Source organism: Trichosurus vulpecula, chromosome 2 (genome assembly GCF_011100635.1).
Source record: "Trichosurus vulpecula isolate mTriVul1 chromosome 2, mTriVul1.pri, whole genome shotgun sequence".
NCBI lineage: Eukaryota > Metazoa > Chordata > Mammalia > Diprotodontia > Phalangeridae > Trichosurus > Trichosurus vulpecula.
In genome coordinates, this window is record NC_050574.1 from 31,396,766 (window position 1) to 31,958,917 (window position 562,152).

Below are 562,152 nucleotides of genomic sequence, written 5' to 3' on the forward strand. Positions count from 1 at the left end.
TTGTAGACCCAGTTCTTAGGGCACCTGGTAAGAACTTGGTAAATAAATGTTCGTTCATTCATCCATTCATTCTAAGTTTGAGATTACAGGGAGGCAACATGGTACAGTCAGAAGAATGTTGGATTAGAGTGAGCAAACCTGAGTCTAAATGCCACCTCTTCCACTTAATAGCTGGGTGGGTTCTTAAGTGGGTAAGTCATTTTACTTCTCTGAGAGCCAGTTTCTTCAACTCTAAAATGAAGTGGTTTAACTAGATGACCTCTGACACCTATAAAGGAGCCCTCTGCATCTATGGTTCCCCCATGGGGGCAGACCATGGAAAACCAATGGCACTAGATCAGTTTGTCCAAGGAGGAGGAGTTAACTTTGCCGTGGAAATCTCAGCCCCATCTCTTAAGGGTTTGAATTTCAGCTCTCATCTGGGTGACATATCCAACTCAACATGGCACTCGTTACCTTCTCCCATCTAAATCTGAGGGTCTAGGTGGCACAGTGGATAGACTGAATGGTCTAAAGTCAGGAAGACCTGAGTTGGAATTCACCCTCAAGCATGTACTAGCTATGCGACCCTGGACAAGTCAGTTAACCTTGTTGGAGAAGGCAATGGCAAACCTATGAAGATCAAATGGGATTATAACTGTGAAGTGCTTAGCACAGTGCCTGGCACATAGTAAACACTATATAAATGTTAACCTTGTATTGTTGTTATTATTATTATCCCTGGTCCTTCCCCACTCTTCTACCTGTTGACTATGAAGCCATCAGTTCAATTCCCAAACTTACATCAAAGTTCTCCTTCACCCAGCCCTCTCCCTTACTACACACATCCAAATAGTTGCTAAATCCTCTTATTTTGACTTCCACGATACTTCCACTCCAACTATGGTAACCTTAATCTAGATTCATGACCAATTCTTAATGCGTCTTCCTGATTCTAGTCTTTCTCCAACCCAATGTTCATTCTACCACTCAAGGAATTTTCCTTGTATCATTTTGGTCATATCACTCCTCTGCTCAAAAAACTCAGTGGCTCACCATTGCCTACAGAATTAAGTATAAACCCCTGAACTTGACATTCAAGACCCTCTACATTTTTGGGAAGGGAGGGGGAAACTGAGTCTCCCTGTCTCACCCAAGCTGAGAGCATGGTGGCCACTCATGGGCTTGATCCTGCTGCTGATTGAAATGGAAGCTTGGACCTGTTAAATTTCTGAGCTGGGCTGGTTGGCCCCTCCTTAGGCAGGGACCTGATTTCACAGACTCATCTTATTGGTGCCAGACTTGGTGGGAACCCTCATCAGCCTTAGCCCTTCTATAACTCAGAGCTCCTGAACTCAAGCAATCCACCAGCCTTCCATCAATAGCAGGGATTACAGACACACACTAGTGAAGCCATTAGCTATCTGCAATTTGACACCAGTCTCACCCATTCATACAACTCAATTCTAACCATGCCCTGAAGTGTCTAGTTTTTGCCATCATATCTCTAATAGTTGGCACAACTCTTGCCCCATAGGAGGGGCCTTGTGGAATTGAGTTGCCTTGAATGAAACCCAAATGATCCATATTCCGACCCAACTGGACTTCAAGGTATTCACAGTGGGTAGAACTCTGGGTTTGGAGTCTAAGTATGAGCTCAAATTCTTTGTTGTTCAGTTGTTTCAGTCATATCCAACTCTTGGTGGCCCCATGCAAGGCAAGTGCTCACATGGCGGTCAGAAGAAGAGATGCAAGGACTCTCTCAAGGTCTCTCTGAAGAACTTTGGAATCAATTGTGAGACATGGAAAACACCAGCACAGGACTGCCCAGGATGGCATGCCCACATTAAATAAGGCACTGTGCTCTATGAGCAAAGCAGAATTACAGTAGCTCAAAAGAAATGTGAGATGCCCAGATTTAGAGCCATCTCCACTCCAAATATTCATATGGACTATCTGTGCCCGACCTGTGGTAGCACAAAGGCAGGAGGGCAGACAGAGAGTGCCTGGTTCCCATCTGATGGTCAAGGTAGGGGCCAGTGGAATCTTGGGGTCTGGTTGGTTATAAGGGAGCCAGATACATCTGAAGTCCTCCCCCAGCCCCTCAGCTAAGGCATATTTGATTTTGGATATGTTGAAATTGAAATGCCCTCTTGGAGATGTCCAGCTGAAAACTGAAGACAAAAGGCTGAAGCTCAGGAGCAAGATTGGGGATGGAGATACAGATCTGGGAGTCGTCATCACAGAGAGGATAATTAAACCCATGGAAACCGATGAGGTCATCCAGACAGACAGTGTAAAAAGAGAAGAAGACTGAGTGTTGGACACACCTATGCATGGGGGATGGGGGTAGGGCAAGGATGATAGCCCTGCAAAGGAGACTGGGAGAATCATTTTTAAAAATGACAACTAGAGTTGAAAGAAGGTCTAGGGGGAATATTCAAATATTTGAGTATTTCTTTCATCAATGCTTTCTGAAATGCTTGTTTAACTGGATCTTCCTCTAGCTTACAGGCTGGACTAGATGGCCCTGGTTCCAAAGCTGAGATCCTTGGACTGGGTGGGGGTATTTGTTATCAGCCTTACATGGATGACTAAAGTAGTGACTTCCTTCCTAAGTCGAACATGAACCCAGGTTAACTTCCCAACTGCCCCTTGTTATCACCTAGCCTACATCTAGAGCTGAAACTGGGGCAGGGCAACTGGGATATTGCTCTCAGGTTCTGAAATTTACAGGCCTTTTGATAGCACTTTTACTCCAGGTAGAAAAACAAACAACGACTGAGCTTTGGACCTAGTTAGCAAAAATGATCGGGCAGGAAGCTACCAAGTGGTGGCTTCCTCCCCCCATACCTGTTCTGCTCTTGCCCTACCCTGGTGAGCTCCTTCCCTGCCAGACATAGCTGACCTCTTCTCTTTAGAGGGGGCTTCCCCAGGAGAATCCCACACAGAATGGTGTTCCATAGTATTCTCCTCCCCATGGGGCCTTGCATCTAGAGGTCCCAGTCTTCCCCCCAACAACCACCAAACTTGTCTTAAAATTTGGTGGTGATGGTGAGGGCTGCTTGCCTAGCCCCAGGGACAAAATGGTTATTTTGAGGTTCTGTAGTTTTGGCCAATAATTGACTGATCTGGAGTCATGGCCACTCTGGGACCCTTGGACCAGGGCTTTGTGTGGCTGCTCTGAAATGGTCTGAATATGTGGATAAACTGGCCTTCTCTCATTGTGTTTTTCTCCTAGGAAAATTGAACACAAGATAAGATAAATTGATTCTAAATGCCCCGGCTATTTTTCTGAACACTTTGTTCCTAGCTACACCCACTGCCTGGCGTGCTCACTGAGTGACCAAGGGGCCCTGCTGCCTCTCCAAAGCCCCTGGGGGGGGCTATCACTGCCACCCTCCTGTCACCTGGTCCATCCCAGAAAACTGTTCCCCCAGTTTCTCCTTTCGGAAAACAGTGCTTTTGGCTAGGGCCAGCCAGTTAAATAAATAGAGATGTCAACAAGTTGTGTAAGGTCCGAGTGTTCTGGGCAAGGCCTTAATATGCATCAGGAACCCTGCCTGAGCCCCACTGCCCCGAGTTCCTGGCCCCCTGGCTGGGCTGGCTGTGGCCAGCCTGGGCTCTGGGTGTTTGCTTTCCCCAAGCATTTTAAATACACATGAATCTGTCTAAACAAACACCCAGGGAAAACGAGCATTCCCATCTGCTGGACCTCTCCGGCGCTGACATGAGCTTTTGCCCATCACCTTCCAATGTGCAGATTTCACCTTCACCCAAAGGTACTGCCAAGCATGTTCTAATTTCCATGTGTAATATTTAACTTGGAAAGGAGCGCTGACGACTGCAGGGGAGAAGTTAACAACCGTCTGAATTGCTATGAGGACGCCAGGAACAGGGAAGGGGGGAGTGGAGTGGGGGTGGTGAAGTGGAGGAGAGAAAGGAGGGAGAGGGAGAGAAAGGGGATAAGGAAGGGGAGGAGGGGAGGGAGGGGAAGAAAGGGGATAAGGAAGGGGAGAGGGAGGAGGGTGGGGGAGAGAAAGAAGGGGGAGGGGGAAGAGAGGAGATGGGGAAGGAGGGGGGGAGGCATAGCTAAGAACAGAAGGGGAGGAGAGAAGGAAGGGAAGGGAGAGAGGAAAAGGGTGAGAGAGACAGAGACAGAGCTAAAGGCACAGAGAAAGAGGGAGAAGGAGAGGGGGGAAAAGGGGGAGGAGATGGGAAAGGAGTGAAAGTGAAAGAAGGGAGAGGAGAGAAGGGGGAGAAAGGGAAGAAAATAGAGAGAGGAAAGGGTGAGGGAAGAGAGAGTGAGGAGAAAGGCCCAAGCAGCACAGAAAGATAGAGGGGGCAGGAGATTGAGAGACCCAGGAGACAAAAAGATCCTCAGCCCATCTTCAAAGACCCACATGATTCCAGACCAAAGGAGCTGTGCTTCACAGAACAGAAATCAACCCTGAGAAGGGCCACCTTCGCACCCCAGAGCAACTCAGTGTGGGGAGGGACTGTATGCAACATGAAAAATCCGAAGTCCAGTGACTTCAGAGGCTTTTCCTCTCACAAGGTGTGTGGGCTGGTGGTAAGGGGGGCAGAAAAGAATGAGGGACACAGAGTTCAGAGACAGAAGGCTCTGTGACATTGGACCCAGAACTAGGGATCACTACTCACATGACCAGAGGAACCTCTGAGATAATCTAGGCCAGGGGTGGGGAACCTTCGGCCTCCTCAAGACCACATGTGGTCCTCTAGGTCCTCAAATGCAGCCGCATGTTCCCCACCCCTAATCTAGGCCAATCTCCTCATTCTCAGTTGAGGAAACTGAGGCCAGGAAGCCCCAGTGACTTGCCCATCAGATGATCATAAATTTAGAGCATCTCTAAGGTCATCTAGGCTAACCTTCTCACTTTATTTTTTCTTCCTTAAAATATCATCTTTATTTATTTCTCCTATTAAAATGTTTTATTGATGTTTAGGGGTTTTTTAACATCATTTTCCCTTTCCAATGGTGCTTCCCCACCCCCACCATCCCTTCCCAACAACCATGACTGACAGTGTAGCCCACATTCTTCACCCACCCCCTCAATCTCAGCTATCTGTTTCCTGGGCACTCCTCTGGAATGAAGATCGGCATCTTTGTCTGAATTCTGAAGCTTTTTCATTCACCTCATTGCGCAGAGGAAGAAATTGCAGCCCAGAGATGGACTTGTCCAAGGTCACTTGCAGAGTCAGGATGGAACCTGCCACAGTAGAGCATTCATTGACTTAATAGGCAGAGGGGGCAGCTTCAAATCCAGCTTCTAACACTAGCTCCCTGTGTGACCTTGGGCAAGTCACATGCCTCCTTAAGCCTGTTTCCTCATTTCTAAAGGGGGGGAAGGATTTGGCTTATAAAGCCCGTTTCTGCTCCGGATCTATGAGATTCTAATTCAATTTCACAAGCATGTATTAAGCACCTACTGTATGCCAGGCACTGTAGAAAATGCTATGGTTATAAAAATATATTTAATATACAAAATTACAAATATATAAATAATATTTAATCACAAAATATTTAATGTATAAATTATAATTATATGGATAATATATTAATATGTTGAATTATAAGTATATAAATAATATATGAAAATAGATTTATATATAAGTATATAAAAAGGAAATTGTTTCTACCCTCCAGGAGGTTACATTTTGGGGTAGGGGAAAGGAATGGTGGATATAACATATCCAGAAGTACAAAATACAAAGCAAGACCAAATAATTTTGAGATGGAGAGAATACTAGAAACCAAGCCAATTGGGAAAAGCTTCATGTAGGAGGCAGCACCTGAGCTGGGCTTTGAAGGAGGCCAAGGATCCCACCAGGTTGCAGCAGACCTCTCTGCACCTGTTTTGCTATCTGCGAAATGGGAACAATTGTTCATCAAGTGCCTCGGGGCCCAGAACAATGATGTTCCAAGAATATTATTATTGTTAACAAAATTAGAAGTGATTGGTGCCAAGCTTAAACGAAGATATTTAGTTTGCAAAGAGCTTTACAATTATTTTCTCACTTTATCCTTACCACAAGCCTGGGCGGTAGGTGCTATGATTTTACACATGAGCAAACTGAGGCAGGCAGGCACAAGTGCCAGGGGTCACCAAGTTGGTCGGTATCCAAGACAGGTGTCGAAATCAGGTCTTCCTACCTCCAAATCCAGGTCTCTCTTTACTAGCTGGGGAAAGAAAGAAAAATGAAACTTTCTGCCCTCATGGAATTTACATTGTATATCCAGGTACATGGATAGAGAATATAGAAGAGAGATACAAAGCGATCTCATCTTATTGTATCAGCCAGGGCAGCAGGTCAGGGTGCAGAGTCACCAGCAGTGCATTCAAAGTGGGGGCTGGGCAGGTCACTGAGTTCCCATCAGCACTGGCCCAGAACAGTGCCAAGCTGGCTGGCTCTTCTCGAAGGCCACTCTGATACTACTAACAGGGCGACTGGACCACACGATAGCCAGGTCTGAGAAAGCCCCTGTGGGGTTGTTACTGAGCCCTTCAATTTTTAAGGACCAGGAGAAACTCATGTCTCTCTAGCCTCTTTGATGCTCCTGAATCCACTCCTACCGCTAGAGAAACAACTCCAGGCATGTCTCCTGCAAAGGAACGAATCAAGACTCGAACTGTACCAGGCAGAGCCATAACTAGGAATATTTTCTCCTGGGGCAAAACCAGGAGGGTGGCTAAGGTGAAGGGATGGCTCCTCCTGGGGAGTCAGTCGGTGCATTTCCTCTACCCTGACGAACGCTGGCATTCTGGGACAAAGACTTGCCAGCCTCATGCTAGTTATGGCTTTGGGTTCCAGCCACAAGGCTATTTCAGGAAGGGTAGGATTTTGGCTGCTCCCTCTCCTGATCTTTATTTCCCTCCCTTTATAATTACCTTGGATTTACTTTGTATTTATTCTGAATATACTTATATACGGACATGTTGTCTTTTCCACTACGGCATAAGCTCTTTTTGAGTAGAGATGGCTTCTTTATATTTGTATTTGTATGTTTATTGTGTTGTATATTGTATATTTATTGTATTATATTGTATATTTATTTGTATATTCATTTCATATTTATATTTGTACCCCCAACACATAATCAATTAATAAGCATTTATTAAGTGCCTACTATGTGCCAGGCACTTGCTGAGTGCTAGGAATACAAAGAAAGATAAAAGATGGTCCCTCCCCTTGAGGAGTTCACAATCTAATGGTGGGAAATACAATGTGCCAAACACACAAGGAATGCTGGGTCCTAACTGCCGAATTATCTTGGGGGAAACTCCAGTCCCTGAAACATATCCTCTAGGAAGATGTCTGGCTGGAGGTAGTGCAGCACAATGGATCTAGAATACCAGATTGGAGTCAGGAAGACCTAGGTTCAGATCTCACGTATGATTCTTACTAGCAGTGTGACTGAACCTCTGTCTACTCAGCTGTAAAATGAAGCGGGTATCGAAGGTCCTTTTCAATTCTAAATCTAGGGGCTAAAGAATGAATAAAGCATATATTAAGTCCTCCTTATGTACAAAAGCAATCAGGGATATGACAGACTTTTTTTTTAAAGTACTCTCAGGAAGCTCTCATTCCATTAGGGGAGACAACATACATGGGCTAATTAGGAGGCACACAGTGGAGAGAGTGCCAGACCCAGAGTCAGGAAGACCTGAGTTCAAATCTAGTCTCAGACACCTTCTAGCTGTGTGGTCTTGGGCAAGTCACTTTAACCTCTGTTTGCCTCAGTTTCCTCATTTGTTAAATGGAGATAATAAGAACTATCTGAAAGGATTGTTGTATGGATCAAATGAAATAATCTGTATAAAGTGCATTGCAAACCTTAAAGTATTATATTAATGCTGTTATTATATTAATATTATTACTACAGCTTAAGCTGCAAGGCAGATGGAAACATCCCATGGGCCTTAGAGCACAGAGACAGAGTAGATGGAGATGCTTCCTTTTTAATGTCAGTTTCACTGATAAATTCCTATCGGTGCCTGATGATGGATCATTTGATGGTGCCAAGTTCTTTCTTTTCTGGGACTTCAGTAGCTGTGGCTACAACAGCTGCAGGGGCAGCCGCCAGGGTACATCTATCCCCACAGGGGTTGCTTCCCAGGATGGTGGCTGTGGGCGCTAAGCTGGAAGCAGTGCCATTCCTGAGGCTTCTGGGTTATTTCCATCAGCATGTGAGGGGAGATGGTAGTCAAGGTGGTGGTAATGGTGGTCTGGCTTGCATGTGTTTCATCCCACCTCTCTTTCAGGGTGCTTGCCTCAACACGGTTGGCTTGCCTGCCTATCTTGTGAGTGGCAGTTGGGGGAAGATGACTTTCCCCAAGGATGGCCATGAGGGCTGGGCTGGTGGCATGGGGTGGCTCCAAGCTAGTTTATTTCTCTTGAGACAGATCCTAATTGGCGGTCATCTTTGCCTTCTGAACAATATACCAATGGGCATTCTCATGTTCCTTGCAGAGGAAAGAGGTACACTCATCAAGCTGATCAGGGAACACCCCTGATCGACTCCTCCTCCACCCCACCCCCACATATCTTGGCTAGAGATCTAAGAGATTCAACAAACATTAATTAGTCAAGTACCTACTTGTATGTTCCAGGTACTGTGCTCAGCCTTGAGGGCACAAAGACAAAAGGGAGCCGCTTCCATTCTGCTGGAGGGAGACAACATGAACCCAGACCCTAACCATGTGGGTTCAAATCCTGCCTCTGACATTTACCAGCGATATGATGCCTGGCAAGTCTCCCCTCTCTGGCCTTCGTCTGTTGCCTCATCATTGGATTCACTGGCCTCTAAGTTCTCATCCAGACCTAGCTCTATGATCCTATAGTCTTGAAGGCCTCTTACAGCTTTCAATTTATAACTCAATGAGAAGTAAATATGAGGTAATCTAAGAAGGAAGAAAGCATCATTTATCAGGTCATATGAATGACAAGACCCAAGTTCCAACCTGTCTCAGACGCTCCCTGTGCAACACTATCCATCGCAGTTTCCTCATCTGTGAAATGGGACTATCTGTGTAATAATAGCACCTGCCTCAAAGGGTTGTTAACATATGTAAACAGGTTTGTAAACTTTAAAGTGCCATTATATAAGTGCTAGCTATTATTGATGATTGGAGCAGTGGACAGAGAGCAGGTCCTAGAGTCAGGAAGACTCATCTTCCTGAGTTCAAATCTGGCCTCCAACATTTACTAGCTGAGTGACCCTAGACAAGTCACTTAACCCTGTTTCCCTCAGTTTCCTCTTCTGGAAAATGAGCTGGGAAAGGAAATGGCAAACCACTCCAGTAGCTTTGCTATTAAAACCCCAAATGGGCTGAAGAAGAGTCAGACATAACTGAACAATGACTGAACAGTGCCTTAATGGTAACTTAGTCCCCTCTTACCTTTCTAGTCTTCTTATATCTTACTTCCCAAAATGTACTCTTTGATCTAGTGACACTGACCTCCTGGCTGTTCCACAGACAAGACACCCCATCTCCCAGCTCCTGGCATTCTCTCTGGCTGTCCCCCATGGCTGGAAAGTTCGTCTTCATCACCATTTGCTGACTTTCCTGGCTTCCTGTAAGTTCCAACTAAAATCCCGCCTCCCACAGGATGCCTTCCCCAACCCCTCTTCACTCCAGGGCCTTCCCTCTGGTCATAATTTCCTATTTATCCTGTACACGGTGTTCCTAAAGTCTGGACACACAGGCAAAAATGCATATTTTCAAGAAATGAAATGAATGAAACTTTCGACAACATTTTATTTAATTGGAATATTAACAAGTAACATCTCCAATATGATTTCCATCATTTGTGATGCAAAGGTGGATAGACTTCGCAAGATTCACGTGAACTTGATGCAATAACTCCACATTGCCATCAATTTTAGCACATACACTCTTTATGCATTCAATCAAGTGTGTTGCGTCTGTGATTTTCATTGAGTACACCTTCTCCTTTAGCATACCCCAGAAAAGGAAGTCACTGAATAACAGAGTCTTCAGTGAAACAGTTAATGAGATGTTACTGAGATGTCCTATGTGTCCAGACTTTAGGGACACCCTGTATACATCTTGTTTTGTACATATTGGTTCACATGTTTTCTCCCTCATTTGATTGTCAGCTCTTAGGGCAAGGACTGTCTTTTGACCCTTTTTGTATCCCCAGAGCTTAGCACAGTGCCTGGTACATAGTAGGTGCTTAATAAATATTTATCGCATGAGTGAATGAATCATAAAACTCTCTATGCCTGCCTACAAAGCCCTCCAGCCCATCTCCAGACTTTCTAACAAGATTTTCAGAAAGAAAACTTTGCCTGCCTCCGAAGGCCCTTAATGTTCTTTCTCTAAAGAGCTGTTTCATTTTGAAGGCTCATAGTTAGAGACTTTATGATTCCAAACTGTGGCTCTGGGGCCTCTCACCCAATTTTCCAGCTCCCCGCCCTGGCCCCACATAAGGCAGGTTTGCCCAATTGGCAAAGCCCTGGATGAGGTGTGGGGACAGTCTTCCTCCAGAATGAATTTGACTCAGGCACCTTGCAGCTGTAGTCAATTCAAGGGTCATGAGATCATGTTCTGAGAAATCTCCTCCCCCTCCCCCCACCTCCCACCCCAGGCAGGCCAGAGAGGCCAAGTTTTTTACTGTCTCCTGGACACCAGTTTCTTCCATATCCCACATGGAAAAACCTTCATCTGTAGAAATTACCGGGAGGATATGGCTCTCAAGTGCCTGACCCCATCCTTAAATACTACCTCTGAAACTTAACAGCTATGTGACCCTGGGCAAATCACTTACCCTCTCTGGGACTCAAACAGCTCCCTCAAATTTATCTGCTAAGTCATAGATGGTTTGAAACCTGCTTTGGTGAAGGGAGACCCTCATTAGGAGCCCCTCATTAATAAGCAAATGCTCATTCTTGTAGAAAAACCACTAACTAGTGCCCTGCCTTCAAGAAGCTCACTTTCTATTTGCTGGGGAAGTAACACACATGGACACCCAGTAAGTAAACACAAAATATATACAAAGTTCCATGAAGTGATATATGAGACGACATTAATAAGGAAGGAAAATTAAAGTTAAAAGTTAAAGCCTCTGTAAGGGGGCTCAAGCTTGAATTAACCCTAAAGTCCCCTACTTAGTGAATGAAAACTAGAGGGTAAAGTGAATAGGTAACCATGGAGAACATGTCACAGAGAGAATAATAGGGTCATGGAGATTAGAGGTGAGAGGGACTCACTGGAAAAGGTCAGAGATTTTGAGCTGGAGGGGGTGGGGGGCTTTATGGGTCATCCAGTTTAAACAGGGCAGCACAGTGGAAGAAAGAATCTGGATTCCAATCCTGACTTTGCTCCCTGTACGACCCTGGGCAAGTCACTTCTCTAATCCTCATTTTTTAATTTGTAAAATGAAGGGGGTAGTCTCAGATGACCTCTCAGATCTCTTCCAACTCTAAGACCTATGATTGGCCTAGTGAGACAAGACATAGCTAATAGGAGGGACAGAATTAGATTGTTGAGAAAAGGTGAATAGAACCTGGACTTGATATTAAGTTGATCTCGTGAATACTTAAAGGAGAGGTACTGGACCCCATGATTTCATTCTTAGAACTTCTAGAGCTTAGAACATTCTTAGAACAGAGGTGATAGGAGGGAGGGATTAGATTGTTGAGGAAGGGTGAATATAACTTGAACTAATAGAAGTTAATCTGGTGAATACTTAAAGGATAGGGACTAGATCTATGACTTCATTCCTCTCTGTCTCTACCACTGCAGATCAGTACAATCTCTCCAACTTATAGTCTTAGTAGTAAAGTGGATAGAGAGTTGGGCTTGCCGTCAGGCAGACCTGAGTTCAAATCTTGCCTCAGATACTCCCTATCTAGTTATGTTATCCTGGACCTTTACCTCTCTCAGCCTCAGTTTCCTCATCTGTAAATTGGGAACAATATTAGAACCCACTTCCCAGGGTGGTTGTGAGAACCAAATGAGATAACATTTGAAAAGTGCTTTGCAAACCTTAAAGAATCATCAAAATGCTAGAAGAATTGCCTAAAGCATTTAGAAGTTAAATGACTTGCCCAGGATCACATAGACCATGCATGTCAAAAGCAGAATTTGAACCCAGGTCTCCTAGGCTTAAAGGCCATCTCTGGTCATGAGGTCATGTTGCTTCTCTGCATACTCAGAATAAAATCTACTGAAGCCCTGGACCCATGAACACAACCACAAAACTGTGGCATGGGTCACTGCAGGCAATGAATGACATCCTCAGAGACACATATGGTTAGAAAAGAAGGTGGGCCAGTCAGTCAGGGATGACAGATGGATGCCCTGGTGGAGAACTGGGTCGCCAGGTAATGTTAAAAGACAAAGAACATGGCCAATAACATGGACCCCCAAGGGAACACAAGGAAGAACACTCTTAAGAAAGACTGAAGGAAAGATTTAGACAAGAATGGCCAGAATGAGAAAAGGCTGCAATCTGTACCAGTGGAGGTCATGGGTACTCTTGCCAACGAGAAGCTTTTTGTCTTTTATATGACATCAACCCTCAGAGCCTCCGTTTCCTCATCTGTAAAGTGATAGGATTGGACCAGATGATCTCTTAAGGTCCCTTCGAAGCTCCAAATTGTATAAATCTAGAAACATGGTGGCTTTAGAGGTTTTGAATTAATCAGGGAATTAGTTTGCTCCATCTTTCAGGAATGCATCACCTTTCCTTGAGGTTTTATTTTTTTAATAGATTTTGCCTTTTTTTCCCCCATCATAATCATTCCCTGAAACTTTCCCATCATGAACCCTTCCTCACAACGAAGAAAAAGCAACAGGTTAAGCCAAAGTGGTTGCATTTGACAGCATATGCAACATTTTATGCCCATAATCCCCTACCTCTCTATTGAGAGTTAGGGAAGTAGTTTTCATCCCCTGTCCTCTGGGACCAAGATTTATCATTAAAGGTAAGCTGAGATCAGCTGCCTTTCACTGTTGGCTTCACTGACATGATTCCCTGCTCTCTTGGTTCTGCCTACTTCACTCTGCATCAGTTCAGACAAGCCTTACCATGCTTCTTCAGAGTCTTCATATTTGGTGTTTCTTACGGCACAGTACCATTTGTTCACATGTCATAACTGGCTCAGCCATTTCCCAGTGGATGGGGAATGGTCTTGTTTCCCACTTTGGTTCCAGATTTTTTGCCACTACAAAAGGCATTACTATGAATATTCTGGTATCGATCAATTGATCTAAGAAGCATTTATCAAGTGTCTACCATGTGCCAGGAGGCACTGTGTTAGGTATACATGAGGCCTTTCCTTCTGTCTTTGACCCTTGAGATTTTTGGTCAGTGGTGGACACAAACAGTTTCATGAGTTTTGTCTCATAATTCCATATTGTTTTCTAGAACAGTCGGACAGATTCAAAGCACCACCAGCAAGGTTTCAGTACATTCAAGGCTTGTTTCCCCTTCCCCAGGAAAATTCCATATAATGGTATTTTACTCTGCAATCCTTTGGTTCAGCCAACATAAGGCAATGTTACAGGCAGCCTTCATGTGTGCTATGTAAAAGTGGCAAGCACTGTAAGAAATGAATTCATGTATTACTTTATATTTATATTATATATTATATTGTTACATAATATAATGTATGTTATATTATATATTAATATTTATAATTAAAATGGATAGCAAGGGCCTATCCCTGTAAGTGTTGTAGAGAATATTTCCAATTTGGATCTAGCAACATGATTAATCAACATCTGTTGCCTGTTGTAAGAACTTGGTAAAAAACCAAAGCAGTGAGATCAGACTATGTGGGGCATTGTATCTCTTATTTTTTCTTCTTTTTTATTGTGGATTTTTAAATTATCCACAAGCATCTTCATATACAGAGAAGAGCAAAAAAAAAAGGATTGAATATTAAACTGTGAGCTTCTATGACAAATAACTTATTTTTTTAAATGTATTTGGCAAGGTAGTGACAAAGTTGCCCTGTTTGTTGGAGGAGGCGGGGAGTGGTCAAAGTTCCTTCACCTGCATCAGTCAAGATAGGAGTAAAAGGCATTTATTTCATTTAGCACAAATTCATCAGGAGCCTACAATGTGAATATCTCTAGCCATCCCCATGCTTGGAATGCGCTGCCTTTTCATCTCTGTCTCTCTAAATCCTTGGACCCTCTAGGGCTCAGATTGAAGCAGCTAAGTGGTGTAGTAGATAGAGTACCAGGCCTGGAGTTGGGAGGACCTGAGTTCAAATCCAGCCTCAGACACTATCTGTGTGACCCTGAGCAAGTCACTTCACCCTGTTGGCCTCAGTTTCCTCATCTGTAAAATGAGCTGGAGAAAGAAATGGCAAACCATTCTAGTATCTTTGCCAAGAAAACTCCCAAAAAGCGTCACAAAGAGTCAGACACTACTGAAACAATTACAAAAACGACAAAGACTCGGCTCAGGCTCTGCTTCCTCCTTGAAATCCTCTTTGACCCCTATATCCCCAGTTGTTAAATCTCTCTCCTTCCTCAAATTAATAAGAATAGAAATGAAAAGAGCTAGCATTTATATAGCACTTGAAGGATTGAATCTTTACATATTTTATCTCCCTGGGAGATATTTTATATCCTGGGAGGGAGGAGATAGGAGCATCCCCATTTTACAGATGAGGAAACAGAGAGGTTAAGTGACTTGCTCAGGGCCACACAGCCAGCGCCTAAGGCAGAATTCAAACTCAGGTCTTCCCAGCTCCAAGTCCCATACTCCATCCACTGCACTCTGTAGACACTCCCAAGCACCTTATTGACTTATCAGGGCATATTTTAAATCCATACTAGAATGTCTGCTACTTGGAGGCAGGGACTTTGTTTAGTTCTTGTCTTTTTATGAGTATTCCATGAGTCCTACCCAATGAGATGGCTCCTCTTCCTCCTGTCTCACCAGTGTTGTTGGATGAGCATGGCCCTTGCCAATTGAGATTGAGAAATAGTCCCTCAGTCAGTCAACAAACATTTATTTACCCTGCGTAGCCTTAGTTCATTGCTTTGAAGTTAGTTTTTTTTTAAACCAAGTCCTCAGAACAGGTGACAGGTGTTTATTAATCACTTCGTTAAGTCCATTGTTTGTTACTCCACTTTGTTAAGTCCATGAAATATTTTATGATCTGAGTGCAGACCTTCAAGACATCCAAGCTTGGAAAGGTTTACTGGCTACACAGACACAAAAGGCCAAGATAGGAGTAGGACAATGACCTTGGCCCTTGGGTTTGGTTTTGTTTCTGTGTATTTTTCCTCTCCCACTCATTTTCATAGGCTAGCATAAGGGTTTTCAGAGTTGAGAAATTTGGAATGGGGGTTTTGAAGGATTCAAACCATAACAGACCCTGACAGTGGAGTGGAAGGGCAGCTTATAGAATGGATGCTGGCCAGATAATGTTTACCAATTAGGCATTGGAGGGGGGGGAAAAAATCACAATTTTCTTACCCTAAGTCAGAAGGAAGCCTCTGAATGAGACCCCACCTTTGGTGACCAGGAAATCCAGTTCAAAAGATAGAATTAAGTCCAATGGCACCAGTTGGCTGGAGCAACTCTGGCTCTGTATTCCAAAGAATTTGTACAGGAATGAAGACTCTCCTTCTGGAATGCCTATCTATCTGAGACATAGAGAAACAGATTCTCTTATGAGAAGAGTAGCCACTTAACTTTTTTCCCCAGTCTGATGACTAGCTGTGTTAGAGGTTTTCCTTTCTAAAAGAGCAATGGAAGAGAAGTCTCTATTCTTTTCTTCCTCCTATAAGGAAGGAAGCCTCTCAGCTGAGGACTCCAGTTAAAGCCAGAAGCTTAGAGCAAAGAGGACCTATATAGCATTGTGCCTAGTGTAGCCTCACCTGGAAGCAACCAGCAGTGACCATAGGGCTATCAAAGCAAAGTCAAAAAGCAACCACAAAAGGCAAGCAGGAATCAACGCCCACCTGCCAAACAGAGGCTGAACTCCTGGCAGAGTGTGAATGCCACACAAGATTGTCAGGGAGCAGGGCCAATAAGATCAGCACATGACAAGAAGATATTGGCAGCCCTGAAGCACTGGAAGGGAATTCCTTTGCCCACACATGTTCCATGTATGTATGTATGCCTCCCTACACATGAGACTTATGTGTGTCCACTCCTCCTATATGTGATATATGTATTTGTGGGAGAGTATGCTCCCAGATTTATGGAGAAAATGGTTTATTTTTGCTTTTCTTACCACGTTATTTAATTAAATATCTGTTTTGAACTAATTGTGGCTTCTGGCTGACTAGTAAGGTAAAGACATTGGTGGGGGCTCGTGAGCTCCAGTTTTGAGTGGATATCAATCCAGATAGTACTTTGAGCCTGGGCTAATCTTATCTGAGGGATCCACTGTGAAAATTAGGGAATCCTACACTATGCTGAATCAAATGCTTTTTTTACAGTTAGCAAAAAATAAACACAGCATTGTCTTATGTCCTGTGAACCTTTCAAGACTTAACCATCAAGACTTAACTGACATGCCTCTTGTTTATTAAAATCTCTCTGTTCCATTCTCATATTTTCATCAAGCATTTCCACATTATGAGTTTAAATTATCTCACACAGATATTTTAGAGGTGGAAAAGTAGGTATAGAGGTCACAGACATTGTTACTGTCTTCTTGAACAATTTTTTTAGTGATAATATTCATGACTCCCCTATCCCACCCTAGTGCTACTTCCCCTTTTTCAAATATGTTGAGAATCAGTCCCTGTACCCTCAAAATTATGTTACCTCTAGCATAGACCTCCTCTATAGGTTAGGTCCCAGCTGTCCTTTCTATCTTCTTTTAAAAAAATTAAGTGCCATTTCTACTTTGTTATGCAATACTTCTGGTACTGTGACATTAGAGTCCAAATATGGAGAAATTATTTTTATAGAAATCTTGACAGATTTTCCCCATACTTTTTGTGCTTGTTGTCTTCCTACTCTTCCTACTATGCTATTTCAATTATTGTCTTTGTTTTGATCTCATTGCATCCTCTGGCTGATTAGCAAAGTATATACACATTAGTGGGGGCTCACACGCTCTGGTTTTGAGTGGATATGGACCCAGAGCCTGAGTTATCCTTATCTGAGGGATCAATGATGTGAGTTACAATGATCTCTGGATGATCTGTTTTAATTAGCTCTTATACCAAACTTACCATAAATATGTTCCCCTCCCCTTTACTTCCTAACCTTATTTTAATGAGGTGATGATACTGTTCATAATCTTCTACCATCCTCCTGGAAATGAGATTTTGTGAGTAAGTTTATATTATAAACCAATGTTGTTTTTGGCTACCACATCTCTCCATTTGGCAAGGATATGACGGGTTTGCTGGCTAAGACACTTTCTAGCCTCTTGAAGCTTCCTTATTATGGCCATTCATTCATGTGGGTTAAATTTTCACAAGAAGTAGCATGATACAAGGAAAGGAAAGCCAGCCTCCAAGTCAGAAACTTGAGTTCAAGGACTGTCTCTGGGCTGTGACCCTGGGTGAATCATTTTATATCTCAGTGCCCTAGACAATTTTCAAGGGCTATAATCCACCAGCACGTGCCAGTCTGCATTGGTAAAGGGAGCTTCCCTATTGGGAGTTCCCAATGCCGATGAAATCATTGGTAGAGTCCAAAAAAAAATCCACAGGAAATGGCAATAATCTATGTTGCTATCTCTTCCTTTATCTATTTTTTCCACAGCAATAATGTGTTTGAACAGGTTCGGCTGGAGCTGATTTAATTGCATACCATACCTTCTTTGCTCTGACAAGTTGAAGGTCTGACTGTACACAGACAACAGATTCAGAAATGACTCTCACATCAGTGTCTAATCATTTGTTTCCTGTCTGTTAAGATGTACTTAATTTCATTTTTTGTGTATGTGATGGAATTAAATATTTGTCACTCGCAGTGCCTTCCAGTTATCATCTTGAAAATAGTTATTCCTGACATACAGGTATGAAGTTTTGGTACAAGCTTAATAAATTCTTACTGACTAACTGGTCTGTATTATTTATTGACTACGAGATGTAATTTCCAGCATATTTTTCAGTGTTCTCCCTTAAACTTTACCTTTTGAATTAAAGTATGAACTGAGTCTTAAAGGACATATTGATGTAATTTGGAGAGTCTTGTCACATCCTTCAAAGAGTTTACCTCCTTTTCCTCCTCTGAGGCAGACATTAATAATTAAGCTGTGATTATGAGAGGCTGTTAGATGTAGTGGATAGGATGCCAGACTTGGATTCAAGAAGGCCTGGGTTCAAATTCCCCCTCAGACTCTTATTAGTTGTGTGACCCTGAGTAAGACACTTCACAGCTCTGTGCATCAGTTTCCACACCTGTAAAATGAAAGGATTAGACTTGATGACCTCCAAGCTCCCTTCAGCTGGCGGTGCAGTAGACAGAGCTCTAGGCCTAGAGTCAGAAAGATGAGTTCCAATCCAACAAGTGCATCATCCCAGGAAAGTCATTTAAATACCTCTTTCTGTCTGCCTCATTTTTCTTGACTGTAAAATAGGGATTAAAAATAACACCTACTTCTTTAAGTCCCAGCTAAAATCCCACCTTATACAAGAGGTCTTTCCCAATCCCTCTTCATTCTAGTGTCTTCCCTCAGTTATTCCTTATTGATCCTTTATGTAGCTTCCTTTGTACACAGCTGTTTACATGTTGGTTCCCTCAATAAGCTCCTTGAGGGCAGGGACTGTCTTTTGCCTCTTTTTTGTACCTCCAGCACTTAGCACAGTGCCTGGCACATAGTAGGTGCTTAATAAATGTTTATTGATTAATTGATTGATCAAAAAATTGTTGTGAGGATCAAATGAGATAATGTTTGTTAAAAGCACTTAGCCTAGCGTCTGGCATATAGTGGGCACTGTATGTATGCTTATTCCTGTTCAGCTCGAGACCTATGGTCTTAATGGTGGTCTTTTTGTTTAGCACTGGTACAAACCATTATGTGATGAGTTTTCTGACTGCTTTTGGGCCAACGATGAAGCCAGACCCTTTGTTTTCCACTCTGAAGAAAACTTGTGAGTCATTTGCCTCCTTGTCCCAAGAGCAATCCTAGATTTCTTCCTAGCTTTGAGCTCCAAACTGCTCCCAAAATGCTCAAAAGTACCCATGGTATCTCCCCTGTTGTAGACCAGTCAGGATTTATCATTTCACTGGCTGGGGTAATGGCAACCTGTACCATTCCCCTAGCTCACATAAAATCCCAGGACGTGAAGTTCACTCCAATCGGCATTTATTAATTGCCTACTGGGTTCCAGGTGCTCTGCTGGGCACTGGAATTACAAAGACAAAACAGCTCCTGCCCTCCAGGAGCTTACCACCTAATGACAGGAAACGTGTGCCTTATGGTACAGAGGAAAGAACTCTGGCCCTGGAGTCAAAAGATCTGGGTTCAGATCCTCCCTTTGACACTTAAGTACTTGTTGTAGCTTTGGGTAAGTCACTTCCCTGGGCTTCAGGGTTCTCCTCTGGGAAAATGAGAGGGTTAGATTAGGTGTCTGCTCTTACTCTAAGTTAATATAAGCTACCTGTCAATACAAAACAATTTCATAGGCCAGAAATGAAATAATAGCGGGGGAGGGAGGCAGGGAGGGATCAGGAAAGGCTTCTTAGAAAAGATAGCATTTGAGCTGAGGTAGTTATAGACTTCAAGTGTTAAAGTGAGTTGAGAAAGCATTCCCGCCCTGAGGGACAGCATGTTCAAAGGCATGGTGGCTGGAAATGGAATGTCATTTATGGGGAACAGCAAGTATACAAGTTTGGCTGGAACATAGGATATGTGAGAAGAAGCAATGGGTCTGGAAAGGCAGGTGTGAGTGAGGCAGATTGTGGCAGGTTTTCAATACCAAATAGGGGAGTTTGTATTTTATCCTGGTGGCAAGAGAAAGACATTAAAGATTCTTGAGCTGAGGAGTGACATGGTCAGACCTACTATCTAATACATATTCTATTACACTTGTCAAACATGAAAAATCTCACCTACCTTTCAGAGCATGTTATGGCTTTTGCTGATTTAATGTAGGCACAGACCTTATTTTGTCAAATGCTTATTTTACAGACAAGGAAGCTGAGGCTTGTGGAAGGCATGATTTGAATATAAGTTTTAAGTATCAGAGCCAAGATTTTAACTCAGGCCCACTAAATTCAAAACCAGAGCTCATTCTGTACCACAATCAGTCTGATGTTTGATAGGTCTCCTGTGCCTGTCACATATGGAAAAGAATCCACATGGGTGATAGGATATGTTTCAAAGCAGCTAGGAGGCTCAGGGAGAAAGCAATGGACCAGGAGTCAGGAAGACCCGAGTTCAAATCCTTCCTCAGACACCAACTAATTCGGTGATTCCAGTCACTAAAATCTGTCTGCCTCAGTTTCCTCAATTGTAAAAATGAGGATTTTTACACCTCCTACTATAATTGTGGGGATTAAATGAGATAATAATTGTAAAGCTCTTTACCAGCCTCAGAGTCTTATATAAATGCTAACTGATGATGACGATGATGATGATGATGATTTTGGCTGCAGTCTCTTTTACTTGAGAGATAATATGATATGTCAGAGTCAGGAGAGACATGGTTCAAATACCTGTGTGACCTTGGGAGAGTCACAGCATTTCATCACCTTTATTTCAACATCTGTAAAACCAGAATAGGGGGTACCTACCTCACCAGATGCTGCATGGTGTTGCTGATAAAGGGATGGCTTTGGGTTCAGGTCTCAACTCCAATACACAGCTTGGCCTAGACATTTAATTTCTCTTCAGCTCAGGACATTATCTAAGAACAGACAATTCAAGGAGTCACCAATCTGTGTCAATAGAGAAGGTTTCCATACGGGAGCTTCCAGCCCTAATGAAATCATAGGTTTGGTTCAAAAACCATCACAAAGGAACAAAAAGTTTACCTCCCAGGGTTGTTGTGAGGTTCAAATGAGATAGAAAGACAGGAAGGAAACAGTCATTTATTAAACACTTACTATGTGCCAAACTAGGGCAGCTAGGTGGTGTAGGGGATAGAGTGTGGGTCCTAGAGTCAGGAAGACTCACTTTCCTAAGATCAAATCTGGCCTCCAACACTGACTGAACTGTGTGACCCTGGGCAAGTCACTCAGCCCAGTTTGCCACAGTTTCCTCATGTGTAAAATGAGCTGGAGAAGGAAATGGCAAACCACTCCAGTATCTCTGCCAAGAAAACCCCAAATGGGGTCACGAAGAGTCAGAAATAATTTAAAATGACTGAACAATAAATGTGCCAAGTACTGGTCTAAGCACTTTTTATAATTATCATCTCGTTTGAACCCCATATTATTTCTGTTTTTACAATTGAGGAAACTGAGGCAGACAGACAATAAGTGACTTTACCCAGGGTCAACACAGCTAGTAAGTATCTGAGACTGGATTAAAACTCAGGTCTTTCTGCCTCCAGGTCTAGCGCTCTAATCGGGGCACCAACTAGCTGAGTATAACATTGTACCATTGTTGTAGTCACTCTTATGGGAAGGGATTCTGGCCTCAAAGACAATGCCATGAATCTGACAGGACTTTTTCTTAGTAAAGGTGGGTTGATTTGACACATTCCTCCACACTCACACACTTGCTGTGGCCTGTGGACAACCTCCCTTCTCTCATCTGTCTTTTGCACAGTCTGTCTCCCAAGCCTAAGGGGCTCCCTCTCCTCACCTCCCCACCGTAGAAGTTCCCTTCAAGCCTGGTCCAAGTACCACCCTTGAGGTTTATCCTGATTTTCCTGCTGATTAATTCTTCCTCCAAACTGTGACCTCGCGCATGTCCCTTTCCCCCCCTTAGTGCTTTAAACAATTCTATTTTTTCCCTCTCTTATCTGATTTTCTTCTCAATTACATATAAAAATTTTTAACTTTTTAAAAAAAGTTTTGAGCTCCAAATTCTCTCTTTCCCTCCCCTCTCCCTTCCTTGAGAAAGAAAGCACTTTGATATCAATTCTATGTGAAATCATGCAAAACATATTTGCACATTAGCCACGTTGCAAAAGAAAACACAGACCAAAAACCAAACACACAAACAAAAAGCAAAACAAAACAAGAAAAAGAAATCGAAAAAAGTATGCTTCAATCTGCATTCAGACTCCGTCAGTTCTTTCTCTGGAGGTGGATGGCATTTTTCATGATGAGTCCTTTGGAATTGACTAGACAATTCTTTAAACTATAAGAATTCCCAGAGGGAGTTTGTCTCCTGGGAGGTGAATGACATCTCAGGTGCGATCTTATTCCTATGCTTTATGTTAAATTGCCTGTGTATACTTCATTGCCTGCCACCACTACCACCCAGGAGAAGATAAGCTTCTTGAGGGCAGGGGTTGTCATTTTTTGCCTTTGTATACATAGCACCTGGTCCAACGCTTGGTACATAGAGAGCAGTAGTTGTTGTGTTTATTCTTCGTTCTTGAAAAGGACCACGACATCAGGGAAATGATGATATGACTGGCAGTTGACTTTGATTTGAGGGAGGGAGGGCTGTGCAAGGTTACCAGCCTCATTTTCTCCTCCAGAGCCATCTGGGTCCAGTGGCCTGACATTTACCAGGACTGGAGATGGCCCAGGATGCAATGGGGAACCCTGGCCCTTTCAGGTTCAGGCCTTTTCAAGTTCTCACTTGGAGTGACGCTTGTTGGTTGATTGCATGTATTCCCCCCTCCCCAAGAGAATGCTAACTCCTCCCCAAAGCATAGCCTGCAGAAAGCCCCTCAATAAGGTCTCTTTGCCTGGAATTGGGTTTGTACCACTCACTCCTCCCCTGCCCCCCAAGCTCCCTCCAGAGAAGGCCCCTCCCGCTTCCTTCTGATTGACGTGCTGGGGCCTTCCATCTTGTCGGCATCCACGTGGTATTTGTTTCAGTCCCCTGAGGCTCGTGGATCCCTTTCTGTGCTAAGCAGTGAGCTGCCTTGCATTCTCGGCTGCACGGCTTCTCAGCTCTTGCCAGCTTCCCCGGAGTCTTTTTTTGGGTCTCCCTCCCACTCCTGACAGCCAGCACACTCTCTCTTTATCTGGAGTGGAGGAGCTGCTATTTGGGGGAACTGACAGTCCCCAGGGCAAGTCCCAGCAGGGGACGGATTCCTCAAAGGAGGCCTCCGAAATCCAAGGGCAGTCTTTTTTGTACAATTCCATTCAAAGCCTGCCAGGGCCTCCGGACTCAATGCCAAAGACAGACACTATCGAACTATGCCCTGGCAAGGGCTGAGAGAACCAACACATTGCTCAACAGCGTGCCCCAGAGCATTTGGGGCCTGGGGAAAATCAGGCAGCAGGCCTAAAGGAAATTGGGCAGTGGGCCCAAGAAGTCCCAAGCTTCCATTCTATTACCTCTCTGCTTGGATTCTCCTGGGCCCGGGTGTCCCAGGGGACCCATGGCAAGCTCGTCTTCTCCAGGAGACACCAGGGAGGGACCAGGAGAAGGCACAGCATTGTGGGACTGTGGAATAGGCCTCCTGGTTACATCTGTGACCCAGAGCTGATCACTGACCCTCTCTGGCCCTTAGTGTCCTTATCTGTCAAAGAAGAGGGTTGTACCGGGTGACCTCCAAGGCCCCTTCCAGTCTAAAGGCATGATTATTGCTAATTGTGAGCACTGTTAGGCCTTGGAGCAGGTGAACACTTCGGTGGTGTGGGATGATGGCCAGAGGAGGGATCTTCTCCAGTTCAGAGAGGACCCCAGATCTAGGGCTGGGAGGGGCCTTAGAGGTCAGTCTGTCCAACTGTCTCCTTTGACCGATAAGGGAAACAACCTGGCCAACATCACACAGGTAGCAGAGTGAGGAGGGGGCCAAGCTCCTTGGGATGCCTCTGACTTTAAATTCATTGCTCATTCCACCACACTACCTGGTTGCTTTTTTGTTTGTTTACACCTTAATCTTTTAACACAGTCCAATAAAAAAAGATGATTGTACATGAAACTCCAAATCTCCCATCTACAACTGGTTATTCCCTCCAAATATACAACAGAGTGATTATATATATATATATTTTTTTCCTTTTTTTTCTTCCCTCCCCCCACCCTAGAGATGGCTACCATTAGATACAAGTATATATATATATGTGTGTGTGTGTGTGTGTGTGTGTGTGTATGCACGCGCACACACATATGTGTGGACAATTATTCTATACATACTTCTATTACAATCTATATTGTTGGGCTCCCCATCTGGTTCCCTCCCCATCTAGAAAACTATAATAAGATGTGTGTTTTCTGAGGTAACTGAAAGGCAGCAGGCCCTTCCCCAGGTCCTTCAGATCTCCCTCTCTCTAAAGCCTTGGATTTACTTGGCAGAGAAGATAATGGGGGTGGATGGGTGGGAAGAGGAAGCTGAGTCAGTGACCCTCTCTGTTTGCCCTCTCCCCTTCCCTAACCTCAGAAGATGAAGACCCAGCAAGAATCCAGCCAGCGGCACAGTCCTTGGTACCAGGAAGAGGGGGAGGAGGAGGAGCAAGGCTGACACCTGGGGTTATGAAACCAGGAAGGTGCATCTGGAAGCTTTTTGGTTTCTCCAAAGGAGGCCTGGGAGCCCTTTTCTCTGAGAGGTGAAGCATTGTTAATATCCCCAGGACAGCTCTGGTCAGGGAGAGTCAGGCAGTAGGACATCTTGGGGCTTTCTTGTTTCTGATGTCAATGACCCATTTCAGTAAGGAGCAGCTAGATGGAGGTCACTAACTTGGGCTCGCTCAGTCCTCTGGGCTGTGGAGTGTCCTGGCCAAGACATCCAGACCAAATTTAACTGCCCTGCTGAGGGAGGATTCAGTACAGAAAAAAGCCCCCATCTTCTCCCCTGGGCAGGCATTCTTTCAATGAACATTTGAACATTTGTTGTTGATGTTCAGTCATGTCTGACTCTTCGTGACCCCATGGACCATAGCACACCAGGCCCTTTTATCCTCCACCACGTCCAAGGTCATGTCGACTGTCTCCATGACTCTATCTCTCCATCTCGTCCTCTGCCATCCCCTTTTCCTTTTGCCTTCAATCTTTCCCAGCATCAGAGTTGTTTCCAACGAGTCCCGTCTTCTCATTATGTGGCCAAAGCATTTGAACATCTACTATATGCCAGGTACCATAATTTCATTGTCATGGGGAACTTCCAGTGAGGAAACCCCCCTCTGTCAGTGGAAATCACCATCTGCTTTCTAATCTGTGGTCTGTAGGCCTCTTAGAGAGTTTCCTGAGAGCCTATGAAACCTACACCATTTTGAGCTCAAATCCTCCATGGCCAGCTGCTTCTTGTCCCCAGATGCTGGGGATATACATGAGATGGGGGTGGGGTAAGGAGAAAGAGAGAGATGGGCAGGCAGAGAGAGACAGACAGACAGACAGACAAAGGCAGACAGAGACAGACAGTCAGGCAGGCTGAAAGAGAGAGAAAGGGAGAGAGGGAGAGAGAGACTCGGGAGACAGAAAAAAGAAAGACAGGCAGACAGAAACAGGGAGAGATAGCCCACACAGAGAGGCAGAGAGACAAAGACAGAGACAGAGAGATACAGAGAGATATAGGTTGAGAAGGGAGACAGAAAAAGGAAGACAAAGACAGACAGAAAGAGAAAGAGACAGAGACATATAGAGACAAAGAGAGAGACAGGTTGAGAGAAGCGGGAAAGAGAAACAGAGAGAAAGACAGATAGACTGAGAAAAAGAGTCCCTGTCCTCAAGAAGCTTCTATTTTGCTGGGGAAGATATAAAGCAGGCAGAGAGATAAGCACGCCCTTCCTCATCTCATTTTCTCTACTTCCTCTACCTTTCTAATTAGTTTTCTTCAGCCTCTACTTTTTTTCCTTCTTCTTCATAGGCTATGGAAACAAAGGCCCATGGAGATGGAGTAATTTGCCTGCTGTCATACCAGGTGTAAGTAGCAGAGTCAGGATTCAAACCCAGGTCTTTGCACACCAAAATCCAGGATCTTCCCCTGCATGGGCTGCCTTCCCAGGTCTCCTTCAGAGAGCCCAACCTTGAAATCCAGCACCCTCAGCTTTGTCAAGGTCTTTAGCTAGTCAGCCTGCAGCCAAATCCCCTTCATGCCAGGGCATCTCCTTAAGACACCAGAATGGGGCAAGGGGCAGGAGAGTGCCAAGTAATGTTTAACAAATGGCTCTCAAAAAAAATCCTGTATTCAGGACACACATTAAAGTTTAATTTGTATCATTAACATTTGCTCCATCACTTCCTTAAGTTGAGACAAAATAATACATCAAGCCCTGATTTGCAGCATTTGTTACTTTTCTGTGGTATAAATCATCATGCTGAAGATTTAACGATCAGCTCTTGTCAGCTGGTAGGAGCTGGATCAAGCCCACCTTTGGAGGGCTTATAAGAAGAGGACTTGCTCAAGCAGGCCTCAAGCAGTGAGGGGCTACAGTGAGAAGTCTGACAGAACCAAATCAGTTGCACAAGCCTGGACAAATAGAGCATTCTAAAAATGCCAGGAAGCTGGGCTTTTCGGCAGAAAGAAGGGAGCGTGGCCCAGAACAGGGGCAATTAGCTGCCAGTAGTCTCAGAGTTTGAATTCAATTGACATTTATTAAGCACCTTTACTGATGCAGCTAGATGGCTCAGCACTGGCCCCCGGAGTCAGGAAGTCTGGAGTTCAAATCCAGCCTCAGACACTGTGATCTTGGGCAACTTGTCTGCCTCAGTTTCCTCACCTGTAATGGGGATAATAATATCACATATCTCCTAGGGTTAGAATACTTTGCAAACCTTAAAGTGCTATAAAAATGCTAGCATTTATTTATTTATTGTTGTTGAGGTTGTAATAACCAGGAAAGGTGTCTTAATGTCTCCCTAATTCTTGTGAAGCCCAAATGAGATAATGTAGAAAATGCACTTTTACAGAAATGTTAGCTACAATTACTATAATAATCGTCCCCTTGGTACACCTTGCAGGGAAACAGGAAAGCCAGAGCCAGTGCCAAGGGAAGAGGGAAAGAGGCAGCCTGGGAAATAGCAGGAAGGGGGAGGGGGAGCCTGGTCCAGGCCCTCAGAGCGGCCAAAGCCGGATATCCAACCCTTCCACCCTCTTTCCCCGGCTTCCGGTGCTGATAGAACTTTGGGCTGCAAGCCCTGCTGGGCTCCCAGGCACAGGATTCTGGCTCAGGCTGGCTAGCCAGCAGAGTACCAAGGATGGAGGCAGGGGGAGTGCAGCAGGCCGCTTCCTACTTCAGTCAAGCCTGTCTGGACAAGGCTGAGAGAACCCACTCCTGACAATAAGAAGAGCACACATTTATGGAGGGCAGGGGTTCTCTGCTTTATGTGTGTCATGGGGAAGGGAAAGAAATAAGCTTTTACAGAGCACTTACCATGTGCCAGGCACTGTGCGAAGACCCCTCTGGTGATCTGGGGAAGGCTATGGACATCCTACTCAGAGTCATATTTTTAAATAATGGAGGAAATGCCAAATTTCAGTCAGGGGTTGGTGAAAATGAGCATGTATTTTTTTTTTCCATCCAGTTTCATGGACCCCTTGAAGTCTACACACAGAGCCTCAGGTTATAATAGGGCTTTCAGGATTGGAAAGCACTTTAACATATATTGTCTCTTTTGATCCTTACAACAATCTTATGAGCTAGGTGCTATGATTAGCCTCATTAGCGTGATGATTTATACCACAGAAAAGTAACAAATGCTGCAAATCAGGGCTTGATGTATGAGGAAACTGAGGCACAGTGAAGTGAGGTGACCTGTCCATGATCACACAGCTAATAGGGATCTGAGGCAGGATTTAAAGGAGGGTATTTCTGACTCCACAAAAAAGTCTTTATTGTATAAACATCAAAATTCCCCTGTGGGACCTGGATATCCAGGAAGGTTTGGAATAGGTAGGTAGAAGAGTGGACAGAGGGCAGGGTTTGGAGTTAGGAAGACCCAAGTTCAGATAATGCCACAGAAGAAATTATGTGATCCTAGGCAAGTCACTTCACCGCTGGAACTCAGTTTCCTCATGTGTAAAATAAGAGGGATTGAATTTGATGGCATTTAAAATCTCTCCCAGCTTTAAATCTATAATTATACAAGCCCATTGGATTAAGAAATGTTCCTTCATTGAATGAATGAATGAACTCTTAAAATGGTCCCCTAACCCTGAGATAGAAAGTCAGACCCAAGCATCCCAGATGAAGCACTACATTAAGTTCTCAGTCCTGACCCCAGGCTCAGGATTATTTAAAACAATGAACTCCTCTCTTCTTCATAGTTTAAATGGAAACTTGTACTTTCTTCTTGTCAAACACTGGTGGGTTGGGCTGCAATAATTGACACACCCAATCAGCCACTTTTAAGAAAGTACAATGGAGAGGAGGAAACAAACTGTATAAGGCGTCTTGTGTCTCTTTAAGGTGACAGGAGTGGAGGAAAGCCCACTGGGCTTGTCCTTTGGCCACAACGACGATTTTAATCTCAATAAGAGCAGCTGACCTTTGTTTAGCACGGGGTGGTTCCGGGCCAGGCAATTGGGCTCTGACTTTTAATAGCTGTGTGACCATGGGCAAGTCATTTGATCCCTATGAATTTCATCTTGCTTATCTATAAAATGTGAATAGCAATGCTTGTATGACTGGCCACCCAAGGATGCTGGGAAGACACAAAATGCTTCATAAGCGCTAAAAGGCTGGAGAAATGAGAGCTCTAATTAGTACATACGTACAGCTATCTCGCTGGGTTCAAACATTGGACCAAAGAGATTCAGATGTTGGTAAAAGGAAACAGTATCATCATAAACTTAATAGCTACTTGGGACCATAATCTATTCTTCCATCCTCCACCCACTCTTGCCCCAGGCTAGTTCACCTTCTTGAGGTTTTCATTTTTGTCAGCAGCAGCACTATTAGCCCTGTGCCCTGGGCACAAAACCTCCCCATAATTGGAATCATTCATTGGAATCTTTTACTCCTCCCATCCCCAGGATTCTGCCGCACTCTGCCCTCCCACTATCTCTATCTAGCCAGTTACCAAATCCCGCCTCCCCCCTTCCAAAATGTTGTGTAACAAGCAATTGGTCAGCAAGTCAATAAACGTGCAATTTATTAAGCACCTACTTATACTGTGTGCCAGGCACTGTGCTGAGTGTTTGGTACATAAGGAAAGGCAAAACACCGTCCTAGCTGGGTAATGAGGGCAGGAGTGTGCTGGAGCCAGCTCAAACCCTGATTAGTAAGTTTTCACTGTGAGTATTTGCACCTTGGAAATCAACAAAACCTACAAATCAGGGCTTGTTATTTTGTTTTGTTGATTGTCTATACCTAAGAAAGTGATAAATAAAATGTTATGATACAGATTCAACTTAAAAGTGAGTCATGAATTTTCAGAGAGCTGGTTGTTAAACTTTTACCAGCATCCCCGCAGATATTAATGACCTTGAGAGAGAAGAAAACAAGGAGACATGCATTTGTGCCTTAAAGACCTACGATAAGCCAGGCTCTGTGCTGAATGATTTACAAATATCATCACTGGAATGGTTGACTGGCTATAGGTTTAAACTGTATTGTATCTGGTTTGTATATACTTGTTTACTTATGGTCTCCTCCACTGGCTTGTGAGCTCCTTGAGGGCAGGGACTGTCTTTGACCTTTTTTTCTTTTTTTTTCCCCAGCACTTGGCACAGTATAGTCTTCAAGAATGTTTACTGATTATTGACTATAGATTTTACTATAAATTCTTTAAGGGTGGGGACTGTCCCTCATTTATCCTCCTATCTCCCCAGTACCTAGAACTTTCCTTACCATTGGTCCTTAACTGTTGGTTGAATGGATGCCTGATGAAAAAAGGCAAGCATGAATGACACAATTTCCCAGAATTTCTTTTCAGTGAAGCCTTTCCTGATCCTTCCCAGAGGCCAGTGATTTCTTCTTCAAATTATCATGTATTTACTTGTTCTACAGATAGAATGTAAGCCCCTTGAGGACAGGGACTGGTTTTCATGTTTTGTTTTGGCATATCAGCCCCTAGAATAAGAACTGAGCACACTGAATAGGAATATAGATGGGGATTAGACATGTAACTTCATTGGCATTGCAGATCGCATTGAAATTTAGTCTTAAATCAGGGATTCTTCACCTTTTGGGAGGTCATATACCCTTTGGGTAAGCTTTTGAAGTTTATGGATCCTGTCTCTGCATTTTTTTAAAACCAACTTACAGTTGAAAGAAATATTCAATTTCAGTTAGAACTGGGGTTCTTGAGAGGCTGGGGATGGGGAGGGACTCTGTGAGATTGACTTTAAAATATTGATAACAACATGGCTAACATAGAAATATGTTTTGCATGACTTCACATGTACAATGAGTATCACATTGCTTGCCTTCTCAATGTATAAGATGAGGGGCCAGAGGGACGAAGAGAATTTGGAACTCAAAATTTTAAAAATTGAATATAAAAAAATTTTTAAAGATAGGCACTAAAAACTTCAACAAGTTTTCATTAAATGCCTACTATGTGCTAGGCAGAGGACATACAAACACACAAATGAAAACAAATCCATCTCCTACTGAAACTTACATTCTACTGATGGGGTAGGACCATTATGGTGGCATGTAGGGTTTATGAGAGAAATAGTCAAGGTGTAAGGGGTCTGTAGGCTTCACTAGATCGCCAGTGTGGTTCTTGAGACAAAACAAAAGGTTTCATCAACTGTAGCTAGAGTTCAGTGAAAAATATATTTAATAGTGATTTTCTGGTCATCACTGCCTGAAGATGAGGTGTGTTACATTTTGTTCCTCATCTCCTGGTCTCCAGTACCTTTGGGATTTGGGGAGGGGCCTTTATTTTTTGCTATTGGATACAACCCTTGGCATTTATATTCCCCTAAACTTAGGGGTCCAAGTATCCCAGTCCCATTTAACCACTGAACAGTCAGAGTCACTTTTATAAAAGAATATTTTCTTCAAAGAAACAGCAAAAACAAACAGAAAAACATTTCCCCAACACCCTGAGGGCATAATCCCCTCTATATTACCTCAGTCTCTGGGGAGAGAAAAAAGATTAGATCCACAGCTCAATTCAGTTCCTCCATAGTATTAGTCCCACCAAGTTCAAGACTTCAAAGCTTTCCCCTGAGCTTGGATCCAGGAACTTTGGCTTTTCAGGGCTTTGCTTCTGGACTGGCTGCAGTATCTAGGCTGGAATTCTGGGCTTCAAAATCCCCATGGTTTGAGATCCTGGGTGGAGGACTCTGCATCAAGAACTAAAAAAGACAAGTGGACCAAAAAAAATTCAAGCCTGTTCCTAGGGGTTGAATGGACTAAGGGAAGGGAAAGGTGACTCTCTGTCCCCCCTTTCTTAGCTTACTGCAGAGTGTCACTTGTTGCTAGTGAATTCTTCACCCCTATATCTTCACGGAAAGGAAGAAATACACTGTCCCAATCAGGGAGTTTTAAAGATGAAGCTGTTCCAGCTACATAATTGTTGAAAAGAGGCTTCTCTCAACCACATAAAAGGCAACATGGAATGTCCAAACCTAAAACAGGTTTTAAGTGCCTACCCCACGGGTGCCTCCACCTTAGGTGGTCTGGGCATACATCAAACCCCATTTATATAAAGATGTAATTTCCTCCCTCATCTGAGATCATGGACTCCCTGAATCTATCTGCAGATTCCTTGGGAGTCCATGGACAAGAATCCTTGTCTTCCAGAGCACTGAGTTATGGGACTTGTTCAGGGTCTCAAAGCCAGTACATGTAATCCATGGAACTTCTGGCTTCCATGCCGCCTCTACTAGCCCATACAGGCAGTTAATAAAGGTTTATTGAACTGAATTGAGGCCAACAAGGATTGATGCAGCCGGAGAGTGGAGATGAATTCCAGGAGTTGGGATTTTAATGAAGTCAAAGTGCAGGTTCACTTAAAATAAGAGAGCAGGAGATGGAAGGCTAGGAAATTCAGGTCAGAAAGTTTTGAAGTTGGCTTGACCCAACGTAAATGCAAACTGCATCCTTCTTTTATCCTTGTTGATCAAACTGATTTTCCCAAGTTGCCTTTTCCCTCACTTTGTTCTGTACCTCGCTCAGAAATGGAACTGATCTAAGATCAGTAGTTTGTCTAAAGTGAAGGATTTTGGGCAGTTTCCCAGTAGAATAGAAGCTCCTTGAGGACAGGGATGAGTTTATTTGTCTTTCTAGCCACAGCACCCAGCACAGTGACTTGCTGATCAAGCCAGTAACTCTACTGTCTCCTAACTTCCCTGTTACTGCCAGACTCTAAACCTGGGTCATCCTCAGGTCGGCAATCATCGTGGATGGGAGAGAGTAAAGAGCTGAAGATGACCCAGGATGACTCCAGCTCTTTACTCTCTCCCATCTCCAATGATTGCCGACCTGAGGATGACCCAGATTAAGAGCTTGGATCACTAGGAGGACAGTGTTGCCCTCACCAGTAATAGGAAAGTTCGGAAGATGAGGAAAGCTGAGGCACAAAAGAATTATGACTCACCCGACATCATATAGGTAGAAAAAGGCAGAATCTACCTTCATGACATTGTATATGCCCCCTTCTCTCCTCTGACACAGCCACCCCCCAGGTGCAGGCCCTTACCACCTCACACCTAGACTGTGGCAATAGGCTGCTGTTTGGTCTCTTCACTGGCTCAGATCTCTCCCCACTCCAGTTATCTTTCATTCAGCTATCAAACTGATCTTCCTATGAAGGTCTGATCATGCTACTTCCCTACTTTATAAATATTAGAAGTTCTCTTTCACTTCCAGGATCAAATATAAAATCCTCTGCTTGGCATTCAAAGCACTTCACAATCTAGGCTCCTCTTACTTTTCCAGTTTTCTTATACCTTAGTTCCTGCCAGGAACTCTACGATCCAGTGACATTGGCCTCCTGGCTGTTCCTAGCCCAAGACACTCCATCCCCAGGCTCCAGGCACTTTTTCTGGCTGTCCTGCATGTCTGGAATTCTCTCCCTCCTCTTCTCTGCCTCCTGGCTTCCTTCAGCACCCAGCTAAGGTCTCATCTTCTACGAGAAGCCTTTCCAAATCTTCTTCAATGCTAGTGCCTGCCCCTCTGATGATCACATCATCTCCAACTTAATCCTGTCTCTACCTTGTTCATAAACATTTCTTTGCTTGTTGTCTCCCCATTAGATTGTGAGTTCCTTGGGACTGTCTTTTTGTTGATGTCCTTTCTTTGTTCATTTGTTTGTTTGGTGTCTTCTATGCCTTAGCTCAGTGCCTGGCACACATAGGTGCTTAATAATTGCTTATTGACTGTGGACTGACTTACACCTCCTAGATGTTTATAAATATTTATTGAATTAGTCTCCCTTCTTCAATATGTCACCCACACAGCTGCCCAAATAATCTCAGAGCACAGATATGCCCAGGTTACTGCTTCATTCAAGAAGTTTCAATGACTCCCCATTGCCTCCAGCCATAAATGCAGCCTGCTTGGTTTGACGTGTGAAATGCTTCACACTCTGGCACTAATCTTTCCTTCTAGTCCTCACATCACTCATCCTCCCACACTCTATGTTCCAACCAAACTGGCCTCCATATTGTTCCTCTTATTGGGCAGAACAGTCAAGTGGAAAGAATGCTGAATTTGGAGTCAGAGGATCTGGGTTCGAATTTTGGCTCTGCCTCTTACTATCTATATGATGTTGGGTGTCACAACACTTCTATGCCTCAGTTTCCCCATCTTCAAAGTGAGGGGGCTGTCCTGGATAACCCTCCCAGCTTTAAATCCTATGGCATCTATCTCCCACATTCGTATTTTTGCACAAATGGTCCCCCATACTAGGAACACTCTTTCCTCACCCCTGCCTCTTATACAAAGCTTTTTCTGATACCCTACCCAGTTATTAGTGCCTTCCCCATATCCCCCCACCAATTACCTTGTATTTATATTGTACACATTCCATCCTTATGTATCTGTCCACAGTGTTTTCACCCTAGAGAATCTAAGCTTCTTGCAGGCCAGGACTATTTGATTTTTTTTGACTTTTCATCTCTAGGCCCTAGCAGAACACTAGGCACATAGAAATGCTCTGTGAATTGATTTGATCATTGCAATGAGCATGGGCTGACTTCAATAGGACAGTTTATATGTCCCTAGTGGCGACCTGGCTACGATCCTAAAAGGCCCAGGGCCAGGGTTTAGCAGGAATTCAAAGTAACCTCAGCACAAAGATCATTGTGCCTGCAAAGTCAGAATGAACCACTATAGAGCCACCAGGGAAGGGGAATCGTGCTATAAGGACACACGACCAACTACTCCCCTTAAGCCCCACCCCAATATACATACAGACTCTGAGGGACCCCAGAGGGCATCTAGTCCAATGTCCTAATTTCACTGATGTGAGAACAGACCCAGAGAGGTAAGGTGATTTTGCCCAGTGTCAATGGACAGTGAGTGGGTGTTAAAAGTGGAATTTGAACCCAGGTCCTCTGAGGCCGGTTGGTATTCTTTCAGATGAGGGCTTCTCCTTTGTACACTTGACGAGGAATGGATAAAGTTTAGGTGCTGTCCACAGCATGGATGAAAAGACTAGGCTTCATCTAGCGCTCTGTACAGCCTACAAAGGGATACAGCAGCTATTTGGAGCTGGAGGAAGCATCTGATGAGGATCTGGGTATTGTTTCAAGTCCCCTCCTTGAGGACAGGGTCAGGGATGCCAGCGGCTTTGTGCACCATTTAAGCAACACATGCTGGGAAATACTATGAAAGAGTCCAAAAATAAATGAGGGGGATGGGATGGACACAGAGCGGAGAATGACCTATTTTCTAGACAATCCAGTATCTTCTCACTTGTTCTACTTGGCCCCACAGGACAGAAGTAGGACCAACGGGTGGAAGTTAGAGGCAGAGAGAAGCTAACAAGAGGAAATCTAATAGGGGTGAATGAAAAGCCCTATACTTGGGTTTGTTGTTGTTTTTTTAATCACCTGCCCAAATATGGGAAGGTCCAATTGGATGGAAATGGCAAGGAGGCCAATTTTTGTCTCAAAATAAGGAAAAGCTTCTTATTTTATTTCTCGAATTCCCAGAATCCTAAGGGCTGGACCAACCCAGCCCAGTGCACTTCAGCTAGAGTGCTTGCGCAGACAGGATGGAGTTGGTGATAACAACACAAGCTGACATTTAGATAGAGATTTAAAGTTTACAAAACCCTTCCCATACATTATTTTCTTCAACCAACTGTGGGGTAGAAAGTACAGGCATTATTATCACCATAACGACAATAACAATAACACACATTTATACGGAATTTTAAGGGTTACAAACTGCTTTATCGTACTGCTGAGGCTCCTAACAGTTAATCAATGGACCCATTTCCATATCCCATGGTTAGTAAATGTCCCAGGCAAGGTAGGAACTCAGGTTTCCTAGCTCCAAGTCCAATAGTCCATCTAATTCAATTCGACAAGAATTAATGAAGGGCCAGTTATGGGCCAGGCATCATGCTAAGTGCTGGGACTATACAACATGACAAAAGTACCCTCAGGAAGCTTGCAGTCTACATTCTGGTTTCATTATATTTGCCTCTCAGCCTTTCAGGTTGTCCAATCTGGAGATTTTCCCAGGAGTCTAGATAGGGACTTTAAGTCAATAAGCAAAAAGATACCTTTGAAGGCAACCCAGGCCCTTCAAGCTATTGGCAAGGATGCCAGGTGCAGTTTGACCTCACTCCATTGGCTGAGAGGCAGTCATGGCATAGTGGACAGAGAGCCTGCCTTGGCATCAAGCAGATCTGGGTTCAGTCCTGACTCTGACAAATCTTCACAGTGTGTTACTTAGCAAGGTGCTTCACCTTTCTCAGTATCTCCAAGGCAGCTCTCTAAGCTCAAGCACTTTGGTAGAGGGAAACGTCCCTAGTGAGGGTAGTGGGGAGAGCACCTTCTTACTGGGAAATCACAAGTTTTCCTGGACCAAGACTGTGGCTTAAGCACAGAACAGCAGAGCTTCACACTTGTCCTTGTCCATCATATTGGGAAAGGCAACAGGGCCCCAGAAGGAAATTGGAAAGGCTTTCCCTCCATGATTAAATTTTTAGAAGGAAATTTAGTCACAGTGCAAGATACTAGAAGGCAATTTTTGAAGTCTGAAAATTGATCAGCTTCAGAAAATAGGTGTGTCCTTTCTTCTTTCCAATAATGTTATCTCCTACCTGAACTTGGCAGGCATCTCCAGGAGTTTTTAATCTTTTTTGTCAAGAAGGCCAAAAATGTCAGGTGCTATAGAGAGAAGGATGGGGACTGAGAAACATCACTAGATTTGGAAACTAAGAGGTCTCTGATGACTACTTTGAAACTGTTTTCAGTAAAATGCTTACTGGATGGATGGATGGATGGATGGATGGATGGATGGATGGATGGAAAGATGGATGGATCTGGATGGGTGGATAGATGAATGGATGGGTGGATGGATGGATGGATGGATACAGATGGGTGGATGAATGGATCTATGGATGGGTAGATGGATGGATGGATGGATGGATGGATGGATGGATTGTTAGATGAATGAAAGGAAGGAGTGAGGGTAAAAATCCAGGGGCTTAAGGAGTGATGAGTAAATGGAAATAGTGAGGGTAAATCACTCATTCTAAAAGTTTGGTGTCAAAAGGAAGCAGAGGACAGATGGAATCTCAGACAATCAGGAGAGCTTTGAAAGTTATATGTTAAATGTATTATATTTTATTTATATGTTTATATGTTTAATATTATAATATAGTTATATGTTTAAATGTATTATATACTTTAAAAGAAAAGCAAGCTTTACAGAATAGAGACTCACAGTCTTATGTACAATTTCCTTTTCTAAAATGTAGATGGAAATGCTCGTTTTATTGGGTGCTTGTTAAGTTCAGAATAAAAAATAAAATTAAAAGCAAAACAAAGTAACAGCAAAAAAAGCAGAAGTGGTATAAAATAGTCAGAACTTGTTAGTGGAGACAAAAAAATAATTTGGGAAAAGTAAATTATTAAACATGTCCTTAGCAAAATAAAAATCTGTCAGTCCAACAACTTACCCCCAATTAAAATCATCCAATTTGGTTTTTTGTTTCTTTGTTTGACTTAATTCAGTTGCCATCCATCTAATTTGTTAGACTTCCCAGCAGGTCAATGCTGTGAGACTGCTAATACCCGAAATACCATAATTAGCCATCTTCTGCTCTCTCTTTCCACCTTTGCCCCAACAAATTAACCAGAGACTCATCCTACACACTTTTCATCCTCTTGGCTGGTGGTTTGTGGCCCTGTGTGACCCTATCTGTAAGTTAGCTAGGTGATCTATCTCTCTGCCCACCATCCTTGCTATGAGATGACCCTCATCCTCACCCCAAGGTCTCTTGGAATGATGTAAAGCCTCCAGTTCATCAACCCTTCCTGGTCTTTTGCAGACCTATGTACACATCTTACACATCCCTTTTCCCCCAGGATGCTGAAGGACCACAAGCTTGGCTCTGGAGAAACCATCAATTAATCAACAAACATTAAACACTCGCCATATGCCAGGCACTCTTAAGATCTAGTAATACAAAGAAAAGGAAAACCGTGGTCTCTGTCCTTAAGAAGCTTCCAGTCTCATGGAGGAGTCAACATAGACACAGATGAATCAAAGATGGTATGTGATAGAGATGTACAAGATATAGAGAGAGTAGACCAAGGGTAACCTTAGAAGTGAAGGCACTAGCAGCTAAGGAGGAGAGGGTGGTAGAGACAGGACCAGGGACTCCTGAAGAAGGTTGTGCTTGAGTTGAGTCTTGCAGAAAGCTCAGTAAAAGGTGGAAGTAAGGAAGGACCATATTTCAACTCCTAGACCATCCTGGGGCATATCAGGACCACCCCTATTCATAATAATTATGTCTCTCTCCTCCAAATTTCCCTTATTTTATAATCTGATCCAACCACTTATTTGGAACTTGTATATGGTTAATTATATTTTTATGTAAACGTGTCTTATCTTGCTGAGTAGACCATAAACTCCTTGAGGTCAAAGACCGTTCCTTGTATCACATCTCACTCTTAAGTACTGGCACCTGATGCAGGGCCTCCTACACAGTAGTACACACTCAACCAATATCAGTGATACCATTTGTTAAAACACTCTGAAAACCAAAAAGGTGTTATTATGAACTCCAGGCATGATAATAACAATTATACTGCTGTTTAGTTGTTTCGGTCGTGCCTGACTTTCGTGACCCCATTTGGGGTTTTCTTGGCAGAGATACTGGAGTGGTTTGTGATTGTCTTCTCCAGCTCATTTTATAGATGAGGAAACTGAGGCAAACAGGATAAAGTGACTTACCCAGGGTCACATAGCTAGAAGTGTTTGAGGCCAGATTTGGATTCCTGAAGATGAGTCTTTCTGATTCCAAGCACAGTGCTCTATTCACTGCATTGCTTAGCTGCCAAAACAGTAATCATAGCTAGCAATTGTATAGAGCACTAAGGTTTTCAAAGCACTTTACGTGTTAACCCATGTGATTCTCACACTCTGCCAGGTAGGTGCTATTATATTCCCCTTTTTCACAAGTGGAAAAAACTGAGGCTGGGAGGGTTGAATGCCTTGTCCAGGGTCACACAGCTGGCAAATGTCCATGGTGGGATCCAAATGATGGGCATTTCTCCCTTGGCCATCTTTCAGTGGATCTCCTTACTTGCTTCACTCTTTACTCCAGCCAAATTGGGCCATTAGCTGTTCCTATGGATGAAGTTCCATCTCCTACCTCCATGGCTTTACCCAGGTGGTCTCCCCATATCTGGCATGTCCTTTCTCCCCCTCCTCCCTACTCCATTTCAAGAGGCAGGCATGTTTAGACAGAAGTTCTTCTGAAAAAAGATCTGGGAATTTTAGTGAACTGAGAGCTCATTATGAGTCAGTAGTGAGATGAGGGAGATTAAAAAAAATCTAATGTCTTGGGCTACATTAAGAAAGGCAATTTCCATAAATGAGGAGGTGATGGTCCCTCCTTATCCTCTGTTATGGTTAGACAACATATGGAGTATTGTGCTCAGCTCTGGACACAATTTATCCAATCAACCAGCCAACAAGCATTTACTAAGGTCCTACTATGTTCTAGGCACTGTGCTTCATGCTGGTCAGACAAAGGCAAACACAAAAGACTCCCTGCTCTTAAGGTTCAGGAAGGAACACTCAGAGGTGAGCAACCAAGATGGTGAAGGACCTTAAGTCCATGGCCTATGGGGATCAGCTGCAGGACTTAGGGACTTCTAGTTTGGAGAAGAGAAGACTCAGGCAGGACATGAGAGTTCAAACATTTGTTCAAATATTCAATATATGTTCAAATATTTGAAGGGCGGTCACATGGAAGAAGGAGTAGATGGGTTTTTTTTTCCTTTCTGGTTAGCCCCAGACAGCAGAATTTTGAACAATGAATGAAATCTGCAACAAAACCAATTTAGCCTTGGTTTCAGTAATAAAAACGTCCTAACAATGAGCATTGTCCAAAAGTGGAATGGACCACACCAAGAGATGGTGCTTTCCCCTCCTTGTAGATTGTTTGGCAGAATCCGTATGGACCTGGCAAGGATAGAATAGTGAAGATTCCTATGGACATAGACTGGAGGTATCATTCTATTATCAAATTCCCAGATACTGGGAAGTGACTTATCCATGATTATACCTCAAATGAGCATCTTAGGTAGGATGCAATTCGAGGCATGTATCTTCCACTCTATCCGCTATACTCTCCTTTCATGAGACAAGCCATCAGCAAACCTGTGCTCTGATTAGTTGTAGCATGGCCCAAGACAACTCCAAAAGGGAAATGGCTGTGGTTTCCGCAGTGAAGAAAACCTCTTCCACCCAGACAACATGTAGCAAGTCTATAACTTAACTGATAAACTTTACGAAGTTGCCTGTGGCCTAGAGAGATGAGGTCTTTCTGATTCAAAGTCCTGTACTCTGCCCCCTAAAACACAACTAGAAAGAGTTAAGAAGACACCCATCTTCCTCAAGACGACAGAGTTTCACAGCAGAGATTAAATTCACTTGAACATGATTTATATTAAGTAAAAATCCTGAGTTTCCACCTGCTCGAGAGAGAGCAGAATGCTTGCTACCAAGTGCCCACACTAGATTTCACTGCTTACATTCTATCAGAAGTCCCAAGATGATCAGATTAGAACCTGCCTGTCTCCACATGTGTGTGGGGGGAATTCCCCCATGTTGTTACAGAGTTTAACTAAGCAGGTGCTCAGAGAGCAATAAAGCCTCCCTACAGCACATTCATTGCCCTTGAAGGAAAACATACGGCTGGTTGCCATTTTTAAGGCTGAGCATTTTCTTTCATATTGATTTTAATAATCATTTCTATGATGCTTTACTGAGAATGTTGGCAGTTTTATTGGGTTTCTGGGATCACAGGATCTCAAGGTTATAAGAGACCCCACCTAGTCCAAACCATATGTGACCAAAAGACCTTTTACAAAATTCCTGAGACATGGCCATTCAGCCACCATATGAAGACCTCCAGCGATAGGGGCTCATTACCTTTTTTTTCATTTTGAAATACATTTTTATTGATATTTTTGTTTCTTACATCACCATAGTATCCCACATATCCCTATTCTCCCTCTCCCAGATAGCCATCCCCAAAGACAAATAGTACTTTTCGGAGAGGAAAAGGAGAAAGAAAAAAAAAGATCAGCACCTAGCTCTCTACCTGACAGCATCTTCCACTTTGGATAGTTGTTAATTGTCAGAACAACAAGGTCAGCACGATGGTTCTGTAGACCCTCAGTTCGATAGTCAGTCTAATACCTCTTCTCTCTCCTACTTTCCTTAGGAGCCTCCCAAACACTGAGCGAGCTCTGGCAATGCATGCATCCACCTCATTATCAATGTGTACATCTCTCTAAAGTACACTGCCAAAGTAAGCAAACTTATCCAAAGCATTCAAAACTTCTCCATGTGCTGTAACCAATGGTTCCACGTGTGAGTGATGTAGTAGTGGCTGATGGAGCACCTGTGTTTTCTTGGTGTTAATTGTTAGGACAAAATTAGCACAAGCAGCAGAGAAATGATCCATACTTTGTTGAATCTCAGCTTCAGAGCCTTCATTGAATGCACAGTTATCTGCGAACGAAAAATCATGCACCAACATTCCTCCACTTGGGTCTTGGCTTGTAGCCTTTTCAAGTTGAAGAATCTACCATCAGCACGGTAGCTGACCTGGATACCAAACACTGAGGTCCTTTCTCAAACTAAACTCCAAGTATTTAAATTCCACTGCAGAGAGTGCAACTCTGATGGGCTGGCCATGTTGTTTGAATGTTAAACATACACTTGCTCAAAAGACTATTTTATGAAGAACTCACACAGGGCAAGTGCTCACATGGTAGTTAGAAGAAGCAATACAAGGACACTCTCAAAGTCTCTTTTAAGAACTTTGGAATTGATGCTTGCACAGGACCGCTCCACATGACATGTCCTCACCAAAGAAAGTGCTGTGCTCTGTGAGCAAAGTAGAAGTGAAGTAGCTCAAAAGAAATGCAAGATGGGCAAATTGAGAGAATCCACCCCAAAAGTTCACATGGACTATTTGTGCCTAACCTGTGAGAGAGTGTTCTGAGCTCATATTGATCTGAACAGTCACAACTGGACGCACTGTGACTTGACTCTGACATAGTGATGTCACTTTGGTCCTCTTCGAGAACGAAGGATGACAACCAACCAACCAATAGAAAGTGAAGGCACATATTTAATCAGGCAGACCTTCCTCCATTCTTTTCCTTTACTGCCTTAACTCTGACAATACCTGTCTGAGGATGGCTTCATGGTAACCTTGTTTAAGGCAAACTTGAACTCTGAAAAAAAATTTGAATTTTACCAAACAGGTACAGTATTTATTTTACAAAACGGATTTGTAACTAGTTGAACAACCTTACCTAAAAGACTAGGGATTCAGTGTCTTAATGCAGAGGAGTCAAACACTTGGGCAATGAGCCCAACTGGAACCACATTAAAATGTAACTGGTAAATATTTACAAAATAAATAAAAATACCACAGAACATAGATAATCCATCAATACATTGAAACTGATTATACATCGAAAAAGTCTAAAAATGTGAAATGTGTAGACCTCCTGCTTCTATGGGGGTTTCTTTCTCATATGTCTTCATTTGAGTCCCACTTGATCCTTACAATTTTGTTACATTTAACTTGGATTTTTTGGGGTGCCGTTCTTTCCGTTGAAGTTGTTGCAGTTACTGTGTGTATTATTTTCTTAGCTCAGCTTACTTCACTCTTTATCAGTTTGTATAGATCTTTCAATGTTTCTCTGTAGTTACGTACATAGCTTTTTACAGTGGCAATATTCTATTACATTCATATGCACCAATTTGTTTAACCATTCCTCAATAGATGGACTTTGTTCCCTACTTTGTTTCCAGTCTTTAACTATCATTAAAAAAAGTGCTGGATACATAATGTGGAGTATATGGGGACTTTTCTTCTCCATAGCTTCTTTGGTATGTAAGTTCAGTAATGGAGTCTCTGGTTCAAAGGGTGTGGATATTTTAGACACTTTATTTGTACAATTCCAAGTTGCTTTCCAAAATAGTTGGATCATTTGACAGCTCCACCAACAATGTATTAGTGTGCGGATCCTTCCACAACCTTCCACCAAGGAGTGTTGCCATTTTGGGGGTCATCTTTGCCAATTTTCAGGGTGTGAGGGCCTCTGGGTTGTTTTGATTCTTATTTCTCATATTAGCAGGGATTTGGAGCACCTTTTTTTCATTTGGTTGTGAAAGCTCATTACCTTTTGGGGCAACTCATCCAACTTGGGATGGCTCAGATTCTTAGGAAGCTCTTCCTAACACTCAACCTAAATCTGCCTCTTAGCCACAGGTACTCACCTCTCCTACTTCTGTCCTCTGGAGTCAAACAGAATAATCCTATTTCTTCTTCCATTTGATGTTCTTTTAAGAACCGGAAGACACTTACAGTGCTCGTCTCCCCCAGCTATTCCCTTCTTCAAAGCTGATCATTCCCAGGTCCTTCAACTGGGTTTCATGTGGTGAGAGCTTGAGGGTCCTTTGTCATTCTGCTTACCTCTTCTGGATGTCTTCTTCTTATCAGTTAGATGAATAGCCTCCCATCTACTGAAAGAGGCAAAAACCCTCTCTTAAATTCATTCATTCAGGAAGGAAGGAAAGAAGGAAGGAAGGATGGTAGGAAGGAGGGAGGGAGGGAAGGAAGGAGGGAAGGAAGGAAGGAAGGAAGGAAGGAAGGAAGGAAGGAAGGGAGGGAAGAAGGAAGGGAGGGAGGGAAGGAAGGGGAGAGGGAGGGAGGGAAGGAAGGAAGGAAGGAAAGGAGGGAGGGATGGAGGGAAGGGAGGAAGGAGGGAAGGGAGGAAGGAAGGAAGGAAGGAAGGAAGGGAGGGAGGGAAGAAGGAAGGAAGGAAGGGAAGGAAGGAAGGAGGGAGGGAGGGAAGAAGGAAGGGAGGGAGGGAGGGAAGGAAGGAGGGAGGGAGGAAGGGAGGGAAGGAAGGAAAGAATAAAGGGAGGGAGGGAAGAGGGAGGGAGGGAGGGAAAGAAGGAATGAGGGAGGGAGGAAAAAAGGAAGGGAGGGAGGGAAGAGGGAGGGAGGGAAGAAGGAGGGAGGGAAGGAAGGAGGGAGGAAGGAGGAAGGAAGGAAGGAAGGAAGGAAGGAAGGAAGGAAGGAAGGAAGGAAGGAAGGAAGGAAGGAAGGAAGGAAGGAAGGGAAGAGGGAGGGAGGGAGGAAGGGAGGAAGGGAGGAATGAAAGGAGGGAGGGAAGGAGGGAGGGAGGGAAGGGAGGAAGGATGGAAGGAAACAAGCATTTACTAAGAGCCTGCTTATAGGCCATTATGCTAAGCATTTACAGATATTATCTCATTTAATCCTCCTAACGAGTCTATGAATAGAGGAAACTGAGACAGACAGAGGTTAAGTCACTTGCCCAGGGTCACACAGCCAGTAAGTATCTGAGGCTGGATTTGAACTCAAGTCTTCCTGATTCCAAGCCCAGTGCTCTATCCACTGTGCTACCTTGCTACCTTCAGTAAATAGGGCCTTTAATAAAAAAACACCAAGCATTTATTAATTGCTTACTATTTGAGATATAGGATAGCCTCTTAGGTGGAGAGTTGGCCGGAAACCAAGAAGACCAGGGTTCAAGTCTGGCCTCGGTAACACACTGGCTACAGGATCCTAGTGAAATCACTTAACCCCTCCATGCTCTAGGCAACTCTCTAGGATTCCAAGTTGAACAGGAGGTGCTATCAGGATAGGAGTCCCCTGTACCAATGAAATCACAAACCCAGTCCCTATCCCTACTATGTGTCAAGTGCTGAAGATCCAAATACAGAAATTCAATCTACCTTGCCTTCAAGGAGATTACACGTCCTTTGGAGGAATCAGCACGTGAACAGAGAAGGAAATGCAAACTCTAGATTAAATGGTCGCTAAGTAGCTTAAGAGGGCAGGACCCCGACAGCTCGGAGAGTCCCAAGTGGTTTCTCATTGGAGATGGCACTTGAGCCCAGTCTTTGGTTGTTTCTCCAAAGCAAGGCACGGACTGTCTTGGGACTTCTCAGAGGGGTTCTTTGCTGGTCGCCAGATGGTACAGTGGGTAGATACCTAGACACCGCCCCCCGCCCCAGTCAGGAAGATCCGAGTTCAAATCCAGAACTAGCTGTGTGATCCACCTTAGTTTCCTCCTCTATAAAATGAGAACAACGATAGCGCCTACCAGCCAGAGTTGTCGTGAGGATTCAAATGACATAACGTTTGTGAAGCGCTTTACGAACCTTCACCTTTTCTCTGAATGCTGGTTATTAGGATTGCTGCTATTATGATCATCACTCCCTGTATGCCGCAGACAAGTCGCTTAAATCGATTTCCTCGTCTGTAAAACGGAGGTAGTAATGGCGCCTGTCTCAAAGGGTCATTCAAATCCCGCCTGTGGGTGTGTGACCCTGGACAAATCGGCACTTGCCTCAGTTTCTCCATCTGTAAAATGGAGATGATGATAACACCTACTTCTCCAGGTTATTGTGAGGATTAAACGAGACAACCTTTGTAAATCTCTTTGCAAGGCCTAAAGCGCCACACAAATGCTGACTGTTGTTATTGGTGCTTCCCTAAGGGCCGGTCTGGCCCTCCACTGTCCTCCATGTTGGGGAGATCGGGCGGGGGTCCTCCCAGTCATCTGTTTTCACTCCACACACAGTTCATTTGGTTCTCCCATAGCTTCCGAACTGATGCTATGAGGTCCAGGAGGCCGGGTAGTTTGAAGCTTTGGGGAGAGGGGCCCCCAGCCCACCCAGAGATCCCCAGGCACAATCACGCAGGTTCAGGTGAAAAAAAAAAAAACACAACGGCTCTCCAATGGGCGAGACCTCCCAAGAAGCAACAGCCTGGGAAAAAAAGTATTTTTACCCAGTAACAGCGGGCCCCCCCACCCCCACCCCGCCCCTGGTGCCAGTGGCATTTCATTCACACAGAATGCCTGTGGGCATAGTACATATGCCTCGTCACCCACTGTAGTCTTAAATGTTTCCCAGGCAACTGTTTCAATACAATATGTCTCGCTGGCACCATCGCATGCCCACAAATGCCATCCCCTCACTCCTCTATTGGGGCTTACAAGCTTGGCGAATAACCGTCAACAGGTGCAGTCCTGTACAAAGAAGCATGTGGCATCCCTTTCACGAGTCTGTCTTCCTGCAGAAGAGGTGGCCACAGGCTAGATGCTATAGGCTCACTCTTTCTGCCCAGCCCTGGGGAAGTTGGCACACCCCATTGGTGAGTGGGGGCACCACATTTGGCCACATGGCTGAGGATACAGGCAACCAAAACGCCATCCCTGCAAGCGCAGCCATTCCTTGAGCTCCATTGGGAGAGGCAGAAACCTTTAGTGGGGTTTGTTGCTATATTCCCACTCCAATCCTGCCCAGCAAATAGACTGGTCCAGCCCCAGGATTCTCTCCGCTGTCCCCTCTCTCTACCCACCCTACCTCCAGGGTTAGGAATAAGAAAGAAAGAGAAAAAGCAAGAGAAATGGAAGGAAGCGTACCACAGGGCAACCAAAGGGCACCCAAAGCTAGCTTGGGAGTGTATGTTCAAATCCCACCTTTCATGCTCACTGCCCATGTGATTTCGGATCAGCCACTTAATGTCCCTGAATCTCAATTTCTTCATCGGTAAAACAAGGGAGGCTGGACAGGGACTTGCATGGGGGACTCAGTGGTGGACTTCTCCTTGGACAAATGGGAGGCCTGGGTTCAATTCCCAGCCATTGCAATGGTAAGTTTCTGAGAGGCGATGTAGTAAACCAGACTTGGAATCCCACTTCAGATCCATACTCGCTGATGGGGAAGGAAGGGAGAGAAGCTGCCTCCTTCCCCTAAAGGTTAAGGCAATGGCGTGATCCCCACAAATAGCTTAGCCTCTCTGCCCTTCGGTTTTCTCATGTGTAAAATGAGGGGGTTGGATATGAATCCGGCCTCTGGCACTTACTAGCTTTGGGACACTAGCAACTCATTTGACTTCTGTGAGGCTCAATTTTTTCATCTACGAAATGGTTATAATAATACCTTATGAACCTCTCTCTCAAAGTTGTTGTGAGGCTCAAGTGAGTTAATATATGCAATGCCTTACATGTAAATGTCAATTCTAATAACTATGAATTGATCTTCCATAGCAGGGGCATGTGGTAGAGTGTAATCTCCTTGAGGGAAGGTCTTACTTTATTTGCACCATTCATTTAAGATAAGGAAAGAATTCAGGAAGCAGAGGTGCCATGTGTTCATGAACACATGGTATTTGGGTGGGGGAATATGGCCAGTTCCTACTTCTTCAACTTGTGGCTAATAGCAGGCCTTGTGTCACACACCACCAGGAAAAAATCACTTAAGTCATTCCTTTTGTATAAACTCAGTACCTTGCACTATGTAGCAAACAGTAGATGCCTTCTGAATTGAATAGAGGAAAACTGGAATTTTTAAAGGGCCAGTGGTGAGGGAGGAATTGGGTGTGCTAACATAAAATGGGGAATGAGAAAATAAAGGTTAGAATTAATTACACTAGACAGTTTTTCTCAGATGAGACAGTAGACTTGGAAGGAAAAATGGTATATGCTAGAAAGAGACCATGATATCTTCCAGGACCAAATTGCAGAATTTGTGCCTGTTAGCAAAGGGCTGAAGGACATGTGGCTAATTTGGGGCATTTAACTCAGCTGCTAAGCTGAGGCAAATAATTTGGTGAAAGCCTATTTCTCTTTTCTATGCCCATCCAAGTGATTGACCAGAAGTCTTCTTGGAAAGCATGCTGAATGTGGAGTTGAGATCTGGAGTTTGGATCTCAGCTCTGCTATCACCCATTGTGATAGTTGGATCCCCAGAAGGCAAGGACTACTGATCCAACCTGAAGGTTTGTGGCTTCTAACACTGTGCTTCTGAGCCCCCACCAGTGGGGTTCCCATTATCAATCAGTTAAATTTCATTAGTTTAAAGTTTACTGAGAAGGTATGTCAAGAACAGTAGTTACAAAAACAATTCCTTCATTACCAGGAGTATACCGTCCCCTTGTACACATGAGATCCACAAAGAGAGTGGCTTCAGATTTAAAGTACAATGGTAGTGAGGGGCACCAGCACTGTGGAGACCGCTACTACTGCCTCATTTCCCTTAAGACTTTTGTTGGAATCATGGGATCTCCTAAACTCATAAGATCCTCTGGGCTAGACTATTGTCTTATAATATTCATCCACCTAAGATAAGGAAAGAATAACAAAAAAGAAGCACATGGCATTTGGAGGGGGGAATATGGCTAGCTGCCACTCCATCACCTGGGTGGGGAACAGCAGTCCTTAACTCACCCACCACCAAGAAAAGAAAAGGAGTAAGAAATCACTAGGTCATTTCTTTTTTATGAACTCAGTTCCAGCTCTGTACCTCTTCAATCATCAGTCATTCTGGCTTTGCAGCCAATTAGAATACTTTTTATCATCACACAGTTCTAACCATCCAGTCACCCATGGCTAGAAATAAGCTCCCAAAGTGCCACACACTGGACTGGAACTGGACAGGGAATGTCTGCACAAGCTCTGTATAACTTACTAAGAAGGGCAAATCTGAGCAAACTTTAAGGACTGGACCCTTATTGGCCAAATTCTCCATTACAAATGGAAATGAGAAAGATCACTAAAAGGAAGCCATCCTGAATAATTTGCTTTTTAGATAATAGTGTCTCTGCCCTCAAGGGGCTTACAATTTACTAATGGAAACAAAATATACTCTATTATCGTTATATTTATATCCCCAGGGCTTAGCATAGTGCCTAACACATAATACTTAATAAATATTAGATACTCATAAATTTAAGATACTTAATAAGTGCATGTTGGTTGATTAATTGAAAAATGAATAATGGTCCCAAAGAGCGGAAGATGAAACACATTTCCATCTTCCCAGTAGAGAGACAGGGGACTTCTGGGGTAGAATGCTACATACATTGTCTGATAGAGGTTCAATATGTTGGTTGTTAGGATCATAGATCCTAATATTAATCTGGAACTGGAAGGGACCTCAGAAGCCAACTCTAGTTCAAGCTCATTTTACAGAGGAGGAAATTGAAGTAAGTTTTTAAAAGTCAAATAGGCAATGATTTGCTTAACTATTTGTCTTTGTTACAAGAGAGTTAAATTCAGAGAGTAGAGGCAGGAGACAGCGCATCCAGAACGACTAGGATGTTAATACAAAAAACTCCAATAAGGCTTTTAAAAAATATATGAGTTATTAGTTATTGGTATAAGTAGGTGACCCCTCACAACTCAGCTGAGATAGACAATTTAGTTAAAGACAAGGTGTTAATGTGATAGAAAGCACTAAACTAACTGTAAGATTTTGGTTGTGACTTTATAAGATTAAAAAAAAACTCCCTTGAGTGAATCAAAGAGGGACAATATGATTGGCTGATAAACAAAATTAGCCACACCCCTGGATCTTGTAATAACTAAGTCCTAAGAAGTTCAGGCAGAAAACTAGGTCTTGATAGGTACAAATAATGAATCTTGTGAAATGGTTGCATTATTTGAATTTGTACTATTTGAAGTTAAAATTATATGCAAAATAAGGACATTGGTTCCAGACCAAGAGAACTATGCAATGACAAATTTGAATAATGCAACCACTTCAAAGAATTAATTATTCAAACTAATGGGCTGTACCAGCTCGTGAGAACTTTGTGGAAATTCCCTTCGAGGGGAGAAGACTTCTCCTTCTGGCCCACCCCCAATTGGACAGGATAATTAAGTACCTACTATGTGCCAGGAATTGTGACAAGTTTTGGCAATCTTATTCCCATTTTACAGATGAGGAAACTGAGGTAGATAGAGTGCAGAGTCACACAACTAGTAAGTATTTGAGGCCAGATTTTAACTCAGTTATTCCTGATTCCAAGTCTAGAACTCTTATCTACTGTATCGCCTAATATGGAAGGAGATATTTTAACTACTAGTTCAAGAGTTCATTGGTTTAAAATAGTCTGAGGCATAATTTAGAGACCAGAGACACACACTACAGATATAGAGAAAAGCAGTCACTTGAGAGAGAAGATTGCTTTATTGAATGGAACTCCTGGCATTTAAGAAGAAAGCCATCTATGGATTGATAAGTCAACTAACCGTACAAATTGAAGACCATGCCCCAGTGAGGAATAAATGACTGACCCAGTACTGATATACAGATACCACATTCAGTAGGTGGCTTCAAGAGGACTTTATGAAGAGAAAAAGGACACTAAAGTCCTACAGTTCCTAGAGCTGTGAGTTACCTCAGTCATGCATCCTCTGCATGTGTGCTTCACTACCATTACACCTTAATAAGTTTATACCCACTCTTGATGTGTATTTTTGGGAAACAGAATGCATTGTAGTTATTGTTCTCACTGTATCATCTTAGTGAATGTCTGTACTGAGGGCTAATTGTGTCTACTGGGTATTTGTTTAGAGAAGCACACTGGTGGGGGCTCATGAACTATTGTGTTAGTTGAGCAAACCCAGAGGGTAACCCCAAGAACCCATGAGTGTAGCCTCCTTCCTGAGACCCAATCTGCAAGTTCGACTGTAGGTTGGGGGACTTCCCCAGAATAGGTATTCTTACCATTATTATCCTTATGATGAAAATCCCATTTGTAAAAACTAATATGGGCTTATTTTTTTTTGAAAAAAGGCAACAGTGTTTGGTCAGTTCTACAGAAAAACAATTTCTCAATAATATTAACCTCTCTGCAACCTGGTCAGTATCAATAACAGACTGCTACAGAATAAATATGCCCTTTCTGATTGGATTCCATTTGCCAAACTTCTGCCAACTGTACTCTCTTTCCCCGACAACAATAGCACCCCCAGAACAGCTGGACAGATGATGACTTTCCAAGGTTGTGAGAACTCAGTGTCCCAGGTTCTCTCTGCTGGCAGAGAACGTGCCCTTTTGTGAGAGGCTTTCTCTGTCTTCCAGAGCAAGCCCCTCCAGGCCTGCAGGGTTTCTAATTCCTCCCAAATGCTGGGGCTCTCCTTTAACGCTGCAGCTGTTGGGGAGGAAGTGGAAGGAGCAGCAGAAGGTGGATTAGCTGATAATATTCCAGTTCTCTCCCTCCCTCTCTCCCACCCCACCCTAGCAAATGCTGACACCTGCTTCACACTCTGCTCCGATCCCACATTATGGAAAGGTCACCAGGGCTGCTTGGCTCACAATTTATGGGCTTATGGATTTGGGGAAATTGGTTAGAGCTTTAAAATTCTTTCCGATCCCATCCCCTTCCTCTTCTCCACCCCCTCCCCACCCCTCCCCTTTCTAGAATAGGATTATAGAATCATAGATTGAAAGCTGGAGGGGGCCTCAGAGGTCATCTAGTGTAACCCCATCATTTCACAGATGCGGAAACTGAAGCCCAGGGAAGGGAAATGACTTGGGATCTCAGGAGGATATATTTAGCATTAGAAAGGACCTTAAAGGTCATCTGGTCTAACCCCCTCATTTTAAAGAAGGGGGAAACCGAGTTCCAGAGAGGGGAAATCATGGTACCTGAGGAGCATGGATGGGGAGCTGAAAAGATGGGGACCCTCATAGGTCATCAGGTCCAACCCTCTTATTTCAAAGTTGCAGAGACTGAGTCTCAGAGAGGTGAATTTACATGCCCAGAATCACAGACCTAGTAAGTGTCCAAGGCCAGGTTGGATGCCATTCCTCAGCCACACATTTAGAGAATCATTTGTTTGGAGAAGAAAGGGACCTTGACCTTCAAGACCATCTAGCCAGCTCCTTTACTTTACATATCAGGATTAGGGAGACTGAGAGGTGAAGTCAGCCAATAAACATTATTAAGCACCAACTATATGCCAGGCATTGCCCTAAGCACCAGGGATATTTAAAAAAAAATCAATCAACATTTATTTTTGTTGTTTCCGTTGTTTGGTGTTCTCTGAGTCTTCATGACCCCATGGACCACATTGTCCATGGGGTTTTTCTGGCAAAGATACTGGGGTGATTTGCCATTCCCTTCTCCAATGGATTAAGGCAAACAGAGGTAAAGTGACTAGCTCAGGGTCACACAACTAGGAAGTGTCTGAGGTCACATTTGAACTTGTCTTCCTGACTCCAGGCCCAGTGCTTTATCCACTGAATCACAAAGCTGCCTCCTAAACATTTATTAATCACCTACTATGTGCCAGGCACTGGCCTAAGGCTGGTGATATAAAAAGAGGTAGAAGACAGTCCCTACCCTCAAGGAGAGTGTAATCTAATGGAAGTAAGTTGGATAAGACCATCCAGGTAGTAAGAAGGTCCTCAGTGCAGCTCTGAAGGCAGTGACCAGTCATTCTTTTGGCTGATGTAGCCTTAGTCACAGATTCACTTTCTTCTCACACTACCCTTGAGCCTGGGTGAGTCCCTTTTGAGGTCTACACTCAACTGGAAATACCGGAACTGAAAGGCTCACGGTGGCCAGGTCCAGATCCTGCCAAATGACTCAAGTGAAAACATTTTTTAATGTCTTCAGTCCCACCAAGTTTTCAGTCCAAAACTGTGATTTCACTTGCATGGGGAACTCCTGGCATGAAAACTCCCTCTGCCAATGTGGATAGGTAACTCCGCAGTGAATTGTAGTTTTAGCTTCTTCCCCGGAGGTATGGAGGGATCTGCCCAAGGCCACATCACTGGTATGTATCAGAGACAGGTAAATCTTCCTAAACCCAAGGCTGGCTTGTAATCATAGTATTGTCCCACAAATGAGAAGTTAACTACTTGGAAAGGTGAAGGGAAACAAGTGGCCATAGTTTTAGAATCGGGAGCTGAAGGGGACCACAGAGTCAAATCCCTTTATGTGATAGAGGATTGCACTAGCTGAGAAGACTCAGCTATTGTCCTCAGAGAAACTCGGAATGGATTCTGTGACTCACTCCCTAAAAGAATGGAGTAGGTTCCAAGCCGGTAATTCTGATGGGCTGGGTAGAATGCCCTGGCAGTGTGTGCCTTGTAATAGGCAATGTTGAAATGGAAAGCTACCTGCTTGTACAAAATGTCAGTAATCAAGCGCTGAGAAGGACAGGTTGGGTAACTCAGGGAAGGCAGAGGTTTCTAATAAGACTGGGAGTGTCCTTCACCCAGGCGGGCCCAGTTCCAAATAGGGAAGGACCTCAGAATTAACCAGGTAGAATTCCTTGTGTTTCTGAGATCAGATTCTCCATCAGAAAATGATGGAGCACTCTATGAAAATTTCTACATACGTGCTAATCTGTGTATATGTCAGGGCCCCCCACCTCCCCAGGAGAATATGAGGCCCTAGAGGGAAGCAACTGTTGTCTTCGTAAAAATTCAGCCCCTGCCATAGTGTCTGGTGCATAGTAGGCACTTAGTAAATGATACTTAGATTGGGTTGAAAAATGACACTTATGACCCTGTCATTAGGGCCTGCATTATTGAGTCATTTTCTTCTAGGTGTGTGGATGGGTTTGGATGGATTAATTCAAATGGTAAGCAGGCATTGATCGGCATTCATGAATCCTGTGGCCACGGAACCAGAATCAAAGCTAATATCATAAGCATTTATTATGCAGCTACCGTGAGCTTAGTGCTGGGTTTGAGACGCTAAGACAAAACGGAAATGGCCCCTACCCTCGAGGGGCTTATGTGTTTGGGGGGATGGAAGATGGCAATATGTGCATTTGTAGAAAATAAATACAAAATAGAGGCAAAGAAAATACACAGTAATTGGGGGAAGTACTAAAAACTGGGGAGGGAATCAGAAAAAGGTGGCCTTTGGGGAGCCAGGGATTCCAAGCGAAACAAAAGTGAGGAGAGAGAACATTCCAGGCATGGGGAAGGGTGTGGATGGGGGACTGCAGAAGTCCAGGAGACTGAAAATGGAATTCTCTCTCTCTCTCTCTCTATATATATATATATATACATAGATATAGATATAGATAGATATATATATATAGATATAGATATGTGTGTGTGTATATAATATATATATACACACACATATAATATATATACACACACATATATACATATATATAAGTATATGAAAGGGGGAGATGTGAGACATATCTGGAAAGATACGTAAGAGCCTTTATAGACTCTGTCGGTCATTATCATGACTCCCACTCACAGATGAGTCAGATCCCTCAAAGCAAGGCCGTATAGTTCCACACTCCCCTTCACGATTCTAGGGTAACCCTGAGAGGCTGTGGGGTTGTCTCCAGTCCATCAGTCTCTAATCCAACAGCTCCCCTTCAAGGTTCTAGGGTAACCCTGAGGGGCTGTAAGGTTGTATCTAATTCATCAGCTCAAGCCTCCATTCTGGTGAGTTTTCCTCCAATGTCAGTCATCAGTTACCATTAGTACGTCTCATATCATTGATTAACTCAGATTGGCACCCCACTATCATTTAACTAACATCAATTAGCTTTTTACAAAGGGATGTTTATGGAAAAGATATAGCAAGATCAGAAGTCATAAAGTATTTCCTTCAAATGTCTGGGGGAACACTTTCCTGTTATACCACACCTCGGTCCCTGGGGAGATAGAGTGGGCTCAAACTCAGCGCAATTTGCCACAAAACATTTTGTGACCCAGCAGGCTCCCTCTGCAATGTTGCACAGCCAACAGTTGCAGTAGCTTCAGGCTATGGGGCAGCAAACTCTGGCATGGTCTTCTGTCCCTAGACTTCTTGAGACCTCACAAGGTCATGCCTAGTCTGTACCATCTCTAATCCTCATTTATTTAAGAGCAGGAATGAATAAATGCAACAAGGAAAAGAAACAGAGATGTTGTGTTCATGGTTATATATCAGCTTGACTAGGGAGACAAGTCGTTGGTAGCAGGAGGCCACTAATTCATCTTTCAGCAATAACAGGCCCTCCAGTGAGTGGGTGTCTTAAGCCCTTTCCCCACCCAGAGACCTACAGCAGTTCACCCTCCTCAATCTTGTCCCTTGCAGATCAGGTGCCCCCAAATGGACAGTCAGGCCCACCTTGAGCAACTGAGGGACCAGGCAGAGGGAGGCCTTGACAGGAGCAACACAATACGATCAAAAAGAAAAAAAGTGATAAATGAGGGAGGAGATGGCCGCTAACAGAGGGGAAGGGAGGTGAAGAAAATGACTGTGCTACCCTTTGGGGAGTCTTGAGTGCATTCTCGATTCTGGCCCAGCAGCCAACCAAAATACAACTAGTTAGCAGATGGGAAACAGTCATAGAATACCTGTGCATGCTTAAAAATGGAGAAGAGTCTTCCACTTACACATGCCCAGAAACAAGCTCACAAAACATGTACATGCTCCCAGGGCTGAGCCCTCATTAGCAAGTCCCTTGTCATAGCAAGGTGGAGTCTGATTGGGAAGGGCTTTGACACCCAATGTGAGCTTCTTGGGGGCCAGGACTATTTTTCATACTGTCTCTGTGCTTAGCACAGTGTGTGGCACAGAGTAAATACTTCATAAATTTTGTTCCTTGGATTGGATTAGATTAAAAGATGACATTTATGAACTACCCTTAGCAGGGGATAAATTCTGAATTGTTTCTCTAGGAATGGAGATTGCTTGTTGATGAGACATTCCAATGGACGGTTGCCACTGGGATTCTTCCTTTGGCCATGAAACAGAATCTAATCCAACCCAGTTCAATTCCATTCAACCTAATCCAACCTAATTCAGCCCACTCAATACAAAAAATATTGCAGTTAGCTACCATTTGCCAGCCACTGAGCTAGGTATAAAGGATCTAAAGGGAAAAAATACATATATTTTCTGCCCTCAGGGAACTTAACATTCTTCTGGGATAGACTTTGGTGTCATTGGCACCTATGTTCTGAACATATCCCAGTTTCCTAGAAAACGCTCGCAGCTAAATCTCCTAGAGAGAAGTTGCCAAGACACAGTGGATTTTCGAAGGTGATGATGGGGTCATTTTCAGGGTTGGTTGGGCTGTCTCTTGTCCCTTGCAGATCGGGTGCCCCCAAATGGACAGTCAGGCCCACCTTGAGCAACTGAGGGACCAGGCAGAGGGAGGCCTTGACAGGAGCTATACAATACGATCAAAAAGAAAAAAGTGACAAATGAGGGAGGAGATGGCCGCTAACAGAGGGGAAGGGAAGAAGAGATGTCAAAGCAATGTCATGTGAATGTAATCCTGGGAGGACTAGTTGGCTTCACACTTAGAGATGGCTTCTGCTTTACTTCCAGGAGACCTGAAATCAGAGAGAGCTTGGGATGTTGAGGGGCTTCTGGTTGCCCCTCAAAATGAGGCAGGATGAGTACTGGCTAAACTGACTTGAGGGAGAGTGGTTACAATTCTAGAAAAGTGAAGTAGCAAAGGACAAGACCCCAGTGTCTCTCACACACACACACACACACACACACACACACACACACACACGTGCTGTGTCAGGGATCAAGAATGGCAGAAACACTTTCACTTTGTAACCCCAGCACTTAGCACAGGGCCTGGTGCTTAATTAAATGCTTGTTGATTGCTAAGAGATCATAAATCTAGGGCTAAGAGGCCATCTAAGAGTGCAACGATGAGGAAACTGAATCCCAGGTTGGTTTTATGACTTGCCTAAAGTCATACAGTTAATTAAGTGTCTGGGGTGGGATTTGAACTCAAGGCCTCTGACTCCAGCTCTCCATTTCTCTCTTCTACTGTCTCCCAGAATATAGAAGTATGGAGAGGTAGGTGATTCAATCCAATTTTTGCAACCCTCAGAATGGTCTAGTAGCTGGAGAGCTACAGATACAATTAAACTGTGTGACACCGGGCAAGTCACTTAGCTTTTCTGAACCTCAGTTTTCTCAACGGTATAATGGGGATAATAATTATCCCTGCCTCCAGGATTGTTACGAGGATCCAATGAAAAGAAAACTTGCATTCCAATCCTGCTGCCCAACCCTGGGCAAATTCCTTAAACCCTCTAAGGTTCAGCTTCCTCCTCTATACAATGCGGATAATAAGGCCATCCTTCCCTCGCGGAAATTTTGTGATTATCCAATAAGCTAATATATAGAAATTGGGTTGCAAAGTGGGGGTTCTTATGATAGGGACAAAAAATTAGGGAAGATCGGACATTGGAGCTGGGCCTTTGAATGGGTTGGGTTTCCCCAGGTGACTAGAGGTGGATGGGAAGAGGGAAGGAGAAGGCCTTCTAGACAGAGGGGACTACATGGACAAAAGCATGGAGGTGGGAAAGGTGAGACATGTTCAGTGAACCCGGAATAGTCCAGTTTGGCAGGAACTTGGGGTGGACCGGGCTGGGAGTGGGCTGGAAAAACCGATGAAGTAGGCTCTAAATCATGCCATATGAGAATCAGTTGAAAGAACTAGACATGTTTACTCTGCAGAAGAGAAGCCTGGGGGATGAGGGGGAAGAGGAGGAACAGGGAAGAAATAGGTGCCTTGAAGGATCTGAAGGGCTGCCAGGCAGAAGATGGATACACCTCCTGCTTGGCCCCAGAGAACAGAACCAGCAGCCATGGTTGGAAATTGCTTAAAAAATAAAGGCTTAGGCTTAATATCAGGAAAACCTTTCTAAAAATTACAGCTGTTCCCAAAGTGGCATCAGTTGCTTTGGGGGTGCACTGGATTTGTCTTCAATGGAGGTCTTCAAGCAGCAGCTGGATGCCCACTGGTTGGAGATGTTTTAGATGGAATTCTCAGTCAGGTACAGTCTGGACTATCTTCTATGATTCTAGTTAGGGCCAGACTGAATAGAGCCTTGAATGTCAGACTGGGGAGTATAGTTGGGAGATACATCAAGGATCTCTGATTTCATCATTGTGGGCAGTGCCCTCCACTGACGCATTTGCCAATCCCTCTTGGGGTTGTTAGACAGTCTATGAGAATTGCTGTACAGGAGCATCCTGTCCTCCTGGGGCCAACCTAGTGATGAGCTCTTGTGAGTTAGTCCTTGGATAACAGACATCTATCTAATCCTCATGGCTCCTTCTAGCTGGTAGGACCTTCCAGAGCTGGCACTCGGCTGACAAAGCCTTCTAGATCCCAGGCTCATCTCCGTGACTGGATGCAGCATCCCAGTAAGGCTTTCGGAGAGGTCCTTTAGGAAATGAGGTCTCCTACTTATTCTAGGCTTATCACACATTTCTCCCCTTCATAAACACAGCTTACGGACAAACTGGCTGATTTGCTGTTCCCCATACACAGCTCTCGCCTCCATACTTTTGCAAAATGGTCCCTCGTGCCTGGAATGTTCTTCCTTCTTGCCTTTGACTGCTAGAATCCCTCAGTCTCTTATAAAGCTCAGTTTAAATACTACTTCCTAGAAAAGGTATTTTCTGTTCTCCCTCCAGTTTCTGTACACACAACCACCCCACCCCCCACCCCTCTCACAAAATCTTTGAAACCCAGGATGGATGAATCACTTAAAGTTCCTTCTCTCTCTAAAATTACTTTCCATCCACATACTCATTGTTTTCCCCAAAAGAATGTCAAGCAACAAGCATTTATTAAATGCCTACTGTGTGCCGGGCAATGAGCTAAGTGCTGGAGACACAAAGAAAGGCTTTTGCCAGGGCAGTTCCTGCCCTGGAGGAGCTCAGTCTAAGGAGGAGAAACAATAAAATGGTCAATAGAGCCAATAAACATTTATTAAGCTCCTACTATGTACCAGGCATGCTGTTAAGTCCTGAGGATACAAAGAAAGGTAAAAGACTGGTCCTGCCCTCAAGGAGCTCACCATCTATTGAAGGAAGACAACACATTTTTTTAAAAAGCTGTGCGGGTGGCCAGATAGGAAATGATCTGAGGTATCTGTTGCAAAGTTGATTTCATCTGGAAGATTGATGAGCTTCTGGAGATCATGAAATCCGGGAAGCCCTTCCTTAAACAGGGAGGATCAGGGAGGAGCTCTGCAACATCCAACCTCCACCCTCTTCAATGGGAGGGGAGGAGGGGCCCCAGGGGCTGGGAGCCCAGAGGAGGTGTGAGTTATAGAGGTGAAAAGCTATATTGAAACAAGATCTAGATAGGAGAAATTGGACCAACTCAGAGGAAAGGCACTAGCTTGAAGGGGGATTGGAAATGAACATGGATCAAGAGCTGGAAAGTACCTCAGGGTTCATCTGGTGCTTTCTCCTATTTTACAGAGGGAGACACTGAGGCTAGGGAAGTGAATGACATGGCCAAGGTCACACAGGTCATCACTATCAGTGGCAGGACTTGAACCCAGGTTCTCTGAATGCAGGGTCTGTGTTCTTTCAACCATACCAGGCGGTTTAGAAGGAGAGTAGAGGAATAATCAGAAACATAGAGGCTCGATGCTCACATCCATCTTCCTGGAGAGGAGGAAAGAGGCTCCAGGCTCAGCAGGGCCTTCCCTGGTGAGGCAAGAACAGGGAGGGCCATCTCCCGGTGGGCTGGCATGTTTCTGCAGTGCGTGCCCGGATGTCAAGGGGCTCTGGCAGCCTCTCTAATGAAATCAACTTGGCTTTCGGTGGGCAGGAGCGCAGGAAAGAATCCGGGCCATCCCTTCCCTTTGGGACCCAACATGACAGATCTGCTTGACTTTCCTCTTGAGAGGGGCCAAGAAAATAGCTTATACACACACACACACACACACACACACACACACACACACACACAAACTAGAGCATGAGCACACGGATAGAGGCAGGTAGGCAAACACACACTCGGGCAGACAGAGAAATAAACATTTGGGCAAACAGCCCCTCCCACCCCCATCCCCACTCGGAGAAGGGACTCGCCTCCCACTGAGAACTTGAGAAGTGGGGGAAGGGGGATTTTCGGTGTGTTCTGCTGCCACCAAGTGGCAGAACCACGTAACAAGGGTTACAACAGTGTGTACAATATCACAGTCAGACTGAAAAGGACCTTAAAAGTCAGTCAGTCAATAAACATTTGTGAAGCACCCACTAATGTGCTAGGGCCCAGGGGTGGGGAGCCACATGTGGTCTTCTAGGTCCTTGGGTGTGGCCTTTGTCTGAGTCCAAGTTTTATAGAACAAATCCTTTTATTAAGGGGATTTCTTCTGGAAGTTTGGATAGGACTTCAAGGGCCACATGTGGCTTTGAGGCTGCAGGTTCTCCACTCCTAGGCACCGTGCTAACCACTGGGGATACAAAAAGAGGCAGTCCCTGCCCTCAAGGAGCTCACAGTCCCACGGGGAGATGACGTGCCAACTGTACAAAGAAGTTACAGACAAGACAGACTGGAGCTCATCCTTAGAGGGAAGGCATTAATATTCAGGATTGTCCAATCCAAGGATCCTCCATTCTTTTGATTATACAAAGTTTTGAGAACATCTTCACTATGTATATACTTTCTTATTTCTAAGTTTTATGCATGTACTATTATACCCATGTCTGTGTATTTATAAAAGACAAAAGAATAGAAATTAAGAAAGGATGATAATCTGTGACACCAGAGCCAGCAGAGAGCCGTGGGAGTGCCCACACCTTTGATTGGTGACTGTGCGAAGGGTGCGGTGGTGAGGCGGGGAGATGGACCAGAAGGGCATCTAAATGATCTGGGACAGGGGTGATGAGGACTTGTACAACGTCGGTGGCAGTGTTAGCGAGGAGAATGGAATGTGTCTGGGAGACCTAGTGGAGGTGACTGGATGTGTGGCAGAGAAAGAGTGAAGAGGTTGGGAAGCCAGGTGACTGGAAAGATGGCGGTGCTAGTGATAGTAAATAGGGGCGTGGGCAAGTGAGGTGGATTCGAGGAGAAAGATAGCGTAATGAGATCTGTGATGTAGCTTTTAATTCTCCATGCCTGCTCATCCTGTGAGATTCATATTGATTCACTTCAAACAAAAAGGGGACAGGGCTCTTACTCATTGGCCAATGGCCATGTTTCATAGACATGGAGTATCCTATTTTGGAAGGGGCAGGGGGTTTATACAGAGGTTATACAGAGACCACCTTTCAAGGGGAAGCTGGGCAACCATTGGGGGATCAGCCGGGAAGAGGGGAGGATTTCCTGACACCTGTCCCACCGTTGTCCGTGCCTGGGCAGCAGTTAGTCTGTAACCACCTTGAGGGGCTGACAGAATGGACAGATGAAAGCTGGAGGGAGAAAGGAGAGTGGGGAAATTGGGGGGTATAAGGGTAAGTGAGGTTGTGCTGGAAATAAATGTGGAAATGCTTGTTTTATTCCATAAATTAGAAATAAATTTAAAAAAAAGAAATGTGTGATCAGTTTTCCCACCTTCTGATTGACCCCCCTGGGGTCAAGTCATGGTCCCCCCTCCCCCCACTACGGCCAGTCCCTTCTTTGGATCCAGTCCAAACTCCTCATTTTACAGATGAAGAAACTGAGGCTCAGAGAGGGATGTGATTTAGCCCAGGGTCAAACCTCTAGTAAGGAACAGAGATAGGCTTGGAATCCAGTTCCTCTGCCTTTATACCCAGCTCTCTTTTCCACCACACCACACTGTCTCTTCTTTAATAATATAACTAGTACTTGTTATTATATTATTGTATAGCACTTTAAGGTTTTCAAAGTGGTTTGCAAGTATTTGCACAAATTCTACAACTCAAATAAAAAACCATTTATGGAATGACTGCCATGTCCAAGGCACTGGGCTAGATATTAAGAGACATAAAAAGACAAATCACTGAATTCTTCGACCCCCAAAATAAAAAAATTTAATTTAAAAATTAAATAAAAGAAAAATCAAACATGGTTCTGGTCCTTTAGGAACTTCCCCCAAGCAGGGAAAGTAAGATACATACACAAGCAGATTACAAAGAAGATGCACTCTCCTCTCTCTTTCTCTCTCTCTCTCTCCCTCCTCCCCCCCCCCACCTCTCTCTCCCTCCCCCCCCCTTACAGCTCTAGAGATGAAAGGGACCCTTACACCTTATGGATGAGGAAACTGAGGCCCAGATAAGTTGGATTTGAACCCAGGTTCTATGATTCAATAGACTTGCTAGATACATGAGAAAGGGACATAGTGCTATGGGAGTTAAGGGGAGAGAGAAATTACTTCTATTTATTTATTTATTTGTTTGTTTTGAGTGCGAAGGCTTCCTGGAAGAGCTGGTACCTGAGGCAGGCCTCGTAGAATATAGGCAGCTAGGTAACACAGTAGATAGAGTTGGGCCTGGGGTCAGGAAGACCTGAGTTCAAATCCAGCCTCAGATATTTTACTAGCTATGTGACCTTAGGTAAGTCACTTAACCTCTGTTTGCCTCAGTTTTCTAAACGGTAAAATGGAGTTAATCATAACCCCTACCTCTCAGGCTTGTTGTGTGGACCAGCATTAACACAGCTAGTGGGTGCATGGATACGGATGGAGATGGAGATGAAGAAGGGAATGGCAAACTCCGGTATCTTTGCCAAGAAAATGCCACGGACAGCCACGGCCAATGGAGTCAGGAAGAGTCGGCCATGACCGCACGACCGAGCGGTACGAGCACCGTAATTACTGCGCCAACACCGTCAGGTAGGCAGGGCAGTTACTCTTACCTTTGTTTTACAGACGAGAGAACTAGCTGGGGTGATCAGAGATGGCATCTAGCACTGGGCCTCAAAGGATGAGTAGAATTTATCAAGGGACAGACGCCGCCAGTGCAGGCGGAGCCACATGGGCAAAGACACAGAGATGGGAAAACGGAAGGTCTATTCACACAAGGAAGACCTGTTGGATTTAGTGAAGAATTCACGTAGGGAGAAGCATGAAGTGAGTAGAAAGATATCAGTGAAGTTCAGGTGATGGAGGGCTTCGAATGCCAGGCTAAAGCTTTTGAACATTATTCTGCAGAAAATGCGAGGCTACGAAAGATTCTGAGTAGGGAAGCAACATAATGAAAGCAGTCATTTAAGATTAATTCATTATGTTCATGAATTATTTATTTCATGGATTCTCCCTGGCCAAGTTTGAGTCTCTTCCCTCCCAATAAATTCACACCAGTCCTTCCTCTGCTCAAAAGCCTTCAATGACTTCCTGTTGCCTCCAGAATTGTCACAACTCCTTCAAACAGCAGTCAGGTTGCAACTACCTTATCTCCCCCTTTAGCACCCTAAACTCTGGTCAAGCTGAACTGCTAAGCATTCCCAGACATGCCCCATAATTCCCCAACTTCTGTGTCTCTTCTCATACTGGTTCCAAAGCATTCTGTAATGAGTGACAGCCTAGCATGTAAAATTATGAGAGGTGGGGCCTGAGTTTGAATCCTGGTTCTGCCCTCCTTTACTCTAATTTCCTTCTTACTTCCTACAATCATATCCAAGTCTCCCCATCCTTAAAAAAACTCTCACTTGACCCCATCATCCCTGCTAGCCATCAGCCTGTATTTTTCCCCCTTCTGAGTCAAACTCTTTGAAAAAGTTCTTTATTCTCAGTATTTCCAATTCATCCAATTTAAGAATTCTGAAATTCCCTTATTTGACCTTAACCTATTGACTTTTCATCTCTCCCTCCGTCTTCCCTTAAAGAACTCTATTCTTTACCCTCACTCCAATCCCTTGACCTCTCGACTCTCCCAGACCATCTCCTCTTCACTAGCTGCCCTTCCCTCTTTTTTCCATTAAACAATTCAACTCTGTACTGTCTTCTTCTCTTAAATACCTCGCCCCCTTATCATACCCCAAGAAGTTTCAGCCTTGGATCACTCCCACCATTTGTCACTTTCTTGCCTATACACAAGCTGCTGGACGAAGGTGGAGAAAATCATGCAACTGTTCAGACTGAGTCTATTATAAATTAATGTTACGTAAACTCAACTAGGCCCTCACTGCTACCAGGCAATCCTACTATACTTCCCTTATCAGCTCCCTCTCCCTTTCCAGTGGTTCTTCTAAATCTTTTTATCCTTCCTTAAGACTCCCACGACTCACTCGGCCTCCACTTTCTCAAATGAGAATCTTGCCTCATATTCTACCAAAAAAAATTAAGGCCATTCACATAGAACTACCTCTTCTTCATTTCCTATTACTCAGATGCCTTCAGCCATTCTCTCCTCCTTTACACCTGTCTCACATGATGAAGTGATCTTACTCTGTACAACAAACAACCCCTTCCATCCTGTCTCCTCCTCTGTCATCCCCACTCTTTTACTTTTTTTCAATCTCTTCCCTCTCTACTGGATCATTCCCTACAGTCTACAAACATGACCATCCTGAAAAAAAAAAAAAAACCTCACTTTTATCCTTCTGTCCCTACGATCATCCTAAAACTCCTTCCACTTTCTTCTCTCACTCTCTCCTTAATCTCTTATAACCTGGCTTCTGACCTTATCCTTCCACCAAAATTGCTCTCTAAAAAGAGACCAATGATCTCTTAATTGCCAAATCCAACAGCTCTTTTCTCAGTCTTCATTGTCTTTGACCTCTCTGCAGCCTTTGACACTCTGGATCATTCTCACCTCTTGATAATCTCTTCTCTATAGGTTTTGGGGACAACTCACTCTCTCACTCTCTCTCTCTCTCTCTCTCCCCCCCCTCTCCTTTCCCCCTCTCTCCCTGCTCCTTCTCCTCCAGATCATACCCTCAGACCCTAGTTGTCCCTCAGGTTTCTGTCCCAGCTCTCATCTCTTCTCCCGCTACACTAGGTGATCTCATCAGCTCCTGTGGACTTGTAATTCTCAAATCTAGCTATCTTGTCTTAAACTCTCTGCTGACCTCCAACCTTCATCTTCAACTGCCTTTCAAACACCTTGAACTGGATGACCAGTAGACATCTTAAACTCAATATATTCCAAACTGAACACATTATCCTTCCCTCTACTGCCCCCCCCCCACTTCCCTGTTACTGCATAGGGCAACATCCTTCTCCTAGGCCTTCAGACTTTCAACCCTGGAGTCATCCAGGATTCCTCAGTATCTCTCATCCCCCATATCCAAGCTGTTGCCAAGGCCTGCTGATTTCACTTTGCAGCATCTCTCCAACATGTTCCCTTCTCTCCTCTGACACTGCCCCCACCCTGATGCAGACCGTCATCACCTGACACCTGGATTGTTGCAATAGCTGCTGGTGGGTCTGCCTGCCGCAGGTCTTTCCCCATTCCGATCCATCCTCCATTCAGTGACCAAAGAGATTTTCCTGAAGCACAAGTCTGTCACCCCCTATCCAATAAACTCCAGTGGCTCTCTATTACTTCCAGGGTCAAACACAAAACACTCTGTTTGGGTATTTTCTCTGTCTGTCCCCCATGCCTACAATGCTCTCCCTCCTTTGCTCTGACATCTGACCTCTCTGGATCCTTTTAAGTTCCAACTAAAATCCCACCTTCTCCAGGGAGCCTTCCCCAACCCCTCTTTATTGCAGTGACTTCTCTCTGTTAGTTATCTTCTATTTATCCTGTATATAGATTGCTTTGTATATATTTGTTTGTAGGTTGTCTCCCCATTAGATTGTAAGCTCCTTGAGGTCATGGACTGTCTTCATCTCTTTTTAGATCCCCAGCACAATGCCTGGAACATAGTAGGCTCTTTATAAATGTTCACTGATTGATACTGATTAACTGATCCTCTCACTCTTCTAAATCTTTTGCAATCTGGCTTCTGAAACACTTAACTGAAACTCTGCTCTGCAAAACTGCCAGTGCTCTCTTAGCTGACAGATCTGATGACCTCTTCTCCATCTTCATTCTTCACAACCCCTCTGCAGCATCTGGCACTGCCAACCATCCCTCTCCTTCTGCACCCTGTCTCCTCACTAAATTTTATCTTCATTGCTCTCTCCTGGTTCTCCCCTGCCTAGCTAACCATTGCCTTTTCGGCATCATTTGCTAAACCATTATCCATGCCAAGCTTACTAATGGTGGGTATACCCCCAAAGTCCTTCCTTGGAATCTCTTCTTTGTCCTCTCTATACTCTCACTCGGTGACCTCATTAACTCCCATGGGTTCAATTACCACCTGCACCTGTATGCTGATGAATCCCAGATCTACATATCCAGCCCCAGTTTCTCTCTCCCTCCTAAGAATATCACCAACCATCTATTGGATATTTCCCAGTGGATGTCCCGTAGGCATTTCAAACTCATCATGTCCGAAACTGAACTCATCATCTTTCCCCCAAAACCTACTCCCTTTCTGAACTTCCCTGTTAGTACCGAGGGTACCATTATTCACCCAGTCATCCAGGATCACTTTAGTGTAGTCTTCCATTTCTCACCCTCTCCCTCACGCCATATATCCAATTATTAAATCTTGTTTCTGATTCTACATCTCTCCTGTGTGTCCCCTAATCACCACTCACAGAAGGACTGACCTAGTTCAGGTGTTCCTTCCATCTTGCCAAGATCATTGTAATAGCATTCTATTTGGTCTCCTTATCTCCTTTCCCTACTCAGATCCATTCACCCTACTCTCTGCTTCTGAAGTGACTTCCCTGAAGCATCTGTCTGACCACATCACCCCCTACTCGATAACTCCAGTGGTTCTCTATTACTTTGTGATCAAATATAAACTACTCTACTAGTTACTAAAAGGCTTTCATAAGCTGGCCCTTTTCTTCTACCTTTCCAGGTTTCTTATATATTACTCCCTTTCATGAACTCAACAGTCCAGACATACATTGCTGTTCTGCAAATCTATTACTCCTTCTCCCACCTCCATGCTTTTCCCTATTCCCTATGCCTGGAATACAATCTCTCTTCACCTTTTGGAATCTCTGATTTTCTCCATGATTCATCTGAAACACCACCTTTTTCATGAAGCTCTTCTTGATTCCCCCAGCCGCTCATGTTCCCCCCCAAAAACTGCTTCATATAATGGCACAACATCCTGTGGGGTCACTAGAGGGGATCCTGGAATTCTAAGGTTGTCACCCTCTGAGCACCTCACCTGCCAATGTGAACAAGAGCCAGGAAAGTAGCTTCAGAACATTTCTGCATTTTCAACATTTTTGTAAAAGATGAGATCTTAATTTTCATCATGCAAACCAAAAAATTATAAAATGTTTTTCATAGGCTCTAGACCCAGTGATTGATATGAGCGACCTCAGTTTCTTCATCTGCAAGATGACATCTAAAGCCCTTTCCAGCTCCAAATTTGTGGCCCTATTAACTTTAAATTAAGTTAACTGCTCATTTTATATTCTGAGCTTCTGTTTTTTCTGGAAATGTGGCCCAGATTCAGTGAAGCTTTAAAAATCACCTGACCAAAATTGACACGCAGAGCTTTATGGATACTTTATGACCAGACTGAGAGTCCCAGCATGGGTTTACCTGCACCACAATAACTGGACTTCAGGAATTTATGTATTTCTTGAGTGCCAACTATGGGCTCAGCCCTGTGCTGAGTATTGTAGGGAACCCAGGAGAAATAGGATCCATGAGTTCTGCCTCTAGGAACTTGCCCTCCCGTAAGACACCAGAAACAAGGGTAAATGATACAAGACAGAATAGAGCTAAATTGTGTGCTATAGATTTATCAGTGCCATAAAAGCTAATGAGGGTTGGAGTGGTCAGGAAAGACTAATTTAGGCTAGATGACAGAGAAAGTCTTCATAAGGAATCAAGTTGTCTGGAAGTGGAATGGTCTATTTTGGAAGGTCGTGAGCTACTCATCCCTGGGGTGAAGCTCCCCTTCATATCAAGTGATGACTGGATGACTCCAAATTAGATATTTTGAAGAGGGGACCCTATAGGTCAAGATGGACTAGATGGCCTAAGGGGTCCTTCTTAATTCTCAAGTTCTGTGATTCTGTGTCTCAGGTTAAGGAGTCTAGGCTTGGAAGATCATGAGATGTTAACCCCACAACTGGGAGGGATCTCAGAGACCATCTTGTCCAAACCCTTCTTTTTACAGGAGAAGAAACCAAGGCCCAAAGAAGTGAAGTGATTTGTCCAAGGTCACACAGGTAATGAGCATCAGAGCAGGAATCTGTGTGAAGTCCCAGAGGCAGTAATGGTGCCGGGACTGGGCCCCTCCTTTTCTGATCCCAAACCCAGAGCTTTCCTGACCACATCCGGCTGTATGAACTGCTGCTACCGCAGGAGAAGACTCCACTGCCACTTCAGAAAAATCCAGGGGAAGTCTTTGCCTATTTTTCAAGTGTGTTTTTATCAAGGATGTTGGGAGGCCTGGACTAAGGCTTGAGCTGGGGGGCATCCTTATGTCCTGTAACTAGATCTAACAAAGCAACAAAACCTGACCCTGACCTGGGCCTGAGTGTCATCTTCAGATCAGACTGAATACTTGTCTCCCCCACAACGATACTACTGTGTGACCTCAGCCAAGTCCCTTCTATCTTCTTGGACCCCAGCTTCCCCATCTGTAATATGAGGGGGTCTGGCTAGATGGCCTCTGAGGTCCCTTGCTGCCCTAAATCTATGATGTTATGACCTTTGGCCCCTCTAAGATTAACACTACCTGGTGGGGTCAGGAAAGCCGAGGACCAGGGAAAACTATTGCCCAACCTGGAAGGGCCCTGGCCCAAGAGCACTGGCCATCTCCTTCCCCCTGGCCCTGGCCCTGGTCCTGACTTCTTCAGTATCAGAGCTATAACTAGTACTTTTTGTCCATAAAACTAGCTTGGAACAAGTGCACAAAAGGTACCCTCAATAAGGGGTGGGAAGAGAGGCCACTGGGAGTTGGCAGAAACTGCTCTGTGGGGAAGGGTAAGAGATCCTGGGATCTGTTGTGTGGGGAGGCTGCCCACCTCTTACCCACTTTCATTTTAAAGGAGCCGCCCAAAGTTAGCAACAGAGAAAGGACTATAACCTAGGGTTCCTGAGTTGGAGTCCAGACTGCTGTCAGTCTCATTGTTGAAATTAGGCCTCTCTTAGGGGAACAGGGTTCTAGACCATCTGGAGCAGAGGCCCTTGGTCTCATGAATAAGGATGAGCAGCTGGTGGGAGGAAGGGGGGGATACCTAGGTCCCTTCAGGTTCTTCCTTCCAGAAGCCAAGGAGGAGGGCAAGGACCCCCATATTCCACATCCCTTCTCCAGTTTTGCCTTACCTTAGGTCATTCCCCCAGGTGTCCAACTGCCCATGGCTTGGACTGTGGCAGAGAACTCAATGGGTTTCGGGTAATAATTCTCCCTCCTGAGGGCAGGCTGGTCCCTGTTCACCAAAGGGCACTGAAATGCCCTCTTTCTTGCCTCCACATTAAACTCCTTCCTCTTGCTTACTTCACTGTAGAAAAGCCACAAAGTCCAAAGCTTCAAGAATAGGAAAATGTACCAGGGATTGGAAAGCATAAGCAGATGCAATCTCTCTGCCCCGCCCAAAGGGAGACCCCTCTGAGTATGGCTATGCTTGGAGCCTGGACTGATGGGAAGGCCAGTTTATCCTCCCATGAGGAGCTCCCCACCCTCCCAGTGAAGGAGTTGGAGGGGATTGGGGTGGGGTGATGTGCCCCAAGTGAGAGGGGAAGGAGGAAACAACTCCAGGTGAAGGGACAGGAGAAATAACAGCTGTAGGTGAAGGAAAGGAAATGACATCTCCAGGTGAGAAGGGAGGAGGAAATGAGTTCCTGGCAAGAGGTGTGTGTGTAGGGGCATAACACCTGTACGGGTGGGAGCAAGATAACAACTCTAGGTAAGAGGGAAGGGGGATAACATCTCCAGGTGTGAGAGAAGAAAGAACATCTCCCAGTGAGAAGGGAGAGAGCAAAAGAGTTCCAAACTGACAGGTGGGGGATAATAATAATAGCTCCAGAGGGGGGTAAAATAACAGGTGAGAGGAGAGAGAGAAAAATAGATCTGGGTGATGGGGAAAGTAAGTGTGTGTGTGTGTGTGTGTGTGTGTGTGAAAGAGAGAGAGAGATGGGGGGAGAGAGAGAATGGGGACAGGAGGAAGACAGAGAGTGATAGAGCGTGTGTGTGTGAGACAGAGAGAAAGAGTGTGTGTGTAAGACAGTGTGTGTGAGAGAGTGAGAGAGGAGAGAGTGAGTGTGTACGGGAGAAAGACAGTGTGTGTGTGTGTGTGTGTGTGTGTGAGAGAGAGAGAGAGAGAGACAAAGAGAAAGAGTGTGTGTAAGACAGAGTGTGTGTGAGAGAGTGAGAGAGGAGAGAGTGTGTATGAGAGAAAGACAGTGAGTGTGTGTGTGTGTGTGTGTGTGAAAGAGAGAGAGAGATGGGGGAGAGAGAGAATGGGGACAGGAGGAAGACAGAGAGTGACAGAGCGTGTGTGTGTGTGTGTGTGTGTGTGTGTGTGTGTGTGTGTGTGTGAGAGAGAGAGAGAGAGACAGAGAGAAAGTGTAAGACAGAGTGTGTGTGAGAGAGGAGAGAGTGAGTGTGTACGGGAGAAAGATAGTGAGTGTGTGTGTGTGTCAGAGAGAGAGAGAGACAGAGACAGAGAGAGAGAGTACGTGTGGTGGGGGGAGAGACAGAAAAAGAGAGAGATAGTGTTTGAGAGAGACAGAGAGAGAGAGAGTGTGTGTGCGTGTGAGGCGGAAAGAGAGAAAGAGTGAGTGAGTGTGTGTGTGAGTGAGAGACAGAGAGAAGAGTGGAGGGAGAGGGAGAGTGGGAAGGGGGGAGGGGGGAGAAGGAGAGGGGGAAGGGGGGAGGGGGGAGGGGGGGAGGGGGAAGAGAAGATAACGGATCCAGGTGAGGGAAGGTAATAATAGCTCCAGATGAGAGGTGGGGGTGGGGACGGTAATGACGTCTCCAGGTGGGGGGGGGAGGGGTATCATCAGCCTCAGGTGAGGGCCGTGGGGTGGGTGACAGCTTTAGGTGAGAGGGGTGAGTAGCAATAACAGCTCCCACAAAGAGGAAAGAATGGAAGTAACAGTTCTAGGTCAAGAGGGCCAGGTAGCAGCTTCAGGTGAGGGAGGAGGATGGATTAAGCCTCCAGGGGACAGTGGAAGGGAAGGGCGGACCACCACCCCCTTTCAGGCCCCGCCCCTTGGGCAGGGCTTGGACGCCCCAGCGTACACGCACGCACGCAGCCTTCGGGCGGACGTACATACGCACGCACGCACGCACTCGCAGGCCGGCTCCTTACGCCCATCCTCCTCCAGGCGCATGCGCGGGTGTACGTACGTGCAAGCGCAGTCCTCGGAGACGCCGCTGGGCGGGAGGTTTGTTACCTCAGGCGGCCGATGGCTTTATCAGGAGCGCCGGCTGGTCGCGGGCCTAGGCTGAGGCTGACGCGGAAAAAGCCGCCCGCGCCCCCCTCCTCCTGCTCCGGGCCTGGCGGCGGGGGGCAGGAGGGCAGGTGAGGCCTCGCCCGAGGAGCCCCGTCAACCGGGCTTTCGCCGTTCCTTTCCTCTTCTCCATTAACCGGGCTCTCGTCATTCCCCATCCTCCCAATCAACCGGGTCTTCCATTCCCCCTCCCCCGCCATTATCCGGGCCTTCGTCATTGCTTCTTCCTTCCCTCCGTCTTCACCCCTCCACCCCACCCCTATTAACCTGGCCTCCGTTTCCCCGCCCCCCTCCTCCCCACCCGGCCCAGCCTTCTGCATTTTCTCGCCTCGAGTGACCAGCCCCTCCCCAGGACCCCCTCACCTGATGCAGCCCTTGTCCCTTCCAGGGCTGCAGCAAACGTTTATAGGGAGAGGAGGGAGACTTTGGTCCTAGACCCCGCCCCCGACCTCTTACGTCATAGATTTAGAGCTGGCAGGGATGTGAGGGTCGTTTGGTCTGCCCCCCCCCCCAGCTTTACAAAGAGGTCGCACGTCTTCCCGAAGGTCACTGTTGTGAGGTTCCAATGAGTCGCCTTATTTAAAATGGTTTTAAGTCTTCCACACACACACACCTTGGAGTCTCCAGCGTCCGCGTATCGTAAATGTTGTCAAACACCTGCACCCCATCCCTCACCCAGCCTGAGTGGTATGAACTGCCCCGCCCCCGTGAGAACACTAAACCAGGCCGGTCTAGACTTCCCCAAAAGGGGCGAGGCAGGGGAAGGGAGTAAGCGTTTGTATCGTGCCTACTGTGTGTCGGGCACTGGACTGATTGTTGGGGATACCGAGGCTCTGCCCCTCGAGGATCGAGTGAGATCTAACGGGAGAGACAACATATGAACAACGGGTACATACAAGATCCGTCCAGAGCAGATGGAGGAAGGGAAGGGAATGAACTTATATAGCACCTACTGTGTGCCAGGCACCGGGCTACCAGCTTTACAAAGACCTCCTTTGATTCTCAACAACCCTGGGAAGTAGTATGTGTTATTATAATAATATATGATGACGAACCTATTATTATCTGCGTTTTACATTTGAGGGAACAGGTAAAGTGCCCAGAGTCACAGCTAGTGTTGGAGGCCGGATTTGAATCCACCGATGTCTCTGCTCTGGCAGTTGAGGCCCCAGCCCGGAAGTAGAATCCAGTCTGCCCGTGGTCTCCCCTCCTCCCCCTTTGCTCCCTTTGGTGAATTTGAAGACAGAAAATCTAGGTTGTGTCTTTTAGTTATGACCTTTGCGACTTTGGGCATGTAATTGTATTTCACCTTCCTTGGACTAGGCTGCTTCATCTGTAAAATGGACTCCTTGGTCTCTGAGGTCCCTTCCTGCTCTCACTCTGTGATCCTATTGGGGTGGCTAGGTGGTGCAGTGGGTCTGGAGTCAGGAAGACTTGAGTTCAAATCTAGCCTCAGACACAAGCTGTGTGTCCCTGGGCAAGACACTTAACCCTGTTTGCCTCCGTTTTCTCATCTGTCGATTGAGCTGGAGAAGGAGATGGCCAACCACTCCATGTCTTTGCCGAGAAAACCCCAAACGGGGTCACGAAGAGTCAGACGTGACTGAAACGACCGAATGACAATGACTTAGTCTAACTCACAGAAGTCACCCATCCCCCCTTTAAAAATGGGGATTCCAGTGCCTTTTACTTTCTACCATAGAAGGTTGTTGAGGCGAGAGAGCTCTGAGTGTGGTGACTCCAGGGTGAGTGATGAAGCGGCAACAGTGGATGGAGAAATGCGTGGCAGAGAAACTAGGCAAGCTCAGATCCAAGCCCTCCATCTTCAAGGGGGAGAAGCCCTGAGTCTGGAGTCAAGCAGCCGTGGGCTTGGTTCTTGGCTCCAACACCTGACTAGGGGGGTAGCTTGGGCGAGTCACCTCTCTGGGCTTCGTTTGTAACTCCCCACTACTCAGGGTTGCTGTGAGGAAGGTATTCTGTGAAACCTCAAGGTCAATAGAAATTCGAGTGATTGTCATCATCAGGGAGTAGCCTGTTTACTCTCTGCCCCTGCCTTGCTCAACCGTCAGGTCGTGGCCCATCAAGGAGTCGGGCCTCTGGAAGCAGGGAGCCGGCTTAGGGGCTGGCTGTGGGAAGTGCCTTGTAGAAAGGCCGTTTGAAGCCGTACTAGAAAGCGGGAGTCCAGTAAAGAAAGGGCGTAGGAATCCAGATCACCCCCTGGCACTTCCTGGTGAGGTCTGTCGGAAGGTGCCCCATGTCCTAGTCCCTACTCATCGGTCTTCTCCAACCCCACACTCCTCCCCTATCCCAGTGAACACCCCAAGCTCGACCAGGGTAGGGGGCATTCCTGGTACTTAATCAGACTTCTGCAGCTTAGAGAGGTCATTGCTGACATGAGGCCTCAGGTGAATTTGGTGCTCTTCCTACCCCTTAACCTTTCCATAGGGTCATAGATTCAGAGCTGGAAGGGCCCTCAAAGGTCATCCAGCTGGAATTCTGACATAGTTCTTTGTACTCCCTGGGGCACACCCCACTATTTCCTGGATTTCTTCAACAGAGCGTTCACTCTTTGACACCCCTGCCCATGGTCCTCTTGCCATCGATTCAGACTCATCAGGCCAATTTGTGGAATTGATCTTAATGGCAAGTACATTGTCTCTCCTTCATTTTGTATTCACAGAACTTCCAACAGCCGCTCTTGGTTGGACCAAGAAGGGTTAAATGAGGCTGATGAATTGTGGAGACTGCTGGTGTTGAGAAGTACGAACTCCAGTCTGCATCAGGCCAGCCAGGAAATGCCAGATTTACCAGCATTCTTTGACAAGGTAGCCTATACCTCACGATATTAATGGTCAGGATGTAGATTTTTATGACAGTCTGTTAAAGTGGCACCAGTTGCCTTTTAAAATTAGATTTTTTAAACTAGGGAAACATGACCTTTAAAAAAATGTTGCTAAACTCCTAATAAGAAATCCATTTCATCATGATTATGTGGTGTACAGAGCAGGGCTGTGCACCTAGTACTCTGTTGGGGGGATGGTGAGTCTATGGACTTGGAATGGATGCATCCTTTACCACCAACAACAAAAAGACTCCGCCATCTTCACCATCATTTTAAGCCATTTCTAAAAAAAAAAAGCTTTTTGTAAACACCCCCTTCCTCCCCCCCCCCCCCCCGCCCACTTTACCCTGAGCCTTCTGGTATGAAGACACTACAGTTTCCAGGAGAATTAGGGGCATTGTGTGTGGGGGTTTTTTCTTTATTATTTACATTTCTGTTTCATGGTATGGCTGAATTTAGAGAGTTGGAAAGAACCTCAGACACTAGTCATTCAGCCACCAGACATTAATTGCCTGCTGCATGCAAGGTACTAGAGAGCAGGCAAGATGAAGCAGTTCCTGTGTTCAAGGGTTGTTAGCATTCCCAGCCCACCCGGAGACTCCAGTAATAGGAAGCTCGTTACCTGTATTGAGGCAGCCCGTTTTACTTTGAGATGGCACTTATTTGCAGGAGCTTTTTCCCTGTCCGGCTGAAGAGATTTGCCTCAGCAAGTCTTGGTGGCTTCTGGATCTGCCTCTTGGGCCAGGATGGTTTAATCCCGACCTTTCTGCTACAGGAAGCCCTCTGATCAGTCATATGCTCTCATATGTGCCTCCCCCCCCCCTTCTCTGCAGGCTCAGTACCCTAGGACCCCACCGAAGGACTTCCCACCATAACCTATTTGGAGAGCAGTCATTTAGCCTTGATGCCCTCCACCAGGGGGAGCTCCAGCTTCTCCAGGCAGCCCATCCCCCTTTGGGATACCTAGGAAATTTCTCCTGACATCCAGTCTAAATTTGCCTCCTTGCAACTTCTTCCCATTCCTTGCTTCCTACTTCTGGAGCCAAATATAGGACAAGTCTCATCTCTCTTCCACAGGGCAGCCTGACCATCCTGTCATGTATCCCCGTCCCCACATGGTGTGGCTTCAAGGTCCTTCACTATCCTGGTAGCCCTGGTCTGGTTACCGCCTAGCATATTAATGTTCTTAAGCAATGGCCCCTAGAAGTGGTCCTGGTGCTCCAGCTGCGGTGGGAGGAGGGCAGAGAACAGACAGACTTGATGACCTTGGGTCAGTCTTAACCAGGGACCCCTTGCAGGACTCAGGAGGTGATAATTCCTCTGTTTCTTCAAGAATTTGTCCTTACACTCGAGTTGCCAAAAGGAGGGTAGACAAGGAGGAGGCTGCCTCTGGGCAGTGGATTGTGTGCTTCAGGTTAATTATTAGAGGGACCAAAGTCCTTTTCAGGAGGTATGGGACACAGGGAAGGGCCAAAGGTTTTCTGGGACGTGATCAGGACTGGCAAACCTGGAGTTGGCACAGCAGGTTTCTCTTGGCAGTGCCCACACAGGACATGCACACCCTAGAAGTCTTCAGTTGTCCTCCCTGGCAGTCCAGACCCACTGTGTGCAAAGAAAGCTTAAGGTGTTTGGCCCAGCCTGTGGTTAAAAACTATTACCAACTAGGGCATGTTGTGGGGGAAAGAGCCATGTGCTTGGAGGCAGAAGACTTGGGTGTGAATCCTGGCTCTGACATTGGGTATGTGCATGCCCTTGCTTGCCTGAGTTTACTGCTCCCCGATGGGCCTCAGTTTCCCTATCTGCCTAAGGAGAAGGTTGGACTGTGATCTCTGACTTCTCTTCCAGCCCTGAAGCTTTTGATTCTAGGAGTATTGCATTTTACATGATACTTTTTAAGAAGAAATGTTTAGCCATTCTAGTTTGATCTAAAACAGACGAAAGAGAGTACTGTCTTAGTAGCAGATGATGTGGGTAAAATCCTGCCTCTGCCTCTTGTCACGTGGAGGACCCTAGGATGAATCACTCACCCTCTCTGGGACTCAGTTTTCATATCTGCAAAATGAGAGGGTTGGGCTAGATGGCCTTTGAGTTCCTTTCCAGTTCTAGAACTATCATGAAAAAGTAAAACCCTGTTTTTACAGAATGCCAAGAAGGATGAGAACTCACAGCAACCAGCCACCTTTAAAGTTGGGACAGAAGAGTTTCAGTGGATACCTTTCCCACCTGCTTTCACATTTGTTGGGGGTAGGTTAAAAAGCCCAGACTCTTCTTATTTCACAAAGGAGAAGCCTGCTCAGGTACTTCATGAACAAGAGCAGAGAGTGGGCCAGAGCAGCGAGCCTTCCTCCCAGGGGGCCTCTGCTGTGGGCTGTGAGAATCCCGAACTGGGGCCCGGCAGTAGAGCCGGGGTGAAAAGGCCCTCGGAGCCAAGAGACAGCAGCATGGGGGCTGCAAAGAGCAGACTTCCACAACCCCCACAGCTCTCCCAGCTCAAGAAAAAACAGAGACTTTGGGTGGGAGAGGGTACCTCCTCCCCAGCATCTCCCCAGACCCTCACCAAGGGGATGAGCCAGCAAGGGCACTCCTCGTTGAAAAAGCCCAGCAGCCATTGCCCAGAAGGTGCAAGAGTGGAAAAAGATGCCATGTCTGCCGCCGTGAGCCAGGGGATGGTGGCACTTGATGGCTGTCCGATGTGCCAGATCCCATTTACTGGAAAGTAAGTCCTTCTGAGTTGTTCTGTAACATTGGATATTTTACTTAGCTTCCCCTTTCCAAGGAGTCCCTTAGTGAGGTGTCCAGCAGAGCCAGCTTGGAACCTGAGGGCATGAGGCAGTGGGTTGTCCCAGGGAGGGCATCTCTGACAGGCCCGAGGGCAGTGATACTCTCCAGGTGGGTGTTGTTACTAGGACAGCAGTTTAGAAAACCCGGGGAGGACGAGGGCCTGCAGCCATTTTTACTGTGTAGAAGTCGTTGAAACGTGGCGCCACCGGGGCTTAGCCATGGTCTTGTAAAGTCATTTTATATAGGGAGCGCCTGCAAAATTAATTGATGATGCTGATTTCCACCCAGTTGGGAAGGCTGACGTTTCTTTCCTGGCTACACGCGGAGCTGCCGGCCGTCAGCGACTGCCTAGGCCAGCGTCAGCGTGTAGGGCCAGGCACCCCTGGGTGGGGGCACAGCTGCAGCTTTAGGGCCACACAGAAACACTACAGAATTGGTTGGGACAGGAAACATCTTCGTGTTCTGTAACACTGGGTATTGCACTTAGCTCCCACGGTTGAGTTAATGGGAGGTGGGTTAAGCACAGAAATCCCCAACCATAAAGATGAGCACCTAGCTCCGAGTGAGGCATTTCCTTGCCTAAATCACCCCATAAATATTTGCCCTAATACATTCCGGGTGTTCTTTGGGAGGTTTGAAAATTTGAAAATACTCTGTCATTACTGCCAGAGCCGAAACTCAGGTTGTTCTTAAAGTTTTCAGTTGGTGTCTTTTCTTTGAGTCCGGTCTTCTTAGAACTTTGGCCAGTCTGAGATGGCTGCCCTGCCAGCTCCCCAGCATAGGTCCTGGGCCCAAGTATTCTTGGTCTTTGGTCGTAGTCACACATTTGGGCGGTAAAGAACAGGAGAACCTGGGGAGGGACCCGTAGCAAGACTGTACAAGGCTGTAGCTTTTTTACTGCAGATGTGATTCCAAGCCTTGGCTAGGAGGACACGGGCAGCTGGTGGCTCAGTGGTTAGGGCACCACACCTGGGGTCAGCAAGATCTGAGCTGAAATCTGCCCTCAGCTACTAGCTGTGTGACCCCGGGGAGGTCATTTTAGCTCTGTGTGCCTGTTTTCTCATCTGTAATGCTGACAACACCCACCACCAAATAAGATCATTGTAAAGTATCTAGCACACGGTACCTGGCTATAGTAAATGCTACATAAATGTTAGCCGTCATTCTTATTTTAAAGCTGTCTGCCTTTTGGAGTTAGAAAAACACGAAAGGGACTGAAGATGAATCAGGTACATACAGTGTGTCTCTCGGAGCTTTTCTATAGGAGGCTTGTAAAGCATTCAGCAGGAATAGAAAGTTTCCTGCATTTCGTGGTGTTTAAATATTCTAATCCTGGAATGGAGTGTTCCACTTGTTTGGGTACAATGAGCTCCATTCACACAGCAGGGGGCAGGACCAACATTTACCTTGTAGACGTTTGGGGGCATGGGATGTAGGGCTGCATTGTGTCTGAATCCATGGAGCATGACCACAGCTGAGGCTCAGTAGGGCAGGAAGAGGCATTCTGGGAGAGCCTGGAGAACGTTATTTAGATGGCGTACCATGAGGTCCAGCCCAGCCAGGGAGGAGGGTGATGACAGAACATGGTTTAGCTAATTGAGGTCTCAATTAATGAACGTCAGGAGAATTCTCAAGAAATTGAGAGAATAGAAAAAGGCTGTTGGAATTCCTTGAGAAGACCAATCTTTCTGAAGGAGAAAGACCCTTGGGTCAGATGTCTGATTAGTCCAGTTTATCCTTCCAAATTCTTCTATGAGGTTGGCAAGGGATTGTGGGGGAAATAGCCATCAGATAGTAGTCAGTTTATTTCAGGGGTTAGGGAACCAGCTTGGAGAGAGGTGGGAGGTGTTGGAATCTTCTTGGCCATAGCAGCTCATCCCCATGCCTGCTGAGGCATCCCAGAGGGGTAGTGAGCGGCCATGCTAGTAGATGGAACATGTTGGGGGTGGGGAAGTCAGTGAGCCTGGAGGCTTGGGGGGGGGCCTAGTGAAGGAGTGGCAGTCAGCACACTATGCTAGCTGCCTTATTTCTGAGGAGCTTGGGACTGCACTGTGATTTCACTGATAGAGGGAATTCCTAGGTTAGCAGAAGTCCTCTACCAATGCAGGTTGGGCCCCTCTCCAAAGTTTCAGAGAGTTGTCTGGACCCTGAGAAGTTAAATAACTTGGTTGGGGGCCTAAAGCCTGTGTAGGTCAGAGGCCAGACTTAAACCCAGGTGATCTTTCCTTCAAGGCCAGCGTGGTCAAACTCATGCCTGCTGTGTATTGACTTAGAACACCACAAATTGATATTATCTATGTTGTATTGTGTTTTTATTTATTTTGTTAAACATTTCCCCACTTACATTTTAATCTGTTTTGGACTAGAATGCCCAAGTTTTCCTGGCCAGCCACAAGTTTGACCCCTCTGCTTCACGCAGTGTTGCCTCTCAGAATAACATTTCTATTATGCTTTAAGGTTTCCAAATATCATCTCATTTTATCCTCATAACTTGGGGAGAGGCACTGTTATTATCTTCTTTTTATGGATAAGGAAACCAAGTCAGATCGCCATTGAGTGACTTTACCAAGATCACACAACCACTAAATCTCTTTCACCATTTTTGTAAGATTCTGAGTTCCAAATTTTTCTCCCTCCCCCTCCCCAAGACAGCAAGCAATCTGCTATCGGTTATACACGTACAAACATGTTAAACATATTTCCACATGCCTACTGAGTTCCTGAAGCAGCCTTTGAGATCCATTTTAAAAGCAGCGTTAAAAATAGGCCCTTGAAAGAGGAAGAGGCAGGCATTCAGCTTTCTGGTTTTACAGTAGAGACCCTGCTGGTAGGTGTTGATCACCAAGCCACTGAGCTACGTATGTTCTGTGCTCATGACTTCGTTATTATAAATGATGGGGGGTAGATACACTCATAGTACATGTAAACTGAATGCTGAACTCCGATAGATGGGGGGTTCACATTTGAAAACATCCACTTTGTTTTTCTCTCTCCCAAAAGAAAGTGCACCCGAGTCCAGCCCTGTTAGCCCTGTGGTTCTCTGTGGCCCAGACAGGAGGCCTGTTGTGCATCCTAAGGGATGAGACGGCCTTTGCTCAGCTCGGGTGGTGTGTTTTATGCCTGCCACAAGCACCGATTTTAACAGATGTGCACAGTAACCATCTTGTCTCTAACTATTGCTAGAAAAGCATTCTTCATAATTAGCATGTCCCATTTAGGGAAGAAATTGTTAACCTACCATCTTTCAGTCTTACTGAATGGCAGCCATCGCCGTAGCTGACAGCTCCCAAATGACACCTACGTGATTACGGAGCTGAGCTGCTGCTCGGCCCACTTTGTCCATCCTGGCAGGAGAGGAGAGTGTACCAAAATTCTGCTCTGTGGCAAATTGAAGAAGTGTACCTTAAGGGCAGGCTCACTTCAGTAATTGCTAACCTTTATAGGATCCTCGGAGATTTGCTTCCCTACCACTGGAAGGAAAAGCTGCCAGGGCTGTTAGATTTGATCAGTCATTGGGGGAAGGTGCAAATACCTGAGCTTCCCTTGCAGCTCAGTAGTGCTATTGTAGGTGAATGACTTTTCCAAGAAAACAGCAAGATCTTATTTTTTTAATAGAAGCTCATAAATAGCATCATGTAGTAATTTGTTCTTTAAAGGCAAATGGGGGGTTTAAAAAAATACAGTGAGAGAGATGGCACCGTTTTTTCCCAGTGCACCAAAATTTTCTGGATTGACATTGGAGGACAATCCTCTCCCCCAATCCCTTTTTGAATGGCTCAAGTAGATATTATCAGTGACATTTCCCAAAATTAAAGATTCGTTTGGATAGAAAATATTTTTAGTAAGTCATTCATATCTTTTTAAGGCCCTCTTTTCGCTTTATGGAAGAGCCATTCATCTGAACCCTGGCCCAGAACCCTTACTTCTGAGGTTTCAGCGCTCACTAGCTGCTGGGCTAAGGTGGGCGGGGCTGGGGCGGAGCTGGAGAAGTCAGAAGGTCAAGCTCTTGGGGTTTAAGGAGTAAGGACTTTTGGTTCAGAAGCTGGAAGACCCCTTACAATTTTCCAAGTGTCTGTTAGAGCAGTTCAGTGTTTCATTTCCATCGCCACGAGCTTTGTGGAGTCATTTAAGCAGCGTTTAACAGGTGCAGTTGAGGTACAAAGGAGGGACCTGAAAGATCAGATGTTCCTTTATTTATAGACACAGTGCTGGGTAATGATGGCAAACCCTTGTCAGCACTTGAGCCTGCAGCAGCAGCAGTGAGGAGGTGTGCAGTGTTGGGTAGTAGTCTGGGATGCTGACAGTCTGAGGGAATTTAAGGGCAGCAGTAGGCAGAGGCAGGAGAAACGTCATTATGCTGTTAGGACCCAAAGGCAGCCAGCCGGGAGCCCCTGCAGGTAGTACCTGGTGAGGCCCACAGGAGCCTGCCACCTCCCGGCTTGGTTCTTGTTATTGCTTCTTATTTCTCCACTTTGAAAGGGCACACACACCTGTCTGTTTGTGAACAGGAGCACATGACTACACGTGGCTGTCACACGCTGTACCTAAAGCCTGTGATCGTGTTAACCTGCAGGATGGACCTAGGACATGGCCAGTTTTCTAAAGCTCTTCTAGCTGGAAACATTCATACAGGAATACAGAAGGCCTTTTCATGCTTTGGGAGGGAGACACATAAAACTCAGTTTATTTAGCAGCATTCTTGAGAAGTGACCAAATTTGGAAAAGATGTGTCATGTGTGCTTCATGAAACACTTCATTGACATGTTTTAAGACTGAAGGGTGAGAAAACCTAGAGCCTTAGACTTTTTCCTGTGGAGACAGGACAGTGCTCTAGTGTTGCCTTGAGGTGGTCCAAGTATTTATCAGGACTCCCAGTTTACTCTCACCCCTCTAAAGACCTACCAAGCTCCATAGGCAACTTGGGGAGATGCTTCATAAAGGATAGGTCATACTAAGACCTATCCTTTATGAAGCATCTCCCCAAGTTGCCTATGGAGCGAATATTTACTCTTGGCTGCCCAGACTGCAAGCTCACTAACAACTCTTGTGTTTTCTCCTTTTCTGCAGGCTCTCACAGTTGGATATTGATAGTCATCTTGCTAAATGCTTGTCAGAGAGTATTGAAGATGTGATATGGTAAATTTAGTAGGGAAAGCCCACAAGAAATCCATTTATAAAGTAGGAATGATTATAAAACATGACCTCCCCTAGCCCCAGGCACCCCAGCCCTGTGTGTAAACGTACCTTGCCCTGCCTGGACTCTGGGTGCTCTGAAGAACCTTTCACAAGGCACGTTCCCCCAGTTATCACTAGAGTGTCCTGGCTCAGAGGACTTCTTGACTGCCTTTTAGAAGTAGACAATAAAAATTTCTTTTGGAATACTGAATGGCTATTTTAATTTCTGTCACACTGCAGACCTCTTTAAATGAGGTGCTATACAGAGTTTTCCTTCTTGACAAAGATTTGCAGGTAAAGTAAGAGTCTGCCCTAATCATAGTAACAGTGGTGAAGGATGTGGTCCATTACTCTGGTCCAGACAAGTAAATGGACTGCATCAGGGTGTGGCCATGTGGATCTCGTTGCATTCAGAAGCTCCAGGCTTCCACACTGCCCAGCTGTGAGTGGGCTGGCCAAGTCCCTGTGGACTCCCTGGGCCCACCCTAAAGACCTGGCTGATGAGCCACCTTGCAGGGGAGTTAAGGGAATTGGGCAGGCTGCGCTGGCCCAAAGAACTGTATAAATTTGAGGAACCTTCCACTAAACTGGGGTTTTGTAACTGAGTCTCAGCTCTTTGTATGATCCAGAGTTAGCCCAGAATGTGATGACCACGTGGGATTCTACAGTCTCCTGCTTCTTCAACTAGGATTTGATTTTCCCAGGGACGCAAGATTTGTCTTGACGTCCTAGGGGATACTAAAGATAATAAAAACCTGTAAGACTTTTTATGAAACCTGCAAAGAGCTTAAGATTGCCTGCCCAGAGTGAAATGCAGGCAGATCCTTTGGGATTAATGGAGAATTTAAGGGGATAAGTGAGAACACCCAAAGAACTAGTAAAATCTGTCTGTCCATCCATCCACCTGTCCACCTTTTCTTCCAGTCCAAACCTGGGGAAGAGATAGCAAAGAGCCTTCATTTTTAACCTCACCTGGTCTTTCCCCTACACAATGTGTAGAATGGCTATATTTTACATTTTTAGCATAGAATGATTATAGGAATATTTAATCTTTTCCTTTTCTCTTGACCCTGTTCTGTCACAGTGTACCAAGTCCTAACCCAAAAGAAGGTTAGCTGTGAATCGGGAACAGAAAAAAAAAGGTAAACTACAGAAAACTTAGATGTATATAGAAGTTATTATTAGCTATTTATACAGTATCTCTCATTAAAAAATTTTTTCTAAATGCCCTTTTTGGAAATAACTGGTTTTAAGGAAAATAATAACAATCTATTAGGCTTTTTCATTAAAGTCTTTAATAGGTGTGCAAGAATAGAAATGATCTCAGCTGTTATGGGTTAGCGTACCATCTTCTGCACAAGGAAAACGGGCCAGCAAAGATCGGAACTAAGTAATTATACAAAACTACAAGAACATATTTACTGCTTTACAATCATTAAATTAGCTAGAGTTTTCATTTACTATTTCAGATATGACAACTATAGACCATCTTATTACCGGATCCATTTGTAATATATTAGGACTTTTTTTTTTTCAAACCACACATTTAATTACATCCTTCAGTTTCTTTAATATATAAAACAAGTACTTTATATAAAAATTTCCCCTTCATCATAAACAAGAATGTTATTCATACACTTGCACGTGAGCAACCAAACTCATAACCGGCAAACTATTTGGCAACACAGCAATATTGTAAATGCCTTCGACTGCAATAAACCAAGGGCACCGGTGCTGTCGCTGGAGCCAGCAGGTCTTTCTTTTTCCACCCACAGCAGCGAAATGAATTGGATGCCACTAGCAGCTTATGAGTGGAGCAAACACACAAACAAGGCCCTTGTCTGGAGACACACCCCAAAGGGAGGATCCCTCGAGATCAGGGTCACCCTGCTCTCAGTCACACCGTGGCATAACTAAAATGTGAGCAGCTGGAAAATGGAGGGGTCTGATGAAAGTCATAGCCAGGTGGGGGAGTGGGGAGCGAGCCAGCTAGCAACGGCCTCTGGCCTGTGTCCTGCATGCCCTTTGTGTCTAGGCTTCCAAGGCAGGTACGTTCTACTGGGAAGTGACTAGCACTGGCTCAAGCGCAGCTTCTGGGCCAATGGAGACCCCGAGCTCAGACAGATGGAGTCACTGCCCCAAAAGTTGGGGGGCTACAAACGGGACCTGTTAACCAATGGTCACTTGGGGATTTGAGAGAATATTTTGGCAGTCTCATCCTAGCACCTCATGACTTGGATGTGAATCTGAGAGATGTCATGTTCAGCACCAAATTCGATGCTGTACCCTGAGAAACCTATATGTTAATGCAAAGAGAGTGGAGGAGGGCTCAGGTGGAGCCTGCATCTTGCCTCTGCTTAGGTCTTTGTGCTTTCTGCACTGTCCCCCTCACCACCACCACGCCACGATCCAAGCCACGCAATTCATGGAACCAAGAGCTAGCACAGAGAACTCCGCAGCCCTGGCTATAGTCACCCCCAGCAGTGGCACGTGGGTCTTTACAAGCCTTTGGAACATTTTCTATGGCAGTGGACACTTGGTAGTCCTTAAACAAAGTGACATTTCCACAGCTGGACAAGAAAGCATCGCGTTAACCACTGGGAAACACATCAACGACCCGACCTGACCCCTCCTCCCCCAACACCCACTTTTGTTTTCACTGTTTTCAAAAAAAAAAAAAAAAGGGACTTAATGGACTGTTTTCAAATTGTCTAATTTTTCAAGTGGTTCCCACTCCCCCTTGCCATCTTGACATAAAACCTACGGTTGAGCTTCATCGAGCAATCCTTTCTTGTAAGCAGAATGGTTACTTAGTAATATACACATTCTCAAAGCAAAGAGATTATTAGAAGTAGGAGGTGTGCTTTATCAGGAAAATGGGTTATGTTCATGGATACTCTAGATTTATTATTTAAACTTTTAAGGCTAGCTCCATTATACTTTTTTTTCCTATTTTCTAATTCGGAATATCATATTACTGATAAAAATATTTTCCAAAAATCTAATACATAACACAAGACATGTAGGCACTGCTTAAGGATTTTTCAGAAATCTATTTGTGCAAATTTAGTTTTTTAAATATCTATATATTTTTTGGTCTAATGGTGCTTTGGCAAGCATCATTTTAAAAATCTACACCATCCAATTTTATCCATCAGTCGAGTGATTTACTAATTGAGATTAGCATTGCTCCTTCATAGCTCAAAGGACATTTCTAAAATAAAGATGTGTTTTCAGCATTAGACACTCCAGCTCTGTATGAAAATACCTGTTAAATATTAACAACAAGAACTTACCAGGATTTAGAAAAGGCTCCGAATTTGTAAAAATTCTTCGTTGCAGTTTATCCATTTAGGCACTTAAACTTCTGTACCCAAACTTATGTTTTGATTGCTAATAAAACACAACTCCTCTTTTATTTAGATAGTGTATCTGAGATGTTTGGACAGGTGCCACTTGTGGGAAAAAAGGCATCGGAAATGAGGTTCAACACCACTGTAACATTTTATTCTTCAGGATATTACACTTTAATTTTCTTGAATTTGTCGGCCATTGCATCAAGTTTTGTTTTGTAGAAAGTGTGCACCTTCAAAGTCGTTTGAACATTCCTTTCCCGAGGACGTAACGAACATGAGATTCTTCCATGAAGCAGGCACATGTGCACATTCCCTCAGAAAAGAAGCCAGTCGCGTCAGTGCCCCAGACTCTTAAAACCAGTTATCACTTAGAGGAAGACACCCACCAAAATCTATTCTCTTCTTTGATTTTCAGCAGCAATTTTTAAAAAAATCATTGGTCTCCACTCAAAACCTTACAGTTCCCCAGCCTTGCATGCATATACTGTAGTTAGGGATAAATTTAAAAGTTCATTCACATTATTTGTCCACAATGGAGATGCCGTTTCTTCATACTGACTCTTCTGTAGAAAGCAACAAGGGATTGATGTATTCAAATCCTTCAAACTCTGACTGGTCTATTCTTTTTATTACATCCCTTTAAGAAAAAGCAAAAAAGACATAATCATTGCCTTGCGTTTCATTCCCTACTGCCTCACTTACAGGCATTACTGGATGTGTTTAATTTCAGAAGGCTGAGAATACAAAATATTCATTGTACCAAACTAGGCGATGAAGGCATAGTCTTAGAACAGGAAAAGACTTGAGAGACCGCCTCATTCTGGCCCTTTTTTTACAGAGGAAGGAAGAATCCGTGGCCGAGACAGGGAAATGCTTTACCAAAGGCCACATGACAATGGAGAGGCAGGAAAAGATCTACAACCCACACCCCTTCCCCCACTTCCCTTCTAGTTTCACTCTTGGTCAGTCACAACACATGAGGAGCCTGAGAGCCAGAGGCTGCCCAAGAAAGCCCTGAATGATTTGGAAAAAGTAAGCTCTCCTGTACGGGGGATCCTAAAAAAGAAGCCTTTCCTCATCCCCTTACAGCAGGGCTCTCACAGGACCACCATGATGGGAGGCCAGCCATGTATTCTGGAAACTCCAGCCCATTGGGAATGGAGGCTGCCTTGTTAGAGAGCAGGCAACCACAGGCAGATAACTCTGGTGGCCACTCAGGGCAGCAAAGGGGTGGTGGGTAGGCTGGCCCAAGGAGTTAGGGGTTCAAGGCCTGCTGGGTGATAGAAATGTGAACATGGCACACCGTAAGCACCTAATAAATTTTCTGTGGCCATTCCTCTGCCTCCTTGTGACTCCACTGGGGAAAGCACTTACTCATCATCTGGGGTTAGCTGCACAGGTTCGCTGGTGAACTGTGTATCAAAGTTATCCAGACCATAATCGTCGGTTATCTGAGGCTGAAATGGAGGGAGAGCTTGCTTCTTCTCCAGCTTAGAAAAAGAACAAAACAGAGGTCAGATGGTGTCGTATTTATAACATCAGTACATGAGACACATCTTCCATATGTCACTCACAGCTCAAAGAGGAAGGATCATGGCCAGGGAGGGACCTGAGAGACCTCCTAGTCCAGGGGGTCTGAGAAACCTTGGGGGAAGCCAGGGACAGACCCTTTCTCAGAATTAGGTTTGTCAATGCATCAAATGTGTAAGATGACAAAGGAAACCACCTATACGGAGAGTTATAAAAACGTGAAAGGAAAACAAATTCTAGGTTAAGAGTTGCTCTACTCCAATTGCCTCGCTATGTAGAGGAAGACTCTGAGGGCCAGAGAAGACAGGGCTTTCCTAAGGATGGGGCAAAACCCAAATCCTGAAGAAGAAGAAAAAAAAAAGGCTTTCATTCCAAAGTTCATTCGACCGACAAGCCTTTATTAGTACGCGTGACTTGGATCTAGGTCCCAGGGCGTCTGTGTTGAGAGCCCAGAGGAGATAGAATCCCTCGTTCTGTGTCAGTGTTACTGCAGGATTGTCAGACCTCAGTGCTGGACAAGAGACCACGGCATGAAGACATCTCTTGGGGGAAGGAGCTGGAGGAGGGAGAGCCCGCTGCCCTTGGTGCCAGCTCTAATTAACAAAAAATGTTTCCTTTGGATTCGAGATTCCAAATCTGGGGCCTTTACTATATGTGTGACCTCGAGTCTTCAGTTTCCCATCTACAAAATGGGCTGGATCAGAGGGTCCTGCCTCTCTCCAACTTCTGTCTTCCACTGATCATCATTCTAACTCTTAGAACCAGGTAAAACCAGTCATACAAGAATGCATCCATGCCGTCCTTGAGTCTTTTTTTTCCCTCCTAGCTAAATATCCCAGCCAAGGCTCATAAGGCCTTCCTCAATGCCCTTCCTCATCCCTGCTGCCCTCCAGAATCTCTCCAGCTTACTCACGTCCTTCCTTCTGTGGTGTCCTGAGTGTTCCCAAGCAACATTCCAGGTGTGGTCTAATCAGGCCAGGAGTACAATGACCTCCAGTCCTCAAGTATACACACACCCTGTGTTTTGCCACCTTTTGTCTACTAGAAATGTCCACTTCCACTTTAGGATATGCAGAAACAGATCATACCAACCTTATAATTGTGGTTTTTGGTGGGGGAGGGCCCAGACCAGCGTTTTCAGGCAGTAATGAGCTCCAGGTGAGAGACCCACCCCTGCCAACGTTGACTGACATCAGTTCTGTGATTCAGTCAGCTAGGATGTGGACACTCCCTCACACCAGACATCAGAAGAACTTGACAGGAAAATGTAAATTGTCTGGAATTTAAGGGAGAGAGGCTTGTCCGGGAGTCAAGGGATCTAGGTTCAAGTCATGCCTCTGACACTGTAGGCATGCCCCTTCCTCTCAGTCTCACTGGACAGGATGCTCTCCAGGGGCCCTTCCCATTGATGACCCAGGTTTCTTACATCAACACCAGCAGCTTGTCTGTGACATTAATTAGTTTAGTCTGGATGACAACCAGGGGTTACCCTCTTTAAGTCTTTAAAACAAAAAACATCATGCCTCAAAGTGGAAATACTGGCAAAATGGAGGAGCAGCTCCCTGGACTCCCCACCACATTTAAGCTAGGGATCTGGCCCCAAACCCCTTAAGCATTGCAATTCTTTGTAAGCTGCCCTGGTGGGGAGCACATCAGGGATACAAGACAGGAGTTGTACATAGCTTTCCTTCCTGCCCACTTTCACATCTCTCCCAAGATGCTCCAGCTCTGAAGGAAACACTATTTTCGGCCCTGTTGCTAGGGAGAAATCCTAAGTATGTCTCTCTGGGAGGAGTGTTGAGAGGGGAAAGACCACTGGAAGGGGAGGACCCAGATTCCAACCTTGGTGCTGACCCATGTATGCTTGCATGACATCGAGGAAGTCAGTTAACTTCCCTAGGCTTCGTTTCCCCATCCATCAGTCAAGCAAAGTATTTATGAGCCACTTTCTACATGCTGGGCATTGTGCTGAGCTGGAGACGACAAAGGCCTCGGGGAGCTGACATTCTAACTGGCTTGGATTGCTCAAATTCCACAGGCCGTGCTATAATGCATCAAATCGAAGACTGAGGTCCTCCAGAAAGAGCCACGGGCTCAGAAACTCCCAGGTCTAGGCCCAGAAGGGATCTCGGAGGTCACAGAGTCCAAACTCCTCATTCTATAGATGAGGAAACAATGGGTTAGTGAATGAAAAAACACGTGCAAAAAGACATTCCCTGCCCTCAAGAAGCCTCCACCCCAACAGAGGAAGGGGCTCAGTGGCCAGGGAAGAGTCCTTTGGCATGGGAAGTCACGGGCATGGTGAGTACGCCCAAGGTCACAGAGGCATTAAGGAGTAAAAGCCAGGATAACAACTCTAAATCCTCACCCCATAACTGGATTCCCCCATCCCTCTAGGGGACCCTGGCAGATTTATTTCCTAAACAAAGCAGCAAGGGAAAAGGAATTCATGCTACTGGAGAGGTGCACCCAGAGGGGGCAGACCCCACCATTGGGAGCTAATGGTGCAAGGTTAGGAAATTTATTTTCATCCTATGAGTGTGCCAAAGTGTTGGGGGTTTTCTCCCCTTTCTAATGTTGGAGTGCTACCTCCCACCCCCTTTTGTCTCAATTCTCCATAATTTGGAAGCTGAAACGGCCCCTAGGGTTCTTTCTGAGGCACACCCACCTCATTATAAACATCACCCAAGCTTTTTGATTTTGGCACAGACTCTTCAGGGTCAGCAAGAGTCTAAGAGGATCCGATTGCAACCCATATCCTGGCACTTCTTGTCCTTTACGTGAACCGTCATTCAATACCTCTGGAGGAGATTTCGGGGCAGAATCTGACCTGACGTAGTTTCTCTGATATGACAGTCTGGAGGGAACTGCAGAGAGCCTGGCATATACGTGCCGAACGTGAAACTGTTGTTTCATAGGCACTCTCCCCAAGACCGGAGCCCATGAATGTGTTTTTCACATGAAAAGAGGGCCACATAAAAGGGAATAATAGCTAATAAGTATATAATGCTTGCAAAGTGCTTTACCAACACCACCTCATTTGTTTTATCCCAACGATCCTGGGGAAGTAGGTTCTATTATTGTCAGCCCCATTTTGTAAAAAAGGGAAACTGAGACAGATAGCAGGGTCTGAAAGGGAAAAGACAGTGCACAAAGCCATGAGAAGCCCCCACCACCTACCCTCGCTATGGGGATACACACCCCAGGGGACTCAGGCAGCTGCATCTTATGTTACTCTGGTGTGGAGCATCCATGACCAGATCATTACAGACATCCCCTTTCCTTAGCCAGCCTTCCATAGGTGAGTAAACTGTGAATTGTCCTCACAGAAAAGCCAACAGAAACCTGAGGTCCCCCCACCACCAGGAAGACTGAGGCTGGTGAATCTCTTGAACATTAGTGGGAATGGCTCAGCTAAGGAAGGCTTGGAATCCAGCTAACCAGAGAGGGTCTGACAAGCAGCACAGACCTAGGCACGAAGGAAGTCAGGTAAGGCTGGAAGAATCAGGCTGCCATAGGTGGACACAGGTCAGGATGTCAGCAGAATGGGTTAACTTTAGATGGAGGAATAGAAGCTGCTTCCTGCCTCCTAAGCGAGGGTGGCCTTGTGCCTATGGAGGCTGCTTTTGGCCAGAAAGAGAAGAATGGACAGCAGGGAGGAGGAGACACGCCATCCACGGTGACACCACCATTGTCACCCCAGCCCTGGGAGAGAGGGACTAAAGACAATTGTGTCGTGCACCAAGGCTTGCAATGCTTTCCTTGAAATCACTCAAAGATGAACCTGAGTACTGTTATCCCCATTTTACAGATACGGAAACTGAGGCACAGAGACACTTTTTGTTTGTGGGGGGAGGGGAGGTTTGCACAGCTAGTAAGTATCCACAACGAGATTTGAACTCGGGTCTTCCTGACTCCCAGCAATTTCCACTACAAAATGCTGCCCTCTGGTGTGGAAAGTAGTACACAAACCTTGGGAAAGGGGCAGGAGAGAGAAATGAAATCTCTCCCTTGCAGTCTTTTCATCTACATTCTCTCTGACTAAGCACAAAACAAGACTACACCTAATTAGGTCTGGAGCTTCCATTCACATCCTAAGCACCATATAAACGTCCTTCTCAAGGCACACACATCTGGATGAAATTAATCACCGCCCATTTGCAATTACACCCATTTCAATGAAATGCATTATTGGTGGTGGCTTAGCAAAGCATCAGCCATCTGTCTTTCCGTAGTTTAACATTCTTTTGTCTATTAAGGTATGGCACAAGAGGATTAAGGTGAGGGGAGTAAATCACAGGCTCAGATCTAGAGTTGAAAGGGACCCCAGAGGCCAGCTACCAAAGATATGCCCTAAAGAGCTATCAGATGGTAGATTTAGAGTCAGAGGGAATTCTGGGGTTCAGTAAGTCCAACCCACTAGTGTAGCAGGGGAAGAAATAGGCCCTGAGAGGGGAAGTAACATGGGCAAGGTCACACAGGTAATAAGTAGAAGAGGCAGGATCTTGAACCCAGGTTCTCTGACTCTAAAATACAATATTCTCCCTACTACACCAGGTGCGTGCTCCCTGATCTCCATGAAAGCTCTCTAATTCTTGGTGCGTAGGTGCCCCCAGATTCTGGAAGGCTCCGTCTGCACAGCACAAGCTCTGATAGGTCCACCAAGCCAAAAACCAACCTATTCATTAATTAATATTTATTAAGCACCATGAGCAGCCGTGGTAGGCTGGCAGCACATGTACAAAGAAACAATCTCTAGTAGCAAGAAGTGCACAAGCAACATTTGGGCAATGTCTAATAATGGCTACAGTGCTAAGTTCAAGACTCCCTTTCATCTGCTCACGTATCACGTATGTATTTACATACATGGCAGATTAGAATGGAGGCACCCTGAGGGCAGGGACTATGCTTTCTTTTTCTCTGTATCCACAACCCTTGGGCACAGTGCCTGGCCCATAGTAAGCACTTAATAAGTGCCCTGCTCCTGGGTGGGATTGAGTTCATGAGCTGTGTGCTTAGATCAGTAACATGAAGAGCTTTGCTAGAGGAGAACCATGAATCTGCAAACCAGCCCATATTGGAAAAATGGTGCCAGTTAAAGCTTCTGTATCAATCGGTAAGTACTGGGATGGGCCCCATGAATGGCTATTATCCTTCCAGCCTAGACCAGATGGGAACACCCAGTTTCAAAACAAAACAAAGACAAACCAACTATTAACCAACAATCTGTTGACCAACTGTTTCACCCCAACCCAGCCCTGATCAAGAAACCCTTCTCCAACATGACCAACAAGTGGTCATCTGGGTTTTGCATTAAGATCTACAGTGAGAAGCACCCCACTCAGGGAACCTGAGGCAGCCCAGCCCATGGTGGGGCAGCTCTCTTGGGGCTTCCATCAAACTTACTGCTGCCTTGAAAGATAGAGTTTTAGCAAGAAAATAAGGTCTCAAAATGAGCGCCAGGGAGAAGGGACAGGAGTTCATGGACCAAAAAAGTCTGGAAGGGAAGGGATACTACCAGCAAAGGTAGGAAGGAGGAGCAGAATGGGAGTAAGGGGGCTGTCAAACAAGCCTGCTTTGGTAAGCTGCATAGGCTCAGGAGTGGAAAAACTCCTCGTATATTTTTCTTTTAAGTTCAACCAGCACTTTACTTCTGCTCTGATCCAGTCTTGTAACTAACAACCTCTCTTTTCCCTAGGAAAGGGAGAGGAAAGAATATTTGATCTACAGCATTTCCCATCTTTCAACTTCTTTGCTAATAACTCGTTCTAAGCAAATGGAGCCCCAAGCTTGGCTGGGAGGCGTCACTGTTGGCTTTTCATATCTTTGCTAGAAAGCACAGGACAATACAGCACACGTTTCCTACCTCTGACAGTGACCTTGGCATCTCCAGCAAAGCCTTACTAATCAATAGGATAAACCACTCTATCAGTGCAATGGGGAGAAATGTGATTTGAAGACCGTGTCTAAGAAGGGTATTAAGACCCCTGGTGGACTCAGGGCCCAGAAGTCAACAGGATTGAGCAGGGAGAGGGAGCCAGGTGAACCACTGCAGCTTTAGAGTCAAAAGATGTGGATTCAAATCCCACTTCCATGTTTTCCTGCTTATATGACTTTAGGCATGGCCCCAGAGATCAAGATTACTCTATGATGCATGGAGAGTTGGCCTCCAGGTTAGGAAGACCTGAGTTTGAGTCCCATTAGTGACATTAACTGACTGGGTGACCCTGGACAAGTCAGTGAAATCTGTACAGAGACACGGATGGGCGTGGGTAGAAGGTACTTCTACGACGATGAAATGACCTTTCTAAACCCCAAACAACAACAGAGCTTTGTATATGGTGCTTTAGGGTTTACAAATCACCTTATTATAGGATCACAGACTTAGAATGGAAAAGGACCCACTGGGCCATTTATGCCAATCACTTCTTCTTACAGAGACACGGAGAGGGCCAATGATCTGCCCAAAGGCACGCAGCCAGGATGTGGCAGCACATGGATTAACCTGATGCCAAAGTGAAGGCGCTAGAATGTGAACCCAGGTCTTCCAATTCCAAAGTCAGTGCTCTTTTGGCTACTAGAAGGTGAAGGTCAGGAAGACCCAAGTTCGATGCTTCCTAGCTGTGTGATCCTGGGCAAGTCACTTCACCCATTTGCCTCAGTTACCAGGGATAATAACAATGACTTCCAAGAGTTCTCTGGAGAACCAAATGAGTTAATATATAGTGTCATGCACATAATAGGTACTTAATAAAAGCATTCCCTTTCCCTCCCCTTACAAAGGTTAATCAAGCAATCAATGAGCATTTAGTAAGCACCTACTAAGCCAAGTCCTGTAAAAACAAAGCCACAAGTTGAAGAGCTCCTGTCCTCAAGAGAAGGATGAGGGCAGCAAGTAACTTAGGATCACAGAAAGCAAGTGACCTTAGAGGACTTAGTCCAAACTATTTTAAAGGTGAGGAAACCAAGGACTAGAAACCCAAGGTCACACAGCTAGTAAGTGGCTTGGCTGGAACTTGAATACAGGACCTCAGACTCCAAATTCCCTTTTCCTTCTAATGCATTGGGCCAGTTCCTGGCCCAGGAAGCAGGATCCCAACCTAGCTACCTCCTACCTCTTTCTCCACCCCGACAGTGCCCCTAGCAGTGAAAAACCCTTTGGTGCCCACAGCCTGGAGTCTGCCCGGGATCAAATGAGGGCATGGGAATCCTTGGCCTTGAAGGGGATTTTCTTTTAAGCCGTTTCACCCAGAGGCTTCCTTGCCAGCCTGGAAAATCCCAATAAAAACAAAGCAAAACAAAAAAATCAAATAAGCAAGAAACCACACCCAGTTTCTGCAGAACAGGCTGCTTTCCTTTCATCCCCATTCCCAGAAATCAGCCAGGCTCTTCCGCTCAGGGCAGTGTCTGGTGGCATTGAAGAGGCTCGCTCTGCTTCTGGCCCCTCCTCACTCTCCCACTCGGCCCCCCACGGCTGTTCCATTCAGGATGCAAGGTGCTGCTTCCGCTGACGCCATGGAGCCTGGAGCTGAGCATTCTTGGAGAGCTGGTGCCTTTGCCCTGGTTACCTGGGCCTGGAACTGGCACCTTCTCCATTTTTCTAAGAAGATGGAATATTTCTTTCTGCAATTTGGAGCAGAAACAGCTCCCTCTGCCCTGAACGACAAAGAGTCTTTTATAGAGAGAGCTGCAGAGGCTTGGGGTCCATGAGCCTGGGGAACAAGTGTCTAAGCCTTGGCCTTCCCTGTGAAGCTCCCCTGATCCAGGGCCATTCAGCAGCACAGACAGCAAGTCATCCCCATAGGTCTGGAGAGCCCAGGGTTCAGATCGTGGCTCTGTACCCATCTTAGCTGGGGGATCTTCGACAAATCACTCAGTCTCCTGATTTATAAAATAAAGATAGTCATACTTGCAGGATCTTCCTCGTGCTGTTGTAAGGAAATTGTGGGCAAAGCTTAAAGTGAAACGTGGGGGATAATGGGGAGCCATGGTGTGAAGCAACCCATCGGATTGTAATCATCAGGGGCAGGATTTGAACCCAGATTCCCTGATACCCAAGTCAGAGCTCTTTTTACAGTACTGTGGTTGAAGGATGATTATAACTTGATGCCAGAAAGAAGCAAGGTGACCTACTGGGCTCAACACTATCTCATTAGCTTTTCAGAAGTATCCTGGGAGGCACATGCTATTGTTATGCCCAATTTACAGAAATAGAAACTGAGGCAGGCATAGATTTAGTGATTTAATGCCCAGGGTCACACAGCTAGGAAGTGTTTGAGGCCGGATTTGAACTCGGGTCAATTCACCCTGTTTGCTTCAGTTTCCTCATATGTAAAATGAGCTAGAGAAGGAAATGGCAAACCACTCTAGCATCTCTGCCAAGAAAACCCCAAATAGGATCATGAAGAGTCAGACATGACTGAAAACAATTGAACACCACCATCACCATTTCCTGACCCCGGTCTCTATTCACTGCACCACCCAGCTGTCTCTAGCAGAACAAAAGAACCCTATGCAGCCAGGTGGTCCGGTACATAAAACTCCATCAAAGAGAGAGTGAGAGGGCCCAGCCTTAAAGAGTAAGAATAAGTAATCCATTCCAACACAGCTTTGAACTGCCAGGCCTGTAAGAATCCAGATTGGAGACTTGATCATTTACCAAGTGCACCTAGACGGAACACACAGATTTCCCTTCTTGTGATGCCCCATCCCCCCTCAAAGGAGGAGAACCGGTACCTAAAAAAAAAAAAAAGAAAAAGAAAAAACCCCAAAGCCTTGCCAACTTCTCCATTGTCACTGAAAATTATACATATTCCATGATCCTTGGAAATAGCACGTCAGCCCCCATTACTGAAATTGTCCATCGAAGAGAATTATTTTAATAGGTACATGGATATAATCAGGTTTTCAGTAGCTACAAATTGGGATCCATTATTCCTGCTCTTTCAGAGTTTTCAGAAACAGACCAAGCCTGTCTCCATGAGACCCTCCTGGGGTGACCCAGTGAATTCTATTAAGGCAGACAGACAGTCTAGCTAGAGGAGCACATTAAGAAAATGCCCAATTTCCTTCTGATGTGAGTTTTCTTTGGTCCCAATCTCTACTGGCTGCCTCAATTCTTCCCTCCCTGCTGCTGGTGTAGATGCAGGGGATGAAGCTAAAGACTGAATTTTTCAAGTAGTGACTGCCCTCAGGATCTTAGCAATGTCTTTTGTTTCCCCCTTAAAATTAAAGTGTAATTTAGAGGCAAAACGTCAGTAAGTTGGCAAAATTTTCACATTTCACTGGGTACAGACAATGAATGTGCCCTGTTCGGTTTCATTTTCTTGGTTTGCATGCATTTACAAGAGGCATCAGGGTTTACAGGCCTGCTAAGTCATATAATTATTTCAGCCAGGGATTGTTTCTCTCCATTTCTTCAGAAAAGCTCCTCAATGACATAAGCCAGAAAACAGCTCTGCCTTCCTTCTCCAGAAGATTGGCCTGGGGGGTCATCTCTGTGGCCTCAGGAGGCACATAAACCTGAGATCAATTTTTTCAGTGTGCTCCATATCTTGCCAAATTCATAATGCTCCCAGCAAAATCCCTGTGAAGCGTCAGCAGTCACCCCAGCAGATGCCAACTGCAATTCAGCGATGGCAAGTAATCAGGTTCTTCCCCAGCAAAATGTTCCAAACAAGCATTGTTCTCAGAGGGTATCGCAGAACCATAACCAAGGTGGGGCAAAGAGAGCTTTGGCACTGGCCACTGAGATTGAAGAGACACCAATGCCATTTAGGCTCTTTTAGCAGCTAAAAACAATTGAACTTAACATCCAATTAGTAAGAATAATGAGTGAAAAAGGAAAAGTTAACTGCATGGTATGGTCCCCGTTGGCCTCTAGCAGTAGCCTCTGAGGGTCCCTAGATCTCTGTCCACAGCTGGCATCCCTCCCCTGAACAGAATTTGTCTTACAAAATTGATGAGGGTGGGTGGTGACATAGTTAATACTCCTTGCCTCAGACAACACAATTTCTAGTTATGGTTCTATACTGTGCTACAAAATGAAGAATCCTCCTCATCCCTCCCTTTTTTGGAGGGAGGCTGCTAATGGGTCAGGTCTGGTTTTCATTTTGTTTTCTGTGGATATCAGAGCACTATTAGCATGAGAAAAGAGGTCCATGAAGACTCACAGAAGACACATGTATGTGTACACACACAAACACACGCACGCACACACACACAGAAATGGCTTTCTCCTACATAAATCCATTCCGGGACAGTAAGAAATCATGCTTCCATCCATCACACCAAGGAATGTAAGGGGTTTGGGGTGTTTACCAGATCCCAGTCTATGCTGCGGAAGAACGTGTGAGATTTGATATCTGAAAATCCCGTTTGTGGCTGGCAACCAAGCCTCTCTTTGGGATCCTAGAAGGCAAAATTTAAAAGTTAAGTCAACATTTGCTCTTGTAATTTACTGATAAGCCCTCCCTTCCTGAGTCCAAAGAGCTGATGGTCCCCATTGTAACACAAGAACTCAACAAAAACGCCACCTCCCCACACCCCTACACCACCACCCTCCACTGAGATCATATTTCAAAGCACCTGGCACATAGTAGGTACTATATTATCCTCTCCTTCCCTCTCTCCACCTCACTTCCCCATCCTATTTTTTTTTTCTATACTCAAGGCCAGGGAAGGAATCAAAAAAGTATTATCACTAAAAATGGCTCCTTTCCTCAAGTCAGAATCAGCCTTCCCAGCTATGAGAAAATGTGTCTCTTCTCCATATTTAACTTGGATCTTGGTTTTGCTGGAGGATGAGTTTTCCTTTGGGGGGCAGGAGGCAGGGGTGTTAAGTCATCATGCGATTCAAATCAGCCTCCAAAGTAACTGATTATTGGCAAAACACGTGTTCGGATAAGTACACACAAAATAATTTCTGGGGATCTGAAACAATCCAGCCAACATAGCAACTGACTATTATTCCAGGAGGCAATAGGGACAGGATTGGAAAGACAGATTAAATGCAAAATAGGCCCTACCTTCCAGGGGCTTACTTTTGGGGGGGGGAGGGGGGACTGGAAGAGAAAGGGAGAATATAAGCTGTACACAAATACAGCATCATTTATGGAGAACAAGAGCATTGCGGAAACAACTAAGGACAGGTGGCCCATGAACAAAGCGCTGAAGGATTTGTAAGAGAGGGGGCTAAGAAACTGAATGCCACCTTCAGGGATCAGCTAATTGACCAGTCTGGATGGCAAACGGAATGCTCCGATGGAAATAATATTCAATAAGCCTGGAAAGGCAGGTCGGAACTGAGGTTTGGAAGGCCTGGAATGCCTGTCCTAGAGGCAGTAAAGGTAATTCATTAAAACATTGTGCTAAAAAAATTACATATTAATTTTCTCCAACATTCCAGGGAGTAAGTGGATGGGGGATATGGATATGCCTGGGGACCCTCATGTTTTCTGCATTATAGTTTTTTCCCTGCTGTTAAACTGCCAAGAGGAAAATACCAGGTTAAACCCCACCTCCAGCCCCCTCATGTGGCAAAAGAACTGGGAACACTTACCTTATTTAAAAATCCTTTTAAGACGTGGGAGGCTTTGACAGAGAGAAATCTGGGGATTCGAATAGGCTTCTCAAGGATAACTAGAGGAGATTGGAAAAAGGGTCTTGAGAAATGTTGCCACACTTTTCTGTTTTACAAGAATATTCACAAATGAGCCAAAAAAATAAAATTCTAGGGCTGCTGTAGGACTGTCTAACCTGTGTATCATTATTCAACTGTACGTGGAGAAATGAAAAAAGGCTGCTTTAACTGGATTCGACAAATGTCTTGGAATCCGTGTGGACCAGAGACGCCATGGCTCGGCATCTATTTACAGCAGGACGTCAAAGGCAGAAAGACCAGCCCTCAGTATATTCCAAAGCAGGAATTTGGGGATTGCAAAGGACTGGAAGCCAAAGAGATAGACACTCAGGGACTGGGGATGAGCTAAATAAACTGAGGTTTGTGAATGGAATAGGACTGTACACTTTAAGAAATGAGAAAGAATAAGAAGAATTTACAGAAACGTGGGAAGACTTGCATGACTTGATGCAGAGTAAAGCAAGCAGAACCAGGAAAGTAATATACAATGACTAAATTGTGTAAGTGAAATGAAATAGGGGGAAAAAACCAAGAACAAAACTGGAAACAAAGCTAATGATAAATCCCAGGCTTGTCCCTGGAGGAAGACATGAGAAAACATCCACCCCTGCTTTCACTGGAGAAATGCAGGACTCTGGCTGTTAAATACTCAACAGATTGGTTTTGTGGAGTTGCTTAAAACAATTTTTTAATTAATAATTTTGATAATAATAATAATATACTAAAATAATTTAATAAATACTTTTCATTTAAACATATTTTTAATTCTTTGTTTTAAGGGTTGACTCTGGGGAAGATCTTTGGAAATGAAGATGATGTTGAAAAAAAAATACCAACCCCAAAGAGTATCTATTGAGTATAAGGCAGCATTCTAAGGGCCAGGAGCCTAAAGATAAACACAATGCCTGCCCTTATGAATCTTCCATTCTACTATAATTAATTTCTGTTCCCTTTCCTAAAAACAAACATTTTTAAGGTGCCTACTATGTGTCAGGCTGTGTTCTAGGTACCAGGAATACAAAGATCGAAACAAACCAGGACAAGTATTCAAGAAACTTACCTTCTAGGACAGTGGAAAGAACACTGATTTTGGAGTCAAAGGACCAAGGTTCAAATTCTGTCTCTGACAGTCATAGCTCTGGGGAAGTCACTTAACCCCCCACAGCCTCAGTATCCCCATCTGTAAATTGCTGAGGTTGGACTAGATGGCCTCTGATATTCCCTCCAGCTCAAAGTCTAGGACCATCTACTTCTGGGGGTGAGGGTGGGGAAGGAGGGGCAAAACATGTATGTAAGTACATGCGAAATAATTTCTGGGGGTCGAGAGCTAGTAACTGGGATGGTCAGGAAAGGGCTTGTGTTGGAAGTGGAAGCCAAGCTCTGGAGGGAAGGAAAGGGAATTCCAGGTATGGGGGTCAGCCTGGGAAAAAGCAGGAGATGGAACAGGAAATGTTCTCTACGGAGATGATAGAGATGGCTCTAACATGGAAAAAGCTCCTTTCTTCCTAGGAGACCAGCCACTGCTATGCCCTCATCCAAACCAGCCAGTATTTATTCCTTTTGTACCTATTCCAAAGGGCAGCTGGGTGGTACAGTAGATAGAGCTCAGGGCCTACTCTTCCTAAGTTCAAATCTGGTCACGGACACTTCCTAGCTGTGTGACCCTGGCCAAGTCACTTCATCCTGTTTGCCTCAGTTTCCTCATCTGTAAAATGAGCTGGAGAAGGAAATGGCAAACCACTCCTTTGTCTTTGCCAAGAAAACCCCAAACAGGATCATGGAGGGTTGGAGAGGGCTGAAAACACAAAATTAGAAAACTATATTCCAATGGGTGATTATGATGATAATAATGACTAGCATTTCCATAACACTGCCCAGCACTCTACAAAATCTTATCTCACTTAAATCGGAGGGAGGTGCTATTATCATCACACCCATTTTACAGATTAGGGAAGAGGCAGTTTCAGTGACACAGCCAGTCACACAGCCAGTAAGTGTCTGAGGCAGGATTCAAACCCAGCTCCAAGTCCAGTGATCCATCCCTGGAACCACCAGCTGTCTCTACAAATATCACATTGAAGTTTAGAGAAGGATGGTTTAAATTTTGAAAAATACTCTTATTTTGTAATAATTTCTGCCTACAGCCTGTGTGCCCCCAAACAGACCCTTCCCCTCTTGGGGCTTGCTCTGTAAAGTGAGGGCCTTCGGGGTCCCTTCCAGAGCCCGAGGTCCTCCCAGTGGAAGGTGATGTTCCACCTGCGTGTCTGCCAAGGCCAGAAGCTTGACTCCCAGAAACGTTCTGGGGGCAGCGACGGGGCCAACAGGACTGGCTTTGGGGACACTGGGCTACCAGTCCAAGATGGGAGGGTCCTTGGAAGCCATGTCCTACCACTCCCTCATTTTACACATGAAGAAACTGAGGCACAGCCAGATGAAGAAGACCCAGCCGGGGCCGCCCAAGTGGCAAAGAGCAGAGGGAAGCTTTTACCCTGAATCTGATGCTCTGTCCCTGTTTTTTCTGCAGGAAACTTGTTTGGAAATGAGGAGCAGCCTGTTAGGTTGGTCACAGAAATGAAGCCATTCCCAGTAAGGAAACTCCCTCCACCAGCGTATATGAGGGCCGACTTGCTGAGCCACCTGAGACAGCGACAGGTAACACATCTCACCCAGGATCATACGGCTGGCAGGGAAGAGCCTGACTCCAAGTCTGGGGCCTCAACCGCTAAAGCCCGCGGCAAGCTTCTGGAGGACAAGCCCCTATTGTGGTCGCCATCATCATCATCACCACCATCATCGCGATCATCATCATCACTCATTCATTATTAGCTCCTTGAGGGCAGGGGCTATTATTATTAGCATCATTCATTCATTCATTCATTCATTCATTCATTCATTCATAATTATCTTGTTGAGGACAGGGGCTATTTGTTATCATTCATTCATTTCCTTATCATTAGCTTCTGGAGGGCACAGGCTATTTCTATCATTATTATTAAATCATCATTAGCAGTAAGAATAAAAGCTAGCATTTCTATAATGTTTTATGGTTTGCCGAACACGTTACACGTTGACTCATTTGAACCCCCTAACTGCCCCCCCACCCCGACCAGGAAGTAGCCGCTAGTATTACTTCCACTTTATAGATGAAGATCTTGAGGTATAGACAAGTTAAATGATCTGTCCTTGGTCAAACTGTGAGTAATTATTTTTTTTTAGTAGGATTTGAACTCTGGTCTTCCTGACTATCCACAGTACCACCTAGCTGCCTCTCTGTAGGCTTAGGGCTTCCCTGGGGCCAAAGAAGCAGCCTAAGAATCACGAGTTGACTAAGTGACTTGTACCAACGTAGGCTGCGCCTGCTCCAAACCTTATAGTCTCGGCTGGGGCACAGAGGGGAGGTGACTCATAGAGGGTCACACAGCCAGTAAGGGTCGGAGCCAGGACTCGCCTCTGGGTCTCCCTGCGTCTGAGGAAGTAAATCACACTTCCTCTCGTCAGGGACGACGATAATGATCATCACCGTGCGGGGGGATTTTTCTGGCCTGGTTTCCAGAGAGGGTCTTAAAATATAGAGGACCTCATAGGTTTCAAGGCACACTTTCCATATGTACCTTCAAGCAGAAGGCAGACCCCTTGACTGCCGCATGCATACCTCTCCTAGCTCATTGGGAGTGCGCAGAGATGGCCACATCTACAATGCCTTCCTCAGTTTAGCAGATAAGTGGTACAGTGGGTAGCGCACCAGCCTTAGATTCAGGAAGACAGACCTGTGTTCAGATTCTGCCTCAGACACTTAGTATTTGTGAATCTGGGCGAGTCGCTTAACTTCTGCCTGCCTCAGTTTCCTCATCTGCAGAACAGGGATAATAACGGCGCCTACCTCCCAGACATTATGAGGAAATAAAACATGAAATAACCTTTGTAAAGCGCTTTGCAAACCTGTAAGTGAGGTATAAACGTTAGTTGTTATTTTAGCAGCCAGTCAGTTCACACATTTTTTAAAGTGCCTACTATGTGTCAGGCACTGACTGGGTCAATCAAGAAATGCAAAAGAGAGTCCCTGTCCTGAAAGAGCTCACCGTCTAACCCAGAAGACGACACGCAAACCAATATGTCTGACCGAGGTATAGACAGGATGAATGGGAAATGACCACCCGAGGGAGGGCCCTGGGAGGGAGAGGGCCAAGAGAAGCCTTCCTGTAAAAGGGAGATTTTAGCTGGGACATGAAGGAAGCCAGGGAAGCAGAGATGGGGAGGGACAGAACGCCAGGCATGGGGTATGGCCAGGGGAGCCGGGAGATGAAGGGCTTCATCTGAAGAACGATGAGGAAGCCAGGGTCACCGGATTGCCCAGGGAGTGGTATAAGGTATAAGAAGTCAGGAAGGGCACGAAGGCAGGTTAGAAAGGGCTTTGAATGCCAATAAGAGGATTTTATATTTGACTCTGGAAGTAATAGGGAGCCAGTGGAGTTTATTGAGGTGAAGCATGATGTGAACAGACCTGCCCTTTAAAAAAATTCCAAATAGATGGGGGCGGGGAGAGACCTGTGACAGGCAGACCCGACCCCGACCCCCTCCCCCCCCGCCAGCAGCCACTGCAACAGTCAGAGAATGAGGCGATGAGGGCCTGGACCAGGGTGGGGGTGGGAAAAGTGTCAGAGGAAAGAAGGGGTTATATTCAAGAGGTATTACAAAGATAAAATAGACAGGAATTAGCAAAAGACTGAATATGGAGGATGAGAAAAATATAGTAAATGGAACTCTATTCCTAAGCTTAACGCCCCTCCTGAGGCGCCGTCCTCCCCATCCTTAGGGCCTAGAATGCACACAAGCACGTACCTTGGAAGAGGTAATCTTCAGTGTTCATGTCCGGATTGTCTGTGATTATATCAAACGGCGATCTTCCTGCCATCATCTCAAACATCAGGACCCCAAGGGCCCACCAGTCCACACTGAACCCTGGGAACAGTGCAAGAACCAATCAACCAACCAATTAACAAGCATGTACAAAGTGCCTACTGCATGGAGGTCACTGTATCACGTGATGGCAAAAAATGGAATAAAGCTAATGTTCTGGGGGTGGGGAGTGGATCCCATCATTTGATCAAGCTACAAGAATCTAAGCACGTGTTATGCACCAAGCACTCTACCATTCCTGGGAAACTGCTGACAGGCAACTTTGCTCTTTCCCTTCTCCATGCTCAGAATACTCTCCCTCTTCTCTGCCTTATGGAATCCCAAGCTTCCTTCAAAGCACAGCTTGAGTGTAACTTTCTACAGGAAGCTGTTTCCCCCAGTCATTACTGGTTTCTCCATTTTGACATGATGTCTCTCCCACTGTGAACACAACATATTCCACACTGTCCCGCTTCTCCATAGACTGTAAGCTTCTTGATGGCAAGGACTCTTTTATATTTACATGCCCAATGCCCAGTCCACTCAATGCCTGATGCATAGTAGGTGCTTGAAAAGCATTTGCTGAAATGACTTGTGCCTTGAAGAGAGAGTAGGATTCAGAGGTGAAGACACCAGGGAATGTAGATGAGGGATATCCTTTCCCAGAGAAGCACTCTCCAGGGCACATAGGAGACTTCTGGCCAGGAAGGAACAAGGGAAAAAAGCCTGGTCCCTCACTGCCTAGTTAGGATACCCTTCAAGACCATCCACTCCTCTTGGCTCTGATGTTCTATTCGGCAAGCAAACTTTCCAGGATGAATTCATTTCCCCAGGTTACTTATAACCAGAAAATGGGGGCTCACAAGAGGAATGGACTGGATCTTCCATGTTCTGGTTACTGGGGAGGAAGAGCCCAAGAAGATAGAGATACTGGACCCAGAGTAAGGAAGACTTGAGTTACACTTTGTAGCAATATTCCTGCTCTCTCCAAAGTACCCTAACTTAATAACACGGAGACCTCAAAGCCCCATAGCCAAAGAGGTCAGCCTCAGAGGTCACTTTGCTGAGAAGAGTGTAGAGGGGAATTCTCATTACACCTGATGGCCTTGGAAGTCCCTCCTGGCCCTGACAGCGCAGGATTCTGAGATGCCTCAATGAGCAGGATCCAGTAAGACTAGAAGTAAAATCTGGGGACATCTGAGCAGCAACCTACCGTATTCTTCTCCCCTTAGGATTTCTGGGGCAATATAATTTGGTGTCCCACAGAAAGTGCTCGTTGTATCACCTGGACCCAATCCTTCCTGTAGGGACAAATCATTTGGGGTGTTAGTGAACAAAACCTGGATGGAGTAAGATTTCCTCCCTTCCCTTCATGCCAACACACACACACACACACACACACACACACACACACACACACTGTGGAATCATAAGACTGTCAAATTCAGGGTTTGGAAATGTACCCTCAGCATTTACCTAGTACCAAATAAATTGCCAACTGATCATAATGTGGCTTGCTAATGCTGTGTACCTAAAAGTCATTTAAAACACTATTAGTTTTTCTGCCTTAAGATTAGAAAATAAATGGTAGATGGAATGATATAGGCTAGACAAACTCAGGAAGGAAACTTGACATCACTGAGACTTGATTGGGGGAACCCATCTGGACTGGAATGTGGATATACTTTATTTTAACAGGTAAGATAAAAATGGAGGGGATTGTAGATTCAGAAAGTCTAATTCTTCACTTGGGTTATAACAAAATCTGAGAACCAGAGACAGAAAGCATAGTGGGGAGAGAGCATCTGGGGAGAGATCAACAGAAGAAGAAAAAAGAGAAGTGATTTAGTCACGAACGTACTACAGACCACCTAGCCAGAAAGAAGCTACGAGGTGTTCAGCAAACAGATCAATGGTCCCGCAAAGAGGTATCATATAATAATGATGGAGGATTTCATTGATCAAGAGAAGGAGTGCTTTCTGTCTCTGCTCAAGAAGAACAAACAGCGGCTTCTTAATTCGTATTAGGGCTATTTTCATTCTTCGAAAGGTGGAGGAACCAACAAGGGGATTTTCTGGATCCATGGTCAGAGAAATTGGTGGCTGGAGTGGAAGCACTGAGAAGCATAGCACTGCCTCCTCCGTGATAGCGTCTGTGGAAGAGGCAAGAAGGTTTACTCTGACATGCAGCCTCGATTTTTGTGGAGAAAGTTACAAAGGATTTAAAGGAAGAAGAATGAGTTGAGGCTGGTCAGGGAAACAAGCACCAATAAAAAAGGTTTTCAGGATTTTCTGAAAAACTCTACTAGTGGGAAAATAGATACTAGATACTAGTGGAAAAAGGGGAGGGTCAAAGAAGAGAGATAGGTCTGCTGCTTGGGGGGTGGATGGGACAGCGATAAGTGACAACAGAAAGGCAGGTGGCTCAGCTGCTCAAGCCTTATTTTGCTCCTGTTTTCTCTGCCAATGACCTTTATACTGGAAAGGTCAGAACAAAAGTGACTAACAGGGAACTGATACCCAGGATAGGTGAAGAGACAGTCAGAGAGTCCCTCACTGACCACAGTAAATTTAAATCACCCAGCCCAGATTTTCCGGTGCTGAAAGAGCAGACAGCTGTGATGGCTGAGCCACTGCTGGTGATTATGGCAAAGATCATGGAAAAAACAAGAGAGGGAACACAAAATGGGCAAAAGGTGAGTGTCCTGATTTAAATTTAAAAAAAAAAAAAGGGAAAGCCAACACAGCCTGTAATCAGCCCAGTGAACATTGATTCCTGGGGAAATTCTACTAAGGATCATTAAAGAAAAAAATAGTTAATGAACACCTAGAAAGAAAAGCAGCGATTATGAAAAGTCAGCCTGGCTTCATCGAGCCAGTCTAACCACACAGTTCTTTGTTTTCCACAGGATTATTAGTAGATAGGGGAATGCTGTAGATATAGCAAAGCTTTTGATAAAGTTGCTTCTATTATTCTTTTGGAAAAGATGGACTGATATGGGCTAGACAACCATAGAAACAGATACTCAGAACTAGTTGAATAACAGCGATTAAAATAAGTCTTCTTTGAGGTCAACGTGGCGAGAAGTCTTCAGTGGAGTGCCCCAGGGATCTGGGTGTCACTTGGTGCTGTTTCACATCCTTACCAAAGACTCAGATAAAGGCAGAGATGGCATGAATCATCAAATTATGTCAAGTGACACAAAGCGGCATGGGGTGGGGTGCCAAGAGGGACAGCTAATACACTAGATGACAGGCAGGATCTATAGATGTCATGACAGGCTAAAACAAAGTAAGAAGAAATTTAATACGAAAAAAATCAAGTCGCACACTTGGGTTCAAGAAACTGACTTCACAAGAACAATATGGGGGAAGAATGGTTGGCCATCAGATGTTTCCAGTCTTCTTATAGCTTACTTGCCCCCCACCTTTTCTACAATACAGTGACCTTGGCCTCCTGCCTGTACCTCACACAGGACCATCTCCTGACTCTGGGCATTTTCACGCTCCCTCCTACTTTCTTCCCTGGCTTCCTTCAAGTGTCAGCTAAAATCCTACCTTTTACAAGAAGTCTCTCCCCTTCCCACTTCATTCTAGTGCCTTCCCTAGGCTGAACTGATCCACACAGTTGTTTGTATACTGTTTTCTCTAATAGATTGTGAACTCCAGGAGGGCAGGGACTGTTTTTTGTCTTTCTTTGTATACTCAGCAATTAGCCTGGAAGATAAGAAATCCTTTAAAAATGTCTCTTGTTTGACCGTTGTGGGTGGTGTAAAGGGCTGATCCAGTGTAGAATGGGCTTCCTTGGGAGGTGGTGGGATGCCCCCTCCCTGAAGAGCTTCAAGCAGTAATTGGATAAATCCAACAGGGAGGTTATGTCTAGTCCTTCAGGGGGAAAGTTCTCATCACAAGAAAGAGATACAGACCCAGGCAAAGGCAAACCGGCAAGGGCATGAACTGAAAGCCAGGCAAACACATGCACCTGAAGGCTGATTGGTAGACAAACAAGCCGATACACACAAATCTACTCCCACATGGGCAGATGAACCCCGAGGCAGCAAACAGACACACAGGTAGATACACACAGGCAGAAGCCTGCCTAGGTAAACAGAGGCCCGGATGTAAATGCACACAATGAAATGCAGAAGCAGGCACAAGGGGGCACATAGAGGCAGCCTGCTGCCCACAATCAGACCATGTCCCAGAGGCACACAGCAGACCCAGTGATGCAGAAATCCACACATACAAGATTACTTACCTTGCACATGCCGTAATCTGTTAATTTGATATGACCTTCAGCATCTAAGAGGACATTATCTAGTTTTAAGTCCCTGTAGATAATTCCCCGTTCATGGAGGAAGTTTAGAGCAATACATATTTCAGCAGCATAAAACCTTGGAGGGGAAAAAAACAAACAAACCTCAAAAGCTATCAAAATCCCATTGCTCCTTGAGGTGACAAGGCATAATTTAATTCAATGGAAGAGATTCATGACTTCTAAAAAGAGGGAGCGAACTAAGAGTGAGGTGGGGGCAGGAGAGGAGGGTCGAATGTCATTTCCCTTACAGTATAGAGGATTTTTAAAAAAAGTTTTCTCAAAATAACCAGGTGAGATTGATGGCTTTTCCCTTGCACTGAGTCCAGACCTTGTTAATCCATTCATCTTGGCATCAAAAATTCAAAGCTGACCTGTCAGATTCAGGTCACTAACCCAAATTACAGTTTGAACCTGCCAGCGGTCCCTCTCAGTGGCAAAGTTAAGTCAAGATGAACGAGGTACCAAAGACATCACTCAGCCTCTCCAGGGAGCTCGGCAGCCAAGGAGATGGCCCCTGAGCTCCATCCAACAGAAATCCATCCCAGCTCAGGAAATGGTGCGGGGCTCTGGGCACAAAATGCACTCCAAGAATATCTGAAAAACTGAACTGATGACTCGTAGGGAATGATGGAGCTGGAGACAATCCAACATAACCTCATTTTACAGAGAAAGAAATTAAGATCAAGAGAGGAAAGGTATTGCCCAAGGTGATGCAGATAGCATTTAGGAAAGCAGGGATTTAAACCCAGATGCTCAGACTGCAAATCCAGAGGGTTTCTTCCTACTCTCACTTAACTGAGATTTATTTCTCACAGAGGCAGGGTAGGATTGGTAGAGGGAATGTCTTGATGGGGCTAATGCCACCTAGATCCCACGGCTATTGTGAGAATAAGAGAAAATATTTGTAAAATGCTTAAAGAGCTAGGTTGAGGGACAGGGCACTTATCAAATGCAATTCTTCATTAGCGTTCTATCCAAAGAGCATCTGGTTTTCCCATTGTCATCAGTGACAACGCCAGGGACCGGGCGCTGCCTGCAACGTACCTGGCGTGCTCCTCCGGAAGCTTTCTTTGCCTTTGCATATGAAACATGAGATCCCCTCCATTCACATACTCGATGACAAGGAATAACCTGAAAGAGAGAAGATCTCATCAGCGGCAGGCAGCTAGCTCCCCCAGGGAAGGAGAAACTCAGATGTTTCCGGCAGGATTCAATCTGTAGCAGCTTAGATCTGATGGGGAAACCATATTGCAGAGGAGGAAAAAGGCCCAGAAAGAAAAATAATTTAGCAGAAGTTTCATAAGTCACTCTCTACAGACAAGGGGTAATGAACCATAAAGGAACAAGACTTTTTTTTTTTTTTTAAATCTTAAACCAAACCCAAACATATATATTTGAATGAGCACCATTTTTGCTTGTGGATGACTCCCTGTTTATCTGCTCAAGGAGACCATTTGCTCCCAATATTTTGTAAATATGGTTTTTTGGGGGGTTTGTTTTTAGAGGATCTGCACATTCCTTAGATCTACTTGCATTTTGCAAACCTGAAACTCCATTTTCCATTTCTTTGCAGGAGATCTTGCACGAATACCTAGAATGTCTTCCCTCCTCACATCTGTCTCTCCAATTCGGAAGTGTCATTCGAGGCCCGTATGGGACACCTCTTTGTAGGGGAAGCCTTTCCTGATCTCCTTGAGTGTTGGTGGCTTCACCCTTTTCAAAAGTAGCTTGATCCTGCTTGCCCTTGATGGAATACAAGCTCCTGAGGGCAGGAACCATTTCCTGTTTTGTTTTTGTAGCCTCTATAAGAAGGTGGGTACTAAATAAATCCTAGCCCAATTGAATGAACTAGAATGATCCCATGGCAAGGAAGGCTGTGATTCCAGCCCATAATCTTGGGGGTCTTGTGACTGGCTAAAGTTCATTCTGTAGGAAGCGGGAGGGGCTGCAGAAGCATGCATTCCTCCCAGGCACCAAGTGAGGAAGACTCCCAGATACCAAGAGCATGAGCCTTTAGTTCAAGAGACTTTTGGATCTCCATGGACCCATCAGGCTAGGTCTTCACTCAAATAGTCCCAGAGGAGAAACTGGGGACATTGTAGAAATCAGAAGACAGAAATCTCTGTCCTTTGAACATGCATTTAATTTGCTGAAAGAGTTCCAAGTCATTCAGAGTCACGGCTGGTGAACAAAGCTTTTGGATACAGAACCAGGCCAAGAGGAGCTCACCCACTCGTTCTGAAGGAGATTCCCAATGTTGTGTGGCCCCAGGAACTCTGAACCCTTGCAGCATCCCAGGACTGTTCCAGCTCCAGCCTCCTGGCCTTTGCATTGATTCCATGTCTGAAATGTGTTCTGTCCTCTACCTCCTTCTCTTGAACTCCTAGCTCCCTTCCAAGGCTTCAGCTCAAGTGTCTACAAATGGCCTCCCTTGATTCCACCCACCCCACACCCCCAGTGATTAATGCTCTCCCCCTCCAAATTCCTTAGGATTATTTGGTCTATTTCCTGTTTTTACTCATCTATGGTCAGGTTGTATCTGCTGTACTAAAGATGTAAGCTGCTGGTTGGCAGGGGCTGCCTTTCTTTTAAGAGGCACTTAATTAATGCTTATGGATTGACCAGTTGTGTCCCTAGGACCTAACACAGTGCCTGCGCACAGTAGGTACTAGATAAATGTCAGATATCCTTCTTGAGATCACAGATGTATTAGAGAATATGAAAGATATGACCCATTTTGGGGGTGGGGGGCTGGGAGGGGTTGGACTTGTGATTTGATCACATTTGGAGAACTCTGCAAACACAAATGGACAAGGCAACATCTGAACCCTTCAGAAATGCCATCTCTTGTCTTGTGACAGGGTCCTTCTGATCTCTCCTCTCCGCCTGGGTCCATTCACTAGAAAACACAGGCCAGCCATAGACACTCTGCTGGTACTAAGTTATCTGTGCTGGTAGAAGGCAGTTCTGGCTGGGAGAGAGGCCAGGGCCCTATCTGGATTGGTGGCTGCACCCCAGGCCGCCCCATGGGTCAGTTACTCTCTCTCCTCTGCTGGAGTAATGAGGACATAGCTCCCAATCCAGGGATTGGCTTCTGCTCCTCCCACCATGGCCCCATTACAAAAAAGGTCTTGTGATGAAGAAGCAGGACCTGAGCAGCTAACCCCAATGAGCAAAGGCCTACAGATGATGCCCCATATGCCTCATGCCTCCTGGAAGGAAGGAACTCTGGCCAGGCCAGTATATTTATATGAAAAGTGCATAGGATAAGGGAGATGATATAAAGAAGGTAAAGAGGAAAAGCAGAAAGGGACAAGAAAGCCAATAAGAGAGGCCACAGCGGGGATGGGCTGAGCTATTCATGTAAAAACATTCATTCATTCCATTTATTCTTCGATCATTCATTTGGTACCCACTGATTAAGGGTAGAGCACCGTGCTGGGATCAGGAGGGCAGAACCAGGTGAAATGACTTCCCTAGGGTCACCCGGCTAGCAAGTGTCTGAGGTGAGTCCTCCTAACTGCAGGTCCAGAGCTGCCCCCTTGGGCTGCCTCTAGTTTAAAGACAGTGTGGTCTCTAACCTCATGGAATGGCCCCCAGAGAGTTTCCATTCTAGTAGAGGAATACAACCTGCTCACAGATAATAGTAATAACTAACTATAATAATATAGAGCCTACTATGTGCAGGAACTTTACAAATACCATCTCATTTGAGCCTCACCACAACCCTGGGAGGTAGGTGCTGTTACCTTCCCCTTCTTACAGACAAGGAAGCTGAGGCAGACAGGGGTTAAATGACTTGCCCAGGGTCACACAGCTAGGAAGAGTCTGAGGCCAGATTTGAACTCAAAAAGATGAGTCTTTCTGACTCCAGGCACGGCACTCTATCCACTGTGCTACCCAGCTGTCCCTAATACAACATAAATGCATACAGTTCAGCAGTCTGGAAGGGCACAGACCCATGCTACAATATCATTAAAAGATGGGGCAGATTCATTCTACCAGACCCTTACACTGTAAGCCTCTTGAGGGCAGGGAGTATCTTCTGCCCTTCTTTGTGTCACTTTGCACTTAGCCCAGTGCCTGGCACACAGAAGGTCCCCACGGAATGCTTACTGACTAAGGAGCAACTGTAGGAAGTCCTCTCAACTCCTCACTATTACTCTCGGGTTGGGCTGAGGTTCTTCTCCCACGGGAAAGGCATCTGAGATCTATGAAGAGTTGACGCTTTTCCCTTGGCCATGCCTCACTTTCTCCAGGGACATGTTAACTTGACATTGGCCTAAGACCAGCTACCAGTTGATTCAAGACAACAAGTATTACTTAGGTGCCTACTGTGTGCATAGTACCTGATGCCAAGCTGGTGATTCAAGACAAAAACAGTCCCCCTCCCAAGGAGTTGACATTCTATTGGAGAAAACACAGGTAAATAAAAAGAAGACAAGCTGAGTACAGAGACAGCCCTAACAAGCCAATTACTTCCCAAGTGCTTTCAGAAACAGAAAGAGAACAGCTGTCCCCACGGGAAAGGGAATTCAGAGGGTGGTCGAGAAAGATACCTCGATCTGAGAGCCACCAGCTGAGAGCTATCAAGGACAGAAGGAACAATATTCCTGAGAACTGGAAATGAAACATGACCCAACCAAAGAGAATCGTCAGGTTACTGACAAGGCTAATTCAGCCTCACCAAGGTCAGGAAGGAAGGAGTCCCTGGGGAGGGGGAAAACCAAGCCTGATGGACATGAGTCTCCCCGCTCCTCATCATAAAGGATGGAGATCTGCTTCGAATAGGCAGGAAACCCGGCAGATTCCCATGCCAGGGAAAGGAAACTTAATCCATTATCAATTCCACCTCTCAGCTGGAAGAACGTGAGCTCTTCCTTCAGCCAAGAAAAGTGAGATGAGAGAGGGATGAAGGGCTGTTTCCCCAACCCAGAGGGGTGGGCTATGGTCCAACTATTCTCCTTATTACAAAGAGAAAAGCCAAGTTTTCACAGCAGTGAGGTACATGGATTTCCACTGTAAGAGGCAGACTCCTATGTAAGCACATTTAAAATATGTGTTTAGTTTTAACAATTCAGTACCAACAAACATATGAGGTGCCTAAAAATGTGCCAGGAGCTGTCCTCAGTGCTAAAACACATTCCTGCCTTCTGCACTACCAAGAATTACAAAATAATGCCAAGATTGAGAGGGAGTCATGAAAAGCCTCTGGGGTGGGGGTAGAGGGGCAGTCCCTGAGCTGAGCTTTGAAGGAAGCTAGAGATTCTACCAGGGGAAGGTGATCACCTCGCAAGGGAGTGGAGGTAGAACAAGATGGAACATCACCCAGGGAGAACAGGTTAACAAGCCAGTCCAGATTAAATCAGCAGAAAAGGGATTGGTCTACCCTGAGAACAGAGATAGTGTCTCTTCTAGCTTGGGAGGGTATCACTGACTAGTACTTCACCTGGAAGAAGGTTTAGGAATGCTGATGCTGCATGGATATCCTCATGCTCACCCAGATACCCACAATACTTCAAGGAGGTGTGATTTCTTCCAGGTGAGTATTCCCTCCATGCATGTAGCCCTTTTCTGTGGCCTCTTCTGCTGTGACCAACTTGGTTTCAGAGCCTGTCCACACCAGGAAGACATCCTTGGTGGGTCCTTGGCAAATCAAAGCCTTTCCAACTTGGTCAGTTCTCTAAGAGCTCTCCAACCACGGGCACAGACTTTGAAACCCCACGATCACACTGGCATGACAAACAGAAGAATACATAAGAATAAGACTGGAATGGAAGAGTTTGGGTTTTTTTGGTCCACACCTGGATTTCATCAGTGTAAGGATTTCCCAGTGAGGGATTTCCTTCTATCAATGCAGATCAGCACCTGTCTTGGAGAGTCACCACTGGGAAGTTAAGTGACTTTCCCTGGGTCACACAGCTAGTAAGTGTCTGAAGCCAGATTTGAACTCAGGTCTTCCTGACTCTAGCCCCAGAGCTCTATTCACTGTACCACCTAGCTGCCCCTAACTCATTAGAGCTGGTCTGACTCAATTTCTTCTTCCTATGCTTTTGAACTGAGTTTTCACCATTTTAGGCAATGTAGATACAAGGTGGGTGAGAACAGGCCATTTGATCTGTCACCATCTGGCAGGTGACTGAAGAATGAAATGCCTCTATGCAGCTAATTGTCATTTAAAACTCATTCTTCCTAAGCTGGAATTTTAAATTCTGACAATGACAAATTTACTTACAAATTTAAAATTGAAATGTACCCTTTTAATCTTTTTTTTCTCAAATTTTATTAATGTTCTTTCCCCCTGCACCATAGATTCCCAAAGACTCCTTTCTTTATAGACCCCTCCCTTAAAACCAAGAAGCACAACTACGTATGCTCCACTCCACACCTACAGTCCACCACCTCTGTCCCAAGATTATAGGATTCTGGACTTAGAGCTAGAAAGGACATTAGCGGCTGCCTGGACCAAACCTGTCCTTTGACAGTCAAGGAAACTGAGACCCAGAGACAGAACCTTCCCAGGCACCCAGCGCTCTTCTCTGGATCCCGCATTCAGCCAGGCATCCATTCTCCCAGTAGAACAGGACCTTCTGAAGGGCAACAACTGTTTGTCATTTTGATGTCCAGCCTCATTCCACATTCATCCCCTTCACTCACTCTGCGAACCAGCCTAACTGGACAGCTGGCTGTTCCTCCTGGGACACTCCACCTCTGGTCTCAGTGTTCCATTGGACATACCACTGCACTTTGTGCATGGACCAGGGAGTTCACTGATGCAGAGGAAATCCCAGAGTGGAATGCCACCAATGGAAATGAGTGCCTACTATGGAATTTAGTCTTAGAGGGCCTCGTGGGGTATTGAGAGGGAAAGTGAGCTGACCAATAGTGACCCAAAGCTGCTGGTGAACTCAGCACATTGCTGCTCCCCCCTTTGCACACAGTAGGTGCTTAATAAATGCTTGTTGGACTGGCTTGGCATGGCTAAGACGTGCCCATTGTTCCTTTTGATAAAACTCTACTGTTTTCTTTCATCAAAGTCCCCACTCTGGTCACTGACTCAACAGAATAATGAATAATTAGTACCCAGAAAATAGAATGGTCAGTAAGGTGGTGCAGTGGATTGAGCACCAGGGCCTGGAGTCAGGAAGACCTGAGTTTAAATCCGGCCTCAGACCCTAGGCAAGTCATTTAACCCTGTTTGCTTCAGTTTCCTCATCTGTAAAATGAGTCGGATGAGGAAATGGCAAACCATTCCAGTATCTGCCAAGAAAGCCCCAACTAGGTCACAAAGAGTCGGACATGACTGAAAAACGACTCAACAAGAAAAGTAGCAAAAGCTGACTTGTAGGTTCCCCCCCATGATGGGAAGTGTTCAAGCGGGACTTGGTTGCTCCTTTGTTAGGGTGGGGTATAGAGAGGACTGACTCCCCACAAAGTAGAAGCTGGTTTCTCTAAGGTTACTGACGACCTCTCTTATTGCTAAATCCAGGGGCCTTTTCCTCAATCCTCATCCTTCTTGCCCTCCCCAAAGCATCAACGGCGTTGACCACTCTCTTTTCTGGGACACTCTCTGGATTTCTGTAACCTGGCTGCCTTTCTGTTCCCCCTCCCACTTCTCTGACCACTCTGTCTCAATCTCCTTTGTGGGATCATCGGCTATGTCCTTCCCCATATCTATGGTTGTTCCCAAAGCCTCTGTTCTAGGTTCATTGCTTTGCTTCTTCTCTCAACACCAGTGCATAACACAGCGTATGGCACACAGTAGGTGCTTAATAAACATTGATTGACTGATTGGCTGATCTAAGTGCTCACATCCCTTCCCATCTATTTGCAGAAAACCTCCAAATTCATGTCTGGCCCTGGTCTTTCTCCTGATCTCCAGGTACTGACTGCCTGTTGATCATCTTCACCTGGATATCATGTAGGTATCTTAAATTCAACATATCCAAAACAAAACTTATGATGATCCTTCTCAAAACTTTCCCCTCCTCTGAGCTTCCCAATTCCCTATCAAGGACACTGCTATCCGATAGCTTCCATCACACATAATCACTGTCTTCTTAATTCAACCTCTACGACATCTTACACTGGTCTTGTTCCCTTCATTGACAAGATTAAGGACCAGGACGATGGCCTCTGTACACTTTGCTTCCAGACTATTCCTTCTGATCCATCCCCCCACCTAATTTCCAAGGGGGACATACCTTAAGTACACGTCCTCTTCTGGCTTCAGAAACCTCAGTGACTCCCTACTAACTGTAGCATAACACATCAACTTACGGTCTGGCTTCAAATTATCTTTCAAGACTCATCTCCCACAGCTTCCATTCCCCGGTCATGACCAACAATCCCCTGCCTCCATGCCTTCCCATGGCCTGTACCTCACACCCACAGTGCCCTCCTTCCTCACCTAGATCCCTTTAAGACTTAACTCAAATGTGTCCTCCTACAAGAAGCCCTCAGCTGTCAGTGCTCCGGGATCCCCACTCCCCAATTACTCTGTCTGTATTTTCTGTGTATTTCTCTGTTGTTTCACCTCAGTTATCTACCATATACCAGGCACTTACTAAATGTTTGTCAAATAGATGAATAGGAGCTTAGGTTAGATCAGTGTTGCAAACTCAACTAGAAATGGGGACTAAACCAGACAGGAGGATCCCTGTAGCCACATTAGATTGCAGGCTCCTTGAGGGCAGGAATTTTCTTTTGCCTCTTTTTTGTATCCCCAGAATTTAGCATAGTACCTGGTACTTAGCAGAAACCTAAGAAATGTTGATGAGTGAAATATGGACTTAGAAAACCACATATTAACATTGTCTATGTTCTATTGTATTTTTGTTTATTTTGTTCAATATTTCCCTATTACATTTTAATCTGGTCCCCACTGAACTAGGCAATGTCTCAGTGCATCACGTGTAATACTTCTGAACTAAATGACATCCACAGTCCCTCTCAGTCAGAGCCAGAGGATCATCAGTTAACTTACAGCTTTTCTTTTCTCCCATCACATTCATTTCTTGTAACAGAAAGAAAAAAAGCAGCTCAGAAAAACTAACCAAGACACTGATCTCGTGTGACAGCGTAGGCGATATTCCTCCTAATTCTGTTCTTCGATGACTCTTCACTCTCCCAATCTGAACCACATCTCCTCTTATTCCCTTAATTGGGCTGTACTCCAACTTAGTAAAAGTCAAGGAGGGTTTCTTTATTGGGAGATGAAGAAAAGAATAAGCATTTATATCGTGCCTACTATGTACCTGGCACCAAACTAAGTGCACCTCAATCCCACCTTCTAAAGGAGGGGCTTCCCAGTCACCTTCCATTGCTAGTGCCTTCCCTCTGAGATGACCACCCTTTTACGCTGTAGAACTTATAATACATAGCCGATGTTGTTTCCCTCAAAAGATCGTAACCTCCCGTGTTTGTGCCCTTCTTTGTACCTCCAGTGCTTAGCATGGTGCCTGGCACACAGTAGGTGCTTAATAAATGCTTGCTGACCAATGGATTGATTCTACTCTTGCATCGTTCTGATGTTATAGGGCCTAGCAAAGAGCAGGAGGACAGAGGGTTAGACAGGACAGCAGAGGTCTCTTCCAACTTTCAGATGCTGGGCAATTCACCAAATGTTTTAGTCACTAATTTATTTGGCAGGTGGCTGCTGCCACCATTAGGGACTCCTGAGCATAACTGACCTTGGCTCAACTGAGTCTGATGGCAATCAGTCATGCTTCCGGAAGTCTCCCCTTTTCATCCTGCTGGTGCTCCTGGGAGCACAGTTACCAGCACTGGATGAAGGGAAGTAAGAACACTGGCATGGTTTCTGATTCATAAAGGAAGGAGGCAGGTCTGCTCAGCTCAGACCTAGGGTTTAACCCCATGGGAGTCCCAGGGCTGGGGGCTGCTTAGGAGAAACCCTGACCTTTTGAAGGACCTGGCTGAGCTGCAGGAGGCTCAGCAGGACTCAAAGAAATGTGACCTTTGGCTGAGTAGTCAAAAACATTGATTCCAAGACCTGGGTCACCGCATATAACTAATGCATATAATTAAAATTCATAGCTGTAATACTACAATTTACACGACAATTGGGCTTTGTTTTAGATTTTTGATTTTCTTCTTCCTAAGAGAGGAGGGATCCTAGGGAACAAAGCAAGAAGCTTCTGTTTATTCCTTTGTTCCCGGGGCTATTAACTGACATGAGCCAGTGGGAGTAGGGGAGAAGAGGAGAAGATTGTAGGGGGTGGAGACAATAGGCTGCTCAGAGTTATGACCTAGAGAAAAGGTCCGTAAGCCCCTCTCCTTTCATGCAGATACCACCCAAATTCAGGACCTCATAACCTCACACTTGGACCATTGAAATGTCCAAATAATGGGACCCCCTGGGGTTAATTTCTCTCCTTTTTCCAATTAGTTCTCCAAAGTGGTGCCAAACTGATTTTCCTACAGTATAAGTTTGACCACATCACTCCCGAGCTCAATAAAGTCCAGTGGGTCCCAAATGACTCTCAGATAAAATAAGAAATCCTTAAAGGCCCATCATCATCTGAAGCCCACCTGCTTTTCTATTTTCCATTACTCTCTTATTCACACGTTCTACTTTCCAGCCAATCCAGGTGACTAAGCCTCCCTGAACTGGGCATGACACCTCACACATTACATTAATTACCGCCAGCAAGCTAGCTCCATGAACGCTCACTCCTCCTGGTCTAGACATCTTCCTCAAGGAACAGCAATGAAGTCAACCATGCCAAAGTCACTAGAAAGGACATGTGGCTCCACTCACCATCCTTGTGACATCTGACGGAGTGGTCAGCTGGAATATAAGTTCTCTGAGGGCAGGGAATGGGAGAGAGCTGGAAATGTCTCAGTGGCCATCCCGATCAGCACATTCACGAACATAATCCCTGGCCTCTCGCACTAAACACTAAATCCTCGTCATTCTTTCATAACTGGAAAAAGATCCCCCCTACTGCACCATGATGAATGGTCCTCCAGATACTGCCTGAAGCCTTCCAGTAAGGGGAAAACTCACTACCTTTGAAGGCTGTCCATCCAACTTTGGGACATACTCTCACTGTTGGGGAGTTTGTTCTGCCAAATGAAAACTAAGTACGTACAAACGAGCTCTGTGTAGTACAAATGGGAAATGATCAACAGAGACTGGAATGCATTAGCATTTAGGGGGATCGGGCAAGACCTCCTGTAGAAAGTGGGATTTTAGCTGGGACACGAAGGAAGCTTGGAAAGTCAACAGCAGTGTGATGTAGGTGCTTCCATTATTTGCACTTACATATGGGTAAACTGAGGCATGGACAGGTTAAATGACTGTTCCAGGGCCACTCCACAGTTAGTGTCTGAGCTGGGATTTAAACTCGGGTCTTCCTTACTCCACATCCAATGATGCCCTGTCCACTGTGATGAGCTGCTGCTGCACTGTCTGTGACACATAATTTAGCTCCTAATTATACTTTGTCTCAAACTGTTGACTCATGTCAAGTAAATTCATATATTTGATCCCTAGGACTCAGCTCAGATGCCACCTTCTGTGACTATGACAGTCCCCCACCCCTCAGCCTACCCCTTAACCCCCCAGATGCTAAAGCTTTACCCTCAAAGGCTAACTCCCATCTACTGTCTAGACAGGGTGGTTCAAGTTTTAATAGCCTGTCCTTGTTTGTTCTTCAGCCGTGTCCAACTCTCCGTGACTCAGTTGTGACCCCATTTGGGGTTTTCTTGGCAGAGATACTGGAGTGGTTTGCCACTTCTTTTTCCAGCTCATTTTACAGATGAGGAAACTGAGGTAAACAGGGCAAAGTGGTCTGCCCAGGGTCACACAGCTAGGAAGTGTCTGAGGCTGGATTTGAACTCAGGTCTTTCTGACTCCAGGCCTGGTTCTCTATCCACCACACCATCTAACTGCCTTTTAATAGCTTAAAACTGCACAAAGACTTTTGGAAGACCTTGTGGGTATCCTGTACGCACCAAGCTGTGTGTCCTCCAGTAGAGTGTGAGCTCCAGGAGGGCAGGGGCTGCCTTTACCCTTTTCTTTACATCCTCAGCACATAGCAAAGTGTCTGGCGCATAGTCAGTCTCAATAAATGCCAGCTTCTGGAGGGCAGGGCCCTTGTCTCCTGTTTCTTATCTCCCTCTCCTTCCCTTGAGCCTAATAACCGCTCAGGGGTTCAAGCTGTTGGTCATTCTGCACCGTCAGCGAAGCAACAGAGACAATATTCTTTATTTTCGTGGATTGGTCACAAGTCCTGGCTTCTAATTTCACCCTCACCACGATGTTACCTTGGGCAAGTCACTCCCCATCTCTGAGCTACAATTTCTTCATCTATAAAATGAGGAGGCATGATCTGGGAGTCCCCATCAGGCTCGAGATCCATGAGCCTATGATCCATTTTCCCAGTTCAGAATGACTTAGGATCTCACTGGATTTAGGGTTGGAAAGCTGAATAAGAGTAATTGTTACTATGAACACAAACAGGGCACTGAAAATGCCATTATCAAGGCTTTCCTTAGAGCATCTTATTTGACCCCTAGGTCAAGGAATTCAACTGGGAAAGAAACTGAAGCACACAAGAGCCACTTGCCCCAGGTCATGAAGAGAGTAAAAGGCAAACTCAGGATTTCAATACAGCCAGATCTCCCTGGACTCCAAATGCGGCTCATGACAATGAACTAGCCTTTTACAAAAGGTTCACCTCCCTAAGAGTAATGATAGCCTTATTCCCTAGGAAGGTGGATGAAATCGTGTCTAATAGACACCCCAGGGAAGAGTCACTTATTATTAGGCGTTGGCCAACAACGGGGGCTAATAGGCATTTCCTGAGTTCCGCCCTGGGATTAGAGCCCAGTAGTGGCCATTCCATGCCACTAAACTGGAGGTACACACACACACACACACACACACACACACACACACACACACGATTTGTAGGACAGATGAGAGTCGAGAATGCTGACCAGGAATTGATCATGTCCATCCATCAAAGTCAAACAGCTCATCACAAACTCACTGCACACCTGAGAGAGGAAGGGAGACCCAGAGGGAACAAGCAAAAGGGAGGGGCTGAATTCATGCACTGAGTGGTTTTAAGATCTGGAACTAATCACCCACAAGATGATTCCTAAAACCAATCGGAAGATTGTCAGTGAAGGACCAGGAGTCATCAGAGGACAATCATGGAACGGGGCACAGTGCAAAGAGCGCAGAGCTTGGAGTCCCAGGAGGCAAGTTCGAATCCCAGCCCTGCTGTCTGTTACCTAGGTGACCTGTACCTCTGAGGGCCTCCTTTGGGTCATCTTCAAAATGAAGGTGGTTAGCCCAGATGACCTCGAAGGTCACTTCAGCTCCATAACTACCGCCCTGAGATATATATTTCATTTATTTCCATTAGCAAAATCAGCTCACACCTTCCCAGGTTCATTTTATTCTTCTCTGGCAAGGGGCAAACAATGCATCCAGCCTCAGACACTTGCTGGCTGTGTGACCCTGGGCAGGTCACTTCACCCTGTTTGCCTCAGTTTCCTCACCTGTCAAATGATCTGGAGAAGGAAATGACAAATCACTCCAGTATCTTTGCCAAGAAAACCCCAAAAGGGGTCACGAGGAGTTGGACCTGATGGAAATGACCAGACAATGTTACCTGTGGCTATGTCTTATCTTTAACTAGATAGGAAGCTCCCTGGGAGCAGGACCTGTTTTATTCAGTTCTCTGGATCCCTGGTGCCTAACACAGGGTCTAGCACCTGGCAGATGGTCAGGCAATGCTTCCTAACTTGGCGGCTAATTAATCATACAGGAAGTCAAACCCAACTGTCCTGGGTGTCTAGGTGGTGCTACAGTGCACTGAGCACTCGGCCTGGAGTCAGGAAGACCCGAGTTCAAATTCAGCCTCAGACTCTTCCTAGCTGTGTGACCCTGGGCAAGTCACTTCACACTGTTTGCCTCAATTTCCTCACCTATAAAATGGAAGTGATGGAAAGGAATGACAGCATTTACCACCCAGGATGGTTCTGATGATCAAATGAGAATAGAATTGTAAAGCTCTTAGCACGCTGCCTGACACATAGTAGGTGCTATATAAATAGTAGGTACACCGACACACAGTAGGTGCCATATAAAGTTATCTATAAAGATAGCAACAACACCAGTAATGATATCATTAAGTCAATAAATCTAGCACCATCATTATGGATATTATTATTTTCCTTTGCTGAAAGCCTGGGTAGAGGGCACTCAGCACGGCGGTGACCCAGGTGACCACCCTTGTCTTAGAAGGAGCAAAGTTCCTGCGACGGGGGAGGAAAGGGAGCAGCCCCCTCGCTCTGCTAGCTTACCGACTCGTCGTCTGGAAGCAGGAGTGCAGGCCGACAAGGAATGGATTACTGGAGGCCTGTTCGAACACATGCTTCTCTGTCTGCACCCAGTCGATGTCCTGCAAGAGAACCAGCGGCACGTTAGTTACAGCCCAAAGGACCCTGGGGCCGGTCAAGGCAGTCGGCGTTTATTAAGTGCCTACTGTGTGCCGGGCCCAGTGCTAAGTGCTGGGGATTCAAAGAAGGGCAAAGGACAGTGCCTGCCCTCGAGGAGAATGCAATCTAACAGGGAGGCAGATGATGAACCAGTTCTGAACCACCCTCTCACGGTGCCCCTTTCCCCAAGTAGAGGATGCTCCCGCAGGGGGCGGATGGCTTTGGTTTTTATCTTTGCACCCCCAGTGACTAGCAGGCTTCTGAACATTCATTGCCTCCAACAGTTGATGAAATAAACTCAGCTGTTGGAGAATTAATTATGACAAATAAGTCAAAACAAAGCCCACAAGTCAGGGTTGAAGAATGCCCAAGGACAGATGGTGCCCCTGAGTCTACAGATCTGCATAAACCAAGGATCTACTCAGAAACCAAGTCCTCCAGCGATGCCCAAAGTACCCAAAGGGCGTCCCATGGAGTGTCATCTTTTTCAGTTGAGACAAACAGGAGTAGATAGAGAGGATGAAAGATCTGCCTGATGTGTAAGGACTAAAATGATGAAAGCTTTGGCAAATCATAATTATGAATCAGCAGAAAAAGATCTGGGGGGTTTAAGTAGTCTGTAAGTGCTGAGAGCCACCGAGGGGGATGCAGCAGCCCACACAGGAGTGCAAGCCAAGGCTATATTTGAAGGGGAATGGCATAGACAGGGCTAAGAAGGTAATCTATTCCCTTTACACTCTGCAATAGTGAGTGACTCCACATCCAGTGTATTGGGTTAAGCCATATCTTAGGAAGGATGTTGACAGGCTAGTGGGCGACCAAAAGAAGGCAGTGGTAAAGGGCCTGTGGGCTATGTTGTATAAGGCTCAGGTGGAGGAACCAGGGGTGTTAGTCTAGAGAAGCCTCACAGGGACATGACAATGGTTAATTAAAGGCATTTAGAAGAGAAGGTAGACTTATTCTGGGTGGCTCCAGAGACCAGATCTGGAAGTAGTGGGCCAGTGGGGCAGGCTGGGTTTGATGTAATAAGGATTGGCGCTGTCCCATAAAGGAGTCCTCTGGCTTAAGAGGTGGTGCACTGCCCCTCCCCGGAGGGCTTGGGACAGTAGCTGGAAGGGGCGGTGCAGCACAGCCCTGTAGGCAAAGAAAGAAGGCTGAGAAGCAGAGCCAGAGAAGAAGAAAGGCTCATGTTCGGGTCACCAGAAGGCCACTGGGGGGCGCAGTGGTTAGCGCAATGGACCTGGAGTCAGGAAGACCCAAGTTGAAATCCAAGCTCAGACATGACTAGCTGTGTGACCCCGGATAAGTCACTTTATTTCTGCCTGACTCAGTTTCCTCATCTGTAAAATAAGGTAATAATGGCACCTACATACCAGGATTGTTGTGAGCATTAAATGAGATAATATTGTAATATTACCGATTGGTAATGGATTATCAATGATACTTAGGTACTTAGCCAACCTAATAGTGCTGTATAAATGCTACAGTCACCATCGTCACCAGCATCAGCGATGGAAGAAAGTTGTTCCCGTCATAGACTGAGAGAAACAGAAAGACTCCCCATGCGAGGGAGAAAAGAGGATCCCAGACGCACAGACCAAGCTGAAGGGATCTCGGGGTCTCTAGTCCAGCCCTCCCCTTATCCCTCATGTTACAGATGAAGAAAACGAAGCCCGGGAAGGTGAAATGATTGGCTTAAAGCCACAGACAGGAGCAGGGCAGGGATCTGAACCCAGGTCCTCTGACTGCATAGTTGGCTCTCTTCTGCTGGATCAAACAACCTTCCAAAGACGATCCCTCAAAGCAGGATTTTCTCTCTGAAGATTTCCTTCCATTTACACTGTCTCTACCTTGTACGCACACACTTATTGCATGCGGTCTCCCCCTTAAGAATGGGGGCTCCTTGAAGGCAGGGGTACAGCTTTTGTTTTTCTTTGTATCCTCGGAGTGCACGGGCACAGAGTCAGCCCCTGAATGGATGTTTGCTGACCGACTGAGTGACGGCCACTTGGTGGAAAAGTGACCACACGTCTGCCATCCTGCCAGAGAACAAAGAGCTAACACACGAGAGTGGATGAGTCATGAGGGATGAAGCAAAATGGAGAGACCCCCCTCCCCTCCCCACTGGATACGGATTCTCAAAGAACCACGCTCGGCTCTCACTTTGGATATTGACTAGACATTCTGACCAGAGTCAGCAAGGAGGCACATTGGCTGCAGCGCTGGGCTTGGGGTCAAGAAAAGCGGGTTCAAATCCAGCCTCAGATGCTAATGAGATCGGTTGTCCTGGGAAACCACTTCACTTCTGCCTGTCTCTGTTTTCCCATCTGTAAAATGGGGATAATTTTTCAACCCTAGCTCACAGGAGTGTCGTAAGGAGCGAATGAGATCATATTTGTAAAGTACCTTCAACGTAGTAAGCATTACATAAATATAAAATGTATTATTACTATTACCATTACGAGACATTCTAGCTAGAACAGCTAGAGGGCACAGTAGACACAGTGATGGACCTAGAGTCTGGAAGACCTGAGTTCAAATCCAGCCTCAGACCGAGACTCGCTCCGTGACCCTGGGAAAGTCACTTAATTTCTGTTTGTCTCAGTTTCTTCATCTGGAAGATGTGAATCATGACAGGATCTACCTTTCGGGGATTGTTATGAGAATCAAAAATGATAAAAATTGTAAACTACAAACCTGAAAGCGCTATATCACCCACTACTAATTACTACCACCACGACCACTACCAAGTCCTCTCTGTCCTCCTAGTAATAGTACCAGTACGATTACTACTGCTTACCACTTACTACGATCTCTTCCTCCTCCCACTCTGTCTCCTTTCATCAAAACCACTAATTACTACTAACGCCTCTTCCTCCCCCTAACTACCACTAGCACTATTATTACTACTACTAACCACCCCCATTACTATTAACTCCTCCTCCGCCCACCCCACCTTTTACTACTACAACTAACTAGGACTACCGCCACTAACTCCTCCTCCTGCTCTCCCTCCTTTCATTACCACTACTAACTCCTCCTAACTCCTACTAGTACTTCTACTAACTGCTGCTACCTCCCCCCACATCTCTTTTCACTGCCCATTTGTGGTTTCACCCATTTGTGGAGCTGGCCCAGGAATTCCAAGATTATTGGCAGATCTCTGGCATTGAGCTCAGCATAGGGATGGAAGAAAAGACACAAGCAATCATTAAGTGCCTACTATGTGCCAAGCACCGAGAGGAGCAGGGGTGAAAATGGATTTGGCAAAAGCAAAGAAGAAGAAGTAGGGTCCAGCTCAAGCTCCCAGCCCATCTACAACCTGGGGAAAGTCAACCGTAACATACCCCAATGACCCTTCCGTTCATCCCTGGAAGAGTCATTCTGAGAGGCAGGAAGGCCTGGGTGCAAATGTTACCACGGACAGAGGCGAGATGAGCTGGGATGTTCTGGCCAATTTATATCACCTCCCTGAGCCTACTGTTCTAACCAAAAATAACTCCTAGAAATGTATGAAGGGCCCAAGAGAGGACTAGAGAACCCTGGCGTTGGAACTTGCTCCACCAACATGGACCACAACCCGAGTCTCTCCTCGCTCTCTTACGAGCAGGTGAGGGCAGGGAAAGAACATCAGCGTTTGGGGTCAGAGATGATCTCTGTGCATTGTCTCCCTGTCTGTTGCTTGTTTCCAGATCATATTGTCTCCCCCAGTAGATTGTGAGCACTCAATTCAATTCGGTTCAACTTAACCAGCACTGATAAGGCAGCTCGTAACTGACAGACTGGTCATGCGATGACCGTGGGAGGACAGCCAGTGTTCCACTGGTACCCTCAGGGTGTCAGAGGAAAGTGAAGAAGGCCTCCAGTGCACTAGTTGGATCCCGCTGGGGCGTCTCTAGGGGAAACGGAAAAGTGAGACACGGGAGGGGTTGTAATCTGCAGGAGTTGATGGAATATCCACACTGGAAATCATGGGCGCATACAAATAATGCCCTCTCCTGTGCCACTCTCACTTCCACTCCCTGCCCTCAAGAAGCTGACATTCTAAGCTATTGCTGTTATCTTGACACAGCAGTGACCAGATTTAGATTTTCCCAAGTCTGAGATCACTCAAGGGCCAAACGTTTAGTAAGCACCTACTATGGATAGAGAATGAGAGATATAGAGAGAACAGAGAGATCTACGATTTTATTGATATATATAGCTCCCAGGTGAGAAACCCCCCTCTACCAATGCAGACTGGCACCTTCTCTGCAATGCTATGGGCTTAAGAGACTTGCCCAGTCACAGAGCCAGGATATTATCAGAGCTGGACCTGGAACCCAGGCCTTGGTTTTGAGGCTGGCCATCTATCCACTATGCTACACTGCCTCTCTGAGCTTTAACCACCACTCTAGGCTTCCTGCCTCTCACAAGTTTCTCAAGTCCACAACACACCAGATTTAGAACACCTGCCCTCTAGTGGCTACATCATGCAATGGCCTCTTCCCCTTCCCAGATCCGATTTGCCATTTTTTTAACCAGAAAAGTTACTTACTTCATCATCGTGGACCAACTCCTTTTTGACAACCTTCATGGCATAAATCTGGTCATTCTTTTTCAACCGTACTAAGAGAACTTTGGCATAACTCCCCCGTCCAATAACTCTGATTAAATCGAAGTCCTGCAGCCCGAGCCCCTGAGATATTTTAATTCCATCCATTCCATCGATAACTGGCTTAATGTCCTAAAAACAAAACAAAAAGAGGGAAGATTGGGCAGGTTCTGAGAACAAGGCAATAGTAACTCTACCATTCTTCACAAGATGCTTCACTTCTCAACACCCACTGGAGCACACACCATCTATGCTCTGGAAAGAATATCTCTCACCCTCATTTCCATTCTCATGTCCCGCATCCCCAAAGGAAGACAGAAGGAAGAATCAAAGACCCAGCAATTCTCCAGGCAGATAGAGGAACGCCTGTGCTATGGTCAGCATGTGGTGAGCCCTCCATCCACCAATCTGTTTTTGACATAGTACATAAGCCCTGGCGGGCCAGCTGAGGTTTAGAAAGGACTGGTGCAGGGTCACACAGCTGGTGAAGGAGGGAGGCAGGATTTGGACTCGGGCCTTAACAATCTGTAATCCTAGCACCCTAGCCAGGACCATAGGATAAGTTAGGAAATTGCCAACAGGTAAGTGATCACATAGAAGAGAAAGTAGAGGCATTCATATATAATCCCCTCATCTTACAGGTGAGGAAACTGAGGCACAGAGAAACATGCTGAAGGTCACACAGCTATTAAGTGTCTAAAGATGGGATTTGAACCCAGTTCTTTTTGACCCCAACTATGGACATATTGTCTGAGCTGAAATCTCACCCCAACTCTTTTTTAATCAGCTGTGAATACAGATCATTCAATTCCATGAAAATTCCATGAAAAGAAATATTGGCCCTCAGTACTAAAGTATCTCCGAGGTGCTTTGGACTCTCAGACAAAAATGAAACAGTCTCTGTTTCTTGAGAAGGAGGGAGGGATCAGGGATCTCTTTGTGCGCTTGCTCAACAACCAGCATTTATTAAGTGCTTATTAGGAGCCAGAGATTGTGCTTGAAGATACGAGGACAAAAAATGAAACCAGCCCTGCTCTCAAGGAGGTTACCTTCCTTCCATTCTATTTCCACTCCATTTCTATTACCACATCTACTCTCTTTTAGCTAGAAAGCAGAAGGAAGTTTTTAAGACTGTGCAACTCTTGAGGAATGACGCCCAATTAGTGAGCACACCCATGAACCAAAGGAAGAACCTTCTTTCTTTGAATATATCATGGAGAGGATTGGGCAAACCTTGACCTTCTCAGGCAGAGGCAACAGTCCTGTTGGCTGACTCATTTCATCCCAGGGATGAATGGTGTGTGTGTGTGTGTGTGTGTGTGTGTGTGTGTGTGTGTGTGTGCACGAGTGCCAGGGAGACCAAGGGACAGGACTCTGGAGCTTGGACCTTGTTTTCTAGCTTTGCCACCAGAGTCTACTGGGCTTTGCTCAGAGTCTTCTCTGAGAAGATTAACTAATTTGTGTCTGTTACCCCAGCTAAGTGTTATAAGGACAAGCGCTCCAATTAAGAGCTAGCATCCTCGTCCATTATAAATAACACCGATATTTTTAGTGGGGAAAGGTGTGAAGCTGAGATAGTACACAAAAGTGGGAGCCCTGTATGAGCCACGACCTCTCCAGGCCTCAGTTTCGATGACCTCAAAGATCCCACCCAGCTCAAAACCTAAGAGCTTAAACTCTTGAAAGAGGAGGATTGTTCAGGCGTTGCTCAGATGGGTTAGTGTATAGTGAGGTTGTTCGCCAAGCTCTTTTAGGGGAGGCCAACAGAGAAAGAAGCCCCCTGTAGCCATAATGGCTTTTGTTTTCTTTGAATGGCTCAGCTTGCCTCATTGAGCCTCTGGACACTGTGGCTTGCTCTTCCGGGGCAGGAGGCCCGGGGAGCATGCCGGGAGGCAGACGGCTTCCTGTGTGGGGAGTCATGGGGCTGGCTGAGGGGAGGTGTTAGCTCCAGAACCTGGTCTACCCTAGGGGGAGGAGCCAACTCAAGAACCAATCAGCCCTGGTCATTCGGGCGGAGCTTGATGATGTCAGAAACCCTATAAGAGGGGAGAGGACAGCTTGAAGATTCTCTCTTTCCTTTTCCGGTTGGAGCCAGAGGCAGTTACGACAGTTACATCGTCAGTTACAGTTGCAGCTTCAGTTTCAGAAACAGACACAGCTGAGGCAGGAGCTGCCAGCAGCAGAGCTGATCTACGGGAGGAAGCTGAACAAAGACTTCAGTCCAGTGGGTAATCTTATTACCATCAAGGGGGAAACATGATTTTGCTTTACGCAATCATGTTTCTCTGTAGCCTCCTGGTTACTCTTTCAAGGCGTACTTATTGGGCCTGGAAGATTATGACCAACATATCAAAATGGGGTTGCTGGTTCATGGGTTGGTTACTGTTGAGCCTAAATAAATGTTTTGATTCTTCTGCCTTCTACTTTGAGAGTTTCTTATATCCGGCGGTTCCGAACCTTTCAGACATGTTTATGATCCTCTTTGAGATTATAAACTCGGCCCTCCTGATACACCCCCTAAAATACCCACTTTGGTCATTCTGCTTCTGCTTTTCTTGAGGGTTCGAGAGAACTGAGGGTGCATTGTGCATTGGTCAAATTCCAAGGCGGGCAAGATCGACGGTGACTCATTCCTGCTGTCAGGCTGAGCACTGTCCGCCCAGTGAGTGGGGGATGGCCTGGGGGCAGCCCAACAGATGTAAAAGGAGGGAGGATGGATGGGAAGGACGTGTTCATAAAGGAACATTTTATGGGTACCAAATCCCTCAAGAAGAGATGAGATACCCTAACCGCCCCCCTCCCCCATTCCTAATTACAGACAGGGTGGAAACAGGCAGTGGAAGACACTGCCAAGGGCCCTGCACGTGTTGTCAGAAGTCCTGGGTTGAAATCCTGCCTCCGACACAGAATCCTTGTGTCATCTTGGGCAGACCGCTTGAAGTCTTGGGGCCTCTATCCCCTCGTCTGTGAAATGAGGGGGGTGCACATTGACTTCTGAGGCCCCTTCTCCCTCTAGGATCCTATGTGGGACCCTGAGAAGACCAGCTTCTCTCTTTCACCCTCACTTTCCTTATGACTAAAATGAGAGGTTGGATTAGATGGACTCTAAGGTCCCTCTTCAGGCCGCTAGGTGGTGCCACTTTATGCACTACATAAAGCACTGGGCCTAGGGTCAGGAAGACCTGAGTTCAAATGGGACCTCAGACACTTTCTAGCTTTGTGATCCTGGGCAAGTCACTTCACCCTGCTTGCCTCATCTGTAAAATGAGCTGTAGAAGGAAACAGCAAACCAATCCAGGATCTTTTCCAAGAAAACCCCAAATGGAGTGGAGGAGATTCAAACACGACTGAAATTACTAAACACAGACAAAGTCCCTTCTGGCTGGAGAGCAGGATCCTGGGCAAATCATGTGTTTCTCTGTTAGTAAAAGGAGAGGCCTCGGAGCTCTAGTCAGGAACTCCAAGGCAGGTCAGACCAGCCTCTAGATTCGAGGCGTTGTGTGGCGTCTATCAGGAGAGGGGACTGTGAAACACAGACTCAGCAGAGAATGGGCAGCAAAGCATCTGGTCCTTTTGGGGAGATGCGTCACATGGTGGCCATGCCAAGCACCAGCTGTCAGCTCATCCTCTCCACCCAAGCCCATACGTAGGTCTGCCCTTGAGAAACAGGAGCGAGGCCCAACCCGGGCAGGCTGAGTCTTTGTGAAGGGGATCTGGAAGGCACACTGTGCTGGCTCAGATGTAGCAATTGCTCCTACATCCCACTAGAGGGAGGAGGAGGTGGAGGCCGGCACCCGCGGAAGGACAGTGTAGTAATGGGAAGTTCCAGAAAGGAAATAGGCAAAGGGGAAAACAAAATCTAAATTCATAAAAGGTTAAGATATAGTAAGATATGGTTAAATGGGAAAGCTGGGTAGAGGGAGAGATACAGAGGAAAATTTGGGGAAAATTTAAAATTAAAAATTTTTTGAAAAACATAAAACTTAATTTTTTATATTTTGAAATTTTGAAAATGCCTAGTTCTAAAAAATTAAAAAAACTATTTAAAAACATATTTGAGACAGGATAGACATATACATCATACACAAATGGCTCACAAGACCACGAGAGAAATATAAAGAATTAAAGCTATTCATGAACTAGTGTTTGCCAAAAATTTTTTTAAAAAGTAATTTTAATGAGATTTTTAAAAAATAAACTCACCTCAGAATCATCTTTAAGGCTGTCATGTTTCCGGGTTGAAGGAATATAAGCGACTAATAAAGAAAATGGAGAAAGAAATAGTTTTTTCAACATTAGATGGAAACCATTAAAAACCTGTTGGTCTTAAGATCAATGTTCTAACAGCCCCCTTAAGTCTTGCATCAAGCTGCCTCTTGGCTTGGGGTCTCCAGCCAACTGGGAGCTGGCAGTTCTGGAAGGAGAATGTTGAAAATTCAAAGTGAAGCCCCCTGACTGACTACCTGGTACGTGAACCTGAAATATGGTAGCTGCCACACTCCATTAAAATGACGGTGGGCAGATTTGTGGGCAAGCATCCAGGACGGGGTTGCAAACCGAGAGGGGGAGGCAGAGGATGGTGGCTATAGCTCAGGGATGCCTGCTCCTAGGTGGTGGCTCTCTCCTAGGTATTAGAACCAGCAATGGGTTTCATATAATGCCCACTCTGGATTCCTGCCCAGAGAAAGAGCAATGGGACACTCATCCAAAACTCGACTCCTTTCTTTGTGTTTTGTTTGGAAGTTCTAGACAAGACAGTTGTAGCTAACATCTGGTCTCCAACACACCAACCCAAAAAAGTCATTCCTGCCTACGATGAGAACAAATTCACATCTTTGCTGGGTCGAGGTGAGCAGACAGGACCCAGAAAGAAAGTTTTTTAAGGAGAAAGGATGTAATTATGGTATCAACCTGTGTCAAGGCCCAACAGAATATGGGCCAGCTTCAAAGAAGGGAGGGAAATACACTTACGTCCATCAGTTTCTTCAGAGGGAAGGTCGACTTCATCGTTTTTATCATCTATTTGAGGTTCTTGGGAAGGCATCACCGAATCCTGGCAAAAACAAGTGACATCAAAATGATTCATCATTGTCATCAACTAATGTAAGCTGGCTCTGCCTGGTGGCCAGACCTTTCCTCCCTCCCCAGGCTTAGAGGCAGAAAAGTCTGGAGATTTTAGTTCCAACTCGGTGACCTTCTCCATTGCTCCTCCCCTGTGCCCAGCCGCTTAAGGGGCCAAACTCCTAATGGCCCCCAGAGGCTACAGGGCAGAGCAAGGCAAGAAGGGGAGAAGGATCTAGGTGCAGGAAATTTACAGGATGACCTTGATTTGATTATATCTCTAAAGTCCCTTCCAGGTCTCAAGTTATGCTCTATAAGGGTGTTACTGGCCACCTTATCTAAAGTGACTTCCACTAGAGAACAGACCTGGGTCCTCCCCAAAGTACCACTCTTACCCCCTGCCTCAGGGACCAGAAACCTGGGCATAGAGTTAGAGTTAGAGTCTCAAAAACTTATCTTGCAAATAAGAGGCCAAGTTTCTCCTCTTCTTCATGAAGTCTTTGGGGTCTTTGACAACCCCAAAGCCTATGCTCCCTCATATACACTGGACGACCACTCTTCATCCTTCCAGACCCCACTAATCTACCCACCCAAAGACAGCCTAGAACACTGAGCTAGATCAAGTCGGATGAAATTCAGTAGTATCCTTGCCTCAAAGATCTAGACCCGGAAGGAACCTCAAAGGTCATTCAATGCAACTTCATCATTTCAAACACGGGGAAACTGAGATCAAGGGAGAATAAGTGATTTGACAGAAGTCATAAAGTTACCATTGGCTCACAGACGAGGAGATGGAAAGGACCTCAGAAGACATCTGGGCTAACTCATTCATTTTATACAAGAGGGAACTGAGGCCAAATCAAGTTAGGTGACTTGCCTAAGGTCACAGAGGGAGTATCAGGGGTAGAATTTGAACCAAGACCCCAGACTCCTGAGTCAGCATTCTTGGGTGGCCAAAACTTAACTCTGCAATGTGAATTCATTTCCTTTTTCATATCAACAAAGCACGATGGTTAGAAGGATCAACATGGAGTCAGAAAGGCCTGGGTCCAAATCTGACCTCCTATACTTTTAAGCTGGTCATTCTGCTTCTCTGAGCTCTGGTTTCCCAATCTGTAAAATGGATACAGTGCCACCTGTCTCTAAGGGCTGTAGTGAGGCTCTCATGAGATAATGTATGTAAAGCATTTTGGGAACTGGAAATCAAAATGTCCAACGAGATGATCTCCAAGACTTCCGGAGAAGGATGGACCTCCCGGTCCTTTAGAAGTGAGGAGGACCTGAGTTCAAATCCAGCCTCAGACACTTACTAGCTGTGTGATGCCAGGGAAGTCACTTAATCAGGAATACATTCCTTACTCCGCTACCCTTCCCCCTGCACCCCCAAAAAAGGGAGTAGGAGGCACGGTCTCTTTCATTCACTTTGACGAAGCTTTCATTCCCTCCTCAGCTCCTTCTGGTGTCTTCACAGTGCGACATCAAAAACAAATTAAAAACAAACCAAACCCTAACTCTTCTCCTGATCATTAATTATACTTTAATGAAACCCAGGAGGCATATGGAGAAGATAAAAATTCAAATTCAATTAAGGATCTTGCTTATTCATTCTTATTACACCACTTGAATGGGGCCAGTTGGCAACAGGCACCTTGTCTCCAAAGCCTATTGGAACATACAGTGATGCCAAGAATCTAAGATGCCGACGAGCTTGAGTCTGGATCTAGAGGTGAACGTGATGGGTTGGAAATCTGGCTGGGTCCTTAACCTTGGACACGTCATTTTCTGTCTGGGGGCCTTGGTCTCCCCCTCCATAAAATGAGGAGGTCAGACGAGTCGGTCTCTCATCTGGCTCTAATGATATTGACACTTGTTCAAGAAAAGGTCAAAGTCATTTCAGCCACTGTGAAGAATGGACTCTTAGTTGCCTTTTAATAAAAGACCCAAATTTACCAAATTAAGATGATGGGACTTTCCTGGAACAACGGGCACTGAAGGACTTCATGTGGATTGGCACATCAGAGTGTCAGGTGGGAGCTAGGTTGTGTAGCATTATTACGTCCAGTTCAGAGATGAAGAGAGGCTGAGTCCTAAAGTGACTTTCCTACTGTCATGATTACCCAGAAGCAGAATTTGAACTTAGGACTTCTCAACTCCTTAAATGCAATAAAATACTTCATTTCCTTGAATCTCACTTTCCTCACCTTCAAAATGGGACTAATACCAGAGAGGAGAACAAAGATGGTGGCAGTAGTGGCCATGGCCCAATGGCCTACCACTGTAGCAGCCTCCCACCCATATCATGCCAAGAGCTGTTCCATGATGGAAAGGCTAAAGAATTTGACCTAATTTACCTACAAAAGAGGTCACATATCCATATAAACAAATCAGTGCAATTTTTCTTCTCCTCATGCTTTTTTTATTAAAAGGAGGGCATACGAGTCAGGAAGACCTGAGTTCTGATCCCACCTCTAATAATCTTGAGAAGTGACTGTACTCTTGAGCCTGTCTCCTCACCTCCAAATAGGACAGGAGGATTTCACAGCCCCTGCTGGAGATGTGCAAACTATCGTGAGGTATTATAGAAATGCCCACTGGTATCAGAATACAAGCAGTGGGGCAGCAGGAAGCCCTGGGTTTGCCAACTCCTGCTTCAGATACATACTAGCTTAACCGTTGTGAGCCTCATTTTCCTCGTTCTATAAAACAAAGACAAGAACCTCTCAGCCAGTAACACTGAGAATGATATGACATAGGTGTGTACACCTTGAAGGCCCATAAACAAGTCAGCCGCCATCACCTTCACTGCCATTAGACACGCAGTAGGGCAATTTCCATTTAGGGATTCGTGAACCCTTAAGTTCTTGACAATGGTCCAAAAGGCCCCAAATTTTTTTTTAATTGTAAAGAATATGATAATCAGCAGGTTAAATTACTCTTGGGGTAGTTGCCACTAGGACTTAGGATGAAACCTAGTCTCAGAGAGGTGAGTCACTTGCCCAAGTAAATTATCTGAGGCAAGATTCAAAGCCAGACCCTTATCACTCTATCCAGCACTCTACAGATTACAGCAGGCCACCTCTCTCAAATATGTTCCCATGAGACCAGCACTTAAAGCATCCTGGCCCCATGAGCCCTTCACATCCCAATGCCAGCCCCCTAGCCCTCAGGTTGCGTCTTTTACTCACCATATGCCTTTTGCAGGTCAGTGGTACAAGTATATGACAACGTTTATGGACCAGTAATTTGCAGTTGATACACTTGTAGCCTTGCCTTCCGAGACCCCATATCCTTTCGCTGCACTGGCCACAGTATGCTCTCTGTAACACAAAGCAAAGAAGATGCACTGGTCAAGACCTTGCTCCTTGAAGGGTGCCATGCTAGACATGGGGGAGAAAAGACAAAATAAGACACAGTTTTCCACACAGTACTACCCATAGATAGAAAGAATTCAGTCTGAGACGGAGAAATAGACTCCTGAAGACCCAGGAAGGTAGTTTATGCCATATCCTGATACACCGCCTGAATCCTCCATTTAACTGAGGACAACATGAGCATGTTTGTTATTCTATATCCTTAAACTCACTTATTATCCATACACCAAATTTGCTGACAAACCAACATTTGGGAGCAAGATTACATACAAGAATATTATGAATTTTTTAATTGATTCCTCATTTACTTATACTTATACACCTATATGTCTATGTCTAATCTATCAAATTTTCTATCTTTGTGTGTACATACATGTAGCCCATGCAGGTTTTTGGCAAAAAAAAAATTCCCATAAATACCAAAATATTAAAGCAGTATTTTTTGTGGTATCAAAGAACTAGAAACAAAATAGATACTCATTGACTAGAAAAAAAGCTGAACCAATTTGTGGTTCATGACTGTAGTGAAATATATAGTAAGAAACAAAGAAAATGAAGAATTCAGAGAAACATGGAAAGATTCATATGAACTGATGCAAAATGAAGAGGCCAGAAAAACAAGCATCACAATTATTACAATATAAAGAGTCCAAAACAGAACATTTGTACAGAACAATTTATACAGAACAACCTTGTCCTCAAATTAAAAATATAAGAAGACCCCACACCCACACACTTTAGAGGGGGGTGGAGCAGAACACTGCATATAATGTCAGGTTTCTGATGATAGGTTTTATTCAATTTTTCTTCTCCTCATACAAAATTCTTTGTTATAAGAGATGGCTGAGAGGGAAGGGGACATAGGCGTGAGAGGGAAGGGTTATGGAAGAGAAGCAAAAACAAAAATATCAAAAATATAATTTTAATAAGTGTTTAATTATAGGGACTTTAGAGTTCAGTGAGTCTAAATTATCAATTGTATAGATAAGGAAATGAATTGCCTGACATCCCAAGCCAATGCGGGGTTGTATTGAAAGTCAAGAGCAAGTTGCATCCCTCTACTATACCATGATGCACGTGTAAGGACCCAAAATTCTGGCCTCGGAAGGTCAGAGTTTACTCGGCTAGAAGAACCTCTGCTTTTAAGAGAGGGTAGGCCTCCTAGCACACCTAGTCCAGGCAGCGGGGAGCACACTATGAGATGGTCTGATTGAACACCCAGTCACCTCATAGTCTAGGCAGCCAGCAGTGAGGACCAGATGGGCACTGGCCCAAAGAGAGGATGTGACCTTTATGTCCATCCAAATGCCTTTCAAGTTGGATTTTGCCTCAAAGCTCTTTGCTGATTCATTCTCAGTTTGTCAGTGGGGTTGGTGGGGAGAAGGTGCTGGGACTCAGAAGCCTGTTCATAACCACAGAATGTGAAGAGTAGGCAAGAGACTGTAGAAGAAATTTAGTCTAACCTGTGGCTAAGAAAGAAATCTCTTCAGAAGTCTTTCTTTTCCAGGAAAAACACCCTCAATTCCTTCATCAGATCCACAAAACCCTTTTACTGTGAAGACTAGCCATTTGCCATCTTCAAGTGACATTCAGTTAATAGCGATCAAAACCGTAACTCGCCTATGGCGAATGGGGCTTTGTCCCAGGGCACTGACATGCTGGGAGCATTCCTGAACCTCAGCTCCCTGGCTTTCCTGACTTCCAAGTCATAGCTAAAGTCTCACCTTCCCTGATCCCGTACCTTCCCTCTGGGATCACAGGCCTGTCTATACACACAGATGTTGCACTGCATACATTGTCCACCACTAGACTGTGAGCGCCTCGAGGGGCAGGGACCATATTTTTTGTATTCTTTGTATCCTCGGTGCTTAGCCCAGTGCCTGACACACAGCAGGCACTTAATAAATGCTTGGGGACTCTAGAAACATGGGGAACAACCACCCCCGGCCACCGCCTTCAGGATTCCATTGCCTACGTTGTGCAAAGCATCTTGCAATTAAACCTCGTTGGATAATTGCAACAACCCCAGGAGGTAGGTGCTATAATTATTCCCACTTTACAGATCAAGAAACTGAGCTAAACAGTGGCTGAGTGACTTGTCCAGGGTCACATATCTAGTAAGCGTTTGAGGTAAGATTTGAACTCAGATCTTCCTGACTCCAGGCCCAGACTCAACTACCGAGCTGTTCCTAATACATCAATAAAAATGTGAGGTTTCTGTGAAGACTCTCAAGCCAGTAAGAGAAAAACAATGTCTGCGGGGCCATGCTGAAAGATTGGAGAGGGTTCAGCTGAGCTGGGTTTCACTGTTTACAAGACATGAGTCACAGCAGATATCAGACAGACAGAGAAGAGGAAACCTGCCTGACAAATCCCGCCACAGAGGAAAAGAGATGGCCTCCATCAGAAATCAGACGGACAGAGAAGAGGAAACCTGCCTGACAAATCCCGCCACGGAGGAAAAGAGATGGGCTCCATCAGAAATCAGACGGACAGAGAAGAGGAAACCTGCCTGACAAATCCCGCCACGGAGGAAAAGAGATGGGCTCCATCAGAAATCAGACGGACAGAGAAGAGGAAACCTGCCTGACAAATCCTGCCACGGAGGAAAAGAGATGGGCTCCATCAGAAATCAGGCGGACAGAGAAGAGGAAACCTGCCTGACAAATCCCGCCACGGAGGAAAAGGATGTGTTCCATTAGAAATCAGATGGACAGAGAAGAGGAAGCCTGCCTGACAAATCCTGCCATGGAGGAAAGGGATGTGCTCCATTAGAAATCAGTAGTTTTTTAGGACAATGTCCCAGGGAACACTCTCAGATGGCAAACTTGCTGAGCAGGGGCCCGTCTGTATGCATAGCTCAAGAAGGTTCCTATGGTAATGAGATCACAGGTGTGATGCCAAAACCATTTTTGTCCATTGCAAAGCAATGGTATTTTGGCTACGTTGTGGGTTAAATCTATTTAAGAGGAGAGGAGGGTAAGAAGTTGTGTTGGTATGAATAAAAACATCTTGCAGAATTTAAACTACATTATAAATGTGCCTTAGTATTATTATAAAACAGTTGAAAAAATGAATATTGCCCAGATGGTAACATGGAGTTGGACAGATGAGCTATTGACACTGGTTCTAAAATTATTGGCCCCAAAAGATATACCACCAACAAATCTAGCTTGGGCAGGGACCAAAAGACAGAGAAAGGAATTAGCAGGGCATAGTAGAAAGGGTTTGGAGACAGAGGACCTCGGTTATCTAATCCCCGCTCTGTGAGACTCCAGGCAAACCACGCAAGCCCTCTGGACCTCAAGTTTCCTCCTCCGTGAAATGGGGGGGGGTTTGTCTAAGGTCCCTTACAGCTCTAAATCTACAATGAAGAGTGAATCCGATTTGGGAAAGCACATGATGTTGTCAGTAACACCACTATTCCTCCCCTGTGAGCAGGCCCCAAGTGGCTGTGAATCATGGGACGTGACAATCACAGAGAGACACCATTGCCAGTGACCCAGAGGACAGTGGAGGAGACCCAGAGTGGGTATAAATAGGCTGGGGCCTGTTAGCATCGTGACCAGGATGGTATGAAGGCCGCGTGGGGAGGGGCAGGGGGATGGAGGGAGAAAAAGCAGTCAAGCTGGATGCAGAGGACCTGCGTTCAAATCCCACTGCCGACATTGCTTACACGCCAACGTTAGGTGATTTACTTTTCTCTGGGCTTTGGTTGATTCATCTGTAAAGTGTGCAGATTGAACTTAATTTCAGAACTCTGATTCTGAAACGCTAAGCTTCCTCGTTGCAGAATGTGCTTCCACCGTATCAAATGCTTCTTCCACTGGTCACTTGGTGCCAGGGTCTCCATTTTGGGAACAGAACCTGGTCGGCCTCACTCCATTCCTCTCCTGCCCCTGCCTCTGATGCTCAGGACTTGGCCTGTCTCACCCTAGAGATACCTCCCACCATGGCATGTCCCTTTTTCCTTAGCAAGTTTGGTCTAGGTCAGCTAGGTGCCTCCACAGCGCAGAGTCCAAAAGACTCATCTTCCTGAGTTCAAATCCAGCCTCAGACACTTACTAGCTGTGTGACCCTGGGCCAATCACTGAACCCTGTTGGCCTCAGTTTCTCCATCTGTCAAATGAGCTGGAGAAGGAAATGGCAAACTACTCCAGTATCTCTCCTAAGAAAATCCCAAATGGGGTCATGAAGAGTGTGAAATGACAAGTTCAGCCTATCAGTCAGTTAATAAACATTTATTAAGCACCAACTATGTACTAGGAACTGTGTTAAACACTGAGGATACAAAGAAAGGCAAAGATAAAACCTGCCCTCAAGGAGCTCCCACTCAACTGGGAGAGACAACACGCAGACAGCTAGATACAAGCAAGACAGATGCAGGATACATTACTAGACAGAGAGAGGGCATAAGAATTAAGGACTGAGAATGGCTTCCTGTAGAATGCGGGATTTTAGCTGGGACTGGAAGGAAGCTGGGAGTCAGGTATGAGTGCTTGGTTCAGAGCCAGGCACATAGGAGGTGCTTCCTAAATATCTGCTGCCTTGACTGATAACAGAATGCTACTGCAAACAAGAACCTGAGGATGGCCTACAGCGGTTTGGGAGGGATCATGGCAAGATATGGACAAGACAGGGCACAGGGAGGCTTCCATGTGTGTGTCCTGGGGTAGAGGTGCTTGCTCACAAATCAGGTCACATATGTCCTGAACTAATAACAGATTTAATAAGGCAGAGATTTAAGGTTTCCAGAACACTGTGCAGAACGACGTATGTAGTCCTCACAGGTGCCGTAGGTATGATCCCCATGTTACAGATAAGGTGACTGAGGCCCAGAAAGGCTGAATCACTCAGTCACTCACAACTGGGAGGAGCTTGCTCTCCCCAATCCAAGCCCAGAGCACCCACGGCTTCTTGCTAAAGTGATTTAAGTAGAATCGAAATCTCGTCACCAAAAGGTTGCATTCCAATCTTTTCCACCTCTTCAGACTCCTAAATGCCATCTACCAGGGTGCAGAGGGGACGTAGCCGTCTCACCAGAGGGAGCCCCGAGAATCGATCGTGAGGCAGGTTACATTCCAAGTGACCTTTGTGGGCTAGCCTCGGAACCTCTCTCGGGACCTACTATGTGCTAGGCACCATGCTAAGCATATACAATATTATCTTATTTGACCTTCATAGCAATCCTGGGGGGTATTTGCAGATGAGGAAACTGAGGGAAGCAAGGTGAAATGACTTGCCCGGAGTCACCCAGCTAGGAAGTGTCTGAGGCTGGATTTGAACACCAGTCTTCCTGACTCCAGGGCCAGTGCGCTATGCATTAGGCCATCAGCTTCCCAGTCTAATAAAAGAATGGCATCACCACATAGAGAGTTGTAGTAAACTGCGCCAGAAATGCACTGAGAATGTGCAATACCAGGATGGAGGGGGAGCGTGAGGGACAGCATCACCCCAGAGACCCCAACTCCCCCACTACTGGGTAAGGGCTCACTTGAATGGCTCATTCATTTGACAAAAACTGCAGGGAAACTTGGTAAGTAATCAGGCAGAAATTAGATTTAGACCAACATGTACCAAGATCAGGACAGCTAGGTGATGCCACAGTGCATAGAGCACCGAGCTTGGAATCAGGAAGACACATCTTCGTGAGTTCAAATCCTACTTCAGACACTTACTAACTGACCCTGGGCAAGTCACTTCACCCTGTTTGCCTCAGTTTCCTCATCTGTCAAATGAGCCGAAGAAAGAAATGGCAAACTGCTCCAGTATCTCTGCCAAGAAAACCTCAAAAGGGGTCATGGAGAGTTGGATACAGACTTAAAACAACTAAACAATAACCACAAAGAGGAGGGGGAAGAAGACAAAGAGTGTTCCTACTACAGTCCAAGTATGCAGAAGGAGGTCTAGCAGAGGAAGGAGAGACGTGGAGACCATGGTTCTACCTGTGTGATCCTACGTGAATGTAATGTGTTATTATGATCATTAATGTTCCAGGGCAGTATAATGGAGAGGGAGCTGGCCTTGGAGTTAAGAAGAGCCCGGTTCAAGTCCCACCCCAAACACATTACTGGCTATGGGACCCTAGACAAGACAATTATGAGCTCAGTGCCCCAAAGAATTCTCTAAGAGAAGATGCGATGCACTTCCATTGGCAGAGGGTCCAGTCCAAAAGCTATTTTTCTGATGAGTTGATGGGGGAAGATAATCAGTGTTCTGGAAGAACGACACTCCGCCAAAACACCAGCAGGCCAGAAAAGGAGCTGTTCTGCCAGGAACCATAGCTCGAGAGACACAACAGTGGCTGGAGAACAGGGACCCACCAGGTCGCCATGTTCTCCAACCCAGGAGGGAATTGAAGACTTACCATAAAATCATAGAAGGAGAGAGAGAAACCAGGGACAGGAGTGAGCAAGCCCAATGCCCGTCATCTTAGAGTTGAAGAAATGGAGAACCACTCTTCCTTCGCTTCACTCCGGTCCACTAAACCCAAAGACCCCAGTGACAATGGCTAAGGACTCACTTGTTAACTGACAAAATTGCTGGGAAGAAAAGATGTGGGGACCAGAAAGACTCCCGGAAAACTGGAAATTAAAATCTGGCAGAAATTAGGGTTGGATCAATATCTGCCAAGATAAACTCCAAATGGGTCTATGACTGAGACAGATACACAAGGTCACACCATAATCAAATCAGAAGAAGAAGGAAGAGATTTCCTTACTAAGTACCTACTATGTGCCAGGCTAAGTGCTTTACAAAATGATTTCATCTGAGCTTCACTATAACCCTAGGAGGCAGATACTATTAATATTCACATTTTAGAGTTGGGGAAACTGAGGCAGAGAGAGGTGAAATGATTAAGCCAGGGTCACACAGTAGCTGAGGGTGGATTTTGAACAATGGTCTTCCAGGTCCATTGTTGAATCCACTAAACCACCTAGCTGGAAAGAGTTCATAGCCAGAGAAGGGATAGAAAAGATGACCTTGGTTAAAGATGGACAATTTTGATCACATGAAATTGAATTTATTTTTTGCACAAACAAAACCAGTACAGCTACAAATAGAAGGGAAACAGGTAACTTGCAGCAAGTTCCTCTGATAAAGGTCTCATTTTCTATGACATAAGGAATTGATTCCAATTTATAATAAAAACCATTCCCCAGATGATAAATGGTCAAAAGGTACTTTTGAGAGGAAGAAACCTAAGTAAGCACAATGTTAAAGCCACTCTGAGGTTCTACCTTCCATTTCCCAGACTTGGGTTTCAGCAAAGATGCTGAAAAAAGGGTGATGACAGATGCTGGAGGGGCTGTGGGCAAACAGGCTGGCTCCTAGTGCACTATGCTGCAAATGAGCACCTCCCTTCACCTCCTCATAGAATTTCATAGATTCAGGATCCTAAGACCTGGTAGGCAACTTTAAGACATGAGCCCTCATGTTCAAACACTGTGGGCATGGTGTGATGGCTCTGCTCTTAAAATCAGAAGAGACTCAAGTTCATGTCTTACCCTTGGCACATACCTATGTGACCATGCCCTTCTCCAGGAGTCAGCTGCCTCACCTGTAGAAGGGAGAATACTGGGGAGGGACTCTTCCTTCACAAGGTTCTGGTGCGACTCCAACAGGGTCAGAAAATCACATATTTTGGCAAAGGTGGGGGGTTGAGGCAATTGGGGTTAAGTGACTTGCCCAGGGTCACACAGCTAATTAAGTGTCAAGGGCCTGAGGAGGGATTTGTACTTGAGTCTTCCTGACTCCAAGGCTGGTACTCTTATCCAGTGCACCACCTAGCTGCCTCTCAAAAATCACAGATTTAGAGTTGGAAGGGACCTTAGAATTCAGCACCTCATATACGTGAGGAAAAAGAGGCAGAGATGAGTAGCCACTTCTTCCTGACTCCAAATCCAATACCCTGACCACTATCCCCTATATCCCTCCTATTCCTGAAAACCATAAAGCTCTATAATTATCATTTATAAAAACTGAGGACCTACTATGTACCAAGGGATACCAAAGAAAATACGAAACAGGCCTTGTACTCAAAGAACTTAGATTATTATTTGTTATATTTGATACCACCACTACCTGGAACAATTCTACTGTAACATTAGCCCAAAGCCTCCTGGACCAGGAAGAAAGAGGAGATTTTCTGTATCTCTGAGCTCAGGCTAAATATAACAAGCTGCATGCTATTCCCTGAAATCACTTCACAAAATGAAGAACTGGGGTTTGATCCTGGCTGAAGGAGGCTTTAGAAAGCATCCGAGCATCATACATTTAGAGCTGCCCTCTCTCCTCCTTTCAGTCCCTCACACTACCTCCTAACCGGCCTGGTAGAAGCAATATTCTCTGTAAATACCTACATATAAACTGTATGCCATCTCTCCAGTTAGAAGGTAAGCATGGGGAGGGCAGGGGATCTCTTCTCTTGGCCTCCTTAGCACAAAGCAAGTATTAAATAAATGCATGGACCTAATTTAAAAGTCAATGAAGGTTTCATTTTACAAAGCTTCCTCAGTGCATAATTTGAATTTACAAGATTCATGTGATAATTTTTCCCCCTTGTAAAAACATTTTTTTTCCAAGAGCTTTCCTTTTAAAAGACACATCCAGGCTACCTTTGCACAGATTAGAAGGGCTTTTTGAGTCTCTTTAGATTAACAAATTTGGAAGAAAAAAAATAATCAGTGCTGTTTACAATTTGTCAGAATTAGCATCTAAAGGGTAAGAAAAAAAGGACCACATCTCCCCTGAGGAAGATTTCTAAGATATTTCTCCCCAAGGACACCAAACATAGCTGTGACTTAAAAAAAAAAAAAAAAAAGGTTAAAACTAAACATAACCCTGTGCCATTTTTCTGCTGTCCCTCAGAAACCTCCAAATTACTCAAACAGGAAGCACCTTTTATTTCAAACATGTTTCCATCCTGATTCTAGGCACTTTCAGGAGCAAAAAGGCCAGAAAATTGACAAAGCTGACCTTTCTGGATTCAAGATTACAGAATGGGAGCTTCGAGCTCCAACTCTGACACTCGCTCACTAGCTGTGCAACCACAGGCCACTCGTTAATAATCTTTCTTTGAATCTCACTTTCACCAGAACACAGCCAACTCCTTGACAGAAGGGCAAGCCTCATTTCAATCTTTGTGTATTTCCAGCAGGAAGCACAATGCCTGTATATAGTAGGTGCTTAATAAAGGACACAGCAGCTAGGTGGTGATAGAGCTCCAGGCCTGGAGTCAGCGAGACTCGTCTTCCTAGCTGTGTGACCCTAGACAAGTCACTTAACCCTGTTTGCCTCAGTTTCCACATCTGTCAAATGAGCTGGAAAAGTAAATGGCAAACCACTCCAGTACCTTTGCAAAGAAAACCCCCAAATGGGGTAATGAAGAGTCAGATACAACTGAGAAAAAAAAAAACTAATGATAATAAAGGCTAACTTTCCAGGGTTGTAACACATTACTCCCCATCCCACATTCTTCGGTCTAGCCAAACTGACCTCGCTGATGAGGTCATAGAGTTAAGCTAGAAAGGACCTCAAAGGCCATCTAGCTCAAACACTTCATTTTACAGAAAAAGAAACCAAGGAACAAGAAGTTTACGCTACTTGTCCAAGCCCGAGGTAGCAGGTGTCAGAGGTGGGATTTGAAGTCAGATCTGGGCCTCCAAAGCCAGTTTTCCTGTGCAGTATGAAATCTTTTCTCTCCTGAGAAACCTTCCTTCCATTCAAAGCTTAGATAGCTTCACCCAATCCCTGCCCCCTCTCCAGCTGCCAGTACCTCACTATTTCATATACTTTTACATGTGTTTCCTCCATAGAATGCAAGCTTCTTAAAGGCAGAAATAGCTTTATTTTTATCTCAACAGCCTCAGTACCTAGCACACAGCAGGTGATTTTAAAAGACCCATTCTACCTGGTCACTTCATCCCAAGGGCAGTCTTATGAATTTCAAACACGGCCTGCCTCCTCTTCCTCGGGACAAACCCACACGTCTGAGCCAGCCAGGTGGCAAAGTTCCTTCTGTATTTACCAGAGCCAGACAAGGGACCCGTCCAGGGACACAGGAGAGAAATGGAAGGAAAACCATCAGACGCGGGTGAGGTCCTCTCCAAATTGAGGCTTGGAGGAGCAAGGAGACCTTCCTTTGAGGACCAAATGAACTGGCTGAAGAAGGCTTTAGAAGCATATGAGCATCATACACTTAGAGCTGCTCTCTCCCTCCTTTCAGAGCTCAGGACACATCCCACCTTCTCCAAGTGCACATGGCTCCTTGGAGCTCCATCTAGTCCACAGGTAACATCTATGTACTGACTAAGCATACGTTACCTGCCCCACCTGGAACTGATGAAGGCCAGCCAGATCAGGTGCTGGGAGAGTTTGGGGGAAAGAGCTCATTCTGAGCTAGAGGGGGTTTAGGGCAGACTTGATGGATGAGCTGCTCTTGAGCTGGGCCTCAAGGAAGAAAACAATGCCAAGAGGTGAGAACAAGACCAGGAGGACATGGGAGGCAGCCTATAGGAAGGAGGGAGCAGGATGAAAGTCATCCAGTGTGGCTGGAATGAAGGAATGGATCTAGGGAGGTGGCAAGAATGTGACTCACCTCCTGAGTCGAAGGTGACTCATCTCCTAAATGGATGGAGGTATTAGTCAGTCAACCAGGATTTGTTCAGCGCCTGGGACTGGGCTAAGCAATGTGGATTCAAAAAAAGGGGGAAAGAAAGTCTAATGGAGGAGACACCATCATGGCAACCATGAACGAACAAGACAGGATGGACAGGGGAGCGTCTAAGGGGAACCTGAAGGGGAGACAGGAGGGATTTTACCTGGTCCTTGAAGGAAGCCAGGAGGCAAAAAAGGAGCATACAATGGAAGGAGGAAATCTCTCCAGTGCAAGGAGCTATGGGAAAGTTAGAGAGAAGAGGGGGGGGGAAAGTCCTGGGGTTGACCAAAGGAGGACAACTTTGACAGCATAGTCGGTATCAATGTCTTCAAGCAGAAGTGGGATATGTATATGTGTTCTTACCCATTAAAATATAAGTTCTTGGAGGTAGGAACTGTCTTACTTCCGTCTTTGCACGCCCACCTTAGCAATGCGGTACGCACACAGTAAGTGCTTAATAAATGCTTATTGACAGACAGACTGATGTTATTAGAAGGGGGTTCCTTGTGAACTGTGGGGAAGAGTAGATGGGAAGGATGGATTCTGAGCTTCCATGTATGGTGCTTTGCCCTCATGATGTTGCCAATCTAGCTGGGATAAATTAACAACATGGCGGTAAAAGACATCTCAGTGGAAGAAGAGAGAGAGATTTCAGTGCATCAGCTGACCTATCGCTGGTATTGAACTCAAGCCCAAGCGGATCCTAGGAAGCATCTTCCACACAGCTGTCAAACAGGCATTCCCAAAGCACCATTGACCTGTGCTAATCCCGGACTCAAGACCCTTCAGTGGTTCCCTCCAGGTTCCTGGACAAAAAATAAATGCTTCTTTGTGGTGTTTTAAGCCCTTCACAATCTAACTGTAGTTTTACTGGGGAGGGGAGGCAATAGGGTTACGTGACTTCAACATGGTCACACAGACAGTGTCGGAGGCTGGATTTGAACTCATGTCCTCCCGCCTCTAGGGCTGGTGCTTTATCTACTGTGCCACCTAGCAGCTCCCAACCTTTTCTTTTCTTAACTCAGCTGCCTCAATTTCCTTAACTATAAATGGGGATAACAACGGCACCTACCTTCCAGGGTGGTGGTGAGGATATGAGTTCCTATTTGTAAAGCACTTAGCATGGTGCCTGGCACATAGCAGGTGCCTACTCAAACACTCTCCCTTCCTTCTTTCCTCCTCTCCTCTCTTTCCTTCCTTCCTTCCCTCCTTCTTTCCTTCACTGTGGGTTCCTCTGAGATTAGCAAGGATTCACTTCACATACAGCATGAATTTGCTTCTCTGTGCTGTGTAAGGTCCGTGACAGCAGGATTTTTCCCCCATTTGTCTTTCAACAAGCATAGGGCCTCCTACAGTACAGACTGGACCCCAGTTGAAGCAAGGAAGGAAGGAGGTCACTTGTCCAGTAGACTTGACAGGGACATAACCTCAAGAACAGAATCAAGAAGCAAGATAGATTTCTAAATAGCTTCCTTACAAAATAAACCAAAAAACAAAAATTATGTATTCTGTGTACAAGTTACTTGATGATTCATGGCTAAGCGCCCTCCAACAAGGTACATCTAGAACTTGTCATCGGCCAGGGCCAAAGACTGAGTGATCTGCTGCATGAGGTAATGAGTTGCCTGTCATTGGAGGATTCAAAGAGAGACCCTCCGGGACAGGGATTCTTATAGGGAAAATTCCCATACTGGGAGGGAGGCTGGACTAGTTGACTAAGGGACCTTTCAACTCAACTCTGAAAATCTTTGTTCCTCTATGGGCATCACTGCTTTATTTATAAGGCCACTTACACAGACATCAAGAGCTATTTTTATTACTTTAAAAAAAATGCTTTTCTCTGAGCTTTGATAATGGACAGAAAAATAGCCTCCTGTCAGGTCTTGCAAACCAATTCAACTTTAATAAAACATTAAACTAAATGTCAGCCCTCAGAAGCAAATGCAAACATACAAACCCCACCGTCATTATTCAGATAACTGGTCCATATGACTTGGGACTGGAAAGGACCTTAAAAATCATCTACCCTCTGCCCCTCTTCCCCATCTCACGGAGCGGGGAACTGAAGCTGAAGACTTGTAGACTCTCTGCTGGATTCCATTCGGCCCTTCAGGATTCGGGAATGACACGGGGGCACTGAGGAATGGAAGAAGAGGTGAGGACGGACGTGGGTGAAAAGTGGCTAAGCTTCAGTTCTAATTTCCATAGAGCCTGGGAAGCTTTCCCAAACTAGGGCAGCTGCTTTAAAATCCTCGAATTGGAAAACGAGGCTGTAAATTTCAGATTGGGTGCCACCTTTCCCCCAACTGTTGCCTCGGGGCAAATCCCAGGCACCTTCCTCTGGGCTTGTTCTATGGCCCCACAGTATAGGGAGGCAACCCCGTCTGAGGCTGGTCAGAGCACAACGCCTTGCCTTGAAATTCCAGGTTAACTTTATTTAATTATGGGAGAGGGAACAGGCATGGATTTCTGATTTTAGTCTTAGTTGCCTGGAAAGCTGATCGCAAAGCAGTCTAAATGATATTCCTTAAAGGACTGATCTGAACATGTTACTCCACAGCTCAAGAAACTTCAATGACTCCCTCTTAGCTTTGGGAGAAAACACAGACTCTTCTCTTTGGCTTTTAAAGCTCCTTCAGGAATAGGTTCCCAGCCACTTTATCATTTCTCCTTGAGCCAGTCTTAGTCATCTGCTCATTACTGTTCAGCCTTTTCAATGTCTAATTCTTTGTGACCCCCCACCTTTTTTGAGGATTTCTCGGCAGAGACACCAGAATGGTTTGTCATTTCCTTCTCCAGCTCATTTTGCAGAGGAGGAAAGGGAGACAAACGGGGTGAAGTGACTTGCCCAGGGTCACAGTGTCTGACGCCAGGCTTGAACTCGGGTCTTCCTGACTCGCTCTGTCCGCTGTACCACCTAGCAGCCCTATTTCCCAGTAAATGACATTAGATCTCCTGTCCCACATGCCAGGACTGCTCTCTTTCTCTCTGCAATTCCTAGTGCTTTGCAAGGCTCGGCTCAGGGTTCTCCTCTTTTAATTCCCCCACAGTTAGCAGCTAATAACCTCCCCAGTCTGAAATTACTTTGTACAGACTTATTTATTAGACTGGAAGCTCCTTGAGGGCAAGAATTCCTCTCCCCCTTTCTGTCTTTGAACAAGCATAGTACAGCCCGGACCCTATTTGAATGAAGAAAGGAATGAGGTCACTTGTCCAATATACTTGACTTCAGCGACATAATCGAGAAGCCAATTAGTACAGGGGCACACAGTAGGCACTTAATAAATGTTGACTGATACATTCTACAGGCACATTTCCCCTCCACTCCTTAACATGGAAGTCCTTTGAAGGGGAGACTGTTTTACCTCCATGCCTGCAGTGCCGGGTACATTGGTAGGGAGGGAGATGCCCAGTGAGGAAAGACAGTTCTGAAAATTGATCATCTTAGAGAGCTGCCTGGGACACTGAGAGCTGGTATCATTTCACCCAGAATCACACAGCTACTATGAGTCAGAGGCGAGATTTGAACCCAGGCCTTCTTGGCCCTGAGGCCAGCTCTTTATCGACCATGCCACTCTACTTCTCCTCCTTACTAATAAGGTGTCTTGTTTTTCTCTTTTTTTTTTAGAAGGGGGTAGGGAGTTGACATCATTGGTCCAAGAAACTTCCAGCGAGGAAATTCTTCCCACCACTGGAGACGTCATCCCATCATCCCGAGTCCAAGGCCAGCCCTTGAAAAACATGGCACCTCTTCCCTGGTTCATGCTAAGACCTGAATAAATGCTTTCTGCACTGTCTTGAATTTCTTCCAGTCCCTTAAACATAGCAGGCATTTAATAAATGTCTGAGCTGGTGTTTGAGACCATACAGGAGCAGGAAGCCTGCCTCCAAGCTGGGGGGGGTGGGAGAGGTGGAAAATAAGGCTACAGGCAGGAGTCTCAAAACGGTGGAAAAAAAAAAAAAAAGAAGAAGAAAAAGATTTTTCCAGGGTATCATCTGACTTCCCAAAGGCTATGATTTTAAAATGGGAAATTGTGAGAACTACCCAGCCCTGGCCTATTCACAGAAAAAATTAAAGAGTACATTTACATTTCAAAGAAGTCCCTGGGACACCAGATCCAGTCAAACTTAGCAAATGGACCCAAAGCAGAGAGGCTGGATTCTCTATGGAAAAATGAACATAAACAGCTCCAGCATAACAGGAGGGAAACAAGAAAGCAGCTCTTTAGACTTCTGCCAGAAGAAATTTCTTATTAAAGTGAGGATTTCAGCTGGGAGGTGAGGGAGGTGGGGAGAGAAGGGAAACTCCTGGTCTCACATCCACTCACAGAGCCCACCTCAGACTTGGGCTAGAACAAGAGCCTCCTGACTGTCCGTGTGAAGCTCAGACACTTTCCTCTCCATCTTTCCTCTGAAGAGTTGAAAACATGGTATTTCTAAGCACGTCACCCTCCTGCTCAAGCAGTCTCATGAGCTCCCTGGTGTGTCTTTTATAAAATACAATGTGTGTGTGTGTATGTATAGGTTGGGTATTTAGGGTCTTCTAAAATCCGGTTTCATTTTCTGGCGTATGTACCTTTCATTTATTCTATGTCCCAGCCAAATAGTTGCCTGAATCAGACATTTAATCCCCAGCCTCTGTGCATTTCTTCGGACAAGCTGTACCCTGTACTTGGAAGGCACTCCCATCTCAGAATTTCTCCCTTCCCTCAAGCCTCTGACTCAAGGCGCTGACTCCTCCAAGGAAGCCTCCTTAGATCATTAATGCTACAGGATCTTTCCTTTAAAGAGGCCCATGGTTCTTCAAGCCACCGGCCCAACAATCCACGCAGGAAAAAAAACAAATGGATTTAAAAAACGGGCTACTTCTCAGACCATGACAATCGGTGAGGTGGCAGCTTGTTGAGTCATCAGTGCAGATGGACGAGGACGGAGCAACAGAATGTTACTGGATGAACTGAGAATTGGATGCCATTCATTAAGTCATGTAATGTAGCATTTCCTATGATTTCAAGCCGCTCATTGTAGTCAAAGGTTATCTGCTTAATTTCAATGTTCATGGACTACACCACGCCAGATGGTTATCAATTGTGAATCACAGAATGCCAGTCTTTGGGACCAAAAGGCAATGGGAAGATCCCTAGTGAGCATAAGTAAGCAATCACGGCGGGTGTGCAAGGCTGGGTATAGATGATATTAGCAGAGATTTGCAGTTAACAATGAGTTGGGCACACAATAAGGGCTTAATAAATGCTTTTTTTGAATAAATGACTGACACACATATCACAGGCTCAACAAAAAATGACAAGAAAGGCTAAAAAACAGATCAAGAAGGCTTCTGCAGGGCCCACGGAAAGGAAACTTTCTATGCATTGGGGAGAAATTAGGAAAGTCAGGCACCATCAATAATTCAGAGGGCAGACTCTCAGTGAACCGTGTGGACTAGACAGGGGGTATGCCAGGTGGTGGATGTGTTGGAGGCCAGAAGGCCCACATGTCTGGACAGAAGGAGCTAACTTTGCTCTGGGAAAAGGTCACGAAACAGTCTCATCAGATAGGCAAAGATAGCAAAGATCACCATGGCCACAATGACCCAAGGGTTCTTAAGAACCTATCCTGCGCCCAGGATCCCAGTGACAGTCTGGTGAAGCCTGAGGACCCTTTCTCAGAAGAAGTATTTCTGTCTACATTCATAAAGGGAGTGCTAAACTTCAGGAAGAAGTTAAATGAAAATAAAGATAAATATTTTTTACCCTTAGTTAAGTTCACGGACCACATGAAATCCATCCATGGACCTATGGGTCTATGGACCTTAGGATAAAGACTTGGGTCTTTATCCTAAGACCTGGGCAAGTCACCTAACCTCTGTCTGAATCAGCTTCCTCTACTGTAAAATGGAGATTTTCAAATAATTCTTCCCTCTCCCTCCAGCAATTATGACCACGGACACCTTAACCTCTTGGGCCTCCAGCTGCCCGTGAGCAGGAATCATAGGACACTAAATAAGCTGACTAATACGCCATGTGGTAGAACAGACAGCACAGTGGCTTTGGGGTCTGAGGTGGTGGTTGGCGCTGTTCGGTTGCTTCAGTCATGTCTGACTCTTCGTGACCCCATTTGGGGTTTTCCTGGCAGAGATACAGGAGTAGTTTTGCCATCTCCTTCTCCAGTTTATTTGACAGATGAGGAACTGAGGCAGACAAGGCTAACTGACTTGCCCGAGTTAACAACGCAAGTAAGGTTCTGAGAGGCAGGATTTCAACTCAGGTCCTGACCCCAAGACCAATGCTCTCTCTACTGTCCCATCTATGAAATGAGGGGGTTGGATTAGATGGTCTCTGGGTTCCCCAACTAACATTAAATTTGTATTCTATGATCTTCATGGTATTCATCTATAAAATTATGGGGTTGGTCTAGATGACTCCTGGGGGTACCAATAATCACGCTAAATCTACAGTTCCATGATTCTCACTTTACTTCTCTATAAAAAGATGGAATTGGACCCTCCTTGTTTTTATTTCCACATCTACCCCAGCACAGAACTACATTCAACCAAATGCTTAATTAGTGCCCAGGATACCGCGGATCTGATGCCCACTGACCATGCTACCTTGGGCTTTAAGGTTATTATAACCTGCAAAATAATCCAGAAAGGAAATATGGAAGCTGAGGCCAAGAACGGAATGAATGCTTCATTCAGGGCAGACCCCAATGAAAATGTTCTCGGTCTGTGGGTGGGTCGCCGGCGTCTCTCCGACTGTTGCTGCCCAGAATGAACTGCACCTTCTAATGTACACAAGGGAAGCCAGACCGAGGTGGCAACATTGGAAACTCTTCTGTGTTTATAGTATGTATGTGCATGTAGAGTATGCGTATGCATGTTTGTGTGTAACATAGATGTGCGTACTGTGAACGCGTGTATCTGAAATCACATTTTGGGATTCACCGACTTCCACAGAAGTTACAACAGCATCTTTTGTGATCAAAGAAGAGTTCCCAGAATTCCAAAAAGTTGCTTTCTATTGGGGCAAAGTGAGGCAATTATTAGTGAATGTGGCATTTCCTCAGTCCTCTTCTTGGTATTCAGAATTGTTTCTTTGTAGGGCAAGGTTTTTTGTTTTTCTTGTTTGGGAAGTTATTGTTGTGGGGTTTTTTTTGTTTGTTTTAATTCAGCTCTGATCCTGGCATGTGGACAAAGCTGACAGTGGACATCTACCACAAGCTGACAAAACGGCGTATTTTTGGCCAGGTTGAAAGTCCTTCCCTCCGGGGTTTTAAGAAAGTCCTCTGGCCTGGCCAGACCTAACCAAAAAAAAAAAATCTCGAAAAATACCAAACATGTAGCTGCTGGGGCCTGCTGCTCAGAGGAAAGGGAGCATTTTCTTAGAAGCTCCCACAATTAACATGAGAAAAGCAGTGTGATCAACAAGGAGCCTCAAAATATCAGGTGAGAAAAAAATCCAGCACATATCACAGGAAAAAAAAAATGAGGTTTGAGTGAGGTGCTCGGTAAGCAAGAAACAAAGAAGAAAAAAAGCGGATGATTATTAGGCACATACATTTCTTGGGTCCTTTAAAGGAGGTCACATTACTCCCTTTCAGGTACTTTATATGCCAGGAAGCCTGGCCTACTTGTCTTTGTATTCGGCATTCCTTCCCTGGCTTCATTCCTTCACACAGGCAGTGACCCATGCCCGGAATGCGTTCATCCTCACCTCTGCCTTGAAGAATCTCCTGCTGCCTTTAAAGCCCAGCTCAAATGCCAGGTTCATTCCTGAGGTCTTTCCTAATCCACCATTTGCTACTGCCTTCCCCATTACTTGATATTTCCTTATATGCATATCATTTATTTCCTTTAAGAGAATGTCAGCTCATTGAGGTCAAGGGTTATCTTGATTTCTGTCCTAGCATTCAAGTCTGATCCATTTAGAGTCTGTTGTGATGTATGGTGATTGATGCTTGTATCCTCTAGAATGCTTTCTCATTTTCCCAGCAATTCTTGTCAAACAGGGAGCTCTTTCCGAGGTAATTTATGTTTTAGGGTTTATCGAACACTGAATTCAATTATTTCTTGATTCTTCTTTTTCCAGTCTGTCCCATTGATTTATCCTTCTACTTTTTTTCATGATTACTGCAAATGGTTTAATTTGAGGTCTGAAAGGGCTATTCTCCTATAATTCTTTCTTTTGAAAATAATTTTCCTTGACAGTCTATATTTTTTACTCCTCCACACAGACATACAATAAATAAAATAGAATAAATAAATTAATTTTAAAAAGAAATAAATAAATAAAAATGAAGCCCACCTCCCCCTAAAAATCTTTAAAGATCAATGGTATAAGTATGGTATAAGAATTGGGAATAAAGTAGATGTATGTCCACAGATGGGAGAAGAACTAGGCAGACTGTGTCATGTGAATATCATGGAATATCACCGCACTGTGAAGAATTAAAGGAAGTACGGGAAGATTTACATGAACTGATGCAAAGTTAAGTAAAATGTAAACAACAATAAAACAGTGGAAATTGAATGCTGCATAATTATAATGATTACATTCGTCCCCCCCAAACTTCCTTGGCTTCTTTGTAGAAGTGAGGGGGGCTAGCGGCGGAAAACTAGAGATAAAGTCCAAATGTTGCTAAACCACTTTTTATCTCTTTTTAATATTCTATGTTAGAAGGAATGGCTCCAGAGGTAAGGGACAGGATATAGAGAGAAAGGTGAATGATGTATAAATAGTTATCCTTTCCACACCGTGACTTTCCCCATCATAGTTTTGATATAGCGAGGGTTGGATTGAGATATTAAATGGCAATTTTAGGAGAGTTTTGCTGAAGGTGCAGATGACACGTGAAGGCCAGCAGACAGCAAAGAAAAAGTTTAGAAACTCAGAAATCCATAAAATATATGTATGGCATTGTATAACATCAACATATTTTACCTTTAAGTACCATAAATATATTTCTTCTTCTCTGGTAGAAAGAGAGGTCCAAAAAATTTTACACAGATTTTTCCAGATGATGGAGTTCCATATATCTAACCCCTGCGATGTGGAAGGGATAACTCTACGTAAAAAATAGTAATAACTGCTTTTTAAAAAAAATATTAAATAGCATAGAAAGAGTCCAAACTTTCATGGGCTAACCTGCTATGTTTTCTTTCATACTATAGTTTTAAAAAAAAAAAAAGCTTATTTCTAATAGAAGCTTTGGTTGAAAATTCTAATGAAAGAAAGAAAATGAATCATAATGGGGATGGAGCATTGCCCAAGGTAAGTTAGATCAAGAGCTAGAAGGGTCCAACCAGTCCAATCCCTAACATGTTACAAAGGCCCAGAAAGCTTAAGAGTATGCTCAAGGTCACACAGGTCGGAAGGAGTAGAACCAGAATTCGAATCCAGGTCTTCTCCTTCCAGCCCTCTCCAACACCACACCGACTCTACTCTTTTTGCTCATACCACTTGGAAAGCTAATGTTTTATTCTTTAGCTACCCACCACAGGAGCCAAGTATAAAGGCCTGGAATACTGTAATAAGCTTAATGGGTCTTCATTTTTATACATCGAAAGGTATAGCAGGTCAGTCTCCTCACCTGTAAGTTGTGGGACTGGACAGCCTGTGAGCTACCTTCTAATCCTAACTGATTCTCAATCATCTTTCAGATGCGGAAACTGAGGATCGGAAAGCTTAAGTTGATTTGCCCAAAATCACACGGATAGCGTGAAGTCTGTGTTCACCACACCGCCTTGCCTTCCCGCAGACATTGAAAGCCTTTCACAATTAATTGGTCTCCAATGATTTTCCAGCCTTATTATAGAAAACTCTCCACACATTTTAAGCTTTTAAATCAGATTTCTTGCTGTCCCTCCCACACAAAGTTCCCCCACCCTCCCCATTTCTCTCTTTCTCTTTCTTTCTTTCTTTTTTTTTCTTTCCTTTTCCCTCTCTTCTTCCATCTCTCCCTCTCCCCCTCCTCACATTACACAGACCACCCACAACTCACACCTGGAATGCACTTCTTCCTCACTTCTATCTCTTAGGTAGATGGAGAAATTTCCTCTAAATTTTTCCTTCGAAGCTAAGCTTATGCCTCCTTCTCTGGGAGGCATCTACTGATGATGCCCCAGCTACCAGTGTCTCTCCTAAAAATTATTTGTTATTATGCACATATTTCTATAGTTACATCCTGTCTCCCACAGTAGAGTGGGAGCTTCCAGAGGGCAGGCTTTTGTCTTCTTATCTCCACTTCCAGGTACAGAGCTAATACTTAAATAAATGCTTGCTGATGGAGTGACTCCATGAAGGAGGCTGGAAACCAGGCTCTGCTCCTGGTATGACCGTGGGGAAGTTACTTCCCTCTCTCTGCCTCAGTTTCCTTATTTTCCAAATAAGGGGGTTGCGCTAAGTAATTTCACAGAATCACACAATTACAGAGTTGAATCCATTGCAGAGTGACCATCGAAGGCTTTGCTCAAATATTTTCAGTGAGGAAGTGAGGAAGAAGCTGCCCCTCTGGAGGCAGCCTTTCCACACTGGAATTATTCTAATGGTTGGTAAGTGTTCCCTCATGTTGGGGTGAAATTTACTTCTTTTCAGCTTTTCCTGTTGCTCCTATTTCTGCTCTAATCCTTTCCTCTCATATTGTTATCTCCAATTTAACTAGGGTCTATCTTGTCTGTACATAATGAGTTATCTCCTCCATTAGGACCGTAAACTCCTTGAGGGCAGGGGCTGTCTCTTGCCTTTGTTTGTATCTTCCGTGCTTAGCCCAGTGCCTGGCACACAGCAGGTGCTTAATAAATGCTGGCTGAGCAGTCTCATCTCCATGCCACATGACAGTCCCGCAGATCATTAGAGATACCTGAGTTTTCTTTTCTCCAAGCTCAATATCCCGTGTTCCTGCAACTCTTGTCAAGAGTCCTTCCAACTCCACATCCAAACGTGCCTTTCTGTGCCTGCGGAGAGTTTTCCCACACAGACCTGGGAGTTGTCAGGCAAGTGCCCCACTTAACAGGTAAGGAAACTGAGGGAATGAGTAGTGAAGTGACCATCCCTGTCCCTCCCTCTGGGTCCTCTCTATTCTACCAGGCAGCAATCAGTGACAAGGGAGACAAGTTTCACTGAGAGACAAAGTGAGGAAAGATGAACAAGGATTATATTGTCTGCTTCCTGATACTTGGAAAGGGTGGACGACAGGAATTTACAGGCTGGCCGCAGATACGGAATGAGACAAGCAGCCCAGGTTCAGAGAAGGATAAACAGGCTTATTTTTATAGCACATTTCTTTTTTAAAAGCTTCATGGCAAACGCGGTGCTACAAACATCTGAGAGTAGTAATTTGGTTCTCTGTGTCATGGAGGCTTTAAAAAATACACACAGAAATCCACCTTTAAAGTTAGCTCTGTCTAGAATGAATGGGGCCCATTGGATATGACTCACAGCTTAAGGTTAGGAGCAGAAAAATATCTGAAAACTTGTAGGGCTCTATAAATGTCTATTGCACATAGTTCCTCAATTCTTTCCTTTCTTCCTTTGCACCTTCCCTCTTGTCTTTCTTTAATTCCTTCTTTCCCTCCTTCCTGTAAGCAGTAATGGGGTCCTTGTCCACAGTCCCACAGAATGAAGCAAGATTCAAATACAGGTCTTGCTGTCTCCAAAGGTAGTGTTCGAGCCACTGTGCTACCTTTCAAGCCTACGTTTTAGGATGGTCAATCCCACAGCAACAAGTAAAGCCGAATCCAAGTCCATCTGCCACCCTAAGCATCCCCAGAAGCATATTAACAGTACCACCGATAACACCAAGAGTGAAGAAGTAATATTGTCAACTCATGACTCACATACACCACAGCTAGTCACATTCCACATTAGATACCAAAGAGCATTTAAAAGGATTTCGACCTCTCTCAATATTCAAAAGCCCTGAGGATCCCTGGATTTGCAGATAGCATTTCCTCACTTATTTGAAAATGGCTCATTCCAGGTTATCACTTCCTCTGGGAAGACTTCCAACATTCCCCTGCTCAGTAGTGTTATATTTGCTCGCCTGTTTATGTGTTTTATGCCACCCTAGTAAAATGTAAGCACCCTGAAGGCAAGAACTGTTATAGTCTCTGTAGTCCTAGTGCCTAGCACGGTACCTGGTAATTTAAAAAACATGGATTCCATAAAAACAACCACAGACATTTCTTTTGCTTTAAAGGTCTATTAATCTCTGTTATCTAAAGTTAATAAGTATATTTGCTCTAGTACCTTGTTTTAGCCTTCAAACAATCCTGTGACAGGTGGCATGGGTATTATATTCTATGTTTTACAGATGAGGAAACTGAGGCTCAAAAGTTAAGAGCTGTTAAAGGGACAGAGGAAAGAAGACCTCACTAATTCTGGGGTTTAGAGCATGCTATTTAGTATGGGAGATACAGAACTAGCCCTGGAGACCAGAAGACCTCATTTCAAATGTTACACCTGGCATATATTGGCTGTTGGACCCTGAGGAAGTCACCTGCCCTCTGAGTATTAGAGGAAACTGTGAGACTATGAGTTGGAGGTAAGGTGCCAACCTGTTTCAGCAGAGAGACTTTCCTCATCTGTAGATTCCCTATTGATACATCACAGGTCTGGGTCCCACCGCCCCCATCCGACCCTTCAAAGAATTCTGCACCTTGCAATCTGAGTTGAATTGAATAACGGCATTATTTAAAAATAAAAATTTCAAATCTGTCCTATATCTGTTGTATTCATGGAAGATTTAATAAAAACCAGGAAATGCACAGCCAGAATGATACCCCCAGAGAAGAATATAAGCCACCTGAATGCCTGAGAATATGGGACGTTCCATGGCTTTTACTTTGCCATGATGGGAAAGCATGCATATACCCTGCCATCAGAAACACCCAAGTTCAAATCCCAGCCCCACTCTGAGTCTCAGTGAACTCCCTTGTATACTAGGGGTGACAATCCCTGCCTGGCCTCCCCACAGAACTAAAAATGGGAGCTGGGACATGAGCCTCCATAACTGTGGCGGAACACACTAGATCACAGCTGGGATTTCAGCATTATCCATGAGGTCGACTGCTCTTGTAAGGTTCCTGGGAGACCCTCACAGGCACTGAATAGCCCAGTTTCCAGCTTAAGAAAAATACAAGGGCACTATTATTTATCTCATTCCCAGCAGCATGGTTCCCTAGCTGCAAGAATTTTAAGCAATCAGGGTTACAAGAGCCCCAATAAATGGACCACAGGAAACAACAAACGGTAGACAAATATTTCTGTAAATCCTTTCAACTGTCTTTAGAGGCAATCATGAACTGGGGTGAGGGGAACCTTGACATGGAATATTACTGTATTAAAAACCAACAACAACCAAAACACACCCACCCACACACATCGAGAAAACAAGTCAAGATGAGCTGGAAAATAAAGCGCTTCTATGATCCACCCGAGACAGTAAATAATGCAAGGACTTCTGACTTTTTCTCATCATTATGCACCGAATACAACACAGCCTGGCTTCACATGCAACCATCTCTGTCCCCCATTCCTCTCTCTCTTGTTGTTTTTCAGCCCCGGAAGAATGGCACAATCAATCCCTCCCCAGCTTTCTCCCTCCTCCTCCCCAGCCCACAGGCCCCCCGCCAACCCCAGCCCCCAAAGCATTTTCCCGGCCACAGCAGTACTCACTCTGTTAAAACGTTTGGCTTGAAACAGATGCCCATTCACTCGGTAGAGCTTCCTCCATCTTCTGGCCCCTCGGCGGTAGATTGATTCTAGAAAGGATATTAAAAAGGTATAAAGCAGCAACATAGTACATAGCGGACACAGCCCGGAATGCACGAGCCCGGGCTTAGAACAGCCCTGCTTTTCTTTGCATCAAAACAGCCGAAATCCTGGATGCCAAATCATTCTCGAGAATCGCCAAGGAAAAGCTTGAAATGACAGCTGCTTCTCCCTCCAGCCTCTCCCTTCTGTCTGCCCCACACACTCTCTCTCTCTCCTCTCTCTCTTTTTCTCACATGATAATCATCTTGTTACAGTTCCCAGGGCCGCTTGCTGTCTGGAGCTCAGGTGAGAAAGACACGGTCAAAAGCCCTGCTACCCTACCCTTGAAGCCAACTGGGGAGGGGCTGGAGGGAGGAAACGTACAACATTTCTCCCAGCTGAGGCACTTCTGTATTCCAACACAAAGGAGAGATGTTAGCTCATGACAAGGCGGGGGTGGGGGGTGGGGGGGAAATCCCAGACTTAGGACCAATTACATATCTAATGGGTCCTGTAATTGGTTGGGCTTTCCATTCTCCTTACCTTTGGGCTAAGGCAGGAGAAGGAAAATATCCCCCCCACCCCTTACAATGGAGCATAAATGGTACTGTGAGCTGATATGATTATTTGCACTGCTATCTTAAGAAGACAAAAACTTCAACATTTTAAATGCTATATCTAGTTAAAAAACACACACATACATACATACACACACGAGTGAAAGCAACAACAGAAATTTGCGAATGCTTCAATTTCACCCTCAAGGATATTCCAAACTGAAATTGACCAAACCTTTTATCCTGAATGGTGATGGTTTAAAAAAAAATAATTATATATATATATATATATATATATATATATATATAGAGAGAGAGAGAGAGAGAGAGAGAGAGAGAGAGAGAGAGAAGGAGGGGGAAAAAGGCTGAAGGCTGGAGATAAAATTAAACCTGGATTATAAGCAACTCAAACTTCACATCTTTTCTAAAGAAAACCCACAGAATTCAAACTTAGCTTCTGTGACAAGAAGGAAAGAGAGGATGTCCAAAGCCATATATATATACACCTAGATGTCACAGGTTTCCTCACCATGGGAGGGGAAAGCGTTTCTAACTCTGCTCTCTCAAAACACCATAAAAATAAATACATCTGGGGGGAAAGGGTTCTAAAAAACACAACGCACAATAAAAAGCTTTGTGCTATATTTTTAGGGATTTTAAAAAAATAAATCCTACCCTAAAAGTGACTTTCATACATGTAATGAAAAGTACTATGGATTTGCTAATGTGGAAATTGTAACTGTATGTTTTTTAAATAAGCAAATGACTAGCCTTGGCTGTAACCTGCCTAAAATTAGGTCACAGCAATTGTGAAACCCACTTCTTGCTCTTTAAATAGGAAATTGGTGGAGAACTGGAACCCAACTGAAGTCCATGGTGAACAGTGAGACTCTCATACAAAGTCTCTAAGAAACCTCAGTGTGGAGATGGGAGTGACCATGTTTCTGGAGCTATTTCCAAGGTCTGGTCCATCACCTTTGCTATCTCCGAAAGAACCATCTACCTAGAAACCAATCCAGAGAGAACCTTTGGATTCTATCTCATCACAAATCAATTAGTAGTGGGAGCTCAAAAAACTTCCCTGAGCTAATAATGTTTTCTGGAGACTGCTCTTTGAGGCTATCAATGTTTGCCAACTACAAGTCCTTGGGCTGTTGACCAGAATCAGAAAATTTCTGACTTAGAAGAGATGTCTGAAAAGACCTGAGTTCGAATCCTGTTTCAGATTCTGACAGGATGTGCGATCCTGGCCAAGTCACTTCAGCCTCAGTTTCCTAAAGAATAAATGAGAGATTTGAACTTGATAGCCTCTAAGGTCCCTTCTAGGTCTAAGTTTATGATCTTATGGTCTATCTAGACCAATCTTCAAATTCAGTGAACATTTATCAAGCACCAACTATGTGCCAAGCATTTTGCTCAAGAGTATTTCCCCTAAAATATCATTAACAATGTCAAACAGCCTTTAGCTCCTAACCATGGGCTGAAATTATCCAAGGGACCCTGAAGGCCGTCTAATTCAAACCACACCCTTGATAACATCCCAGGAAGTCATCATCCAACCTTTGTTAGAAAAGAAAACAGAAAAATATAAGGTCCTTGTGGGCGGGCAATAGCTGGTTTTCAGTTTTGTCTTTGAATCCTTTTACCAAATCCTATACCTATCACACACTTAACACTGTTTAATTGAACCTAAGAGTGTGGACAGAAATCCATCCAAAACATTTTTTTTAAATACTGACATTTCCTGAAGAGCCAAAAGGAAGGGATGTGGGATCCTTTGGTTGTCTGGACAAGCTCAGATGTACAAATCCCTAAACCTATGAGGAATTTAGAGAGCAAAGAAGCAGGTTTCATCTTGTTTTAAGGTCTTGGTCAGCTCTCAGAGCAAACCTCTAACTTGCCTGAGGGAAATGGCCCTACACCTCCCAGCTTCCAGCCCACAGTCCTGCCTCCCTTCTCCTTACTGTCCCCATACTTCCCCCCAATTCTCTTCCCAAGGAGAGTCGTGATCAAGGCTGTGGGTACCCAGATATCTGGAAGGGTAGGGGGAGGAAGGAAGGGTACATTTCAGGTCTCTGTCTATGTTAACACAGGATGTAACATCACCGGCATGACTCATCTCTAACATGCAAACAGATGGGCTTGTCTGGACGTTACTGAGCCACCGGCTCCCATTTTGGAAGTATTGCCCTGCCCCCACCTTGTCCCATAATTCAATTTTTTGTTTGTTTTTTGAGGGGGGAAGGCAAGGCAACTGGGGTTGAGTGACTTGCCCAAGGTCACACAGTAAGTGTCATGTGTCCTAGGCTAGATTTGAACTCAGGTCCTCCTGACTCCAGGGCCAGTGTTCGATTCACTGTGCCCCCTAGCTGCGCCTCCATAATTCAATTTGATAAATATTTCCAGTCCTAGGATTGTAGGTATGGAACTGGAAGGGTGCTTCTAGTCCAACTACTTCAATTTAAACACAAGGGAACTGAGCCCTAGAGCGGAAAAGTGATTTGTCCAAGATCACTCAGGTAGCCAGTGACCATGAACCTTTTTCTTCCCAAAATCTTTTCACAGGCAGAACAAACAGAAGGGGGGAGGGGCGGGGAGACTATATACAAATGACCATTAATGAGCTCAGTGGTGAAAAAGAGAGAAAATCCATCTCTATCCCTTGAACAAATAAATAATACATTTATTAGGCGCTTACTGTGTACAAAGCATCAGAGATACAAACAGAATAATCAGTTCCTGGCCTCAAGGAGCTCCCTGTCTAATGAGAGAAACAACAGGTATGGAAGGGGGTGAGCCTAATGGAGAGGTCACATGGTCCCTGGGGCGCACTTCCTCTCAGAGGTGGAGAGTTATGGAAGCAGAACACTGGGTATACTATAGGACGCAGCTGCCGTTTGTTAGCTTCCGAGCTGCTTTTTTTGCTTTCTTTTTCATCTTTGTTACAATGGCTCTCTGTCTAGAAGAGGAAGAGATATATTTGGAAAGGAGAAGGTGATTTAAAAATCAAAAGATAGTAACAAGTTAAAAATTTAAATGAAAAAAGACTACATAGCAATATCATTGTCTCATTCCACAGAATAATACAATTACTGTATTCAATCTACATAATTCACTGGTGTATGGCAGTGGGGGAAACCAAAGCACGAAGGACGGACTTAGTTCTAAAATACACTGTGTTTGTACTTTAACTTATTTAGTTAAATATTTCCCAATTATGTTTTAATCTGGTTCAGGCCATACTTGAGAGTATCACAGGCCATAAGCAGCCTGGCTGACACCTCTGCTGTACAGGTTCCCCCACCCCTGTACCAGACAACTGGGGACTGGCAAAGGTCATGTGACTTGCCCAGGGTCATACGGCTACTCTAAGCCAGAGAAGGACTTTGAAGCCCACTCTCCACAAAGCCACTGGACCCTTCTTGGAGCTTATATTCTACATCCAATGTCAAGAGATTCAGAAGAATGTCCCTAGCCCAATGGATAGACAGACCCTCGTTGGAGGCTTTATGGGAGGATGTGGATAATATCCACACGGGATGAGAAGGCACTGAATTCCCATCAATAACATGGAGAAACACACATCAATGAGCTACCCTGATTCTAATGCAGGATGAAAGCAGCCTGTGGTACATATTTAACACCATCAAGGTGTTTATCAGTGAACTGAAGGCATATGGGAGATTCTGGGTCCGACACTTACTACCTGAGTGGCTTTGGACAAGTCTTCTCCGTTTCCTCACCTGTGAGATGAGCAAATTGGACTAGTTGAACTGTCCACCTATGAACCTTTTTCTCACACAGTAAATTACCTTTTCCTCCTCCCTTTGAATCCTGCCTCCTTGCTTAGGCTAAGAAGAAATGGATTAACTTTGTCCTGCTTGGCCCCAGAGCGCAGAGCTAGGACACAATGATGGGTGGAGGTTATGAAGATGCACAACTAGGAATATTTTTTCTTACATCCAGAGTTATTATCCACAAGGATGGGAGGGGTTCCCATTCACAGGGTCTTCAAGCAGAGAGCAGTTGTTAACTCCAGCCAGATTGCAGAAGGGATTACTGCTAAGATGGGGTCGGAGGTCCTGCCCCCCTCCTCCCCCTCCCTGCCCCCCCCCCCCCCAGCTCTGAGATTCGGTAAAAAGGGGCATTTGCTCCCACTGACTATGATCCAGGAACAATGACTTTCTCCCTGGCCCATCAACTTTGCCTAGCACTGGAAAAGTCACATGGAAGTGGGCAGCCCAAACAGCAGAGACCCATATTAACCAAACCACAGGCTCTGCGTGGGCAGCAGTAGCAGACACACACAGCACTTTCCAGAGTGTTTCATTAGCAAACTCTGCATCCCTATAGAAATGTGAGTCCATACATGCATTCTTCAGAGCTGGAAGGGAACTAGTGCCAGAGGCCAAACCCCTCATTCACAGATGGGGAAATTGAGGAATAAAGGTGGTAAGTGGCCTGTACCTGCTTTAGTGGTCTGAGACAGGGATCTGAACCCATGTTTTCGTGACTCCAGGTTCAGTGCCTTAACTCACAACCTACTGGTATTCCCAGCGGGTCTCCCATCCGGGTACCAACCACTGCCTCAACCCTGCTTGGTTTATCCAAACAGATGACGTGAGAAACATTAAGGCTTAGATGGCTTCAGACAATGCTGCAGCTGTTTCTCTGTCAATGGACATTGGACATTTATTAAACACCTACTTTGTACAGAATACTGTGTGGGACACGGAAGGAGACAGGACAGGGTCCCACTCTTGGTGGTGCTTGCTTACCATCTGGCACTCATACGGGCAGCTAGGTGGCACCATAGCGCACAGAGCACCGGGCTTGGAATCAGGAAGAGCTAGGTTCAAATCCAGCCTAGACACCTACTAACTAAATCACTTAGTTTTGGTCTACATCAGCTTACACAACGATAAAACGGGGACAGTAATAGCACCTGCTTCACAAGGTTGTGGTGAGGAATAAAAGAGACACTATTTGCCGCATCACAGGTGTTACACAAATCCACTCTCCTTTTCCTCCCTACAAAATTGATGGCATCTAGTCCAACCCTTCACTGTAAAGGAATTCCTTCAACAACTCACCAGGACAAGGGATGTAAGCGTGTTGCCTGAAGACATCCACGGTAAAAGAACCCACTATCTCCAAAGGCAGGCCACGGTCAAACAATAACTAAGATCTCAGTAAAGCTTGCGTAACCCCTATCTGTGACATTTAGAGAGAAAGTATTTTTTAAAATCCATTTCACAGATGAAGAAACTGAAGCCCAGTGAGATTAAGTGACTTTCTCCCACGCACACATATCTTAGTAAACATCTAAGATAGGATTCAAAACCATGGACACCACATCTAACGCAAAACAAAAATTAAATTCAATTTAACATTTATTAATCACCTCCTGTGTATGCCCAGCATTGTGCTAGGTACTACGGATATAATAACATGAGAGACAGAGGCCACCTTTACTATTCAAGCTTATCAGGTCAAAATCACCATGGCTAGGCTCCGTTAAATGCGAAGCACTAGGCCTGGCAAGAGGAGGCATCTTTCCAGAGCCCATCCCTCTTTCAATCCAGCTGAGTCAACAGTCTATTGCACCAATTCAGTATTCACCTCCAGCCTCCAAGACTTTGCATTGCTTTTCGCTCATCCCTGGAAATGGACTGTCTCTTCCTACCTTCCTTTGCCACTTATCTCAAGCTCCTCCTCCCAGTTCTTAATGCTGCATGACCCTTCAACAGTTACCCCTTGAAGAGTAGGGATTGTTTCATTCATCCTTTTGGCATCCTTAGCACCCAACACAATGCCTAGTACGCCCTAGGTATTTAATACATGCCTGTTTCGATCAATGGGTTGTTTTCATGAACATTTTATATTCAAGAAATTAAAAACATTTATGTTTATAATCTCACAGCATTATTAGATAGCAGTTGTTATTATAACTGTGGGCTGTCACTTAATACTTGTCAAAATATACACAATGACTCCAACAACATAAACAAAAGGAAAAACACCCCCTCCAAAATTATAAGTAAATGTTGCCAACTTCTAAAGATCTAGCAAGGCTTCAAAGAAGACATTTTTGCTCTGTAGAGGGGATGGTTCACAAGCATTGTACACTGAGCACATCTTCAGACATTATTGAAGTATAGATCAGTTATGCTGACTTTTTTTTTGTCTTTAAGCATACCGTACGCTAAGTGTGATGGCTCGCTGAAAGGGTGAGTGGTTGATCGATTGTAAGTTTCTTGAGGACAGGAACTGTCTTGTTTTGTTTTATTTTTAAATCCCCAGAACCCAAAAGCCTGGCTTATAATTGAGTATCAAACAGCAGTAGCATCCTTGCTGTTTGCCATCCCTTTGGAATAGAAAAAAGCAGTGGCCTTTTATATACCAGCAGACCCAATTCAGGTGCAAATTATTGTCTATGACTTGGATAAAAGCCATAGATAAAATGACTTCCCCAAGTCAGATGCCACAAATCTGTTAAGGATAATGAACACTTTAGCCAAGAGTTAGGAAATTTTCTAAAAGTTATGTACAGTTTAGAACAAAGGACAGAATTTAATAAAGTCCATTTTGTATGGGGTAAGATAGAGGGAACCCAGACTGTAATTCCATTGGTATAGGGAACTCCCAATGAGAAAACTCCCTCCACCAATGCAGATTAGCCCCTTCTCTGAACCTCATCTGCATCTCACTGAGAGATTGTTCAGGGCAACAGACCAGCTAGCAAGAATCAGAGCTAGGACTTGAATCCGGGTCCCCTAACCACTCACAAAGATAAATGTAAAAATCTGTGCTTTGGTTTAAGAAATAAGCTTCAAAATGTACAGGTGGAGAGGAGGTGGGGAGAAGTACAGTCAGACCACGGTCTTTCTGAAAAACAACTGGGAATTTTAATTTATGTCAAGTTTAAAAGGGGTCTGTGTAACATGGTAGCCAAAAAAGCTATTACAATCTTCAGGCTGGATTAATAAAAGCACAGTGTCCAGAACAGGGGAGGTCACCCTGGTCAAAACGCAGCTGGAATATGATGTCCTGTTCTTGATGCCACATTTGTTAATAGATACTGACAAATTGGAGGACATCCAGAGCAGGGGGATGAGGACCGAGGCAGCCCAAAGAAGGGACTGTGGATACTTGGGCTGAAGAAGACAAGGTTCGATAGCCTGGTGAGAACAAAAAAGACCTGGTTTTCAGTCATAGCTCTGCCACCTGCTAGCTGGGTGATGTTCAGGAAGTCACAATCTCTTGGGACCACCTCTACAGTGAAGGGATGAGTCTTTAGGGGCCTGTTCTGCTTGGTTCTAAAGGGCAGAAGTAGAAGCTGGTGATTTTGGTTCAGCGTCAGAAAAAAAATTGCCTAACAATGGGAAGCGTCAGGGAATAGTGGGTCACCATCACCAGAAGTGTTCTATCTGAGGCTGGATGGATCAGTACCGGAACGAGGTCTGGTAGCAGGGCACTAGACTGCCCAGGTATGGGTGTGACTAGGAGACCCTCGTGAAGGAGAAATGAGATTCTGCCATAGATACCCAGGCCCCAGCCGGCCCAGGTGCTAGACCTTCTATTTATAGTTTGGAGCTCTAGCCCCAGGCCCTCTGGGCACTAGTCATGACTAATTGGACACACCATCTCTGGAAATGCCTCTTCACTGTGAATCCTGCTGGCACCTATGGAGGATGAGGAGAAAAATCAAGCTGAAAACCCTTCTCCTTCCCCTAGCTCAAGAGACAGAAAGAGGGAGAGGGAGAAGGAGAAGGAGGGGGGGGGGGGAGAGAAAGGGGGGCGGGGCAGAGAGGGAGGGGGAGAGAGAGAGAATTGGGCAAAACCTTAGAAAAAGGCTGTCAGGAAGTGAAAACCAGAGTATTGTTTGCCCTGCAGAGTAAAAAGGGAAACATTAGCAGATTTCCCACAGACCAGTTTGGCAAGGGGGGAGGTGCTGATATGCTATGGTAAACCATAATCAAAGCAACATCGCTTGCAAGGATGAGATGGAAGAGGTCCTTGTAAAAGCCTTGTGATATGATCATAGATTTAGAACTTGAAGGATCAATGAAACCAGGCTCTCATTGGACACAAGGAAACTGAGGGCAGAAGGGTAGAATTCGAACCCAGGTCCACTTCCCACCACACCAGCAGGCCCTGAAGGAATTCTCATCTTTGTAGCCAAATGCTTCTTATCCGTGAAGTTGTGATAAGACAACTAGAGATGGGGAGAATATCATGAAAACAGTAACAATAATTTCTCATGTTTACGTGGCACTCGTATCCTAAGAATGGCAGCTCTTAAAGGCAAGTACAGTGGGGTTTCCAATACCTTGTACAGTACCACTATACACATTTTTGTTCCGTTGTTTAATCATGTCCAATGCTTCATGACTCCATTTTGGGCTTTTCTTGGTAAAGATACTGGAGTGGTTTTGCCATTTCCTTCTCCAGCTCATTTTACAGATGAGGAAACTGAGGCAAACAGGGTTCAGTGACTTGCCCAGGATCACACAGCTGGTAAGTGTCTGAGGCCAGATTTGAACTCAGGAGGATGAGTCTTTCTGACTCCAAGTTCAGGTCCAGTGCCCTGTGTACTATGGTGCTACCTAGCTGACCTACTATAAACATCGTAGCATCTTAATAATGTTTCAAATGAATACTAGCCAGGAGTAAAAGCCAAATGAAGGAAGACAAAGATGGTCAGTGATGTTGCATATATGAATCACACAATGACCTCTCAGTTCACACTAGGCTAAATGATGCCCCCTGTTCCAGGATTGGGTTTGTCACAATCAACCTACAAACTGGACTATTTCAAAAAAAAAATTTAAAAATCAAAAGTAAAACTGTAAATGCTGCTCAGCTTCCTGAGAGGCCTTGCTATGCGTGAGAATGCTCCCCGCTTTCTTCATTCAGACCAACACAAGGACTCCACGTTCACAGCTCACTTTATGTAACTCCCACCTGGCCCTCAGAGCTAAAGTATGATACCTGTGTTTTCATGGAGAGCTTTACAGTCTGTAAAGGACATCCACAACATGACACGGAGATGAAGCTTTGGTACAACAGGTTGACCGGAGAGACAAGATCATAAAACATAGGGATACAAATCCATTAAGATCACTGATTTAGCGCTATAAGGAATCTCAGAGACCATCTAGACCAGTAGTTCTTGAATTTTGTTCTCAATACCCCTTTATACTTAATAGTACAATAAAATTTAATTTAATTTAATAAAATTGAGGGTGTGTCCGAAGTGTTTTGGTTTATGTGGGTTATATTTATAGATATTTACCAGATTAGAAGTAAGAAATAATTTTGAATTTGTTCACCCTTTGAAGGGGTTTCAGGATTCTCTGGACCACACTTTGAGAACCAATGATCTAGACCAATAAGTATCTGTTTGAGAAAAGCTGAAGGAAAGAGCAGAAAGAAGATGAAACTGGGTTCTGGGTTCAAATCCCAACTTAACCACTTAGCATTCATATGACCTTGGGCCAGAGCTACAACAGGGTGAGAGGGGCTCTGTCCCAAGGGGCTGAATTTAGAGAGTGCCAAATTTAGAGGCAGCAGACAGCACTCTCAGTCCTTCGACAGCACAGGAAAACAAAACTTAACACCTAGTTAAAAGAATAATTAGCTAAAATAGGAAACGACCAGATGGCAGCTGGGGTGAGCTCTTTCCTTTATCCTATGATGCTTTCCTCACCTCTCAGGGTAGCCTCAGATCTCTGCCTCCCCTACCAGGGTGACGTCCTATTCCCACTTCCCTTTCAACTGAGGGACGGTATATCCAGGCATGCTTTAGGGCACAGAAAAATCCCTACTCAGAGCTATGCCTTGGGCAAACCTCAGCCTGGGGTTCATTTTCTTCTCTGGTGAAATGAAGGGGGTGATATCTAAAGTACTTTTCTGCTCTATTGATACGCCCCTAAACTATATTCTCCCTTCATCCGCAGCTATTTTGCTGAAATTTGAAATCAATTAAGTGGCCTCAGAATTTAGACTGTCCACACACCTAAATTGCTTTCACCCCCTTACCTCTGCCACCAAGCTTTCCTTGACTTCCTCAAATCCTACCTTCTACAAGCCAATCATGGTCTTCTCTCCCTCCAGTCCTCTGAGATTACCTTTCATATAAGTCTTTGGGAGGAGGGCAGAAATATTTTAATTCATCAATTTATTATGAACTAATTTTGTTTTTTTCAGTTAACAAAAATCTGTTTTCTCTCATTCCCAACTCCCCTCTCTCGAATTTTTCTTGGCGGCGGAACAAAATCAAAACAATCCCGTGAAAAAAATACATAGTGAAGGAAAACAAATTCCCACATTGACTATGTGCAGAAAAAAGATTTACCATTTTGATTCTGCATCCTGAGACCACAACCTCACCTCTCTACTAAAGCTAGCGACATCCTTCATCACCAGACTGATAAAATCATGGTGGGTCATTGTTTTAATCAGAGTCCTTAAGTGCTGGTCATTTTTACAATGTTATTATTGAATAAATTATTATTATTAATATATTATTATTGAACAAATTGTTCTCCTGGTTCTACTCACTTTCCTCTGCATCAGTCCATACAAATCAACCCAGGTTTCTCTGGAAATGTCTTTTATATCATTTCCTCCAGCACAATAATATTCCATTTCATTCATACACCATAACTTCTTCAGCAATTCTCCAATTGATGGGCACTCTCTTAATTTCCTAATATGGTGTCAGATGTTTTGTATGGATGGGTCCTTTTCCTCTATTTGATCTCTTGGGGTACAGGCCTAGTAATGCAATCACGGGGTAAAAGAATATGCACCATTTAATGACTTTATGGGCAGAGTTGCAAATTACTTTCCAGAATGGCTGAAGAAATTCACCACTAGCTCACTAGTGCACCAGCCCCCTTCAGCATCTGTCATTTTCCCTTCTTTGCCAATCTGATACGTATGAGGTGGAATACCAGAGTTGTGTCATTTGCATTTCTCTTATGACCTAGGATATTTCTGACATGGCTCTTGATAGCTTTTATTTCTTCCGCTGAAAAATTCCTGTTTTTATCCTTTCAGCATTTTTCAAAAGGAGAATGACTCTTACTCTTATAAATTTGAATCAGTTCCCTTTAAATCTTAGAAATAAACCTTTTATCAGGGAAACTTCCTGCAAAATGCCCCCTTCCCAATTTACCTGCTTATCTTTTAATTTTAGCCGAACTGACTTTTTTTTTGCAAAAACTATTTAATTCTCTCAAAATTGTCCATTTTGCCACCTGAAATCATCTCCATCCTTTCTTTGTTCTTGAACTCTTCCTCTATTCATCAGTCTCAAAGGCGATTGCTTCCTTGCTCTTCTAATATGATGATGATATCACCATTCACAGCAGAGTCATGTATCATCCATTTGGAGGTTACCTTGGTATTTGGTGTAAAGTGATGGTTTATACCTAGCTCTTGCCAAATGACTTTCTAGATTTTTGTTTGTTTGTTTGCAAATAATGAAGTCCTTCTCCTTATATTGAGGGTCTTCAGGTTTAATAAATACAATGCTACTATACTAATTTGCTTCTATGTGTTAGATACCTGATCAATTGTACTGACCACTATTTCTTAACCACTACACAATCATTTTGATGGCTACTCTTTATAGCGTTCACTTGGGCATCCAATACTGCTAGGGGTACTTCCTTCCCATTTTTTTTCATCATTTCTTTTGAGATTCTTGACTTTTTATTCCTCTAGAAGAATTTCATTATTGTTTTCTCTACTCTTTTGGCAGTCTGTTTATCTTTGGGAAATAAGTTCTGCATATTTTCTCCACAATTAGAATATAAGCGCCTTAAGGAGAAAGTATATTTTTGTCTTTCTTTGTATCGCTAGTACTTACTATAGTAGCTAGCACTTCATAGGCATTTTAATGATGCTTACTGATTCCTAGGTGCTGGGAGTACAAAGACAAAGCTAAAGCATCTCTTAGAAGAGCTTATATTCTATTGGGGCAAAAAACATACCCATGTCAATAAATTAAAAAGTAAATCACAGCATAAGTATTATCTTACATTGGAAAATTTATTATAGTGATTATAGTTGACAAAGAGTGCTTTATAGACATTTTCTCAATCTCTGTTCACACTAGCACCCTAAAGAAGGTTTTCCAGCAGGGACTCTGCACCTAAGGGTTTGTGAACTTGGTTTTATTTTTTTCTTTGAATGTTCTGATAACTTTATTTCAATATAACAAGTTTTCTTACTATCTGATGTGCACTTAAGGACATTAAAAAGGGTTCCTAAAAAGGGAGAACATGTCACAAAAAATATTAACCCCTGTTAACCCCTGTTCCACAGGCATCATTAGGCCCATTTTACAGATGAAGACATTGCAGCTCAGAGAGATTAAGGGACTGAGCCAAGCTCACACAGCTAGAGTCCAAGGAGGGATTTGAATCCAGGTCATGCTGATTCAAAGGCCCATGGTTTTCCTGTTGTGCCTCTCCACACAGAGAATCATCACGTACAATATTACATAAGTGCCTTGGATGGAGGCCATCAAAAAGCGGGAGAGGTTCCGGGGGGCTGGGGAGGGGAGGGGAGGGGAAAGGAGGTACCAAAAGAACATCAAGGATGTCTTCCCAGACAGTGTTCCTTCCAAAGGGAGCTTTAAAGGATGGATAGAAATTCACTGGACAGAGACAGGGAAGGAGGGCATTGTAGGTCTGGAATTTGTCTAGAGACCAAGAGAATTGTGAGCTCAGCAGAGTCCTTCAAACCACTGCAAAGCACAGTGTGTGGCCTTGGTATAAAGCTACTGACTTTCTAAATTAATAGCTAATAATTAGCCTGCCTCAACTCCACCCCTTCATAACTAAAAGGAAATTTGGACTGAGGTCCAGTAAATCAAAACACTGCTCTAATGAGAGCTGGAGAGAAGGAATTCTGGGATTAAATGAGATGAGTGATGTAAAATGCACTTTGCAAACCTTAAGTTGCTATATAACCGCTGCCCGTTATTTCTATAGTGGCTAATGGTCTTCATTTTTAAACGAGTCATATATTGGCTATTCGGTGGGGGGAAAAAAATCCATCCAGAGCTTCCTGGAGAAGACCCATGAGGATTCATGTTTTCATATCCACCCCTTCCTTTCTCCCAATCAACTGATGACCATTTCATGTTAGACTCTTCAAAACAGTCAGACTGGTTTCAAATCTGTCTCTATCTCTCTGTCTCTCTCCCTCCCTCCCTCCCTCCCTTCTCTCTCTCTCCCTCCCTCCCTCCCTTCTCTCTCTCTCTCCCTCCCTCCCTCCCTTCTCTCTCTCATAGTCACACACACACACACACACACACACACACACACACAATTATTGTTTTTGGTTTTTCACCCCCAACCTTGGAAATGTGTCACTTAACTCCCCCGACCTTAAAGGAAAGGATTGGCTTTTATCCGAAAATCTATTATTAGGATGGTCAAAATGAATTTTAACTCTGTTTCCATGGTAACCTGGTGTCATAACAGCAATGACAAGTTTTTGGGAAAATACATTTTCGAAAAAACTGAGTCTAGAGCAAAGAAGTTGCAAAACAAATGGACAAGATCCTTCGAATTTAATGAAGGCAGGCGTTGTTCTCCATTTGGGCTAATTTGAACAGAATTAACACACTGCAATCGTACATCAGGTAGATCAGGCATTACTGGTCTTTCAACACAAAGGCTGTTTCACTAATGTATCATATCCCCATCAATCTGTCTAGTTAGTTCTTATAGCAAAAAGCATTACAGGAAAAAAAGAAAGGCTATCAGCATTCTGTAAATATAGCACGCAACCGAGGGGAGCCATAATACAAGAAAATAAGCCACCCAGCTCTCAAATGAGTACAAATTCCAAAAAAAAATTCAGAAAAGCCCACAGATGGCATTATGACTTTAATACAGAAGGACTGGAATTGAAGAGTTCCTCAAAGGACCAAGGTGTACCAATTAACACAATGTATCCATTGTTGGGTGAAAAGTTTGATGTCAAAGTGAAAAAAAAAAATAGCCCTATTTGATGCATTTGGCTGTTAGGCCATTAAAAATAAAGGGCCTTTAGGAGAATGGTCTATGTACCTATCACGGATATTCTTCGTGAAAATATGAGGATGGAAATTTTGGAGATTATTTTCAATAGTAAAGTACATTTTCAATGGCCATATAATGAACTGGGGGGAATAGGAGAGTCAACCCTAAAAGTTTATAGGGTCCCATATCTATGTCCTAGAAGAGACCTCAGATGATATCTAGTCCAATTACATCATTTTAAAAATTAGGAAACTGAGGTCTGGTGCTTTGTTCAAGGTAACACAGGGATAGACATGGGATATGAACCTAGCTCCTTTGAAATTAGAGTAAATGATCTTTCCAAGTCTTTCTTTTTCTAGCATGTCTTCCACACAACTGCCAAAGAGATATTCCAAAAGCACAGCTCTGGCCAGGTTGCCTTCATGCTCAAGAAGGTAGAGCTTGGCTCCTGATCTTAGATCTTAGAGTACAAGGCAGACTCCGTTGCTAGGCATTAAAGGACCTTCACAGCCTGGTTCCAATCTACTTCTCCAGGCTTACTACATATTATTCCCCCTCACACACTTTTTGGTCCAGCTGAAACCAGACTTCTATGGTCCTTACCATGAAATACTCGGCTCCTGACAACATGCCTTTGCACAGGCATATCCAAAAGGGAGGGATGGAGGGAAGGGTGTCTGAAAGACACTCCAACTTCATCTCTGCTTTGAAGAATTCAAAACAGTTGAATTCATGGCACTTCTACAGAAAGCCTTTCTTAATGAACTCAGGAATTTTGTGCCTCATGGAAAATAATTCCTATTTAGAATCTGCTCATGTGAACAAGGTATGTACCCATGATAGAGGGGAAGCTTCCTGAGAGCAGAACTGCTTCATTTCTTTGTATCACTAGGAACTAGCACAATGCCTGGTACATAGTAACTCCTTACTAAATATTGATTATCAGCATTATTCTCTAATGGCCCTGAAACAGGAGACAGGAGTCCCTGAAAGATGAGTGTGGCAAAGTATGCAGGAGCAGGAAACAACTTGAATGAAAACACCATTTTATAAAAAAAACCCACCACTTCAAAAAAGCATAAACATATTGGGGGGAGGATCAAGCAGATTGTTGGCTCAAGGAAAGCGAATTTTAAAAATAGTCATTTTCTCAAATAAGTCGGAGCCTTAAGAAAAAAAAAATCACATCCGTTTTGGAGAGAAAAACTTTATTTAGTTGGTGGAAATAAAGCTAGGAGGGAAGTCAGATGCCAGCAAGTCCAAACTGCATTTCTATAAGCATATCCCCTTATAAATGGTCATTCAGCAGGCAGCCAGGTGGTAGATACAGAGGATAGAGCATTAGACATGGAGTCAGAAAGAAGTGAGTTCAAATCCTGGGCAACTCACTTTACCACTATCTGCCTCACTTTCTGAGTTTGTAAAAGGAAGTTAGGTGTGATGTCCTCAACAGTCCCCAATCCCTGCCTGTTCTAAATCTAAGCTTCCCAGTCCTTTCAACAATCAACTGCAAACATCTCCTATGTGTCAGACACCATGCTAGAGGTGAAAGATAAAAAGATAATGCATTAATTCCTCCCATCAAGTGCCTAGTATCTTAAACATAAAATATATACAATATAAATGCGGATCTACAGCTCATGTTTTTTGCTTAAAGCCTTCTAATGAAGAGAACATTATGGCCTCCAGAGGCTGCTGGGTTGTGCAGTGGATAGAACTGTGGGCCTGCAGTCAAGAAGACCTGAGTTCAAATCCAGTCTCAAGCATTGTGGCCCTGGGCAAGTCTTAACATCTGTCTGCCTCAATTTCCTCAACTGGAATTGTTGCGAGGCTTAGAAAGGAATATTTGTAAAGTGAATGGCCCACAGTAGACACGTAATAAATGCCTTCCTTCCTCCCCTCCCTCCCTACCTCCATCCTTCCTTCACTGCTGCTATCCCTCCAACCATCCCTCCCTGCCTGCTTCCCTCCATCTATCCTTCCTTCCCTTCTTCCTCCCTTCCCTCCATCCCTCCCTCCCTGCCTGCTTCCCTCTGTACTTCCTGCCTTCCATCAAGGGTAAATCTGCCTCTCCAAAACTTCTACATACTGCTCTCAGTCCCACCCTCAAGGAAGGCCAAGCACAGCACACAGAATCCGTGTTCCACGACATTCCTTCAAATTCTTGACAGCTATCATGTGCCCTGAAAGCATCTGTCCTGATCTCCAGTATTTAAATATTGCTGTAAAATGTAGAAGGTGTCTGTTATCTCTGCACTCAAGGTCCACAGGTCTTTGATATCACCTTTGTATGACATGAACTCAAGGACCTTCTCGTTTACCAATGAGGCGACCAGAACTAATCCCAGTTCTCAGATGCAGTCCACCCAGGGCAAGACTTTTCTCAAGTTGGTTCATTAAAGGCTGCAGTTATGTTCCTGAAAGGGGCTAAGTTGAGAAGGGACAGAGACAGAGACCCAGGAAGTCAGGGACACAGAGACAATGAGCTCATTTTAATGACCTAACAAAAGGGACCATATTTCTGCCAGTGTGGGGAAGGAGGGGGAAAAAAAACAACGAACTTTTAAGACAGATGGACTTACAAACGAGAATTCTAAAGCACTTTTCATCATTAGGAGAACGCCTGGTATGCAAACTCCCTCCACAAACTCAAATGACAACCTGTTTCTAACTTGAGAGCCTTGGGCTCAGAAAAGGTGGATGTCTTGTCTAACCTAACACAGCTCCCCAGAGTCGAGGCTGCACTAAAACTCTGTTATTCCACAAGGGCTTAGCACCACGCTAGGTACTCATTACGTTTGTGTAGCAGCAAGGAAACCTCAGACCCTGGGAAAATCCGACGGCAAGTCAGCTGGCATGCTCTCTCCTCCCTTTATATCTCTCCACATTTGTGATACCCCAGACTCATAAGAGTTGGAGCGGACCTCAGAGGTGAGCCAGGCCAGAGAATAAAAATAATTATTCTGATAAGAGTGAGCCTTTGTGGCATTTTACGGTTCGTGAAGCACTTTGCAAACATAACAACAGCTGTGGAGATGTTATTATTATCACCCCGATTTTATACATGAGGAAACTGAGGCCCAGGGTCACCATAGCTAGTCTCAGACATGTATGAGAATGGACCTGTCTGAGCTCACAGGTCTCTGGGCCCCAAATCTGAGGGAAGAGACTCAACGAATAAAGGTAGGAATTTCAATAGCTGCATGCCGGCACACAGAGAGCTTTGAGGTAAATACAGCAACTTCTTTAAAAGGTCTTATTTAGCCTAAAAATGAACATTCATTTATAAATCCCAAAGTAAGCTTCCTAAATGTTATGTTCTTTTAAGAACAGACATAAGAAAAAACACCTGTAGGGGAAGGAGCCAAAGACTAATGGCCTATAAGGAAAAATATAAACCAGCACTATCTTAAGTAACTTGCACAGATGTTAATTAACTTTGAAAGTTAAAAAAGACCTTCCCCCATACTGGGGCAATGAGGGTGCTGAGCAGACTACTCCAAAGCCTTAGGACTCTACGTCCTGCCCAACAGGGTGAAGGTGCCATGGCGTTCCTCATGGGACACAGCCCCAGCCACCAAGCCTTGGTGGAGGAGACAAGAGCAAAAGGACTGGGAGGGCTTGCAGAGATTCTGCCAATGATCTGTTCCACCACAGAGCATAAAGGGTGGGGAGGAGAATAAAGCAGCCATCACAATAGGACAATAACAACAGCACAAAAAAACAACTAATGAAGGAGGGAGGGAGGGAAAGAGGGAGGAAGGGAGGGAGGGAAGAAGGAAGGGAGGGAGGAAGGAAGGGAGGAAGGGAGGGAGGGAGCGAGGAAAGGAGGGAGGAAGGAAGGGAGAGAGGGAAGAAGGATGGGAGGGAGGGAGGGAGGAAGGAAGGGAGGAAGGGAGGGAGGGAAGAAGGAAGGGAGGAAGGAAGGGAGGGAGGAAGCGAGGACAGGAGAAGCATTTATAAAATGCTTGTTCTGTTCTACATATGCTAAGCACTGAAGATACAGACACAAAACAGAAAAGGTCACTGCCCTAAAGAACCTCACATTCAAATAGTATGAGACAGCATCACGGAGGAAGAGGTGGCCAGGAGAGGAGACTTTGGTCTGGGGCATCTCAGGATGGTGAGGGGGGTCCTCCAGCTCTCACTTCAAGACCTCCAGTGAGGGGAAACATAGTGGCCCAGGCCGTTTGGGAGCCTCTCACTGGGCCACATTTGCTTCCTGACTGCCCCTAGATCTGCCCTCTGAGGTCCCAGCAGAACATGAATGATCCTACTTCAACAGGAAAGATCTTTCACTGGGCTTGAAGACAGCTTTCCTGTTTTAACTGAAAGGTTAAGGTGAAAACCGACCCTATAAAATATATTTTTTTTAAATCGCAAAACATTTTCTCCAGCAGCAGTCTTTAACAGGAGGATTGGGATCTGACTTAAAAGAGGGTGAGATCAACTAATGGGTAGCGCTCTCTCTCCAACAGCCAATCATGGGTCTTGACTCCAAAATAAATATACCCAATCCCATCATTCACTACCCGGTTACTCAACCCCTCTCCCCTCCCTGTCCAAGCTCCCAACCTCCCCCCATTCTCAGCCTAGCCTCAGATCCTCAGGGCAGCTGAAATCAGAGCGCTGGCAGCCGCTGATGGGAATAGGGAAATGCCCCCACTTCCCACTGCATGCCAGCCCCTGCCCCAGGTCACCAGGTGACAGCCACATAGACTTCTGGGAGGATACCAAGGCAAGGACCAATGAAGTTCGAGGGCAGAGTTCCCCTTTTTCATTTGGTATAGGACAGACTAAGGCAGTATGCACCAGCATGGATACATGAAGATCTCATTACATTCACTTGTTCTCCAAACCCTCTCTTCTCCTGACCGTCCCAATCGCCAAGGGCACCACCAGCCTTCTAATCAACAGGTTCACAGGACTAAGGCCATCTTCAATGCTTGGCTTTTCCTCATCTCTCTTATCCAAGCATCTCTCATATTGGGAAATCATTTTGATTCCGCCACCCCACCATGTCATGTATCTGTCCTCTCCTCTCTCCTCACACAGGAACCACCCCATCAGGCTCCATGATCATTTGCCCGAACTATTGGAGGGTCCTCCTAATTGGTCTGCCAGGCTCAAGCCTCTCCCCACCCCAATCCCTCCTGCACTCAGCTGCCAAAAGCGCAAGTCTGTCATAAGTTCCAGTATCTTCCTATTGTCTTATACAAAATGCTATCTCATCTTTATCTCATCCTTTCTTATTTTCTCCTTTTAAGCTTATGATGTACATAACGATTAATACAGCAGGAATTTATACATAAGTCAACATAAATACAACAGAGCTATATGCTAACAAACATTTCCTGATTGGGTTTGTGATCAAAGATATTTGGAGACCCATGATCTAGGAAGCAAAGTTAATATGACCAGAAAGTGACCATGCTACCCCAGTCTGGCATCATCTCCAAATTCCAGTAGGACATTTTAAAACTCAATTCAACAAACATTTATTAAGTGCCTACTGTGCTAAGAATACAAATAAGAAAAAGAAAGACGCCTGCCCTCAAGTTGCTTATAATCTAAAGGGAGAAGACAACACATGAAAAGAAGCTACAAGTGAAGTGTAAGGGTGGCTGTGGGCACCAGGGCCCAAGGGATGATGTTGAAGCCAAGCAGAAGTGCAGATGGAGAAGAGAGCATATTGGGAGCCCAGTGCCTGCGCTCTATAAAGGAAAGCTTTGGGAAGGCATAGGTGCTCTACCTTCCAACCCCTCAGTGTGACAGGACCAGGTGGGAAGGTGTTGAGTATCCAAAGCTGATTTAGCAGCATGAGGTACAACATGAGATATGAATGGATGTAAGGAATGACAAACAGAAAAACATTTGAAAAGCAACCGAAAAAATAAAACAAATCCCCCACTGAACTCAAACCCAGAGGGATCTGGGGCAAGTCTAGCCATTATGCAAGCAATCTTTTCCAAAGAGAAGTCAACTAAAGCCCTGGACTTCAGAGAACTGGAATAAAATTAGCCTTGCTTGACATCAAAAAGCCGGAGATTTGTGTCAAAGTCTGTTTTCATCCTGTAACTCTGGCAAACGTGTCTGCTTGAGTTCACCATTCAAAGGGGATTACTTAGAACCATCTATTTGCCCGGAAGGTCTTGTTAGTGAGACACATGTGATCACTAACATTACCCAGCCTGGGAGAGGTACTCCATCACTACACATGGTTTTGAGAAATGGACAAGCCCCTCTTTTCAGCACAAAGAGTACAAGCTCCCGCCTATCTATGAAGGATGCCCTCTGGGGGTAGGGGGTCAACTGTAAAGACAGCATGCTTTACACATGCCACTCCAAATTACTTTGAATTCACTTTCTATCCAAAATTAAAAAGACACTAATAATAAATTAATGCTCTTTTTTAGAAAGGGAAGGAAATCCAGGAGATCACTGTTCACCGTAACAGCAAAGTTATAATGATGATCAACTGTGAAAGGTCTGGATACTCTGATCAATACAAAGACTGATGAAAAGACGCTATCCATCTCCAGAGAGAGAATTGACGAACTGAGCACAGATTGAAGCATAATTTTCCCACCTTCTGAGTGGCAATATGGCAAATGTAGAAAAACGTTTTGCATGATTTTTCATGTATAACTGCTATCATATTGTTTGCCTTCTCGGTGGGTGGGGGAGATTCTGGACCTCAAAGTTTAAAAAGAAAATAATGTTAGAATTCACTTTGTATCTACTTGTCTGTTGCTAGCCTCCATGGAGGGCAGGGATAGGTGTGTCTTTGTATCCTCAGCAGCTAATACAGTGCTAGGAACAGAATAAAAAAAAATGGTTTTTTTTAAAAATGCGTGACCAAAGACAAGTCACTTTGCATTCTTCAGCACCTCAGTTATACACACACTCTAGTATAGAATATAACCCTGTCCTCCCCCCCCCACACACACACTTCTGCCTCCCAACATCTTTTTCTACTATTTCCTCTGGTTTTCTTAACATATGCTTGTGCACGGCGATGACATCCATGGAAAATGCTGTTGATACCCTTGGCCGCTCCTGCCTCGCAAGCCAACATTCCAAGTAACTCACTAAATACATATACACATAAAGGGCCTTTTGATTTGGTCCAGTCCTGGAGGTCCAACCCTGCTTGGCCCAATGCTATGGAAGGAAATGAAGAAAGTGCTTCCACCAATGCTGGCCAGCACCTCCCCCATGCTCAGGGAATTACTTGGGACACTGAGGGACTGATCACAAGGGAGTATGGATGGATCAGGTGGGACTCTATGATCATAGACCTAGATTTTATGAATGAGGAAACTGAGTCCCCATGAAGTTAAGTGACTTGTTCAACCTGCTTTTGTGTGGCATTTAAAGATCACCACAACCCGGCTCCTGCCTTCCTTTCCAGTCTTCTTATATATCACTCCCCTCCACTCACTCTATGATGTACTGCTTGCTAGCCCCTGCACATAACCCTTTTTATCTCCCAGCCTCATGTTTGGAAGGCAGTCCTCTAGCCTTCACTTCTTAGAATCCCTGGCTTCCTTTAAGACTCAGCTCAAATACCATCACCTCTAAAAGGCTTGTCTTAGCTCCCGGAACTGCAAGTGTTTTACATTCTAAGGTGACTTTTCATCTATTCTGAATATATCTTTTCCTATGCACAGTTTTCTCCCTTACAACATAATCTGCTTGAGGTCAGGGACTGTCTTTTCTCCTTCCTTATATCCCCAAAACTTAGGCAGTGCCTGGGACATAATAGGCTTGTCTCCAAACAAGGCAGGCCTGCAAAACCTGGGATGTTTTCCTCTACATTTTTCCCAGGACGCCCAAAATCCTGTTTGGAGACAGGTTGTATAGATGTCAGGGAGGTGACTGGGATGATAGAAAGGATCCTGTACTTTCCCATATACAATCCAGTTCTCTTTTCCCCTCCCCCCCATTTAGAGAATAATGGACCTAAAGCTGAAGAGGCCTCAGGCACAAATCTTCTTGTTTTCCTTAAGGTTAATATAATTTTTCTAAAAGATTAAAAAAAAACCCTCTGTTGCTGTTGTCATAAAAATAGGATCATCTTAACTGCATAATATGTTTAAAAGCCAAGCTATCACACAATGACCACAAGAGCACGAACAGAAGAATGAAAAGAAAAAACCACGAACTGTATATAATTTTAATGACCTATCTGTGCCCTGAAAAGGCAATAAAAAGGTAGAAGCAGGGGACTATGGGTGCAGAAGAATGGATATCCTCATTGGATATGTTGGTCAGTTTTGCTGAAATGCTTTTCTTTCTTTCTTTTTTAATCTTTGTTATAAGGGATAGCCCATTGGGTATAGGAAAAGGGAAAGAGAAATAAATGCAATGTGAAAACAAAAGTTGATAAAAATAAGATAATTTTCTTGATTACTTGATTATTTTGGTTTTCTGACATGCCCAGTGCCCAGTAAGTTATGGAGCTTTTCCTTGCAAAGGGGCAACCATTAACCAAAGTAATACAGACCCCAATAGGCCCCTGCCCACAGAGTAGGCGGTACTTTGTAGCTCTGGTCAATAGCCATCCACCGAGAGAAAGGCAGGGGGTATCATCATTAATTCTCTGGAGTCAGGACTAATCATTACATTCATCAGAGCCCTGATGTCTTTCAAGGTTATTTTCCTCCATGTGATTATTGCCTGTAGTATCTATGGATTTCCAGGTTCTTTTTGCTTCTCTCTGCATAAACTTATACTAGTCATCTTGAGTTTCTACCCATTCTCAAGGCATTTTTAAATGATAGTTCTACTGCAAGTCAAAGAAAGCTCCAAGCATCCCCCTTGAAACCTGAAGCCAAAACCTTAAATGTAGTGAGACCAGTAGGTCTAACTAGAAAAATGTTTTTAACAGGCAAAGAATATATCTTCCTTACTCACAGAGAATTTTGCAGATGATTCAAAAGGCTGATGAAAGAAGTGGGTAGCACTGTACACTGATGATGCACAAGAATGGGAGAAAAAGACATAGTCAGAGAGATTTATTATCAGGAAAGGGGAGGGGTTGGAAGAATGAACCAGTATTGAGATGGAGAGATGACAATAGACAGCCTGTGTCTTGCACTAGTACTTACCACAACCAGGGTGTGCTAAGTGGGGATTTGTCTAAGAAGCAAGAAATTAAAGGGCACCTAATTGGTCCCCTGGGAGTGGAGGAAGCATCTATGGTTTGTCTGATGAAAATGGTTTATCCCTCACAGACAGTACAGGAAGTCCTGGGGGAGGTGGGGATTGGCATCTCTTTTCCTAGTGCCCGGAAGTACCAAGATCTTCCATGCTTCCTCCATCTCAAACCAAGGCTAGAAGGTGAGGATGGGAGTGAGAATGGTCAGTGGCCCACAACCTTTAGAACTTCCAGTAGGCTCAGTAAAAGGGGGGATAAGACTGTGGTAGAGAGAGATCAGGGTGCCCCCACCTTCAAACTGCGCTCAGAGAGGGCCTCACCTGCCCAACCAGGCTATAACCCACCTGGCAGCAGCAGAGCAGTCTGAACTGGGCAGGGGCCAGAACTAGATAAGTCAAGGATCACCTCAGGAAGCCTAAAGTAGAAAAGCAGAAAAGAATTCTAGGTTTGGAGTCTGAGGATCTGGGTTCAAGTCTTGCCTGTGCCAATTCTTCCCTCTTGGAGCAAATCATTTTAATCTCTATAAAATGAAGAAGCTTGATTAGGTGCTAATTAATGTCCCTTCCAACTCGAAAGCTTTGATATTAAAGTCTATAATCCAGGCATCTAAACATGGGGTGAGAGAGGACACAGCCAAAATATGTGCTGTGTATGAGAAGTATGAGAAGACAGGGGGAGGGTGGGGAACAGACCCAGGGGAGGGGAACAGTATTCCACTGATCATGGGATCCCTCTTACCAATGCTCAGCTACTCAGGCAAACATAAACTTCCTCAGCTTGGGTCTGACCTTCACACAAGCTCCCACTTCTCATTCCTTCCCATCTCCCTCTCGATAGAGGGTTCAAACCCTTGACCACTCCATTTGTGGGCTTCATCTACTACCAATATTTCCTCCAAGTCTCTGGACACTAACAGAAAAGGATGTGATGGAAAGAAGGTGATTGATGGAGAAGGGCGTCAGATCAACGCCACCACCATGACTCCATCCCAGCATCCCATAAGGTCTTACAAATACCCAGTTAGTAGGAAGAGGGATCTGGCATAGGAAGGCATCATCCTATATCTCTTTTTTTGTTCTCGGCCAAATTCAGCCCATCTACATTAATTACCATTTACTGTCATACTCCGCAATCTGGCTTCCAACCTCATCATTCAAATGAAAATGCTCTCTGGAAAATTACCAATGTCCTAGCTGCTACTTCTGATGATGTTTTCTCATTCCTCAATCTTCTAGGTTTCTCTCCTGCTTTGAACATGTTTAGTTTGAACTGATTACAAGACATCCTAGTAGAAAAATCCAACAGGCAAAATGGTAACCTGAGACTAAGGTGGAAGAGAGAAAGGAGGGCTAGGTATATAACCCTCTTGCCCACCTGTCCCAGCTGAATATGCCCTGCAGCTATGACTCTGTAGACCAGTAGTTCTAAAATGGTGATCTGGGGACCAGTGGGGGCTCCCTGATTCCAATATTCATTTCCAATATGGCCACATATTGATAGCTATAACCCACATAAGTAAAGTTCATGGGGGAGGCCATACAATAATTTAAGAGGGTAAAGGGTCCTGGGACCAAAGGGCTTGAGAACCACTGCTTTAGATTATGTTTTTCTCTTGGATTTTCTCCCATTTGTCAGGCCACTCCTTGATCAGTCTGCTTTGCTGAATCATTATTCATGTCTTCTTGTGGGTATAAGTCAAGATTATGACTAGGACCCTCCTAACTCTCTTTAACTTCTGTCATAATGATCTTATCAGCCTCTTTGGGTACAATTATACTATCTTATCGCCAATGACTCACATTTCTATGTACCCAACCCTCATCTCTCTCTTGCACCTCAGTCTCAAGCCACCATTTTGCCTGTTGGATTTTTCTATATTTCAAACCCAATTTGTTCAAAACGCAACTTATCACCTTCCCTCTCAAAACCCATCCATCCATATTTCTGTCAAGGGCACCACCATCCATGTTATAAAACAGGTACTCACCCTCAACTTCATCCTCAATTGTGTCCAGAGACCACCCCACCTCCCCAATATCAACTCAGTTACTAAGTTCTGTTAAGCCTACCTGCCCAACCTATCATCCATCTGTCCTCATGTAATTGCCAGGCAAGTACAAGGCCTCATCATTATTTTGCCTGAACTATTGCAACAGCACCCTAATTGGACCTGGGAGTCTAGACTCTCTTCTCCCCACCCCATCATCTACAAATCTTTTAAAATAATCTCCCTCAAGTTTAAGTCTGTCCATGCTCCTGCTACGCTCAAGAAGTCAGCACTTATGCAAGAAATAATGCCAGTCACCAGCACAACTACCCAACGAGAAAGAACACAAAGGTAAAAACAGACCAGACAGCTTAAAAAAGGAAAATAGTAGAACTGGGATAAAGTCAGCAGAACCTGGAAAACTGCATATATAAGCACATATATGCATATACAGATACATAAACTGAAACAACATGAATAAAAAGAAAAAGCAATCAAAGCCTAACTCTTTATACTTCTGTTACTGTTGTTCAATCATTTCTCAGTTGTATCAGACTCTTCATGACCCCATTTGGGGTTATCTTTTTGGCAAAGATACTGGAGCGGTTTGCCATTTCCTTCTCCAGCTCATCTTACAGACAGATACAGACAAACAGGGTTAGATCCCTTGCCCAGGGTGACACAGCTAGTGAGTGTCTGAGGGTAGATTTGAACTCAGAAAGACGTCTTCCTTACTCCAAGCTTGATGCTCTGTCCATTGTGCCACCCAGCTGACCTAAAATTATAACGTATGCCCCCAAAGAAGAGTTATGAGAAAGTACATCTTTCTCCTTCCTTGCAGGAATGAGGGACTATGGGTATGAACTTTACATACACTGTAAGAATTTCTCGCTTTATTGGACTGTTTTCCCTCTTTTTTATTGTTTGCTAGGTCCATGCAGTCAAAGTTATAGTTTTTCCAGGAATGAGAAAGTTGGACTATTAGGAAAGGTTACAGAATCAACATTTGTTGTGATGCTGGAGAAGACTTTTCAGAGTCCAGGTCAAATCGGGCAACAGACTAATTAATTCAGACTATTCAATGGAAGGTCAAATACTGAAGCAGAAGCTTAAATGCTTTGGCCACATAATGAGAAGACAGAATTCATTAGAAAAGACCCTGATGCTGGGAAGGATTGAAGGCAAAAGGAGAAGGGGATGGAAGAGGATGAGATGAATAGGAAATGCCATGGAAGCAATGAATGTGAGCTTGGACAGACTTTGCAAAATACTGGATGACAGAAGGGCCTGGTGTGCCATGGTCAATGAAGAGTCAGACCCAACTGAGGGAATGAACAACAAAAGGGATACCTCTCTGGAGAGGGAGAGAAAAACAATGTGTAAGGATTTTTTTTGAGGGAATGTAGAATAGTGTAGGGGGAGCTGGCCAAAGAACCTGGGTAAACTCAGTCCCATCTTAGACACTATGCAGCCACAGACAAGTCATATGACTCGGTGCCCCAGGCAGCTATCTTGGACCACAGGTTACTAAATAGGTGCCCATTTGTTTGGAAGGACCATGTCCCTCACCCTGGTAAAATCAAAAGTCCAGACCAATGAACAAAAAACAAACAAACAAAAACCCCAAAACAATCTTCAAAACCTCACAACTCACCATCACAGGGGTATTTTCAGAAATGGGAAGATTTTAAAAACAAATTAAAAAATCTCAATTGGCTTTACTAATAATGCAGAGTCTTAAAGGCCCAATCACTATATCATTCCAACACACCCAAATAAAAAAACGTTTCAGCATTTTTCAATGAGTGAATTGAAACCTCATCATGAAGCTCCGCTCCAAGGGACCACCTAATAGGACACATCTCGTTTATGATTTCTAGGCAACAAAATCCTTTCAATAGAATCGCTTGCTGTAATAACCCAAGCAGGTCTAATCGGATGAGTAATGAACAAAATCTAAACCATCACACATGCAGGGGAACTCTGCAGATTTCCAACAGTTTTTAGGTCCCTTGTACTTGTCAATGCTTCTCCTCTGGTGGTGGGAAATGGGAAAGGGCCAATGGACTTGCTGAGGGGAAGGATGTCAGGTTTGGTAAAAAAGACACTTGAGTATGGTCCCCAAGAAAACTCAGAGGAGGTGACCAGCTGGCATCCAATGGTGGCCACAGCAGGGCAAGGACAAGAGAAATAGAAGCCAAAGCCTGGCTGACTGAGCCATACCTATAAAGCCGATGCCAACTAGGTATAGGTGGGGGAATGGGGTGACTAAACTTAACAGAATGATAAAAAAGAAACATTTTTTTCAACAAACATTTTTCAAGGGCCCAGTAACTGACTGGAACAAAGGTATAAACAAATCTATCTCTGCCTTTGAGAAAAGAGTCCTAGCACTGTGAATAGGGGAGTGGACCCAGACTCAGGAAGAAATTGGCTCCAATTTCCACCTTCTATGCTTGTTGTGTGAACTTGAGCAAGTCACTTACATTCACTCAGCCTCAGGTTCCACATCTGGAAAATGAGGAGAATAATAAATGCCTACTGTATTGGTAATTAAGGTGGGATTTTTTTTTTTTACTGTTTTCTCTTTTAGAATGCTAAATTAAGTCTTACTAGGTACAAAGCTCCAGGCACACACCCTTTTGCTAACTAGATGCTAAGCCCCAGGCTCACATCCTTTTGCTGACTAGGTATAAATCCTTCTGGCTCTGAATAGAGTATAACAACTCAAAAGTTAGTATTTTGTCTGGGGTTTTCACTCATGGAGGAGTGTTGATGTGGAGACTCTGGGCAGCCTTTGTTAAGAGCTGCCCCCTCACCCCTGTAAACCCAGATGTTGATGCTTTCCTAGTAACTATGAATTGGGATTTGAATTAGACAAGGTCTGTCTGCTGATGTTTGTAATTTATTTATATTTATTCTGAAGTCCAGGTTGCTGGCTTTTCCTCCTGAACAAAGTGGATGCTATTTGTATGTCGGATTAAAGTGAGATTGTTAGCCTCTCAAAGTTACTTTCCTTAGTAAAGCAGATCAAAAGAACCTGTGCTGGCAACTCTAACAAGAGCAACACCTGATCTTGTTGAGTCTTACACCCCACAACAGCTGCTAGCAGACTGTTGTTACACCTACTTCACAGGGAGTTTGAGATTATATGTATAATATGCTGTATGTATCTACATACACATACATATATACATGCACATACACAAATATGCTCATACATATCGTATGTACCGTTCTGCAAACCTTAAAGAGCTCTAAGTGTTAGCTATCTTTGCTAACATTGTTATGATTTTTTGGGGAGCTTATTTAAATATCAAACACATACAATGTAAATAAGTCTTGGACAGGTGGGGAACACTAAACCCTCCATGTATCCTACAAAGTCCTCAGGAATAAGTGGCACCAGCTCTGTATACATAGGTGGCCGTGGGTGCCAAGAGGCAGAGGGGAAGAGATGGCATCTACACTTGAGAAGTGAAGGGAATAATACTGGACTCAGAACCAAGAACCTGTGTTTGCATGTTAACTGATAGAACATAAGCTCATTGAGGGCAAGCACTGTTGCTTTTTGTCCATGTGTCCCTTGCCTATTACAGTGACTAGCACATAGTAGGTGCTTAATAAGTGCTTATTAATCAGTATCTCAGTGCCTTTGGGGAAACTTGTGTTTCCTTATCAGTAAAATGGGTATATATAATGTCTATAGTACCCACTCCACAGAGTTGTGATGAAGTTCAACTAAAATTATCTAAACTTGGAAAGCGCTACATCAAAGTCACTGTTAAGCTGAATCACAGATTTAGAAATGAAAGAGAATCCAAATCCTTTGTTTTATAGATGAGGAGACAGAAGCACAGAGCAGTTAAGTGGTCTGCCAAGAATCACACAGCTAGTGTCTGAGGTAGAATTTGAACCCACTTTTTCAGGGATTCCAAGTCAGGTTCCCTGTCCACTCTGTGACAATGCCTCAATTATTCACAGATAGACTGCCACACAGAAGAGAGAATTAGAATTGTTCTCCTAGGCCCCATTGTGAGAGGCAGATTTAGGTTTAGCTTAATGTAAGGAAACATGTTCAGATATTTAGAGAATCCCAAAGCAGCATGGACTGGAAGCAGGTTCTTCGTCAACTGTAAGGAAGGCCTTCAAGAAAGCCTGCAGGACCATTGGTAAGAGACATTATAAAGACTGTCCCTGCTAACTTCTGAGGTTCCTTCCAGGCATGAGAATCTGGGCTCCCAGGACACTAGGATGGGTCTTTAGGCCCTCTGGTGGACGAATGGATGATAATATCCCAACTTCCCAGGCAAGAGCTAGGTTCTTTTTGCTCCTGAGCAAACACAATCCAGCAGCCTCCTCCCTCACTCCCTCCACAATCCTCCCTGCTTGACACTCCAACAGCCTATCTCCCGGTATGAATTTTTGCATAATGCTCATATGTTACAACATAACAATCTCCACTGTTGTCGTTCCATTACCGGGAACTTGATGTGTTCTTTCAAGACATCTACTCACGTAGGTGTGTATGTTTTGCAATTTACTTTTACAAAAGGTGCTAAAGGATGCATGAGTAGGGATGCGTCCGATGCTCAGACTACGGGTTTGAACAAGGATTCACAAGATCCCTAAGATTCTCTTCTGGAAGCCCCAGGGAGAGCTCTTCTAATCAATGGCCGATTGACACCAGGACAGAACAATATTATTGACTCTTAAGAAGAAAAGATGAGAAATTCAGAGAAACACGGACAGGTTTGTATGAACTGATTTAGTACAATGAAGGCAGAACCAGAAAAACAACGACTAAGATACTGTAGATGAAAACACCAGTAGATGGAAATTGGATTCATATTAATTGCAATGACCGATCACAGTCATGCTAAACATACAATGAAACATATTTCCCTTCTTTCTTTAGACAAGTAAGGGGCTGCAGTTGTAGAAAATTGTGTATGCTGATGGACATGGTCTTTTTGTCCGTTATTTTTAAGAAAAGCACACTGGGAAATGGTTTAAAAAAGGGATCAAAAGTCATTAGAAAAAAAATGAACGAGGAACGCCATAAGACTTTGATTATAACTTTAGGCACTTCTGACAGATACAGAAGGTACATTGGAAAAAACATAGACTCTGGAGACATTAAACCTAGCTTTAACTGCTCTCTTTGATGCTACTGGTGTGATCCTGGGCAAGACATGTCATCTCCCTGGCCTCAGTTTCCTCACCTGTAAAATGAGAGGAGTTGTCTGGATGGCCTCTGAGGTCCCTTTATTTGTGAACTGGCTGCTCCTACCCCCCCTTAATAGAATGTAAACTCTAACAGGGGAAGAAATGGTGCCATTTCTCTGTGTATGTCCACTGTCTACCACAATGCTGGTACCTTGTAGATATTTCATAAAACCTTGTTGAATTAGATGGAATTGTAAAAGTCCTTAATAAAATAGTTGAAAAACACTATTTCTTCTTCAATGTTAAGTATTTTCTTTAATTAACAGAAACAGTGCTTTTCTCGGGTTTTTCTTTGCAAATGTTATTCAACTACATCATAAAATAAAACAGGCTTCTGTGGAATTGGGGGGAGGGAGGAGCATTTCAGGGCAATGGCAGAATCGTTATTTAAAGAAACATTATTTCTATGAGGAAAAACCATTAGAAATTTCAAGTGACTGACCTATGAACAGAATATCACACATAATCCACAAAGCCAAGAGAAGTAAGAAGAGAAGAGGATTAAGTCTATTTCATTTCAAGACAACTCATTTTAGAAATGGCAGCTAGGAGGCACAGGGGATAAAGCAAGGGGCCTGGAGTCAAGGACAGAGAAACGGGCCTGAGTTCAAATGTGGCCTCAGACATGTATTGGTTGTGTGACCCTGGGCAAGTCACTTAAGCTTGTCTGCCTAAGTTTCCTCACCTGTAAAAGAGCTGGAGAAGGAAATGGCCAATCAGTAGCTGTGTGACCCTGGGCACCTATCTGCCTCAGTTTCCTCCTCTGTAAAATGAGCTAGAGAAGGAAATGGCAAAGCACTCCATTACCTTTGCCAAGAAAACCCCAAATGGGCTTACAAAGAGTTGGACATGACTGAAATGACTGAACAACAAATATATGATTTGACTGATCTTATGCTACGGACACTCCCTCTATCAATGAAGACAGATTCTAATTCTGTAATCCATGGCCCTAGAACATTGACGGCAAAGAGCTGGAGGTGACTAAACAACAAGCAAGCATTTGAAAGGAAGCCAGAGAGAGTCCAGAGAAGAGCAGCCAGGAAGAAGGGCTTTAGGCTCATGAATACAAGGGTTAGCTGATATAATTGGGATGCTCAGCCTAGAAAAAACCAAAGGAAGGAATAAAAGCTATCTTCAAATATTTGAACAGCTGTTCCACAGAGGAAAGAATGGACCTGTTCTGCTTGGCTCCAGAGCACAGAACGAGAAACAATGGGTATGAAGATGCCAAAAGAGTCGGATTTAATATAAAACTCCCTAATACCTTTTAAAAGTTCAGACAGGCAATTTCATCAGGGCTACAAGTTCCTTCCTCTAGTGTAAATGAGCAACTTGTTATTCACTTACAGTCTTGGAGAGTAGCACTGGCTTGCCTGTGGTCACACAGCTAGGATGTGTCAGAATCAGGATTTCTGGGCTAGATGACCTGAGGCCTGCGTGTTGGAGGTCTCTGTTCGCAGCCCCTGAGTTGGACTCCATGGGCACCTCAGTTATAGAGGCTCCCAGTGCTGGCTTCCCAGAATCACAGCATGCTGGGTTATGAAGGAGAGAAAAGGCCAGGGAGTCCAACCAAACTTGGAAGGGGCCTTGAACCAAGACCACCCAAGGCTGGTTCCTCCATTTCCCCTAAGATGCCCTACCCTGGAAGTAGTTAGCTCCCTCTAACTAGAGACCATCCATATTTTGCACACAGGAAGTTCTTGATTGATGTTCATATTCTCTATACCCCTCCCCCCTTCTTTTCTCTTCTCTCTCTATCTTTTTTCCCTTCCCCTCCCTTCACTCTCTTCCTCACTCACCAGCTACCTATTTAATTTTAATATAAATTAAATTTATTTACTCATCTACTCATTCACTAATTTGTTTGTTAATTTTTTAATTTGTGTTTATTTGGGGGTGATGCTTAATCCTTGCTATGTCTAGTGCCATCTTTCTTCCTGAAAAAATTAGTCACGGTACACAGGCATAAGGCTTGCCTACTTAGAAGACCACCAGAGAGAAGAATGACTGCTCCAAAGGCAGCCCCTTCCTCAAATGACCCAGTTCAACCCTCTAGGAAATTTTGTACAAATAAGAGTCTAACCTATCTCTGCATCTTCCATTCATGGCTCCAGATTTTACCATCTGGAATTTCAAGAGCTTATCATGTGCTCTGTCCCTCTCCCCCACCTCTTTTCCAGGTCATCCCAAGGTAGAGGTGTCCTTGTAAATGTTTAACAATCAGATTTCCAGGGGGGGGAATGGAGGCACAATATGCTTTTAAATTTAAACTGTGTTATTAACATCTTTCCATCACTTTTTTTTATGGAATCATAAGCAAGCCCTCATTTGTAGCATTTGCTGATTTCTGAGTTGTAAATGCTCAACGCTGAGATTTTAACAATTGGGTCTTCAGTTTAAGGCAACTCCAACATACCAGTGTCCCAAGATATGAACTCAAGGACCCTCCTCTAGACCTTCTCCAGATGAACCACAGCCCTGCTTAACTGTGATGGTCAAAAACTGTGACTTTCTTGTTCCCATCCTAGAATTTTAAGTCCACAATGGCCTCAGAACCAGTCAAATCTCAACCATCACTGTAAAACTAGCCGTAAAGTGATTGAAAGATGACATTCACCAAAACAGTTATCAATTAAATTAAGAAGAAAAAAATGAGCAAATTCCAAAGACAAAACTGGAAGATTCATGTGAAAGTCTATGGCCCAAGACCCTTAAATATTTATCCACTTTGGTCACCCAAGCTTAATTTTTATGTGCCTAAAACTCAGCACACAAGCTAGGATTCATAGTTGTCTAACGGAAGGAGGGATCAATTAAAGGCAGAGTTCAAATCTCAATTCTGCCTTGGACAAATGACTTGCACTGTCTGGGCCTCAGTTTCCTCATTTGTACAATGAGAGGACCTGACTCGATGACCCTTCTAGCTCTAATCCATGATCCCATAAAAATCTCACTATTTCAGCAGTTACAGGTTAAACTATGAGAGCCCATAGAGCACCAGCCCTGGAATCAGGATGATCTGAATTCAAATCCAGCTGCAGACTATCTGTGTGACCTTGGGCAAGTCACTTAACCCCATTTGCCCTGCCTTTCCCCCTCCAAAAAAAAAAAAACAAACCTCAGGAGAGGGGAGTCCCCTGCAACTCTGAGAGCAGAGCTTTGGTTCCCACACTCTGAATGAGTACAGACAGAGTAGAAACAAAAGGGGATAAATAGTCATGGGCTGCCCCATGATGTAGCAGGTTCTCCTCCAAGCAAACTATGTAAGCCCATAACACCATTTAAAACCACATGAGGAAAAAAAAAAACCCATAAGAAAAGCCATCTCTCATTCACCTGCTCTACTGTTTCAAATTACAATGGCCTCCCCCTCCCCCCAACCACTACCTCCACCCCATTCCATTTCTGGGCTTCACAGGCTTGAGGTGGTCATTACTACCCAGGCTGTTTGCTTAGGAAAGCCCGCAAAATCTTTCAGCAAGTCTCAAATACTATTGTTCAGACATACCTTTGGAAATCAGTCCTGGCGAGTGAGTCCAGAGGAACAACCGTTTGTATACACACACACACACACACACACACACACACACAGATAGGCAGCACCTTCTCACAAAAGCCCTTCCCAGAAAGTGTTTGGCGTTCATAAGAATGTAATCCCACAACCATACAAATGCCTGACATGAATATCCCCTCTGTTATCGGGAGATCTCAAAGCACCTCTGCAAACAGTAATTAAGCCTCCCAACACCCTCACTCAGAGAGATTATTGTGTAGTGCCTGTTTTACAGGCTGAGGAAGGCCTATGGCAAAGTTCAACCCTGGAATCATGAACATGCCCCCACAGTCTCCTTCATCCACCTCACCCTCACTGAGAGAGGATTAGAGAATCAAAGATGTAGCATAGGATCTCAAAGATTGGTTAGTCTAATCTCTGCGTTGTGTAGTTGAGGAAATTGTGGCCCAGAGGTTTATGACAAGTCCAAGATCAATACTGATTTGATTGCGCAAGAAGAAACAAGCACTGCTGTCAGGATCAGAAACCACACATTCCTGACCCTGGTCTAGAACTGTTTTCACTGTACCATATCTCTAAGAATTTGTACTTTTGTAACGTCAATCAACCTCAGTGAAATAGCACACTGGCTCAGGTGTCAGGAAGATTAACCACTTTAACACCTGGCGATCACTTAATGTCCTCAGTTTCTTCATCTGCAAATGAAGGGATTGGACACATGGCCTTTCTGGATCCTTTCAACTCTAAAAGCTATAACCTCAAAAAAAAAATAGGTTATATCTAGTGATAATTGAAGCGAAATATGTCTTATTACTCTCACTAATACATCAAGGAATATAATAGAAAGAATGTACTTTAATGAACTGACTGGGAAAGGGTATAGTTTCTTCCAATTGCAAATAATTCTAACTTTTGGTAGCAGTGACGAAAGAATAAAAATGATGTCTATTTGCAGACAACACAATGCTTTGCTTGGAAAACCCCACAGAATCAGCAAAGAAACTAATCGAGGCAGGTAATAGCTTAATTCCTAGGAACAATCAATCAACAGCAGGTGGGTGGGCCAGTGGATAGTTTGCTGGACCTGAAATCAGGAAGACATGAGTTCAAATTTGACCTCAGACACTTACTAACTATATAATCCTGGGCAAGTCACTTAACTTGTCTGCCTCAATTTCCTCAAATGTAAAATACGGATAATAGCAGCATCTACTTGCTAGGATTGTCAAGAGGATCAAATGAGATTGAAATGCTTAGCACAGTGGCTAACACAGGAGGAGGAAGATGAGGATACACAATAAATCCATTTAAAAAAATTATTTTCATGAAGCAATTTCAAAATCCGGGAGGAATTGAGAGTGCTAAATCCCATGAGAAAGAACATCAAAATACATAAAATATAAAGGCAATCTCCCAGAACATGCTCAAGGTTTGGAGAAAAACAACTGCAAAACACTTTAAAGAAATAATCACTTGAATTTTGGAGAGATATTCATTGGTTGTTTATTGTTAGGCTGCATTAATATAATAAAACTGATAGCACTTTAATTAATTTCTATACTTTGTGCTATAGAGTCAAGTATCAGGGGAGTACTTTAAAAAGCTAAATAAAACAATAACAAAACTTATCTGAAAAAACAAAAAATCTCATGGGAAATAGAGGGGGAAAAAATCAGGAAGGAAGAGAGAAGAGAGAAGAATAGTACTTGCAGACCTCAAATTGTATTATACAAGAATAAAACTATTTGGTAGTAATTTAGAAAAAAATTCAATCATATCAATGGAATAAAACAGAGAAGCAAGCACCAGCCACAAAAAAACCTCAATAATTCAGTGTTTACAAGACCTGCAAAATTTAACATCTTGTAAGAAGCACTTCATATTGATCAAAGTCTACCGAGAAAACTGGAAATCATTTGACCAAAATTAGACTTGGATCAACACCTTATGCCACACCACACAATAACATGAATATACAAATCTAAACCATGTCTTAGAAATCTGAAAACAAGATCGGATACCTTGGACATTTATTGCTATTGGAAAAATTCAAAACCGAAAGAGGGAGAAGAGGGACAGAAGACCCATTTGGGGAGTCCATAAAGTTCAAACAATTTTCATTATGATACTAGGGCATTTTAATTTCAAATGCAGCAAATGCCAATAGCTAAAACTCACCTAAACAAAGCTCTTTGGGGGAACTTTCATAATTTTTAAGAGTACAAAGGAATCCTGAGACCAAAAAGCTGGATTGGAACCCAGGACCTAGAACTCCAAATCCACCATTTTTCTACATCATTACACTGTCAATCCAGGAAATCAAGTATGCCTTCTATTTGGTCTCCAAAGCCCCTTATAGGCCATTATCTCTCAACCACTCAAAAATACTCCTGACTTCCATGTCACTTCCTGACATGGCTTCCATCATTTCCTAGCTATCCTTCAACTATGCCACGGCACACCATACTATGGAATGGTTCTTCCCACAGTTTTCCTATTTTATACCCCTGGGTGACTTTGACACTGCTAGTGATGACCCATCTCACATCCTAACCTATGATTCTCTGGACCATACCTGTGAAGGCATGACCTCATTATTACTGCCAAGTACTCCAACATTAAACTCTGACCTCCCTCTGTCTGCTACAAAGTTCTTATCTTCTATTTTCCCCACCCCCTTAAACCAAGTGAACCTGTTCTTTGATGACATCGATATCATTATCATCATCATCATCGTCGTCATTCTTGTCCCTTGACACAGTCTATTCAGCCCTTTTTTCTATCTCATCGCCTTGCTACCAAATTTGGACCCTATGGTAATAGTCACGGATCCCACATCTAATACTTACTCCCTGTATAACTCTGGGAAAGTCACCCTCCCTCCCCAGTTTCCTCGCCTGTAAAATGACAGCGTTGGACTAGGTGACCTCTGATACCCCTTCCAGCTCAGAATCCATGATACTATGGTCTTTGAGATACCATAGTATGATAGATACCATGGTCTCCTCCGGCTCCTATGGTCAGCCATTCATCGTCTCTCTGCCTCTCCAGTGTCTTAGATGCTACACCATCTTGTACTCCCCTGACCCCCACCTCTCTCTGGATGCTTCATTTTCTCCTTTCTTCTACTTCTTCCTCTAGACTCAATAACTACCCTTGGCACTGGTCTGTGTCTTCCCCATCTTCTATTCTTAGCCAAAATCCCATGCAGTCCAAGGAAGCTTCCTGTCAGAACACACTGTATCTATATAATCCAATTGGGTTTTGGGATACATGACATGGTACTCAATGTCTTCATTTATATACTTATCCTATCTCCTAAGCTAGATAGTGAATTTCTTATGGACAAGGCGCACTTCTCTGCAAACTCAAACCCCAGGCCAGAGCCAAAGCAGAGTCTGCTGAATATTCTGAAGCCACTTTCATAATTGGACATTTTTCCTGATTGCAGAATCTCACAGAGAGAAGGACCCACAGGGAGTCTCACCCCTCCTGAATAAGACTTGTCTTTATAATAACATCCCTAACAAATGGGTGTCTAGGTTTTCCTGAAGCAAATGAAGGAAGGGTCACTTCTCCACAGCTTTGTTATTATTCTCCACAGCCACAGTGACTTTCTACCCTCTGATACCTGCTTATCCCTCTGGGGTCAAGCAGAATTCTGATTCTAAAATAATTGTTGACAGTCATCAGGCCTGACCATAAGACCACTGCCAATTGGACAAATAAGGGACCACATCATATAACAACACATCACATTTCTCTAAGACTATGAAGTTTACAAAGCATCTTATTCAGAACTCCAGGAGGTAGGTGCTATTACAATGCCAATTTTCCAGATAAGGAAAATGAGTCTCAAGAGAGGTGAAATGAGGTCACTTGACCAAGGTCACACAACTACTATGTGTTACATCCAAGAACTGAATACAAACACTCTAGCTAAAAATCTGACATTCTTCCCACAATGCTATGCTACCTGAAAGAATCCACATGGTCATCAAGGCAGATGAGTGAAATTAAAAGAATAGAATAACTAATTCATCTCAGGGAAGCTACATCAATATTTAGAAAAGCCAGATAGGATATAATTCCTCATTATGCTTGGATAGAAATTTAATCCCTGACTTCAACTAATAAAAAACTCATTTTAATTTAATTTAATGGACACTCGTCACATGCAAGGCATTATCCTAAGTTTGGGGGAGCAAAGAATGGGGAGGACCAGGAAAGGTTTGGTAACAAAGGAGGCCCCACAGCTGGGCCTTACTGTAACCTAGACCTTCAAGAGTCAGAAGGAGGTAAGGAAGGAGAGCATGGGGGCAGGAGACAGAACGTCAGGGCACATTCAGGAAAGAACATGTGGGACTAAGAGTATTTGAGGGGAGTAACACAAAACTAGAGCAGGTAGAGATCTCAGGAGGTTCATCAAACCCCCTTACTTTACAAATGAGGAAAGTTGTTTGGGCATTAAGGTGGCCCAGAGAAGTCAAGAAGACCCAAGTTCAAATCCAACCATAGACACTTACTAGCTGTGTGACCTTGGGCAAGTCACATAACTGCTGCCTCAGTATCCTCATGTGTAAAATGAGGATAATAATAGCACATACCTGCCAAGGTGGTTGTGAGGATCAGAGGAACCAATACTGGTAAAGCTCTTAACAGAGTGGCAGGCACATACCAGGCACTACATAAATGTTAGATATTATTATTGTTATAACCATCTTCTCCCAAGATCACTAAGTGCCCAGAGAGAAGGAAAGACTTTCATAGATCTAGGGCTGGGGGGGGGGGGGGGGGGGGGTGCCATTTGCCCAAGGTTGTTCTTGCTGTTGATAAGATAAAAGAAGCATGGTTGTTTCAGTCATGTCCAAAACTCAGTGGCCCCATTTGGTGTTTTCTTGGCAAAGGTACAGGAACGGTTTGCCATTTCCTCCTCCAGCTCGTTTTACAGATGAGGGTCAGATGACTTGCCCAGGGTCACACAGCCAGTGTCTAGGGTCACATTTGAACTCAGGTCTTTCTGACTCCAGGTCCAGCGCCTTATGCACTATGGTGACACCTGGCTACCCTGTCACACAGATAGGACAACTCAGAGACAGGGTCTCTTAACCAACATTTCCTTGTATATGAGGTTAATCATGTTGCCCTCCCAAATGAAATACCTGAGGGCATCTGGGAAGGACAGTCTAGGTCAGAGGATGGCTTTTAACCAGAAGGAAGATGGAAGCAAATCATTTTCTGGGGCAGCTAATGGATTCATTAAATGGCACCATATAGAAGTAACTTACATTAATGCATCGATACATGTCACATTGGCAGATCACAAACGAGAGAAATATGAAGGGCCTAGCTGACGAATTAAAACAAGGTCTCAGTTTCTAGTTGTTTGTTGTGACTCCTAAAATAGAGTCCATCATAAACCAACCATCTAGAAGCAACCAAAATTCATTAGTGGGTGGCTGGGTGTCTAACGGTTTAAAAGACAAACCTCCTCTTCTCCCCTATCCTCTCCCCACAAGAGAGAGAAAGAAATCTAAAATTAATTACAATTGTATGATATCTTTCAGTGGACAAAGGTGAGTTGTAAGCAGAGCAAAGATTTATTTTAGGGTTTCAAGACAGGGAAAATGAAATTCAGCTTCGGGAGGAAGTAATCTATTTAGATTTGTAAAGCAGGGCTATTTAAAGGCAAGGCTAATCTCATAATCCTTCCTTACCTCTTCCTCCTAGAATCCTTTGCTGCCTTGAAGCTCATTTCAAGTGCTACCCTTTACAAGGAGCCCTCCCCTCCCCCCACCAAAAGTGTCTTTGTACTCATTTTGGTCATTTTCAGCTCAAATAAAAAGTAAACTGAAAAAATCATCACATTCCCAGCATTCAGTATAATACCTAGGACATAGTAGGTGCTAAATAAAGGCTCACTAAATACACAAGCTATTTCCCCCTTCAATTACTCTACTTTCCAGCTGCCCACCATCTCAGGGCATTTTCACAAGAAGACCACCATACCAGCAAACGTACTACCCTCCCTCATCTCTGCCTTTCAGGATCTTTAGAGCATCTGGCCTAGTAGAATCAGAGTGATCTGAATTCAAATCCATCCTCAGACACTTATTAGCTGTGTGACCCTGGGCAAGTCACTGAAATTCTGTTAGCCTTAGGCTCTTCATCTGTAAAATGGGGATAATAGAACCCTACCTCTCAGGATCAAATGAAGTGATATTTGCAAAGTGTTATATAAAGAATAACAGTAATACTAGTTAGCATTTTCCCTTCGAAATCATCTCAGATTCCATGATCTCCCCTGGGGAAGCATTTCCTGATCCTCTCTCTTCCCTCAACACATTCTCCCATCATTAATCCCTTCTTCTTGTTTTTTTTTTTCTATTTACTTATATGGGAATCTTTGGCTTCCCCCTACTGAACTTAAGCTTCCTGAAGGCAGTCACTATTTCCTTTTTTCCTTTTTTCTTTTTGTCCCCAGTGCGCAGTACAATGCCTGGCACACAGTAGAAGCTCAACAAATGTTTGTAGAATTTTTCACCATTATAATGTTGAGGAAGAAGCTGAAAACTGGGATAAGGTGTTTATTTCACAGCCAAACCAAAGAAAACATGATGAGATAAAAGGCAAGAAAGGGAAGTGACAGTCCCCTTTTCCCTTTTTCTCTATGGCTAGAGATAGAGGAAGAGATTAATTAGCAAGGATAGCCATTCAATGACTGCCCAATGAGCAATGGCTGCCAAACAGAGACATAAAGGCTATGTAATGGAGATAGCAGAGAGCCAATGTTTGGGAAGGAAAAATTAGAGGCAGTTGATCATCCCAAGCCATCTGGTCCAGAGAGGAGAGAAGCTTCCTTTCTCATTTAGAATCCTCAACAAAATGGCTTTGGCTTTTTAAAAAACTTATTCATACATTTCGACAAATACTTATCAATCAACAAACATAAATTTTAGTAAAGAACTGTCCTAGGTACTGGAAATAGATAAAGTACTTGCCCTCAAGGAGCCTATATTGGACTTGAATGATATACTATGGACTCAGATAATCACTCATTCAATAAGCAATTATTAAGTACCTGCTATATAAAATGCACTATGTTCAGAATACAAAGATGAAAATGAAACTGTCCCTGCCTTCAAGGGGTTAATATTTTATTTCAGTCCTATCCAACTCTCTGTGACCCCATTTGGAATTTTCTTAGCAAATACACTGAAGTGGTTTGCCATATTCTTCTCCAGCTCATTTTACATAAGAAGAAACTGAGGCGGATAGAGGTTAAATGATTTGCCCAGAGTCACACAGCTGGTAAGTGTCTGAGGCTAGATTTGAATTCATATCTTCCTGACTGCAGGCTTCAAGGTCTATTTGCTACCCCTAGATGCTAAAATACATGCTCATTTATGGAAGATGTCCCAATAATAGACAGGAAGGTAATAGATTTGGCTCATTGAGAAGGTGCCATGAGACTTGAATTTTGAAAAAAAGTCTGAAAGGAGAATTCCAGTGTGCAAAAGGGCAGAGATAGGCAACGGACTATAATATGTGAGAAAAAGAGGTAAGGCCAGTTGGGTTGTAACTACAGTGTAGCCAGTGGGGTAACAGTGAGGAGAAGAAAAGAGTCATGAAAGGAGAGGGAACACTGGTCTACGGGAATGAGAAATGACAGCAGAGTGAAGACCTAACTTCTTGTTTCTGTGTCTGCTCTTAAGGAGGACTGGAGAGATTAGCCCAAAAATAGGTAGTGGCTAATCAAGACAGGCAGGGAGAGAGTAAGTCAGCACCCTGAAATGAATTCAAGGCACCAAAGAAGTAGATGTGATGGCTGGGCCACAGGTCAGTCATCTCTGAAAACTCATAGAGGACGGGAGAGACATCTCAAGACTGTTGTTGATCTTAGTCATGTTTGATTCTTTGTGACCCATTTGGAGTTATCTTGGCAAAGATACTGGAGTGGTTGGCCATTTCCTTCTCCAGCTGGTTTTACAGATGATGTCCAAATGAAGAATGTGCAATGCCTAGAGAGGTGGTTGGCTCCCCTTCCCAGAGGCTAGACATTTCCTTGTCAAGTATGTTTCTAATGGAATCCCTTTATCGGTACTGGCTGGACTAGGAGATTGCTGAGGTCCCTTCCAGCTCTCATAATTCTGTGATTCTTCCCAAAGGAGGTGCAACCCCTTTCCTATGGAGGGTGTATGGCTGCTCCACCATGTGGATAAACAGTCAACAACCACAATTATCTAGTAAAACAGAAGTCCTCTGATCCTTGCCCTTCTCTACTCCAGTCTCCTGGGCAGTGCTAGCTGATCAGGCGATATGCCCAAATGGTCCCTGACTCTTGTCATCTGCCCCACTCTTACATACACTCTGAACACTTCCAGGCCTTTTCATTCACTCTGCTGCTGAAACTCTCCTACAAGGGTTGACTCTCTCAGGTAAGAGTATAAGCTCCTTAAGGGCCCTTTTCTATTTGTATCCTCAGCATAATGCTTTACATAGAGTAAATGCTTCTTTTTCATTCATTTTCTTCTGTAATTCCATCACTCTTTGAGCCTTGGTTTCCTCATATGGTAAAAGGGATACCTCACAGAACAGCGATGAACATCGGATGATCCAAATTGCTTTGTAAGCCTTAAGGCCTCATCGAAATGTCAGCTATTACCATCATAGCACCATTATCCCACACAACTCAAACACCAATGCTCAAATCATCTCAGGCAGAGATTTACCTCAGTGCCTGCATCAATCACTGGGCCTTGCTAGCTTTCCTTTTTCATCTAGAAAATGCCAAACACACTTGCCTCAGCAAGGTAGTATGTCGAGTAACTTGAAGAACAGATATTTCCTCCAATCCCCAAGATCTCTTAAACATCTCCAAAACAAGAATTATATGAAAGAGAAAAAGCAGTTTCAGCTGATGCCGTGGTCTAAGACACCAAGAGCCCTAATGAGGATAAAAAAAAACCAAATGAATTTACAGGGGAAAAGACTAATAATCCCTACCCTCAAAAGTGCTCATCCAGCAGGCAATTCCTTCCAGCACCACAACACCGGGGAAGGGGCTGCACAAGCAAAACAAGGGTTGATCCTCTTTTCCTCCCAGAGACACAGAAAACCAAAAGGCAGATGCCTTGTTTTGGGGATGGGACTGTACCACGGTAGCAGTAACACCAAGGTAGGGAATTGGGGCTGGATGCTAGAGTGAGTCTGGATCCACTCACTTGAATCAAAGGTCCCAGCACCCAAGGGGAGTGGGAAATGTGAATTATTCATGGTGGGAAGGGGCTGGAGACAAGTGGAGGTCCAGCCTCCAGGTTAAAGCCATCAAAATCAGATAAGTCAGTCAATAAACATTTATTAAGGGCCTACTTAGGTCAGGCAGCAGTGAATACTAAGGATCCTTCCCCTCAAGGAGTTTACAATCTAATGGGAGAAGGCAATACCCAAAAGAAGAAAGGGGCTGGGAAGAAGTTTTGCCCAGCACCACCCATAGAGAAAACAAACAGCAGTGGAGAGACAAAAGAAATGTGCCCTCTATAAAGGGAGTCCATGGGAGGAGCTCAATGCTGGGCCTTCCAGTCCTCTCATAAGAGCAGAGAGGAGATAAAAGTGTTAAGGAGAAGTTAGAAAGTGAGGGAAAAAGGATGAAAAACAGGCGGGGAAAAAAAAACCGTAAGCAGACAAATCATCAGTAAAGACATTAATAACAGATGGGAATATAGCCTCCATATCAACTAAGTGAATCCAGACATCTTTGAATAAATATTATAAAACAAAAGTAAATGACTCAATGCCTGATGAGGCAAAAGAACCTGTGGATTCCCAAGAGAGCATGGAACCATGGCAGGATGTTCCTGAATGGTATAAAAGAGGAATAAGAATTGTGGAAGCAGAACCTGTGGCCCCTATAGAAGAAATAATAAGCTGAGTAGAAAAACCTTGAATCCATGGAGGCGAATTTCATCAAAGAAACAAAAGAAAGAATAATTGATTGGGAATGCAAATATGCATAAGTGAAGGACAATCTAGAAAAAGAGAAGCAAAAATAATGTTAAGAAAAAACACAACCTCCACATAAACAAAACAAATTGATCAGAAAGACAAGATGAAGACAACTGAAGGATTATAGGTCTTCAAGAATATGACAAAATAAAAAACATTGAATGCCAAATTACAATTAACAATTAAAGAAAACTGCCCAGAATTTCTGAACACAGAAAACAAAGTGTCAATTGAGAAAAAGCAGAGATCACCTCCCAGAGAACTTTAAAAAAAACAACTCTATGCTGTAAACACCAAGACGCACAATAGTTAATTTGAACAAGCCTAACTAATGACAAATACTGCACATGACTGGGAGAAAGACTTTTAAATAAAAAAGAAAGGAAATTTTACAAATACAAGACTATTCTGTACCAACCAGGAACTAAAGGAGGGCACGGAATGTGACCCAAAGAGGAAAGGAGATCATCATGCAAAACCCAGGGTGACCTAGAAACCTGAGCCTAAATATAGATGAAAAAACAGTACTGAATAAAATTTTCAAACACGCTAAACTACAAAAACAAAAGGAAAAAGTAAACAGATACACCATCCAAGGACAACAACAACAACATGTTTAATAGTTTATTATGGTCATTATTAAGAGCTAGAAGGGAGCTGAGAGTTGTGCATAGGATCATGGGATCAGTAATTAATTCTGGAAGGGAAATCAAAAGCTATCTAAATCAACCCCATAATTTTACAGGAGGAAACAGAGGCCCAGAAAGAAAATGTGATTTGACCACGATCACAGAGGTCATTTATGCCAGGATTTGATGACTCCAAATTCTGTTGTCTTTCCACTGTATCACATTTCTTTGGATAACCAAACATCAGGGAAATGGATCATAATGAATTTAATTAAAAGCTCTTATTAAACCCTTACTATATTCTAAGCACTGTCCTAAGTGCTATAGATACAGGCAGAAAAAGCTAGACTGTTCTTCTCAAGGAGCTTACCTTCTAATGTCATATTGACAAGGAACATAAGAATAAAAGGAAGAAGAGGATATGAGATTGATCCAGAGAACTGGGAATCAAAGCTAAAACAACAGTTTGAATGTCCTACAGATGAATGAAGAATGATCTTCAAGGTGAGATAAGAGCTGAAAAAGAATCCAGACTGGGATTCCAATTTTTGAAACTGAGCCAGGTCAATCTGGACTGCTACCCTGTTAACTGTCCAGGTATCAGTTTCTCAGGACATGATGTGAATGCTAAGAACTCCTCTCTCCTCTCACTGCCATGGCTCATACTTTCCCCTACACTGAGCTTCCAAATCTCTTTAGTTCCTCCTTTCCATCAAGGACAAAATTCATTCTGCCTCCTGTTGGAAGGCTGCCCCAACAAGACCCCACCCCTTCCAAAGTGAAGGTCACTTCAACCCTCCTCAATTGTCTCATAGCCATCTGTGTAAATCTCCTTGGTACATGTATCATTCCCATATCTGTGACAGTAATTAGTGGATATGTCTTCCTTTCCTATAAGATTATAACCTGTCTATGCAACCCCAGTGCCTTCAATACCAACTTAGACAAAGAAGGTACCCCCAATGCTTTATGAATGAATGAACAAATGGTCACTTCAATCACAGTAACTTGAGAAGATGGATGCTATTGTTATCTAAATTTTACAGATGAGGAAGTTAAGGCAGAGAGGGTTTAGGTGACTTGTCCAGGGTCATGTTGCTATTAAGTGTCTAAAGTTGGATTTGAACACAGGACTTCTTGAGTCCAGGTCTAGCACTCTATCAACTGTACCACCTAGCTGACAAGGATTATAAGTATCCCACATAACAAAAATGGGAAAACATAAGATATTAGGGCATCTTTATAGCTCCAGAATAAAAGACACAGGTAACATAATGGGTACAACACAAAGTTCGGAGGGATAGTTAACATACAAAAAAAAATTTTCTATTGACCACAATATTGGGCCAATCTCTATTTTTCCCTATTTAATTTCATCTTATTAAAGTTATAAGCATGGGATCAAACCATCACCTTCTCATGTCCAAGACAGAAAAGGCATAACTAGAGAGTAATCCCCTGAAAAAGATCTGGAGAGCTCTTAATGAACCGCAACCTCAATAGGGGTCAACTGATGAAAGAAAAGGCCACGTAAAGATGATAACGGTGGCTTCAATTTTTATATAACATTATCTCATTAGATCTTCATGGCTTCCCAGTGACATAGGTCCTAGTATCATCATCTCCATTTTATAGATGAGAAAAACTGAGGCTTAGAAAATTAGATGATTTCCCCAAGGTCTCAAAGCTATTAAGTGCTGAGTTGGAAGTCAAACTCAGGTCTTCCTGACTTCCAATCTCAAAGTGCACCAGATTCTCAGTTAGGTACAGGTTGAGCAGTATGGTCTCTAAGGTTCCTTACAACTCTTGAGTCTCTGTAACTAGATGAGTGCAGCATGTTCATTAAAAAGGTAATACAGACATAGGATTCGTTAGGAGAGGTACAGTCTCTAAAACTGAGGAGGGAATGGTCCCAAAGCACTCTATCCTGGTCAGACCACACCTGGAATATTGTGCCTAGTACTTAAATAGTTTTGGAAGGCTACTCATGATCTTCAGAGGAGGGAAACCTGGATGGTGAAGGTTCTAGGAATGACACCATGAGAAAAGTGGAAGGATGCTTAGGCTATAGAAGAGATGACTGGGAGAAAGGAGGGATGGAGAGAAAGACATGATTTCTATCTTCAAGTATTAGAAATTAGCAAGAAAGATTAGAATAGTTCTACTGGCCCTGGAAATCAGAACTGGGAGCAGTGGGTACAAGTTATGGGGAAGAAATCCAAGCAATAACTTCTGAATGAGCTGCCTGGCTGGCCAAAGGCATTTTAGAGAGGCTTAGATTCTTACTTGTCAGGATAGTGGCCCATGATTATTTGTGAATTCAATGATACGGTCTCTGATGCCTCTTCCAGATTGGAGAGTTTCTGGTTCTAATATACAGAGTAAGATTTTTATAACTATTTTCTACATAGAAATGAAACAAAAATCTTCATTTTAGTGCTGAACTTTTTTTTCTTTGAAATTCATTCTTATAAGAGAGCTTTCAGGGAGAGGAAGCAAACAGGGACACGTTGGGGGAAATAGATGATATAAAAATAAAAGACATCGATAAAAGTTTAATTTACTTTTTCAAAAATATTTTAAATGTACCAGATGGCAGCTTCCTCCATCTACTCTTGCTTTTTGGAATGCAGCTAAGCTCCCATATCCCAAAATGACAGCGCCATGGCCTCACTGCATCCTAGAGATTTTACTGATAGGAACCACTATCCCTATGTCTCTTTCTCCCCAACTACCTCCAGATTTAACTAGTCTTAAAAAGTTCATTTCATGCAGATCGAAGCATGCTATTTTTCACTTTCATTGTTTTTTGGGGTTTGGTGTGTTGGGTTTTTTTGGTCTTTCACAACTAATATGGAAATATATTTTGCATGATTGCACGTGTATAACCCATATCAAAGTGCTTACCATCTCAGGAAGGAGGGAAAGGAAGAAGGGGGAGAATTTGGAATTCAAAATTCTTAAAGATGAAAGTTGTAAAGAGGTAATTGTGAAAAATAAAAGAAAATTTTAAGTATTTCAGAATGCTTTTCATTGCAGAATACAGTGTGACATTTTGTGGAGAAATCCTGCCTGAGGCCCAAAAGATCCTAGGTATGACTCTGCTGCTTTAATCCTAATTTTCTTCCTCTATAAAATAGGGATAAATACTTATAGCACCCACCTCCCACCTAGGATTGCTGAGAGGATCCAACAAGACGATGTTTGTAAAGCATAAGGCACAAGGCAAGCTTTTCATTAGGACTAACAAGACTTCTCTAATTCCCGATGAGAAAAACAATCACTGATAATATATTGTCACAGCGAATTAAACTCCTGACAACCATTTCCCACCTGAGTGAAACGCACATGCATTCAGTTTGGCCCTTCTTCCCCCCTGAAAGCCCATCAAGCTGTGTGGGCCAGCTTGAAGGCCTATTTAAATTCTAAAACCGACCAAAAAGAAAATTCATTTTCCCTCCTGGCATTGCTACACGCGTTATAGGATTTGAGTCATGCTTTTTTGTCTTTGCCACCTCTGACTCATACCCTCTCCTACCACCGTGGGCTACAAGATGAGGGTAATCAAACCATGCATTTCCATAAATGGCACCAGGAAAATGCCGGACGCGCGCAGGCTGCCAAGTCAATCCATCAGCCGTGGAGGACACCTCGACTTGTCCCTGTTCAAAGACATCATTCAGGTTTCCCTTGGGTCTTTAACAGCAAAACAAGAAACTTGAACATAGACAGAGGACGGGAAGAGAAATTTAATAGGGCTGAGGGGAGAGTGTGGCTGAGACAATAAAAATGAGACAAACCGCTGATGGCTTTTACACATCGGCACGCAATCGTGTGGTGTGGCCCGAACTTTGATGTTTACAAAGCACTGGACTTATAATGAACTGGGCAAGAGAGTAATACAGTAATATGATTCCCATTCTACAGATAAGGAAACTAAAGTTCATAGAAATGAGGTGATTTCAGGTCACAGAACTAAGAACTAGAAAAGACCATAGAGGCTCACTTCATTTCACAGAGGAGCACACTGAGGACCAGGGCAGCTAGGTATCACAGTGGATAGAGTGCCGGGCCTAGAGTCAGGAAAACTCATCTTCCCGAGTTCTAATCTGGCCTCAGAGACTTCCTAGCGGTGTTACCCTGAGCAAGTCACTTTACCCTGTTGGCTTCAGTTTTCTCATCTGTAAAAATGAGCTGAAGTATCTTTTCCAAGAAACCTCTAATGACTGAATTTGGTGGGTTACTGAGTCCCAGGGAGAAGACATTGTCTAGGTAGCAAGCATTCAAGATAGATAGATAGATAGACAGACAGACAAAAAAAAGTCAGTGGCTCCAAATGTTCTCTGATAAACAGATTAAACCATTATAAAAAGACTCCTGGGATATAGAGACCATTTCACAGGCAGGCCCACAAGTTTCAAGAAGTGGACTTAAAAATGTAAACATACAGTAAGCACTTAATAAATGCTTTGTACATTCATTCATTCACCACTCAGAATTGGATGACCTCCAGATACTGGTTTATTTGACTTGGATTTGATCTCAGGTCTTCCAAGCCCAGCCCTTTCTCCACTGGGCTCCCTCATCTTACAGCTGAGAATATGAGACACAGAAAGGTCAAGTGACATGTGCAGGGTCACACAGCTCAGCAGTGCCTAAGGATTCTTATTTAGATCCTACTTGAACCATATGGTCTCCGAGGTCCCTTTCCTGCAACTTTGACATTCCTTGCTTCCGTAACCCTGAGAGATTGGTGATTAATAATTTGCTCTTAATTACATACACTCTCTTTTCCTGATGCACACCTGAGCTACCCTGCACACCTTAAATATAGACTCAGGGACTGCCGAATGATCTTTGTTGATAGCCTGGAGGGTGGGGGTAGGGAAAATCATAGCAGAGCAGCTAAGTGGGAAGGGGGAGATGTGAACAAAGAGCAAAAGCCCCAGCCATGCCAACAAAAGGAAAACGACTGAAAAGAGGGAGCCAAAAAGTGAGGGAGAAGCAAGTTGGTTATAAGGCAATTATCTTGGCTGGAGGCCAAGAAGAAAGATTGGAAGAAGACTGGTAGCCATGGGAACCAGAGCAGGGTGTGAGGGGGCTGCCTGAAAGACTCAGAATCCAGGGGCTGGGGCCTGAAGACCGGCCAGAAAGGGCGTTGTTCCTTCCTTCAAGGACATGTGGGCAAAAATGAGGTGTTTGACCCCAGGCTGAAGTATTGCGGAAAGAGGCAGAAAAATCAGACTTATTGGTTAAATGGCCCTTTAGAATTCAGGGGATACTGGTCATTGGCCTCCCCCACCCCCACCTGCCTCTCCTTTCTTGGTTCATATTATCCACTCAAATTGCTACTTGTGTGAATTGTGGACAGGTCACTTCCCCTTTGTGCCTCAGATCAAGCCCTAGAGCTATGAACCCAAGATTCTAACTCCTCTGCATTCCATCCAGACTGGCTCACTTACTGCTGCTGTCCATGTAGGACATGCTACCTGCCGCTTGCTGGCCTAAGGGCTGTCACAAGCATGCAATGGACACCTTACCATCCCTCACTTCATTCAAAGGACAGCTCAGGTATCACCTTCTACACCAGCATCTTTCCTGATTCCTCCATTGACTAGCTCTCTCTGTTTCCCTCTCCCCCTCTGGATGTTTCTCCCTCCTTCCTCCTCCTCCATTCCCCCACTCTACCTCTCTCTGTCTCTCCCCCCACCTCATTCACTCGTTTCCTCTTTCTCTCCCTCCTGAGATTTACTTTGTATTACCCTGCTTACTCTGTTCACTGTTTATGATTCCTATTTGTATGTTTATTATTATATACAAAGACATACTTTGTATCTGTTTATTGGCATGTCTGCCGTCTTCCCCTCCCTCCCTCACCAGTCCGCTCCAGGAGGCTTAGACTCTTCCACGCCCGGGATTGCTTCCTGTCTTTGATGCCCATTACCAAGCACACTGCCTCAAACTTAATAAAGGCTGGCTGAATTTAAGTGACTCTGAAGACTTGTAATATTTTGCACTTAAGATTAAATCATAAAATACATGAACGGATCCCCAGAATCTTTCCACTGGAGAGACCCCAGAGGCCACCCGTCAGGTCTAACCTGTACCTGACCAGGAGTCCCCTCTGTTAACACCCACAGATGCAGAACCTGTTCTACTCTGGGAAAGCCCTAAATGGAAGTAAGGTTTCCCCAGCATTCAGGCCAGAATATGGCTTCTATCTAACTCACCCCTGTCACTCCTGGCTCTGCTCTCTGGGCCCAGACAATCTGTCTCCCACATGATGGCCCTTCAAATACAGGAAAAAATGTGTGATGTCCACCCTGAGGCTTCTTTTTTCCATGCTAAGAACCCCAAGTTCCAGGACCTGCAGGCCCTTTAAATGACGATTGAACCAGAAATCAGGAGGTCTAAGTGGACCACAGCTCATGATGTGATCTTTGGCAATGCTCTGTGCCTCAGTTTCCCAATATGTAAAATGAGGAGGTTGGACTAGCTGACCTCAAAGTTCCTTTGCAATTTTAAGATTCTGTGAAATCCTTAAAAGACAGTATACCAGGATCTATATGGCTCATTAAAGAGAAGAGAGAGGTACAAAGAAAACCTTGGGGAAGGGTTGAGCATGTGAAATCTCATCTTAACACAACCAGGTCCCTTGGGTGGGGAGGGTACCTGCTCTTGGATTCTAGCCAATAAGGCTAGAATTTCCTTGCTGTCTTTTGGGGCAGGGGGTAACAGAGAAGAGCAATCCACTAGAGATGCACGGGAGGGAGCAACTGACTATACTAGGGATCCCAGAAAAACAAAAGTGAGCTTGGGAAAACAAAGGGTACGTGGAAGATGACAGAGATGGCAGGCACACCACGGGCCCAGGTACCAGACATGTGCAAAGAGCACTGGGAGAATTGCTTGTCAATGCTATGGGTAATGATTACCAGATTAGCAGAAAGGGAGAAGGGCAGGGAAAGACAAGGATGGTGACCAGCTTTCATCGGGAGGAGCCTGCAGACTGGGACTAATGGCAGGTCAGGGGGATGAGCGTGCATTGGCCACTAAGACCTGAGAGGTGATCTAGCCAAAGGAGCACGACTCCGGAGCTCAAGAAGGGGGTTCCCAAAGCCATCTTATTCAATTTAATCATTTTATAGATGAACAAACAAAGGCCAAGAGAGCTGAGCGACTCTGCCCTGGGAAACACAGACATAGTAAGAAGCAGAGACAGGACTTGAAACTGCTTCTCTGGAGGCAAATCCAGTGCTTTGTTCCCCATGGAGAGGATAAGACAGAAGTAAGGTTAGGCCCTCAGTGTATAACGAGGTGGGCAGAGATGGCCTCCTTCCCTTTTCCTAACACAGACAAAGGGCCTTTCCTAGCAGAATGGTTCAGGGGACAGACGACTGACTCCAAAATCAGGAGTTCAAATCCTACCTCTGATACTTAATGGCTGTATATGGACAGGCCAATTTCAGCACCCATAGAGTAAGAGTAAATGTGGTACCAACCACTCAGGGATGTGGAACAGAGCAAATGAGAAAATGAATGTAAAGGGCTTTGCAAACCTTAGAACCCTGTGTAAATATTATTGATGGTGATGATAAAGGTCTGAAATTATTTCAGTGTGACTTCTAATGGGACTGAAACCTTCACCAGTAACTTGGCCTATTGAGGTGGCTTCCCTACAGCGTGATCTTGTGTCTGATGACATGTCAAATGACATAATATACGTAAAGCACTTTGCAAATCTTATAGAGCTATATATAAATAAGAGCTAGCTTTTATATTTGCTTCTCACAACAAGTAGGTTAACGATCGTGATACTCATGAGGAAGTTGAGGTTCAGGGTCACACAACTATTATTGCTAATATTACTATTAATTATACTCAACATTACTTGAACTACACACATGTGCATGCCACCCCAGGGAATTCCAACCTTGCCAGGAGAATCTTGACTCTATCACAAAAGCTTCTGCTGAGATACACAGGGACACTGATTATAATCTATTCAGAATTCTTTTAGACTGAGAACAGAATGCAGGCTAAGTCTTTGTTTTTTCTGACTAGTGTTTAAAAATTTTCAAAAACCAATACAAATGGCAGTACAGTATGCGTGTGTGTGTGTGTATATATATATATCATGAATTTAGAGTCAAGTGAGACCTAGGTTAAAGTCCTACTTAGTACCTGGTGTGACCTTGGACAAGTCATTTTCATATCTGCCTCATTTCCTTATCTATAAAAGAAAGGGGCTGGATTAGATGAACTTCCCAGTCCTTTCTAGCTCTCAGTCTAAAAATCCTATTAAGTCATTTCATCTGATTCTCAGTTTTCCCATTTGCAAAATGGGGATGACACCTGTACAATCCACAGCATGGTACTGATACGATAATGCATGGAAAACATTAGTGAACTTAATAATGGGAAGAAGAGTAGAACTGTAATTTCATCAGTACAGGCAACACCCAGTGAGGAATTCCACGTCCCAAAACAAGCTGGAACCTCCTCTCCAACTTTGTTGAACACAGCCAGTAAGTAGCAGCGACTGTTCTTGGACTCGGGGCTTCTGGCTTTGAGGCAGGCCCTCAAGCCTCCATATCACTCTACAAATGTCAATTACTAGGATTATTGTGCACATCCAGCACAGTCTGTGAGTGTACCATGATAAAGTAGAAAGAATACTGCATTTACAAGCAGAAAGTCAGGATACAAATTCTAACGCTGGCTATTAGGCTAATCCCTTTTCTGTTTGGGTGACAGTTAGCATGTCTACCAGCTTCCTCAGAGTCCTAGGGACTCTGCTGACTATGCCCAGGCTTTCTCTAACAGGCCCCCAGAAATCTTTTTGCCTCATTTTCCCCAGGACTGCTTCTCACATGAGAAGGACCCTGCTGCCTCTCCCTCTGATTGGCGGCCTCCACTTTAAAGAGGAGGTCCAGGCCAGCCAGGTCTCCATTCCTCTCCAGGTTGTATTCCTGATTCTGGACTTTCCCAGATACTCTCACTACCGGCTACTTTCCTTTCTCCCCACCCCCTTTTAGCTTCCCTCCATGCGTTCTTCCTCCACTAGAATTTAAACATGTATTAAATGCTTACTATATGACAAACACAGGAGATACAAAGAATGACAAAAAGAAACCAGCTCCTGCCCTCAGGGAGATTCTATTCCACTGGTATGGAGGTGTTGCTTGTCATGGATGCCTTTGGCAGTGTCTGCCAACATCCAGGGAGCCCCTCTCAGGGTAATGGTGTAAAATGCAGAGAATTACAAAGAAAACCAATCATATGGAAATACGGTTGTCAAAATATTTTTTGATAGTTGGTATCAAACTACTAAAACATTTTATACAGCTACAAAAAATAACTAAACTCACCCAGAAGAACAAAAGGTCAAGAAAATAAATGAATTAATGAAAAAAGTGCAAAAGAAGGTGGCCTAGCTGTGCCAGATCTAAAACTATATTATAAAGAAGCAATCATCAAAACTATTTGGTGCTAGCTAAGAAAAAGAGTAGTGTGGATCAATGGAATAGGTTAGGTACACAAAACACAGTACTAGATGATTACAGTAATCTACTGTTATCCCAGAAGCTCGAGTTTTTGGGGTTTAAGAACTCAATATTTGACAAAAACTGTTGGGAAAACTGGAAAGATAATATGGCAGAAACTAGGCATAGACCAACATCTCACACTCTATACCAAGATAAAGTCAAAATGGGTACATGATTTAGACATAAGCACATGAGCAGAGCAACAAATAGTTTACCTGTCAGGTCTATGGAGAAGGGGAGAATTTATAACCAAACAAGATAGAGAACATTATGAAATGCAAAATGGATAATTTTGATTACATTAAATTAAAAATAGTTCACACAAAGCTAATGCAACCAAGATTAGAAGAAAAGGAGAAAGATGAGAAGTAATTTTTACCCCAAGTATTTCCGATAAAGGTCTCATTTCTCAAATGTATAGAGAACTAAATCAAATTTATAAGAATACAAATCATTACAATTGACAAATGGTCAAAGGATTATCAACGCACAATTTTAAGATGAAGAAATTAAAGGTATCTAGTCATACGAAAAACTGCTCTAAACCACCACTATTGATGAGAGAAATACACACTAAAGCCACTTTGAGGTACCATCCTATCAGACTGGCTAATATGACAAAACAGGAAAATGATAAATGTTGGAGGAGATGTGGGAAAATCGGGACATTGGTGCACTTTGGGAGAGTTGTGAACTGATCCAACCATTCTGGAAAGCAATTTGGAACTATACCCAAAGGTCAATCAAATTGTACATACCCTTTGATCCAGCAATACCACTACTACGTTGGTAACCCAAAGAGATCATAAAAAAGGGAAAAGAAACCAAACGTACAAAAGTATGCATGGCAGCTCTTTTTGTGGTGGCCAAGAACTGAAAACTAAGGGGATGGCCATCGATCGGGGAATGGCTGGACAAGTTGTGGTATATGAATGCAATGGAATACTATATTGTTCCATAAGAAATAATGAGCAGACTTCAGAAAAACCTGGAAAGACCCACGCATCTAGTAAGTGTCAGAGATGGGACTCAAACCCTGGTTTCAACTTCAAGTCAGATGCTCTATCTCATTACTACACAAAATGGATTCTTGACATGAAGTGAGGTTGAATGGGAACCATGAATCATGGAAATCAGAACTCAGCAGTCTCTAACTCCACTGTTTCCAGGTTAGAGATAAAACAGGTAAAGTGACTTGCCTAGGGTTGGGAGTCAGACTCAGCGCTGGGATTTGAATCCCAGTTTCTGTAACTCAGGGGCGAGGTTCTTTCTCCTACACTCCTGCATTGCACACACCACGCACTCTGCCTAGATTTTGGCTTCCAGACTAACGCATTGTAAAAGGCCCAAATCTATCATGCCTAGGGAGGAGGGGAAGAAAGATTGCCCAAAGTCTAAAGACTTTTCATTTCTATAAGTAGGTCAACATAAATAATGGGCTTCTAACAGTAAATAACAGAAAACTGAAAGTTTCGGCCTATAGCTTAATCAGCAGCTAAAAGCTACGAATTCCATTCCCCACAGCCAGCCCCACCTCCCCCCCCATTATACTCAGTATTTCACAGAATCCCTCAGAGTGGGAAGTGACCTCAGGCAAGACAGGCATGAGAGAGGGTCATCCAACCTTGGCTTAGAGACCGATACTGAAAGTTGAGGGAACCCACAGCTTTGGAAACAGCAGCCTGCTCCTACCTTGGACAGCTCTAACAGGGGGCAGTTCTTCCTCAATCTGCTTCTCTGCTGCTAGCTCCTACCCCAGTGTTCCTAGGGTCAAACAGACCAAAGGTAATCCCTCTTCTCCTTGAAAGCCTTCAGTCCTTAAGCCCTACCCCCAAACCCACCCCACTCATGGTCTCCCTTCTCCAAGGTAAGCATTCCCACCTCCCCTCAATCTGCGTTCCTAGAGCATGATCTTGGAGCCCTTCAACATCCTGGATGCCCATCTCTGGATGCTCTCAGCTTAGCAATGTCCTTGCTACAATGAAGTGCACAGGGTTAAGTGACTTGCCCAGGGTCACACAACTCGAATTTGAACTCAGGTCTTCCCTGACTCCAGGCTTGGCACTCTATCCAATGAAGCACCATCTAGCTGCCCCCTAAAGGGCATAGGCAAATATCAACAGCCTGTAACACAGAGATGGTCACACAGTCAGTGCATAATAAAGGCTAGCTGGATCAGATCTCCCGACCCTCACAGAAAGGTTGGGGATATGAGGAGTTGCATGCTAGGAAAACCATGACCCAGGGCTCTCAATCACCTTGACACAATGTCTAGCACATAGTAGGTGCTTAATACATTTTTACGGACTGACTGACCACCTGCCGCTTCCACCTGCTTTCCTGCCATGCAATGAAGCCTTTGAAGTACAGGATTATCATTTGAAAAAATAGCCAAGACCCTTGAACCCAGACATGAGACCAGTCTATCCCCATACTACTAAAAGCCCTACACTTCCTTATTCTTGAGGACTCCTAGGGACAGAACAGAGTAGCACACTTATTATTTGGTTGTTTGGTGGGGGGGGGGGGGCAGGAATTCTCTCAGCATATTATTTTAAAATCAAAATGCAAGACAAAACACAAGCAGTCAGCTAAGGCAACAGTCATGATAGTGACAACTTTGATTCTGAAAAAGGTGGCACCCAAAGGTATCTGAGCAGCTGCAAACCCTACCTGAGAATCCTGGAAAGGTGGTGATGCTCCCAGGCCCTCCCTGATGGCTGACAATGGAAATTTAGACACTGAGGATGAGGCCAAAGGGGGCTTTTGTTTTATGTGATTTGATATGTTGGTTACAATATGAAAATACAGTACATTTTTCCTGCCCAAGGGAGTGGGAGAAAGAGAAAACAGATTTTTGTTAATTTTTTAAAATTTCTTTTATTTATTTAGGAAAAAAAGTGACCATCCAGCATTGGCTTGACGGTCTCCAACAAGGAGGCGATACACTGCACCTCCCTCCTGGGACAGCCCCCTCCACTCTTGTTATTCACAAGGTTATCCCGACAGAAACCTAAATTTACAACTGCAACTTCTTCCCATTTTTCTGTTTCTGCTGTTAAGGCCAAAAAAATAAACAATAAAAATGGCTACCACTTATACAGCATGAAGCTTTACAAATGTGATTCTCCACAAAAACTTCCATTTTGCAGATGAGGAAACTGAGGTAAATGGCAGTGAAGTGGCTTGCCCAGGGACATACCACTAGTAAGTGTCTGAGGCTGGATTTGAACACCCATCTTCCTGATTCTAGGTCCAGTGTTTTATCCAGTGAGCCTCTGCCTAAGAACCTTTCAAATATTTGAAGCCAATTACACTGTCTCCTGCCAAGACCCTAGGTCTTCTTCAGTATAAATTTCCTCAATTCCTTGAAGTAATCCCCAAGTCTCAGAGGCACTGAGTCCAACCAGGACTTGAACAAGAATCCCTTCTATAATATTCCAGGAAGTGGTTATCCACCAGCCTTCAGATGGAAGATCTCCAACGGGGAGGGCCCATGGGGGGTTCTTCAATAGTTCTAATCACTGGGATGTTTTCCTCTATATTCTGCCTCAGTTTACCTCTTGGCATAGCAACAACTTCCAAAAAATTAAACTATATCTGTATGTACTTGAGTTCGTCTTTCCTTCTTCTGCAGTGGGAAATACGGCTCACAGGGAGAAGAATGGTTGAGTGATTTTTTTTTTAAACACAGAATTTGAATTTTAACTTGCTCTTCAGCTTTGATATTCAATTCAGCTCAAATCAATTGAACAAACCTTGGTTGATCTCCTTTTATGAACTCACACTTAAGTTGCAAGAGGAATAATTCATAAAACTTTATAAGGTGGTTAGGATGAGAAGGAAAATGGAGAAGATGGGGGAAAAAATCTTTAAAGCAAATGTCTCTGCTAATCGTCTGGTAGCCAAGATGCATAGGGAATGATGGAATGACAGGTTCCCTTGTCTAAATGATAAATGGTCAACAGATATGAACTGGCAGGTGTCAAAGACAAATGCAAGCAATCAATAATCACATGGGAAAATGCTCCAACTCCCTAGCAAAAGAGAAATGAAAATTAAAAACACCCCAAGGTGGTATAACACAGCCATCAGGGTGGCAAAGATGACAAAAAAAATTACTATATACTTATTTGGGTGTCACAATTTTAAGCTATTAAAGCTTAAATATTAAGCCATGAAAGCTTAAATCTTCAGTACAGCCTTGAGGGACACCCTGTGTATGCCCATGTTGTCTTCCCTATGGGATATAAACTCCCTGAGAGTCAGGATTGTTCCACTCTATTTCTATCTTCAGTACACAGGACAGTGCCTGGCACCTAGTGGTCACTTAATAAATAACTGATGAATTGAAAAGAGTAATGACATTTGCTGGCGGGGCTATGGGAGGATAGGTTCTAATGTCCTGTTGATGGAACTGTGAATTGCTCTAAGCATTGGAAATCCTATTTGAAACAATACCCCCAAAAGATACTAAACTCTTTGACCTAGAAATACCATGAGTCGATGAAGAACTCAAAAGAGAGAAGGAAAGGACCACTCATACAAAAATATTTATCGCAGCACTTTTAGTTGTAGTAAAGACCAGGAAACAAACTGGATGCTTATAAAATGGGAGGATGTCTGAACAAATTACAATACGTCAATAGAACGGAATATGGTAATGCTTTAAAAAATGATTATGGGTTTCAGAGGAACCTGGGAAAACTCAAAGGAACTGATTGATGATGGGTGGGGTGAACAGAGCCGGAGAATATTTTTATGCAACAACTGCATCACTTCAAAGGAACCCCCAGTGAGAAAAAATGAAGAACTCTGCTCATTGCAATGACTCCAGAAAATAAAGTGAGCATCTCATCCCTTAGCAGAGATGTTAAAGATGAGATGTGTGTTGCTTTTTCAAATGTGGCTAACGGGCAAATTTGTTTCCATTGAATATACTCAAGAAAGGGCTTTTTAAGAGGGTGATGTCAAGGAAGAATACTAGAGTAGTCATAAAAATTAAAGAATATCAAAGAACTATTTGAAAATACACAGAAGAAAGTTCAGCACTCTTGCACATAATTCTCCCAAGATCAGGGATGCAGAACTGGAAGCCACCTTAGAAGCCATCAAGTTCCTTTTACAGATGAGGAAACTGAGGCTGGGAAAATGAAGGTTGACTTGCCCAAGGTCACTCAAGCGAGTAAGTACCTGAGGCAATATTTGAACTCAGGACCCTCCTGACTCATAGCATGTAGCCTTATGTGTCACAGAGAAATTCACAATTTTCACAATCTGCTTGTTCCATTATCCTTTGTATGTTGAAATGTTTACTGATGTTTTCTAAGTTCAGCATTTTTTAAAAAAATTACTGAAGTAAGAGACTTTGCTGTACAAAGTACACGGAATGAGGAGCAAAGGACCTGGGTTTGAATCCTAGCTCAGGTCACCTACTAGCTGTCTGATATTAGGTAGTTTCACCTCTCCTGGCTGCCATTTCTTCATCTCTAAAATGATATATCTAGGTCTTCCCCTTCCACTTCCAACTCTGCATTCTCACCATCAAATCTCAATTATTGGGTCAAACAATGTGCCCTGGAAAGTTCTTCAAAGAGATCTACAGGCAGGATTGTCAGCTCTGGAGATGGAAAGGTCAAGACTGGAACAGTAAAGAGGCAATCACCTGCACTTCTCACTGTATGAAAAACACAAACCACTGCATTTTACATGGCGACACTGTTTTAAATGAGTCCACGTTACTACACTTGAGTCAGGGTTAAAACCAACCAAAAAAAAATTTACTCATTTGAATTTCTTCCTTCTGTTAGAAATTCAATCAATGCTCACAAATAAACTGTCTTGAGGTGATGGATTCAGAGGCATGAGAGATCTCGGCAGCCATCAAGTCTAACTTCCTCATTTTACAGATGAGGAAACTAAGGCAGGAAAAGTAAAACCAATCTGCCCAAATTACAAGAGTACATTAGTGGCAGGGCTTGGGGTTTGAATCCAGATTCTCTCACTCCAAATACTTTATACATGACATTGCTGTTTGAGGTCAACCTCTTCATCTTATAGGTAGGGAAAAGAAGCCCAGTAAGGGAGAAGCTTTTGCCTCTAAATCAATGAACCTTTAAAAAATAATTTTAGCTGTGTGACCTGGGTAAGTCACTTCTCCCTGCTGGCCTCAGTTTCCTCATCTGTCAAATGAGCTGGAGAAGGAAAAGGCAAACCACTCCAGTATCTTTGCCAAGAAAACCCTAAATGGGGTCACAAAGAGTCAGACGTGGCCTTAACAAGTGAATAACAGCAACATGCCGCCACTGTTCCCTGGCTAATATAGCTTTGCCCACCAGTTCATGGAACAGCCTGTAAGTCTCTCTGGTAAACCACTCCCAGATTAAGTCAGTCTTCCAAAGCTGTTTTTGTACTTTGGTTCAAATCCCACAAAGGGCTGCAGATCTAAAGAGACCCTCCTTACTAACTTACTCATCAAAAACCAAGAGGAGTGAGAATTCAGCAGCTGCTTCCTAGTGGGCATCATAAGCCCCTCCACAGTGAGCTCACAAACCCAATTCAACAGACATTTATTAAGCAACCACAACATGATAAGCATTGAGAATACACAGGAAAAAAAAAATGGTCCCAGCCCTCAAAGGGTATTATATTCATTTTAGTGGGTGATTATAAAATGTATGAAAGCAATTAAAAGGATTTTGGATGGGCATGGGCATTGGTGGTTTCATTGATATAGAGGGATTTCCAAAGGGGAAAAGTCCCTACAAAAAAGCAGATCACCATCTTCTAACTTATAGCTTTCTTGGAACAGGTTACTAACCTAGGATCTGTGAACCAGATTTCTAAAAATATTTTCATAAATATTTCAGTATAAGTGATTTCCTTTGTTATCATAAAACATCATTAAAAACACTGTTCTGAGAAAATAGCCTTCTCCGATCTGTAAAAAAAAAAGAGTCCATCAACACAGCTAGGTGGCCCAGGGCAGAGAGGGCCCAGCCTGGAGTCAGGACGATCTAACTTCAAATCCAGCTTCAGATACTTCCTAGCTGTGTGGCCCTGGGCAAGGCATTTCAACCTCTGCCTGCCTCAGTCCCCTCACCCATAAAATAGGAATAACAATAATACCAACCTTACAGGGTTGTTGTGAGGATCAAAAAATGTAAAGCGCTCATCACAGTGCCTGGCACATAGTAGGAACTATGTAAATGTTAACTACCATCATTATTATTAAAAATGTTTTGGCTTCAGGGACCTCAAACTCCAAAGTAATAATATAGGATGATAATAAATGGTAATAGCACCTACATCCCAGAAGGTTGTTGTGAGGATCAAATGAGATGGTTATGTGCTTAACAAAGTGCCTGGCGCATAGTAGGTGCTACAGAATTGCTTATACCCCTCTCCTGCCCCGTCCATGACACAGTGACTCGAGGAACCTCCAGATTAAGTGACTTGCCCACGGTGACCCAGCCAGGTTATGTCAGCGGCAGCGCATCAGCCCATCGGTCCAGCCTCATTACCTCACGCACCATTCCAATTGGTTTGGTTCTTTCTATTTTTGCTGTTGCTTTGTTTTTTAGAAACCAGGGCTAAAGCCCAGCCCTTAATTCTGACTCCCATCTAATCTTAGGGTTTGGGGAGATTGAAATCAGTGTCCCTAGAGTTAAAAGTAAAAATTCTGTCTTAGATAATTGTTTTAAGAAACTAACATGTTCTGTACTTGACTCCACAGGGTACCTCCTGTGGCCGTTAACCTTGGCGTGGATTTGGATTTTTGTGTTATCTCTCCACGTGTGTGTGAGCAAGACAGCTTCCCTCTGGAAAAATGGTCTGTCAGAGAGGCCAGATCTTAAACTCCTGTCTGGGGGTAAAAATTCATTTCAGGAAGAATGTATACTAGGTCAAGTCAAATCAATGAAGCAGGAACCTGGAGAAGGAGGGCGGCTGGGAGCTCCCAGAGCAGAATGGGAGGGAGGGCCCTTTGCTCTTCTCCAGGGGCCTCTGGGTTGACTGACCTTCACAGTCCGATGCAGTGAGTATCAGAGGTTGGCAACAGTCCCACTATGTCCAACAACATCAGGAATGATACTGTTCAAAGGGCCTGGATCCCATTTTCCTGCAGAATCCTTTTGGGTTTTTTGGTGCCATAGTCACAGCCTGATGTCCGCCACCTGAGCCCTGATGGAACCCCATTGCTGTGACAAATGGAACTGCTTAGGCAAAGCCCGTATCAGATAGCATAAGCAAGGCTCTGGTTGCCCCAGTTAAACAGGAGCACAGGCAAACTGGAGCACATGGGGCTGATGGAACTAGGAGGATTTTCACCTGGCACATGAAGCATGAAAAGGTGCCCTCGATAAAGGGCAAATGGGGCAGGGAAGGAGGGGAGAAGACGACTGCAATTGGAAAGGCAGGACCTTCCAAGATGGTGTGGGAAAACAGACTTGGACATCAGCATGAGGTCATTCCTGGGAACAGTCAATTGCATCTTGCTTCTCTCCCTCATTAGATGGTGAGCTCCCTGAGGGCAGGAACTACGTTTGGGCCTGGCTTTCTATGCACAGTGCTTAGCATTGTGCCTGGAACATAGGAAGGCTTCATGAATGCTTGTTGACTGACTGACTGACTCATTTTCTGCTTCCTGTCAACCATTTGGCAGCTTCCTGTTTTAACTAATTATTCTCGTTAACTGGATCTTATTTGGAAGGCAAGAGGGTGTAGTAGGAAGAGAGCCAGCCCTAGAGTCCATATCTGGAGTACCATCTCCAACAGGCACAGTAAATAGTGGGACCTGGGGTCAAGTCCTGTTTCTGACCCATCTGAGGCTTCCAGAGAGCTGGAATCTGAACAACCGAGGTCTGTCTCCAAATCCAGCAAGCTATCCACCATACTCCATTGGCCCTCAGGAAGTCTGTGAATCCCCCTACCATTCAGATTCTAGAATTCTGGGCCTATAGTTTAAGACATTGAGAACCTGACCAGTGTCCAGGCCTCCCCGGGATGAGGATAAGCCCCTCAGAGAAGGATAAGCTGAAGGAATGGGAGGTGTTTATCCTGGGGAAGAGAGGGCTCGGAGGAGACGTGATCTGCCGGAAGGAAAACACACAAAGAACTGCCTAACAATGAGGGCTTTACCCAAGCAGGTGGGGAGGGCTGCTTTGGGAAGCACAAGGTCCCCCCACTATCCATCCATCCCCACTACTAGTCTTCAAGGCTAGATCAGGGATCTATCAAGGATGCTAGAGGAGGGTATTTCACTTGAGGGGAGGGGTTCAGCTCAAGGGATTGCGAAGGTCCCTTCCAACACTGAAATACTGGGATTCTGGGATTCCCTTCCAGTTCGGAATCCCGTGAACATGTTTGCCAATACTCCAATTTGCTATGGTGCTCGGTACCAACTCCATTCATAAGTAAAGGTCATGTTCCTGTTTCCAGGGTCACCAAATACACACACACACACACACACACACACACAGAGTCATCAAGATACACTATACCAAGCATGTGTCCAAGTGCCTGTGGGCTAAAGCAATCCGGATAAGTGCTGCCCCTCATTTTGACTGTTTTTGGAGGTTTCCATGGGGATCTGTGCAGAGGAATTGTGCCTCTGATGACAGGCTTACTCCTGTGACATCCTATGATGCCAGAGAAAACAATAGGGCCTGAGCACAGCTCAACCCACAGATTTTTTTTTTAACCTACCTACCGAGGCTGACAAACAACAATCTTGCCCCCAGATTGATTTTGCTTTTTAATGTGGGTGTGGGCAGAAACAAGGAAAGGCAAAAGAAAACAGGATGAATTTTAACAGCACTTTTATGCAATTAATTTTCCCCAAATGTTACAGAACCGAGAGCAACCTACAGCCCTTCCCTGGGGTACACAGCGCCTGTGGTGGGCAGCTGGAATCCGTGGATTCAAAATCCAGACTCACTGTATCCCCATGAGAAAGCCACCATTGGGGGCTAGGTTTCTTCTTCTGTCAAATCAAGGAAGAGGGGGTAGAAGACAGGACCTCAAAGGTTCCTCACAGACCCTGGAAGGTTTTGAAACCAGGAGGGCTGGGTCTGGAATTCCACTTCTGTTACTTGCTCACAATTCATGTGAGCCTCGGTTTCCTTCTTCTGCAAAAATCTGGGGAGGGGGGAGAATCTTTGTATTGCCTACTGTCAGTATTACTGTCAGAGAGTGGACCATGAGAAAAGTACTCTGAGAGAGAGAGGGAGTTCCCAAGGGGAGGGGCGGGAGGCCCATTTTATTTTTCTCTTTGTATGCCAACCACCTAGCATATATAGCACAGTTTAGCAGCGGCTGTTGAATGATTGGCAGAGCCAGGAAAGCCTGGGTTTCAATAGCAGTGTGACCTTGGTCAAGTCACTGAAACTCTCTCAACATTCTCATGGGGAAAATGGGGAGGATCTGAATTCAAATCCAGCCTCAGACACTTGATACTAGCTATGTGACCCTGGGCAAGTCACTTAACCCCAACTGTCTCACCAGAAATAAAAGAAATTACACTCGTCTCAGAGGTTTGGCTCCTACAGGTGGCATCTACCATCCTCTTAAAGAGGGGATGAGAATAAGAATTTATATAGTCCCTACTGTGTGCCAGGAACTGGTTTTATAAATGTTTTCTCATTTGATTCTCACAATGACACTGAGAAGTATGTGTTCTTATTATCCCCTTTTACAATTCAGGAAACTGAGGCAGCAGAGGTTACATGACCTGGTCAGGGTCACAGCTAGCACATGTCTAAGGTCACATTAAACTCAGGTCTTCCCGACCCCAGGTCCAGCATTCTGTTCACTGGACCACCAGTTGCCAATTTCTTTGGAGGAGTCAGGAGAGGACACAGACACTTCTCCTCTTGGGGGTAAGGAATTCAATGTTATAATAACTCCAAAATGCAAGGAGGTAAAGGATAGAGCTCCAGGCTCGGAGTCAGGCACACTTTCTAGCTTGTGACCCTGGGCAGGTCACTTCACCCTGTTTGCCTCAGTTTCCTCATCTGTAAAATGAGCTGGAGAAGGAAATGGCAAACCATTCCAGTATCTCCGCCAAGAAAACCCCAAATGGGGTCATAAAGAGTCAGACACAAAAGCAGACCTACAGAAAGTGACCCAGATGTTGCCCAGTGCCCAGTGCCAGGTGATAGTCTGATGGGCGCCTCCTGCACTCCTGCACCCTCGCTAAGCTACAGTACTGGAGAGACCCTGCTCTCCTCAGCTCTTTCTTAATTTGGCTCTGGAACGGTGAAACAGGGTAGAGATCACTTACCTTAAGGGCAAACACACCTGCACAAATATGGGATTTGGGGGGAGCCAGAAAGCGATTCACGCTTAAAAAGAAAATATATGTGGGGATTCTCCTGGACGGCCAGCTAAATGAGTCAGCAGGCGGGTGAAGTTACTTTGTTCTGAGGCTGCATTAATAAAAGTGCAGTGTCTGGCTGAAATGAAGGAGGCGATGGTCCCACTGGACCTGGCCCTATCTGCGGTTCTATTTCCAAGAGACATCAATCATGGCCTGGCAGAAAGAGAACTGACTTTGGAAGCAAAAAGGCCCGGGCTCATGCCCTGCTTCTGATACCCACTGGCTGTGTGACCCTGGGCAAGTCACTTAAGCCCAGTACCCTCGGGTCAGCTGGTACAAATCTTCATTGGTAGGTGGGGTTTCCTCACTGGGAACTCCACGCGACAATGAAATTCAGCATAGTGCTTTGTACACAGGAGGTGTTTAATAAGTGTTTATTGATAGTTTGACTGAAATCATAAATCTGACTTTTTTTTTAAGCTGAATCTGAAGTGGCACTTTTTAAAGAGGCATGGACAATCTGTATCCAAGGGTGACGATCAAGATGATGAGGGGACTGGATACCAGGGGACCAGGTGAAACAGACAGCATGTCACAGTGGTAAGCAGGTGGGATTTGGATTGGGGAAAACCTGAGTTTGAATTCCACTTTACTCGGTTCTCCCTGTGTGATCTGGGGCAAGTCGCAACAAGCCTGGACCTCAGTTTCCTTTTCCATAAAAGAAGAGGGCTGCACTAGATGGCCCCTAAGGTCCATTCCAGATCTGCACCTAAGATCCCAAGACTCTAGCCAAGAGCAGGGAGTGAGCTCCTGAGTGCTGCACTCATCTGAAGGAGAGAGCTACAGCCCCTTCAGGGCAAAAGAGGCCCAAGGAGGATTGTGGGTAAAATCAAGCCGGGGTATTTCAATAAACTTTTGAAAGCAGATCAGAAGCACCAGAGAGGAGAGGCTCCAGGAAGCTCTCCTGAGAAGTGACAGCTGGAACGGGGAGCAAGCAAGGTGACGGGAAAGATGACAAAAATCAGTATCTATAAACCAAATAGGCAGAAATGCCTCAATAACCCCAAGGGAAGCAGAAGGACAGCTGAATACAATAACTGATGCTCATAATGATGACCAAGGGCAATCAGGGGAAGGTTTGGACATGTTGGGGCAGTCTGGTTCAGAAAGTCAGAAGTTCTGATCGCCAGTACTAGCTACTGTGGGCAGGGGCATTCAATCTCTCAGTTTCTATATCTGGAAAATGGGGAAAGGGGGAGATTTCCCTCATAGGTTATCTCCCTTAATATCGCATCATTCAACTGAAATTGTTCTCTGCCTTCTCTCAGCTTCCTCCAGAGTTCAACAAGGGTGGCTGGATCAGATGGCATTCCCTCCTGCTCTAGATCCTACGGAAGAGGCTTTGGTCTTCCCCCTAGCTGCCCCGTAGGACAACATTCCAAAGCAGGTTTCATTATCTTTTCCTGAAAACCCACCTGGTCAAGGGTCCCACCATCGTTCCTGTCACCAAAGGCTCAAGTGCCACACTTTACTCTCCCTCACCCATCATAACCAATCAGCTGCCAAATCTTGTCGGTTTTACTGCTGTAAAAATCTTCCCCATCTGGGGCAACTAGGCAGTGCAGTAGATAGAGTACCGGGCCAAGAGTCAGAAAGGTCTGAGTTCAAATCTAGTCTCAGACACTTACTAGCTACGTGACCCTGGGCAAGTCACTTCACCCTGGTGGCCTCAGCTTCCTCACAATCAAATGGATGTAATAATAGCACCTTCCCCCCAGAGCTGCTGAAAGAATCAAATGTGACTATATTTGTAAAGAACTGGCAAATATTTATATGTGTGTGTGTGTGTGTATTTACAATAATAATATATTACATATAAATACAATCATAATTCTATATGATATATAAGTTAATATGTAATGTGATAGATATAAAAAATATAAATATATATTTATATAGCACTGATATAAATGTTAGCTGTCATCATCTTGCATTGTTGTTGTTAATATCTTCACACAGCAACTGCCCTAATTCAGCCCTCATCACCTCTCATCTGGACTACAGAATATCCTCCTAATTAGTCTCTCTGCTTCCAGCCTCTTCTCTCTCCAGTCCATCCTCATGGTATTCCTAAAGCTCAGCATTGATCATCGCTCCCATGCTCAATAAGCTTCAATGGCTCCCTAGTACCTCCAGGAAGAAATACAAATACCTCTGTTTGGCACTTAAAGAGCCATTCCTTATCTACCTTAGTATACCTTTCCATTCCATTCAGTTCCACAAGCATTGATCGAATGACTAGAGGTTTACCACACTCTATGATCCAGACAAACTGACTGGCTGGATGGCAGTTCCTCGCACTCAGTCTCTTGCCCCATGCCTGGAATGCACTCCCTCCTCACCCCAACCTGGTCAAATCCCTGATTTCCTCGAAGAGTCAGTTCATGAACCTTTGCTGATCCCTCAACTGCTACGGCCTCACCCAATCCCACCTCTGAAAATTACCGCATATTTATTTTGCATGTATTTGAGGGTCTAACAAAAATGCCTTATTTAACACAAACTTAGCAAGAAAGAAATTTCAATAAGAAAATATCAACTGTATAAATATATTCAAGTATATGTGCTTAGCTTTCTGGTTAGTAAGGATAATGAGATAGATGTGGAGGCCTTAAATGGTGGGGTCCTCCCTTATCTGCCCCCTTGAGTTAATAAACATTTCTTAATCCTTGTGGCAGGAACCCCTCTGCAAACCCCTCTCTCAGCTGCAGCCTCACGGTTTCCCTGATTCTCAGGTTTTCCCTCACAATATATCTAAGGTCGCTCTCCTACCAAGTGAATTATTCTGTGCCAAATATAAATATATTTTGGATGCTTGCCTAGAATGCCTTGTCATAGCTCTGCACCGCCCCCCTCCACCACCCACACACAGGACAAGGGGTCAGCCAGCCTCTGCTTCAAGATTTCCACTGAAGGGGAGCCTACCACCTACCCGGGAAAGGGCCTTCCCACCTTTGGATGGGTCTTACTTGAAGTCCCAATGTGGTTCTGCTCCTTGCAGAATTATAGAACTGGAAATGGCCTTAGAGTCCAACTATTTTATTTTACAGGTGTGGAGACTGAGGCTTACTAAGTAGCCCATGGTCAAGACAGCCTGGATCACATAGGATTAGAACTCAGGTCTTCACAACTCCTGCTGCTCTACCCAGATTCTTCTGCCCTCTGGGTCCCAGGAGACCAGTGGTACAGTGGAAAGCACTAAATCAAAAATCAGATGACCAGGGTTCAAACTCTGCCACTTACTACCTGGGTAATTCTGGGCAAGTGAGCAAGCCTTTCTGGACTCAGTTTCCCTATCTCTCAAATGAAGGCACTTGACTGCTCAGTCTTTTTTTTTTTTTTGAGCCCATTTGGGGCACTGGAGTGATTTGCCATTTCTTCTCCAGCTCATTTTACAGATGAAGAAACTGAGGCAAACAGGGTTAAGTGACTTGCCCAGGGTCACAATCTAGAAAGTGTCTGAGGCCGGATTTGAACTCAGGAAAATGAGTCTTCCTGACTCCAGGCCTGGCACACTGCACCCCCAGATGGCTTCTAAAGTCTTCTTGTCTTTGATTCCTCTTCCCTTAGATGGCCCTTCAAGGACCAGAAGACAGCTATTCCAGCCACTGTGGACCTGCACATTGCCATTCTGACATCATTCCTTTAACCAATCCTGTATGGCATGGACGCTGCCCCCTCAACCAGCCTCATTAACCTCTCCTGGGCATTCTCTAGCTTAACAACATCATCCCCAAATGATCCTAAAAGATTTCCCCCCTTTTTAAAGACTACTCACATTTCTTTACATGGAGATAACTTCAGTGATCTGGACAGCTGAGTTATGCAAAACAGGACCTTCCACAGTGATGTAGTCAGGGCACTGCCCAAGCTGTACCTACTCTGAGCTGCTCAGCTGTTAGGACTCAGCATCTGCTATTTTTCATCCTCCTCTTTCTCTTGGGATAATATTTGTCCTGTTGTCTCCCAAGATAAATTTTCTACCTCTGGAGAAGAGGAACAAGCACATAGTTTCATTTGATCCTCCAAACAACTGTGGGAGGCAGATGCTACTATTTTCTAAGCCAGGAAACTGCCTAGGTGCCAAGGTGCTGGATTTGAATTCAGGTCTTTTCCCAATGAAGGGGCCAGCATTCCTTAGACTATACCATGCTGCCTTTCCCAAACCGAGATGAATGCTCAAGTCTTTGGCCGGCATCATAGATAACAAGGGAAGAGGCAGGGAAGCCTTTGCCAACACTGTGGGGATTTTAAACGTTCAAAGCCAAACCCTTCTAATCTACAAGCCTGGTGCAAGAAAATGCAGTGCCAGCTTTCCCAGCCCCTTTGGAGCTGCTATCTCTATTCGAGGGAGGGTGACCTCATTATTAGCTCAACTTCTCCAACGCATTCTCTACATTGCCAGCATTCCAAGGGAAACAAATATGCAGCCAGCCCTGGAGCATCCTCAGCTCTGCAAAGGGGAAAGCTGACTGGGTGAGGCCTCCAGATAAGCCTCCTGGGACACCCAATGCCAAGGGGGATGGGCACAGGGAGGCAGCCAAAGTGCCCCGATTAGGGGCAGGAAGACTGGAGTTCAGAATGCCACATTATGTGTGACCCTAGGCACATCCATTATCAAGCAGAGTGAGTTCAAGTGAGTTGTCAACAGGTAAGAAATAGGTAAACAAACTGTGGCTTCCAAAAATTGGAAGTGCAGCCAGGTGGCACCATAGTGCAAGGGCCATCACCTCGTTTGACAGATGGGGAAACTGAGCCCCAAGAGGTTGAGATCCATCCAAGGTACTGTAGGTAGGGACAGCAGATCTGGGAACCCAAAGTTAATACTCTTACTCTTGTGCTGCTAAGGGAGGCAGTGGATTCAGACTTGGGCCTGAAGTTAGGAAGCCTTGAGTTCAAATCCAGCCTCAGATACTCACTACCTGAGCGACACTGGGCAAGTCAGTTAACCTGATTGCCTCAGTTTTGTTATCTGTAAAATGGGGCTACTAGTAGCACCTACCACCCATGGTTGTGAGGCACACAATGAGATAATGTTTGTCGAGCGCTGGCACAAAGTAGGCAGTACATAAATGTTAGCTGTTTTCATTACTGCTACTACCGCTAATACCTCTACTGCTACGATGTAAGAAATAATGAATGAGAGATTCAAAGGAACCAGGGAAGGGTAATATGAACTAGGAGAGAGTACCATAGCTAGAACCAAGTGAAAAAAAAATCTACAATGACGACAATAAAATAAAACTTAATGTAGTAGGATCGCAATGACCAAACGTGGCCCTGAGAAGAAGACTCCTTGCACATTAATTAAAACCAGCTGACAATGTGTTGGTTGGTTTGGACAAACTTTGGTTTGGGGTTTTTTAATATTTTTAAATTTTTCTTATAAGGTAGGAAGCATATTCTGAGAAATGAATACCATGCCTCCAATGACACTATTTTTCAAAATAGAAATTCCAAAAGGAAGCTAAACACTCAGGAAGGCTATGACCACTCTCCAGCCAGAAAAGGGGGAAAAAAGCCTCTCCCTACTTTCAGGAAAGGAGTGGGGGAATACAGGCACTGAATGGGGCGTACGCTAGCAGAGGGCAGTCCAAACTCAATCATTAGTTAGTTTTGCCAAACTGTTTCAATTTGTTACAAAGAGAGGTTGGCAGGGGAATACGTTGTATCTGGAGATAACTGGGATGTAAAAATAAAACTAACCTTAAAAATAAAACCCATTAGATTATAAGCTCTTTGAGGACTATCATTTTATATATATTTATATGCCCAGAGCTTAACATGGTGCCTGGCACATAATAGGCATTTAATAAATGCTTATTGACGAACTGAAATAATACCATATAGAGACAAAAAGTAAATCCATACCATGCCTCTTTCAGGAATAATTTTATCAACTTTGTCATCAATGTTCTAACCCCTTCCTCTCTTCCTCTTGAAACACGTCCTGTGCTGGGGCCTTGCCGCTCAAATGCCACCCTCCATATGGCCTGGGTGGTTGGCCATGCCAATTCACTTTGTTTTCCTTTTTAACCACAAAAGCGATGATCTTATTCAAAACAAATGAAACGTACAGAGGCCACAAGCTTCCAAATCAAAAATCATCCCTTAATGCAAAGATATTTTAATAAATTTGAAAGGCAATTTTCACAAATGTGGTTCAACTAAACATCACGACAGAATGACACTTGCTAGCTGCTTTCTTGGCTGCCAAGAATAATATTGTCTCATCGAGCGAGGAGGAGGAGGGCCATTCCCTAATTACCTACATTTTTTAAAGTCCAGAAGGCTATGCAAATAAAAGTCACTTTATATACCTGCGGTTTTCTAGCCCTGCACTATCTCAGTCATCCCTCCAAAAGAAAACACGTCAAGAATGAGGGAGGGAGCCATGCCCTGGGATGTCTGTTTTTCCATTAGTGTGAAAGACAACTTCATTTTCCAAAGAAGCTCACATTTGCCACCCCCGCACCCAAGACAAAGCAGTATGGCAGACAGTGACCTTGACTTTCCCCCCCTTCCTCATGTTCCAAGTTCCTGGGCACAAAGTGAGCCCAAAGCCATTCCTGTATATGGAGGGAGAGCCCCACTCCAACAACTTAATTGGTATTCATATCAGAGATTAATCTCACATTAAGAAGTGGGGGGGGGGGGGCAGGGGACAGGAAGATGGAGAGCCATGGAGAAGAGTGGGAAGAGGTTTATTTAAAAGGACTAAATGAATTGAAACAGGAAACTCATGTCAGAGGGCAGTGGGGGTTGGATTGCAGCTTTCTAAAGGCCAAAACCCAGAAGAGAAAAGGCGATTAAGGAAAAATATTTTTATTATTCCATTTTGGCCAATTATTTCTATTTGCCTTCCAACACAGTAGAGTGTGACGAAGGAGACCGACTGGAAGAGAGGAAAGGCTGCTCTTCGAAGATGTGTTACGGTCCTACTTAGCTTGATGACTGACTAAATGACACCCTAGAGACGTGGAAAAGTTAATGCATCCCCCAAAAGGTGAATAACGGTATTCCCCAGGCACCGGTAAATCAAGCCTGCTAATGTAAGATCACATGAGACTCTGCTAAGACACAAAATCGTTCCCCTCCCATTCCTCCAGTAGGAAGCCTGGGTTGTTTCAAGACCTCGGCAATAAGCAAGCTCAAAGCAAGACACACTGCGCCGCTCCCCCGCCACCCCCCACAATAAAGGTCCCAGCAGAGAATCAATAAAACAGAGATCAGAGATTTTTGATCTAGGAGAGAACTGAGGGATCCACAAATGCAACCTCCTCATTTTGCAGAGCAGGCAGCTAGATGGATAGAACAAAGAGCCTGGAGTCAAGAGGGCCTGAATTCGAATTCTGCCTCAGATACTTACTAGCTATGTGACCTTGGGCAAGTCTCTCCATGTCTGCCTCAGCTTCCTCGTCCTTAAAACGAGGATAATAACAGCACCTACCTCCCAGGTTGTGGTGAGGCTCCAATCGGAGCTATTTGTAAAGGGTGCCAAGCATGCAGTAGGTGCTTAATAAATGCTCATTCCCTTCCTTCCTTTTCCCTGCCATAGAAAGATGGAAACTGATGCCCAGGAAGGTTAATAGTTTGCCTAAGGCCGCAGAGGCAAAAAGCATGAGAGGCAGGTTTTGAACCAATTCCAGCGTGGACGTTATTATCTCGGGAGCTGTGGTCTAAGTCTGAAAGACCTGGGGTCCAATCCGTGAAAAGACACTTATCAAAGGAGGCCCCAGCCTTCACGTGTCAAAACCAAACCCTGACTAAATGACCCTGGGCAAGTCGCTCGGCCTCTGGGGCCTCAGTTTCCTCACCTGTAAAATAGGGATAACAATACCGTCTACCTCGCATGACGGGGAGAATCAAGTGAGACAAAGTCTTTACTCACTTTGCAAACCTTAAAACCCAGCATCAACGTGCTCACCATCACACCATTTCTCGAATTCAGAGACAAACAGACCAACAAACTAGGGATAAAAATACAAAGAATGAGGCTCTCAAAAGCCTTGCATTTGATCAGGGAAGACAACATGGGCAGCTGTGTGCTCCAGCCAATAGAGGGCTGGGGCTGGAGTAAGGAAGACCCGCCTCAGACACTTCCTGAGCAAGTCCCGGCCCCTCAACCGTGAAATGGAACTAATTAGTAATGGCACCCGAGCCTCAGGAGCCTTGTGTGAATAAAATGAACAAGAAAATAAAAATCATTTTGCAATTGCTAAAGTGTTCTATTAGTTATAATATAATGCATCTATAATTAAAGGGCTAGCTGCTATTGCTAATATGATACTGGTATATACAGAATATGCCCATCAACGGAGAACCCAGCCTCAGAAATTTACTGAGCTGTGCGACCCTGGGCAAGATACTTCAGCCTCAGGGTCCTCATCTGTGAAAGGGGGACAATAGATAATAATGTTTGTTAATAATGGTGTAGTAAACTTAAACAGCAACAGAAATGCTAGCTTTAATTATCACCTATTAGTAGGCAGAAAATGAATAGTGTCCCACACGTTTTCAGTTTCTTCCACTAAGATTGCTTATATTTTGGAGGCTTTTGATTCAAAAGCATCTTGGGGACAAGGATATTTGGGACAGTGCTATCTACTGAAAATGGCTTTCTTAAGGCAGCCAGGTGGTATAAGTGGATGGAGCGCTGGCCCTGGAATCAGGAGAAATTTCATTCAAGCCTTAACCAAAGTCCCTTGGGCAGCTAGGTAGTCCAGTGGATAGCTCCAGGGCTCTGAAGTCAGGAGGACCTGAGTTCAAATCCCGCCTCAGACACTTACTAGCTGTGTGACCCTGGGCAAGTCACTTAACTCCAATTGACTCCCACATAAAAGGTTTTCTTAAATTTTGATAGGTCATTATTATGAAAATGACAGCGAGGAATTGACATAAGTGGCAGTGCAATGCAGTATATAAAAAATCTGGGGTCAAACCATATACTGGCTGTGTGACCCTGGGGCAAGTCCCCACATCATGATTAACAATAACAAAAAAAAATTATTGATCTAGCACTTTGGAGGCTATAATATATAACCGCATGAGAACCCTGGAAGGACAGTGCTATTATCATAATCCCCATTTTACAAATGAGGAAACTGAGGCAGACAGAGAAGAAGGAGCTTACCTAAGGCCATGCAGCTATTAGGGGTCAGTGGTAAGATTTGAACTCAGCCACTGAACCGCCTACCTGCCTCTTCATTTCTCAGCACCCTAGGTAACTTCCCAAGCCTGCAAGATGGCAATCAGAGCAAATGACCACCTGTACTGGGAGGTTCCTTACTACAGAGCTCAGATCCAGACCCCCTCCTCCAAATTAGTGATTAAAGGATGGGAGAGATCAAATAGGGTAATGAAGGGGCCAAGTTGGGACCTGCACCTGAGGTCTTCTGGCCTGAAATCTGATGCTTTTCTCACTCCATCTCAAAGGCTATGAAGGAGACACAGCCAAAGCCAGAACACTTCTATTATCATTATGTCCAAGAGACTTGAACCTTTTCAGTAAGGTGGTGTCTGTGGCATGGAGTCCATCCCCTTTTTATTTCCCTTCATTGCTGGAAAGTGCTTGTTTTTGTGCTTTGTTCTGCTCTAAGTGCTTGTTACTGTCCAGAATTTAATATTGTCACGAACAAGCCAAGATCCAGAAAAGCGAGGAGGCAACCGGCAGCCTTCCTTGCAAAGGTAGGAGTCTGTGGATGAGGCTGAGCTTGGGGGAGAGATTAGTTAATGTGTCAAAGCTGGGTTTTTCCCTCTTTTTTAATTCCTTCTTATAAAAGATGGCTTTCTGTGAGGGACACGGAAGAAGGACATACTGGAAAAGCGGATGATACAAAAATGAAAGGTAGTAATAAAGAAGAAAGATGAGGATAACCAAGATCACGTGCAAAAGAAGCTGTGGTGGAGTGAGCTCATAGGCGGACTGGTTCTAACCCGGTCATTATCATAATCATAACACTGTGAGTGCGTGAGTGCGTGAGTGCGTGTGTGTGTGTGTGTGTGTGTGTGTGTAAATACAGACAGATAGATGGATGGATGGATAGACAGATGACAGACTGACTGATGGACAGAAGAGAGATGGATAGATGGATGAACAGCTGGACAGATAGATGCATTGATAGATGGATAGGCAGACAGATAGACAGACAGATAGAAACCTAGGCGGCACAGTGGCTAGAGCACCAGCCCTGAAATCAGAAGGACCTGAATTCAAATCCAGCCTCAGACACTTACTGTCGGTGCGATCCTGGGCAAGTCACTTCACCCTGTTTGCCTCAGTTTCCTTACCTGTAAAATGAGCTGAAGAAGGAAATGGTAAAATCACTCCAGTATCTCTGCCAAGAAAACCCCAAATGGATTCACAAAGAATTAGACTCAACGGAAAATGATCGAACAACAAACACCATACCTATGGCCATTTCTAACCATATTTGCATATGTGTAAACATATATGGGTATGCATTTATGTTTACATATATGCAAATATGGTTCTACAAGGTTATGGCCTTAGATACAGAAAAAAGATAAATGAAAATCCCTAATGAGTTCACAAAGAATTGGACAAGATTGAAAATAAATGAACAAGAAGCACTATATAGATGGCATGTATATAAATGTTTACATATATACATAAGGTTATATAAGGCTACACGGCCATAATAAAGATAGAAGCATAGATGGTCTTGGTTGAGCGGCACAATAAGCCTATGAGGCAGGTATTCGTATCACCTCCTTTTAGGGAGAAGGAATAGAAGAAATTAAGACAGCTTTGTAAGCAACCAAGGCATATTTTGAACTCAGGTCATCCTGACTCCAGGTCCAGCACTCACCTACAGGAAGGCACATTCCAATCCCAAATTACTAGTGTTAGTTCTTAGCAGAAACATCTCTGGAGAGGGAAATAGGAATTCCTTGTAAGCTATCACAACTTGATTGAAAGCCCCCTTTTCCAGACAGAACTCTGTAGGTTTTGATTCAGTATTCACCCCCATGACCTTCTAGTCTATAGTGTGGCTTCCAGAGTGGGCCTGCTCACATGGAAGGAAGTACCAGAGATTCCTGCCACTATAGATTAAGCAAGAATACGCTCGGGGAGGGGGAGGGGGAAAGGGGAGGAAGCGGGGGAGGGAGTGAAATAGCCAAAATCCCACTAGGGATGAAATAGAGTGAAGTCATCAAGGTAAGACAATGGCCCAAGAGAGGCAAGGGCTCAAAGACCCGCCCTCACTATTGGCCAGGCACAGGGGCAGAACGGGAAGAGCAGCCGGCCATACAGGGAAACACAGTTCTCTTGGGTCAGGGCTACAACACAAGTGAGTTATTATTTTGTGCAGTGTTTTTCCCCCAGAACAGAAACTGCCCTAGTCAAATACACATACAACACCCCATTTCTCAGATACAAATGTTATTGAGACTAGCTCTGTTTTTGAATAATCTAACACTTTGGTCCTTCATTAATTCATCTGACAACTCCCCTTTGAATGCCTACCGTGCCAAAACCCCCAAGTGAAACACGATGAGGGACAATGCCTGTCTCTACCTGAAGGAAGCTTGTATTCAGAGCTGACTGGATTGTATATGGTAAAGTTCCCTTCCCTCCAGGGCTTACATTTTGATTTCTAGGGGTCTTCCCAGCTCTAACCTTCGGTGTTCCTAGGGCCCTCCCAGCTAAGACGTTCTCTGTTCTAAGGGCCCTCCAAACTCTGACAATGTGCGTTCTAAAGCTTCTTCCAGCTCTGATCTTCTGTGTTCTAAGGGCCCTCCCAGCTCTGACATTCCCTGTTCTAAGGTTCCTCACTCCCAGCTTTGACATTTTCTGTTCTAAGTTCCTTTCCAGCTCTAAATCCCGTGATGGGCCTTGCTCGACCCCCAGATGCTGTGGCATCATCACCACCAATGAATTATCCATTCCACAGGGGATCAACTTTGTGTTTTCACTGGTATAAACATTACTACCACCACCACCACCACCATTTCCCCACACCCACCTGCTGATCATTAGGCCCCTCCTTAGTCCAAGGGTATAGAGACCATTTCTAACACCAGCCAGTGTAGAACATAATCAGAAAGGTCAAAAAGGAAAAAAAAAAAAACACCACCAAACACCAAGACATAAAACTCTTGCAACTGAAAATTCTACTAAGGTTGTTTTAGTAGTGCTACATGAAGAGGTGGGGGCTCTTTGCTAAGAGTCAACAGGCAATGTGAGCTAGAGCCTCGGGGTAGAATGACCAAAGGGGCTGGACTGTAAATCATTTAAAGCTAAGTTCAAATCCTGACTCTGAAACCAGTCCTTGAACCTTTTAACCTCTCGGTGTCTCAGTTTCCTGAGGGATTTGGGCTCAATGATTGCTAAGGTCCCTTGTGACAAGGACTCTACAACCCTTAAGACAGTTTCAAATCCTAACTCTGCTGTCAACTACTTGTAGGACCCAGGGTAAGTTACTGGACACCTCTGTGGGCCTCAGTTTCCTCATGTGTAAAATGAGATTGGGGGTGAGGGTTGAACTATAGTAGACTAAGATTAGATTGGACTAAGTTCCCTTCAAACACCAAAGCTATACCCTGACTGTGTGAAAAACAGCGCCCCGCCCCTCCCCATCCTTATCTATCCCATCGGTAAAATGAGATGACCCTGGATTGCCATTCTGGCTTTAAGTCAATGACCCTGCAGGCCCAGCAGGCCTTCGTAGGCAGTTTCATGAAATGCTGTGGCTTAAATAAAAAATCCGTGTTGGTTTCCCATCTGGTGAGACATCTTTCCTTACTTAAAGACAATGGATGGACCAACAGTCAACTGCCAGACCCTTTATTCTTACTTCAAGCTCAGCAAAACCTACAGGCTTTCTAGATGGAAGGAATGGGCCTTCAAACCCCATCTCCACATTTTAGAGATGACGAATCGGAGCCCCAGAGAGATGAAAAGACCAGCTGAGGTCACAGAGCCATTGGGGAGCAGAAGCCCACTCGACTGGGGTTCTCAGACTCCAGATCCACCCTTGTGCTCTGACACCAGAGCTCCCAGCCAAAATCCATCCCTTTAACTTAAGTATCATCCCCCTCTTGATTATCCTCAATCTATGCTGTATCTATCTCATTTGTACATAGTCATTTACACATCTCCCCCTTTAAACTGGGAGTTCCTTGGGGCAGGGACAATCTTTTCTTTTTCTTAAAACAGTGCTTGGCACATAGTAGGTGCTTAATAAATGCTTCCCCCCTTTGGAGGAAAACCTGAGAGACGCCTGGTTGTCATAGTTACGGTTACATGCAGTGCCTGGGACACAGAAGGCGCTTAATAAATGCTTGCTGAATTGAATGGCGTTCTATCGGCAGACATCTTGAAGCTGTGCTTCACATCTTAACGGCCATGAGTGTCTTCTATGAGGGAAACCACGGAAACTCAGAATCCAAAGCAATTAGCTAAATTTAGCTAACGAGGTCACTCGGCTTTCCATGCAGAACACTGTACCATTGTCATAATCTGTCAGCTCTGCACACGGCTCTTTATCAAGAGTAAATATTATGCTCCATACGGGGAAGGAAATGCAGTTGGTAATTCGGGCAACGACCAGAAATAAAACCCATCTTTAATCACCCACAAATATTTACGCTCCCCCATGCTACAGACTGAGTTTCAGGGCACAGTCTCCCAAATTACTGCCTCCAGGATGAAAACACTGGAGAAGAGGCATCGGATCCAATCCCCGGCTCCATCAATTACAGTCAGTCTCCTTCCACTCAGCTTCCCCTTCATTCCCCCTGGAGCACAACAGCTATTAACACACACCCAGGGGTTCAGGAAATCCAGAGACATTAAATGCCTGGTCTACATATGTAATCCAAGGATGGCTTTTCTCTCCAGCAAATCCAATGCTAAAATTGTGCATTATAAATACTTTGTATTTATAATGGTCTGGAGGGATGAGAATATGCACGACCCTCCTTTCTTCACGGAAGTGGGAGACAAGGGGTGTGTAATGCTGCAGACTTCCTGAGACTCGGAGGATGTAGCTGCCCCTTTTTTGCTGTATTGATTCCCCACCCCACCCCGTTTCTTGATCTTTGCTGCAAGGGATGGCTTGATGGCTTGGTAGGGAGAAATATGTCCAGAAACAAGGGCATTATGAAAACAAAAGCTATCAGTAAAATGTTTAAAAGAGAGACGACATTACTCATGGTTCTCACTGCCTTGCTGATTGATGGCAAGATGGTACAGCATAAAGAATGGTAGACTTGGAGAAAACTGGTTCAAATCCTACCTGGGATACGTATGACCTGGGAGACCTTAGGCAAGTCACTTAAGTGTCTGAGACGAGTCTCCTTGTCTGTTAAGTGACAAGAAAGACTAGGCACACTGACATTGACTCAACACATTGTTTTACAGTGTGCAGAGCACTTTTCTCACAGCAATCCAGTGAAACAGAGGGGATAATACTGCCCCCGTGTTACAGATAAGGAAACTGAGAATCCAAGAAGCAAAGTGGCCTGCCTGGGAGTCGCCCAGCTAAGAAGTGTTAGGAAGGGAGGAGGGTCCATCAGATCCAGAAGCAATGAGACTGTGGTGTTCAATAAACCCAAGAACTCAAAAGACTAGTTTAAAGTCTCTCTGTTAGGGAGCTGGTGGCAATGCCAGTTGATGGAGTGCTGAGAGACTAAAACTCACAACCTATCTCACACTTCCGTGGTAGCTGTGTGAACAACTCTTAACCCCTCTCTTCCTCAGTTTCTTCATCTGTCATCGTCATGATTTCTAAGGCCCTGTCTCTAGGTCTAAATCTCAATTAATCCTGTATGACAAAGACTGCTGGGAAAACTGGAAAGCAGGCTGGCAGCAATCGGGTTTAGACTAATATCTCACACCACATAAGAAGATAGCCATCTACAACTATGGAGAAAGTTCTTGATCAAACAAGGCACAGAGACAATCACAGGGGATTAAATGGATGGTTGTGATTAGGTAAAATTGACATGCACTTGCACAAACCAAACAAATGCAGTTTGAATCTGAAGAGAAAACAGACCTTTCCACAGCTGCTTCCCAGATAACAGCACCTGAGAGTTACACAGCCAGCCAATCCTCCGGCATCTGCCTGAAGAGGCAGGATGGAAGGATATCTTAACTCCTCAGATGCCCCAGCTGAGGCTTTGGAAGGCAGGTGTGAGTGGGTGTTCACATGACAGCTGCAATCTATTTCTTAATCAATCTCCAGGCCTTGGAGAGAGCCAGTGATTTAATGCAACAATTTCTTATGGGGCGTCTGATGTGCTAATCTTCTCTAGAAGAGGAAACATGGTTCTTGACCTTTAAGGGGCTTGTGGTCCAATGAGCCCTTGTGGACAAATCACACACACAGGAGACAGGTAGGGAGAACCCATCATTGAGTAAAACCCAGACAGGGCCCTAGGGTGCTGAACTGGGAGAGCGAAAGACCTGGGTTCAAATGCTGCCTCAAACAGTAGCTGTGTGACCCTGCATTAGTCATTTAACTCCTTCAGGCTTCAATTTCTTCATGTATAAAATGGTAAAGTCAGACCTGACAACTTGTAAGCTTTCTTCCAGCTCTAAATATATGATTCTGTGATCTGATAATTTGGTCTAATCTTCAAGAGATTGAGCCCCAGAGAGGAGAAAGAAGGTATCTGCCCAAGCCCATAAAAGCAATCAGTAGTTAAACTTCAAAAATCCATCCACACTCAGTACCTCCATGTCCTTTCATCTTGTTTTCTTAAACTCTCTGCAATATGGCTTCTGACTCATTATTCAACAGAAACTACTCTCTACAAAATTACTAGTAGTGTCTTAATGATCAAATCCAATGGCCTCTTCTCAGTCCTCATCCTTGTTGACATCTCTCCGGCACGGGCCCTCTTAGTCCTCCTACCTGTCCTTACAGATGCTTCTCAGTCTCCTTTACCAGACCTTCACCCACATCACACCCCATAAGTGTGGCTCGGTCCTGGGCATCTTGCCCCTCTAGGCTCTCTCACTTGGTGACCTCATAAGCTCCCATAATTCCATTGCCATTTGTATGCAGATGATTCCTCCAGCTATATGTCTGGCCCTAGCCTGGCTCCTGACCTCCAGCCCTTTTGAACATTTGAAAATGAATTTCCCATTGGCATCTCTAACTCATCAAGTCTAAAACAGAAGTCATTACCTTTCCCCGCATGCATTTTGGATTTCTTTGACTCCTCCAATACACCTCTCCCCTCTCTTCCTTCGGGCTTTCTTCTGCAGGCTATCTTCCCCCATTAGATTGAGGGCAGGGCCTGTCTTTCTGTTTCTTATTTATATCCCAATGTTTAGCATCCTGCCTGATACATAGTAGGCCTCTAATAAATATTTATTGACCATCATTGGCCACATTCCACCAAACTCTCCCCTCTTTTGAACTTTCCTATTGAAAATTCCTATTGAGGGAAGATAAAGAAGGGGTAATGCATTTATTAAGCACCAATATGTGCCAAGCACCGAGCTAACTGCTTTACAAATATTATCTCATTTGATCCTCACAACAACCCTGGGAGGGAGGAGCTATAGTTATCTCCACTTTGTACTCAAGTAAACTGAGGCAGACAGGGGTGAAGTGGCTTGCCCAGTCATTCAGTACTGTCTGACTTGTCATGACCCCACGGACCATAGCACGCCAATACTGTCTGTGGGGTTTTCTTGGCAAGGATACTAGAGAGGTCTGCAATTTCCTTCTCCAGTAGATTAAGGCAAACGGAGGTTAAGTGACTTGCTCAGGGTCTCGCAGCTAATGAGCATCTGATGTTGGATTTGAACCAAAGGCCTTTCTGACTCCAGGTCCAGAGCTATTGGTGCTAGGGCGCCACCTGGCAGCCACCATCCTCCCAGTCACCCTGGTCTACAACCACCAAGTCATCCCTTATGCCACATGTCCCATGGTTTGACAAATCCCATCATTTACAATTCTACAACATCTTTCACCTATGTCTCCTTTTCTCCACTCGCATGTCCATTTGTTCTTTTATCGATCTGCAGCTCCCCTTCAAGCCTTTGCATTCTGGCCAAAGTGGTCCACTTGGATGTTTTTAAAGTTGGGGTACCATCTCCTACCTACCTACACACTTTTATACAGGCGTCCTCCACACCTGGAATGCCTTCCCTGTTCACCTCCACCCCTTGGAATCCATGGCCTTCTTAGGTCACAAAATCAGAGAAGTAAAGCCCACCAGGTCCCCAGGCTGCCTCCTAAGGGAAGCTTTTCCCACTTCCCCCAGCAGCTAGTTAGCTTTCCCCAAGGTTGTCTTGTATTCTCTGTGTTTGTGCTATATCCTCCAGCAGAATGTAAGATTCTAGAGGGCAAGAACCATTTCTTCATTTGTCTTTCAATCCCTATTACCTAGCACAGCTCTTGGCATATACTAAGCACTTAATGATTCAGCCGGGCATGGAGACAGGAAGACCTGAAGTTCAAATCCAGCCTCAGACACTTACTAGCTATGGGACCCTGGGCAAGTCACTTAACCTCTGTCTGCCTCCATTTCCTTATCTGTAAAATGGGGATAATTATAGCATCTACCTCCCAGGGTTGTTATGAAGCTCGAATGAGATAATATTTGTAAAGTACTTTGCAAACTTTAAAGCACTGTATAAATGCTAATTGTCACCTTCATCATCTTTGTCATCATTATCATTATCACCAGCAGCAGCAGCAGCATCTGCTTGGTAAGTGAAGTCCCTCCTTTTTTTCTAATCTTTATATCCTCAGTCCCTGACATAGAGAAGGTATTTAATATACCTGTTAAATATTTTAACTGATTTGAAAAGTCTAGATTTCTATCCCATTTTTATACACACAATAGATATTTAATAAATACGGTTTAAACTGAAAAAAAAATGGGGATAATACTAGGGGTAATGTGAATTTGGCAGCTAGAGCACTGGACCTGGAATCAGGAAGATTCATAGTTCAAACCCGGCCATACTAGCTGTGTGACCCTGGGCAAGTCACTTCACCCTGTTTGCCTCAGTTTCCTCATCTGTCAAATGAGCTGGAGAAGGAAATGCAACCCTCTCCAGTATCTTTGGCAAGGAAACCCCAAATAGGGCCATAAAGAGTCAGATACGACTGAAAAAAAAAACTAAACAACAACAATGTGGATTTGGCATCAGAGAACCTGGGTTCAAACTTTGCCTCTGTGACTTAATTAGCTGTGCTGCCTCCGGACAAACCACTGCATCTCTCTGGGCTTTAGTTTCCTTATCTGCAAATGGAAGGGGTGGCATTAAAGGCCCCTGCCAGCTGTAAATCAATTATTCCTAGCTCAAAGGACGGTCACTAGCCCTTTGTAAACTGCAAAGCACCAGTCATTATTATTAGTGACACTAAAATGGGGGTGGACCCAGTGAAATCCGCCCTACTGGACTGGACTCCAAAGGTAGAAAAGCACTCCAAAAACACTCAAGCACCTCATATGCCTCTAGCGGCTAAACATCCCAAACTTAAATCCCTTCTTGGCAGTGGTTTCTGGGATTATTGTCAATCCAACCCCAATGATGGCTCCTGGAATGGCACAGCCCTCCATGGGAAGCTGACATCAGTCCCCAGAAAATGAGGCTGTCTTGTCTGCTCAACGGACCCTAGCAGCTCCTCTAATGCACACGTGGGCATTGACACACATGCGTGCCCACATACGCTCTTTAAGTAACCCGAGCAGCCCCCAAGGGCCTCAGGTGCTGACAGAGCAGCTAATGACCTATCCAGGAGAAAGGTCGGCCCACCACAATCGGCAAGAAGGGAAAAACGTCCGTGAGCGGCAGAGCGTGACTCAAGCCCATGCGGGCACTAAGAGATAAACACATCTGTCTGGGTTCTGTTTTGCCCAGGAGTAAATGACTTTGTCCATGGCCCCTCCTACGCACGCCTACCCCTGAGAGGGGTGCCCAGTTACCCCTGGACTCCTCTGGAAAGACTTTTCACAGGAGTGCTGGCGGAGGATTAGAGGGTGGAGAAGAAGAAATTGGCAAACAATCGATGGGCTGGCTCTATCATTGCTATTATTAATCATTACTGATTATTAAGACAGCCAAAGGATCAGGGTACAAACACGTGCACCTTAACGAAACACACACAGAATCCCAACCAGTTAGCACCCCCTCGGGATACGGGGATTCTTTAAAACATTCTTTTCAATGATAATTTCGCTGGCGGCTAATAAGAAGCTCCCAACGAGGAAGCTACCTCAGTCATCTCCTTCTCTGCATTTACAATCATAGTGAGCTGCCTAGAGCCCCAAGACAATAAGTGACTTGTTCAAGGTATGCGTCAGATGTGGGACCTAGGCCCAGGGTTTCCTACGTTCAAGGCCAGCTCTCCTATCTACGAAGTCATGCTACTTCTTTAAATTTAAAGCCCCACTTAATGGAAGTTGTTATTAATATATTTATTATATTAAATATAATATCATTAGTACTATTACTGAGGCAGAGAAATAAGGTCTGGAAACAAGCAAGAGCTGTAGGAGGAGAGGCAGCACCAGGCAAGCTCACAAGGGGGCGCCCCGGTCTCCCACAATTTCAGGCAGCCGGATCACTCCCTCCAGCGCCTGCTCCTTGTCGACTTCACACAAAAGCATATTAATCAAATCTGGGAAGGGCAGAATCACAGAACCTCAGAGGCCATCTGGTCTAACTCAACCTCTCCTCCCCTACAATATCCCTGACAGCCGAGAATCCAGCCTCTGCCTGAAGACCCCTAATGAAAGGAAACTCACTACCTTCCAATGCTGCCATTAGCGGAAGGGGCACAGGAGCAGAGCGATGAGTCTAACACAATAGCTTCGTAGTCAGAGGACCGGAGTTCAAATTTTGCCTCTGACGCTTACTATTTGAGGGAAGTATATTAAGGCAAATTTAAATTCCTTGGGCCTCTATTTTCTCTGTAAAGTGAAGACAATGAAATAGATGGCTTCTGAGGTCCCATGATTCTACAACACCATAATAATTAATAATTTCTGTTAGAATGCCGTCTGGCTGTGAGTCATGGAAGCCAAATCGTCCTCAAGGAATTTAAGTTTCAAGTCACCAGAAGGGTAATGGAGAGACCCTGGGTGGGTGTGAGCAGACTGCCACACATTACCAACCAATAATTGTGCAAGAGATGATGTCAGCCTGGCAAAGAAGGAAGGCCTTCTTCTGACACTAGGGCAGAAAGAGCAACAGAGGGGGCAAGAGAGAGTCTAAATAAAGGGCAGGATACCAAACCTTGAGTCAGGACCTATGGTACCATCACTTCCTAGGTCATCTGCAGCAAAGTGACTTTGTTCTCTGGGCCTTGGTTTCCTCCTCATATGGACTATTTGCACTTAACCTTCCAAGCTCGTCTTGGTCTGACCAGCTACAGTCTGACACACGGTACCTCCACCCCAGCTAGTGACGTCAACCCCAGCTAGTGATGTCGTTTTGATCTTCTCCAAGCACAAAAGACAACAACCAAAATGAGGGAGATTAGACTCAATGACTTCTAAGGGCCCTTCCATCTCTAAGGCTATCATCCTAAGACAGCCTACAGGTTCCATTGGTATCCACAGGCAACATTACACGTCAAATCGCCATATTGGTGCTAGATTTGGAGCATGATACCCAACAGACTTTAGTCCTCCTGGAACTTGGAACTCCCAAGACCAAGCACTCCACCAGCCTCAACCTCCCCAGCAGCACAGATTACAGATATGCACCAACACACCCACTGTCATGGCTCTTTCCATCACACCACACTTGCCTCTTAATTAGATAGCAAAATAACTGAAAATTAAAATTTCATTTTCCAAGTTCACAGTTCCTACCTCACAGGGTTGTTTGTTTAGCATTTGTAAAGTACTTAACACAGTGCCTGGTATACAGCAGGTGCCTAATAAATGCATGTTTCCTTCCTTCCATGGTGCTCGATGTGGAGTCAGAAGATAAAGGTTCAAACTCTGGCTCTACTATTTACAATCTGAATAATTGAAGTCACCTAACGTCTCTTCACCTAAGTTTCTTTACCTGTCAAATAAATGTGTCCAAGTCACATGATCTCTAGAGTCTGTTGAACTTAAGAGTCAGGAAAACCAAGTTTGAATCTTGCCTCGGTCACTTCTTAGCTGCGTGACGTTTGCCAAGCCCAGTTTCTTCATCTCTTAAAACAGGAATAAAAACAGCACCCACCTCAAGAACACAGAGTTGTTGTGTGAATCAAATGAATTAAGGATGGAAAGTGCTTTGCAGATCCTAAAGCACCATATAAATGCTAGCTGTCATTATTAATATGCTACCTACGTCACCAAGCAGACGCTCCGACTGGGCTTGCAAACCCAAGGTAGGATGGAAATCACTGTCTTCCAGGGAGGCCCAGAACCAGACGACCACAGAATGGTGAGTGTTAGAAGGCCCTCAGGGCCTAGTCCAGACCAGCCCCCCAAAATAATCCTCACCATCACAGCCCTGACAAGGACTCATCCAGCCTCTGCTTAAAGACCCTCATTGAGGGGAACCTGCTCCCTCCCAAGGCAGCAGTCCATTCCACTTTGGGACGCCGCTGAGCTCTACAAAGGTTTGCCTGCCGTCAAACCTCTCTGTCCCTACTCAGGGATGGAAGTGGGCTAGCAGGGTGGGTCTTTAGTTAACAAGGAGAAGAAAGAACTGGGGCACCCCATCTCCTTGGACTGGACCTTTTCATCATTTTGTCTCTCATACCAATGAGTCCTAGGATGCCTGAGTTGGAAGAGAGCATCAGCAACCATCTAGGCTAACCGATTACTATCCATATGTTTCATGATCTCCAGTGAGAGAGACCCTCCTAAAGGAACCCATTCTGATTTGGGACAGCTCTTAGGAGCTCTAAGGGACTTGGGGAGGGGGCAGGGTGGATAGAGCACTGGACCTGGAGTCAGGAAGGCCTGTGTTCAAGTCGAGCCTCATACCCTTACTAACTGTGTGGCCCTAGGCAAGTCACTTAATCTCTATCTGCTTAAGTTTCCTCATACATAAAATAAAGACTAAAAATAGCATGTACTTCTGAGGTTGCTGTGAGGACAAAATGAGATTACGTATTTAAATAACTACATAATGACAATGATATGACACGACAAACATTTGTTAAATGCCTACTATGTGCCAGGCACATAGGCAGCTAGCTGGTTCAGTGGATATGAGTGCTGGCCCTAGAGCCAGGAAGACCTGGGTTCAAATCCAACCTCAGACACTAACTGTATGACCCGGGGCAAGTCACTTAACCTCTGTTTACCTTAATCCATTGGAGAAGGAAATGGCAAACCACTCCAGTATCTGACAAGAAAACCCCATGGACAGCACTGGTGTACTGTGGTCCATCGGGCCATGAAGAGGCAGACACAACCGAACAACAAATGTGCTGGGCACTGTGCTAAGGGCTGGGAGTACAAATGAGAAAAAGAAAGTTGTTCCTTTTGTATTACTTCTGTATTACTCTCTTTGCAGCTTCCACACACTGCTTCTAGCTTTCCCCTTTCCTTCTTCCCCATGGCTTCCTTTCCATGTCTCCCACACATTATCCCACCTCAGCTTTCTCTTCTCCAGGCTGAATATCCCTAGTTTTTCCAAATGTGCCTCATACAGAACATTTCGGGTGCCCAGGCTGGACTCGCTCTGGTTTATCAATGTCTTTCTTAAAATACAGTTCCCAGAACCGAACACAACAGTCGAGAGCTCCTTCAAAGGTAAGGTCACGTCATTCACTGAGCTTCCTTTGAGGAGCCACTTAACAGGGCCTTCACAAATACAGTCATTATTTTTGGTTTCATTTCATCCCATTCAGGCTGAAACCCTGAAGGTGTCATATCATCAAAGACAACAACAAGACCCACGGGAAAGATATTCAAAATAGGCTATCAATTTAAGAAAAAGTCATCCCACAGAGAAAACCATGGATGACGTGAAAGTCAGTTTTTCCTCCTAAAACCAAATCATAATGGCATCATTTTGGCAAGGGGAGTAATTTTTATGAAATTTTCCCCACCTTAACTGGAGGAACAAGGAATTCAACAGCATCTAGAAACCCAGAACTGACAGCACTGAGCAGAATGCTAGACTTGGAGGCGGGAAGACCAGAGTTCAAATCTCACTTCAGACACTTAGTAGCTGTGACCCTTAGGCAAATCACATTAAGCTCCTTAAACCTGTTCCCTTACCTATAAATGAGGCTGTAATAGATGAACTCTAAGGTCCCTTCCAGCTCTAAAGATGAACTCTCAAGTCTAAACCGGGGATCATTTTTAAGATCAAAGGCCACGACTCCAAGGAGGATCAAAGTATCGATCAAGGGTCTCATGGAAGTTAAAAGGGATTTAATTCAAGCAGTTTGGGTTTTTAGGAACACACCAAAAAAAAAAAAAAAAACCTCCTAATTTTAATACCAGGTAAGCTTGAAAAATATTTAATTTGTTAAAATAAATGCTGTGTGTATGCAAAATATATACACACATATATACACACACACATATATATGCCTATATATACATAAACACACCTATATACTTAGATTTATAGGTACACCTATATCTATATATGTACCTGTATCTATATCAATATAGATGTGGATATAAATGCTTCTATTGTATTAGCACCACACCTTGGTGAGGTTCCAATGAGACAATGATACCAAGTTCTCTAACAATCCTTGCCATACTACAGGATGTCCCTAAAGTCTAGACACATAGGAAAAAATGCATATTTTGAAATATTTGGAAAGCTAACACATCTTAGCTCCCTTGACTTCCTTTTCTGGGGTATGCTAAAGGAGAAGGTGTACTCAATGAAAATCACAGATGCAACACACTTGATTGAACACATAAAGAGCGAATGTGCTCAAACTGACGGCAATGTTTAGTTATTGCATCGAGTTCACGTGAATCTTGCAAAGCGCATCTACTTTTGCATCACAAATGATGGAAATCATATCAAAGATGTTATTTGTTAATATTCCAATTAAATAAAATGTGGTTGAAAGTTTCATTCATTTCATTTCTTGAAAATATGCATTTTTGCCTGTGTGTCCAGACTTTAGGAACGCCCTGTATAGGTAATGTCAGCTGCTGGTATTACCATTATCAATGGTGTTGTCTTTCCTGTTTGTCTTTCCTAGGATAAGTTACTAATCTGCTATTATTTTATATTTAACATTCTACAAATTCATTAATAATAATAATGATAACGACATCTGTGTAGAACTTTCCATATTTCATCTGATCCTCACAGAAGCCCTGTGAGGTAGGTGCTCTTATGATCCCCTTGTTATAGATGGAGAAACTGAGACTCAGAACCTCTCTTTCCAAGGTTACCTACACAGTAATCGTCTGAGGCAGGATTCAAACTCAGGTTTTCCTGACCAAAACCACCACCCTGTCCACTGCGCTACCCAGCTATAGTAAAGACAGATAAAACAAATGCTTATTGTAATTGAATTAAAATACTGAGATGTGTGCTACTCTTCTGCTGACTAACTCAAGCACCTTTGGGGAAATAAGAGACAGGGTATGGACCTTCCCCTCTTCCTCCATGGTCTTGATTTCTTCTACTGGGCCTCCCTCTATGGAGGGAGAGGAGGAACCTCATGAAATGAACTCGACGTTGGCAGGCCTGAGTCTGAATCCTAGCTCTGGGTGACCCTTTTGCCTCTCTGGGCCTCGATTTCCCCATGTCTAACATAAGGGGGTCTTCCCTTAGAGGATCTCCTAAGTTCCTTCTGGTCCTAACATTCTGTGAGCTGAATGAATGGATGCAGCAGAACCAGGAAGCCAGCCACCAAGACAGAAAGGAAACTGAACCCTAAGCACTTATGATGAATACCCAAGCTTGGTCCCAGAGAAGATATGAAAAGTGGCACTACTCACCCTTTTTTGCAGAGGTAGGGGGTTGGGGGTGTGGTTACTTTATTGCTTAATATTGCTGATCTGCTTTTTCCCCTTCTTTTTAAAATCCTTATTAGAAAGAATGACTTGTAGGGGAAGAATATATTTGAAGATAACAGCACATAAAGCCAAAAGAAATCAGTTAAAATTTAGTAGAAATTTCAAAAAAAAATGCACCTTCTTATGTAGGGGGAGAGGACCTACAGGTGTGGAATGGTGCATATGCTGCCAGATGTGGTTGGTCTTGGCTGGTTTTACTGAACTTTTTACATATCAATATCTTTGCTACAAGGGAAAGTTCACTGGTGAGGAGAGGAGATGTATATGGGAAAATAAATGGTATAAAAAAAATGAACGCCATTAATGAAACTTTTTTTTAATTAGTTGATGGAGTCAAGGACTCTTAAGTACAGAAAAAGTACAGGGAAAAGGAAGAACTCAAGCATGTGACCACAGGCAAGAAGACACTCAAGTTTGTCCTTCAAAGTTTGCAAAGAATGTGCCTTACATAACTAACCTTATTATTCAAAGTGAGTCTATAATAGGGCACACCACTCTGACAGCAGTGTAGGAAAGAGAATTTAAAAACAAGAAGAAAAAAATAAAACCTTTGGTGTCGCAATCCTGGTGCCTGTTACTATTACAGATACAAGCTATTGGGCCTCCATTTGGCGGTCCAATTTGGTGTGATCACCAGGTCTGCTTGTACAGTCTGAAAGGACTGTGATGACCTAGACAGTAAAGCTAACAAGGATGGACATTCTGGAGGAGATTAAAGGAGTGGGAGGGAAGTGGAGGCTATATCTGTGGCTTCAGCTAGGCAAAGAACTCCCAGCATGCAAAGTCCTTCCACCAATGCTAATGGGCGATTCTTCTACAATTAATGGGTTTAGAGAGTTGTCCAGGGGCACTGAAGGCTTCAGTCACAGAATGAATATAAGATCAAGGCAGATCTGGACCCATGTATCTGCCCCCAAGTCTGATCCTACTATTCACAACAACACTGAGACCTCTAAGAAATCTGCTTACTTCTCATCTCTCACTGGTCAGGGAGAAGAAATATTAGAGTGTCTCAAGCAGTTCCAAAGGAAAAGGAGAATTCTCTATCCTTGATGAAAGAAGGTAAGTCTGTTTCCCAGTCTCAGGAGGAACTCCTCTGGGAGGAGCAGGGTCGCATAACCACCTGCTTATTTCTCCTGTCTTGGGAATCCTAAATTAAAGGGTTGGTGCTATTGAGACATCCCCTGTACCAGGGCTTAATGGCACTACTGAAATCAAGACAGCACAGTCTGAAAGAAACACAAGCTAGATTAATACAAAGGGATCTTTTGTTTCACCATGGTTTATCCACAGATTTAGAAAAGAGTCAGAGAGCCAAGGGTAGTGGGGAACCTACTTCTTTAGGATCTAGAATCTCAAGGTTCCAAAGGTTCTCAGAGGCCACCTTAACCAATCCATCCCTGGATACAATACTCCTCTATACTAGGAAAGGTTTAATAGGGAAAGAAGGTGATGCAAGACAAAATCTAGGAAGGGGAGGGAGAATTCATATAGCGAAAAAATTAAAAACAAAGAAAAGGCCATCATATCATAAGACCCTTTGCAAATGGTCATCCAGCTCCTACTAAAAAACCTCTAGAGATGGGCATCTCTCCCCCTCTCTAATCCATCCTCCAAGTAGCTGCCCTGCCCCCCAACTAACACTCCACACATCAGTCCCCTCTTCAAGAAGTTTTAATTTTGTCCTATCATCTCTAGGATAAAATGAACACCTCTACCTGGCACTTAAAGTCTTATGCAGTGCCCATTAAGTAGAGTGTCTGGCACAGAGTAGGTGCTTAATAAATGCATATTGATTAGCTAATTCACACTCTGCTTCCAGACTACCTTTGTGCAGGCTCATTGCACTCCAAATCTTGTGTACTCTTTCAACAAACACTATATTCTATCTCTCACCTCCACACTTTTGCACAGGCTGTTTCCCATCCCAGGAATGCATTCCCCCTCACCTTCCTGTCTTAAAATCCCTAATTCCCTCTGACACTCAGCTCAACCTCACTGCCTACCCAAGGCCTTTCCAGATATCCCCAAGTTCTTAACCCACCTTCAATCCTCCCAGATTACTTTTTTTTTTGGAGGCAATTGGGGTTAAGTGACTTGCCCAGGGTCACACAGCAATAAGAGTCTGACGCTGAATTTGAAAAGTCCTCCAGTTTCCAGGGCTGGTGCTCTACCCACTGTGATTACTTTCTATTTATTTGAGTATATGTTTCTCCCCACTCCCCACATCAGAAGAATGTAATCACTTAAAAGGCAACACCATTTTTCGTAGTTGCCTTTGCCTTTTCTATCATCAGAGTCTAAGGTAGGACAGTTTCCTGGCACCCAGCTGGCACATTACAAATGATTTCATGAATGAATTGATTAGTAGAAAATTTGCCCCCCAAAATTCTGTAACTTGTGCCCCGTATTTACTCTCTGGGGATAAAGAACATGATGGGATGTCTTTCAGATGGGAAAAGCCCTTTAAATCCTTGAAGACAGCTACCCTGGTCCTGTCCTAAGTCTCCTTTCAGCCAGTCTAAACATCCCTGGATCCCGTTTATGCCAGGCACAGTCCTCCAAGGCCATGCCCAGGAGACTCCTCACCATCTCAGGGGCTCTCATCAGGACCTGCTTCCATCTTTCTTCTCTGCTGACCTCATACACCCCAAGATCCATCCATGTCCTCAGACACTTCCAACTCCTATTGCTATGAAATCAATGCTTGGTACTGAAATCCTAGACAAGGATATTCCAGTAGATTCTTTTCAACCCAGACCACAGGAGGGAAAAAAATGTTTCAAATGCATGGATTGATAAATTGATATTAGACTTGGGAATGAAAAAGGTGAACTAAACAAGAGTATCAGCTAGGAGCAGTTGAGAATCAATTACTTCCTCAGTCCAATAGGCTTTTTTTCAATGACAGATTCATTTAAAAGGTGTTTGGATCATAAATTTTAACCAGACTAATTTAATTTTCAAAAAAAAATTAAATCACCTGCTTGATTCTGGAAAATTATTTTCTGTTAGTAGCCTATAAATCACTTTCCCCCCTGTAGGAATTAGTTCTTATTTACCAAAATGAGGAAATATATACTAGCTCCCAATTAGATTGTACTTTAAGTCTTACAAAGTATTCTTCCCACTATTGGTAGTGAAAGTACTATTTATCCCCATTTTACAGATAAAGAAGCCAAGGCTACAGGAGGAAAAGTGACTCTCCTAGTAAGACAGCTAATCTGAGCAGGGACTTGAGTCTTTTCGGAATTTAACAACCATTGTCTCTTTTCTCATATGCCAATGCTAATTCTCTGTAGTCTCCAATCAACTCTGAAGAAGATCTGGGAGTTTTGGTAGACTACAAGTTGAAAAGAAATCAAAGTGTGATATGGCAGCCAAGAGAGCTAATGTAATCTTTTGGTTTTATTAGGAGAGGCATAAGGAGCACTTCCAGGTCAAAGTGCTACTGTCCCTTGCCCTGGAATGGACCATATCCAGAGTCCTGGGTTAAATTCTAGACACCAATAATTTGAAAAACACTCAAAGGAAAAGAACAAAAATGGGGAAAGGTCTTGAGAGCCTGCCATGTCAATCAATCAGCACTCATTAAGGACCTACTAAGTGAAGTGGGGATACCAGAGCCTACCCCCAAGTTTACATTCAACAAATGAAATAATGTGCATATATGTAAGTCCATACAAAACAAATACAGGGCATCCCAAAAAGTCTTAGGGCAGTTTGAAGCTGTTAAAGCTTAAAATGGCACTGAGACTTTTGGGATGCTGTATAAAGAGAACAAGGTAGTCAGAGGAGGGCGCTAGCAGCTAGGTGGAATCAAGAAAGGTTTCATTCTACACTTGAACTGTGTCTTATAAAAAGAGAAGGACTGTACAACATGCAATTGATGAGGGAGTAAGTTCCAGGCATTGGGCACAACTAATAAAAAGGCATGGAGGTGGGAGGTAGAATACTAAATGGGACAGAGAGAAGACCAGATCGTCCAAACTGGTTCAGGGTTCAGGAAGGAGAGTGGTAAGATAGATTGGGAAAAAACAGAGCAGAAGCTACAAGGTTAAACCTACAGTTTAAAAAGGTAAAAAATGATTTTAAAATAAAGAAAAAAATTATCCTATCCCTCATGTGGAGGATAGATTAGAAGAGAGAAAGATGAGGCAAGGATAGCAATTAGGGATCATAAGAGAGGTATTGTAGAGGCAGAAATGGCAAGATATGTTAACTACTAAATGAACTGGGAGTGTTTAGCCTGTTAAGCCTGGAGAAGAGAATACTTAGGGGGACAGGAGAGCTGTCTGAAGTATCTGAAGGGCTATCATATGGCAGAGAGATTAATCGTATAATGCTTGGTCCCCGTGGGTAGAATTAGGAGCAATGGGGAGAAAGTGTAAAGAGAGAGATTGCAGCTGGATGTCAGGGGAAAAAAATTCCCTAAAATGAGTTCTACTAAAAGTCAAATGGGTTTGCCTTAAGAGGTCGTAGGTCCTCTCTCTCACTAGGGGTCTTTTCAAGAGCCCCTGAGATCATGCTAGGCCCTGGGCTATTTTAATATTTGTATAAATAAAGTTGACCAAACATGAAGATTACGCAAAACTAGTAAGAATAGTTAACAGGCTGGATCACAGGATCCACCAAGTTTCAACAGGTTTTAAAATGAAAGGCTCAATTTAATAAAGTAAAATTCAAAAGAGATAAATGTCTTATCCTTGAGTTAAAAAAAAAAATCAGCTTCACAAGTAAGAGATGGGAGAGATGTGGCCAGACAGTAGTTGGTCTGAAAAAGACCTGGAGGTTTTTGTGCGCTTCATGTTCAAAATGACTTAAGAATGTGGTGTAGCACCTAAAAAAAAACAGATATAAACTTTGGTTCCAGTAAGAGCCCAGGATAAGGAAGCCAACATTTCCACCATCACTTTTTGGCCTTCAAAAGACTCCACCTCCAGTATATTGTTCACTTCTGGACCTCAGCATTTTAGGCAGGACCCTGGACAGCAACCACATCGTTCTCAATGAGAACCATGACATGAGGGAGGTGATGCCATGACATGCCAGTGAATTGGATTTAAGTGACAGAGGGCTGTGCAAAGCCTCACTTTCACCTCCAGAGCCATCTGGGTCCAGTGGCCAGAAGATCAGCATGAATGGAGATGACCCAGGATGTAGTGGGGAATCTTGACCTTTTCAAGCTAAGGTCTTTAACAGGTGTCAATTTGAATAGGCAATGCCTATTCACTGATTAAGACTTAATAAATAATGAGGCAAAGAAAGGCCTCTTTAAAAAAATAGATCTGGGAGGGGAAGACCCTCAGGGTTTCTGGCCCAAAAATGAATTTACATTCATTCTGAACCAATCAGGACCCAAACAAAGACCAAATAGGGTTTAGCCTGGGATCTATTGTTGGCCAATTAATGAGAGCTAGAGTGATTTGGGGTTAAGGATGGTCTTTAAGAGAAAAGGCAACCACAGGATTGCCTACCAGAATAGGACCTAAATGATGATGCGCTCCAATCAATACATGAACAAAAATACCCTCTGGATCAGGGGTCCTTAAATTTTGTGAATCATGGACTCCTCTGGTGGCCTGGTGGAGCCCTTCTCCTGGATCTCTTCTCAGAATAATGTCTTAAAATGCATAAAACAAAGTAAATAGGAATACAAAGAAAGCCAATAGCAGTACAATACAACTTCCTAATTTTTTTTTAAGTTCATAGACCCTAGAATAAGAATTCCTACTCTAGATGGTCTCAATAAGTGGCCATCTATAATCAGCTTGAAGGCATTCATTCAGTGAAGAAGAACTCAAAAGCAGCTGGAATGTCCCATTCTCCTTCAGGCAGCTCTCACTGATAATGTGCTCTTAGCGACCCTGGAAGGTAGGGTGCTATTCCCATTTTAGAGTCCAGGAAACTGAAGCAGACAGAAATCAAGCGACTTGTTCAAGGTCACACAGTTATTATTAATAAGGCTGGATTTGAGTTCAGGTCATCCTGTCTCTAGGTCCAGCACTCTATTTACTGCACCACTTAGAGGCATCTCATGTTTATACAATGCTTTAATATTTGCAAAACATTATATATCACCTTCCCCCAACCCCCAACCATACTGAGACAAGATCAAAGATAATAATTCTAGAAATGGACAAAAAGAGAATCATTTTACGGATGAAGAAACTGAGGTTTAGAGAAGGGAGGTATCTTGTCACTTCATAAGAGACGATAAGCATGAGAGGTAGCATTTGAACCCAGATCCTGTAGCTGTGTGATTCTCAGATCTCAATCAACAAAGCATGGATGAAGCTCCTACTATGTGACATTCCCTCACTTGAACTAGGTGCTGGAGTCAGTTCAACAGTCACTTTACCCTGTTTGCCTCAGTTTCCTCATCTGTAAAATGAGCTGGAGAAGGAAACAGCAAAGCACTCCAGTATCTTTGCCAAGAAAACCCTGTGTGGGGCCACAAAGAGTAAGACAGGACTGAAATGATTGAGTAACCTGACTCCAAAACTTCTTTCCACTGCCACCACACTGTACGTCCAGTGCAAAAAGAGCAAATGAAGACTCCGTTTGGCAAAGTAATTTGTCCAGAGTCACAGTGCCATTAGGATCTGAGGTGGGATTTGAATCCAGGTTTTCCTGGCAACCAAGTTCCTTCCAACTCTGAGCTTCCGTGAAAAGTATCTTAACTAGTATCTTAAAACTAGTATCTTAAAAGTATCTTAACTAATCCTTAAAAAGGATTTCTAAAAAGAAGGGGGAAAAAGCTTAAAACTGACTGTGTGCTCCCTCAAACCAGACTTATCAGAACATTAGAAGAAAATGCTGTACTATCGTCCATGTCAGAACCACGTCACGGGCACACACAATCTCTCTTTAAAAGCCTAATAAGTATCAAAGCCAGTAGATTTTTGTGCAGTCACCAAATCATTCTTCTGATCAGGAAAATCAAGGTGCCATGTGCATGTTCCCTCCACAAATGCCTGGCCAGTACCTGCTGTGTGCACAAAAGTTCCACTCTAGCTTCCCAGGGTCTAACATTTGCCCAAGCCAGGAAGTCTAGACCCTCAGGAGCAAGGTGAGCTAACTTGCAGCCATTTAACAGTGCCTTAGAGGAGGAAGGACAATCTCTGATAATCCTCCTACCCTGGCTTTGATGGGACAGACTGCAAGATTCTGAGCAGAAAAAGATTTGTGCTGTAAGGAAAGAGCCTGGCACCAGCCCAGAGAACACAAGGGTCCCCACAAAGACCTGTACAAACACACTCCATGGCTATACACGGCCGCTGCAAAATGATCTACCCACAGACCCTGCAGTGAGTCCACCCTTGTTTACCCATCTCTGTCTCTACTGATCTCCCTTCCTTAGGCTCCCCATGTGAGCAGCCCAAGAGAAAACAACGTCCTACTGGCAGCAAACCAACCCAGCAGCCTACCACAGCCTAGTGGAACCGGGGAGAAAAAAAAGAAAGTGAAAAACTGAATTTTGCATCTCTCTGCTTTTTAAACCTTCTTGCCAAGGAATGGAAGTTCCCCAAGGGCAGGGGACTAGGATTTCTTTTGCCCTATGTTGTCTTTCCATCCCTAATGTCTAGCACGGTGCCTGGTGCTAAAGAGAAGGAAAAGCTCTAGACGGGTGGTTTCAGTGGTCTGGGGAACTCCCAGGTAAAGAAACTCTCTCTACCTATCTGAGTACCTTATAGCCCTAAAGGGGTCCTGGGGATGCACAAATCTGCATGTCAATTTGCATTCTCAGATCTCAATCAACAAAGCATGGATGAAGCCCTACTATATGGCATTCACTCACTTGAACTAGGTGCTGGAGAAAAAGTCAGAAATAAGGCATATGAAGATTTGAGAGAAGTACAGGAAGACTTCCACGAACTGATGCAAGGTGAAGGAGAGCAGCCTTCATAACGAATGAGTGCCAGAACTCAGGGTCAGTGTAATGACTCGCCTTGACTCCAGAAGACTGGAAAAGGGGAAGGGGAAAGGGATAAGCATTTATTAGGCTCTAGGCACTTTGCAAACACCTCCCTCTTCAGGGTGAAATGAGGTACATCATACACCTAGTCAGTTTTGCATAACCATAATCTTTGGTTCTTCTAAGGTGGAGGGTGAGAGGGTAGATGAGATTGGACAAAAGGAAGGGAGAGAGAAAAATTCCAACATTAGAAAAGAAAAAGCATCAAAAATAGGAATATGACACAGCCTTCCAACATAAATGAGCCTCCTTAAAACTACTGTGACTGGGGCACAGTACACAAGAAAGGCTCAGCAAACCATGAGGATGTGGGCACTATGAAAGGCAATCAATGGCACATCTGGGAGATGGCATGGAATGTTGCAGAGGAAAGTGTTTTTGAGATTCTGGGATAAGAGGAATGAGATTCTAGCCCTGTCATTTTCCACCACTATGATCTTGGCAATTCACTTGATCTCTCTGACCCTTAATTTCCTTCTCTTTAAAAAGAGAAGTTTGGGCTAGATCTGAGGTTCATAATGTATTTTGTGTCAATGACTCCATTGGTGGCCTGGGGTAGCTGAGAGGCCCTTTCTCAAAGTAATGCATAAAATACATAAGATTACAAATGAAACCAATTATGCAGTTATAAAAAAAATTTTTGGAAAGTTCCTGGACCCCAGAGCCACTGGATTAGAAGGGTGAATGAAGAAAAAAAAGGAATGAAGGAAAAAGAATGTGTTCGGCACTGTGCTCAACATAGATGACACAAGGTAATACTTACCATGGAAGAATTTACATTCTATTAGGGACAATAATTATAAGCAAATGGCAGCCAGGGAAGAGAGGTTTGGTGTGGGAAATGATAGAGATGGAGTGGGCCAACTGGGCAATGCACTGTCATGACTTTTCCAGAGGCAATGGTAGTGTTGGTCTGATTACAGCTCTCAGGTAGAAAAGCACCACGTCGGGGTGCAGGGCAGAACACGGCTGGGATGAAGAGGCTGCAGGAACCAGAGTTCAGGGCTGAGTGGCTCAGTCATTCCAGGTCACGATCTCTGGGGAGCCGATTTGGACCCCTAGCATCCCTACATTTGAAATATGATGATCTTTGGGGTTGGGTTTTTGCAGGGGGGAAATATTGATCAGTCAGCATGGTACAAACGAGTAAAGTACTGCATTTGAAGTCAAATGACCTTGGGTTCAAATCCTCAAGTGTCACCATGGAGCAAGTTGCTTAACTTGGGCCTCATCTATAAAATGAGGAGTTGGCCTAGATCAGGGTTTCTTAAACTTTTTTCACCAATGACTCCTTCAGTGTTTCTTAAACTGTGGGTTGTGACCCCATATAGGGTCGTGACCCAGTTTAAGAAGCGCTGGCCTAGATGACCACTAGGTTGCCTTCACCTCTAGAGAGATGATCCTCTGATTTTATCTATGGGGAATTCCCAGTATGGAAATGCTTTCCACCAATGGGGAACTTAAGATTCAGAAACAGTTGCCTGTGGCAACTGTTCATACCTGGTGATTCATACCTGGTCACAAAGTCCATTCAACAATTCATCATAACAATCGCTTCTTGGTGAGCATGGTAAGGGCTACCCAGGAAGCTGAGGGACCTCTTGAGCTCAGAAGTTCTGAGATACAATAAATTAAGTTCACCTAGTATCTGCACTAAGTTCAGTGTCAACATGGTAATGGGAGGAGGGTGGGACCAGGGGGCAAAGTGGTCCAGGTGAGGAATGGAGCTCACATACAGATTAATAGCGGCATCAAACCCATGAGTATCCAGCCTGGGCAAGATAAGGAGATATCTAATCCTTAAAAACAAAAACAGCAATTTACTAAGCAGTACTGTGTGCTAGGCACTGTCCTAAGTACTGGGGACAACATATACCCTAATGAGATAAGTCCTGCTCAAGAAACCTACATTCTACCGCAATCCATACTGTCAGCCATATCTATCCAAGGCAGAACTCGAACACAGATCATCTTGACTCCAAGGCTAGGCCTCTGTTCACCACCCTGCTGCCTTTCTTTGCCCAGTAAGTTAAAGTGCTTACAGACAGACACAGCCATTTACAGTGTCTCTGGTGTTGGCCAGCTGGTCTTTCTCAGCCTGCCTGCTCATTTTTCTTTTCTGTCCCTTTTGCTCTTGCTCATTTTTACCTCCACTTGCCAAGGGAAGTAAGGACAAAATCTATATATTTTTTAAGAGATCCTAGTCTGAGTTTCACTCATTGGAAAGTTCTTGCTGACATTGAAATGCAAACTAAACCCTATCTTTACTTCTTCCTGCTGGGTTCTAGTCAATGATTTTGAAACTTTCCATAAGCTAAGCACATGTCAAGTGTTTCATAAATCCTGGATGAGAGCATGACTGTGTTTAAACCACCAGGCTTCTGCTCACATCTCTGAGTGATAGTGCCCAGACCTCTAAACTGCTGACCCAGGCTGCCTAAAACCTCATGCATATTTACCAGGCAGATGAATGGGGATTACCATCAAGCCAGCCCCAGCCCTCAGCATTTATTTACCATCAAATCAAGACATTATAAGTGAAGAGTTTTGAAAACTGTAGTGTAGTTAGCTATTCCAGTGGCCAGCGAACAACATGGGTACTCCTTCCACCAGTGCCCATCCATAACAAGTTCCCTCCACTACGCCATGCCACAAGACTTTTCATATATGTTTATGGAAGAAAAAGGACTGGGAGACATACTCTTTGAGATCCTTTCAATCCTGGTATTCTATGAGTCTATTATAGAAGCTGGTTTTATTCCTCTATGAAAAATCTCCTTAGCTCTGGGACCAAGTGAAACCCAATGCTGGGCAGTGGATTTACTATATTCAGATGATTTAGGGAGAGCTATCACCAATGAACTTTCTCACTTCCTCAAATGTACTCACAACTGCCTATACCACATGAATGGGAGTTTCTCTACGATAGGATTTGAGGAAAACATCATGCAAGCAAGTCTTAGGTTGGTTAAATCAGAGCCACGGCAGTCGAGGTCACCTAAAAATATAAGCCATTTGGCCTGTACCACCAATCAAGCAGCAAGCATTTATGATGCACTTACTTCAGGACAGGTGCTAGGCTCTGTGGATTAAAAAAAAAAAAACTTAAACAGCCCTGGCCTCAAGAAGCTTACATTCTGCTGGCTTCTACTGCTTGCCCTTGTTCCAACAACGTTCAGAACCCAAAGACCCAGGAGGAAGAAAAAGCTCTGCTCCCCTTGCTCCCCACAGAACCTAGCACAGGGCTGGGCTCGTAACCGATGCTCAAGAAATAGATGAAGACTTGGAACTCAATTGCTGAGATCCAGGAACACCCATCCTGGAAATTCTCAGCCTGGCCATAAAGTATCTATCACTCCACGCTCTGAGCCTCACTGATCTCTAAAGAGCTCCTGAATCTGAGCTTCATTTCCAAGAAAAGTCCAAATTCTCAACAAATGGAATGAGCCATTTGCCTTAAATTAGTTCAAACTCAACAGGAAAAGGAGAGGAGGCAAAAAATTTTTGGACCTCCAAGCCTCCAGTGGGAGAGTTGGAAGCCTCCAACACATTCACCACTATCCACGTTCATTCAATTCAACTGAACAAACATTTACTAAGTTCTCTTTCCAATTATAATAATAATGATATTTATATAGCACCTACTGTGTGCTAGACACCGTGCTAAGTGCTTTACAATTATCATTTCATTTGATCCTCAAACAACTCGGCAAAGGTCACAGGCTGATCTCAAACCCAATATGGCCCCTGCTCCGCCTCCCCCAAGGTAGAGTGTTCTACTTAACAGTAGAGCAGAGGGGTGATAGAGACATAGCCCTTTCGGATACCTGATATTCATAAAAGCTAGCATTTACAGAACTCTTTATAGATATTATCTAATCTGATCCTCATATCAACCCTGTGAGATAGGAGCTATTAATATCTCCATGGTTCAGTAGAGACTAAGGTAGACAGAGACTAAGTGACTCACCCAGGGTCATATAGCTAATAAGTGTCTGAGGCTGGATTGGAACTCAGGTCTTCTTGACCCCAGACCCAAAGCACTGGCACCACCTAATGCCAGGGGCTGAGGAGACAGACAAAAATATAATAATTCCTCTCCATGAGCAGCTTACATTCTAACACAGAAAGAGGTTTCTACAAGCTATTAAACATAAAGTGAAAGGAATGGTAACCTACTGACCCTTCCCATAGCCTCCTGACAGTGTAAGGAACTTTATGGAAATTGATGAATGACCTTATAGAACATCCCAAATTTTCCATAATGATACTAATGATGATGGCAGCGGACACGTGCAGTTACATAAAAAATGCTTTAAAATTTAGAAAATGTTTTATATACGTTATCTCACTTGATTCATACAACCACCCTAGGCACTATCATCATTATTCCCATTTTCCAGATGAGGAAACCGAGACTCAGAGAGGATGAACTGATTTGTTCAGCATAACGGCTATGTTACACAGATGAATGACAGAATCATTCAATCTCCCACCTGGAGATTTAGGAGACAGCCTTAGGTGACGGAGACCTGGTCTGGGGCAGCTCGATGGAGCCCCGATAGACCTCAGCCAAGAGAGAACTCAGGAGCTTGTCTCTACTGGCAGCTGCCTGACTTAGCTGAACTCATGTCCTAAATCAGCGAACCAAAAGAAGGGGCCAAGTCAAGAAAACTGCTGATGAAAGCCCCGAACACTGGAGAAGCCAGATTCAGGACTGGGCAGGGAACAAAAATCCACTTGGAACATTCACATCCCAAGAGCTGAGCACCAAATACCGCAGGATCTTTCAGAGAAAGGGAAAATGAGTTGAGGACTGGGCTACTCTGCCCCCGTGTTGTTTTCAAAACAGACACACGTTTTTCTTATTCCTTCTTTTTTTTTCCCCCAGTGGAAGATGTGGGAGGGATAAAATAAAATATGAATGCTTGGTAAATTGAGAAAAAAAAATTTAATTAAAAAATAAATTAATTTAATAATCACACACCCAAAAGCAAACACACATAGATCTCTCATTTTCTCATCACTCAGTCTGGGGGAGGGGACAGCATCCAAAACATTGACAGACTTTTCAAGCTGACAGGTCCATGATGAAGAGAACATCTGAAATAGAATTCCTGCCCTTGAGACCCAAGCCCTTCTTGTCCATCGGTACCTATATCTCCAGGATTTCCATAAACACGAACTCCAAGCACGTGGGGGGCATGAAAAGACAGAGGCAAAGACATTCTTGAGAAACCATGACACAGCTACTTCCTTCCTCCTCCTCCTTCTCTTCCTTGAAGAGCCCGATCTCTCTGCACCCTGCCACCCCCACCCTCAAAATTCAGTCCAGCCGACCAATAAACCCCAACCTTCTTTCCTTCTCCTCTGAGGGTTCCCCAGCAAACCAATTCCCCAACGCAATCCAACCTCTCTCTTCCAAGCCGCCTGTATGATCTCGCTGTTCCTGCCTCCGCTGGGGGAGGGGACATGTTCACGTGCTCGGAATAACCTAATCACTGTTGCCAATATAGTACAAATGAAGGGAAAATCCTGCCCTCACGAGCGAGCACGGCATTTATAGGCCACATGATATACACCAAGCCCACCACAAGAGTTACCGGTGGGGGGTTATTGTTATTTTATTACACTGCATGATGGCTGACTCCCCCCCACCTAACCCCCCAAAAAAATAGAGGCCGAAGATGGAGTTCACATGCATCTCCTCCTTAACACATACACATATACAACACCCTTGTCAAAACATCTCCTAAGACTAGGAACATCTTCCAGCTAGGCAGAAGAAACCAAAAGCCAAAAAGATAGGTGCTTCTAAAATCCAGAATGAAGATGATATACCCAAGGGGGCCAGAGGAAGAGCCCATTATCTTAAAACAACTTTAGCCAACGCAGTTCAGTGGGGGCTGCAAAGTGCCCATAAACAGCCTTGACAGAAAAGCCACTCAGGGACCTAGGGAAGCCTCAGCAAAGGGAAACATTCCGCAAATTCCAAGCCTCTTCCTGGTAAGGCCATGGAATACTACCAGCTCCCCTGGATTTTGGGGTACTCTCTTACCAGGGGAATCAGCTGATAGTGGCAATGGCCCAATATCGAATATCATCATTGGAATTTATGAGTCCTAGCTACCAAACATCTCAACCCTTTATCATTAAAGCAGGATATTGATTGGCCTGGCTACAGCAATGCAGATTAAGAGGTGTGTGTGTGTGTGTGTGTGTGTGCCTTCCAGCCTATATTAGAGAGCCATCACAATTATACAACACATCTGTCACAACAAAATACCAAACTGACAGCATCCATTTGGTGACTAGGTCAACCAATGACTCAAAATGTATCCCTGGGTTTTTTGTTTTGTTTTGTTTTATTGGGGGAGGAGAGGAGGGGAGGGGGCTGGCCACTTAAGAGGTTTAAAAAAAACAAAACCCAACAAAACAAAAAATGCAAAAATCCAAGCAAGCAAGCTCACTCGCACTCAGCAGGCCTCAATTACAGATCACATACCGTCAGTCCTTTTTGGATACATTTCCTTCATTAATCTCCCTTATCAGTAGCATCATTCACTGGGCATGGTCCCTCCAGTGCCTTGTTTGTCTTAAAAAAAAAAAGAAAAAATGCTGGCCCCCTTCCCTTCCCTGCTTAGGAAAAAAAATAATAAATAAACAAACCAGCAGCCCGTTCACTGCATTCCAGGTGACATGACTCCGAGGGGCTCCAGCCACATCCCCACACACAGGCACGCAGGAGACACCCGAGCTATCTGCATTTGTAACAATCTGTGGTTGCAAAAGAGGACCGGGGGCCCAAGGCAACTACATGATAAAAGAAGTCAGCATTTTGGCGATCTCCTGCACTGCATACAGACAAGACACACACACACACACACACACACACACACACAGCACTGGCGGAGGCAACCACAAGCAGCAGCAATCTCACAGAAGGTACTGAATACCCAGTAGACACATGCATTACTCACTGGCCTTTATTTGGTGGCTTCCTCAGCATGAGATTTTCGCTCTCGCTCTATCTCTCTCTCCCTCTCTCTCTCTTTTTGACTTTACCGTGTAGTAGGTAAAAAAGCACACATTTTCCCCCCTCTCCCGTATTTCCCAGATGTTGTCGTTGGGGTATCACTGGACACCAAGACTAATGGGCAGAAGCCACTTGAACGTTAGAGGCAGATAGCTACTAGAAGACTGGTTAGCCTGTTCTCTCTCTCTCTCTCTCTCCCGTTCACATCTCTGCCTCATGTATCCAGGCACGGGTGGTACTGACTCCCTGGGGAGGCTGTAGCAAGCGGCTGAGGCACAAACTAAAACACGGCATGGATGGCAAGGAGTTGATGTCACAGAAAAACAAATATTTCTGCAGTCGCCCCAACTCGGGGGAGGGGGGAAAAAGAGCTCTCTGTTTAAAAAAAGAAAAGCAGAAAGAAAAGGAGATATCCCAGGAGCGTACGCACACTTTGGAAATGAAAAACAAGGCAAAAACCACGGACTGATGGGCAGGAAGGAGGGACCAGGTGTCCACCAAAACAAACCTAGGGAAGGGGCCACAAGGATGTCAGAACATGATGTCACTGTGCCATCACATTTGGCAAGGTATGAAAACAGGGGAAAGGATGCTTGAGGGCAAGGAGCATTCCTCTAAAGGTATCAACTGAGAGGCGATAGGTAAATGGGTACCAGAAAAAAGACAGCTTCAGCTTACTGTGGCAAGTTCATTTCCTGGTTTGGGTAGGAGATGGGAGGCAAACACATGAAGGGGAGGAAGGGCTGCAGGGTGGGACGCAGCAGAGCGTGGCGAGGGGGATAGGCACCTTTACACTCCTACCCACTCATCCAGGCAACATAGACCTTAAAAAATGCCAAGTAACTAGAAATGGCCAAGCCAACAGGTAAGGGTACTAGAGCTGAGAAGAAGTTTAAAACACTCCCCCCAACACACATATACAGACCTCTCTTCTGGTCTAGAGATAGTATGGTGAAGTGGTAGAAACACTGGACTTGGAGTCAGACTCTGACATTTCCAAATGACCCTGATAAATCAATTCATGTCTCAGTTTCCTCATTTGTGAAAATGAGGGGATAGGCCTAGATAGCTTCTAAGGTTTTGGTCAGCTCTCCATCTATGATCTGAACAAAGCACTCTTTCATACATGACCATAATGGCCCTCTGAGAGGAGGGCAAGGAAGAACTCCTAATACCCATTTTAAAGACAAGGAAACCTAGGTCTAAACAAACCCAGGGGTCATCCCAAAGTTCGGCCAGTGAGTGTCAGAAGAAGGAGCCAATCCAGCCTTTTTCTAAGTCTTCTTTCCATTATGCCAACGATATGCCTTAGAAATGATGGAGAAAGGCAAAAAGCCCAGAGATAAGGTGATTCCCCCAATGGGCATCTAGAAGGAGGCGAGAGATATTGAAAGTTCACAAACATGAGATAACGGTTTCTACTATTAGATACATACATGCCCCTTATTCTCAAAAAAATTTTAAAAATAAGCTCCAGACAGAAACATCAACTTCTAGCTATAAACACACCCCTTACACAGTTAACATTCTGGGAATTTCTTCAAATTTGGCAATTACTGGCCAGGGTTGGGAGAAAGAGGCTGGGGGAAGAGCAGGGCACAATACAGAGAAAGTCCAAGCCACCACTCTAAGACACTTCTTTTTAAGCTAAGGATCGGACCTAGCATAAGAGATTAAGGAAATTCCCTCTATGAATGAGGGTTAGCTCCTTCTCTGAAATTTATAACCTCAAACGTACACTGGGAAGGTAAGAGAGACTTGCCCAGGGTACACAATTTGGTGGGACTTGAACCCAGATCTTCCTGCTTCTGAGGGAGGCTCTCTATCCACTAATTTTTTTTCATTTAAATTCAATTCACAAAGAAGACAAAACCGAAGCAAAATTAAAAAAAGACACTAAGAATTCATTTATTCCAAGCCCCTGCCTCCAGTCCATATCTTTACTTCCCCCTCCTTTCATTTGTGTGTTAATAAAAACCTGATAATTACTGTTTCAGGTATCAGGCCAGTGTATGTTTCTAGAGAAAGAAATTTGTTAAACCAGATCCACACTGGATTTTAACTAGTAACACGAATTGCTGTTGGGCGCAATTTTTTTGTTTTTACAAATTTACATAATCACATAATATTAACCAACTTTCCGCCAAACACAGTCCATTCCAAAATATCCATGATTTTGCCAAAACTGGAGGAACTCCGGCTGCATTGGCAGCTTGCTAATTTTATTGGAAGCCTATTTTAAGGAGAAAACTAGTTTTTCACTTTGATCTTGGGAAATAATTTGAGACCCGGCTGAATGCTATACTTAAAACTTTTCACCAAACAATATGGTATGTACATATAAACACCAAAGAATAACATATGCTACCCTAATCTGAAAGGAATTCACATGATAATACAGCCGTGTTTCAAGAATATTTAGCAAAAAATACTATAAATGAACTGCTGTTTTATTAGGCCTGTCAGTGAGCTAAGGTTTGTATTTCATGAACACGTGGCTTCTATATGGGGAAGAGAGGTTGCAGAAGGAAATGGTACATTGGCAAAGGGGAGACCCCCAGAATCTCCACATTCCAAGTGACCTCAGAGGCCGTCTAGTCCAGCCCAGACCCAAACATGGTCATCAAGGATCTTCGTGAAGATCTCCAAGGAGGGGGAAGCCACCACATTTCTTGGCAGCTTATTCCTTTCCACTTTGGGGGTGGTTCTAATTGTCTAGAAAGTTTTTTCCTGACATCCCATTTAAATTTCCCTCTTTTCACCTTCCCCCCACCATTGATCCTGGTTCTGCCTTTGGACCTATGGTTCTTCCATAGGACCGCCCTTCAGATAAAGAAAGACAGCAAGTGAGTCTTCTCTTCTCCAACCCAAACATGCCAGGTTCCTGCAGCTGATTTTCCTAAGACATAACTCAAGGCCCTCCTGGTCAACCTCCTCAACACCCTCCAGATTTTCAATGTCCTTGCTAAACTGTGATACCCAGGACTGAATCTATTACTTCTAAAGGGTAATGTTATCATATAAATGATGGGAGAAGGAAGAGGTGATCAAGAGTGTCAAACACTATAGAATTCCAGTAATGAAGTCAGAGTGGTGCAACAGGAAATACGCTGGATCTGGAGTCCAAAGACCTGGGTTCAAGTCCCCACTACTTACCTGTGTGACCTTAGAAAAAAATCACTTAATCTCTCTGGTCCCCAGTTTTTCCATCTATAAAATAATGGGGGGAGGGGGCATCATATGGCCTCTAAAATCCCTTCCACTTCTAAACCTATAATACTATCACAGTAATTTAAGGGAATTAAAAAGACCTAGGGAAGGTTTGGGGGGAAGGGTTCAGGGAGGAATAGAAGAGGGATTTGTTTGAAGGGAATGACTTTAGGTCAAGTATTAGGGAAAATATCCATTGAAGGAGAGATTAAAAATGAAAGATGGACAGGAAACAGAATCTAGAGAGAAAAGAAAGACCAAGACAGATAGTGACTCACCAGGGACAGCCCAGCAAGGAAAGACCAACAATATATGTGACCAATGGGAGGGAAAGAGAAGAGATCATGTAAGCATAAGGAAGTTAACTTGAGGAGAAGAGATACATGCCTTTCTTTGAAATAGAAGGGAAGGTCAGGATATAGTGATATTTTATATTTTAAAAACTGAAATCATAGTCAAAAAAGATTACACCCTAGAAAGTGCAGAGTTGCTGTTGGCTCTAAGGCAAGAGAAGAGGAGATGGGTGAAGACAGAAATTCTGGGGTATGGGGGAGGAGGGCTGGGAAGGGTGTTTCTGTAAGACGGCCTCAATTTTCTCAATTCAAGTAAAAGTCAAGGTCGTGGCAGGGAGGAAGAGGGTGGAGGACTGGTGAGGGGTGATGGTTTGAGGAGGGAGAACTGGCCATAGTCACCATAGAGAACATGACCATGAGGGAAGATTTGACTAAAAGGATTGCCAAGCCAGTGATGGCCCAGCTGAGTGAAGGACGCATGAATTTATAGCAGCACCGTGTTTATTTTCTTCCAGTCATTAAATGTAGCCCAGGAACAGAGAAATCAGAGAGGAGGAAGTTACCACAGATTGAGAATTAATAGGGTAGGAACAAAAGACCATTAAGAGCAAGGATGGGGTGGGGAGGATGGGGGGGGAGAAAAAGCTTTGGAGGGAGATGGTGCATCAATCACATCATGGATGTGACTGACCATGGAATAGAGAGGAAACTATTTGTTTGAAGACAGAGCAATTTTATCCTAATGAGTATATTATTCATTTGGGAATTCCTAAGAATCCCACTGTTATAAAAATACTCATTTGGCTACTTTCCTGCTCGCTCGCTTGCTCTCTCTCTCTCTTCCCCCCCCACCCCTTCTCTGTCTCTCTCCCCATCTCCACCCCCACCTCTCAATTTCCAACTTTATTTAAGTATGGAAACCGGGTTCCATCACTTCTCTGGACAACATCTTACCCACATCTCACATAGGACAGCTACTTTACAAAAATTGCCTTAATCAGACACCCAGCCTATGTTGAGCAAAGGTCTTGCCTGGACCTACATAGAAGAACATTGGGTAGGCTCAAAATCTTGGCTGTATCACAACAGTCAGACACCAAGTTGGTCTATGAGAAGATGAGAGTTAGGAGAGGTGGGGATGCGGAGTGGGGAGGCCAGTCTCAGCTACAAGATTCAAGGATAGGCTCTGTCATAAGACAGAAAACATCGATGGTACCTAAATTCAAGGCAGCCTTCTGAAGACAGAACACTCAGAATCGACTCTGCTCACTGGGTTTGTGCAAGGAGAGATGTGTGTCACAGGACAACAGGAGGGAAAGCGTGGTCACAGAGCCTGAGAGTATCTCATCATTCAGCAGGAGAAAGGCAGGAGACCCACTTTCCCACATCTTCAGATCACAGAGTAAGAGCCGGAAGGGTCATCAGGGACAATCTAACCCAACCCCCCAATTTTACAGATGAGGAAATTGAGGCCCAGGTTGATGAAGTGATCTTTCCCAGTCATCAAGTGTCAGATCTTGGGACTTCAACCCCAGTTCAGTCCCACACCGTCACTCATGCTAACACCAATGTCTGATCTCTCCCATCCTAAGTCTCCTCTTCAAGAGACAGGATGAATTAGTGACTGAGGGAAGCGGGGAAGGTGGTGTTAGAACAGAAATGTGGGGGAAACGGCTGGTCCTTTTATTCCCTCCAAGGCCTAGTTCTGATGGCACCTTTCTCTCAAAGTCTCCTCTGCTCCCACCCAAAATCTTTTCACCTCAGAGCCCGGGGTATTTTCTCCTAGCTCTCTGGCTCTGTCCTTCCTCCCTAGCTCTAGAACCTTACACCAATGGGGTCAGCTCCCATGCACAGATTCTCGGTCTATCACAAGGCCTTGCTTACAGCAGTAATTTGAGTTTGTAGAACTGAACTGGGGCAGGAGAAGCCTCCCACACAGCTCTGTCTGGGGTTAACACCACAAGCTCATAAGTGATAGAATTTTAGAGCTGGAAGAAATTGAGAGTAGATGATGTGTTGGGTTCTGACTCAGAAAGACATAGGCTCAAGGCCCATCACTCCCACTTGAGTGGCTCAGTGCAGAGAAGGCTAGTCTCAGATTTGGGAAGACCTGACTTTGAATCCTGCATGGAAAACCAAATACCTGCTCTTCTTCCCATTATGGAAATGGGACACCGAGCTCGTTGGAGATCTAAACTCTCAGACCTCAGACTCTCCATCCTAACGTATTATGGACATTTCAGAATAATAGCTAGCATTTTCGGAGTCAAATCTTTGCAACAAGCATTTTCTGACTGCCACTGGGTGCAAGGCACTCTCCTGGGCATTGGGGATACAAAGACAAAGGTAAAATAGCCCCTGCCCTCAAGAAACTTATGTTCTATTGGAGTGTAATAAAATATACAGAGAAAATCACGCAATAAGCACCTATCAATCTCCTACTGCATACATGCCAGGCGCTATGCTGGGGATACAAAGACAAAAATAAAATAGCCCTTGCTCTCAAAGAGCTACTAGAATGATATAATGCATAGTCAATTATTCAATAAGCAAATATTAAGCACCTACTGCATGCCAGCACTGTGCTAAGCACTGGGGATAGAAGGCAAAAATCAGTCACTGCCCTCAAGGAGCTACTGGAGTGACATCTGTATACAATCAAATCTTTAGGAAGCAACTATTAGGCACCTACTGCATGCCAGCATTGAGCTAAACACTGGGGATAGAAGGCAAAAAATCAGTCACTGCCCTTAAGGAGATACTGTAGCGACATCTGTATACAATCAAATCTTCAGTAAGCAACTATTAGGTACCTACTGCATGCCAGCTCTGTGCTGGGCACTGGAGATGGAAGAGCCTCTACCCTCAAAGAGTTCACACGCCACTAACAGGAAAAGTATAATTTTCAGCTCATTTCTACTATGTAGCCTTTCCCTGTGAGCTATTAAAAGTATTTATGATGTAAAAACTAAATTACATAGCTAATATATAGTATTACATACTAATAATATGAAGCAGCCAGGTAGCATATGATATGGAAACTTTTCCCACTGTTGTGCTTTGGTATCCATTGGTATCCATTTTGGTATCCATTCTCCTTGACCCTTTCCACCTTCCTCCTAATACACACACACTTTATATGTGTATAGACTTAAAGAGAATAGTGGACTTGGAACCCTGAAGTTCTGGGATCAAGTCCTCCCTCAGACACTGACTGGTTGGATGACCCCTCTGGGCTTCCATGAGAGACTTGGCCTCAAGGGCCTCAAAGGTCCCCCTCTAGCTCTAAATCTATGACCTGTGTGATCTTGGACAAGACACATAACCTCTCTGATCCTCAGTTTTGGCACGTGTAAGATAAAAGGGCCAGATCACAGGGTACTTACCAGCTCTAAATCTACAATCTCAGAGACATTTTCCCTCCCTCAGGTTCAATCCTCATTTGCAAAATAAGGAGGTGAGACTAAATGATCTCTGAGTCCCTGCTCTCAATCTATGATTCCATGACTTATGACCCTAAATAGCCTTGAAATCTGGACAATGGCAACATCAAGCAAGCAAGGAATGTGACCTCATCTATTCTATGCTTCATGGGATTGAAGGTAGAAGGAATCAAGATATTAATGGTCTCAGAGCAGAGGAGTGCTTGGTAAGATTGATATAAAGAACTGGATGGTCAAATTGGCCAGTTTCCAAGGGCCACCAAGTGATGCACCACTTTTCCACAGTAAGATGGTAGCAGGGCATCAGGGCTGCCACTGACAATATAGGTACGGCACTGCCAGTCTGGCTGACCAACCGCCTAGCCCGATCCTGAGCACTCTGTTCATTTATAGACCTTAAGGGTTTCCTATAGCTCAACATTTTTTCCAACTCAATTCCATTTGCCCATCCTCTTCATGATGCCTCCTGCATCCCTTCTCATGCATAGTCCCGTGGGTAACACAAAGCAGTTCACTGACACCCACCATTACCCTTTGAGTCACCTGCAATTTTGCTTCTTCTCAGATCATCAGGTTCAATGAATCACAGCAATTTAGCATCACCAAGGGGATGCAGGACTTAAATAGATACGTTTTTGTGACATTGAATGGCAAGGGATCATTCAAGAACTGCCTGATTTCCCAAAGAAGATCCAGCTGGCCATGTTTCTCTGAGTCACTAATGGCTCCAATAGGACATACCCAAAAGACATGCACTGATGAATTAACCCAACAGAATTCCCACTCAACTTCACGTCCAAATCTGGGAACACACATTCTTTGTCCACTTGGTTTTCCCCTTGTGGAATGTTAAGCCAGTCTCTTTTGTGTGACTCTGGCTCTCATGAAGGCCCTGCTCTATTCCTGAACCCTAGAATTCCAGAATTGGAAGACTTCTCAGTGGTCTAGTCCAGCCCATACCCAAAGAGAGTCCCTAGTACAACACACCCCCTAGTACAACAACACAAGTAATCATGCAGTCTTGGCTTGAAGCCCTCCCATGAGGGGGAGACCCACTACCTCCAAAGGCACCTCATTCCACTTTTCATATGCAGCCATCTTTCAATCACATCCCACTCTTTGTGACCCCATTTGGGTTTGTTTGGGTTTGTTTTCTTGTTTTGTTTTTTTTTTGGCAGACAAACTGGAATGGTTTGCCATTTCCTTTTTCAGTTCATTTTACAGATGAGGAAACTGAGGCAAACAAGGTTAAGTGACTTGCCCAAGGTTGCATAACTAGTAAGTGAGGCCAAATTCGAACTCAGGTCTTCCTGACTCCATGTCCAGCTCTCTATCTACTATGGCGCCACCTAACTGCCCCATTCTACTTTTAGATAACTAATTGTTAGGAAATCTTCCCTGATATCATGCTAAATCTCTACAACTTCTACCCACTGCTCCAAAGTTGTGAACTCTAGGACTGAATAGAACATCCCTAAGGCCCCTCAACAAAATATCGTTTCAGGTGACTTGAAGAGTTAGCTCTGGAAACAGCAATCGGATCGAGGACATAAATCCTGGAAAGGCACGTCAATTAACGGCTCTCTGACTCAAATCGCCATTGCCTGTTCATTCTCTGTCCAAGTACTTCTCCCTGGCCACCACTCCCCAGTCAGCAGTACTGCCTTCCCCATTAGAATGTATCTTTGTGAAGAAGAATCCCAAAGGGTCAGAAATGACTGAACACCACTACCATCACTGGGGCAGGTAGGTGGCACAGTGTATAGGGTGCTGGATAAAGTGAACTCTTCCTGAGTTCAAATTCAGCTTCAGACATTTACTAGTTGTGTGACCCTGGGCAAGTCACTTCATGTTTGCCTCAGTTTCCCCATTTGTAAAATGAGCTGCAGAAAGAAATGGCAAACCACTCCAGTATCTTTGACAAGAAAATCCCAAACGGGGTCACCAACTAAACAACTAATTAACAACAAAATTAGAATGCAAGCTCCTTGAGGGGAGAAACAGTCTCTTGCTCCTTGGCTCAGAGCCTGGCCCACAGTTAGCATTTAATAAGTGCTTTTTCATTCACTCCTTCATTCATCTATCATGCTGAGGAACTAACTCAACAGATTTCCCATTCAAATGCATGTTAGAATCTAGACAACACACATTTTTCATCTACTTGTAGACTATTATACCAATTTCCTTTTGAGTGACCACAGATCTCATAAAGGAGACCTAACACCCCTGAGCCTTCTCTTTGCTGATTCTTTGAAACAATCATTATATAGCAAAGTCATTTCCATTTTGGCTGTGCGGGACTTTCTTCTTCCAACCTTCCCGGGCACTATACAATCAGGATGACACCATCCACAAACACCTAAACAAGGGTACTTTCTTTTTCTTCTACAGAGCTATCTGTTTAAAAATGCCCATGGGAGTATTAAATAAAATGCAAAATAACAGAGGTAACCCAAATTCCCAACAGGGAGATAGTCAAATAAATAATGGGACATTCTCGTAAAAGAATATTATAATGCCTAGAAATATCTTTATGAAATAATGCCAAGCAGAAATGACCAAAGCATCATCAACATTATCATCATGCTTTTAGAGCTGTGAAACCCTTTACATAGACTATCTCATCCGGTCATCCCAACAATCCTGGGAGGTGGGTGCTATGACTGTCTCCATTTCACAGATAAGGAAACTAGAGCAGACAGTAGTAACTAGCCTAGAGTCAGACAGTTGACAAGCATTTATTAAGCACTTACTATATGCCGGGCTCTACGCTAAGAACTGGGGAAACAAATACAAGCAGAAATATGATCACACAAACCGCTAAATGTCTGAGGCTGAATTCGAACTCAGATCCTCCAGACTCCTGGTCCAGTTTTTTCTCACTGCATCATCTAGTGGCTTGGGTGTCAGCGGTGTACATTAACTCATATAAGGGCAAAAGCAAACAAGAATGAATAGCTAAGTAAAGAATTCTGATGGGGAATGTGTAGGAAAGGGTAAGAAGTAACGATACTTCAACGAAATTAAACTGATTTAAATGGACATAGGTTCTAAGTAAGTTTAAGTTGGTTGTACTAAATGCTGAAAGTTAAGCTTTTACATGTGGGGAATCATGGTGCCCCTAGAGGCAACGTGTGGTAGTGAAATCAAACCAAATGGAACAGCCCAGGGCACTGGGATGGGTTGAGTCAAAGAAGCCAGGAGGGCAGAGATGAGGCCAGCTTTGGTTGCCTGGCCCTTCTGATCACCCAGGGCAGAGGAAGCCCATCTGAAATTTCCCATCAAGCCACTGACTAACCAAATGGGTATCCAATTCTAGAAGACAGAAGATTCCAATCCAAGACCCAAAACCAAAAATGAGCAGGATGGGGAGAAAAGCAATTGTACTGAAAATGCAATCTGTATTCACTGTCTGTCTGGAGACTTCGATTTTCCATTTTTTCCCCAGGTCACAGATTACTTAGCAACAATAAGATGTGACATTTCTATAGAGCTTTGCGGCTGGCAGTGTATTTGACAAACATTATATCATTTGAGCCTCGCAACATCCCTGGGTGGGATGGGGGCAGGGGGAGCGGAAATAAAGCTGGGACTGTTGATTCTTATTGTTTAGAGGAGGAAACTGAATTCGAGGAATATAAGTGACTTGCCCAGGGTCACACGGCTAGAAAGCATCAGGGTTGCCATTTGAACACCATTCTTACAGACCATTCTATTTCCACAACACCACACTGCCTGACATTTTTATAACTAGACTAAATTTACCCCGAGACAGCTACAATAACTTTGGTATCAAGAGCATCCCTCTAAAGCTGTACAATTTAACTCTTCAGAAAGTGCGATACCCTCCACCAAAATGCTAGAAAGTTTGGAGTACTCACTGTCTTCTCCTGGGCAGGGCATTCCTGGCTTCTCTGGGATGCTCGGGAAAACTGAACACAGACAAAGGAAAAGGAGTTAGTGCCTTGAGGAGATGAGCCCTCCCTCTGAATAATCTGCATACAATTTGAATGCTAAAGTATTTCTAAAGAATGTTCTGGTGAGAAACAAGTCAGTCTAGAAATGCTTTTAAAGTCAAATTCTAGATAACCTGCGTATATCTTACGCACACGCGCACACACACATCCTAAATTCCGTGGTTAAATGTCTCAAAAACACAGTGAGACAAGCTTCGAGGGAGTGGAAAAGTAACAAGCAATTGGATTATAAAAGATCAAGATACAACATCCTAAAATCTATCCAGAGATTCTGGAATTAATCCTTAACACGGCGATAAAATCATTTCTTTAAAAAAACATTTGATAATTTTTTTTTCCAAATCATCTCCATCATCTGGAGTGAATTTGCCTTTTGCTTATATAACACCATTAAAATGGATTATTCAAATACCCCCCCCAAGGAATTTGAGATCTCTTCCAAACCACCCATGCCTGCCCATCTCTGAATCTTCTGTCATGTCTTCCCGTAAATCAGATGATTAACCACTCATCAGAAAAAAGAATTTTTAAAAAGTAGAAGATTCAGGACTCTGAGATGTTAGAACCCCTTCTGCCTTCTCTTTCTCTTTAGAAGTTCCAAAGGGGAAATGGCAAGATTAGGAGGTTAGAAATACAAAATATCTTGGCCACTGGCCACATTTTCCTTCAAAGAGCTGCAGAGATGGTTTGTGAAGCCCAGAAAATTCTGGAACACAGGCTGAGAACTAGGGATAAAAAGAATAAATTTGAAGACAACAGTCCTATCCTTTGCATCGCCAGAATCCACAACCCATCTCTGAACCTACCTGCAAAGCTGAGAGGATGTGTAAACTAAAGAAATCTCAGTGTCTCTATCACTAAGTCAGTCAATGAGCATTTATTAAGTGCCTACTATGTGCCAGGTACTATGTTAGGTACTGGGGGCACAAAGAAAAGCAAAAGGCAGCCCCTGCCCTGCTCACACTCTAGTGGAGACAATAAGCAAACAGCTATGTACCAACGTGCTAGATACAGGATAAATAGGAAGTAATCAATGGAAGGAAGGCACTGTGATGAAGTAGATTGGGAAATGCTTCACATGGAAGGTGGGATTTTTGCTGGGACTTGAAGGAAGCCAGGAGGTAGAGAATGAGGAGGGAGAGCATTGCAGGCTTTGGAGGCAGCCAGAAAAAATAGCCAAAGCCAAGAGATGGAGGCTCTTGCCTGAGGATCAACCAGAAGGCTAGTAAGTGTCAGTGGCTGCTGAGGTGTCAAGGAGGATGAGGATGGAGAAGAGGGCATTAGATGAAGAGATTACTGGTAATTTGGGAGGGAGGAGTTTGGGTAGAATAATGAGGTCAGAAGTCTACACTGTAGAAAGTTAAGAAGAGAGTCGAAAAAGAGGAAATGGAGACACCCATTAGAGATGGTCTTCCCAAGGAGCTTAGCCACAAAGGACAGGAGAGGTATAGGATGACAGTGAGACATAGCAAGGGAAGGTTTTTTCAGGACTTGGGACACATGGTCATGTTTGTAGGCAGCAGAGTGGCAGGCAGGAGATTAAAAGATAAGTGGGTATAACATAGAAGTCTGCGTGGAATGAAATAGAGGTAGAGGGGTTAGCCTTCCTAAGGAGAAGGGTATGAGACAGAAGTCAAGGAGGAAATAGTGGAAGAAGGCATATGAGTGATTCTGGATGAGAAGAGGGAGCTCATGGCAAATGGCCTAGTTTGTTTTTTTTTTTTTAGTAAAATATGAGACAAGGTTCTCAGCTGGTGGGAGGGGGAGCCTTGGGAGGTTTACCATTGCTGTTCAGTCATTTTAGTTGGGTCCAACACTCCAAGACACCATTGGGGTATTTTGGCAAGACACTAGAGTGGTTCGTCATTTCCTTCTCCAGCTCATTTTACAGATGAGGAAACTGAGGCAAACAGGGTGAAGTGACTTGCCCAGGGTCACACAGCTGCTAAGACTAGATTTGAACTAGGTCAGATTTGAACTCAGGTCTTCCTGACTGTCCACTGCATCACCTCGCTGAGAGGTTTGAGAAGGGGTGAAAAGGTTTGGAAGAGCCGCCGTAGAGAGTGGGATAGGGAGTTGACGAGGGCGGTGTAGTAGGATTGCCTAGCTGCAGAGAGGGCCCAGTAGGGGTTATATAACATAAATCTCTAACGGATCCAGGCAGAATGGTAGCATGATACTCTACACCTTTGTTGAACAGCATGTGTATAGGAAGGAAGGCAGTGGATGGTGGGAGCAATCCGAGGTTGAGACATGGCAGGGCACAATGGGCAATATGATAAGGGGGCCAGGGACTCAAGAGAAAAGGAAAATGTTGAGCAGAGATGGTTCACCAGGGGGTCAAGATGGGGAAAAGAAGAGAGAGTGGCTGGTACAGAGGCAATAACCTTGGAGAAAAGTGAGAGAGTCAAGGAATCAGACGTCAGAGTGTGGACAAAGAACAGGACTAGGTAAGGGAAGGCAGAAGGAGAAGTGGAAAGCCAGTAGGTTTAGTCAGATAAAGGAATTTCTGAGTTCATGAACATGGAGGTGGTATATTTTTAGGAAATAATAAGAGTAAGGGTATACCATCTTTGTGTGTGGCTAAGGTGGGATAGAGGAGTAAGGTCATGAACAGCAAGTAGGTTGAGGAATTGAGATATTAGGGTATTCAAAGGAGTCTCAATATGTAGGTTGAAATGCCCTAGTATGAAAGCAGGATTTGGGGAGGAGAGAAAAACTGAGCCAGGTGCCTGAGCTCATTGAAAAAGGAAGGGGAGTGTACTGGAGTTTTGTATGCAACAGTTACCAGAATTTTGAGTGAGTGTTAGAGTGGATTGCATGAACCTCAAAGGAGAAGTAACCAAGTGACAGTAGTGGAAGGGGAACCTGGAAGCAGCAATGGGGAGCAAGGAGTATTCCAAGTCCCCTGCCTCAACCAGTGAGAGGAGTGGAATGAGAGTGCAGCCAGTGCTGGAAAGGGTGGCCAAGGAGGCTGTGTCATCAGGTCTCGGTAAGAGCCACAAAGTAGAAGGAATGGGAAAGGAAAAAATTTAAGATGAAAGCAAGTTTGTTGCCTATGGAGCAAGTATTCAAGAGGGAACTGTGGAGGGGTGAGTAACGTTTGACTGGGGCTTCCCAGGGTAGGGTGGATTGAGGAGAGTAAGAATAAGGAACATGTCTGGTAGTGGGGATGGGCAGCTAGGTGGTGCAGTGGATAAGAGTGCAAGACCTGGAATCCAAATCCAGCCTCAGACACTTATCAGATGTGACCCTGGGCAAGTCACTTCACTATGCTGACCTCAGTTTCCTCATCTGTAAAATGAGCTGGAGAAGGACAAGGCAAATCACTCCGATATCTTTGCCAAGAAAACCCCAAATGGGGTGACGAAGAGTCGGACAGGACTGAACAAGATAGGGAATGGATTTGGATGGTGAATTACAGTGGTTCAGAATCATTGGAATGTGGAGAATGTGGCCAGGTAGGAATTTATCCATCATTAAGTGAAAAATTTAGAGAGATTTTCAAAGGACAGAAACAAGAACAATGAAGTTAAAAAAACGATTAACTTTCCCCAAGGAGAAAATATCTCCTTACACTAAAGGCCTCTAATAGTTAATGATGAAGTTAGTAGCAGTTTAGAACCATGGATCCAAACAATGGAGAATGTAAGCTCCTTTAGGGCAGGATCTGTCTTTTTTCTGCCTCTGTATGCCCCATACCTTGCACGGTGCCTGGAATACAATTAGACTGGATTGAATTTAGATTCATCAGCTTTGAGAAAAGGTGACAAAATGATGATGTTATGATAAGTGTCTGTAGATTATATTCCCCATCCCCTAAGAGTTGTCAAAAGGGTCAGTGAAGGCAAGAGTCATCATTAGCACCTCCATGCATAATTGCAAAGAATAAATGGTGGGGTAATATATCTGAAATGAAGGAAAAACCACCCACCTTCACCAGCATTTAGAACCTACACAATTATTTCAGCGGCCAAGGGTTAGCCTGAGTCAAAGAGATGAGCCCCAGTTAAACCGTTCCCCAAAGAATGCCCTGTGACAGACGCCAGGAAGCTTAATTTCCAGCTACTTGCCGTGAATGATGAGTCCCTCATCTCTGTGTTGACAGTACAGGCGAAAAGCCTCTTCCAGTTCCATCTGAGAAGATATGGTACATGGGTCACCTAATGAAATGGAAAAACAAGGCAAGAGATACCACGTAAACTTGGTGCTCTATGGGATGCCGCTGTTCAGCAATACCACCAACTTGTTCGATGTTATCAGAATCCAGGAATCTCAGAGGTGGAAGGAATTCCAGAAGCCACATAGTCAAACCCCTCCATGAACAAGAATCCCTGTACCACATACCCACATGAGGTCTTCAGGGCTCTGCTCAAAGACCTCCAAGGAGAGGAAACTCCCCACCTCTTGAGGCGGCCCATTCCGTTATGGACAGCTCTCATTGTTACCAAGTTAGTGGGGTCCACCCTCCGCAATTTGTGCCCCTTGTTCCTGGTTCTGCCTCCTGGGGGCCAAACATAATAAGTCAAATTTCTATTTCACAGGACAAGTCCTCTCCAAGTCCTTCTTCAGGATGAACATCCCCACTTTCTTCAGCAGGCCTTTAGGTAAAAACAAAAGGCAAAGTGATGAAGTGGACAGTCAGCCAGAATTAGAGTCAGGGAAGGACTGGGTTCAAGTCATACCTCAGAAACTTACTGTGTGATCTTGTCACCCAACCTCTCTGGGCCTGTTTCCTTGCCTATAAAATGATGGGATTGGACTCAAAGACCTTTAAAGTCCCTCCCAGCACTAAAGCTATGGTCCTATGATCTTGGGGCACTTCGCCATACTGGGTGCCATCAAGCTTACCAACATCCTTCCTAAAACACAGTGCCCAGAACTGAACCCACTACTCCATATAGGTGGGGTGGTTTTGTGGAGAAGCCCAATAGCAGTTTGAGATCTAGAGATGTCACAGTCATCATCTGGCACAATGAAAAGCCAGATTCCATTATAAGAGTCAGCAAGGCACACGCTCCAGAGCTGGGAGGGACCTCCAAGGTCAAGTCAGGTACCCATATCTTACGCCCAGAGAAGGGAAGTCATTGCCCATGGTCTACATAGCTATAAATGGCAGAGCAAGGTTCAAACCTGGGTCTTCTGACTCCGAATGCATCGCTCCTACCCTACCATGGTGCCTTCTCCTTCTAAATTCTACAATCCAATGACCTAACCCAGAGAAAATGAAAACAATGTTTTAAAAGTACACTTGTTTTATTGGAGGAGGGAATCTAAGAATGAATTTTAAAAGGAGGGGAGGGGAATAGTCTCAGTCCATGGAGTCTAGACCAGGGGTGGGGAACCTCAGGCCTCAAGGCCACATGTGGCCCTCTAGGTCCTCAAGTGTGACTAATTTCAAACTCCACAGAACAAATCCCCTTAATAAAAAATTTGTTCTGTAAAACTTGGGCTCAATCAAAAGACCACACCCAAAGACCTGGAATACACATGGCCTCAAGGCCACAGGTTCCCCACCCCTGGTCTGGACCAATGTTCATCCTGGTAGAAGACTCCTGCTACCCAAGAAGACTGACTCGCTGACTTATCTATAACTCACTGTCAGAGAGTTGCCCGGAGCTCTAGAGCTTAGATTATTTGTCCAGTTTTGGACAGCCAGATCCCAGGGTTGTGCCTCAAAAGCAGGTCTTCCTGACTCCAAGACGAGCCCTCCACTGACTAAGCCACGTTGCCTCTCAGTAGGAAATATGCCAAAAGAAAGTGGCTGCCACCAAATCACTCAATCCCACGAAGCCCAAGGTCGGAGGAAAAATGTCTGGGTCTATCTGATGTCCTTTCCCTTGTAGGTATAGCTGTGAGAAGGACACTCAAAGTGCTTCTACATCCTGGGATTACTTGAGGAAGGAAAAAAAAAGGAACGTTTTAGTCTTCGATGTGATTCAGATCTACCCTGGCTAAGGCCAGCAGAGGGAGCCTCAAAAGAGTCAGCCTCTGCAAGGAGCACACCTGGCCTGGAATGAATGGAAGCATCAACAGATGCATGAGGACATTTCAAGAATGCGGATACAGATAAGCCAAAGAAACACCAAATATTGACAAACAAGAGCCAGGGAAGGGAAGTGTCTACAAAACCAATGACTGTGACTGAGATCAAGAAACCGTCTAGAGTCAGCAGGGAACAGCAGGGAGAGAGCCAGGCCTGGAATCAGAGAGACTTGGGCTCAAGGGCTGCCCCTAATACATGCAGGCTGTGTGCCCCCAGGCAACTCTCTAACTCTCTGGGCCTTGGTTTCCTCTCCCTTCTCTCATCCATGGAATAATCCCCAATAACAAATAATGGAGGGGAGAGAAGAAAGGAAAGGAGAGGAAAAAAGAGAAGAGGAGGAGGAGCAGAGGAGAAGAAAGGAGAGAAGAGAAGGATGAGGGAGAAGAGAAGACGGGACAGGACAGGAGAGGACAGGAGAGGAGAGGAGGAAGAGGAGAAAGGAGAAGAGAGAAGAAGGCTGGGGAGGGGAGGGGAGGCAGGTAGGTAAAGCCAACCAACCCACCAATGGAAGAGTTAAGACTATTCCCTCCCTTCTTTGGGTCCACACCTCCTTTGCTGGTGGAGGACTACGGAGTACACTGTCAAAGTCAGATTATAAACTGAAAATAATAGCCATGGGCAGGTGACAAAGGTACTGTGATATATTCTTTTAGAAAAAGCATTAGCCTCTGGGCCAGGAGACCTGGTTTCAAATCTATTTTGGTCACAGTCATTTAACTTCTTAATCTGCTAAATGATAAGGGAAGACTAGTCAAAGCCTCAGGATCCAAGTCCTAGAGCTAGAAGAGGCCTCGGAAGCTGTTCGGTTCAACCCTCCCAGGAAATGGCAACCCCAAGTACAGGAATGACCAGTTCCAGATCATAAGGGGAATAGGCCTCAGCACCCTGTGTTCATTTAGCACTAACTCTCTGGGCCTCAGTTTCTTCAGCCTCAAAAACAGGTTTAATACAACCCCCAATCACTCTCTGAGGCAGGGGAGAAGGGACGAGGCCGCTGTAAGAAAAGCATTTGGTCTCCAGCAATCCTCCAGGAATGTGAGCTTTTATTCAGGAGCCTTACAGAAGCAATTGGCCAGAGTCTGGAAAAAGGAAGCCAGTCCTGTCCAACCATTCATAATCCCATTTGGGGTTTTCTGGGCAAAGACACTGGAGTGGTTTTGCCATGTCCTTCTCTGGCTTATTTTACAGACAAGGAAACTGAGGCAAACAAGGTGAAGTGACTTGCCCAGGGTCACACAGCTAGTGGTTTGCCATTTCCTTCTCAAGCTCATTTGACAGATGAGGAAACTGAGGCAAACAGGGTGAAGCGACTTGCCCAGGGTCACACAACTAGTAAATGCCTGAGGTTGGATTTGAATTCAGGTGCTCCCGATTCCAGGGCCAGCATTCTATCCACTGTGCCACCCAGCTGCCCCAAAGTAAGGAAGATCAGAGTGCAAATCCCACCTAAAGACATTTACTAGCTATGGGACCTTGGAAGAAACTTGACCATCATCTGCCTCATTTTCCCAACTGCGAAATGGGGTAATAATCGCACCTGCCTCCAAGGGTTGTTGTGACGATCAAATGTGATGACAACTGTAAAGCACTTATCAGTACAATGCCTGGCACATAGTAGGTACTTTAGAAATATTTATTCCCTTCCCCCTTCCTCCAGCTTGGGTACCCATGTCAAGAGCCTGTGCCAACACCAACATCCAGCAACCCAAGAAAAGTGAAATGAGTTACCCAGGGTCACCCGGCCAGTGTCAGATGCAGGACTTGAACCCAGGCCTTCCTAGCTTTCAAGGCCAGCTCTCTACACCACACTGCCTTTCCTGTCATTATGATTATTATTCCTTATATCCTGTGGGCTGCAAGGTCCGCAAGGCACGACAACCTCAGGATCTAGAAACAAGGTCACAAAAGTCTATTGATGTTATTTTAAAAATCAACGCAAGATGAATGGCCAGGGTCGATCAGTGGTGCAGGTAAGCAGCCGGGCCCTGAGAACGGAGATGCTGATGAGGCTGTCTGAAAGCAATCAGCCTGTGCTGGGCCGTCAGGGGCACGCCACACTGAGGCGTGCAGGAAGTTAACAGAGGCAGAGACCCAGGGAGATGTTCTGGGCCACGACAGCATGCTGTCTGGGGTTCCTTCGAGGATACCCAGCTGGCAGGGATGACCAAACTCTGGGGTCTGGAGTCAGAGAGACCTAAATTCAAATCTTGACAATAGATACTAACTAGCTGTGTGACCCTGGGCAAGCCACTTAACCACTACCTGCCTCAGTTTCCAAAAGGGGAAGGATAATAATAGCCACTACCTTCTAAGGTCAAACCAGATAATATGTGCAAAGTGCTTTGTAAGCATTATCTAAATGCAAGGGAACGAGGCTGTCACCATCAGATGGAAGAGGGACTGGCTTTTTTCTGCTTGGCCTCAGAGGGCAGAACTAGGGAAAAAGAGAGAAAGCCGCAAAGACTGAGTATGGAAATGTTTAACGTGACTGCACATATACAACCTGTGTCAGATTGCTTGCTATCTCGGCAGGGGGCAGGAGGGGAAGAAAAATTTGGAACCCAAAATCTTATTAAAAATAAATGTTGAAAACTATCTTTACATGGAATTGGAAAAAAATTAAACACTATTTATATTTTTAAAAAGAGATAGATGGAGGTTCCATGTGAGGAAAAACTTCCTAACTAAGAAAGGTTCCTCTCAATACAATGAGCTGTTTCGGGGGGAGGGGAGTTCTCTCTCCCTGGAGGTCACCCAGAGATCAGATGACCACTTGTCAAGTAAGCCAATTCTTGCTCAGATATGTGTTGGCATAGATGCTTTCAAGTCCCTTCCAGCTCAGAGATTTTGATACTTGGAAGCCTGTCTAAGATGGCACAGGCCGGTCCAGTTGGTGAGGAATTCCCCATCACCGGAGGTTGCAGGTGGAGATGGGAAGCCATCTGATGCCCCTGCCAACTGGGAGATCACATGACTGAAAGACAAGGGACCAACTGGGTGAGTAGGTCATCATGGCAGAATGATGAGACTTGAAGGACCAGAAAGTAAGAACTCAGTGGTACTACCTCCAGCACAGCCCTGACCAGCCAACGGGAAGACCTCAACACTTCCGTGAACCTGCTAGTAAGGCTCGACAACAAGCTCCATTCCAGTCTACTCCCGCACAGATGTCACGGAGCCGAGTTACCAGGCAACCTTCTATTATTAATGTGGCTTTTACAAGAAGACTCTGGTGGGGAAGAGTCTGTGCTGAAGAGCCCCACCTTTGTGACCCACTTGGTGCTGCTATTTCTACTTATAAATTAAGTAAATTCACATCACAATTTAACCCTCACCAAGTGTTACAATTGAAAGGAACCCCAGGGGCCACAGACTCCAAACCCTCCCAGAACAAAACCCTCCTCTGCAACGTGACTGAAAAATGATCCATCAGCATCGAGGTGCCCATGACGTCCCCAGGCAGCCCATGCCACGGGAAACTGGCACTATCATCCTAAACGACAACAGCTAGCGTTTATATAGCAAAGCACTTTAAATATGTTATCTCGTTTAATCTTCACGACAACGTGGAAAGGGAGGTGCTAGCGTTATCTCCATTTTATAGATGAGGAAGCTGAGGCAAGCATAGGTTAAATGACTTGCCCAGGGCCATATAGTTAGGCAGTATCTAAGGCTGGATTTGAATTCTGATCTTTGTGACTCTAGGTCCAGCGGAGACCTAAAACAGGCAAGTCTGTGTGCTTTTCTGTGTCCATGAAACAAAAAGGTTAAGAAACGCTGTTCCTGCAAGCAGGATTAATTCTCCAGATTGTGCCCTGGATGCCATCCTAGACCCTGTGCTTCTCTGAAGGCAACATAAGATTACCGGGCAAATGACTTGCCCAGGGTCACCCAGCTAGTGATTGGGGCAGGATCCGAACTCAGGTCTTCCTGACTACAGGAGGTCTGGTGCTCCATCCACTTTGACACTCGGCTGCCCCAAGAAGAGCACTGGACTTTCAATCAGATCCCCCCTCAACAAAAATACTAGTTGTCTAAAATGAAGGAATGAAGCATTTATTAATCACTTACTGTGTGCAAAGCACTACGCTAAGTGTAGTGGATATAAATATTAAGACAATCCCTGCCCTCAGAAAGTTCACATTCTAATGAGAGAGATAATACATATGGAAGGTTTCAGTCTGAAGTCAGATGGAAAGATCCCATAGTCCTTAGGGTTCAGGGATAAGAGAGGGCATTAATGTTTCTTCTTTAATGTTGGTCCCACTAAGAAAATCCTATCAGTTTCTGATACAGACCCTTGGTAAGTCATCTGACCTCTCTGGGTCTCAGTTTCCTCACAATAGCACCTTCTTCCAGGGATGCGGTAAGGATCAAATAAAATACTGTTTGTAAAGTGCTTTGCAAACTTTAAAGCCACAGAACAGCTCCGGATGCGATTTACTATCATTATCACCACTACAAGCTTTGCAAACCTTAAAGCACTAAATAGTTGTGAGCTGATTATTTTGTTTTGTTTTGTTTGTTTCTTTTTGTTTTTTTTGGAGGGGAAGGACAGGGCAATTGGGGTTAACTGACTTGCCCAAGGTCACACAGCTAATAAGTGTGTCAAGTGTCTGAGGCTAGATTTGAACTCAGGTCTTCCTGACACCAGGGCCGGTGCTCTACTCACTGTGCCACCTAGCTGCCCTGTGAACTGGTTATTAAGTCAGAAGATCATAGATTTAGAGAGGGAAACTACCTTAGAAATCATTTAGTCCAATGCTCTCATTTTACAAAATAGGAAACAGACCCAGACAGGTGATTTTTCCAAGGTCACACAGCTAGATAGCTAAAGAATCGGGATTTGAACCCTTTGCTGCTACTATTATCCAACTAACATTCTTCACCTATCTATCCCGGGAAGCACACAGATTTGACACTTTAGGAAACACTAGCTGAATACAAGATCTCGGGGCAGAGCCGACAAGGACAAACCTTCATCATCGATCCATTTCAGGGTAATCGGCTGCTGCTGGTGTAAACTACACATCTCTCTCACTTCGTCACAAAGTTCGTCATAGGTCATAGATGCATCCAGGTTGGTTATCAGCATGTCCCTGGGGGAGAGAGGAAAAGGAGAGGTGTTCAATACAAGAATATTCTTCCCTTGAGTCAGAGCCTTTTCCTGGAAGGGAACATCGTGGGCACCTTCCAGGCATGCCACTTACAGTTCTGAACTGTAAACCCCCAACACAAGTATGTGTTATAATAACAGTTATATTAGCCACTTACCTTTTATGGAGAGATTAAATGGTTCATACAAATGCTACCAGAAGAAACACAATGTTTTTTGAAAATTTATGGAGAATCCTGAGTGGCATATGCTATTTATTATCAGATTCATTTTACAGAAGGGGAAACAGACTCAGAGAGGCTAAAGGTGGTATATTGGAAGTCAGGGAAGGCCCTGGCTTTGAACTCTGCAGGTTCCCATTTTTGCCATTAAACTGGAAGCTTCTTGAGCACAGAGCCCTATTTTGGCCTTTTTTGTACCTCCTGCCTTTAGCACAGGTGCTCGGCTCATAGCAGGTGCTTAATTAATAAATGCTTATTAACTGGTTGACTTGAACTCTTTGCTTCCTAAAGTTGGATGACAAAGGATTACAAGAAACTCAAAAGATCCAATGCTTGTGAGTTCTATTACCACAGGCACATAGCCACTTGGTGAGCCTCACTTTCCTTAGCTCTAAAATGGGTGCATTACTTGTAGGACGGCTGCCTCATAACATTATTGTGGGGTCCAAATAAGATAATGAAAGAGAAGGAGGAAATCAATAAACCTGATGATTATAACATAAATGGAAATAATAAAAAAAATTGGCTTGCCAATTTATGATGACCAAAATTGGTCCTGGAAAAAGAAAAGAAAATAACCTCCTTCCTCGAATCTCATGGGATCAACAAAGGATGATCCAATCATGGGCCGGAAGGAATCTCAGGCCACCCACTCCAACCTGCTCATTTAATAGATGATTATGGAAGGCTGCATTTGGTGTCAGACACAAGGGGTGACTCTTTGTCACGAAATAGGGCTCACTTGTAAGAGGAGAGAGGAGGGAGATGGGAAATGAAGGTAATTGAAAAACAGAAGACAGCAATAAAAACTAGTGATAAGACCATATAAGGGCACCCATCAGGAGACCAGTGGGGAACTCCAAGAAAGAAAATATCCACCTGGGAAAGAGCTAGAAACTAAAGGGGTGCCAATGAATTGGGTAAGGGAACGATGATGGAATGCTATCACAATGAGAAATGATGACAGAGCCAGTTTCAGAGAAACCTGGGAAGACACGTAAATGAACTGATGAAAAGTCAGGTGAGCAGAGCTAATGATATTATTATATTAATATATGATATATTAATTATTAATGTAATATAGTAATATTACAGCTGGCATTTCTATAGCCAGGCCCTATGCACTTTACAAATCTTCTCTCACTTTCTAAGAGTGTTTCCATTCTGTCAGAAGGATACAATTGTTCACAGACAATATTGATAGCTAACAATTGTATAGTGCCTACTATGGGCCAGGCACAGTGCTCAGGGCTTTACAATTATTATCTCTTTTGATTTTCACAACTACCTGAAAGGTGGGTGCTATTATCACCATTTTACAGCTGAAGAAACTGAGACAGAGTAAGTGACTTGCCCAGGATCATATAGCTAGTAAATATCTAATGCTGGATTTGAACTCGGGTCTTTCTGACTCCAGGTCCAATGCACCATCCACTTCACCACCCAGCTGCCTCAAGGCTACATTTGACCTTCTAGGTCCTCAAGTGCAGCCCTTTGACTGAGATCAAATTTTAAGGGGATTTGTTCTGTGAAGTTTGGATTCAGTCAAAGGGCCCCACTCAAGGACCTAGAGGGCCACATGTGACCTGGAAGCCAAATGGTTCCCCACCAGTGATTTTTACAGAAACAGCAACACGGTTCAAGACAAAGCAAACAACCAAGAGATCACAATTATCAACCATGATTCCAGAGATCTATGATGAACCATGCTACCCACCTTCTGAAAGAGTGAAAGGAAGGGAAGAAACACGTATTAAGCCTTGTGCTCTATCCACCAAACCACATAGCTGCCACTCAACTGGACCAAGGGCGCAGCTTGACACTTTTTTGGATATGATCAATGCTCAGTTTTTCTCAACCATGTATGTTTCAGTAATTTTCTTTCCTTTCTTTTTAATGAGGGGGAGAAGTAGGAAAGAGGAAAGATTTTGATTTGTTTTCTTTTTGTAATTGAAAAAAAAGCTAAATTTTTAAAACTCCAACAGATATAAATTGGCAACTGGTCTCTAATTTCTAGCCTTGGGGCATAGGTCAGGCACAAATCAGGAGAACTCGATAGAATAATCCCTATAAAAAGATCTTTTGATACTGCAAGAGCCCAATAATAATCCTAGGAGAAAAGGTCTAGGCTTTGTTTAGGATTTGTTTCATCAGCAAAGGCAGAGGCAATCCCAGGAAGGGAAACTCCCTTCCCACTGCTTGCATTCTCAGGCATAGCCACTGAAGGTCAGGGACAGGCCTCGAATCTAGAAAAGTCTTCGCTACAGTCAATGCCTCCATATCAGAAAGTGATCTGATTTCATTCGTGGAAAAGACATTGAAGAAGAGACAGTATGATCTGTTTTGCTGCTTCACCGTAAGGACCATGAGACCTGTCTAGAGAGTGTTTTCGCTGGGCTTTATTTGAACTCAGGAAGACCTGAGTTCAAATATAGCCTCAGACAATGACTCCCTGGGACTGTTAGCCTCACTTTCTTCAACTATAAGAGAAAATAATAATACCTACCTTTCCCAGAGTTGTTGTGAGGATCACAGAAGGCATTATTTGTTTAATATATATATACATGTATATATATATATATATATATATATATATATATACACACACACACACATACATACATTATTTATATATAAAATATATATTTATAATGCTTGACATATAGTAAAAGCTATATAAATGCTTGTTCCCCTCCCTTAACTTCTCTTACTTGAAGCTAAAATCTTCCACAGATGTTATCTCCCCTGTTAGAATGTGAGCTCCTTGAGAACAGAGACTAGTCTTACTTTTCTCCAATGTTTTGTACCCAGTAAGTACTTAATCAATGCCTCATTCATTTTCATTCCCAGTCCAGCTCTCTATCCACAACCCCCACCCATTAATCTCATTAATCTCATTAATCCCACTTTTCAGAGGAGAAAACTAAGGTTCAGTTAGGTCAATTTCTTCCTGGGTAAGAAGGATTTGAAGGGAAGAGAAATTAAAGTTGTTTGGTCCCAGAGGACAGAGCCATGAGCCGTGAGAGGAAAATGCTACAAGGCAAAGTTGGCCTTTGTGTGAGGGAGAGCTGCCCCAAGCACACTGGGCTGCCCCAGAGAGCTCGTGCTTGCTGCCCCACTGAAGGTCTTCAAGGAGATTTGCTGACCACTTATCAATAGGGTATAATGGAGATTCCTTTGGTCAAAGAATGGGTTGGGCCAGAGCAGGCTTCTTAAGCTGGGATCCATTTTGGTTTAATATTTTGAGAACTGTATTTCAACTAATTTGTTTCCTTGGTAACCCTATGCATTTTGTTTTATATATTTATAAACATGATTCTGAGAAGGGCTTAACCTTTTACCAGATCACCCAAAGGGTCCAGAACACAAAAAGGTGGAAGAATCATGGACTACATGGCCCCCAAGGTCCCTCCCAATTGTCATATTCTATGATCCTGTGAAAGAGGGACAGCTAGGTGGTACGGTGGATAGAGCACCTCACCTGGAGTTGGGAAGACCTGAGTTCAAATTCCACCTCAGACACTTCCTAGCTGTGTGACCCTGGGCAAGTCACATCACCCTGTTTGCCTCAGTTTCCTCATGTGTAAAATGAGCTGGAGAAGGAAATGGCAAACCACTCTAGTATCTCTGCCAACAAATCCCCAAATAGAGTCATAAAGACTTGAACACCACTGAACAACAAACATTAATGATGAAAATGAAGGCAGTTGGAGGATATGAGGAGCTGGGTCTGAGAAAGCTCTAAATCTTGTTTTGACTTGTCTGACAAGCAGCCAATCAGAAGCAGGATCCGGCCCCCTCCTTATCCTGACTCTTTCCAGTATTCCATCCACTAAACGATGCTGCCTCTCCAATAATACAACTCCAGAAACACTAATCTGGCACTGACCACGTTCAACATCCTGTGATGAGTGCTGTTAAGTTGTGACACCTCAAACAATTGGAAAGGAAGTACCTTAAGGAAGAACTTTTTGTACTGACAGATTCCTCCCAATCCCCTATTTATTCCAAGCAGAAACTAAGCAGCGTCAGTATTGTGTGCAAGCTTGGGTAGACCCCCTAGTGGCCAATCATCTGACTGCACTCACTCCTCAGCATCGAGGGACATGGCACACCAGTGATCGGTATGCAGGGTCCAAGTTAAGGGGGATGAAGGAGAAAGAGGATGAGGAAAGTCATCGGTGTATAGGTGATCTCAGCTCTACAAATGAATTTCTAAGACATATGCAGTCTTCTTTATTCAGAGGAGCCAGCTGTAAATGGAAACCCAAAGAGTGCAGTCAGCTAATCCCTACCCAGGGGGTTAACAGGCCATGAACGAGAAAGAAAGCCACATCAAGGGCGAAGGGATAGAAGCAAGAAGGGATTAAGTCTGAGTCAGTGTGTCTGCTTAAATGTCTGGGAGGAGAACCATAATATCACAGACTGAGAGCTGGAATGGAGCCCAGGGAGGTCAGGGAGGCCAGCCCCTCTCACAGTAGTACCAAGGAGGAAACTGAGGCCCAGAGGTTACAAGGAAAACAGCTGAGGTGTGAAGCCTGATCTTCTCCCAAGGCTCCTTAATCTACCAGGCCCCGGGAATCCCAAAACAAAAAGGAAGCAGTCTCCTCCCTCCGGAAGGAGTGATAACAAGTATCTGATGAGAAAATACAAAGTATACACAAGGTGATTTCAAAAAGGAGAAGGGTGAAATTAGGAAAGGCTTCTAGGAGGAGGTGGTACAAAAACAGTGCTTTGACAGAAGCCTGGGATTGGAAGAGGTTGAAGTGAGGAGGAAAAACATTCCAGGCATGGGAATATCCTGATGGAGAAGAGGATCCAGGGGCCACAGAGTAGGACAGAGAGGGGGCATAAGCCCCTGGTGGAGGGGGCAGTTTGATTTCTGCTGTTTTTTCATTCACATCAGTTCAAGAGTCTTTCCAAATTCAGTCAGGTCCCCAGAAACATTCATGAAGCCGGACACCGTGCTGGTTCTGCCTGGGCAGTGTGCTGGGTTCTGGTGCTTACATTCTACCATGTGGAGGTTGGGGGAGGGGCAACGGGAACATGTACCCAGAAAGTAAAAGCAAGGTAATTTCAGGATGGAAGCTAATTTTTTTTTCCCTAAAGCAGTGTTCTGATCATGTCACTCAACAAATTCCTGTGGCTCCCTAGTGCTGGGGATCAAATAGAAACTCATTTGTTTTAACTTTCAAAGCCCCTCTTTCCAGCCCCCCTGATACTACCATCTAGAACTCTGATCTAGCCAAACCAATTTTTCACTCTCTTGTTCACATATAACACTCATCTCCCACCTCCGTGCCTTTGAACTGCTCCTGCCCCCATGCCTGGAATGTCCTCTCCCCTTACTTCTTTACCTCATAGAGTCTAGCTCTTCCTTTCTGCACTATCTTCTACACAAGCATTTCCTCATTCCCCCATCACTGATCTCTCTCCCAAGCTACCTTAGATTTCACAGCTTTGTATATATTCATCTTTATTCATCAAATATTTATGCTAGTTACAGTTACAAAAACTCCATTGAGTGCAGAGACTGTTTCTATTTTGTCTTTGCATCCTCAGTTCCTGACCAGTTTGTTGTTGCTGTAGAGTTGTTTCAGTCATGCCCCACTCTTTATGACCTCATTTGGGGTTTTCTTAGCAAAGGTACTGGAGTGTTTGCCATTTCCTTCTCCAGCCCATTTACAGATGAGGAAACTGAGGCAAACAGAGTGAAATGACTCGCCCAGGGTCACACAGCTAGGAAGTGACTGAGGCTGGATTTGAACTCAGGGAGATAAGTCTTCCTAACTGTGCCACCAAGCTGCCAAGAAAGACAGAAATGCAGAGCTAAATTTGGGGAGAATAGGCAGAAAATCTGGTCTTAAATAGACAAAGAGGCTATTTCTTTGTTTAGACCCATAAGTAGTCAGGTGGGAAACTCCCTCCTTTAATGGGTCTCAGAGAGTGTGTAGGGTAGATTTCCAAGTGGAGTAACTAGCCCAGGATCATTCATTCATTCAATCAATGTAGCCATTTATTAAGCTCCAACTAAGTTCCAGGAATAGAGGCAAAGGGCACTCCCTGCCCAAGGACCTTACAATTTAATAGGGGAGGATGACAGGCAAACAAATCTATTCAAAGCAGGCTATATACAGGATAAACAGGAGATAATTAAGAGAGAGGAGGCCCAGAAAATAAAGCGGGAGTGGGGAAGGCTTCCAGGAGAAGATGGGATTTTAGTTGGAACTTAAGGGAAGCCGGGGAGGTCTGTAGGCAGAGGGGAGGAGGGAGAGAATTGCAGACACCTAACCAATATATCTGAGAGGCAGGATTTGAACTCAAATACTCCTGACTCAGGAGGTCAGACCTATAATTTCTGTCATTCTGCCTTCTCCTAACAAGGTGGTGGTGCTGTTCAGTCATGTCTGACTCTTCATGACCCCATCTGGAGTTTTTTTGGCAAAAAGACTCAAGTGGTTTGCCATTTCCTTCTCCAGTTCATTTTTACAGATGAGAAAACTGAGGTAAGTGAGGTTAAGTGACTTGTCCAGGGTCACTCAGAAGTATCTGAGGCCCTAATAGTGAGGGCTGTCCAAAAGGAGGATGAGTTGCCTCAGGAGATTATCAATGGCCTAGAGATGTTTGGGCAAAGGCCAGAGGTCCTCTTGGCTGCTAGGATGAGGAGAGAAAACTCTCCTGTTCATGCATCCCCTTAACCACACACACCCCCAATCTCATGCCTCCAGAAGTTATAAGACATTGGAAACCCAGTCCAGAGTCCTTAAAAAAAGAAATGAAAATCTAAGCACTGAGTGATGGCCTTGTCCGATAACAGAAAAAACACAAGAACCATGTTAACACCCTTTACTAGCGGATGGATTGACCAAAAAGGTCTTGGCACAGTGCTTGGCACACAGTAAGCTTTATAAGTGTTAGCTGTTATTAGTATTAGTCTTATCAAGATCCGTATCAGGTCTGTGCCACCCACAATTTAGATAAGGGTGCTGTATGCATGTGTGTATATATGTATGTGCATATGCACATTTATCCCTTCCACATCACAACTTTTTCCGCCTCGGTTGCTCTACCAGGGGTCTGCAGAAGAAATTAAGTGGGAATTTTTTTTGGTAGTTTTGCTTCAGACAACACTAGAAGGCCAGAAGACAACTATGACCTAATGACCAAATACTTAATCCAATTTTTACAATAAAATACTGTAAATGCCCCATAAAAGAAAAAGAAAAAATTCAGTCTTCTTCTTGGTATGAAGGGAGGGCCAAAAAATTCTAGGTGATTTTCCAGATCTTGGGGGAGGGGCCATAGGGCCCTAAACTTTGAGGTGTGGAAGACAGACAGACTCTCACTCTCGCTCTCTTCCCCCTCCCCCCCTTTTCTCTTCCCCAGATGGTGGCCTAACTTTAGAATGTTCAGTGTTGACCTGCAGAACTGACTCTGCTGGCTTCTTCAAAGAATGAGCTGAACAGGCATTTGGGGCACACCCATATTTCTTCCCTGCACCCAAGTCCCTTCCTCTCTTATGTAGCACCATGGAGATATTTCCAATGGGTACTCCATAGTCCTCTCAGTTTCCCCCTTCCCCAGAAGGGCACCCTACATTTTAGAGCAGGTACTGCCAGAAATGGGGCCCTCCAGAGAAAGGAGGGCAGGATGAAGAGGAGCCTCAAGCCTTTTCAATTCCATAACCATAAAGCACATACTACCTACAGAGAAGAGGTGTTAAGTTATGGTAAAGAGACAACTTCAGAGCCAGAAAGCTCTGGACTCAAGTCCCATCTCTGAGACAGTAATGGTTTATGACCCTGGGGAAAAAATCTCTTAAACTCTCAGCGCCCTCAGGCAACCCTCTGAGACTATATAAATTGCAGAGAAAGCCTCAACCGTCCAGAGGAAGAGGAAACTTCCTCATTCCTGGTTCTCAAAACCAGAAACTAAGGCCTGAGGCCCAAGCCTAGCTGCTGCCCAGAAACAATGCAATTAACTTTACTTTAAAAAGTGAAAAACCATTCTTAGCTTACAGGCAGTACAAAAGTCAACAGCAGTCCCCAGTCCCATACTAAAAATAGGCCCACACCTCATCCCGCTCTTTGGTCCCTCTGTCTCAGGTCCATCCTCCATGCAGCTGTCAAAGTCATGTTCCTAAAAACCAGGATCAAATATAAAATCCTGTTTGGCATTCAAAGCCCTTCTTCATAACCTGGACACTCCCTCTGCCTTTACAGTCTTCTTACCCCTTTCCCTTTCTTCTTTCCTCTCCTTCATTTCAATTAGGCAGTATCCTACCCTTCCCTGCAGGTGCTCTACCCAATGGAATGTAAATTTTGATCACTTGGGAATGTAAGTTTCGATCACTCAAATCTCACGAGAGATTTGTGGGCTAAATTTCTTTCTTAAGGACCTTGCCTAAAACCCAAATCATTCTAATTAATTGACCAACAATAGGTCCCAGTCCAAGCCACACTGGGTCATTGTTTGGGTCCCTATTGCTCAGAGTAAAAGTAAATACCAACTATTTCTATTTAGTTAGAAACCCTGAGGGTCTTACTCTCCCAAACTTTTTTTTAAACTAGGCAAAATAGGCCATTTGGTGCCACATTTCTCACTTAGCCTTAAACAATGAATGGGTGTTGCCTCAGTAAAACTGAGACCTAGGAAAGATTAGCTTAAAAAGGCCAAGGTCTCCCACTGCATCCAAGACCATCTCTAGTTGTCCTGATCTATATCTGGCCAATGGACCCAGAGAAAGTTGAGGCTGGTGTCTTTGCACAGCCCTCCAGTCACTTAAATCAAATCCACTTACACCGTCATGGCACCCCCTCCCTAATGTCTTTGACAAAGAACAACACTTTATACGCCACCAGGTGCTCTCCTATCTGGTGACACTGGCCTCTTTGCCGTGGCTCGGATAAGACCCTTCATCTCCTGACTCCAGGAATTTTTCCTGGCATGGCTGGAATGCTCTCCCTGTTCCTCATCTCTGCTTTTTCACTTCCCAGGTTTCCTTCAAGCCCAAGCTAAAATCCCACCTTCTTCAAGAAGCCTTTCCTGATCCCTCTCGCCTCTAGTGCCTTCCCAAGACTGACTTTCATTTATCAAATATACATCTTTTTTAATAATAAGAATAGCTAGCCATTATATAGCAACAACTATGTGCCAGATACTGTCCTGAGCACTTCACAAATATCATCTCATTTGATATTCACCACAACCCTGAGATGTAAGTGCCACCATTATCCAGTTGAGAAAACTGAGGTACACAGAAGTTAAGTGACTTGCCCAGGATCACACATCTACTAAGTGTCTGAGGTCTCCCTGACTTCAGGGTCAGCCTCTATCCACAGCTCCATCTACCTGCCCAAAACACCTTTTAGGTATGGTCTTCTCCCCATTAGAATGTAAATGCCTTAAGAACCAATCTTCCTTTTTGTTATCCCCGCCCCCCCCAAAAAACCCGGGAGAAATAGACTGAGTTACCCAAGGTCACAAGGCTGGTCCCTTCAGTCCCTTGGGCAAGGTAATAGTGACTAGTATCATTATCTCACTTGATCCTCACCCTGGGAGGTAGGTGTTGTTATTATCCCCATCTTTGGGATAAGGAAACTGAGGCAAACAGGCAGTGTTGACCTAGGCCTCTCCCTCAGCCCATCCACTGCACACTGGCTACCCAGCCCTGACAGCTCTGTCCTCCCTGCACCCAATCCACCACCCAGTGTTTGTTGTTAGCCCCAATTAGCATCCAACTGGCAGAATTCCAGGCAGAGATTTTGAGAAAGGGAAACTTATAAGTACCCCACAAATTAGAACTCACTAATTCTATAAGGCTGGTCTTGGGGAGGGAGGAGAGAAAGAGTAAAAAAAATCTTGGTGGGGTTAGGGGGAAATCAGCCGCACTCTCATGACACAGCTCAGGGCCTGTCTCGGCCCATCCATTTGCCCTCTGAAGCCTGAGGTCAAGGCAGGCAGATGACTGGATTGGAGGCAACAAACGTTTACTAAGTGAGCCCATGGGATGGCATGACAAAAGTCAACTGGGCGTGGCCATGGAGGAGCTGACTATGTTTGGATTTATTGGGTGGATCCAGCCTATAAATAGATAAGTAAAGTCTATTTAAAGTAAATAGAGAGACCAATGGAGAGGGCGGGTGATGGAAATCAAAGTCTTCTAATAAGAGTGACACTTGAACTAGAAGAGAGGGACAGATTCTAGGTGAGGACCTAGAGCATTCTAGGCCTGGGGGAAAGCCCTGACAAAGTACGGTGGCTGGAGACAGGATACCCAAGACGGACAACAGCAAGGAGGCCCTTTAGCTTGGAAAATAAAATGCTTGAGAGGAAATTTCCATGAAACAGGCCTTAAAAAAAAAAAAGGCCAAAGCCAGACTGTGGCAGGGCTTTAAATGCCCAACAATGGGGCTAGGATTTCATCCCAGGGCAACAGGGAGTCACTGAGGCTTAGTGGGATGGATATCATGTCCCAAACTAAAGATATTCATCAAAATCAAAAATTACAAAAGGAAAGGATTATTTGGGCGGTCATGTGGAGAGGAAAGGCTGGATGCAGGAGATCAGGTCAGAGACAAGAGTCCAGATGAGAAGTGATGAGGTGGTGGGTGTGGCAGTGGGAGCATAGGGGAATCTTTGGGGTGTAGAGAAATGTTGTAAAGACAAGATTTGGCAGCTGATTCATGATGTGGGAATGACAGAGAGAAGAGTCAAGAATGACCAGGAAGCTTTGAACTTGGGTGCCTGGAAGGATGGTGGTCCCCTCAACAGGAGGGTAGAAAGTGGCTCTGGTTGTTGGTGGTGGTGGTGGTGATGGTTGAGTCAGTGCAGTCAGACCTGACTTTCCATGACCCCATTTTGCGTTTTCCTGGCAAAGATACCTAAGTGGTTTGTTATTTCCCTCTCCAGCTCATTTTATGGATGAGAAAATTATGGCAAACAGAGTTAATACACTTGCCCAGAGTCACACAGGTAGGAAGTAGCTGAGGTTGGATTTGAACTCAGGCCTTCCTGACTCCAGGTCCTGGGGCTCTATCCACTACACTACCTCTAATCTTCCTAACTTGATTCCTCACAAGTTTTATTCTTTATCAGTTCTAGAGGTTTGGGCTGGGACTCACTGAGTCACTCTGGCCCCAGGTATCTTCTTCTCCAGGTTATTGTAATAGGCAATCAACCAATAAGCATTCCCTAATCAATCACCTCCTATGTGCTAGGCACTGGCAAAGACTAGAAGGAAACCAGCCTATCCCTCAAGTGGCTTCCATTCTAGCAGGGGAAACAATATGTATCTAAATGCATAGACAAGGTGGGGATCCTGCAGCCTTGAGGCCACATGTGGCCCTCTAGGTCCTCAAGTGCAGCCCTTTGACTGAATCCAAACTTCCACAGAACAAATCTCCTTAATAAAAGGATTTGTTCTGTAAGACTTAGACATAGGATAAACACAAAAGAGCGTTTCTGGGCTCTCTGGAAGAGGACAGGTATTTGTGAGTTTAAAAAGACAAAAAACAGTCCCTGTCCTTCCAGTAAGAAGTTTCCATTCTTCTGGAGGAATACAAACATAAGCAAATACAAGACATATACAAAATTATCTTGGTGGGAGGGAGAAGGGCCTTCACAACTGGTGGGGGGAAGGGTGGCTCTAGAAGAATTGGGGGTGGGGGGAGACACTGGACCTTGGATGGGAAGAAAACTAGGAAGTCTCAGCAGTGGAGTGAGCAAAGGCAGCATTCCAGGCATTGAGGGGCCAGTGGCACAAACACACAGAGAGGGGAGGTGGAATGTGGTGTGAGAACCAACCAAGAGACCAGAGTGGTTGGAAGGGGAATACTGTATCATCAGCCTGGAAAGGACAGCTGGAGCCAGATTCCGAAGGGCTCTAATGGCACAAATGCTGGAGTTTCTATTTTATCTAATCATATCATATATGATTTCCCAGTGATGGCCATCTGCAAGTTGGGAATTAACTGTTCAGGACTTCAAAAAGAAAAGAAAACAAGTAACATATAGCTTTCCCAGCTGGCCAGATGCTAAGCTGTGTGTGATAGCCGGGAGTGCAGCCGCCCCACCTGTGGCATCTCAGGCCCCTCTGAGGACTGCCTACCAGACTGATTTGTGCTTAATAAGCATCATTTCCCATTCTTCCTCCAAGAACCAAAAAATTTAAGCCTTGCTTACTTTCAAAATTCCCATAAAAAGTCCAAGGCTGGTATTCTCGCCATTCATCAAAGATAACAGAAGCCCACTGAATAACTTACTGAAAGCACACACAAGTCAGTGGCAAAACCACCACCACCACCACCACCAAGGGCAGTAACAACACATACAAATGGAGAACAATGCTTGACAGGTCCATCCATGCCAAGCACTCGTCCTCTCCAAAGTCCAAGCAATGAAAAACTTTCAGAAGATGGAAACCCACAGGAAGGGATCCAAAGAGCAGCAGCTAGCATTTATATAAAACACCTTTGCAGAATGCTTTATATCCCCATGACAACCCTGTGAGGTAAGTGCCATTATATTCTCATTTTACCGATGGTGAAACTGAGGCTGAAGATAAGGGACTTTCATGAGGAAGCAAGGTGGCCAGTGGAAAGAGTGCTAGACCTGGGAGTAAGGAAGACACGAGTGCAAATCCCTCTTCAGACACTAGCCCAGTGTGAAGTCTGCAGTGAAATAATTAAGGCAGAAATCCCAGATCTAAAGGAAAGAAATTGAAGTTCTATCCCTGTAAGCTGGCAGAGCTTTTTAGCAAGCTGATAGTGGCTGAGTTTAGCAGTAATCTAAATGAAGCTCTACATGAGGCAAAACTTCACAGCCTGCTGCTCAGACCCAAACTGCAGTCAAGAACTTTCAGAGCTCAGACCAAGAGGGCAGCAATCAGACTTTGCCCTGGATCTGACCACTCTGGGAGCACAAAAAGCTTTCACGTCCCCAGCCTGGACTTCCCCTAAGGTACTGGAATAACACAACACTCAATACCCCGAGAAAACAGCAACAAGACCAGCCAAGACCTTTCCTCCAAAAGTGTGGAAGGGCCCAGCCTTTATATATCAAGTCTAAAGTCAGGAAGGAGGCTGGGGAAGAATGGGCAGACCAAAAAAGAACTTTACCACAAAAAGGTATTATTGTGGTAGGGACGTTCAAAGCATAAACGCAGAAAAAAATGACAAGCAATGCACCAGGGAAAACCCAGCTTGGGTCTGGAAGAGATTAAGATTTAAAAAAAAAAAGAATTAAAAAATGATTTTGTAGATGAAATGAGAGCGCTAGAGGAAAATATGGAAAAGAAATGAGAACTATGGAAGAAAGAACTGGAAAGGGAATTAGCAGCTTTGTAGAAGTGGTATAAAAGTGCCCAAGCAAAAAACTCCCTGAAAATGAGAATGGACCAAACAGAAACCAATGACTCCAGGAGACAACAAGAAATATTAAAACAAAGTCAAAAGACTTAAAAAATAGAAGGAAATATAAAGTATCTAATAGTAAGTAATATCTCATGCTGATTGTCTGTGTTATAAGGGAGTTTTCCCAAGGATGTTTTCACTGAGTCTACAGAAGGTGTGCTTACAACACCCCAGTGCTCTTGTTCAATTACAAACCAGTCATTTTACTCACCTATGCAATAATCCTCAAACATAAAACACAGACTTAATAAATGCTTGTTGATTGATTGATGAAAGGAAAAATATTATTTTGCATTCTCTTGACAATTATGGTCCCTGATCTTGATCTTGGGTGGAAAAGGGGGTGGTTACTGAGACTAATAATTAGGAGAACTGATTTCACATGAGCCAGCCTCTTTCTAACCAAGAGGGTGGAAGGGAGTGTCTGGGAATGCCCTAGAAACTCCCTCCTTTGAAATCTCAAAGAAATAAAGGGAAGGCCAATTAGTATTTGATTAATTTATGGTGCTTCCCAGCCCAAAAAGTTTCTTCCCTGGAGGGAGAAGAGCTAACTTTGCAAGAAAAGTCTTAAAATCTGAACTCAGTTCAGGGGCCAAAGGATTAGGCAGAAGCAGTTTAGGATAAATTAGTAAAGTTGGATCCCATCCAACCTACACTTCGCATTTGTTATCCTGAACCCTCCCAACTGCTTCAAAGAATGTTAAAGCTGGAGGGAACCCTAGCTCTCATCTAACCCAACCTCTTCATTTCATACATGAGAGAAACTGAGATCCAGAGAGAGGAGACAAGTTGCCTAAGGTTCATACCCTTCAGATTTCTGAAGTTAGAATGTTTGCCTTATAAAAATTATTCAATTGAATGGAATTCCATTGGAATAAATGGAAGTCAATGGAATAAGTATCCAATGGAATACACTGGCCTGTAACAAACAACAAATGTAGCAAAGCATGGGAAGATTTATGTGAACTGATGCAAAGCCAAGAAAACATTATAAACATTGATTATGAGTGTAAACAGAAAGAATAACAACCATAAAAAAAATCAAAATGGATGTTGCAAAAATTACAAAGAACGAGCATGTTGGCCTAAAGAAGACATGAGAAGACAGTCTCACCCCACTCCTTTGAAGAGGTGGGAGGTCCATGGGTCATATCCATCAGTCAACAGGCAGGCACAGTGCTAAGCACTGGGGATCCAAGGAAAGATGAAAAAATCATCCCTACTCAGGGGGCTCACAATCCAGTGGGAGCTCCATATAACAAGCAAACAACTACGTATAAACAAACTATATGTAGAATAAATTGGCTGTACCACGAGTGTGTGCACGGAATATGTTATCAGACTTTATCCATGTATTTATTGTTTTTGCTTATTTTTTGGTCTCTTCTTTCCCCTTTTTTTTCTTTAAACATACTCTGTGTTATTTAGGTGGGAGAGAAGTGAGGGATACTGGAAGAATTTCTGGAGATATAAAAACAAAAGATATCAAATTGTATCAATAAACATTCAAGCCAGCTTGAAAGATTGCTGGATTTGAAGTCAGAGAACCTGGATTCGATTTCCATCTCTGACTCTCACCACTAAAGGAGGGGTTTGGGACAAATCACTTCATCTCTCTGGCCTATAAAATGTAAAATGAGGCAGATGAGATGGCCCCTGAGGTCATCCCTTCCAGGTTAGACCTGTGATCTTAATATATACAAAATGGTAACTAGATGAAAATGAGATCACTGACTATTGTGGAGGGATGGGACTGGAAATCAGAGAAGGTTCCAGTTAGCAGGAGACACCTTAAGTCAAGTCAAGGCAATGTGCTAAGCACTGGGGATACAAAGAAAGGCAAAAAAAAACAATCTCTCTTCTCAAGGAGCTAAACGGGGAGATAACGTGCAAATAACCGAATGATAACAAAAATAATAATCATCTCACTTATAGAGCTCTTTAAGGTTTGAAAAGTGTTTCACATGTTATCTCATTTGATCCCCACAAGAAGCTAATGGGATAGGTGCTAATTTTGCTCCCATTTTACAGACAGGGAAGTGAGGCTCAGAAAAGAGAGAGAAGAGAATAGCAAGAGAAGAATGATTCGGTGTCGAAGGCTTCAGAGAAGTTAAGGATGAGGATCAGAGAAAGCCACTGAATTTGACCATTAAAAGATCGCTGATAATTTTGAGTGAGTTTCTGGTTTAGGTGGTTGCCCTCCAGCACTGAGGCTTCATCAATCTGCCCGATGAGTCAGTGGACTCCCTGTGACAAGGGCTCCCCAAAGGATCACAGATTGAAAGCTGGAAGGACCCAGGAGGCTGTCTAGACTGAGCCCCTCATTTGGCAGATGAGAAAAGGCCACACACTGTCAGAGATAGGATCTAAACCCAGGTCCTCCCACTCTATAGCCTCTGTACCAACATGCTTCTCTACCTTACACAGGACAGATGCTTAATAAATGCTTTTTGGACTGAACCAGAGAGAGTTAACCAATGATCAACAAGCATATTAAGCACCTATTGTGTGCAAGGCACCATAACTAAGCATTGGGGACACAAAACAAGGCAGAAACTGTTATCAATGGAAAAAAGCAACAAACTCAGTCAGAACACCTCGATTGGAAACCCACTTCTCACACTTATACCTATGTTTTGTGACCTTGGGCAAGTCACTTACTTTCCTTCCCACAGCCTCAGTTTTCTCATCTGTAAAATGTGACCATTAGACTAGACGGTCTCTGAGAGCTTCCTTCTAGCTCTATGACCCTATAAACTGAACCACCCCTTATTTAGATGTCCAAGAGTTGTTCCTTAGTCTCAAAAAACAAGCCTAGCAAATTTCAAAGAGAAAGCAGTATGAGCTAGTATATAATTATACCCTAAATTGGGTGTGTATGTGTGTGTGTGTGTGGCTGGCTATAGGAGGGAGGTAAGAGAAAAGGAAATACCAGCATGGGGTGAGCTTATCTGTGCATGGAGAAATCCCTCACACCCACATAGGGAGCCCCACAGTCCTCCAAGATACAACATAGCTTCAGCACCCAGCACAGTGCTAGGCTCCAAGTGAGTAGGTGCAGAATAAAGGGCTGATGAATTGAATCACATGATTTTTAAACCAATCTCTAATTGCAGCTGGCATACAAATTATTTAGGAGTTAACTGAATAATTAACAGCCCGGTAGAATGGTCTCCACACAGACACTAACTGCTTTATCTCAGAAGGGAGGGACATTTATCTTCGCTGCTATGTATGCAGGAACCCAGAAAACCCCACCCTCTTTCACCCTCCATAAAAGGAATTCTTAGTTATTGGAGGGTTTTTTAATCACTAAAACCTAATCACTCAAGGACCATCATCTACAGCAAGTCTTTCCTGGTTATCCCTCCTCCTTCCAATACCTTCCCCCTGCAAGGTTACCTTACCTGCATCCACTGTCAAAGTGATCTTTGTAAAACTTGGGTCTGACTATGTCACTCAACAAACTTCAGTGGGTCCTTATTATATCCAGGACCAAATATAAAATCCTGTTTGGCACTGAAGGCTGTGATCACCTCTTCCCCAACCCTTTCCTTTCCAGTCTTTTTATACCTTACACCCACCCAAACACATACTCTGTGACCCAGTGACACCAGCCTCCTGGCCATTCCTCACAAAGTCGCTCTGTATCTGATTCCAAAGCATTTTAACTGGCTACCTCCCATGCCTGGAATGCTCTCACTCTCCTCACCTCTGCCAGATCTCTAGTTTTCTTCAGTCCCAGTTCAAATCCCACCTTCTTTTCCCAATCCCCTTCATTCTAGTGCCTTGCCTCTGTCTGCTACCTCCAACTTAAGCCTTCTTTGGAGAGTTGTTTGCAGGTTGTCTCCCCTATGAGACCAAAAGCCCCTTGAGGTCAAGCACTGTCTTTTGCCTCTCTTTGTATCTCTACACTTAGCACAGTGCCTGACACATAGAGGTGCTTAATAATGACTGTTTTTGTATACGTTGTGTATTTACTTTCACATATGTTTTATGTGGACATCTAGTGGATAGAGTTCTGAGCCTGGAATCAGGAAGATTCACCTTCCTGAGCTCAAATCCAGCCTCAGAGACTTACTAGCTGTGTGACCCTGGGCAAGTCACTTCACCCTGTGTGCCTCAGTTTCCCTATCTGTAAAATGAGCTGGAGAAGGAAATGGTAAACCAGTTTGGGGTTTATCTGTGGGTGATGGTGGCACAGTGGATAGAGCACCGGGCTTGAAACCAAGAAGCCTCACCCTCATAAGTTCTAAAAGGACCTCTGGGGCAAGGCATTTAACCTGTTTGCCCCAGTTTCCTCAACTGTAAAATGAGGACAACAGTATTATCAAGTAATAATAATTATGAATTAAATAATAAAATTAAATTAATTAAATAATAGTTTGTTAGCAGCTAGTAATAATTACATAAATAATGAAATGATATTGACAACTCCCAGGGTTGTTGCAAGGATCAAATGAGTTAACAATGTGAAGCACATAGCAAGTGCTATGTAAATGTCAGTTCTTCTTCTTATTATGAACATTTATTCCAGCACTTTCTTTAACCTGAACAGTCAACGAATCAATAAATCAAGCCCAGATTTGTGGCTTTGCTGATTTCCTACATATAAATAAATGCTTACAGGTTCAAGCTGCCTCCAGCACTTCAAAGATTAAGGAAAGCCCTACTAAGTGCTAGGTGAGATTTCAAAGACAATGATGCACCAGCTGCAGGCTCATGAAGTTGACATCCCATGGGGGCTGCCCACACCTACACACACATACATTCTTGTTCTGTTTTTACCAGCTCTTCTTCAATTTCCTTAATTTAGGGAACCCCTCTCTCAATATAGATCAGCACCCTCCCTGAAACATAATCATAGAGTTGACTTGGTCACTAAAAGGTTAAAATGACTTGCCCAGGGTTACATAGCCAGTGTCAGAGGAGGGCCTGGAACTCAGGTCCTCAAGACTCTGAGGTCAGCTCTGCATCTGGACTCTCTAACACAAAATAAGGACCAGGTAATTTCAAGAGGGAAAAGCCTCAGCTGGAGGCATTAAGCCTTGATAAAGGGACAGCTAGGTGGGCCCTGAAGTAAGGAGGACCTGAGTTCAGATCCAGCCTCAGGCACTTGACATACTTACTAGCTGTGTGACCTTGGGCAAGTCACTTAACCTCAATTGCCCTGCCGTCCTCCCTGCAAAAAAAATAATTAAAAAAAAAAGCCTTGAAGGAAGCTAGGGATGCCAAGAGGGATATGGGATGCCATGAGATGACATTTTATATAATAGAGCCTGAACAATAGAATTCATCCTAAGGCTTTCTCTTTTGGATTGTAACAAGAATTATTCAACAAAAATAATTATTTTCCAACAAAACGGATTTGTTTTTAAAGAATTAAGGAATAATTTTGCATTTCCAAAAAACGTTTTCTGATACTAAAAAAAATTTTTTTGAAGTTTAAGCAAAGTCTAGTTTCAGAAACTCACCAGGATATTTCTTAAGGAAATGAAGTGAACAAAATGTGAGCCCTTCATGACCTATGCCCTTTTCCTAAGAGGATAATAAGCTTTTTCCTGCCTTTTTCCAGGCCAAATACCAAGCTGAGATTTTTACAAACAACAACAAAAAATGAATACTACTTTCACTCTCTTAACCTCCTCAGCTGAGAGGTGCTCTCTCCAAAAGATTGCTACTTGTGTCCGGCTGGTTTCTTGGACTTGGGGAAGGAACTGAGAACTCTTGATCAATTTTAAAAATGAGAAAGTGACTGAGAATGAAAGGCTTAAAAAAAAAATTCCCTTCCACTGAGCCAAGGATCCTGCTTCAGGATGGCGGATTCAATTCAGAAGTTAAGATCGCTGGCTAAAATATGCCAAGGAATCCTGGTCAGGCTGGAGGAAGAAATCTAACCCAGTGGAAGGTTACAGGCTGTACACAATTTCCTTACAGTGAAAAGACTAGTTTTTTTTTTATTTTTCAACCCTTCCCAGACTAAAGTATTAAAAAAGAAGAAAATTCTCTCCTATAAGCCTGCTCTGCTAAATCACCAAGTAGCGAATGTGGGACAACTCTGGGGACTGAATCAAAGGCCTAGAGATGCAGCGAAGGCCTAAGAGAGCAGGCGCTCAACCTGGGGGCCAAGACCTTAGGTGGTGGTGTTTTTTATTTTAATAGCTATTTCAATAGAATTGGATTCCTTTGGAATCCTCTGGATTTTATTTAATGCATTTAAAAAAGATGTTTCTGAAGAGGGGACCAAGGGCTTCACCAGACTGGCCCAAGAGGTCCAGAACACAGAAGTTAGAGGGAAAGGGCCTGACGATATCTGAATGCCCAATGTCCTAGGTCATGTACAGAACATATGTGACAGTCCCAGCTTGGAAGGAAGTTATATATGATCAGAGATCATGGACTTGGAGCTAGAAAGACCCTTGGGGGGGCATCTCATCAAGCTCAAACAAAATTCGAACCCAAGTCCACTGACTCCTGATCCATGGCTCTGAAATTCAATGACCTCAATGGACTCCACAAATAGCACTCTACTAGAGTAGAAGCTACGCCACGATACAACAAAGCTGCATGCTAACCTAACTGCCAAAGGCCAGCTCTGGTGGAGGGTGTGGAGGCCCAGCCTTGGAGACTGGCAGACCTCGGTTCAAGTTCAGCCTCGGATACATACTGGCCGTGTGATTCTGGGCAAGTCTAGGAATGTCTTGGTCCCCCCAGAAGAGATTTGAATGGCGGATGAAGAGAGAGGGAGAGAAGAGACAGAGACAAAGAAACAGAGAAGGGCTATAGGTCTAGGCAAACCAAAAAAGAAAATAGTTACAAACTCCAGTTGGAGAATGAGGCCCTTTCTTACCCTGCCCTCCATGGCGCACACACTGTTGTTAAATAGGGCATAGGGGTGCACCTGTGTCTTCATTAGTACGGGGAGAGGAAATCTCCCGAGTAACCAATGCCGGATCGCCCCTTCTTGGCAATTTAATAGGTACCTGGAGCCTCGGAGGTCAAGTTGACTTGGGCTCAGGGCGCTGAAGCTAGTAAGTTTCTAAGGCGGTATTTGAACTCTGGCCTTCAGAGCTCCAACAAACACACTACGTCTCACGGATTAATCGGTCACTTCATTCAAGCTTTCAGGTTTGCAAAGCTCCTTACTCGGTCTTTGTAGGGGCAAAAACAGGTCTACAACGACCAGCTTACAAACCTTCGGCCCATTTCACAGGTAAACCCGCACACTCTTGGCTCCGCCTTGCCTACTAGGGCTTCTTCCACCGAGTCCAGGCCCCCGAATGCTTTGTTAATGAGTCACTGCAGTGAATTACATTTTGTAACTCTAAGACGCAGAAGAAAAAGTTTAACTCGGGTAATCGCTACAGTTTACTGCTCAGTAAGTCGCAGAAAGAAGACTTTGAAAAGACAGCTTCCCCCTCACGGACACCTCCCCCTTCTCCGCCCTCCCACCCCACCCCCGCCACTTCCCTCCCCCCGTTTGTTGCCAAAGCACCGACCCGGGAGAGGGGACAAACTTTCCATGGCTGCCTAGTAAACAGACGCCAACTTGGCCAGGATTGGAGGGGAGGGCTGCAAAACCGCCCAGAGATGCCTGTGAGGGAGCGGGGGCAGTGGGCGCTGCTTGCTCACCCGTTGTAGTGTGCCTTAATGCGAATGACCTCCCGGCCCAGGTTCGTCTTGGACCCCATCCTGCTCGGCATGGCATTAATCCCAACCAGCCGAGTGTGCGTCCTGAACGCGCGCAGAGAGGCGGATCTGGCTCCCGAGCGGTCGCCGGCAGAGGCTTCAGGGCTCAGGGCTTCGGATTGGGGCTCGGAAGCCGGCTTGGTGTCCACGGGACTCTCTCCATTTCACCGCCTGGCCCACTCGACGAAGCAGAAACACCAGGGCGCTCGCACCGCCCCGAGAGGGCAACCCCCGGGAGTGGGCGCTGTCTGTGCGAGGACTCCGGACGCCCGGAGCTACCTGGGGGAAGGGGGGAGGGTAAGGAGGGCGGGGAAGAGCACCCTCGGGAAGTTTTTCCCGCTCCCTTCCCAAATGTCCAAGCCGGGAAATTTCTGCCTCTGGGACAGAGCCACAGCGAGCCTAGGACGTCCGGGGTCGCCGGTGAGTAAGTCTCCCCCAGGTCACATTTGTAACCCAGGAGCTAAGAAGGAAGCAGAATCCTACCTGCAGGCTGGTCTCCCGGAGGAGGAGGAGCAGGAACAGGAGGAGGAGCAGGAGCGGGAGGGGCCGGAGCAGGAGGAGGGAGGGGCAGGTCGGGGGCTGAACCTACTGGTTTCCTTTGGCGAAAGCCCCTACCTTCTCCCCCGCCCCCAGGAGTGGAGAAGAAGGGGACTGGGCAGGGATTAGGTACACCGCGGGCGGGGGTGGGGAGAGAGACAGGAAAGTGACAAACCCATGATGATCCTGAAGTTTAATGACCCAAAGAGGAAGGACTCTCCTCTCCAAAGTTCACACTGAAAAGCTACAAGTGAGCTAGCGACCTGAACTGGGGACAAATGGGGCGCAGAGGAAGTGCAAGAAAGGGAGAATGGGACTGGGGATTCCTGAAAGAGGGATGTGGAGTGGGGGCTTCCAGCTGAGGAACGGGAGGGGGGTACCTCCAGAATAAAAGGGATTTGGGAGAAGAGTGGATTAAAGGTCAGGAATCCGTGCGGGTCAAAGCTGGGGTGCGGATAGAAGCATCCCGGCGACGCTTTAGGAGAACTGGAAATGGGGGTGCAAACCTTGAGTAACAGAGTGAGATTTGCCTACTAATAAGGGTCATGGATTTGGATTTGAAGCTAAAGGCCTTCAAAAGCCATCCGGTACTATCCTATCATTTTGCGAATGAGGAAACTGAGGCCCAGTGCTGGGACCCTGGGATGGGGGAAGTCCAGGGAAACTGGGAGGAATGGGCAGGCATGTAGGGAACAGGCAAATCGGGGGAGGGGTTTGGAATTCATTAACTAGGAAGACCTTGGGCAAGGGGTGTCCTGGGGGAGTACGAAGCTGGGGGAAGGGGGCAAGCAGGTGGGGGAGGACGAGGCGGGGAGGGGATTTGAAATCCATTAGGTAAACGGGAAACCTTCCCGGAGGATGAAGCCAGGGGGCTGGGCTTGGGGCGCGGGCATCCGGAGTGAGTACGGCATTGGGGGGAGGACGCCGCTAGGCTAGGGTGGATTAGCGCGGAGTGGAGGATACACATTTACTGGGGCTGTAGCCCCTTCTCCCTGGCCCCTCTCACCCACAGCGGGTGCCGCAAAAGAGAGGGAACCCAGGCATCACCCCCAGCCTGCCCGAGAACTCTGCTCCTCCAGCCCCAACTTTACTCCCCGGAAAATGCTCCAGCCTGGAAGAACTTGGCCTGAGGCTGGTCCGCGCGCGCGACCGCAACCCTGGGGGGAGTAGGGGGCGCGCGCGCTCGGCCTACGCCAAGCAGGAGGAGCCAAAGCCGGAGCGACTGAACTTCTCTCGGAGGGGCTTGAACCCCACCCCACACCCTCCAGAGCAGTCCGAACATCCCGGATTGGTCGGGTTCCGGCCGGCCGGCCAATAGACGCGCGGCGTGAGCGGTAGGAGGGGAGAGAGCGAAGTACCTGGCGACCAATAAAGGAGTCCATCCGGGCGGCCACCTGGAGCCAATCCTCAAGGGGATGCCGCAGGCTCGGAGCCAATTGGAAGGTAGGACGGGCTACCTGCGTTCGCCTAGCCCTCTGCCTCCGCCCAGCGCAAAAGTTGAACACCTGCAGCCAATGGGGCAGCGGGAGCTCAGACGACCGGAATCTACCTAGCAACCGAAGGGTAGTAGGGGTGTGAAAGGAGGGTCGGCTTGGGTAGGACAGGGAGGGCCGGGGGTAGGAGCGGAGGATCCTAAATTCTCCTGGATGTGCAATGTTGGACAATCCATACCATTTTAGACTCCCCTACCTGGAAGTTGGGCTGGGTTCGAATTCCAGCTCTACCAATGCCTAATTGGGGGTGGCGGGGTTGGTGGCTCTTTGCTTTTCTGGGTCTCGGTTTTCCCCTCTGTAGAATGGAGGAGTTCGACCCTTCCACTTTGGAATGTCTGCTCCCATGAGTGGTTCTGAGTCATATCAAATAATCTTAAAGAATGCTCCCTCTGGAGTTTGAGGACCTGGGGTTTAATACCAACTCTGCCACTGACCTTGAGTGGGTCACTTTGGCTAGGTGACTTAAGGATCCTTCAATCAATCAGTAAACATTTACTAAGCACCTACTATGTGCCGGACACTGTGCTAACATCTGGGGATACAAAATTCAGTTCAATAAATATTTATTAAACGCCTAGTATGCTAAGTGCTGGGAATCCAAAAGAGCCAAAGAAGACAGTCCTTGCCCTCATGGGGCATCCAATCTAATGAAGGAGACACCATGCAAACAAATACTGTATATGCAAAGCAAGCTATATACAGGATAAATAGGAAATAATTAACAGGAAGAAGGCACAGGACTTAAGAGGGGTTGGGGAAAGCATCCTGTAGCAGGTGAGATTTTAGTTGAGACTTAGAGGAAGCTGGGGAAGTCAATACTCCCAGCAGAGGAAGGAGAGTGTTCCAGGCCTGGGAGAGAGCCAGAGAAAATGCCATAAGCCCAGAGATGGAGGAATAGCCGGGAAACTAGTGTCATTGGACTGAAGAGTCCATGGTGGGCAATGAGGGGTAAGAAGACTGGAAAGGTAGGAGGGGGCTAGGTTATAAAGGGCTTTGAATGTCCTGCTCCTACAAAAAGAAGCAAGAAACAGTACCTGCCCTCAAGAACTGTACAGCTCTGAAGGCTGCTTTGTAGATAGAACGCTGGACTTAAAATCCTAATAAGTCTGAGTTCAAATTTGCTTACCGTCTCAGTGCCTCAATTTCCCCATCTGCAAAATACAGGTGATGGTGAGAGTGCCAGCTGCCCAGGGTTGTAGTGAGGCTCAAATGGAAGAACATATGTAAAGTGTTTCTATTAGTAATAGAGCTATGGTCTTTTACAACCTCTAATCCTGTGATCTCTCCATTACTCTACATTGTCTTAATATATTCCCAGGCACATAGTAGGCACTTAATAAATCTATTTATCTCACCTTTTTTTGTGAGTTTTTTGGGGGGAGGGCACCTAGATGGCCCAGTGGATAGATCCAGGGCTCTGAAGTCAGGAGGGACCTGAGTTCAAACCCAGCTTCAGACACTTACTAGCTGTGTGACCCTGGGCAAGGCACTTAACACCAGTTGCCTCTAAAAACAATAATAATAATAATAATAGTCCTTACCCTCAGGGATCTTACAGTCTCACACTAGAAGGATCTGAGATTTCTTCAGCCTACAAGATGAACAGTTCACCACACACCAATGGCTCCGTAGATAAATGTTAGGAAGTTGTCTACAGAATTCAAAAGTTGTCAAACAGCTAGTACGTATCTGAGACAGGATTTGAACCCGCATCCTCTTGACTACAAGACCACCTCCATTTCAGTTGTGTCCGACTCTTCGTGACCCTTTATGGGGTTTTCTTGGCAAAGATCTTTCTACAGTTAATTGAGGCAGAAGTTAAGTGACTTGCCCACAGTCACACAGCAATTGAGCATCTGAGGCTGAATTTGAACTCAGATCTTCCCCACTCCAGGCCCAGTGCTCTATCTACTGACCATCTAGCTGCCTCTAGCCAAAGGCTACCAGGGCTTGATTCTGTTGATTGTCTATATTTAAGAAGTAATGAAGAAAATATTAATAATGCAGATTAAACTTTAAAGTATGTCTAAGTACACTCCCCTCCCCCATCAGAGAGCTGATTGCTAAACATTTGTCAGCACACCCCTTCTTTCTCTCCTATACCTATGTTTGGTAGTCCAGGTCTCTCCCAGTTCTGACATTCGGTGTTCTAAGGTCCTACCAGCTCTGACATTGTCTGGTCTAAAGTTCTTCCTGCTGTAACTAGCATTCTCTCATTTAAGGTTCCTCCCAGCTCTGTCATTCGTAAGAAGCATAGAACCCAACATGACCATGGACCTACAGTATACTTTCAGGGTTGGTCCTTCCTCCCCTGAAATAGGAAAAGCAATACTCATTGCCTAGTTAATAATTAACCCACTGCTAGAGGTAATCTGGGCAGGGGCAACTAGATGGAGAGACCCTAAGAGACACCTCATCGAGAAGGGCATCTCCCAGGAGGGAGGACCCTGGCTCCAGCCAGGGCCACAGGCAGGCTTCTCTTCCTGGTGTTAGCAGCCTAGTGCAAAAACAAAGCCTGCTGGGCTTAGATGGGGCTGGTGGGGCCAGATTTAATGGGAATGTCCTTTCAACTTCCTCTGGAAATTATGTCATTTTAAAAGGCATTTCAGTGTGTGTGTGTGTGTGTGTGTGTGTGTGTTTTAAACCTTCATAACATCAAAATACAGCATACCATACGACTGACCCTGGCTTCAATTTAAGGCCACTGGAACTGAAAGCTAAAAGCAGGGGGAGGAAAGTAGCCAAGAGGAAAAAGAAAGCAAAGGGAATTTTTTAAAGCTACAGACCTGCAACAAATTTAAAAAAAATCCCAACTGAACACACAAAATAGAAACTCTGAAAATCAAAGAAGAGATGAATAAAATCAAAATAAAAACTTCATAAAATTGATAAATAAAACCAGAGGCTGATTTTTGGAGAAAAAAACTAATAAATAGGTAAACCATTGGTCTTATTTTTAAAAATAGAGGGAAAAGTGAAATTAACAATATTAAAAAGGAAAAAGAATCATTTTCAACAAATGAAGAGGAAATCAATAATAAGCATTTATTAAGTGCCTACAACATGCTAGACATTATGCTAAGGCACTGGGGATCCAAAGGAAAGCGAAAGACTGTTCCTGGCCTTCAAGGAACAACAGTAAATAATGTGGGAGACAACATGTAAATGATGATATACAAACTAGAGACAAGATAAATTGGAAATAATCAATAGAGGGTGATTGGGAAAGGCTTACCATAGAAGAAGATGCGGATTTTAGCTGAGATCTGGAGGAAGCCAGGGAAGCCAGAAGGTAGAAGTGAGGAGTGAGAGCATTCCAGGCATGGGAGACAGAAGGTTAAAATGCTCTGGAGTCAGATATGGAGTGTCTTATGTGAGGAACAGCAAGGAAGCCAGTGTTTCTGGGTTACAGGATATATGGGGATGGGGTGTAAGATAAAAAGACTGGAAAGAGAGGGAGCAGTTTATGAAGGGCTTTGAATGCCAAACAGGATTTTACTTTTGATCTTGAAAGGGATAGGGAAATTACTAGGGTTAATTGAATAGGAAGACGACATATCAGATCTGTGCCTTGAGAAGATTAATTCCACAACTGAGTGGAAGACAGATTGATTTGAGAAAGAAACTTGAGCTAGGGAGACTAATCCACAGGCCATTGTGAAGGTCTAGGCTTGAGATAAAAGAAATTGCCCCAAACTATTTTACCCAATGATATGCCAACAAAACAGATAAATAAATTAATATTTATGAGCACATAAAAATATCCAGATTAACAGAGAAAGAAAAAACTGGGGGTGGGAGGAATTCCATCCTTCTACAATATAAATATGGCCTTGACACCTCAACCAAGAAGAGACAATGCAGAGAAAGAAAATTATAGACCAAAATTGCTAATGATTCTTAACACATTTTGAAAAAAATATTAAACAAAGAGGCTATAAAACATATTAGAAATATTATACATTGTAATCAGGTTGACTTATACCAGAAATGCAGAGTTGGTTCAATATTAGGAAAACTATAAGCATAATAGACCATATTAATAACAAAAACTTTTTAAATCACTTGATTATATCAATAGAACTAGAAAAAGCTTTTGACAAAAAAACCAAAATAGGCTCTTCCTTATTTGTTATAATAAATAATGTCTATCTAAAACCAAGAATCAGAATTATATGTAATGAAGAAATGCTAGAGAGCTTCCTAATAACATCAGAGGTAAAGAAAAGATATCCATTGTCACCACGTTTATTTGATGTAATTCTAGAAATGCCAGCTATAGCAATAGAATAAAAGAAAAAGAAATTTAGGGAATAAGTACAGGCAAACAAAACTCAAAATTATTGCTTTTTTGAAGATGATATGGTGGTCTACTTAGAAAACCCTGAAGATTCAACTAAAATTAATTGAAACAATTTTAGTAAAGTAGCAAGATATAAAATAAATCTATATAAATATCAACTTTTTTATATTATCAGTAGAACCCAGCAGAAAAAGATAAAAAGAGAAATGTCATTGAAAATAACTACAGGAAATCTAAAATGGGTATGGGTTTTCTTATGGAATTATATAAATACAACTACAAAACAGAAATGCCAAATAATTGGAAGGATGTTAATTTCTCCTAGCTGGGACTTGTCAATACAATTAAACTGATGATACTACCTAAATCAATTTATTTATTCAGTGTTATACCAATCAAACTACCAAAGCATTACTCTATAGAGCTAGAAAAAAGAATAACAAAATGTATCTAGAGAAACAAAAGGTCAAGAGTATCAAAAGAAAGAAGGAAAAAAAGTGGGAAGTACCAGAATCAATACCAAAGAAATTTGGTATTGAAATAGAAAAAGTGGAACAGATTAATCAAGATCTTTCATTCCTTCCCTGTTTGTCCTTCCTCCTCAAGGAAGGTGATGTCATGACTTGCATGACCCTCCCCTCCCTCATTACTCCTCTTTACCTTAGATTGGCTGTGTTTGATTTCCTGGTTCTTTCTCTAGCTTTTCACTAGGTTGTAAGCCCACCACCTCCTAGCCAATGGAGAGGAGGGATAGTGGTGGGTGGGAATCTTTTTGCATTAGGATATAAATTGGTCTCTTGCCTTTTGTAATTTGCCTCCTTCCACTAGTCCCTCCTAGTGGGGGTGACACCCAAATCTCTTGAGATTTGTAAAATTAATTCCTTTTCTGTCCCTACCTGAGAAGCCTCTGTGAATTATTGGGCTACTCGGGTGGTCTTGCCACCTCACACAGGCTCTTTTACCTAGTCAAAAAACAAAAATAAAATCAATTGGAGGGGGAAAAATCCTCAGGGTTTCTGGCTAATATAGAAACAATTGCTGTTACACTCATTCTGAGCCATCATGGCCCAAACAATGCCCAGGTGAGGCTTGGGCTGGGACCTATTGTTGGCCAATCAATGAGAACCAGAGTGATCTGGGTTTAAGGCATGGTCCTTAGGAAAGAAATAAAGCCCATAAACTTTTAAGATATCTCATAAGATTTCAATGATCAAAATTCATATTCCTTTGAGCAGAGTACCCAGAGATAAGGATATGATTCCCTGTGTGGACAGAAAGAGAGAGAAGGAAGGGAAGGAAGGAAGGATAGAGGGAGGAAGGAAGGAGCTGCCTTGCCTAACTAGAACTGGTCAGTTGGGTCCCCAGTGGGGCAGCTAGTACTACTAGTCATAGATCATTGTTATGTGTCCTTCCTTCTTGAAGAGGACCATGACGTCAGGAAGGTGATGTCATGACTTACAAGTGAATTGGATTTAAGTGAGGAAAGGCTGTACAAAGTCATGAGCCTCACTTTTTCTTCCCTAATCAAGATACGGAAATAAAGTAAAATGGTAAGGTGGAGATCAAAAAACCCAGACAATTCAACTATGCAAGCAAGGATCTGCTATTTGACAATAACTGCTGGAAAAACAATATGACAAAAATTAGGTTTAGACAAACGTCTCACACCAGATATCACAATAAACTCCAAGTGGACATGATCTAAATATAAAAAAGGTCAAATCATAAATGTAACCCTTAAAAAGCTAAGCAGATCTTCATTCTAACTCAAAGTCAACATGATGAATCTGGTTCCCAGAGCAAAGATCACAGCTACATGACCCCCACACCCCCCACCCCTCCATTGAGGTCCTAGCAATACCTCCAAGGGATTGGGAGTATGCTAATATTATCAGTGCTAGCCCTGATTCTGGTATGTTATCCCCAATGTTAACTGCCAACAACTGGCATCCCAATTTCATTTAACCAATTTACATCAATTAACTTTTATTAAGACATAACAAGAACAGAAATACAAACACTGCCACCTCCAGTTCCTGATGTCCCATTTTCTCCTATACCACCTCAGTCCTTAGAGAAAGTGATTTTAAGCTTAAACCAGTTTCTCCAAAGCTTGACCCACTAAGTTCACTTCAGAATATGGCATGGAGGATAGATTGCTTCCTTTTCTTTGTAGGATGCTGCATTTTGGTTGTGATGTCAATTCACTGTGGGGCTAGATCTTAGTCCCTTGTCAGGACTGCACTGGTAGACTGGGCTTGGCTGGCTGCAAGCTCAGGCCTGGGCTCCAGCTCCAGACCTCTGGTGCCTCACTGTCCTGACCTTTCAAAACTCACAGGTCACAGACTGGGCTAGTACTCATACATTTAAGAGCAGGGAAAGAACAAATGTAGCAGAGATAGAAACAACAGCAGGGCCATGTGCTAATGGACATGGCAGCAGCCCAGAGAGAGAGAGAGATAAAGATCCAAGACAGTTGTCTGTCTCTCCATGTCTGTCTCTCCTGTCTTTGTCTCTCTCTCACCTACCCCTCAGAGGCTTACTCCTCACTCAAACACAGACAGGTGGAAAAGAGAAAACACTGTGGCCACTTAACAACATTTGAATGTATTCTTAGTTCTGGCCCAGCAGCCCATCCAAACGCTGCTCTTTTTCCTATGGAGAAGAAACAGTCAGGATATCTGGACATGCTTTGAGTCAGGGAGCTGAACCATTCCATTACATATCTCACTTTTCTGGGAGGAGACTCACCAGCCTCTTCCGCATGGGCTAGAAGCAGGCAGAGCTGCCTCATATACTCTGAGGAGGGGACTCCCATTGACCATGCTCCCACGACATAAATCAATTAGAAGAGAAGGGGAAAAGATGGGGCAGCTAGGTGGTGCAATGGATGGAGCACTGGCCTTGGAGTCAGAAGGACCTGTATTCAAATCTGACCTCAGACACTTACTAGCTGTGTGACTTTGGGCAAGTCACCTAACCCCATTGCCTCAAAAAAAAAAAAAAGATATCTTTCATAATTATGGATATGCGGAGAGGCCTATACCAAAACAAGGGAATGATAAAGAGGATCCAAGGAGATAAAATACATGTTTTTGATTATATAATGATTATGTAAATGATATGACTATATAAAATTGAATAAAATTTGATTATATAAAGTTTGAATTATATAAAATTTGCATGAATGAAAAAGGATTTACTAAATGCTTACTATACGGCAATCACTGTGCTTAGTGCTAGGGCTAAAAATTTAAAAGTGAAAATATTCCTTGTCCTCAAAGAGCTTTATGCTAAGAGGAAGAGATAATGCATAGCCAGGCAAGGACATTTTGCTTTGCCAAGTTACAGAGATGAGTAGCAGAGTCATGGAAAAGTCAATGGACAGGCTGTTTCTAGAATCAGTGAAAGAGTTGATTTGATTATAATTATAGTACTGTAAAAGGGGGGATCAGAGGAGGGGAAGAAGAAGGTATTCAAGTGGTGGCCAGCTAGGAGATGGATGGGAAGTGAGATGGATCGTGGTAGAACTGGATCTTACATGGAAAGGGTGACTAAGGTAACTGACAATTAGGGTGGTGGGGCCTGAAAATTAGAAGGGAAACATTAATGGAGGGGGAAAACAATCTTTGCAGTAAGTTTCTCCTGTTAAAGTTTGATATCCAAGATATATAGGATACTGATATAAATATGTAAGAGCAAGAATCATTTCCCAATAGATAAAGGGTCAAAGGATAAGTGACAGTTGTCAAAAGAAAAAAAAGACGAGCTGTCAACAAACACAAAAATGCTCCAAATCGTGAACAATAAGAGAAATACAAATTAAAACAACTCTAAAGTCCTACTTCATGCCTGTTATATCGACAGAGATGATGAACAAAGGAAAATGACAAATGATGGAGATGCTGTGACAAGACAGGCACATAGTACTGTTTGTTGGTGGAGTTCTGAATTGGTCCAGTCACTCAGAAAGTATTTTGCAACTATACCCAAAAGGTCACTAAATTAAATACATACCCTTTGATTTAGCTATGCCAAGAGTCTTGTAGGCCTATACCCCAAAAGAGATAAAAGAGAGAAAGTATCAAAGGCAGCTCTAAAAGACTCAAGATGGAAAATGTTATCCACATCCAGAAAAAGAACTATGGAACTCTGAATGCAGACGGAAGCATACTATTTGCACTTTCTTTTTGTTTTGTTTTACTTCTTCTTTTTCATGGTTCCTCCCATTGTTTCTAATTCTTCTTTACGACATGACTAATGTCAAAATATGTTTAATATGAATGTATATGTAGAGTATATATCAGATTGCATGCCCTCTTGAGGAGGGGGAGGAGAGGAAGGGGGAGATAATTTAGAACTCAAAATCTTATGGAAGTGAATGTTGAAAACTAATTAATTTTTAAAAAGAAAGAAAGGGCATAAAAGTATAGAAATATTCAAAGAAATCCTCCTTTGTTGTAGCAAAGAACTAGAAACCACAGAGATGACCATCGTTTGAGGAAAGATAGAACAAATTATAGTATATGGATGTGTAAAGACTTAAAGTCTGAGCTAAAGGTCAGAAGGGGTAAAAACAGACACTGAAATGTAAAGTAGAAGCCCTTTCAGATATGAAGAAAACAGTCTATATCTTAGAAAGGGTCGGAGATTTGCAAAGCTCAATTGCATATGAAAAAGCCAATGCTCTGAGAAGAGCTTCTGCCAATGCCAGGTTAAAGATAATTATCACACTCTATATGAAAAGAGCACAGAAACATCCGGCTAAACCAGAGACTGGAAGCAATAAAGGCTACAACAACCCCTATAACAGTGAGCCCTGAGAGTCCAGCAGATCAACCTGCCCAGCCGCTGAATGACCTGCCCAGTCTTGACCAGATGCAGCTAAGCCCAGTGAGGAGTCAGCCCGGTAACACAGTTACCTGCTGGGCCCATCCTAGCAGTGGATCTACCTGTCCAACAGAGATTCAATACCTTCAAGGAGCAAGCCCACCTGGACCATTTGTCCAACTGAAATCCTGTGCCCTTCAAAGAACCAGTTCAATTAGATAGTAGATTGACTCATCCATCGCTGATGCCCTGCCCCCAGAGAGAACATCATGAATCCTCTCCAGGGAGAGAAAGGAAATCTAGACCTTCCCATTCTAGAGTTGTACGTTGCATGGCAAACTTGTATTCTCCACAAATGTGCCTCGCTGTGATTTTACTTTAGGTTTGTGTCTACCCATCCCTAGCTCTGTGTGTATTTGTGAAAGAATGAGTCCCAGGATTTTGGGGGGTAGCGGGTAGGGAAGGGAATGTTTAAAACTACCGTTTTTGCTATTTAAGTACCTTTTTAAAGAATTAATTGAATCTGTTAGCTGATTGGTAATGAGAAGCACACTGGTGGGGGCTCATGAGCTACAATGTTAGGAAAATAGTCACACTGAGATTTACCCCATTGTGTTGGTAAGCAAAATGGGCTCTTAGCACTTAGTTCAACCAGTGCCCTTGAAGAGTTTGACTTTTGTTTCTTTTGAGTAATTCAGTGTATTTCATTGAGTCTTACTAGGTGCTAAGCCCCAGGCCCAAACCCCTATTAGGTGTAAAACCTACGTGGGTGTGGATTGGTAACTAAGGTGGGGGCCAAGGTGGGGCTAACTGAGGGGAGGTGCTAACTCCAGAGCCAGTCATAGGAGCCTAAGTTCTGGTCATTGAGATGACATTTGATGACGTCTGAAATGCTTTAAGAAGAGAAGACAGAGCCATTTGCGCAGGGCTCTCACTCGCGATGGTGTTGATGTGGAGACTCAGGGCAACTGTAGCTAAGAGCCCTCCAGCTTGTAACCTGGATGCTGAGGCTTTGTTAAACTCTGGTAACTACGTATTGGGATTTGTATCAGGCAAGGTCTGTCTGTTGATGTTTGTACTTTGTATTTTGCTCTGAAGTTCAGGGTGCTGGTTTTTTCCCCTGAACTAAGTGAATGATATTTGTATGCTGAATTAAAGTAAGCTTGTCAACCCCTTAACGTTGCTTTCCTTACTAAAGCAGATCAAAAGAACCTGTGCTTTTGCAGTGTGTCAGCAGCTTTCTGGGTACTGATTGTTGGTGGATCTTACACCCCCACAGAAGCTGCTAGCCGGATTGTTGAAACACCCGTAGAATCCTAAGAGTAGTAGCAGGGCCCAACTTAACAATGCCAATACCAGATGGAGAAGTGAGCTCAGAGAGGGTACAATAAATGTAATAGAATAGAATTCATGCAGCATAAGATATGACAAAAGGCAGAGATTCAGAGAAACCTGGGAACATGTGTATGAATTGATGAAGACTGAAGTGAGCAGAACCCAGAGAACAATTGGTACAATGACTAAAATATTGTAACAAAAACAATTTTGAAAGACTTAGGAACTCTGATCAATGTAATGACCAGAAAACAGGTTCCCACCCAATGACAGAGAAGTGATGGACTTAGTGAGACATATATTTTTGGACATGGCCAATACATAGGTTTGTTTTGCCTGCCTATGCTTATTTGCTACGAAGGACAACTGTTTTTTTCAATTGGCAAGGGCAGTGTGGACACAATTGGGGGAAGGCTAGTGACAATGATGACCCCCCCAAACAATCAATGAAATAATTTTTTCTGGGGCAGCTAGGTGGTGCAGTGAGTAGAGCACCAGCCCCAGAGTCAGGAGGACCTGAATTCAAATCCAGCCTCAGACACTTGACACACTAGCTGTGTGACCTTGGGCAAGTCACTTAACCCCGATTACCCTGCCTTCCCCCCTCAAAAGAAAAAAAAGGAGGGAGGAAGACAAGGAAATCAGGGTTAAGTGACTGGCCCAAGGTCACACAGCTAGTATGTGTCAAGTGTCTGAGGCCGGATTTGAACTCAGGTCCTCCTGACTCCAGGGCTGATGCTCTATTGGCTGTGCCACCTAGTCACCCCAATGAAATATTTTTTAAATGAATAGAAGGAAGCTCAGAGAGAGATAGACAGACTATCAGGACAGCTTTGGAGCTGAATGTCTTGAATTTCTTATATACTTAAAAAAAAAATCCAAGCTGTACTCAATAGAGATTTTCAGTTAATTTACAATTTTCTTATTCTGTTCTTTGCATATGGAAATCATCATGTCTGTTGGAATTTATCAAGTTCAGAGTGAATTAAACTTAAATTAAAATCAAAGAATACAAGCTGCAAATCTACCAGAAAGGAGGTGTCCCAAACCAGCCCAGAGTAGGACAACAATTGGGTAGACACATGCTAAACCCAAGCTGCCATGTTGGAGGGTATGGTGCTTGACCATTTTTCCAATACCTGCAGTGAGGACCCTCCAACTTCCCAGGGCAATTTTGCCTGAATTTAGAGTAGGATCATAAGATCTAGAACCAGAACTGAAAGGGACCCCAGGGGTCATCTAGAGTAGACCCCATCACCCCATTTTAAACTACTTCTCTAATACCATTTCCGTGCCATGCTGTGTGCTTTGTTGGGCTCTGAGTCTTCTACTAAGCTGTGAGCTTTATGAAGCGTTGTGATATGGGAACATAATGATGAACTTTGAGTGGGGAAGTCGTTGTTGAGTCGTTTTTCAGTGGTGTCTCACTCTTTGTGACCCCATTTGAGGTTTTCTTAGCAAAGATACTGGAGTGGTTTGCTATTTCCTTCTCCAGCTCATTTTACAGATGAGGAAACTGAGGTAAGCAGGGTTAAGTGACTTGTCCAGGGTCACACAGCTAGTAAGTGTCTGAGGCTGGATTTGAACTCAGGTTTTCCTGACTTCAGACTCAAAACTCTATCCACTCTACCACCTGAGTCAGGAAAACCTAGATTCAAATCCTTCGTCAGACACTAGAAATATGACCTTGACTTTGATGAAGTCACTCCTCTCTCAGACTCAGGAGGAATGAAGGAAAAAGCATTTATTACGCCCAAAATTAAGATGGTCCCCACACTCAAGGAGCTTACACTCTAAAAGGGGAGGCAATGCTAATAAGATCCTAGATTTAGAAGGGGACCTCATAGGCCACCGAGTCCATTTTGTACTTGAGGAAACTGAGGCCCATGGGAAACATTGCCCCAAGGTGACCCAAAAATCAAGATTTGTACCCAAGCCCTTCGATGACAAGATCAGTGCCCTCTCTGATGTACCACACTGCCCCCAGCTTCCTCATCTATAGAATTGGGAAAACACCCACCCCACCCTCAGGGCAGTTGTGAAGATCAAGCAGGATTATTATAAAGCCCTCTGCAAGCCTTAAACTGCTACAGAAATGTCAGTTATTATCCTAAGGACAAACGTTGGGCTTCAGCTAACTGACCTTTGAGCCTCTCCCAGGGCCTCCCTGTACCCAGGAGGCTCAAAGATGCTTGCTTAATGAATTTCTAGATGCCCGCTCCAATGCCCAGATGCCCACCCTTCTCTGCTCTGCCCATTGTTAAAAAATGATGTTATCTCCACCTTCAAAGACTCAGCAAAAGACCCTCTCCTGCCATGAAGCTTTTTAGGAATGCCCCAACCCATGGAGACTAGGCCTTTCTACATTTCTCTTCTTCTTATATCAAAATTCCCATGTTGTTCTCTGCTAGTTTATGTGGCTCACCTCCCAAACTAAACCCTGAACTCCTAGGGCAAGAACTGTGACTTCTCTGAATTATAGATCTTGGAAAGTAGCATCTAAGAGGAAAGCATCCTGGGACTTGGAGTTAATAGGACGTGGGTTTGAATCCTGCTTCTGGAACTTCCTCGCTGTGGAAGAAATTATTTCACCTCTCTGAACCTCAGTTTCTCCATCTGTTAAATGGAGATAATCATGATTGCCCTTACCTCATAGTCAGGGATGTTCTGGAGCCAGCCAAGTGAGCCAATTGTTAAATTTTCAGTGCAAGCATTTGCATGTCAGAAGTCAGCAAACCCTACAAATCAGGGCTTGATTTATTTTTTGTCATTGTTGTTGCTTGCCTAGACTTAAGAAAGTGATGAAGAAAATGTTAATACTGAAGATTAAATTGTTAAGTGTGTCAGGAATATGTGTGTGTGATTTTTCTCCTTCCCCAAAGAATTAGTCATTAAATATTTACCAGCACATCTCTGTATGTTGTGAGGATCCAATGATATAATGAATTTATCAAGCGATAAACATTTATTAAGTGCCTACTACATACCAGGCATTGTGCCAAGTATTGAAGATACAAAAAGAGGCAAAAGACAGTCCCTGCCCTCCATGAGATAGTATATATAAAGTGCTCTGCAAACCTCAAAGTGCTATATGTTGTTCTGTTGAGTCACATCTAACCCTCCATGACCCCATTTGGGATTCTCTTGGCAGATACTGGAGTGGTTAGCCATTTCCTTCTCCAAAAGTGCTATATAAAGACCTGCTGTTATTTTTGTCTCTCCTCGGGCCCTGGGCACAATGCTCTACATACAGTAAGTGCTTAATAAATGTTTACTTATAGAGCTTCCAAGATGGCTATTGAACCAAGACCCTTTAAATCATGTACCTTATCTCCTCCTCCCACCCCTAACCTGAGCCACAAAATATTGGCAGGGGCCAAGGGAGGGGAGAGGAAAAAGGAAACATGAAAGAGAAGGTAGTACCTCAGAGAGAGTCTTCAACAGGACATCAGGAGACCTGTGTTCCAGCCCCAACTAGCCACTAACTAGTTTCTTGACCTTGAACAAATTCCTTCCCTAAGTATTCAGTTTTCTCCTGTCTGAAAATCAGATACTAAACCTCCTAGAACCTTAGAGGTCTCTAAGCACCTCCTAGCTCTACGCATCTATAAAAAGGGAGGGGAGAATGGTTTGCAGGCACCCATGACAGTTTCTGACATAAATGCTCATAAATGAGTCCTTTGGCCATCCAAAGGTACCTCCCATGGGAAACAATATCACCTGTAGTGGGCGGGTTCCAGGACAGAACTTGAAAGCCTTCTTTAATTTAACCCATAAGTGGCTGGAAGGCCAATAGGTGCCAGGTCCTCTTTCAGTTACCCCTAACCACCAGCAGGAGGCGTTATGGTGCTAAAGGTAGGCTGCCAGGTTGGCCATTGGAGGTCCTGGATTTGAATCCCAGCTCCACTCCAACCTTTCTCACCTGGAGTATGTCGCTGCCTTCCTCTGCCCTTATCTATAAAATGAGAAGGGTGACCTCTAAATCCATGCTATCCTTACCCAAGTCCCTCTCTAGCTCTCCGTTTCCCCAACTATAAAATGAAGGAGTTGAACAAGATGATGCCCAGGGTGTCCTCCTGGCATTAAATCCATTCCTATGAATTAAAAGACCACTCTGAGGGTCCCAGAGTACATTCTGAGTTATGATTCAAAATGCTAACAACTTCTATCTTCCTTCCCCTTCCTAAGTGGGAATGTGGACAAATTTTCCCATCTAGAAGGCCAGAGACGGAGGAGGCAAGTTGGTGGTGAGGTGGACAGAGCACTGACCCAGAGTCAGGGAGACTTGAGTGCAAATCCAGCCTCATACACTTACAAGCTGGGTGACCCTGGGCAAGTCACTTAACCTCCCCCTGCCTCAGTGTCCTCATGTGTAAAATGGACCTCCCTCCTAGGGGTTGTGGTAAGGATCAGATGAGTTCAGTAGCCAAGTTACCTGCTGGGCCCTTCCTAGCAGTGATATACCTGTCCAACAGAGACCTTCAAGGGGCAAGCCTAGCTGGGCCATTTGTCCGGCTGAAATGCTATGCCCTCCATAAACAGTGGATTCAGCTCTATGTGCTGTCATATCCTGGGGTCACTAAAGGAAAATAACTCTAGGGAAAGCGTTCTGCAAGTATTCCAAATGGAAATGTCAGTCAATGACCCCCATGACTGGGGTGAAGGGGCATCTCTTGCCCTGATTATATGGCTAAGGAGGTCAGAGGTCAGGGCCTCAGCTTGTGTATATTCTGATAAGCATTTATAACTGTCAGACCCATAAATAGAATTTTTTGTTCCTAGGGTGAATAAAATAAAAAGACTCCTCAATTCAGTTGCCCCGGGGACACCTCAAGGTCAATGTTGGAGGGGAGATAGGGGAGGGAAGGGCTCCTAGAATACAGGGTGGCCAGAGGGGGGCCATTATTTGGCAACTTCATATTTTAAACAATTATTTTTGCTAGCTGAGCGCTAAGTTCACTTGATTCTCCAGCACAGAAAGGTTTCAAGTGTTAGCAGTGACCTCTTTAAATTCCAGCACCCTAGGACAAAGTCCATACTATCCTACCCTAATTATTGCTCTTTTAACCACTTAGGCTGGGCTTATCTCACTGGAAAAAACAAGATTAAGAAGCTGCAGGGTCTAGTGGATAGGGCATTAGACTGGGAGCCAAGAGCCCCTATGTTAAATCCCTTATCAGACCCTTACTAGCTGTGTTATCTTGGATAAGTTATTTCTCTGGGCCTCAGTTTACACATCTGTAAAATGAAATGGTTGAACTTAATGGGCTCTAAGGGCCCTTCTAGCTCTCAATCTTATGATTATGAGTACCTTGGAAACAGATTCTTTGGCTTCTTTTTACCTGTAACCTGTGGCTGGTCTCCTCAGAGAATGGTCAACCTGCAACTGAAGCCCTCCAGTGTTTCCTCTCTGTCTCTGTTCTCCTCAGGCTGACACCTTGGGGAAAAGAGCATCGTCTTGGAGGAGGAAAATCATTGAGATTTCTGCAGCCAGGTCACAGAGTTAGAGACTGAGCTCTAGGTTCTGACATCAAATCCTTGGCTGGAGTCAACAGGGTGGGGGATTAGATTTTTTGGAATTGGCCTCTGAGGGCAGGAAGAGGAGCAAAAACAGGGAGATTTAGGCTGGTTGGGAAGATAAAAAACTTCCCATCGGTGAATACTGTCTAAAAGTGAAATGGATTGTCTGGAGGTCTTCCAACAGAGACTGCATGAGCCTTCCTTGGGGATGCTGGGAGGGAATTTAGGCTTAGATGGCTGCTGAGGGCCCTGTGACTCCTCTCTGCCATGAAATGAATGAAGGCAAGCCTCCTGGGGCACTGTTCAGGACCTTCACTCTGGGTTCAAGCCCCAGCTTAGCTTATAGGAATGTGACTTTGGAGAAAAGCACTTGTCTCTCAGGCTCAGTTTTCCCATCTATAAAATCGTATACCTCCTTATTCAATAAACTCTAGGGGCTTCCTATTGCCTTTAGGCACAAATACAAAGTACTCTGTTTGGCATTAAGACCTCCAATCTTTACAGTCTTCTTACACCATACTCCGGGCCACATACACTTCAATCCAGTGATGCCAGCCTCCTGGCTGTTCTAGGCACAAGACACTCTATCTCTGTACTCTGGGCATTTTCTCTGGCTGTACCCTATGCCTGGAATACTCTTTTCCCTCCTGGAACTACTGATGTCCCAGGCTTTCTCTAAGTCCCAACTAAAGTCACCTCTCCTCTAGGAAGCTCCCCCTAATCCTTTTAATTCTAGTCCCTTCCCTCGGTTCATTATCTCCTATTTATCCTGTAGATAGTTTGATTTGTGCGTATTTGTTTGCATATCGTCTCTCCCATTTGGCTGTAAGTTCCATGAAGGCAGGGACCATCTTTTGCCTCTTTTTGTGTCCCCAGAACTTAGCACACTGCCTGACACATAGCAGATGCTTAATAAATGTTTAATGAATTGAATTAAATTGGATTAGACCAGATGCGTTGGGGGCTCGGAATCAGGAAGACTTGAATCCGGCCCTGACTCATGTACTTACGAGCTGTGTGACCTTGGGCAAGTCTTTTGACCTTTCTCAAACTCAGTTCCCTCATCTGTAAAATGAATATAATAAAAGCTCCTACTTCACAGGGTTGTTGGAAGGATAATATATTTGTAAAGCACTGCACAAAACTTCTTGCTTGATATATATGCCAGTTATTGTTCTTAGCTATTAGATTGTTTCTAAGGCTCCTCTGAGTCCTCGTATTCTGTGAGGGACCACCTAAAAAATACAGTGAGGGCCTCTGCACCAAGGCAGGGCATTCATCCAAAGTCATCAGATTGGTTGACTTCAATCTATTCCTCCCAGAATCATAAAACGTGAGTGCCAAAAGGCAATATGAAGACCCCTTGGTCCAATCTGTCATTTGTACAGATGGGGAAATTGAGGCCCAGAGAGGGACCTCACCCTTATAGTGAGGAGGCAAAACCAAGATTCACACCCAGACCTTTTGACTCCAGGTCAAATGCTATTTCTCCTACACCGAGCTTCCTTCCTCTCCAAAGTAAAAGCCCTGAATCCAAACAGGATGCATCAGACACTAATCGTTGCCTGTTTATTGTAATCCTGACATCTGGCTTTCTAATCCATCAGACTCTCTGCAGCCCAGAAAATAAATGTTCCCATTTATGTTAGCAGCTGGGTGTATGATAGGATCAGGTCAGGAGATAAGGCAGGCCTGTTTTAGAGGATGGGTGAATGGAGCAGGATTCTGTATGACCTATCAGGAGATAATTGGATTCGGTAGCTTATTGTGGCAGCTTATCCTGAGGCAAAGCAGTAGAGTGAGAAGAAGAGACTCAGCATCCAGGGAGATCTGATTTCAGCTCCTACCACTGAGACTTGCTAGCTGTGTGACTCTCAGAAAGTCTCTTCACTTCTCCGAGTCTCAATTTCTTGATCTCTAAAATGGAGCTAATCTCTGTAACATACCCATTTTACAGAACTGTTTTCTGTATCAAATAAAATGTATGTTGCAAGTAGCCCTATCTAGGCCACTTACCCTGAGCCAGGCTCCTACAACTGTCCCTAAGGGTTCTAGGGAGGTCGGATTGGGCTTGTCTCTTCTCTACAGCCATCAGCTCAAGCCCCCACCCCTGAGTCCCCACTGTCCCCATGCTGGGCTCCAATGAGGAGCACTCCAGTTCTATTTAACCACGAATTTGTTATTGTTAATACGTTGTTGAGTCATTTCAGTCCTGTCCAACTCTTCATGACCCAAGTTGGGGTTTTCTTGGCAGAAATACTGGAGTGGTTTGCCATTTCCTTCTCCAGCTCATATGACAGAGGAGGAAACTGAGGCAAACAGGGTTAAGTGACTTGCCCAGGGTCACACAACTACTAAGTGTCTGAGGCCACATTTGAACTCAGGAAGCTGTATTTTCCTGACTTCAGACACAGCACTCTATTCGCTGCACCACCTAGCGGCCCACACTTCAAGGTTGTAGCAGGAATAATTTGAAACATTTTGCCTTCCAGGGATGGTGCCTATAAATCTCTGCCACCAGAGGCTGGGTTCGGTGGATGTCTTGAGCATGGGAGTTCTGAGTTACAGTGGGCTAAGCCTATCAGGTGCCCCCACCAAGTTTGGCATTAGCATGGTGAGTGAGCCCCTCTGGGGACAAGGGACTGCTGCTTTGCCCAAGAAGGAATGAACTTGCCTACTGGAAATGTACCTCCCACACTAATGAAAATGGGACTGGGTAGCCCTTTGTACTTCCAGGACTAGACAAGGAAATTCAGTCTTAAAAACAAAAATCCATCCAATCCAATGTTTATTAGGTATCTACTATGCTTTGCTAAGCCCTAGGGATACAATTAATAAAAAGAAAAAGAGTCCATGCCCTCCAGGAGCTTACAATCTAATGGGAGGAGATAATACACAAAAGGAGGCAGGGGCGGGGGAGGGGAACCTGGGGAGATCTTGTTGCATGGAGTTGAAACCAGACAGAACAGCGATTGCAGAGTGGAGTGAACCCCAGAGTCCAGTTCCTGCCCCCTAAAAGGGAGGGCATTGGGGGAAGTTTGGTACTCCATCCTCCAATTAGAAGAGAAAGGAGGTACAGGGAGATAATGTCAGTCTCAGCTGATGAGATTAGAGGTGATAAGCTTAACCTGGAAGAGGCATCTTGTTCCAAGGAATGGAAATCAGGCTGGGGAAGTGCATCTCCACTTCATATGCTACTCCCCTTCATACATTCTGTGGTCCAGTCGAACTGACCTTCTTACCGGTCCTTACAGATGACACTGTGTCTTATCTCTATACCTCAATCCTCTGTCCTCAGCTCAGCCTCTTAGAATCTCCAGTCACCACCATAAGAGGCTTTTCTCGATCTACTCATGGGCTAGTGCCACTTCAGCCCCCCACCTTGTTGATTGTCAACAAGTTAGCTGATAAACATTTATTTTTGTTGGTTTTGCTCATTTTACAGTTGAGGAAACTGAGGCAAACAGGGTTAAGTGACTTGACCACAATCGCACAGCTAACAAATGTCTGAGGCTAGATTTGAACTCATGAAGGTGAATCTTCCTGGCTCCGGGACCAGCACTCTATCCACTGCGCCACCTAGCTGCCAAGCATTTATTAAGCACATAGTATGTGGCAGACACTATGCCAAACACTGAGGATACAAAGAAAGAAAGAAAAAGCCAACCCCCACCCCATACCTTGAATATGCATTTTTATGTATATGTTTGTTTCTTTCATAGAATGTAATCCCCTTGAAGGCAGAAACTGTTTTACTTTTATCTTCATATTCCCAGCACTTAGCAGAGTGTCCAGCACAAAGTAGGTGCTTTATATCATTGTTTGTCCTTCATTTTACAAGACAACCAATGACATTGTGGGATATCTTGACTCCTGGGTGACTGGGATTTAAGTGAGGCGGAACTGCACAAAGTCATCAGCCTCGCTCTCTCTACCAGAGTTATCAGAGTCCAATGGCAAGACAAAATACAGGAGGACTTAAGAATGGACCAGGGAGGCAGTGGATGACCTTGACATCTTTGATGTTTGATCAGGCTCCAAGTGGTCCTCCAGCTGTCTTCATGACCAGTGGAACAAATTGTTCTTATCTGCCCATTCTGCCAGAGGAAGTCTTCACTTGCTTGGGATAAACACCTCCCATCTCGTAAGTGGGTTTGAGACCCCTCGGTTACCCTCAACCTGGTTTAGCCTGTCTGCTGAGAGGGTTTTGCTGGGCTGTAGCCACTGTGACATGCTCCAGCTTCTTGGAGCCGCAGGTAAGAGGTGGGTGAATCAAGTGGACCCCAAAGGTGAATGAGTACCCCTCACACCAGAGGTGCTGGTCCTCCCTGAACACCCCATAGTTGCTTGCTTTTCTGATTCTCACAATAGCCGTATGAGGAGGGAGCTAATATTATTGTCATTTCAGTGATGAAAAAACAACCTCAAAGAGAAGTTAAGTGATGTGATGAGAGTCACACCACAGTAAGCATCTGAGGTCTTAAACCAAGGTCTTGCCTAAAGCCTGAGATCTTGTCCCCTACCATGAAGCCTCTAGGCCCTGGACACCTTCTCTAAAAGTCGGTTCTATGAGCCGCCTTCTACAAGAGGCCCTTTCTGATCCACTGCCAGACTCACCTTAGTGTTTTCCCCTCCAAGGGTGTTTTATATCAGTTTCGTACATGTCTTGTGTATACCTGTCTATGTCATTAGAATATAACCTCGTCTAGGGGAAGCATTGTTTGTTTCTTTTTTGTCATATCCCCAGTGCCTAGCTCAGCGCTTTGCACATAGTAAGTACATGATCAATGCTTGCCCATTGCCTGATTCTCGTAGACCCTTCTGGTACTGAACGGCGTTTCTCTGCAAGATTAGAAAGTCCTCATCTTCCTCAGAATCACTATCTGTGAAAGGCAGATAGAGATAGCATCAATTTCCCAGGCTTGTGAGGATCAAAGGGGATGAAATATACAAAGGGCTTTGCAAACTTTCAGGTGCTTTATTAATGTTAGCTCTGACTGTTCTGTGTCACCAGACTGACCTCTGGGACTGATAGCTCTAAAAAGGATCTTGGTCTCCATTGGTCTCTCCCTTTCTCTGTCTCTATCTCTTTCTGTCTTTTTCCTTCTCTCCTTAAGAGGAGAGATACCTCCAAGCCCTGACTTCACATCTGAGGGGATTAGAGAGTGATTAAGACAGCCTTCTTTGGACTGGGGGAGTCTGGGAACCAGGAGCTCATTTCAAGATAATATCTGGTGAGACTGAGACACCCTCCTAAGTAATTAACAGGTTAGGGAGTGACTAATGGAGCTTGTCCCACCCAGGGAGGCAATGCTGCCCAGTACAGCCAGAACACAAATGGTTTAGGAAGCTGCTTTTAAGTTAAAACTCAGTTTCACTTAGTGAAGTGTTGTTTTCCCTATAATATATTTGAGGCAGTATTTTCTTTTTTTTTTTTGTAAATTTTTTAATTTTAAACTTAAACTTAAATAAGAAAATTTAATTTAATTTAAATTAAATTAAAGTTAATTTACAATTTTAAATTAAATAAGAAAAGAAAAAAGAAACAAATTTATATACCAAAACTAAAATAATACAAAATAAGAAAAGAAAAAAGCATTGCCATATGCACAGCAGAAGGTGAGAGAGTATTCAAAATATACAGAAATAAATTTCCATTTCAAGAAAGCCTACATAATAAATACTATGTATCCTGTTGAGAACTTTTTTCTGCTTCTTTGTAAGTTTTCTTTTGTTCTCTGTTGTGCACATTTTACTTTTTTCTTTTCCCCCCACCTTTCTCCCCTCCCCGCCAAAGCTCCAATTAAGGGTGGATATATGTGTGCGTGTATGTGGGTATCCATACATATATGTATACATATATACACATATACACAAAGCTATCCATATATACATATTCATACATATACCATACATACATACATACACTTAACTACACATACATATACTTAGATTATCTATAACCATACTCACATATAGACACATACATTCATAAGCATCTGTATAAGACCGTAGTATACTTGTTTGTCCTCTGTTTCTCTGAGGGTGGATAGCATCTTCCTTCATAGGTCTAAGTCTTTCCTTATTTTTTCCAAGTCTACCAACTCATTTCCTACACTACAGCAGTATCCCCACCTTGGACTGTCTAGTTCTTCTAAATAGTCGAAAACAATGTTGATGAATATGGCTGACACATAGTGTAGTTTCCCTATTTTTTCTCTTTTGATTAAATCTATTTTAGCCTTCATTTTGTATCAGATTGTGATTACTACTCCTGCTCCTTTTTCCCTAACAAATTCTACTCCTGAGCTTTATTTTATGTTTGTGGGATCTCTTATTTCCTATCTCCCCTGATTCCTCTATTCACTTCTACCTGCTACCTTGCCCTCCTATTAGTATCCTATCCAAGGATCCCTCCCCTATCCTCGCATTCCCATTAATCTAAACACCCTTCTATACCCCCTTTAACCTATTCCCTTACCCTCCCCTCTAAAGATCCCTCTCTTATCCTCTTTCCCTTCCCTATTCCCTTAGCATTTTATTTCTTTCTGAATTTAGAAGACTTTTATATTCTTCTAGAAATATATGTATTGTTCCCTCTTGAACCCATTTCCAATAAAAATAGGTTTCCAGAACTACCACCTCTCCTCCCCCAGCTAATTCCTCTGTGTGGGTTCTTCCTCTCACACCTCATTTGTAAAAGATAATTACTCGTTTTAGCCATTCTTAAATGTTTTTACTTTTTAGAATCATATATTCAGGTCTACTCTAATCTTTCTTATGAACTGCCCAATTACTAATAACAATCTCAGATGTACATTTTACATTTCCTCATAAAAAAGGTTAACAGTCTGTCCTTATTGAGTACCTTGTAATTAGTCTTTGGTATGTACCTTATATTTCTCTTGGCTCTTGTATGTCAAATCATCTATTAAGTTCAGGTTTTTTTTTTTTTAAACAAAATCCTGAAAGTCTAACAATTCATTAAATATCCTTTTTTTTTTTTCATTCAGGATTATGCTTAGCTTTGCTGGGTATGATATTTTCAGCTGGAACCCCAGTTCTTTTGCTCTTTGATATATAGTGTTCCAAGACCTTCAGTCTTTTAGTGTAGTCACTACTATGTCTTGTGTGATTCTAATTGTGGCACTGTCATACTTAAATTGTTTTTTTTTTTCTCGTTGCTTGTAATATTTTATCCTTGAGCTTGGGGTTTCAGAATTTGACTATGATATTCCTGTGGGATTCCTTGTAGGATATTCCTTGTAGGATCTCTTTCAAGTGGTGATCAGTGGGTTTTTCTATTTATACTTACCCATCTTGTTCTAATGCTTCAGGACAATTTTCTTTAATTATTTCTTATATTATTGTATCAAGATTCTTTTTTTTTTAATCATAGCTTTCAGGTAGTCCAATTATTCTTATATTTCCTCTTCTTGATTTGTTCTCCAGATCAGTTGTTTTTCTTATGAGGTGTTTCACATTTCCTTCTATTTTTTCATTTTTTATATTTTGTTTTATTATTTCTTGATCTCTTATGACTTCTCTGGCTTCCCTTTAACCAATTCTGATTTTCAAGGAGTAGTTTTCTTCCTTAAGATTCTGGATCTCCTTTTCTAATTGGTTGACTTTCTTTTCATAATCTTCTTGTATTTTGGATTGTTCTTTTTCTTTTCTTTTTTTTTTTTTTTTAGTTTTTCCTCAATGTCTCTCATTTGATTTTAAAAGTCTTTTTAAAGTTCTTCTATGAATTCTTTTTGGGCAGATTATCATTTGACATTACTATTTGGGATAGAAGAGGGTTTCTTTGCTTCAGTATCCTCCTCCAAAGAAAAACCCTGGTCTTTTCTATTCCCATAGTAACTTTCTATGATTGAATTCTTTCTCCTTTGCCTGTGCAGGTTTTTGTTTTTTTTTGTTTGTTTGTTTGTTTGGTTGGTTGGTTTTTTTGGTAGTAGCTTATTTTTTGTAATCACTTCTAGCCCTGAGGTATGGGGGATGGTGCCTCTGGCCTCAGATCCTCCTTCAGTCTTCCCCTCTGGCTTGGAACTAAAACCAAGACCTCCAGCCTCCAGTAAGTGCTCACAGCCAGCATGTCCCCTCCCCACTGCTTCTGCACTTACTGGGCACGTGCTGGTTCCTTCTCACCCAGAGCCACATCTCCGCCAGCACATCTAGAGTCAGGAAGACCCAAGTTCAAATCTGGCCTTAGACATCAACTGTGTGGTCCAAGGCAAGTTATTTATCCTCAGTTTTCTTATCTGTAAAAATGGGGATAATAATAGCACCTACCTCCCAGGGTTTTTGTGAGAGCAAAATCAGATAACATTTGCAAAGTGCTTAGAACAGTGCCTAGTGCTATACCTACATGAGCTTTTATTATGATTAGGTTTCCCTTCCCCTTCTTAGCTGCCAAATTCCTACTTATCCTTTGAAGTCCAGATCAGCTGCTGCCTCCTCCAAGAAGCCTCTCCCAACCCTCTCTGTTTGGTAATGACCTTCTCCTTCAGATCTCACATGCACCATTCCATGTGGATATGGGCTTATCATGTAATGATCTTTAAACTGCCACTCTAGTGAGTGACCTCATCTGTGTATCAAAAAGAAATCTAGGTTGTTGTTCAGTCATTCCCAACTCTTTGTCACCCTATTTGGGGTTTTCTTGACAGAGATACTAGAGCAGTTTGCCATTTCCTTCTCCAGCTTATTTTACAGATGAGGAAACTGAGGCAAACAGGGTAAAGTGACATGCCTAGAGTCACATAGCTAGTAATTGTGTCAGGCTGGATTTGAACTCATGAAGATGAGTCTTCCTGACTCTGGGTTGAGCACTCTGTGCACGATGGTGCCACCTAGCAGCCCTTGTAATCTAGGACCCTGGAATAATTTTGTAAATGAAAGCCAGGCCCCTGGAATGGTTTCATGTTGTTATGGAAAGAGCTCTGCCCTTGGAGGCACAGAACCTGAGTGGGAATAGCAGCTCTAATTGCTTTTTCTGACTTCTTTTGTCCTCAGACCTTCTCTCTTCCTCCCACTCAGCAAAGGACTTTTGTAATAGACTGTGACCAGGTAAGTCGAGGCTGAGAGGTGAGACCTTTAGGACACGGCTCCAGGTTGGGAAGCCAGTCAGCCTGGGGCACAGGCCCTGTGGGAGGAGACTCTGGGATGCCTCTGAGTGGCCACAGAGGAGGTACAAGCCAGGGGTGGGAACAAAGTGGGACTAGCATGAGGAGGAACTCACTTGAGGTCAGCTACCAATAGGGAAAGAAACCTTCTCTGGTAGCTTCTTCTATGGGGCAGCTAGGTGGTTTGGGCATAGAGTGCCTGAGTTCAAGTCCATCCTTGGACACTTCCTAGCTGTGTGACCCTGGGCAAGTCACTTTACTCTGTTTGCCTCAGTTTCCTCATCTGTAAAATGAGCCATAGAAGGAAATGGCAAACCACTCCAGTATCTCTGCCAAGAAAACCCCAAATGGGGTCAGGAAGAGTTGGGCACGACTGAAACAACAATGCTTCTTTATCATTTTTTGGTTCATGCCTGTGATTGCAATGGTGATAAGGAGCTCTCCAGTACCTTCCTCCTCCCCATGCAGGTCTTCACTGCTTCTCTGACCAATAGCCTACTAGTATAGGCTCTGAACCTGAGACCCTCGGACGGTTTCCAGGGGGACTGTGAACGCTGTTGGGGAAAAATAATTATATCTTCATTTTTACTCAAACTCTAGTAGAACTTCAGCACTTCATTTTATTATGAATGGCAGAGGTCACATATCACAGTAACGTTAGCAGTACCTGTGACTTTGTCACCAACAGAAATCACAGATCTTTTCATACCATGGTACAGTCATCACTATGAAGTATCTTTTATGTTCATCACTACATCAAAATTATGGTGGTTGTTGGATTTGTTGTGAGATAGCACCCGATCTCATTCTTCCTTTCTATAGACTATAGTTCAGCAGAATTGGTTTCTTTTGTAATCCAGTACATTTTATGCATTTAAAAACATGATCTAAGAAAAAAAAAAAAACATGATTCTGGGAAGAGATGCCTAGATTTCATTAGACTGCTGAAGTGGTCCAGGACCCAGGGGGGAAAAAAAGGTTGAGATAAGAATCTCCGTCTTCAATGAGAAGTCAAGGGTTCCAGGGTAATTTATACAGCCAGTAGATGTCTGTGGTAGGACTTGAACCCAGATTTCTCTGATTCTGAAGCTGGCTACCTACATAGTACATAAGATTGGCTCTCATTCTTCTTGTTTTTAATCAGTCAATAAACATTTTAAAAGCACCTACTATGTGCCAGGCCCAGGGCTAGGTGCTAGGGATCAAACCAACCAGGTGCCATGCTCCGCTAGTTCTGCACAGCTAAGGACTACATGTGCCTTCCAAATTTACAAATGCTGGGTAAAGTCCCAGAGGTGCTACCCTCATAGCTGCTCTTTCACAGCACAAGAAGAGGATTCATACTCCAGTTTGTGTTGGGCTGGATGAGTTCACAGGAACTTTTAATGCTGAGACTCTATAAAATTGTGAGATGCAGTCACTGTGAATGGGCAGGTAACCTTCATGATTCCACTATAAACTTGGCCAAGGGTAGGGAGGGGCTCTTTGCCTTTCTTCCAGACACTCTGCTGGGCTCAGAACTGGATGGGTTTGGAGGACCTTTCCAACTCTGAGATCCTATGTGTGTCTTAGCCACTAACAAGACTGTCACCTCCATGAGGCAGGGATAGTCTTGTCTGAATTATTATGTACTCTGGAGCTGCCCACAAGACTGAGGGAAGAAGTGGGGGGATAGGGAGAAAGAAGGAAAGGGAGGAAGGAGGAAAGGAGGAAGAAGGGAAATGAAGAAGGGAAGAAGAGAGCAAAGAAGGAGAGAAGGAAGAAAGGAAGGGAGGGAAGAAGAATGAGGAAGGGAGGGATGGAGGAAGGAAGAGGAAGAAGGGAGGGAGGAAGGAAGGGAAGAAGAAAGTGGGGAAGGAGAGAAGGAAGGGAGAGAGAGAGAGGAAAAAGGGAAGAGAGGGAGGAAAGAAGGGAGGGGGGTAGGAGGGAAAGGAAGAGGAAAGAGGAGAGTAAGGAAAGAAGGGAGGAAGAGAATGAGGAAGGAGAGAAAAAAGAAAGGGAGAGAGAGAGGAAAGAGGTCAGAGAGGGAGGAAGAATGAGGAAAGAAGGGAAGAAGGAAGAGAAAAAAAGAGTGGGGAAGGAGAGAAGGAAGGGAGAGAGGGAAGAAAGAGGGAAGAGAGGGAGGAAAGAAGGGAGGAAGGGAGGGAGGAAGGAAGAGGAGAGTAGGGAAGGAGAGAAGGGAGAAAGGAAGGAGGGGAGGGAAGGAGGAAAGAGGGGAGTAAGGAAAGAAGGGAGGAAGAGAGTGGGGAAGGAGAGAAGAAAGGAAGGGAGAGAAGGAGGAAAAGGAAGAGAAGGAGGAAAGAAGGGAGGGAGGAAGGAGGGGAGGAAAGAAAGAAGAGAGGAAGAGAATAGGGAAGGAAGGCAGAGAGGGAGAAAGAGAGGAAATATTTCTGACAACACTAGTTAGACAGGGCAAGTGAAAGTCAGACTGTTTCCACGAATCATTCATTCTCGGCTTGTCTGTCGCCCAGAGTTCAGCTGTTGGTTGGTGGCCCTCCCCTCTCCCACAGCTAATTTCAAAAGCTGACTGTTGGACTAAGGGTGAGGAGGGCATGCTTGCTAGAGCTCTATGCATTTGTGTCCAGTAGATGGCAAGATGGTCACAGAGAAGTATTTGGGATCCACTGCCTGAGCTATTTTCACATTAAGCATACAGAGAGAACACAGAGTAGAAGCTGTTGCTGAATTCTGGATGTGATCTTGTAGAACTAGGCTAGGACTTCTGGGGATAGACGAAGACATTGACAATATTATCATTTAAAAGACATCACTAGTGATGGCTGTTTTTGGTAATGAGACTCATCATCCTACACTCACAGATTTCTAAGTGACCTTAGAGACAGTCTGCTATCCAACCCGGCTGGGTAGCACAGTGAATAGATAGCTGGGCCTGCAGTGAGGAAGACCTGAGTTCTAATTTGGCCTCATACTTTCACTGAATGTGTAACTCTGGGCAAGTCAACCTTTGCCTCAGTTTCCTCAACTGTAAAATAAGAATTATAAAAGCATTTACCTCCCAGGGTTGTTGTGAGGATTCAATGAGATAAATTTGTAAGGCACTTAGCGCAGTGCCTCGCACATAGTAGGTGTTTAATAAATGCTTATTCCCTCTGCCTTCCCCAGATAAGGAAACTGAGGAAATTACTTGCCCAAGGTTCCACAGTTTGGGATTGAGCCTATGTGCTTTCACTTTAGAAAAGAAGAAGAAAGAAGTGAGTCAGAAATGAGCCTGAATCTCAGAGTTGGGAAGTTCTTAAGGGACCAAGTCTAATTTTCTACCCTTTATGACCCAGCATACCTGGCAAAGGGTCATTCAGCCTCTGTTGCAGACTTAGGAAGGCAGTATATGCAGTAGAATGAGCCCTGCTCAGAATTCAAAGGACCTAGGTTCAAATCCTGACTTGGACTTTACTTGTGTATATGAACTTGGGCAAAGCCGACTAACTTCTTTTGGCCTCAGTTTCCTCTTCGATAAGCTGAGGGGGCAGGACTAGACGACCTCTACTACCCCTTGTGGTTTTATGGATTCCAAGACTCCTTCCAGCTGTAATGTTTGTTCGCTGCTCCAAGGTTCTGATGGTCAGAGGTCTACAGTCCCTCCCGGGGCTAGTTCTAAGATTTCCCACCACACAACCATCAGCTCTAACGTTACCAGTTTCTCAGGGCCCTTCCAGCTCTAAATCTATGATGGGAGTCTCCTGGGATGGCCCCAAATCCAGCATTCTCTTCTTTGCCCCTCGGTGCTTCTCAATGATAATAGGTATGCTTTGAACACTAATGGTATTCTGGACCCTGCACCTCCTGTACTCCCTACTGAGTAACCATGGAGACAGATAAACCCTTGTTCAAGCTCACCACTTACTTTCTCTTCTTTGGGACCTTTAAATGCCAAGTCGAGGTTAAGTCTTGGGAAGAACAAGATCCCATTTACTGCTGGCTTTTGACCGCCATTTTGATCAATTTGGAAGTGGGTTAATGGGGAATCAGCCAATGGAGGCTGGTGATCCTTGCACTTTGGCATTGGTAGAAGGTACCTTAGGCATCCTGATCTGCCAGGGCTGACTGGATTTGTCTGGAGTCTCCCATTTCAGAGACTTCACATGGATCTTATGCAGAATAGTTGGAAATTGCTAGAAAATAATGAGTAATGTCTTAGCATCTTCCCAAAAGACTTTCTTAATGAGATGTTTGAACTTATTTCTTTTTTTTTTTTGACTTGCCCAAGGTCACACAGCTTGATTTATTTAATTTATTTAATATTTTTAGTTTTCAGCATCGATTTTCAAGAGTTTGAATTACAAATTTTCTCCCCATTTCTACCCTCCCCCCCACTCCAAGATGGCATATATTCTGGTTGCCCCATTCCCCAGTCAGACCTCCCTTCTGTCACACCACTCCCTGCCCCATCCTCTTTTCCCTTACTTTCTTGTAGGGCAAGAGAAATTTCTATGCCCCCTTGCCTATATATCTTACTTCCTAGTTGCATGCAAAAACTTTTTTTTGAACATCTATTTTTAAAATGAACTTATTTCTAGACCAATAAATTCATAACTTACAAAAAAAATTCTTTTCTTAAGGGGCCTGGTTGGCATTCATAAATTAGCCTTGACCTTGGGGCAGCTGGTGGCGCCTTAGTGCACAGAGCGTGGAGTGAAGAAGACTTGAGTTCAAATCTGTCCTGAGATACTTATTAGCTGGGTGACCTCAGACAAATCACTTTACCATTATCTGCCTGTGTTTCTTCCTCTGTAGAATGGTATCATAATAGCGCCTACCTCCCAGGATTGTTGTGAAGATCAAATGAGGTATTTGTAAAGCACTTAGTACAGTGTCTGACACATAGTAGGCGCTTTATAAATGTTTATTACCATTATTATTATTATTCCAGCTCGGTGACTGAAAATAATGACACTTGTTTCAAATTCCTAAGAGCAAAGACAGCATAGCAGAGTGGAAAGAGGGCTGACCTCACAGCCAGGGAGACCCAGGTTCAAGTCTTATCTCTGACACATACTGTCTGTGACTTACTATATATGCACACATATGTATATGGATATACACACATGTGTATAGCTAGGTTGCATAGTAGATAAAGTCCTGGACTTGGAATCAAAAAAAGCCAAGATATTGACTCAGATATTGATTAGTTATATATGACCCTGGTCAAGTCACTTAACCTCTGTCTGGCCTTAGTTTCCTCATCTGTAAAATGCGGATAATAATAGTACCTACCTTTCAGGGTTGTTGTAAGGATAAAATGAGATGAGAAATTTGTAAAATTCTTAGCTCAGTGCCTGGCACATAGTAGGTACTTAATAATTGCTTGTTTTTAAAAAAAAATGTCTACAAAGTGTGAATGCGCATCAAAGCGTATTATGTGCTCTCTCTCTTCTTCTGTTTTGTTTTGTTTCTTCTTTCTCATGGTTCATTCCATTGGTTATCATTCTTCTTTGCAACATGACTAATGTGAAAATATGCTTAATGTGAATGTCTATGTAGAGCCTATATCAGATTGCATGCCATCTTGGTGGGCGGAGGGGAGAAAATTTGGAACTCAAAAGCTTGTCAACTGAATGCTGTAAATTAAAATTAAATAAAGTTTCAAAAAATGTCTATATGGCACTTTAAGTTTACCAAGCCCTTTCCATAAGGAACAATATGGTGCAATGAATAGACTATTCTTTTAAAGTCAAAAGATCCAGGTTCAAATCTGAATCCTGCCCTTCCTCTCTTTATGCTGTATTGAGGGATATTGAGGGGTAATCACCCTTTGGTTTTTGTCTTTGTATTCCCAGCACCTAACACACAGTAGGCACTTAATAAATGCTTGCAGATTGATTTCCTCTCTGGATTCTATGTCCAGCACTGGGATTGTTGGATCAAAGGTAAGGAAGAGTTTCATCATTTTTCTCCAAAAATTCAAATTACTTTTTCTAGAACTCACAAGGTTTGGTTTGGTTTGGTTTGGTTTTAAAATGGTAAGCTCTATACTTCCATAACTATTAACTAAATTTTGTATCTCTCCAATGTCTAGCACAATACTCTGCATACAGTAGGCACTTAATCCAGGCTTGGTGAATTTGACTACATCCTGAAGTGAGTTTCCATAAAGGGGCACCCTAGTAATGAGTGCTTAACAGGAAGTAGTAGGAAAACTGTCCTCCCCAAAACATCTTAAGATAAATTCAAGGAGTAGCTAGGTAACACAGTGGAGAGAGCATCTCCCTGGAGTCAAGAGGACCTGAGTTTAAATTCAACCTCAGAAACTTAGTAGCTCTGTGACCCTGGGCAAGTCACTTAGCCCCGATTGCCTCCCAAAAAAACAACGGAACAAAAAAAGATAAATTCAATTGGGGATGGGGAAGGGATGGACAGAAATCTTATGTAGGAATCTTTGATTTCAGAACATAAGGACAGAGAGAGGAAAGACCCCAGGACACTGTTGCATGGTGGGGACCCAGACCTCAGGATGCTTCCCACCCTGCTAGATGCTGCTGGGGAGTCTGTCCCTTGGTGGGAGGGAGCAGATCAGGGCTGCAAACAAGGAGGAGCTGGAAGGAACTCCCCTGGACTGTAGATTGCCTTGCTATATGGTAGCTTCATCTTTTAGGGTGGTCGAGTCCTAGATTTAAAATTAGAAACGACATCAGAGATCATCAGAGGCCCTTCATATGAGGATGAGGAAACTGAGGCACAAAGGGGTTAAAGTTCATGGTTATTGAGGCAATCGCTAGCAGCTTAGACTTTTTTACTTTAGAACCAATGTTATTTCCACCATATTTTCACTAAATTATTCTTATCTCAGTGTGAGCTAGGTAAAAGTATGGAGAGAAAGTCAGCTTCAGAGTCATGGAGATAGGGTTTCAAGTCCCCTGCATTCAAGTCTCCCCTTTGACACATATTGATTATATGACCTAAAGCCAGTCACTTAACCAATCGGTGCCTCAGGCAATCTTCTAAGCTACAGAACAGGCGATCTGCTTTCTTAGAGAAATTTTCCTCACCAGGAACTTCCTCTATCACCAAAATCACAGGTCTAATTTAAAAGCAGCAGCAATGAAAATGATACTTCTACCTAATTCAGCACTATACCAAATTACCAAAAATGTTTTATAGAGTTAGACCCAATAATAATGAAATTCATCCAGAAGAACAAAAGGTCAAGAATATCAGGGGGAAAATTTAAAAAAAAAATTTGAAGGAAGGTAGCTTGGCAATACCAGACCTCAAACTGTATTACAATACAGTAATCATCAAAACAATCTGACACTGGTGAAGAAACAGAGTGGTGGATCAGTGGATTAGAATAGGTATGAGATAAATAGAAGTAAATGACCATGGTAATCTAGTGTTTGATAAACACAAAGATCCACTGGGATAGGAACTCACTATTTGACAAAAATTGCTGGGAAAACTGGAAAGCAGTTTGGCTAAAACAGATATTGATACAGACCAACATCTCACACCATTTACCAAGATAAGGTCAAAATGGGTGCATGATTTAGGCATAAAGGGTGATACCATAAGCAAATTAGGGGAGGATGGAATAGTTTACCTGGCAAATCTATGGAAACAGAAGAATTTATGATCAAACAAGAGATAGAAAGCATTATGAGATGTAAAATGGTTAATTTTGTTACATGAAATTAAAAAGCTTTTGCACAAACAAAACAGGAAACTGGGGGAAAAATTTTACAGCAAGTTTCTCCGATAAAGACCTCATTTCTCAAATATATAGAGAACTGAGTCAAATTTATAAGAATGTAAATCATTGATAAATGGTCAAAGGATATGAACAGACAGTTTTCAGATGAAGAAATCAAAGCTCTCTATAGGCATATGAAAAAATGTTCTAAATCACTCTTTATTAGAGAAATACAAATTAAAACCACTCTGAAGTACTATCTCACACCAATCAGATTGACTAATATAGAAATAATAGAAATATAGATATAGTAGAAATATAGAAGCAACAAAAAAGGAAAATGACAAATGTTGGAGAGGATATGGGAAAACTGGGACACTAATGTACTGTTGGTGGAGTTGTGAACTGATTCAACTATTCTGTAGAACAATGTGGAACTATGCCCAAAGGGCTATAAACCTGGGCATATCCTTTGACCCAAAAATACCATTGCTAGGTCTCTATCCCAAAGAGATTAAAGAAAAAGGAAAAGGACTTATATGTACAACAATATTTATAGCACCTCTTTTTGTGGTGGCAAAGAATTGAAAGTTGAGTAGATGTGCATCAACGGGGCAATGGCTCTACAAGCTGTGGTATATGGTTGTGATGGAATATAATTGTACTATAAGAAATGACAAAGAAAGATGGTTTCTGAAGACTTAGATGAACTGATGCAAAGTGAAATGAGCAGAACCAGCAGAACAGTATACATAGTAACAGCAATATTGTACAATGATCAACTCTAAATGACTTAGTTATTCTCAGCAATACAATGATCCAAGACAATTCTGAAGGACTCATGATGAAAAATGCTATCCACTTCCAGAGATGAAGTCTGAATGCAGATCAACGGATACTTTTTTAACTTTATTTTTTTTCTTTTCTTTTTTTGGTCTTTTTTTTTTGCAACATGGCTGAATGGAAATATGTTTTGTATCACTGCACATGTGTAATCTATAGCAAATTGCTTGCCTTCTCAACAAGGGGAGAGGAAAGGGAGGGAGAGAATTTGGAACTCAAATTTTAAAGAGCAAATATTAAAAATTGTTTTTACATGTAATTGAGAAAAATAAAATAAAAATGATTGAACAAGCCTTAAAGAAACTATCAAAGAAAAAAACAGCCCAGCAACAATAACTTCAATATACAATTAATTGTTAAGCTCAGTTGTTTCTACTTCCTGAGGAATTATAGTGCCATAACCGCCTTTTGAATTCTGCTGCTGCCTTGGCACAAAGCCCTGTCACCACATCAAAGTTGCATAAAACAACTAGCCCTGTTCTTAGCGAATATGCTCACATCTGGAAGAAGATTCAGTAAAAGGTCAAGGTCCTCCAAACTTTCACCTGACCTGGGAACCTATGAATTGACTTCCTGCTTCCTTAGAGTCTGTAGCTCCAGTGGGGAATGCTCATTTGCTCACTAGGGAGTGCTCTCATCTCCGGAAGCTCCTCTAGTATTTTCTAAGAGTTCTTTGGACCTCTGGGTGTGGAGTAGGAAAAAATGAGCAGATGGCAGCAGATGCTTCCTTACCTCAGCTCCAGGTCATTGTCATGGGTGTGTGGGGACCTTTGGTTCTATTGTCCACTGGAATGAGACACCTAAGTTACAGCTCCCACCTCTTAAAGAAAGAGGAATGTCAATTACTTTTTACTAGTTTGGGTATATTTCATCTTATCTGTGTACCTGTGTTCCCTCCTCTCCCCCCACCCAGGAGACTATAAGCTCATTGATGACAGGGGCCCTTTCATTTTTGCCTTTTAATCCCCAGCCCATAGGGCAGAGCCTGGAACATAACAGGCATTTAATAGATGCATAGCTCTCTCCCTCTTCCCCTTCTTCCTTCTTTGTCTTTCTGTCTGTCTCTCTGTCTCTGTGCGTGTGTGTGTGTGTGTGTGTGTGTGTGTGTGTGTGTGTGTGTGTGTCCAGAAAACCAATTGCCTGGATGGCTGGGAGGAAAATAGAAGGGATCAGGACTGAACCATTAGATAGTATTTCAGGTACATTCTGCAAAGGTAGCAAAACCAGATGAGTTTGCATTGGCTTGGGAGAGGCCAATCAGAATTGAATTAATTTAAATGGAATTCAATGAACATTTATTAAATACCTACTGTGATCTGGGCACTAGAGACCAAAAAGGTAAAAAATGGTACCTGACCTCAAGGAGCTTCCATATTTCTGAAGGGGTGCAACATGTAGACAGATCAATAAATGAAAAGTAAGTTGAGGAGAAAGAGTGTACCAACAGCTGGGTGCATCAGGGAGGACTTTAAGCACTTAAACTCTGAAGGAAGCTAAAGATTCTGTGAGGCAGAAGTGAGATGACAGTACATTCCAGTGTAATCTTCCCTCTGGGCCGTTTCCTTGATTTTTCATTTCCACCATCAAGTTAGGTATCCAGAGAGGCAACTAACTAGTCTCGGGATTCTAAGGGTAAACCTCTGGATGTCTCCAGGACCCCACCAGTATATTTCCTATTAACAGTCAGTAGATTTAGTTAGTTTTTGTCAAAGATATTTATTAAGATGGTATAGTAAAAATTATTACTACAAAATTTTCCTATGAAATGCCTAAAGTGTGCTCTTCCCACAAATACACATAGCATCAAAGGTTATGTCTCAGTAGGAAACACATGTAACAGAGAAGTAAATAAAAACTCCTAGTATTGCTAGTCTTTAGTCAGTACTTCTCTCTGCCATGAGGGGTCACACTGCTTTTTCACTTGAGTGTCTGTCTCTTCATAGCCATCTGTCCCAAGACCATCTAGATGCATTGTCTCCTACTAATCCAATCTCTCCGCTGACATAGTCAATTGGGGGTGGGGAGGGAGGAGAAACAGCCTAACAGTCCCCTTCTCTTTCTCTAAAGCAAAGTGATTCCTTCCCAGGGGCACAGTTTTTCTCAGCTTTGAGCTCCAGCTCTCAAATTGATGAACAACTGGACAGATAATCTACTGAAGTTTCTTGTTTGGTTAGCCAACTGTGCTGGTCCATTTTTGATTCAATCAAAGAGATTCCCACCTCATAAAGAGATCACTGGTTACAAACTCATTTTGTTTACCCAGTTAAAACTTCATCATGTATGAATATGGTCTGTGTCTATATTAGGTGAGCTGCAGGGTGAGAATCACCTCTCCTTCTGCTGCTCTCCTTCATTCTCTCTCTCCCTCTTCCCTCCTTCTTCCTTCTCTCTCTTCTTGTCAATCCCTTCTTTTTCTCTTCCCTCTCTTTCATTTGCTTCTATCCTTAGTTCCCTCTTTTCCTTTCTTTTAGTGCAGGGGTTCTCCACCTTTTCTGTATCCTGGACTGACCCCTTTGGTCATCTGATGCAGCTTAGGGACCCCTTCTATCATGTTTCTAAATGCATGAAATAATGTTTCTAAATCATGTTTCTAAATGTTTCTATCATGTTTCTAAATGCATGAAATAAAATATGTAGGATTACAAAGGCAATCAATTATATTAACATTTTGTTAGGAAAAAAATTCTTTAACCAAATCGCAAACTCCCTGACTGGGTAGGGGGAGGCGGGGGACGGGACTTGAGTTCAAATTTGACCTCAGACACTTACAAGCTGTGTGACCCTGGTCAAGTCACTTAACCCCAATTGCCTTTAAAAAAAAAAAAAAAGAACCTCTGCCTTAGGGCAATCCAGTGCCCAAGACATTTTCCTTCCCATCTTGTGGTCAAGTGACTTCTGGATGTCCTCACTGGCAAGGTTCTACCTTTACAGAAACCTACTTTAGAGGTTCGTGGTCTTGATGGAAAGAAATCAGTCTCTCAACATTGACATGAAATATAGAAGTAGGAGAGTGAGCTTTCTCTACTTATAATTCCCTTGGAATTAAGCGTACTTTCAACTCCCCTTTGTGGCTTCCTTGTCATGAAGAGAGGACTGGACCTGATTGAGAAGAAAGCAAAGAGTAGGAACGGAAGAGATCGAAAATTAGAGTTCCCACCACCTTGGGGCCAGGGCTTGGGGCCAGAATCTACCGCAGCAATCCCTCTGTGAAATTCCCAGTGTCTGGGGATCCTGGGCCCAGCTCATCCTCTGATTTCTTAAGCATTTACTGCTTGGGGGATGCCACAGACACAAAGACCCAAGCCAGGCCGCTTACTGGCCTCTGGGAGTCTATTGCACAAACATCTAGAAGGACCTACTACGCACACAGTGCTGCCTAGATGTGAGGATGAGGCTCTGAGAGGCTCACCCATTTAAACCCTGCCCTGGGCCAGCCTTCCTTAGAGCCCTTTGTGTCTCTTGAACAGCACCACCACAAAGTGATGGCCAAGAATTTGGAAGAATTAGCCCCATGATACTGAGTATTAAATACAGATCACCATGGCAATCCTCACAGTTCAGCCTGTTGAGCTGAATGCTAATGTTCTTCTTCCTCATATTAAAATAGACAAAACCAGATTTAACTGTGAATGGTGCCAAGCCCCTTCCAATTTCTTTCTTTTTCTTTTTCTTTTCCTCTTTTATTCTCCAGTGGCTAAGATCCTAGACTCCATGGCATGACTTGGCCCAAGAGGTTTAGCAGAATTTTACAAAGACAGAGAAGTAGGTAAAGGGGGTATGAGTTGAACTGAGCACCAGGAGGTGTGGGTTCAAACACCACCTCAGGCACTTGCTAGCTGGGTGACCCTGGATAAGTCACTTAACTGTTTCCTCATTGATAAAATGGGAGTCCTAGCACTCATTTCAGAGTTCTTGTGAAGATCAGTCCATCAACCAAGAAGCATTTGTTAAGCATTTATTATATGCCAGGCACTGTCTTAAGGACCGGGGTTAAATTAGGTAAGGCACAGAAGTAAAACCTAAAAAGGAAATTTGGTGGAAAGGATGTAGCCCCAAGTTCAGATACTGCTCCAGACACTTGCTCTGTGACCCTGAGAAGCAAGTCTCTTATTGAAGACTCAGTTTCTTCATCTGTGAAATGGTGAAAATGAAAGCACGCCTCTCCCAGGGCTATAGCAAATAGCAAACGGGCATCAGATAGAGTGTTAGACGTGGAGCCAGGAAGACACGAGTTTTAATCCAGCCTCAGAGATTCTGGGGAAGTCACTAAATCTCTCTGGGTCTCAGTCAGGTTCCTCATCTGTAAAATGCACCTATCTCTGGGGTGGTTGTGAGAATCAAATGAAATACTATATGTAAAGCGCCTCCCAAACCTTAAAGTCTTCCATAAATGCTAGCTGTTCTTATTGTGTATCGTCACCCTCACCACCACCCACCACCACCCACTACCACCATGGAATGGAAGAGCAGGCTGGTTTCCAGAGACATTGCCAACAATAGGACCTTCAGCTCCACCGCCTGCCTGGCTAACAAAGCCCCTTCAGTCACGCAGGGAAGATCTGGCCCCCAACACACACATCTGGACCACTCCATGAGTGCCCAAGCACACACAGGCACGTACTCCCGCTGACGTCAACACTGACCCATCAGAGAAGCGGCGCTTCCTCTCCTATATCCTTACTCCCCCACCCTGGGGGGACCCTAAGGTGAGGAAGGCGCCATGACCAGAAGCTCCCAGGCTTGGCACTGAAACCACAGCCGGCCCTGGTCATCAAGGACAAGGTTCTCAGAGATGCTGCCAGGCACCAGAGGAGGTGATGAACGCAGAGTATTTTGGGCCAAGTATGAGGAATATAATGAAACCTTGGAAGACCTTCATGAAAAATAAAATGTGTGTGTGTGTGAAACAAGGCAGTGTGTACGAATTATCATCACAGAAGGAAAAGTCAATGAGAATGAATAGACAAAGGATCTTAGTGAGGACTTGGGCATGGGGAGAGGTTTGAAAGAGTATAAGGGTGCTTTAGACATTGAGAGGAATATATTTAGATGTCACCAACCAAGCTTATTTGTTTATGGTGGTGTTGTTGATTTGTTCAGTTGTGTCTGACTCTTCCTGACCCCATTTGGGGTTTTCTTGGCAGAGATGCTGGAGTGCTTTGCCATTTCCTTCTCTAACTCATTTTACAGATGAGGAAACTGAGGCAAACAGGGTTAAGTGACTTGCCCAGGGTCACACAGCACTTAGTGAATAAGGTCACATTTGAATTCATGAAGATGAATCATCTTGACTCCAGCCACACCACTCACTGCACCATGGCGCCATCTAGCAGTAGTGTTCATATTGCTGTTCAATGTTAAGGTTCTAATATGTAAAGGTGGGGGGTCAATTGAATTAATCAATCCATGAATTAGTTATCCCACTCCACTTAAAGTAAGTAACATGACAGGCCCCTTTTCCCACTGATGAGTTCCTGCATTTTGGGGAGAAGCCTAGACTGGCCACTCTTCATTCCTCTCCACTTTTGCTCCTGCCGCTGCAGACTTCTCAATACTATATACTGATATTGGCATCATCTTTCCTGCCCACCCCCTCCCCCGAACTTTTCAGTTCCCTTTTGTGGTTGTCTTCCCTGATTAGAATGTAAGCTTCTGGAGAGTAGGGGCTGTCTTCCTCTTTGCTTGTGTTTGCATGCCCAGTGAACATAATACATTTTTGGTGCCTTCCTAACAAAATGCTCCAACCTCAACACTTTTGTCAGGTGAGAAGACCTCTACTAAAGTAGTCAGTGAGGGCATTGAACCAAGCATCTGACTTAGTTAATGAGTCTGGGAAGGACCTGGTATCACCCAAAGGACCCTAAGAATCCAAAATGAGTCACCCAGGATTAAATCTCCCACTAATCTTTCTGAAGGCCTTGAAATTCTACCATTAGAGGCAGATTCCAGAAGGATTTATGACTTCATCAGAGTGAGGGGCTCCTGGTATGGAAATTATCTTTAATAGTTCAGGGTGCAGTGGATAGAGTCAGGAAGACACCTACTAGCTGTGTGACTCTGGACAAGTCATTAAACTTTTTTCAGTCTCAGTTCTACCCCCAGGGTTGTTGTGAGGATCAAATGAGATAATATTTATGAAATCCTTAGCACAGTGTCTGGCATATAGTAAGCATTGTATAAATGCTTTTCCCCTTTTCTTCCCTTCCCTTCCTTTCCCTTCCCTTCCCTTCCCATCCTCTTCCTTCCCTTCCCTTCCCATCCTCTTCCTTCCCTTCCCATCCTCTCCTTTCCCTTCCCTTCCCTTCCCTTCCCTTCCCTTCCCTTCCCTTCCCTTCCCTTCCCTTCCCATCTATTCCTTCCCTTCCCTTCCCTTCCCTTCCCATCTATTCCTTCCCTTCCCTTCCCTTCCATTCCCTTCCCTTCCCTTCCCTTCCCTTCCTTCTCCATCCTCTTCCTTCCCTTCCTTTTCCATCCTCTTCCTTCCCTTCCCTTCCCATTTTCTTCCCTTCCCATTTTCTTCCCTTCCCTTCCCTTCCCTTCCCTTCCCTTCCCTTCCCTTCCCTTCCCTTCCCTTCCCTTCCCTTCCCTTTCCTTCCCTTCCCTTCCCTTCCCTTCCCTTCCCTTCTCTGATTCAGTAGATGAACTCTAGAGAGTTACCTAAGACTTTGGAAGATCATAGGCATATAGATCCGCAGCTGAAAGAGACTACAGAGGTCATCTAGTCCAACCCCATCATTTTGCAGATGCTCACCATAACACCATGACTGACTTGATCAAGCCCACACTGGAATAAGTCTCAGAGGCAGGGTTTAAACTCAGTTCTTCTTGATTCTAAGTCAAGTACCTTATCCACTATCTCCATTTTACAGATTGAGATAACTGAGGCTCTGAGAGGTGAACTTTCTAGTTGTATAATATAACTACTTATAAATCCCTTGCTGAGTAATCTATGGTCTTATCACTTTCCAACTACCTGACAGGCAGGGGCTCTGGAGATAGGAAGAGGGAGAGATAGATGGGGATCAAGGGGAAGGAGGGAGGAAGGTGGGTGTTTCCTGAAAAACAGAGGCACCTGGGACTCTCCCTGTGGACTCCTAGTTCCACCCTGACCCTCAGCCTCAGAGAATGCTTCAGATCAAGGAAATCCTGGGGTCAATCGTTCAAGTTTCCCAGGACCTGTGAAAGGGAGTCTGAGTGCAATGAGAAAGAGTGGCTATTCTTAGAATTCATGTCCCAGTGCCAGCAAAGAAGCAGATGGGATTGTAGGCAAGCAGCAAAGCCCAGATCAGAAAAGTGCAGGCACAGGCAGTAAAAGCAGCCACTGCCATAGGAGACAGTGTGGTATAGTGGAAAGAGACCTGAATTTGGAGTCATGGTACCCAGTCTGAGAAGGCAAGCAAGATGACATCAATTATCCTTAGCACAGGGTGTTTTAATGTTTGTCGAACTGAATTTAGTTTCCCAGCAAAGTTGGTGCCATTCAGAAAAATATACGCTAGGTGAAATGATTTGCAAAAGACACACAGAGAGATTCCGAAGTGAAGTAAGTTTCTTAATCCATACTGCTAGAATGTTAGATTTGAGAGCAATTTGTAGGAGCCAGCAGGAATCTAGGGAATCTAGGACAAAGGATGCCAACTCCGCACTGCGCCCCCAAGTCGTACTAAAGTGAAGCTTCAGGGTAATTTTGCATGACCCTAATATAGCAACTAGGGCATGAGAGGAGTTATAAAGTCTTAACTCACTCCAACTAACTGGGCTGGAAAGCAAGACAGCTTTTCTCCTAAGAGACTTTTGCTGGCTGGGTGCTTTAAGACTGAATCACAAAAGAACTGAGTTAGCATGGGGGCAATGGGTTCTGTCTACAAAGAGAAGATTGTAAGGACCAGAGGAAGACTCATCTTCCTGAGTCCAAATCAGAAACTTACTAGCTGTGTGACCCTGGGCAAGTCACTTAACTTTGTTTGCCTCCATTTCCTCGTCTGTAAAATGAGCTAGAGAAGATGGCAAACCTCTCTAATCTCTTTTCCAAGAAAACTCCAAATACACTCACAAAGAGTCAGACTCGACTGAAAAATGACTAAACAATTTGAAAAAGAAACAGTAACGCCAGTAGCATCTCAGTGGAGAACCAGCAGGTGGCAGTAAAGCATGGGAAGCTGCCCAGAAGATGAAATCAGTGGGTCAGAGGTGACGTCAGCAGCTTGGTGAGGGGAGCATCATGCTCTACCTGCCCGAATTGCCTGAGCTCCCTTCCCTCCTCCCACCAGTGGTGGAGAGGCTGTGGGAAAGCGAACCCTCAGTTTGTTTGCTGGAAGGTCTTTTGTCTCATTATTTACTCTTTTGCTAAATTAAACCCCATAAATAAAAGTTAACTGGCCTCTCAAAGGGAAAGCTTCAATTGGGAACACTGATACAGAGCAAATCTTGATTCTGCTGCTAACTTTAGGGACCCGTTTTTGAGAGGGACATAAGCTACCCAGAAAATAAAAGCTTTTTGAGGTCAGAAATTTTCATGGGTTTTTTCTCTTTTTCTTCCTTCCTTCCTTCCTTCCTTCCTTCCTTCTTTTTTCTTTCTTTCTTCCTTCCTTCCTTTCTTCCTTTCTTCCTTTCTTCTTCTCTTCCTTACTTCCTTCCTCCCTTCCTTCCTTCCTTCTTTTTTCTTTCTTTCTTCCTTCCTTCCTTCCTTTCTTCCTTCCTTCCTTTCTTCCTTCCTTCCTTTCTTCTTTTCTTCCTTCCTTCCTTCCTTCCTTCCTTCCTTTCTTTCTTTCTTTTGTTCTTTTCTTTCTTCCTTTCTTTCTTTCGTTCTTTTCTTTCTTTCTCTTTCTCTTTCTCTTTCTTTCTTTCTTTCTTTCTTTCTTTCTTTCTTTCTTTCTTTCTTCCTTCCTTCCTTCCTTCCTTCCTTCCTTCCTTCCTTCCTTCCTTTCTGTCTTTAGCTTCTGACACAATGCCTGGCACTTTGTAAGTGCTTAATAAATTCTTGCTGCTTGATTATTTACAGGGGAATCCGGACTACAGTATCTACCTGATGAGTGCTAACCCTATTTGGCACAATGTACTGCAGGGCTTGGCATGGTGACTGACACCAAGTGAACTACCAACAATCTCCCACCCCCACCCCCCCCACTCTAAAGACAAGGAGGGACCCAAGCAAACCTGGTAGAGGTATTGTTGTCCACTGCACTGAAGACAATTCCAAATTCCTATAGCTGAACCCTAGACCAGAGCTATTACCAAGACTTTTTCCAATTGAGATAAGCATTACCAACTATGCCCAGGGAAAGGGTCAGAAAACATTCCCTCAAGCTGCAAGGGACTGAGAAAAAGGAAGGAAGAAATCAACATTTATTAAGCACCTACTATGTGCCAGCCCCATGCTGGCATAGTTTGTATCCCTCTCAAAAATGGGTCCCTCCCCTTTTTCGCCCGTCCAGCCATCGTGGTGGAAGCTCGGCTGTCATCTCATCATCATGTCCTCTCATAAAACATTTAGAATCAAAAGGTTCCTGGCCAAGAAACAGAAGCAGAATCGTCCCATCCCTCAATGGATCCGAATGAAAACTGGTAATAAGATCAGGTACAACTCAAAAAGGAGACATTGGAGAAGGACCAAGCTCGGATTATAAAGAATGGCCAGCGCAACGAAAGACGAAACACCAGAACCATCTCCCCCACCCTTACCATGACATCCTTCCATCCATCAATCCATCCATTCATTCATTCATCCATCAATCACTCAGTCACCTCATTGCCCCCAATAAAAAGTAAATACCACTACTGCCCTCCCATTTTGGAAGCTGTCTGCCAAGATGCAGACATCAAAAAAACCCCAACCCTGACAAACTGTTAAATTTGTCTTGCCCTTGAATGTTTTCATGAATTGCACCTGCATCCATGCGTTTGGGTACCGTGTGTTTTGTGATATGGTTTAAATTACTGTTATTTGCATCTCTGTGTAGCATTTGTATGTTTGAGGTTATGCTTAAGAGGCAGAGATCATAATGAAACAAGTTCCTGTCAAGAAGAACCAAGCTCAAGCCCTGCCTTGACTAAGCCTTCACAATAACCTCTCTGTGTTTTGTTTTGTGTTCTAAGGAGTTATAAGAGAGCACCTACCTCACAGGGTTGTTGTGGGGATCTAAGATTTGCACGCCTTCAGTGTAAGCCTCCAGTGCTGCTAATCAGGAGCTGTCTCAGCCAGATTATGCGCAGCTGACTGTGCTCATTTATCAAACTCACAGTCAGAGAAGTAACCTGTTGACCCCCTGCTTATTTCATACAATAAGCCGTCTTTGTTCCTTGTTGGGAGGTGGTAATTAAGTGTTGGCAACTTCAAAGTTGTCGGTTATTTGTGTGTGTGGGAAAGCCCAACCTTTTGTTAGGAACTAGACCTGGTCCAGGTGAATGGCTTCACAATTTTCTGAAGATGCAATTCTGCTAATAAAGGGCTTCTACCAAAAAAAAAAAAAAAAAAAAATGGGTCCCTAATAAATATTACCTCATGTGATCCTCACAACAACCCTAGGAGGGAGGTGCTATAATTATCCCTATTTTACAGTTAAGGACACCGAGGCAGACAGAAGCCAAGTGAAAGGAATCATCAATGGGGTTGCTCCTTGGCAATCTGCTAAACCCAATGGTAGGGATGAGAGACAAGGCAGGGTAGTAGAGGAGGGTCATGTGGTAGCTTCTTTTTTTAATGAATAATTTTTGTCAGCATTTGGCATAGTGCCTGGTACTTAATAGGGTAGGTACTTAATAAATGTTTATTGATTGATTGCTGGCTAGTTGCTGTAATTCATTATTTCTTTGTTGTGAAGTACTTCGAACGCTGTCCATACCTTCTAAATTCAGTGCCCTGGATCAAAGGTCTGATTGTCCCACCCTAGTTATGGTCCCTGCCCAGTTTATAAGGGTCAGACCAAATAGCCTAATTCCAATGGCTTTTGTTGCAGGAAGCCCTGATATGAATCCCAAACCAGTTTCCTCCCAAGCTGCAGACTTTGATCCATGTTCAACCTTTATTCTGCTCACATCATAATTACAGGAATAGATCCGAGTGTTTAAAGAACAGTCACATTACTAGTTTTTCCCAGCCATGTAAACATGTAGGCGAAAATAAGCATACTGCCTAGGCTGGAGTGAGTGATTGCTGGTTGCAGATATAGAAGAACATTTTTTTTAAGTCTCATGTTCTTGTGGTTAGGGGTAGAGCATTCATTCTGAGCTGTGTGAGTGACGTGCCTCTTCTCTAAATAGCCCACTCACCGAGACATGGCAGCAGCCCGGAAGGAGCAAAACTTTAAGAAAACACATAATAACAATCAGGGGAAAATAAAGGGGACAGCTAGTGGGAGGGTGGAAAGCTGCCACTGCCTGGCCAGACAATATGCCCCCAGGAGACTTAGAGAGATGCTTAGGAACAAGCCAATGCAGGCAATCCAAGCCTTCCTTTGTCAGGGCTTTTCTTTTTCTTCTAAAGTTTTATTGATGCCCTTGGGTTTTTAACAACATTGGCCTTTCCCTGAACTTCCCCACTGAATTAACCCTTGAAAGAAAGTGCTAATAATAATAACTGCCATGCATATAGCACCTACTGTGTGCCAGGCACTGTGCTAAGTGGTTTACAAATATTATCAGAAAGAAAACTGATGCCCAACGTGACTGTGTCTGAAGCCCATGAAACATTCAGCACCCGAAGTCCACCACCTTTATCTACTGACGGAATGTGCATTTCATTGTCTAATTGTGAAGGATGTGTGTTTAATTGTCTAATTGTGAAGGATGTGTGTTTAATTGTCTCTTCCCTTGAGACTAAAATTGGTCTTTGGAATTCCGCTGCCTTTTAATTGGCTTTATTGTAGGCACTGTGTATATTTTTCTTTTCGTTCTGTTTACTGTGCCCTAAATCATTTCATATAAGTGTGCCCATGTTTCTCCAAATTCCTTAGATTTGTTGTTTCTTTTAGGGCCATGATTGGTGTTACATTACATGTATACACCGTGATTTACTCAACCAGCTACCAATTAATGGACACCTACAGAACTGCAGAATCTCAGAGCTGGAAAGGAGCCCAGAAGTGACCTCATACCACCTGTAACTGAATAAGAAACTGTCCCTCCCTCCTATATTCATAATATGGTCATCCAGCCTTCATTTGGAGATCTCAGAGGAAGGTGAGCTCACTATCTCTCAAGGCAGCCCCTTCCTCTTCCTGCTAGCTCTGGTGGCTAGAAAGTTTCCTCTGATATCCAGCTTAAACTGGCCTCTGTGTAACCTGCATCCACTGCTACTGGGTCTGCCCTCAGGGGCCAAGGAGAACCACACTGATCCCTCTCACTGGATGAAGGATAGGGAGGGACAGGGGTAGGGCTAGGGACAGGGTAGGGACAGGATAGGGACAGGGACAGGGATAGGGATAGGGTTAAGGACAGGGTTAGGGATAGGGGGTAAGGTTAGGGTTAAGAGGTGGAAGTCAGGCTAGGTGGATAAGGACAGGGGTCAGGCTAGGGTTGGGGTAGGGACAGGGTTAGGGATGGGGAGGAATAGGGACACAGGTAGACATAGGGACTGAACTTGCTTGGTTACTGTGGTGCAATAGGGATTTTTCTTTTGTTTTTGTTTTTGTTTTCTGTTTGTTCTCATAGGACTACTCTGGTGCAGTGGATAGATTACTGGGCTTAGAGTCAGGAAGACCTTAGTTCAAACTCTGCCTCACATACTTATAATATCTGTGTCAAAGGGCAAGATGTGCAATCTCTCTCAGCCTCAGTTTCTCCATTTGGAAATGAGGGTTTTGGAGTTCCACAGCCTTCCAGCCATGTTATATTATACTATTTCGCTGATATAGTGAACTCCCAGGTGTGGAAACTCCCTCCATCAGTGCAGGATACCATGTCTCTGCAACTTACAGTCTTAGAGAATTCCCTAGACCAGAGAGCACATAGAGCCCTCTGAATATTTGAAGACTGCTATTATGTTCATCTCATGTCCTCCCTTCTCTTCTCCATCCTAAATATACCCAGTTCTGTGGGGGAGCTGGGCTACAAGATTGAGTAGGAAGAGGAGTCTGGGCTGGCTCCCTGGAGAGGCAGTATGCTCTAGTGAATAGAATGCTTTCTGTGGGAGTCAGGAGCCCTGGGTTCAGCATCTCTCCTCAGACACCCCTATCTCCACCCACTCTATGTGCCCTATTCATCCCTTTGTTTTCGGGGGGGGGGTGGAGTTTCTACCACAAAATTACAGCTATGAACACTTGGTACATACAAGGTTTTTTCTTCTGTACCATGGGCATCTCAGTTCAACACTACCAAAACAGAACTCATTCTCTTTCTCCAGAAACACATCCCTCTATTTCTGTGGAGGGCACCACCATCTTTCCAATCCCCCAGGCTCGCAACCTCGATATTATCCTCTCCTTCTCATCAGACTCATCATCCTCTCATCTATATTCTCTCTCTCCTCTTTTCTTCTTCTCTTTCCTCTCTTCTACTTTCTTCTTTCCTCTCTTCCCCTTTCTTCTTTTCTCTCTCCTTTTATTTTTTAAAATTTTTTTGTTTTTTAATTTTTTTCTCCTCTTCTTTCTTTCTTTCTTTCTTTCTTCCTTCCTTCCTTCCTTCCTTCCTTCCCTGCTTCTTCTTCTTCTTCTTCTTCTTCTTCTTCTTCTTCTTCTTCTTCTTCTTCTTCTTCTTCTTCTTCTCTCTCCCCTCCCTCCATCCCTCTCTCTATTGCTTCTATCTCCACCATATTTCTCCTATACATTCTCTTCTCTCCACTCAAAACAGCCCCACCCTCTCATCATGGGCTCCCTCCACTCCTCTTTATGTCTATTGCAACAATCTTCTCCAAATGAACGCAAGATTAAGTGACTTGCCCAAATTCAAGAGGTCATCATCACAGTTGGTATTTGAATTCAGGACCTCTGACTAAGAGCAAGTTCCCTTCCCACTGTACCATATTTCCTACTTCTGTGGAGGGAGCATCTCATCCACCCTGACCCAACTCCCCAAGGATTCATGGTTTCTTGACACAGGGGTAGTTTTCAGTGATTGTCCTGTGTGCAAAAGTTCCTGAGTATCTCTAAAAATAGGTCCTTATGACAGTCAAATGTTTACTGTATGTCAGCTGTATGTATGTCTGTACAGATGTCACCATATGAACAGCATGTCACCATGGGTTGTAACCATGCACTGAACCGATTTCAGTCTTCTTGAGGCACTAGGTGGCGCAGTGGATAGAGTGAGCAAATCAAGAAACTCCTTATCTCTTTCTGAAATGGAAACCACAGGGTGGATGTCCATGACTGCCACTGGGTGGAGGTGCCAGGTAGACATTGCTGGCATGTGCTTTGGGAGTGAGTGCTGAAGACCCTACTCTCCCTGCTTAGATTTTTTGCGATCCTGGGGTAAAGTGATGAGCTCACTCAAGTCCTTGGTTGTCACATATATAATCCAGTCCAATCCTACCTGCACCTGTTAAGTTACCTACCATATTCCAGGCACTGTGCTAGGTCCCAGGGATACAAAGACATAAACAAGCAGTCTCTAAGGGCTTCCATTCTACTGGAGAGAAGCAACATACACAGTTGGGAACATACAAGACTTGTACAAAGAAAATACAAAGCAATTTGTTAAAAAAGAGCCTAAATAGGAGGGAAGGGGGAACAGGAAAGGTCTTGTATAATAGGTAATACTTGAGCTGAACCCTGAAGAAACTAAGCCTTGAGAATCAGCAGACACAATGGAGAAAGCTATGGCTCTGGCACCCAGGAGGATTTGTGTGACCTTGGGCCAGGCTCTAAAGCTATCTGAGCCTCAGTTTCCTCATTTGTCAAATGAGGAGGTTGGTCTAGATGGCCTCTAGAGATCCTTCCATCTCCAAATTCTAAGAGACAGAGGTGAGGAGGGAGACCATTCCAGGCAGAGGAGATGGTGTAAAATGCTCATTTCAAGAGTGAGAACATCACAGTGCTCATCCAAGCATGAAATCCCATCAGCTTGATGGTTCTCTTATTAGATACTCATTAAGGGTTTTTATCGAAAATTCACTTACATCCCCATCATGTGAGGTTTATGAGCCAGTTTCCCATCCTGGTTAGCTCCAAGGCACCTTCTCCCTCCTTGATCCTTTGTACTAGGACCAACTACATCCCTCATATAAGGAAAGTGATCTCGAAATCCCCTCCCTCAACCCCTGGTGGTCCCTTGCTGCTGTCCCTCTGAGTAATTTATCTCTGGTTCATCATGGCCCAAGCACCGCCGCCCCCCTCCCCCTCCCCAGTTGGGCAGTCAGAGCCTGGCAGTCTCTTTAATCAGAGAGCTTTCACTTCTACGTCTGCTGACAAAACATTGGGAAACTGAGCAAGAATATTAAGAGGTGACTGGATGTTTTTCTGCCTGGGGAAGGCTCATTGACTTAAAATTGGCTTCTTCTCTGAGGTCTATTAGCACAGCAAAGTGTAAAGGCTATAGAGGGAGCTTTCATTCAAGCCTGGGTAGATCTTTTTTAGATGGTGCAATGAATAGAGCACTGGACCTGGAATCAGGAGGATCTGAGTTCAAATCTGGCCTCAGACACTTAAGTAGTTGTGTGATCCTGGACAAGTCAATTAACCCCAATTGCCCCCCCACAAAAAAAAAGAAAAAAAAACGGATTCCTGAGATCAGTCGGTCAACAAGCATTGATTCCACGAGCCAGCCACTGAGGATAGATACTAAGGCACCAAGGAGACAGCCTCTGCCCTCAAGGAATCTACTTTCTATTTGGGGGAGAGGAGGATACAATGTATATACACAGATAAATGTATCTAGAAAATAAACAGAATTATAAAAGGGAGTGACATTGAACCCAGAGCCCCAGTGGGCAGTCTGAATTGGGGGAAGCCTTTGAAAACCTCAAAAGAACAGGACCTTCCTGTTTAGCTCATGGTCCCTGAATCCCTGGCTGGCTGTTTTTCACCATGGCCATGAGCAGCTGCCAAAGGCACCCATGGAAGGAGGCCACACAACTGGGAAGGGAAGGTCTTGGTTCTACCCATCACTAGGCCCCAGTGGCTGGTTTATGGGCACAGAAATAGACTGGAAGCCCTCCCCTGGGGGCATCAGCCTGGCAGCGCAAGTTGGGAGGGAAGTAACTCAGAGGGTTATGTGGCAAATGTGTACATGCATGTGGATAGAGATATGTATAAATATAATATGTAATATAAAATACAGTGACTGGACTTACGATTCCACACATAAAAGTATATGTATATATGACGCAGTACACATGTACAATGAATATATATGTATGCACACACATACATACAGGCATGGATGGATAGATAGACAGTGACTGGTCCAGTGATTTTATTACATACATACATATATACTACGTATATGTGTATAATACATATGTGCATGTGACAGGTAGCTAGGTGGCACAACAGTGCATAGAGAGCTGGGTCTGGAGTCAGGAAGACTCAGTTTAAATCTGGCCTTACTAGCTGTGTGACCCTAGGCCAGTCACTTAACCCTGTTTGCCTCAGTTTCCTCATCTGTAAAAATGAGCTGGAGAAGTAAATGGCAAACCAGTCCAGGATTTTTGCCAAGAAAACCCCAAAATGGGGTCAGAAAGTCAGACATGACTGAAAACATGTGACTGTGAGGCAAGATTCAAACCCAGGTCTTCCTGGCTCCAGAGCTAATACTCTGGCCCTGGGAGGTCATTCAGGGCCCCCTCTCTTTTACACTTTATCCTCTTCCTAGCTCACAAGGGTCTCTGCGATAATTGTTAGCACTGGGGAGTGGCATCTTGCACAATCCCTTGCATGACTTGTTCCCTTTGAGAGCATCATTAATTCTATCCTTTTCTGTTTCCACCGCCCTTCCAATTAACAGCTGCCTGATTCTTCTCATGGAGCAACTCTCCCCTGGCCTGATTGACTCTTTCGTGACCACTGACAATCTCCTTGGCTCACCCTTTGCTTGTTGTTAAATTGTATCTCAGTCGTGTTTGACTCTTGGTGACTCCTGCTGGGGTTTCTTGGCAGAGATACAGGAACAGTTTGCCATTTCCTTCTCTGGCTCATTTGACAGATGAGGAAACTGAGGCAAACAGGGAGAAGTGACTTTCCCAGGGTCATACATCTAGGAAGTGTCTGAGGCCAGATTTGAACTGAGGAAGATGAGTCTTCCTGACTCCAGGCCTAGCGCTCTGTCCACTATGTCACCTGCCTGTCCACCCTTTAGGCTGGTTGCTCTTTGCTTGACTAGCACTAAACAACAATGCTTCTCACTAGTATGGGCCAGCAGGCCATTCAGAGAGGCTTGGCCATGCTGACTTGAGACAGAGGTTCTTAACCTTTATCGTGTTTGGTGGACCCCTTAGGCTGTCAGTTTGGAGAGGCCTGGGACCCCTTATGTTTTTAATGTTAACATTTAGTAATGTTTTTAAATGCATAAAATAAAATACATAGGATTGAAAAGGAAACTCTCTCCATATATATATATATATACACACACATATATATATACACACACACACGTATGCACACATGCGTGCAAATGGAAACCCATTATATTGAAATCATTACCAAAATACAAATATTTTTAAAAGTTCTTGGACATGTTAGTCTATGGATTCCAGGTTAAAAACCCTTCTTTCCAGTGTTCAGATCCCACATACTCTTCTCAAGGCTTTGAAAATCAGGCCTTCCCCTGGCTCCAGAACCCAGATTTAGCTTCCTCCTTCCTGCTGAGAATCTGCCGGCTTTACCTTCAGAGATAACACAGTCTTCTAATGATAATAATAATAACCACTGGCATTTCTATAACCCTTTAAGGTTCATAGATCAGTTTAAATCTCTTCTCGTGTCTCAGCCTTACTGCAACCGCAGAAGGAAGAATAACGTCTATTATTAACTCCATTTACTAAGTGAAGAAAGCAAGGCTCCCACGCGGTTAATGACTTGCCCATGGATGTGAAGCCAGTGCGGGATTGGCTCCCAGGTTCTTCCCTATTCCCAAACCAGCATTCTATGGACTACAGCTGACTGCTTTGGAGTGAAAGACCGTACGGTGCAGAAAATGGGACGGGCTCCCTTAAAGACAAGACGCCCCTAGGCCATGTTGACCTAGGAGTTGGGAAGTCTTAGTTTCAATGCCATCCCCCTCCATCACTTCCTAGCTGTCTGACCTCAGGCAAGCCATTTAAAATTCACTTTCTTCATCTGTAGAAAGGGTCAAACCATTTAAAATTCACTTTCCTCTTCTGTAGAATGGGTCAAACCATTTAAAATTCACTTTCCTCTTCTGTAGAATGGGTCAAACCATTTAAAATTCACTTTCCTCTTCTGTAGAATGGGGCCTCCCAAGGAGGAATTTGCCAGTAGATTTGGAGATGGGAAGACTAAGATTCAAATGTTATTTCTGATCCTTCTTCATCTGTGAAATGCGGACCGTGCCATCTCTTAGGACTCCCTACCTCAGAGGGCTCTTGAGAGACTCAAATGAGACAATGAAGGCAAGGAGCTTGACACACTTCAAAGTCTGCTAGAAATGTCAAGTACTATGATCAGAAAGACTCTCACATGTAAGAGAACCTGGGTTTAAATCTTGATTTTGCCACTTCTGCCTTTGGGACCTCATACAAGATCCCTTTGTCTCTTTGTGTCTCAATTTCCCTTGTGAAATGAGGAGGTTGGATTAGATTGCCGCCCCACCCCCACCCCCGCCACGACCTCCTCCAGCCCCACCCCTGGAAATGCTTATTGATCTGCTAAATAGCAACAACAGCTCTGAGAGCTCCAGATCTATGTGCTATAAATCAGTTAAATGGAGAGAGTGCTGGGTTGGAGTAAGGAAGACCTGAGTTCGAATCCAGCATGACACTTATCAGCTGTGTGACCCTGGGTGAGTCATTTAACCTTTGTTTGCCTCAGTTTCCTCATCTGTAAAACGGGAGTATTAATAGCACTTACCACACTCTTCCTCCTTTGTTCTGAGTACTGACCTCTCTGGCTTCCTTTAAGTCCTAACTAAAATCCCACCTTCCACAGGAAGGAAGTCTTCCCCAAACCCCTCTTCACTCTTGCATTTTTCCTCTTTCAATGATTTCTTATTTATCTTGCCTATAGCTGGGCCTGAAGTCAGAAAGACTCATCTCCCTGAGTTCAAATCTGGCCTCAGACACTTCCTAGCTGTGTGACCATGGGCAAGTCACTTCCCCCTGTTTGTCTCAGTTCCTAAAATGAGCTGGAGGAAGAAATGGCAAACCACTGCAGTATCGCTGCCAAACAGACCCCAAATGGGCTCAGGAGGAGTCAGACAGAACAACTTAACAATTGTATATGTGTTTGTATGTTGTCTCCTCTGTTGGATTGGAAGCTCCTTGAGGTTAAGGACTGCCTTTTGGCTTCTTTTTATATCCTAATTCTTAGCACAATCCCAAGTCACAGTTTGGCACATAGTAGGTGCTTAATAAATGTTAATAAATTGCCTGAATGAATGAAAGGGTCGTTGTGATGAGATAATATTTATAAATATATAAATTTTATGTTACATATTATATAATAATGTATACTACATTATCGCTATCTATATATAAATATATAATATGTAATCATATATTATATATAAATATATAATACATATGGAACATTAGCTATAAATTATATATTATATAATATATATACTTATCATCTATAAATATATTGTGTGTAATAATAGATAATTATACACAATTATATATTTATAAATCTATAAGTATTAGCCCTTAATATGAATGTCAGCTATTAGAAAGAGCCAAAGCTATGTCACGCCTCAGTTCTGATCATTAGTAGAACAATCTGCCTTGGGAGGTCGTACAGGGACTGGAGTTGGCCCGCGCCTTTCTGGAGTTGTAGGGCACAAAGTTTCCACTAAAGCTGGAATCGGCCACCTGAACATGACTGACGATGGAGAGGTTTTCTCTGAGGGTTAAATTGAGAATCATTTCCTTTTCCTCACAGCATTCTCTTCCCTGGTGATATCATTGATCTTATTTAAGTTATAAATAGGACCAAGGATAGAAAAAAGAAATCCTCCACTATTTTATCTTTTTTTAATCTGGCCTTATAAAGTCAAGCCTGAGTCAGAAAAGAGGCAGAAGCAGGAAGGGGCAAGTTTTCATTCTGCTCAAATGTTCCCTCTTTCCTTGTCGTGTTCAAAAGCATCCCGTGCCAGGCCCTCCTCCCCAAGTGTGCAGGCATCTCCTGCAGGCATGGGGACTAGGTAAGCTGTCACTGAAGAATGCAGCCCCCTTCTAGGGGAAACCCTGTATTTACATGGGGTGGGGGGCAGAGATCAGTCGAGATTTTTTTTCTTTTTAACATTTAATCCAAGATACACAATAACCATAGCGAGAACCCTCAAGCTCCCAGGCACAATCAACCCCAGAGAACCTAGAAACGGAGACGCATCCTGTGGCTCTAAAAATCCAGACCTGCCACAGGGTGCTCAGTCACCCAGAAGTCAAGAGGTCAGACCTCAAGTTAGAAAGGAATGGCCGGGACTGGCAAAGCCATCTATGTGACTGGAAGAAGTTATTTTCCTTTTCTGAGTCTCAGTTTCCTTCTCTGTAAAATGAGAGTTGGTAACTTGACGTTCTCTATAGTCCTTTCCAGGATTCCAGAAACATTTTCTGCTGCCGCGATCCCAATCTGATCGTCCTGGGGCAGCTTAGCATTTGGAGTTCATTCTCCAGGACCAGTATGAGGGATAAACTGAGGAATCCAGAACTGGAAAGGTGTTCCTCTGCCTGGTCAGTAGTGAGGTGAAGCCAGAGGTTTCAATGGTGTTTATTTTTTTCTTTTTCTTCAGGGATTTTTCTTCCTTCCATTTAAAAATCAAAAAAGTCAAAGTTACAAACAGAGGTCTAGCGTCTCTTTGTAGCAGTGAGGTGAAAGTAGGGCTGGAGTGTCCAAAAGCTGCACCCATTAGCTCCAGAAGGGGTGTGTGTGTGTGTGTGTGTGTTTGTGTGTGTGTGTGTTTGTTTATTGTGTATAGGTGTGTATATGAATGTGGTATGTTTGTGTATGTGTGGCTGCTTTTACATGGTGTACGCCACCCAGTAGATAACATTGACAGCAGCAAAGGCTGCTGGGAACACTGCTCTGGCATAGACATCTATGGTATCAGCATCGATGGGCTTGAAAAATGACCTCAAGCCTCCCTTTTTTCCAGCTGTGGTTCCCTCCTGCTTCTTCATCTCCCCTGTCTCCACTTCCACTGAACGGTAAGAGCCCATGAGGTTGCCTGGGATTCTGTGCTGGCGATGGGAAATGGCCAGCTCCTGATTGATACCGGCAGCCGAGAGGGAGAAGAGCACAATGGCATTCTTCACATTGACCTGCAAGGGATCGGAGGGTCATAGACTGAAAGCCAGAAGGGACCTTGGATGCCACAGAGTCAGATCCCCTCAGTTTATTTTTTAAATTAAACTTTATTTTAACAAGCTCCTCATTTTACCCCAAAGGGGAAACTGAGGCACAATTAAATGATTTTCCCTAGGTCTTTTTGATTTAGTCAGAAAGCCCTAACCATCATGCTATATTGCCTCTCCCTAGAGAATGTCAACCAGTGCTTGGGGAGGAAAAAAGGACCTATGATGGCTTCACAGATCTGTCTGATGCTGGAGCACACACATAATACCTGCCACCCTGTCCCTACCCTCTTTGCCCTTGTCCTGGAGATAGCAGGCTTAGCCCTGAGTCACAAAGGGTAGGAACTGATTCCTCCTAATCAGTCAATCAAACAATTAGTCTATTATGTACACAAGTGCCCACTATGTTCAGGGCCTGTTGCTAAACCCTGGAATAAAGAAATCACTAAGAATAAAGCTGGATTTGGAAGGATGGAAGGTGAACACAGGATCCTTAGGATCTTTAAGAGTCAAAGGATCCTCAAGCTAGAAGGGATTTCAGGGGCCATTGAGTCCAATCCAGTTCAGCTGGAAGAAGCCTCAGTTCCCCTCCAGTGAGGGGAGACCCACTGCTACTGACCACCTGTGTGACTTAGTCAAGTCAAGAAGCATTTATCAAGTACCTACTATGTCCCAGTCACTGTGCTAAATGTTGGGGGTGTAAATACAAGTTGAGGGAAAGTGTCTACTATGTGTCAGTCGCTGTGCTAAATAATGGGGATGTAAATACAAGCTGGGAAAAGCACTTACTATGTGCCAGTCACTGTGTTAAAAATGGTGGGGATGTAAATACAAGCTGAGAGGGGAAAAAAGACAGTCCAGTCCTCAAGGAGTGTATATTCCACTGGGAGAAGAAATGTACTCGTCAGCAAAATGGATATAGCTTAGTGGAAATACAGGTACAGAATTTGGATCCATAGGACCTGAGTTCAAGTCCCACATCTGATCCAGTCTCTGGGGCTCAGTTTTCCAATCCTTAAAATCAAGGTTTTAACAGTCTCATTTCTCCCACTAAGGGAGAAAAGAAAGGAAAGGAACATGCATTTATTAAGCACCTATTACATGCCATGCACAATGTTAAGCACCTTATGAATATTATTTCATGAACTTGTCTCTTGATCAATGTTTCTGAAGAGTTTGTCTTGCTTTCTGTTTCATGATTTCTCAGAGATAGAATGGTTAACCATTGGGGGAATAAAAATAAAATAACAGGAGGGGAAGAATCTAGAATCTGTGATCTGTGGATACTATGACTTGAACTCTATGGTCCCTCCCAGCTCCATATTTGTGGTCTTATGAGCCTACAACCTTTAGTTCCCCTTTTAGACTTCATGGAAACTGGCCCTCTCCTACCTTCCCAGTCATCTCATATCTTACTGCCCTCCATGTACTCTGTTAGTCAGTGGCACTGGCCTCTCGACTGTTTCTCGAACAAGACCCTCCATCTCCCAGCTCTGGGCATTTTCTCTGGCTGTCCCCAAAGCCTGGAATGCTCTTGCTCCTCAACTCTGTCTCTGGACTTCCCTGGCTTCCTCCAAGTCCCAACTAATATCCCACCTACTATAAGAAGCCTTTCCTTTTTATCCTGACTCCAAGTGCCTTCCCTCCATTGATTCTAATTTCTCCTGTCTATAGCTTGTTTGTATGTAGCTCTTTGCATGTTTGCATGTTGTCTCCCCTATTAGATTGTGAGCTCCTTGAGGGCAGGGACTGTCTTTTGCCTTTCTTTGTATCCCCAGTGCTTGACACAGTACCTGGTATGTGGTAGGTGCTTAATAAATGCTTGTTGATTATTGTTTGCCTTTCTTTGTATCCCCAGCATTTAGCATGTCTGGCAAGCAGTAGGTGCTTAATAAATACTTTTTGACTGTTGTTTGACTGGGGGAAATTTTTCTGACATCAAGTATAAATCTACTTTTCTCTTAACTTCCACCCATCACTCATGGCTTTGCCCTCTGGAAGCAAAACAAGTTGCATGTGTGTTCCTGATAACAATCCTTCAAATACTTGAAGTCAGTTGCCATGTTCCCCACCCCCACCCCCACCTCCCCCCTAAATCTTTTGTAGGCAAAACAACCCCAGTTTCTTAGAATAAAGAATATAAAAAGGAAGAAAAAGATTCAGTCCTAATAAAGCCCACAGGACCAGGCTTATTTATTTATTTTTTGTTTGGGGCTGTGATTTCAATTGTGTACCAGGCTCTCACTGAGCCAACTCCTTTTATCAGTGCAGATAATAGGCACCTGCTCTACCACTTAGACCAGTATTGGGGGCACTGAGAAGGTAAGTTACCACCACCTGGACTCTCTCCAGACCCTTCCTCCTTTTCCCAGAATGCCTCATTGTTCACCTGAGAAACCTCCATCTTGGAGTCCTCCTCCTCTGATTGGTGTCTCCCTCTCCAGGTCTATGATTTCAGGAAGAACACCAGCCATGCTTTACCTCATTTTGACTGGACTCTCTCTAGACTTCTTCCCATTGACTGCATTGTCCTCGTTTGGGTGGCCTTCCTCCCATTCCATCTTGCACTCTCCCAAACCCCTCCATGTGCTGTCTTCCCCTATTAGAATGGGAGCTCCTTGCAGGGAAGGACTATCTTGCTTACTTGTATTTGTATTCTTAGTACTTAGGCCAGTGCCTGGAACATAGTAAGTGCTTATTAACACTCTATTATCTATATTTATCATCTCTAGCTCTTGATCATCTCTATCTCTGTGTATTTATCTGTCTGTCCAACTATCTGTCCATCATTCTATCCATTTTATCCATCTATCTTCCTTTCATCGATCTTATATATCATACATTTATCTGTCTCTGTCCATCCATCTATCCTTCCTTCCATCCATCTTATATACCATCTATTTATCTAGCTAGCTAGCTAGCTATTCATCCTTCCACCCATCTTAATATCATCTATCCATTCATCCATCCTTCCATCCATCTTATATATCATTTATTTATCTGTATGTCTGTCTATCCATCCATCCATTTATCTGTCCATCCATCCATTCATCCATCCATCCATTCATCCATCCATCTATCCCTCCTTCCTTCCTTCCCTCCATCCATCTTATATATCATCTGTCTGTCTATCCATCTGTTCATAATTCCATCTATCTATATCATCTCTATGTATGTATTTACCTATTTGTATATCCATCTATCTTTCTGTCTATCCTTCCATTCACTTTTTATATCATCCATCCATCTATCTATCTATCTATCTATCTATCTATCTATCTATCTATCTATCTCTGTGACTTGTCCAGAGTTAAACGACCATTGTGTGTCAGAGACAAGGCTTAAACCCATGTCTTTTTGCCTCAAAGGTCCCAACACTACCTCCCTATTACCTTGTTTAGTTTGATTCAATAAGCATTTAGGTATGTGCCTATTATGGGAAGAGTCCCAATGACAAGCTCTGCTATGAGCAATAAAAAGGAAAAGCTTTGTCTCTGCCCACCAGCAGCTTATAGCACAAGCATCCTGGATGCCCATTCTCCTCCCATGTTGGCACAGGGACAACCAGCTCCCAGCCACTTATGCTAAGAATTGGCACTAGGCTGAGAGTCAGGCTGCACTCAGTGGGAGGGAAGGTACAGAGCAGCATCTCTGACAGTTCCCAAGGAGGGAAGGGGCCTGTCCCTGACCCTGGATGCCAAGCAAAGGGAACAACCTGCTGGGAAGGCCTGTGAATCCTGATCCCCAGGACGCTCACCTCACTGCTCTGCTTGGTGACCTTCAGCTTGGCCTTTTGCTTCTTCATATAATCTGCATTGAAGTGGGCAAAGGCATACTCCACCAGTGCAGCAAACACAAACACGTAGCAGATCCAGAAGTACACATCCAGTGCTTTGATGGCTGATGCTCGAGGGAGGGAAGAGCGAGCGCTCACCATCAGTGTGGTCATTGTCAACACTGTGGTGATACCTGGGAGAGGACAGTCAAGAGAGCCAGTCAGGCAACAAGTCAAATCCAACGGGCATTTATTGGGAGCCTACTGTGTGCAAGGCACTGTGGTAGTCATTGAGAAACACAAAGACAAAAAATTAAAATAGTCCCTGCTCTTAAGGCAGGAAGGAAGAAGGGAGATAAGGAAGGAAGGAAAGGAGAAAGAAAAGAAGGAAGGGAAGAAGCATTTATTAAGCACCTACTGTGTGCCAAGTACTGTTCTAAGTTCTTAACAAATAGTATCTCATTTGATCCTCCCAACCCTGTGAAGTAGGTACTATTATCACTCCCATTTTATTACTGAGTCAACCAAAGTACACTGATGTTAAATTACTTGACCAGAGTCACTCAACTAGTAAATGTCTGAGGCTAGATTTGAACTTGGGTCTTCCTAACTTCCTGACTCCAAAACCAGGGATTTACTCACTATGCCATTTGAGTGACAGTGTGCCACAGTGGATAGAGAGAGCCCTGGACTTGGAGTCAGGAAGACCTGGGTTTGAAACTATGGAAGCTCAGATATTTCCCAGCTCTATAGCTCTAGCTAAGTCACTTGACACTCTGAGCCTCGGTTCCCTTATTTGTAAAGTGGGGACCATAATAGCACCCACAGGTGAAAATCAAATGAAACAATGTAGGTGAAAAGTTTTTCAAAGTTTAAAGGGCTACATAAATGTGATTCATAATAATCATTTCTTCATTTATAATGAATAACAGCTACTAATAAAAATAACAAAATGCTTAATCTCTCAGTACTTTGGACAGCTCCCAGACATTACAAGTTGAAGAGAAAGTACAACCTGCATTGGTAATGTCCTCACCCACAAATTCCTTGTCCCAATGAAATCATGGGTCTTGTCCCTATCCCTCTTGTTTGGGTGGTTACTGTTATTATTATTACTGCATTCTATCGGGAGAAGGCAGTGCAACACAGAAATAGTATATGCAGAGAAATACATGGTCATTAAAAGAAGGTGGAAAGAGTACTGATAGCTAAAGGGATCAAGAAAGGTTTCCCATAAGAGAAGGACCTTGAAGGCATCTGGGAATTCTAAGAGGCAAAAGTGAAGAGGAAAAATAATCCAGGTATAGGAGATGGCCTGAGCAAAGAACAGAGGTGAGATGAAGAGCCAAGTTTAGGGAATGGCATGCTGAGGAGATTGTATATTCTCTTAGAGGCAATAGGGAGTCAGTGAGGGTTCTTGAGCGAGCAGAAAAACAATATTATTAGACTTGTTCTTAATAATAATAATAACCAAAATTTATGTAGCTCTTCAAGGTTTATGAATTATTTCATTAATAATAATAATAACTCACATTTATATAGCACTTTAGGGGTTATAAAATATTTTACTCATAAGATCAAATTTTGTCCTCACAACAACTATCATCATCCCTACTTTACATAAAAAACTGAGGCTTACAAGGGTTAAGTGACTTGCCAGGGGTCACACAGCTAGTAAGTGTCTGAGGTGGGATTTGGAGTTTAGCTGATGCATTCCAGGAGGCTCCAGGCTGAAACCTTCTAATAAATACGGTTTTCTTCTGGTGAATCCCCTGAAGATACCACTTATTGATGCCAGTATTCTAGGGTCAGAGTCCCTTCCCTTCTCATTGTTCTTCCCCCTCCCAGGGCACTCAGATGTTTGCTGAGTGACTTATGGGTTGGCTTGCACATTTTTCCATCATGAAGAGGGAGCGGCCCCAACCTTTCCCAGCCACCCCTGGAAATTCAATCTTGTGGACGGCCATTGTGAGAACCATGGCACCAATCCTTCCTTCCTTCCTCCCTAGAGGTAACATGGCATGGTAGGGGATTGGATTTGGAGTCAGGCAGTCCTGGGTTCAAATGCCTCCTCAGATACTTACCAGCTGTGTGACCCTGGGCAAGTCACTTCACCTTTTCTTCCTCCATTTCCTCATCAACAAAATGGGGGTATTGGACTAGCTGCTGCTAAGGCCCCTTCTAGCTCAAGATCTGTGATCCTCTCCCTCCTCCCATTCTCCTGCCCTTGTATTCCTGGCCCCTTCTCTGAGCTTCCACCCTCCTTACCTAGTGACACTCTAGCAGGTACAGCAGACTGACTGATCCAGAAGGAAACCCAGGACATGGCAACCAGAAGGATGGAAGGCATGTAGGACTGGATGATGTAGACGCCTCGGTTCCTCCGCAAGTTAAAGTGTAGACTGAGTCTGGGAAACTGCCCTGCTGCAAGACACACACATAAACCCCCATGGCCTTACGGCTCTTGGTCTTCATCTGGCTCTATAAGTGCAAAAGTCATCTCTGCCCAGTAGAAGGGCTTTCAGGTGGGACCCTTGCTAAGCGTCTGTCACATGGGCCACAGAAAGGAACCAGAACCCTCTTTCCCCCCATTCTGGGTCATAAGACAGTGACTCTTTTTTTAAATTTTTTCATAGTGCCTCTTTCAAAGAGTACAGCCCTAGCAGGAAAGCATCGTAACTCTGAGCCCCCATGCCATATCCCCAACCCAAGCCTAGGAAAGCCTCATTAGTCTCAAAAGACTCAGAAAACAGCTCTGATGTTCTAGGAAATAGTGAGGTACAATGGAAAGAATCAGGGATGAGAGGTGAGTGCTTCAAAGACCTGGTTTCAAATCTCACCTATGTAATTTGAGTGCCTGTGTGATTTTAGACAAGTCATTTCTACTCTCTTGGTCTCAGCTTCCTCCTCTTAAAAGGAGAGCATGGATCTTGAAGTTCCCTTCCCCCTCTAAAGTTTTGCTCCTGGGACCTCTAGAGAGCCTTGCTGTTTTGGATCTTTAATCTTATAGATTCTCTCTCTAGGCATTCTCTAGCCATATTGTTGGCTTCCTTGGCCCTGACTGCTCAGTCATCAGAGCCTGCTCAAGCAGAGCCATTCCTAGGATCAGAGGAGCCCATCACTGGATGGGGCCTCAGTGGCTATCTGGGTCCAGCCACACCTAACCAAGGCCATCCCTGACAAGTGAGCATCCTTCTATCCTTTATTTGGCAGGAGGGAGGAAACACAATGCTTGGTGGTCCATTCCCAATATTTAACAATGATGGGAGCCAGCATTTATATAACCCTAACCCTAAATTTTGCAGAGGTTTTCAAAGGTTTCCTAAAAGCTTTACTTTTTGTTCTTCTGGGGTTTTTTTTTTTTTGCTTTTTTTCAAAGGACTTTAAAAATGAATTCATTTCATCCTCACAACAACCTTGGGAAATAGGTGCTATTATTACCCCATTTTGCAGATGAAGAAACCAAGACAGACAGAGGTCAAGAGACCTGCCGAGGATCAAATGGCTAGTAAATGTCTAAGGTCATATTAGAACTGAGGTCTTCCTGACTCTGGGTCCAGGGCTCTCTATACACTGTGCCACCTAGCTGGCCCTAATGAAATTTGGAGCTAACATTGTTAGAAGGTTTCTCCTTTTTTCAAGCCTAAATCCATTTCTCTATATCTTCTCCCCATGCCTCTTAATTCCTTCTCCCCATGCCTCTTAATTCTGTCCTCTGGGACCATGCAGAACAAATCGATCTCTTTTTCCATATGACAGCCCTCCACCTACTGGGAGATAGCTATCATGTTCCTCCCTAAATGTCCTCCTCTCCAGGCTAAACTTCCCCAGCTCCTCAACTGATTCTCCTACTGCATCACCTCAAGAAATGGTGGATAGAATATTGGCCTTGGAGTCAAGAAGATCTGGGTTCAAACCTCTCCTCTGATATTTTGATTCACTTAATCTTTCAAAGCCTCGGTTTCCTCATCTGTCAAATGGTGGAGTGGGACTAGATGGCCTCTCTGAGATCCCTCTCAGTGCCAGATCTAGGATCCTAGGATCCCTTTACCAACCTTGTCACCCTCCTCTAGAAATTCTCCAGATTATCAGTGTCCTTCCTGAAATGAAGTGCCCAGAACTGAACACCACACTGCAGAGTGGGTCCATCTAGGGAAGAGTGATTGGACCCACTTGCCTTGGGAAGCTCCATCTGTATTTTTAGCTTCAAACCCAAGGTGGTCCTTGGATGAAGCAAAAAAGAAGATCTAAGAGAAATAACCAATTTTCACCCTCCTCGAGCCTGGCTATGTTCTTATCATCAATTCCTAGGAGCTTGGTTTCTCTTTTTTTCAATAAATGAAGTTTGCCACATCCAGTGTTGTCTGAACCAGGAAGCCTTGTTACCAGATTTGAAGTTCATTAGCTCGGTGGTGAACTGGTAGTTGGTGATGGTGAACTGTGCCAACTGGAGCTTGTCTAAGCCGTGAATTTGCTCCTGGTTTTCTGACCAGTAGTACACAATATCCTCTGAAGAGTAGCCATCTGTAAAGGAAACCAGACCAATAGAACAGTGAAGGCTAGGGTCTGAAGGCAGCTCCTCAGCCACACCCATACTCTCCTGCTCAGGACCCACTGAAGATGGTAGTTCCCCATGTATGTTTGAGATCGATGCTTCCCAAAGTAGGAAAAACCAAGGTGCCATGAAAAGAATTCTAGATTTGTTATCAGAGGGCCTGGGTTCAAATTCTGACTTTGTCATTTAAAACCTGTGGGGCTTTGGGCAAACCATTTCCTTTCTCAACCTCTGTACAATGAGGAGGAGGTTGGGGTAGAACACTTTGAGGTTCCTGCCAGCCCTGGGTTGATGATAATATCTTCTGTTGATGCTGAGGGTCTAGAAACCCAATAAGTGAGGTTTCCCAAGATAGGCAGATTCTTTAGGAACTCAGAAAGGAGTTCCCAGGCCCAGAGCAGAGTCAGGGGAACCAGCCTTTGTATATGAGGGTGTAGAGGACACCAGGGCTTCTCTCCAAACTCAGGTTGAACTGTAAGGATCCCCAACTGAGTTCCATTACTAGGAGGGGTGGGAATGGTTCTCTCTGAGTTAATCTGTGTGATTAGGTCCTGGGAACTGCCCAGTGAGGGGAAAGCTAAGAGCAAGGTAAAGACTAGATCAGTACTTTGAGAGTTTAATTGCTGGAGTGGATAGGGCATTGGCCTCGGATTCAGAAAGACCTGGGTTTGATTCCTTCCTCAGACACTTATTAGCTGGGTGACTCACAGCTTCTCTGTGAGTCGATTTCCTCATCTAGAAAAAAGGGGGTTGGATTTGTGATCTCTTAGATCCCTTTCAGCTTCAGATGTCTGACTACTGGAACCAGGAGGCCAATGACTATGGAGGAGGAAAAGAAGAAAATGGTGTTTGGGTTGCTAGAGGAAGAAGGTTCTTCCAAACTTGTCGAGAATTCACATTTCTATACAGCTTTAAGAGCTACGTTGTGTCTTACCTACATTTTCTCACCGGATTCTCACAACCACCCTGTGATGCTGCCATTTTACGGATGAGCAAATTGGGGTTCAGAGAGGTTTAGTTATATTTTTAAATTTTTTTTCTAAGCTCTTCTATTTTTTTCCCTTCAGCCCTGATCTGTAATTTCATTGGTTTGGGAAATTCCCAGGTGAGGAAAGTCCCTCTATGAAAGCAGCCTGCCACCTGCTCTTCAATTTATAGTCTTGGAGGTCACTTGCCCAAGAGTCCCACAACCAATGTGGGAGAGAGGCAGGATTTGAATCTGGATCCTCCCAACTCTGAGGCCAATTCTCCATGCATTATGCACTCTGGCTCACCCAGGCCAGGATTGTTCGGGTAATAGGAATGCATTCAGTGCCTTGGAGAGTGTCTGGCTCCTTCAGACACAGTGCAGGTGCCACAAAGGTCTAGACAAGATCTTTCCATATTTTTCTAGTTGTTAGTGTCCCCTCCCTCTTGAAATTGCTTTGCATTTTTTGGTATATGCTTTGCATTTGTTTGGCTCAGACCGTGTTTTGCTGCCCCATTTCCACCCACCCCCAGCAGGAAGTAAGCACCTAGTGAGTAAGGGCTGGGTTTTTTGTATTATCTCTGTACCCCCAGTACCTAGCATTGTACCTGGCACATAGTAGTTACTTAATGAATGCTGGTTAAATTTTAATTGGAATGTATCAGAATCCTCCTGTCTATATTTGTCCTGAATGAGCTGTTAAGTGAGGCAGTCCTGGCAAAAGCCAAAGCCCAAACAACTGATGGGGTTCCCACATGCCCCTAGAATATCTCTTTTAGCTTTCCCTAGGTTGAAATTATTAAGACTGTTAAGAGGCAGCATGACATAGTGGTTAGAGTGCTGGACTTGGAGTGAGAAATATCTGGGTTCAAATCCCACCTCAGGCGTTTACTAACCATGTGACCCTAGACAAATCATATTAACCTTTCTATGCCTCAGTGTCCTCATCTGTAATATGAGAGGGTTAGATTCAGTGGCCTTTAGCTCTAAATCTATTATCTTATAACTAGAAAGAAGGGGGTCCCCTGACCATGCTTCCTGTTCAGAATGAAAAACCCTCTTTTGGGAGGTACTTTCTAACTTATGAAAAGCCAAAAATTAGCATAACTTTTAATTCATTATCTTGAGTTTGGCCTATATCTGTCACAGGCAACTGTGCAAGAAGGGTCAGGATGGGAGCTCAGAACCATAACTAGGACAGGGTGACTAGGGCTTTGCATCAGGATGCCTATATCCCAGGAAGCATATTTCCTTCCCGTTGTAGGCTTCTGATCTACCAGTCAACCACTCCACAGTTACCTCTCCCATGACCTTATTCCTTCAACCCAGAATTGGGACAAAATTACCAAAGTCTCATTGCTATCAGATGCTCTCCTGGAGCCTGAATCTTCCTGCTCCTGTACCCCTCTTCCCTGTCTGCCATCTTCCAAGAGTTAATGGGTTAGTGATCATCAGCTGACTCCCTGGAAGATCAGCTATCCCACCCCTGGCATGACCACACTTGAGCGGGGTGAATCTTTCATCATGCCCTGTTAATAAAATTTTCCCCTAGAAGGAGGAAAAGGACCCTTTTGGGAAGAGAATGATGGTTCAATTTCCAAACGCTTTTTGGTGAAATTTGTCTCCTCACATCAAAATTGCTAGTTATGATTCTGTATGTAATTGCAGGAAGGTGTAGGAGGAAATACAGGCTTTAGGCTAAAGTTTCCTGTCCCCTAAGAAGAGGTTTCCAGCAGGGTCCAGGCTACTCAGCTGGGACTTACAGCTTTCCAGGTCTAGCATACACTCCTGCTCATCCATGGGATATTTGGAGAGATCCATGTCACAGGCCACAGTGGAGGTGATTCTGCCCCCAGGAAAAAAAAGGAAAGAGAGGGTTAGAGAGAGAGAAGGAGACATTCCTCCATTCAGCTTTCATCCATCCTCAGAAAAGAGTCAGGCAGGCAATGCGCAGAGGGTAGGAAGCACCCATTGGGTGGCTTTATTACTAATCACAAGACTATCATTGATTTGCAGAATGACTGGGGACCTCACTTGACCCTTTGGTGACTGTGATTGTGGGAGTGACAAACATCTGGATGAAAACCAAAAATCCAGCCAACCAATTAACAAGGAGGAGGGAAAGAGGAAATGGGACCTTTCTGGAAAAGAATACCTGATTCAACTTTCAAGCATAAATCAAGAAGGGAAGAGAGGGCTGCTATTTAATATGGTACTCCAAGGATGGTGGGAAGGACAAAACTGGAAACAGACTTAGTATCCATTGATTAGGAATGGCTTGACAAATAGTGGTACATGAATGTAAGAACATTACCTCACCACAGGAATGCTGATGCATGTGAAGAATCCAGAGAAGCATGAGCAGACTTATATGAACTGATGCAGAACAAGGTGATGCCTCATCCCACCTCCCCAACTGCTAGTGTCTTCTCTCCCAAACTATTTTATATTTCACTTCTTTGTATATATTTATATTTTGTTGCTATTATTCAGTAATTTTCAGTTGTGTCTGACTCTTCATGACCCCATTTGGGGTTTTCTAGGCAGAGATACTCAAGCAGTTTGCCACTTCCTTCTCCCGCTCATTTTACAGAGGAGGAAATGGAGACAAAGAGGGTTAAGTGACTCACCCAGGGTCACACAGCTAGGAAGTGTCCAAGGCCAGATTTGAACTTTGGAAAATGAGTCTTCCTGACTCTAGACCCAACACTCTATCCACTGTGCTGCCAGCTGCCCTATATTTGTACATATATATTTACATACCTATGCATTCATGAAACACGATACAGTGGATAGAATGTTCACCCTAGAGTTAAGACCAGAGTTCAAATCTGACACTGAGACACTTACTAGCTGTGTGGCCCCACACAAGTCACTTAATCTTTGTTTGCCTCTATTCTCTCATTTGTAAAATGAAGACAATTGTAGCACTCACTTCCCTAGGTTGCTGTGATCATCTAAGGAGATAAGGAGATAATGCCTGCACATAGTAGGTGCTATATAAATGTCATCTATCATCATCATCTTCATCATTATTAACTTCTCTCCCTCATTAGAGTGTACTCATTATGAGTAGAGATTGTTTCATTCTTTATATTTTTGTCCCCATTGACTAGCATGGTGTCTGGCACATAGTAGGGACTCAATATGTATTTGTTGATTGATTGAAACAAACAGAACCAAGAAAATAATATATACAATAACTACAACAACATTAAAAGAAAGAACAATAAATAATGAAATAGAATGCTTTTTAATCATAATGGCTAAGTTTAGTCCGGGAGAAGAGATTTTTAAAAAATGAATCCCCTTCCTTCTTTGCATGGGGGTGGGAGGGGTAGGGTGGAATGAGTGTAGAATGATCTATACAATGTCGGGCTCAGTTGAGGGGTTAGATAAGCTTTTTTTAAAAAAATATTTAATTCATAAATATTTATGAAGCACCTACTATGTGCTAGGCACTGTGCTAAGTCCTGGGGATACAAAAAGAGGCAAAAGACAGTCCCTGTGGATAGAGTTCCAGCCCTGGAGTCAGGAGGACCTGAGTTCAAATCTGGCCTCAGACATTTACTAGCTCCATGACCCTGGGCAAGTCACTTTACCTCAATTGCCTCAAAAAAAAAAAAAAAAGAAAGAAAGAAAGAAAGAAAAAGATAGTCCCTGACCTCTAAGAGTCTAATGATTTTCCTTTTTCTTTTTCATTCTGTGTTACAAGGGATGACTTGATGAGTCCCCAGGGAGGAGAAAGAAAGGGGAAGAATATATTCAGACATAAAGGTGATAGAAAAGCAAAAAAAAAATAATTTTCTTAGCTTCCAATATGGATATGTTTTACATGACTTCCCATGTATAATTAACATCATATTGCTTGCCTGCTCAAGGAATGGAGGAGGGGTGGATGGAGAGAATTTGGAGTTCAAATTTGTAAAAAATGAATGTTAAAAAATTTTAATATAATTGGGAAATATTTAATAAAATAAATATTTTTTTAAAAAAGAATTCTTAGCTTCCTTCAAAGCACAGCTCAGGGGCTACCTCTTACATGAAGCCCTCCTTGATCTCCTTACTATCAATAAAAGTGTCAATAAAATTTTTACTTACAGACAAAATAGAACTCTTAGATTGTGAATTCATACTGTAGACTTTTTGATAATTTAATATTAAACTTAATTTTTATCTCTAAATAAAAATTCAGGAAAATAATAACAGGAATGGTTTACCTAAATTTACTTTGTACTTAGTTTGTGTCCGTTTTCTTTTTATTTATCTGCATACATATTGTACCCCACTCCAGTTCCCCACTGTAAGCTCTTTGAGGGTAGGGGCCATATTCATTTTTTGTTTTATTCACAGTGCCAACCACAGTGCCTGGTCTATGGTAGGTGCCCAATAATTACATGCTGAATTGAATCGAACTTGTAAAAATTCAAACCATTTTTGAATTTCTACGTAAATAACAGTTAAGCATATTTCCAGATTTTTCTAAATAGACAAAATAAGTAGGGTTTTTGGTTTTTTGGTTTTTTTCCATCTATATGTGTATTGTTGAGCAGACAAAGCTGAAGTCTCAGCTTCTCCATAGAGCTTGGTTCATCTTCCTGGGTCTAGAATATCATTGTGAGTCAGAGATGATAGTCAAGTTCTGGGTTGTAGCAGAAGAATGCAGTGCTAGGATCTTCCTCTGATGTTAATAAACATTTTCCCCCACGAGGAGGGAAAGTACCCTTTTGGAAAGAGAATGCTGGTTCAATTATCACGGCAGGAAAGAGAATGCCGCTATTTAGTCCACCATTTTAGTGGTAAAAGGTACAGATCTAACTAGGCTATGGCCATGAGGCTCTTCCCCAGGGTGCTGAATATCAGAGGCTACAAAACCTTAATGATTTCAAAAGATTTCCCGATTTTAAATTTTGTTATATTTATATTTTGATAGCACCCATACCCCTTTAGCAGCATAGAAACAGCTGAGCTAAGTACTCACTTAGCAAGGGTAATTAGTTAAAATAAAAGACAAGCAGATGTCATCCTTCCTTTCCCCAGAAGCTGCATCCCAGGTGAACTCCCTTCACAGCTGGCCGCCTCTCCAACAAAGACCTCAGGCTATATTCTAGGGCAGAGGCTCAAGCATACACCCATAGGCTACAATGAGGCCAACAATCTTCTGGAGTGTGACCAGAACCAGATTAAAATGTAATTGGGAAATATTTAACAAAATAAATAAAAATATGATAGAATGTATATAATGGTAATATGTGGTTTTCTAATATGTTGCCAATATGCCACCCACACGGGATCCTTATGTATAGTTTAGTGACTTCATTTCTATTTGAGTTTGATGCTGCTGCCCTAGGGTCTTTCTTTTTGGGATCTTTTTCAGGAAGTGATCAGTGATTTCTTTCAATTTCTATTTTACCCTCTGGCTCTAGAATATCAGGGCAGTTTTCTTGATAATTTCTTGAAAGACGATATCTAGGCTCTTTTGTTGATCATGGCTTTCAGGTAGTCCAATAATTTTAAAATTATCTCTCCTGGATCTATTTTCTAGGTCAGTGGTTTTTCCAATAAGATATTTCACATTGTCTTCCATTTTTTTCATTCCTTTGGTTCTGTTTTATAATATCTTGATTTCTCATAAGGAGACCCCCCAAAATACTGCAGAAAACAACACCTTAAAAATAGACTAACTCAAATGGCAAAAAAGCTCCAAAAAGCCAATGAGGAGAAGAATGCCTTGAAAGGCAGAATTAGCCAAATGGAAAAGGAGGTCCAAAAGACCACTGAAGAAAATACTACCTTAAAAATTAGATTGGAGCAAGTCAGTTGAATATCCAACCCCACAGGGGATAGTCTGCTTGACAATGGAAGGAGTCCTATGGCAGATCTGACCTAACTGGTAATTAGAATGTGAGTACCACAAAGACCATCTACCCCATCTTTAACCAGCCAGGCCCCAAGGCTCTACCAACCCCTGTCTTGACCATCAGGCAGCCCTGTCACGTACATACATTCCTTCTTCCTCCTTTCCCTACTCTTGTTTTTAACCTCTTACTGAGAGATTGATAAACAAATCAACAATACTATTACTTCAGCGAAGGGCATGACCATTTACTGCATGATGGCTCCTCTTAAAATCTTTGTGATTCAGAATCTGAGGCCAACACTCTCTTCCCTGGTCATTGTTCTTTCATATCTGTTCTTCTTAGTTATACCCCTTCTGTGTCCCCATCCTTCTCAAGCCCACTCTTCCATTGTGCCCTCTGAAATTCCTGTTCTATTATAAACAAACCACCTTTCATATTATACTGTGATCTCTTAAAAATTCTTGGTATTTTAAAAAATTATGCATATGTAAATACCTCGAAGTCAGTGACCATTTTGTTTTTGTCTCATATTCCCAACACCTGGGATACAGCAGGTGCCTAATAAATGCTTGTTAAATTTAATTAAACTGGATTTAATTTGTCTTCATTCCTTCTTGTGTTATTTTGACATTGCAGATTATCAAATTGATTAGAGGGCAGTTCCCCCACACACCCACACTTGTACTGGACACTAGAATTCTGGAGTACAGTTATTATATGAGCCATTGTGTGGGGACAGGAACCTTACCTGATACTGTATAGAATCACCCCATTGGGCTGCAGCCGTATAAGCTTGTTTTCCACTGTTACATCATGGAACCAGGCTGATTTGGCATTGACAATGAAAGTATCTGGGAGCCAGAGCTTGTCCACAAAGCGGCTGTCTAAACCCAGGGTTTCATTGGTGTGGTTGTAAGACAATCGGCCATCTCGCCAACTCTGATGCAAGAACACGGTCATGGTATACTCCTGGAGTGGGGGAAGGAAGAGAGAAATCAGGGGTAGCAGATCATCCCTACAGCCTCACTTACTTGTGGCCAGAATCTCAGAGTTGAAAGAGACCCCAAATCCACCAAGTCCAACCCATATCTGGACAAGGATACCCTCTCCAGCATCCCTGGTAATTGGTCATCCAGCCTTTGCTTGAAGACTTCCAGTGATGGGGAACCCACTGCTTCCCAAGGCAGCTCATTTCACTATTGTATGCTTCCAACTCAGGAAAATTTTCCTGACATCAAGCCCAAATTTGCTTCTTTCTACATTCCACCCATTGCAACTGCTTCTGGACCCTGAGGCCAAGCAGAACCTGGTTAATCCCCGTTTCACATAACAGCTCTTGAAGACAGCTCTCACATCTCCCTTAAGGCTTTTCTTCACCATGCCAGAGATCCTGTTATTCTGATCTATCCTCATATGGCCTGATCTCTAAGCCCTTCACCATTCTGTTACCCTCTCCAAATGTTCTACAGCCCAGCAGTATCCTCCTTCGAGGTAGTGCACAGAGCTGAGCACAATGCTTTAGGCATGTTTTGACAAGGGTGAAATTCAGTGAGCCCATCATCAATTCGCTAGTCTTAGATAACACTCCTTTCAATGCAGTTTAAGACACATTAACTTTCTCAGTTGCCTTATTACTCTCATGACTCATGTTAGACTTGGAATCCACTCAGATCCCCAGATATTTTTCAGGTGAATTGCTGTTTAGTTATGCCTCCCCCACCTTGCCACTTGAATATCTCCTGCATGATGAAGGGGTCAGAGGGATAGCCTGTCTAAGGGTGGCCAATGAGAGGGAGCAGCAACAGGGCAGAGTTACCATGTTAGCTTCTGATATGTGGTCAATGCTGGCGACCTCAAGGGCGAGAGCCACATTCACAGGAGGACCTGAAAGAAGGCAAAAGGCAATGGAGAAATTCTTTGTGCTGGGCAGTCCCCATCCCCCACTGCATCAGAGACAGGAAAGTCAGCCCATCTGTTCCCATCACCAGGGAATTTAGATACCCAAGCACAGGTTTCCAAAGAATCCTGCACCAGAGACAGGAGCCAGCATTGGTCCCTGGCCAACACAGAGTCCTTGGACTCAATAGAAATAATGCAATTACTTGTATTTCAATATTCAAGGATTTGGAATTTTGTTATGATGGGGAGTCCCTCCCACTTCTAATGGATACAGATTCCCAAACCTCCCTGCCTTTGTAGCTCATTTTCATGAGCTATTTTGACCCAAAACAACAGCAACAACCTGTCACCTTTGGCTGACCCAGTGATAAGCCTTTCTGCTCTTAACTAGACTCTTCTTTGAACTGAAGACAAACAGTCCATTACTGGACCCGTACTTGAAGTCCCTCCAGCTTGGAAGGCCCTGCCAGAGCTTGCATGTATCATGGCAGAGTGGGAGAGGTAGTGCAGTAATTCCTAATGCCAGTGCACTGGGAAAAATTCTGGCCTGGGAGTCAGTTGACCTGGGTTCGAATCCTGACTGGATAACCTTGGGAAAGAGCTTCGCCCTCTCTGTCTCATTGCTTCTTGAGACGGGCCCATTGCGCAGAGACTGAGATCAGCTCTGGGTTTGGGGTAGTACCCAGTTAGAGACCACCCCATAAGAGAATATCTCTATATTTCAGAGCATTTCCTCAAGTGTAAAATGAGGGAGCTGGACTCTACCTCTCAGGTCTCTTCCAACTCTATATCTATGATCCCATGATCTCTTGATTCCTCTAGCCACTAGTTCCTTCTTCCTCCTCTCCCGCCAAAATTCACCTAGTATCCACTTTGTATATACCCATAGACGTATATATTGCTCACCCCAGCTAGAATTCAAGCTTCTTGAAAGCAGGTACTGTTCTATCCTTGTATGCCTTGTACCCAGCAGAGCATCTTGTATACAGTAGGTGTTTAATAAATTCTCTCTGGATAGATTAATTGATTGATTAATGAATAATGACAGTAACAAGAACCATAATAACAGGTAGCATTATATAGCACCTCAAGGTGTGCAAAGTGCTTTTACAGACTTGCCCAGGGTCTTGCACCTGGTCAATGTCTGAGGGCGAATCTGAATTCAGGTCTTCCTAACTCTAGGTCCAGCTCTATCTACTGCATTATCCAGAGCACCTTGATGAGCCATGCTGTATCTAGGAATCCTCCACTAAATTCCTAATTAGAATTTTTTTTTGGTTCAGCCCTTTGGCTTCATCTGAGTAGGTATCTTTCCAGTATGGATGCTCTCTACACCAGCATCCATTGGCATGTACCTTAGTGTCTTAGATTGTTGCCCAGGGGCGTTGAGCAGTGGTATGACTTTCCTGGGGGGCACACAGCCAGATTATGTCAGAGGCAGGATTGAAACTTGGGTCCTCCTGACTCCTAGGCTAGACTTTAATCCATTACACACTCTGTCTTTCAAGTAAGATAATAATAGCCACGATTATGATAAGAATCCTGTAATGTTAGAACCACAAGGGACTTAGAGACCATTTAGTCATTTTAGAGAGGAGAAAAATGAAGCCCACAGAGGGACTCTGACTTGCCTTGGGTCACATGGTGATTTAGTGGTAGAACCATCAGAACTAAGGGTACAACCTCCTTTCTTTTCATCACAGTGTACTGACCTTTTTTTCTTACAATGTTAATTTATAGTTCTTGGCTCTGGGTGACACATACAAGGCAAACTTAGGCTGATAGAGGAGGAACCATTAAGAAATCTGGGGGCTGCCTACCCTAGTACTCTATGCAAGGAACTGTCCATTTCCCAGAGTTCTGAAGTATAGGGATATCCTCTTACTGGGTGGTCTTTAATTGGGCAATAGCCCAAACCCAGAGCTGACCTCAGTCCCTGAGGAATGAGCTAACCACTACCCATCTCGGGAAGTGGTGGGACACATGTTGCCAACCACATGGACTCAATATGAATTCGCTTGGACTCAGGACAGAGAATTCTTCCTTCCCTTTCCCCACCCATCCCCAAATGTCCCTGCATTACCTCCAATACCAGGCCTGAAATTCCGGGCATAGCCTTCCATTAGATCATCCAGATTGGGGAGCCAGGATATTTCAACATTAGAACCTATGTAATCTCCAATGTCATTCATTGCTCTGGACAGAGAGAAAAAGAAATTAAAGCATACTTCATTGGTGGAAGTTACTGCAGAAGATACTACTGGGGGAGCTGTTGGTGGCAGAGCAGGGTTTGCTTTCTTAGCAAAGGGTGCAAATATCATAGAAAGACTAATATTTCTAAAACAACAACACTTCTATCAAAGTATTCACTTACTCAAGAGCCTGTAGTGGCTCCCAATTCCCCATTATTCATTCTCGAAACATTTAAAGAATCACGAAATCTCAGAGCTGAAATCTCAGGAGGTAGTCAATCCAACCATAACCGCCACCACTCCTGCCCCCTCCCCTCAAATTCACTCTATCACATTCTTGACAAGAGGTCATCCAGCCTTGTCTTGAAAACCTTGGGCGGAGGGAGGAGTGATAAGACCATTCCACTTTGGCAAAGTTCTAATTCAGAAAATCTTTCCTGAATACAAGCCTAAATTTGTCTCTCTGAAACTTCCATTCATGGTTTTTCCCCCTGGGGCTGAGCTGAACAAATCAAATCCCTTTTCCATGTGACAACCCTTCAAAACCTTGCAGGGCAGCAATTCCATCACATGCCCCCCTGAGTCTTTTCTTCCCCAAGCTAAACATACCCAGTTGTCTTCCCCACCCCCATCCCCAGCCAGGAAAGCACTGGAAAATTGGCAAATAAGCCAGAGGGACTGAGACAGCATCTTTACAGCTGCCTTTCCCCCAAATAGTCCCCAAATGGAGCACAGTCTCCTCAGCTGTAAGGTACAAGGCAAAAAAAAGCTTGGTTCTTTTCATAGATTCAAGGACTCACTGAAGCAAAGCAGGAAAGAGCTTCCAAAATCATCAAGCCCAGTCACCTCCATCAACCAAGGACAGCTCAGGGGCTAGCTAGAACAATCCCTTCATTTTGGATTTATTTGTTTGGTAGCTTACATTTATATAGCATTTACTATGTGCCAGGCACTGTGTTAATCCACTTAGAACTATTATCCTGTTTGACCCCCTGGAGTATGTGCTATTATTATCTCTATTAGGGAATAGCAGTTAGGGAAACTGAGGCTCAGGGTTTCTCATTTTGAAAGTGTGTTTGCAGCTAAGGTTCAAGCTCAGTGTCTTTTTGACTCTGAGTCCAGTGCCTTGCCCACTCCACTATGGTGCCCACTCAGAGTGCTGAGAACACAGGACTCTTGAAGTTAGGGAGCACCCAGATCCTATTACCATTTATGATGAACTAGAATAAGGGCTTAGAGATCCACCTGTCCTCACCCCCACTGTGGTGGAGTCCAGGGAGAAAAGTTGGCAGACGGCTGTGGGTGCAAATGTTCAGCTAGCCTAACAGAGTCCTCAGGAGAGGGTAATACATGGGCACTCTGTGCAGGACGGTCCTGCCCCACCCCACACTGTATACTAGACTCCTTTATCCATGCCTCTTACTGGGCACTGAGCTCCCCCCGCAGCCCCCTACTCCATGGGTCTTCTGCCTGATGCTGTGATATGGCCCTAGTGTTTGTTCGTCTTCCCTGAGACCAATTGTGGACAGAGCCTCGGGGGAGAATTCTCTAATGCCCATTCATTGCATGGCCAGATAATTCCTTTCTGCCACTCCTCCATCTCTGGCATGACATGGCTTTTCCCTGAAAGGACCACAGGAAGTACCCCATATGGGTCTCTGAAGGTGAAGAGCAACCACAGAAATTACTCATGCCATGCCCATCACCTTGAAAGTACATACTGGAAACCAAGTTCTGCTTCCCAGTCTTCTTCTCACAAGCCCATAGTTCCACCACTTACCTAGGAAGCACCATAAGGTCATTGACTCACAGCTGTAGGGCTAGAAGGGGCCATCTCATCCAACTACTCTTATTTGACAGATGGGGAAACTGAGGACCAGAGAGGTCTCATGACTCACCCAAGGTCACACAAGCAATAAGCACTAAAAGAGAGATTTGAGCCCAGATCATAAACAGGAGCATAAATTTCATTTCTACCTTTGGGAGACAGCTAAAGGTCACAGCAGAGAAAGTGCCTGGCTTGGAGGGAAGAAGACCTGAGTTCAAATCTGGCCTCAGACACTTCCTAACTGTATGACCCTGGGCAAGTCACTTAACCCTGTTTGTCTCAGTTTCCTCATCTGTAAAATGAGCTGGAGAAGGAAATGGCAAACGTTCCAATATCTCTGCCAAGAAAACCCCAAATGGGGTCATAAAGAGTTGGACAAAACTGAAAATGACTGAGAGTGAGGCTGGTTAACTGTCTGAGCCTTAGCACTGCTGTGTGTCTGCACTGTGGTAGGGTCACCATGGGTCCAAAGGTTTGTCTTTGGCTTTGCAGAAGCAGAAATTTCATTTAATTAATATACCCAGGGTATGACAGACTAACCTGAGGTTACCTGGACAAACCCCTTCATTTTACAGAAGAGGAAACCAAGACCTATAGAGGTTAAATTCCTTGTCCCTGGTCACATGTCTAGTAAGTGGCAGACAGGATTCAAACCCAGATCCTACGACTCTAAGTTCCATAGTCTTTCTACACATCATGCTGCCCTCCATCACTGACCACCAAATTGATAAGTCAATTAATTTATTTATAATCAGTGACATACCTGGGAGCCCAAGGCCGCAGTCACAATCAGTCAGTGACTGAGCAAGGATTAGAATCCTGGTCCTTAGCTCCCTATCAGAAGTGGTGACAACCCATTGATGGCAAGCTGGAATTAGAATTTAGCAATCCTCTCATCTTCCTTGTGGTGAAATGCAGGGTGAGGGTAGTACAAAGTACCAAAGAATCTAGGTTCAAATCCCACCTTTGTGTCACTACTTGTGTGGCCAGGGCAAAGTAACTTAGTATCTCTAGACCTCAGTTTCCTCATGTGTAAAATGGGAGAAGTTAATGGGTCTGGAAGGGAGAGGACATAGGAAAATTTACATGGTGATTCTCCCCAAGCCATTCTGCTCACCCCTGAGATTACTCTTCCTAAAAAACAATTCTTCAATTATTCCCCTTCCTCACTCAAGAAACTTCAATAGCTCCCACTGCCTATAAAATACCAATTCCTTAGGTGAGTATTCTAGGCCCTCCATGATCTGGCCCCAATATATTTTTCCAACTGAACCCACAATTATTCGTGAAGTTGGACAAGGAGGCAGGGAAAGGGTTTCCTCACTGAAATGAGATGTCCTTTCTCTGTGTCCTTACTAATTGTACTGAATAGTTGTACCCACCAAGCCCACCTCTACCCCTTTGCAGCGGGCCACCCTTTTCCCAGGTGCACTCAGAGTTATTAAGTCAAGGCCAGGAGCTTTGAAGGCACAAAAATGAAATGATTTAAAATAATTTCTAAAATGGCAGACTTTCTAGCATTTGCTAACTCACAAGGCCACAAATACTGCCTGAGGGAAATGGTTGTGTTCCACCCACAGATGTCCCTTTTTTGTAAGATAGTAGAAGGTCCCTGAACCCTCCATTCCAGCTGTGCACAGCTGCGGAGGGGGGGCAGATCAAGCAGACGAGGCAGTGTGTGAAAAGCCTGTATCCTAATTAGAGGAGATGAAGAGGAAGCCGGAGAGACAAGTGGATCAGCCCAGAAGCAGGGGGTGAGCTCAGAGTCACATCTCATGCCCCTTTTTCCTCTGCTAAGTGGGTTCATGCTCACTTTCTCCCTAGGTCATTTTCCCCATGTACATACAAGGCCAGCTTAGGTGAAGGCTAATGGGATGAGATGCCAAAACTACATGAGCATAGAGCAGAAAATAAATACTGGGAATGACTCAACCTTGGAGATCAAAGAGTTTGGGGAGAACTTTTCCCTTTAAAAACTCCTCCATACTGTACTTTTGAGCAGCTCTGGACACAGATGGGTGGCTTGGGGCTTAGTTTTAACTTATAGGTAAAAACTCTCTTTTATCCTGGAACATTCCTTTCAATGATGGGTTTTATCAGCCTCCACAGGGACTAAATTGTAATAAAAGTGGCTATTTCTACAGCCCTTTGAGCTCTGCCAAGTATCTATCTGATCTTCACAACCACCCCATGAGGAAGGTGCTATTATTATCACCCCCATTTTATAGACAGGGAAACCGAGACTCAGTAAAGCTAAGCAATTTGCTCCGGGTCACAAAGGTAGTAAGTGGCTGAGGTAAGATTTGAACTCAGCTCTTCTTGACTCCCTTCTATCCACAGCATGGAGCTGTCTCAAGCATCACGTATGTATCATGTCACACACATCGAGGTATCTCCTTCAGCTCAGGTCTTCTGAAGATAAAGGAGGGGGTTAAAGAGAGCTCCCTGAGGGCTCAGAAGGATTTGAACTGAGAGCTGATGCTAAAAGGTGGATTCTAGAAGGAACATAATTTTGAAGACTTTTTTGTCTTTTCTTTAGACCCGGGGGGTCTAGATGGGACTAGATGGGGATTCACCCTGCTCAGGTAAACCCTTAGAAATGCAGAGCAGATCATTGAAAATCAGGATCTGGGTTTGTTTGTTTTTTGTTTTGTTTTTTGGCAGGGCAATTAGGGTTAAGTGACTTGTCAAAGGTCACACAGCTAGTATGTGTGTCAAGTGTCTGAGGCTGGATTTGAACTCAGGTCCTCCTGACTCCAGGGCCAGTGCTCTATTCACTGCACCACCTTGCTGCCCCAGGATCTGGGTTTAAGGTGAGTTTGAGAAAGATAGTACATCTGGCATGTACATAGCACTTTACATGCATTCTCTCAGCTGACCCTCACAACAACCCTTTATTATCCCCATTTTATGGGTGAGTAAACTGAGGCTTACCTACCCAGGGTCACGCAGCTAGTAATTGTCTAAGGCAGTACTTGAACCTGGCTCTTCCTGGCTACATCCAATAGTCTCTCCATTACATTATACTTGTTATTGTTCAATCATTTCAGTCGTGTCCAACCTTTCATGACCAATTTTGGGGGGTCTTCTTGACAAAGATACTGGAGTGGTTTGCCATTTCCTTCTCCAGTTCATTTTACAGATGAGGGAATTGAGGCAAACAGGCTGAAGTGACTTGCCCAGAGTCACACAGCTAGTAGGTGTCTGAGACTGGATTTGAACGTAGGTCTTCCTGACTCCAGGTTTGGTGCCCTATCCGCGGAGCCACCTAGCTGCCACCCATTACACTATCCTACCTCTCTAAAAGAAATCAGAAAACAGAGTTAAACTATCATGTTAGCTCCCAGACTGGAAGTAATGGTGAGGAGAGGGGACAAAGGGAGAAACAGGGAGAGAATCTGGGTTTAAAAGTCTCAGGAAAAGGGGAAGGGGAGTGTCCACTAGGATGAAACATTGCTGTATGCCGACCCCCAGTCCTGAATTACATCCTCCATCTTCCTTCTCTCCTCCCGCTCACGTGCTGGTAAATGTCAAGGGGAGAAATCATACAACCAGAGCAACCAAGTGCCTTGCAAATTTATTTTATAGAATCTCAACTGGACCCTCTTCTACCCCATAGGACCAATCCTTCTCAGTCTCTGTTGCAGCATTAACCTCCAGGTCCTCGGAACACCCCGAGGCTATGTTCTAAGCCCTGGCCTTTCCTCTGTCTGTCTCCATCTCTCTTCCTCTCACTGATCTCATCAGCTCCCATAGATTCAACTATTGCCTCTATATTAATGACTCCCAAATCTCTCATCTCTTACCTGAGCACCAGTTCCACATTTCCAGCTCCCCACTTGACATCTGAGCCTGGGTGTCCCTTTGGCATCTCAAACTCAGCTTGTCCAAAAGAAAACTCATCATTTCTGTCCCAACTTCCCTATTGCTGTCCAAGGCACTACCGTTGTCCCAATCACTTGAATTCCCAATATAGGACTCATCTTGGGTTCTTCAGTCTAACTCACCCACATATCCCATCAGCTCCCAAGTCTTATGGATTCTAGTTCCTTGAACCCTTCCTATCTCCCACTCCCCAGCATCCTATCCCTGCCACAACTACCCAAATTCAGTCCCTTCCTGCCTCTCACCTGGACTATTGCTAATACACTAGTACCAGCTACCAAAATAATATCCCTAAACCCCATCTCCACTGTTCAAGAAGCTTCAGAGGCTCCCCACGGACTCCAAGATAAAACCCACATGCCTCTGTTTGGCATTTAAAACCCTTCACAGTTTGGCTCCAGCCTAGCTTTTCTGAGCTGAATGCATATAGGTTGTCCCAAAAGTCTTAGTGCAGTTTGGAGCTATTAGTTTAAATAAGAATTGAGATAATCATTTGACTTATTTTATGCCATTAACTCTAAACTGCCCTAAGATAACCTGTATCAACATTCTCAGATTCTCCACATTCCAGCCAAACTATCCGTTCTGTTATTTCCCCCAAACAACTGTCTTCATGCTTCACTGTGTCTTTGCTCAGGCTCAGCCCCAAGCCCAGAATGTTCATCACATTCCCCTCTGCCTCTTGGAATTAATGCCCGGTTTCCTTCAGGGTTTAACTCAAGCACCATCTCCTTCAAGAGGCCCTCCCTGATACCTGCCCATTGTCAGTTCTGTTCCCTATCCCCTTCCCCATCCCCAGTCACTGCATATCCAATTTTTAAAATATATGTTGTACTTTTCACACAAATAAAGTCAGATCTAAATAATTGGAAAAACATCAGGTGCTCATGGGTAGGCCGAGCTAATACAATAAAAATGACAATTCTACCTAAATTAATTAAATCATTCAGTGCATACCAATCAAACTACCAAAAATATTTTATAGAGCTAGAAAAACACAGTAACAAAATTTATCTGGAAGAACAAAAGGTCCAGAATATCAAGGGAATTAATGAAAAGAAATGCAAGGGAAGGTGGCCTAACTATACCAGATCCTAAATTGTATTATAAAGCAGCAGTCATTAAAACTACTTGGTACTGGCTAAGAAATAGAGCAGTGGATCAGTGGAATAGGTTAGGTATCCAAGACACAATAGTCAATGACTATAGTAATCTACTATTTGATAAATCCAAAGACCCTAGCTTCTGGGATAAGAATTCGCTATTTAACAAAAACTTCTGGGAAAACTAGAAAATAGTATGGAGAAACCAGGAATAGGCCAACATTTTATACCCTATACCAAGATAGAGTCAAAATGGGCACATGATTTAGATATACATGCTGATATAAAGGCTAGGAGAGTGAGAAATAGTTTAAAATAGTTTACCTATAGTTCATCTATGGAGAAGGGAAGAATTCATGACCAAACAAGAGATAGAGAACATTATGAAATGCAAAATGGATGATTTTGATTGAAAAGTTTTTGCACAAACAAAGCTAATGCAACCAAGATTAAGAGGGAAGCAGAGAGCTAGGAAACAATTTTGACTGCCAGTGTCTCTGATAAAGGCCTCATTTCTAAAATATATAGAGAACTGAGTCAAATTGATAAGAATACAAGTAATTTCCCAATTGATAAATGGTCAAAGGATATGAATAGGCAGTTTTCAGAGGAAGAAATTAAAGCTATCTATAGTCATATGAAAAAATGCTCTAAATCACTACTGATCAGAGAAATGAAAATCAAAACAACTCTTAGATATCACATAATACCTATCAGACTGGCTAACATGACAAAACAGGAAAATGATAAATGTTGGAGAAGATTTGTGAAAATTGGAACACTAATGCATTGTTGGTGGACCTGTGAATGGATCCAGCCACTCTGGAGAGCAATTTGGAACTATGTCCAAAGGACTATAAAACTGTGCATACCCTTTGACCCAGCAATGCCACTTCTAAGTCTGTATCCCAAAGAGATCATAAAAATGGGAAAAGGACCCACATATACAAAAATATTTATAGCTGCTCTTTTTGTGGTGGCAAAGAATTGGAAATTGAGGGGATGTCCATCAATTGGGGAATGGCTGAACAAGTTGTGGTAGTATAGGAATGCAATGTAATACTTTTGTGCTATAAGAAATGATGACTAAGTGGACTTCAGAAAAATCCGAAAGACCTATATGAACTGATGCTAAGTGAAATAAGCAGGACCAGGAGAACATTGTATGCTACAGCCACATTGTGTGATGACTGACTTTGATACTCAGCTCTTCTCAGCAACGCAAGGATCTAAGACAACTCCAAAAGACTCATGATGGAAAATGCTATCCACATTCAGAGAAAGAATTCAGAGTCTGAATGCAGACGGAAGCATATTATTTGTTTTCCTTTTCTTTTGTTGTTTTGTTTCTTCTCTCTCATGGTTCCTCCTATTAGTTCTGATTCTTCTTTACATCATGACTAATGTCAAATATGTTTAACATGAATGTACGAGTACAGCCTATTTTAGATTGGGGGGGAGGAGAGGGAAGGAGAGAAAATTAAAACTCAAAATCTTATGAAAGTGAATGTTGAAAACTAAAAATCAATTAATTAATTAATTATTAGAAAAATTAAAATTTATGTTGTGTTTACTCATCTTTGCATGTTTTATATCCCCCAGGCAACATAAATTCCTTGAGGACAGGGATTGTGTTTTTTGTTTCAAATTTCTAGCATATAGTGGGAGCTTAATAAAATGCTTACTCTTGGTTACAAAGTTGTAATGTTGGTGAGTTTTTTTATTTTCTTTTTGTCTTATTTCACTTTCAACAACCTCAACCTTTTCATTCAACCAACATTTATTTTTACCCTGAAATATCTCTAGTAACTGATGTGAGACAGTGAAAGGAGGGTGCTTCTCCCCTCCCGGGCAACAATAAAAAGGGAGAGAGAAGCTGGGGGAAGTCTTAAATTCATCAGATTCCCAATCACTAAGTAGGGAAGGTGAGGAAAAGCTAAGAATGGCTTCCATTTATATAGTCTTTTCAGGTTTACAAAGCACTCTACATGTGGCGTATCACTCCCCCCCCCCATTTTATCCTTATGATAACCATATGAGGGAGGGGCCATTATCATCCCCATTTTATGGATGAGAAAACAATGACTAAGTATGTGAAGCAGGATTTGAATTCAGTTCTTCCTGTCTCCAGAGTTGCCTTGCCCCTGCCCTGGGAAAGGTCAGATCTGAAAGCTCAATAGGTTGTGTTGGATTTTTTGTTGCAACTTGGGTGGACATTCTTTATGGACGCTACAGAACACAAGACAGGGCCCATCCGAATTCAGTCCCTCATCCCCTCTCACTCAACAGCCAGTCTCCTCTCTATCCAATATATATTCCACACAGCTGCCAAGTCATCTTGCTGAAGCTCACTCCTCCAGCTCAGAAACCTTCAGTGGCTCCCTAGTGCTTCCAAAGATAAAATATAAGCAGCCAAGGAAGGATGGTGGGTCAAGTCCTGGACTTGGACTTAAGAAGACCTGAGTTTGGATCCTGTTTCAGAAACTTACTGGAGGTATGACCTTGGGCGACCCTTCACTTCTCTGAACCTCAGTTTCCTCAGATTTAAAATGAAGGAGTTGGACTTGATGGCCTCCAAGGCCCCTTCTAGCTCTCACTCTGTGATGCTTTGACCCTGAGCAAATACCTTTACCTTTCAGGACTGTCATGGGGCTCAAATGAGATAATAGATATAAAGACTGTATGGATAGAGAGAGAGAGAGCTGGCCTCCAAGCCAGGATGACCTGTGTTCATGTCCTGCTTTAACACATGCTGGCTGTGTGACCCTAGGCAAGTCACTTACCTTACTCCTCTAGAAAACTCTCTAAAACTCTAAGTTACAAAGCACATCAACCTGAATTAGAAATTACAGGTCCACAGTGCTCCCTCCCTCCCTCCCTCTCTCTCTCTCTCTCTCTCTCTCTCTCTCTCTCTCACTCTCTCCATATATATAACTATCTAATCATCCTATCTACCCATCCATTCAATCTATTTATCCATTCTATCTATCTATCTATCTATCTATCTATCTATCTATCTGTCTGTCTATCCATCTGTCCATCCAATCTATCTGTCTGTCCATCCTACCTATCTATCCATTTCTATCTATACATCTATCCATCCATCTTATCTATCCACCAGTTCTATCCATCCTATCTACCCAGTCTATCTATTCATTCTATTTATCCATTCATCCATCTTATCTATCTATTCATCAGTCTTATCTATCCATTCATTCTATCCATCCATCCACCCTTCCTATCTATTCATACAATTTACCCACCCATCCATCCATCCAGCTACCTACCTAAAGTCAGCTATTATTATTATTAGCCTGCCACAACCTGGCTTCCACCTACTCTCTCAGCCTAATTTCATATGGCTTTCTTCACAAATTCCATTCAATCCAACCAGCATTTATTGTGTCTCTCCAACGTGCCAGGTGCTGTTAGGTGCTTAGGATAAAAAGACAAAAATATATCAGCCCCTGCCCTAAGAGACCCAAACCAGACTCCTAGTCATTTCTCACTTTTGCATCCTCACACCAGCCCTCATCCTCCCAGTAGAGAGTTAGCACTTTGAGAGAAATTCCAGTCAATACCTGCTAGGTGTGAGGCACCATGCTAAGAATTGGGGAAGCAAAGAAAGGCAAATATAGTCCCTCCCCTCAAAGAGCTCACAATCTGGGAGACAACACACAAATAACTATGTGTGAACAATTTTTGGAGAATCAATTGCAGATAATCACTAGAGGGAAGGCACTAACATGGGTGGGGTGTGATGGGGGTGGTGTCAGAAAAGACTTCTTGCAGAAGATAGGATATGAACTGAACTTTGAAGGAAGCCTAGGAAGCCAGGAGACAGAGATGAAGAAGAAGAGCGTTCCAGCCATGGGGGATAGCCAGAAAAAAAATGGCCAGAGTTGGGAGATGGACTTTCTTGTGCAAGGAATAGTAAGGGAGTCAATGTCACAATTTCACATTTATTTTTGTACTCCCAGTACCTGGCACATGATAGGCTCCTTAAAAGTTTGTTTAATTGGGTCTTTGAAGTTTCCAAGGGTGTGTTAGTAATTAGAGGTGGGACTTTATTTTTTTTACTGTTTTCTCTTTTAAAATGCTAAAGTAATCAAGTGCCTTTAATTAAATCTTACTAGGTGCAAAGTCCCAGGCCCACACCCTTTTGCTGATTAGGTGTGAAGCCTTAGGGCCCTAAGAAGGGTATATAAACTCAGAGGTTAGTGTTTTGCTATGGGGCTCTCACTCGTTGGAAGAGTGTTGGTGTGGAGACTCTGGGTAGTCATTAAAGAGCCCCCCAGCTTTGAAGAAAACCCAGATGTTGGTGCTTCTCTTTTTGGTAACTATGTATGTGATGTCTTGATCAGACAAAGCCTGTCTCTTGAATTGTGTTATTTAATCTGTTGATATTTTCTGTTTGTAATTTCTATTTGTATTTGCTCTGAAGTTCAAGGTGCTGACTTTTCCCCCTGAACTAAGTGAACAATATATGTATGTTTGATTAAAGTGAGATTGTTAACACCTTAAGGTTGCTTTCTTTGGAAAAACAGATCAAATAACCTAGCAGCTCTTGTTGCTGATGTTGTTGGTCTTACAGAGCCACAGTAGCAGCAAGCCACATTGTTGTTACAAGGCGTTTTCCTGGTATGTGAATAAACACATTGGGTTTTCTCTCTCTCTTCCCTAAACTACGATGTGTACAATGGTACACAGCTCTCTTGCCCCATGACTTCAATTCAATGAAACAAACCTTTACTAAGCTCCTACTATGTGCAAGGAACTGGTCAGCTGCAGGCAGCAGGTAGAAGTGAATGATTTGAGTAAGAAAACAATGTCCTTTGGCTCCAGAGTCAAGGGATCTTGATTCAAATCTGGCCTCTGTCATTTACTAGCTTCATGACATTGAGTGAGTCATTTTGCTCCCTGGGCCACAGTTTCCTTATCTGTGCAGTGACAGATTTGGACTATATGACCTCTAAGGTCCCCTTCCAGCTCTCAGTTTGTGAAGACAATCTGTGACCTGGATTTGGAGTCAGAAGATTTAAGGTCAAATCCTACCACTAACATTTATTACTTCAGTGACAAAATGTCTCTTACGTCCCTTCATATTCCACACCTAGGCTGAAACACTGACAATAATATCAGAATTTTTTAAAATTACAAAGTCAGCAGCCCTAGAGTTCCAGTTACCAAGTAAAGAAGACCAAGAGTTCTTTGGACAACAAGAAATTAGGCTAACGAGGAATAAACAGAGTGCAAAGCTTCTCTAGGAAGGTGGAAGCCAAGAAGAGCTTGGGCAACAAGTATTCTGAGCAAGGGACTGAAGGGATTGATGAGCATGGAGAGTCTGGGAAGGATGCTGGGAAGGGAGGTGGGAGCCAGATTATGGAGACTTTGAAATGGCAAGCTAGGGTGTTGGTTTGGTATTGTAGGTAATAGTCACTGATGTTTTTTGAGCAAGGAATGAGATGTTCAAACCTGCGGTTTAGGAAGATGATCTTGGGATATATTTCCATATATCTGTATGTATATATTTGTTGTCTCTCCCAACAGAATGGAAGCTCCTTGAGGGCAGGGACTGTTTCTATTTTGTCTTTGCACCCCCAGTTCCTGGACCATTTGTTGTTGTTGCTGTTGCTGTTTCGGTATGTCTGACTCTTTGTGACCTCATCTGGGTTTTTCTTGGCAGATATACTGGAGTGGTTTGCCATTTCCTTCTCCAGCTTATTTGACAGATGAGGGAACTGAGGCAAACAAGGTGACATGACTCACCCATGGTCACACAGCAAGTAAGTGTCTGAGGCCAGATTTGAACTCAGGAAGATGAGTTTTCCTGACTTCAGGCCTGGCATTCTATCCACTGCACCACCCAGGGGACTGCTAGTCAGTCTATAGTAAGCTTAATAAAAGCTTGTTGATTGATTTGATTGGTTAGCAGCTGTGTGGTCCATAGATTGGACAAAAGAGAAACAGGCTAACAGGAAGACCTGTTAGGAGGATATTGCCGCTGTCCAGACAAACAAACCATAGAAATGGGAATGCAGTCGTGTGTGTGTGTGTGTGTGTGTGTGTGTGTGTGTGTGTGTGTGCATGTGTGTAAGCATATGCATACTCCATTTCTTTATCACATCTTCCTTTGGGAACAATGGAGTTTAGATCTTTGAAATTTATTCATCAACTGCTGTTTTCCTCTGTAGGATCATTACCGTTGGTTAGCAATAAAGTTTCTCATTGTCATTGTCTTCCAATGGGACACATGTGAGAGGCTGTGTGATATAGATATATGGGTATAGAAGATAATGTTACTGGATTTGTGGCCAGTGCAATCTGGGTTCAGTTCCTATCATTGACAATAGCTTTGTGACCATGAGCAAATCATTCAAACTCTCTGAGCCTTAGTTGTCTTATCTGTAAAATGGGAGATAATAATACCTATAATCCCTACTTCACAGGGATTGTTGTGAGGCTCAAATTAGATTTTTAAAATATATTATATAAATTACATATTGTATGTCAATAACATATGTGAAATGCTATACATCAGATATATAAATTATATATTATCTGTAAATAACACGATATGTGTGCAGTGCTATGTGAATGTCAGATATTACCATTTCTCCTCTCTGTCTATGCATAGGTTGTTCTCCATGCTAAGAATGCTTTCAGTTCCTGCCTCCACCTCTTGGAATCCCAAACTTCCTTCAAGGTTCAGTTCAAATGCTACCTCCTACTCAAAAGTTTCCCTGATCCTCTCTCTCCTCCTCCAGCAAATGTTCTCCTTTGAAATTACTTGGTATAGATTTTGTCTATATTTCATATTTATTCATGTAACCCTGTGTCAGAATCTGACCCAGCATCCACATAACCACGGAGACAGAGCTGCTTTCCCGGGAGCTCACTGGTCAGTGAAGTCATGGATTGTGTTAGTACCCAGGACAGCTTACACAGAATTCTCAATAGAAGGAAGAAGCCATGGGCTAACAGTGCCTCCATCTTGAGGCTACATGGACTTTCACAGAGCTAAGCATTTAGGATCTGATTTCTGCTTCTCTGCTCATCTCTTTTCAAAGACTCTTGATGAAGAGCCCAATGATGCAGTCAAGATGGGCTTAGACTGTTAGTGCTCAGCCTAGAGCGCCAGGTTGGCCAAGATGACCCTTGCTGTCGTTAGAAAGAATTCACTCTTCCCAAAGCCCTGAGCCAGGGAGTTTGGACTTCTCTTCTTTCTGAGCAAAAGGAATTAACATAGCAAAGCTCCCACTTCTTCTGGGTTGCACCCAGCCCAGTCAAAACACACACACACACACACACACACACACACACACACACACACACTCCAATTCCCTTTTCTCTGTGTCAATTTTGCCACTGTCCACTCTAATGTTATATAAAATATATTAGTGACTGAAGCCCCTGCTTTGTGTCTGATAATAGCCTTGCCAGTAGAGATTGGGGAACCGTGTGATCTGGAAAGGCAGAAAGACCCAACAGGACCTAGTGTGAGGCAGGGGAGGGGCCAATGAATGATTTCTTGCCCAGGAAGTTACTGATGCAGGAACACCCACTGCTATAAAATTCCTTAGCCAGCCCAAGGTGACAAATAGAAATAAAAAGAGAGAAATTTATAATTTGAGTCCACCCATCTCCCCTATTTTTGTTGGTGAGTTGGATGAAGACGTGACTTCAGAGAGGATTCCTCTCCTCTCCTCTGTCTCTCTATCTTTTCTTCTCTACATTCATTGCTAGACATCAGGTAGCTGCCACATGGAGGCTAGATGGTTTAAATAGTGGTGACATATGATGGGTGTTCCCTGCTATACTTTTCTATGGATCTGTGGTTTCCCCCCACTTGACTATAAACCCTCAAGGACAGTGACTGTTTCATCGTTTACCTTGCCCAGTGTCTGGCATGTTTTCTTTTTGCTCAGACCTTTCACTCCATCAGCATAGGGAGCTAACTGCATGGAAACGCCTTCTCTTCATTAATGCAGATCAAGATGTCTTCATAACTTGTTGTCTTAGAAAGTGGCTCAGGGCCCTAAGAGATGAAGTGATTGGCCTGTGGTCTCATGGCTGATATGTGTCAAAGATAGGACTTGAGCCCACATCTTCTTGACTCTGAAGCCCTCTACCCACTAAGCCACACTGCCTCTCCTCTGGGCACTTAACAAACAAATGCTTGTTGAATGAATACAAGCCTAAGGATTTGGGCCAGGTGAAATCACTGGGGGTAATCTCACTTAGTAGGGATGCCTCCACTGGGCTGAGGCTGAGAGGGGCAGAGTTGAGATGAGGGTCACAAAGAAGTGTTAGTTAATAAGTGAGTATTTATTACATGCTCATTTATTAACCCCTAGAGGCAACTGGATACAACAGTGAATAGAGCATGGTCAGGAAGACCTGAGTTCAAATCCAGCCTCAGACACTTACTAGCTGTGACCTTAGGCAAGTCACTTAACCTCTCATTGCCTCAGCTTCCTTAACTGTGAAATGGGGATAATAATAGCAATTACTTCCCAGAGGTGTTGTAAGAATCAAATGAAATATTTGTATGTGCCTGGTACACAATAGGTGCTTAATAAGTGCTTGTTTCCTTCCTCCCTTCTTTCTTGAATGAATGAATACCTCTGAGCAGTGGAGAAATCTCACCTCCTACGCTACCCACTCAACAATCCCATGAAGCATTAAACCATATAGAGAGGCCAGCACATAAGAAAAGCTCACTAAATGCAAATTAAATCGAGTTAAATTGCTGTGAATTCTAGAACTTGGAGACGAAGATTGAGCCCTGTCTATACTGTCCCTGGGAGCTAATTGCACATGCATTAACTAGAATTGTTTAAAAACTCTGGATTTTCCAACATAAAAAGAAGGCTCTGGTTTTTAATCAGGGAACGAAATACTAATTCAGCATAGAGTTGTATAGTCAGGAGGTGCCCCCCTCCCCCAGCTCAGGGATGAGACCAGCATGACTCCTATTAATAGGAATAGGGATAAGGAATGCTCGAACCTTCTCCCACATGCCTAGGGTGGGGCCTTTCACTTTTCTCCTCAGACACCCTGGCAGCAGTTTCCTAGGTTCTCAGTACATACAATTAAGGCTAAGCCCCTATTCTCTGCTCCTTTTTGTTAAATTGAGCCCATAGGATGGAAGGAAGGAGGAGGGAAAGGTTAATTGCTGTGGGCAAAAGTACAGCAAGATCTTTAAAGGAAAGATCCCAGATGCATGGGGAGAAAGTGACTGGATGGAAATATCCTATCCAACAGGATTAGGGTCTGCAGCCCAATAATAATAATAATTAATAATAGTAATAGTAGCTGGCACTCACATAGAACTTTAAGATTCATCAAGTACTTTACAAATATTATTTCATTTCATCCTCATAACCCTAGGAGGTTGGTGTTATTATATTCCCATTTTACAGACAAGGACACTGAGACTCCAAGAGATTAAGGACAGGAGCGGGGTGGCATGGGGTGGGGTTTACACTTCCAATAAGTGTCTGATGTTGAATTTAAACACAGGTCTTCCTGCTGTCATATTCAGTGCTCTATGCACCTTACTGCCTCTCCAGAGTTCAGAACCTCTTCACAGCTCCAAGGATTAGGTTCCAGTACTTAACAGTGACATGATTTACTCTTATTTTAGATAGTCAGTGATAAGAGAGACTTTAGAGCTAATCTAGTCTACCTCCTCATTTTATAGATGAGGAACTGAGGTCTAGAGAGAAGTGACTTACCCAAGGTCACACAGCTAGATGTGCAGGACCCCTGACCCCTGGTCCTATGCTCTTTCTACTGACCCATGCTGTCTTTCCATCTGTCTGTGTCTACCTCTCCTCGCTTGCCCTCTGTGCCTCTATAGCGCTGGGCTCCCCTCTCTCTTCAGTCTCTGTCTCTCTCATACAGGCTGTGACCACACATAGGCATGGAATTATCTTTTTTAGTCACTTTGGATTTTTTTTAACTATATAAAATGTCAGCCTATCAGATTCACTTTAAAGAGAAAGAAATTGACCATCAAAACAGCCAAAATGCAGAATGACCCATTTTTGATTCAGCATTTCTCGCCTGTTTCCTCATTCCCCCAACCCTGCATCACTGTCTTTCTCCGATACCACATCTTATTCACACAATAGTAGGTGTTTAATACATGTTTCTTGAGTTTGGACTTGAAAAGACACAGTCTTAGAGTCATTGTGTCCAGTGGCTTGTATGTGAGGTGGACTAGCTCAGTGGTGTAGCCCAGGATTTCAGAGGTCAGGCCAGGGTACCCTACTCTTCCAGAAAAGATCTGCTTGGAAAGCAGGATGCCCAATTGACTAACCATGGAAATTCCAAACAGGGCTGAGGCAGGAAGCTGCCACTTTGGAAGTGCCTGCTGTCCTCTCTCCCTCTGTGCCTCCCACAAATCAGTCCTAAGACTAGAAAAGGGGCTCTCTAGAACTTACAGGTGCTTCTCTAACCCTGCCCAGAGAAACCCTTAACAGAGAAGTAGTTTATCCAAATGCCATTACAGATGCCTCTTTCTGGTACCTAAGAAGTCAATCATCCACCATTTCCTCTTCCCTTGAGCAGTTCAACGATTACCCTATTTTTAAAGAATTCTGGAAAGGGGGATTCCACATGGTCTCTCCAAAAGTCTATCACAACCTTACAGAAGATAGAAAATTCCTCCTTGCTTCTAGCCCAGATCCTCTTTGTCGCAAGGAAGCCCATTTATTTTAGTTCTGTCCTCTATATGTCTGTCTTCTCATGCTGGAGGCAGAGGGATTGGGGTAGGGTCAAGGAGCCCGTAAGTTTATAAGGGATGAGAACGCTTAAAAGTTCCCAGTCCCAGCCCCCATGATTAGGCCAACCCAGAAGCTAGGGAGGAGACGTGGGCCTTTGGAAGTATGCGCTTGTTACAGAGAAACAAGGCCGCCCCCCTACATCTCTTCCCAGCTGTCGCCCAGGCTGCCTCAGCGCACCCTGGTTCAGAACCGAGAGTCGTGGACAGCACCCTTAAGGGAGAATGTAGGTAGACGTCTTTTCCTCGGTCTACTGGACTTCCCCGGCCCTAGACTGAGCTGCTGCCTCTCACTAAGTGAACTCCTGGCCTGGAGCTCCAGGTCACCGCACCTAGATGACCAGTCAGGGCCGAGCCACGGACCTAGCCCGATAAGCACTTCCTAATTGCCGTCGGGGGTGGGAAGGATTGGGAAAAGTAGGGAAAGACGACGCTCTGAGTCACCTCGAAAGGACCTCTGGGCCGGTACCTGGGGGCTGCCTTGAGAGGCTGGGCTCGGGTCCTTTGGTGGCGCCTTCCTACTTAATCCCAAGGTGAAGAAATAAAGTGGGACTCGTTGAAGAGCCGCTGTCCAGCTCCGGTCCGTTCCCCGACTCCCATCTTCACTCTGGGTTTTGGAAATTCCGGGTACTTGTCTGGATGCTTCAGTTTCCCCCACCCCGTACCCGGAGAGACAGAGGGATGAAAGGGAGTCCGCGCCTGGCGCGCTTACCTGGTGTATCTGTGCTGCTGGGCGCACAGCAGGACGAGCGGGGGAAGGAGCCAGGCGAGCGCCTCCATCTCGCTCCTGGAGTTAGGCGGCTGTGAGCAGGGGCGGAAGGCTCGGGGGCGGCAGGTGAGCCGAGCCCATGGCTGCGAGGAAAGTGAGCTCTCTGGAGGCGGAAAGCAGTGGTAAGGAGGGAGGGGAAGGAAGGAGGGGAGCTAGGGCTCGCGGGCCCGCCCCCATGCCCGCCCCGCGCTGCCCCACTTGCCTGTCTCCTTGGCTCCAAGGGCAAGGGCGCAACCAGCCCTGCCCATTCCTCCGCCCCTCCCTGCCCCGCCCCGCCCCCGCCACCCTTCTCAGCTATTCGCCCCCCGCTCCAGCAGTTCCCGAGGCTCAATTTTACGGGGAGGACTGGGTATCCAGTCCAAGCCGGCAGAACACAAGTAGGAAAGGCTCAGCTTCTCACCCTATTCCAGCCCCGACGAGCACATGGGTTCAAGCTGCTTCCAGGCCCCCTTCAGCCTCATAAATGGTCCCGGGGCTGCTTCCCCTAGCAGGTTAAGACTCAACTGGTTTCGGATCCAACTCCTTTTTCTCCTTCCCCTTTTCACGTCCTTCCTTAGCTTGGCACTGCCTTGTCTTTGTGCCGGAGCTGGCACGTGGGGACGACGCCCCCAATGCAGCCTCTGGGGCCCTTGGCAATGGGGCTTGCCTGGGACGGAGCTCACTTGGACGCGGGGAGGGTTGTGTGCGTGTCAGAGGAGGGGACTTAAGGAATTGGAGAATCCGTCGCTCCAGCTTAGGCTTTAGAAGGAAAGGAGTGTGTATGGGGTGGGGGGAATCAGTGAGGGAGGGGTATTCCCCAGCAACTGTACCCCTTCGCTTTCTGTGCTTGAACCTGGAGATTGGCAAGAACCGGGTAAGCTGCCGGAGCCTTCCTGGGGCACTGGCCCGGGACAGATACGTTAGCCTCCGGCTGCCTGGGAACTGAGCACCAGGCAGGTGTCCAAACTCAGCAGTGTAGAGGCTCTCCTGGTTTAAACTTGGAGGATCAGAGCATTTCTGATGTTCGTGTTCCTGGGAAGAGACACAAAGACCCGTAGCTCCAGCCGCAATCCTAGATGATTTTGTTTAGCTAGAGCTAAGCATTACTATCATCGAATGTCCATTTCTATTTCACAAAGTGGATTTTTCTTATTTTCCACGAGAGGCTTGACTGCAAATAAAGGGCCAGAAAGGGAAAGAAAACGTTTGTAGCCCTAACATTGTATCTTCATACCTTCGGGTTGTGGTGGTGGATGAGTCTCTTGGAAACCAAAAAACAACAGTCTCAGAGAGATCCCGCTTGCATCACCAATCTGCAAATATTTATATAATCGATCACAGGTAAAGAGGTTTTAAAATGAGGTTTGATTAAATCAGCAAGTGACTCACACCCCCATACCCAATGAAGGCTAGAAAATAAAATCCCTAAATTCCAACTCTCTTTAGCCCCCTTGAAAATGACAGCCACATGGGGCATTTTCTCCAAAAGGCTAGAAGACCTTGCAATATACCCTCCAAAGCTGGAAGGGATTTTGGAGGTTGTCTAATACCAACCTCTCATTTTACACATATGGGAACTGAAGCCCAGAGAGGATAAGTGACTTGCCCAAGACTTCTCAGGCAGAAAGTGGAAGGGCAAGGATTCTAACTCAGGTTTTCTGACTCCAATCCAGTACTTTCCATTGTCCAACAAACCTTTTCCCTAAATTCCTCTGCCAGGGTCTCCACTAACCCAGGGAAAACCTTCTGGGCTCATCTATAGAAAGAAATAGGTATTTTCTTTTCCTGAGAGAATGTAAAAAAAAAACACTAAAGGAAGACATAAGATTGGGGTAAATTCATTTAGCCAATCAGTTATCTTTTCTATGCAGATTAAATTAATTGGGCAAGTTTATTATCATCTCTCTGCATGTGACTCCCAGACCTAGTCTCTCCTGAGCTCCAGTCCAGCATCTCCAACTTCCTGTTGGACATTTCAAACTGGATATCCTGTAGGCATCTCAAGCTCAATATGTCCAAACAAGGCACTTCCCCAAACCCTTCAGTTTTCCCAAGTTTCCTATTACTTCAAGTGTCCTTTAGTCATTCAGATTCAAAACCTTGCTCCCATCATCTCTCCTCTCCATGCTTTTGCACTGGTGATCCTTCATGCCTGGATTGCCCTACCTTCTGACATCTACCTCTAGGTAGGCCTATTTTCCGTCAAGACTCAGCTCACCTCCATCTTTCATCTTTGCCTTTCCTGATTTCCCCAGATTCCCATGCTTCCCCCACAAAATGCTTTGTATTTGTTTTGTCTGTACATATATATACAAACATACACATATGTATAATACATTTGTTGTTTTGTTCAGTCATTTCAGTCATGGCCAACTCTTCATGACTCATGTCTATGGGGTTTCTTGGCAAAGACACTGGAGTGGTTTGCCATTTCCTTCTCCAGTGGTGACCAGAAGTTAAGTGACTTGCCCAAGGTCACGGAGCTAGGAAGTTTCTGAGGCTGGATTTGAACTCAGGTCTTTCTGACTCCAAGCCCAGCAATCTATCTACTGTGCCATCTAGCTGCCCATATAATATATGTATTTGGGTATATGTATACATATTCACTTATATATGTATGCATGCAAAATATAGGTATACACATATATACACAGGTCCAATGTACATATATATATACACCTCTGTATATATATATATATATACATACATACATATCATATACATGTACACACATGTTGTTTCCCCATAAGCTCCCCGAGGCAACGACTGCTTCTTTTTTGTCTTTGTATCCCTGGCATCTGGCATAGTGCCTGGCACAGAGGAGATACATTAGAAATGCTTAACCATTGGATATTTTTCCTCTCTGACATCTTATGAGCTGTTATCCACAACAAATTCAGGGGTAAAGCTTCCTTTGATGGCACAGGCGGCATAGGTGTTAGTTGCAAAGAGGCAGATATAAGCTTCCTATCAGGAAAAACTGCCCAACTCCAAGCTGTCCAGAAGTGGAATGGATGAGGTGCCTCCTGGGGAAGTGGCTTTTCTCTCGCTGGAGGTCTCCGGGCAGAGACTGGATGACCGCTTGTTTCAGACAATGTGTTCTTGTTCCGGTACAGCTCAAACAGAATGGCCACTGAGGTCCCTTCCAACTAGGATTCAGTCTTCCGCATCCCTGCTTTCTACAAGTCAAATTGAGATGAAAAGAATGACTCTTTCAGACATCGTGTTGGCCCAGGCATCAGGGCGAGCATGTAAACACAGAATTACACATCTTTGAACAAGGTGACACTGGGAAAATCTTCAGTATGCCAAACATACATGAATAAGTTACCAAGTGCCAGGTACTACTCTAAGAGCTGAGAATCCAAATATGCACAAGGAGAAATACAAGGAGAAACAAAGATAATCTTTGACCTCAAGGAATCTTCATTCTAATGTGGGAAGGCTGAAAAATTGGAGCCTGGGAATGGGTGGGGGAAGGTACCCAGGTGGGGTCATGGAGAAAGTCATATAGTTATGAATAGAGTCTGGCTGATCTGGGCACATCTCTTTAAAATGGAGGTTCTAGGAAGAACTGACCAATCAGAGGAAGGGACCACAGGGACAGAGTTAATTTCCTGAGTGAGAAGGATGCTGTGGGTTGTTGTTTTATTGTTCGTCCTTCATTCTCAAAGAGGACCAATGATGGTGATGTCTTGACTTGCAAGCGAATTAGATTTAATTGAGGCAGGGCTGTGCAAAGTCATACAGCCTCAGTTTCTCCTCCAGAGAGACTCCTCATTGGAGCCCAGTGGCAAGACATAGGTCAGGATGATTGGTAATGGCCCATGGGTAACATGGTAGAGAAAGTAAGAGAGTCAGGAATGGAACCCAGAGAGGAATGAATATGAAGATAACCTGGATACTTCCCTTAAAATGGACTAAAGATGAGCTCCCCTCCACCACCACCCTGGCCTCTCCTTTCTGAGCCAACTGCCTCTCTAAAAGGTTGGAGATCTCTCAGGAAGAGTCCTGACACTGGAGATCAAGAAGCATGGACCTTAGACCTAGTTCCCGCATTAGTGATGAATGAGTTACCAACAAATTATCACATCTTGTCATAAAGCTTTGGTCTGTTTCCTCTGGGACTCTTAGGCGTGCTGAACTGGGAAAGGCATGAACTGGGAGGCAGGAGTCCAGGGGCTCTAATTTCAGCTCTGACACAAGCAGTATGACTTTGGGGAAGTCAAAACTTTATGAGCTTCCATTTCTTCATCCATGAAATAAGGGGATTGGATTAGGTGACCTTTAAAATTCTAAAATTCAAAGATCTGAAAAGTTCTTAATCAAAGGATTTCCCGTAATAACAAGGTGTTATTATTAGTAATTAGTAATGGTATCCCAGAGACAGCTGGCCTCAGAGTCAGAAAAACCTGGAGTCAAGTCCTTCCTATAATGCAAGTATAATACTTCTAACACATACTGACTGTATGTTACTTCGCTTCATAATGGTCTAAGGAGCCCTCTAACAAATTACGGAGAAAGCACCAACATGTATTGTTGCTTCATCTGGGAGTTCCCATATCAGTGAAAGGACAGGTCCAGTCTCTAGTCTATTGGTAAAAAGAATCTTATTTAACCTGAATCTTCCCTGATGCCAAGAATAGCCAGTAGTCCATCAGGCCAGGGCCGATCCTTAGTTTTGTTATGAGGCAGGTAGGTGATAAAATGAATAGAGTGCGGGGCCTGGAGTCAGGAAGATCTGAGTTCAAATCCAGTCTCAAAAACTTACTAGTTATGCAACCCTGAGCAAGTCACTTAAATGCTGTCTGTCTGTTTCCTCAATTGTAAAACTGGTGTAATAGTAACACCAAGGATTAAATGAGATGCTATTTGTAAAGCACAGTGCCAGTTAGGTGCTTAACAAATGCTTGTTCCTTTCCATCCCCTTTTTCTCCCCTTTCCCTTAGTCAGAGTGTAGACAATACAGCTTACTCTCCAGTTTACTTGAAACCCAAGGATAAGCATAGCCTTGCTGGAGGAGCCCTACTCTCTACCCCAGCCATGATGAAGCCTGGCGAATTCGAAGAGCAAGTGCAGAAGGCTCTCGGTGACCATGAGGCTTTGAGATTCTGAGGGAAATGGCTTTTGGATTCTATAGCCTTTTTCAGAGCAATCCCCCTCCCCTCCCCTGCCCCCATCCAGTGCTCCATCCCAGCACCATGCAATTCAGAGAAGATTTCTTTCCAGACATCACAAATCATTCCTCTCCCTATGACATTTCTCTTTCAGATTGTTAGGTATTTCCTCCAAGTTTTGTTCAGTCTCTTCTCTAAAAATGCACAACTCTAAAGCCCACATCGTCAGACTCCTCCCATCAGGAGGTGCCCTTCACTGTAACTAACAACTACTTTGCTCTTCTGCAGAGTGCAATGAGGTGTTGCTCTCACCATATGGAGCTAAGCAGGATACACAAATATTTGGCCACAGACGGCAGAGAAGCGCTGCCCTGCCTGGGTAGCCCCTGGTACTCCCTGACTCAACACTCTCAACCACCAAATCAGGAGTGACATTTGGGAACATAGAAAAACTTCCTGTGACTACCAGATATTCAAATCTGAGGTATATTGCTGAAAAATGTTTTAAAATATTATTTCTACAGAACAATCACTTTCTTGTGTGCTTGGTGGAAATGAAAGGTGAGGGAGGGAAGGGGGACAAAAACCTGCTGCTGCCCACCCTGGAGAGACAATCCGGCCAGGATTTACAGCATCAGTCTGCTCCCCACTGGGAGAGGTGGTGGTGAGTCATGAGACCAGCACCACGGGGTGAGCCCTTGGCTGGGCCACAGAAAGGAAGCTGTACTTAGCTAAATGTGACACCCATCCCTCCACTAAGTACTGGTCTGTCTTGTTGGGTTCCTGAGCAGATGCTCCAGTCAGGGAAGGATTGACATTATAGGGAAGGAAACCTCTTTGCATGTAGGCAGAATGCAATCATTAACCCTCCGCAACTATCTATTAGATGAAATCCCTTCCTTTGGGTGAGCTAGGGAAACCAGATTGGGGGTGGAGGGAGGGCCAGGTCCACTAGCTAAAGGCCAGTTTAAATATAGTGCCTTTCTAAAGAACCGTGCGCAAAACGTCGAGTGAAATAATACGCAATACTCAATTCCCCACCATATTTATCTCCAGCTCCCCTTACCCAGCCAGGGCTTGCCCAGATCAGGCTGTCCCCTCTGCTTGGAATGTTCTCCCTCCTTGCCTTCTTGCTTTGTAGAATTCCTAGTTCCCTTTAAGAGGAGCATGACTTCCTGAAATACAGCCTTGAATGATCCTCTCAATTATGAGCATTCCCCTCAAAAGACTTTGCATTCACTTTTTATACATTTTGATTTTACTCATCTGTGTCTGTGTTGTTTCTCCATAAACTATAAGCTACTGGCCTTTTTTATAATTAAGATTTTTTATTTTTATTTTACAGCAGTCAGTTCCACATGATTTTGAGTTCCAGATTTTCTTCCCTCCCTCCCCTCCCTCCCGAAGATGGCATGGAATCCGATATATCTTCTACATATAACTTTGCATTGAACTTATTTACACAATAGTCAAGTTGTAAAGAATTATGACCAATGGAAAGAATCATGAGAAAGAAGAAACAAAAACAAAAAAGAAAAAAAACCAAAGTAGGGAAAAATGGAGAGCAGACAGTGTGCCTCAATCTGCATTCAGACTCCATAGTTCTTTTTCTAGATGTAGATAGCCCTCTCCATCATGAGTCCTTTGGAGTTGTCTTTGCACCTTGTGTTGCTGAGAAGAGCGAAGTCTATCAGGGTTAGTCATCACAGAATCCTTATATCTGTGGTTGTGTATAATGTTCTCCTCTGCTCTGCTCACTCAGCATTATATCATGTGGGTTTTTCCAGCTTATTTTGAAGTCCGTATCTTCCCCATTTCTTAAAGCACAGTAGTATTCCATTACATTCATATACCACAACTTGTTCAGCCATTCCCAAATTGAAGGGCACCCCCTTGATTTCCAATTCTTTGCTACTACAAAAAGAGCCACTATAAATATTTTTGTACATATGGGTCCTTTTCCCATTTGTGTGATCTCTTTCGGATACAACCCTAGAAGTAGTATTGCTGGGTCAAAGGGTATGAACATTTTTATGGCCCTTTGGACATAGCTGGATAAAATAATGACAAAATTCATCTGGAAGAACAAAAGGTCTAGAATATCTAGGGAATGAATGAAAAGAAATGCTAGGGAAGGTGGCCTAGCCATACCAGATATTGAACTGTACTATAAAGAAGCAGTTATCAAAACTACCTGGTACTGGCTAAGAAACAGAGTCATGGATCAGTGGAATAGGTTAGGTACAGAAGACGCAGTAGTCAATGACTATAGCAATGTATTCTTTGATAAACCCAAAGAATCCAGCTTCTGGGCTAAGAACTTACTACTTCACAAAAACTGCTGGGAAAATTGGAAAATGGTAGGGCAGAAACTGGGCATAGACCAATATCTTACATGATATACCAAAGTAAAGTAAAAATGGGTTCATGATTTAGGAATAAAGGCTGATACTATAAGCAATTTGGGAGAGCAAGGAATAGTTTACCTATCAGATTTGTGAAAAAGGGAAGAATTCATGACCGAACAAGAGATAGAGAGCATTACAAAATGCAAAATGGATAATTTTGATTATGTTAAATTGAAATGGTTTTGTATAATAAAAGCCAATGCAACAAAGATTAGGAGGGAAGCACAAAATTGGGAGAAAATCTTTACAACTAGTGTCTCTGATAAAGGCCTCATCTCTAAAATATACAGGGAACTGAGCCAAATTTATAGGAATACAAGTCATTCCCCAATTGAGAAATGGTCAAAGGATATGAACAGGCAATTTTCAGAGGAAGAAATTAAAGATATCTATAGGCATATGAAAAAATGCTGTAAATCACTACTAATTAGAGAAATGCAAATCAAAATGACTCTTAGGTACCACATCTCTCCTGTCAAATTAGCTAACATGACAAAACAGGAAAATGATAAATGTTGGAGAGGATGTGGGAAAATTGGAACACTGTTACATTGCTGGTGGAGTTGTGAACTGATCCAGCCATTCTGGAGAGCAATTTGGAATCTTTTTTTTTTATCCCCACTACTTAGTACAGTACTTGGCACATAGTAGGTTCTTAATAAATTCCTATTGGAATGGATTTCTCAATATGCTGTCCCACTACAGCTGTCACTCCCTTGTAAAAAAAAAAAAACCCAAATGGCTTAACACAAGCAACCAATACAATGAATATGTCTGACCACATATACACTTCTCATCACCTGAAGTACTCCCTCCCCTTCACCCCTTCCCCAAGAGAGAGTAAATGTGTTTGTGATTGGTCCTTGCAATTAATCTGAGCCTGACTGCTTCTTTCATTTCCATTGGTGATCCCTGAGAACTAACCCAGCAGGTTTACCTTATAGAAAATGGCTTGCTCTTTCCCCGCACAGTTAAACAAACCGCTATGCCTAATCATTCCTGTTTAACATGGTCGAGGTCTGAATTTTACTCTTGGTTTTTATGTGTTTTTAGAGAGACAATTTGAATTCTTTTTTATATCAGAAAATGTTAAACACGAATTAGCATTCATAACAAAAGGGCTGTCCATCAAGGAAGGAAAAACATTCCACTTCAAAGAAGTATTCATTTAAGCTGACAGGATTAAAAGGAAAATCAAAGCCACCTAGAAAACTAGCTGCCTAAGACTTTAACATCCCTAAAGAGACAGCCATTTGTCTGGTCTGAGCCTGTTCCAGGAGCCTGGATTATACTCATTCTGAGATTCTGAAGAAAGAATGCTAGCATGCATTATACCATTTTTGGTTCCTTTTTCTTTGAAGGGCACTACCATCCCTCTAGTCACACAGGTTTGCAATGTCAGAGTCATCCCTGACTACCTCACCTACAGCCAATCAGTTCTCAACTGTGGTTAACTATCTCCATAATTTCTCTCTCACTCATGCCCTTCTCTCAATTCACACACCCTTCTGCCTTTCCTCCTGTCTCTAGCTTGTTTGTACATAGTTGTCTGCTTGTCCCCTCTTCCATTTACTATGAGCTCCTTGAGAGCAGGGACTGTCTTTTGCCTTTCTTTGTAACCACTGAGCTTAGCACAGTACCTGACATATAGTAAGTGTTTAATTAAATGTTTGTTGACTGACTGATTAGTTCAGGTCCTCATCACTTCTTATCTGTAATGTGGCAATAAGCTCTTCATTGCTCTCCCTGTCTCCAATCTCTCTCTTCTCCAACCCTTCCAGTACACAGGTGTCAAAATGGTATTCCTCAACAACACATTGAACTAAGCTCACTCAATCAGGCAAACAAGCATTTTGAAAGTGCTTACTATGTGCTGGGGGAGGAGAGGAGCACAAAAATAAAAATCATCCCTGCCCTCAAAAAGCTTACACTCTATTGAGAGAGATAATAATAAGTAAATACAAAGTAAATACATGGTAATTTCAGGTTGGGGGTGTGGGAGTAGCTGGGGGAAATCAAAAAAAGCCTTATGTACTGTGGCACTTGTGTTATGCTCTGAAGGAAGTTAGAGACTATAAGACACATAAGTGAGGAGAGAGGGCATTCCAGGCAGGGGGATCAGCCTGAGCAAAGGTACCAGAGGCAGAATGTTTTATGTGAGGAACAGCAAAACAGCAACAAGGTTAGTCTGGTTGGATTGCAGAATGTGTAAAGTGGGAAAATAAGTAATAAGACCAGAAAGGTGCCCTGGAGCCAGGCTGTGTGTGTGTGTGTGTGTGTGTGTGTTTGTGTATATACACATGTATGTATATATATATCATATATATATATGGATATGTGTATGTGGAGAGAGAGAGAGAGAGAGAGAGAGAGAGAGAATTTCTCCCCATTCAAATGTAAGCCCTTTGAGGACAGGGGCTGTTCTGATTTTTGTCTTCCCATCCTCAGCTCAGTTAGCACACAGTAAGCTCTGAGTTGAATTGAATTCCTGGTCCAAGATACTTGATTCTCCATAGATGGTTTTTCCCTAGAGAGGCAGAGTTGGCAGAAAGTATCAAGCAGGAGATTTGTTAACCAAATGAGATGATGCCTATAAAAGGCCTTGGAAACCTTATTTTTGGGATCTGGACCCATGATTTCACTACAGGAGAGGAAACTCCTTAATGCAGATCAACCCTTGCTCTGTAACACTAAGAGGTTAAGTGACTTTCCCAGGGTCACACAGTCAGTTTGCATCAAAAGCAGAATTCGAATACGGGTCTTCCTGACTGCAAAGCTAGCTCAGTATCCACTCCCCCATCTTGCAAACCTGAAAGCCTTTATAAATGTCAGCATCTATTCTTATACCATCTGAATAATTTTATAAGAATTTCTCAAGAAGAGCTTACTTCTCTGGTAAGCTCTTATATTGAAGATTTGGGACAAAGCATGGATGAAAGTCACTCATGATAAAAAGGAAAGTAGGAATGTGATCTGTCTCACTGCAGGGGGGTACCCACAGCAAGGAAATGATGGATCTAAGTAAGGAAGGTAGAGAAATAACTCATTTTTATTGCTCGGGAGAACTAGTCCAAATAGATAGACTAGACTATGTATGCCTTACACATAGTAGGTGGCAATGAATGAACATTTATTAAGCACCCACTATGTGCCAGGCATTATGCTAAGCACTAGAGATCTAGAAAAAGAGACAGACCCTGCACTGTGGTGGGGGTGGACGATGGGTGGGAGAGAAGTAATATAGAGATGGCTAGCCTGGTCATCTCCCTTAAATGGGGGCTTGGGGAGGAGCTCTTTTCTCTCTGCCCTCCAATCAGAGGGCCTCCCCACTTCCCCCCAACTCTCCCCAATCTCCGCTCCCCAGGCAGAGGGTACTGAGGGGGTATGAGTACCAAGGCTCATGGGATCTTGCAAGATAATGAGGTTCTTGTGGGCATACTGGAGATGTCCAAAGGAGGGCAGCCAGGTGGGAAATTAATGTGCTTAATAAACAAACAAACAAATGGATGGGCGAATGAATGAATTGAATTTTACAAAAGGTTCTAAATAAAATACATTAGGAATCCAATACAATCCAACGAGCATTTTTGTGTCTACTATGTGCTAGACACCATAAAGTAGGCCCTGAGGATACAAAAAACGGAAACAATTTCTGCCCTCAAGGTGCTTATTCCTGGGGAAAGTCCATTTGTGGACAGAAAAAAAAAAATTGACATGATCAAAGAGGGAGGGAGCACTCCCCATTGGAGGGGATCAGGAAAGGCTCCCATTGAAGGTGGTACTTGAGATGAGCCTTGAAGGAAGCCAGAGATTATGAGAGGATGAGATCGGGGCGGGGGTGGGGGGGGGGTCTGGACATGGAGGACTCCTATGGGTGTAGGAGAGGTAAACACAAGATTCTAAATCAGTAGCTAAGCCACATGGAGTGTGTGAAGGGGAGTGATATGAAATAAATCAATAAAAATAGACTGGAGTCAAGACTGTAAAGGACTTTGAATGTCAAGGAAAGAGGTTTATATTTTATCGTGAAGGCAATAGAGAGCCATTGAAACTTGTTGAGGGAGGGAGTGAAGTAGTCACTGACACGGTCAGATTTGTGCTGCAGGAAGATTAATTGGAAGTTGGTGGAGCTGGTCAATTGCGAGGAAACACAGAGTCTCTTTGGGAGGTTTTTGCAATAGTGGAGGGTATGAACTACAGAGGCATTGTTAGCGGACAGACAGGGGTTGGCTATGAGATACACTGTGGAAGTTGAATCAGCAAGACTTGGCCACTGCTTGGCTGTGGGTGGTGATAAAGAGAGAGAGAGAGAGAGAGAGAGAGAGAGAGAGAGAGAGAGAGAGAGAGAGAGACGGGGGAGGGAGAGGGGGAGAGAGACAGAGACACAGAGACAGAGACAGAGAGATAGAGACAAAGAGAAGAGAGGAAAGAGAAACAGAGATAGGGACACAGAGAGAGACAGAGACAGATAGAGGAGAAAGGGTAAGGAGAGAAGAGGGGAGGAGAGAGAGGGAGAGAGAGAAGAGAGAAAGACAGAGACAAAGAGGGACAGAGAGAGAGAGAGAGAGAGAGAGAGGAGAGGGAGAGAGACAGAGACACAGAGACAGAGACACAGAGACAGAGACACAGAGACAGACAGCGACAGAGAGACAAAAACAAAGAGATGAGCAAGGAGGGAGAGAGAGGAAAGAGAGACAGAGACAGGGACACACAGAGAGACAGAGGAGATAGAGGAGAAATGGGCAGGAGAGAGGAGGGGAGGAGAGAGAGAGAGTGAGAGAGAGAGAGAGAGAGAGAGAGAGAAGAGTTGATAATGGATGAGGCTGTAAACCTGGGTAATTAAAAGGAGGGTCTAATCCTCCACAAAAATTGATATCCCTCTAGCATCGATCTGACCAGAGCATCCCCCTCTGTTCAAGAAGCTTCAGTGGCTCCCTATCACGTCTACGATAAAGCGCAAACCTCAGGGATTCATAGATTTAGAGGCAGAAGGGACCTTAGAGGCCGTCTAGACCAATCCCTTCATTTTACAGTTGAGGAAACTGAGGCCAGGAGAGGTTAAGTGATATACCCAAGGTCACCCAGGTAACAGGGGGCAAAGCCAAGATTTAACCAAATTTCATTCATTCCAAATCCAGCATCCTCTCCCACATGCTGCGCTGACTGCTGGCATTGAAAGCCCTTGACAATCTGGCTTCCAGCTATCTCTCCATGCTGAATTCACCTTACGCACCCTCTACATTCAGCCACACTGGCTTTGAACATTGTTTTCTCTAGACGACGTTCCTCCCTGCCTCCAAAGCACAGCTCAGGTGCTTTCATAGCTCATCTCCCTTTCAAATGCCTTTGCGTTTCTTCTGGACGTTATTTTGAGTGCACTTCTCTGTGTCTCTGCTGTCTTCCCCCAGGAGAACAGAAGCTCTTTTGAGGACAAAGGCTGTTTTATTTTGTCTCATATCACCAGGACATGGAATAGTGCCTGGCACAATTATAGGTGCTCGGGAAATACTTACTGAATCAAAACAAATTCAAGGTTGGGAAAGGAATAAGGGGTGAGATCTATTCTGAACATGTTGTTTGAGGTGCTAACGGAGTATCCAGTTGGAGGGGTCCGATGCACAGTTGGCAGCATTTAGCACAGTGCCTGCCATCCAGTAGGTGCTTAATAAATGCTTGCTATCTGGCTGACTGAGTGATTCAGGCTAGGTAAATAGATGTTTAGTACCCCCTTCTGGCCTGCTGCCCCAACTTATATTTGTGTGGGCAGATTGGGTTGCCTAGAGGGTGGCTCCTGTCTTGGGGATTTAAGGTACTCTTATTGGTCTACCCTCCTAAAACTACGGCTCATAGGGGCCTCCTTTGATGCACCTCCCATCAACAATCAGCCAGTAAACATAATATCCACCTCCACTCTCTCCCAGTCATAAACCTGGTTGTACCAGCCCACAAATACACCACATATCAGTGAGAAGTATGGGCAAAAACTAAACTCGGAATAAGGCACATCCTTGGGAAACATGAACATTTAATTCCTTCCTCTTCTACTCTAGAACCCCATTGTGCTTTCTCTTTTTGCGGTGTCCCCACACTACCCTCCCCTGAGCACAGGTATTTCTCTTGAGTTGGGTGCTTATGGTCTGCTCCTCTCCATAGTTCAGTTACCGATTGCCAGGACTAATTTTCCCTTGAATTCATTGTTGGTTCTCTTTTCAGCTCTCAGGTGTCTTGGAAGATGTTTTCTTCCCTCCCTTCTTTCTCCCTCCTGCTCCCTCCCTCTGTCTCTCTGTCTCTCTGTCTCTGTCTGTCTGTCTGTCTGTCTGTCTCTCTCCCCTCCCTCTTTCTCTTTCTCTCTCCATTAATGTTATCATTCTTCTTTTCTCTTCTTCTGTATTGCTATCAGCTATCATTAGCACACCTCTCCCTCTCAATTTTCTCCTCCTCAGTTAAAAACATCAATTCCTTGTAGCCAATAAACAAACAAGCTTAGATTTTTTGAAGACCACCTAATCTGCCACTCACTGACAAATTGCCCTTCCAATTCAATCAGGCAAATAGCTTCACACTTCATGAAGGAATATCAGCACATTGGTATATATCTACTCCCTTTGTGATTTCACTAATTGTACCAGGGAGTGTTATAATGATATGGTCAAAGACCAATACTACCACCACCACCACCCCCGAAAAGCAGATTATAATAATATGATGAATCAAGTCAAGCATTCAGTAACTTAGTTTCAGAACCTCCAGAATATGTATTAAAGTTTTTGGAGAGAAGAAAGAGGGGGAGAGAGACAGAGACAGAGAGACAGAGAGAGACAGACAGACACACACACACACACACACACACACACACACACACACATACACTGAGAGAGACAGAGACAGAGAGACAGAGACAGAGAGACAGAGAGAGAGAGAGAGACAGAGACGGGTAGAGAGAAGACAGGAGACAGAGAGAATAGACAGATGGGTAGATAGATAGAGCATTTATTAAGTACTGTGTTGTAGGCATTGTAAAAGCACTTAGTAAAGTGCTGAAAATACAAATAAAAGCAAAAAAAGAGTTAGTCCCTAGTGTCAAGGAACTTACATTCTATAGTGGAAGATAGCACACAAAAGGGAACTGGAAGAGGGGCACCAAATGGAGGAGGGTCCCAGGTTCCCACCTCCAAAATGACATCCCTTTTAGGGTGACTGAGGAGATCAAATGAGGTAAGGGACAGGCAAAGAGATATACACAGGTTCAGGATAATGTAGATGATGACAGAGATGATGACTAGTAGATGAAGATGGATAAAGAAAACTCTGTCATGGTAAGGGACTGCAGGGCTTCTCAGAGAGCATGATATATAATGGACAGAGCACAGGTCTAGGGTCAAATGGGGTTCAAATTCCCCCTCTGACATTTACTAGTTGAATGACCCTGGGCAAGTCTATGCCTCAGTATTCTCACATATAAAATGAGGATAATTATGCCTGTAAATGTGTCTCACAGGGCTTTTGCAGGGCTCAGAGGATAGAGACTATATATAAAGCTCTTTTTAAAAATACTGCCTTTTTGGGTCTCAGTTTCCTCATTTGTAAAACTTGGAGGTAAAACTAGATGACTTCTGAGGTTCCTTCTTGCTCTAAATCTATAATCTCATGATATAAAACTCAGTTATTATTCCTCTACGGCTCCAGGACACTACTGCATGTTGGGGCAGGCTCAGAGTAATGAGGTTTAGAGTCACAGCATCTGGATTGAATCCCAGACCTGTCATTTACTCACTGCGTGACCTTGGACAAGTCATGTAACAAAGCATTCAATTTCTCATCTGTAAATTGTGGATAATAGTAACACCCTCGTTGTAGGGTTGTTGTGAGGACCGAGTGGAATAATCTATGTAAAGTGCTGTACAAACTTTAAAGCACTATGTAAATGCCAACACTAGCCAGCCTGTAGATATAGAGACAGACAGATATACACTTATATAAAGTGATTTCAGGTTTGCACAGATTTTACCCGTGTTGTCCCTTCTGATCCTCACAACCCTGCAATGTAAACGCTATTATGATCCTCTTTCTACAGACGAGGAAACTGAGGTTAGCTCTATTATTATTCAGTTAGCCAACATTTATTAAGCACCAAACGTAACTGGAGACACAGGTACAAAGAATGAATTGGTCTCTTTTCAAGAAGCTAACATTCTCACTTAACCTCTGCCTGAGCCCTGGTTTCCTCTATAGAAAGAAGGGTTTGGACTAGCTGGCCCCTGACGTCTCCCTCTAGCAAAGATCCTATGAGCTCCACATCGGGACATCGCAGCAGGATGTGACTACATCACACCCAGGTACCTCGACGTCACACCGGACACCATGACGTCAAAGCCACGTAACTGCGAAGTCAGCGGCGCCCAGGATGGCGCCTTGTCCCTGGAAGGAGGATGAGGTCAGGAATGAGGCTAGCAACGAGGGAGTGGGAACTGTAGCTCACTATCGGACGCTTGTAGATCCCTGACAACCCGACGCCCCCGCCCCCAACCCTAGAAGGACATTGGACTAGAAAGGGGAAAGTGTTCTCCTCTCTCCCCCTCTCCCCGCCTACCCCCGCCCCCGCCGTCGCTAGCGGAGCCTTCCGTTGCCATGGCTCCGCCTACAACAAACTGAGGCCGGCGGGCAACTTGTGAGCGTGGGCCAGGTAAGTGTCTCGCGCCCGCTCCCTCTGGGCTCCGGGGTGCTCCCGTGGGCACTCCCGTGGACGCAGGAGGGGACTCTCCGTAACTGTCCTTTCTTTGGCTGCAGTCGCGGACACAGCTGTCACGCGTGGCCTCAAGCCTAGCTCCTCTCGGAAGGATCCCCAGGTGCTGGTTGTCTGTGCCAGGTGGGTGTGCCGGGAATAGATCCACGATCGAAGGATAGCTCTCGGGGTCCGGGGAGGGACTAAGAGGTCATCGAGGCCAAGCCTCTCGTTTGATAGATGGGGAAACTGAGGCATTTCACGAGAGGTTAAACGAGAGTGCTACCCCCGTGATTCCAGTGGAGCTTCACAACAGCCCTGTGAAGTAAGCTTGTATCCCTGTTCTGCAGATGGAGAAACTGAGGCACAGAGGGACTTTACATCTACGATATCAGCTGAGCCTCATAACAGCTCTTGGCTATAATCATTTCTATTTTACGGAGACCACAGAGACCCAGGAAGCAAAGAGCAGTGGCGATATTTGAATCCGGTTAGTTCTACTAGCCCTCAGATTCTGTGATTCCTGATACAGGGCTTTCCCCTCTACACTAGGCTGCTGGACCTGGGTTTCTTCAGCCCAGAAGGGCACTCAGTCAATCAACAAACACAGATTAAGCTCTTTCATTGGGCTTTGGTTGTCGTTAATACTGGAGTGATTTGTCATTTCCTTCTCCAGTTTATTTTACAGATGAGGAAACTGAGGCCAATAGGGTTAAGTGAAATGCTTAAGGTCACACAGCCAGTAAGCATCTGAAGCTGGATTGGAACTCAGGTCTTCCTGACTCCAGGCCCATCACTCTATCCACTTTGCCACCTAGCTGTCCCTATAATTTGAGAAACAGAGTTGGAAAAAGGACTCTGATAGCCTTCTGGCAGCTAAGTGGCACCGTACTGGATAGAGCACTGGGCTTGGAATCAGGAAGACTCATCTCCCTGGGTTCCAATCTGGCCTCAGATTCCTAGCTGTGTGTCGCTTTACCATGTTTGCCTCAGTTTACTCATCTGTAAAATGAGATGGAGAAGGAAATGGCAAACCGCTCCAGTATCTTTGCCAAGAAAATCCCAAATGAGGTCACGAAGGACCCCTCTCTCCTCACCCCACTTTTCCCTCCCAAGTAACCACCAAGTCCCATTAATTCTGTGGGATCCCTCCTCTCCACTTCTGCTGCCACAGGTCTAGTTTATCTAGTTCGACTCCTTAAGACCTAAGTCCCTGCCCTGTCCTGCCATCACCCCAGTTGTTCCTACTTCCAGATTTCTCCAATTCCACATCACCGCCCCCAGTAATTTTCCTACCACACTGTTCTGATCCAAGAAAACTTGAGTGATCCTCCAAGTAAAGTGTAAACCCTTAAAACTGGCATTCAAAATCCTCCCAAATCTGCCTTTCTAGGCATGGTTACTAAGTGGCTCAATGGACAGAGTGCCGGGCCTGGGATCTGGAAGATCCAAGTTCAAACCCTGTGTTAGACACTCAGACACAGCTGCGTGACCCTGGGCAAGTCATTTAGTCTCTGCTTCAGTTTCCTCCACCACAAAAAGGCGATACTGATAGTACCTACCTCCCAAGGCTGTTGTGAGGATCAGATGAGATCATTTTTGTAAAGCTCTTAGCACAAAGCCTGGCACTTAGTAGGTGCCATATAAATATTAGCTATTATTACTATTTTCTTTCTTTCTTTTTGCTTTTTGGCAGGGCAGTTAAGTGACTTGCCCAAGGTCACACAACTAGTATATGTGTCAAGTGTCTGAGGCTGGATTTGAACTCAGGTCCTCCTGACTCCAGGGCCGGTGCTCTACTCACTGCGCCACCTAGCTGCCCCTTATTATTACTATTTTCTTCCTATATTATATCCCTTATGGGGAAATTGGATTCCTCTCTCTGCCCACGTTCTCCCCTTATCTTCTGCCATTCCCTCTCTCCGTTCTTGCTCTTGTGTGCTAGGAATGAACTGTATCCCTGCATTCTCACATCCCCTCACTCTCTCCCATCCTTCTAGGACCAGTTTGGATAACATGAGGCCACCCCTGACTTCTCTGGACTTGTCCTTTCCATATAGCCAGCTCTTCCTTCCATCCCGGTTATGGGCTTATTTTTCCTTCCACTATCGGTATAATAGGATTTCTAGCTGTAGGGGACTTTAATTTTCTAGACCAACCTCTGCATCTTAGAACTTCAGGCTCTGAGGCTAAGTGACTTGCCTAAGGTTGTTACATCAACAGTAAGCAACAGACTGAGAGTGTCAATTTCTTGAGAGTTAGACTGAGGTTGTACATGGAGCTTCTTTGTGCCCCTTGCGCTAACAGTGACTTACATAACTGCTACATTCAATGAATTGCTGAGCTTGGTACAGACCAGAGAACTGTAGCCTCTTTTAAGCCTGAGGGGCAGCACCAGGGACTTAAACCAGGGCTAGAGCAGGGGAAGGAAGGAGATCAAGAGACCTAAGGTATAAGGAGGGGAGAAGTAGGAAAAAGAAAATAGGAAAACTAAGGTTAGAAAAAGAAATAAGGAAAGAAAGGATGGAGAGGGGAGGGAGGGAAGAAGGAAGCAAGGAAGGAAAGGAGGGAAGGAAAGAGAAAGGAAGAGAAGGAACGAAGGAAGGAAGAAGGAAGGGAGGGAGGAAGGAAGGAGGGAGGAATGAAAGGGAGGAGGGAAAGAAAAAGGAAGGAAAGGAGAGAGGCTCAAAAGAAGGAAGGGAGGGAGAGAGGAAGGAAGGAAGGAAAGGTTAACAAGGTAGGGATTGATAGTGCCACCAATTGTTGCCTAGTAAGGCGGAAAAGAGGATACCTAGGTTGCACAATGGTTAGAGCACCGAGCCAAGATTTAGGGAGATCTGAGTTCCAATCCAGCCTCAGACACTTTCTAGCTATATAACCCTAGGTAAGTCTGATTGCCTGTTAACCCTGCTTGCCTCCACTATCTTTGCCAAGAAAACCCCAAATGGGGTCACAAAGTGTTGGATATGACTGAAATGACTAAACAACAATAAAGGCTCTTTAAAAAGCTCAATAAAAGCTCTTTAAAGGTTCTTTTTAAAAATTTTTCCATTTTGTGTAATGGCTTCTTTAAGAGAGAAATTTTATGCGGTCCCTTATAAATCAAAACATGTAGACAGAATGCCCCCAAGATGCCTAAATCTCTGCAGATTCTAGATTTCTGTGACAAAACATGCCACTCAGAAATTCATGGAACTGCCATCAAAAATGTCAGACAAGTAGCCAGCACATCTGTTGGACTAAGGAAGCCACAGGTTCATAGACCTGAACTGGACCTCAGAATAGATACGTGGAGGAGGACGGATGAGAGAGGAGAGCCTGGAAGCCAAGAGTCTATTTAGGAAGCTGTTGCAATGGTCCAGGCACAAAGTGATGCAACTCTGAATTTGAATGGGGATAATGTGAGTGGGGAGGAGAGAAGACGGATGCATAATGTGCTGAGAAGTCAGAATCACGGAGACTTGGCAACAGCTTTGATGGAGTGGTGCGGGTGGTTTTCTGAGGATCAGGAAAGTGTTAAGGAGGAAAACAATCATGAGCCTGCGTGATTCTAACGGTAGTGGGGGTTCTCAACAGAAACAACAGGGAACTTTGGGAGGAAGGGTGGGTTGAGGTGGTAGGAATAATGAGGCAGGATTGTATAATGGTTAGACCACTAGACTTGGAGTCAGGAAAACCTGGTATAAATCCCCCTCCTAACACTTAATAGATCATCGGTCAAAGCAATAAACATTTATTAAGCACCTAATATGTGCCAGACACTGTGCTAAATGCTGGGAATACAAAAATAGCTGTATCTTCTGACTGTTCCATGAACAAGACCCTCCATCTCTGGACTCCGGGCATATACTCTGGCTGTCCCCCGTGCCTGGAATTCGCTCTCTCCTCCGCTCTGACTACCAACCTCTCTGGCTTCCTTTAAGTCTCAATAGGAAGCTTCCCCTAAGCCCTCTTAATTCTAGCACCCTCCTTCTTTTCATTATGTCCTGTTTATCCTGTATATAGCTTGTTGGCACATATTTCTTTGCTTGTTAAACTTTTCTTTTTTGGGGTGGGGAGGCAGGGCAATTGGGGTTAAGTGGCTTGTCCAAGGTTACACAGGTAGTGAGTGTGTCAGGTGTCTGAGGCCGGATTTGAACTCAGGTCCTCCTGCCTCCAGAGCTGGTGCTCTAGTCACTACACCACCTAGCTGCCCCACTTGTTAAACTATTATTCAACTATGAGGTCCTTGAGACAGAGCTTAGTATAGTACCTAGCACATAGTAGGTGCTTAATAAATGTTTACTGACTGTGCCCCTTGGCAAACAATCCATCCTCCTCTGAGCCTCAGTTTCCTCATCTGCAAGGTCCCTTCTGGCTTTAAATCTGTGGTCCTATGCTTCTGTGATCTCCACCAATCCTCTTATCACCCTCAAGTAATACGAGCTTTGCACGACTGTTCAGCTACCCTGACAAGCCGTACAATTACCTACGTATTATAAATGTCACCCCCAGAAGGATGGTCATGTCACCTGCCTAATTGAGGCCTTGGAGAAACCTATTCAACAACAAGCATTAAGCGCTTACTGTTTACCAAGCACTGTGCTAGGTGCTAGGAACATAGAGATTAAAAACAAAAGAGGTCCTGCCTTCAAGGAGCTGACGTTCTTCTGGAAGAAACCACATATATACATATCAAATATCAAAATATCAAATATGCAAATATGCCTGTGACAGAATCCCTGCCCGCATGAATCTTATTATTTGGGTATCTGGGAGACAACTCTAACTCCACATGTCCTAAACAGAACTCAGAACAGAACACTCCTCCTACCCCATGTCATCTACAGGCATCCAGTTGGCACAGCAGAGTACACTGGACCTGGAGTCAGGAAGACCTGAATTCGAATCCAGCCTTAGACACTTACTAGCTGTGTGCCCCTGGGCAAGTCACTTAACAACCGTTTGCCTCAGTTTCCTCAACAGAAAAATGAGAATATTAATGGCACCTGAGACCTCCCAGGGTTGTTCTGAGAATCAAATGAGATATTAGCACAGCGCCTGGCGTATTTGTTGTTCAGTCGTCTCAGTCACGTCTGACTCTCTGTGACTCCGTGGACCTTGTCCATGGGGTTTTGTTGGCAAAGATTTTGAAGTGGTTTACCATTTCCCTCTCCAGTGGCAGAGGTTAAGTGACTTAACCTATGTCACACAGCTAAGGAAGTTTCTGAGGCTGTATTCGAACTCAGATGTTGCTGACTCCAAGCTCAGTGCTCGATCCACAGCGCCACCTGGCTGCTTGGCCTGCCATAGAGTAGGCACTTAACAAATGCTTGTTTCTGCTTCTGAGCCCCTTCCCCCCGTTTGCCTTTTTCTGTCCTGGCCATCACCATGCTTCCAGGCACCCAATATCAGCATCCTTCCTCCCTCCCGGTCTCCCCATGGCTTTTCGAGTGTGATGTCTTGCCAGTTTCCCCTCTACCTGTCTCAAATCCATCCCATCTCTCCACTCAGACAGCCACCATTCTAAAGCAGGCTCTCCTCACTCCTCTTAGGGTCTCTGCTGTGAAGTGGGTCACCTCCAGGTAGGAGGTGATAGAGGTCTAGCCTCCCCTATTTGATGACCTTTCTTGGTTCAGGGTTAATTCCCTCAGCCAAGGATGCCTCTTTGACTTACCAGGATCAGTGCTAATTCAACCACTTAACACTTCCCAGACTCCTTGTGGGGTTTTAGTGCACAGGAAAACATTAGGACCACAGTACAATGTGTTTTGTGCCCTCAGGCAAGTCTGTTATTTTTACTGGCCCCATCAAATGCATTTGAACCATTCAAGCCTCCCACCCTTTCTAAGGTGTGGAATGTTCATTTGGTCCCCAGAGGCCCCTGGGACAGAATTTATATTTGATCTTGTGGGTAATAGGGAACGCTGGAGTTTAATGAGCAGAGAGGTGACCTAGTCAGTCCTGTACCTTAAGGAAGATCATTTTGGCAGCTATAGGAAGGATGGATTAGAGAGGAGAAAGGGCTTGAGGGAGGGAGGTCAGTTAGAAGCCTATTGCTCTTGGAAAGCAGTCTGGCAGAAATTAGGCTTAGACAAACATCTTACACCATATTACATGATAAATTCAAAATGGATCCGTGATGAAAGCTAATACCATAAAATTAAAAGAAAAGCAGATAGCATACCTTTCACAGTTAGGGACAGGAGATGTATTTTTTAACTAAACAAGGGATAGAAATAATTATAAAAGATAAAACAGATCATTAAGATTTCAAAAGTTAAAAAACTTTTGAACCGTTGGCAATTGATATCACATTGGTTAGAGTGCTGGGCCTGGAGTCAGGAAGACCTGAGTTCAAATGTGCCCTCAGACACTTATAAGGTAGGCAGCAATGGGCAAGTCTTCTGACTCTTCTGGGACTCAGTTTCCTCATCTGTAAAAATGGGAAAAATGATATCTACAGTATCTGTCTCACAGAGTTGTTGTGTAGCTCAACTCAGGTGCCACCTAAGGAAACCTTTTGCTGACTTCAGATCTTTGATCCAGCGACACTGGGCTCCTCTCTGTTCTACAAACGAGAGATAATCCATCTCTTGGCTCCAGGAATTTTTTTCTGGATACCCCCCAAGCCTGGAATGCTCTTTCTCTCTGTTTGGACTACTGACCTCCCTGGCTTCCTTTAAGTCCCAACTGAAAACTCACCTTCTACAGGAAGCCTTCCTTAACCCCTCTTAAACCCAGCACCTTCCCTCTGTTAATTATTTCCTGTTTATCCTGGATATAGCTTGCTTTGTACATATTGGGTTGCATGTCTCCCTCATTCATCAGTTTGTGAGCTCCTTGAGGTCAGGGCCTGTCTTTTGCTTTTTTTTTTTTTTTTGGTAGCCCCAGTGCTCAGCACAATGCTTGGCACCTAGTAGGCTCTTAATAAATGTTTATTGATTGATAGGTCTGGGGATACATAGATAAACATGAAATAGTCACTCGAGGAGCTTACATTCTGTAGGAAGAAACAACACATACACGTGCAAACATATACAAAATAAATGTGACATGATTTGTTGAATGGGACAGGGAACTAGCAGCTGTGGAAGGATGAGGAGAGGTTTCGTGTAGGACGCTTGGAAGAAATTTAGAGGTTCTAAGAGGGAGGAGTGCATGCTGGGCATGGGAAACAACCCACGAAGAAACATGGAGACTGATAATGGAATAGAATGTAGGGCTGGGGATTGGTTGAGTCAATCAATCAAATCACCCCACCTAAAGATGGATCAGTTTGTGAAGGGTTTTAAATGTCAGACACAGTTGTTTGTCTTTGATCCTACAAAAGAGTGCTTAATAAATACTTGTTGCTGGAACACTTCGAGACACTTAAATTCTTTGGGTCACGGTTTCCTCATCTGTAAAGTGGAGACAATAGCAATGGGTTGTTATGAGACTTTTAAAGCATTTTGCAAAACTTAAAGTTTTATACAAATGCCAGTTATTGTCATTGTTATTAATATTTTAAGAGGGGATTTTTTCAAGGGCAACAAAAAGTGAGCCAAATGGTTTAATTTAACCACCTTAATATGAAATGCATATGGGGGGGGACAATGTTATATTGAGGACAGTTTTTAAGGTGCATCTCAAATCACCAGCAAGGTAATTACCTTGCTATGGTTGATTTATGATATTCACAAAAAAATGCATCAGAGCTAGAAGGAACAATGCAACTGTTGTAATGGAAGTCTTGGGAAATTGATTGGGAAATGAATACCTCCAAGATAAAGTGGAAGCCCCTGCTAATACTAGACTAAGGCAGCTGTCAAAATGAATGGCGAGCAAAGGGAAATAGGCGCATTGAATAAAAAGCAAGCACAAGCAATGATAGTCATAACTCACATTTGTAGAATGTTTCATGGTTTACAAAGAGTTTTCCCTTGCAACAACCCTATGGAATAGGTAGAGAACATACTATGAAGTTATATGTGGGACTTTAATGTAAAGAATAGATCTTGGTTCTCTCTCCTTCACTTGCTACATTAGAGTCCATTTTGCCATTGTGTTCACTTTGGGTCTTGTGTTTCAAGATTCTGTGAGATTGCCCTGATTTGTGCCTAGCCTGTATACTAAACAACCCAGGACCAAGTGGATTGACCATTAAAAGTCTTGGGAAAATACCCAAACTTGGGAGATTAATAAACAAGAAATCACCCATCATAGAATGAGAAGAGAAAGTCAATTTGGTTGGAGCCCCGGAGGAATTCAGTGTTATCTCAAAGATGAATTGGACATCTTTCATTTATGGCTTAGAGAATAGCATTAAGAAGCAGTCCTCTTTTGCCCCATACTCTGCCCCACTATCATTCCCCCTCCCCCTCCAAGATAAGCTTTGAATATAAATAATTACTATGAAGCTCTTTACTCAATAGATTTCTCTCTAATACAAATGATCAATTAATGGAACTTTTTAAATCTGATGGATCTTTAAATGCTGTTTTATCAAAATGAGCTTCTCTTACCATGTGTCTTGACATCATTGTGTTAAATGAAACCAATGTGCAAAGGTCTCTTTCTAAAGGACTGTTACCCCTTCAATCTTCAGCTGAAGACTATCTTATAATTTCTTAACACCGCCTAACCCTTTGTAATAATCATGCTAACCCATTGCCAATTCCAGGACAGCAAGTGAATCGGTTCCAATCAGTTTCTTGATGGAAGAAAAACGGCTCTTTCCTTCCAGGCACCATTAAAAATCTTGACCTATAATGTGTATAATGACCGCCCAGGTGTGACTGTCTTTTTCCTATGCATGTGGTCTTCTTAATCGATTTGATTAGTTCTCCTGAAAATATGGCATGAAGAAGATATACTAAATATTCATTTTTTTCTTTTCCTAGTTTATTTCTGCCTTACCAACACAGAAGGTACTGGATTATTCCCAGAGGAACAGATGGCTGATTTCCGTTTTGAGAACAAAGATGATTTAACAGAAACCATTTCAAATCTGGAAGAATTCAAGAGAGGTGGAGTCCAAAATGATTTACTAATTATAAATTGAAATGAAACATGCATATCGATAAGTGTGTAACTTGTGCTGTTGGAGAAGATGTAACCAATAATACTTGGACCCTGTGCCCCTGTTTCTATCTCTTTCACTTTTCTGAAGTAAATTATAGGGTGATAGGGATCTTAGATGCCACTGAGTCTGACCCCCTCATTTTGCAATGAGGATACTGAGGCACAGAGAGGTTAAGTATTTTGCCCAGGGTCACACTCAGGTCTTCCTGACTCCAAGTCCAACACACTATCCACTGTGCCACCTAGCTGCCCCCTGTAAAAATTAGCAAAAGCTTTTCTTGGGAAGCGGTGCCTGAGCTGCGCTAAGTAGCAACCCTGTGAGACTGATACTGCAGGTGGTGTTACCCCTATTTCACAGATGAGAAAACTGATGCTCCTAGTCCAGCACTCTTCTCTATTGTACCACCTACCTGCCAATCAGGAAGATAATTTTAATTCATGTACCAGGTATTTATCGAGTTGTAACTCAAAGCTCTTTGAGAATTCGCTCTTGGACTTGGATGTTGGTAGCCATGGGTAATGTAACAGCGGGGAGATCTCCCTGTCTCTGCCTGGTCCACCATTTTTGTAACATGCTTTGGTTCATCCATTTGGTTCCTGAAAATCAACGTAAACAAGAATTGGGTCAGGCTATCTAAGGGACAGACAGAATTAATTTCCAGACTAATTCCTGTTAAGGTAAGAGTTTGGTCCTCAGATGCATGGGTTATTTATAGGCTTATAGGTTGGGAATTGGAAGGGACCTCAGAAGTCATCTAATTATGGCTCTATAGTCTTATTTTTTTTAAGGCTTTATTGATGTTTCTTCTTTTCTTTTTTTTAATTATTATCACTTCCCACTGACTCTCCTGTCCTCTGCCTCCCTCCTGCCTATCCCTATAGAATTTTCTCATATGAGAAAGTCACGCAACACGAATCAATCCATTAGCCAGCCAGATCTGTAATGCTAGACCTTAGACACCAGTGAGTCCAATTCCCTCATTTCACAAATGAGGAAACTGAGGCACAGAAAGATTTTTTTTTAAAGTAAGTTTCTCAGGGTCACATAGCTACTCATTACATGCCCATAGCCCACCAGCTGTCTCTTCCAAGAGAAGGGAGGCAGGCTTTACTAACAGTTGAAGTCATTTCAATTTGGCTTTCTTTTAAAAATTTATTAATTTATTTTTTGCATTTAAAAAAAATTCTGAGTTTCAAATCCTCTCTCTCCCTCCCACTGACAAGGCAAGCAGTGTGATATCAATTATACATGTGAAATCATGCAAAACATATATTTCCATATGGGTCATAGCACCAAAAAAAAAAAAGGCATGAAAACTAAAGTGAGAAAATTACACTTCAATCTGCACTCAGAGTTCATCAGCTCTCTCTCTGGAAGTAGATAGTATTTTCCATCAATGATCCAAGCAGCTTTCCACTTGGCTTTTTCTGAGAATACATGTTTGTGAAGTTGGGTGTGGGCTACTCCAACCCTAACTGCTGCTTATTTCTCCCTCTGAGCATCATGACCCATAGTAGGCACTCAGTCTGTCTTTGTTTCATGAACGGATAGCCAGGAATGGTGGGCCCAGAGCCTATCTTAACCCTGGAGCTGCCTGGCTGGCTATCTGCCCCACTCAGTCCTGTTTATAGACATAGAAGGATGCCACGTGCCCACAGAGCTCCCCTTTGGGGATCCCACACTCAAAGATGAGAGCCACAGAATATTATAGCTGGAGCAGACCTTAGAGGTAATTCACTCCAACCTCATCATTTGGCAGAAGAGGAAACTGGGACCCAGGGAAATAAGTGACTTGCCCCAAGGTCACAGGATTAGTAAGCAACAAATCTAGGATTTGAACCCAAGACCTCTGAATCAATGAGTGTTTTTCCTCACTAGGTTACAATGCCTCATTAGCACTTCAATGTTTTGGATATTTGTAATGTTGACATGGACACTCCCTCCCTACTAGGATAGGTCATAACTCCTTTACAACCTATTGGGCAGTGTTTGAGAGTTAATGTGGCTAGAAAACTCATCCTCCGGTGACTTCCCTGGGAATGATTTAGCTAGACTTGCCCTTAAATGCCAGGCAGACAATCTTATCACTTAGGTCCAGGACCAGCATTCCATTGGTATAGCTTTCAGGATACTTGGGCTCATCGCTATACTATGATGAGCCATAGGAAGAGGGATCAGAGAGGCAGTGTGTTACAGTGGATAGAATACTGGACTTGGAGTCAGAAAGAGCTGAGTTCAAATCCCACTTCTGACAACTCACCCCAAACAAGTCACAACTTCTCTGTACCTCTGTTTCTTCAAGGGAGTCTGACCAAATGACTTGTAAAGAACCTCCAATCTCTGACCTGATGGATTGACTGGAGGGAGGGCCTGGTAATCAATCAATCAACAAACATTTATTGGGCATCGACAGTGGATAGAGCTCGGGGCCTGCAGTCGGGAAGACTCATCTTCATGAGTTCAAATCCAACCTCAGACAGTTACTAGCTGTGTGACCCTGGGCAAGTCACTCAACCCCGTTGGCCTCAGTTCCTTATGTGTAAAATGATCTAGAGAAGGAAATGGCAAATCACTCCAGTATCTTGGCCAAGAAAACCCCAAATGGGGTCACAGAGACTCAGACATGACTGAAAGGACTGAATATGATATGACTATGTACCAGGCACTATGCTAAGCCTAGGGATACAAAAAGAGACAAAAGACAATCTCTGCTCTTGGGGCGCTTACGATCTAACGGAGGAGACAATACGCAAACAAATATATAGAAAGCAAGTAATATACAGGATAACGAAGACATGATTAATGGAATTAAAAGGTTGGGGAAGGCTTCCAGTAAAAGATGTGATTTTAGTTGGGACTTAAAGGGAGCCAGGGAGGTCAGTAGGGTGAGAAGAAGATAGGGAGCATTCCAGGCAGGGGGAACAGTCAGAGAAATTGCACAGAATTGTATTTGTTTCCTTCTGCCATCATGCTGGTTGTTGTCAATTCAAGTCATTTCAGTCCATGTCCAACTCTTCATGACCCCATTTAGGGTTTTCTTGGCAGAGACCCTGGACTGGTTTGCCATTTCCTTCTGCAGCTCATTTACAGATGAGGAAACTGAGGCAAACAGGGTGAAGTGACTTGTCCAGGATCACACAGCTAATAAGTGTATCAGGCTGGATTTGAACTCAAGATGAGTCTTCCTGACCCCAGGTCTGGTCTTCTAAGCACCATGGCGCCACCTAGCTGCTGTCATGGTGGTAAAAGGTAGCTAAAGTTATCGGTGGAACTCTGTCCCTCCAGGTCTTGAGAGCTGCCGGAACATGTGAGAGGAAGGATTTGAACACGGGTCTGTCTGACTCAAGGCCAGCCTTCCATCCATGGAGAGATCATGCTGCCTCTCCTCAGAAATACTTAGTGAAAATATCCCGATGTATTTTTATGTTGCAAGTTGCATGGATGAACAATATTTATTCATGAATGCTAGCAGGCATTTCTAGTTTTCTTCTGCTATCTGCCCAGATTATCAGTGGACTGGCAGACCTGTCTAACATAAACCATTTATTCTGAGTGCTTATATTTCATTAGTCCGTGGCCGCTATGTAATGACGGTAGAGAGCATTTGTCTCTTTCCATTCCCAAGAGGAAAATGGCACTCGTGTGTCTAGTAACAGGGAATTTTTATTCTACACAAAAATGAAGCTTTTCCCTGGGTTTTCAGTATTTTGACCTGTTAGTCCTCTTCCACCTCCCAACATGCCATGTTGCTATGCTCCCTTCCCCCATGCCGGGAAGGACAGATGGATGGAAGGATGGGATGGATGGATGGATGGATGGATGGATGGATGGATGGATGGTTGGACAAACAGATGGCTTTTGATAGTTTTCCCTTCCTGAGATGAATTAATTCATCTGGCACCTCTACCATGAAGCCTCCCTTTTTCTACCCAACCCGAACTGATCCCTCCTTCTCTCAGTTTCTCAGGGTACTCTCTTTGACCTCACCTATATACTTAATCATATCCTAACTTGTTTTAAAATTATTTGTGGACATATAATCTCCACCCCCCCAGTAGATTGTAAAGTCCTTGAAGGTAGTGAATATTATGTCGTGTGTGTGTGTGTGTGTGTGTGTGTGTGTGTGTGTGTGTGTGTGTGTGTAGTCCCCATCTTCTAGCCCAGAGTCCTGCACACAGTAGGAACTTAATGCATCTCTGTTGAATAAAATTAGATGCCAGAATTCCACATTTTCATGTTTCCTATACTTTGATTTCTAAAAACAGATGGCTTTGGCAATTTACCGGGTGAGAAGGGAGGTGATATCACTTCCAAGACGATTGACAAGAATGCTTCCTTCGACTTTGGATGGTAATTGAACCTATATATACTAGCACGTATCTTTTAATTACTGTTGTTGTAATAGAAGGTAATAGAGGTATGCTGGAGTTAGCTTGATCCATCCAGAGCCAGTTGGTAAATTTCCAGTGGGAGTATTTATATCTCAGGTGGCACATTGAGAAGAGCACAGGTTCTGGTCAGGAAGGTCAGGAAGACGTGAGTTCAAATCTGGATTCAGATACTTCCTAACTGTGTGACCCTGGGCAAGTCACTTCACCCTGTTTGCCTCAGTTTCCTCATCTGTAAAAATGATCCGGAGAAGGAAATGGCAACTCACTAGCTGTGTGACCCGGGGCAAGTCACTTCACCCTGTTTGCCTCAGTTTCCTCATCTGTAGAATGAGCTGGAGAAGGAGACGGAAAACCACTCCAGTATCTTTGCCAAGGAAACCCCAAATGAGGTCTCAAAGAGTCAGACACAAGTAAACAGCAACAACAAACATTTACACCTTGGAAATCAGCATTTGCTACAGATCAGAACTTGATTTGTTGTTTTGTTTGATTACCTAGACTTAAGAAAATGGTGGTGAAAAAGTCAATAACTCAGTTTACACTTGAAGCCAGTTGTGAAATATTTAACAACACACCACTGAATACATCTTCTTTTTTTTTTTTTTTAAAGAGAGAGTGATTTGGTTTATGATATTCTAAAGATCACGGAATATGACATTACCTAGTAACATTAACCTGGACATTGTGCACGCATTGTGAGGATGAGTTTGGGGGATGGGGGGAGGGACGGGCTAACACAGTGAAGAGGGTTAGATTTGAAATCAGAAAGAGCTGAGTTCAAATCCTTCCCCCCAGTACTTGTGTGACCACATGCACAAATCCTGTACCTGTTCCGAGCCTCGTGATCTTATCTGTAAAACCTGTAGCACCTTCTACAGAGGGTGGTTGTGAGACCGGAATGAGAGAATGTGGGTAAAGGACTAGGCGAACCTTCTGCATGCTATCTGTAAAAAATAGCTTTATGATTACAATTATTCATTTTGGAGTCATCAGCCAAGAGCATTGCTCCTTTGGTAAAGGAAATATTATACTAATTTGGGGCTAATAAACATAAGACCATTTGAGTTTGTATAGTATTCATATCTGTTATCTTATTTGAATCTCACAGTGATTTTGGAAGAAAGCGAAAAGAAGACTTTATGATGTTGCTGTTGTAGTTCAGTCATTTTTTCCGTCCTACTCTTTGTGACTCTCATTTGGGGCCTTCTTGGCAGAGATATTGGAGTGGTTTGCCATTTCCTTCTCTAATTCATTTTTACAGATGAGGAAACTGAAGCAAATGGGGTCAAGTGACTTGCCCAGAGTGACACAGCTAGGAAGTGTCTGAGGCCAGCTTTGAACTCAGGAAGATGAGTTTTCCTGACTCCAGCCCCAGAGCTCTATGCACTATGGCGCCACCTAGCTGCCCCAGACTTTATTACACCCATTTTAAAGAGGAAGAAACTGAAATTTACAGAGATTCTCTTGGTCAAGATTTGATTAAAACTCACATTTCCTGATTCCTCTTCCACAACTAACGTATTTGATCATTATCTCTGAAACGAAGTTAATTTTTTAAAAATTGATATTATAATTGACAAATGAATTGTGAGAAGAGGGGACTTTACTGATGATTTGTTCTAATGATCAAATCTGATGTCATAGATTCTTCTCCAATATGATCTTTTCCCAGAAATCCAGAAGTGGAAATGTGTTAGGATGGAAGAGGGTGGTAGGCAGCAGGGTTGGGAACGTTTGAAAAATACCACCCTTCCCCTACCTCACAGGTACCTGGTGATTAATTAATCCGTGGGGATTTAGCCAAAGACCATCCCTGACTATGGAAGTCATTGGCTCATAGTATTTAGAGGTGGAAGGCACTTTCAAAATTTTCTAGTGCCACCTCTTCATTTTATGGTTGAGAAATGGAAGCCAAGAGCAGGGACGATTCGCTCCCAGGTCCATGGGCAGCAAATAACAGATTAATAATTTGATTTCCCTCTTACTCATGTGAATCACCAACATTGCTAACCATGTCCAGCCTATCCTCCATAACTGAAGGTATTTTTCTTTCATTTTAAGGAAATATAAGAAAAAGAAGGTCCCACCCAACAGGAAGAAGAAGGTCACTTACAAAGACAGAGTTCGCACATTACATCTGCGAAGAAACATAAACAACCTAGATAGAATACATGAGGAAAAGAAATTTTTCGTTATGAAAACCAAGTGAGTGTCTTTTAGTGTAGAAAACTTTGGGAAGGGACTGGAGGTTTGGTCTGAGAAAGTCTTCCCTGAGCACCCAGAAGTCTTCAGAGGGCTCACCCCTACCTGCCACTGCTCACCGGTGTCCCAGTGGGGACAGCCAACATGTAGGAGTGAGGGAATATTGTTAACAGGTATTGTCCAGGTTCTCCAACAAGGGCTCAGCTATGAGCTCACAGGGAACAATGAGCTCCTGTTGGGACACATTTCTTTGATGGGTAGGGGAAGACTTGGGAGGCGCTGATAATGAGAGTTCATAGAATTGTGGATCAGATATTTCTCTCTTAGAGACCTTGTTTTTTGTATTGAGTATAGGCTCCATAAAATAGTTCCTTTTTACTTCTCCCCTAACACTTCCCCACCCCACCACCATATGCCTTTTTTTTCATCCATTCCTTAAACAGGAAGAAATCCCTGTTTATCAGGAGCCCTCTAAAATGGGGGGAAGGTAAGCCATATCCTCCACCCCTCTCCCCAACAGCCTAGAGCTAAGTTCATTTAAACCTTCCCCTCCTTGTCAGACTCAGAGGGCCTAATTAGTCCATTAAGAATAGTATAAAGGGATGCTGAATACTGATTGTTGCCAAGGATACGTGCCTGGAGATCAAAAAATCCCTAGTATAGCAGTGATTAGGGGGACTCTGAAGAGACCAGCTTTTCCGCAGGCTGTGTGGTGGGGTTGCTTCTCTGATATTTCCCTGGGAATCGGGGAGCAAATGACTTGAAAGTGATACTAGTACAAACCTCAAAGATGTTAAAAATTTTATTTCTAAACCAGCAAGTGAGAAGGAGTACCTAGAAAAATCAAGCTCGTTCTCTTTTGTTTGGCAGTCTCCAAAATCCGCCTCTCCTAGGTACACCACTCTACATGCATTGGGGCAAGAAAACACATTAAAGGCAGCTTCTGGGCAATGAAGCTCTAACTGGTTAGAGCTTTTCTGTCTTTCCCTGTAACTTGTGACCCAGAATCCTCCTTGTCCATAGCACCCAGAGATGAAGGGAGGGGGGAAGGAAGGAAGCAACATTTATCTAGCATCTATTATATGCTTACCACTGTGCCAAGTGCTAAAGACATGTGATGAAGGAAGGAAAAGAGGAAGAAAGGAAGACAAGAAGGGAGGGAGGGAGGGAGAGAGGAAGGAAGGATGGAAGGAAGTAAGGAAGAAAAGATGAAAAGGAGGCAAGGAGTATTTACCTAGTATCTATTATATGCTTACCACTGTGCTAAGTGCTAAGGACAGCCATGTGATGAAGGAAGGAAGGAAAAAAGGAAGAAAGAAAGGGAGGGAGGGAGGAAGGATGGATGGAAGGGAGGAAAGAAAGAAGGAAGGAAGGAAGGAAGGAAGGAAGGAAGGAATGAAGGAATGAGAGAGAAGGGAGGGGAAGGAAGGAAGGATCATTTATCTAGTATCTACTATGCGCTTACCACTGTGCTAAGGGCTAAGGACAGCCATGTAATGAAGGAAGGAAAGAAAAAAGGAAGGAAGGAAGGAACGGAGGGAGGGAGGGAGGAAGGAAGAAAAGATGGAAGAGAGGGAGGAAGGAGTATTTATCTAGCACCTACTACATCCTCACCACTGTGCTTAGTGCTGGAGGTAGAAATACAAAAGTAAGACAGTGTCTTTTCTCAAGGAGCTCACATTCTAAGAGGAGATAACACTAATAAGAGGGTGTTGCTGCAGAGCAGACAGAAAGGTCCCATAGGTAAAGCAGAGGGTGATGCATCTCCATCAGTGTCATTTCCATCAATAGAACCCTATCCTTCCCTGACATTGACAGTGCCCAGGTCTTTTGTGGCATGAGCTCTCTTTTCCACGTCTTTGGCAGCCATGGCTGCTGAGGGCACAGGGTCTGCCACACCTGCAGAGGCTCTTACCAGGGCGCATTTCTGCAGCAATGACGCTCTTCAGACAGCGCTTTGAGGGTCAGGTACAGTGTAGTGTGGTGGTGGTGTCCCAATTCCATGTGTGATACTGAGTAGTGAAACACACAAAGGAGTGAATGAAGCTGGATGATTCTTAGCATATTGAGTGACATGTCTCTTTTAGGGAAGCTTTCGTGTCTCTGGTTTCTGGTGCCACTTAGATCATGTCAGGTGGCGCTTCTGGGGAGGACTCGGAGAGCCAGACAGTATAGTCAGCAACATAGCCCCCTGGGTGTGTGAGTGGAGGAAGAGATCAAGAGGTGACAGGCAGGAATGACCTACCTACGGTTTTATTTGTCTGAATACCCCTGGCTTCCTTGGGTGGATAGAGAACAGGCCTTGGCATCAAGAAAGACCTGGGTTCAAATCTGCCTCTGACACTTTACTGCCACTTGCCTGGGCAAGTCAATTAACATCTCAGTGCTCTAGGCAAATCTCTAAGACGGTCAATGGAAGAAGAATTTCTAAACTGCAGTGGTAGAGGGAGACTCCTCATTGGGAGTTCTTGACACCAATAAAATCACAGGTCTGCACCAAAAAAAAAAAAAAAAAACCCAAACCCCAAACCAAAACACCCAGTTTCAGCCCCATCTGCCACCATTTCTGCCCTGCCCCTCCCTTCCTGTGTGCAAGTAGAAATGCCACCTTCCCTCCCCTTCCTCCTCTCCCCAAGGAGCCTCTCCCCCCAAGAAGAAGATCAAACAGCTAAAACCTTGGCTTCCATTCTAGGCAGGACCTAGAAGCATGTTTGCAGCAAATAGACTCAATTCAGAAGCAGAAAATCCAGGTGGAGGCTGAAATAGAGATGGAGAAAGAGGCCCACAACACGTACGTAGAGATATTCACTCTGCCTGCCTTCCCCATGAAGGAGTCAGTGGCCATGAGGGTGCACCGAGCAGCAACCACCTTGTTCTTTCTGCCGGAGATGACCAATAGATGACCAATAGCATTGGAAGAAGCAAAACGCGTATTTTTATCCATCAGATCATTGTAGGTCAACAGTCAATAACCTAGTCATTTCTGTTAGGACAAAAACCCCTCAGCATGTTCTTTTGGGGGGACTTTGGAGTTACCACGAGACCGCTGACCCCCAAGGGTAGCTAGAGCACGGCAGCTCCCAGGAGGTGTAATGGGAATGGATACCATCCTTCTTATGGTCATTCATCCACAGAAAGAACAAGTGCGTGAACCTGTATGGGGAATTTTAATTGACCAAGGCAGCTTGGGGTCACGGAAAGAGCCCCAAACCAGGGCTCAAGAAATCTGGTTTCCAGTCTTGACTTGGTCACTTAGCTTGTTGATGAGAAAAGCCTGGAACAATATGATTCAATTGGGAGAAAGTCACATCCCTCTCTGGCCCTGCGTTTTCACTTCTGTAAAAAGAATGGGTGAGTTAGATGATTACAAAGACCCCTTCTATTTCTGATGTCCCATGGCTTTGTGTAAGTGATGGTGTAGGACAGTTGGAGTCTTTTCTGGGACCGGGAAGTTTGGACGATCTCATTGAAAGCCATTACAGTAACATAAATTAGGAAACGTTTCAAACGAGCATCTCGGCCCAAAGGCTCAGGGATGGTTTCTTCATTTAGCTTGTGAGATTTTCTCATTCAGTGTTCCCAACATCTCCCTTCCTTCCTCTGATTTGCCCCTCCAGTGCAGCTGTGTTTCGTCTACAAGCGATGCACCAACGTCTGTGCACCGAACTGGAGCATGAGAAAGACCTAGAGGAGAAAATTTCCTCAATTCTGAAAGACAATGAGTAAGTTCAGAAGTGGCGCTGGGACGGAAGGGCTTGGGGTTCACTGCAGCCTTCTCTTAATCAACAGGGCTGTACACTCTTAAGGGCTAAAGCCTCTTATTCATCAGAAACAGAAAAAAAAACCATAGAGTTTGTAAGTGGAAGCAGTGGATTTCGAGTCAGGAAGACCCAAGTTCAAATCCTGCTCTAGATACTTGTACGACCCTGCGCAAGGCCCATAACCACCCTGAGCCTCAGTTTCCTCTTCTGCAAAATGGGGCTGATAATAACACCTATTCCACAGGACTTTTGTAAGAATCAAATGAGATGCTATCTATAAAGTGCTCCACAAATCTTAAGGTTTGCTATTACATAGCTATATAATACAAATATAAATGTTAGCTACCTGGTTAACAAGGCAGCTACAGGGCGCCATAGCACATAGAGTGCTGGGACTGGACTCAGGAAGACTCATCTTCTTGAGTTCAAATCCAACCCCAGACACTTACTAGTTGAGTGACCCTGGGCAAGGGTCAAGCTGCCTGCTTCAGTTTCCTCATCCGTGAAATGGAGATACACTGGAAAAGGGAATGGCAAACCACTGCAGCGTATCTGCCAAGAGAACCCCAAATGGGGCCACAGAGAGTCAGACACAACAGAAAAGCCTGGAACAAAGTTAGTAACAACAGAAAGTTAGGGGCAGCTAGGTGGGTGCAGTGAGTAGAGCCACCGGCCCTACGGTCAGGAGGATGTGAGTTCAAATCTGTCCTCAGACGATTGACACACTTACTAGCTGTGTGACCTTGGACAAGTCACTCAACAACCCTGATTGCCCTGCCTTCCCTCCTCCAAAAAACAAAACAAAACAACAGAAAGCCAATTGAACACCCAGAGCTAATGGAGACGTTAACAGGGCCACTTCACAGCTTGGCCCACAGGGTTTTTCAGGTTGTATGTTTTTCTTACACTTACTCCAAAGTATTCAAGCTAATGTTCTTTTCTCACTGATTTGCTTCCTTCTGCGTATGGTTCTGTAAAATGCTGAACACATTTCCAGAAGGAATGCTTCTGGTTCATTGCTTTAAGAGAACTTAGGGAAAAGACATAAAGTCATATTACATTGTGGGCCCAGCCAAATTGCCCTGTGTGGTTAGTGATGTTTTAGTAAGAAGATGTAGATATTGGGCCTGGGGGAGGGGAGCAGTGGGGACAAATGGAGGAGAGATGACAGGAGAGCAGATGAGATGCTTACAGAACCTCCAACCTTCCCTCCCCACCCCCAAAGGATGGGACAGATTAAAAATCCAATACTGTAAAAACTGTGCCAGGGGCCCTTTGTGAGCGACAAAATGCTATTTAAGGCCTCTGATAATATTGCGTACTCTTAGTCTATTTTATCCCAAACCAAACTACCTTGCAGGCTAATATAAGGAGTTTTTGAAGTCAGTTATGGCCCATCTTTCAGTATAACATTTAGAATGCAGGGCAGACTTGGGGAAGGCACAGCAGGAGGGATACACAGCTAGGTGGCACCACAGTGCACGAAGCACTGGATCTGGAATTAGCATGGTGCATCTTCTTGAGTTCAGATCAGGCCTCAGACGCTCACTAGGTGTATGACCCTGGGCAAGTCACTTAACCCTGCTTGCCTCAGTTTCCTCATCTGTAAAATGAGCTGGAGAAGGAAACGGCAAACCACTCCAGTTTCTCTGCCAAGAAAATCTCAAATAGGGTCACAGAGAATCAGACACAACTGAAAACCAACTGAAAAGCAGGAGGGCGGGAAGGGTATTGAGTGTTAAGGGGACTGCTGGGAAGAGAGGCAGTATGAAACAGTAGGAAGAATGTTGGATCTGGATTCCACAGAGCATGGTTCAAATTCCTCCCCTGCCACTTTGGGCACATTGCTTCCATTCTCTGGGTCTTAGCTTCCTTCTCTGACAAACGAGAGAGTTAGGCTGCATGGCCTCTAGGGTCCCTCCCAGCCCTAGATCTGTGAACCTCTGAAAAGAAGACATAGCCACAGAAAGGAGGGTGGGAAGAAGCCAAAGACATACCAAGTTAGTTTCAAGTTTCCCTAGAGAAGGGTCCCTTTATATCACATCTCTCCCCCTTCCACACTCCCCCCCACACACATGTTCAGACATTTTTCAATCATTTCTAACTCTGTGACCTCATTTGGGGTTTTCTTGGCAGAGGTACTAGAGTGGTTTGCCATTTCCTTCTCCAGCCCATTTTACAGATAAGGAGACTGAGGCAAACTGGGTGAAGTGACTTGACTAGGGTCACGCAGATAGTAAATGTCTGAGGCCAGATTTGAACTCAGGAAGATGGGTCTCCCAACATCAGGCCCAGTACTCTATCTACTGCACCACCCAGCTGTCCCCTGACCCCCTTGCCCACACCCATAATGCAGGCTAACATTTGTAATAACATAGTTCAGTTATATTATTGGTTAAACATGCTTTGTGCACTAACCAGGGAACTTAATCATCATTTATTACATTATTCCTATAGAAAAGTGTGTTTCACATTCCAAACAACTGATTTATGAATATACTTCTAGACTACAATTCCTGAGGGGGTAATCTCTGGATGTGTATGTGTATGCAAGAGATTGAGAGTGTGGGGTGGTAGAGAGATTGCTGCTCACAGCCTGTCTCTAATACTCACTGGCTATGTGACCCTGGCCCCTGGTTACCGCCCTCCTCAAGACTCAGTGCAGAATGGATACCAATCTGCATTGATGGAGGGAATTTCCTCATACAGAAGTTCCATATGGCAGTGAAATCATGAGTCCAGATCATATACATCTGTACACACACACACACACACACACACACAGGATGTATGGGGTGTTCTGTACCTCTGGCTCACCAAGCCCTTTTTGGGTCATCCACCTTTGGAGACCACCTGTGTCCTAACTCTCATTGATGGCTTCAAGAAGCTGTAGAATGCTGCCACACCCTGGTAAAACCATCTTGGCAAGCAGGCCAACCCAGTTTGAGGGTAACCAACAGGCTTCAACCCCTTTGGTGAGTTAGGGGGGTGTCTACCCCAAGTCTGGGAAGACTTCCCCCCAGGGAATTGGGTGGATGAGAGGTTTGTTCCAATGGCCACAAAGGTGGCTGAAGCAGGGTCTGTGGAGCCCTTAGAGCTTGGCCAGACATCAAAGACTCCAAGGCCATCCAGTGCATCCCATGCCATCACCAGTCATCTTGACTTGTGTCCTGCCACTGCACTTCAATGACTCTGGAAGAGAGAGTGAGGTTAATGACTTTAAGCATTTCTCTGCCTCACTTAAATCCAATTCAGGGCCAGCTAGGTGGTCCAGTGGATAGAGCACCAGAGTCAGGAGGATCTGAGTCCAAATCCAGCCTCAGACACTTGACACTTACTAGCTGTGTGACCCTGGGCAAGTCACTTAACCCCGATTGCCTCATCAAAAAAAAAAATCCAATTTACCCTTGAGTCAAGACATCACACATGATGTCATTCATTGGTCCTCTCGAAAACAGAACAAATAACACACACGTACACACATACATAATCGTGTATGTTTATACATCCAGAGTACATAATTAATGATAGCTATCTGTACATGCTGTTAAAGCAGAAAAAAGAAATCTCTCTCCAGACTGTCCATCCAGACTCTTCTTTGGATGGGAGTTACGGCAACATGCTGCTTGCAGAGCCTGGTACTGTTTGCAATACCAGGAATGTGTCCATAAACCTTCAGTCCCAGTTAGTCAAGCTAGGATGAATGCTTTACTCTATGGTAAAGCTGCAAGATGGCTGTATGAATGAATGAACAAATGAATGAATGAACAAGTGAATGAATGAATGAACAAGCAAATGAATAAATGAACAAGTGAATGAATGAGTGAACAAATGAATGAATGAACAAGTGAATGAATGGATGAACAAGCAAATGAATAAATGAGCAAGTGAATGAATGAGTGAACAAGCGAATGAAGGGATGAAAAAACATTTGTTTAGAACTAATTACATGACAAATACTCTCCTAAACTCTGGGACACAAATGCAAAAAATTCTTAGTGCAACGGTATTCCAGATAAGCCCAGGAATCTAGAACTCTTCCCCTTAGAATCATTTCATTTCACATGCTTCATAGGCCCTAGAAAAATGATTAACTAGGCACTCAACGTATGTATGCCCCCACCCCTATGGGCTTGGCCATGAAAGGGGTGGGAGAAGGTCCCTCAAGCCTCTACTGAGGGAGACCCCAAGAAGCCTTTGCAACTGGGTCTCTTCTCTATTTTCCCCTTATTCTTTCTTCTGGCTGACTGTTCCTTCCTCTATAATATAAACAGTTGTAGCCAACACTGCATTTTTGGACCCTTCCCTCCATGATCTTCTCCCCCTGGGCTCCATATTCCTCCACTGCTTCCCCTTTTCATTCCTCTCCAACCTCCAGGATGGTCTGGCTCATGGGGTTTCCATGTACCCTGAGAGTGTCCCCTTCTTGCTACTGCTAAAGGATTTATTCCAAAATTCAGTGCTTTGAATCATAGCTACAAAACAGGGTGTGGGGTAGCGGGGCCACAGAGGTTGGGTTGAGGGCACTGGAAGTGAGAGCCTCAGAAGCAAGGGGATGTTGGGCTGGTCCTCAATAATTTGTTCTGTAAGAATTATCTTGTGGTGGATTCCTTCGATTTCCCTCTTATGGTCATTATTTGCATTTACGGGGGGCGGGGTGCAGGGAAGAACATTTTTCTAGCTTATTCTCATTCACCTCTATACTACATACTCTCTCTCTCTCTCTCTCTCTCTCTCTCTCTCTCTCTCTCTCTCTCTCTCACTGTGTGTGTATCTCTCTGCCTCTGTCTCTCTCTCTCTCTCTCTCTCTCTCTCTCTCTCACTGTGTGTGTATCTCTCTCCCCTCTGTTCTCTGTCTCTGTCTCTCTCTCTCTCTCTCTCTCTCTCTCTCTCTCTCACTGTGTGTGTATCTCTCTGCCTCTGTCTCTCTCTCTCTCTCTCTCTCTCTCTCTCTCTCTCTCACTGTGTGTGTATCTCTCTCCCTCTGTCTCTGTCTCTGTCTCTGTCTCTCTCTCTCTCTCTCTCTCTCTGTCTCTCTGTCTCTCTGTCTCTCTCTCTCTCCCTCTCACTGTGTGTGTATCTCTCTCCCTCTCTCTGTCTCTGTCTCTGTCTCTGTCTCTCTCTGCCTCTCTCTCTCTCTCTCTCTGTCTCTCTCTCTCTCTCTCTCTCTCTCTCTCTCTCTCTCTCTCTCTCTCTCTCTCTCTGTCTGTCTCTTTCTCATTTCAGATTTATTCTAAGAACGTTACTCTTTTTTGGGGTGTGAGGAGTGAGTAAACCTAACCCAAGAGAGTTGAACTCTCAAGGGTTTGAGCTGATTTCATTTGCCAAATCCTTAATTTTATGCAAAGCACTTTGAAACATTTAAAGCACCGAACCATCACAGCAGACACTACTTTCATGTCCTTATTACATTTCTACCCTGTTACCCACCCTGGGGGTCCCTCGAAGGCTGTGACGACAGAATGTGAGTGCTGTCTGGTATCACCAAGTATTAAGAGCAGGTCTGGTGACAGGCTGTGTGCTTGTCACCCAGAGACCAGCCAGGCTGAGTCTGTACATGCTCATCTCCAGGCTCACTGAAGGTTGGGGGATCGGTCTTCCTGCTCTCTCCTCTCCTGAAGGCCCTAAAGTGACAGAGGAGCTGGACTTAGGATCAAGGGCCCACCAGAGGGAATCCTGGAGTCTCAGTTTAAATCCTGGCTCTGCCACCTGGGCCTCAGTTTCCTCATCAATAAAATTTAGGGGGTTACACTAGATCACCTCCGAGGTCCCTTTCCAGCTCTAAATAGATGAACCTATGGTTGGTTCTCATCGTTATCATTATCATTATTTTAAAATGGATATAGACAGGCGAATTGATGCTGGGTCCTCTACTCAGAGGAATGACATACACGTTTTAAAAATTTTATTTTAAAGGGAAAACATGTGGCACATTGAAATCGAGGAGGGAAAATTCAGCGCTCTCCGGGAGAATCTTAAAGCAGAGGAAGAAAAATTAGCACAACTTCTCCAAGAGCAGACGGAAGAGAGGCTTATTCAGGCAAAGATGGCGGCTATCAGGATAGAACACAATAAAAACCTCCAACTCCAGTAAGTGATGGTGCTTAATAATGGCTCTCTGCATGATTCATCCAGCCAATGATGGCTCAAGAAGGGAGAGTGGTGTGGTAGAAAGAGCCCTGGCCTCAAGGGCCCTGGTTCAAGTCCTGACTCAGCTATGAGATGTCGAGCAGCCTCAGCTTCCCTATTTGTCAAATGGGAATTATAGGATCTGCACGACTTAATTCAGTGCTATTTTTTGGGAAGAAAGCACTTTGTGCTTGTAACTGAGCTTTGTTAACTCAAGCTGTTATTACTCAGTCCCCACCTAGGCTGTCTCTTCACTGTCTGGCTAACTCCCTTCTATGTGCTGCCAGGCCAAGCTCACATCTCTTCTGAGGGTGTGGGGAGGGAGGAAGGGCCCACACAAGCTGTCCCCACTGCTTCAAATGCAGGGACAGAAAATCCCACATGGGAAGGCCTGGGCCAGCGATCCTGCCTTCAAGTAAAATGACCAATTTGCCCATGTCAGTGCTCAGGTCACAGATCCTGATAAAGCAGAATCAGAACCAAGTGGAAATTCTGTTTGCTCAATACGTGGCAACTTTGAAGTTGAAATATTCTCTGTACTCCAGGTTTTGCTGTCCTAATGATTACCAGAGAGATAGTTGGGTGTTTTTATGTTTTTTTTATTTTTTTTTACAGAAGCATATTATGCAAACAATTTAAACCACAAATTTTCCCAGTTTTTAAAAATCAGTTGAAAATAATGTCATTTTTATAATGACTTCATGGACAAGCTGGTTATTTTCATTCATTCAATAAGCATTGATTAAGTGCCTACTATATGCCAGGCACTATGCTAAGCACTGGGGATGCAAAAAGAGGCAAAAGACAGTCCCTGACCTCAAGAAGCTTACACTCTAATCGGGGAGACAACATGCAAACAAACATATACAAAGCAAGCTAAATACAGGATAAATAGGAAATAATTAACAGAGGGAAGGCACTGGAATTAAGAAGGGTTAGGGAAGGCTTCCTGCAGAAGGTAAGATTTTAGTTAGGATGTAAAAGAAGGAAGTCAGGGAAGTTATTTGTAACTTAGAACTTATTTTTCCTCATGGAAACAATGCTTTATTCAAGAGACAGCCTAATAATATAATGTAAAAACTAAGGTCAGGAGAGGCCTGGGTTCTTGGCTTTTTGACCATGGGAAGTTGCTTAATCTCTGATGATATTCTGTTTCCATGAGTGATTGTGGGGCATATACTTTATAAGCCTTCAAAAGCTACTGAAATGTAAGCCCCTGTGATTCTTTGACCCTAGTGTGTTGGTAATCAAAATGGGCTCCTTAGCGCTTAGTTCAACAAGTGCCCTTGAAGAGTTTGGCCTTTGTTTCCTTTGATTAATTCAGCTTTTTTCTTTGATTGAGTCTTACTAGGTGCTAAGCCCCAGGCCCAAACCCCTATCAGGTGTAAAACCTTAGTGGGTGTGGATTGGCAACTAAGGTGGGGCCCAAGGTGGGGCTAACTCCAGGGAGGGCCTAGTTTACATGTCTGGGAGAGAAGAGGCTTTCAGACTACGTGGGTTTAAGTCCGCCTCTCTGTGACAATTCTGTGTGACTCACCCCTGACCGCTGAAAAAGATATAAAAACCAGGGGTTGGCTGTCTGTTCTTTGGAGCTCTTTGCCGCAGCAGTGGTAGCATGTGACTCTGGGCCAGCCCTTGTTCTGAGCTCCCTGGCTGAACTTAGATGTTGGTAACTATGAATTGTATTGGGTCTGTCTGTTGATATTTGTAATTTGTTTGTATTTTGTTCTGAAGTTCAGGGTGCTGGCTTTTTCCCCTGAACTAAGTGAATGCTGTCTGTATGCTGGATTAAAGTAAACTTGTCAACCCCTTCACCTTGCTTTCCTTAGTTAAGCAGATCAAAAGAACCTGCGCTGTTGGCAGCTTTCCGGGTGCTGGCTGTTGGTGGATCTTATTCCCCCACAGAAGCTGCTAGCCAGATTGTTGAAACACCTAGTCATATAGGAGGGATGGGAAGGACACAGAGTATAATGGAAAGGGTTTGGACTTGGAAGTTAGAAGGCCTGGGTTCAAAACCTGACCCTGTCACTTACAACCCATGTGGCTTTGGGCAAGTCACTTAATCTCTCCTAAGCCTCAAAGCCTCATCTGTATAATGAGGGGGCCGCATTCAACGACCTCTAAGGTCCTTTCTGGAGCTAGAGCTAGGATCCCCAATATGGTCCAGATACTACTCTAGACCCTAAATACAATGTATAACATGGATTCTGGGAGATATCAGGAACTCCTCTCTTTCCCCTCCCATTCTCACCTCCCTCTTCACCCTTGGAAATAGGATTGAGGGTTCTCTCTTTCCCCATCTACCAAACAGTAGAAAAGCTGGGCTCCTTACCTTCATGCCACTTAGTAACTGTGATACCTGGGTCAAGGGCTCTGGCAGGAAGAGGCAGAGGGTAATGAGAGTAATAAAGGGCAAAGACTGGAACTCAGCAGGGTCAGTGGGTTGGGAATTGGGAAACAGGACACTGAAGCTTCCTACCAGCATCAACCACAAAAGCAGTATTTTAAAAAAAATTATGGCCCAGTTCCCTGTCATCTCCTTTTTAAAATTTTGTTTCCCACACATACATTGATGTGTGACAGGCATTCTGCTAGGCATTGGTGATACAGAGACCAAAAAAAAAAATCAAAAGGGGTCCTGCCCTCAGGGAGTTTACATTCCACCACAGAGGAAATAATGTATACATTGACAAGTAAATACAGAGTGATTTTTCAAAGTGGGGAAAATGCTAGCACATGGTGAGGTCAGAAAAGTAGGACCCTCCGCATCATCAGCCTGTATGCATCCCTAGTGATTGGCACCACCTGTTGTTTCTGGAGTTGGGACTACGGCGTCTAGGCATTTGGGGGGAGGGGAGAGCATTTGGGGGTGGCAGGAGTCATTCCTGTGTCCTCTCAGCTAAATCAGCCCTTTTCTACTCATGTCATTCAAGTCTACCAAAGTTGGAGGAATGTCCAAAGTCTGATTTCTTCTCCCCCACCTCTGCATCCCAAACCTCAGCTATTTTACTTGGGACAATGATTTTTTGGGAAGGAGCCTTGTGTTTGTGGATCCGCTGCATGAGTTTTTATAATACTGGAAGGATGGAGATGTACTGTTTAGAAACAATCTGCCAGAATTTGTCTTGAAGCAGATTTTACTATTTAAATAACACGAGCAGAAAACATTTGAATATCCCCACTTGAAAGGCTAACTTTGTACTGATATCATGTATGTGTGTTCTAAGCTATAGCTCTCCTTTCTGTAGGTTCCGTTTCTGTGGAAAATGAATCCCTGTAAGATACAGAGCCTGTTAAACAAGCAAGCATATCAATGCCTCCCTCATCTCAGAGATTTTTACTTTCTGCATCCATGCCTGAAAGATAGCTTGGCAATAATAGATAGAGAGCCTGCCTGGAAGCTCAGCTGCCTTTTCTCCATGCCCGGGGAACTCTCTCAGATGAAAACTTGTAAAGAAGGTGCCAACTTGCATTGGTGAAAGAAATTTCCACACTCTGGAGTTCCCTGTAATGATGAAATAAATCCCAGCTCTAGTCCCTAAAATTTGCAGGAGAACAGAATCTGAGAAAGGATCTGGCCTTCAAATCAATCAATAAGCATTTATTAAACACTTTCTATATGCCAGGCATTGTGTTAAGCACTAGGGATACAAAAAAGAGGCAAAAGATAGTTCCTGCCCTCAAAGAGCTTACAATCTAATGGGGGAGACAATAAGATATATATGTGTGTGTGTGTGTGTGTATACATGTATGTATTTTTATAGTTATATGCAAGGCAGAATAAATAGAAAATAATTAGCAGAGGGAAGGCCCTGGAATTAAGAGGGGTTGGGGAAGATTCAATCCAACAAACATTTATCATGAACCACTGTGCACAAGACACAATGCTAGAAGCTGGTGATACAAAGAAAAAAAGGGAAAAGATGCTTGTATATTTGGCCATCTCAAATCCTACAAGTGGTATGTGTTTCTCTTGTTCTTCTTCACCAGGAAAGCAATAGAAAGGGAAAGGAACTACGAACTCCACCGTCAAAAAGTGATCTCTGAGGCCAAGAAGAATCATAAGATAGCAATCCAGTTCCTAAGAACCACCTTGGCAAAGTATTTCTTGTGTTTTTCCCTTCTTTGTCCCTTTCTTTTCATGATCCTGTCCAGAAAACCCAGAGATGAGGTTCCCCGAACTTCCATGTTAAAATGAACAGACTCTGTCACCACTGTTGGAAATGGCTCAGGTCTTATCAAACAGCAGTAAGTGACTGGGAGGCTCAGTGCATAGAACCCAGAATCAAGGAGACCTGAGTTCAAATCCAGCCTCAGGCACTTACTAGCTGTATGACCATGGCCAAGTCACTTTGCCTATGTCTACCTCAGTTTCCTGAACTGTAAAGTAGGGGTGATAACAGCACCTACTTCCCTGGGTAGTTGTGATCCATGTGATCCCATGAGGTAATCTTTGGAGAGTGCTTTGCAAACCTCAGGGTGCTACAAAAATATTAGCTATTAATTATTCTTCTCTGGGATCTGGATCCACTTTCTTAGGATGGAATGATAAACTTTGCTCATCTCTACTGAAGTAGCAAATATTTTTTTCCCAATATAAGGGAACATACAATAACAAACATTCATTAAGTGCTGACTGTGTGCCACACATGCACCATGTTAATCAGTGTGAATACAAAGATGTGAAATGGCACCATCCTTACTTCCAGGGAGTTTATGGGGAGGTAACATGACAATAGATAAAAGTAATACAAGGTCAGGTTTGATAGTGGCCAAAGAGGCACCCAGAGAAAACGCTCTCGGAAAATGTGAGAAAGGAAAAAAAAAAACACTTTCAAACTTCCCTAAATGTCTCATTGACTGCCTTTTTGTTTTTTTAAATTATGGCCCTGATGAGACCAATCATTATCTCCTCTCGCCTCCCCCACCTCCTGCCATTGACCTTTCACGTGCTTACTGTCATAAGCTTAAAAATGCTTCTTTCCAATAGGGTTCGCAAAAAAGAAGCCAAGGAGGAGAAGAAATCACAAGAATATATGAAGAGAAGAATGGACGCTGTGATAGCCCTGAAGAACAACATTACCACAAATCGGGTACCCTGCTCTCAGCCAGCACATGCATTTTCCCCTCTCCTAGTTGTCAAGTGCATGGTTTTCTTCTGGAAGAGAGTTCTCCACCAAGGATATGAGGGTTTCTCAAGATAGTGTCAGAGTCACCAAAAAAAAAAAAAAACCCAGAAGTTGTCAAAACAATCGGTTAGATGACATTAGGTATAGGACAGGACCTGTGATTCCACTGGGAACTCCCAGGTGAGGCAACTCCCTCTACCAGCATAGATTGGTACCTTCTCCATGATTGTTAGTCTGAGAAGTGAAGGGATTTGCCCAAAGTCACACAGTCAGGGCATGCCACTGCTGGGACTTGAACGCAAGTCTTCCTTGCTTCTAGACAAGCTTTCTGTCCACGAAATCATACAACTTAATTGTTTCACTGTGTCTAGAAGTTCCTTGTTCTAGACTTGCATCTAGAAATCTACCGATCTGGATTTGTGTATAGAAATTCACTGTTTTGGTTAAAAACAGACTGGGAATTTGCTCATCACACACCCCAGCATGGCCCTGAGTTCAGCTTAAGTTCTTGCTGTGGCGCCAGACACTGAGGTCACATCCTGAAATCCAGACCACCTCTATTCTTTACAGGTGTCATGTTATCCCCAGATAGCAACACTATGAGCAGGAAATTTGATCAGTCAGCTAAAAAAAAGCAGTCTTATAATGACATAGACCAAGCAAACAGTTGGACTTTTCAGTATGTCATGGCTGGATTTGAGTGGCCACAGAAAGCGATGAAGGTTTGATGAGGAAATGCTAGAAGATCACCTTGATAACAGGACATTAGAGATTATTGAAAACCACAATCAGGTGGCCCAGAGGTCAAGTTCAAAGAGCTCAGCTAAAGAAAGGAAGAGCAGACAGATAGAACATAGGTCCAGGGAAGCAAGAGACCATGGCTTGAACCACCTGCTGAAGCAGGGAAGAATATACAGCTGTACTAGGCAGACAGGTGTCAGGTTCACAACCTGAGATGGAAGGCACCAGGATTCTGGTCAAGGCTTCTGGGGAAACTTAAGACCATCAGAGCCCCGATGTAAAGGTTCTGTGCAGAAGAGACTCAGGGATTGAGACCAATGGGTCTAGGTAGCAGGAAGGTCAGCTCCAAGCAAGGAGGAACAGATATTATACATGCTAACAATGTGTTTCTCTGTTTCCTAGGATACCCTCCAGAAACTTAGGGCCTGGGACCAAGCCAGGCTTCACTTGATTAAAAAGAAGGAAGAGGCTGAGAAGGAGGTCATAGCAGCCCTGGGAGGGGATGCTATCAAGCAGACTTTACACGAAAAGCGAAATATGGAATTAGACATCCGGAGACAGTAAGGATGTGGACCCAGAAGCTGAGCCTTCCCATCATGAAGTGAACATGAGTGACATAATATAGTGGAGCCAGCCAAGCAAGATGTGGTCCCAAGGATGATGACCCAATGCTTTTAGTTCAGAATTTGGGCTTTTTAATGTTGGAGTATGGCTTGCCATCACTGGATAGGGCTACCTTTCTATTCTGCTTAACTCAATGGTGCGAAGACGTGTCCATCACCTCCCCTACCTGCTATATATTCAGGAACCCAGTAGAACACAATCCCTCTTCTGCCCCTCAGCTGGCGTTTTTGGAATTTGACATTTCCTTGTCCATAATAAGGAATCTCAGATTTACATCTTACTTTCAGTAGGCAAGATGATCTTAACTATATGGGCATTCCTTCCCTACCTTGGGGCAAATCACAACCCATCTCTGTCTCAGGACTTGGTCTTTGTGAGTTGTTATGGCCAAAGGCTGTTTACCACCTGGTGGCCAACTTTCTGGCTATGAACTCCTCTGAAGTTAGCTAGGTCCTTGAATGACAAAGGGGCCAGTACTCATGATTTTTCTTTCTTTTTATTGGAGTGGGGGGAAGGCAATCCGGGTTAAGTGACTCACCTAGGGTCACACAGCTACTAAGTATCTGAGATCAAATTTGAACTCAGGTCCTCCTGACTCCAGGGCCTGTGTTCTAACCACTGTGTCACTTAGCTGCCCCGCTCCTAATCTTTCCAAGTGGGTAGCACCTGTAAGAGTTGGGACTTGGCTGTCATAGCTTTCAAAATCACAGGCCCACTTCTGTCCTGTGTTGAGACATCAGAACAATCAAGTATTAATATAATTTGGGGTGTGTGATTTCAGAATCACACCCTAAATTTATATAACCTCTTTCTCCTGAAGAGTCACTGTTTCACCTATGGAATCTCTTGGTAAAAAAAAGGGAAAATGGCTAAATCTTTTTTGGGGGGGGGAGGGGGGTTGTTTGTTTGTTTTTATGGAGCAGAATCCCACCACCCTAGGCCAAATTGCAATTCTTATGCAAAGTCTGGTTTGGAAACCTGGCTCCTTACTTGCGAGCCTCAGCCTCTTTTCATTGAACTATCTTTTATGCCAAGAGCCTTGTCTTACAGAAGACCAAACATTAAGCTCCTCACTTTCCTTCACCGCTCACATGCCCAGTTTTATCAGTTCTGTCTTCTCATCTCTCCCGGGTGACTCATTCTCTCCAGTCATACAACTACTACCTTGATTATTATAACAGCCTCCGCATGAGGCTCCCTGCCTCAAATCCCTCCCCACCTCCATCTATCCTCTATACTGTGGCCAAAGCCATTTTCCTTAAGCCCAGATCTGACCACAAGACTCCCTTACTCCAGTGAATTTCTATGATCTCTGAGATAAACTATAAACGCCTCTGCTGAGCTTTGACAGTTGGATACAGTCTTGCCCCAGCTTCTATGTCTAACCTCACTGGACATTATTCTCTATTCTATATTCTATAATCCAGTCAACTTGGCCTTCTACCTGTTCCTCACAAACAGCACTGCCTCTCCCATCTCCTGCCGTTGCATCCACCATCCTAGTTGTCTGATATATAACCCAGCCTCACAGAACACTCTTCCTTTCAGATGCAGCTCAGATACCATCTTCTGCATCAGATCTTTCTTGATCCCACCTCATCTCAACATGGCTAGTGCTCTCTCAACTACCTTTCATTTATAAACACCTGTATTTATTAACTTTCTATTTTTGCTGTATATATTTTTACAAGTACTTGTCTCTCCAGCTAGAATGTAAGCTTATTGTGAATCAGGATTATTTCATTCTTTGTACTTGTATCCTCAGTACCTCGCGCAGTGCTGGGTATGTAGTTTTTGTGATTGTTGTGTTTGTCCTCTGTTTTCGAAGAAGACTGTGACATCAGGAAAATGATGACAAGACTTGAAGTTGACTTTGATTTGAGTGAGGGAGGGCTGAGGGGACATGTAGGTGCTCGATAAATGCTTGTTTCTTGAATGTGTACCCCTGAGTTAGGTAACATTTTGCTTTGGTGTCAATGTTTTTAATACAGACTCTTCGAAGAAGAGCAAAGAATTCGAAAATGTGAAATTGTGAATCGACTTCTGAAGGAAGAGGCTGATGATGAAAAAAGGAAACAGAGACAGTTGGACCTGGAAAATGGGAAAAGATGGCTAATTAAAGCCAAGAAGCTCCCAAGCTTGAAGGAGAGAACTTGGCACCATTTTATGGACATCTGTGAAGGACAAAGCCAGGATCTTACCAGTGCTGCGGTAAGCCAAGGGCCATTTGTGGTGAGAATGAAAATACCACTAAAACTGGGGAAAGCCACTTCTCCTTAGGCTTTAGGTCTCACCTCTGTGTCAAGAAATAAAATGTTGGAATTTATTAAATGTCCATGCTATTCCAAGCACTGTGCTAGGTGCTGGGACACAAAATCAGAAAAGTTATTCAATAAACTCAGTGGCTCTCTATTGCCTCCAGGATCAAGTATAAAATGCTCTGTTTGGCATTCAATGCCTTTCATAACCAAGCCCCCTCTCACCTTTCCAGTCTTCCTACACCTTGCGCTCTTTGATCCAGTGACACTGGCCTCTTGGCTGTTTTCCCTGGCTGTCCCCCATTCCTGGAATGTTCTCCCTCCTCTTCTCCTGGCTTCCTTTTAAGTCCCAGCTAAAATCCCACCTTCTACAGGAAACTTTCCCTATACCCTCAACAGCAAATACAGGGAAAGCCAATGATATTTCAATCTCTAACCTTCCTCCCTTGTTCTTTGTATCTTTCTTGCTCTTCAGGAGCTGCCCAAGATTATTCTGCAAGGTCTTAGGAAGAATGAAGTGGAAGGTTTTAAAGGGTTAAGAGGTGGTAAGGGAGAGGAAATCATGCAATTGACACAGGAAAAAGGGAAAACCATGAAGCAGCTAGGAGGTACAGTGGATAGAGTGCTGGGTCTAGAGTCAGGAAGACCAAGTTCAAATCTAGCCTCAGACACTAGCTGTGTGGCCCTGGGCAAATCATTTAACCACTGTCTGCCTCAGTTTCTTCAACTGTGAAATGGAGATAATAGCACCTACTTCCCAGGAATCAAATGAGATAATATTTGTAAAGTGCTTAGAACAGTGCCTGGCACATAGTAGTAGGCGCTATATAAACATTTATTCACTTCCCTTCTTCTCTGTGTAACTAATCTGGGTACATCATACATTTTAACTTTCTAATTGCTGTATTAAAATGTTATGTGTCACTGTAAAAATACTCAAAGAGTTATCTCTTTGTTTTTAATGATGTGTGAATGGAAGGAAAGAATGCAGGTTGGCAATATTTGACGGCAAGAAATTAATAGAAGAATTGTGTGCAAAAAAACCCAATTAAAAAAAAGAATTGTGTGCATTTTCTAAAGTAAACATTTTATCATTCTAGTCTCAAATGAAGATATAATAGTTAAATAGCTCTGAGCCCCCATCCAACATGCTGTGCTGAGTGTTTTCCATCTCTGATTGCAGGACAGTCACAGACATGCTTCCATATCTGAACAGGAGTGTTGTTTGAGCGTTGGCTCCACTGATGAAGAATTGCTTAATAGTCAGGAAGGAGAAACTCTAACAGAGCCAGAAATTATGGGGCTCTGGAGTGAAAAGTATAAGCCCTACAAGGTAAGAGCTTTCACTTGTTTGTTTAAATTACATAGCTCTACAAATTAGCAGTCTGGCCTTTACTTGATTCTATCTCTTAAATTTCCAAATGAATAGTTATATAATTCAGATGTGACTCTTTCTTGGTGCTTATCAGCAAAACCTAAATCTAGGCCTGAAAAGGTCAACACTGAGAAAAATAAGAGAAGAGGTTTTTCTGTTTTTCAATACTACCTACTGTCTTTCAACATAAAGGGGATTTTATGGTGCATATAAGCTGTCTAATACAAAGGCAGCTAGAGGGTGTGGTGGATAGAGTGCTGGGCCTTGGATCAGGAAGACCTGAGTTCAAATCCAGCCTGAGCAAACCCTCACTACCTGTGCTGGGCAGCCATCCACTGACAGCACCAAGTTAAAAGCTGCCCATTCAAGATAGCTCTAGCCAACTATAAGTTTGATTTATATTATTAGACTGAGAAGACGTCTTCATAATGTGTGCCGGTGCTCTGAAGATGTGATGATACCTCTAGAATGGATTAAGGTTGGAACTGCGCCCTGGGGAGTTATAGCCAACTATAGATGATCCCACCCACATCTAGTATCAGGAAGCAGCTGGTGCTACCCAAGATGTTCACTTTAGCGGCATGACTGCCCTCCATGATGATTTTGGAATTTTGGGTGAAGAGGAGGCACTTGATTTAATAAGAAACAGATTCTGCTGGCCCAACATGGCAGCAGATGGTAGTCAGTATGGGACTTGTCTCTGATATATCCAGTGGAAAGGGCTACCAACCTCAGAGATCATGAGGGCCAACAAGCCTCTGGAGCTTTTGTTCATTGACTCTCTGTCTCTGTAAAGAAAGGACTAACATGAATCACATTCTAGTTGTGGCTGACCATCTTTTTTTTTTAGCATGTTTTTTTCACTTACTTTATTCTTTTTTTCTTTTTTAAATTTATTTTTAGTTTTCTACATTCATTTCCACAAGATTTTGAGTTACGAATTTTCTCCCCATCTCTACCCTCCCCCCTCCACACCAAGATGTCATGTATTCTGATTGCACCTTTCCCCAGTCTGCCCTCCCTTCTCTCACCCCACTTCACCCTCTCCCCATCCCTTTCCCCATTACTTTCTTGTAGGACAAGATAGATTTCTATACCCCATAGCCTGTATATCTTATTTCTCAGTTGCATGTAAAAACAACTTTTTTAAGCATTTGTTTTTAGAACTTTGAGTTCCAAATTCTCTCCCTTCTTCCCTCCCCACCCACCCTTCTTGAGAAGGCAAGCAATTCAATATAGGTTATATATGTATCGTTATGCAAAATACTTCCATAACAGTCATGTTGTGAAAGACTAATTATATTTCCCTACATCCTATCCTGACCCCCTTTATTCAATTTTCTCCTTTGACCCTGTCCCTTTTCAAAAGTGTTTGCTTTTGACTACCTCCTACCCCAATCTGCCCTCCCTTCTATCATCCCCCCCTTGTCACCTCCCCCCCTACTTTCCTGTAGGGTAAGAAAACCAATTGAGTGTGTATGTTATTCCCTCCTTAAGCCAAATCTGATGAGAGCAAGATTCACTCATTCCCTTTCACCTACCCCCTCTTCCCTTCCATTATAACAGCTTTTTCTTGCCACTTTTATGTGAGATAATTTACCTCATTCTATATCTCCCTTTCTCCTTCTCCCTAGATATTCCTCTCTCATGCCTTAATTTTATTTTTTAGATATTGTCCCTTCATATTCAACTCACTCTGTGCCCTCTGTCTATATATATGTATATTCCCTTCAACTACCCTAATACTGAGAAAGGTTTCATGAGTTACAAATATCATCTTTCCATATGGGAATATAAACAAAACAGTTCCACTTTAGTAAGTCCCTTATGATTTCTCTTTCCTGTTTACCTTTTCACACTTCTCTTGATTCTTGTATTTAAAAGTCAAATTTGCTATTCAGCTCTGGTTTTTTTCATCAAGAATGCTTGAGAGTCCTCTATTTCATTGAAAATCCATATTTTGCCCTGAAGTATTATACTCAGTTTTGTTGAGTAGGTGATTCTTGGTTTTAATCCTAGCTCCTTTGACCTCCACAATATCATATTCCAAGCTCTTCAGTTCCTTAATGTAGAAGCTGCTAAATCTTGTGTTATCCTGATTGTTTCCACAATCCTCAAATTGTTTCTTTCTGGCTGCTTGCAATCCTTGACCTGGGAGCTCTGGAATTTGGCTACAATATTCCTAAAAGTTTTCTTTTGGGGATCTTTTTGAGGAGGTGATCTGTGGATTCTTTCCATTTCTATTTTACCCTCTGGTTCTAGAACATCAGGGCAGTTTTCCTTGATAATTTCCTGAAAGATGATGTCTAGGCTCTTTTTTTTATCATGGCTTTCAGGTAGTCCAAAAAATTTTAAATTATCTCTCCTGGATCTATTCTCCAGGTCATTCATTTTTCCAATGAGATATTTTACATTGTCTTCAATTTTTTCATTCCTTTGGTTCTGTTTTATAATTTCTTGATTTCTCATAAAGTCACTAGCTTTCACTTGCTCCATTCTAATTTTTAAGACAGTTTTTTCTTCAGTGGTCTTTTGGACCTCCTTTTCTGTTTAGCTAATTCTGCCTTTTAAGGCATTCTTCTCCTCATTGGCTTTTTGGAGCTCTTTGCCATTTGGGTTAGTCTATTTTTTAAGGTGTTATTTTCTTCAGTATTTTTTGGGGTGTCCTTTAGCAAGTCATTGACTCGTTTTTCATGATTTTCTTGAATCACTCTCATTTCTCTTCCCAATTTTTCCTCTACTTCTCTTACTTGATTTTCCAAATCCTTTTTGAGCTCTTCCATGGCCTGAAACCAATTCATATTTTACTTGGAGGCTTTTGATGTAGGATCGTTGACTTTGTTGACTTCTTCTGACTGTATGTTTTGATCTTCTTTGTCACCAAAGGACCTTGTATGCTGACTGCTCATTTCCCCAGCCAATTACTTGACTTTTGAGCTCTTTGTCAGGGTATGACTGCTTCCAGAGTGGAGAGTGCTTTGTCCCAAGCTTCAGGGGTTTTGCAATGCTGTTTTCAGAGCTACTTCTGTTCTGCAGTGATATGATACTCCTCTCCTGGCCTGTGCTCTGGTCTGTGAGTGCAAGCACTCCTTTCTGCCATGTAAACTACCAGGAGGGCTCCCTCTCCACAGTTACAACAAGCTCTGCCACACCAGTACTCCTCCTCTCCCAAGGACTGCCAACCAGGACTGTGACCTAGATCCAAGCAGGGCAAAGCGATAGACGCTGCCTTAGCACCAGCAAAGAGATCCCTGCACTCCTCCTCTGATCAGCTGCCTAATTCCCCCCACTGTCTGTGGGTCTGGAGCTCCAGAAGCAGCACCCACAGCTGCATCTGCAGCCACCTCTGCCACCACGGAGCTGGGGCCAGACCACACACTTCTCTCACCCAGGTCCAACAGTTTTCCCACTGACCTGCTCCATTGTCTTTGGTGTTTGTGGGTTGAGAAGCCTGGAAACTGCCACAGCTCGGTGATTCAGGGCCCTGAGGCCTGCTATACCCAGTCTACTCTGGCCTGGTCTCTTCTAGAGCAGCCCAAGCTGAGTTGCACTGTGTTCCCAACACGGTGAGATAGACCCTTCCCAGCGATCATCCAGGCTGTCTTGGTCTGGAGACTTATTTCACTCTGTCATTTCACGGGTTCTGTACCTCTAGAATTTGTTTAGAGTCATTTTTTACAGGTGTTTGGAGAGATTTGTGGGAGAACTCAAGCAATTACCTGTTTTTAAGCTGCCATCTTGGCTCTGCCCCCGGTGGCTGACTAACTTGCCCAGTATATGCAGTCCTCCATAAGAACAAGGAAATAAGAAAGTCTTTATATTTTCTAAGGTGCTGTGGGAAAGGTATTTCTCTATATATTATTTCACTGCCAGGGTTCTCTGACTGAGGTAGAAGCTTTGAAAGCAAGCGACTCAAGGAGATGTTGACTTGGAGGATGGGAGGCTGATTGTGCTGTTCTCCTCTAAGAAAGAGGGGTATTGAAGAACTATAATTATATCCCTCCACCTCCCTGAAAGTTGTTAGCCTAGAGAAATGATTTTTTTAGGTTCAAGCCTCTTTCCTGGTTGCTGTTGCTTAAAGGGGAAGAGGTACCCCAAGCTTACATCTGCAAACTAGACTCCTTGTTAAATATTGGTTACACAAAGACTGTCACAAGTAGTGAATTGAAAGTAAATCCATTTATCCAAGCAAATAACAAACAGGAATCAGAGATGTTAGAAGACATAGGATGAATTTACTCTGCTACTGGGAGTGAGATTATCTCAGCTGTAACCAAGAGAGAGAAGCCTTAATCTCACCCAAAGGGAAATTCCCTAAAGCCTCTAAGGAGGCCAGCTGAAAATCAAGGACATGTCTGCTTTTCCCTACATAGTTGCTTCCAAAGTCTTTTCTATTTCTGTGGATCTCTCCCCTAAAGAAAGCTTAGAACCATATTTGTCCTTTCTCAGATCAAGAAAGAAAAAGAACATCTCCCCTCTCCAAAGCTCTTAGAACAATTTTCCCCATTACACAGGCATGCCTCACTGAGTCATCATTCTCTCTACTAGTGAGGAGAGTCTTATGTAAATGCTCCAGGCTTAAAGCTGGCATTACAAGTATTTTTATACAGAGAAGTCTCATTGTTAGTAACCACCTTGACTATAAAGCAAGCAGTGGAATCAGTGGTCAAAGGGAATTTTGACCAGAATTCTAGGCATTTTCACAGGCTCTTTGCCTTACCTGCAATTATCTTCCTCCTCATCTCTATCTCCTGGCTTCCCTAGCTTCCATAGGGTCTCATCTACAATTCTACCTTCTACAAGAAGCCTTTCCCAATCCCTGCTCCTTTTTCTCTAAGTTAATTTCCCATTTATCCTGTATAGATTTTATTGCATGTAATAGTTTGCCTGTTGCCTACCCCATTAGACTGTGAGCTGCTTGATAGCAGGGACTGTCTTTTGTCTTTCTTTGGATCCTCAGTGCTTAACATAGCGCCTGGCACATAGTAGGAAGGCACTTAAAAATGCTTCTTGACTTGACTTTTGGGGGGCATTAGTCCCTTCTCTCTCTACAATCTGTTTTTTGTAGATGACTCCCAAATCTACATACCTTATGCTCACTCTTCTCTACTGAGTTTCATTATATCACCAGCTGCTTACAAGATATCTTCTCCTGGATATCTTATAGGCATCACAGAATCAATCTGGTCAAAATGGCAATCATTATCTTCCCCTTGAAATCCAGTCCTCTTCCACACTTCTCTATGTTTTTCAAGATCAACACTATCCTTCCAGTCACTCACATATTTCCTAGCTCTGAGCTAGCCTCAGTTTTCCCCTCTCATGTCCAGTCAATTGCCTAGTCTTCCTGTAGACATAACATTTCTTCCTTTTCTTCACCACCACTGAAGTTCAGTTACTCCTCACCTCTTACCTAGACTAGAAGCCTTCCAATTTATCTCCCTGCCTCTAGCCTCTCCCCTTTCCAGTCCATCCTCTGAACAGCCACCAAACTGAGACTCCTGAACCACAGGTCCAACCATGACACCCCCGGCTTACAATGGCTCTTCTTTGCCTCTAGGTTAAACGTAGACTTCTGTTTGATATTTGAAGCCTTCATAATCAAGCGATGTGACATTAATTATGCTTGCAAAATCATGCAAAACATATTTCCATATGAGGATGGCTGCAAATGTTAGGGAGTTGTCCTTATGTCAAGTAAATCACAAATTGCCTTCCTTGCTGTTCTCCATACACAGTGTTTCATCTACCACCTCTGTTTCTTTGTCTGTCATCACTCAAATTCACCTATTGGAGTCCCCAAGTTACCTTAAAGGTTCACTTCCAATGCCTTAACCTTCAGGAAGCCCCTCTTGACCAACCTCCCCCATAATTTACTTTGCATATGGGGTGTCCCAAAAGTCTTTATGACATTTAAAGCTATTAAAACTATTGTATTTACTAATTGGTTACATGTTTTCCTCCCCCCACTCCCACCCCAGCAGAATGTAAGTTTCTTGAGGTCAGAGACTGTTTTTCTTTTTTTCCTGGATCTCTAATGCCTAGTGCAGTGCTTGGTACATAATGGGTACTTAATAAATGCTTATTGAATTTTAAAGTTCCAAATTGTTTTCCATAGTGGTTGGGTTAATTACAACCCACCACTAGTAAGCCATCTTATTGAATTTTTCAGTCTTTAACTATCTGTACCAGTTTCATGGATGTGAGCTTATGGGTCTTATTTGCATTTCTCTGATTATTAGCAATTTCAATCTGTGATTTTTGATAGCTTGTCTTTCTTCATTTCAGAACCATTTATTCACATCCTTTGATGACTTGTCTATTATGGAATGGCTTTTCATCATCGACTTGTGTCAATTTCCCATAAATTTTGGATGCCTGACTTTTCTCAGAGATATTTTATGCAGAGATTCCTTTTCCCATTCTGTTTTTATTCTTATTCTAACTATATTATTTTATAAAAGTTTATTTTTTTGTAATTAAGTAATCTATTTCATGGTTTATAATATTCTCTATGTCGTGTTAGTTATAAATTCATCTCTAATCCACAGCTGCAAGAGCTCTGGCCTTGCATCCTCCTCTAACTTTTTAATCATCTTTGGCTTCATCTATTTGGAATTCATTGTGCTCTGTGGTATAAGATACTAGTCTAAACCCATTTTTCTCATGACTGTTAGAAAATATTTTCCCCAAAGTTCTTGTTAAGAGTTCTTTACCCAGCAATTTCTGTTCTTGTGTTTATCAAAGTCTAGACAACCATATGCTGCTTTTCTTTCTAAGTCTTGCTTATCTAATCTGAATGATGTAACAGCCAAAATGCTGATGGATTGTGAGAGGCAGGTATAACATCTAGAAACAAGGAGGCGATAACCCTGCTGTACTCTGCTCTGGCTGGACCACCTTGGGAGTGAGTGATAAGCTGGAGACTGTTCAGAGGCCAACCAGGATGGGGACAAACCTATACTTCATGTCATATGTGGTGGTATTGCTTGTCCTTCATTTTCAAAGAGGACCTTGACACCAAGATGATGCCATGACATGCAAGTGAATTGGATTTAAGTGAGGAAGGGCTGTGCAAAGTTACCAGCCTCACTTTCTCCCCTGGAACCATCTGGGTCCAGCGGCAAAATATAGATCAAGACAACTGGATATGGACCTGGATGCAGTGCAGGACCTTGGCCTTTTTAAGCTAAGGTCTTTCTCAGGTCTCAATTTGACTGAGGCAATGCCCATTCAGTGATTAAGGCTAGGTAAGACATGAGGCCGGAAAATGGCCTCTTTACCTAGTCCAAAAAAAAAAATCAATCTGGGTGTGAAAGACCCTCAAGGTTTCTGACCAAAGCAACAACAATTGCTATTTGCATTCACTCTGAGCCAATCAGGGCCCAAACAATGACCAAGTGGGGATTGGCCTGTGGCCTATTGTTGGCCAATCAATGAGAGCCAGAGTGATTTGGGTTTAAGGAGCAATCCTTAAGAAAAAAAAGGTTTCAGTGATCAAAATTTACATTCCTTTGGGTAGAGTACCCATAGGTAATGGTATGATACCCTATGTGGACAGAGGGAAGGAAATGGAAGGGAAGGGAAGAGAGGGAGAGAGGAAGGAAGGAAGGAAAGGAAGGAAGGAAGGAAGGAAGGAAGGAAGGAAGGAAGGAAGGAAGGAAGCAACCAAAGGAAGGAAGCAAAGGAAGGAAGGAAGGAAGGAAGGAAAGGAAGGAAAGGAAGGAAGGGAAGGAAGGAAGGAAAGGAAGGAAGGAAGGAAGGAAGGAAGGAAGGAAGGAAGGAAGGAAGGAAGGAAGGAAGGAAGAGAAGGAAGAGAAAGAAAGAAAAAAGAAAGAAAGAAAAAGAAAAGCTGTGTCGTCCAACTGGCCAGTTCTACTTCAGTCCCCAGTGGGGCAGCTCATATTTGAATACAGTAAAGGACTTGTCAATATTTAGCCTAGAGATGAGGTTACTTAGGGTTGTAAAGGTGGGGCAAAATATGGTAGCTGTCTTCAAGTATTTGAAGGGCCATCATGTGGAAGGCTCAGACTTGTTCTCATTGGACCCTGAAGGTAGAAGGACCAAAAGGTAGACATTGCAAGGAAGCAAATTCACTTGACATTAAAACCTCCTAATAATTGCAGCCATCTTTATATGGAAATGTTTTGCATGATTTCACATGTAAAATTAATATCACATTGCTTGCCTTCTCAATGGATGGAGGAGGAGATTGCAACTATCCAAAAGTAGAATGAACTGCGTTGGGAGCACATTGGATGCCCCTTCCCATCAAGGAAGGTTTTAGATGACAGGTTAATAGATCTGTCGTGAGGGAATTGTGGTTCAGATATGGGTTTGACTAGATAATTCTGAAATTCTTTAACCCCCAAAAAAGAGATATGGTGAACCCATGTCCTTTGTCTGCTCTCTTCGCTGGCAACTGGCAAATCTTGGCTTTGTACTTTGTTAACATATCAAGTCATTGACCTTTTATTCTTTTACAATCTGTTCCTGTTCCTGAAGAGACATCTTGGCATAGATTTATTATTAATACTTTAAAACTTTTGATTAAATTTCAAGGTGCCAAAAGATGAGGTGGAACACAAGCCTGTGGGTGGGACCAAGATGGAACAAGACATCTTGGCGAACACACTGGAGAAACTCAGGAGCGGGATGATCCATAAACAAGTAGTGTCTGGGCGTGAATTTAAGGGCTGCCCCTTCTATAGCAAGCCTGATCTCATTCACTTTAAGGTGGGTTTTCATAAGGGACTGAGGAAACAAAAGCATTTTTAAAAATTTACTTGCTTTGGATCATCCAACATCTTCTATCTTTTGGTCTGGGTCTTTAAAAAAAAAGACTTGTTATTGTTCTCCGATGACTACGAGAAGAAGAAATGATTAAAGCAAGTTAGCTGCCATCTTTATGAGATCTTGCAATATGTCTGATGTTTTTTAAGGAATAAATGCTTTCAGAGGGGTCAAAGATTGACCATAAAGGTCAATTAAAGAAATAGTGCCCCAGAAAAAGTTTAAATCTCTCATAAGAGCCAAAATTGAACTTTCATAGTCTCTTAACAAGATGGCAAGGTGTGGGGTAGGGGGGGAGGGAGCTCACTGACTTGACTTATCTGACAGGAGGCATAAAATTGCTCCCAGGATGCCTGAGAATTTACATTCTAAAAGGGAAGACAGTGCATACTATGCCCCTTAAAGGACAGGGGCTACCATTATTTTGCCCTGTTTCTGAATACTCTGCACTTAGGAGAATGGTGCTTGGCACGTGTCAAAGGCACTTGATTAATGTTTGTTGATGGGTTGATTCTGATATCATTGGGCAAACACATAGTTCCCTCCTGTGATGTGTTATTATTTGACCTGAGCACCTGACATTAGCCAATTGTTAGGAGAGTTTTTGCTTAGAAATTCTGGATTAAGCAGTCCACATACTAAGCTCACATGCAGTTTTTTCATAATAAGTATTTTCATTTGGAGCTGACCTTAAATTAGTTTGGTTGTTTCTCCCTCCCTTCCTTCCTTCCTTCCTTCCTTCCTTCCTTCCTTCCTTCCTTCCTTCCTTCCTCTCTTCCTTCCTTCCTTCCTTCCTTTCTCTCTTTCTTCCTTCCTTCCTTCCTTCCTTTCTCCCTCCCTTCCTTCCTTCCTTTTTCTCTTCCTTCCTTCCTTCCTTCCTTCCTTCATTCCTTCCTTCATTCCTTCCTTTCTCCCTCCCTTCCTTTCTTTTTTCTTCCTTCCTTTTTTTCCTTCCTTTTCTTTTTTTCTTTTTCTTTGTTTTGCTTCCAAGGAAGGAAAAAATCCAACATTCCCTTGAAAATCGTCTAACACACTAACTTTAGGTGCCACCATCTCCAACCACCAAGTTACAAATGAACCCCTTCTCTTCAAACTCTCACCCCTCCATGTTTGACCTTTTCCACTCATTTATCACACAGTAGGGTTACATATACACAAGAATAAACCTTTATAACCCAAATGAGAATGAACACCTTGGGGACCATCTTGTTTCAGCTTTCTCTTCTTGGTGCCCAGTATAAAGCCTTGAGCATAGTCATTGCTTGATAAGTATTTGTTCAACTGAAATTGATAAGGGGGGGGGCGGGGAAGGAGGTGAAAGGAACAAAATTCAGAGCAAATAATAAAGTAAAATTGAATTTTTTTAAAAAAGAAATTGATTCGGTGATCATTTATGCCATAAATGTTGAAAGGCTTGTTATTCCTGTAGTTGAACAGAGATCTCAAGTGTATTAACAATATGAATCTCAAACAAACATGGTTAATGAAAGGAAGATGTCACTTTGTATGTGTCTGAGCTTCTCCAACATCGATTGCTTAATTTCTTCCCTGACAAATCTATGAAACCGATGCCAGCTCTCTTTTGAAGAATATCTTCCTCTTTGATATTTCTAGAACTTTGATGTTGGTAAAACGTATAAAAAAAAGATGACATTAATCAACGCGTCTTACACTATTAACTACTGCAAGCTGGTGGGAGTTGAGGATCATCTCAAGGACTTCATTATTATCCAGTAAGTACACAGAGCTAAGAAGGATCAATTCTGAAAACCTAAATTTGGGGACTTAGCCATATGTCTCAGAGGCATGGGAATTCAGCGGTTTCTGTTTACTAATTCAACTCAAATTCACTAAGTCACCTTAACATACATTAACTCCCACCATTAGGCATTTAATGAACTTTGAATCAAGCCCAGAGGAAATCACAGTGTCCCAAATATGTTTTCTTTTTTTAAAAAACTAAAGTATACAGAGTTTGTTACAAGAATTGGCTGGGGTTTTTGGTTGCTCTTGAGCTCCTCAAAGCAATTGGATCTCCCTTACTCCCATCTGCTATTCTCAGCAAAGGTGGTATCCCTGGAGGAGGACACTGGCAGAAAACTTGGGAAGACACAGTGCCTTTTATCTCCATGGAATGTTGTTGCCCAAGATTGCTGACCTTAGTACCTACTGGTGCCTTACAGGCTCCTTGGACAGTCCCCTTCTACACTATCTTACTAGATTACTTTATACTTACATTGGTGAGCAACCCAGCCTGTCCAACATCACTTTTGTTCCTAGTAATCATAGGAGATTTACATCTGGAAGGCCATTGAATCCAACCCCTTCAGGAAGCTGAGACTCAGAGAGGTTAAGTCATTTGCCCAGAGTCACATAATTAGTAAGTATGTGAGGCAGGATTGGAATTCAGATCTACTGGATCTGCCCAGTGCCCTATCCATTGCACAACCTAGCTAGCAAGGATTTATCCCTAGTCTCTTGCAATAACAACCATGAGTCTTTATATGTTAACACTCACCCCACCCATTCCCAGGATTGTTGTGAGGTCAAATGGGTTAACATACGGAAAGTACTTTACAAACTTTAAAGTGCTATTTAAATACTAACTATGCCGATGATGGTGTTGGTGGTAGTAATGATGATGATGATGATGATGATGATGATGATGGTAGTGATGATGATGGTGGTGATGGTGGTAGTGATGATGATAATAGTGATGGTGGTGGTGCTGGTGGTGGTGGTGGTGATGATGATGATAGTGTTAGTGGTGGTGATGGTGATGGTTTTGGTGGTAGTGGTGGTAATGATGATGGTAATGCTAGTGGTTGTGATTATGGTGGTGGTGGTGGTGGTGGTGGTGGTGGTGGTAGTGATGATGATGATAGTGATGGTGGTGGTGCTGGTGCTGGTGGTGGTGGTGATGATGATGATAGTGTTAGTGGTGGTGATGGTGATGGTTTTGGTGGTAGTGGTGGTAATAATGATGGTGATGCTAGTGGTTGTGATTATGGTGGTGGTGGTGGTGGTGGTGGTAGTGATGATGGTGGTGGTGGTGGTGGTAATGATGATGATGATAGTGATGGTGGTGGTGCTGGTGGTGGCAGTGGTGGTGACGACGATGACGACAATGACAGTGGTGGTGGTGGTGGTAGTGATAATGGTAGTGATTGTGATTAGTGTTGGTGGTGGTGATGGTGATGGTTTTGGTGGTAGTGGTGGTAATAATGATGGTGATGTTAGTGGTTATGATTATGGTGGTGGTGGTGGTAGTGATGATGGTAGTGATTGTGATTGCAGTGTTGGTGGTGGTGATGATCATGGTGGTGGTGATGGTGTTGTGGCGTTGGTAGTGATGATGTAACTTTCAGCTGGCACTGTTGGCTGGCTGATCTGCCACAATGTCTGAAATACTAACATCAGTTACTCCTCTGGCTTAAGACATGAGACTCCCCATTAAAAAATGTAATCTGGGAAGAAGCCATTATCACTTCCTACTACCTTATACCTTAGCATTCATTCAGGCATAGTACATTAGCTCCCCAGATACTGCGGGGGCACAGCTCAAGTCAGTTTAGATATTAGAAGGAAGTAAACTCCCATAGTTCCTTCTTTAGGATCCCTATCACTTCCTTCTTTGTGTTTTTGAACTTTATGGCAGTGTTCTATGTCCTCCCTCCCCCTAACATGACTGTGCTTTCCTTGGGGGTGCACCTACATGGTGGTTCACCTATCTTTGCATTCCTTTTACTAAATATATTACATGCTGCTCAGCAAGTATTTTCCATGGGGGAGCTGGTACTTCTAGGGAGATGCCTGGGCATCATAAAGATCTTGGGTGTCAGAGATGGAAAAGGGCCATGAGAAGAGAAAGGCTCCCAACTGAGGGTAAGAAAGCTGGTGTCATACTTCTGCCTAAAGCCATTCCTGATTAAGGCAACAGATTACTGACAAATCTGAAATAGGACCATTATTGGTGCCAAGATCCAAGCTTAGAATTAAGAGATTAGTTGGGTCCATCCCAAATAGTCAGAGGCCTTTCAGCTGGCTAGTCAGAAGACCCCAGTTTGATGTCAACGAGTTAACATTCTAGGCTGTCCACTCAAATCAGTAAGTCATATCTTCCATTCGCTGGTTTCATTCTTCAAAGATTCCATCTCATAGCTTGGTGCCATCTGCCACTTTGCTAAGCCGAGATGCACTCCGAAATTTTGGCTGCTCCATCCACTAGGAAGCTGTGGTGCTGATCCCCCACCAGCCCCTACCACAGCCTGTTGGAATCTAAACAATTCCATATGGAGCCAGCTACTACCCATTGTCTAAAGCTCCCTCTCTGGCAGCTCCTGGCCTAGTGAATTTCCCTTTACATTCCAAGTCCTATTTTGAGCCTTGTCCTTTGTACTTGAGAATGCTGCTGTTATTCTCCAAGCATATAAATGAGGCTGGAAATGCTAGGACAAGGTCAGTGGGCTTTGTCCTTCCTCTCCAGTCTTCTGAGGAAAAGAGTGTGACTGAATCATTCCTCTGGGCCATCAGGTCCTGATCTCAATATGCCTGTTTTGTACCACTCCCTCCCCCCACCCCAATCAGGATACCAAATTCACCAATTGGAGAGAAATCTCTTGAGAACCCAGTCAAAGCTTGTTGGACCTGAGAGAGTATTGGGGCAGAACTATCTATGCCTAGGTTGGTGGAGAATCACCACCAGCCACCATCAGCAATACTTCAAGGCTATACAAATACCATCCATTTATTAGGAAGTCATGTTTGTCCTTCATTCTCAAAGAGGATCACGACATCAGGAAGGTGATGCCATGACTTGCAAGTGAATTGGATTTAAGTGAGGGAAGGCTGTGCAAAATCACCAACCTCACTTTCTCCTCTGGAGCCATCTGGGTCCAGTGGCAAGATATAGATCAGGACGACTGGAGATGGCCCTGGGTGCAGTGGGAGACCTTGGCCTTTTTAGGTTAAAGTCTTTCCTAGGTCTCAGTTTGATTGAGGCAATACCCATTCAGTGATTAAGGCTAGGGAAGAAATGAGGCAAAGAATGGCCTCTTTTACCTAGTCAAAAAAAAACAATCTGAGTGTGAAAGACCCTCAAGGTTTCTGACCAAAACAGAAACAATTGCTGTTTACATTCACTCTAAGTCCAAACAATGACCCTGTGAGCTTGGGCTGGGACCTTGTGATCTTGTCACCAACAAAGGTCACTATTTTGAATTTGTCAGTAATCTGTTGCCTTAATAAGGGATAACTTTAGGCAGAAGTATGACACCAGCATTATTACCTTCTGTTGGGAGCCTTTCTCCTCTCATGGCCCTTTCCCATTTCTAACATTCAAGATCTTTATGATGCCCAGGTGTCTCCCCTGTAGTAGCAGCTCCCCTGTGGAAAACATTTGTGGAGCAATATATTAGATATTTAGTCAAAGGGATACAGACATAGTTGAGCCATCATGTGGGTGTACCCCCAAGGAGAACACAGTCATGTCAGAGAGAGAGGTGGCATAGAACATTGCCATAAAGTGCAAAAACATGAAGAAGGAGGTGATATTTGTGGTTTGTCCTTCATTCTGAAAGATGATGCCATGACTTGCAAGTGAACTGGATTTAAGTGAGGGAGGTCTGGGCAAAATCACTAGCCTTACTTTCTCCTCCAGAGCCATTTGGGTCCAGTGGCCAGACATAGTTCAGGACAACTGGAGAGGATCCTAAAGAAAGAACTATGGGAGTTCACCCCCTTCCAACACCTAAACTGACTTGAGCTGTGTCCCCTCAGCACCTGGAATGAGGTGTCTCAGTGTCTTAACCAGAGAAGTAATTGATGTTAGCATTTCAGACACTGTGGCAGATCAGCCAGCCAGCAATGGCAGCAGGTTATATTATCATCACCACCACCATAATCACAACCCCATCACCATCATCACCATCACTACTACCACAGCTCCCAAAATACAGGGCTGGAAGTTCCCTAGAAGCAACTCTGCCCCTGCCCAGTCCTGCTTGGGAGGTGTCAGTCCTGATTCCAGGGTAAGAGGCAGGGTGGGCTGCCCTAGTTCAGAGGAATCAGGCCTGATATCAGGGTGAGGACCTCATCAGGCTGCCCTCATGCCCTTCTCTTAGCCCTACCTCCCTTGCAGAGAGTGCAACTCCGATGGGCTGACCACATTGTTTGAATGAAAAACGTACGCTTGCCAAAAAGACTATTTTATGGAGAACTCACGCAGGGCAAGCATTCACATGGTGGTCAGAAGCGATACAAGGACACTCTCAAGGTTTCTCTTAAGAACTTTGGAATTGATTATGTGGCATGGGAGACACTGGCACAGGACCACCCAGCATGGCATGCCCTCATCAGCGAAGGTGCTGTGCTCTACAAGCAAAGCGGAGTTGAAACAGCTCAAAAGAAATGCTAGATGGGCAAATTTAGAGAATCCACCCCAAATGTTCACATGGGCTATTTGTGCCCAACCTGTGGTAGAGCATTCATATTGGTCTGATCAACCACAGCTGGACACCCTGAAACTTGATTCTAGCATAGTGATGTCATTTTGGTCCTCTCTGAGAATGAAGAACAGCAACTAACCAACCCACTTCCCATGGGCTTCTCCATTCAATGCACATGCCCTTTCCTCTGGGACCTTCCCTTCACCCTGCCAAGTGGACAGAAGGCCTGGCCTGATGTTAGGAAGACCCGAGTTCACATGTGACCTTAGACACTTACTGGCTGTGTGACCCTGGGCAAGTCACTTCATCTTGTTTGCCTCAGTTTCCTCACTTGCAAAATGAACTGGAGGAGGAAATGGCAAACCACTCCAGTATCTTTGCCAATAAAACTCCAAATGGAATCACAGTCAGACACAACTGAAAATGACTGAACAACAACAAATTGTATTCAGGACTGACTGCTTCATCTATTTCCTCCCCAAAGCCCCTTTTGGTCCCAGCAGTGAACTTTGGCAACTCGGATACTTCTGGCCCAAAGCTCTAAGAAGGACAAGTTATTTCTTTATCAGTCTAATTAAGCTCTTTGCTATTGTGTTTGCAGCTTTGATCCTCCAGGTCCAATGTCAGCTGGAATTTCATGCGAGGTCCTCATCACTTTTAAGCCGATGGTAAGTGTTTTTCATCCAAGGACCACATGGAAGCAACAGGGTTGGGTTAAGCCTGCTACAGTCACTCCTTGGGTTACCAGAGTTTCATGTCTCGATTTCTGCTGAAAGAAACAAAATCATACTCACTGTCATTGTTAGTGACAGGTGAAGAGGAAGGGAAACCCAGGCAAGGAGACGAGCCTCAGGAGCTCTACCCATGCCTGGTTTAAGGAGAGGGAAGATATTTAAGTTAGCTCTGCATGGTCCTCTGGGTCAGCGTCCCATTATCAAACTGACCCATCTTCTTCCAGGGTTGCAGGTAGGGGAGAACATGAGAATAAACAGTCCACAAAGGCTCTTGAACAGCTTGCTAAGGCTCAGTTGTGATGGTCTGAGTTTGCTAAGCCCATGTCCCTTAGTGGTGCAGCAAGTGATTCTGGGAGACGTCCTTTTGGGGAAGGCAGTCCCAGGCACATGGGGTGGGTGGGTGTATTGGCTCCCTAGCAGGTGCTTTGCTACTCCATAGGAATCCCAGGGTCATAGATCCAGAGTTGGAAGAGGCCTCAGAAGCTTTTGAATCCAACCCTTCCTTTTACAGATGAGGAAACTGAGGCCCAAGGGAAGGAAGGAGGAGAAGGAAGGAAGGAGGAAAGAAGGGAGGGAAGGAAGGAGAAAAAAGGGAGAGAAGGAAGGAAGGGAAAGAGGGAGAGAAGAAGGAAGAAAAGAAAAGTGAAGGAGGAAAGGAGGGAGGGAAAGAGGGAAGGAGAAAGGTTCATAATGGTCATTTTGTTTTGTTCTGTTTTGTTTTTTAAAGATAAATAAAGATCTTGAAGGCAACATAACATTTTTGGCTCAGACAGGTTCATTTTCTATCCCACTGAAATGTACAACAAAGAAATGTGTTGTAAGTAAAAGAATTTACACAATCTACTTTTCCCCCAAGATCTTCTTGGTTGAGAAATAAATGTTCATGGAGTTAAGACAAGCAAATGTCTAGCCCAAGAGCGAAGAGTCTCCAAGGGCCATGTCCAAATCCACCACGCTGTCTGGCCACTGAGCCTCCTCATCTCCTAAACCCAGAGCATATTCCCTGGAGTGGCCCTTTTCCCCACAATCTAATTCTGCCTCTGATTCAGATCTGTTGGAGGCCTTCCCTTGATGGGTGTTTGTGGATTAGATATTGGCCTAAATTCCTAATGGATGAAATTGATTGACCTCCAATCAAACTATGAGGCAGCATGGAGTAGTGGAAGGAAGCCAGGCCTCAGAGTCAGGCAGACCCGGATTCAAGTTCTGCTTCTGCTGTTTCTCAGCTGTCTCATTTAACCTCATGGTGCTCCCAGGCAGCTCTCTAAACACTGAAGTCGAAGAGGGGGTGCCCACCTGCCTTCCTAAAGGGAATTCTTCTCAGGGAGCTCACTGTGCCCTGAAGTCACAGGTTCAGCCCCAGATTTTTTTAAAAATTGATCAAATAATTGAAAAACTGATAAAGTTAAGCACACATTCGTAGACATTCAGGCTATATGAGAAAGGAAAGACTTGAGGATACCTAGGAATTCATGAACGGCCCAAGACTTAATTTCCTGCTGGGATCTGGAGCAAATTTCCAGTAAAATCAATGAATCGTCTCCAGTTTAGCCTTTGAGAGCTACATACATAACAGACCAGAGAGAAGACGCAACACTCACTTCTTTATTCTCCCAAGTCCAATAATTTTCCAGCCCATTGGCGTCGTTAACACGTTCTTCGTTTTACAGAATGCTTTATAATGTAGAAGAGTTCTTAAATGCAACAGAGACATTTCTCATGTACAGGAATTGGAGCATTTGTTACATCCATTGGGTTGAGGTGAATTTCTTGGCAAAAGTCACAGCAAATGGCTAAAGACCAACACTTTCTTTGAGGGTACCAAATTTGGTAGTTACAGGAATAAATAGATATTTAAAAATGACTATTATAACTTGCCCATGGCAGATTGTGTCTTCACTCATGTCCTCACATTTAGGAGTAAAAGGATGGGTCATTTGTATAATTTCCTCCTTTCTAAATGGACCAATCCACTTGGAAGATTTTCTAAGCCCATCAAGGGGAGAGCAGATTCTTCTCAAAGAAAAATGTTCTTTGTCTTTCAGTCTCCATGAATGATTAGAAGAATTGATGCTCTGCTAGAGAAGTGTTTTCCATTGGCTTCTTGTCTAGAAATCCACCCTGCCTCCTTTCACCAAGTTCTCTTGGGCCATAGTCCAAATTCTTTCCCCAAATCCGACCTGGATAGCATTTGAAAGTATGGGAGCTTGGGGGCATAGGATGAGAAAGAGAATAGGACTTGTCCATAATCCTTCCTACAGATTCTTATGTGTCCTGCTTGTGGCTATAACTAAGAGGATGTGGAAGGGGCAAAGATACCCTTAGCTCTCAGATGTCTGGCCCCTCTACTCCACTGTTAGTAACTACAAGAGACTGGAGCAGAAACACGAGCCCCAGGCAGGGTCAAATACCGTTTGCCCCTGAGTTTGGTCTTTTTTCTCAAAGGGGTCATTTCTCTGAGATCCATATCCTTCCTGGTACTCTTGGAAACCTCGAACTCAGAGGTTGAGTTGGACCTTCCTGGCCTGGTCCCGCAATTGGGACTTCTTAGGAAGTCTCCTAGAAGCTACCCTCCCCCCCAGTGGAGAACATCATTGAATCTGGGTTTGAGCTCAGAGCATGGCAATGTGTCAAAAGGAAAGGTACAAAACCAACAGAATGAAACTACCTAAATCAGAGATTCTTAGCCATTTTTGTGCTTTGGGCTCCTTTGACAGTCTGGTGAAGCCTATAGACCCTTTCTCAAAATAATGTTTTAAATACATAGTTTAAAAAATAGGATTACAAAGGAAATAAATTCTACTGAAATTAAAAGGATTTTTTTTTGTCCACATTCAAGTTCATGGACCCCTTGAAATCTACTTATCCCTTTGGGATCTGTGGACCTCAGGTTAAGAATCCCTAATCTAAATCTATATAGTCAACAAACATTTATTAAGCCCTTACTGTGTTAGGCACTGTGCTAAGGTATGAGAAAGTGAAGAAAGGCAAAAACTCAGTCCTTGGTCTCACATTATAATGGGGGAAAAACATGCAAATAATTATGAATATATAATATATGTGTGTTTGTGTGTAATATACATATTTTATGTATGTGTATGTATTGGAAGATCATTTCAGAAAGAAAGGACTAAAAGAGGAGTTGTTGGAGGGCAGGGGAGATTGAGAAAGGTCTCCTACAGAAGGTAAGATTGAGCTATTAAAAGGTTCATGAAAGATCTAAACGCTCAGGACAGAAAGGAATAGCTTCAGTTGGGACTGAGGGGATGAGAGGGAGAGGCATGGCCTGGAATACAGCTATGAGAAATCCAAACCAAGTAGCTTGAAGAATTAAACACTGTCTGCAAGGAAGCTGGAGAGAAATTGCTAAAAAAAAAAAAAAAGGAATATTGTGGAGTAGAAGGACCACCATCCCAGAGACATTCCAGATCAACTTGCATCTCAAGGCCACTTAATGGGTCTTATAGGCAGTGAGTGGGTGCTGGGCTGGAAGGAAGACTTGATTGACCTTCCACTGCAATTCCTGTAAATGTAATCTCTCCAACGAGGAGGAAGTCAGTCAAATAAGGTTCTACCAACATCATTTTCAAATAGTGTTGAATTAAGGCTGATATCCAACTTGCTACCTGCAGCAAATCTGTTGTCCAAGAATTTGGCTTTAAATGCCAAAGACAATAATTGTAATCCTTGAACATTTTCTTGGACATGTTAAGTTTTTCTGCCTGAAATGGTAGGTGTTTATTTAATCAATGTTACTGATTATCTGGGGCAGGGGTAATTATGGTGTGTTTCCTTGCAGCTGTCCCTGGATAAAGAGCTCATTGACTTTGGCACGTATGTGGTAGGAGAGATTGTTTCACGGACCGTCACCCTGGAAAACCATGGAGCCCTGGGTACAAAATTTCATGTGCACACAGACGCTGAGAAATCTGATTTTGAAGCCAAATCCTTCATAACAGATGTGAGTATATCTGACTAGTCTGCCCTTGATGGGCTTAGAAAGTCTTCCAAATGGGTTGGTCCATTTGGGAAGGAGGAAATTGTACAAATAACCTGTCCTTTTAATCTTAAACTTGAGGACATAGGTGAAGGCACAATCCACCACAGGCTAGCTGTAATAGTCATTTTAAAAACCTATTCATTCCTGCAATCACCAAATTTGGTACCCTCAGAGAAAGTATTGGTCCTCAATTATGTGCTGTGACTTTGGCTAAGAGATTTACCCAAACTCCATGGATGTAACCAATGTTCCAGTTCCTGTTCGTGACAAAAACCTATAAAATATCAATATAGACCTTAACCAAAGGCTGGATAGTTTTTCCTCCTCTGCCATTCTAAGATCCTTTTTACCAGTCTAAAGTTTCCATTCTTCCTGGACCAAGGAGATGTCCCAGTCTTTTGAAAAAGCCTCACAGAAGTTCTTTCTCCTTTCCTTTATAGGATTCACCATTTCATTTCTTGATGACTTTTCACTCTGAAATACTGCAAATTCATGTTAAATAATTTCAACTGGGCCCTCACTGCAGCAAGGCAATTCTTTTATATATCCCAAGTCGATTTACTATCCCACCTCACCACAACAGGTTTTTTCATCTCTTCTCAGACCTCTCAAATAACCATCCCCCATTGCCCAACCCTCTCAGCTATAATCTTGGCCTCATATTTCATTGAAAAAATTGAGACCATTTGCTGAGAACTCTCTCTTGTCTCCTATTTCTCATCTCATGTCTCTTAGATGCCTCTACCACTGTCTCCTTCTTCATCCCTGTCTCACACAAGGAGGTGGCCCTTCTCCTTGCTAACATAAACTCCTTTACATGCACAAGTGATCCCATTCCATCTATCCCATCTTCTTCAGTTCACTACCTATCTCACTTATCTTCAATCTCTCCCTGTTTATTGACTGCTTCCCCTTTTCCCTACAGACGTGCTCATGTCTCTCTCATCCTGAAAAAAACCCCTCACTTTATCCTTCTATCCTCATTAACTGTTGCCCTTCATCTCTTCTGCCTTTTGTAGCTAAACTTCTTGAAAAGGCTATCTACAATAGGTGTCCTCTCACTTTCCTGACTCTCTACAGTTTGGCTTCCAAACTCAAACTGATCTCCCCAAGTTTACCTATGACCTCTTAATCTCCATATTGAATGACCTTTTCTCACACCTCATCCTTCTTGAATTCTCTGAAGCCTTTGACACTGTAGATCACCATCTCCTCCTTGATAGTCTCTTCTCTCCTGCTTCCCCTCCTACCTAACTACCTCTCCTCCTGCCACCCATTCTTTGCTAACTCTTCACCCAGACCCTGACTCCTAACTGTAGGTGTACCAACAAGGCTCTGGCTTGGGCTGTTTTCTCTTCTTCCTTTATACTCTCATGAGCTCCCATGGACTCAATTATCACCTCTCTGCTGATGATTCTCAAATCTACTTGTCCAGTTTTAACCTCTATGCTGACCTCCAGACTGCCAACTCCATCTGCCATCTTGAATTGGATGTCACATAAGCATCTTAAACTCAACATGTCCAAAAGGGAACTCATTGTCTTTCTCTTCAAGCCCTCTCCTCTCCCTAAATTCCTTATTACTGTCAATGGCACCACCCTCCTCTCACTCATCCAGGCTCATAACCCAGATGGCATCCTCAATTCTTCACTCTCGGGCCACCTCCATATCGTCTGTTGCCAAGTCTTGTTCCTTTTACCTTCATAACATCTCTCATATAATGCCCCCTTTTCTACTTTAACATTGCCCCCACCCTGGTGCAGGTGATCATCACCTCACACCTGGACTGTTACAATAATCTGTGGGTTGGGGTCTGCCCGCCTTCAGTCTCTCCCCATTCCATTCTACCCTCCATTCAGCCACTAAAGTGATTTTCCTAAAGAGCAGGCCTACCCTATCCCCTACTCAATAAACTTCAGTGGCTCCCTATCCCCTCCAGAATCAATTATAAAAAACCTTCTGTTTGGTGTTCAAAACCCCTCTAACTTTCCATCTCCTTATGCCTTATACCACCCCTCTGACCCACACATATTCTTCAATCCGGGGACATTGGATCCTCACACAAGACTTTCCATCTCCCAGCTGTAAGTTTTTTCCCTGGTTGGTCCCCAAGTCTGGAATTCTCTCCCTTCCCATCTCTGCCTCTGGGATTGCCTGGCCTCCTTCGAGTCTCAGCTAAAATTCCCCTTTCCACAGAAAGCCTTTCCTGATTCTTCCCAACTCTGGTGCCTTCCCTCGGTTGATTATCTGCAATTTTTCTTTGATCCTAAGTTGTTTGTATATTGTCTTCTTTATTAGATTGTAAGCTCCTTGAGGGCAGGACTTTCTTTTGCCTTTTTTTTAATTCCCAGAGCTTATCACAATACTGGGTACATAGTTGGCACTTGATGGTTGTCATCCTTCATTATCGAAGAGGACCAAAATGACATCCCTGTGTTGGGATCAAGGTACGGTGCGTCTGACTGTGGCTGATCAGACCAATACAAGCTTGAAAAGCTCTACCACAGGTCAGGCAGAAATAGCCCATGTGAACATTTAAGTGCTTTTTGACTGGCTGACTGGAGTTAGGTATCAATTGTTTCTCATAAATCTCATTCTCCAGGGTAGTTTGAAATCCATTTAATTCAGACTTACTTGGCTATCCCATTTAGAATGTTTACAGTCAGAGTTGTGGGGAGGGGCTATTATCAATCCTTCTTTTGGGTTATCTTCCTTTTATTGGAAAATCACATACTTAGGGGCTGAGACCCTGCCTTTTTACTTTTCTACTGGGTGGCAGAAACAATGTGAGAAACAAAAGAAGGAATTCTGTTTCCACAGGATTAGTGATAACAGGATGTAAGTCAGAGGTGACTTGTTCTAATCAGAGCTGTGACCTAGCAGAACCACATTTCTGATCAGGTAAAAGGTCAGAAACTTGTATGCATGCTTAACGAGCTGTTTGAGGGGGAATGTATCCAGTAAGAGAACATGAAGTGAGCAGTTCAGGAGATTGCATCTAGCCAATGGAGAGTAAGGGGGAAATTCGAATTGGGAACAGCATAAAAAGCATTACATTTGTCTGAGCAAGTGTACTCTCTATTTGGGAGGTACCCATTAAAATAAATGTAAAATAAAATGAGAACTTTCCTGGCTTCACAACAAGTATTATTCTTTCTAGAGTGAGCACGTTTCTCACAAGAGTTAGAACTGAATGGGGCTTAGGACCCATCTTCTAGCCTTTGGGGCCTTATTGGAAATATCATGTCTGAGCTTTTAATTTGGGTCCTACTTCTCCCTTCATCTTGGACAATGTGATCCTTCTAAAGTCAGGGGATGTTAGAGCAGTGCCATCAAATGCAAATAGAAACTGGGGCCTTTAGATCATACATAAGTATTTCTGCGGCTGCAGATTGACTTAGAAAACCACATATTAACATTATCTATGCTCTTTTTACATATTTTGTTAAATATCTCCCAATTACATTTTAACCTGGTTTAGGTCCCACCAGAGGAGTCAGCTCTCAGCAAGCATTTGACACCTGAGTTAGAGAGCATCCCCCCAGCAGCCCTCTCTTCCATCTTCTTTCTTCTCCATTCAAATTTAATGGGCCGTAACAAACTTCACAGGATTCGAACTATTGTGTTTGCCTCAAAGAGAATAGAACATCAGGCTTAAATCCATTTTTTATGTATGTTGCATTGAACTCTCGTTGGTGTGAGTTGTGAATTTTGTGTAGCAAACAAGAAAAACCTGCCACGAAGAGAAGTTTAAAGTTTGGGATAGAAAAAGTGATATGCGCTAGCTCAGTGGTGTCAAACTCAAATACAAATGCGGAACCACTAAGCCACACATTTGTTGTTGTTGCTGTTGTTCAGTCAATAATATACCGTTGTATTTATGGGCCACTGTTTGTTTAGCCATTCCTTAATCAATGAGCATCTACTGTTCCCAGGAAAAGGGCTACTATAAGTATTTTGAGGTATATGGGACTTTTCCTTTCAACAACAAAAATTTGTTAAGCACCTACTGTATACAGAGAACTGTGTCACATGCTGGAAGAGATAGAAAGTTTCTTCCATCAAAGAGCCTTCTAGGAAAATAAGATAACCCTGATAACTATTATCTGTAATATTTTCTTTATTTTTATTTTTTGGTTCAGTCTTATGATTTTCTCTTTGTAAGGTAGATATTCCTAATACCAGTTCCTAGTAGCAAGTCATCAATATTACACGATGGATCCTTTCAAGAAATTTCTCTTTGGGTGCCCTTTCTGAGTAGACTGACCCCCACTCTATGATGAGCCAGAAGAATAAGGAAAGCGCGGTATGTGCAATAAAGAAAGCTTGCCTGGATATAGATAATAAATCTTAGTGTGCGCTTCAGGTTTGGAGGAAATTGAATAGACAGACCCATGATTGTTGGTTAAGTCTTCTTGAGAATGTGAGATTTGGAAAGAATCTAAGTGCTTTCTTAGCCTGAGGACATGAAATGGGGAATGGAGAAGGAACCTACTAGGCCCAGTGTTAAGTAAAGGCTGTAAATTCAATTAGGATTGTTGGGTGAAAATAGTACAGCTTGGATGGTGGAGTAGAGGCAGGGACTCAGCTAGACTCTCCTAGTATTCCTATCCATACAACGGTTATTTTAAACACTTCAAATAGAATTCTGGAGTGGCAGAGCCAACAAAAGGTTGGAGTGAGATGTTTTTTCCAGCCTAAGATACTAGGGTGGGGACCAGTCTGGAATGCATGGGTGGGGGGGCGGGGTGGAGAAGCACCAGTGGCCCTTAGAGGTGGCTGTACGATGGAAGCAGCACCTTTGGGGACTCTCAGCCCAGAGATGGTAAGAGAGTCAGACAGTTGGTCAGAAAGAGATTACAGGGAACTCTTTGTTGGCACTGAGTGCAGGACCCTGTTGCATTACTCACACACAATTCCAGGTCACAGTCCCAGGCCTGAGAGGAGTGCTAGTGCTTGCAGCCACAGGGAAGTAGGAGCTCCAGTCACAGTTCTAGTGTGGAAAGCACTAGCACTTGCAGCTGCAGGAGAACAAAGTTCCTTCCTGGATAAAGATCAGAACACAGGCCAAGAAAGCAGTAATCATACCTCTCCTTGGATCATACCACCTTGAAAGCACCAAAAACTTACAAATCCCCAGAACTCGTTCTGAGAACAGCAGCATAAAACCTGAAGCTTGAGACAGTGCCCTTCCCCACCCCAATAGAACCCAACTTTAACATAAAGTTAAAAGTCAAGAAACAGGCTGGAGGAATGAGTAAACAACAATGAAAAAAACAACCTGACCATGAAAAGCTACTATGGTGACAGGAAAGATTAAGACACGAACTCAGAAGAAGACAATGATGTCATAACAGCCAAAAGCAAAGCCTCAAAGAAAAAAAATATAAATTGGAGACAAGCCCCAACAAGAATTCCTGGACGATATTAAAGGAAGTACAAAAATAAAAATATTTATAGCAGCGCTGGTGGTAGCAAAAAATTGGAAATGGAAGAGATGCCCATCAACTGGGAAATTGCTGAACAAGCTGTGGTATATAATCGTGATGGAATACTATTGTGCTATAAGAAATGACAAGAGGATGGTTTCTGAAGACTTACATGAACTGATGTAAAGTGAGGTGAGCAGAACCAAGAGAACAATTGTACACAGTAACAGGAATTTTTGTACAATGATCAACTGTAAGCGACTTGGCTATTCTGATCAATGAAATGATCCAAGACAATTCTGAAGGACTTATGATGACAAATGCTATCCACCTCCAAAGAGAAAACTGATAAAGTCTAATTGTAGATTGAAGTATAATTTTTTCACTTTCTTTATTTTCCTTGCTTCTTATTTTTCTTTTGCAACATGACTAATATAAAAATATGTTTTGCACAATTTCGGATGTATAATTGATAACACATTTCTTTGCCTTCTCAACAGGTAGGGGAAGGGCAAGTCAGAGGGAAAGAATTCAGAACTCAATTTTTTACATGATAAAAAATAAATTATTTTCTTTAAAAAGAAAGAAACTAGTACCTTGAAGAGTTTGGAGAACGCCTTGGGATTTCTGGGGTCAAACATTAATCTGCATGAAGGGAATGATCAACAGATTTGGCTGTTGCCCTTTATTCTCAGAAAGGACCAAAGAGACCAAAATGAGTGGGAGGTCAAGATGCGGTGGGTCAGATTGTGGCTGGTCAGACCAATATGAGGTCAGAAGGCTCTACCACAGGTATAGCACAAATTGTCTCATATGAAGGGAATGGTCAACAAATAATGGATGATGAAAGGGTCTGCTTGGTGGATGTCCTGATGCTGCCTTCTATATGACGTCAAGTAAATAGTAAATTATTTCATTAGTTAGTTAGTCAACAAGCATTTCTTAGGCACTTACTTTGTAGCAGGCACAGTGCTAAACACTGGAGATATAAAGACAGGCAAAATCAGCCCCTACACTCAAGGAGCTGCCATTCTAATGGGAGAGACAACATATAAATAACTAGGTCCACACAAGCTAAGCAGCACTTTGGCCCAACAAAGTCTGTTCTCTGGCTTGCTGTCTGAATATGGGCTCCTAAAAAATGACAGCGTTCTAGCAATCACCAAGTATTTATTAAGTGCCTACTGTGTGTCATGTGCTGTGCTTTGTACTTTTGATAACAAACACAAAGAGTGAAAAGAATCACTCTTCAAAAGGTGTTTATATTCAGTTGAGCATATATTTGAAAATCAAGTCAAGTTGTTTTTGTTTTTTATTGATCTGCCTTTTAGAGCACTTTATATTCATTGGATGACAAAGTTACAGAGGAGAAAAACACCCTCAACCTTTCGGATACCCAGAGTGAGATCTATTGTCCTCCCACCCTAGATACAATTCCATTCATGAGCCCTAAAGTCTCAGACAGTCCCGTTGGAGGTAAGACCATTGGTTTAGATGGAGTATGCATTGTTACTAAGTCCTCTGCTCAGGAGATGCCAGACCAGAGTCTTAACTCAGGGTCCATGAAATTGTTTTTAAAAATTTTTGATAATTGTATTTCAACAGAGGATGTCCCAAAAGTCTTAGTGGAATTCTAAGCTTTAAAAGTTTAGGTAATAATATTTAAAATAATAATATACAAATAATAAAAAACAGATTATTATTTATACTATTAAAGCTTGAAATTCCATTAAGACTTTTGGGACTCACTGTATAATCGGTTTCCCTTGTAACCCTCTGTATTTCATTTTATGCATTTAAAAACATTCTAAGAAGAGGTTTCCCAATATTGCCAAAGGGGTCCATGACACAAAGAAGGTTAAGAAGCCATTCCCTGTCAGTGCTAAGATCTATAGAGCCACCAAGTTATCTATCAGGTGGTCCCATCCTGGAACATTCCCTTTGTTTCTCATCTGATCCTGACTTAGCCTCTCAAGGAACCCGGATGAAGTGAAGTTGGGTTAAATTGAAGGCAGAGAGGGATCCAACCCAGTTGTTGCTATTGTTAAATATTTCAAGGAGCCCTATGTAATTTTTTTAATTATATTTTTTGAATCTGCAAAATTCCATCTTTTCTCCCTTCCACCCACCACACCCCAACTGAAAATGAAAGAAAAACAAAGCTCCTGATGTACACATGTACAGTCCAGTTAAACACATTTCTGTATTGGACATTCCATGTCTAAAAAAGTATGTGCTTCATTCTGCATTCTGAGTCTTTCATCTCTCTATTAGGATGTAGATATCATGATTCATCCTGAGCCTCCTGGAATCATGGCTGGTCATGATATAACCAGAGTTCCTAAGTCTTTCAAAGTTGTTTATCTTTGCCATATTGCTTTCATTGTATAAAATGTCCTGCCGGCTCTGTTCTTTCACTCTGTATCCATTCATGTGAGTTTTTGCATTGAAACCACCTCTTTCATAATTTCTTTGAACACAATAATAGTCCATCAAATTTATATACCATAACTTGTTCAGCCATTCCTTAAACAATGGCCACCCCTTCTAATTCCCATTCTTTGCCACCTCAGAAAAAGCTATAAATATTTTTATGCCTCCTTAGTGTTCTTTTATAGTTTCTTGAAATATGATGTCTAGTCTCCTAATTTTGATCATTGTGTTTAGGTAGTCCAATGATTCTTAAATTTTTTCTCCTCCATTCTTTTTTTTAATTCCAGGTCAATTGTTTTTGCTATGAGATGCCTTACATTTTCTTCTATTTTTTCCAGTATTTTGATTTTTAAAAAATTTCTTATCATCTCATGGAGTCATTAGCTTCTATTTGGTCCATCCTAATTTTCAAGGAGTTTATTGCTTGGGCAAGGTTTTGTACCTCATGCTGAGCTGTTGATTTCCTTTCTAATTCTTTCTTCCATAGCTCTCATTTCTTTTTAAAAAATTTATTTAGCATTTTATTTTCCCCAGTTATGTGTAAAACAATTTTTAACATTCATTTTTAAAACTTTGCATTCCAAATTCTCTCCCTTCCTCCCTCCCCACCTTACCCCCCATTGAGAAGGCAAGCAATTCAATATAGGTAGTCATGCAAAACATATCCATAATAGTTGTGTTGTGAAAGAAAACAGACAAGAAAAAACCTCAAGAAAAATAAAGTTTTTTTTTTTAAAAAATATGTTTCAATCTGTATTCAGACATGATCAGTTCTTTCTCTGGGGATGGATAGCATTTTTCATCATAAGTCCTTTAGAGTTGTCTTGGATTGTTATGTCGCTGAGAATAGCTAAGTCATTCACAGCTGATCATCTTACAATATTGCATAGCTCTCATTTCTTCAATTTTTTTCCTCAAGGGCTCTCATTTCATTGACAAAAACATTTTTTTAACTCTTGTTTCATCTCTTCCAGAAATTCTAGTTGAATTCATGCCCAAGTTATATTTTTCTTTGAGGCTTTGTTTATAGATGTTTGAGAGTCATTGTCTTCTAGCCTTATGGCTTGAGCACCCCTCTCAGCATAATAACTTTTATGATGGATTCTTTTTTTTCTCATTCTTCCAGCTTACATCCTAACTTTAAGCTTGATCTTAGGATTGGGCTCTGTACACTTCTGGAGGGAAAGTCTGGGCTGTTCCTGCTGTTTGTTTCTTGGAGTATTGAGAACTGTGTCATTCCAGGACCTCCCCAACAACCCAAACTGGGGACCTGCAAGCTTTCAACACTCCCAAAGGAGTATGATTCAGAGCAAAATCTGATTGCCGGCCCCCTTCAGCTCTCCAAGGTCCTGATCCAGGTTTTGTTCTGAGCAGCAATAGACTGCTGCTAGACTCTGTCCCAATCAAATAGTGGCAAGCCCTATTCATTTGAAATGACAGAACTACAGGCTTCCCCTAGGTCTATAATTCCTCTATAGGCTTTAGTCTGTGCTGGAAGCTGAAAGTGAGACTCTGCTCTGCTCATGGGGGTCTGAGCCATACCTTCTTTGACAATAATTGTGTTATATAGCTGCTGCTGCCTAGGCAGATGAGATCTCTCTGTTGAGAAGAGGAGCTGGAGACAACCTCAGAGTCATCAACCAGACTTTCCCCTTTTATTCATTAACACATTAAGAGAACTTTTAAAAATTTACCTCCAATACAACCAGTATGAAGCACACTTACCCAGTGGGCACCCAGGCTTGTACTGTGTTATGCTGCTGGGGGTTTGAGCGGAGAAGCTGGGTCTCTGCCTTCCAGGATTTAGTCTTTCTGCCTCTGTTTCCAGAACCACGCCAAGAACATGCCATTGTTACAGTCGAAGAACCCACATATGAAGGAGTAGAAATTAACTCTGTTGAAGACCAAACAGAAATCAAACTGGGAGAGGTAAAGAGCTCCCCAAACTCTGGGCCCTCATCTAGCTAATATTGTCCTGCAAATAGTCATACCCAAGGCAGCCTCCATCACCCCCAAATTGCTTATGCAAGACCATTTCATTGCTAACAACTTTGTTATTGCTGTGGTTCTGTTATTTCAATTGTGTCTGTCTCTTCATGGCCCTATTTGGGGTTTTCTTGGCAAAGATACTGCAGTGGTTTGCCATTTCCTTCTCCAGCTCATTTTACAGATGAGGAAACTGAGATAAACAAGGTTAAGTGACTTGCCCAGGGTCACACAACTAGTAAGTGTCTGAGGCTGGATTTGAACTCAAGTCTTCCTGACTCTTGGCCCAGTGCTCTATCGACTGGGCCATCTAGCCACCCCATCAACCTTGACCAAGTTTTAAACAAGAAAAAGGCATTTGATTTTTTGTATTCCCAAAGTGAGCCTAATTCTAGCACAACTCCTTGGATGCTGATATTGCCCAGGCTTCCTGGGTATTGGGGGGTTCTCTTTCTATTACAGTGGCCCAAAGAGATCCATACAAAACAGGCTTGGTCATCTTTGACCTTGAGGACTCCAAAGAAATCATATGGCTTTCATGGTGTAGGGTTCAGGGGAACCTGAACCTGATAGTGATCATTGTGGTTCCATAATCAACATGTCCAGATGCCTATTATAAATATAATCGGTTTCAGAAAAGCCAAAGTTCAAATCCAGCCTCAGACACGTTAGCTGCATGACCTTGGGCAAGTCACTTAACTTCTCTGTCTGCTTCAGTTTCCTCAGCTGTAAAGAATAACAGCACCTCCCTCCCAGGGTTGTTGTGAGGATCAAATGAGATAATGTTTGTAAAATGCTTAGCACAGTGCCTGGCACATAGTAGGCACTGAAAACATGCATGTTCTCTTCTTTCCCCTTCCTTTTTAATCCTGTTTTCTTTTATGTGTTTAAAAATATGGGCAGCTAGGGGCAGCTAGGTGGCGAAGTGAGTAGAGCACTGGCCCTGGAATCAGGAGGACCTAAGTTCAAATCCAGCCTCAGACACTTGACACATGTACTAGCTGTGTGACCTTGGGCAAGTCACTTACCCCTGATTGCCCTGCCAAAAAAAATATGGGCAGCTAGATGATAACAGTAGATGAGAGTGTCAAACCTGGAGTCAGGAAAGCTGATCTTCCCAAGTTCAAATATGGCCTCAGACACTTACTAGCTGTGTGACCCCGGGCAGATCACTTCACCCTGTTTGCCTCAGTTTCCTCATCTGTAAAATGAGCTGGAGAAGGAAATGGCAAACCACTCTGCCAAGAAAACCCCAAACGGGGTCATGAAGAGTCAGACACTACTAGACAACAACATACTCTAGGCACTGTGCTAAGCACTGAGGATCCAGAGAAAAGCAACTGCCTCTCCCAAGACTGGCTAACTCCTCTTGCACTTCTCTTTCTGTGTAGATAACAACCAATGAAATTGGACCCTTCAGCTCCGTCAAAATTCCCATAATCTTTGCTCCAATAATCCCAGGATCTTCAGAAGCCAAGTTTCAGCTCAGCTTTAAGAATCCTGATTGCCCACCTGTGAGTGTTCCAATTGCCTTTGTTTTGTTCTTCACACACAAGGGTTCTTTCCTGCAGAATGGAGGGTAGGGGTGGGAGAACAGAGGGGGAAGCGGTGGAGGCGGGGGAGACTAAAATAAATGTCAAGAAACTGAGTCTCAGAGCGCTCAGAAACTTCATAAGGTACAAAAGACAACAAGGCTGAGTGGCCAGGGAAAACATGGAGAATGGGTCCTCCTGCCATTGTTAAGTCTCCTAGAGGAAAAGAAAAGGCAGTAAAGGACTTTTTAAATTTATAGAGAGCAGTGAGCCACCAGATTGCCTTCATCAGGGTCATGGCTACTCCCTTCTCCAAAATTTCCATCTGTAGCAAATATCCACAGGATATTTAAATTGTAGGAGACTGAAAAACAAATGTTGGCCTGTTCATTTATAAGTTCTTGATGTCTTTAAAATGCATAACGATGTTTTAGAAGCATATTTGTGTGTGTGTGTGTGTGTGTGTGTGTGTGTGTGTGTGTATTTCTCCTGGTTCTCCCTTTACCTGTCTGTCTCCTCCTCAGTCTCTTCTGCTGGCTTCATCATCCAGTCATGCCCCTTAACTGTGGGTGTTGCCCATTTTTCTGTCCTCAGCCCTCTTCTCTTCTTTCTCTGTACACTTCCTCTTGGTCCCCTCATCACCTCCCATGGGCTTAACTATCATCTCTGTGCACAGCTGACCCACAGATCTATCTTTCTTTCCCTAGTTTGTCTCGTGAGCTTTGGGCTTGCATCATCAACTGCCTACCAGACATTTCAAACTGGAGAATCAATGTGTTCAATCAGAAATCATTCTCTCTCCCCTCAAATCCACCCTTTTCCCCAAACTTCCCTACTCGTCTTCTAGTTTTCCAAGTTCAGACTCTCATCATTTTCCTAGACTCCTCATTATCCCTCATCTCATGTCTCTAATCAGTTGCCAAATTTCTAGCTCTGCCACATGTCACATTCAACCCCTTCTCTCTAGAGGCTCATAGAGCTACCACTTTGCCTCAAGCCCTCATCACCTCTTGGCTGGACCATTACAAGAGTTTCCTTCTGCCCTCAACCATCTTCCACATTGCTGTCAAAGTGACTTTCCTCATGCACAGATCTGACCATGTCACTCATTCCCATACTCAGTAAACTCCAATGGCTCTTTTAACTTGAGAATAAAATATGAACTTACAGAGTCCCCTATTAATTCTTTAAAACCCTTTATAACCTCACCCCAACCTATCTTTCCAGCTCATCACACATCGTTCCCCTTCCTGTATTCGACAGTCCAGCAGTTGTTTATACATGACACTCCATTGCTCATCTTTGTATGCACAGCAACTAACATGATGCCTGGCACATAGTAGGTGCTCATCTTTGTATGTGCAGCAACTAACATGATGCCTGGCACATAGTAGGCGCCCATCTTTGTATGCACAGCAACTAACATGATGACTGGCACATAGTAGGTGCCCATCTTTGTATGCGCAGCAACTAACATGATGCCTGGCACATAGTAGGTGCTCATTTTTGTCTCCTCAACAACTAACATAATGCCTGGCACACAGTAGGTGCTCAATAAATGCTGGTTGATTGATCAGGTAATTAATTTCACATCATGCCATACATGCAGAAGGCATTCAGCTCATCATGTGTGTGTTTTGTTCACAAAGTCAATAACACCAAAAACCCTCCTCATTCCATGGCCTAACAGCTACAGGAATACATGGTAGCACTGCCCTCTCTCATTTTGTGGTCTTTCCATAGGAGCCACTGTGGATCGAGGGCAGAATTTTTCTTTGCTCTTGTCCCATGGCTAGATCTAATCTTTAAAGCTGAAAAGCTCCCCAGGACGACTAAGTCTGCCTCCTTTGGAGATTTTTCAAATCTCAGGTTTTTATCACCTGATAAGTGCTCTCCCTGGGCAAATCACTTCACCCTGTTTGCCTCAGTTTCCTCATCTGTAAAATGAGCCAGAGAAGGACATGCCCAGTGTCTTGGGCAAGTCACTTCACCATCTCTCCTGGTTCACTTGCTCCTTCTCAGTCTTCCTTGCTGGGTCTTTTCCCACTAACTGTGGGTGTCCCATAGGGCTTTCTCCTGGGCCCTCTTCCCCTCACCCTCTAAACTATTTCACTTGGTGACCTCATCATGCACTTATCACCTCTATTCCGGTGATTCTCAGATCTCCCTATCTGGCCCTAACCTCTGTGCTCACCTCTAGTTTCACGTCTTCAACTGCCTTTCAGACGTCTTAAACATCGCATCTAACAGACCATGTCTGATCAACCATGGTGATAACTGAACTCATTATGTTCCCCTCTAAGCCCTCTGCCCCCCTATTATTGTTGAGGACACCACCATCCTCTCCATCCCCCAGGTTTGAGACCTGAGTGTCTTCCTCCACTCTCCATTTTTTCTCACTCTGTCATATACAATCTGATGCCAAGGTCTATTCAGTTTCTCCTTTGCAGAGTCTCTTCAATAACCCCCTTCCCCTTCTCTCCCCTGACACTGTTGTCCCTCTGGTGCAGACCCTTTTGGACTATTGAATCAGCTGCTGGTGGGTCTGCCTGGCTCCAATTTCTCCCCACTCCAGTCCATCCTCCCTTCAGCCACTAAAGAGATTTTCCTAAAGCACAGGTCTGGCCGTGTCACTCCCCTCCTCAATAAACTCCAGAGGCTCCCTATTACCTACAGGATTAAAAATAAAATCCTCTGTTTAGCATTCAAAGCCCCTCCCCACACATCTACTTTCTTTTTATACTTTACTTCTCACCACACACTCTTAGATCCAATGATATTGGCCTCCTGACTGTTCTTCAAACAAGACACTCGACTTCTGTATCAGTAAGGCAATAATCGCGATATAGAGGATAATTGTCAAAATGCCAATGTGGTTCTGTATCACAAAGTATACGAGACTCTCCACATAGAAGGTGGAAGAAGTCAACCATTTATTCAGACACCAGAAAGCCATATCCCACAAGCCATTTATCCAATCTATCAGAGTAGTAAAACATTCCATACATAATATCACAACATGGAACCTCACCATCCCAAAACCCCTTCAACCCCCTGCTGGGGTCTTCCCCAAAACAAACTCACAGTACAGCTAAGTCAGTCTGTTCGGCTCTAACTATCATGAGGGTGACCATTAGGAGCCATAACTGCTCTCTCTCTCTCTCTCTCTCTCTCTCTCTCTCTCTCTCTCTCTCTCTCTCTTTCTCTGTCAGCATTTCCTGTGATGTAACTTACTTTTCCTGACAGGAAGCTCCTCCCACCACATGTAACTTAGGCTTCCTATGATATAAGCAGGTCATATGGTCTATTAATGGGTGGGAAAGATCTTCAAATGTAAATTGCTACCACAACTTCACAGCTTCAGACATTCTCTCTGACTCCGACTGACCTCCCTGGTTTCCATAAAGTCCCAACTAAAATCCCACCTTCTACAGGCAGCCTTACTAACTCTTCTTAATTCTAGTGCTTTCCTTCTGTTAATTATTTTCTATTTATCCTGTATCTAGGTCGTTTTTTTAATACAGTTGTTTGCATGTTGTCTCCCCCATTAGATTGTGAATTTGTTGAGGGCAAAGACTGTCTTTTGTCTCTTTTTGTATCCCCAGCACTTAACGCAGTGCCTGGCACATAGTAGGTGCTCAATAAATGCTTGTCAACCATTCTTTGGCCATTTTTGGCCCATTCAGTTCAATGAGCATTCATTAAGCATCTGCTATGCTCCAGACCCTGCACTGCACTGCAGATAACAAAGATAAAATTTCCTGATCATTGTATATAGAAAATTATATACAAAATAGATACAAAGTAATTTCTGGTGGCAAGATATTGTTTTAATACAAAGGGCAGTGGTTAATAATAGAACACGCATTCCAGAGGGCACAACAGAAGGACATTGGGACAGATGAGTCAAATATGACTAGTCTGAGGGAGGGAAAATGATAAAATGGGAAGGGAGTTTTGCCTGGGGCAGTCAATGACTTAATTTAAGGCAATAGATTGGTTACACCCTCCAAATTAGCAAGGGCAACATTGATTTGATGATCTATCTCTAAGCAGGAAGCAAATTGGGGGATGGAGGTGGGGCTGGGAGTATACCTAGAGGCTACTAGAGGGCTGGTAGTTAGCTTCTGCTCCTGCCTGATGGTCAAGGCAAGGTTTGTGGAGTTCTGGAGCTTGCCTGGTTATCAAGGCATCAGGTACATTCAGCTATTCACCTTGCAGTCAGTCACCCATCAGGCCAGCTCTATTCCAAGGTGCACTCCAATGGTGAGCGGATTATTGGAGGAAAGGGTAGACTGAGGAGGAACTCTGAAGGGGTGTGGAATAAGGGTCCTCTGAAGTTCTTCTCATTTGATGATGATTAATAAATGGACTTAATAAATTTACTAATGGACTGACTCATGACATATATTTTGTTGATTTTGTGTTTTTGAACCTAGTTATGTTTCACAGCTGTGGGGCTTGCAATTATTGTGCCTGTCTGGGTTCCAAAGCCAAATGTGGACCTGAACATCTGTATGTATGATCGATTATACCAACATGCTGTCATCATTCAGACCAGGTGAGCCTCCCACCAGGGATGGAATGGAATGTGCTACCATAGTTATTCATCTCCATCATAGCTAGGGTTGAAAGGAAGTCAGGCAGCCAGAACAAATGAAATAAGGCAAGATTTGCTCTGTATGATTGAGCCCATTGTTTCTATTTTAAGTAGATTTTTGTGTTCTCCTCCTTGTGATGTGGGGAGGACGACTCAGGCAATAGTCAACAAACATTTATTAAGTACCTACTGTGTATGTATAGGGCAGCTAGGTGGCATCATAGTGAATAGAGGGCTGGGCAAGTCACTTTACCCTGTTTGCCTCAATTTCCTCATCTGTAAAATGAGCTGGAGAAGGAAATAGCAAACCGTTCCAGTATCATTGCCAAGAAAACCCAAAGGGGGTCTTGAAGAGTGAAGAGGCAGAAAGGACAGAAAATGGATGAGCAACAAATTGAGTATTCCTATCACCATTTTAAAGGTCAGCTATGTGGTGTGACCCTGGAGTCAGGAAGACTCATCTTCCTGATTTCAAATCTGGCCTCAAACATTTACTAGCTATATGACCCTGGGCAAGTCACTTAACCCTGTTGGCCTCAGTTTCCTCATTTGTAAGATGAACTGGAGAAGGAAATGGAAAACCTTTTGTTTCAACAATTGGGCTAGCAGCTGCTGTGTGGGGTGAAAGACCAACACAAGCCCAACAACAAGGATGCTGCCAGCACAGATTCTTTTGATCTGCTTTACTAAGGAAAGCAACATTATTTCAATCCAACATACAAATATCACTCACTTAGTTCAGGGGAAAAAACCAGCACCTTGAACTTCAGAGCAAATACAAACAAATTACAAAGATACATTTATAAACAGACCAAATACAATTCATAGTTACCAAGAAGGCATCAACATCTGGGTTCACAAGCTGGAGGGCTCTTAACTACAGCTGCTCAGAGTCAGCACATCAGCACTCTGCCAAGAGTGAAAGCCCCTAGCAAACAGCTCCTTAATCTCTTTTTGTAGTCTTTGGACATCATCAAATGTCATCTGAGCAACCAGAACTTAGGTGCATACTATTGACTCTGGTCTTAGCAACTCCCCTTAGGGCCCTGGGGGCTTCATGCCCACATGGCCTTGGCACCTAGTATTTAGGGGTTTGGGCCTGGAGCTTAGCACCTAGTTAGACTCAATCAAAGAGACTTAATTAATTTATCATTCTAAAACAGTAAAAAAAAGTCCCAACTTAATTGATATGACACCATTTCAGTACCTTTGCCAAGAAAACCCCAAATAGGGTCACAAAGAGTCAGACACAACCAAGCCACAACAATGAATGATCCCCATTTTATGGATGATTTTACCTTGGTCACACAATGAGTAAGGGACAGACCTGGGGCTCTGAGTCTCCTCAGGTGACCACTTTGAAGCAGACTACATGATTAGAATAAGAAAATTCAAGTCTCTATGTTAAAAAAAAATCAGTTTCATTATGTTATTGTCACACTTTGCAAATCAATAGATTTCTTTCCAGTTTCAAAACCACCATCACTGCCTTATTTTTTCCCATATTAAGGAGCCATAGAGGAAAAAATAAAGTACATTACAATATATTGTGTAAATTAAGTAACCTAGCAGGCGTGCTTGCAAAATGCCACACTGCCCTGTGGAAAGACAAACCGTGGCTGGCTTCATCTGAAAAAACCTGAAAGAAAAAGCAGGGCTTCTTTTCAAGCCAAAGTACGTCCATATCCCGTCTTCTCTGAAAGGTAATGCTGAAGAGCTAAAATTGGATTCGAGTTGGCATTCTCAAAGCGTTTTTAGCAGCCCCAGTATTTATTTTTGCTCCAGAGGAAAATATGAGTTCATATCGATAATTACACAGGCTGCCATCTCTTTGGATACAGCCTCCAGCAGCTTTCCTCTCGCTCAGGGAAACAGAGAAGGGGAGAGGGGGAGCTATTTTTCACTGGAGGGGGGAGTTATTTTTCACTTTTTTGGGGGGGGAAGAGCTCTTTTTCTCTTTCCTACAGTACTCTGCATAGAATAGGTGTTTAATGTATGTTTGTTGATCAATGACAGGAATGCTTTTCTTTCTAGGGCAGGAAGGTTCCCAGCTACTCACAGACACAAAAACTGAAAAGCTAGAGAGCACACCACCACCCTATTTCTTGTTGTTTGGTTGATTAATCATGTCTGACTCTGGGCATACCACCACTCCATTTCTTATTTAGTTGATTAGTCATGTCTGACTCTGGGTGACCTATTTGAGGTTTTCTTGGCAGAGATACTGGGGGTGGGGGAGGGCGGGGAGAGGGTTGCCATTTCCTTCCCCAGCTCATATTACAGATGAGGAAACTCAGGCCAACAGGATGAAGTGACTTGCCCAAGGTCACACAGCTAGTAAGTGTTAGAAGGCATATTTGAACTCAGGCCCTCATGATTCTATTTACTTTACCACTTAGCTGCCCTGGCTGTATTACTTAGAGGAGTATAGATGACTGGTATTATCTGTATAACCTTCACAAGTTACTTCACACCTCTCAGTCCCAGTTTTTTCATCTGACAAATGAGGGAGTTGGACTAGGTGGTTTCTGTGATCCCCTCCAGCTCTAGAGCTAGGATCCCTTAAAGTCATTTTACTCAAAACAGGATGTCTTTGTCATTTATGGGACATACCCTAGCATTTAACCTCTGTCTGAAAAAGGAAACCAGATCCCAGCACCCAGAGCACTGTGGTTGCTGGTTAAGAAGCGCCTGTGCTCTTCTGCTGTGCCTGTATATCCATCCAAGGACAGGAAGATGCCAACTTATGACCCTCAGAAGCTGGACTTGGGGACCCAAGGTGTTGATGTGGTGACTTTCGTTTTTCCACTCATCTACCTGGGAACATGGGAGGCTGAGACCAGAAAGAAGCCCACTCAGCAGCTTGTTGAGAGGACTCCCACCTCTAAGAGACATAACCAAATCCTGTGGCCCAGTGAAATATGATTGGACACTCAGAAGTCAGAGAAGGAATTTGACTGTTTCACGATGGCGGCCGGGGTAGGACATTGAAGAGCCAGATTGAAACCAAAGCAGGGAGACACTGATCCTGAATCGGTACTATCTGAACATCAGTCGCCATAACTAAGGAAGTTTAACTTTGGAGGGTTCAAAGTGGAGAGGCGAGGAGATTAAAAAACGGCTACGACATATCCTGGAAGAAGAATTATACCTGTTACTCGTAGTCCAGGAGGGCAAGACCAGGAGCAATCAATGCGAGGGAGAATGAATTTCAGTTTGACATAGAGAAAGACTTAATAACAACTAGAAACTAAACAAAACAGAAGGATTTCCATCAGGAAGCAGTAGGTCCCTTATCTCAGTCACTGCTGAGGGAAGGGACTCACTCTCTTTTGCTTCTTTTTGAATCTCTAGCACTTAACGGTGTCTGGTATTTAATAAATCCTTATTGACTGACTGTCAATGGTGGAGAAAATCACTAATCAATTGAATTAAACTGGACAAGCATTAAGCATTTCCAATGTGCCAGGCACTATGCCAGGCATTCAAAGAGAAGAATGAAAGTGTCTGCCCTCAAGAAGCTCAACCTACTGATTCTATTCAGATCTAGGTTGGGCCACGTGACCTATGAGATGCCTTTCCACTCTGAGTTTCTGTGATTCTCTAATTGCTCTGGCAAGGGATTTGGGTTTCTTCTGAATAAGTCAGGAAGCAAACTAAGAAATTGGCATTTTCACCAATTTTTTCCCAAAACAGGATATTAATTCACATTATAGATAAATCCACTCTATCGTTTTCTTTGGGAAGCCAAGTTGAATTTGATTTGAAGCAAAAATAAACATAAAAGCATCCTCTAATTAATCACTGCAGGAAAAATTGATTTCAGATACCACATTTCCATGTAGCCATGATATTTTCATTTCAGTACCCATTAAAAAGAAAGAAAAAAGCAGGGGCCTTGGGTGGTGTGTCTGAATGGTGGAGTTCAAAAGGAATTATTTGTAATCAAAGAATCCAGCTCACTACACCAGGTCAGAACCGTGTCTTGGAAAGCATTAGTAGTTGTGTGGTCACAGTCAAACTATTATACAAGGCCATATGTGGCTTAAGCAGCGATCAGTTCCATTTTATGGGTTTTCCAAGAGGTGGAGACAACTTTTCTTAGATTCTCAAATCAGTTCAAGCCACTGTTAGGAAGACAGTGCATGGGGCTATCTGGGTGATCCATGCAGAGTTCCCAGAGGGAAGATGAAATCCACAAGGATGCCTGGGCATTTTTGCCCTTGGAGAGTAATCGAGCATCTTGGCCACAAGGTTTAGCACCCAACCCAAGCAGATGCCAGCAGGTAAACCTCCTCTGATCTAATAACATAGTACTTCTATGGTCTTATGCCCAGTGGACTTTCTAAGAGATTTCATACTTTAAAAATCAAGTTTATTGGTGCATTTTGTTAGAGCTGGAAAGAAATTTAGAGGTCATCTAGTCCAGACCTCACTTCCTCACTTTACAGATGAGGAAACTGAGGCCCAGAAGAGGGTAGTGACTTGTCAAAGATCACACAGATGGTGTGTGGGTTTGAATCCAGATCCAGAGTTCTGTCTGCTCTGCCACATTTTCTCTATACATGCTTCTAGTGTCCTTCCAAAAGACTTTCCAGCAATGTATAATCCCTGAAAATATTTCAATAAAATCACAAAGAAGAGTGATTACAACTGAGTACATATAACCTAGGGGCAGCTAGTGCACAGAGCACCAGCACTGGAGTCAGGAAGACTCATATCCCAGAGTTCAAATCTGACCTTTGACACTTACTAGCTGTGTGACCTTGGGCAAGTTACTTAACCTTGTTTGTTTCAGTTTCCCCATCTATAAAATGAACAGGAGAAGGAAATGGCAAATCACTCTAGTATCTTTGCCAAGGAAACCCCAAATGGAGTCACAAAGAGTCAGACATGACTGAAATAACTGAACAACATATAACCTAACACTTAAATCATTTTCCATTTATTGAAAAAACACATACATGATTTAAAAGGTAGTACATTGTATTTTTATCCAAGTTCTGTTGTCATTTGGAAGTTTCTTCATTTGCGTAGTTATAATAATTTTGTATTTTATTCTTTTGTTCACTCTACGTCACTTCATAAATCCCATATTTCCTTGCATAGCTTTCCTTTTGTTATTCCTTCTGGTACAGTAATATTTCATTACATTCACACACCACAATTTGTATAGTCATTCTCCAGTTGCTAGGCATGCTTTCTATTGCTATTATAAGCATTGCTGCTATGCATATTTTCATAGACAGAAATTTTGCTCTTGTTGTCAACTACCTTCCTAGGAGTTATAAGCCCCAAAATGGGATCACTGGGTCAAAGAATAGAAACATTTTTGGAACATTCCCTGCATAATTCCAAATTATTTGCCAAAATAGTTGGACCCATTCACAGTTGTAACAGTTATGAATTTGTGTGTGTGTGTTTTCTACATCCCACCAATGCACCAATGTTTAATTTTTCTTTTACTATCTTTGCCAATTTGATGGCAAAGTTGATATCTCAGATATAGTTTACAATTTTGAGAGTTTAAGATGGCTGTTGATTGCTTGTGTTTCTTCTCTTATGAATTATTTTTCCATATCCTTTTGCTACTTATCTCCTGGGAAATGGCTCTTAGAGATTTGCATCAATTCCTTGAGCATTTTGGGCATCGGGCTTTGGTCAAAGAAGTTTCATCCTAAATTTTTTTTTTTCCTATCCCATACCTTTTCTTTATATTCTAGCTACATTTATTTTATTTGTAAAAATGCCTTTTATTTTTCCAAAATAAAAGTTGCCAGCTTTTGGTCTTTTATCCTGTTTTCTATATCACAATAGTTTCTTAGTTCTTCCCTAACTCATTGTCTTTTAATTTTTAATATTGTGACATTATCTTTTGTCCATTTGGAATTCATTATGTAGACAGTACAAGCTGCTGGTCTAAAGCTATTTCTCTCTTGGTTGCTCTCAGGTTTTTGTAGCAATTGTAGCTGAATAAAAAGCTTATTTTCCAGAGTTCTTTATGTTCTTAAGAGTTTATCAAAGCTCGAGCTTTTGCTGTGCATTTCCTTAGGAGTCTTGCTTATCCAATCTATTCTACTGAACAACTTTTCTGGTTTTTTTTTTTTATCCAATACCAGATCATTGAGATAATTACTGCTCTATAATATAATTTGCGATCTAATAATGCCAGACTAGGGGCTTTGTTCTTCCCAGAAAATTACACGGATTGAGGCTGTTTTGCTCTATTTTTGTTTTTGTCTCATGATTTTATTTCAAGGGCGCTACAGTAATAGCAAAGCTTAAGGAAACTGGATTTGGAAGGGTGACCTTTTAATAGCTAAATCCTAGGAGCTAGGCATGTAGAAGTCAGGGCAGTTATCAACTGGTTCGTTGTGAGTGTCCTAAATGTATTTCTTGGAATGTTGAAATGCTTCAGAGTGTAAGCAGCTTTTGGGAACCCTTATGACAGAGGTTGTCTCATGACAGGAAAGACCCAAGTACAGCTCTAGAAAATGTTTGTGCTCTTAGTTCAGGCACCAAGCCCATCCCCAAAAGCTGCAGTTAATCCCTCCCCCCATCAGTATGTCCTGAGACCATCTCTCCACTTAAAAAACACTCAATATACCTTAAAGGAAAAAAAGTTTTATTAGAAAAAGAAAAGTGCATTGAAACCTTGAATGAGTGACTATTAATCCTAAAGATATATTTAAATCCCCCGAGTTATTTATAGCCCTGACTATAAGAGTTCCTATAGTGGGAGCTCCCACCCCGCAGAGCTCCCTTTCTCCCTTGGTCTGCTTCTCCAAGATAGCTGAAGACACCCTACTACCACCACCCTCCCTTTTATAATGCTTTAAGATTTACAAAGCACGCTCTTTACAACAACCCTAGGCTTTAGGCTTTTATATAAGTATATTTATTACCATTTTATAGATGAGGAAATTGACACTTCCTTTCAAACTCCCTCCTTCTCCCTCCTCTCCCCACCTCTCTTTCTCTGTCTCTCTGTCTCTCTGTCTCTCTCTCTGTCTCTCTCTGTCTCTCTCTCTCTCTCTCTGTCTCTCTGTCTCTCTGTCTCTCTCTGTCTCTCTCTCTCTGGCTCTGGCTCTGTCTCTGTCTCTCTCTGTCTCTCTCTCTCTCTCTCTGTCTCTCTCTCTCTCTCTCTCTCTCTCTCTCTGTCTCTCTCTCTCTCTCTTGTTCTCTCTCCCCTCCCCCCGCCCCAGGTCAGACACACTTTTCCATCTACAAAAAGAGAGGAAAATATCCCAACACTCATTACTATTTAGAACGATGGAATAGCTAATCCAAGTGGCAAACCAAAAAGTAAACATTGGCATTTTATCTCTTTTCAGGTCGAAAGCTGCCCTGCGCCTGAAATTTGAAGTATGTGAAAAATTGAAAAAACACATAGAACTCCTCCCAGAAACTGGTTACATTCAAGCCCAGTCTTCATATAGCGTTCAGCTCAAGTTCTTGCCCAAGTAAGCAGCATTAAGACAAAGGTCTTTCTTTTGACTAATATGCAGCGCCCTCTGTGGTGGTTTATCAGGTTGAGGCAGTCCCTGGTTCACCATGCCCTGGGATACCTTTACATCCCCTCTCTCCCTTGGTCACTTAGGAGTCAAAACCCAAGGCAGAAGCGGGCTTGGCCTGGGTTTAAAGGCTGGGACCCTTCCTGCAGGGACAGCAGGAGGTCCTCAAACCTTAGCAGTATCAATACTTCAGCTTTTGGCGGCTCCTGGGAGAATGGCCCAGGAGCTCAGTGTCTAGCAGGGGAAAGCAGAAATATTCCACTTTTGTCAATAGGCTGTGAGAATCAATATTTGCCATTATTGAATGAATGTTTCAAGGACCCTCTTTTCTGGCTTGGCTCCCCAAGCACGGTACAGGAGAGCAGATAGAGGTAGGTGGCCCAGCTCCTACATGAATGTCCTGAGCAGGTAGGGCACCATACCAGGCCCTGCTTTTGAAACAAAGCTGAGCTCAGAGGGCCACCTTTGAGCACGCTCTGCTTCCTGCCACTGGGCCATTTTCCAACTGCATTTCAGCAAGTCTTATCATCTTCATGAGTTCAAATCCAACCTCAGACACTTACTAGCTATGTGACCCTGGTCAAGTTGCTTCACCCTGTTGGCCTTAGTTTCCTCATCTGTAAAATGAGCTGGAGAAGGACATGGCAAACTACTCCAGTATCTTTGCCAAGAAAAACCCAAGTGGGGTCATGAAGAGTCGGACACAACTGAAATGACCGAACAATAACAACAAACGTGGATTCCAGTGGGAGAAAGCTTTGTAAGCCTGGAAAAGATCTGCAAATGTAAGCTGTCATTATTCTATCCTGGACCATCTTGTGCTCAGTTCAATCCAACAGTCCTTTGTTAAGCATCTCCTTATGGGCAGGGCATTATTCTAGGGAAACATGAAACAGTCCCTGTCTTCAAGGACTTTCAAATGAGTCCTTCAAGAAGCAGCACTCAGGGAGACACATCATTTAAAGAGCCATGCCGAGCTCCTCTGCCAACGCTGAGTCACCAATTCCCAACCTTCAGGTATTATTAAATATTGATTTTTAATGTAAGAAAAAATACTTGGCAGAGTGTACATGGTCACATGTCCTCAGAAGAGAAGTACCTCTTGATTTATCTTGTAGTGGGTTTTTTTTTCCATTTCTAAGTGCCCCTAAGTCTCTTGTGTATGTGATTTTTTTTATCTCTCCATTCCCCAAAGGGGCAAGGATGGTAGTTTCTGTTTCTTTGGCCTTGGCCTAGCCTCACCCCGTGGTCCCTCTGCATCCCACAGGTATCCACCAAATATTAATGAAGTGCTACATTGAATTTCTCCTGGAGAACCACCGTCTATCAGGTTGACCCACCCATAGATTATCAAAATAAGTAAGATCCTTTAGACCCAGAATTTTCTTTAGGGAAGGAAAAATAGCCCAGTTTTCCTTAGACTATCATGTCCTGATGAAAGACAGAGCAGCCCACTTTGTGTTTCTTGTCATTCAGAACTCTTGTGAGAAACAGGCAAGTGCCGTGCCCTGCAGACCCTGGGCTCACAGAATGGAAAACTAGAAGAAACTGGGAGATCACCTAGCCCAGGCTTCTAACTAACCATCCCCAGTCATCTGTGGGGAGGGAGGAGAGGGAGAGTTTTGCAGAAAAGAATCATCATTAGTTTTGTCTTTATTTCGCAAACATACTATCTGCTTATCTCTCTGTCTCTGTCTCTCTGTCTGTGTCTCCATCTCTCTCTGTCTCTCTGTCTCTGTCTCTCTCTCTCTGTCTCTCTTTCTGTCTCTCTGTCTCTGTCTCCATCTCTCTCTCTGTCTCCATCTCTCTCTGTCTCTCTCTCTCTCTGTCTTTCTGTCTGTCTGTCTCTTTCTCTATCTCTCTCATTACTATTAACTCCTCACACATGACTCTCTTCTCCCACCTCCATGCCGTTGCATCGGCCATCCTAAACACCTGGCACACTCCTTTCTTACCAATCTCCCTCCACAGAATCCCTCTCTTCCTATCATACGATGCAGCTCAAGCACCACATTTGGTAAGAAGCCTTTCCCAAGCCCCACTGCCCCCACTACTGGTGCCCTCTCTCCCAAACTAACTTATTTTGCCTGCTTTTATGTACTTGTATTTATTTGCTTTATAGTGGTGCTGAATATATTTATATATGAACTGGTGGTCTCCTTCATTGGAATGCAAGGCATTATTTCATTCTTTGTACTTGTTGCCTCAGTGCCTAGCACTTAATTTTTTGTTCAATCATTTGCAGCCGTGTCCAACTCTCTATGACCCTATTTGGGTTTTTCTTGGCAAAGATACTTGAGTGGTTTGTTATTTCCTTCTCCAGCTCATTTTACAGATGAGGAAACTGAGGCACACAGGGCTAAGTGACTTGCCTAAGGTCACACAACTAGTAAGTGTCTGAGGCTGGATTTGAACTCAGGTATTCCTGACTCCAGGCATGGTGCTCTATGCACTATGGCTACCCCTCCTAGCACTTAGAAAGTGGCAAATAAATGCTGTTTGGTTGGGTGGTTGGTTGAAATGTAAAGTGGATGTGATTACAATTTAGAAGCATTACTAAATTCTTAGGAGCTATTTTGTCAATCCACAAATACCACCCAATGCAATCCAACAAACATTATGTGCGCACCATGTGCCAATCACTGTGCCACATACATGTTTCATGGTTCATCATATCACATGTTACATAAAAGTGAAAAACATCCTCTTACATTTTGTTGTTGGGAGGAACACATCACGTAAAAAGAGAAGTCAATTGGAGGTAATAATGAAGAGGGAAAACATACAAAAACCCTCTGGTCAGGAGCGGTCCTTTAGGCTGAGCCTAGAGGAGGTAGTAAGGAGGAAGGAGGAGCTAGGCTGAGCTGGGACAGCTGGGGGAAGCCAGGTTTGGCTAACAAGAAGCATGGCCCAGTTGGGCTGCAAGTTAGAGCTCGTGAAGAGAGATACAAGTCTGGAAAGGGCTCCCCTCCCCCTTCAAAGCCTCTATCTGCCTCTGGCATCTCCTCGGGCTATCATCCTAGGTTTCTTCTTCCTTTTACAAGCCCAATTCCAGGAGAAAGTCCTCTATGCTCACCGCCTCCATTTCCTCACCTCCCACTCACTTCTCAATCCTTTGTAATATAGTTGTTGTTCAGTCCTGACTGATTCTTTGTGACCCCATTCGGGATCTTCTTGGCAAAGATACTGAAGTGGTTTGCCATTTCCTTCTCCAGCTCATTTTACAGATGAGGAAACTGAGGCAAACAGGGTGCAGTGACTTGCCCAGGGACACACAGCTAGGAAATGTCTGAGGCTGGATTTGAACTTAGGAAGACTGACTCCATACCAGGCACTCTAAGCTAGAATGGTCTACTGGCTGCTCTCTAAATTTACTTTCCTATCTTCTGTTTCTGTAACTTTCCCTAGGCCTATAAAGCTCTCCCTCCCCTCCTATACTTTGGAGAATCCCCATTTTCCTTCAAGACCCAGCTCAAGTGCCTTCTCCTATAGAAAGTCCTTGTCAATGCCCTCGGTTGTTAGCATTCTCTCCCTCCCCCAATTACCTTATACATACCTATCTATATCCCTGTTGCCTCCCAAGACAAGAAATCAGTTCCTTGGAGGCCTGGGAGGCATATCATTTCTGGCTCTGTAACTCCAGCACCTAGGACAGTACCTGGGACTTGGCCAGTTTCTATTAATTCATATTTGTTGAATTGAACAGAATGGTGGGGAATGAGACCTGCCTAGGCTATGCCCGGATCATGGAGCAAGCACTTAAATCCCAAACTCAGAATCCCTGGAAACAGAGGCCCTTATACCTGGGGCACTCAGAACCTTGGGATATCTGATGAATCTGCTCTGAGCCACAAAGTCTGAGACATGAATCCCCTTCAGCACTGAATCCCTGGTATAATGAATACTATATTAATTAACATTATAACTACTATCATACAGGGTCCCCCAATTTTTTAAAATCTTAAAAAGAGGTCCATATATTTGAAAAGACTGGGAAGCATTGATTGAGTCCAATCCTCTCATTTTACAAGAGAAAACAGGATTCCAAAATAGACTTCAGGGCCCACTGTATAGTCCAAGAAGAAAATTTGTTTTGGGCTTATCTCTTCTACCAAGCAAGTTAAGCAAGTTCTCTCTCTCTGTCTGTCTCTCTGTCTCTCTGTCTCTGTCTCTCTGTCTCTCTCTCTGTCTCTCTCTGTCTCTCTCTCTCTCTCTCTCTCTCTCTCTCTCTCTCTCTCTCTGTCTCTCTCTCTCTCTCTCTCCCTCGGTTTTGATAACTGATGCTTCATAATATAATTTGAGATCTGACCACGCCAAATTAAGGGACTTGGTTCAAGTCCAGGAAGATATCTCCATTTCCTACTGCCAAGAGGTTTAGTCATTTTCAGTCACGTCCGACTCTTGTGACCCCATTTGGGGTTTTCTTGGCAAAGCTACTGGAGTGGTTCGCCATTTCCTTCTCCAGCTCATTTTACAGATGAGGAAACTGAAGCCAACAGCGTAAGTGACTTTCCCAGGGTCACACAGCTAGTATCTAGGGCCAGACTGTAATTCGGGTCTTCCTGACTCCAGGCCTGGCACTCTGTCCACTGTTCCACCTAGCTACCCAATTGCCAAGAGGAGGGAGAGGTAATTTTTAGAGATTTGATGACTATTTCAGGGGCTCCCAACCTAGGGTTTGTGAACCCTAATGATGGGCCTTCCTACCTCAGTCTCTCCCTACTGCAATCCATCCTCCATTCAGCCAACAGTGATTTTCCTAAAGTACAGGTCCAACCATATCACCCCATACTCAACAAAATCCAGTGACTCCCTATCATTTCCAGAATCAAATACAAAATCTTCTGTTCAGAATTCAATCAAAGCCTTTCATTACCTCAGATGCACACCTTTCCAGTCTTCTTACAGCTTGCTTTCCATCCCCACCCCACACACATGCACACATATTCTTTGATCCAGTGATACTGGCCTTTGCTATTCCCCCAACAAGGCACTCCATTCATTACCTTGGGGCAGTTTCACTGGCTGAAATGCTCCCCCTCCTCATCACCACCTCCTGGTTTCCCTGGCTTCAAGCCCCAGCCAAAATCCCACCTTTTGCAAGAAGCCTTTCCAAGTTCCTCTTAATTCAGATGCCATCCCTTTGTTGAGTTTTCCTATTTATCCCACCTATATCTTGTTTGTATTTAATCATTTGCATGTTGTCTCCTCCATTAGATTGTGAGCTTCTTGAGGGCAAGGACCATCTTTTGCCTCTTTTTGTAATCCTCAGTGTTTAGCACCGTGCCTGGCACAAAGTAGTAACTTAAATCCTTATTGAATGACCATCTCCCATGGGGTATGAGAAGCTTGTCAAGAGGCACAGGAATATTTGGCCAGTCACTACAGTTAACTCTTCCACATCACGAGGGTTAGGGGGGTGTCGCCCTTGCAATCTGGAAAATTCATACAAAATGTTCTGGCCCTTCCTTCATACCAGAGAAGAAGTCTGAATTATTATGGTATTAAAAGATAAAATGCATTGATATCATACAATACTATGCCTATATTTGATGCATTTCTGAGTTTCTAAACCTTTTCTGTGTCTTCGGCTGGCCTTTACATGTCATCCGTGGCTTCCGCAAAGCTCCCCAAAAATTTCCACTTAATGTCTTATGCCTACCTTCAATATATCAAAATGATAATGAGAAAGGTCTTGATGTGGAGAAGATAACTGTCTATCACCCTATGAAATTAATCAATCTCTTTTGTATTTCTTACACACATACATCTTCATGGTAAATTCCAAAATGTGTTTCCTTTCTCAAATAGGGGCTATGGGAAGGTTCACTGGAAGTCAGAGGAACAGGTTGGGGACCCTTGAGTTCTTGGAAATTAGAGATCCCCCAAAGACAGAATTTCAGTGATAGAAAGTCCAGGACACCTAACTGGAGTCACTGCCCCATCCTGAATTCTACCTTGATGATTATTCTTGGGAATAATTTGCCCTGGAATAATGAACAGCAACTGTCCCTGTTTTCAAAAACATTCCATTCAAGGGGCTGAGGGAACCGAACAGTCTGAACACAGTCAGTTATAAAGGGCCTCCAGCTTCCACAGAAGTCAGGAAGTGGGAGTCAAGGCACTGTGGAAATTGGTGTGGGGAAGACTTCCTCCCATTGCTCTCAATTCTATGGGTTATAAATAGGGGCATGAGTATTTCAAGTGAATGTTGTGTTGAACAGGCTGGAAATGTGTAAATGGGATTGCTGGTAGCCTAGCCAAAAGCCTTTGAAAAATGGAACCCACTTAGAAGAAAGACTCTTGGATTTGCAGCCAGAGGACCCAGGGTTACACCCCAGTTCAGCCACTCACTATCCATGTCAGTCATCCGGCCAACAAGCATTCGTTAAGGGCCTACTATGTGCCAAGCACAGCCTAAAGAAAGGCCAGGAACCTTGAACAATTCACTTCCTCTTCTAGATTTTAAAATGAGGGTGTTAGCCCAAATGATCTCTGAGATCCCTGGTAGCACTCTATCTACAATTCTTTGAGATATCATTATGTTGTGCACAAAGGAGCAATTTGGTCTGCAGTGGGAAAGGATACGTTGATCTACCAATTTGGGTAGATCCTGCTTGATTGGGCTGTGTGTGTGTGTATGTGTGTGTGTGTGTGTGTGTGTGTGTGTGTGTAACTCAAAAGGACTGACAAAAAACACTTAAAAGGAAGAACTGATGACTCACTCTTTTTGCCCATTTACTCTCTAAATTCTACCCCAGGTGGGCACAGGAAGTTTAAACTTTTGTTATGAGGACTTATGTTTTAAAATAAGAAGAGAAAGCAGAGTTCCCTTGTGGTCATTCAATCCCGTTGATGGTCTTACTTTTCTTTTGGTTTCTCCAGTGCTTAACACAGTGTCTTGCATATACAATGAGCACTTAATAAATGCTTTTTCATTTATTTGCTCATTGACAAAATTGTTGCTGTTGTTGTTCAGTCATGTCTGACTCTTCGTGACTCTATTTGGAGTTTTCTTGGCATGTCCTTCTCCAGTTCATTTTACAGATGAGGAAATGGAGGCCATCAGGGTTAAGCGACTTGCCCAGGGTCTCACAGGTAGGAAGCATCTGAGGCCAGATTTGAACTCAGATCTTCCTGACTGAAGACCTGGTGCTCTATCTACTGTGCCACCCAGCTGCCCTTGACAAAGTTGACCAGGAGACATATTCAGCTCCATATCTGAGAGGAGAGAGCCAGTCATAAGTTTATTCATGGGTCTGAGATGGGGAGGGTTGGGAGTGGGGGCGGGGATTGGTGAACGGCAGCCGGAAGCCTCTGTGATGAGGGCTGATATTTCTGGCCACTACAGACTTGAAATCTAGAAAATCATCAGAAGTATTTAGGAGTGTCTGAGAACCAAACTTAGGCTCATAGAGGAACGGAATTTCTCATTTGAGGATTATAATTGTCCCCTTTTTTAAACCCCACAGCCTCATTTACTCTATTTCTCTGAGAATGCTGGAGTTACAAGTCTCTATTTGGTTACTCAGGTTCACTTGCCCCAGATGGTTAATTTAGAAAAATCAGTCACATTTCCTGCTAGCATTTGCTGCAGCCTGGCCTTTTGGTCAATAAATATTCTTTCCTGTGATCTTCTGGCTCCTTGTGAAGGGCAAAAGTGACTGGGTTTATTGATGGACCTTACATGAGTGTTTTGGAGAGCTAATCCAGATGAGTGGATGACAGCCTTTTGGGAAAATAATGCCCAGGAGATGGCCTCTTACACCTTGGTCAGGCCCCTTTGTAGCACTGAACAAACTCAAGCATTTAAATTGGAACATGAAGTTTTGCCAGCAAGGGAAGGTAACCTCTCCTTAAACCTCAGATTGTACTAACTGGGATGACAATTGTCTTTAAATTGATTCAAACAATCACTAAGCGTTTACTAAGTCTCTACAAGGTGGTACGATGGATAGAGTGCTAGGCCTGGAGTCAGGAAGACCTGAGTTTGAATCTGGCCTCAGACACTTACCAGCTGTGTGACCCTGGGCAAGTCACTTAACCTTGTTTACCTCCATTTCCTCATCTGTAAAATGAGCTGGAGAAGGAAATGGCAAACCGATCTAGTATATTTGCCAAGAAAACCCCAAGTGGGGTCATGAAGAGTCAGACACAACTGAAATGACTGAACAACAAAAAATGCGCCAAGCATTGTACTAGATGCTAAGGATAAAAACAAAACCAGTCCCTGGGAGTTTCCATTCTACTAGGGATACAACAGGCACAATGTATGAGCACATTGATGTGTGTATATATAGAGGGGGGAGAGAGATGGATAGATAGATTGAATCAATAGATAGGATGGATGGCTAGATACATACATACATACTGTAACAACAATGCTGCTTGCCACTACTGTGGCTGTGTAAGGCCAATAACACCAGCACACAGGAGGGCTACTAGCACAAGTTCTTTGATCTGCTTTTCTAAGGAAAGCAACTTCAAGGGGTTAACAATCTTACTTTAATTAAACATACATATATCATTCACTTAGTTCAGGGGGAAAAGTCAGTACCCCAAACTTCAGAGAAAACACAAGCAGAAATTACAAGTAGAAATTACATAAACAGAGAAAAATAACACAAATCAACAGACAGACTTCTAGACATCTGATCAAGATATTACATACATAGTTACCAGAGAAAGACGCACCAACATCTGGGTTTTTCAAAGAAGAGGCTTCTTAACAGTTTCCCAGAGTCTCCACACCAACACTCTTCCAAAGAGTGAGCCCCCAAAGTAAAACCTCTCCTCCCACAGTTCTGAGAGTTCTAGCTTAATGGCCACCTTCAGAGTATATATACCCTTTTTCAGGGCCTGAGGGCTTCACATCTCTCGTGACCTAATTAGCAAAAGGATGTGGGCCTTCCTACAAAGAAAGGCAAGACTCAATCAAAGGCACTCGATTGCCTTAGTGCAGAGAAGCACTCCAAAAGAAAAAAAACAGTAAAAAGTCCCATTTTGCTTGCCCTTACACATAGATGGATAGATAGATAGATGGAGAGAGAGAGAGAGAGAGAGAGAGAGAGAGAGAGAGATGGATAAATAGATTGAATTGATAGGATGGATGTATAGATAGATACGTATATACATATATGCATGGATAGATGGATGGATAGATGGATAGATAGGACGGATAGATGGATGGATGGATGGATAGATAGAATGGATGAATAGACAGATACACAGACAGACAGACAGATAGATGCTATGAAAGTAGTTGAAGGAGGAAGGGCACTAGCAGTTGGAGGAATCTGTGCCACGGGGACAAAACCCCAACTCCCTGGCTCAAATGAACAAATTATTGGTCACCATGTTGTTGTGGTCTTTTAAGTGTCTTTCGCCAACTCCTACACCCCCCTTGCCACCCTCTTTGGAGGCTTGTCAAATCAAAGCCCATTTCCCTAACTTGATATTGAGGCTGCCCATCCCAGCAAGGGCACTCTCTTGGCAAAAGGCTTGGAGAAGGGATTTAGTTTAAAACCTGTGAAAGTTTAGATTCCATCATAGGTAAGTCATGAGATGATTTTTCCTTTAACAAAGGGATTCTTGGTAGGATGCCTTTAAATAGAAAACTCAATTTAATTATGACATAATTAAAATTAAATTAATTATATAATTTCATTATTTTGTTGACAAGCAGCTGTTCAAGATTACATGTCCTTTCTGAAGTGATATACAGCTGTATTATTTTTCTTTACATGTTTAGCTTGCCATGACTCCCTGGAGAATTGGATGAAAGTATTTTAAGATTGTGTGTCTGCTGATATAAAGACTGTGTATGAATGGAGATGATCTTCCTCTGACTTTGTAAGCATGGATCCTTCCAACAGATGTCAGCTAATCTCATTTATAGTCAGTGAACTGGGGAGATCCCAGTTGGAGAAGAGATAGTGTGTGTGTTCTGGATAGGGCACTGGACTTGGAGGCAGGAAGGGCTGGGTTGGAATCCCACCTGAGCCACTGACCAGCTGTGTGACAGGTCACTTGACCTCTCTGTGTCTCAGTTCCTTCGTCTGCAAAATGAGACATTTAGACTAACAGATGATCTTTAACATCCCTTCCAGTTCTAAATCTCTGATCCTGTGAAAATTCCATGAGTGTTTGTGTTTGCCATCATTGAAAACCCTTATCTCTTCCATTTAAAAAAAATGATTGGGGCAGCTAGGTGGCACAGTGAGTAGAGCACCAGCCCTGAAGTCAGGAGGACCTGAGTTCAAAGTCGGTCTCAGACACTTGACACACTTACTAGCTGTATGACCTTGGGCAAGTCACTTAACCCCAATTGCCCAGCCTTCCCCCCTGCAAAAAAAAACTTTAAAAAGTGATCTCTTGCTCCTACCCTTCCCAATAACTCCAGTCGGATATCTCTCTCTTGCTTCTTGGCTAACCTCCTTGAGAAAGCTGTCTACAACCAGTGCCTTGGATGGCCTTCCCCTCACTCTCTTCTGACCCCTCTGTAGCTTGGCTTCTGACTAATCATCCAACTGAAATATCTCTCTCCAAAATTCCCAATTATCTCCTAATTGCCAAAGCCAGTGGGCTTTTTTTCAATCCTAATCCTTGACCTCTCTGCAGCCTTTAAAATGGTTGATCACCATCTCTTCCTGGACCACCTTCTCCTTTCCAGATTATCATAACACAGCTCTCCTGGTTTTCCTTCTACCTCTCTGACTAATCCTTCTCAGTCTCTTTTACTGTATCTTCATTCATGTCGCACCTACTAACCATGAGTGTCACCCAAGGCTCTGTCTTGGGTCCTCTTCCTCTGTACCAGGAGTCTTCGATTTTTGTGTGTCAGATTCCTTTGGAAGTCTGTTGAAGTCCTTGGATTCTCTTTTCAGAATATTTTATTTTTTAATTAATTTATTTATTTTTAGTTTTCAACATTCACTTTTGTGTTGTGAATGTTGTGAATGAAAATTTCCAAATTTTCCCCCTTCGTCCCCTCCCCACTCCCCAAGATGGCATGCAATCTGATGTGGGCTATATGTGTACAATCATGTTAAACTTATTTCCACATTAGTCATGTTGTGAAAAAAGAATCAGAACAAAAGAGAAAAACCATGAGATAGAAAAAAGAGAGAGAGAGAGAAAATAGTGTGCTTCACTCTGCATTCAGACTCCATAGTTCTTTCTCTGGATGTATATAGCATTTTCCATCATGAGTCTTTTGGAATTGTCTTAGATCATTGTATTGCTGAGAAGAGCTAAATCTATCAAAGTTGGTCATCACACACAGAATGATATTTTAAAATGCATGAAATAAAGCACATAAGATTACAAAGGAGACCAAAGGTTAATGAAATAAAGATATCATTTTCCCCACTCAAAACAAATGAGATAATATCTGTAAAGCACTTAGTGTAGTGCCTAGCATATAGCTGCCGCACTCTGAATGCTTCCCTCCGCTTCCCATCACAGACTTCCTTAATGGATCCACAGTCCCCTGGGGCATCCGTGGATGGACTCCAGTTTAAGAATTCTTGCTCTCTACTACCTCACTTAATTATCTCATTACTTGCCCTGTATTCAGTTATCATTTCTATGCACATGACTCCCAGATCTATCTATATATCCATCCCTAAGCTCTGACGTTCTATCACTAACTGCCTCTTGGACATCTTACGCGACATTGAATGTCCTATAAGCATCTCAACCTCAACATGTCGATAAAAGAACTCTATTTTCCCCCCAAACCTTCCCTCTTCCCAATTTTCTTATTACTGTTCAAAGCATGACCATGCTGCTACTCACAAAGGCTGTCATCCCCAACCCTTTAGTCTCAATCGCCCCTCTCCCAAGAGCCAATCTGTAGTCAAATCTTATCCTTTCTAGCCTCAAACAGCTCCCATGTGCATCCCCTTCACTCCACTCATTCAGCCACTACCCCAATGAGCCCCTCATCACCTGTTTCCTGGACCAATCCCAATCACCTTCTCCACTCCAATCTATCCTCCATTCAGCTGTCAAAGTGGTCTTCCTAAAGCCCAGGTCTGACCATGCGACCCCTCTGTCCATCGGTAAATTCCAGTGATTCCCTATTACCTCCAAGATGAAATATGAAAGCCTCTGTTTGCATTTCAAAGCCCTTCACAGCCCTTTCTAATCTTCTTACACTATGTGCTCTGTAATCCAACCACACTGGCCTCCTATATGACACTCCATCTCTAATCTCCTTGCTTCTGTCCCCCCCCCCATGCCTAGAATAGTCTCCTATCTTCCTTCTGCCTCCGGGATTCCCTGGATTCCTTCAAGATTCTGGTCAAATCCTTCCTTCTGCAGGAGGAATTCTCAGTCCCTCCTACCCCACCTCTCACCTCCCACCCCCATTCCTTTCCTCGGTTTACCCTGTGTATCTCTCAGATGTACCTAGTTATTCATGCTTCCTCCATTAGAACGCAAGCTCCCGGAGAGCAGACTGGTGTTTTTTCCTCTCCTTGTATCCCCAGCACTTGCCACAATGCCTGACGCATACTAAGAGCTTAATAGATGTTTACTGACTGATTAACTGATCCCTCAAATCACGTCCAAATGAACCTTAATTTAAGAAAGCCTCATGCCATATATTTAACAAAGGAAACATATCATAGGTACATTACATCCTAGTTGTTGCCAAAGGATTCTCCCCACTCCTTGTTTACTATATCATTCATTGGGGGCGGGCGGGAAATGGAAGGGAATAAGCATTTATTAAACACCTACTATATACCAGGCACTGTGCCAAGTGCTTTACAAAGGTCATCTCATTTTGATGCTCACAACAACCCTGCAAGATAGGTACTGTTACTACCCCATTTTACAGTTGAGGAAACTGAGGCAAGGAGAGATTAAATAACTGCCCAGGGTCACAAAGTTAAGCAGTATCTGAAGTCAAATTTGAGCTCAGTCTTCCTGACTCAGGGTCCAGTGATCTATCTAATACGCCATTTAGCTTAATTATGATTTGAATTAGAAATATTCAATTCAAACAGAACTTTGCAGATGCCTGATACCAATAGCTACCAGGAGGCTAGTAGCCTCCTCGAACCATAGTCTTATCTGATGAAAATTGGATCTATGATGATCTCAAAATCCACATAGTGAATATATTTTCCAGACTATTTAGCCGCATCATAGCCTGGGGAGGCAGGGGCGGGGGGCGGGAGGAGAGCTCTAAGTAGAATTTTTTTTCATGATGTAACCCCTATAACATGTTTCTAATGACCACTAGCCCTATACCTATATTACTAAGACATTGATAACTATAAAGAAAAGATTCATTAAAGTGCTTTTCCCCCTCTTTCAGACTCTCCCTCGCAGAAGATGCAGGAGAATATTTTGACAAAGAGACAAGAGTCCTACAGGCCCCTATGACAATAAGAGTGGCTGATCAGGTCAGTGGTACGATCAACTGATGATGTCTGTTAAATTACAAGTCAAAATTCTCAGACATTGGTGATTCTGGGATGCTCTTTGATCAGGGATGTTAAGAGTAGCCTTTCTCCCATTTATTATTTTAGTGAATGAGGTGGGTGAATGTGGGGTGCTCATAGAGGATTAGCACCTCTAGTGCTGAGCCCTTTTCAGGGCCGCTCATCCACCTTTGATGTCCACCTGGCACCCAACTCTCACCTGTAGTGAGAAGCTGTAATATCAGTAGTGGCCACACCCTGGTAAAAAAGAAAACCATCTCAGCAGATGGGATGAACCAGGTTGAGGGTAACCTTAGACCCACTGATGAGTTAGAGGGGTGTCTATCCCAAGCATGTGAAGACTTCCTCTGGTGGAATGGGCATACGAGAACGATTTGTTCCAACAGACACGTAGGCAGCTGAAGCAGGTGCCGTGGAGCTCTTAGAGCTTAGTTAGACATGGAAGACGCCAAGGTCATCCGCTGCATCCCAGACCATCACCAGTCATTTGATTTTTGTCCTGCTACGGGACTTCAATGACTCTGGAAGAGAGAGTGAGGCTCGGTCTCACTTAAACCCAATTCACAAATGAGTCAATACATCACCCTGTAACGTCATTGGTTCTCTTCAAAAATGAAGGGCAAGCAACATTTCAGTGAACACGGAAGTCTTCCATTGAAAAAAAATATGTGCTGGAAATGTGTAGAACTGTGATTTATTTCCAAGGGCATATAACCAAAGAAAAGAGGATCTGCATTTATTAAACACTTCTGTGGACATGTTTTCCAAACAAATCCTAAGATCGTGAAACAGCACGTCAGTGGAAAAAACATTGGCACTAGGTGTCAGGAGACCCTGAGTTCCGCTTTGGGCTTGGAGTGTGACCAAGTTCTTGTGACTCTCTTGGCCTCGGTCTCCTCACCTGTAAATGCAGCTAGTGGCCCAGCGGATAGAGCACTGGGCCTGGAGTCAGGAAGCCCTGAGTTCAAATCTGGCTTCTGACAGATCACTTACCCTGTTGGCCTCAGTTTCCTCATCTGTAAAAAGAGCTGGAGAAGGAAATGGCAAATCCTCCAGTATTTTGGGGTCAAGGAGAGTCGGACACAACTGAAACAACTCAACAACAACACACAAACTCTCCCTAGTCTCAGATCCCTTTTAATTATTTCCTATGTGATCCCATTCCTGCCAAGCAAGGGTTGGGAAGGAAGAGGAAGAAGGGACCCCAGAGTTTACACTGAACCACAGAGCGTGCAGCCAGAGGTTATATCCTAGGGCTGGGCCAGTCCTTGCTTAGGTTTTTCTCCATCACTGTGACTCCCAGCCAGCTTCATCCCTTGGCCACCATGCCAGCTTCCTCGCCTGCAAAAGGGAGATTGACCTCCATCCCCTCTGAGCTCCCTCGCAGCCCAGACATTCTAGGATCCCCAATGTGAGAATACAGATCTGTCCTTGGGAATATGCATGGCCCCATTTTGGTGCCAGGAGGTGAGTGTAAGTAGCTAATAGCAGCATTTGAGAGGAAGGGGAAAGAGTAAGCATTTATTAAGCACCTAATGTATGCCAGGCACTGTGCTAAGCACATTTGATCCTCACAACAACTCTGGGAGGTCAGTGTTCTTATTACTCCTGTTCTGCATTTGAAGAAACTAAGGCAAACAGATTAAGTGAGTTACCCAAGGTTACATAGCTAGGATGTGTCTAAGGCTGGATTTGAACCCAGGTCTTCCTGACTTCAGGCCCAGTGCCACTGCGCCACCTAGCTGCCCCATAGGGATCCTTACATAAGGTTTTTGTAGCAGTTGCTGTTTGTTGTTGTTTTGTCAAGTGGATGGGCAAAGACACTGGAGTGGTTTGCCATTTCCTTCTCCAGCTCATTTTACAGATGAGAAAATGGAGACCAACAGGGTTAAATGAGTTGCCCAGGGTCACACAGCTAGGAAGTATCTGAGGCCAGATTTGAACTCAATTCTTCCTGACTCCAGACCTGGCACTCTCTCCACTGCGCCACCTAGCTGCCCTTATGTAAGATTTAATGACCCCCCCATTTCTATTTGACTTTGACACGACTGCTCACTGTTCCTTATCCATCACATTCAGTCTCCAATCTCCGTGCCTTTTTTTTGTTATTTTTTTTATTTAATCTATTTAATATATTTAGTTTTCAGCACTGATTTTCACAAGAGTTTGAATTACGAATTTTCTCCCCATTTCTACCCTCCCGCCCACTCCAAGATGGTGTATATTCTGGTTGCCCCGTTCCCCAGTCAGCCCTCCCTTCTCTCACCCTACTCCCCCTCCCATCCCCTTTCACTTCCTTTCTTGTAGGGCAAGACAAATTTCTATGCCCCATTGCCTGTGTATCTTATTTCCTAGTTGCATGCAAAAGAAATTTTTTTTGTTTTTGAACATCTGTTTCTGAAACTTTGAGTTCCAAATTCTCTCCCCTCTTCCCTCCCCTCCCACCCTCCCTAAGAAGGCAAGCAATTCAACATAGGCCACATGCATATCATCATGTAAAACCCTTCCACAATACTCATGTTGTGAAAGATTAACTGTGTTTTGCTCCTTCCTAACCTATCCCCTTTTATTGATTTTTTTTCGCTTGACCCTGTCCCTTTTTGAAAGGGTTTGTTTTCGATTACCTCCTCCCCCTGTCTGCCCTCCCTTCTATCATCCCCCCTTTTTTATCTTCTTCCTCCTTCTTTCCTGTGGGGTAAGATACCCAATTGAGTGTGTATGGTATTCCCTCCTCAGGTCAAATCCAATGAGAGCAAGATTCACTCCTTCCCCCTCACCTGCCCCCTCTTCCCTTCCTACAGAACTGCTTTTTCTTGCCACTTTTATATGAGATAATTTACCCCATTCTATCTCTCCCTCTCTCCCTCTCTCAATATATTCCTCTCTTATTCCTTAATTTGATGTTGTTTTTAGATATCATCGCTTCATATTCAACTCACCCCGTGCCCTCTGTCTATATATATGTATAAATACACCTACATATGTACATACACACACATATATAAATATACATACACATATATATGCATATTCCTTTCAGCTACTCTGATACTGAGGTCTCATGAATCATACACATCATCTTCCATGTAGGAATGTAAACAAAGCAATTCAACTTTAGTAAGTCCCTTATGATTTCTCTTCCTTTGTTTACCTTTTCATGCTTCTCTTGATTCTTGTGTTTGAAAGTCAAATTTTCTATTCAGCTCTGGTCTTTTCACTGAGAAAGCTTGAAAGTCCTCTATTTTATTGAAAATCCATATTTTGCCTTGGAGCATGATACTCAGTTTTGCTGGGTAGGTGATTCTTGGTTTTAATCCTAGCTCCACTGACCTCCGGAATATCATATTCCAAGCCCTTTGATCCCTCAATGTGGAAGCTGCTAGGTCCTGTGTTATCCTGATTGTTTTTCCACAATACTCAAATTGTTTCTTTCTGGCTGCTTGCAGTATTTTCTCCTTGATCTGGGAGCTCTGGAATTTGGCGACAATATTCCTAGGAGTTTTCTTTTTGGGATCTTTGTGAGGAGGCAATCTGTGGATTCTTTCAATTTCCATTTTGCCCTGTGGCTCTAGAATATCAGGGCAGTTCTCCTTGATAATTTCTTGAAAGATGATATCTAGGCTCTTCTTTTGATCATGGCTTTCAGGTAGTCCAATAATTTTTAAATTATCTCTCCTGGATCTATTTTCCAGGTCAGTGGTTTTTCCAATGAGATATTTCACATTGTCTTCCACTTTTTCATTCCTTTGGTTCTGTTTTAAAATATCTTGATTTCTCCTAAAGTCACTAGCTTCCACTTGCTCCAATCTAATTTTTAAGGTAGTATTTTCTTCAGTGGTCTTTTGGACCTCCTTTTCCATTTGGCTAATTCTGCCTTTCAAGGCATTCTTCTCCTCATTGGCTTTTTGGAGCTCTTTTGCCATTTGACTTAGTCTATTTTTTAAGGTGTTGTTTTCTTCAATATTTTTTCAGTATTTTTTGGGTCTCCTTTCATTGACTTGTTTTTCATGGTTTTCTCGAATCATTCTCATTTCTCTTCCCAATTTTTCCTCTACTTCTCTAACTTTCTTTTCCAAATCCTTTTTGAGCTCCTCCATGGCCTGAGACCAGTTCATGTTTTTCTTGGAGTCTTTTGATGTAGGCTCTTTGACTTTGTTGACTTCTTCTGGCTGTATGTTTTGGTCTTCTTTGTCACCAAAGAAAGATTCCACAGTCTGAGACTGAATCTGAGTCTGTTTTCGCTGCCTGGCCATGTTCCCAGCCAACTTACTTGACCCTTGAGTTTTTCAGCGGAGCATGACTGCTTGTAGAGTAAAGAGTACTTCGTTCCAAGCTTTAGGGGATGCACCATTGATTTCAGAGCTATTTCTATACAGCCAGCTCTGCCACACCAGCACTCCTCCTTCCCCAAGAACCACCAACCTGGACCTGACTCAGATCTTAAGCAGCCTCTGCACTCCAGCTCTGATTCCCACTTAATTCCTCCCACCAGGTGGGCCTGGGGCCAGAAGCAACTGCAGCTGTAGTTTTGTAGCTGCACCACCCCCACTGTCCCCAGGGCAGTGGCTGAACCGCAAACTCTTTTCACTCTGTCCCCCACAGCTTTTCCCACTAACCTTGTCTGTTGTCTTTGGTGTTTGTGGGTTGAGAAGTCTGGTAACTGCTGCAGGGTGCTAGGGCCTGTTCCACCTGGCTTCTGGTTTGGTTGGTCCTGCCACCACCCATGCTTGGGCTCCACTCCCCTCCACTCAGTGTGTGATTGACCTTACCCAGCAACCATCCAGGCTGTCCTGGGCTGGATCCCTGCTTCCCTCTGCTATTTTGTGGGTTCTGCAGTTCTAGAATTTCTTCAGAGCCATTTGTATAGGTTTTTGGAGGGACCTGGTGGGGTGCTCAAGCAAGTCCTTGCTTTCCGGCTGCCATCTTGGCTCCGCCCCACCCCCAATCTCAGTGCTTTTGAACAAATTATTCCCCAATCCTGGAACACATCCCTGCTCATGGCTACCTTGCAGAATCCCTCACTTCCTTCAAAGTTCAGCTCAAGTACCCCCTCCAACCAAAGCCTATCCTGATCCTCCCCCCAAAATTTATCTTGTTTATATCATATATTTTGTTTTTTCCATACATTGTCTCCCTATGGTAGAAAGTAAGCTCCTTGAGGGCAGGAATTATTTAACTGTATCCCCAGGACCTAGCACAGTGCCTGGGCCTATAGTGAGTACTTAATACATTTTCATTGAATTATTAATATCAAGAAAGGCATCAATTTTCTCTGCACCAAGCAAAACCAGCTAAGTCTCCCCACCTCAGAGTTCGAGGGGTATCCCTGAGAGGTTGAGGGGTCTCTTTTCTAAAACCCAGTCTCCTATTCTGAATATGTTTCCTCCATTACTAGCCAACAGCTAGCATCCTAGCTTCCTTTAACCAATTAATATCAATCAGCTTTTACAAAGAGCTATTTACTTCAAAGATATAGCAAGAACAGGAGTACAAACACTTCCCTGCCCCAAATCTCAGGGGAACAATATCCTCTATATCAGCCCAGTCTCTGGGGATAGTGAGCTCAGACTTAACACAGTTTCTACATAGCATGGGTCCCACCAAGTTCAAACCCAAAAGCAATATGGCACTCTTGCCAGATGAGTCTTCATCTCAGCTACTTCTGGGCTGAGTCCCAAAAGTTGTTCCTGGCTCTTTGGTGGATTGATATTGGGGTTAGCCACAAAATCCAGCATGCAGTTGACCTCCAACCCCCAGGACCCCACATGGATCCCTCCCCTGACCTTTAAAAACTTGCAGGGTTGTAGCTTCCAGTTTAATCTCCTCCTAAAGAAGAAACACAGAGGCAAAGAAATGAGGTATGTGTTCATTGGGCCATAAGTTGTCCTCAGAGGTTGAGGATCATGGACACTGCCAGACAGACAGAAGTGACACAAAGAGAAGAACCAAACCAAGAGGGGACTAGGTGCATTTGGAGTACAACCTTGGTTCTGGCTATACAGGTACAGCCAATCAAAAACACTACTATTTGTCATGTGGTTGGCAAGCAAAAACTATCAACACATGCTCCATATCTCTCGAAGACACTTCCATTTCACATCATCAGGACTCTCCTGTAAGGACACTTAACCAGCCTCTCCCACATGGGAAGTTGTATCAGCGACACTCTGCATATGTTTGTGAAGACTGGGCTCAGTGGCCATAAACCAAGGACAAGTGTGCTCACCGTGATCATGGAGCACATTCAGAATGGGGTTCAAGTTCAAGGGGGAGTCATTATAGAGGGTTAGGTCTTCCAGATATACCTGTTTGTAGATATATATATATAACCTGGGAATTAGTAATCACTCCAAGTAACTACACACACACACACACACACACACACACACACACACACACACACACACCCCTACCTAGTCATAAAGTATACCTATTGTCCAAACGATGGTAGGTAGTTAAATGGGCAATGTGGAAGAACTCAACTGTTTATCCAACCCTCTCTGCAAACTTGACTTTTTACTTCCCTGAGTCTACCATCCATCTCCCCTCCCATGGCTGCCTGCCGCTAGATTCTGTACCACCTCCTCACTTCTCTCCAATTCCTTGGACTGGCCAAATCTTGCATCGTCCAGTCTCCAGATTGTGTGATGTTTCCCATGAGATGCTACCCTTCACTTCCCTTCATTTCATTTAGTCTCTGGAGGTTGCATCTGTCTCCAGGGTGCTACAAATGTAAAAGAAGATAGGCTAGTCACTTAGTGATGGCCAGGGATGAGCAGAGGGCAGCCTGAGTGGCCCTTCAGCATTCCTTTGAGGAAGGCCTAGTTGCAGATGTGTTCTTTGAAGTTTAGATTCAGTCAAAGGGCCACACTTGAGGACCTTGGGGGGTCACATGTGGCCTCGAGGCCATAGGTTCTCCACTCCTGGCCTAGAACTTATTGGGCAGGGAGCCCCTGGGGCAAACATATCGGAGGATATGGACAAGAGTCAAGCAGGAGGGGTAAGCATAGATGGACTGTGATTTCTGTCACTGAAGGGAATGCCCCCACTGAGAAGATCATAGGTCCTTTGGAATGGCAAGCAGTATTTCCCCTCTTTGGGTTTTCAAAAATAAGTTCATTTCCTTTTATATATATTTATAATCTGTCTCTCCCACAAATAGCAACAATAATAAAAATAACAATAATTCTCAGTGAAAAAGGTTGAGTTAAATTGACAGAGGTTACCCGACAGATGCAAGCCGGTCCTCCCTTTTCCTGAGCGTCCTTCTTCCGTTTCAGAAAAGGCCTGTGAAATTCACCGTCCATGCTGTCGTCACGACATCGGATTTGGACATCGAACCCAAAGAAGTGGATTTTGGATACTGCACTATCTACGAAGCTATTTATACAAAAATTACTCTCATTAATAAATCTCTCCTCCCTCAGGAGTTTGGATTCATCAGCACCCCGGAGGTTCATATCTGTGGGGATCCCACTGCTGCCATTAATGCTCTGATATCACATGGGATTGGGTTGCCCTTGTACCTCAAGCTGCTCTCCCTCAGTGGCTCCCAAAAGCTGCATCAGTATCTGTTGAGCTCCGCACCTAATTCTCCCATAAAATAATGCTGTGTGCTATAACCAGCCAAGAACAAGAACGCTGTAACTTCTTGGTACAGGCTGGGCTGACTTTAAAGGAAAGCCCCAAGGAGTATGATGAAGTTCTGATTCAATCCCGTCTGGTTCAAATCCCAGTTTGCTACTGAACTACCCAGGTGATCTTGGATAAGTCACTTAATTTCTCTGTCCCCCAGTTCCCTCCTTTGGGAAAATCAAGGGGTTGGATTAAATGCCTCCCCAAAGTCCTCTGGGGTGACAGATATTCCTACCCCTATACCCTTCACACCCTACCCCGTCCACTGTCCAAGATGGGTCCTGTTTAGAGCCAGGGGCGGGAGAGGGGTAAGGGCAAAGAGGGGAGGGCAGGAGGAATGGTAATAGTTATTGCCAGCTACTTTTCAGTTATTAAATATCCCTTTTTATTTTCAAGTTTGTGGAAATTCAGCCCAATGATGGCTTTGGAACCATCCTGCCCTTACAGTCTTTGTTCCTTGATGTCATCTTTAAACCCAGCAAAGCAAAGGAATATAACTTCCAGCTGATTTGCATTTCTGAAATTAACAGGTGAGGTGGGCACCCCCTTAGTGGAACCCTAGAATGTGGGCAGGCCCCCAAGTATATCCCTGGAGTCCTCAGAGGGGCACTGTCCGACTGCCTGCACACGAGGTACCACCCTATTTTCATACTCTACCGTTTAAACTGGGCATGGTCCATAAGGATAGCCATTTAGCCCATGGCTAAAATATTAAGGCCTTCAGAGCACTGGTGTCCAGAAGAGCTTATAATGGGAAAATAATTTCCGGGATTTGCTGAACCTTGGTGGGAGCAAATAAGCAATTTGCCTACGTCAAATCGGGCTGCTCTTGGAGAGCTCTCCACCTCCAACAGGAAAAATAGCCTATTGCCAATGATTGGCCATCATGTCCTCTGACCCAGGAAACCTTGTAAATTGACCCTGTGTTTCAGTACCATAGAAGTGGTCAAATCTCCATCCCAGCTGCCAAGACAGCTGAAGAAAGGACAGTGACTGTTTTCTTCTGAGCAAAAAAAAAAAACAAAAAAACCCCAATACAGAGCTGGGTAAAATGAACCTGGTGAGCAGGGGAGGCAGTGCCCTTCTGACCCGAGTATGCCAGCCATTCCTTAGTGCTCTTGTCCCATCTTGCCCATTCTAATACAGAATCATCAGAGTTCGAGTCTTGAGACCCTGGTGTGCTGACAACATGGGGCACGTGTGCCAGGCTCAGAGCGCAGTGTGTGAATTCAGAAACGCAAGACGTTACTGGCTTGGAAATAACCTTTGTTCCTCATTACTGCTGTCTTCCTTTACTTCTCTACCAAGAGGAAACAATGTTTCTCCCCCTTCCTTCCCTGGCCCTCATTTGTAGGTGTAAAACATTCTCTGTTCTCTCTGGTGCCCGCAGCCAGGCCTGGTTTCATTCCATGGTAACTCTGAAGAATAGACCCCGGGTCCTGAGGAGGGGGGGGACTACCGTAGGGGCCCACTTCAGCAAAACTGACTTGGAAAAGGTCACTCAAACATCCTGACTTCTAACTGTTGGCCTTCCAGAGAATTTAGGCTGTCATGCAAAGCGATTGGCGTCCACCCCCCTCTGGAGCTGTCTCACTACCGAATCAAGTTTGCAGCCACAGCTTTATTTGACACATCAACGGTTACCCTCTATGTGATCAATTCCCACACAAACATGAACTCCCTGACTCATGCAGTGCCCCGCATTGGTACTGAAGAAATCGCACCTGTGGGACCCACCTCTTTTGAATTCCTTTTGCCCAGAGATGCCCCAATCATGATCATACCTTCTGTGGGGACCGTGCTACCAGGAAAGGTGAGTGTGAACCCTAGAGAAGGAAAAGGGGGGCTCTGAGCTTGGGCACAAGGGCCAACCTGTTTTTCACCCATTTTCTCCCCAAATCTTAAAAGAGAATAGAAATAGGATGAATGAATAAATAAAGAATGACAAGACCTGGGTCAGCTGGGTGGCACAGGTAGTAGAGCACCAGCCCTGGAGTCAGGAGGACCTGAGTTCAAATGTGGCCTGAGACTTGACACAGTTACTAGTTGTGTGACCTTAAGCAAATCACTTAACCCCAATTGCCTTCCCTTCTCCCCTCCAAAAAAAAAATGACAAGCTCTTATTAAATGCTTACTATGTGCCAAGCATTGTGTTAAGTGCTAAAGATACAAAGACAAGCAATGGATCCAATCCCTTCCCTCAAAGAGCTCTAATTGACTATCTGTACAACATTCAAAGTCCCTTACTTACAACTCTGGGAAGTAAACAGCAGCACAGCATTAATCTCCCCATTTGACAGGTGAGGGCACTGAGGTTCTGGAAGCCTAACCTTGACCAAGCTCATGCAACTAGTCATCTCTGAGGAGAGACTCAACCTCAGGCCTCCTGACTCTGTGTCCAGCTTTCTATCCTTCTGGGACTTGTTTTTTCTGGTTTTTTTTAAAAGACATAATTTTTATTGAACTTTTGCATTGTTACAAATATTTTATAATATGTATTTCCTAATTTTAAAAGATTTGTTTGCTTTACAATCAGTTTTCTTAGGTCAATAATAATCATGCTTAATTATTATCCTCAGGGAACTGACAGAGGGGAAAATAAAGGCATCTTTACAGCTCATACCACGGGGAGTCATTTTTAGCCTGATTGGCCGGATGAATCATGTCATCTCAACATAGAAAAGCATTAAAAATGTCCACAAGGCTCGGTGTTCTTTTTTACAGCCGGGGGTCAGAAGACTGAGATGAACCTCTGATATTTCCATTCATATTTTTATTTTAAAGAAAAATAGCTTTTCTTCCTTACCTTCCTTGTGACTGCCCTCTGAGCACAGGCTTCTGTTGTTTCTGCATTCTTTCCCAGAAATGCATGATTGAAGTGATTTTCCGACCAGTGCTGTCAGAGACAACAATCAAAAAAGAAGTCGTGAAAATGAGGAACAGAAAACTAGGAATACAACAGGTATGGGGGCAAACAAAAACCTAAGCTGTAAAACCACATGAAATAATACTCATGGGGATGAAGGCCAGTCACAAGCACTAAAAAAATGTAAATTCCAAAAAGCTTTTTTTTTTAAAAGAAACAAAGTTTTGTTCTCAATTAACCATCTAGTAGCACTGGCTGTACATCAGGCCTACTTTAAGGCATTTCTTTAACGAGGCAGCTAGGTAGCACAGTGGATAGCGCACTATGCTTGGAGGCCTTGAGACCTGAGTTCAAATCCAACCTTAGCCACCTATTAGGCGTGTGACCCTGGGCAAGTCAGTTTTGTCATCTGTAAAATGGATCTAATCATAGCACCTACCTCCCAAAATTGTGTAAGGATCAAATAAGATAATAATTATAAAATAAATAGTAATATAAATATATTAAAATATAATATAATTATAATTATAAAATGCTTAATATGGTGCCTGGCACAAAATGTGTGTATATATACACACATACATATGTATGTGTGTGTATACACACACACACACACACACACACACATATATAATATATTTTTTTTTCAAAAAATATGAGTGTCCAACTCTTTGTGACCCCATTTGGGGTTTTATTGGCAGAAATACTGGAGTGGTTTGCCATTTCCTTATCCAGCTCATTTTATAGGTTAGGAAACTGAGGCAAACAGGATTAAGTGACTTGCCCAGGGTCACACAGCTAGTAAGTGTCTGAGGCCAGGTTTGGACGCAGGGAGATAGTTCTTCCTGACTGCAGGTTTATTCGCTGTGCCATTTAACTGATATCTATGTATATATTTGTATGTATGTATGTGTGTATGTACATATAGAGAGATACACATACATACACACACTAGTATACTAGTGTATTATATATACTAGCACATATTATTATTATCGTTCAGAATGATAAATGACTATTTCACTGTGGGAATGTGGGATCCCCACATTCAGGAAATTGTCTCCAATGCTACTAATGCTCACATCTTACCTCTGTGACCACTTGTTTCTGCACCTCTGGGAGCTCCTGGAGGGCTGAGACTTGGCTTTTGCTTATTCTTGTAGGTGCTTAATAAATGTTTATTGACTGACTAAATGTAAGGTCCTTGAGGGGAGGGCTTTTTCTTTTTTGTTCATATTTGTATCCTTGGTGCTTAGCAGAGTGCCTACAAATGCTCAGTCTAAAGGAGGAAAGGGAAGGAAAGAAGGAATGAAGGAAGGAAGGAAGGAAGGAAGGAAGGAAGGAAGGAAGGAAGGGAGGGATGGAGGAAGGAAGGGAGAGAGGAAGGAAGGAAAGAATGAAGGAAGGGAGGGAGGAATGAAAGAAGGAAGGAGGGAGGGAAAGAAGGAGGGAGGGAAGGAAGGAAGGAAGGAAGGAAGGAAGGAAGGAAGGAGAAGGAAGGAAGGAGGGAGGGAGGAAGGAAAGAATGAAGGATAGGAGGGAGGGAGGAAGGAAAGAAGGAGGGAGGGAAGGAAGGAGAGAAGGAAGGAAGGAAGGAAGGAAAGAAGGAAGGAAGGAAGGGAGGGAGGGAGAGAGGAAAGGAAGGAGGGAGGGGGGAGGGAGGGAGGGAGGGAGAGAGAGAGAGAGAGAGAGAGAGAGAGAGAGAGAGAAGAAAGCTAGCCGCTTGAATGAACTCAGAGTGTAATATCTGAATTAGCCACCAGCAGGCACTTCACCAAAGCTGTTTCTCCCAGTCTGGGGCTGAGTGTATCTCCATAACCACTTTTTAAAAGAGGCTACAATATCCCACTGACCACTAGGGGGCACCCAGCTCTTCAGCAAGGTTCATAGGCTGAGGCTTTTCAAGCAGTATTTGCTCCTGGTTCCCAGTTCTTCCGCCGATCTAGAGGATGAAATGAAATGTTCAATTATAGAAATCCCTCTCCTTATACTTTGCCTGTGCCTTTACTCCTTGTCTTCTTCAATCACTTCCTCAGGTTTCTTCCTCGGATACCCAGAGATTTAGGCATAATAGGTGATCTTGGAGCTTTATTGCATGTGGCAGAAAGGGGCCAGAACTGGCTGGTACCTGACCGTGGTGGCTCCATGACGCATAGAGCACTGGGCTTGGAATCAGGAAGACCAATTTCAAATCCAGCCTCAGACATTCCCTAGCTGTGTGACCCTGGGCAAGTCACTTAACCCCTATAGTTCCTCTTCTATAAAATGGAGACAGTCTGAAGAAGGAAAGGACAAACCATTCCAATGTCTTTGCAAAGAAAACCCCATGGACAAGTCCAAGGGATCACGAAGAAGAGTCGAAAACGACTGAACAACAATAAACATCATTTACTGTCTCCCCTCCTGCTTCCTTCCCTGTTTCTAGGAAGGTTTTTAGAGTCTCTCCTATCCGACCCCCTCTGAATCCTTCCTCCCTCCACACACACACACACACACACACACACACACACACACACACACACACAGGCGCTTGCGTACATACACGTATACATGCACACACACGAGTACATACACGTATACATGCACACACACACAAACACACACACATACGCACACAGGACCGTCTGAGGGGGCTAAAGGAAAGGTCCAAACAATGTTCTACAGTATAATTGGAGAAGGGAAAATCACTTTAATCTCAGGGAATTAGAGAAGGTTTCACAGGCTAAGGGGACCTCTGAGCCCTGCCTTGAAGGAAGAGGGAGATTCTTATACCCAGGAATAAAGAGAAGATATTTCAGGTATAAGCCATGTCCCATGGAAATGCAAGGAGACTGCACGTCAAGTTTGAGACTAGCTAGGAGTCCAGTTATGCTGACGTCAGCATACTATATGATATATAGTATGTATATATTATATCTAATACAATGTATATATTATATACTTTATACATAGTACATAGTAATATAATATAATATGTAGTATATAATCTAATAAAGCTGGCAGGGTGCCAGGTTGTGGAAAGCCCTGAATGCTAGGCTGAGAATTTTTCTAGTTTAAGCTTTGGGCAATAGGGAGCCACAGAAAGCTGTATCTAAATCAGTCAATAAGTATTTATTCAGTTCCTGCTGTGAGCCAGGCACTGAAAATAACAAAGAAAAAAATGGAAGTCCCTACCCTCAAGGAGGTTACTTTCAATAGGGTGAAACACATTTTAAGAAATTATAAAGTATGTACAAAGTATACAGATCAGTACAAAGGAATCGAGAGATGGGGGCACCAGCCAGATTTGTGCGGGAGGTGGCTCTTGACCTGAGCTTTGAAAGGGATTAGAGGATCTGATGTAACACACCCTCTGGGATATCTCCCCCAACCTCCCCTTGTGAACTGAATCCCCCAGAAAGTGACCACTAACCTCAGGTTCAAAGGCACTCTTGAGCTCAAATTTCTTCTTTCTTTCTTTCTCTTTTTTTTTTTTTTGGAGGGAGGGGGCAATCAGGGTTAAGTGACTTGCCCAGGATCACACAACCAGGGAAGACTTGAACTCAGGTCCTTCTGACTCCAGAGCCAGTGCTCTATCTGCTGTGCCACCTAGCTGCCTGTGAGCTCACATTTCTAAAAGTATTATAGCTCGCAAGTCCCTGACCTTTGATAGCCCATAGACCCAATTAGCTTAAAGCAAAGACATAATAAGGATAGTAGCCACCAAACATTCCCCAATAAACCTGGGGCATGCTCTCCTACAAATGCACAGTGTCAGTGGGAAGGGTGGGCACAAACTTAAGAGTCCAGTGGAAGTGAGATGCATGTAAAGAATGCGTGACGCTAGGAGGAGTGGTTTCGTGGGTCCTTTCTCTTGGAGCATCTTAAAGCTGCTCCCCACTGAGAATACATCTCTGCTAGACCTGTCACTCAGCTGGGCTTCCTGGGCCTGCTCTTCCCTCCTTACAGGCCTAACTCCTCCTTCTACTGCTCTCTTCTCTGCTGCTGGGGATCACACACCTTGGAGTCACATGACTCCATTGACACTCTCCCTCCATCCCTCCCTCCCTCTCTCTCTCTCTTTGTATGACTCTGTCTGTCTCTGTCTTTTCTCTCTTCCTCTCTCTCCCTTTTTCTCTCTCCTTTTCTCTCTCTCCTCTTTTTTCTCTCTTTCTCTCTCTCTCTCTCTTTCTCTGTCTCCCTATATCTCTGTCTCTCCTTTCTCTTTTCCCACCTCTCTCCCCCTGCTCTCCCTCCTCCCTCTTCCTCTTCCTCTTCTTCCTCTCTTTCTCTCCTTTCTCTCTCTCTTCCTTCCCCCCTCTTTCTCCATCTTTCTCTCTGTGTCTCTCTCTTCTCTTTCTCTCCTCTCCCTCTTCCTCTCCTTTTCTCTGTCTCTCCTCCCTCCCTGATGAATATGGCCCCTTCTTCTGCTAAAAGGGTTGTTCTGCTTTGAGACCCCATGGCTGATGGAGGCAATAAGGGGAGAGAAATCCACTCCTTTGACCATCCAAGGCTGGCAAGCTTCACTTTTTAAAGACTACCAGGATCATAGCCAGGCAATGATGACCCTTCCATCAGGGAAATGCTTCCTACTTTGTAAGGTTATAATAGGAATGTCTTTGCATTTCATTTAAAACACTAACTCTTACTTTCTATGATTACATCAAGTGGTTTGGTGAAGATAAAGATAACTCTCCCCCTCCCCTTCCCCCATTATACCACGTGGCATGGAAGGAATGACTGCATTCAGGCATGGGGCACTGCCAATGCAAAGGTACAGAGGGAGGAGATTATATGTTGTCTGTGAGGTACAGCAAGAAGACCAGTTTGGCTAAAACATGAAGTGCATAAGGAAGCCTGGAATAATAATCTGTAATAAGCCTGGAAAGGTAGAGCAGAATCAGATCTTCAAGGGTTTTAAATGCCCACCAGAAAAGCATTTGATCCTAGAAGCAATAGAGAGCCAGCAGGACTTTGGGAGCCCAGGAGTTAGATGAGCCGACCCATGATTAAAGAGTATCATTTTGGCATTTGTGGAGAGAGAGTAGGTTGGTGAGGAGATGGACTTGGGGCATGGAGACCAATCAAGAGGCTATCATAATAGTCTGGACAAGAAATGCCGTGCACTTGAACTAGAGAGCTGGTCTTGTGTGGAGCGAAGGGGACAAATCTAGGAGATGTTGCAGAGGCAAAATTGACAAGACTTCAAAGCCAATTGGAACTTTGGGGCTGTGGAGAGGGAAGAATCGATGATCACTTCGAGTCTGGGAACTTACGTGCCTTAAAAAACCAACGGTACCCTTAGCAGAAAGGGGAAATGAGGACCATAGACAGATTGGGGGAGAGGAAGGAGGAAAGGATGATTTCTGTTTTGAACACAAGTTTGAGGAGCCAGTATTAGAAATGTCCAATGGGTAATTGATGACGTGGGACTGTGGCTCGGAGAGAGCTTGTTCCTGGGTATTGAGATCAGGCAACAGATGAACCCATACTACCATTTGCCCTCTTTGTTTGCAAAGCCTATGTAAATAATCGCATATTTCAAATGAGTGGAAGAGAAGTGAGGAGGTTTCCCTGGATAGAAGGTGTTTTACACACTGTGCCTGCCCTGATCCCACTTAGGTTTTGAATGTCCTGGTGGAATCAACACTAAAAGGCACCACGGATTTAGCTGCTGGAAACCAGGCCAGCTGTGGCTGTGTGTGATTTATCTTAGTACCTTGTTCAAGAGATAACAAGCATCACTTCAGTAATTCTCATGACCAAGGGTTGTCTTGGGCAGGGTTTTCCCTTTGCATCTGGGTTTCCAGTTAGGATCATTTTAAGGAGAAGAGCTCCAAGGCTGATTAGCAATCTGAGTGCTTGTTGGTGCTGAGCAACTTTTTAATGTGCGTTTGCAATGAGTGGTTCCTATTGACTTAGAAGTGTAAGCAAGCAAAGAACCAAAATTTTTTTGAGGGGGTGGTGCAGGAGTCACATTAATGCATTATGAGTTCTTTCTTGTTGATAATTAAGGGCAGCTACATGGCACAGTGGATAGAGTGTCAGGCCTAGAATCAGGAAGTGTCCTGAGTTCAAATCCAGCCTCAGACACTTACTAGCTGTGTGACCCTGGGCAAGTCACCTAACCCTCTTGGCCTCAGTTTCGTCATCTGGAAAAGGAAATGGCAAAAGCCCTAGAGTATCTCTGCCAAGAAAACCTCCAAATGGGGTCACAAGAGTCAGTTACAACTGAATGACAACTCGTTAATTTTTTTTCCAGCCCAGGCAACTAACTGTCCTGTAACAGATAAACACTCTACGGGATCCCAACCTATAAGACTTCTGGGTGTAAATATTCAATGTCTTTGCAATTAAAGAGGCTAATTGATCATTGAATTTTTCAGCCTGGAATGAGACTGGCCCATATGGGTCAGGACATTTCCGGATTTGGGGACTTTTTTTAAAAAAACTTATTTTTTTGAGGCAATCAGGGTTAAGTGATTAAGGGTCACACAGTTATTAAGTCTTTGGGATCAGATTTGAACTTGGGGTCCTCCTGACTCGAGGGCCAATGCTCTACCTAGCTGCCTAGAGTTGGGGACTTTCGAGGGACCCTCTAGAAAGCTTCTGGAGCCTCTTTGTTAACTGGCTCCATCCTCCTCTTTTGGGCTGTGGTGGCTTCCAACCTCCCCCTCTCGGTCCCTTGCCTTTCACCTTCAAAGCCCCTTTCCATTTGTTCTTCCTCTAACTACGAACAGAACCCAGAACAGAACCTGATATCTGTTACAGTGCAGTTAGATGCCTGAGCTGGAAAAAAAAAGGTGGGCTTTTCTTTATTGTCTTCTCTGCTTGTAGCCTAAAAAGGAGTCACCCCCAAAGAAAGGGGGGAAATTTATGCCGGCTGCTCCCCTCAAGGCAGCTGTCAGGTGGCTGAAGCCCCGCTCTCCTCTCAAGAAGGAACGCCACAAACCAGCGAAAATAACCACGGAGTAAGTTACCCATGGTGTGATTTCCATTTAATCCAACAGATGTTTATTCAACAGATGTTAGAGCAAGGCGTTGTTCTGGGTGCCATGGCAACAGATATAAAATTGAACCCACCGTTCCTTCCCTCTCAGATCGCAGCTGGGTTCCAGGTTTGGGTCATTTTGAGAAAAGAGCATGGTACTTGCTAGTGATCTAAGAGCTCCTCGGTGCCAGGCAACCCTTGTGATAATGTATGATGGTAATTAATGACGGTTCCCATTGGCTTAGTGGCGAAAGAAGCAGATTGAACTCTATACTATTAGGCTACTAATTATGCCATAGTTTTTCATTCTTCCATCTCAGAAAGAGATAGCCTTTTATCAAAAGTTGTTTCTGAAGCTCTCAGTTCATAATATCCCAGAATTTCGAATCGGGAGGGCCCTCAGAGGTTCAGAGGATATGAGATTTAGAGCTGGACGGGATTTCTGAAATCACAGAATCCAACCTCCTCATTTTACACATGGGGAAAACAAAGTCAGAAATGCCAAGTGACTTGCCCAGGTTCACCCAGCTAATAAGTATCTGAGGTAGGATTCGAACCCAAGTATCCCTGACTCCACATTCAGCACCCCAGCCAATGACATCAGCGTGTTTTTCGCCATACTGAACTCTACACTGGAGAAAGAATGCTGAGGAACCTGACTGACCCTGGAACTGAAAGAATGCTTCAAGGAGGAGGCAATGAAAATTTCCCTGGAAATATCATATTAGAATATTGTAGACCCAGGACTGGATTCCATATACCCAACATCTGCTGAAGTTTGTCAGTGGCACACACCCCAAGAATGAATCACATCATACACTCATGTGTCGCCATTGACTTTCAGCTTCCCATTGCCCAGTTAAGGTGTACCCTTCCCCCAGCTGAAAAAGATTATCTAAAATGTCCAGGAAACAGTTGGTGATAGAAGACTGAAGCTCAGGAGAGACACTAGAGCCAGATATATAGACCAAGGAACCAGCTGTATTGAGATGATGGTTGTTATTTTGTTTATTGGTTTATGAACCCATCATGGATGATCATATATTTCACATGTGGTCCCCAAAAGGCAGTGTGAGCCTTTGAGCCCAAAGGGAGCACAGGAGCCAAAATTTCATGCCACATTACTGCTCTTTCCCTCTCTGACTCCTTCCATAGACCAAGTTATTCATAAGGGAGACAGAGAGTGAAGTGACATCATGTCCAATTTTGGCCTCTGCAAAACTTTGGGCTAAAAGGCCCAAAATGACTTTGTGGGAAAGCTTCTCCTCTTTATACTTGAGCTATGGAAAACTAAAAGTCACTGGCGACACGGAAAGATGTCTTTGTCCACTTCTCAAAGGAACCACCTGCCCAAAGAACCCCCTTATCTACATCCACACTGGCCAGGTCGACATGGCTGTCTGGGAACATAACCCCTGCCATATTGATGGGTCAGCACATAGTTAATGATCAAGAAACAAAGACCCAGGATGGAGCCATTCCACTTCATCGAGAAGCTGTGACCAAGACAACCCAGCAAAAAGGACCCAAATTTAAGAATAGTCACTGAAATGTAGACTCATCATGCCAGGACCCTTGAAGCCATCCTGGACTCTTCCCTTTTCCCTCACCCTCCCCTAACCAAATCTTTTCAGTTGTACTCCCACAGCATCTTTCTCATTGATCTCATTCTCTCTACTCAACCCTCTATTTCAACCCTTCACCATCTCCCCCCGGACTATAGTAGTAGCCTAATTCACTCTCTGCCCCATGCAATTCATGCTCTGCAGAGCTACCAAAATAAAACTTCCTCAGGCCAAATCATGACATTCCCCTGCCCAAAAATCTCCAAAGACTCCCTATTGTCTCCAGTGGACAATCTTCTAAATGGTCATCACAAACTAGTAGATCCCCACCCCCCACCCAGACATTTTGTGATCAAGTTGGTTGAAATATCACCATGTACATAACAGACTCTCTTTCCCCTCCCCCCCCACCCCACACCCCTCTCCCTACCTTTTTTCCCCTCTATCATGACCTGGAATGAGCATTAATAAAGGGACACCACAGCCCATGTTCACTCCATTTTCATGAGCACCAGAGGCAGTGAAGATAAACAAAGGTGGCCCATCCCCTGCCAGGTTCCGGTGCTGATGCCCCTAGGCCAAGGGCTCTCTGAATGCATGCAATTACGGGGTACATTCTGAGGGACTGCTATGGACTACCTAAAATGCCTGGATTGTTTTGTTCTAGTTCAGAAGAATACCTGATTGCAAAAGCCACCTTGACTAGAGATTTCCAAAAACAGTTTCGTAAATATGTCATACCATGTGTCATTGCCAGTGGAGACATTAAAGACAAGAAAGAAATGGTACCAATGAATTTCAGGTAGGAAATCCTGCCCGTGCAGTGTGGGGTGCCCAGTCATTCTTACAAACTTAAGGGATGTCCAGGCAAAGCTGAGGGGCTGGCAGAAAATAGTCATGTGGAAAATGCCCCAAATACTTTCTAATTTTTCTTGTGTGGTCCCTTACTCTAAGGGTGGTCATGATTGCCCTCCTAATGTCCAAGAGACCTCATGGGGGAAGATCAACTGGCCATCCACACAGGGCATGAGAAATTCTGTCCAAAAGAGATTTGGTCTTCTGGGTTTCATGAGACTGCTAGGATCCTGCTTCTCCTACCTCTAGTGTCCTACCTCCAAATGGACTGACGTCAGTGTTCCCTCAGCGGCCTGGCTAATCAAAGGCTACCCAGAACCCTGGGCTTCTAGGAGACCATCTAGATGGCACTTTGCCTTGGGAACAGCAGTGAGGAGACAGTGACTCCAGTTCTGCTCCCAATGACCGTCACATTTCCCACTAATGAGCATCTTCTTTCCAGCCTAAATCCCCCATCCCTTCCCCAAGCACACACCTCCAAGCCTTGTCTCCATTCCTAATAGAAAATTTGATCGTAAGTGTGCTATTTCTCCTCCTGGGTAAAATTTTGTTCTCTCTCTCTCCCTCCCTCCCTCCCTCCCTCCTTCTCTCTCTCTCTCTCTCTCTCTCTCTCTCTCTCTCTCTCTCTCTCTCTCTCTCTCTCTCTCTCTCTCTCTCCCCCCTCCCTCTCCTCAACATCCTAGTCCTTATAACACACTGTACCTGGAACTATACTGTCCAACGGTGGCTCCCTCTATCGTGGTTGCTTCAGACAATGGGAAAACCGTGTTCAACTTTGGAGACATTGCAGTCGGTAAGATCTGACACTGCCACTCTCACTTCCTTATGATCTCCCCCCATTCCCCACCCTCCCCCAGTCTGCTTCCCCCAACAAATCTTTTGCATTGACAAATTTCTAATCCCTCTTCTAGTCAAGCTTTGCTAATAATCACTCCCAACTGGCAGACAGTGGGTGCTTAGTAAATTTTTGTTGACTTGACTTGGCCCACAGGTCCCGTACTCCCCAGACCTCAGATAGAGATCACAGTGTTTGATTTGTGTTTGTTTGTTTCAGGGCACAGGGGGATCAAAAGGATCACACTCCAGAATGTCAGCTCAGAATACCTGGATGTATCCTTCCACAGAACTCCTGCTTGGGTGTTCCCAACATGGTCCAGCAGCCAAACTGCCTTCTTTATCTCTTTAAGAAAGGCTTTTGGGAAGTAGGTTCAAACCCTTCCTCTGCCAGTTAGCTACCCAGGTGACTGGGGACGTCTCCCACCTTCTCCACTCCTGTTTTTCCCTCTGTCAAACGAGGGGGCTGGAGGACCTGACCACTGCTCTAAATCTAGGATCTTCCTTCCCTTGGCTGTGAACTTTTTTTCTTCGAAAGCATTAAGCCACAAGAGGCCTGTGGACCTGTTAGGAATTGGAAGCGTCCATTATTTTCTGCTTCGTCGTTGGGCTAAAGCCCCTAAGGTACTAGGTGCTGGCAATAAAGTGGATGGACAGCTGGACCTGGAGTCAGGAAGACCTGAGTTCAAATCCAGCCTCAAATACTGACTAGCTGTGTGACCCTGGGCAAATCACTTAACTTCTGTTTGCCTCAGTTTTCTCACCTGTAAAATGAGGGTGATAATACCTACCTCTCAGGGTCATTGTGAGGATCAAACAAGAGAATATTTGCAAAATAACTCAGTACAGTAATTGGCACATGGTAGGCCCTGTATAAATGCTTATTCCACCCCTCAGTGTCCTCATCTGTAAAATGCAATGATAGCATCTACCTCTCAGGGTTGTTGTGAGAAACACATGAGATAATATTTATAAAAGTGCTTAGCACAATAGCAGGCACTATATAAATGCTCATTCCCTCCGCCCTCCCATCTGAACCTACCTCCCAGGGCTGTGGTGATCAAATAACATGTAAAGCGCTTCATGGACCTCCAAGCTCTATCTGAATGCTGGCTGCCATCTTCCTCCTCTTCCTCCTCCTCACTACCATCATCATCGTCATTATTACTATTATTATGATGATGATGTCTCCTTGACTGGTCTCTCCCCAGCTGGAGTTTTCGATACTGAATCCCTATGGCCCCTTTATACTGCTATGTCCTTGTCGTGGCCTTCAATCTAAAGAAAGCGAAGTCGTTGCCGTATCATTCTCTCCCCGCGAGAGTAACACGGTAAGTTCTTGCGGTCAAGGGAGAAATCCACACTGACCTTTAGTCTGTATGCAGATAAAGTCTCGGTGCTCATGTCTCATTTGGAAATAAAAAGAAATATCAGGCAGTAAGACAGCTGCCCCTTTCGTGGGGAAGAGGACAACCCCATTTTGCTGGAAGATTGCAGAGTCTGGTCCTTTTTCAGGGAGAAAAGAGTAAATGAATTCATGCTGGGACCTTTTGATTGGTACTGGCCTCTAGAAACCCCGTGCTCCTGCTGCCAGGGGAGACATGTGGGCCAGCCCAGAAAGGAAAGGAAGCTTTTGTCAAAATCCCAGAAACTAGAGGAAGTCTATGGGTCTCCAAGAAGTAGATTGTGAGTTTTCTCTCATGCCTTATCCATTCCTCAGGTTGGGTTTTCATGGAAAAATCTCTTCTTGCAGCACTGGCCCCAGGTCATTTCTGCTAAGCTTCTGCACCTAGAGGTGGGGCTGGGACTGATGTGGGAACTCTTGCCAGGATGGTAGTGGGCTAAGGACTTTTGTTGATCTGTGTGGCCTCTCCTTCCCCCTCTTCCCTCCCCTAAGGAATATGGTGTGGATTAATTAGCACTGATGGCTCATCACTGAATTGCTCTCACCCCTCTGGGTGATGTTACCCCATCATATGTAGCCAGGGCATTCCGACTCGATGGACCGGATTCCTATTACATATCAAATAAGAGAGTGGGGCTGATCGAGCTTAGGGGGTACTCCCAGCACTGACATTATATTATTCGATGACTGAAAAGAATTCGAAGCAAGCCATTTTCTTTTAAACTTTCTTTATATTTATTTTAATTTCAAACCTAAGATTCCAAAATTTAACACTGGAAGCTATCTTAGTTCTCAACTAAGCTGATGCCTTCCTTCCTTTTCTGCGCATACCTTCTCTGCCTACTAATATCCCCCCCTTTTTTTTAGTTCTTGGAAACCCTGGACATCATGTCAAAGAAAGGGACCCTCACCCTGACCATGGTGGGCAAAGGTGTGGCATCCACAATTACCTGCTCCATCGAAGGAGATGTCCTGAATATGGGATATGTTATTGTTGGAGAAACTGCCACATCGACGTTTAAAGTAAGTGAGCTATCGCTCCAGTACTTTGAATTCCCTCTGAATTGTAAGCCTCTTTAGGGCCAGCCATAGTCTGATGAGTCTTCCTAAGTCTTCAGAAGGTGCCAACCAACAAATCTGAACGTTTATTGATCTTGTCCTCAGGACGTGAACCCATCCCTGTGCCCAGGTTGTAGGGACTACTGTATCAAAAACAAAACAAGAGTGGTCTTCAGTATTCCCAAGAATTTACACTCTAAACCCAGGGTTCTTAATGGCTTCTTGAGGGGTCATGGACCCCCTGGACAGTCTGGTGAAACTTATGGATCCCATCACAGAGTAATCGTTTCAAGTGCATAAAACACATAGAATTCCAAAGGAAGCCAATTATATTGAAATATAATATATATTATTATAAATATATATTATACATAATTATATATATATACACATATATATATATTATAATAAAAAAATAAAAATTTTTAAAAAGCCAATGCTGTAAGCGTTCCTTAGAGAGAAGAGCTTGGGGGAAGAAGATAGAAGCCAACTCTATTGTCTGGGATCTTTCCTTGGTACCTCAAAGTGCCAGGCTCCTCTTCTCCACCTTTCCATCCTTCAAGACCCAGCTGCCTCACCTCCACCAGGAAGCCTTCTCTGATGAACAAATGAAAACCATTTATTAAGCTTTCTTTTAAGTTGCTATTTGCTAATACATACAATACAAATAGAAGAAGAAAAACCAGACTATTCTTACTGTTGAGATGCTTACACTGTAATTGGAGGAGACAACACATAGAGGAGAGTTGGCCTTCAGGACAAGCAGCATGACCAGGCATAGAAGGCCTAAGGGTTCAGAACAAAGGTGGCTGGCCGGGCCCAGAGGTCCTTAAGGTGCATAGCTAGGTCAGATCACACAGTCTTTGTGGGTCTGGAGGAGATCATGGAAGAATGGCTGCTAAGGGTTGGTAGTCTTCTGTCCTACCAGAAGGGAGAGGCAGCTGGTCACTCCCAGGTCATCCAAGTGGTGGAGTCTGCCATATTGCTTTTTTCATGGTGGGGAGTGGGGAGGGAAAGAAAACCCCAGAAGAATCTCTTCCTTCTCTATATCATTTATTTTAGTACTGTTTAATTTTGGTACTTGGTGATCCTTAAAACAAGGGATTTAATTCAACAAATAATTCAAATCAACGAGGATTTGAATATACAAACACAAAAAGGAAAGTCCCTGCCCTAAAGAGGGAAAGACCACAAACAAGCGCGCGCACGCACACACACACACACATATCTATATACATACATACATATTGTGTATATATATGTACATCTATGTACACATAACTCAAGGTAATTTGAGGCAGGAAAGACCACTAGCAACTGGAAGATCCAGAAAGACTTTCCTTAGGGGATGGTCCCCAAGCTGAACCTCAAAGAAAGCTAAACATTCTCACAGACAGAGGAGAAGAGAGTGCAGGAATTCCCAAAATGGAGGGAAGCTTGTGCGAATGCACAGAAACAGGAGCTGGAATTCCAAATTCAGGAATCAGCAGGTCAGCCAATTTGGCTGGAATATAGGAGTACCTAATATGAACAAGAGTAAGAAGAGAGAAAAAAAAGGGCAGAGCCAAGTTGTGCAGAGCCTTCAATTGGTTTACACTGCATCCAGGGGACAATAGGGAGCCGTCAAAAATTTTGAGAATGGGAATGACATTGTCAAATATGCGCCTTAAACAGATTATTTTGGCAACTGTATGGGGCAACTAGGTGGCGCAGTGGATGGAGTGCCAGGCCTGGAGTCAGGAAGACTCATCTTCCTGAGTTCAACGACATCTGGCCTCAGGTACTTACTAGTTGGGTGACCCTGGGCAAGTCACTTCACCCTGTTGGCCTCAGTTTCCTCATCTAATGGCAAACCACTCCAATATCTTTACCAAGAAAACCCCAAATGGGGTCATGAAGAGTCAGAAACAACTGAAAAACAACATGGGAAAGAAATGTCAAGGGAATTAACTAGAAACAAAAATCAGTTAGGAGGCTATTTCCGATAGCCCAGGCAAGGACTTAGGAGGTTCTGGACTAGGATGGTGGTCATGTCAGTGTAGAGAAAGGAAGAGGTTTGAGACTTGTGGAGACAGTATCAACAGAACATGGCAACTGGTGACTAGGTATGTGAAGGAAGGGAGAGTCAAGGCTGACTGTTGTGGTAAATTTGGTGCCTGCAACAGGAAAAGAGAGGCTTGGAGAAGGGTCAGGTATATGGAAAATGATGAATTCCACTTTGGGTGGGTTGGGTTTGCAATGCTGACATTTTTAATGCTAAATCTCATTGGAGATTCAGGACTAGAGTTCAGTGGGGGGAGAGAGAGAGAGAGAGATGGATGGATGGATATAGGGATAGATAGATGGATGATAGAGATAGGTGAGTGGATAGGTATTTAGACAATCAGATAAGCAGATAGATAGAGATGGAGATAGATAATAGCAATGGATAGAAAAGTTAGAGATATCGATACATACATGTGTCATACATGTATATGTGTATATATACATAGAGTTTGGGAGTCATCTACATAGAAATAATAAAAGCAGATGAAATCACTGAGGAAGGAGGAGGTGCAGTAGCTGTGTAAAATTTTTGAACTGTTTCATAAACATAAATGTGGCCCCTGTACTGGCTTGTAAGCACCTCAAAGGTAGGTATGTTATACACACATTTGGTGCTCGCTAAGTGTTTAAATGAATAGTGCTGGCAGTTGTCCTCCCAGAGAGAGCTCTGCCCAGTGTTTTAGGCTGCAGTATTTTATTCTCTAGCATAAACATGACCTTGCAGCATGGAATTGACCCAGCTAGATTTTCGATCTGTAGATATCTGGTTGCTTTGATGGAAGGGAAGGAGATTCCAGATGGTGGGAGAAGCAATAAGACTGAAATATTTTTAGACGATAGTCTATCCAAGAATGCATGGTATCGGATATGGCTGGCACAGCAGCTTTACTCTGCAAAAAAAAAAAAAGTAAAACCCTCAAAATGTTTTAATCATTCACAAATGTCACCTAGACATCCCCCTAGCCTCCTGCTTCTCCATGGGGCCAGCCAGAGGAACAGAGATTCTCCCAGTTGTTCCTTCTGCCCTGACAGTCATTTAGAGATGATGGATGACTTTCCTGGGGGCTTCTGCCCTGCTTTGTGACCCAAGCATGTGGAGGAATTGAATCTAATTTCTGCTTTCTTAAAGCTTCAGAATAGCTCGACACTCCCAATCAAATATTCCATCTTTCTGGAGAGCCTCTCCCTGATGAGAAATAAGGAACAGCTGGAGATGCCGGGTTTTGTCAATAACTCAGAAAGAAGGACCAATATCATTGGTAAATATTGACTCAAGCAATACCTCCAGGAGCACCCTCCCCCCCACCCTCCATCTCTTTAAGAATCAGTTGTTTACAGGATGGGAAAGTTTGGACAAATTTGGAAATCCTGCCTGAGAAGGCAATGGAGGAGTCGGGGTTGGGGGGTGGAAATGAGCCCTAGAGCAGAGAGATCCAGTCAATCTGGGTCCTAGTCCAGGCCCTGACACTAACTGGACACATAATCTTGGGCAAATTCATTTCCCTTTAGATAACTGTTTCTTCTTTGGAAAAAAGAAAGATTGGACTACCTGATCTCTAGGTCTCCTTCCATCTCTGCTCTGAGGCAGCCTACCCAGTCTAGTCCGGTCTAGTGGAGAGAGCCCTGGAGTTAGTTAGCATCTAGGGGACCTTGGTTCCAATGTACCCCTTACCACTTGCAAGACCTTGGTGAAACATGCAAACTCTCTAGGACTCAGGTGCTCCCTCTGAAAAATGAAAAGAGATTGGACTAGATGTTCTCTAAGGGCTCCTCTATCTCTAAAGCTTCAACCCTACGAGATGTAAAGTTTAAAGCTGGGCAGGAATTGCTTCTCCCTATTATAATTTGATGAAAGATGAATCGACCAGTTGGATTCCCTGAGAACAAAAGTAGGCTCTCCAATCATGTTCTTCCATGGAACTGGAAATGAGTAGCAAACGGACCTAGCCACTGAACCATCATGGTTGATAAACTCTGAACAGAAATACCAGTAGAAAAATGGCATTCCCTCTGAGTGGGTTTTCGTGCAGGTACTCCAATGTGATACCCCCTGTCCCTGTCCCCGTCCCGGCAGGCACCCAGAACTACAACGGCCGTAGCGTGTTCAGCGTCTCCCCAGTAGATGGAGTCATTGAGCCAGGGAAGACTCAGGACTTCACTTTGACCTTCAGCCCGGACCATGAGAGCCTCTACTTTTCCGACAGGATGCAGGTGATGCTGTTCAATAAGGTACAGTGCCCAGCAGCCTCAATGGCTGCTCTGTTTCCCCAATGGCTTCCCCAGTACAGCAAGGGCCAGTGTCCCCCACTGGTAGGGCTGAGCCCGACTTACCAAGAGGGAAACTAGAAAGAGGAGAGTCAACCATCTGGCCTTGGTCTTCTTGGCTTTAAAAGGAAGAGCCAGGGCACCAGGGCCTGCTTGAAGTTGAGCATCTGAGGCTTGGGCACCCAGCTGCCACTGCTCGGTCTTGACTGATGCAATGATGATCACCATGCCTGGTGCACGGGCAGCTAAGAATGTGGAGACCATGGGCCAAGTAAAGCAGCATCCATGGGCTCCCTCCTCACTCAGATGACCAGTAAAGCAGGTTCCTCCATAGGGGCATTGTCTTTGCTTACTGGGTCAGTGACTTCATCACTTGGTCACTAGGTCAGTCAGATTATGTAGTTCGTTGCAACTAATAGTGCCGTGGACAGAGCACTTTAGCTGGGGTCAGAAAGACCTGAGTTCAAATGCTATTTCATATGCTTTTGAGCTATATGGCTAGAGGCAAGTCATTCCCTCAGCCTCAGTTTCTCTAGCTGTAAAGTGGGGCTTATATAAGTGCCTACTTTACAGGGCTGCCATGAGAACCAAACAAGATTCTATATTAATGTGCTTTGCAAACCTCTGAGTGTTAGAGAAGAGCTGGCGACAGTGTGGACCCTTGGGAGCAGGCCCTTGGACTACCAGCTTGCCTGGACTCCAAAGGGTCCCATCCACCAAGAGCAGAGACCCAAGCAAATATGACAGCCCGTGGGACTGGGGCCATGGAAACACATGATTGGAGGGCCCCAAACAGCCTTGATTGGCCTTCAGTGGAACTCCAGTCTTCCTCTTCCTCTTCCCCTTCCCCCAATAGGGAACCAACCTCACCTGGATTTTGGAACCCTGCACACTCCCCATCACCCACCACACACCCCCTAGAAACCACAGGGCAGCAGTGCCGTCTTCTGTCCCTTCATGAATGCTCTTTCCTTAGGCCTTCATCACCTGCTAGCAGCAACCTGAATTCTGCCCTGCCTTTTGCCCTTCTGTAATCACGTTGTTTCCCTGGCTCCCCTTCTCTCTCCCTTCTTCCCATCTCTTGGATCCACCATCCACTGGTGTCTCTGAGAGTTTCCCTGTTGGTTCTCCGCACTGCCTCCACCCCCCCGCCCAGGCCTAGCTTTCTTTGGGGACACACATAGGAGCCAGATTGCTTTTCCATAGACCCCACTGGGAGAATGTGAGGTCCATGAATATCTGCTTTCCAACATGGGCCAGGTTTAGGCCTCTCCCAGGGAAACAGCCCTGCCCTGTCCTGCCAGGTGCTGCCTATGTGGACTGTGACAGCTTTTCATTGACACCCATAAGCCCTCTGAGTGGGGAGAGGGGGTGGTTGAGAGTGGGGGCACATCAGTGACAGGAGCCACCCATGGTCCTTTATCTCGTCCCAGAGAATGTCCCATCAGATCCTCTTGAAAGGGGCCGCAAGAGAACACATGATGTTTGTGGAAGGAGGGGACCCTCTGGATGTGACCGTAGAGTCCCTGGCTGTAATCAAGTCTATGACTGAGGAAGACCAAAAAGAAGGTGAGCGCCCATGCAGCTGTTGGTGGGAACCGAGCCCCAGCCTGGTCCGGGCTGAGCCTGAACCTTCGGCACAGTGGATGGGCAAGCCCAGGTCCAGGCCTGGGGGAAGCTGGCTGCCCTTTGGAGCCTGGCCCTCCCAGGGCTCTGGGAACCCAGGGATGATGCACCCCTTGGACTCTCCCCCACCCCATCCTGCTCCCACTTCTGCCCAGCCTACCCCAGGCCCTTGGGCTCAGGGTCAAATTTTGCCAGATCCCATCCCCCATTCTGCCAGTAGCAGGAAATAATGTGCTCTGGTAAACACTTCTAAACCACCAAGGCGGCCTCAGGTTTCCTTCTCTCTGGCTCCCTGCCCCCTGCCAAATCTTGGAAGGTTTCCCAGCCACTTTCCCAGACTTCTGATTTAGGGAGAAGAAAGGGGCTGGGGGCAAGGGCAAGGGGGCAGAATCTTGCTAAGTTGGCCCTGCTATATCTATCCTCCTCCCTCATTGCCCAAGCCCACCTACCCAATAGGTAGGGGGTAAGGAAGCCCTCCATACACCGGATTTAAGGAGAGACCAGGTGACCAGGCCATTCTACCCCCACCTAGATGCAGAAGAGATGAAGGCAATTATCCTGACTCTTGAGTACATCCAGCTGGATTCCGCATCCACTCCTGCCACCCGTGAACTACAAGTAGGATGTATCCGAACCTCTCAGCCCACTCTGAAGAAGGTAATGTGGCCACCCCAGAGCTCCATGGCAGCCCAGGCTCACCTTCCCCCACCAAGCCTTTCCATAAAGTGACAGGCTGTCACTGAGTAAATTCAATCCCCCCTCCCCAAGGACAGTCTGGTGATGCCCACAGACCCTTTCTCATGTTGTGTTGCCTACATTCATAATTGAAGGAAATACTCATTTTAGGTGGGTGAAAATACAGACACCCCTCTTTCCCCGTACAGATTCACAGAACCCAGTTAAGAGCCCCTGTTGTACAGATTTTCCCCCAAACTGCCCACATGCTTTAGACAAAAGACACACACAAACACACATACACACACTCCACACGAGAGTTCAGCTCTGATGCTGAGCACTTGGCCTGGTCCCTCATCCCCTAAGAAAAAGATAGGCCATGCCCCAATCCCAGAGCAGGACTTGTGTCCCTGGGCCTGGGCCTCATCACCCCATTCTCCTTCCAGTCGATAGGTACAGCCTCTCTGTGAGACCTTCCTGGATAACCCTCCTCCATTTTAGTGCTCCCTCTCCCATGTCAGTGCTCCCTCTCCCATGTCAGTGCTCCCTCTCCCATGTCAGTGCTCCCCCTAGTCAGTGCTCTCCCCCATGTCACTGCTCCCTCTCCGTGTTAGTGCTCCTTTCCCCTCCCCACTTTCCTGGAGCCCTTGGTTTGGGCCCTCACTCCCTGCCCAGTACTCTATAGACCTGCGCTCCTGCTGTCTCACTCTGGTAAAGCAGAAGCCTTCAGAGGGCAGCAACTGTCATGAGTTTTGACCTTATATCTCCAGAACAACCTGGGCCTTACACCATGCAGGTGCTGGGTTATTATGGATTGAACAGAGCTGGCTGAACCCATGGAAACCCCTGAACATAAAAGCCTGGGAAGAGGAAGGGACTGCAGAAAACAGATGGAGGGAGAGGGGCTTCAGGGGGTTACACTGACTATTGGGCCCAAGTGAGGAAAACTGCATCTGCTCTCCAAGCCCAGGGTCTGAGCCCCCACCCCAGCACCACAGGATGGGAGGGGGGCAGCACTGGCAAGTCACAGTGCTCCCCTAGGGACGAGGGCCAACCCTGAAGGACAAGCATCTCCCCCTGGGGATGAGTGAAGAGAGGATGGAAGGAAGAGAGGAGGAGAAGAGGGGAGAGAAGAGAGGAGGTGAGAATGGAGGAGAAGGAAAAAAGGGAAGGAGAGGCGGAGAGAATTGGAGCCAAAGGCCATTCCCTAGGGACAAGAGCTCTCCTTGCTTCCATAGAGTATTGACTTCAGCCTGGACAACATCCACCTCCTTCAGCATAAAGGCTTCACGGTGGAACCCTTCAGAGGAGCTGTGGAGCGTGGCCAGACCAAGACCATCACTGTGTCCTGGGTGCCTACGGCTGATTTCGATGTATGTGGCTGTAGTCATTGTCTGACCTGCTGCCAGGGCTGGGCTACTTTCATTCCTAAGCACGTTGTACCCAGAAGGGGTTTCTATATTTATCTACGAGCCAGTCAGGGCAGCTCCTCTCCTTTCGTTCCCTCCTCCCCTTCCCTCCTCTTTTCTTCTCTCCTTCCTTTCCCTCCATGCCCCACTCCTCCCCTCTTCTCTCCTCCTCTCACCTCCTTTCTTCTCTTCCCTCCTCTCTTCCCTTCTCTTTTCTCCCCTCATTCCTTTTTCCTCTCCCTCCCCCTTCTTTCCTCTTCTCCCCTCTTCCTCCTCCTTCCCCTCCTCTCCTCTTCCCACTCTTTCTACCTCTCCTTCCCTCTTTTTCTTCTCCATTCCCTCCTCTCTTCTCTCCCCTCTTCTCCTCCCCTCCTCCTCCCATCCTCTCTTCAGCTCCCCTATTTCCTTCCCCTTTCCTTCTCTCTTCCTTCCTCTTCACTCCTTCCATCTTTCCTTCCCCTCCCCTCTTCTTTTCTCCTCCCTTCCTCTCCCCCCTTCCCTTCTCTCTCTTCTCCCCCTTCCCCTTTTTTCTCCCTGCTGGCTTCTGGAGCCAGATCTGAAGCGGCCTTTGCCCTATTTGAACTCAGTTCAGAATATAAGCACAGCTCTCCTTTTAGACACAAAAGACCCTGGTAACTGGTTCAGAAAGCCAGGCCGCATTGAGTGGTCATTATACAAGGAGCTGATGCCAGAGGTTCTCAGGCTGGACTCTGATGTTGAAACAACATGTTTATGGAGCATCTGGTCTATGCCCAGAGTGCCCTGTGCTGACACCTAGACTCAGGCCGTAGAATAATTCACCATATTGCATAAGGCCAAGAAAACAAATCCTATAACTACATTGTACAGGTTGAACCAGCTGAAAGGGAAATCTCCAAGGAAGTGTGATGGTGTGAAAAGAACTGGCCAAGTCCTAGTTTCACACCTTACCTCCTATGGGACCTGTCAGACTTGGGCCTCAGACTCCTAATCTATAAATGAGACACTTGGAATCGACAGCCTTCAAGGCCATTAGCTCTGGACCTGGGATCTAATAATGATGATGATAACCACAAACAATCCACATTCCTATACTGCTTTAAGGTTCAGAAAACCATAGCTACCCCATGAGGCTGATCAATCATTCAAGAATTTTAAATCCCTATGTTTCAGATAAGGAAACAGGGCTCAGGTTAAGTTAACTGAGGCTTACAGCTAATAAAGTGTCTAAATTAACATATGAATCCAAAAAATTTTTAAGTAGCTTTAAACTACTGTCTATGGGGCAGAGTGGGGCAGGATCAGTGTTGGCATCAGACTGGCCTTCCTAATTCTGCCTGTCAAGCTGCTGGTACCTGAGCACACTCCAGCTGATGCAGGGGAGGCATCCCCTCAGCCCATCCACATTGATGGTGATCTGTCCTGCTTTGGGAATGCTCTCATACCCCAAACTGAAACCTACAGGACAAATGGAGGCCAGATCCTGATTCCAGCATGCCAGAACCCAAGTCCGTTTGGAAAAGAGGATTGGGGAAGGGCAGGAAGGGGCAGAGGGGCACAGCTGGAAAAAAACAAACAGCAGCACCACCTAGAATTTGGCACTGCTTAGGCAGTGGTGGGATTCAAACAAGTTAACAACTGGCTCTCCACAGAACCAAGCCGAGGTACCGCCACCACTAACAACCTGGTCACCAAACTCAACGTAAAATTAGGTACCGAAGAACCGGTGTGAAAAGGCTAAATCCCACCACTGTGCTAGGTGTAGGGCTGAAGATGGTTTTTTCCATAGCACTCCCTGTCCTCTGCTCTACCACCTCCCCTAATGTAAATTCTAAAAGATTTCCCTTATTGAAAGAATGCCCTTTCAGCCCTTCAGCCCAAGCTGCTGCACCCCCCAGAGTCAAAGTCTAAATTTAGTTCTCACTACCTTTATTGCAGCCTGATCAACCACTTGTGGTCACCACCTTCCTGACACTCCGGGGAGATGTGAAGGAGACCTATAGGCTCGTCTTCATCGCCCATGTGGTATCAGAGTGGATTCTGGGCACTTCACCCAAATAGGAACGTAGGTGCAGATACCGCGATGATTTCCCCCACCCAAGGTCATTGGTGTCCAACAAGGTAGGAGGACCCTGCCTCAGCCAGGAGTGTGCCTGGAGGGACCCTGGACCCTGGACCCGCCCTTGATAGACTTAGCTGCCACTGGGATTCCTCCTACAATTAGTTCTTGTGACATATGTAACCTTTGATGCCAACAAAAGAACATAGGCCTTAGATCAGGAGCTGTGGTCCAGAAAAAGCAATTCAGTCCAGCCCACCATTACTCTCCCTCAAGGACCTTTGCTATGGAGATCAGAGACTGTTAAAAAAAAATAAAGTGGCCACAAATCCTCTGATGATTCGATGTGTCCCTCTGTGTTGGAGCTTTGGGCAGCATTGAAGGGAGGGAGTGCCGAGGCCCCAGGACTTGCCTGTTGAGATGGTATCTGGCTCTCTGACAGGGTTTCTGGAAGTTTGGTCTTTGTAAGGTGGATGGATAACGCCCACCCCTCCTAGACTACCCAAGTCACTGCCCAGCATTCCAAGAGACACAACCTCAGGGAAATCCCAAAGCTGCCACCTGGATCCATGACCAGGGAGACCAACTACACCTACTGGAAACAGCAGTAGCTGCCATAGAGGGATAAACCCAGAGAACAGGGAAACAGGGGATAAACCCACAATTGGATCTACCACTCCAGCCCCTGGGCTAGGCATGGCTGATTAGACTGGATATTGAAGGAGAAATGGGTCCGCTAGGTCCCTCAGTGGATAGAGTGCTGGGCCTAGAGTCAAGAAGACCTGAGTTCAAATCCAGCCTCAGACACTTACTAGCTGTGTGACCCTGGGCAAGTCAGTTCAGCCATTTGCCTCAGTTTTCTTATCTGTAAAACGAGCTGAAGAAGGAAAGGGCAAACCACTCCCAATATCTTTATCGAGAAAATCTCAAATGGCGTCACGAAGAGTCGGACATGTCTGAAAAGTGACTGAACAAGGAGGAAATATTGAGAGATGGGAACTCAAGCTTTATTAGACAAGCAACAGGCATTAATAAACCTTCAAATCCAACCTCCACTCAGCTGTCAAACTAAGCACAAGTCTGACCAGGTCACACACACTCCTACTCAAGAAAGTCCAATGGCTCCCAATCACCACCAGGACCAAATATAAAATGCTCTGACTTTGAAAGCCCTCCAGAGCCTGACCAATCGTCCATCTCCTGACACTAAGCCTTTTCCTTGGCTGGCCACCATGCCTGGAATTGTCTCCCTCTTCATCTCTGCCTCCTTAATCCTAGTGCCTTTCCCCTGAGACTCCTCCCAATTGGTCCAATAGATATCTTGCTTGCATGATTCTCTTCCCTGTTTATTGTTGTTCAGTCATGCCCAGCACTTCATGACCCCATTTATTTTCTCGGCAGACATACCAAAGTGGTTTGCCATTTCCTTCTCCAGCTCATTTGACAGATGAGGAAACTGAGGCAAACAGGGTTAAGTGACTTGTTCAGGGTCACACAGCCAGTATCTGAGGCCACATTTGGACTCAGAAAAAGGAGTCTTCCTGATTCCAGGTGCACTTTATCCACTGCAGATACACAGTAGAGCTGACACACAGCAAGGTACTTAACAAACACTGAGGCAGGTAGGTGGAGAAAGCTGGAATTGGAGTCAGGAAGACCTGAATTCCAGTTCTACCTCAGCTCCTAACTCTGTGAGCCACAGCAAGTCCAAGGGTAAACATTAAGTGCCTTTAGTAGGTACGAAGTTACTCAACGTCTCTCAGTCTCAGTTCTTCCATCGGTAAACGTCCTCGGCACTTACCTCCCAGGGTGGTTGTGAGGATCTACCGGGATAATATTTGTGAAATGCTTTGTCGATAATAAAATAACGTGGTAAATGCCAGCTATTATTAGGGGCTCCCAAAAATCAGCAACAACAGCGTGCCTGCCCTCAAGGAGCGAGCATTCTAATGCCGGAGGCGACGTGCAAAGAGCTTGCTGAGTACAAGAAGTAACCAGTGCAAACAGGCTCCACCGGCGAAGACGTGCGTGTGAGCGCGTGTCCTCTCCGACAATCCTCCCCAGCAGAAGCCCCACCCCAAACAGCGAGACGCCCCGGCCTCCTCCCGGGCGCACCACACCATCCCATCCCCCTCCCATCACCCACCACCCACCACCCACCAGCCCGGGGCTGCAACTTCCCTGGGCTGGGCCGCCCGGACTGGGTTCTAGCCCCACCTCGGAGCAAAGGGAGATCAGATTACCCACAGCTAGGGCCCAGCCCAGGAAAAGCACACAAACACTTATCTCCAGGTTCCAGAGCATGGTCACCGGACAGATACCTGGCTGTGAAACTGTTTGATTTTCCACTGGGTAGGAAAAGCCCTCCAGCTAGATAGGCTTGGAATGTGAGCCTCTCCTCGCTCCCCCTCTGCCATCCGCCCAGCGGCTGCAACTGTTCCCAGGGACTTGAGGACTTGTCCTTTTTAATGATACCGGGAGCTTCTAGGATCCGGAAGCCCCACTCTGCCCAGTTATTAGATCTGCCTCCCTGAGGGCATGGCAGCTTCATTTGCGTCTCGAGTGCGCCCCTAGGACAGTGCCTGCCAAAAATGATTTTTGGATGGGGTCCGACAGGACTGAATCACTTAGCCCTAACTGGTCCTTATTCCCCTTCAGAAGTCCCACTGCGCTGACTGAGCCTAGTGGCGAGTGGCCGCTGATGTGCCAGGCACTGGGGACGCAGTGAACCCTCAAATGAGGGGGGTGCCTTCGTCGGGTACAATGGAGGGTCATTCCACTCTGCAGCCTACACCTTCTCAGGTGTGAACCCACGAACGAGGGAGGGGGCTTCCTCCGACACAATGGAGGGTCGTTTCTCTTTGCAGGCTGCACACTCCCACATTGGGAGGCACCTTCTACCAACCTGGGGCAGAAAGGGATGAGCTAGTTGTTCCTCATCCTTGGAGGCAGAACGTGCCAGTGAAAAGCGCTCTGCATTGGGAGTGATGGGTGCCTTCCCTTTGAACCCTGGCTCTGCCATGTACTAGCTGCATAACACTGGGCCTCTCTGGGCCTCAGTTTCCTCATCTCTAAATGAGAATTTTGCCAGTGAGCTATAAAATGAGGAAGTTGTACCTGACTGACCCTGGACAAGTGACTTCTTTCTGAACCTCAATTTCCTCATCGATAAAACAAAGAGGTTGGACCAGGTGGGCTCTAAGGTCCTTTTTGTCTCTAAAGCTATGATCCTGTGGAATGGAATGGGAAAACATGTATTAAGTGCTTACTGTATACCACGATGGGGAAACCAACAGAATAGCCTCTAAGGTCAAGGAGTTCTCCCAATTGGGAGACGACAACACACAATGATTTTGTCTGATATCCCCTTCCAGTTCTGACATTGTATTGATGGGGTGATGGGACCTGGGCTACTGAAATGTATGGGAAAATTCAGGGACTGGGTTGCTTTCAAAGACATAGTCTTTTCCTTTTAGGAGTCCAGGTCCCATCACCCCATCAGTATGAACAATCGTCAGCCTCAAACTACAGGCCCCCTGGCCACCCCATCTCAGGGCTAGGAGGGCTTTTGTATACTGCTCCAAACCTCCCCCTTCCCCACCCCTCCCCCCACCTCTGCATGATTCACTAAGACCTTTGACCTTGATATTGATCCCAAAGGAGAGGAATTTATAATCCCTTGCTCAGAGCTTTGCTATGACAAACTCAAGGTCAAAAAAATAGCCTGGAGAATCCTCTTCCCTGGCCCCTGCCCCCACTTCCACTTCTGCTTGGGCCACAGGGTCAGCTGTGACTAGGATGGAGCCTCAGTCCACATAGGTAGGGACATTCCTCTACTTCAGGGTCCTCTTCCCCTACCCTGGATAGATACTGTATTTGGCATCAGAAGACCCAAGTTTGAACCTCTACTCTTCAACTATCTGTGTGATCTTGGGCAAGTCAATTTGAAAGAACCCCTTCAAAATGTCGGGGCTGGACTGGCCAATCTGTAGGGTCCCTTCTAGCTCTAAACCCTGTGACCTTACTTTTCATTTCTCCTGGCCTCAGTCTTCTCATCTGAAAGATGGACCAACTCCTTGCCCTGCCTCCCTCGAAGGGCTTTTATGATGATCTATCAATGTGAAAAGGCCTTGTGTGCTACCCCATAAAGCAGGGATGTTAGGGTTTGGGGAGGAAGTGAGAGCCCTCCAGTTACTGGCACCCATATAGCATGCAATGAACACCAGACTTAGAGGCAGGGGGCCCTGGGCTTGAGACCTAGTTATGCGACTTTGGGTAAGTCACCCACTTTAATCATCCCTAGGATTTTGAGCTGAAATGGCAATAGAGCTCATTAGATCCACCCCCCTTCATTTATAGATGAGGAACCTGAGACCCAGAGGAGTGATGCCCAAGGTCACATTGGGGACCAGAGCTGAGATCCAGGACTCTGTTCATCGGGTCACACCATGACTGGAAAAATAGTTCATTGTCATTATGGGCCCTGTTATCCCCTTTCCCCCAAAGGTGCCTTTGGGCTTCACCAAAAGGAGAACTGAAGCCCCAGCACTGCGAAGGCTCCAGGCAGCTCCTGACTTTCCCCTGGCACAGGCTTTCCCCCTCTGCCCGGCCTCAGGGTGCAATCTGAACCTGGCAGTATATAGGGGAAGCTTCCCCAGGTGCTGAGGCCCCATGAATGGATGTTCTGTCCCGGGTTCTGTTTACACAGCTCACACTGCAGATGTACAACTGTGTCCCCAGGGGCAACCCACACCCAGGGCCCCTCCCCTTGCCCTACCTGTGACAGATGACAATGGGAGGGGAAGCAGGAACCAGAATGCAGCTCCGACACGTGCCCATGTAGGGCCTTGCCTGGCATCAACAGGCCTAGAGAGAATTGGGACAGAGGACGGAGGATCTACTGAATTTGGGGGAGACTGGAGACCTTGACCCCTAGCAGCCTGGCCTTCTGGCTCCTCCAAGGCAGGCACTGTCCTGATTTTCATCTTGGCATCCCCAACAAGAACTCTTCACACACACACACACACACACACGCACGCATGCACGCATGCACGCACGCACGCACACACGCGCACACCTTGACGGAAGGTCTGTTGAGTTGATCCTGCTTTTGTGACCTTGGGTAAGTCCCTTAGCCTCTCTGAACCTCAGTTTCCTCTTCTGTGAAATGGAGAGGGGGCGCGCTTGATCGCCTCTGAGATCCCTTTCATCTCTACATTTATGATCCCATGATCCTAGCTATGTGAACTTGGTCAAGTCTTTTTACTTGCCTGGGCCTCAGTTTCCTTATCAGTAAAATGGGGGGGAGGGGTTTGGACCAGGTGGCTTTAAAGGTCCCTTCCAACTCTAAACCTTTGATCCTCTGAGGTAAAGAGGGGTCCAATTGGTGCCCATAGACGGAGGATATCCCTATCTGCAGTGGTACGCTGGTAAATGTTTAACAACCAGCTCTCTGGGGTGAAAGGAGCAGTATACAGAGGATACATTTTTAGATTTAATCTGCAATACTAACATTTTCTCTGTCCACTCTCTTAAACCTAGACAATCAACCAAACAATTAATCAAGTCCTGATTTGTGGTTTGCCTATTTCTGAGGTGTAAACGCTCACCCTGGAAATTTAACAATCAGCTCTCAGGTTGGAGCAGGCTGCAGTAGACCCCTGCCTGTCTTTCCCATAGCAAAACAATCTCCTCCCCCACAACAGAATCTAGCTTTGGCAGAGATTAGGTAAGACTTCGATGTGGGGTGAAGCTCAGCCTAAGCCAGACCTGGGCCTGAGAATATTCCGGGTTCACCCTGACCCAATTCAATAACCCTTTGCCAAGTTGATACTGAGTGGGAGATTTTAAAGTTAGATAAGACAGGATCCCTGCCTTCCTGAAACTTCAGAACAATGGACTTAGAGTTTGGGGTGGGTGGGTTCAAGTCCTGACTCTGACACTCACTGCTTGACTTTAGACCTGTCCCTTTGTTCCTCTGAGACTCAGTTTTCTCAGCAATCAAATGGTCATGCTAATGCTATATTTTCAGTGCAAGTGGTGGGATTCAAATAAATTAACAACTGGTTCTCCACGGAACTGAGCCAAGGAGCTGCCGCCACCGCTGACACGACAGATGCAGGCCCCAACCCTGCTAACAACCAGTTCTCCGAACTCAACATAAAATTAGGTACCGGGTGCGATCCGGCTCAATCCCACCACTGCTCCCACCGTCAAGCTGAAGGCCAGTCCCCTTTACCCGAAGTCTATTTTTTCCCAGGCGGTCTCAGCCCTCAGTGGTCCTGAGCTCAAAACCTGCTGATGATTTCCGTCCATTCTTCAGCCATCTGCTAACTCATTGGGTAAAGGAGACTTTGAAGGGAGATATACTGCTACCAACAAATGTTAATTGAGGCTTATTTTGTGTGCAAGGCCCTGGGGATAGAAAGAGGAGAAGTTTCTAGGCCCTTAGAATCAAAGGAGTAGAAAGTAAGATAAGACGCGCTCACAAGCAAAGCAGATGTCAGGGAGAATGGGACCAGAGAGGCACAAAGTACCTGGGGAAATGGGAGCAGAGACAGAACGCTTTCAAGGAGCTGCAACTGGGTCAGTTTGGATGAATCATGGTACAGAAAGGGGAGTGATGTGGAATAAGCCTGGAAAAGAGTTCAGGAGTCAGATCGGGAAGGACTTTAAATGCCAATGTGGGAAAATTGTTTTTTATCCTAGGGGTACTAGGGAGTCACGGAATTTTCTTGAGTAGGGGAGTGTCTTAGTCAAACCTGGACCAGTCACCTCTGATATCTCTGAATCAGGTAGAGCTGTTCTACTGCCAGGATTTTGAATTTTAAAATTCCTCTCTGACTAGACATACCAGTCTTATCTCTCCCTCTGCCTCACTCCTCCAGACCCTGTTTATCCTTCCCACCCCAGCACCAGTCAGTCACCTTGACCTCACTTGCTCCCTTCACAGGCTTGACCCTATGGTTGATCAATTCAGGAACACACCATCTTCTCTCCTGAGGTCGCTTTTCTCTTCCTCCTATTGACTTTGCCAAAGCCCAGCTCTGGGCTCCCCTTACCCGCTGTCCTCTCTGACCTCATTTGCATGTCTTGAGAAAGGCACAAACCCATTGACTTTGCAACACAAAATTGGAAATTTTGTCCATCACAAATTTACATCTTCTCATCTCAATTGGGCTCTTGCTGCTGTGGAGCAATCTTTGGATTCTTCCTTGATTAGCAGGAAGTGCAACCTTGGGGAGAAAGCAGTGGACTTAAAGCTAAGACCTGGTTTCAAATCTTACCCCAGGCGTGAACAAACTGTATGACCCTGGACAAGTTGCTTCTCAGACCCAGTTTCTTCATCTGTAAAAAGGGGAAAGGGGTTGGACCAGAAGTATAGGACACATTTTTTAGTTTAATCCGCATTATTAATATTTTCTCAACAATCAAAACAACAACAAACCAAGCGCTGATTTGTAGCTACATGGTACAGTGTACCGATCTCCCCGCGTGGAGTCAGGGACACCTGAATTCAAATCCTGTCTCAGACACTTATTAGCTGTGTAATCCTGGGTAAGTCACTTAACCCTGTTGGCCTCAGTTTCCTCATCTGTAAAATGCGGGAGGAGGGTGAAAATCACCCCAAAATCAATTTTCTCAGAAATGAACTGGAGAAGGAAATGGCAAACCCCTCCAGAATCTTTGCCAAGAAAACCCCAAACAAGGTCATGAAGAGTTGGGCACAACTGAAATGACTCACCAACAATCTGTAGCATTTTCAGACTCCTGAGGTGTAAACGTTCACATTGAAAGTTAGTAATTGGCTCTCCTGTACGTGCTTGACCGTTCCTCCTCCCTGCCAATCTCACTGAACTCAGTGACTTCTAATGTCCCTTCCTACTCTGGGTTTATGATCTTATGACTGTGAGTGCCTGAGAGCACATGTACACGCACACACACACACCCATTAGGACCATCAGCTCCTCTACGGCAGGGACTACTTTTTCATTTCTTTGTATTTCTGGCACTTAGCAGTGCCTGGCTCATAGTGGTTGCTTCATAGATGTTTGTTGACTTGATAAACCTCACCTAAGCTGTCCCCCATTCCCAGCTCCTTTGTTCCCAGCTCCCAGGAGCCTTTTTCTTCACCAAGGCTTACACAAACACACCTTCTCCTTGGATCCTTCATCTAATGCCTCTGGGACCCCGACCCTCTAAGTCTTACCTCCTCAGTCTCTCCTTAACCCCCAGCTCCTTTCCCAATGCCTAGGTATGTTCTAGGACCATCCCATAGAGACTAGCTTGGGTTTTGGTCACTCCCAAAGGCACATGTGCTCTGGCTGGAGCATTTCTCATAGAAACAACGTGGCACATTGGCAAGTGTGTTTGATGGACCTGAGTTCAAATCCCAAGTCTGACACTAACTTTGTGACCTTGAACAAGACCGTTTTGGACCTCAGTTTCCCCCTCTGTCAAATGAAGGTATTGGACTAAGCTGGCCCCTGAGATCTCCTCTCCTAGAGCTAAGATCCTTCCAATATTGAGTCTATACAGTGGCCGCTGCACCCAGGGACACACATGCTGAACACTGAAAGTCTTGGTTGGCACAGTGCCCAGCACAGATTAAGCCCTTGCTGACTGACTGGCTTGGCACCTTCAGATAGCACAGCAGTCTCTAGGTACTCTCCCCCATGAAGGAAGAGGGGGCAGGAAAAGGGGAGGAGAAAGAAGAGGAGGAAGGGAGAAGGAGGAGAAAAGAAGGCGGAAAAGGAGTAAAGGAGAAGCAAGAAGACAAGGAGGAGAAAAGGAGGAGAAGGAAGATGAGGAGGAGGAGGAAAAGAGGAGGAGGAGGAATACAAACTTCTAGTGTCACTCTAAATGGCTTTCCAGTAATGTATGATCCCCAAAAATATTTAAATAAAATAACATAAAAGAATGATTACAGCTGAGTACATATAACCTGGGGCAACTACATGGCACAGTGGATAGAACTCTGGACGTAGAGTCAGGAAGACCTGAGTTCAAATCCAGCCTAGGCACATACCAGCTGTGTGAACCTGAGCAAGTTACTTCACCCTGTTTGCCTCAGTTTCTTCATCTGTAAAATGAGCTGGAGAAGGAAATGGCAAACCACTGCAGTATCTCTGCCAAGAAAACCCCAAATGGGGTCACAAAGAGTCAGACACAACCGAACAACAGCAATGGCCTGAACTCATATAACCTATAAAGAAGCAGCCCTTTAAAGTAGAAAAATCACTGAATTTGGAGTCAAAGGACCCAGATTCAAATTCAAATCTTTGCTCCTTACTAGCAGTGTGACTTTTGGTAAGCCACTTGAGCTGTCTGAACCTTTGCTTTCCTCATCTGTAAAATGAGGAGATTGCACCCTTGCAGATCTAGATCTATGATCTTATGAGCCCCTGACGTCCAGGAAACAATTATTGACTGGATATATCCACTTGAAAGCTACCTTGGCATCTCAAACTCAAAATAGCCCAAGTGGAATCCCTTTCTCAATCCAGATCTGTCCTCCCTACCTTTCCTGTTTCTGTGACAGATACCATGTCACATTTCCAGACTCAAGGTCATCCTGGATTCTTTCTCCCTCACCTTCCCTGTTTAATTGGGAGCCCAGTCTTGTCCATTTTTCTATCACTATCTCTGTCATCTGTAACTTTCTCTCTACTCATGCAGCTTCTGCTCTGGTTCAGGACCTTCTCACCAATCCCTTGAACTATCCCAGTAGTCTCCTAATGGATGTCCCCGCTTCCAGGCTTTCTAGTCTCTCCCCTCTCCAATTCACTAATCAAGTTGATATTCCTAAAACACAAGCCAGATGATGTCACTCCCCTGCTCAAAAACCTTCCTTGGCTCCCTAGTGCCTCAAGCATCAAATGAAAAACAAAATGACAAAATGAAAACTCCCCATCCTGTTATGTAAAGCCCTCCAAAGTCTTCCTGCTCCCTGCGTTTCTAAAAATATCATATCACGTAACAACCTGGAAAAACCTACACGACATAATGCTGAGTGAGCGGAGCAGAGCCAGGAGAACGTTGTGCACAGTCACAGATATATGGATTCCGTGAGGACCAACCCTGACATACTGTGCTCTTCTCAGCAACCTAAGGTGCAAGGACAACTCCAGGGGACTCACGATGGAGAATGCTATCTTCATCCAGAGAAAGAACTGTGAAGTTTGAATACAGATCGAGGTGCACTACATGCTCGCCTTTTTTGCTTCTCTTTTGTTTTTGTTTTTGGGTTGTTTGTTTTTTTTTTTTGGTTCTGTTTCTTCTTTCTCATGATTCATTCCATTGATCATAATTCTTCTCCACAACTTGACTAGTACATAAATTAATTCAATGCGAAGTCATACATGATAGTTATATGAGATTCCATGCCGTCTTGGGGAGGGAGGAGGGAGGGAGGGGAGAAAATCTGGAACTCAAACTATGTAGAACCGTGTGTGGTAAACTAAAAATAAATAAATTAATTTAAAAAAAATAAAGAAGCTATGTGGAATATAAAAAAAAAATGTCATATCATTCTCTTCCATGCCTCCTCCATTCCAGCCAAACTAGCTGTTAGCTGTTCCCTCATGTTTCATCTCTGTGCCAGTGACTGGAATGCACCCCTTCTTCACCTCTGCTATGTGCCAGGCACTGTGCTAAGCATTTTTTATAAATATATAAATGTCATTTGAGCCTCAAAAAAAAACCCTGGGAGATAGGGATTATCCCCATTTTAACTTGAGGAAATTGAGGCACACAGTAGTTAAGTGACTTACCCAGTTAAGTGACTACTCGCACAGTCTGAGATTGGATTTGAATCAAGGTTTTTCTGACTCCAGACTCAGAGCATTCTTCAAAGCACCACCAAGTGCTTCTTCCAGACTCAATTCTGGTGCCACCTCGGATGTGAATGATCCCTAGAGATACTCATAATTTGTCCAACCTCAGATTACTGGGCTTCTCCTTACTCTCATTCATGTTGTCTTTTAGCCTGAATATAAGCTCCCTGAGAGCAGGGGCTCACTCTTTTTCTGTCTTAGTCCCCTTGACATCTTGGAGTAGCACACAGTAGATTTTTTTTCCTATGTATGTTTTATTCCTTTTTAAAGTATATATATATATATATATATATATATATATATATATATATATACACACACACACACATATATATACATTAATTTTTTTCAACATTCACTTTTATAAGATTTTGAGTTCCAAATATTTTTCTCCCTTCTTCCCTCCCCTCCCCCTCCCCAAGATGGCATGCAATCTGATTTAGGCTATACATGTACTATCATATTAAACTTATTTCCACATCAGTCATGTTGTGAAAGAAGAATCAGAACAAAAGGGGAAAACCACGAGAAAGAAAAACAAACAAAAAAAGAAAATAGTGTGCTTCGATCTCCATTCAGACTCCATAGTTCTTTCTCCGGATGTGGGTAGCATTTTCCATCATGAGTCTTTTGGAATTGTCTTGGATCGTTGTATTGCTGAGAAGAGCTAAGTCTATCGGAGTTGGTCACTGCACATTGTACGTAGTAATGGCAACATTGTGCAATGACCAACTTAGACTTCGCTCTTTTCACATAGTAGGCATTAAGGCAATGCTTGGTAAATTGAGTCACTTTGGATCAGATCGAATGGTTGAGATTCATCCGAGCTGGAGCTCAAAGGAAGAGAAGCATTGCAACAGGCTGAGAGGAGACGCAGAAGGGAGTGCTTGGTGGGTGGGTGGCCTGAGTAAATGCATGAAGGCAGGAGAGGACCAGACAAGATCAGAGAAGCCACAGCAGGATCCCTATCTTGGAGTAGTTAAAGACTGTCACGGTTTTTTCCATTTGACCCCAGAGGTCCGAACTAAGGACAACAGATTGCAATTTTAGGAAAAATTGCATAAGGATTGGAGTAGTCTCTGAGTGGCTGGGGCTCTTTCAGGAGGTAGTGGGCTCCCCTTCCCTGGAGGTGTTTAAGCAGAGGCTGGGTAGGAAATCATGAGGGGACTAGAAGAACTTTGAAGTTCCCCTCCCCCTCCCATTTGGTAGATTGGGTAATTCTGTGATCCTGGGAACTCACATCTGAGCACTCTGATATCAAGAGTTAGTTAGGGGCTGACTCAGATCCCAAAGGCACTTATCAAAAACTTTAAAAGATATGCTTGTCAGTCAAGCAGTGAGCAAGTTACTAAGCGCGTACTATGCGCCAGGCACTGTGCTAAGTGCTAGGGATACAAAGAAAGGCAGAAACACCCTCAGTTCTCAGGGGGCTCACAACAAGCAAACAACTGCGTCCAAGGCTCTTGTTGCTGAGTCACGTCCAACTCTCTATGACCCCATTTAGGGTTTTCTTGGCAAAGATACTGGAGTTGTTTGCCATTTCCTTTTCCAGTTCATTTTACAGATGAGGAAACTGAGACCAACAGGGTGAAGTGACTTGCCCAGGGTCATACAGCTAGTAAGTGTCTGAGGCTGGATTTGAACTCATATCCTCCTGACTCCAGGCCCCTGTATACAGGTGATCTCAGAGGGAAAGTATTGATCTATAAGGAGCATGCTGGTTTACTCTCCAGGAGCTGAGCTATACAGATCCCCTTCAGGTTTCTAAAGGGACTCTGGGGGAGTTGACATGTCTCTTCTCTAATGCCATTGGCTCGAGCCCCTTTTTAACTGTTAGGTGAAATCAATTGACTAGCACCCACTCCCATTTAATCATTTAATACTAATTAGCTTTTACAAAAGGGTGGCTAGGTGGTGCAGTGGATAGAGCACTGGGCTTGGAATCGGTAAGGCTCATCCTTAGGAGTTCAAATCCGGCCTCAGACATTTGCTACCTGTGTGGCCTTCGACAAGTCACTTCTCCCTGTTTGCCTCAGTTTCCTCATCTATAAAAAGAGCTGGAGAAGGAAATGGCAAACCCCTCCAGTATGTTTGCCAAGAAAACCCAAATGGGGTCATAGAGAGTCCAATATGGCTGAACAACAGCAAAAAGCTTTTACAAAGCCATATTGACCAGCGCCCCACTTCTATTTCATCATTTAATATCGATTAACTTTTGCAAAGGGATATTTCCTTCAAAGATAAAGCAATAGCAAAGACACAATCATTTACTCCCCTCTAACCCTTCAGGGACGTACTCTGACCTATGCTTATATCCCAAGATATCTTTGTCTCTGGGGTGAGTGGACTCACTCTTACTCGGTTTCCTACATAACAATGGCCCCATTCCATCCATGTCTAGATACCACATGATTTCCAAAAGAGTCCTTGCTTGTCTCAGCTAGCCCAGGCTGGATCCTGAAGGTCATTGCTGAAGGTCAAGCTTTGCTCCTCTAAGCATCAGTGCTGAACTGGCTACCTAAGTCTGAATGTATAAGACCCAGCTCTCCCTTTGCCCAAAACAAAAGAAGGAGGCATTGAAGGAGGCAAACAAAAACAAACCCTCAGACCTGTATTCACAGGGCCCTAAGGTGGCCTCAATGGGGAGGGCCCAAGGCCTCTCCCTTTCTCCCCCCGCCTGGCCTTATCTCTCACTGGATTCCATCAAAAGTCCAAAAGATCTACTATCCACACAGCCAAAAAGAAGGTGGCTAAAAGATACCAAACTGAGGCTGACCTGGGATGTTTTGAAGATGCTGCTGGCCCTGGATCCCCAGCCCATCAGAAAAGGCTTCTTCTTCTCCAGGGTCTGTAGACCATAACCAGTTGTCTACACCTGCTCAAGTCACTTCCAGGTACTTCCATTACCCATCTTCATAGCTCTCCTGGAAGTAGGCTTCTCAGCCTCTCAACATGGGGAATTTGTATCTCTTGAGCACATTAATGCATTCTTTGCACATGCCTGCCTCTGTTATAAAAGTATACATATGTGTGCATTTGTGTATAGACGCATGTGTATGCACATATGTGTGCACGTGGGCAGATCTATCAAGATGCATGTGTGTGCGGATACCTCTCTCTGTGTGTGCATACACGCATGTGTCTGTATGTATATATACATGTGTATATGTGTATCAGTGGTAGGATTCAAATAAATTAACAATCGTTTCTCCACGGAACAGAGCCAAGGTACTGCTGCCACTGATGTGGTAGGCATAGGCCTCGCCCCTACTAACAACGGGTTTGTCAAACTCAACCTAAAATTAGGTACCGGTCCTGCCGAACCAGTGCGAACTGACTGAATCCCACCACTATATATGTCTGGGTGTATGTGTGTGGGTGTGTGGGTGTATACATATGTGTATATGTACACACACATATATACACACACACATATATACATGCATGAATGTGTGTATGTAGAGAATAGCTGGCATGTGTACAGATCCCGTCAAGATACAATCTCCACACGGAGGAGTGGTTTCTGGGAGATCATAACGACTAGATCATGCTCTGTAACTATTCAAGGCTGGCCTCCCACAGGGTTGGGAGCAGCCTTTTTCCATTGTCTAAATAGCCGGCCTTTGAGGCTTCTTCAGAAGGGCCTCACTCCCCTCTTTGCTGCATTCCCATTTGGGATGATAAGGTGGTACCTTCACTTAGGATGTCTGATGAGACCACACATTAAGGGACAGGATCTTAGGGCCTCCTTTGTCCTTCTAAATCCTTATAGCCCCTGAGAAACAGGCACAGGGCCTTGATCTTTTTTTCCATTTGTTTTTTTTTCCATGCTAGGTTTAAGGAGTGGGGTCTCTGACCTTGGGAGTTTCAAAGGCCAAAAGTCACTATCCAGGCTGGGTTTTCCAGGAAGTAAGCAGAGCATCAGTGGCCTGAAAAGCAAGGAGCAAACTCCCTGGGGTGACTTTCAGTACTCCAGCCCAGTGGAAGCCAGCAGCACTATGACCTTTGCACATGAAGGTGGTGGGTCTGGTGTGTTATGGAGGAACTGAGGTGATATATGGGGGACAAAGCATCCACAGTGCCTCAGTTATTGGGGAAAATGTTTGATGTTTGTTCTCCCTATATCTTTGAAATAAATACGCTTCTGTAAAAGCTACTGGATGTTAAGTGGACAGATTAAACTAAGGTGTTAATTGTTGTGTGGTCCTGTATGGTTCTTCCTGACCCCATTTAGGGTTTTCTTGGCAGAGATACTAGAGTGGTTTGCTATTTCCTTCTCTAGCTCATTTCACAGATGAGGAAACTGAGGCCAACAGAGTGAAGTGACTTGCCCAGGGTCACACAGCTAGTAAATATCTGAGGCCAGATTTGAACTCAGGCCTTCCTGACTCTAGGCCCAGACCACTGTGCCACCTAGCTGCCCCTGGCCCCCTAAGAATAGGGAAAATACATTAGGTGAGAGAGAAAGCAACACCCTACAAATATTCCAGAGCACCCTGGAACTCTGAGGGGTAATGTAAAAGACCTGGCCCTGAGGGAGTAGGGCCAGCCCATACATGTTACATGTATATATGTGCATGTACAAGTGCATATGTATGTAACATAACAGGTATGATCCAAATCCTGCCTTAGGCACCTACTATCTGTGTCACCTTGAGCCGGCCCTACCCTCTGGGCCTCAGTTTCTCCATCTGTCAAAGAAGGGGTTAGGATATGAATGCAGGTCCTCTTAGGCCCCAAACCAGTGCTCTTTGGTGCTATTAGGTGAAAGAGCATCCCGTAAAAGGGGTGGGGGCTGCTGAAGTAGCTATTTGTTGACCTGGGGTTTGTAGCCAAGATATCTGAACCTCCCAAGACTTGTCAAAACAAGTGACTGCTCTGCCCGCCTGATGATTCACCTGTGGGAAATTATGCTGCCAAGAGAAACCTAGAAAGTACTGCTCAAGAGGATGGAGGCCATAAGGGATCGGGGGAGGTTTCCAGGCCGGCTGCCCGTTGAAAGCACAGGACTCAGAAGGGAAAGGAGGGCATGGGGAAACAGACAGCTGACTGAGAGGAGGGTGTCTGGCAGTGGGCTTTGGCTTTGTATGCCACAGCTTCAAATAGAGGATCTTGGCCAGGGGCAGAGTGCATCCGAGCCAGGCCTGATAAGAATGTACTTGCCTAGAGTCTTGGAAATCTAATTGAAAGGGCTTTAAAATGATAAGGAAAGGGGAAGGAGAAATTATACGTCTATATATATATATATATATATATATATATATATATATATATATATATATATATACACACACACAGACAGATAGATAGATACATATACATACATACATACATGTCCACATAGACACATGTTTATAAAGATGTATGTACACACTATTGTTTATATATAAACACTTGTGCATTATAAATATTCATGCATAGCTATTATATAGATAGATAACTATACGTAGATATAGATAACTACATACACATTAGGACAGCTAAGTAGCACAGTGAATAGAGTACCAGACCTGGAGTGGGAAAGACCTGAGTTCAAATCCTGTCTCAGACTCTTACTAGCTAGGTAACCCTAAGCAAGCCATTTAACCCTGTTGGCCTCAGCTTCCTCATCTGTAAAATGAGCTGGAGATGGAAATGGTAAATAATTCCAGTATCTTTGCCAAGAAAACCCCAAATGGGGTCACAAAGAGCCAGACCGGACTAAAATGACTGGACAACAGCCAATATGTATATTAGGTAGGTGGATAGATAGAGTCCCAAATTCTTGGAATAGCTAGTAGAGTGTATACGTGTATACATACATGTCTGTGTAGATATATTTATACAATTTTAGAATTTATGCATAGATGCAGATATAGGTACCGTATAAAATAGCTACAACGCAGAAAGAATGACAGTAGAGATACCCAGAAGTTTACAAGGGACAGAGTCTAAGGAAGAAGCCAATAATAGGCATCCATGGCCTCATATACAAATTCTCAAGTGTGGATAATAAACAAGATGCATGGGAGAGCTGTGTTGGCAATCAAAATGGGCTCTTAGCATTCAGTTCAACCAAGTGCCCTTGAAGAATTTGGTCTTTGTTTCCTTCATTAGATTGGGATTCCTTGGTGACCTCCTTGCCTCAGGGGAGGGCTTAGTTTACATGGG

At 44.1% G+C, this 562,152-nt stretch overlaps 5 protein-coding genes across 7 annotated transcripts; 3 read left to right on the top strand and 2 right to left on the bottom strand.

The window, feature by feature from the left end:
• Window positions 1–70,462: 70,462 nt before the first annotated feature.
• On the top strand, window positions 70,463–81,569 carry FAAP20 (FA core complex associated protein 20). Its single transcript, XM_036745784.1, has 4 exons — window positions 70,463–70,635; window positions 73,245–73,389; window positions 75,548–76,122; window positions 81,255–81,569. The coding sequence occupies exons 1-4, from the start codon at window positions 70,520–70,522 to the stop codon at window positions 81,325–81,327; spliced, it is 909 nt and encodes a 302-aa protein (XP_036601679.1). The 5' UTR covers window positions 70,463–70,519; the 3' UTR covers window positions 81,328–81,569.
• Window positions 81,570–82,634: 1,065 nt separating this feature from the next.
• Window positions 82,635–308,950, bottom strand: PRKCZ (protein kinase C zeta). 2 transcript variants are annotated; one of them, XM_036744757.1, is made up of 18 exons: window positions 308,403–308,950; window positions 286,999–287,120; window positions 280,049–280,138; window positions 275,880–275,930; window positions 158,944–159,029; window positions 134,422–134,553; window positions 131,147–131,228; window positions 130,379–130,431; window positions 126,119–126,307; window positions 121,447–121,544; window positions 108,148–108,234; window positions 107,044–107,179; window positions 103,999–104,086; window positions 102,729–102,848; window positions 97,809–97,888; window positions 96,569–96,658; window positions 86,093–86,208; window positions 82,635–85,355 (listed from the first exon to the last, which is right to left on the bottom strand). In XM_036744757.1, the coding sequence occupies exons 1-18, from the start codon at window positions 308,471–308,473 to the stop codon at window positions 85,268–85,270; spliced, it is 1,779 nt and encodes a 592-aa protein (XP_036600652.1). In that variant the 5' UTR covers window positions 308,474–308,950; the 3' UTR covers window positions 82,635–85,267. The 2 variants fall into 2 exon arrangements, with proteins under 2 accessions (XP_036600652.1, XP_036600653.1); XM_036744758.1 differs by lacking the exons at window positions 275,880–275,930; window positions 280,049–280,138; window positions 286,999–287,120; window positions 308,403–308,950 and adding an exon at window positions 159,276–159,291.
• Window positions 308,951–353,508: 44,558 nt separating this feature from the next.
• On the top strand, window positions 353,509–353,987 carry LOC118835441 (60S ribosomal protein L39). Its single transcript, XM_036742628.1, has one exon. The coding sequence runs from the start codon at window positions 353,561–353,563 to the stop codon at window positions 353,714–353,716; it is 156 nt and encodes a 51-aa protein (XP_036598523.1). The 5' UTR covers window positions 353,509–353,560; the 3' UTR covers window positions 353,717–353,987.
• An 11,142-nt stretch (window positions 353,988–365,129) lies between these two features.
• Window positions 365,130–403,142, bottom strand: GABRD (gamma-aminobutyric acid type A receptor subunit delta). Of its 2 annotated transcripts, none has more exons than XM_036746108.1 (9): window positions 403,057–403,142; window positions 384,631–384,743; window positions 382,465–382,532; window positions 381,397–381,617; window positions 376,551–376,633; window positions 373,652–373,789; window positions 371,534–371,686; window positions 369,248–369,459; window positions 365,130–365,457 (listed from the first exon to the last, which is right to left on the bottom strand). In XM_036746108.1, exons 1-9 carry the CDS (start codon window positions 403,122–403,124, stop codon window positions 365,158–365,160), a joined length of 1,356 nt encoding a protein of 451 aa, XP_036602003.1. In that variant the 5' UTR covers window positions 403,125–403,142; the 3' UTR covers window positions 365,130–365,157. The 2 variants fall into 2 exon arrangements, with proteins under 2 accessions (XP_036602003.1, XP_036602002.1); XM_036746107.1 differs by having other exon boundaries at window positions 371,534–371,689.
• A 25,114-nt stretch (window positions 403,143–428,256) lies between these two features.
• On the top strand, window positions 428,257–545,169 carry CFAP74 (cilia and flagella associated protein 74). The gene is made up of 38 exons (XM_036746930.1): window positions 428,257–428,329; window positions 432,651–432,735; window positions 434,838–434,981; window positions 437,671–437,769; window positions 438,596–438,700; window positions 444,656–444,829; window positions 448,859–448,969; window positions 449,859–449,961; window positions 451,141–451,298; window positions 453,354–453,573; window positions 454,804–454,953; window positions 463,558–463,731; window positions 465,403–465,521; window positions 470,836–470,902; window positions 471,696–471,785; window positions 474,768–474,929; window positions 481,729–481,873; window positions 484,659–484,759; window positions 486,208–486,330; window positions 490,788–490,909; window positions 498,283–498,411; window positions 511,793–511,880; window positions 519,200–519,373; window positions 519,951–520,084; window positions 521,091–521,367; window positions 522,418–522,516; window positions 529,237–529,370; window positions 531,623–531,757; window positions 532,494–532,603; window positions 532,865–532,920; window positions 533,856–533,975; window positions 534,917–535,072; window positions 538,284–538,413; window positions 539,229–539,383; window positions 540,853–540,988; window positions 541,578–541,702; window positions 542,959–543,093; window positions 545,047–545,169. The coding sequence occupies exons 1-38, from the start codon at window positions 428,257–428,259 to the stop codon at window positions 545,167–545,169; spliced, it is 4,941 nt and encodes a 1,646-aa protein (XP_036602825.1).
• Window positions 545,170–562,152: the final 16,983 nt, after the last annotated feature.

Coding starts and splice junctions, on each gene's coding strand:
- PRKCZ (XM_036744757.1), bottom strand. CDS start 308,473: ATGCCGAGCAGGATGGGGTCCAAGACGAACCTGGGCCGGGAGGTCATT. Junction 275,931..280,048: donor TGAGGGACTCATCATTCACG/GCAAGTAGCTGG, acceptor GTCTGTGTTCAG/TTTTCCCGAGCATCCCAGAG. Junction 126,308..130,378: donor GCCTTAAAGATGATTCTGAG/GTGAGTTTATTT, acceptor TTTTGTTTTTAG/GACATTAAGCCAGTTATCGA.
- LOC118835441 (XM_036742628.1), top strand. CDS start 353,561: ATGTCCTCTCATAAAACATTTAGAATCAAAAGGTTCCTGGCCAAGAAA.
- GABRD (XM_036746107.1), bottom strand. CDS start 403,124: ATGGAGGCGCTCGCCTGGCTCCTTCCCCCGCTCGTCCTGCTGTGCGCC. Junction 369,460..371,533: donor ACCTGCTAGAGTGTCACTAG/GTAAGGAGGGTG, acceptor GTCCTCTCCCAG/GTATCACCACAGTGTTGACA. Junction 365,458..369,247: donor TCACCAAGCAGAGCAGTGAG/GTGAGCGTCCTG, acceptor GATCCCTTGCAG/GTCAATGTGAAGAATGCCAT.
- FAAP20 (XM_036745784.1), top strand. CDS start 70,520: ATGGCTTTATCAGGAGCGCCGGCTGGTCGCGGGCCTAGGCTGAGGCTG. Junction 70,636..73,244: donor GGCGGGGGGCAGGAGGGCAG/GTGAGGCCTCGC, acceptor TTGTATTCACAG/AACTTCCAACAGCCGCTCTT. Junction 76,123..81,254: donor CAGATCCCATTTACTGGAAA/GTAAGTCCTTCT, acceptor CCTTTTCTGCAG/GCTCTCACAGTTGGATATTG.
- CFAP74 (XM_036746930.1), top strand. CDS start 428,257: ATGGCTGATTTCCGTTTTGAGAACAAAGATGATTTAACAGAAACCATT. Junction 519,374..519,950: donor GATTCATCAGCACCCCGGAG/GTTCATATCTGT, acceptor TTTATTTTCAAG/TTTGTGGAAATTCAGCCCAA. Junction 543,094..545,046: donor TGCCTACGGCTGATTTCGAT/GTATGTGGCTGT, acceptor CCTTTATTGCAG/CCTGATCAACCACTTGTGGT.